Raw genomic sequence first — 576,716 nt, 5'->3', positions numbered from 1 at the left:
ACCTTCCTCCTCTAATATAATTAAAACCTACAATTCCTCTTTTGAAAATACAAAAGGAGTTACATCTACCCTTAGGTCCATAAATAAAGTAGAAAACCCTGATTTCACTACAGTGAACTACTTGTCCTAGAATCTCATAGGGACTGAGACAAAGAGGAGGGCTTAAGAGGCATGTAGAAAGGTAGGACAGGCAATCACACCGAACAGTCTTTGCCAGGGTCAGACAATTGACAGTAAGGTCCTGCACCTGAAATCAAGTGCCCCACCTAAGAAGCATAAAAGGCTGCAGCAGGAGGGGACAGTAGAATGGAGTTTGTGTAGAAACTGGAAGGCTGGTAGTAGTAGCAGAAGGAGAAAAACATGAGACTGGCAGTTCGTGAGGATATGTATTCACTTAAGGGACGCCAGGGCAAGAGGCAAGCAGATTTTACCTGCAAGTCCTGAGAGAGTCCAGTGTTCACAAACCCTGCTTTGTTGTGGCTGCACTGAGAGAGACGTGTCAAGGTTGAACGTTTTCCCAGGTGCACCTAGTGGCTATGACTGCAGAGCCGTGACTGTGCTGCAACCCAAGGTCCATGTACAGAAGCAAGGCGAGGGACAGAAAAGTGCAGGAGACTCTCCCTGGTTAAGGCCGGACTGAAGACACCGATGCTGCCAAGGGGTGTGGTTCCTAAATTAATTGCAGAGTCAAACAACAACGTGTTCCTGGAGCCATGAGTAAGGCTCCGTTTGCAGGTACACTTTAAAACCCTTGCCGATAAATGTTGTCTGCTCTATAATACATTGTGTTAGAATGGGAGCAAGTAGAAGCTGTTTGTCGCTGTGAAGAGTCCTGCTAAACAATGAAAATGCATCACACGCACTTCTACTGCAAGTCAGAGTGCTGGTGTATAAAAGAAACCTGTCATTTCCCATTGTTGAACTGTTTAAATATTACCAGATTGATGGCGAGTCTCCAATTGAGAAGGGCAACACTTTTCAAATGACTCAGAAACTTAAAGCTGCCTTTCACAAATTGTTACAAGGTACATTCCGTCAAAAAGAGGTTGCATGTGAACAATTGTGATTCCCAACCAGAACCATAGTATAACTCTGCTTTAATAAAGGGGAACGCAATTCTTTATGGGTCGTTAAAATTAAAGATCGTCCCCAAAGAGTCATTGTGTATACATACATCTGTTTCTATTTTGAAGATTCATCTTCGTAACATCCAGAACATGTCTTCTATAATTGTAGAAGTTGTTGAACTGAAGAAAACAATAAGCTTTGGCAAGGCAGTAGGCAAATCCTTTCTATGGTGAAACCAGCCCTGTTAAGATCTATTCACCCGCATTTTGATATTGTTATCCAAAGCTGTTATATGAGAGTCTTTGAAGGTCCAGTGTCCTCTGATACAAGTGTGACAGTGTTATCCAAAGTTGGAAGCGTGGCAACACAACTTCAGGGTAGCTACAGGAACCATGAAGGTGTGAATAAAGCTAGGGAACAGAGCTGGGTGCGTGTAAGAATATTAAGTCAACAATCAGTACTGCTGAGACTGTTGAAGTTGAAAGAGGAGCAGTCTGGAAGCAGAGGCACGTTATATTGGTGGCAATAAGACAGTAACAGTAGTAGAAGGGGGTTGCCAAGAGGAAAGCAACACCCTAAGAAGATGCATCCTGACAGTTACAACAAAGACTCTGCAGAGGTCAGAAATGCAAAGGAAGTTTTTGAAAGCAGAAGTTGTTTGTTTATTCTTTTTAACTGGGGCAAACTGATCCTGGGAGGAGGATATCCAGGATTGCCATTGGTGCTGTGTCCTTGGCTGGAATTGAAAGGGGAACCTGAAGAACTGTGGATTTTTGTTTGGTGAACTTTTATTTCATTTGGAACTTACAAGAACTGGTTCAAGACTTTACTTTTCTTTTTGAACATTTGGTAGAAATTGACTTTGAACAATTCTTGGCAAGGGATATACACAGGACAGCAGAAAGTCATCCTAATCACTAGTTGTTGGTCATTCTCTTATTTATATTGTTTATGTTTTGCTTTGAATGTTTTTTTGTTTAGTGTGAGGGCCTGTTTTGTTGATGCTAGGAGTACTTCCCTTAGACCATAGACTTGGTTGGGAACTCCCTTTTAGAGTCGGTTTTGTGACAATTTATTTGTACTTGTTACCTTTAATAAAATGTTTAATTTGCATAAAAACACAAGCAGTTATCTGCCTCACATTACTGAGCCCTCACACTGCTGAATAACCACCAAAATACAATGACATAACACATTTTATTTATTTTATTTATTTTGTATTTGTAGAGCGCACTGCAGCCCACGGGCATAGAGGCGCTATCAAGGATACTTAAGAAGTCTTGCTAAATTATATAACGTTTGCTTTGGTAGGTACAGTTACAGAGAAACAGTATTATACATTGTAAGGTGTGACACAGTCAGAGAAACAGTATTATACATTGTAAGGTGTGACACATTCAGTGAGGGAGCATATGTCAGGAATCGTACATGGGTAGGACCTCTAGACAAAGAGGCTAGTTTTTAAGGCCTTACATTTAAGAACATCCATAAGCCTTTCCACTCTAGCAAGAAGCAGTGACCCAAACTCACTTATCTCGACCCGGATCAAACTACGTACAAATTAAGTGTACATAAATAACCTGTCATGCATGGATGAGATGCAGAGTAACTCTTACACCAAATAATCAGACCAACTCTGGAAGTTTGCAAAGTCTCATCTGACTGTTTTAATATCAATTGTCTAAAACAGGGAGTTACAATGCACATCAACAGATGTTTGCTCAAGCTCTCAACGCAAATCACATAAAAATACACTTAAGTACTAAAGATTTGTCATAAGTGATGGCATTCTACGTGGCAAATTAGAAAAACCTACGAGGGATTGGGGTTGGCTCAAGGTGACCATCAAATTGTATTTCTATATAGGAATGGGTTGTGGTTGGTTCTCTACAGTCAGGTGGAACTCTTATGCCCACCCCTAGTGCAAGTCATCTTCTATAGTTATTTGACACACAGCTCATCACTGGGTATCAAACTATAAGGTTCTTTGTTATACAGCCTTCTATAACTGGTTGGCACACTCGTGCCATGTCTGGAACATTCAGCTCCTTAGCAGCACTTAAGCTCATATCCAGGTGCCGGGAGGTGGACATGACTTTTTCTTCCCACCCAATTAGCCCCTCATCTCTCATCGCCCATGTCTTCTGCCATTTAGACTGTCTTTGAACTTGACCTTGCAGTAGATTCTCCTCTCTTCGGAATAAAATGGAGTACAGGCACACGCTTATCACAGTTCTGGTCTGTATGCCCAACTCCTATTTCCTTCATTAGCTCACATGAAAAGGAGACTGTATTTCAGCCTGTATTGCAGTAATTAATTGTCTTGAATTAATAAACTTGGCACTCATGGTGTTCCTTCTTTGCACCTTAACACAAGATGATTCAGCGTCTCATGGTTTTTGTTCTTCTTGGATAAAAAAACAGTTCTTGGCTGCTTCAGCTTTGATACCAGGCCAAACAGCTTCACCCTTCAGCTAATTATTTGCAGTGACTCACACAGCTCTCGATCTTTCTTTCTCTGTGGGTTTAAACTTACTAAAATTGTGACACTGATGTCCAGACACTATACAATAATTACTTTGCCTGGAGTCTATTTACTAAGTATAGCTAGCTTCTAAGATTACTTGATCTATTTGTGTTGCTACATCTGTACAGTTATTAAACAGCTTGCATTTTCTGCAGTGCTCTTCACACGTGCAATCTTTTTTTCTGCATAAGGATGTTCATTTCATTACTTATTTTGTCATCAGTCTCTATACGGTCCATACAGCCTCTTCTTCAGCCACTCTTCTTATTGTGTCACTCTCACTTCTTGTGATGTCACTAACTTCTCTTTCATATTCCTTCTGGAACCTCTTCTAAGAAATTCTCATCTCTATGGGGATACATCAGATAGGGTTTTCTTAGTGGATACCTTTTCTCGAATATTCGTCGTGGTATCGTCACAACTACCAGTGTTAATCATGGTGCAGTTTCAGGCTTTCAAAATACAGGAAGCAGATTGGGGAGGACTTCCTTCAAAAGCATTCAGCTGTTCCTCTACATAAGTCTTGCCTTTTCAGAACACCAACTTAATTAGCAAACTCCACTAAGTTAAACAGATCCTCGTCAAGTTGAAGACATCAATCAAAGATGAAAACAGGGATCCATAAAACATGCCTAGTTAGAGAATTAGTTTCTTCCCCAGACATCAAGAGCCACACGTCCCATGTGTCAACATTAAAACAAACAAAAATTTAAAAAATACATTACACTCTACACATATTAATCCGAGAAACAAACATGGATACTTTATCTGAAACATGGTTGTCTAATCCCTAATTGACCTTCTAGTAAGCAGATGTCAGCACAGGCACAACACAAGTATATTGTTCCTTATTGTCAACCATCCTCTGGGATACAATGACAGATTTCTGAGTGAGAATACATGGTGACAAACATTCAGTCCTTAATCATTGCAGACCTGAGATTGGGTCTCGGTCTGCCCATCAAATGAAACTTGACCAAACCTTCAAACATATTATAAACAACCTGGGAATCAAATGCTTTGCCAGCCATGCCAATCCCATAGATGGACATCCACTGGTTGAAATTCTCTCCTCCAGCTATCAACTATGCGTTATCATTCACTAATCACTTCTAAGGACCTAAATAAAAATATACAACTTCGAATACATGATTATCCTATACATTTTGATGAATTACTACCTTACAGCTTTCCATGTTTTAAAAAGGCAGACTTTGTAGGAAGGGGAGGGAGAAGTCCTCATGTGTATGTACATTAAAATGTAAAGATCTCACTACAGTCGTAATATTTGAATTACTATCCATGTTATTAGCTATTACTATGAACAATATCATAGATTTCTACCACCCCTACCTTGCAGAGCCTTCCCTTCACCCCCAGGGAAGCACCCACGATGGCCAAAGAGGGACTGTTGTAGGAGTAGAGGTAGTGAAAATCATATGCCTGTCATTGAGAGCATCAGTAATGAGATTAGGCAACAGCCCCTTTCATTGGGCAGCTCATCCACATAGAAGTGGGATGCTAATGTCACATATTATTTATTGATGGGCTATTGCTTAAACATTCCAGTAACCCTTTGCACGTGTATTTAAGACATTCACCATACATAACATATCAATACAAAGTACTTTCAAATAGATGGCAACACATTAGGCTCAGGTTCAAATGCTTCTGTCAAGATTCTCAGTAATACACACTGAAAGAATGCCCTTGCACTTTCATGAATATTGTAACTCTTTCAATTATGAGAAACAAGAAATATTGAAAAATTACTAACATTATAGTCACTACACTTAAGACTATCATTGTCTTTGCCTCTATGTTTACTTAAAACCAAACAATAATTTCAGAAGCATAATAGCCATTTTTATAGTAACTGCTTACTTCAATAGATCTCGCTAGCATACCTCACAGAAAGAGCTGCATCATCACAGATTTTGCTCTTTCCCAATGTGATATTAAAGATGGGTAAAACAGGTTCTCAAATTCACTACTATCTTTGAAAGTTAGGGCGATGAGAGGTGGAGGCGGGATGCAAGGATGCCTGTTGTCTGCACAATCCAAGAAACAAATCCCAAAATATTGAATCCAAAAAACTACCTATCAGACTCACCATGGATAGCAAAAATAGGAAAATAATCTTTGAAAGGTTTAAGTGTCAATTGGAGTTGATCATGGTGCCAGAAATATAAAAATGTGACTAGGTGGTGAGCTTATTGCATTATGTAGTATAACAACCCATTAAAACTAGTAGTTCTTCTCAAAAGCGAATACCCAGAATCTCAAAAAGCCAACAATCCAATTAGGTTGCTTAAAAAATCAGGCTAGGTAAAATGTGGGACTTCCCCCTCCCCTCTCCATCGAGAGAGTTGCTCCAGTGCTTCTCTATAGGTTGTCCTCCAAGCCCTGTCTGCCTCCTGCCTCTTCCAGCTCTGGCAGAACAGCACCTCTAGCCCTCCCAATCTCAGTCTTTTTATACTATCAGAGCATCATGCTTCACTATCAGCAAGAGCACATGCTGCTTAGGTCATATTTCACTATCAGCGTTTACCACAAGCAAGTTGCTTGTTTATGTCTAAAGCAAGGTCCTTTCTTATCGCTCTATGAGTAGTTGCTAAATAACCTATAGCCTGCATTTATCCGTTCTCTCGCATATCTGGCCTTGCCCAGAAACACTGTAGTTCCTATAAGCATTGTTTTTATTAGCTAGAACATTTAGTTATGTTTACTATAACACACTGAGAGAATTGTAACACTTCTAAAACGGTTTGGAGTGCATCCCACAAGCATTGTTTAAGTAAATGCTCATATGTTCCATAACAAAGTCAGGCTGGCACACAGCCCAGACATCAAAACAAAATTTAATTCTCTGTTCTTAATTGTACATTGTGCTCATTGTCCGAATATATTTTAATGTGCTTGCATCATGTACATGCCTACCTGCTGAATATATGACTTGAAATAACACACATGGCTTGAGATACCACTCAACCATAGCATTCAGGCTAAATGTTCAAATCACTTTATTTCTAGATGAATTCTCAGATCTACTCTGACAACAAATTTCTCAATATTTCCTAGACTCAAGTATTTCTTCCAGTTCTATGATGCATAAGTTCTGGAGTGTTTCAATTTATTTCAGTTTATTGCATCCCCACTCATATTAAAGGTAACAAGCTCACCATTATTATTGCATCCGCCACTCTGATACATGCTGACACTCCATGCTACCTAAACTTGTCAGATCATTTGTCAAATCCTTTCTAGCTACAATTGGCCAGGCAAACTGTATTACATGTATCAACTGACATCCTTTATCTGTTTCTTGGACACTACCCCAGCTTCTGGATACCTCACTCACTGTTTTATCTAAGATAGACTATAGCATTAGTGCAACTGTATGGTATTCACAAACACTCTTGACAAACACAGTTCAAATAAAACACAATGGGAAACACATTTGTAAGAATGAAATAAAAGTAGCGTTGGGTAAGCTTTGCAAATCTAGGTCAATTCAGAAAAATCACTGATCTGTACCCATCAAATTTGAATTGCAATCAATCTAGATAAAAAGTTTAAGGTCCGATTGGTCTCTTGTTTTCAGCTTTATGCAATTTTTTGGCGAGCCATATTTTTCCAATAGTTTATATAATGTATTAATGCGTGCTTGGCCACTGGGCTGCACTGTGGTTTTCTTTAGGTCTGAAGCTGATCAGACTGTAAACTTAATGTAATAAATTGTCTTTTTTGAGAAAAAGACGAAAACCAAATATGCTTGTATGGTTTGCTTTTGCACAAAATTAGACTTTTTATAAACTCTCATTTCCTCTTTGACATTGTTGAAAACAAAGTTACATTTTAGTAAACATAAAGGTAACCTAAGAATATGCACTCACTTCTGATTTTTCTCTCTGGCCAATAAATATGTATTTGTTTGGATTCACTTTGGGAGCCAAATTTGCACCACCCTATGTTAACCTATATGTAGGTCATTTTGAAATAGAACACGCCTGGACACATGAGGCCTTTACCAACCTCAACAATATAATATACTGGGGACGTTACATTGACAATAATCTTTTGATTTGGAATGGAAACACTGAAACTCTGAATGATTATGTCACATACCTAAACTCAAACCAATACAACTTGAAGTTTACCACAAACCAAAGTCCAAACCGAATCCAATTTCTTGATCTAGAAATATACATCAAAAATGGAAGAATTTCTACAACCCTCTATGTTAAACCAACTGCTGGCAACACAATTTTACATGCAAAAACTCATCATCCGCAACATATTATCCAAAACATACCATATGGTGAAATACTAAGAATTAAAAGGAACTGTACTGACCCACAAGAATATGAAAAATATCCTAAAAAAGCATTGGAAACATTTCGAGAAAGAGGATCCAAAAGAAAACATTTGGAAAATTCATATGAAAGAACAAAGACAAAACCAAGAACAGAACTGCTGCAAAACAAACAAATCAAGAAGGAAGCAAAAGAACAAAAAGTGAGATTTATAACACAATACAGCAGTAATGCAAAACAGATCCAAAACATTTTGAAGACACATTGGTACATATTACAAATGGATCAAGATATATCGAAATATATTGAAGAAGATGTACACATTACCTTCAAAAAAGCGAAAAGCTTTAAGGACATATTAAGCCATTCGCACTTTACTACAAAGAAACAAGAAGAAGGACTAACCCAACTATGGACCAAGAAAACTCTGCAGGGCAACTATAAATGCGGAACATGCATTAGTTGCCAATTCTCAGACAATGGGAAAAAAAGTGTTTCTTTGCCTAATGGAACCAAATATAAAATTAAAAACGTTATCAACTGTAACACCAAAACAGTAGTATATGTGATCACATGTACATGCAAAAAAGTATACGTGGGAAGCACAACAAGAAAACTTAAAACCAGAATTCAAGAGCATATGAGAACCATTAACAACAAAGATATAAGATACCCATTGGGCTATCACCATCTAACAGAACATAAAAATGAATCCATCAACGATATAAAGTTCTTTGGAATAGAAAAAGTCACCAGACCACATAGAGGAGGAAACCTGGAGAAAATTCTCAGAACTAGAGAAGCTTATTGAATTTGTACATTGGACAGCTGCCATACAGGCTTGAATTCTGACAATGAATTAATACATTTATTGCAAAAATAGTATTGTTCAGCCTTGTAATCACATTTGAAATTCTAATGTCACAAATACTTATGCATGTTAGTGTAAAGCATAGCTAACAATAATAAGCATGCTAAAGCAGTTTGCAAGCACTTAAGTACAAACACCAGATTTAGGTAAGTATCAAATCGAAAATGTATTTGAAAAATAGGTAAGCAAAGGAGCAAACACGTGAAATACACTATCACATAATCATGCTTCCGCACAATAGCAAAATGTGAAAAGTAAAATGATAGCATCACGTTATTTAAATGCACTAGTTTTGCACCCACCGAAATGAGCGCAAGAAGTAGTAAAAGCCATTAATTACGGATTAGAAGGTAAGTCATATATGAGGAAAACAATTGTTCAGTTCCCAAACCAAAATGGCGGACTTGCGACCACGTGAAGTATACCATCACGTGACCGCGCTTCTGACTAATCAGAGTCAGCAGGGGGGGAAAAATAATCTTCATTGTAGCTTTTGCACAATAGCAACTGTTAAAAAACAAATTAACACTACAATAGGGTAAGTGCAGAAGTATACATTTGAAAAAATAAAGGGTGATAGAAAGCAAGTCATCACAAAAGCGAAAGGAAGCAGAGCGGCACAGTGGTTATCAGGCCGTACGATTTCACATCTACGAGGATAGACTTCTGCAAACAGCGAAAGCCTGAGCAACAAAGGACACAGAAGGTAACTACAATCTGAGGAAACCCATAGAAGAAGACACATTTTAAGATTCAGATTAGAATCAACAGTTATTATCAAAATACAACAACAAATTTACTACTGGTGGCATCTCTTCTCCCCAGCCTTACCAACAATTGGGACAATAATAAAGGGAAAACACTCACCAAAGTGAATCCAAACAAATACATATTTATTGGCCAGAGAGAAAAATCGGAAGTGAGTGTATATTCTTATGTTACCTGTATGTTTACTAAAATGGAACTTTGTTTTCAACAATGTCAAAGAGGAAATGAGAGTAATATGTTTATGAAAAGTCTAATTTTGTGCAAAAGCAACCATACAAGCAAGTGCTTGCAACACATTCAAAGGCAAAAAAGTGAATAATGTTTTTCTTTAATTTCAGATGAAATATTCCTTTATTGTTGATACTAAATCCCTCCTGAAGATCTGTCTGGAAATTTAAGACAGTGAAACATGTGTAGATGGCACTAATTTGTGGACAGAAGGCAATCATTTGAGGACATCGATTGATTTATCATTTTTGAAAATAAATACAAAACTATGGACAAACCATAATAACTGGATTACATCTTTCATTATTTTTTCAACTAATAATTTAGCTGAGAGCGCATATTTGGTTTTCGTCTTTTTCTCAAAAAAGACAATTTATTACATCAATTTAGATAACAATGTTATATTGTCTGCCACTGTTACCATTACAATCCCATCCCCATTCTGAATTCTGTTTGGTCAGGAAATGTTCTGATAGTAAGATGCTTTTTGCCACAAAAGTGAACTGATCAAAGAAGAACTGTGACAAATTGGATTTGAAAATGCTCACTCAGTCATCATGCTTCTACAAACTAAGAGCCAACACAATCATAAAGGTAAAACAGGCACAGTTAAGAGATGTATCCTCTTTGATGTTTATGGTAAAGTGGGCCGAGGGATAGCTATGCTCTTAAGAGGACTGTGAATATGATTCAATAGAGAGCCAAACAGCAAAGCATAACAGTACACAATAAAGGGAATGTCCAATCAAGGTTATATAAAAGTAGATATACATGAATAGTTGGGTATTTTGTGTAGATCTGGGGCCTAGCTGTATTTTCTTACCGCCAAAAATAAAATAATTCAGTAATAATCACTCATTGCATTCAGATTGTGTTTGGTATTATAGAAATATAGTGGATATGCATTATTTCAGTACACAGATACATTTAGTTAGTATATCTATTGTTGGTGGTATGCGTTGTTGGTGGTATTTCTGGTGAGCATAATTCCTTTGTTTTATATGTGGCCCCAATATCCAGAACTCCTTATTTTTGTTTAGATTGTTCGTGTGATCACTAGAGAGACCTCAGGCCTACATTTCAGAAACACCACATTTTCATATGGAGTGCCACCCTGGGCTGTTCTCACTGATTTATCTACAACAGCGATGCTAACATGTGGTATATCACTAATTTATTTGCATTAGTGAACTATATCCAGAAGTCTCTCTTTCTGCTGACTCATTTACCTCCAGCAGACTATGTTGTTATGTTCCATTCAGAAGCCACACACACACTTATACACTGAATGGAACCGTGCACACAGCTACTGCCAAGTCTTATTTTTTTTTTAGCTACCTTATTCTTTCTGTTGTTTTATCAACATGAAAAATGACAAATGCGCTGCTTAAAACTCTTTCCCATATTACCAGTGCTTTAATGGTAGATGCACTAAGAAAAGAGAAAAACAAAAATACACTACACATCTGATTTCATATATTTTTGTGTATTATAAACAATTGCATTTCAACACCATCTTACCCTTTTTACAGAAATAAATGGAAATTGCACAGCAACAGCATTATCTGTAACAAAATGATGCAGCAAGAGAATATTCAATTTGCAACATTAAACATGTTGATTAAATCCAGGAATTTCCTCTTCTACTCTGCCTGAATAGGTTTCGCAAACACACACACACCGCCCCCGCACTTTGCAAGATAATTACCAAGCTTGTTCTGCATGCGAATTCTTCAGGCTGGTCGCCTTCTGGAAATGGCTCAGTGCTCCCTCTTAAAGCACCCCAGCGAGGACGTGCATCTGCCGTCACTCAAGCCAGGGCTTATTGACTGGAATTTCCCAGCCTGTGCAACAGTGCACTGGGACCTTCTTCTCAATCAGGAAACTCCCCAGCCACACCAGCCAAGTCTTTCTCCGAGCTGTGCAAAATGTCTTCTAACTTTCTTTCCCCCAAAATTCTTCAGGAAAACTCTGTTACAGCCTACAAAACGAGTTCAACCAATAAGATTCTATCATGTCCTACCCTCCTTCTCTTGAACAATGGCTTGGCTTATACAGTTTAGAAACTGTATCTACTCATGTCCTGGCGCATATTTTGCATCCTGCAAATACTGTGGACAGAGCACAGAGAGAGAAAAAAAATAATAAATCTGCACACAGTCTAGTGTGAGTTTCAGCCTGCCTCATTTTGCACTGGAGAACGCATTACAATATTAAAAGTTAGAATTATGTTAGTACTGTTAATGGTGTTAATTCTAATGTGTCTCCTGCAACAGAGGCATTTCAGATGAGAAAAGAAAAAAAAATGTGCATTTTACATGTAAAAAAAATGGTTTGCATTTTAGATGTAGAAATCGTTTTTGACTGAATAGCCTGTCTTCATATACATATCCATGTCACACTGGCAACACATGCCTTGCTGTACCACATTATAGCAATGCATTAGACCCATGCAGTGGTGTTGCATAAAAATGCTAAGTAAAATAGTCTTACATATTCCCTCCTTTTTTTTTTTTAGAATTTGGCTATGATCCAAGCCAATTGGGAAAAGAAAAACAACTTGCTCTTTTTCTTCTTTTAAACTGTATCAATCCAACAAAATCAATATTCACATGTAAAAATGAAAATTGAAAAAATCACTGTTCAATCATCATAATGTTAAAATTCATCTGAGCCTATCAGTTCTTATAACATTCTCTACATTTTTCCTCCCAATGGAAGTGTCCATAGTTAAGTGTCTTTACTTTTGCACTTGAGTTCAATTACAAAACAAGAAAATAAAACAAATAACTAAAACAAAGAATTAACATAACAGATTAAAATAATTAATGAAAACAATAAAAACGTGGAACTCCACACTCCAGGACACTTGTCTGCCTCTGATATGTTCCGATCGGCGGTGTCACACCATTTAGTTCATTCGGGTGCTCTTCCATCTTGGTACTCTTGGATCCTTTTCTATAGAAGTCATCTTTTGTTTGGCATTCTGGTTATTTTGTCTTCACCTCCACCCAGAGGCAGGCATCATTCGATCTTCATCTAGGGGTCTACAGGACTCCATCGTCTCCCGTGACCTTCGGTACAAATATGTTAATATTCTAAATCAAATAGAAAAAAACAAATTAAGTATATAGCACAATACTAACTTTTCCCTTGTGCCAAAAATAAAATATGCTTTGTAAAACATTTCGGCCTTTGTCTTTCGCCTTCTGAAATTAAGCACAGGTTAAAAAGAAAACAATCATACATAAAACAGCATTCAATATTCAATAAATTTTCATTCTGCACACCAACTCCATAAACTTCAGCTTCTTTTTTTTTATTTTTTATATATATATATATATATATATATATATATATATATATATATATATATATTACAGTGTTTATGTGACATTATAATAATCAACCATCTTTATTTAACTTCTCTGTCGCTACCTTCTGTCTGGACCCACTTATTTCACTTTTTATGTTCAAGGGACTTTATCTGTTTCTACACGCTCAAGGTGTTTAACTTCATGTCTGGGATGGCATGGCTTAATCTGGTTGACATGCACAAACTGCTCTGTTGCTGTTTCACCTTCAGTCTTTAAAATTTTATAAACTACAGGAGAGATTTTATCTATAATTCGGAATGGCCCCTGCCAGGCTGCTAAGAATTTGGAATGTTTCTGTTTACTTTTTCCAAAATGAAATTTATACACCTGATCACCTACACAATATTCCTTTACTGTTGAATTTTTATCATAATATGATTTGGCACTGTCAGCAGCTCTTTCTAAATTTCTCTATACAAAAGCAAATGCATGTTGTAAATGCTTCCTCAGTTCATCAATGTATTCATGAACTGTGGATGCACTCACAAGTGTCTGCTCATGTGTTCTGTATAGCAGGTGTTGTGGCAACACCATTTTCCTACCTGTCAAGACCTCATGGGGGCTAATACCTGTTGCTTTGGCAGGAGTTGATCTGATTGCCATCAAAACCAAAGGTAAACGTAAATCCCAGCTGGAACCTGCTTCTGCCACAAATTTCATAATATGTCCATAACAGACCTATTGCCCCTTTCAACTCCACCTGAAGAAGCCGCCCGATATGCAATATGTAGTTTTCTTTTCACACCCAGTATTTGCCATACCTTACTCATTAGAACACTAGTGAAATGACTTCCTCTGTCTGATTCAATTCTTTGTGGCAACCCGAACCTTGAAAACACATGATTCACTAGAAATGTGGCTGCCGTTTGCGTACTACAATCTGGTGCAGGAATACACTCAATCTATTTCGACATCAAACACACCACACTTAAAATGTAACGGTTCTTTCTGCTCAACCTCTTCACAGGCCCTACATAGTCTATTTGTAAATCTGACCATGGAAGAGTTAGGCCTCTTTTCATTAATGGGGCTCTATGCATTGGTGAAGCAGGTTTAAATTGGGCGCATACTAGACATCCTCTAGTATATAATTCTACATCTTGGAACATATGTGGCCAATAAGCATAATCTTTTAGTATTTCCAATGTTTTCTGTGAACCTCTGTGGCCTGCAGTTATAGCATCATGTGCATGGTGTAGCATTAACCGTCTCAATGAAAGGGGTTCCACCCATTGTATCTGTCCTGTTATGGACTCTCTAACCATGAGTCCATCCTGTAATCTAATTCGTTTTTTATTTTTTAATAGCACCCTCAATTCTGTTAAAGGATTTTGTTCAGGATCAAGCAAATGATTATAATAGATTCCCAAAATTCGATCATTCTTTTGTGCCTCAATCAAATCTTGGTCTGGTGTATTGTAACTCCATTGTACCACTGGTTGCTCTGTCTCCTTTGGTGCTTTAGAACTTGTTACTGCATCAATCTGTATTTCACCCAGTAAATGTTCAATAGGTAGTAATTCTCCCATCACAGCCCCAATTTTAGCCAGGTGATTTGCCTTATCATTTCCCTCCTTATCCTCTCCTGGAGTTTTTAAATGCCCACACATTTTTCTCCAGTATATTGTCAAATCATTTTCTGACACCAATTTATCTATGCCTTGTATCATTTTCCCATGTTTAAGTGGCTTTTTGTTGTATGTAATCAAGCCTCTCGCTTTCCAGCCAGATAAATGTTCCACAAAACTATTTTGTGCATAGTCAGAATCAGTCACTAGGACAATTTCACCAAATGTATTATCAACTGCAGTGCAATTGCTTTATAAATGGCTGCCAATTCCGCTACTTGACTGCTCCTAGCTCCAATTCTCATCCCTATGCTGGGGATGCCTTCACATTTCAAACAGACATTTCCTATTCCTGACACTAATTGTTTATTACTGTCATTTTCAATGTGAAAAGCACAACCATCAAAATATACAGTTGGCACCTTCTTGCATGTCTTTTCATCAAAAGCTTTGTGTGATGATTATTCAAATTCCTGTAAATTAGGTTCCACTTCTAGTTCGTTTGATACTTGTTCAGCTGCACAGTCATGTAAATCTGCTAAATCTTGAGCGATTGGGCTCTTTTTATTTTGCCATTTCTCACTTCTACAGGAAAACCCTGTAATGCCAGCGTCCATGAAGTGATTCTGGACTGCGCTAAATTACCTGACCTAATTCTTTTGCTCTCTAAAAATTGCAAAGGTTGATGATTTGTTTCAATAATCACCTTTTCTGCCTGAACAATGGGGCGGAAATGCTGTAGCGCCCCCACAGTGGTTAATAGGGCCTTTTCACATTAATTAAATTTCATTCCAACTTGGGAAAATGCCTTACTTGCATAGGCAATGGTTTTGTGATTCAAATCATGTTTTTGCAATAATACTGCTGACATACAATGTTCAGAGAAACCTATTTCTATAAAGAAATCTCTATCCTTTATGGGGTATGCTAAACATGGTGCCTTTACAAGACATTCCTTTAGTTTGGCTACTGCCTCAGACTGCTCTTTTTCCCATTTCCAGGGTGTATTCAGTTTTAGCAGTTTAATTAATGGTTGAGTGATTTCAGCATAATTTTCAATGAACTTTCTGTTATAGCCTGTCATTCCTAATAAACTTTTTACCCCTTTCACATGTTTAGGGTCTTTTAGTTTTTGTATGGCCTCTATTTTCTTCTTTTGTGGATTTAGTCCATGTTCAGTTACTTCATGGCCTAGAAAATTCACTTTTTTCTTGCACCATTGTGCTTTTTGCAAAGATACTTTGGCGCCTGCTTTCTGCAATTGGCCAAGAACATGTCTTATTTCATCAAAATGGCTTCTCAAGCTTTCATTTTTTATTAGGACATCCTCTACATAAATTATGGTTCCTCTTTCTGCTGCATCGGGCATGGCCTTCCTCAAAAATATTCCAAATTCACTCCCACTATTAACGTACCCGAACGGAGTTCTAACACCATGCGTATTGAGTCCTGTCAAATGTAAAGGAAAATAATTCTGTATCTCCTCTGCCAATGGCACGCATCAATATCCAGAGGTGAGATCTAATGCGGTAAACACTTTTGAACCATGTACCTGAGCTAGGCCCTGATCAATGAATGGCAGTGGCCATCTGGACACTGGTACTTTTTTATTTAACTCCCTCAAATCTGCACATAGCCGCCATTGACCATTTGGCTTTAACACACCTAAAATGGGCGTGTTGGATGTGCTATGGATAGGCCTGATGATTCCCCGCGATTCTAAATTTTTAATAATCTCTACCAATGATTCTAAACATGCCAGCGGTAGTCTATACTGGCGTACAAATACTGGACTTCTGCTACACCCTTCCGGAAGTGTGGCCACATGTAAATTAGTTAGCCTGCACTCATAAGCATCTTTTGCAAATACATCTTTAAATTCATTAAATATCTACCTCAATTCATTTCTATCCTCATCGTTGTCACACGCATCCGCTAATAAGATCTGCTCCTCTACCATTTTGGAAAATTCTGGAAAATGTTCTGGTAGGGGAATCTCAGTGCTTTCCTCTAGCTGTGTGGCTGTGTCTCTTTGTAAAGCTGCCACTTTTACATGTTTTGGCATGTCAGCTTCCATTTCAATGGGCTGATTTTCCATTTCATTTTCACTTAAGTCAAATGTTATACAGTTCTCTTGATAACAGCACACTGTCTCACTTGAATCATAAGGGAACACAGAATTAATTTTAAATATTCCTTTGGGCTGATAGTCCAGGTATTCTGGCAACTCACCCTTGGCATCTACATACTTTTCAGGGATATTTCCAATCACCATGTTATTTAGATCTGCAGTATAATGTGATTTTTGTATGGCCATTCCTAATGGGGAATTTTCCTATAAATGAATATCTTGGCAACTTTTATTATTAATCATAATTTTTACAGACCCTTCACCAATATCTACCAATGGAATGTATTCATAATCCAGGCCTTGCTGTTTTATGGATTCATTCAGCCACACAAATGCATCAGAATCTTTCATCTGCTGTCCATTTTTGCATTTCGGTGTTATTGCAAACTGTTTGGTAAATGCAGGGATAATAGTATCTTTCCTCATTTGTAATTCAGTTGCATAAGGGACCAGTTGTGCACATTGATAAGCCCTTCTTTTGTCTTCAAATTCAGGTACCGGCCCACCTAGGCGTGACCATATTTTTTGATTAAGAAAATAAATCTAACACCATATACATTCTGTGCATGATGTCATTCCCCATGTAAAAGTCATTTTGTGCTCCACTCACTATCCATACATTATGGTAAATTGTTTTCTGCCCAATACCAATTTTCAGGATGCATCTTCCTGCAATTCGGTTTTCAAAGTCTGGACTGTCCAACCCAGAAACATACTGGTTTTTAATCCTAAATTTCGGGATCACCTCCCTCTCCATTATTTTTTGCAACAATTTCTCATTAATGAAGCTCCTTTCCTGTTCAAGCGCTAAAGTGGCTTTTATTGTTTTAAAACAGTCACTTATACCAACATGAACCCATTGTTGCTCATCTTCCATGTGTATTTCAGCAAGAGTGGTAATGTGTTTTTCTGAACCTGCTTTAGGAGCAGTATCCTGTTTGCATGTCTTTTCCTTTAAATAAAAACGTGAGGTGTGCTCATCTATGGCAGTCTGCCATTTTTTCCTTGCGTCCAAGTATATTTGTACAGGTAGTTGTTCATTGTCGCTCTGCATTTTGTCTTGACACATTAATATAACAGTGACACTAGGTATGCAACTATTCTGGAGATATACATCCACTGCATCATTTGTTTTGGCAACGGTGTGACATTCATTTATGTTGCTGTTTTGTGATTTTAGTTTCTTAGGTCTCAATGGTTTTTTGGTTAAGGACCACAACACTCCATTTACCCCATCTATGAGAGGAGACAATCTTTTCAGGCAATCTATCCCCATCAGAAATGGAATTTCACAAAGAGATGTGATCAATACCTCTTGTTTCATTCTGTGTTTTCCTATTTTTATGTCAACCTCAGTTATACCTATTATGGGCACCTCCTCCCCGTTTAAGTTATGCACTGGACCTTGATTTTCCTTCACTGTGATCTGATTCTGTGCGGATCTCCCTTCATTGATACTCTTTACCAGCTCCTTAGACATAATTGTGGCCTGTGCGCCAGTGTCAATCATTGAAAATGTTTGGCATTTTTCTTCTACAGTGATGGGAGCATAATACATGTCTTCAACTTCCTCTAACACACATAAAAAGTGTGAATTCTTACTGATTTCGGGGCTCACCTTTCTCAGGCCTTTTTCACTTTTGGCTAAACACATTGGTAAATGGAAAGACATTTTTCCCTCCTTTTTGTCCATTTCTGCGCGATAGACTTTATTCTTTTCTCCATGTTCAGAGGTTTTTTGGAGTGTGGCCACTACTCGACTATCCATCCAGGTATCATCAGGGGCCACACTACAACCTTCCAACTGAACATGTGTAACAAAATCATTCAGCAATCTGCCATTGTTTGATTCTGTGCATTTGTGATCATTTAGTGTGGTACCAGCCCTTTCAGCCTCTTCAAAAATACGTGGCTCAAAGAATTCTTCAGGTGATTGACCTGTACCCTCCTTTTGAGTATTTCCTTTTTCTGCCTGTGTTTGGTCATTGTTCTGAGTGTCCGGGGAAGAAATTATAGCATCCCCGCTTACTCCCTGTTTACTGGTATTCCCCATGCATGAGTCATTTTTCTTAAATCTGTCTCTTTGTTCTTTTGGAGTTTCAGGTTTTCTTATTTCATTTGTACAAATCTTCAATGTTTGACTTAGCTCTAGGTTAAACTGTACCTCTCTTTCAGAAGTATTTGCACTTTCTGTTACATGTTCATTTACTGGCATTTTCATTTTTAAATCATTAGACATCTCAGAGTCATTATGCAAAATTACATCAGAGCAATCTGTCTTTTCGGCGCTGTAGGTATCCTGAGTACTTAGTCACTTTTCAGAAGCTCCCCGGTCATTGCTATGGCCATCTGCCCCCTCCTTTGATGGCTGTTTTTGTACTGTACAGAGCCTTCCTATTTGTTCAGCCAACATCTTCACTTGGGCCTCGAGACACTGGAATCTTTCCATCTCTCTAGAATCCTCTCTCTGTGGCCTAGATCGATATTGGTTGTTTTCTCCCTGATTGGATCTATTCTGATACCTCTCAGGTGAGTGATTTCTATTGGGATGGTTTCTGAACTCTTGATTCATTTGTGGAGGGGAGCGGGGTGCGCACATCCTTTGATTATAGTTTCCTGGTGGGGAATCATTGTACTGCCGTGGGGTGTAATTCATGTTCTGTCTCATGTCCTGTCTCTCATGTTGTAGGTACTGGCTCCTATGTTGATTCCCATTATCAGCAAATCGATCCACATATCGGGGTCTATCCTGATTACCATATATCATAGTGTTGGGATCAAATTTGCTCTGTGTCCCCAATGTCTGGTAGGGACCATCCTTTCTTTGATCTTGATTTTGTCTCTGGTTATTGTTCATATTGGACATACCAGGCCGATAGCCTGCCCGGGGCCTATCTCCTAAATCCCTAGGGCTGATGTAGCTCTCCCTATTACTAGGATCATGTGATTGAAACATTGGTGCAGAGTGTGATGACCTTTGTTGATTAATCCTTTGTTCAGGTGCCAAATTATTTTTACCTAGACTTTGAGCAGACTCAAGGGACATTTTGGCTGACCCGATTTCCATCACTGTTGCTGAGGGTTCTTTAGATTTAGGTCTAGTATCTTTCATTTTATCACTTTCTCTACCCTGACAATAGAGTACCTCATATAGTTTTGTGCTTTGATGCACAATCCACTCAAGGGACTTGTCACGATCAAATTCACGGACCAATTGAGATATGATGTCTTTCTGTAGCCCATAGAAGTAGGCAGTTTTAAATTCATTAGAATTGGGGTCAAAAGATACATCAAAGCGAGAAAATGCTTTTTTTAAGTCTTGTAAAAACTGGCGAGGGGATGTATTAGGCCCAGCAGTGATTGTGTAAGCAACTTTCTTTGCCTCCTGTAATGACTGGAAAGGAGAAAAATGACGCCCAATTTCTTTTTCAAACTCCGCTCATGTCATATTCTGCTGTTCATTTAATCCCCTTATGATGTTGGCCGTCGGAGCATCTAAAGTTAAATGAAAATACTGCCTGTACTGTTCCTTAGGGATCTGGAGGGCTTTAACGATGTCATGAACCGCTTCTAAGTGATCCTCAATGCAGCATTCCCCTCCTTTTTTAAATGGTTTGATCAGGGCTTTAATAGATTTCATTATCTTTATGGGGCTACTGGTTGCAATGCATGGAATTGCACTACCTGGTGACTCAACCCTGGTTCCAGGTGTACGGGATTGGTGGCGGCCCCCATTGGGAGTATCAAATCCCCCAAGGGCGCTGCAACCAAGTTCAGTCACCGGCCCAGTCACTGGAGCACTAGCTCTTTGGGTAGAAATAGAATTCACCTCCACTCCATTGAATGTAGTACCCTGCCGCCTCTCCTGGGACCTGGGAATGCACATTTGCTGTTCTAAGTCCTTACACTTTTTAAGGAGCCTGTCTGCTTCGTTTTGCAAATAGTTGTTTTCATCACTCATTTTATTAATTACCTCCTGCATGTCGCACATCTGCATTTGGCATTCATTAAATTCCGTATTTCGCTTGTCACTTTCTTGAAGCATTTTAATCACCTGTTGTTCTACATTTTGGAGGTCACTTTCTTTTCAAAATGTTCTTTTTGTAAAACTTGCATCTCTGAAACCACCTCATCTTTATCTTGTCTAATGTGGTCCACTAATGCTTTTAACTGTACCAATTCTTGCTCACTGTCCTCAAACTGTTTCTTGCTTTTGGACAATTGAGCATCAAAATCTCTGCATTTCAACTGCATGTCTTTTTGGCATACATCCAACTCTGTTCTTAACATTTCCTCTTTCTTATTTGCCCCATCTAAGTCAGTCTTTAACCTGTTAATTAGCTGGGTATCATTTTCCTCCATTCGCAGGGACCTATTCAAAATAAACCAGATCTTGGTGCATAGCCGTATTAGACAATCTTTCTCTGCATTTTTATCGGCTGCATTCAATAACCTTGTAAGTCAGACCTGAATTATGCTGCCTTCTGCAAAAATATTGTCTAGTTTTTCTTTCTGCACCTCACCCTGAATGTGGTCCTGCCATTCTGAGGTACTATTCGATGACCACGTCCCATGTGCAAATAACTTTGCCTCTAAATATTGCACTAGGTCTGAGAATGTGGTTTCCCTTTGTGACATTCTGAAATTCGTTTTTAGTGACATAGTGCTATTATGAAATGGATTCCCTTTTATGTACAGATGGCAGTGTGAGGCACACTTGCCACGCCCAGTAGGTGCTCTGTGATCACTTTCCCGGCCTGCAACGCACCATAAATATGTTGGGTATTTTGTGTATTTTCTTACCACCAAAAATAAAATAATTCAGTAATAATCACTCATTGCATTCAGATTGTGTTTGGTATTATAGAAATATAGTGGATATGCATTATTTCAGTACACAGATACATTTAGTTAGTATATCTTTTGTTGGTGGTATGCGTTGTTGGTGGTATTTCTGGTGAGCATAATTCCTTTGTTTTATATGTGGCCCCAATATCCAGAACCCCTTATTTTTGTTTAGATTGTTCGTGTGATCACCAGAGAGACCTCAGGCCTACATTTCAGAAACACCACATTTTCATATGGAGTGCCACCTTGGGCTGTTCTCACTGATTTATCTACACCAGCGAGCTTACATGTGGTATATCATTAATTTATTTACATTAGTGAACTATATCCAGAAGTCTCTCTTTCTGCTGACTCATTTACCTCCAGCAGACTATGTTGTTATGTTGCATTCAGAAGCCACACACACACTTATACACTGAATGGAACCGTGCAGACAGCTACCGCCAAGTCTTATTTTTTTTTTAGCTACCTTATTCTTTCTGTTGTTTTATCGACATGAAAAATGACAAATGCGCTGCTTAAAAATCTTCCCCATATTACCAGTGCTATAATGGTAGATGCACTAAGAAAAGAGAAAAACAAAAATACACTTCACATCTGATTTCATATATTTTTGTGTATTATAAACAATTGCATTTCAACACCATCTTACCCTTTTTACAGAAATAAATGGAAATTTCACAGCAACAGCATTATCTGTAACAAAATGAGAAGAGATGCGGCAAGAGAATATTCAATTTGCAACATTAAACATGTTGATTAAATCCAGGAATTTCCTCTTCTACTCTGCCTGAATAGGTTTCGCGCACACACACACCGCCCCAGCACTCTGCAAGATAATTACCGAGCTTGTTCTGCATGCAAATTCTTCAGGCTGGTCGCCTTCTGGAAATGGCTCAGTGCTCCCTCTTAAAGCACCCCAGCGAGGACGTGCATCTGCCGTCACTCAAGCCAGGGCTTATTGACTGGAATTTCCCAGCCTGTGCAGCAGTGCACTGGGACCTTCTTCTCAACCAGGAAACCCCCCAGCCACACCAGCCAAGTCTTTCTCCGAGCTGTGCAAAATGTCTTCTAACTTTCTTTCCCCCCGAGATTCTTCAGGAAAACTCTGTTACAGCCTACAAAACGAGTTCAACCAATAAAATTCTATCATGTCCTACTCTCCTTCTCTTGAACAATGACTTGGCTTATACAGTTTAGAAACTGTATCTACTCATTTCCTGGCGCATATTTTGCATCCTGCAAATACTGTGGACAGAGCACAGAGAGAGAAAAAATAAATAAATCTGCACAAAGTCCAGTGTGAGTTTCAGCCTGCCTCATTTTGCACTGGAGAACACATTACAATATTAAAAGTTAGAATTATGTTAGTACTGTTAATGGTGTTAATTCATTAATTCTCTAATGTGTCTCCTGCAACAGAGGCATTTCAGATGAGAAAAGAAAAAAAAAATGTGCATTTTACATGTAAAAAAAATTGTTTGCATTTTAGATGTAGAAATCATTTTTGACTGAATAACCTGTCTTCATATACATATCCATGTCACACTGGCAACACATGCCTTGCTGTACCACATTATAGCAATGCATTAGACCCATGCAGTGGCGCTGCATATAAATGCTAAATAAAATAGTCTTACAGAATGAAAATATACCAGCTGCAAGATAACCAAATAGAAAACACTGTACAAATCCCACCTCTGTTGAAAGATAGTGAAGATGTGAGACACTGCAGAAAGTAATACTCTGGGTGTGAATACAGTGGTGAAAGGCAAATTATCAACCACAAAAAAGGATATGTCATTGGATGAAAGAAGGTGCAGTAGCGACCTAACCAGTCTCTAGGGCCCAAGTTGGACCCAAGTGGTTAGTGGTCAACAGTACTTCATTTTGGTTCTTTGGGGGGTTGACGGTGTCAAACCTGATTTTGAGCATTGATGTGAGTGGATCAAGCTCAGTTCAGTTACAGTGGCTTTTGTGGGCCCTAGCAGCAGGCGGTCATTGAGCAGGGGTGAATGTGGTTGCTTTATGTGGCTTAAAGGGGGCTTTCAGTGATGTAGGTTGGGGCATTCCTCAGAACAGATCGCTCGTGCCTACTGTCATTCCTCCATTCCTGTCTCACTAGGATCAAAGGCCTTTCGAAATACAGCACCCTGGTGTGAGGCTAGTCCCTTTTTAACAGTACCCAGGGCAGCTGCCTGCTGCATGGCCATGCCCGGTGGAGGGTGTCACCTGAGTCTCACAAAGAGATCAATGGCCATTCAGGTTCCTGTACTGTCATTTGTCAGGCTCGAATACACATCACCTTCTACAGCTAAGATTGACTCACAGGAGCTGACGCATGCATAAAATCAAATTGGTTGTTTTAATAATTATGAACATACCATCTACCATATCCTAATTCAGGCATGGGTTATATTTAAAGAGTATTCTACAACCAGGTGGTAGACCCATACTTATAGGGTTTAAGAACAGGGGTGCATATGCATATCTTAAATGCATTGCGCTGCATAGACTTGGCTGTCACTACAGCTGTCAAATGGGCACATGTGACCTCTAAACCTTCTCTGTAACAATGGTAGGGCAGGTGCTGAAAATCAGGGTACTGATGCAGCAGGACACAGGTACACACTGCTTTTGGCACAGAGTTTATGAAAGGCACATCTGATCAGTATATTTCCCTTTCAGAGAATGAATTACTCACATAATTTGATTAATTTAATAAAAATAAAAAGTCATAGCTCCTACACTCTTGCCAAATGGCATTCATCACAAACTATGAGCCAGACTACTTTCTTCCTAAAATTAAACATTTTTGGAGCTTTTTGACCCTATTTCCATGAAAAGAACTGGCTGTCTTGTCATCTAGTTTAAACCAACCTTGAATTGGGATAGTGCAATTCCAGCAAATTTTGTGTGAAACTCTTCACTGCGTCTGATGCTTCACTTCACCAAGAATCGTGTTATCACACTTTAAGGCCAGTCTGACCTTCACACTATTTTTAATTTAATGTTTTGATTTAGTGAATTGGTTTTGTAAAAGTTACACACCGTTCACTATTATAAAAGCATTACAAATTGTTTCTAGCATAAACTTTCATTCTACAGTAACAATAAGCCAATTAATTAATCTCCAATAGAACACAACTCAATATACATTAAAGAGGGAAAACAATCTTGGTTACTGCAATTGATAACGAGACTTCATGGCCAAATTTTAGGCAGAGCCAAAATAACATTCGAGAGCCAATCTTCAGGAAGCCTTAATGCTGCCTGAAACACTATTTGATGCACCCATGGTAATTATGCATAAAGCATTATGTGATGCCCCCATGGTAATGATGCCTAAAACATTATGTGAGGCCCCCATGGTAATGATGCCTGAAACATATCGCAGACCTCATCACCACACAAGATCGTGATCTACTCGCAATATCAGAAACCTGGTTATACTTAGCCGCAGCCCCCACCCTATCACTAGCCATCCCACCCAACTACACTATCTTCAGGAAAGACCAACCAGGAGGGGTAGCCTTGATTGCCAAAGACTCCATAGACATTAGAGAGACCAACAATGACATGCAGATCTCCATTCAACTATTGCCCCTCAAAATCACCCTCTCTGACACCTCAACACTAACCATCCACATAGCATACAGAGTATCTGTCCCAGTTTCCACCTTTGAAGAATTAACAAGGGGGGTCCTGGGGGTTTTGGATATTTCTCCTCTGTGAAAGATAGTGAGCTAAAGACTCTGGGTAAGACTCTCGTAACCAGGACTAATGTCTGGCAGAAAGACTCCCAGGACCCCCCTTGTTAATTTACACCTTTGAAGAAGACAGCCTTTATTCAGCTGCCAGGGATTGCACGGGTAGCATACTTTCTGGAGGACTCTTGATTGTAGTGGAAATTTCCTTGGGTCTTAGTGGGGTAGAAATTGTAGGTCTTCAGTTTGGTGCCCTTTGAGTAGGCTTTAGGACTGCAGATGGACTGATTAATCTTTTACTCCTCAATATCTATTCCCATAAGGGCATGGAACTTGTGGTTCTCTTTGTGGATGGGTTATGTCGGGCAGTATATGAGTGGCTGGGGTCCCATTCAGATGGGAAGGTAATTGTCATGGGAGACCTGAATGCAAATTGCGACCATTTCCACCAATTGTGGGAGCCTGACGAGATTCCTAATGTTAATCCAGGGAAGAAATCTGCAGGACAGAAGTGGTGTGTGGCAATGGGTGGTAGGGGATTATTCCTCCTTGTTGGAAGAACTGTTGACTCCTGTAACAAGGGAGAATGGCACACGTGGCACAGAGGGGACACTTCTTCCCTGCTCGACTATATCTTTGTTGACCCCTTCCTAATGAATCGCTGTTGTCCATTCGATATCCAGAGGACTGACTGGAGTGATCACTCCATCCTTGCTGCATAGTTTGATTGGGTCCCTTGTATTTGAAAATGCCGGCAACAGTTTTAACTGACCGCTAATGTAGCGGGTAATGCAGTAAGATGGACTGATTTGAATATTCGCCGTTTGAATACTAACATTCTATTGGCACTTAATCATTCGACTTATGAGTGGAAATTTTAATGAGAATGAGTTCCAGTCATTTGTCGGACAAATGATAGACAAGTTGGGTGTGGGGAGTGGATCTAAAATGAATCAACAGATCAGACATATCCACTGTTATAATGCCAAATTGGCTGATGCAAAAAAAATAAACTTGAGGAGAATAGTGAAACAGATCCAGCGTACTAACCTTGATGAGGCTACTCGTAGGGAGCTAATAAGAAACTTAAGCAGTCATATAAAAATTATTGTATATCAATCAAATCTGAAATGCTCCAATGTGATGCAGAAAAGATGTTTGGATCCTAATTACCGCTGATTTGAGTGCCTTTTGGCATGTGGTTAACAGGCAGGATCCCAATTATGCAACTTGCCAGTCCAACTCAATATCTGAACAGGAATGGGGCAACTCAAAAAAATCATAGAAACAAATATCCTCCAAATGCTATCAGAAATAACAACCCTCCCAGCAACCATGCTAGACAACCTGACAGCCCTGGCTGAGATCTACAACTCAACCATGGCAAAATGCATTGATACTCTGGCACCGCTCACTCAGAGAAAAGCCAAACTTATCTCTCACCATAATTCCTGGTTCACCCCAGGCCTCAAAGCCTTGTGCCTAAAAAACGAAAATCCACCTGGAATAACTCACCATCTGCCTCATCTTCCTAGAATAAAATTAACTTCCTATCGATAGACAACACTTACAAAAACACCCTCCTCCTGGCTAAAAAATCCACTTACAGTTAAAGAATTGTGAACTCCAGCTCTGGCACACGAGAACTCCTCACAATTCTAGCGAACTAGAAACACCAACCACACCCAAAGAAAGCTACAACAAAGACGAGGCATGGTGTGTCAATATTCAAAGCACACTGCTTGACAAACTGGCCTCCCTTCAGAAAAAGATTCTGCTAAAACAGAACATCCTTGCCTCAACCACCCCTTCTAAGACAGCACCACTACCACCTTCAGCCCTGGCATTTCACTTCAAGCCAATCTCATCACAAGAAACACTGTGCATCATCCAAAGACTGAAAACCACAAGATGCCAAGGAGACACCTGCCCAGCCACCATGATTAAGGAATGCACCCCTGTGCTGGCACCTTTATCAGTACCCTGATTAATGTCTCCTTCGCCAACTGCAAAGTCCCTGCCAACCTCAGGGATGCATGGATCTTCCCCCTGCTAAAAAAAGCCCTCATTATACCCACACATCCCCACTAACTATCGCCCCATCTCCACGGTCCCGTTTCTACTCAAAATATAGGACAGATTAGCATACATCCAAAATCAGTCCTTTCTGGAAGCCAACAACCTCCTTTGCCTATGGCAATCAGGATTTAGACAGGACACAACACCTAATCGGCACTCCTGGATCTAACAAAACAGATGGATGAGGCCTGGGACTCTGGTAAGATCTTGCTGATCCTCCTATTAGACCTGTCAGCAGCCTTAGACCTGGTTGACAATTGTATCCTATGCCAGAACCTTGCTTCAGCAGTGCATTTCTCAAAAAAAGCCACTACCTGGATCTCATCCTTCCTGTCTAACAGATATTTCAGGGTCTTCTCTGACATAGCCTCTGCCCCAACTACCATGATCTCCTGCGGAGTCTCCGAAGGCTCCTTCATCTCACCAACACTGTATAATATATTTACCAAACCCCTATTCGACATCCTTGATAGCCTAGGAATCTCATACACAAACTATGCGGATGTCACGCAAATACTTAATACCCATCTCAAGCAACTATGCTGCCGAAATCCACCCAACATCCACACCACTGCACCTATCACACATTCCAAGCATGGATGGGCGCCAATGTGCTATGCCTAAACGATAAAAAACAAGATCCTCCTGACAGGCTCCCAGACCACCCTCAACAAACATGACCTCAACCACAAAACCTTCAGCATCAATGTAATCACAATACCATTTTTCTAAAAGAGCTTGGCTGCTGCGGTTTGGTCTAACATGGCGACATGGTTAGATTGATTATCAATAATTATCAAGAAGAGTCCGTTCAGTGTCGATGGTCGCGTCCCACCTGGTTTTAGGTTTGGCCAAGAACAAACCCTCTTAGTCATATGGATAAAAGTTGCATAACCGGGAATGAGACTGCGCCCAATGTGCAAGGGTGTAATTTATTTAACAAAATGCCCTTTTACAATGACACGTGTTTCGGTCTCCCATGAGACCTTTTTCAAATCAGGGCCAATGTACTATCATGACACCATGTATTATAACACAAATTAGAGAAATAAACATGTATGCGTTACAGACAGTTTAAATCCAAAATCAAACATTCATTTTGTAAAAGAAAAAATAGTAATAAAAGCCAGACAATAATTGGGATGGGGAGAGGGGAAGGAGTGATGGGGATGCAAGAATGATGTAAAACAGTTTGTTAGGTTTTTTCTCTTATCAATGTGATAATCAACTTGCTTGCATTAGACCTTGTTATAAGTTATGGACATTATTTCATTTTTACCTTAAAATCTTCTAGTGCCCCTACCAAGATTGGTAAAACGTTGTCCACAATAATCGGGTTAGATCCCTGAAAATAGGAAAACATTTCTGTTTTTATATAATTGAGTGAGATGGTAAAAAGTACGTGATTTAGTTGCATCACTGTTGTCCCTTGTTCGCCTTTGCGAGATAGGTGTTTAAATTTGACAAATCTATCTATGCCGTCCGTTTCGTATTTGTTATATTAACTTAACTATGTTGAGTTTCAAGAGTTCGGGCGCAAGGATATGTGATTACCTTTAAAGGTCTAAGAAGTTGTAAATTGTGTTCGCATTAGAAAGCGTTGTCTTGGCTATTTTGTTCGCGTAATGGTATGTCTATATTCGGGCTGCAACGATCAATGAAAAAGCACGTAGTGTTGCACACAACGATCAGTGAGAGCGTACGTAGTATTACACACTGGGTGCACAGTTCGTGAGTTGGCAGACGGTCTCTTACCATCTGAAAATGTTGCGCGTTCAATCGCGTGCTGCAGGATATCTCGAGGGGGCGCCAATAGGCGTCCTCTATGTATATATTTGGTTCTCAGCGTAACCAGGGTAACATGCCTCCTTGTCAGTCCTTTCTCTATTTCTTGTTGGAAGACAGTTAGTATATTGCATAGCGGCCATATTGTAGTATACTCAGTTGCCTGGAAACTGATTGAAACAGACAGTCACGGTGTTACACTATTAGTTAATTACTGTTTCAGAGTTAAATTGTCCATATTCTATATGTATTTTTAATTAAAAATGGGGATACTCTGCCTCTTTACATTTGACATTAAATTTGATTGAAGACATGTATTAGTGCGGTTGCGTTATAGGTTGCGTGTTGCACAGCTTAATGTGTAAATACTCTGTAATCTAAGTTCGCTGTATTAATATTGTTGATAGAAGAAAGAAGTTCTATCGATAGGATGAGTGGGGCATAGTACTAGGGGCGCTAACCTTAAACATATCTGTGAGCTTCAAACCCTTAGTGTTATCACGTGTTCTAAAAGTATATAGGTTATATGGAGAATCTCATTCACTTATCCAGATTGATCCATTTTATCTTTTACAAATGGTAAGTGCCATATAAACTCATATACATAGAGTCTACAATTAGTATGGAGATCATAGTGTATGATCATTGTGGAATGCTAATTCTCGTGTACAAGTTTAGAGAAAAGATATCATTTCATTGTCAGTGTTTAGACCAAATACTGTAGAATTTAGTTTACAAATTAGTTTTGCCTCTGTTTGCCTTAGTTTCTTTTCCTTGTCACCTCCTCTTCTTCCTAGTGTCACTTTTTGCAAGACAATGAACCGAATGTCCTCTTTATCGTCCATTTGATGTTTTTCTTGCCAATGGCATGCAAGTGGAAGTCTCGGGTCTTGACTTCCGATTTTCGCTAGGTGTTCTCTTACACGGGTCCTGAGTTCTCTGATCGTGCTTCCAATGTAGACCAGATTACACACACATATGATGCCATAGACCACATATTTTGTCCTACAAATGATGGGTTGTGTGATTTTCAAGGTCTTGTTATTACTACTGCAAAATAGGTCAGTTTTCTTGTGTGCATATTTGCACATCGTGCAAGTCCCACATTTTCTAAAGCCAATGGTTGTTGCTTGTAGCCAATTTGATGGTTCTCCCAATTCTTGATCCGGTAGGTTGGATGGACTTAGTTTGTTTTTGAGTGTTTGTGCTCTTTTGAAGGTAATTCTCGGTTTGTCATCCACAAAATTAGCAATGTTTTCATCCAGTTTCAAAAGGTACCAATGTTTGGCTAGTATCTTTTTCAAGACTCTATGGTCAACACTGTATTTAGTGATAAATCCAATCGTTGTTTGTTCTGACGTTTTAATCTTAGGACATAGTGTTTGGTCTTGTGTTATCGATGAGCTCTTGTCCAATGCTTTACTGACACATTTTTCTGAATAACCTCTGGCCAGAAATCTTGATTTGAGTATTTTGCATTCCTTCTCAAAATGTTCATTGGTTTGGCAGTTTCTTCTTGCTCTTATGAATTCCCCAGCTGGTATGTTCAAAATGGTCGGTCTATGGTGATAACTTGCTGCGTGTTACGTTGAGTTGACTTCCGTAGGCTTACGGTAGGTGCATGTTAAGATTTGCTTCTATTCAATGTATATTGTTAGGTCTAGAAAGTTAATACTTTTAGCATCACAGACACCAGTGAATTGAATTCCCATTGTATTTTGGTTAATCCTGTTCTGAAATTCAGTAAATCCTAATTGTATACCTTTCCATAGTATCAGCAGAACATCGATATATCTCAACCAATGGACAAGATCTTAATGGAATTTCCCAATGGAACACCTATCTCGCAAAGGCGAACAAGGGACAACAGTGATGCAACTAAATGACGTACTTTTCACCATCTCACTCAATTATATAAAAACTGATATTTTTTCCTATTTTCAGGGATCTATATTTGAAGACACAATCATCTACAAGGATAAAGCATATAAAAAAGAACTTGTCCATTGGTTGAGATATATCGATGATGTGCTGATACTATGGAAAGGTAGTCAACAGAGAAGTCACAACTGGGGATGTGACCACGTGTAGGGGGGTTTAAGGAAGATAATCTATACACAGTGAAATCATCACTGGTAAATATGTCCAATTTGTATTCCAAAATGACGGAATTCCTCACCAAGTAGAATATGGGGCACACACACAAAGCTCTGTAATATGCTTCCATTACTGCTTTAGAAAAAAGGATGAAGTGTTCTTTCAATGGATGTGTACAGGTGGAGCGGAAATTGATTTTAATTGACAAGATATTACAAGTTCACCATCATGTTAGGGAAAATCCAAAATCTTCAGAGGTTCTGGCAGATACTTCCTTCGCAACAGTGGAGAAGGGTATCTTGGTGCAGTGGTGATGGATGGCAAATAGGTCTTAAAGATTGCTTCAAATACTTTTTGGATTAATTCAAACATTGCAGTAATGCCAAATGCATAAGTCTCAATCTTCCGGCTCCACCACTCACTTTCTTGTCAGACCCTTCAGACAACTGTGCATTTGTTTGCCTGCATCTTCATCTTAAGCAGTGTAAGGTACTGCCACATACATGAGTATCATCTTTTAAGCATTAATGTGATAATCCCATGCCCTTTGTCCTTTCCTTTCAACCGGTTGCCCCACATCCACCTCCTTATGTTCCCTTTCCTGCTGCCACTCCATCTCTGCCTCATCATGCTCCATGTCATGCGTCTCCTATTCTGCCTACTTATGTTCTATCTTCGTTCCCCTGGTGCCCATATTTTCAAATGTATGTATTTATTTATGTATTTATTTATTTATTTATTATTACATTTGTATTGCACGCCTAACCCTCAGGCATCTGGGCTCATGGCTTACGAGTACGGTTAGTGGCTATGCAAGCATAAGAGATTGGTTGCAGGTTATGCAGACTTCGGATTGTGGTAACAGGACATACAGGCTTACACAATTGGTTACAGGTCATGCAGCCTTAAGAATATGGTTGCAAGTTGTACAGGCTTGAAGATGTTGTTACAAGTCATACTTAGAAATACAGATTTGAGGCTGTTGTTACAAGTCATACTTAGATAAGTTGATTAGAACGTTACAGCGTTATACAGTACAGTGTGAAAAGGCAATTTCATTATCGTACCGCTGTGAATAGTACCTAGTAGTAAGGTGACGGGACAGCATAGTGTCGGGTAGCTTAGGTCCAGCCATTAAGGAAGTCAAGTTACTTACGGGTGAGGGAGATACAAATTGGTGTCCTGTGTAAAGAGCCTGTTTTTTTATTTTTTTCCGAAAGGATAGTAGAGAGGGATCCATCCTTACATCCATCGGCAAGGTGTTGCAGTAGTTGGTTGCCATGACGGGGAAGCTAAAACCACCTGCTCTTTGTCTTTCGTATCTAGGCTTGGTCAGTTGCCCAAGATATGCTGATCGGTGGGTCTGACAGATTGCTTTTTAGTTATCAAACAGGCCAAGTAGCAAGGGGCAGTGTTAGGCGTTTGTGCATGAGCTTGAGTACTTTAAATTGAATTAGGTTTCTCACTGGTAACCAATGAATATTTCTTCTGAAGGTGGTAATGTGTTCTGTTCTGGGGATTTTGAGTGCTGATTTGATGGTGTTATTCTGCACAATTTGGAGTTTCTTAATGTTGTTTCAACGAGGAGCCTGCAAAGATGGCATTGCAATAGTCAATCCTGGAAAGGATTAGTGCTCTTGCCAGAGTGATACGGTTCTCTTTTGTGAGATAAGGTCTGCAAGCCATGATAAGTTTGGCTGTATAAGAAGATGCCGAGGTGATGGTATTGACTTGCTGAGAGAGGGTGAGTGAAGAGTCAAGGTAGACTCCTAAGGTCTTAACCTCTTTAGCGGTCATTATGCTGTTTCCATCTATGTCGAAGAATTGGTAGGAACGTGCGAGATTCTTAAGTTTTGCTTGGCTGCCCAAGATCAGGATCTCCGTCTTATCATCATTAAGACAAAACTTGTTCTTGGCCATCCAAGCTTGGATGGTATGATAGATAGCATTTAGTGCTTTACCGTCTGTATTGTAGTCCCCAGTGATATGAATTAGTATTCGGGTGTTGTCAGCATAGTTTGTATATGTGACACCCAAATTGTCTAATTTATCAAAAAGAGGTTTAGTGAATGCGTTGTACATGATCCGTGATAGACGATCCATGGGGCACTCCACAGGTGACTGGGATATGGCTAACTGCGGCCGATGATGAGAAGACTCTCATCGTTCGGTTTGACAAGAATGATTTAATCCATGATATTGCGTTATTGGAAAAGTGGGCATCGCTGGCTAGGTGGCGGCATAGAATGCTGTGATTCACAAGATCAAATGCTGCCAAGAGGTCCAAGAGGAGGAGAATGGTTAGGTCACATCTGTCTCTGATCTGATCCATTTCAGGTTTTAAGTCTACCAAGGCAGTTTCCGTGCCATGGCCTTGGCGGAGGCCCGGCAAATGGTTTGTTTCCAGATATATATTTTTTTATTTGGACATAAGCGACCCTATCAAGAATGTTTAACAGGAATGGTACCGTTGTGATGGGCCGGTAATTAGTTGGTACATTCAGGTCTAAGGTCATTTTATTCAGTAAAGGCAATACCCAAGCTTCCTTGAAGTTGTCGGTAGTTTGTTGGCGGCAAATGAATTGTTTATGAGTGAGGTGATGAAAGGAGCCAGGTTATCTGCGCAGTCTTTGATTAAGGTTGGTGGACAGATATCACCTTGGTAACGTGATGGTTTGAGGCCTTTTATGATTTTAGTAGTCTCCTCTATCGTAATAGTGGAAAACTCAAACTTTGGGAATAGTTTGAGAGGGTTTTGTTTGATTGTGGGCTTTTGAGATGTGTTAAGTTTCAGCTTTTTATTATTGATTTTAAGTTGGAGTGACGTCAATTTGTCCATAAGGCCTTTTGTATGTTTTCACACCGGACTTAAGCTTTGATACATAGGTCTGGGGTCTAAGAGGGTGCTTCTACTTCTCTTAGAACTGATAAGAGTTATTTACAGCTAGAATTAGCATTCTCTATCTATGCGCAGATTATATGCGTTGCTTTTGGCTTGATGGGTGGCTTTTCTATAATCGGATGCTATGAGTTGAATTGTTGTTTATTGATGATTCACAGGTTTTTTTCTCCAGGTATATTCTGCATTTCATTTTTTGCTACATAGGTCTGTTCTACTGTTCGACACACACCCCTCCTGCTTCCCGTTTCCATGGGCTTGCAAAGGGTGTGCCCAAGTGACAGTGAATTACACAGTGACGTTGGACTCCCATGAGCTCTGTGGGCAGTCTGTAGTCAATACTGTGTATACATTCCTAGTGCATATTGTAGTTGTATTGTGCACTGCATGGTGTATTGATGTGTGCTTGTGCATCCATGTCTCCCTCCTGATTTGCAGGTTCATTCCTCATGTCTTCACAAGGCCGTCCACTTTGGAGATGGGGCTCATGTTGTGAGCAGTGAACTTCCAGATATGCGTGGCAACAACACTGTACAGTTGGAGGTGGTGGATGTGCTGGCATTCTCATGTTGTAAGACTACGTATTCTTGGCCTTAGTACTGTCATGTTTATGCTATGTCGATTGCATTGTGGTAAGTATTTGGTCATGTGTGTTGTTGTTTTTACATTCATGTGGGCATATTGTGTGTGGCCAGTTTCCATTAGGGACACTGTACTTTGTGACACGTGTAATGTTTGGGGGATGACTTTGTTTGCTCTCACATGGCATGTCATGCAATGGTGTGTTGGGTGGCGGTGCTGGGGAGGGGTTGGGTGACATGGCACTGTTGTCATGTTGTGTCTTGCAAGGGGGTAATGATTTTAGCAGCATAGAAGTGTGTCTTTTGAACACAGCATTGGTGCTGTTTGTGTAGGTTGGGAAGCACACAATGGAACACTTCCAGATGTACAATCTCAGGCTGGTATGGTTGTGACAGTTGACTGTCCATTGACACATCATAATTGTCAGTAACAATCATCATTGATTGTCAGCTGGTATGTGCCAGGGCTGTGTGCACTCCACAGGGGTGTGATTTTATGTGAAGTAATTAGCCAAGAGCTGCGTACGGGCTGCCTCACCCCGTACCCTTTCCCCTCCCATGCACAGTGGGCATGCATGTGGTTGGGGATGTGGAGGCACCACCATGTCCACGGCCAGGCCCCGGCATGTTGCAACGTTGTGCAGGACACATGCTGCCACTATGATCCTGCACACTACTGGGGGAGCGTATAACAGCTGCCCGCCAGAACGGTCAAGGGAGCGGAGGCGTGACTTGAGCACTCCGAATGTGCGCTCCACGATGCCCCGGGTTGCAATGTGGGCTGTGTTGTATCTTACCTGGGGTGGCGTGGTGGCGTTCCGAATTGGCGTCATCATGTGGGTGCTGAGAGGGTAGGCACTGTCCCCTGGGGAGGTGGTGATGGGTATCATCAGTGGGGTTGTGACATTACTCGGTATCTGACATGCATGCATGCGCAGTGGCATTTATACTCACCGAGCAGCCATGTATTGCGATGCCGCCCAGCTTCTATGTCCCGGTTTAGGGTAGACATTCTGTAGATTAAACTGTCGTGGGTGGAGCCTGGATAGTTGGCGTATACTGAGGTGATGATTCCCTTGGCATCACATACTACGTGGGCGTTGATGGAATGCCAGTGCTTGCGGTTTCTATAGATGTGCTCAGTTGCCATGGGGGGACGTAGAGCCACATGGGTGCAATCAATGGCACCTAGCACTTTGGGGAATTGTGCCACCCTGTAGAAGTCCTGGGCAACAGCCTGCCTTTCTGCAGGTGTTCTGGGCAGGTATATGTGCCTGCGGACTGATGGGCGTGCAGTGATGATGGCCAAGACCTGGTGTAGGCAGCGTGACTGCGTGGCCTGTGACACCCCCCCCACTATGGCACTTGTCCGCTGAATTGATCCAGTGGCCAGGATGTGCAGTACATTGAGTACCTTCTCCAGGGGGCTGAGTGCTTGGGAGCACAGGGTGGTTGATGTGAGGTCATCCTCCCACTCACTGACCAGGTCGAGTATTATGTGGGGTGGAAACCTGTACCTCCCATACACATGGTCATCAGGCATCCCAAAAAGGCTGGTTCTGGGTGTAAAAATTCTGGCCCGGACTACCCTCCTCCTCCTCCTGCGGTATCCCACGGCCACTGCTGCTAGGAACGGTATGTTCATCCTGGCGTCTGAGCTTGTTTGTTGTTTGCGTGCACTTTAATGCTGTGCGGGTGGACGTACGCCTACTTCCTGCTGGCGTACGTGTTTCCGGATTGGCCACGTTTGTTTCCATGAATACGTGTTGTAGGCGACCGTGTAATACTTCCCGTGCAGCCCAGCCCAATCGCGTGTGGTACTTCTCACGCACCCCTGAAATACATGTACCCCGCTCCCCCAGGCCCGATCGCGTGTAAAACCACCTGCGAGCCCCGGAAATACACGTACCCCGCTCCCCCAGGCCCGATCGCGTGTAAAACCACCCGCGAGCCCCGGAAATACACGTACCCCGCTCCCCCAGGCCCGATCGCGTGTGAAACCACCCGCGAGCCCCTGAAATACACGCACACGCTCCCCCAGGCCCGATCGCGTGTGAAACCACCCGCGAGTCCCTGAAATACACGCGCCCAGGCCAATCACGTGTGGAACTTCTCGCGCACCCCTGAAATACACACACCCATGCCATTCGCGTGTAATACTTCTCGCGCACCCCTGAAATACACGCACACGCTCCCCCAGGCCCGATCGCGTGTGAAACCACCCGCGAGCCCCTGCAATACACGTGCCCAGGCCAATCGCGTGTGGAACTTCTCGCGCACCCCTAAAATACACGCACACGCTCCCCCAGGCCCGATCGCGTGTGAAACTACCCGCGAGCCCCTGAAATAAACGCGCCCAGGCCAATCGCGTGTGGAACTTCTCGCGCACCCCTGAAATACACGCACACGCTCCCCCAGGCCCGATCGCGTGTGAAACCACCCGCGAGCCCCTGAAATACACGTGCCCAGGCCAATCACGTGTGGAACTTCTCGCGCACCCCTGAAATACACACACCCAGGCCATTCGCGTGCAATACTTCTCGCGCACCCCTGAAATACACGCACATGCTCCCCCAGGCCCAATCACATGTGAAACCACCCGCGAGCCCCTGCAATATACGCGCCCAGGCCAATCGCGTGTGGAACTTCTCGCGCACCCCTGAAATACACGCACACGCTCCCCCAGGCCCGATCGTGTGTGAAACCACCCGCGAGCCCCTGAAATACACGCGCCCAGGCCAATCGCGTGTGGAACTTCTCGCGCACCCCTGAAATACACGCACACGCTCCCCCAGGCCCGATCGCGTGTGAAACCACCCGCGAGCCCCTGCAATACACGCGCCCAGGCCAATCGGGTGTAATACTTCTCACACACCCCTGAAATACACGCACACGCTCCCCCAGGCCAGGTCGCGTGTGAAACTTCTCGCGCACGCGTGTTCCCGACACCCGTAATACACGTTCCCCGCTTTGCGTTTGCTGTTTGCCAGTCCAGTAAACTGGTACAGGGTTGGCGCAGCCCTTTGCGATGGTTTTGCGATCTGGATGGCTTTTCCTTGCGCGAGGGCGTTCTTGGGGGCGTAACTGGCGCTGCTGCAGGGTCGCTGTGCCACTCTGCGCCACGTCTGCTTTTGGAGGTGGGAATCCGTGAATACGCTGTGCGCGGAAATTGATTTCATCGCACGCGGCTCGCGCAGACATTCGCACGGGCACGCTGTGCGCCAGCCGCGTGCGACACTTTTGAGAGGAATTACATGAATCGGCCTGTTTGGCTTTCCGGCAAATATATTTTGAACAAGTATGCTTTAAGATGCACTTTTTGGCTCCATTGTGTAAAACTGCCCATTAGTTATCATTAATTAATCTTCTGTAGTGAAATCATCATAAACATGTACGTTTTTATGGGATTTATAAAGCACAAAGTTAACTTGGAAGAAACAAAGACCCGCATGTAGGGGATGTCCGAGGGGGCTATAGTCAGGGTGTGTGAGAAGAAGCGGTATCTGTCATGGGCAGGGGAGCAAGGTCGGGGGTGAAGCATTGAGAGGGAGAAGCGGGGATGTATGGAGCGATTAGCAAGATGTTATTCAAAGGGCAGGGTCTTCAGATCCTTCCTGAAATGTAAGCTGGAGGGGGCCATGCTGCTCTCAGTAGATATCTTGTAAAAGAGACAGTCCCCATAGCAGAAGAATGTCTGATTCCTAATTAAGGAACACCCAATTAAAAAAAAAACTAAAAAAAACACCTCAATATGGAACTCGTGTACTCTTATACCTTTTAAAAACATCAAACCAATGTTGTTTATTCAGATTTAACAGAATTAATAAAAACATAAACACCACTTTTGCACTGGCACAGTCTTATATTGCTTAGCAGGAATGCTTCAGGCTTGTTGTGTAGATCTCCTCTCCATTGTACTTTGATCACAGCAAGCAAGCCAATCTCATTATCCTCTGCCTGCAATATCAATACCATTGCCTCAGGTTTAGTTTTACTTCCATATTTAAGGGGATATGTTATATATTCTGTTTTCTAAAACCTGTGTGCTTAACACAGGATAGCAGAAAGCATGTTACCACCCATGACACCTTAATCACCTTCAATCCCCGCCTGCATTCTTCCATCTCTGTGTTCTAGCATGTATCTGTATAATATTCATACACATGGCAGTAATTGCCCTTCTTTAAGTGTGGGGAATGCATATAAAACAAATAACTAATTGGCTCTTTCAACTTCAACCACATTCCAGAGTGCATAACTTATTAGTGGACTGCCAGGCGTCTACCATCTGCTTCTGCTGACACCCATATATTGTATTTGATGTCCTCTTATGTATGTTGTCAAAGTGGGTCATGTTTGTTTTTCCACGGTTAAATCTAATCTCTGCTACATGAAATATCCCTAGCTGCCAGCATGCATTGCCTGAGACGGCTTAAATTTAGCAATACTGACTTCATATTGCTTTACTCATTGTTCCTTTCAACAAAGGAGTAACTAATTTCACTAAACTACTTTAAACAGTGTAACCTACTGCATTTCATAAAAGGAACCAAGTCTAATGATCAATTAAAGCTGACATGTTTTAATCTTATCATCTCATACACATCACAAAAAATGCACATTATCTTATCCACAGCCCAATTTTCTGTTCTCCTGGACCTCAAAGATTAATTGAAAAAAAATAACATACCAAAGGACACAATTAAACCACTCAAGATTATATAAACAAAGAAATCAATGTGAAAAAAGCGTACGATTTTTATTAATTCATGAACCAATGTGGGCACATAGAATTACATGATTGGATCTAATTCCACACCAGACTACTGTCAAAATTAGATTAAAGCAAAACAAGCAATAGCAGCTCCAAAGCACACCTCCCTAACACCTGTATTAACAGCAACAGCCTGTGTGACTCATCCGTCACAGCAAGCAGGGATTATTATTGCATACTGTAAACTAGTTTGATCAGTTTAAGGAGAGCATCTGGTACTCCAATCCATTTAGCTTCTTCCATAACTTTCTGCAAGATGCAGTAATAAATGCTTGGCCAAATAAAAAAAAACAAAATAACATAGCATTTAGATCCTTTATATTGGTATCCTTTTCAAACAGATTAGCCAATATAAAGCAGTGGCCACTGATAAAAACAGTGTACACAATTCTGCCTTTTCATCAAGTTGCGCCTTCTTCCAGTCTAGTAGAGAGGAAAATGCTAAACACCTTTTCTAGACTATCCATCATCAATAAAGTGTATTTGGATACAAAAATCCATAAACCAATTTAAAAACAACAGTACACAAAACTTGCAGCAATACTCAAAACAGTAACAAGCAAAAACCATATAAAAGCACAATTTGTACATCATATGTGTTAAAAAAACATTAGATTAAAAATGCATGTACTATTTCATCTGTCAAACAATTTCTTCTGCTGATACCAAGCTTTTCACAAAAATTCCTGGGGTGGTTTCAGCGTGCAACAGAAATATCAGGGCAGGTTGGGATTGAGTAAAGCCTAGATTCTTGTGCAAAGGTACAATAGTCCTCTTTCTAATATCTTGATAGACAGGACAAAACAAAACAAAATGTAGAAGGTCTTTTCCTGGCCAGTTACACCCAGAGCAGACAGTGGACTGTTCCTTGCCTAGACAGTTTTTAGTTCTTGTCCTGAGCCATAGAGAATTAAAACGTGCCCTAGTTAGTGACCAGTGATCTGTGGACGTGTTACTGTGCAGAAGATACGGCTGGATGCCCTCCAAACCTGAGATGAGCATGTCTTTTCTGTTTGCCTCAACTTGGAGCCCAGCTTTTTCTCTATTAGACAACAAAGCAGAATGAAACATCTGCTTATATTTGTTCGCAATAACAGATGCTAAAAGGGCAGACGGGCATTACAGACTCTGAGCATTCAACCGAGATGTACACGTATACATATAAATCAACCATGGTATTTTAAGCCTTGACACACTCATGGTCAAGGTTTTAATAATCATGTGAGTTAGTGTAGCTTTTGGGTTAAACCAGACCGCCAACCAGTGTGAAAGAGGGTCCGTTTGCCATTCATCACCAATATGGGGGATTCCAAGGTCAATATGCACTTCATAATTAGATGTCGAACTAGGTAGACCAAGGAGTTTTATTAGGAAAGTATTTTCTATTATTTCAATTGGGGTAACTTTTTCCATGCCACACAGGGCTGCCCAATAATTAGTTGCTGCCTTTGTTTGAGCTCTGTACACCTCCAGAAACATTTTGATCGGTTGCCCTGAGTACATGTTCTTAAAACGGGACAGGCCCTCCAGGGCCTGCCCCATTTTAGAGCACTGGTTCTCCCTATGTGAGATACCCCGCCAATTCTCAGTAAAGGTGATTGCAAGATAATCAAATTTGTCTACCCTTGGGATTATTTCACCACAGCTCCACATTTTTCGTAACTTTATCAAGCTAGCACCTCTGCTTGAGCAGACCATTACTGCAGATTTTTGGGAATTTACTGCTAGCTTAAGGTTTGACATGAATGTAGTATAGGCATCTATAAGAAGTTGTAAGGCAATAGGGGTGCGGGCAATAAAAACCGTGTTGTCTGCATATGCCAACACAGGGAGCGGAAATCCACCTATCTTCAGAAAATCAGCATTAGTTTCCACCAGTGCCCGATATAGGCCATTAATGTAAAGGGAAAATAGCACAGGGGCTGCCGCACACCCTGGCAGAATGAAAGGCACCCGCAAGCACAGCATTTTGGATGCACAGGGACCGTTGATAACAGTGCCTTACATCTGGCTTCCCCATTCCCATTGATCCCTATGGGGCTTAAATGGGAATGGGGAAGATTTTTTTCCGGCGGCCCAGGAATGGGCAAATACCGGGTCTGGCAAGGCTGCAATGACCCAGTAATTGCCCATTTCTGGGCGCTGGAAAAAATGCAACTCTGGCAGTACACGGCTACTGCCAGGGTTGTAACGAGGCCCATTGTTCCTGATCTCCGCTGTGTGCATGTGCACATGGAGGAAATCAAACCCAAGTCAATGTAAGTGTGAAGTAAAGAGCTTCCACATAGACATAAATGGCATGACCATAATAAAATATAAATAAATCCATCATCTCCACTGGCTTTATATACATGCTATGACATCTGTCTCCCGCTTAGTGGAGCTGCCAAGAGATGTACTGCTTCCTTTCGCACATAAAACCCAGCCCCCTAATGAAGAGGGAATCAGCCCCATATAATGATCTCCAGAATAGGCCGTACTTTATTGTTGACAAAGGGAGTTGCACTGTGTCAATTCATGGTTACTGGATTCAGCCTTCTATGTACACAGCCGACATGACCGCTACTCAAGTGCGACACCAATCCAGCTTACAGCCTATTCGTAGGTAGGTAGAATATTGAAGGGCAGATATGTTATGAATTCGATTTTGAATGCCCACTGTGTAAGCTCCAGATGATGCCTTTTTTGGGCTACATTTTGAAAAGAAAGCACTCTGTCCCATTCCCACACTTTTATCTTGAGTAGATTGAGGTGATCTGGCAGAAGCGAGAGCAGGAATCCTATCTCTTCACAGTGTGTCACTGCCATTTTACTCAGCGAGCCCAGGAAGGGATTTGGTGGGGGGCTCAAAATTGGCTGCCACCAAAGACAAGAGTTTAGAATCATCTGGGGGGCACAGTCTTAATACACAGTAGAGTTTGCAACGCTTGAGGCCTAAGGTCCCCCAGATCAAGACCACCCCTGTCTGCGCCACTAGTCCGTGTTCATCTATGACGTAGCTGCAGGTGCCGCTATACATGTGATCCTCATGCCGCTACGCAAGCCTGCTGCAGGAGCAGCTAGACTCCCTCTTCCAGATCATGTGCTCTCGTCTTAAAGAAAAGCCTTTATACTTCATATTTTTACTCATGAGGAAAACCAAGCCTGTGTCGGTGCTCACGCTGTGCTCTGCGGCCCAGAAACCACATGGAACTGTTGCTCCATGCTCCCTTGCCTGTGCCTTCCCCTACTGTAAAATGGGCGCCGTACCAAGCCATGCCATTTGTTGATTTTGGTTGCCTAGCACCTAACTATCGAGCTGCCCATAGGCTGTGAGTGAAGCCTGGAGGCGGGAGACGGCCCCCACGCCTAAGGCCACCACTGCCTGTGCCTGTCTGGGCTGTCACGGTCGCAGGGAATGCCACGCTGCCCAGGTGAATCATCTAACCCACGTGTCCCTCATATCCCTCCTATCCGGTGAGCTGTACAACACTGCTGCTATTACATCGGAGGTAGCTGTGCCTAACTCTCCTCACCGACTATCATCAAGCCTCTTCACTTCATTTTGGATGGCAACCTACTCACCCTGTAACCACTGACAATCGCGACTGCTTTAGTGGAACATGTGTTAACCTTTAATCCAGCTCACCACTTGCGTGCACTGCTACTACCGGTCGAACCTACATACGACTCCTGCAGCCTACGGACTGCTCGAGCCTCTGTCAAGGGACCTATTCCGCAAACCCCCTAACTTACTCACCTAACCACTCTCTCCGTGATCACACACCTCTTTTTAACTCACTCACTGTACATTGCCAAGTGTTTGCCTGCCACAATCCGGTACATAATGACTGTCAATCGCACGTTACCCAAGATAGTAAGCACTCCTTTGACATTGCCTCTCTCGCCTTTTTGCCTGCAACTGTGAAAAACTTAAATAAACCTGCTTGAAGAACTTAAATGTTCTTGCTTGAATAACTTAAATGTACTTGCTTGAATAACTTAAATGTACTAAGCCTTCCTCTGACATTGCCACCCTCTCTTTTGCCTGCAACTATGAATAACTTAAATGTACTTGCCAGACACTATCAGGGTAATTCATGGAATTAATGTGCGCTGAAAAGGGGAGCGCAAGCGTGAAAATCACAGCGCACACGTGCTAAAGCCGTGCACGCAGCCGTTTGTCGATTCATGGACTGCACTGCGTGTGGCTTACCTGCGATGTGCGCTGAATCTGCGTGTGGCGCACACGTTATTGCAACATTCCGAGGGCTGTGCGCGAGACGGCCAGTGATGGCGCACACAGGGCAGCGCACACACCTAAAAATGGGGCGGAACACGCGGAATGGGGAACAACACGTGAAAATGTGGGCATTACGGGGGAAGTACCGCTGCTAAATCATTCATGAATCGAACAGGGGAAACCTGCGCTCCACAAAAGACACGCTAATATGAAAACACGTACGCCAGCAAGAAGCAGGCGTAAGCAGCCCCCGACATAAAAGTGCGAGCAAACAACAAACAAGCTCATATGCTACGATGAATATACTGTGCCTCGCAGCAGTGATCGTGGGACACCGCAGGAGGAGGAGGATAGCCAGGCCCCACATTTTTTTACCCAGGATCAGCCTTTTGGGATGCCTGATGACCAGGTGTATGGGAGGTACAGGTTTCCACCCCAAATCATCCTAGAACTGGTTGCTGAGTGGGAGGATGACCTCACATCACCCACCCTGTGCTCCCAAGTCCCATGGAAAAGGTGCTAAATGTACTGCATTTCTTGGCTACTGGGTCATTTCAGCGGACAAGTGCCATAGTTGGGGGTGTCTCACAGGCCACACAGTCACTCTGCCTGCACCAGGTGTTGGGGATCATGACTGCACACCCCTCAGTCCGCAGGCACATATACATGCCCAGAACACATGCAGAAAGGCATGCCTGGTCCAGGACTTTTATGGGGTGGCACACTTCCCCAAAGTGCTAGGTGACATTGATTGCACCCATGTGGCTCTACATCCTCCCAGGGCCACTGAGCACATCTATCGAAACTGCAAGCACTGGCATTCCATCAACTTGCAGGTTGTATGTGATGCCACGGGACTAATCACCTCAGTATATGCCAACTATCCGGGGTCCAGCCATGATAGTTTCATATTCAAAATGTCACCCCTAAACCGGGACATGGAAGCTGGGAGGCATGGTGACACATGGCTCATTGGTGAGTACAAATGCCTCTGCACATGCATGCATGTCATACACTGAGAAATGGGAAAACCCAACTAATGACAACCCTTATCACCTCCCCAGGACAGTGCCTACCCTCGGAGCACCTACATGATGATGCCAATACGGAACCCCACCACACCATCCGAGGCAAAATACAACACAGCCCATATTGCAACCCGGGGCATAGTGGAGCGCACATTCGGAGTGCTCAAGTCACGTTTTCACTCCCTTGACCACTCTGGTGGGCAGCTGCTATATGCACCCCCAGTAGTGTGCAGGATCATAGTGGCAGCATGTGTCCTGCACAACGTTGCAACCTGGCGGGGCGTACTGGTGGTCATGGTGGTGCCCCCACATCCTCAACCACATGCACGGCCACTGCGCATGGGAGGGGAAGGGCACGTGGTGAGGCAGCCCGTACCCAGCTTGTGGCAAATTTGTTCACCTAAAATCCCACCCCTGTGGAGTGCACACAGGCCTGGCACATACCAGCTGACAATTGATGGTGATGACAAAAGGGACAATCAACTGTCACAACCATACCACCCTGAGATTGTTTTCCTGGAATTGCAACATTGTGTGCATCCCTAGCTACTTAAATAGACCCAGTGCTGTGTCAGTAAAAGGCACATTCATGCAGCATGAAGGACAACCCCCTTGCAAAATAGTACACCCAAATAGTGGCATGTCACCCAACCCCTACCTAACCCCATCTCAGCTACCCAACACACCATGGCATGGCATGCAATGTGAAAGCAACCAAATGAATGCACAACACATGACACAAGTGTCACAAAGTGCACCATCCCAAATGGAAACAGGCAAGAGACAATTACCTCTCACCAATGAAAAAGAAACAGCACACATGAACAAATACTTACCAGCAAGACAAAACATTAATACAGGACCCAACAGTGGCAACGTATGCCAGTAAAAAATGAAAGTAGTGCAAGTGTCACAACCTGACAAAGGCAGCACATCAACCCCTTCCATCTCCAGTGTGTTGCTGGTAGGTAAATGTGGCAGTGTACTGCATACAACATGAACTGCATCTGCAATGGAGACAGGCTAGTTAAGACATTAAGACGCTACATGCAAACATGCATAATGGCCTGTTTGTAATACAATATACAAATCAACCATGCAGCGGAGAAATTATTACCAATCCTTACTAGGGGTGTATACCCAGTTTGGACTACAGACTGCCCACACAATTTATGGGAGACCAATTCCTCTGTGTAAGTTACTGTCACTTGGTCACACCCTTGCGAGCCCATGGAAAGGGGAAGCAGGAGTGGCATATGTGTCAGGAACCCAAGTTTGAAAAACAAACACAGGACAAGCCTGCATGTGCCCAGCTGGAATACACACTGGATTCCTATGGGAGCCACACAAAGCAACAACTGTAACATGAATGTACAATCTGAAATAAATTAGTTATCAACAAAAAAAGAAATGTAAATTAAACAAATGAAATGAAAAATGTAACTTAAAATAAAATGAAAAGTAAAACAACAAAAAAACAAAGCAAAAATGAAAATGTTAAATAATAAAAATGAAAAAAAATAAAAAATAAAACATAAAATGAAAATGAAAAATAAAATGAAATTTGAAAATAAAATGAAAAAGAAAAGAATAAACTAACAAATCAAAAGAAAAAATTAAAATTTAAAAATCAAAATTTAATTTAAAATGAAAAATCGCAATCAAATATGAAAAATCAAAAATCAAAAGAAAAATGTAAAAAAAATATCAAAAAAGAAAAATGAAAAAGAAGAATCAAAAATGGCCATGTGTCCACCAGGGGAGGGCACCCAGGAGGGAGGAGGCACAGGGTGCACCCCAGCACCCACATGCATGAATGTTGAGAAAAAAAAAAACTCCATGGGCTCATGGAATGTGCGGCTACCCTATAGTGGGAGAACTGCCGTTGCTGTCATCACCCTTTGGTGGTACATTAGAAGGTGTGCATGGTAAGGGAGGCAGACCATGCAAAGCCCTGGCATGCTCCCCCATGGCAGCAAGCATGCAGGTCTGAAAGGTTTGCTTCTGCAGGATGATGGTCCGGAGATCCCCATGCAGCACCTCATGGGTAGCACAGACTTCTACCTGCAAGGACTCATGTGATGCATGGATATCCTCAGGGGTTGCGTGGAGCTCAGCTGAGATTGTGTGTGTTAGCTGCTCCAGCTGCTGTCCTGACCTTGTACTCTGGGACACCTCAAGTGCATCCAGAGTATCTCTGAGGAACCTGTGTTCTATCCTCAGGACATCCCTGTGGGCCTGCAGATGTGGCTGTGTGAAAAGTCTCCAGTTTAGCCCGTCAGTCCCTGTTGGACGTCAACATGTCCTCCCTGTGTGAGCGGCATGTGGACTCTGTTGCCTGCTGCTGGAGCTCCACCTGCCTTTCTGGGGGGATAATGGAACTGGCCACCCTATCCACGGCCTGAGCCATCATCTCACACAATGCCCCCTGTTGTGCTGCAATAGTATACATGGAGTTCTCCCACACAGTATTGCCTAGAGATGCACGGCCACTGCGTTGGCGGACACCACACCTGTTTGGGCCAAGGTGATATGCACCTTGCTGTGCTGGCACTGCCTGAGGCTGCAGGACTGCATTCCTCCTTTGATTTGCTGGCCCAGGAACAGGAGCAAATATAGTGGAGTGTGACCCTGCATCCGTAACCGCCACAGGCGGACATTCCAACACTGAATGCCCCATTGAGGGTCTACCCCCAGTGCAGGTGGGTTGGACAGAACAGCATCCCTGCAAGAAACACTCAAATGCGACTGGACATTTGTCTCAATGTCAAATTCAGCACCTGAGCCATAGAGGTCATCGGAGGTGTACCCAGAGACACCCGTGGATAGGATGGTCTGTAGGACTAAAGGATTCTCCTGCACTACCACCCCACGCCCTCCACTGGTGGTTGGTTGGGGCTCTGAGTACTCCTGTCCCTGTACCATCTTCTCCTCCTCAACAGCATCTAGTGCCTCATCACCTGCACAAAGATAAAAACGAAAGTAATGAAGACAGGCATGTACAGCATATCTGACACACATAGGTATCACAATCTACACATCGAATACATTAATGACACATGTCACACATGACACTAACTCTCAAATGCATGCACTGCAATGAAGTGGAAGGGGACCCTAAAAGCAGACATTGAGGACTCCAAAATGGTAAAGCAACCTGCATCACACAGTAGCCTGTGAGTGGCATGGACAATCCACAACATGACACATGCCAGCACACAGATGGCACAGAGCATAGCCATGACAGAATTGACTAGGACACCCAGATTGTAGTAAATCAATACTGTCCCCCATCCATGTGAGACTCACATCATGAAACAGAACATTCAATAGAGTGTGACCAAACACACATGTGTTACTCGCTGCAACAAAGCCAGTGTTTACTAATACAGTGATGGTAGGCACATGGATACATCAATGGTAGTTCACTTGGACATGACACAAGTCAATTGTCATGTTGAACATTCAAACAGGGTTCCGAAGTGATCGAGTGCAGTGCATATGTAGGTGCACAAAAGTCAATCAGCCTGATTGATGAAATCATTCCCATACAAATTTAACAAATGTGGGGCATTATGGGGTGAAATCTATGTCTGAAGTATGGTGAATTTTGGGCAGAACGGCACAAAAATGTGTGTTTATCATGCAAATGATTCCATCAATCAGGCATAATGGAAAGAAATACATTATTAACAATGTTGTGACATGATGTCAGTTGAAGGGCAAGTGCAGTCATGAGGCAGTTTACTGCGGTCAGTAGGGATACTGTAAAACCCAAACCCAAGGGTGGGGGATGGTTTGGAGGCGCCACATGGGTGACCTATATCAGTCATGACTACATAGCCTGACCTGGCACTCAATCAGAACACATCACTCAAGCAACATACACATGGTTTGCACACACGCATGGCCGCTCACCGGACATTTCCTCAAGATCTGGTAGGTCTCCCACGCCTTCGCTCTGATCCTCTGCGATGAGCCCTCCAGCGATTGCCTCATGTTCAGTGAGTTCATCCTTCTCTGGTGGAGACCCACTACCAGTCACCAGAGTAGAGGCATAATTGGAAGCCAGCTTGTTTTTTGCCCGGTGTTTGAGGTAATTCCACTGCTTTGAGCAATCATCAGCTGTACGCTTCTCAAATCCAAGAGAACTAATCTGGTCCACGATGCACTGACAGTGGGCCCTAAGTTGAGCAGTCGTAGTCTTGCACCCTGCAATCACCAGCATCTGGCGGCCAAGGGCTGACACGTAGCCCACATGTGCGTCTAGTTCCACATCATTGAAACTCTGCTTCCTTGACGTGCCGGAGGGGCGAGCCGTGTCTGGGGCCCCAGCCTGTTCCGCAAGAGCATGCTTCTTCCTCTTGAGAGGTGGTGTGGACCTTGAGTGGCTTACGCTGCTCTGGTTGTTAGGGGCTGAAGCACAGGTGGACTGGGCACTGGAAGCAGGCAATAGCATGATTACCAAAGGTCTCACTGCAGGCATTGTCTGCTGGGTGCTGTTGCCAGGACCAAGCTGCACAACTTCCTTGGTGTGATGGTCTGGGACCAACACTGTCCTGGCTGGGTGACTCAGAGTCGGGGTGGATAGATCTGCAGCTGCCCCTGCAGCCTCCTCACCCTGGTTACTTGAGGCAGCAGATGACATTGCTGCCCCAGATCCACATGTGGCTTTGTGACAAGGAAGTCAGCCTGTGAGTCATCCCGTGCGAGTTCTGTGACCAATCTGGGCTGGGTTAACAGGGCCTGAGCTAGGAGCGTGTCAGCTGCATCTCCCCGACCCAATGGGGGGGCATAGGTTCCCTGATTGGTCCTCCACACACTGGCCTCTTGGGCCACCCTGCTCATACTGGCCACATCCCCTACCGCGGACACCTCTTGGAGGTCGGGCACCTTTGCCTCCCTTAGCACTTGGTTGCCTCCCAACCATGGCACTGATGTTCTTGTGCAAATGGGAGGTGCAGTAAACAATTGTCCTGGCAATTGGGTTGAAGGGGGCAGGGTACTAGATGGAATATGTACCCCTGTGCTCTAGCAAGGCTGTCTGCAACCCCTGGGGAAAGATGAGTGGTCACGCAATGCTCAGGTACACCGAAAACAAAATTTAACGTGTACCCGACCCCTGGTATTCCACGTGTGTGGAATAAAAGACCCACACTACGCTGTGGCACCCAGAAACAAAAAAATAAGCGTACACGTGGTACACGCAGCCTACAATGACCTCTGAGTGAGGACGCAGCACACGGGGACAACCACAGTGGAAAAATACTCACTGTCTGCCTGGAAAAAGAATGTGAAAAAGAAGCGTGTGGGAGCATTGGCAACACCCCCGCCAAAGGAAGAATTGAACGCTGTCTGAGTAAACAAGGAGTACGAACTGCAACCGTTGTGAAGTAAAAGCGTGTGAACCGACAAGAAGTACAAGACTCACTTGCTCGCTCACCGCAAAAAGCACGTACAAGAAAATGGTGTCCTACTCGTACCTTTTAACCCTGCCCACAGAAACGCCCATGCGTGCCACGTCACTGACACATTAAAGCACTAAGGGCCTTTCCTCCAATTACATGCAGAGACACCCGGACGTGCTGTTTTTGCTTGTGCTGCCTCGGGGGTTGCCATGTCAGGCAAAACAACATCTGAGACCACTGGCAACCCCCAGCCAGAGAGGCAGAGGGCTGTCAGCTTCACAGCAGGAGAGTTCGGCATCCTGGTGGAGCAAGTCCTGGTGCATTATGATGCCTTCTTCGGAAGAACAAGCGCCGACAAGTATGGACAGAGAAAGATCTGGATGGACATCGTAGTTGCTTCAGGTCCAGGACCCTCAGGAAGGCCTGGCACCTCTTGGATACAGCGGATGCTGAGGGGTGGCGGGTCCGCCTTACCGACAACCAGATGAGGGTCCTGGAATGCATACGCCCAGCGCTTCACCTCCAGGTCCTTAAGAGGCATACCCGTCCGGAGTCGAGCGGTAAGTTTCCATGTGTACTGATTGGACGCAGTGCATGTTGAGGTGTGCCAGGAGTGTGCAGCATGGACATATGCCTGGAAAGGGTGCAAGGACATAAGCCTACCGCATGTGAGTCCAGTCATGTGTGATGCACATCAATGTGTTATGTGTACCAAAGCATGATGCACAAATGCACTTGAAGACGCACACATGTTAGCATTTCTGTGTATGTACTATGCCATGTTTGGGGTGTGACACATGGATGCTGGTTCCACCTTTATGTACGTGCATGGTGTACATATGCGTGTGTGTGTGTGTTTGACATGTATGCGACTGTGATACACCATGGATGCATGTGACACAGACATATAGTGTGCCGATTGGCAGATGTGACATAGTTGCTGGTGATTGCACTGTGACAGGTGGTGGAGATGTACAGATGCCTGTATGTCTGTCTGGTGGCGTGTGTGCATATGTTTGGCACTCCCTGTGTTACTTGTGACGTCAGGCTCACCTTTGGATGTTCATGCTGTTGTGTGTGTATGGACGCTGCTGCCTGATGCACCATTTCTGTCAATTTGTGCATGTGTGTGGGTTCAAATAATATGTGTGTTGGGGAGTGTGATGCCATCTGTGAAGTTTGACACTGCCACTCATGTGCAACTGTCATGTGTATATGAACATTGTACATTGCCCTGATGCCTGTGTTCCGTCTCTCCCTGTCTGTAGCATCTACTGATGAAGAGGGCGTGGACGGTGCTGTGGAGCACAGCGGCAAGGATCCCACCGCCAGCCGGAGTGAGGAGCCTGGTGCTGCGTCCATGGCTGCAGCTGCAGCTGCCGAGATTACATCCAAAAGGTGTCGTTTGGAGGTGGACTCCTCGGCAGCAGTAGGGGCAGCTGAGCCCCCACAGGGGCCTATGGAGGAAGATGGCACAGAGTCATCCAGGTTTGGTTGAGGTGGGGGGTTTGGTTGAGGAGGAGGCAGCGGAAGGCCCACGCACGGGGCCCGGAGGGGGGATTCCACTGGTGCTAGAGGTGCAGTCCAGGGACAGGGTTAGGAGGCAGCACAGGCCACCACGGAGGTGCCTGTATGTAATCCTGTCCCAGATCCTGCGATTGCACCATCCGGCACCAGCAGGGATGCCTCCGTCCAGACCCGTTTTCAGGGAGGGGATGCGCATACAACAACTGGCCTTCCTCCCCCTGCGGACGTTGCAATCTGTTACCTTATTGAGCCTCTCCTAGCTGGGGTGGCGGTGTGCCAACGTGGGATTCGGGATGACGTGCAGAGTCCTCATCGGGACAATGCACGTCATTTCGGATCCCTCTTTCGGATCCCTCTTTGGCTGCGTCGACCTACTAGAACAGGTCATCGGCACTGGGTTCATCCGTGTGCTGGAACTTCTTGTGACCCCCTCCTCAACTGAACCCCCTATGCTCCAGTCGTCCTCCATGCCATGTTCCAGCCCAAGTATCACCTGGGCCCCCTGTGGAGCTGCTCCTGAGCCAGCGGCCAGGCTGGTGGAGGACACATCCCTGCCACAGTCGGGAGTCAGAGGTCCAGCAGGTGTGGCCACCCCACCAACTGGACCCCAGCAAGAGGAGGATGTGCAGGCATCAACAGGCAGGGCACGTGCACGGCAGCAGCAGGCTCAGGGTGGGAGCGATCATGGCTAGGGGCCATCAACATCACAGGGGCAGGCATCGGGCGGAGGGCAGGAGGACCCAGTATTGGGAGTGTCTTCCGTGTGGCAGCGTTTGGGCCAGCAGATAGATGCGGAGCAGCGGCGGGTGGAGGAGTCACGGCTCACTATGGTCAGGGTGGAGAACTCCATGCACAGGGCATTGAGGCGGGCTGAGTGCCTTGAGGCAACTCGCAGGGAGTTGGAGGAGGCCATGGCTGCATCCCTGCGAGACCTCGAACCCAGGGAAGAGGCTAGCGGAACATTGATGTGGAGTTCGATGATGCCCTGGCCCAGAACATCAAAAAGTGAGCCGTAGGACTTGCCTGCCACCTTTGTACATAGTTCTTTAGGCTTAGGTTTCCTTTGTTTTATATATTTATTTGGAGTTCTTGGACTTTGCTCCACTTTATGTATATAGTTTTTTATTCACAGGACTTTTTTTGCAGGTTTCCTTTTGTTTGGGGAACATGGACCTTTTACACTTGCATTGTACATACTTTCCTTATTTCAACTTCCCATGGATCAATGGTTTTATTTTTTTATTATTTACTTTATATGGACATTGGCGATGGACCACTTTTCATTTTTCATGTTGTGGATTTTTGTTTTTCATTGGATTTTACTTTTTCTTGGTATTGCTTTCATTATTTCTTAATTTGCAAGTTTGATTTTCATTAGGTTATTTCATTATGTTTTTAATACATTTCATATATCTTCATGATTGGTGGTGTATAATCTCATTGGTTTTGTGTATGTCTCATGTGTTGCCACTGTGTGGCTCTGTTGTACATTTGTTGTGCATGGCCATGCTGGTTCCTTTAAGACTCTCATGGCAGGGGTAATTTGGGAGTGGGTGCAGTGGATGGGTGCGTGCTTGTACTGGGGGGCAGGGGGATTTGTGTTGGCATTAAGGCCATGGGTCTGTTTTGTTAGTACAAGTTTTCTGGTGGGCCATGTATCGGGGCCTGCTGGCAGGTGCCCGACAATGGGGTGGGGGACACAAGTCAGGGCCTGCTGGCAGGTTGCTGTCGCTGGGGTGGGGGACATGAGTCGGGCCTGCTGGCAGGTTGCTGTCCCCGGGGTGGGGGACATGAGTCAGGGCCTGCTGGCACGTTGCTGTCACTGGGGGTGGTGGACATGAGTCGGGGCCTGCTGGCAGATTGCTGTCACTAGGGGTGGGGGACATGAGTCAGGGCCTGCTGGCAGGTTGTCGTCACTGGGGGTGGGTTGGGGGACATGAGTTGAGGCTCCCAAGTGCATGGTGACATTTGGGCTGCCTATGGGTCATGGTCTGGGGTCATGGCCTGCCTGCGGGGCATGCCCAGGGGTCATGGGCTGCCTGTGGGGCATGCCCAGGGGTTTAAGGTGTTCCCCTGTGGTGTGGGCTGCCTGCAGGGCATGGGGAGGTGGGAGGGTGACACCTGGGAGGGCCCACAATGCAAAATCGTGTGTATTACTCCCCGCGCACCCCCGGAATACACGTACCCCACTCGCGCCAGGCCAATCGCGTGTAAAAGTCCATGCACACCCCCAAAATACGCATACCCCGCTCGCGCCAGGCCAATCACGTGTAAAAGTCCCCACGCACCCCCGGATTACGCGTACCACATTTGCGCCAGGCCAATCGCATGTAAAAGTCCTTGCACACCCACAGAATACACGTACCCCGCTCGCGCCTGGCCAATCGCGTGTAAAGGTCCCCACACATCCCCGAAATATGCGTATACCACTCGCGCCAGGCCAATCTCGTGTGAAAGTCCCTGCACACCCCCGAAATATGCGTACCCGCTCACGTCAGGCCAATCGCATGTTAAAGTCCTTGTGCACCCCCGGAATATGCATACCCTGCTCGCGTCAGGCCAATGGCATGTAAAAGTCCCTGCGCACCCCCGAAATACACGTACCCTACTCGTGCCGGGCCAATCACGTGTAAAAGTCCCCACGCACCCCCAAAATATGCGTATCCCGCTCGTGCCAGCCCAATCACATGTAAAAGTCCCCACGCACCCCGAAATATGTGTACCCCACTCGCGCCAGGCCAATCGCATGTAAAAGTCCCCGCACACCCCCCGAATACACATACCTTGCTCGCGCCAGTCCAATTGCGTGTAAAAGTCCACACGCTCTGCTGAAATACACATACCCCGCTCACGCCTGGTCAATCGCGTGTAAAAGTACCAGCGCACCCTCTAAAAATGCATACCCCGGTCACGCCAAGCCAATCGCATGTAAAAGTCTCCGTGCCCCCCCAGTATAAATGTACCCCACTCGCGCCAGGCCAATCGCGTGTAAAACTCCATGCACAGCCCCGGAATATGCGCAGGCAGCCCATCCACCCTCCCCATGCCCCGCAGGCGGCCCATCCATCATGACCATGACCCACAGGCAGCCCTTTCACCCTCCCCATGCCCCGCAGGCAGTCCATCCACCATGACTATGACCCGCAGGCAACCCATCCACCCTCCTCATGCCCAGCAGACAGCCCATCCACCATGACCCACAGGCAGCCAATCACCCCAGATCATGACCCGCAGGCAGCCCATCACCCCAGACCATGACTTGCAGGCAGGCCATCACCCTAGACCATGCTGACCGGCAGGCAGCCCATCACCCAGATCATGACCCGCAGGCAGCCCATCACCCCACACCATGCCGACCCGCAGGCAGCCCATTACCCTAGACCATGACCCGCAGGCAGCCCATACCCCAGAACATGACCCGCAGCCAGCCCATCACCCCAGACCATGACCCGCAGGCAGACCGCACCACAGTGGGTACATTTTCCACACATTTCGCCTGCCAAAGGTAGAGTATGTGTATTCAAAGGGGTGCGCAAGTTGATTACCACACGTTTTGACAGCCACGAGTGGGGTACGCATATGGAAGGGGGTGCGCGGGGAGATTATAATGCCTTTTGGCTGCCGTGAGCGGGGTACACATAATATTTCATGCGATTACAGTGTAGCGGCCCTGTAAGATGGTCCAGGGTTAGTGCGGCCCTTTGCGCCGTATTGGGGATTTCAATGGCTTTTCCTTGAGCAAGGGGCGTTCTTGGGGGCATAACTGGCGCTGCAGGATGTTCGCTGTGCCACGGCTCCAAATGGCTTGGAAAATCCATGAATATGCAGTGCGCCAGAATGCTGTTTAGCGCACACGGCTGGCGCACGTTGGCACATGCTCCCTCTCTGCTCTGCTCGTGTGCACTGCTTCTGCGCTGAATTCTATGAATTACCCCCATATATGACTATGCTTCTCATATGAAAATGTTATATACATCTGACTCAAACAAAACTGACCCAAGATTCCCCACATAGGGTACTCACCTTAGCATAGCATATCTCACACAGCGTAGCCTACCTTAGAGCAAGACATGCCTCAGTACAACAATTTCGAAATGTACATCCTCCAATAAATACAACCATGGCTACACAAACCACACTGTTTCTACTAGCGCTAGTCACCTACATTAGCATTATGTGGCACAAGACTGCTATTAAACTGGACCCCTAAACCAATATGAGAAGCATAACTATCTCTATGTCATCTACACTACCACACCCTAATTCTATATTACCCACCTACTTCCTACCACAATGGCCACCACAATCCCACAATAAGATACATACAGGCACCACTCCTGCGACCGGCACTACAGACCTCTCACCGTTACAATGGATCCAATGTTTCAACCTACTCCTAATCAACCATGTGATCCAGTCAATAGAAATTTGAGACTTAGATTTAGATTCATCCAAGCTCATACCTTCACACCGACCACTAAAACCCAATCAAGCCTAAAAACACCACTACAATTAGCAAACCTAGGAACGCCCTCAAGAATGGTACTAACAGGGACACTCCCCGCATTATGAAAGTTACTGCTAGCAGCAGAAACTCTACCAATCCTAGCATGTCCATCAAAGGCGCCCTCATCAACGCCACGTTACTGACTGCCCAGGCATTAGAAGTGGCTGATCTTATCACTGCCAATCAACTAGACTTCCTTGCCATTACATAGACCTGGCTGCATGCTGTGGCAGGTCTCTCCCTGTCATTAGCCATCCCCGACAAATGCACCATCACGAGATATGACCGAGAAACTTCCAAAGGTGGTGGCTTCGCGAGTAGGGAGAATTCTCAAAAATGTGCTAATTTCCCTTACCTTTTGAGACCCACAGCAACTTTGCTGGATTTCTAGGACATTAATTTTTACCTGGAAGGAGTGTGAGCCTTTTTTTTCCCACTCGGTCATGTATTTTGATGTGTGTTTTACTTGTGTGTTCTTTGCATATGGAGTTTTAGACAACTCCATAGGCATCATCTTTTTCTTGTGTGTCACACAGCACCCTCAGTGCAGTGGCACAGGGATGTCTTTCAGACTTCCCAAGGTTTAAATACCTTCTTTGGCACTGACTACTGTCTCCCAGTGAATGTAAAGTTAAATTGACTTTGCTAGCCTTTTTAAATTGCTAGACCCGGCACACAAGTACCTAGTATTCCCTATGCCTAGAAAACTCATGTAGCCGTCAAAAGCTATGCTTTCCTCTCAGAATGGCTGGTGTCAGTGGTATTACCATGATGTTCCCGACTGCGACCCGTTTAAATGCTCTGGTAGCTAAAATCCAAGATGGAGTCTGAGCCCCCTCTGCAAAAACAGGTTCTGATCAACTTTTTTCACCATTTCTTTTTGGAAAGGTCCTTCTAGTATTTGTCTCTGTACACCAAACCAGGTTTGGTCCCTTTGTTTGTTTGCCTTTGGTGGGCTTCAGTGCTGAAGCCCCCCTCTGGTGCCTGAGTGTCTGGGGTGGACATGATGTGAGGGAGGTGCCTGATACTCCCTGTGCTTAGTCTCCTAGGAGACACAAATGGACCCTGGAGTGATTGGCTGGCTGACTGTCCGGCAAGGACAGCCACCCTGATGGGTGAGTGGCAGCCAGGCTTGAATGAATGGGAGCAAACTGTTTAAAAGCAGTCTCTGGGACTTAGAAGGCAGAGTCTACCACTGGAATGAAAGAACCAAAGACTAGCTGAAGGAAGATGACTGCTGCAACTCCTGGACCGTTGGTTTGCCTGGTGAAGCTCTTCTGCAGATCCAAATAGCCTGAAACTCCCTCGACAGAGAAGCCCCTTTAAGGACGAGTTCTTCCCTTGAGCTGATGGGAACAACCAACTCGCAAGCCACCTGGAAACCATCTCCATACTGGTTGAATCTTCTTCAGAGTGCTGTTGAAAACCGGATAGCCAGTGAGAAGGATACCAATTTGTGGGCTTTAAGGCACTCACACCTTAAACCAACGTTTTGCCAAGCTTGTGAATCCTTCCTCGTGCAGTGCAGGAACCTCCCGATGTCCTCCCTCTTGTCCCCATGACTGAGGCCCAGGAAAAGCGAGATATGCAGGGACTGCCAGGAACAATTGCCTCAGCTACAGCTTTTCTTCATTACAAAGATACTGTGTAAACGCGGTTGAGAAATCCTCTCTGCCACAGTGAAAGTTTGTGAAACTTTCCCAACTTAGGAAGTCTTGTTCGCTCCTAATCCAACATATAACTCTTTTTCGTGCAAACTACTTCTAAGAACATTTGCAAAGACTTAACCGTTTACTACCAGAACTGTGCTATCCTATCCAAGACACTGATCCATTGACTTTGGCTTAGGCCTGTTGACTTGAATTGCCTCTTGTAGTGAACTGAAACTATTTTCCCTCCTTGAGAAAGTATGTGTGTTTAATTCTTATAACCTGTGTCTTTTTACCCCTTTTGAAAGTTACTGAAGTGCCATTTTGCTCCTACTTCAGGGGAGCCTAACTTGTTCAGAAACGTATTGGTTTGGTACTGGAGTGTATTATAGTGTGATATTGAGCTGCTTATTGCTAGTGGAATGTTTTCTAAATGTCTGTGTAAATAAATTAACAGTGTTTTACCAAGTAACCTTGAGTAAGTGTTTGTTTGAACCACTGTGATTGAAAGTCGTTTGTGTAACCCCTTGTACTGCTCACATCCATGGCTGCTCAGCCCTGCTACCACAAAGTGCTTCGCTCAGGTAGTTACCTATGGGCCCCGGGGCATTACCTAAGTCGGTAATGCCCCCGCTGCTCGGGTTCTATTGCTTAAATAATTAGTGCAAGCTTGTATTTCAGCTAATGGCAGCTAATACGTGTGTCATTGCGAGTTTGTGCGCGTTTGTCATAAAGAATAAAGCAGATGGATTTACAGCATCCATTCTTACACAGTTTAGGCAATGTAAACAAACTAAACAAATGCTGTGGAGATATGCTCAGGGACATTTCTAACTTGCTTCCGGATACGGGCTGCAGAGTAAAGAAGCGCCTCTACATGCAGCTTCTAATGTTTACAATAATAGCATGCTCATTTACCTTTCAAAGCACAATTTCGGCAATAGATGCTATCGCCACTAACGCAGGGCACAATGGTGAACACTCCTCATTGCAACACCTGTTAACCTCAAATCTTAGTAGGTGTAAAGAGAGGACTCATGTAGAGTATGAAATGTAAACATGTTGTGTAGGAGATGATTACAAAGGTTTTCCGTGCTGCTGATTTAAAACTTACATGCATCACTGCCTAACATGTTTCATCCCATATTATTATGTATTTGTTCAAACATCTTTTAAACAACTGGTAGCAAATACGGGGATGTGAAGCAAAGCATCCTGGGACATGTAGTTAAAACAAATGATAATAGTCATAAGTCTCCCAATCCGACAGTCTTTCAGCCAATAGAATGTATCTCTAGCTAGGCAGGGTTGCGTCAACTGTCCTAGATACTGTGTCATTTCTGTAAGGGATAAACAGATTATACACTTGTTAAGGCACCAATGAATCCGAGTAGCAATATTAGCTATACACATGACAGCTGGTTTACTTATTGATAAGCGCATTCCATTCCACAGCAATATTCAAGCCATGTCGGACTATGTTTAAAGAATAAATCCTAGCTTGTGGAGCGCTGTTGCCATATCACCTCCACGGCTGATTGGTTTAATGGTTTGTAATACAAACCATTTCAGTTCTGTGTCTTTATGATCTTTTTTAGTGAAATGGTCTACCAGGGGTTTGTCTGCTACTTTGTTCCAAATGCAAGACTTGTGCTCACTTATTCTCTGCCTGATCTGTCTAGTAGTTTTACCTACATATAACCAGTTGCATGGGCAGGAGATGATTTATATCACGTTTTTTGTCAAACAATTTGCGTGGTTCTTCAGTTCCCAGTTCACATGTCCATAGTTAAACACGTTTGGTTTCCGTCAAGGGACAGGCCACACAGTTACCACATCTGTGATGCCCTGTTATAGGTGATAGTCGCCATTGGTTTAATACTGTTTGGTCTTTTTGTTTTTCCTGATATGTATGCACTAGTCTTTGGCGCAGATTACTACTGCGTTTAAATGCAAACATCGTTTTTTTTGCAAACTCCCTGGGTGCTTCACCAGGTTCCAGTTCTGATTGATGATTTTTTGGATTACATTACTGATCGGGTTGTAAGTTGTCACACACACCAATCTGTCCTTATTACGTTTTTCTCTTGGGGTCAAAGTTATTTCCTGATTACCCTTGGCTGCTCTAGACCAATTTTTTCAGATACCCGCGTTCCTGTAATCTGTCTTTCAGTTGTGAAGCATGTAAATTGAACTCTTCCTTCTTGTGCAGAAGCAGCGGATTCTTAACAATTGGCCATATGGCAAATTATGTCTCAGTCCCAATGGGTGGAAACTGGAGTAGTGAAGTAGCATATTTTTATCAGTTGGCTTTCTATACAGCGTGATCTCAAGTTTGTTGCCTGATTTTTTAATCATCAGGTCTAGAAAGCTTACTTGACTGTGGCTCCATTCTATGGTGAATTTTATGTTCACATCATGGTTATCAAGCCATTTGTAAAATGCAAGGAGAGAAGTACTTGACCCTCTCCAGATGACAAACACGTCATCTATGTAACGTTTCCAAACCCTGAGTTGACTCACAAATTCAGGATAGTAGGGTGTTGGGCCAGGGCGTTGCCTGATCCTGATATAAACCTGGACTCGAAGTTGGCCATATCAAGATTAGCCACATCAGGGGAAAAGGGTTCCCCCATGGTGACTCCTTTTTCTTGTTTGAATAACTGTTCCTTGAACAGAAAAAAGTTTTCTGTCATGGCCAGTCGGGAACATTCAAGTATGAAGCTAGTGGGTGGTTTATACAGAAGTTCTCGTGTATCCAGAAAATCACCTAAGCACTCCATTTGCAGAATCTAGGTATAAAGGGACTCGACGTCCATACTCACTAGCAGATCGTCATCTTCAATTCTGAGTTCTTGTACTGTACTGATCATGTCAGTTGTATCATTTATGTAGGAGGGCCTACTTAGGACAAATGGTTTTAGGAAAAATTTGGTATATACTGATAAGGGGTCCAGTAGTGACTCGATCGCAGAAACAAGTGGTCTACCGGGTAGATTTGCCTTATCCTTATGGATTTCAGTAAGTATATAAAAAAAGCCTTTTTTGGATGTAATTTGTTCAGGAAACAACTTTCCTCCATGCATATCCATTCCTCATGGATTGCATGGTCAGTGAGACTCTTAATCTCCTCTTAGAGCCTGCTTGTGGGATCGTAATCCAGTTTTTTGTACGAATTTGTGTCATTTAAAAGTGTCATGCATCTGTTTCATACATAGTTGTCCCCATAATCACTATGCCACCCACCTTATCTGCAGGTTTTATGGTTAATTCATCCTTTTCACCAAGATTTTTTAAGCATGTTCTTTCAGCCCTACTTAGATTATCTGGTTAATAGTTTTTCTTTTGAATTGCTTCAAGCACCTGTTTAGTCACAATATTTTCAAAAGTAACAATTGCAGGTGGACAGACATGTGGCGGTGGATTGAAAATAGATTTGGGTTTCAAGGGGGTGGTGTTTTCAATTCCGAAGTTAGATGTAGTCCCATTCCCTCTTTCTTGACTTGGAAAATAGATCTCGAAAAAATGTTTAAACCTGATGTTTCTGAAGAAACGGTGTAGTTCTAACTCAGTGTTAAACAGATCTGCTTTTGCCACAGGGACATAAGATGAATCTTTGGGGAGGAAGTCTAATTCAATTGTACTTAGTATGTAGGTGGACAAATTGATAATTGGTATTGAATCGGTCCTTACTCATCCGAGTACCATTGTCAGGTTTTTACCACCTGGTATTGGGCCGCTCCTTGTTGTGGGCGTCTCCATTGGCACCCCTGAAAAAAACTTGTTGTGGGTAGTGGCCTCGTCCTCTTCATAGTGTACCTGATGACCCACTTGTGGAAGGGTCAGACTCGCTAGAGGATCCTGACGTACTTGAGAACATCACTATCCGATTCCCTCTTCAATAGTTTTGGTTTCCTGCTGTGGCAGAGAAGAAGCCTTTTTTTAGTTAAGGATATGTTTTATCCTCTTTATAGTTAGCAATATCCTTTTGTAGTTTGAATATTTTGCGGTCAAGGTTCAGCTGTCTACATTTTTTGATTTCTAAATCTAAATTGTCAAGTAATTATTTTGCATTCTAAATATATTTGTTCTCTTTGAACTCTTTTTCAATGGCTTCCAATTCTTCACCCTGTTTCTTTGTTTCTTCCTCTGCCGTCTCGATAATTAGAATAATCCAATCACGAGAACAACGGTTCCCAACTCCACCAAAATTCTTTTGAAATGTTGCATTATCCACAAAAATATGTGGTATATTCCTCACCTGGAGGCCTTCTGGAATAATTCCCGCTTTTAAGTATTGCAACATGAACTTTCCATGAAGTTCAGTTTGTGTCAATGTTTCCTTTTTCTGTAGGATCTTTTCAATAGTATCTTTTTCATCTCCACTGGGTTTTGTGTTTGAGGTTTAGTTAAAAGAGCCAGAGTATCTCAGAGTTTTTTTTATAATGCTCATCTGAAAACAAAAAAAAAGAACATTTTCCATTTCTTTGGGAGCCACTAATAATCCTGATTTCAATAAATGCCCTTGCAGCCATGGGCTGTACTTATACTTTCAAAAACAATTAAGGGTATCTGGTAAAAAAATCTAAGGTCCTCCAGGTGAGCATACACATGTACCAACAAAAATATGGACTAATAGATCAAAGATGACAGAGCACTACTGTTTTAGCAATTTAACAGCAAATGGTATTGATTTCATTTCGTATCCATATACAGTAATAAAATTGCAGCTCAAAAAACTTTACCTATCAATAATACTCATCTATTCTCATTCGTACCAAATACATTCACCCAAGTCCATATAACACTGGTGTCGAATGTCACCATATCGCAATACCCTAATACAAATTTAAACTTTAACCCATACTATTTAACAGATGTGTCCCTCTGTATTAATTACAGGAGGTCTAAACAGTCGACACGTGTTTCGGTTGATATTCACTTGGACTGTAGGTCTCTTGTCCATTCAATTCTGCCAACCTTCCTCAGGACAGAGGTCAACTATCAGCTGTGTGTTGCCTCAAAAATGGATGTGGTGAGCAACGTAATCTAAAAAGCAATAATAATCTAATTACTCCCTTCATAAGTCACTGTCATCTTGAACCAATTTACAAAACAAAATCAATGCAGGCACGGTAACTTTTTATGTTGTTACCAGTATCACATTCACCTCTATTCCAATGGTGCGAGTAATGATACTCTTGGACAAATCCCTTATTACGCTCTGTCTAGGCATAAGATTGCAAATGAACCTGCAGAGCAAGAAACAAACAAACAGAGGGCCTAATATGTAAATACATCTATGCCCCATGTAAGCAGCCTCCCCCTGACCGCCTGTGTAGCTTTAAGCAAAGAGTAAGCATACTCACTTAGTGCATTATACTTCTCAAGCCCATATCAATGAGGCGGCATCTGCTGGTTAGTTAGGTATCGTCAGCATCAAGTTACCTATCCTACATAAGGAATGAGTGCCTATTTTAGTTAAGCATGATTCCTGCTTCTCATGGCTAGGCTGTTTGTTCTAGTACAGTTCTTAATTATTTCTTACCATGCGCTAGAGTGAAAAAGCGCTGGTGATCTTCTATGTAGGCCCCCCGTCACGTGGCGATCAATTAATTTCTTCTCTGAAAATTGTTATATATCACTGGAACACAAAGGCAAAAACCTCTTATGTTTCTGATATGACTCTCCTCAGTGATCGTTTCGTTTTTCTGATATCGTTATTCTGTGCAGCCATGCACCAATGGGTAATGTTGTTGTATCCACCTAATTGGTAAAAAAAGGTTTGTATCGCCATAATAATGAGTGCAAGCTTGTATCTCATCTAATGGCAGCTAATGCGTGTGTCATTGCGAGTTTGTGCACCTTTGTCATAAAGAATAAAGTAGATGGATTTACAGCATCCATTCTTACACAGTTTAGGCAATGTAAACAAACTAAACAAACGCTGTGGGGGATATGCTCAGGGACATTTTGAACTTGCTTCCAGATACGGGTTGCAGAGTAATAATCACCTCTACATGCAGCTTCTAATGTTTACAATAGTCGCATGCGCATTTACCTTTCAAAGTGAAAGAATTCACTTTGAAGCTTCCCATTAAGCACAATTTCGGCAGTAGATGCTCTTGCCACTAACGCAGGGCATAATGGTGAACGCTCCTCATTGCAACACCTGTTAACCTCAAAGCTTAGTAGGTGTAGAGAGAGGACTTATGTAGAGTATGAATGATTACAAAGCCATCCTCCAAACGAAAAGTCAAATCTATAATAATAGAATTTCCAACGGTAAATCTGGTTCTAAAGAACTTTTTAAGATCCTTCAAGAGCTCAAATTGCCTATCCCACCTACTGAGTGCTGTGCTAAAGTTAAGGCTTGGTGCACTAAGATTCAAGCAGCCCTTCTTGATAAAATCTCACAGCTACAACCTAAAATTGAATGGAAAGACTTAACATTAGCACAGATGTAAGACCCCCTAAAACCCAAAATCAAGCAGAGATCCCTTGTAACCGCTTCAAATTCTCCCCACTATCAATCACTGAAAGTGGAAAACATCATCACTGACGTAAACCCGCCCGCTGCCAAGGTGATACATGCCCTGCAGCTGTCATCAAATAGGCAGCAAAAGATCTTGCACCGGCCATCACAGCTTTCATCAAGTCATCTTTTGAATCTAAAACAATCCCCACCAACTTGAAAGAGGCCTGGGTACTTCCTCTCCTAAAAAAAAGCAACCTTGACCCTAACATCCCTACTAACTATAGGCCCATCACCACAGTGCCGTTCCTATTGAAAATTCACAAAAGGCAGCCTATCTCCAAATACAGACCCAGTTGTAATCAAACAACCTCTTGGGCCTGTGGCAATCAGAGTTCTGGCCTAGACACGACACAGAAACAGCGCTCATAGATTTAAAAACGTAAATTGATGAGCAAATTGACAAAGGCAATATAACACTCCTCCTTCTCCTAGATCTATTAGCCACATTTGATCTTGTGAGTCAGAAAGTCCTTTGCAACCACCTCTCCTCTTCAGCCCACTTCTATGAGAAAGCTACCGAATAGATTCAATCCTACTTTAGAAAAGAGAACGATGAGAGTGTTCTCACCCTTGTCCTCGGCTGACCCTGCGCTGTGACATGCAGAGTGTCACCAACAATATATAACATATATACCAAGCCTCTATTCGATGATCTGGAATACCTCGGTGTCACCTACACTAATTATGCAGATGATACCGACTCTAAATTACTAAATAAGATCTACCTCATCATTCAGGCGTGGATGGCCACACTTGGCCTCTGCCTCAATGATGAGAAGACAGAACTTTTATTAACCGGCTCACAAGCCAAACTAAAACTTGACACCAGCTTCAACTCCTTCTGTATAGACGGTATTAACATCACTGTCTCCAAAGTCTTTAAAACCATAGGCTATCTTGACTCTTCCTTAATGCTGATGAAACAAGTGAACGCCATAGCCACCGCCACAGTCTACACTTATACATTAATGAACGTCTGTAGTCCTTTTCTCTCCCTCACAAGCTGTTCCACCTTAGCTAGAGTGCTGATCCTATCCAAATTGGATTATTGTAATGCACTCTACCTTAGAACCAGCAAAAGAATTCTAAACAAAGTTCAGGTTCTCCAAAACAACGCTATCAGAGCAGCCTTCAACATTACCCAGTCCCATCACATCTCTAAAACGAGACACAACGCTGGCTGGCTGTCCATCAATAACAGAATCTCTTTGAAAACACTGAACCTTACTCATAAGTGTCTAATAAACCCAGCACCCAAATACCTGGTCTGCAGATTCACCAAAAACCAGTTGTTCAAACTGTTAGGCAGAATCATATGCAGTACCCTTTGGGAACACCACACACAATTAAGACTACAAGTGCATGTACAAATTCACCTTTGGTACAAGCCTGTACTACACAGTAAAGTGGTAGTGATGGCTGAGCAGCCAGACTTATCTCAAGAGTAAAGTGAGCAGTATCAGAAGTTACTCAAAGGTCAACAATTACTATGGTTCAAATAAAAACCGATTCAAGGTTTCTGAGTAAAAGAATATACATGTATTTACACCATCAGTTATAAAACAGTTCACTAACATAAAGAAGCAGAAATTCTCACTCTTATTACACTACAATAGCCCCCAATCAATTCTGGACAAGTTAGGCTCAAAATGAAATGTGAGCAAAATGGCACTCCATCAATTTAAAAGGGAGAAAAGACAAGGTTATCAACAATCGAGCAGCACCAACAAGTAATAGGCAGGGCAATCTAGAAAAGGCTTACTACAACTAGAATTCAAATCAATAGGCTTGAGCCAATGTTAATGGTTCAGAGTCTTTGCAGAGGATCACACAGTTCAGAGTAGTTTGCGGTAAGTCTTTGCCAAGAGTTAAAAATGAAGTTGGTCAGAAGAAAATATCTTCAAAGGAGAAGAGAAGGACAAGACCTTAGAAAGGCGAAACATTGCAAACTGCCGTCGGACGGAAAGAACGACTGGATTTGCACAGTACCTTTAATGAAGAAGAATGCTGTAGCTGAGGCGGTTGTACCTGGCAGTTCCTGCAGGCTCACTGTTCCTGAAGCGACTGTCGTGGTGACAAGAAGGAGGACGACTGGAGGGTCCTGCACTGCCCAGGGAAGAAGTCAGCAGCAGAGCAAAGTGACGAAAAAAAGGTGCGCTCCTTAAAACCCAAACAGGTTCCATTCCTCTTGGCTAACTGGTTCACTGCAGTGAGCCACAGCAAATTTGACCAGGAGAGGAAGGCCAGCGTTTGCTTTTTTGGAGAGCTGGTTGGTCCCACCAAGCTCAAGGGAAGAAGATTCCTTGCAGATCTTCTTTGTCGTCAGAGTTTAGGGAGATTCGGACCTGCAGCAGGGCTTCACCGGGATGTCCAGTAGTTGCAGCAGTCCTCTTCCTTCAGCTCCTCATTGGTTCTCTCGTTCCAGTGGCGAATCTGCCTTCCAAGTCCCAGAGACCTGCTTTTAAGCAGTTTTCCCCCATTCACACAGCCTGGCTGTCAATCATACAGCAGGGTGGATGTCTTGGCAGGACAGCCACCTAACCAATCTAACCAGAGTGCAACTTGGGTCTCCAAGGAGACCCTGGGCAGGGGGCCTCAAACGCCTCCCTCACATCCTGTCCACCCAGACAATCAGGCGCCTATGATCTTCATCTTTTGGGGATTATTACCAGGCTATTCATGCTTGCATATTGAACCTCCTTTTGTCCACTCCCAGGCCAACAACAGGTGGTCACTCAAATTGGTTTGCACCATAGAAATGGGGCTCAGGTTGCCCCACAGTTCCTGACAAATGAAAACATAGTCAATGCACAAGTGGGATCTGCTATTAGTCCAATGAAACAGGGTGTCCCCTGTGTCGGGCATCTTTGTGTTGAGACACACTAAATTTTACAGGTCCAGTTGTTGGAGCCAGCCACCAAGGGGAAACCGAGGGGATGGCCTGCCCCATGCGAACCGGGAAGCCCCTTGAGAGCATGTGGCCACTCTCCCCTGTGGTATGAGCATATGCTCATTAAAATCCGCCACAATAAGGCCCCCCCCCCGGGGTGACACGTATACCAATGGGCTAGTAATCTCTTCACTTCTCCATGGATAGAGCAGTGATTCCCAGCCCCTGGTTGTTTATAGGGGTTAGTGATCTTTTGTAAAGTATATATATTTTAAAAGCACCCTGTGTTAACACCATTTTATTTTTCTACCACAGTGCTATTTTTGTTTGGATACTTCCGTAGTGGTCAACATCCCCAGAGACCCATGCTACCTTTACAATCATTTGGGTGTTATGTATGAATGGATCACTGTTGCACTAGTAGAAATGTGAGTATACGTTTTAGAAATCACCAGAAATCACCACTCGCCCCTATTCTTTTCCTGGGCACTTGTTTACATGTGTTTACTACATTTCTTTTCAAATTTCACAGCAAACATAGTAAGTACAAGAGCCATTTTCATTTTTCCCCTAGTTAAAACATGTTTAGATAATATGGATTTGGACTAAAACTGTTTGCTCTGTTCTGTATCATTGAAGCAGCAAAACTGGTGATACATTAATTTGCTCCAGTTTATGGCAAAGGGGCAATATTCTGGTATTTGCATTGGTGTCCCAGCACTATGGGTGGAGGAGTGCTGCCTCCTTTACTGATTGGCAAGTTGACCTCTTTTGTGAGTGTCAGGCACCACAGTCGACCTGTGTTTTTCATTTGCACGGGGGACTGATCTGCCTGCCTCTGAACAAGGGACTATACATTGTATCTGTGTTTGCTGTGCATCCCTTTCTGCTCTGTAACAAACGTAGCATGAAGGAATGAGAGGCGTCGAAATACTGGCCACTTAACCACTCAATATTAAGTTAATAGCGTAGACACGCTGACTGACAGGAGACAAATCCTGTCTTGTTAATCAACGTGTTTACATTCCGGAGAGGATTGGAGGGCGATCTGGTTCTCCGTGGCTGCGCAGGCCCATGTGGAGGGTGCAAGCAGGTATGCTAAGTGATACTTTTATGCAGTGTGCATGCATATATGCATGTGCACATGTTGATTTGCTTGTTGGTATATATGCGTGCATGGAAGGAGTTGTTTGAATGTTGTGTGAATGCATGGGCAAAAATATTGTATGTGAGTGTGTGTGTGTGTGAGTGTGTGTGGGTGTGTGTGAGGAATTATATGAAGACTGCCACTGATACTGCCAGCTGGCATATACTTTCTTACTGTGGTATTAAGGAAGTGGTTTAAGGAAGTATATGCAGAGTGGCACTACAAATGTCACTTAGCATACACTTTTATTATGCGGCCGGACATTTTTACTTGGCATAAATGGTAACATAAACATGATAAGTGTTACGATATGGCTAGCCTGTCGTACATATTTGGTGCCAGTGTGCATTTACTTTCTTACTGAGGCATGGCATGTTTTACTGTTTACACGTCATCAAGGTTAAAGCTAATTTCATAAGTGTTTCTATGTGACTTTACTGGCTTACATTGGTGGCTCCAATAGGCCATATTTTTTTTGTTTCATGGCATTTTTATACTTTGCATCAATTGTAAAAGCAAAGATAATTGGGATTATGTGGTACATTGGCTAATGTTGGTGGGTATTTACAGCCAGTCTGGTACTTTATTTCTGTGGCATAGTATTTTTTTCTGGCTAGTATTCCTTCTATGGTAATACTGGCGTGTGCTGGTGCAACCTGCATGGACATGCATGGGCACAGCCAGCATGAACATGTTTCATATACTGGCATATTTTGAGGAAAAAGCCATCATGAACACGTATTGACCATGGCCCTGTGCACTGTTAGTGACTTGCATCTATGGGATTTTTCATGTGCTGCTATATGAAAAAACAAGTTGTTAAATGCACAATTTTAAACCCATTATTTCAAAATGATTCTCTAGGGGAGAACACCCATGAACCCCTGTTGTGTGTTTCCTTCTCCCTTGCTGTGATCAGTCCCTCACTCATATTGGGAGCATGCTTTTACACCTCTCCAATTCAAACATCCACCAGCCGCCACAGGGCCCTTGCAATGACTACACATCTATGCAAAGATACACATCCCCCTGTTTTATATTCATTCACTCTGCAGATCACCATTCCTCAGAGCTTTGGGTATTATTATTATTATTATTGTTATTATTATTATTATTATTATTATTATTATTATTATTATTATTATTATTATTATTATCATCATCATCATCATTATTATCATTGATATTAATAATAAACAATAATAATAATAATAATACTGATAATAATAATAATAATAATAATGATAATAATAATGCTAATACTAATAATAATAATCATTATTATTATTATTATTATTATTATTATTAATAATACTATAATAATATGGTAATTATCTAATGCAGACCTTGTTTCATGAAGAAATTAGCACTTTAAAAGCCAAAGGAGGCATTACATAGCGAGGGAAGCAGGGATACAAGGGAGTGAGGAGCAAACAATGGAGAGCAAACAATGGCAGAGAGGCAATTTGGCAGCAATGCGTCTACAAGTAATCAGGGCTGAAAGCAGGGGGGGGCATGTAGCCTAGTATCAAATTAGGCGAGGAGTGTGTGACAGCTCAAATGTAAGGGGGAGCCATTCCTTGAACAAGAGGGTCTTGAGCTTCTTCCTGAAATGAGAAGCAAAGGGGCAAGTCTTGTGTTGAAAGGCAGGAGCATCCAGGGTCTGGGGGCATAGACAGAGAATAGTTGTCTTCTGGTTCTTTTCCGCCTGCACCAGTGGAGTTCAAGTCTGTACATCTGATTACTTTTAGTTGATTGTCAGCCTCCGGAGTGGCTGAGATTGTCAGCAAGATAACCTGGGCTCATGAGGGTGAAGGCCTTGTAGAGCTGTGCAGATTGTTGTAATACATTGATTTACTTAATGTATTGAAACATACCACATGCAATAAACAGCACTTGAGAGTACAAGGTTGGTCTGTTAAGGAGAAATTGGGGTATGGATACCAGGTATGGATGATCTTTGTCACAAAGAACCTGAGTCATCTGACTTTTCGGTGAATTCTCCAGGACAAATCTTTAATGAATGTTTCGACATGGTTGTCGGAGGTTCATCCACATGAGGCACACAGCTGGAGCTCCCATTCCGTCTCAAGCAGCTTGCAGAGAGTCACATGGTCATTGTTGGAGGCAGGCGTAGGATATTTTGGTCTTGCATAATAATTTGCAGTGCACATAAAGCAATTGTTGGGGGAATGGTAGGGAGAGGGATTGAGTAGCTGAGACCCAGTCAAAGAGGATGTGACAGTTTCAGTGATTTGGATTTACTCCAACCACTCGCCAAATATATAGATTATTTTCTTCAACCACTAATACAGAAGACCAATACGTACATTAAGAATACCACACACTTCTTGGAATGACTAAATGAGACCAAATACATAATAATGCCATAATGTTAATTTCTTTGATCAGCCATTTCTACTTTCTCCCCACCTCCCATGGACTTTCCACTTTCCCTCTACCATGGACTTTCCACTTTCCCTCTACCATGCACTTGTGCATTCTCAATGTCACTGGGCCTAGTAAGATCGTGGTTTTGTTCTCCCTTGTTCCCCTCCCTTGCCTTGTCCCGCTCTGAAACTCTTGTGTATGAACGCGATATAAATAAAATATCAATACAATAAACATACAATTGATGTCAAGAGCCTGTATACCTCCATAATGCACGACCTCGGTCTAGAAGCCATCGAATGGATCCTCCTGACTGCGGACGAAATCAACGCAGTCAAAGAATTCATATTGGTCCTGCGACAGTTCATATCTGAAAATTCAGATTTTCAATATAAAAATACTTTCTTCCTACAAACATCGGGGCCATCTATGAGGGCCATTATGGCACGAACTTACGCCAATTGCTTTATGCACAATCTTGAGAGGGATCACATTCTAGATCATGCAGTATGGTGCAATTACACGTCCCTATGGGTCCGGTATATCAATGATAATTTTAGGATTTGGATTGGTTCACCAGAGAACTTACAAGACTTTTTTGAACATCCCAACACGATTAGCCAAAGGATCCAGTTTACCAATGAGTTTTCAATGACAGAGATACATTTCCTAGTTATAACCATCAGGGCACAGCAAGATAAGTACGCTACGAGTAGTTTCAGGAAGGAAACAGACCGTCATAACTTTCTACATTGTCTAGGTTTTCATCAGCCAAGCCTAACCAAAAATCTACCATTAAGCCAGATGATGCGAGTGAAAAGAATCATAAATGATCCCATAGAATACACAAAAGAGATAGAAAATATGGGGGGCACATTTTTTAGCACAAAGTTGCAAGACAGAGGAGAAACAAACAGCTAAATAACAGGTCATGACAACAAAAGAGACAAACAGAAGGCGAGATAAAAAAAGCAGCAATCAACACAAATTGGCAAACTTTAATTAGTGACTCAAGAATACAACATCAATTCACAGAGAGACTGATATTTGTGTACAGAAGGTGTGCGAACTTCAGAGACCGCCTGTTAAAGACAAGACCCAAACTCAAACAACCAATCGCATCGAGAAAAGGAACCTTTTCATGCCTCCACTGCAGCAACTGCAGTTTTATAAGCAAAGGAGATAGCATCAACCACCCCCGCAAAGGAGATAAAATACTAATTAATTGTTATGCTACTTGTGACACAGCTAATGTCATCTATAGCATCAAGTCCCTCTGTGGCATTTACTATGTTGGACACTCAAAACGTCAAGGGAGGCTGCTGTGGAATGAACACAGGTCTTCCATTAGAACAACCAATGTGAACTCTGCAGTGGCTAGACACTGGAGCAAGAAGAGAAACAACATCAACCATTATGGTTTCAGATATCTGAAGTGATAACACGTTATAATGCACATGGGAACTTGAACAAGCAGTTGGATTAAAAAGAAACATACTGGATCGATCGCCTGGATTCCCTTGCCCCAGGGGGTATAAATTAGGAAGCAAATTATATGTTTTATCTATGATTTACATAGCAGTGTACAGTATCGTGAATTTTTGAATTTTTCGATTACTCCGATAAGTTTGTACATATATTTTTTGCACATATTTGTATGCACATATTATTGTGTAAACTTTTTGTATACTATTTCTGCACAACTTTTGTACATCTTTCAGAACAATTTTTTAACACTCTTGTTGATGTATGAGTGTTTTCTTATAGAAATTGGAACACTTTTGGGACATTGTCCCAACCACTTTTGCACATTATTGATGATTCATGAATGTGTTTACATTTTACATGTTGCTCATAGTGTCATTGAGTCAATTACCGCAACCATTATTGTTACCTCATCTGAGAGTCAGGTTCCACTATGACATATTAGCCAGTATACTGATTGATTTGAGCTACAGAACTCTGCACCTCTGATACAATTAGCGGTATACAACTCTAGAGCTGAATGACAAGATAGGCACCAGCTGTCTATGAGACTGGTCTACTGTGCATATATTGATTACACCCCCGGATGTGAATCTACACCAGAATAATTCTGTTTTTAACTTTGTTGGGCATTACACCACAAATCAGCACTTAGGAGGCCATTTCGTGACCATAAGCTCCAGCTTCAACATACCCTGTAATTTAACAACGAACATTGCACATTCCTTAGTAGATCCAAAGATAGAAATTCAGCAGAGCACACTAAATATACAACCCTGTAGTGTATTTACCATGCGAGGACGGATTGTTTACATTGGAGTAATCTTGTAGTCATTGGCAACAAAGAGTGGTGTGGAGCGTGATGACGTGGCTGCGTGGTGCTCCACAGCGTGCAGTGACACGTCACCTAGCAACAGCTAGCGAGACACTACTGTTTATCTAATACATACCGGCCCAGTTTACACAGACGCTATTTACACAGACACCACACCCACAATGAATATGATTATGAAATATCACAGCAAGCCCCCCCCCCCCCGCAGTCCCTGGCAACAGGAACATGTGGGTCATGATGCGATCGTGGCACTGTTGCTTTTCCGAACGCACCGCATCGCCTATCAGCGGCTTCAGAAACCTTTTTCAGCAACAAACCCAGAACACACCGGCTTGCTGAGCTGGTGGTCACTCTATTAGGTAACAGTAGGTAAGCACCACTGAGACTGCAGTCAAGTAATTATGGTTCTGTAAATTGGTTTTGTAATTTAGTGACGTCTATGAATATCAACATTTCAATCCAGCGTCCTGTGACATTAGGAACGCTGTCATCTAGTCTCCTCAGCTCACATGATTTTAAGAGAAGACAGAACGCTCTTCTAAGTCAGTAACTAGATTTATGTCCTCTTGTTATGTTATTGTTTTGTTTAGTTTTTTGTTGTTTCTCCCACTATCTTACAGACATATTTAGCTAATTTTGGCTCCATAGCCACCAGAGGCAGGTAAGAAGCTTGATGACACACGCTGGTTAGTTTCTAATTTGGAGTTCCCGTTTTTTCCCCATTATTTCCTAATGCTGATGGTTCTGAACCCAATATGGTATGGCTTAATCATATTTAACAAACCAACTGTCTGTTGAATGGTTTATGAAAATGATGACATGTGGTGAACCTATATATGCAATGATGTGTTGAATTGTATTTGATTCTTGACTTTGGTATTCATATTGGTTCTGTATATTGTAAATTGTTTTCACCATTTGACTCTCACCTTACTACGCTTTGGAAACTATAAACTAGATTGATAAATATGATATGTGAATACTACTATGAATAGTGCCCTAGCCCTGAGGACGGACTTGTTCCGAAATGCATTGGCATACGACACACAGTGGCACCGACTTTATTGGACACAACTATCTAGCATCCAAGCAAATACATAATTGAATGATTGACAGCACAACACAGAGGAGGTTGTTGACTTTTTTGTGGATTTTTGAATACGTTGTGAATGACAACACAATTGATATGAAATTCCACTAAAACATCTATAATGGAGAACTATGCATGAGCACACCTTGAACTAGATTGATTTCTAATTATTCTTTCTGTTGTATTTTGTAAAAAAAAAACACAAGCACCATCACTAAAGATTTGGCAAGGAGGGTGACACACCAGTCTGTGTCTGTCTCTGGAAGTAAATTTGCGAGACACATGCCATCATGTGGCACCTAGAAGCAGGAGTGGGAATAGCTAGAAATCCCTGAATGCATCTTGTGGAAGAGTCATTTGCATGTCATTTTGATGGGAGGGAACAACAGATATTCTGGGAGTTGGGTGACACCCCAATCCGTGACTATCTCATGAAGTGATTGGACAATAGATATGTCAGTGATTGACAGCTGGGAGGAGGGGCAGATAGAGCCTGGAGTACCAGAGGGCAGCGTTATGCTCAGCCATGTGTGCCTGATTTAGCTGAGAGGAGAAGCAGAGATTAAAGGAGATGGGTGTTAGGAAATATTTTTTCTTTTTACAACTTTCATTTAATTCACAGCAATGGAACTTCTAGCTATTTTCTATGGGTAAGACTCTGTACTTTTTGGAGATATGTAAAGTTTTTTTGTACTTTACTTCCCTTGTACAACTCACTGATTTTGCGGCTCTGGTCAGTCCATATGGTTACTATTTCAGGGGAACTCTGACCCCTTTGTGGTATTACTGCAATGTCCTGGGGGGATAGCTCTCGGGCAATGTGCTCGTCTTGAAAGAAAGACGAGTCAGAGCCACACAGGTTTGATCCTCACATTAGCGTTTGGAAACCTCTTGGTATTAAGTGTGTTGAAATAACCCATTACAATTACAAATTATGCTGTAGCACATGCCACCTTATAGTGAAGCGATGAAGGGGTACAAGAAACATTCTTTTAACATTTTAGATGTCTCCTGGTGACAGCGGATTTCGACCATGTTTTTCTATGCCGTCATGTGCACGTTTTCCCTCATAATGCCATTATGAGTATTGTCGTTTTCACCTGGTCCTTGGGTCATCTTGTCCTTTCACCTTCTACTGCCTTCAAGGGTCCAGAAATGCTATATAAGACATACACCTTTGGGCTGTGTGCGATGTGGATGGATATCGGGGATGGATGATAGATATAGATGTATGTTACTGGTATTGGGTTTGAGGCTTTCCATGATTGGACAGCCCTTCACAGTTTGAATGGAGCAGGTACTTGTTGGGCTGGTACAGCACATAGTCTGGGATAAAAAGAAGAGGTCTGCAGCCATTTCAGAGATAAAATACAGGATCCAAGACCCCAAAGAAAAGGAGCCCATGCTGAAGGACTGTAAGCCGTCTTCAGACTAGGACAACAAGCATTGCCAAAGCCAAGACCCAGTGAAACCCAGCCTTCCTTGGTGCAATTCTAGAAGATCCTCATTGATGCTTTGACCCTTGGACTGGTGGACCAACCGGTCTTGACCCTACCTGATAATTCTACCACCAGCATTCATAAGGGATAACCTCAGACTGTCTTGGGGGCTGTACAACCTCTGCCAAGGGCACTGTGCCACACCATTCAGCTTCTTGAGCTGGCCTGAGGCTCTGTATGTTAACTTGTGGCAGAGGCCTCCCATCCTGTGGCTGACGCTCTCCAGAATGAAGAGGAGCCTTCCTAAACACCACATCTTGCCTGCCATCTCCTTTTGGGGTGCACATCTCTGCTGCTCTTCTCTGATGTGTCCTGGGTGACCTCTTCTCATCATGTGACCCGCTGAGGCTGTAGTTCTGAAGTTCTTGGACCATCCTGCTTGAAAGGCTTCGAACTATCCCCCTAGAGTGCACAACCACCATCCACTATGTGTGCTAAACATTACCATCACAACACCCCATATCTACTGAAGTCAGCCTAACTGCTCAATCTTTGTTACCTTGATAGAGTTTGGTTTGACATATGTTTCAATAACCCTGACAACTAACACCTTAAAGCAGAGGCAGAGGGAGAGCTTTCCACCCCGACTGCTGCACTTGTGTGTACTGGGGAGGCCACAATTGCACATAGTCAATTAAAGGCATTGTGTAATTCAAGTTCTACACCCACTGTCACAAGTCACCATGACGTACATTTGCCAGTACAAGAAAACACATGGGTGTTATAGCATAACACTGACGAGGGGGGTGTAATTTTTTCCCTATAACAGAGGTAGAATGAAAGATCTTATCTATCACAAATTAGGAATGAATAAGAGAGGGAGTACATGAACAGTGGGATGAGAATTAACAATGGGCCTCATTAAGAGGTGGGCGGTAAGTAACGGCCCTTACCGGGATGGAGCAAATACCCTGTCCGTGTTGCTTCAAGGCCGCTGTTAGAGGACCATTACGAGTAGGCGGGCACAAGCTTTGCGCAATGCCGGTAACGACCTTACCGCCCTGCTGTAAAAAGGCGAAAAATCGCCTTTACCGGCATTGCGCGAAGCGCAGTTTGCTCCACTGCCATCTATGCCACTGGCATTAGCGGTGACCGCTATTAGCGGTCACCAGTAATAAGTGGAACCGGAAGTAGCGTCATCGCACAGGAACGGGAAAGAGCACGGCGGCCATCTTTAGAAACACAATCCATTGCCATCCTCTGTATCACCACCATACCTGTCCCAACATATACCTGCAGCATTTCACAATGCCCAAGGCCCTTAAAAAAAGTGCTGAGCGCTTGCACAAGGAGCGTTTCTCACAAGAGGAGCTCAACATGCTGGCTGAGACGCTGGCAGAAAATGCGGATGTCGTGTTCTCCACCAACATGCAGCGACCTGCAGTGCAGCGCAAAAAAGAGATATGGGCAGAGGTGGCGCAGAAAGTGAGTGCCATTGGCACTACCCCGCGCACAGCTAAAGATGTCCGGAAGCGCTGGGACGACCTGTGCTTACGCGTGCGAAACATCATCTCTGCCAACCGTAACCTGGGGATGGCAACAGGTGGTGGTGCGGTGTCCCCCATAAAGATGCAACCCTAGGAGGAGATCTGTGCAAGCACCATTGGGATGGAGGCAATCGAAGTAGTGGGGGATATGGAGCGTGGAGCCCCGTCATCGGCTGATGCAGGTAGGTGTCCCAAATGAAACACTCCAAAGAACTACACGATGATGTCCCCCTGAAGTGACAGTGCAATGATGAGAAGCAGGGTCCAGCAGACAGATTTTTGCAAGACTGCCTACAGGCAGTGCACAGCACCATCTTGTCCCCATGCATGATGCACCCCATATATGTTTCATCCCAGACGCATCCATGCTTAACCCACCCAAAAGACAAGCAACCCATATGTCACTACCCCAATGCCAATCACCTGCCATTCCATATAAATGCAGCTACCACAATGCATGCCTGATGCATGTAGAGCCATCACTAATGGACTCCCTCTCTTGGTCCCCCACAGGCACACATTCTGAGAGTGAAGACCAGGACCCCAGGGAGGACGCTGCGACACCAGCCAAGAGGTCTAGGGGCATGGCACCAGCAAACCGTCCCTCAACATCCAGGGGAAGAGGGCAACCTGGACAACTGGGCAAGCCCAACACAACGCGGGATCTGACAGCACACCTCTCCATCACTGACACCACCACAGCACCCCCACCAACCACATGCACACAGGAGCCAGTGGCTGATGGCACAGTTTCTACTGCATGCAGTACTGTTGGTGAGACAGCTGCCACAGCAGCTGTGTCTGATGATGAACAATACACACCGACACCCGGAACACCTACTGGTACAGGCCCCCAGCAGTCACCCCAACACTCCCCACCCAGCAATCAGGATGGCAGCAGCCATGAGCTGTCCGCAGTGGAGTCCTGGCCAGGGAGCTTCAGCTCCATGGGGAGCATGCATGAGGGCCCAACCATTCTGCATGCACCAACAACATCTGCCAGTGTCCGGGACAGGCAGGAGGGCATCAGGGCAATACAACAGCGCCAGGAGGAGCTGACAGGGCTGCTGACCCAGCATATAACCGAATGTGGCCAGGCAAGGGAGGAAATGAGGGAATGCACAGTATCCCTCAAATCTGCCATTGAAGCCTCTGGCAAAGACATATGTAGTGAAATGGCGGCTGTGAGGCAGGTCCTCACCCAAATGGTGTCAGCATTGGAGGCCCTGCATCCCACACAGGTGGTTCAACAACCAGAGACCTCCTCAAATAGCAACTCCAGACAGACCAGCCCCCTGCGTAGGTCTGTCCGGAATGTGCGCAAGTCAGACAGTGGAAAAGGGGTGTAGGTGCAGGGGGGGAAGGAGGGAGAGGGTGTGTGGGGAAGTTGAGGGGGGAGTTCTGGGGGGAGAGGGTGTGTGGGGACGTTGAGGGGGGAGAGGGGAGTGGGTGTGTGCGGTAGAGGGCTTCTGCACTAAAATGTTACATTCCTTCAATACACCTGTTGTGAAATCAGAATTCGAATGAGCGGACATTGTTTATTGTGTACGTGTGCTTTATTGGTGAACAGTCTACAGTGTCCATGTCCCTGACACACCCAGTGCCCTGAGTCCCACCTCCATGTCACACTCCCCATCCATGTGTGCTACAAACATTGGTTTATCAAAGTCTGACGCATGGCACGTCCCTCCTGTGCATCGCTGCCTCCCTGAAGTGCAGCCATATCTACACCCTCCTCATCCTCATCGTCAGGTGGTTGCAGTTCAGCGTCAGGGGGCAGAGGCACATTCCATCTGATGCACATATTGTGTAGCATGACACATGACACATGCCATGACGATCTTGCCCACCTTCTCATGCCCGTACAGGAGTGCCCCACCAGACCTGCTGAGGCAGCGAAACCATGCCTTCAAAAGGCCAAATGTCTGCTCAATCACCACACAGGTATGCGCATGATTTTAGTCCTCTTCGTGCCTGTTCTGCGGGTTCCGGACTGGGGTAAGGAGCCACCTCTTCAAGGGATAGCCTGCATCACCTGCATGTGTGCAAGAATGGTTATGTGTAAGTGATCACATCATATGGAACTTGTATCAATGACACCAGAGCATGTATTTATTTTCTGTTGGCACCCACATCTCCATGCATGAATAGAGCCTCATGACGTTACTGCAATGTGCGTATTCATCAGATCGACAGATGTGCGTGGCGTCGTCTAGTGGGTGCAGGGGTGTCCTATTCCTTGTGAGTGCCCATGTACTGTGGCAGTTCATGCCGGTTGTTGCCATGATCTGGGTGCCGTGTGGTCAATTGTATGCTTTCATCCTGTCACTGTTGATGGCAGACTCATGATGATCTCACTCTGCACAACAGATGTGGGCATGCTGCTTTGGTGGGCCTCTGTGTTGGTGTTTGGGTGTGTTCATGTATTTTGCCCTCATGTGACTACTTTGTATGCAGTAATGGAGAACTGTCCTTCTTGATGATGGTATTTGGTGCTGTGCATTAGCCATACTAACTGCTTGCCGCTGCATTATTGTGTTGTGGGGGCTACGGTCCGATTATGTGCAGTGTCCATGTTGATGGCCAGGGAATGGTTGTAACATTGCATCATTTTCATGGTAGGGCAGCTTACCTCGTGCATTTTGGGGTCAGGTGTCAGGTGAAATCTGGCCTACTTTGGGGTATGAGCATGGTCCATCCTCTCAGGTACTCTCAGCCAGGTGAAGTATGCATCGCTCCCCCCCATCTCAGCCAGGTGATGTATGCATCTCTCCCCCCCCATCTCAGCCAGGTGAAGTATGCATCTCCCCCCCATCTCAGCCAGGTGAAGTATGCATCTCTCCCCCCCATCTCAGCCAGGTGAAGTATGCATCTCTCCCCCCCATCTCAGCCAGGTGAAGTATGCATCTCCCCCCCACCCATCTCAGCCAGGTGAAGTATGCATCTCCTCCCCATCTCAGCCAGGTGAAGTATGCATCTCCCGCCCCATCTCAGCCAGGTGAAGTATGCATCTCTTCCCCCAATCACCTACCCACATCGCGATGCCATGAGCCTGACATACAACTCAGCGAGAATCCAGGATCTCTGCCCTACATGTCGCTCCATGTAGCGGGGTATCGTGGAGTTCCGCAAGACCATTGAATCATGGATTGATCCGGGAAATCGGGCACAACAATGTGTGATAATCTTGTTTCGAGTCACATACCATTTACACGTTGATGGAGTGGTATAACTTACGGTTGTGGTACACTGCCTCCATGGCATGTGGGACCACCAATTCAACATGGGTGCAATCGATGGCGCCAATGCAACCAGGGATGCTGGCCAGTGAATGGAAACTGACTTTGGTGTTGGAGATCTCCTGGGCTGTCCGTGGTAGGAAAATGTGGTTGCCTGTGTGCTTCAGGAGGGCATCGAGCACTTGGTTCACCGAACGTGAGAATAATGGCTGTGATATGCCATGCATGTGCCCCACTGTGTGCTTGTAGGTGCCTGTGGCCAGGAAGTGGAGCACAGACACTACCTTCAGTAGAGGTGGGATGGCAGTGCGTATTTCAATGAGGCTGACAATGTCGTCATGTATCATGTCCACAACGGTGGTGATGGTGTCCCGGTCAAGACGGTGCAGGGTGTGGATCTGCTCAGGGTTTAGGTTGAATGGACTGGCTCTGATGCGAGGAATTGGGGGCTGCCTGCGTGGTACCACTGGCTGCACTGGTGGGGCATGCTGGCCCTGCCTCAACATCCTTCTCCTCCTGCGTCTCCTCTATGCTGCCTGTTTTTGTTGTTGTTGTTGCTGGAGTCCCACTGCAATCATGTCCTCCAGCCCCAGCATTGCTAGTAGTATTGGAATCATTTTTGTGTGTGACTGGGTGTGGGAAGGGGTGGGGTGTGCTCCTTTTGTGCTGGCCCAGTCTATATTGCCTCCACCTGTGCTGATTGTGTGCACCTGTGGCAGTTGGTAACACTGCGCATGGCCGTTTATGGGTGGTCCGCGATGCCGGTATTTACTCCATGCCGGTAAGGTACCTTTCGGGCTTCAGTAGGCCGTTATTTGCATGTCCGTCTGACTTGTGATGTCCTCCTGTTTACGCCATGCTGGTATTGCCAGCATTAGGGTTGCGTGCCCGCGCCCATGCCGCTATTAGAGGCACCATTATGTACGGTGATGCTAATAGCGGGTTGGTGGGTCTTAATAGTCCGGAGCGGTGAGTGATGCCGGTTATCCTTTACCGGCATCGATTTTCCCTTACCTCCAACCTAAAAAATTACCCCCAATGTCTCTATTACCACTGTCCCCATTCATTGGGTCAGACAGACATGATGGGTAAGGTTAGGTGAATAAATGTGTCTGAATTTCAGAATCACCCTCATTTTCATAGGGCTCAATGGGAATGGGGAGGATGCTAACAACGGGCCCGTTAATGACGGGCCCGTCGTTAGCATCCTGGACTGCTAGCAGGTCCTGCTCTGAACATCTGGTGTGGCCAGGCGTCCAGAGCGGGACCTGCTGCAGACCTCGTAATGTGGCGGCCCGGAATGAACGGTGTCGGTCCCTTATCGGCACCATTCATTCCGTGGCCGCCACACTCCTAATGACGCCCAATGTCTGTTTTGGTGAATTCACTATAATGTATGAACGAACTTCTTTGCTGGTTTATTGGTGCATTCATAGATTCAAATAACGAGAAATGATTTCCTCCAGTGCCAGGTCATCCTATATATCATTCATTTGAATGTGAGATTATTAGTTTTGAGTTTGGTTCTGTTCCAACTGCATTACACCTGCCTCCCTTTTATTTTCAGTCCAGCAAGGTTTTTGTTGAACCATTTGTTATCTGCTTTGCCTTCCAATTATGGTTGGGAAGTGCAACTATATTGATGGTATTAGTGATGTCTCTGTGGAACTAAAGTAGGACGGCATGCAGGTAAGGTGTGGTCAGTTCTGAAGAACATTTTGCATTGTAGGCATCTATTGTAAAGGTCCAGGTTCAACAATGCCAAGGGGGACATGCGTATCAGTTATGCAAGTAACAAGGTTGACTTTGAGAGTGATGTGGTCGGTGACATCAGGAGTGGAGATGTCAGTGAATGTGGTGCAGCATGCATACGGAGGTACAGGAGAAGGCACAGCGCAAGAAGTCACATGGGGGAATGCAATGGAGTCTGGGTGATTTGGTGAAGCAACGGGGTAGTTCGCACAGCGCGGGCACTCTGTGGGGGATTGAGGTGCCTTATGGGGTCAGGGGCCTTTTGAGCAAAATGTGAACAGTAGCAAAGCCATTTTCACGAACACCTATTTTAGCAAAGCATGTTTACAGTCAGCTCATAATAACAGGGCTGTAGGCTATAGTGACAGCAGCAGGTATTTTGAATATTCAGCAGAAACAGTGTGCAGAAATGTTGTGAAGGAGAACAAAGTCCCATAGAAGCCACTCCCATAGATAATTTCGAGGTCATTGAGCTAGGCACCTGGGTGCATGAAGAGAATTAGTAGAGTGGTACAATTTCTTTGGTCTAAAATGTTGCTGCAAGGCCTGAGATGGGAGCTGGGGGACCAGAGCAATGAGGAGGGGTTATGCAGTGTGTGACAGAGAGCCAGTCATCAGTGGGAGGTTTCAGTGTCTCTAGGTTGCAACATTGTAAAGTGTCCTTGCTGATGTCCGCGGAGCTCATCATTGGTTAGGCTTGGTGTGAATGTCTATCCCCTTGCTATCACAATGTGTTATGTCCAATCGGTATGTCGAAGTTTATCCATTTGTAAATTGTTTATTGCCAACCAATGGCAAACAAATGTTTTTGAAAGATCAGCACAATTGAATAATTGCGGGGCGGTGTGGGAAGGATTGTGATGTCATGGTGGGTGCTAATGTGATTTTGTCCAAGAAATGTTTTACCCAATCAGGGTCACCTATGGAACATAATCCTATAGGGTTCAGACGTATTTCTACCAATCAGCTTTTGTGACCTGCCCTAAAAATGCATCTAAAATGTTGTATGATAATTCTGTAATTTGTGTATAAAATATTCAACCGCAGTTTCCAGCATCAAGTCCACTGGACTGTCTGAACCGTGCTTCCCAGCTGTTTGAGTCCAATAAATGTGCGTCACTTCATGCTTGGTGAATGCTCCTTCTTGGATTACGTTTTCTTTCCTTGACTAGTTTCTACGAACGTCCCCTGGTACATTGTGGATGTTCCAGTGAGATCCTCAAATCCCTTCGAGAGCTGAGGGTATTCTTGCTGCACTCCTGGAACCACGGTGCAGGCCGACTGAGACCAGTTTGAAGAGCACTAACTAGGAGCCCATGCTCAAGGGGAGTTGCAGGCCATGGGGGAAGACTCAGTGCCAAGTGGACTGGAGAATCTCTACAGCATGTGAGTGTACCCTTGCATGAATGTGCAGCGTCATGCATGCACACACGAGTCAGGGGCTTTTATGGTGTATAGGACAGGGGGGACAATCAGCTGTAGTTGTCGTAGATATTAGTTCCACCCCTCCGATATAGTAGAACGGATGAGTCCATAGATGGTAGCAGACTCTCATTAGATGAAGTGGTGCAACGTGCAGGTGATTGTATAGTTGCATCATTTGACTTTTTTGGGTAGAAGAGATTGTTGAGGAAGCACTGATTATTGTTGAGGAGCATGCCCAGTAGATCAGAAATGTTGTGGTGTATTGTGTCGGCTGAGGTGGAAGGGTTGCTGTAAATAGTAGTGTTTGAAGTAGTATAGTGGCTGGAAGAGGAGGGGCCAGGTAATTGTATAGTAAAATAGATTAGTTAGTAGATAGAATTGTATGGAGCTGTGGAGAAGGCCACTACGATTTGATGAGAATAATTGTTTAGGCCTGTGGAGAGGGCCATTGTGTTTTATGCTTGTGTTATTTTTGTTTGATGGAAGGTGTGAAGGGTAGGAGCAATGGAGTGGGTATGAGGTACATGGAATGGATAGTGTTTGGTTGTGAGGAGTGGAGTGTTGATTGAGGGTATGTAGATGTGTGTAATGGTTATGTTTTTTAAAACAAATTTGAGACTTGTACAAGTGAAGAAATTGTGATTGGCTTTTTGTAAAACATTGGGTGGGAAGCCAAATTGCATGAGGGCAGAAGGGAGGGCCTCTCAACTGTGGTAAATGAGTTTGAGTGAACCAGCAAGGGGGAATATGGGGTTTAGTCAGTGGCGTATTTAGGCTTTCTGCTCCTCTAGGCCTAAATAAGTAAATGCGCCTCCCACAACTTTACTCCACCTCTGCCTGACTCTGCACCTTTACCAGATTCTGGCCCTTTAACAAACTCTGTCCGCGTTGTCCAATCTACATCCATTCACCGCTGTTTTGTCCCCCATTTTGGCTCCATAACATTATAAGGACCTTTTTTTTGTGGTTCAGGGATTAGAAATATATTGCTTCTGCTCTATTCATTCAAGTCTATCATCTTCTATGTTATATTAGTTGAAAGAGTGTTTTCAGATCTCTGCTGCTCAAGATTTGTAGAAGGCAGTTTGAATGCTAATATCTGTTTTCTCTCACAAACGGCCTGCTGCCACCGTATGAAAGCACCTTGTTAGGCGGAAACCTGTGCAGTTCCCTCTGGGACCACTGCAAAAGATTTAGGACTACAGGTGTTTGGCAGTAAACCCACTTGGTAGCAGTCTGTACCACACAGATTCACTTGGTAGCTGTGGCTGAGCAGTCAGACTTCCCTCAAGAAGAGTTAGGCAGTATGTGGAGTATACAAAATAGGGCAATTTACACAGTAGAACAAGCAAACACTGACAGAGCTTTGGTGTAAAGATATATAGGTATTTATTTATAACAACACATCTATGAAAAACACTCTGGCACTAATACGGCAAACAACTTCAAGCACAATTACTATAAGTAAATCAATCCCTCTAACAATAGTTCGACAAGTCTAGGTTCAGCGGCACCACTTATTTGCAGACAGAGGTGAATGCTTTAACCTAGATGGCACTCTAGTATTCGTTAGAATGGGAGAGAAAAGAAGGGTATGAAATCAACTCGGTACCAACACTTTTGCGAACAAATGAAAGGCAAGTAAGGCAGGGTCTACTGTAGATCGCAAAGTTCAGAGGCCAGGCCCACTTGGAGAGAGGCAAGGCGATATGTCTCAAAAAGTATCACAGTGGAAATGCACTTCGAGTCTTTGTCGCAAATTGTTATGGAAAGATTGGACCAGTTCAGAACAGAAAGTTAAGAAAGCTTGGAGGCGACCCAATGGAGAGGCGAGGATTAAGACACCTCACTCTATCTGGCAAAAAGGGAAGCCAGGTGGACACGGTACCTTGTTTGTGGAGAGACAGCTCCGGCGGGGGCAGTTGTTATTGGTGGTGGATGCAAGTCGGGGCTTTGCCAAGAGAAGAGATGATCTCGTCGTAGGAAAGTTGAAGATCGTTGCACCACCAGGGAAGAGACCAGCCGCAGAGTGCTCCGTCACAAGGCACCACCTTTTGGTCGTGGTACAGGGGTAGTGGCTATCCGGTTGCTGGGGTGCTCTGCACGGGCAATTCGACCACTACGTCCTGGAACGAAGAAAAAGCAAAGGGAGACTGGTTGTTCCCACAAGTCAGGGGAAGAAGACTATCCGGCCGAGAGATCTCCTCTGTCGTCAGGAAGTGGTGAGTCGGTTCAGCAGGGCTCCACCGGAGGTGTCGTCGTTGCAGGTCGGCTCAGAATTACCCTTGTCGGATTCTTAGGTCCTGTGGCGACTTCTGAAGATCCAGTCCCAAAAGCCCTGCTTTTATGCAGAAAACCCCCATTCATTCAGCCTAGCTGTCAATCAAAACACGCTAAGTGGTGAGTGGGGTGGCTCACCACTTGGGCCAATCACACCAGAGTGCGACTTGAGTTGGCAAGGCAACTCAGTCCAGGGTGCCTAAACCCCCTCCCACACCCACTGTGGTACCCAGACAGAATGGCACAACTTTGGAGGGCCTCTGTACAGAAGCCCGCCAAATGTGGAACCAAGGGCTCAACCTTTGGTTTAGGAGTCACAGAGACGAACACAGACGCCATTTTAAAAACCTAGTTCTGGCAGAAAATACCAACCGATAGATTTATTTAAGATAAATAAACCGGTGGTATGCTAGAGACTAACAAGGAAAAAGTATTAATCTCCAACAATGGGAAGAATCCCATAGGGTTATATTCGGGGTCGAATATAACAAGTAGTTTCCACTGCCACCAGCCAAAACTCGACAAGGGGGGACGGGACAGTACCCCCTCGAATAACAGACCCAGGAGTAATCAAATTACCCCTACTAGTATGTCCACAATAGGATGGTTTGTACTAGTTCTGTTAGTAAATTTAGGTCTAGTAAAGCCAATGGTGACTTTACATGCCCGGGGAGACAGTAGTCAGTCCCCGGGTATGGAGTCTATGGTGGAGGTCCGCTAGGACGCCCCAGTGTTACGGCACGGAGGGTGCGTTGTAACACACATAGCAAAACATATGAGACCCTATGGAGTAAAAGACCCCATAGCCCATAGAACACATTGACATTCAAAGGAATTACACACATTTATGTCCAAGAGTGGGAGAAAAAGAGTCTCACTCTTGGCAGGATGGAAAAAACAAACTCCAGAAATCCAGCAAAGCTGCTGGGGGACTCACTAGGTTAGGAAATTCAGCCTAAACAGAGAATTCTCCCTAACACTCGTCCCCCCCAGACTAAGGGACAGGAGGATTTAATCCACTCCTGGATGAATCTCATACCTCTAGTCGATGACATACATCCTAGAGAGACCATCAGCATTTTGGTGGTGACACCCTGACCTATGTTCTATGGTCAAATCAAAGGTTTTCCTTTGTAAGCTATATGACCTACAAACCCTTTGAGAGACATCCGTCTTTTTAAAGTTATAGGGGATCTGGTTGACCAGTCCCTCAGAAGTTGATACAACTACTGAACCTATGATAGGCTTTTTCAAGGAGTCCTTATAAAGAAACTCCTTAGATCTAGAGGGGCCTCCAGAGGTCTTTCCTACCTCTCTGTTGAGAGAAGGTTGAGTTTTAGGCCTCTTGGTTGGAGGGGATGGAGATAAGCAAGGTACATGCTTCTCATTCCTCTGAGATCTTCCCTTACCTACTTTAGGAGTTTCCCCCTTAAGTCTAGGAATTGGGTTGGAGTCTTCTGTGGAAGGTCCAACAGTCTGAAGGTATTTGGCCTTAGACTTTTCTTTTCTGGTTTTCCACCAGCACTGAGAATTACCAGTCTGCTTAGGCCTAGTTAGGGTTCCATTAGGTCTATCCACCTCTTCCTCAGAAGCAGGGGGAGTCACAGACTCTATAACTGGGGGAACAATGATGGAGCTTGGTTGGGGCTCCCATTTCCCTAACATGTTAGACTGAAATTTGCCTGGGTCAGAGGTCAACTTACCAACACCAGGGCTTGTAGTGTGGTTCTCAGTAGAGGTTCCCACAGGCTTAGAGCGGTTCCTTAAGGTGGCTTCTCTAGCCAATTTGGTTTGGTTCTGGGTCTCCATACTGGGAGGCCTGGGGGTACTGGATACTACTCCTAGAGTTTTTAGATCATTCCCCAACAGGACTCTCCCAGGCACCTCAGTCTGAACACTGACAGGAATCAACACTGTCATGTCATTACACTGAATGAGGGCTGGTAGAATTGGAACCATTTGGACAGGGCCTCCAGACATCTTAGTGGGACGTTTGGGTGCCTTAGCAACATCCTCAGGTCTGAAAAAGCTTTTGTCCACTACTGTTCTGCTGGTGTAACGCTCACCTGATTCCCGTAGAGGCGCCGGTCTTGACTGGGCGTATACCGTATCTGCAAAGGTGATGTGTAACACACGGCTGGCTCTTTGGGCTGGACCTCTGTGCACTGTATGTCTGACTTGAAGGGTAAGATGTCTGCAGATAGAAAATATGGGATTAAGGAACTGGGTTATTGAATGTCTCTCTCTTCTTCCCTTTCTCTTCTCCTGTAGAACCCCAAAGGTTAACGCTCTCACCTTAGGTAAGTGAACGCCATGCTCTCCATCTGCCTCGGGGCAGGGTGATGTAACCAGTTTCTTCACTGGATAAGGGGAGCAGGCCTCTTGACTTCAGAGGACTGCTGTCCGTCGTTTACTGCACGAACGGTAAATTTCGAGTAATTCTAATGTCTTTAAAGTCTTTAGTAATGATGTTTCTTGTTTTGCAGGGTTCCGGCGATGGCGGATGATGGGCTGAAGTGAGTTGAAGATGGAGCCCGTGTGATGAATAGAAGCGCCTGGAAGCACGTAAGTAAGCGCTTGTTGCCTGCTTCACGATGCGCTCTAACTGTCTTTTTATTTTGCAGGTACAAGTTCGGAGTGGCTGCAGGGTGCCGGAATACCCACTGGGTTAGATGTGGAAAGGAGTAATGGCACGTGAGTATTAAAGTTCCCCAATGTCTTTAAACGCACCTTGTTTTGTCTTTCAGATGCGGGATGCAGCGCCGAAGCGTTGGTGACAGCCGATGGACCAGGTAAGTGAAGAGCTGTCACTGAAGACCGTAATGCTAACCTGTTCTTTCTTGTCTTTATAGGTGTTGCTGAAGACTGGATTCAGGATGGTAAGCCTTTTTCCTTAGGCCCAGGATCAGATGCAGAAGACACGATGAGCGTTCTGCTGCAGAGGATGCAGAATAACGCAAAGCAAGATTCATCCATCGGGTGTGGTTTAAATAGCCTCCTGTAGTGCTTAGGTGTCTCCTTCCACAGCCACGCCTAGGTAAGAAAAGAGTTCCTGCTTTCCAGAAGAGTTCCAGTGTTCTGAATCTAGGGAGTGGCTCCTGCCCCACCCAACAGGAAAAGTAGTTCCAAACAGAAGAGGATCAGAGGCTCAACTGGCAGGCAAGTAAGCAGCATGGTCTGCTGCAGGTAAGTCCACCCAAGCATTATGAGCCCGGCGCTTCCAGCGCTGGGACTGGGCATATTTATGAGCCTGGTGCCACTGGCGCCAGGACTGGGTCCAAAAGGTCCCAATTGGGACTGGTTGGCACTCGGAACCTGGGTTATGGATCTGCTTCCAAGGGAGTTGGGAAAACCCTGACCTTTTGGAAGCAGAGATCATGACAGTACCCCCCTCAAGGCCCCTCCCAAACCGGGCTTCTCCGGGGGTTTTGGCTTGTCAGGAAATGTTCGGTGAAATCTTTTCATTAGGCGAGGAGCGTGGACATATTCAGCAGGTTCCCAGGATCTCTCTTGGGGGCCGTAGCCTTTCCAGTCAATTAGGTAAAATAGTTTAGATTTGGAGATCTTGGAGTCCAGAATGATTTTGACTTCAAACTCGAGTTCTCCATCAACTAGGATAGGTTTTGGAGATTTAGTTAGTCGGGTTTGAGGTTGCACGGGTTTTAATAGAGAGACGTGGAAGACCGGATGTATCTTCATGTGCGGGGGCAAGTCCAACTTGACCGCTACTGGGTTTACTATGGTAGTGATGGAATAGGGACCAAGGTATCTTGGGTTGAATGTGCGTGGCCCTTTTAGAGGTAGATATTTGGTGGATGACCAGACTTGATCTCCTACTTGATATTGAGGGGCTTCCTTCCGATGTTGATCTGCTCCTTTCTTGTATTGTTCTTTAGCCCTTTGAAGGTGAGAAACAGCTTCCTTAAAGGCTTGGGTGATTGTAGAATGCAGGTAGTCTACTGCTGGTGTTTCAAGATCTTGGAGGGGATCCAACTCCGAGGTTCGAGGGTGACTGCCGTACAAAAGAAAAAACGGGGTTTTCCCAGTTCCCGAATGGACAGAGTTATTGTAGGCATATTCGGCTATCCAAAGGATGTCTTTCCAAGTTTTTTCAGTTTGTTGCAGCATGCAGCGTAAATACTGTTCCAGAGTTTGATTGGTCCTCTCGGTTCGTCCGTCGGTCTGAGGGTGGTGACTGGTCGATAGTCTCACATCAATTTGAGCCGACCGACAGCAACTTCGCCAAAAATGAGAAATAAATTGACTACCTCGATCCGAAATTAGAACCGAAGGAAAACCGTGCAGTCGGACGATGTTTTCGAGAAATTCTCGGGCCAGAGTTGCTGCTGTTGGCAAGCCTTTGAGCGGAATGAAATGCGCCATCTTGGAGAATAAGTCCACGATTACTAGAATCGTATTGTATCCGGAGCATGGAGGTAGATCGGTGATGAAGTCCATAGAAAGCGTATGCCAAGGGCGAGGTGGGATGTCAATAGGGCGTAAGAGGCCTGCTGGTCTTTCCTTTTGACTCTTGTTTTGGGCGCATACTCCACAGGACATTATAAAGTCTCTGATATCTTTTTTCCAAGACGGCCACCAGAAGTAGCGCTTGATCTTTTCTGAGGTCTTGGCCATACCGGGATGTCCTTCCATTAAAGAATCGTGATAACAAGAGATTACTTTTTTCTGTAAATCTGTGCTGGGTAGGTATAATCGTTCTTGGAAATACAATAAGTTGTCCTTTACTGCAAAGTCCTTTCCCTGCAGATGCCAATTCTGTATGTCTGCTGGAGTTACAAGTTGCCTGGCCTTATCCTTAACTTCCTCTATGGATTCTGTGGCGATTACACCCAGAATTCTTTGTTCGGGAATGATTGGTACAGGTTTAGGGTTGATCAAGTGTTCTTCCATTCCCATCCGAGAAAGGGCATCAGCTTTACCGTTCTTTGTACCAGGTCGATAGGTAATTATGAAGTCAAACTCGGCAAAGAATAATGCCCAACGGAGTTGTCTAGAGGATTGGGCTTTTGCGGTTTTCAAATATTGCAGCTTTCGGTGATCCGTAATCACAGTAACGGTGTGTCGGGCCCCCAGCAGATAATGCCGCCAAGCCTTAAAGGCAGACTTGATAGCCAGAAGTTCCTTGTCAGTAATCGTGTAATTGATTTCAGGAGGCGAGAATTTGCGGGACCAAAATGCCACGGGATGCAACTGATTGGTTACCGGGTCCTTTTGTGATAGAACTGTCCCCATGGCAAGGCTTGAAGCATCAGTTTCCACGATGTAGGGGAGTTCGGGGCGAGGGTGTTTTAAGATTGGTGCAGAGATAAATTTAGTCTTCAAATCCTGGAAAGCTTGTTCCGCCTCGGTAGACCATTCAAAACGTTTGTTTTTCTTTAACAAGGCAGTGATGGGCTGGACTATTCGAGAGAATTCGGGAATAAACCTGCGGTAAAAGTTAGCGAAGCCTAACATGCTTTGCACACCTTTTACGGAGGATGGTGATGGCCATTTGAGAACTGCATCGACCTTCTTTGAATCCATACGCACTCCGCCAGGTGATAATATGAATCCCAAGAATTCAACTTCATTCACGTTGAAAACACATTTTTCCAATTTAGCGAAAAATTTGTGTTGACGCAATCTTTCGAGGACCATTTTCACGTGTTTCCGATGTTCAGATTCCGACGAAGAATAAACGAGGATGTCGTCAATGTAAACAACAACACACACATCTATGAGCTCTCTGAGGACATCGTTCATAAAATATTGAAAGGCGGCCGGGGCATTGCAAAGTCCGAAGGGCATGACCTGATATTCAAATAGCCCATACTTGGTGCGGAAGGCCGTCTTTCATTCATCGCCCTCTTTTACTCGTACCAAGTGGTAAGCTCCTCTAAGATCCAGCTTTGTATATATGCATGCTTTTCTGACTTGGTCCAGGAGTTCAGGGATCAAAGGTAATGGATATCTATTCTTAACGGTGATCTGGTTCAGGGAGTGATAATCTATACAAGTTCTAAGGTCTCCTTCCTTTTTTGGAACGAAGAACAAAGCTGAAGAAGCAGGGGACTTGGAAGGACGAATAAACCCATTTGCCAGGTATTGATCCAGGTATTGTCGAAGGTGAAGGTTCTCAGGCTCGGTGAGGGCATAAATTCTACTACAAGGAGGAGTAGATCCAGGTATCAGGTCTATCTGGCAGTCATAAGACCTATGAGGAGGTAGAGAGTTAGCCTGATCCTTCCGGAAAACATCTTGGTATTCTAGGTATTTGGGAGGTAACTGGGGAGTCTCTGAAGAAATTGCTGCCAGTGCAACACCAGGTGGAGGGTGACAAGTAGAGACACATTCTGGAAACTGGACCGTTCTTGCTCGCCAATCGATCAGAGGATTGTGTTTCTCTAACCAAGGTATTCCTAGAATAATCTGAAACTGAGGGGCCTTGATCACATCGAACACGATCTTCTCATGGTGTCCATCTTGACTTACTAGCGTCACCTCTTGAGTGGTATGCGTTACTGGCCCGGAGGCTATCTCCGTACCATCCACCGTAGTAATGACGTCCTTTACAGCCTTGGGACAAAGAGTTAGAGTCATCCTCAAAACCATTTCATGATCCACATAATTGCCGATGGCACCGCTGTCGACGTAAGCTTCAATTGCATGTAATCGATCCGGATTATCAGGGCTAATGAGGACCATAGGTATCACGAAATGCGAGGTCACGGAACTGGTTTTCACGCTTGGCAAGAGGACCTCTATTCTTGTCGGGCGAGGTTGTTTCCCTGCTCAGAGTTTGTAACTTTGGTAACTGCAGCTCCTACTGCCTTCTTGGCAGGTTTCACTATCAGTCTGTTGAAAGACGCAATATAAGCCAAAAGGTCTTGATTACCTTGTCGCAATGAAAGAAGCTCATTGTCCAAGGCCTGCCCCTGTGAATGTCTTGCGAACAGTTTTTCCATACTGAGCTGAAAATCTTGAAAATCATGGAGGACCGGATCATCTTGATTTACTAGACAGATCGACCAGTCTGCCGCATTGCCACTAAGGTACGAAAGCACGAAAGCTACTTTAGCTTGATCAGTTGGAAAGGCTGCTGGCCGGCATAAGAAATGCAACCGGCACTGATTGATAAATACTGCAAACATCTTTGGGTCACCAGAAAATCGTTCGGGCGGAGCCAGAGGTACATTCCCAGGTAGGTTGATCTGCACTGGATTCATAGAGGATGTAGAAGGAAGATTTCCCCCAGATGCGGGTAACGGGGTCTGTCCGGCTTGTGACTGTAGCAATTGTCTAGCGAGATCATCTGTTCGCTCCTTGGGCGTATACCGTATCTGCAAAGGTGATGTGTAACACACGGCTGGCTCTTTGGGCTGGACCTCTGTGCACTGTATGTCTGACTTGAAGGGTAAGATGTCTGCAGATAGAAAATATGGGATTAAGGAACTGGGTTATTGAATGTCTCTCTCTTCTTCCCTTTCTCTTCTCCTGTAGAACCCCAAAGGTTAACGCTCTCACCTTAGGTAAGTGAACGCCGTGCTCTCCATCTGCCTCGGGGCAGGGTGCTGTAACCAGTTTCTTCACTGGATAAGGGGAGCAGGCCTCTTGACTTCAGAGGACTGCTGTCCGTCGTTTACTGCACAAACGGTAAATTTCGAGTAATTCTAATGTCTTTAAAGTCTTTAGTAATGATGTTTCTTGTTTTGCAGGGTTCCGGCGATGGCGGATGACGGGCTGAAGTGAGTTGAAGATGGAGCCCGTGTGATGAATAGAAGCGCCTGGAAGCACGTAAGTAAGCGCTTGTTGCCTGCTTCACGATGCGCTCTAACTGCCTTTTTATTTTGCAGGTACAAGTTCGGAGCGGTGCAGGGTGCCGGAATACCCACTGGGTTAGATGTGGAAAGGAGTAATGGCACGTGAGTATTAAAGTTCCCCAATGTCTTTAAACGCACCTTGTTTTGTCTTTCAGATGCGGGATGCAGCGCCGAAGCGTTGGTGACAGCCGATGGACCAGGTAAGTGAAGAGCTGTCACTGAAGACCGTAATGCTAACCTGTTCTTTCTTGTCTTTATAGGTGTTGCTGAAGACTGGATTCAGGATGGTAAGCCTTTTTCCTTAGGCCCAGGATCAGATGCAGAAGACACGATGAGTGTTCTGCTGCAGAGGATGCAGAATAACGCAAAGCAAGATTCATCCATCGGGTGTGGTTTAAATAGCCTCCTGTAGTGCTTAGGTGTCTCCTTCCACAGCCACGCCTAGGTAAGAAAAGAGTTCCTGCTTTCCAGAAGAGTTCCAGTGTTCTGAATCTAGGGAGTGGCTCCTGCCCCACCCAACAGGAAAAGTAGTTCCAAACAGAAGAGGATCAGAGGCTCAACTGGCAGGCAAGTAAGCAGCATGGTCTGCTGCAGGTAAGTCCACCCAAGCATTATGAGCCCGGCGCTTCCAGCGCTGGGACTGGGCATATTTATGAGCCTGGTGCCACTGGCGCCAGGACTGGGTCCAAAAGGTCCGAATTGGGACTGGTTGGCACTCGGGACCTGGGTTATGGATTTGCCTCCAAGGGAGTTGGGAAAACCCTGACATTTTGGAAGCAGAGATCATGACAGCTGGCCCCAGAGTCTCGCCTGGCAGGGGTATCCTGGCCATTGACAAGAACACTGTCCACATAATAACATTTAGAGTTTTCTGGTATAGAGTCATACACACTCCTATTCTGATTACTAACCAGATCCATTGACTCTCCTGATACGCTTGCTTGAAGAGCCCAAGGTTCTTCAGCAAAGACTTCAAAGTGAGCACTAGTCATTTGGACTTCCTCCTCAGGAGTGAAGGCTAAGGAGACTGTGCTGATCCCAGTAGGTTTACCCTTACATTTTGGATCTCCTTTGATATGGTCAGTTGCCCCACAGAGATAGCATGTTCCAAATGCTCTCTGGAATGGTGGCTTGTTCTGACCTCCTTCTGGTTTGTGGCCAGAAGGAACACTAGTCTGTTGTGGTTTACCCTGGGGATTACCCTGGTTTTGTTTGGGGCCCTCTTTGGAATTTGAGTTATTCGAATTCTCTTTTGAGTCTTTTTTAGGCTGTTTTCCCTCATTCTTTTTCTGAGTTGCCCCAGAATCCTTATGAGTAGCCCTGTTGGCAACCCACAAGTCAGCAGCCTTAGCTAGCTTCCTGGAATCCAATTGCTTCGAATCAGCCAACTGCTGTCTGAGCTCAGGAGAACAGGCATCATAAATAGACTCCAATATAAAAAGATTCTTCATACCCTCATAAGTGTTCACTTTGTAACCCTTAATCCATCCCTCTAAGTTTTTCAACCCTTCACTCACCCAGGGAGCCCAAGGGGTACCATCATGCTTTTTGAGGGTTCTAAACCTCTTAAGATACTGGGAAGGGGTCTTCCCGAATCTAGCTATCAAAGCTAGTTTCACACTTTCGTAATCCGTCTTATCCGCCTCCCCCAACTCCATTACCACATCAGTCGCAACAGGGGGGAGCCTAGAGAACAACCAGGGAAGTAAACCATTCCCGGTTATGTCCTGGAGCCCATGATTGTACTCAAACAGTTTTAACCAATCCAAAACTTCCAATCTCGGTTCATACATAACCACTAATTCCTTCAGCATCCGGGGTCTTTTGGGACTGGAGCTTGTAGAGGAACCAGAGGAGAGAGAAGCATTTTCCACAGACAACTTTTTCATCTCTAACTCGTGATTAAGTTCTATTTCTCTGAGCCTTAACTCATCCGTCTGAACTTGAGTTCTTGGTTTCTTTCAGATTGAGCCAAGAACCGTTTGTATTCTAATTCGAGCTTCATTTTTTCAAGTTCAAAATAAGCAGGGTTATATGTGGGACCTGGTATGGGCTCCGTAGGTACAGTAGGTAAGGCAGACAGAGGTTCAGAGTGGCTAACTTCCCTCTTCTGACTCATTATCAAGACTTTGATTCAGATCAATACCATTACTGTTTTCTACATTTGCCGGAGAAGTTGGTTCCTCTGAACCAGTACCCAGACTTTGGTTTTCCAGCAATCTCGCTATCAATTCTACTTTCTTGCCTCTTACAGAAAGATTCTCTTGTCTACAGAGGGCTCATAAGCTCTCAGTATTTTCACCTAACAAGGATTCTTGACTGTAAACTTCCATAGTAGACATGTTTTTGAAAGTTGCTTTTTAGTGCTAAGCTTTGTGGTTAGTTATCCTAAAGTGTTGAAAAGCACTCTAAACTGTATACTCGATACAAATCCCACCGCTGTACACCAGTGTTAGGCGGAAACCTGTGCAGTTCCCTCTGGGACCACTGCAAAAGATTTAGGACTACAGGTGTTTGGCAGTAAACCCACTTGGTAGCATTCTGTACCACACAGATTCACTTGGTAGCTGTGGCTGAGCAGTCAAACTTCCCTCAAGAAGAGTTAGGCAGTATGTGGAGTATCCAAAATAGGGCAATTTACACAGTAGAACAAGCAAACACTGACAGAGCTTCGGTGTAACGATATATAGGTATTTATTTATAACAACACATCTATGAAAAACACTCTGGCACTAATACGGCAAACAACTTCAAGCACAATTACTACAAGTAAATCAATCCCTCTAACAATAGTTCGACAAGTCTAGGTTCAACGGCACCACTTATCTGCAGACAGAGGTGAATGCTTTAACCTAGATGGCACTCTAGTATTCGTTAGAATGGGAGAGAAAAGAAGGGTATGAAATCAACTCGGTACCAACACTTTTACGAACAAATGCAAGGCAGGGTCTACTGTAGATCGCAAAGTTCAGAGGCCAGGCCCACTCGGAGAGAGGCAAGGCGATATGTCCCAAAAAGTATCACAGTGGAAATGCACTTCGAGTCTTTGTCGCAAATTGTTATGGAAAGATTGGACCAGTTCAGAACAGAAAGTTAAGAAAGCTTGGAGGCGACCCAATGGAGAGGCGAGGATAAAGACACCTCACTGTATCCAGCAAAAAGGGAAGCCAGGCAGACACTGTACCTTGTTTGTGGAGAGACAGCTCCCGCGGGGGCAGTTTTTCCTGGTGGTGGATGCAAGTCAGGGCTTTGCCAAGAGAAGAGATGATCTCGTCGTCGTAGGAAAGTTGAAGATCGTTGCACCACCAGGGAAGAGACCAGCCGCAGAGTGCTACGTCACAAGGTACCACCTTTTGGTCGCGGTACAGGCGTAGTGGCTATCCGGTTGCCAGGGTGCTCTGCGCGGGCAATTCGACCACTACGTCCTGGAACGAAGAAAAAGCAAAGGGAGACTGGTTGTTCCCACCAGTCAGGGGAAGAAGACTCTCCGGCCGGGAGATCTCCTCTGTCGTCGGGAAGTGGTGAGTCGGATCAGCAGGGCTCCACCGGAGGTGTCGTCGTTGCAGGTCGGCTCAGCGTTACCCCCGTTGGATTCTTAGGTCCTGTGGTGACTTCTGAAGATCCAGTCCCAAAAGCCCTGCTTTTATGCAGAAAACCCCCATTCATTCAGCCTAGCTGTCAATCAAAACACGCTAAGTGGTGAGCGGGGTGGCTCACCACTTGGGCCAATCACACCAGAGTGCAACTTGAGTTGGCAAGGAAACTCAGTCCAGGGTGCCTAAACCCCCTCCCACGCCCCCTGTGGTACTCAGACAGAATGGCACCACTTTGGAGGGCCTCTGTACAGAAGCCCGCCAAAAGTGGAACAAAGGGCTTAACCTTTGGTTTAGGAGTCACAGAGACGAACACAGACGCCGTTTTAAAAACCGAGTTCTGGCAGAAAATACCAACCGATAGATTTATTTAAGATAAATAAACCGGTGGTATGCTAGAGACTAACAAGGAAAAAGTATTAATCTCCAACAATGGGAAGAATCCCATAGGGTTATATTCGGGGTCGAATATAACAAGTAGTTTCCACTGCCACCAGCCAAAACTCGACGAGGGGGGACGGGACAGTGCCCCCTCGAATAACAGACCCAGGAGTAATCGAATTACCCCTACTAGTACGTCCACAATAGGATGGTTTGTACTAGTTCTGTTAGTAAATTTAGGTCTAGTAAAGCCAATGGTGACTTTATATGCCCGGGGAGACAGTAGTCAGTCCCCGGGTATGGAGTCTATGGTGGAGGTCCGCTAGGACGCCCCAGTGTTACGGCACGGAGGGTGCGTTGTAACACACATAGCAAAACATATGAGACCCTATGGAGTAAAAGACCCCATAGCCCATAGAACACATTGACATTCAAAGGAATTACACACATTTATGTCCAAGAGTGGGAGAAAAAGAGTCTAACTCTTGGCAGGATGAAAAAACAAACTCCAGAAGTCCAGCAAAGCTGCTGGGGGACTCACTAGGTTAGGAAATTCAGCCTAAACAGAGAATTCTCCCTAACACACCTAGACAGGTCTGTAATATTATTGCAACATAACTAAGGCCTCATTACAAGGTTGGAGATAGCCTTGCAAGTAAAACCGGCAAGGCTTCCTCCAAACTTGCAAGAAAGTCTGGCACCCGCGAATGGACAATTACTGGGATATTGCAGTCCCGCCGGACCCAGTAATTGCCCTTTTGCGTGTGCCGGAATCGGGTGAACCCCATTCCCTTTTGAGCCTCATAGAGCTCAATGGGAATGGGGATGCCTGTAGCACCAACACTGTCCATAACGGTGCCTGTGCTACAGGCATGCTGTGCTCATGGGTGCCTTTCATTCCGCCAGGTCAGACCTGGCGGAATGAAAGGCACCCGCGAGCACAACTCAGAGTTTGCCGGTCCGGATCCAGCCGTACCGGTAAGTTTACTGGTACCGTTGTATCCGGACCAACAAACTCGGATTGAGGACAAATGTTTATATCTGGTCTTGTCAAATGGTAGAGTTTACATATGAAATATATGCAAGGGCTACACATGCATCTTATAAAAATGTTGAATAAAAATAACTCAACCCCCATGTCATGGTTACAGTTCTGGTGTTAGCATGGGGCAACATGAAAATAAGGCAAGTTACCTGCTGCAGCCATGTATCTCCAATCCCTTGGGCTGGAACACCATTAACATATGGCAAAAATAAAAGTAACATATGTAATCTCTGTAGAGTAAGCAGTTGGAGAAGGTGCTTGGAATCTTTGACTGTGCATTCTCACAGTGGAGTAATGGATAAGGATGACCCTGAACTTTCATGTGTGGGAAGCAACAGCATTCCTCGTGGCTGAACAGTACGTGCACCTTTTATAACAAATGAAGTGGTACATACTTTTTACATCATTGATGTGTGTGCAATTGTTCAAAATACCCATTGATCAAAGAGTTACATTGCGGAATGCATCGGGTGTTCCAGTACAATATTACTTTTGTGAGTTTAGTTTAGGCTATGGGTCTTGCCAGGTCTTGCCAGCTTGTGTTTAAGGTAATTCTACGTGTTTGTTATCTCTGTAGAGTTGGTTGGACTGTACTTAGGAACATTTTGAGATGTGTGGGTATAGATGTCATGCTGTCGTTTGAAGTACTGTTTCACAGTAAAAGTCCTACCTTGTATTTAAAATATAATGAATCTAAAGATTACTTATAAACATCACAGTTATGCATTGTGTGACATACTTTGCATTTGGTTTTCCTGGTAGTATTGAGTGTGCAACAGAAGGTCATCAAAGACACATGGTAAACCCAGCAGGGTTGCCATTTCCCTGCTACAAAAGGATCCGCTTCTGTAAAGATGGCTGAATGGATATCTTTACAGGACACCCTTACAGCTGTGAAGCAGTGTGTACCTTTGGCACTCAGATTTTATTCTCACTCTTCTATGGCATTGGTTATCCTTTCAAAGGTTTCTTGATGCATTTGCACATACTATTCGCCATTTTAACTTCTCTAGGAACTACTTCATGCTTTCACCTTTTGGGGGGCACAGACCTCTGAAATGTGGGGGCTGGGAGAAAAATTAGTACTCGCTTCTAAACATCATTTTAGTGCCACATGTGGGAACTCTGTATTTGACTTAACCCTTTAAGTGCCATGTTTTTCCCCCCCAGTGTCAAGGCCTTTTTTGGTGATTTTGGTATGTCGCCATTCAATGCTTTTCTGTTACATGAGATATCTCGGCCAAATTTGGCCCCTTTTTTTCCCACATCTAGGTGGTCGTAACACCAACCAAGAATCCTAGGTTGCTGTAGGTGGCTGAGAGAAAATAACCAAAAAGGACGAAAATGTTGTGTTTTTTCAAAAAAATTTCAATAAAATGATGTACAAAGAAGCCTGTGGTTTTTTCCTTGTAAGAGCTAGGAACAAATGGTTTGCTGTGCTGAATTCCCCAATTTCCTGGCTTTCAAGAACAGGTTGAGTGGAAACGATGTGGTTATCAACCGTTTTGTTAGAGGTAGGCGATTTTGGCCATTTTTGCCAATTGGACATGCAAGGACGGAATGCAAGAAAAGGGTAGGAAAGCCGAATTGGAGGACAGAAAGGCAGGAAGGGGTGATTTGCGCAGGTCGGGCAGCAACTAGTTAGGGGAAAATGCCATAGTTTGGGGAAAAAGCGGGAAAATTACTGAAAAAAAGGTATGTGGTGGACATGGTTGGCTTGCTAGGGCAATGGCTTCTATGAATTCTGAGAAAACAATGCTCCGCAACATTCCTCCGACTCTTGCAGTTAGGAAAGCACACAGTTTTTGTAGTGTTTCACAAATCAAGCAATACCACAAGCCAAATACTGAGCCATGGTACAAAGGAGTTTTATATTACGGCCTGAACAGAGGTACTTAGCATGTGTAAATCAGGAAAACAAATGTGGTGAGGAATGGCAAGCCTACATTTTTTTGAAAGAGCACAGGCAGACCTTTTCAATGGTAGGTTACTTGTGCAGGTTACAAAATTTTATGGTGCTTAAAGCAGTGACTAAATGTAGGGCACATTTTGGAAATTAAAGGGTTGTGTGACAAAGGGCACCAGCAAATGGGTCAAACGTTATGAAAACAATACAAACACAACAAATGTTATCCTTCCCATCTTCCCACAGGTGTCCCGATGAAAACGATACCTCACATGTGTGGGTGAACCTACCTGGGCTCCAAGGCGAAAGCCAAAAACACCTCAACCCCAAGTCTTTTCAGACAGCTGCATTTCACGATTTACCCAGACGGGCACCCCATACAGATATAGGCCTTGGGTGTCAAAGCTACCAAGGAAACCAGGGAACAGCATGCATTTCCGAAAAGAGGAGACCTGTGAGAATCTGCAGAGGTCTGAGTTGCGCAAATCGGCCCAGAATTTATTACCCAGAAACCCCGGCAAAGTCGAAATGTAGCCAAACATTTTTTTTTTCGCATATTTCACTCGGCTCACCCACCGAAACATGCCACCAACAACACATGGCCTACTGTCCTGCGTTCCCACACATCTCCCGATGGAAACAGTACCTCACATGTGTGGGTGCACCTACCTGGGCACCAAGGGGAAAGCCAAAAACACCATCAACCCCAAATCTTTTCAGACAGCTGAATACCTTGATTTTTCCAGACGGGCACACCATACAGATATGTGCCTCGGGTGTTCAAGCCACCAAGGAAAACAGGGAACCCCATGCATTTCCGAAAAGATGACACCCGTGGCAATCTGCAGAGGTCTTACTTCCGCAAATCGTCTCAGAATTTATTACCCAGAAACCCTGGCAAATTCCAAAATGTGGCCAAAAAAGCTAATTTTCCGCACATTTCACTCGGCTCACCCACCGAAACACGCCACCAACAACACATGGCCTACTGTCCTGCGTTCCCACAGGTGTCCCATTGAAAACGGTAACTCACACATGTGGGTGCATCTACCTGGGCGCCAAAGGGAATGCCAAAAACACCCCCAACCCCAAGTCTGTTCAGACAGCCGAATATCATGATTTTTCCAGACAGACACACCATACAGATATGGGCCTCAGGTGTCCAAGCCACCAAAGAAAACAGGGAATCCCATTCATTTCTGAAAAGAGGACACCCGTGGGAATCAGCAGAGGTCTGACAAGTGCAAATCGGCCCAGAATGTATTACCCAGAAACCCTGGCAAAGTCCGAAATGTGGCCAAAAAAACACATTTTTTGCACATTTCACTCGGCTCACCCACCGAAACATGCCGCCAACAACACATGGCCTACTGTCCTGCGTTCCCACAGGTGTCCTGATGAAAACAGTATCTCACATGTGTGGGTGCACCTACCTGGGTGCCAAGGGGAAAGCCGAAAACACCCCCAACCCCAAGTCTTTTCAGACAGCTGAAATTCACGATTTTTCCAGATGGGCACACCATACAGATATGGGCCTCGGGTCTCCAAGCCACCAAGGAAAACAGGGAAATAAAAAGGAGGGGTGTGGAGATTCATTCAAGATCCCTACCCCTTAAACAATTTAGTGGAAGCAGAGTCTCCACTCATACCAAATCCAGCCACAATATTATGTAACATCCACACAGGAGCGGCATGCTTCACAGTTGCTGCCATGGCCACTAGCCAAGGGCCACTACCTTTATCACCCAAAGGGTCCAAATGGACCCAGTGCTGGCGCCTTTGTGCCAGGCTCATAAGAAAGTGTGCTCTGCACACTTTGTGTCTAGGGCACGTGCATCCAGGCCGGGCGTGGCCATTAAGAAACATTGTAGGGCACGTGCAGAAGTCTGTGGGAGGGGCAAGGTGGAGCCACAAGGCGGGGCTAAAGGGAGTGCCGGGCAAGGCTATTTAAGCCAGCACCACCTGCATGCAAGCGCTTCGCGTTAGTCTGCTTTCTGCAGCATAACGCTTACCACCGCCTGAAGCCCCCCTACCTGTTTCCAGCTCATCATCTCAGCACGCAACTCATCAGGTTCCTGAACTTCTTCTTCAGTGCGCACCGTACGGACTCCAGCCACACCATCGATTGAAACGCAGCTTACCTGATTCCAACACTCCATCTTCAGGGTGCATTTTACCTGCCTCCAGCAATACCATCGCTCGACACGCAGCTTACCTGACTCCAGAACTCTATCGCCAGACGCGCGTCTTTCCTGTCTCTGCAATACCATCGCTTGCAGCGCATCGCATCTTACCTGATTCCCATTATCATCAGAGTCAGACTCATCTTCACCTGTTCCGAGCATCTAGCTACGCAGGAGCCTTCTTCTTGCCCAGCATCCTCATGGATCCATCCATCCAGCAATCGCCGGCAGGTCTTCGGATAGTCGCTCCCCATCTGGCGTCGCCAGGTCATCCCTGCAAGAGAAAAGGGAAACACAAGGTTAGAAACTGTATAAATACCTTATGCTTGGTTGCACAACATATAAACCCTGCGTACAACCTTGAAACCCCACTTACCTTCTAAGTGGGGAGCACGCAACCCTCTCTGGCACCATTCGGACTTCCTTCCAACACCACGACTATGTGTGGCCATATTCACACCTATTGGGGAGAGAAAAGACATTACAAGGGTTACGGACAATAATCATTTAAAAAAGACATTGCAAAAGGATATGGGCAATAATCATTGTTACGAACACTTACCTTCAAAGGGGTTCGTTCACAGCCGGTCTGGGCCACCACGAACACGGACCAGTGAAGCAACTAGGTCCATCAATGGTTCCCCTGCTGATGAGAAGGAGGACGGAGAGCTCATCCTCACAAGAAAACAGGTGAGACTATGTGGAGAAACGCATGCTCACCTCATTCTGGAACAAAGGATTTGAGGGGAATCACCATCCAATCGCATTCTCACTGCCTCTCGTCTTCTCTCAGGGGCAGTGATAGCAACCAGAGCAGCCCATACTACAGCAGCTGGGGAAAGAGGCTGATCCAGGGGAGCCAAGTCCATCCAGGAAGGGCTCCAACCGTGCCCCAACGCACCCGCACAGACCAGGTGAGCGTAACAGTTATTGATTTAAAGAATGCATTATTATCCATCCCATTTGTTTTGCTTTTCAGACACATGTAATGACTTCAGAATTATTCACCCTATTACACAGACTAAAAGTTCTTCAACTCAAAAAGGCAATAATGTACACTTAGACCATTAGTTAGAAAATAATTGGCTCTTTACAGGCCCTTTATTCACACTTCATAAACATAAATATAACTCTAAAATAAATTCAGATGATTACATATGAATACATAAAACAGGATGAATATGACAAGTATACATCACCATTAGGGCAGATGTAGGACAAAGCTTAACCCCAGCTATGATAACACAACCCAGTCCCAAGGCAGCTAGGCAGAGAGATCACTCATCAACTAACGTACTCTGGAGCGGATCTTCCTCCCTCTCAGTGAGACTTCAACACCCGGGGTTACAAATCTCTGCCTCCTCATTGGGACCCTCTCCTCTTAAGGTAAACAAATTCCTGCCCCTCATAGTTTGCAGAATTCCCCCGGCCTGAAGGACAGACAGCAAGCATGGGAGGCATGAGTGGAAAAATCCAGACAGTGGAAAAACCCAGCTCGTCCCCCCACGCTCTGACTCCCAGCACCCCTTATCAATGAACCTGCACATCTCTGACTCCCTCCTGGCTCCTCCTTGAGCAGACAATGCAAAAACTATCCTCCACAGTGAGCCCATCTGCTTCATACTACGATATTGCAACCATTGCAGAAATCATGTCTACCTTCTAACAGAGCTCACAGAAACATAGACTTTCATTGCGGTATGGCAGTGAATGTCCAAAATGCCCACACACTGGTGGTATGTTATTTAGCTCATTTTCGCACACGCACTACAATCCACCCTTTGGACAATGAACTACCATGTCCCAATGAAACCAACAACGGTTTCTGAAACCGATGAAACATCCCTACTACATTAGGAATACATGAAATACAACAACAAAAACCAAACCAACCACAAAAAGACAAACAAAAGTATAGTGCAATGCTTCAGGAATCCAGGAAAACAGTTGATCCCACCAAATCTTACCCTGATCTTGAGTTACTTGTAAATCAGATAACGTAAATTACTATTATTTTCTCAATAGAATGGGAATGATCATCTAAATCAAAACAGATCATCCCTACAGCAGCATTGCAACCCAAATTATGCTTCAAAAACAAATAATCTATGGCAGGTGTGTTTTGTAAAATAGCCTTTCTAAAATGTCTGCTTTTCAAAAACAGCGCAGTTAAAGCTTGACCACTACACATGCTAATCTAATCAAGGATTTATAACCACCAGCCGCCAACCCCCATACACCCACCAAAGAAAATGCAAGTGCTAAAACCTCAGGTTCAGACAACAAATGCGCATTAGAATCACAATCTGGTGATATGCCAATATGATGAACAGAATGTGTAGCACGATGAATCGCATGCTGTAAAGGAAACATCATGAAACTGAGCCATGTTATAGCACAAGGTCCACCAGAAATATTTGCAGGAATGTAGGTGTAGGTAAAGTTACCACAGGAAAACAGCCAACCAGTTGGAAGTTTCACATGCTGAAGATGGCTGGCAGCCACAACAGTAAAATTACAGAACATTGTATTAGACACATATGTACATGCACCATTAGGATGTGCACAAACGCTTCTCAAAATCAGTTCCGCTCTTCTCATCTGTTAAGTCCAATTGCTGACATTTGCCAATGTGCTGAGGATCACAATTCATCACATAGCAGACATCAGCAGGAGCCATGTTGTAAGTGACAATACACGTCATATTCCTCCATATACGATCAGTGTCAGAACAAAATGTGCAATACTCATGTACAGAGAAGGAAGTCCTCACATCTGAGTCTTCGACTAGAGAATCATTATGCAGTACTCCGAAAACGTGTTGCAGCACAGGTACTGGCATCGGTACGGCCGCAAGACACGTCAAAAAAAAAAACAAAACATCAGCCAGGAAAAGATTATATATGTTCAAAACTCGACAGGCTAGAAAAAACCCACATATTCCCAGCATAGTCATGTCGCACAAAAGACATGGGCGTGACAGAAGAGGGCAAAGTATCACGCCCATGGTCATGACGTTTCCTCCACAATACAGTCAAACCAGTTTTAGACAATGCGGTAAAATCAAAGCAGTTAGTCGTCATCCAGATCATCAGAGTCAGCTGTACAACCCTCCCGAATGGACTTCACACAAATTCACAGATTCACACAAATTACATTTATAAGCAGGAATGTGGCTCCATTTCCTCTTTCCTGGTTCCATTACTAGAACAACTTGAGCCTCTCCTGCTGCAATTACATCTGCTGGAACCGACGAGCCACAAGGTTTCTCAACCCAAACTTTTGCTCACTGAACCATTTTGTCTGATGAGCGAAAACCCTTGTCCCAGCGTGTAGTTACCACTGTGGGCGGCTCTCCCTTTTTCACCATAGATTATTTTACAGCAACGATAATCAGTTGAGCCACTCAATCCCCTTTATGAATTGGCAACATTTCTCTCCACTATTGATCAGAATTACTTTAATTTCTCTCTGAAAATCTGCATCCACCATCCCTCCCAGTACCTGGACCCCTCTCAATGCTAACCCAGATCTAGGGGAAATCAATCTCATATGCTCTAATGGAATCTGCTCTCAAATTCCTGTGTCAATAAAATTGATTTTTCTTGGCGCCAATCTAATCTCCTCCATAGCATGTAAGTCCACCCCTGCAGACTCAGGTGTTGCTCAATAAAGAGCCAGAGCCCCAGGTAACATTTCCCAATACATCAAGGTTTCAAAGGCCCTGTTTGGTTTCATTTGTAAAGCTGACGTTAACATACGCATTAATGGAGTTTCACCAGTTGCAATTGGTCTGTTATTCAACACTAGCACTGCATCTAGAATACGCTCCCACCACCCTTTCAGGTTACCATCACCAGTCTTTTGCAGCAGTTCTTTCAACAAACCATTAGTTCTCTCAATCAATCCCGAAGCCGCAGTGTGATAAGGACGTAGAAAATCCATTTGTCGCCCTTCTCCTGACAATAGTCCTGAATCAGGTTTCCTTTAAAATGTGACCCATTGTCACTTTGAATCTGCAAAGGTACACCATAGTACACGGCCACTGTGTTTCCCTCTTGCATGGTAATACCATCAAGTATCCTGAATACGTGGCCACAATTGTACATGCTTTCGGACAACACCTGATGGGCATCGGACCGATGTAAGCAATCTGCCAAATGTGTCCAGGTAATTTACCGCTCTTCAATGTGCCCTGAATCACATGTTCAATTAATCTCTGTTTCTGCTGATCACACCTGACAATTCAAAATCACTGGTTTTACTACTTCTACGGGAATGCCAATTCCTCGATCTTGTGCCTAACTGATAGTAGCCTTTTCTCCAAGATTCCCCCTTTTCTGATGTGGCCATTTAGCGATCCCTTCCAAATCATCTTCCTCAGACCTCGTGTTCTTAGCTGAAATTTTGGCATGTTCATCTGCAACAGAATTGAACCAACATTCCAATGAGTCTATCGCACAATGTGCATCCACATGATACACAGTCACTTTACTATGCATCAACATTTCAACGATATCTTGTTCTTTTCCCCATTCTTTGGTATGAATTTGCCACCCATTCTTCTGCTATGTCGGCAGCCAAACAGCTAAATCATTAGCCACAGACCATGCCGGTGTATACATAACATTGACAAGGCGATTTTGCTTCAATGCTTGATAAACCGCATACAATTCCGCAAACTGACTACTCTTTCTCTTTCTGGATCTTGTCAGAATTTCCTTCGTTTTGGGATTGTACAACACTGCCTTCCAGTGTCGCTCAGTCCCCACATATTTAGATGAACCAATATATTGTATAAGATATGTTGTTGTAGTGTAGTGTTTTTGTTTTTTGGTTTTATGTTTATTTGGTTTTTAGTGGACAGTTTTCTCCTAGTAGGAGCAATATCGAGAGAAGTGTGGAATTCTGAATTGTGTGTAGGTGGAAGTCGGGAACGTCATGGCACAGCATCTGTAAGGTATGGCATGACCGCTTGAGACGAGTGGGGCTTGAGAGGGCCAATGACACATGTTATGTGTGCTCTTGCATTCCACACATTACATGGATGTCCAAGCTCTTTCTCCATAAAGAGGTATCAGAAGTATCAGTTGCTAGTTGCATTTGGCACTACGCAAAACAAAGGGTTTGTTCCAGGGACACTTTTTGGTTTCTGTCCAATGTATAGATGAGGGCAAGGAAGTGTATGCCGACAATTATATGAAACGTACAAAGATAGCAAATATAGAGGCCACAAAACACATAATATTAGAATATGTAACCAAAGGGGCTTGAAGGGGGGTGAAACTATTGACAACCTACAGCCGATTAGAGTGTTACAATGCCACGGGGCATAGTATTCCGTGGTGCCATACAAGATCATTAATGTGCATTGAGGGGTCAATTGTCCACGGCATAGGATGGTAGAGGGGAATGTTGCAATATAGGGAAGAAGAACTAGTGGGGTTTGGAGAAAATGTGGTTAAAAAGATGAATGATAGCTGTCACATAATTTAGAATACACATTTTCACACTGTCACATGGATAGACGAGACAATAAAAACAACCTTTACCCATGAGGGAACTCACACAATTTTTTTTTGTTTTGTTTTAGATACACCGGCTCGATATATTTGGGGAACAACACAGGGTGCAAAAAGATGCTGCCATTGGCACCACTGAGGAGCAGGACTGCAGTTATAATCGACACACGGTGAGCATGCAGGACCCATGCATATGCCCAGCTTCCTCCAGACTCGGGAGGAACTTGCTCCCTAGTGACTTTGCAAGGCCCAGCGCTCGTGGTACCGCACTCAGAGCTCATTCCATTTACTGACCATCCTGCACTATTGAATAAAGATTTACACACTAATAAAGCCCATGAAATTGAATTGTCTTGCTAAATTATTGGTGCCTACATGGCGATCAGGTTAATCATTCTTAAAGTCTATATATCCAGAAAATGTATTGTTGTAATGTATAGATGACTTTTTAATGATCACCTAGACTCTAATGTTGGAGCTGAAATACTATCCATGTTATGAGCTTAAAAAGGTGTTTTTAATTAATAGAAGCTAGAACTCATACTGTTAAGTATATTGTAAATTGCAATAATCATGGTTGAGGACAAATAATATACCTGGGAATATGCATTTGCTATGTTGAAATGAGAAGAGAGGTGTTGTGGAATATTCGTGATTACTATATAAAAACTGTTCTAATACGCAATGAGATTAAACAGCTGTAATTGTAAACAGATTAATGGTATGAAAGAAAATTATGATAACTATATCATAGTTTTATAGACAACCATTTTTATTTTATTTTCTGTTCCTTTTCTTTTGTGTTTGTTTTTGTTTTTCTTGCTGCTGTTTGTTCTTACTAATGTTTTAATTCTGTAAAAGTATTTTAATGTGCCTATATAATGTAACACTGCTTAACTAATTGAAAAGTTGACTTAGTTCAGCTAAATCAACAAAAAAATAAAATAATAATAAAGCATTGGGTGGAAGGGCACATATACAATCAACCCTGTCTCTGAACTTGAAAAGAATGTATTGGGACAATAATTACTGGTCGCAGACATGATCTGACAGACTGGCTGCCTTTCCACCAGAATTTTGTTTGTTCAGCAAGGTGGCTACCTTTTTCTCCTCATTGTTGCTTTCAGGAGTTTAGGCAGCGGGAAACGCAATGGGGGTTCAAATAACCTGCCATGAAGTATTACAGTTGACAAATACAATGGAGAAATAATTGAATGCAATAAGGCAGGAGCTGAGGGTGGTAAGACCAGTTGAGCTAGAAGATTGGAAGCAGCTGTTGTACCTTTGTGCCCAAAGAAGATGCGACAAATGGGAGTTTGTCCAAAGCGGTTGCGGAGAAGCACACACTCCATGAGACTATGACAAAAGAGTCAAGCCCAGCAATTATCTGACAACTGGCTCTACAGCATTTTTGCCTGGGTCCTCATGTGGTTGTCCAATGTTTTTAAGATAGCTGTCTCAATTCTGGTTTTGGTACTCATCACCTTTCGTACATGTCAATAAGAGTTACACATTTGCAATGGAAGGAGGGGAGGGGAACATATATGCTGCTCCTGAATGTTAACAGGGCATGGGGAGTGACACCCGACGTACGACATACACAAACACAAACAAAAATGCCTGAATATGATCACCCAGGAATGATTACAATGCCCCCCTTACATACAAATAGATCATTATAAGGCCTTTTAAGTAGACTGTACATCTGATGGGTAGCACAGTATGATCATGGGTTGCTCCCCAGAAGAGTATGAGGCAAAAGGGGCGAGCTTGCTGCTGAGTAACTAGGATATGGATACCAGCTGTTTTTATTTATTGTATTTATTTCATTTGTCTTGTGCCCAGACACAGAGGTATCGCAGCCCTTGTACAGGTGTGTGAATACAGACAGTCAAAAGCAGAAGACAACAATATAAATTGTTATGGTAAATGTCAGGTAGGCATATTTGTTAAATAGCCATATTTTTAGGAGTTTTTTTGAAAACCAGGAGTGACTTCACATTTTTTATGTGATCACGGAGAGTGGCGCAGAGTGTGGGAGCAGTCACGGTGACGCTGGAGCCCCAAGGTGGCTTACATTGGAATCTGGGGGTGAGTAATGAGTGACTTGATGATGAACAGAGACATCAAGTCACTGTCTGTGTGGGGTGAAGTAGAAGGGGACATTAAAATTGAGACACTGGTGGGCAAGGACAAGCGTATTAAGGTCAATTTGTGCTTTGTTTGGAAACAGTGAATTTCCCTTCTTTCTGCTGAAATGTGGCCAGTGAGTTTAAGGACTACAGCTGACCTTAGTACCTTATTTTGTAGGAGTTGAAGTTTTGCCAAATTCTTGGAGGAGATGACAGTGAACAGAATATTACAGTAATTGAGCTTACTGCCAATGATATCATGTGCAAGGGTGAGGCACTTTGTGGGTGAGATGAATTTCCTGCTCAGCGATATGAACTTGGCAGTGTAGGCTGTGGAGGAGGCCAATACGTTAATGTGACGTAACATGTTAAGTTCAGTGTCAAGATATACGCCCAGTGTCTTCACGATTTTAGAGACCTGGATGGTCGTCCCATCAATGGGCAAGGAGGCATAGCAAGGGCCCTGGGTGCTTAGGCGGTGGGGCCTACAATGAGAAGCTCTGTATGTTCATCCTTGAGACAAAGGTGGTGGGTCACCATCCAATTCTGTATAACACTGTATGCTGGTTGATGACTTCAACGTCATGGGTGTAGTTCCCTGAGATGGGCAACTGGACTTGAGAGTAATGTGCAAAGTTTGTGTTAGGGATAACTAGGGCATTCAGGTGATTAAAAGGTGGTTTGATGTAGGTTTTGTAGAGTGCTGGGAAGATGCAAGAGCCTTGAGGGACACCACTTGGAACGGGAATGCTAGCAGCAGAGTGGTCATCGATAAAGACGTTAGTGGTGCATTCACCCAGGAAGGATTTGATCCAGTGAACTGCATTATGGGAGTATTGACGGTTTGTGAGGAAGTGTTGGCAGTGGACATTGTGGTCTACAAGGTAAAATGCAGCTGAGAGGGCTAGGAGTAGTCGGATGGCCTAGTTGCCTGTGTCACAGGTGTGGTGAAGTTGGATTTTAATGTCAACAGGGCTGTTTCTGTGCTATGTTTTGGTTTGAATCAGGATTTTATTGCACCTAGAGGCTGATGTTGTTCAAGGTCATTTTGAATTTGGGAGCAGGCCACCCGGCCAAGGATATTGAGGAGGAAGGGAAGAGTGGTGATGGGTTGGTAGTTGGTAGGAAGGTCTGGTTTCTTGATAAGTAGGGAGACCCATGCTGTTTTGAGTCAAGTGGGAACATTGTTGGAGGTGAAGGAGACATAGCAAATTTGGCAAGGGCTAGGGCAAGTGTTGATGCACAGAGTTTGACTATGTGTAAAGGGCAGGCATCACCGTTGCGGTTTGAAGGTTTGATGTGCTGGACTGTGGTGGGGATGTCTTCAGTGGAGATGGCAGAAAAACTGAAGGTGGTGGTTTTGCAGGGGAGTTGAGGTGACAGAGGGGAGGTTTGGATGGATGTTGTTGTTTCTTAGAAAGGATTTTGTCCTGTAGTTTGGCAATTTTGTCTGGGCCGGGTGTTTGAATGGTGGTGTGCCAGGCTTTGTCGGTATGTCTGACAAGCTCTGGTTCTCTCTAGGCTGGACTACTGCAACAATCGCTTTCGAAATCTGCCTGCTACTACTCTCCCCCCTCTGCAACTCATCCAGAACAGGACTGCAAGACTTGTCCTTGCCTCAAGCCTAGGGATACTATCTCTCCAGCCCTGAAATCTCTTCATTGGCTCCCAGTGGCTGCAAGTATTAAGTTCAAGGCCCCCTGCATTGTCCACAAGCCCTTCTGGGGCCTGGGTCCTCAATACCTTGAAATCTCCCTTTGGAAATACCTTCCTACTCGAGCTCTTTGCTCCTCCACCTCCACCTCCCTTAGGGTCAGTCGCTTTTCCAAGCAACAAGTTGGTGGTAGATCTCTTTCTTTGGCTGGGGCCTTGCCCGCGAACAACCTCCCTGCCTCTCTGGGAAGCTCTCATCACATGCCGGTGTGGGTTTGGCAAGGTTTGCCAGCAATGTTGGAGATAGACAGGCTTCAGTGAGTTTCTGGCTATTGTGTTCAAGGTTCGGTGGAAGTCTGGTAGCTGGGGTGCATGTCGTTTGTGTACAGGAGAGGCAGAAAGCTATGACCGAGTGGTCGAACCAAGCTGTTGTCAAGACAGACGTTATGGTGACAGTACTATTCAGCGTTAGTACCCAATCCAGGGTGCGTCCTTTGGAGTGGGTTGGGGAACGGAAAAGTTGGATGAGGTTTAGCTTGGTGAGTGAATTCATTAGGTTGTTTGCTTTGAAATATGTGGCATCATTAAAGCCAAGGTGAAACTCTCCTAGTACAAGAAATGTGGTGTTTGGTTTGATGAGGGGTGATAGGAGGAGGGGGATTTCGAGTTCCTGACAGTTCTGGATATTGGGTTGGCGGTAGACTATGAGGAAGTTAATGGTGGTTTGAGGATTGATCGGGAGTTTGGACAGGAGTAGTTCATAACTAGTTTGGCGGAGTAAGGGTATCTCTCTTAAGGCCAGTGGATATTTACTGATGAGGCTGCCTTCTGTTTTGTAAGATCTGTCTGCTCCGAGGATGAAAAAGTTAGGAGGCAGAGCGATTCATAGGGATGGAGCTGCTGCACTGTGTAGCCAGGTTTCTGTTACTGCCAGAAAATCAAGGTGACGTTCCTCAATGAGATTGTTGATGTTGGTGACATGAGCACAGATGGAGCGGGTGTTGATCAGGGCCCTCTTGAGGGAAGGGATGTAGCCCATGAGGAATTTGCCCATTTGAGGCTTATAAGGAGGTAGATAGTGGGTTTGGGGATCCTGCTTGGGGGGGTGCAGTGTGTGAGCAGAGAGTTGACATTTTCTTTCTGTACCAACAATGTCGTGGGTGTGTGCTCTTGAGTGGAGTCCTGCGGTGGCATTCTGGAGCTGAGTCTAAATGTTCTTAGGGCTACTGGGCAGAGTTATGGAATACTGGAGGTGGGCAGTGGTATATGTTTTGGGCAAGGTAGTTGCGGGTGTGTGCTGGAAGGCACGCTAGGTGGGGGAAGTTTTAGGTCTGAATCTTTTGTTTATGTTTGAGGTCTGGACTCTGAGATGTGAGGGTTTTCCACTGCCATTTGGGTGGTGCCTGGAAGCAAAATGCCAGAGTTGGTGTGAGCTGCTTGAGCGGGGAGTGTTCCACATCAGCTGGGGAAGGAAGGGTGGGGGTGGGAATTGGCAGGACCTTGTGATTGCTGGCTTTGCTGCTGAGGCATAGGTTTTGCAGCGTTGTGGTGGTGATATTGTGGCTAGCCAGGGTGTGAAAGCTGGGCAGGAAAGGAGCTGGGCGAAGGGTAATGTGAGAGTGCTTAGTGTCATAATTGAGTGTGGCGGTGTATTGTCCCATCAAAGCAAGAGTGGTTGGAAGGTAGGTGGAGATGTGTTCTGGCTTGGGATAAGCAATTAGGGTAATAATGGTGTAGGGTGGTGAATAGGGGGTGTATCGTGGCATGCACAGGTATAATTAGGGTGGGTCAGAGCACAGCATCACCAAGAGGGTTGGTGTGAATAGCTGTGTAATCCTGTGTTTCTGAGAGTGAGGACAAAGAGGAAGGCGGGTAAGCAATAGCAGTGGAGATGCAGGGGCACATACAGCCAGATGAATAAGAGTGCATGATTGGATTACTACCATTATGGCTATGCGAGAGTGGGAGTGAACGCAGGTGAGGGGTGATCAAGGGGAGTGAACATAGATGACATGCTGGGAAAGAGAAAAGATAAAACTATTCTTACCTTGTAGGGCGCTTTCAGGAATACCAAAGACAGTGTGAAGAAACTCAGCGTCCCGCATGTCTGCTGCAGACAGGTATGACATGCATAGTGGCAGTGCCGGCATGTATGTGCATGGACCGGCACAGACAGAAGAGGTCCTTTTGTTTGGTCTTTCGGGTGGGAACTGAGCCAGCAGAGCCTGCCTGCAGTGCACGCTGCGTGGTGATTAGTTTCAGCATAGCCAATCAGGCCCAGGTATGGGCAGGGCCGCAAACTAAGTCAGAGGCTGCTGGATTGGGCTGGAAATGGTGACTGTCATCATTTCACTGGTCAAAGGCCTGTTTTGCAACATGCTGAATCCACTTGGTAGCCCCACGCTCAAGGGAAGGAGCAAGTACCTGCTGGATGAGAGGGCAGATGGATGTTGGCACAGGATGTGTTGATCGATACATCGATAGAAGGGGGGAATGTTGTAAAGGTCCAGGTTTAACACCACCAAGGAGGGCACACACATCACTTATGCAAGTAACAGGGTGACATCGAAAGTGACATGGTAGGTTACATCGGGATTGGAGACATCAGTGAATGTGATGCAGCATGTATGGGGAGGTACAGGAGCAGGCACAGTGCGAGAAGTCCCCTGGGGAAACAAAATGGAAGGTGTGTGACTTGGTGTAGCAATGGGGTAGTTCAGTGCAGGCATTGGGTGTAGGCATTAGATGCCTCAGGGGGTAATGTGGTAGGAGGGCTTTTGAGCAATGTGTGAACAGTATAGAAGCCATATTTGTGTAGGCCCATGTTAGCAAAGCATTTTATGTATTTATTTATTAATGTATTCATTTTATTTTTGCATTTATTGCAGTGCACAAAACCCCCAGGTATCTAGGCGCTAGTTACACTGAGGGAAGAAAAAAAGAAGAGGGTTAGGAGGTGAAAAGAGGGGCAAATGCATCAGGATGAGTGACGAGTCTTAGGAGGAGCTGTGTTCTTTGAAAAGCTGAGTCTTTAGATTTTTGGCAAATTCTTTTGATTTTTAATGATTTTCACAGTCAGCTCATAATAACAGGGCTGCAGGATATAGTGACGACAGCATGTTTTTTAATATTCAGCAGAAACAGTGCACAGAAATGTTGGGAGACTGAAGTTTCCCAGGAGAGCGATGCACTCCTCATTGCCCAAAAATATACTTACAACATAAGCATATCGAATTCTACTCCAGTTCCCCAGAACTATTTGCTACTATATGCAAATTATAAACACCCACAGCTTCCACATGCAGTTGCAGTAAAGACAGCACCTAGTGCGTTAATATCCAATATGCCTTGCTTGATAAACTGGCCTCCCTACAGATAAAAGATCTCAATAAAAAAAGTCATTGCCTTGATCACCATTGATAGGGCAGCTCTTGCTCCATCAGGCCTTCAGGAATTTAACCTCAAACCAGGAAACTGAAACCCTGTAAATCATCAAAGGTATATAACCCTTGAGATGCCAAGGGGACATCTTTCTCAGCAACAGTGATCAAGGAGTGTGCTGCAGCACTGGCACCCTTTGTCAATGATTAATGCCTCTTTTGCCACCTGCCTAGTCCCACCTAACCCAAAGGTGGCCTGGGCTCTCCCCTTGCTTAAATAACCCACACTATACTCAGATATCCCTAAAAACTATTGCCCCATTACTACTGTTTTGTTTTTCCTTAAAATACTCGACAGAGCAGCTTATGTCCACATCCAGTCTTTCCTCGAAACTAAAAATCTCCTGGAACTACAGCAATCATGCTTTAGACCAGTTCATAGAACGGAATTAACCCTATTAGACTTAAAAAAACAAAATGGATGAAGTCAAAGACTCTGGCAAGGTATCCCTGCTAATCCTGCTGGATCTGATAGCCTTCAACCTTGTGGATCACCAAATCCTTTGTCAACACATCTCATCAGCAGCACATGCTTCAGAACAAGCCACCACCTGGATCTCCTCCTTCCTATCTAACAGGGCTTTGGAGTATTCTCAGACACAGCTTCCGCCCCGCCCACCCCCACCTCCGGCGGTGCCCCTCAAGGTTCATGTGTATCACCTAGCCTATATAACATCTTCACTGAACCTCTATTTGACATCCTAGATGACCAGGGCATCTCCTATACAAACAATGCAGATGACACGCACATACTCCTGCCCCTTACGATTAACAATACTGCTGACTCCAATGCATTCCACTCCACAGCATGGATGTCTGCCTACATGTTTTGCCGTAACGATGAGAAGACGGAAATCCTCCTGACATGCTCACAAACAACCCTCAACACACTTGACCCTTAATACAAATCCTTTACCATTGATGGAATCACAATACCAGTATCAAGTGCTGTTAAAACACTACCTTGTCAGTAAACAGGCAGGCCAACACCATAGCCCCCTCTCCTGCACACATTACGAAGCTGATGTATGCCTGCAGGCCTCTTCTGTCTGCTGATAGCTGTCTCACTATTGCCCGGGTGCTCATAAAATCAAGACTGGACTACTGCAATGTCCTAGTTGCAGGAACCTCTGCCCTAAATCTCAATAAATGGCAGATCTTTCAGAATAATGCTCTCAGGGGCATGCTGAACATCCCAGGCAGGAGCAGATCGCCTCAGCCTGAAAATATACACACTGGATCCCAATTTGATAGCATATTATTTTCAAAACATTGGCCATCACGCATAAATGCATAGCCAACACTGCGCCTAGTTATCTCTCACAAAAACTACTAAAGCCCAAATCAACTAGGCCTACGCGGTTGTTCTATAACAACCGACTGGTTACCCCGAGAATAAGACTTAAAAGATCTGGGGGCTTGAGATTCCCAGTCATTGCCACTGAAAACTTGAATGCCCTCCCACATAAACTGAAATTTGAACAATCATATTGGATTTTCTGAAAATACCTTAAGACTTTGCTGTTCACTCAGGGACTCTATCTTCGGAACCCCTTCTCTAAGACACTTCACAACTTCATTTCCCAGAACCTGTCTTTCCTGTTGGTTGTTCTGTGATGTACTGCTTTGTTCGTAGCCAGCACCCTGGCGCCTAAGGGTTTAGTGCGTTTTATAAATGTAAAAATAAATACAAATAAGTAAAATAAATAAAAAAAGTTCCATCAAAGACGCTCTAAGAGATACTTTTGAGGCCATTGAGTGAGGCACTTGGGTGCACAAGGAGAATTGGCAGATACAAATCCAGTTAATTAAAATCCAGCCACAGTGTGATACAACTTTTTTAGAGTAGCTGCAAGGCTCGAGAAGGGAGCTCTGAGCCAGAGCAATGGGGTAGGGGTTATGGGGCACGCTCTCTATAGAGAGATTTTGGTTAGGGTGCAACATTGTAAAGCTTCCTTGCTGATGTCTGTGGGGCTCATCATTTGTCAGGCGTGGTGTGAATGTCTTCCTCTTTGCCATCCCAAGACGTTATGTTCAATCAGTATGTAGCAGTTTAACCATTTGTAAATTGTGCAATATTAACCAATAGCAAACAAATGTGTTGAGAGATCAGCACAATTATGTAATTGCAGGGCAATGTGGGAAGGTTTGTGACATCAGAGGAGGTTTTACACAATCAGGGTCACTTACGGTACATAATCCTATATGGTTATGACATAGTTCCACCAATCAGCTTTTGTGACCTGCCCTTAAAATATAACATAAATGGTGTATGATAATTCTGTAATTTGTGTATAAAATGTTCAGCCGCAGTGGGCGGCGTTGAGAGTTCACTTCATTCAGTTCATTTCGATGGGGCTGTCTGAACTGTGCTTCTCAGCTGTTTGCATCCAATAAATCAACTGGATCAATTTAGCGAGGGGCTGGATGTAAATATTGAACAAAATGAGAGACAAGGCAGAACCCTGCAGGATCCCACAGGTAATTGGAGCTGCAGAGAACTGATAAGGCCTGAGGGAAAGCAACTGGGATCAATTTGAAAGAAATTCACACTTCTTCTAGCTTCTAGGAACATGACTCAGGCAATAAATAAACTAAATTGATAAAGTGGTCAAATCACCTGTGTATATATGTTCAGATAATGTCAATGAGAGAAAGGTGCACAGTACATAGCCCAAGATGGGAAGAGGAAGCTGAATCCATGCAGAAACAGGTGGAGATCATTAGATATAACATGTTGTTTTTTAACTTTCAGTTTTACATGACATGCATTTTTAGTTAATCAGTAATTGTGTATGATTCATGTGTACCTTTTTAAAATGTTTCCAACAAATGCACAAGGATAGTCTTGACCCATCATTCCCTTACAAAATATTTTTCATATTCTCAGTGGGCGTGATTGTACAGAGTGAGAAGGTGGAGATGGCACCCCTATGTTTCTTATTTTCCCGCAGCTTATCAATAAGCATGGGTGAATACATTCAGCTAAACCATGAATCACGCACATTTTCACTGTTTTCCTGTAACTCTGGTTGGGTCAACCTTTTCAGAGATTCAGTTCACTGATTTCAGTTGAGATCATGACAATTCATACTGATGAACACTTGCTGTAATCATTGGGTCGATGCTATTCCCGCCATGAAGTTCAATGTAACAAATGGACAAAGTTAATGGCATAGGTTAGACGTACAGAACTTTTCCTGCCGAGATGTTCAAACAACAAAACAAAGTATCTACATGACAAATGGGTTGCACCTGGTTGTTTGATAGAGAAACCAAAATGTACTCTTTGTGTGCAGTTGACAAAAAAACTACAATATTTTAAAAAAGTGCATTTGGTGAAGGTCTCCTTATTCTGAAAGGGGGCGCGCATATTTTCAGAGGGCTGTGCATCAGCATAAATTCCAGCCCTTTGCATACATTTGTGTCAGGAACATATATGGTGCTCTCTGCACCCACTTGAATGTTGGGAGTGCATTCCAGTAAGACATATCCTTCAAGGGCCTGTCAATGTAAAATGTGTAATAAAATGGAGAAAGAAATTGTAATCCCTATATTAAGGATAGTGACCCAAGGGGACAACAGTGGTTCATGCCGCTGCTGTTCCACACTTATATGAAAATGTATTTTAGGTTAGAAATGACCCTGTCATGCATTGTCCCAGCACCTGTTCCATATTGGCACAAGGAAACATGTTTTCCTTTCCTCCTTGTTTTAATATGTGTTCCATTTCTGAATCAGAACTTGTATGGAAATGTGCAGAAACACTTGTTTACTTTTACAAAAGTGCAAACGGGTGAACAATTGAATTTGAAAGTGACCATCTTTGAAGCACACATTCAAAAGAAACTTGTGAATAGGGCACATCGTTTTTGTGTTGATCCAATGCTTGACATGTGACTGACCTACTGGCCCTTGCAAGTTTTTTGGCCAGCGGTCATGGGCTCTCAGTAGTTTTTATGGAAGCAAACCCAGCATAATTAAACATCATGCGCCCCAATGTATGGCTGGAACTCCACCAGAGATATATGTCTGTTTTGAATTGCCTATATTGTATTATTACAAACCTCATTAATATCTCATTGCATTAACCTCTCACTAATGAACAGCAAACCCGGGCATGCCTGACATGCAGGTGACTCTGCTGGTCTGATATGCAATATCACAACTCCCCACTTCAACCTTACTAATTTGATGATATTCAGGAGGATGAAAAGGTCTTCTAACCCATATTCAAAGCTTGGACCTGCAGATTAAACATAAATCTCTGCAGTAAGTGTGTTAATCTACTGAGATATGTTACTGCTGAAGTTAATATGCAGTCCTACTTGGATAACATTCACAGAAGCACAAGACTCGATTTCCGCTATTTAAGTCCACCACCCAGTCTAACCTGTCCCCATCTTTCCCCAAACAATGTTCTCCCTTCCTGAACCTTGGAAGTTATTCTGTGCACATGGTATTCCCATGAATCAGCGCTATCCTGCCCAAATCTCACTAGAAGATTCCAGATCACCTTTGAGAAAGTTCTCTCAGGATTACTTTTAAAACCTGAGGATGGGCCCTGAAGCACACATAAGAAACCTGATCGAGATTAATTGTGAGAAAGCTGTGCTGACTTGCAAACCTTCCAAGACTCCCTTGTGAGGACAACGCTGTGCTGCTGAGTGTGCATTACAGCCAACTTCCAGCAACCAGTTGGGGAACAATTCAGTGCCTCCTTCCCTTGGCCAGGTGGGACCTGGTGAATAACAAACTCTCCTGGAATTCTGACCTGATACTCCTAGCACTTTGGCTTGGACATATCTCGGTTGTGACAGGAACAAGGCAAACTGGCATATGATGCTGTGGAAGACTGCCCAGAAAATATAACCTCTCATGATTGATTTAAATACTTCCTTACATCAGTTTGTGTTTTTAGTTGTACTTAATTGAGTGAGAGAAGGCATGTCCAGATGTGGGTCTGCTATGCCCTGCACTATATGGAATCAAGTTTTGATGGGTCCAACAAAATCAAAATATTCTCCCATGCAGATCGATCAGACCTGCTCACATTGGTGGCAGGACGAAGACTGGCTTGCATATGGTTGTACGCCTTCTGAAATGGTGCAAACAGACTTACAATTATGTCAGGGTAGGCTACCCAGAGTAGTGCCAGTGATTGTGAGAAGTTTAAAATATCCAGACACTTTTGTTTTTTGGCAAAGCAGAGTTGTGGGATACATTGACCCACTCAGCAGAATTCCCATCCATAACCAAGCTGAACCAGCAAATGGCTACACTGGCTCCTTTGAGCACCACTGCCTCGCATCAAAACTGCATTTTACAGCTACAAAAGGATGGCTGCACTGTTTTGCCAAACACCATTGGGAAAGTTGGAAAAGGGAGCACACCGAGAAAGGCTGCCAGGGTGTGTTCTTGTGTGTACTAAAGGAGCAAAGTGAGAAGCTGCACTGTTTTCCTGCTAGCCCAACGTTTCCCAGTGAAAAAGGGAAATATTGTATATTTAAGGTGATGCCGCTCTGATGCTCTTTTCATCTGTTCTACATTACTCTGCTTTCATCAGTGAGGCCTTGCCATGCCCATCCATGTTCAGATTGTGCCCCAGCAGGGGAGAGCATTATTCCTGAATGGCAGGCTGTGTCAGGCCAAGTCTGGGAAATCAACAGAAAGTTTACTTTCAGCTGCACAGAAAACCATTTGACCTTTGGGCTACAAAATGTCAAAAATCACTGCTTCAAAAGAAACCCTAAATCCAATTTCAGTGGACCTGTGTCTTTCAAAGATTGCTGTATAAGTGAAACTAACTAGGGCAAAACATGTTTGAAAGTCAGACGGAAGAGAAAACCTTTTGAAATGGTCAGCCCAGCAGACTTCATCATGGGTTAAAATGCATTTTTGCTAATAAGGAAAAATGCCTGTTTTAAAAGTGTAATGGTGAAAGAAGGCCCTTTCTTGGACTAGCAATTTAAAAGGGGTTTTGCTGGGAAACACATCTGGAATGTTTTAGTTTAATAGGTTAGCTTCTGATCCAGAACAAGTTTTTCTGCCGGCTAACTGAGGCCTTCGCCCAAAAGGAGCCACCATACATTTCTGGGACACATGCATTTTAATTTCTACCTTTCAAAACTTTGAATGGACCAAGAGAAAGAAATATCACACGCTCGTCAGCCACCTGTTTGGGCTTCAGTTTGAGATAATAGGTCTGGTACACTTATATGTGAAGTAGTGGAAGTGACAATAAACATTCAATCAAACTGGGAAACCCCCATGGCCATCCTGGGCTGAACTGACATTTGGTGGTAGCCTGGGAAACCCCAGAAAATATGAATTATGGTAAAAGTACAAATGGCAGAATGTTAAAAATGAATAGAAATATGCCCTATGATACTATGCACACACACCTTAAATTGTGGGATTTTGGGTGAAACGGTTCTCACTAAAATCGCAAAAATCTATTAGAAGGATGAAACAATGGCGTACAAATTTGGAAGTTGGAGTGCCATGCTCTGCGTGAAATATGTAATCTGCTTATGTAATTGGCAAAAGTGCCACAACTGTACAAATGTTTGATTTGTATTAAGAATGATTTTTGGCAAAAAGGACCGTGGGAAGGCTTTGCACCTCATAAAAACACAACCCCATACACTGAGTCCCCTCCTAGAGGAGGCAACCAACATTGGCTGCCCTATCTGGTTCTTGGGGGTAGGTCTAGCTTAGTTCTGCCCAACAATATACCCATTGATGTCACCCGCTTTATAAAAAGGGTGGGAACTGAAGGTGCACACTCTCCACATTACCAATAAAGGACACATCCCAGTAGGGAATGAGACCAAGAGATTGGATTGCGAGTTGTCAAGGTTTTTCTATAAGATTCAGCATCCAGAGAACTCTGCTGCCTTGAGAGTGCTCTGGCAAACAATACATATACAATGAGCCTCATTAGGAGGCAGGCAGCCACGTAATGAACGGTGCCAGTACAGGACCGGCACTGTTCATTACGGGCTGCCCTATTATGAGGACTGCTGTGGGACCGCTAAGGAATGCATGGTCAGACCAGACGTCCTTAGCGGGTCCCACTAGCAGTCCAGGATGCTAACAATGGGCCCGTTATTAACGGGCCCGTTGTTAGCATCCTCCCCATTCCCATTCGAGCCCTATGGGGCTCGAATGGGAATGGGGAATGTTTTTTTCCGGAGTCCAGAAAAGGGCAATAACCGGGTCCGCCAAGGTCAGCATGACCCGGTTATTGCCCTTTTCTGGGCCTTGGAAAAAAATCATTATAGGCGGTAGCCATGCCCTTTAATAAGGGGACGGCTCCCGGCCGGGTCCTAATGAGGCCCAATATGTTTTTATGTTTTAAAGGGTTACAGCGTTATCAGTGATGAATTCTATATAGGCTACAGATTACAGTTTCATTGATTAGAAAGGAGGTGCACATATATTTCTTTATGGGCCGGCTTTACGGATTGTCTGATGACTTAGCGGGTGGTTAGACATCACATGATTCAGCTGGGACAGTCCGTGTTAGGTGAAGGCCGGGCCAGGCCCCGAGAGGTGGCTGGACCTCACTAGCTAATCTACACACTTATTCTGGGGGTGGGTTGTTTATCTCTTTATGTTGGATCATGATGTCACATGGCACATATATTTCCATTATTATCTCACTATCAGTGTCACTGTCAGTGAACAGTTCTTCATCAGTAATATCTCACAGTGCTATATTTGGGTCAATTCACAACACTGTTCTTCACTCACATCCGTGCGTGTCCAGTCCTATTGCCACAATACGTTTACCCGATACCTGCACTACTTGTAGGTCAATTGAGAGGATTGTGCCGGACACAATTTCTGGGCTTGCCACAGGGCGAAAAACAAAATCAGATGGCACCCTCCATTCTTTTTGTGTTCTTTCAGGTACTACTCTAGCTAGAACCTGTATCCCATAGATGAACGTGTCAACATCCGTGGGCTCTCCAATCACTGCAACTTCATTTGTCATGGTGCTGATCATTAACATTGCTCGTACTGGACATACCCTTGGGGTGGAACACCCTATTCCTCATTCTGTGAAGGAGATAGTCATGTTGAGCTTGCTAAGGAGGTCCCGCCCCAGCAAATTTGTGGGCAAGTTTTTGTGATACAATAGGGGTCCCCGAAGAGTTTTTACTCCCACCGTTATAGCCAAATCTTTTGAGTAGGGGACCTTTAAAATTGCAGCAGAAAATCCCTGCGAGAGAGGAAACCAGCCCTCCATAAGGCATGATTTTCCGCTCCTGAGTCCACCATGAAGATGAACTGCTTGTTTCTTATCTCCAGCCACCGTCCCACCGCTAGTTCCTCTTCTGAACGTAGGGTAGTCGATAGGACTGGACACTCAGGTACTTTCTGTGGGCTGTCCTAATCTGGGTAGGTGTTCGTTCCTGGGACAGAGAAAATTCTGTCTGCAATAACTGCTGTTCCGCGAAAACGGTGCGGTCGTAGCAAAAATGTTCAGATGGCCATTCCCAATTGTGTTCTGTCGCACTATTTGGGGCTGCATACCTTGCTGTTGTGTTTGTTGTCTTTGTTGAATCTGTTATGTTACCTGCTGGTAATCTTTATAATATTGCTCTTGTTGACCATGACCCCCCATCGGTAATCCATACGGGCTGCCTGGATGAGGGTGACCATATTGTTGTTAATTTCCAGTGGCCGGGGGTCCTTGATAGTATCCCATGGGTCGGGTGCGGCACTCCCTTGAAAAATGTCCCCATCTCCCACAATTCCAGCATGTCCCTTGGCCCCCTCCCCGAGTTCTTGTCCTCCAAAACCTCTACCTCCCTGACCTCCAAACCCCTCTCTCTGTCCCCTGTACCCACCTTGTCCTCTTCCCTTCTCTGCCATTGGGGGCCCTTGTATTGCTCGTTGCCAGCCCATTGTTATTGCCCGTTTGCGGACCAGGTTGCTGCCATCCTTACCAGTGAACCTCCTGACCCCTTCTCACTGTCTTCCTGTCTCACAGTGGGTAGAGCTGCAGTAATCGCAGCGGTCTTCACCAATTTATTCTGTACAAGCTTAGCTTCATCTGCTAACCTCCTCTGTGTGATTTCTTTCTCTCTTTCTTTGATCCTCCTACAGTGGTGTAATATGATGCTCTGAATTTCAGGCCAGCCCTTGGCTTCCATCCCAGCTATTTTATCCAAGCTTCTGTACCTCCTTTGGGAGGCCTCTCTTGATGATAAAGTAAAAAAGGGAGGGTTTTTTTTTGTATTATTTGTTTTGGTCGCGAGAAACTCGAGACCTTTCAACTTAACAATACATTGACAAATTAACAAAAAGGGAGGTTGATTGGTCCCAAGCCGTGCCCATTTCCTATCTCCACAGGTCCTGCACCTGAAGAATGTACTGCGCAGCCTCTTCCTCCTCCCCCATGGTACACTGCATTACCAAGTGTAAATCTGGGGTGTCAGGGAAGGTTCTCTGCAGTGCATCCCACACTTGGGCCCTTACATTGTTAAAGGCTGATCCATCATGGCGGTCACAATTTGTTGTTACTCACGGAAACCTGCCTTCACCCACACCCCGTCTGCTTGGTCTCCCACTGCGAATACTAGCAAGCTTTTTACCTCCCCTATAGCCAACAGGACTCCTGCTGTGTTCTTTTCAAATGCATGTATCCATTTCCCTGCCCCTCCCGAGAGTGTGGGCAGTAATTTCAACAGGTTATTTTTGTCCATCTGTGCCGATGGTATGTAATGGGGTCTCCCTGCTCCTTTGTGGATGAGAGGCATTTGAAGCTTTGCTTTACCTCTTTTCTTACTTACTTTTACTCCTTTCACCTTACTCAGTGACATATTTCCCAAACGACTTCTCATTCTATTCCTGCTGCTGCTGCTCCTATCTCATACTCATCTAGATCGCTCCACACTTCCTCTATTTGCTCTTTTTCCCTGTCTGAATCTCTACTGCCTTGTTCCTCCCTTGCTTGGATGCCTTTTTGTTCTATCCGTACCATTTTTATTGGAGTATTATTAAGCTGGAAGAAAAACTCCCCTGATTTCCACTCATCTTCTGGCCTACTAGATGCATTCCCGGACGATAATGAAGATAGTGTTGGCCCACCCGCTGAGATTGGTGGCGTCTCCTCTCACCCAGGCAGTATTTGGCCTCTGTCACATAATGCTCTTAATCATGTCAACTGCATCTGTGTGGAGGCAAGTTGCCTTTCCAAGTTTACTGGAGGGTCGCTCGTAGGTTCATACAGCCCTCTAGGATCGTTGGGAGGCGAGCTGTTGCTGCAGGAGTGGAAGTGGCACTTGGTACTGGTAAATAAGATGGGTCACTGTACCCCGCAGTGGGCCTACTTAACAGTGGGTATAGTCTAGTAGGTTCTTCGTCCCCTGCTTTTCCCGCTTTTCCTTCTGCCATTTCTCCCCCCTGCCCTGTTGGGGCCGACGCGGCTTCCGGCGATACCTCCTTCATTGTACCATTGACAGGGGATGTGTCTTCGAACATCCTCCAAAGATCTAATACTTCACGTCTGTTTTGGAGCTCCTTACCCTGATACTTAGCTAATATGTGGGTTATCACAAGATCTAATATTCGCTTATCAAATTACCCTCCCTCTCGCAACACTTGGGATGATCCCTCTCCATTTATTTCAGTGAGCGGTTGTTCATGGTATTTTTGTATTTTCTCACTCGTTAGGGGGAGGTGCTTCCAAATATGAGCTAATGGTGTCCCTCCCCCCATGACTCCCTCTTTTACCTTTGTATTCACTTATGTATATAGTGTGTGTCAAAAATACAATTGAAAAATACTTCTGCTTAGCTATCATAACACCTTAATCACCACCATACAATGTCACAATTTTAGAAAGTTTTCACTTACACCTTCTAGACTTCACATGAACAAAAACAGACCTTTAAACTAATTCAATATAGGACATATTCACATATACTTTTCAGATGTACCAACACAATTGACCTTAACAACAGTTAACATGTATCAGAATCGTTTTGTTGCTAGTTATACCCCTACCCTATCCTAATTCGCACTTATCATATTCTGCCCCCTCATTCACTCTTCTCGTCCCCCTTCCCTAAGCCCCGTCGGCCTGATATCTAAAAGAACTATGCCCACAAGAAAATTAATTTGCTAATATCGTCAGAGTCTAGTCACTACACAAGGCTCCTACGTTTTTTCTATATTATCTCCACTTATTTCCTGCACTGATTGAGACAATGCGCCGCGGTGATGCCTTCCATCCCCTTTCGGAGTTAGGTTCCCGTACTCTTCCCATATTCTGTTACTTCAGTATCCACAACCTAATGGCCATATAAAGAAAAGAGAAGAAAAGCCTACCAGTTGCACTCAAACAATCCCTAGGCCCTAACTCTGACTCCAAACTAGTTTCTCAGTGTTATCTTTACACCCATTACCTTTTTTAATTTCCCTTCTTTGATGTTCTCGCAACCAATCCTCATGTGTCCGGGGTGATCCGAGAACCTCCGTTCACGGTCTATCCACAATTGGTGCTGCACCCCAACCAAGCCATGACCCTCCATGGTAAGCATTCGGGTATTCGCAATGGCCGGGTCCCTTGGAACCTCTCTTTTTGTGCCTGCATTGGTCAACCGCAGGAGGTGATGGTTTTGCCGGGGCCGTCACACAGGGGTGTCTCTTGGTGCACCCTCGATCACGTCGCAGGGGTCACCAAGTGAAGGCGCTCACTCCCCACATTACCAATAAAAGACTCTGAATAAAGGACACATCCAAGTAGGGAATGAGACCAAGAGATTGGCTCCCTCTTTTACCTTTGTATTCACTTATGTATATAGTGTGTGTCAAAAATACAATTGAAAAATACTTCTGCTTAGCTGTTATAACACCTTAATCACCACCATACAATGTCACAATTTTAGAAAGTTTTCACTTACACCTTCTAGACTTCACATGAACAAAAACAGACCTTTACACTAATACAATATAGGACATATTCACATCTACTTTTCAGATGTACCAACACAATTGACCTTAACAACAGTTAACATGTATCAGAATCGTTTTGTTGCTAGTTATACCCCTACCCTATCCTAATTCGCACTTATCATATTCTGCCCCCTCATTCACTCTTCTCGTCCCCCTTCCCTAAGCCCCTTCGGCCTGATATCTAAAAGAATTATGCCCACAAGAAAATTAATTTGCTAATATCTTCCGAGTCTAGTCACTACACAAGGCTCCTACGTTTTTTCTATATTATCTCCATTTATTTCCTGCACTGATTGAGACAATGCGCCGCAGTGATGCCTTCCATCCCCTTTCGGAGTTAGGTTCCCGTACTCTTCCCATATTCTGTTACTTCAGTATCCATAACCTAATGGCCATATAAAGAAAAGAGAAGAAAAGCCTACCAGTTGCACTCAAACAATCCCTAGGCCCTAACTCTGACTCCCAAACTAGTTTCTCAGTGTTATCTTTACACCCATTACCTTTTTTAATTTCCCTTCTTTGATGTTCTCGCAACCAATCCTCATGTGGCCGGGGTGATCCGAGAACCTATGTTCCCGGTCTATCCACAATTGGTGCTGCACCCCAACCAAGCCGTGACCCGCCATGGTAAGCATTCGGGTATTCGCAATGGCCGGGACCCTTGGAACCTCTCTTTTTGTGCATGCATTGGTCAACCGCAGGAGGTGATGGTTTTGCCGGGGCCGTCCCAGTTCTCGCCGCACGACACAGGGGTGTCTCTTGGTGCACCCTCGATCACGTCCCAGGGGTCACCAAGTGAAGGCGCTCACTCCCCACATTACCAATAAAAGACTCCGAATAAAGGACACATCCAAGTAGGGAATGAGACCAAGAGATTGGATTGCAAGTTGTCAAGGTTTTTATATAAGATTCAGCATCCAGAGAACTCTGCTGCCTTGAGAGTGCTCTGGCAAACAATACAGATATAATATGTTTTAAAGGGTTACAGCGTCATCAGTGACAGATTCTATACAGGCTACAGATTTCAGTTTCATTGGTTAGAAATGAGGTGCACATATATTTGTTTATGGGCCGGCTCCACGGGGTTGGCTGATGACTTGTCGGGTGGTTGGACATCATGTGATTCAGCTGGGCCGGTCCGTGCGAGGTGAAGGCCAGGCCAGGTCAGAGAGGCGGCTGGACCTCACTAGCTGATCTACACACTTATTCTCGACATGCAATAAACAATGAGCATCAATATACCTTTCAATAAATCCCAGATGCCTATACATTGTTCACATCTGTTGGCGTCCTACCACTCTGGGTCCTTCATGAGGTAAAGGAAGTGAGGGGCTTGCCCCTACGGTAACCTGGGGGCTGGGATTGATAGCTGTCTGGTCTGGCACTTCAAAGCAGGAAGGGAATGGAGTGACACATGTTAGTTTAGGACACAATTTACTGTGACCGGGGTCTGGGTTTATTGGGGGTATTCTAGGATGGGCAGCACAGCAGGGTCACCCTTCTGTTACATCAAAAGAATACCTTTGGAGGGGCACATGGTTGCGCAAGCAGTAATTTTCTAACATTGGGGGTGAGTGGTGCAGGAGCAGGTTTGTGGAGATGGATGAGCTACAAGTCATGGTTCGGCCTGGTCACACACAGGATAGTCATCTCAGAAGAAGGGTGAGAAGATACATTGTTTAACTGTAGCAGTTAACCTCAGAGCATGCATGAAGGTGAGAGAGAAAAAGGTGGGGGCCGTCAGCACTCGCTGTGTGCACGCCGCTGCAGAGGGGAGATGAGAATTTGCACTGTCAGAATGTGGCCTAGTCAAAAGATGGAGTCGAGGGTACACAAAATGGAGTCCAAGTGTGTCTTGCAATAGCCCCACCTCTGCTTATGCCGGGGTTTATCCCTTACGGCTGCAGAAGGTCAACAGAGACAACCCCCACTAGTACAAGAGCAAGAGCAAGTGGTCCCTTTGCAGTAGAATGTATGGGTGGGTGTTCAACTGGCCCCTTCCTTCCTTACAGAGCTCACAGGGACAGGACACTCTCTCCTGAATTTCCAGTGCCTGCATATCCTGACATTCCAGATCCACCTTTGCAAGATTCCAGACTCTACTGCAAGACCAAAGCATAGCTGATCCTATCCCAGCAAGGCCATTGATCCAGAAATTCTACTCAAATCCCAATAGCAAAGGAGAAAAGCTGTGGTACCTTTTAGGAGCATCCGGTGACCAGACTGGCTTTTTGCCCGCTACCTGCATGCCCGCTGTACCCTTGCCATCATCCAGTGACCAGACTTGCCCAGCTGTTTGCTGTTAGGAGAGCCGCTTTCCTTTGACCAGAACCTTTTGAGTTCAGAATCCGGTTGGCTGCCCAAATCTCCAAACTTAAGTGCAGATTGTGAGTATTTCCCCATTCCATCTTGATCCTTTTTCTTTGTTCCACCCTTTAAGTAATCCTATCCATACCCTGATTCCTTTTTTAAAACTGTTAGAATTCTCTTTGCATCTTGTCATTTATCTCCAAGTGTTAGTGCCATTTTTCTATTCATTTCTGTCTCGCATAGATCATAAGTCCTTAGCCATATTTGGAATAATCAAATTAATTCCCTCATAAAGCTGAACGTGGGGTGAAAAGGTTGACGTTGCGAATCAATCATGGAACGTACTGTGTCTTTCTTTAACAATATAGTCTAAATAATTAATTTAAGTAAAACTTTGGTTTCCTTTTAAAACCGATTTTCTCTTTTCAACTGCTCTATTTTCTTAAAAACAAACCTCATTCCACCTTGAAAATCTCATTCAATTCTCAGGCTACAGTAATTCTTTCACTTCTATATTGTCCCTTTGATTTGCATTTATTACCCAGCCTAAAAATCGCATTCCGATTCTGTTTTTCACCCGTTTAAAAAAATAAAATGTTGACATTTAAAGCTAAAAAAGAGAAAAATGCAACTTTTCCATGAGTGATTTGACTGCACTGTGTTTTCAATGTCAACCTGCCTTTTGTGATACCTTACCTGATAGTTGCTAGTGATACAACATCCCTGAAACTGTGATAAACATATGTATATCATTATTTAATTACACCTATAAATTGTTAAGATGGGTTTCTGAACTCTGTCCTGGAGGGGCAGAGGTTCAGAAGGCCAGCCTAGTTTCTTGGAACAGGGTAACCTCTGGACAAGCCAGACCAATCAGGGTAGCGATGGTGGTGGTCAAGACTAGGTCTCAAGAGGGGTGAGAGTGACTGAAAGCCTGCAATGAGCACACAAAGCAAGGACCCTTACAAATTACTCCAGACAGGTGTTATATTAAAAATATAGACACATTTATTACAAGGCCTTTGTAACATCGACCATAGTAAAGAATCACGGTAAAACTCCAATAACCCAACACATCACAAGCAATACAATATATATACAAGACCAAGGGGTCTAAAGAGTTAGAAGCACGAAATATGCAGACCACCTAGATGGGGAGGAAAATAGGCAGTGAAAGTAATTGTTAGACCCAGTTCGACATCAGAGGCCACCTAACTAGAAGGAAGTCCGAGCCCTACAAAGAGTGGAGCCTTGTGCTCAAAAGTACCTGCACACGCAGGTGCCAACGGGCAAAGGAGAGTCTCTTCAGGGAGATCAGGCAGTTCAGAGAGGTGAACAAAACGATGATGAACAGTTCCCCGCTACTCAAGCGCGGCCTCCACTTGTGGGCAGAAGCAGGGCGCAAGTGCGGAAAAGGGTTGCTGTTTACGACAGCGGTGGAGAGCCACAGGCTCCTGTGGGAGGGCAACCGGTTATGGTATTGACTACTCACCGGTCCCAGATGCAGGCAGACCCAGGCGTCACCGGTTCCGTTTCCGTACTGGCAGGTTCAGATGCGATCAGCAGGATGTCTTGACGCCGTGTAGATTCCGCGACAGCCGGAGTCAGGGTCGAGGCTATCCCAAATGCAGCGAACACGCACAGGTTTGTTACCACAGCAGGGCAACTCGGCAACCGCAGGTATTCTGGTCCCAAAGCACACATCTCACTTCAGACCTGGGAATGCCAAGTGTACAAATCGTGTGAGAATGCCGAGGACACAGGATTAGTAGTAAGCCAGACGGCATTGACAGAGCAAGGTTCCTGTGTAGGCTGGTCAGTCCACTGAATGGCCCAGGGATGCTTCTGAAGGCTTACGTACAGGATTTGGTGAAGATGCCGAGAATAGTTGTGCCCACTATTCTAAAGGGTCGAAGCGCCCGTACAGGCCTTCTCGTTCGATCAGAGGCAGAGTGGTCTCACAGGACGACAGCAGTGCAGGGTGCCAAACATTCAGCGGGTCACCAGCGATTCCTCCACTCAGCTTCTTAGTTGCAGGATACTTGGCTCCTTATCCTTTGTTCATGAGAACTCAAGAGATCGACATGGTAGTGGTGTTTCCAGCCTCAGAGTTCCCTTTGCGCCAAAACAGAGATGAACCAATGGGAGATCTGCTCACAAAACACTCACACCATACGTGGACCTATCCCGGACCACGGTGGTCCCAGGAATTCAAGACACTCTAGACTCTCTGGCACCCAGGATGTGTATTGGGAACAGACATCCCAGCCCACATCCTGGAGGCACACACAAGGCATGCAGAAGCCCGCGAAAGCGTTGTGTTTTGCGGGAAAGTGCATGACCAAATAAGGACTGCCCCGGGTCGGCTCGACCTGGGGGAAGGTGAAGGGGCAAGACTGTCAGCGGACAGGACAAAGAACCTCGTGGCATGGCCATTTTGGAGGCCAGGCCACCCATTTGGGCCAAATGCGAGAAGCATGGTTAACATGGCAAAAAGGGGTTGAAAACACAAAGAAACGATAGCTGCCACCAATCCCGTCTGTGACACACTTGCACATTTCATGATAAGTCCAGCGACAGTTTCTAGGGCCATTGGAATGACTAGAGATCCAAGAGCGCGGTAATGTAAGTTACGGTGCACTCTTGTTTCATGTTGCTCGAAAGCTGCAAGATGAGGAAAGGGCTAAGGGAAACGAAGTCTCCCGGTACTGACTGTCTTAAGGGCATGTCAGTTTCCCCGTAAGAATGGAGCGAAAGCCCATAGGAGTGCGGCGGAAGGCTGCCCTTCTCCGGCAAAGTCTAGATCAGGGTGTAAAACAACAGCAAAAAGTTTGGGGGTTGCCACATGGAAGCAAAATTACCTACAATTATGAAATCTTTCCTAACACTGGCCCCTCCAAGACTAAGGACAGGGGGAACTAATCCACCCCTGGATGAGTTTCTTGTTCAGGTTGGTTAAACATTCTGGACAACCCATCAGCATTGCTATGTTGGACACCTGGACTATGCTCAATAGTGAAGTCAAAGCCTTGCAGACTTATGGACCATCTAAGCAACTTTGGATTCTCTCCCTTCTTGTTCATTAGCCACTTTAAGGGCTTATGGTCAGTTTGCACAGTGACGTGGGTCCCATAGAGGTAGGGACTCAGCTTCCGCAGGGCCCACACAACAGAGAAACATTCTTTCTCTTCTGGGGACCATCTGAGCTCTCTGTCCTGAAGCTGGCGACTAATGAAACCAATAGGGTGTTCCTTAACCTTCTCATCTACTTGCGATAGTACAGCTCCTATCCCAGTGTCAGAGGCATTTGTCTGCACAACAAAAGGTCTTTGGTAATCAGGGGCCCTGAGAACAGGGGCCTGGCACAAGGAGTCTTTTAAGCCATTGAAGGCCTTCTCACACTTGTCGGTCCAAGTTACCTTCTTGGGTTTCTTCGGAGTGGTGAGAGCAGTCAGAGGGGCAGCTATGGTACCATAGTCTGCCATGAAGTTGCGGTAATACCCCATGAGTCTTAAGAAGGCTCTCACTTGGGTCTGTGTAGCGGGGGTAGGCCAGTCTTGTACTGCTTCTACTTTACTGGGTAGAGGCTGTATCCTCCCTCCACCTACTTCATGTCCAAGGTAAACCACGGAGCCTTGTCCAATATGGCATTTTACTAGCCTTTATGGTCAAGTGTGCTTTCTGAAGAGCCTGTAACACAATCCCGAGGTGTTTCACATGGTCTTCCCAGGTGGTGCTGAAAACTGCTATATCATCCAGATATGCAAGACAGAATTCATCCAACCCGTTTAACACATGATTCACAAGCCTCTGAAAAGTGGCAGGTGCATTTTTCAACCCAAACGGCATTACCCTGAAGTGGTAAAGACCATCGGGAATTGAGAACGCTGTCTTCTCCTTGGCATGTTCTGCTAGGGCTATTTGCCAATAGCCTGCAGTGAGGTCAAACGTGCTGAGATACTTGGAGGCACCAAAGGTATCCACCAGCTCATCTGTTCGAGGCAAGGGGTGGGCATATGTCTTGGTGACAGCACTCAGAGCCCTGTAATACATGCAGAACCTCAATTCAGAAGTACCTGCCTTTGGAACCAAAACCACAGGGCTGGAACAAGGACTACTAGAGGGTTCAATCACCCCAAGATCTAACATTTTGTTGACCTCTGTCTTAATGGAAGACCGCACTTTGTCTGACATTCTGTATCATCTACTTTTGCTAGGTACGCTGTCTCCTGTGTCTATGTTATGTTTGCACCAAGGTGTCAAACCAGGTGACTGCGAAAACAGGGGGGAAAATTGCCTAAGCAAACTTTTCACCTCAGCCTGCTGATCAGAAGTCAGGTGAGGGGCCAATCGGACACCCTCAAAGGAGCTATCTGAAGGACCGCTTTGGAACAGGTCAGGGAGAGGTTCAGACTCCTCTTCCTCAACATCTGAAGCCAGTAGCAGTGCTGCGATTTCGACTCTTGGGACGAATGCCTTCAGCCTATTTACCTGGAACACTTTTGGAGCCTGTCCAGGCCTTCCAATGTCCACTAAATAGTTGACCTCACCCAGGGGCTCCACCACTGTGTAAGGGCCTGACCATTTATCCTGTAAAGCTCTAGGCTTTTTGGGATTCATGATCAGGACTTGCTGACCAGGTGTGAAGTTGGTGAGGGAAGCTTTCTGGTCATACCAATGTTTCACCAGGGCTTGTCCTGCCTTCAACTTGTCACTAGCCAGACCCATCAGGAGTACCATCCGTTTTCTGAGCCCTAACACATAGTCTACTACGTTGGTAGTAATAGGGTGAGTGGGCATCTCCCATCCCTCCTTGACTATGGCTAAGGGTCCCCGCACAGGGTGACCAAACAGAGGTTCGAAGGGGCAGAAGCCAACACCCTCCTGTGGTACCTCTCGGTAGGCAAACAGTAAGCATGGTAAAATAAGATCCCATTTTCTTCTTTGTGGTTCTTCCAGAGCCCCAATCATACTCTTTAACGTTCTGTTGAACCGTTCCACCAGACCATTGGTCTGGGGGTGGTATGCAGAAGAGAAGTTGTAGGTGACCCCACATTCTTTCCACATAGCCTGCGTATACTTCGACATAAAGTTGCTGCCTCGGTCAGAAACAACTTCTTTAGGAAAGCCAACCCTAGTAAAGATGCCAAGTAAAGCTTTTGCAACTTACTTGGCAGTTACAGTTTTTAATGAGATGGCCTCAGGATACCTGGTAGCATGGTCGACCAGCACCAGGATAAACCTATTTTCTTAGGATGTTTGCGGGTCAAGAGGACCAACAATGTCGATCCCTACCATTTCTACTAGTATTCCCACAACTGGGAGTGGTACCAATGGAGCTTGGATTGTTGAGCCACTCTTACCAGATAACTGGCAGGATGCACAACTCCTGCAGTGACTTCCTACTTGCACCCCCATCTTGGGCCAGTAAAAGTGCATGTATAACCTTTGCTTGGTCCTCTTAATACCAAGGTGACCAGCAAGGGGCACTTCATGTGCCAACTGCAGGAGGAAGGGTCTTACAGCAAGGGGAACCACCAACCTCCTAGGGTCTCCTTCTATAGACTCTGTGGGCTCACTATACAGGAGTCCACCTTCCCAATAAATCTGATGCTTCCCAGGAGGTTCACCCTCAAGCTGGGAGCAGGTCTGTCTCCTTAGGCCTTTTAGAGATGGGCACTCACGTTGGCCTTTACTGAATTCTTCCCTGTCAGGACCACCTTCTACTAAGAAGTCGTTTAGATCAGGATGGTCATTAGGGTCAAATACTTCAGGTATCGCCGCCTCCTCGTCAGGTCCGGGCGATTGACCAACTTCCTCAACTGCAGTGGTAGGTGAGTTTGGGGGAATATTTTCTTTCCCTCGTTTTGGTTTTCTGACTCCTTTAGCCTTGGGTTTCCCCTTTGTCTGGGGCAGCTCACTGATCTTGGTTAGTGCTGCCCTGGTTTGAGACCTTGTGCAGGGTCTGTCGGCAGTGTCTGCAACGAGCCCTAACGCTCGGAGATTGTTGCCCAACAAGACCTTTCCTGGGACGCTTCTCTGAATGCTCACTGGAATCCTGACTGCTGTACCATTGATAGGAAGATTTACAGGTATTACTGCAAACATGCGATGTGGGCCATCAGCCAACTTAGTGGGCATCAGAGTAGCTCTGGCAACTTCCTCTGAGTCTACCAAGGTAGAATCCACTACAGTTCGACTGCACCCACTATTCCTAAGAGCTGGAGTATCTACTCCATTGATCAGCACACTGTCTTTAAAGTAGTGCTTGGTATTATCTGGAATCCTAGCATAAGCCTATGCGACTTTAGGCTGCCAGGAACCCAGGGAAACTAAAACTACCTCAGCTTCTATCCCACTGGGGAAGGAGTCTGAGGAGAAGGATGCTCCTGTAATCTCTTCTTTCTCGTAGGAGGAGAAGGCCAGATTAGCGGAGTGTACCCCAAAGGTTTAACTTTACACCGGGGATCCCCCTTCACGTGGTCAATTGCTCCACAAGCAAAACACGATTCATTGGGCCTGTTTACATAGGGAGGCTTATTATAACCAGAGTTCTGTTTCGGAGGCTGACCTCCACTACCCTGTGAGTTCTCTTGTGTCTTAGCCTTATTTTTCTTTTTGTGGCCCTTTTGAGAAGAAGATTTATCAGATTCTCCACTGTCCTTATCTTTGGACTTTTTCCCTTCCTCCTGCTTACCAGGATGAGTTTTGTCCTTATGGGACACTCGATGTGACACCCATAAATCTGCTGCAATGGCAAGCTTCTTTGGATCTATCTCCTTAGAATCCGCCAAGTGCTGCTTAAGCTCAGGGGAAGAAGATGCAAAAATATGTTCCAACATGACAAGATTTATTGGTTGTATACGAATTGTTCATTTTACAACTGTTCGAATGACGATTGACCTTTTCACAATTGACCGATTTGTGAAGGACAATTGTACCATATATGTGGGGGGAAACCCCCCACAGCCCCCCACCCACGTTGGGGGGTTGTGGGGGGTCTAAGGAGATAGATCCAAAGAAGCTTGCCATTGCAGCAGATTTATGGGTGTCACATCGAGTGTCCCATAAGGACAAAACTCATCCTGGTAAGCAGGAGGAAGGGAAAAAGTCCAAAGATAAGGACGGTGGAGAATATATATATATATATATATATATATATATATATATATATATATATATATATATATATATATATATATATATATATATATATTACCAAACCGATATATATATATTACATGGCCACGGTAGTGGCCATGTAGTTATGGTTAAGTTGGTGTTTCCATAGGAAGAGCACTTTATGGGTATGGGCGGCTTATAACTTCGCTCTCCCTGGACGAATCCTCACCAAACTTTGCAAAAAAAGTATTTGGGTCACTCTGAATTTTTTTGCAAACTTTGGTGAGGATTCGTCCAGGGGGGCAAAGTTATAGGGGGGGTCCCAAAACCTTTTTTTTATCCCATAGACATAATGGGAAAAAACTTTGCTCACGCCTACAGCCCAAACCGCTGGACGAATTTACACCAAATTTGCGGCAGGAGCGGCGGCTTGGTCCCGAAAGTGTGCTTTGCTTTATTTGGTGTAAATCCGTCCAGTAGTTTTAAAAAGAATGACAAAAATGTAAGTGAAAAAAATTAGTGATATCTGTGTTCGCTTCGCGGACACACTTCTCTGTTCGCTCCGCGGACAGGACCGTGATTTGGCAAGCAGCTTGCGTGATGTCCGCGGACATCTAACATGCTCTCTCATTGGATGCGGTGAAAGCGTGCAGTGCGTCTGGCTTCAAAGACCCCACCATCTTTGTTCCTCGTCGCCTGCACAGTAAGTCTTGTGTCTGTCTCCTGTTCCTCCCACCCCCGCTCATGCCCCGTGTGTCCTTCTTGTCCCCCCACCCCCACTCATGCTCCGTGTCTTCCCTGTTCCTCCAGCCCCCCGCTCACACCATCAGGACACGGTGGCCAGCGGAGGGCCGAGGAGTGGGATCTGCCACCTGCACACAAACGTCGTGTGTCTCTCTCCCTCCCCCCCACCCACGCTCATGCCCCGTGTGTCCCTTTTCCTCCCCCCACCCCCCGCTCATGCCCCGTGTGTGCCTTTCCCCTTCCTCCCACCTCCCGCTCATGCCCCGTGTGTCTCTCTCCCTCCCCCCCACCCAGGCTCATGCCCCGTGTGTCTCTCGAACCACCCCCACCCCCGCTCATGCCCCGGGTGTCTCTCTCCCTCCCCCCACCCCCCGCTCATGCCCCATGTGTCTCTCTCCCCTTCCCTCCACCCCCCGCTCATGCCCCGTGTGTCTCACTCCATCCTCCCCACCCCCGCTCATGCCCCGTGTGTCTCTCCCCCTCCCCCCACCCCCGCTCATGCCCCGTGTTTCTCTCCCCCTCCTGCCCACCCCCCGCTCATGCCCCGTGTCTCTCTCCCCTTCCCCCCACCCCCCGCTCATGCCCCCTGTGTCTCTCTCCCTCCCCCCACACCCGCTCATGCCCCGTGTGTCTCTCTCCCTCCCCCCACTCCCGTTCATGCCCCGTGTGTCTCTCTCCCTCCGCTCCACCCCGCTCATGCCCCGTGTGTCTCTCTCCCTCCCCCTACCCCCGCTCATGCCCCGTGTGTCGCTCACCCTCCGCCCATCCCTGCTCATGCCCCGTGTGTCTCTCCCCCTCCCGCCCACCCCTGCTCATGCCCCATGTGTCTCTCTCCCCTTCCCCCACCCCCCCGCTCAAGCCCCGTGTGTCTCTCCCCCTCCCCCCACCCACGCTCATGCCCTGTGTGTCTCTCCCCCTCCCGCCCACCCCCGCTCATGCCCCGTGTATCTCTATCCCCTCCCGCCCACCCCCTGCTCATGCCCCGTGTGTCTCTCCCCCTCCCGCTCATGCCCTGGTTCTCTCTCCCCTTCCCCCCACCCCCTGCTCATGCCCCATGTGTCTCTCTCCCTCCCCACAACCCCCGCTAATGCCCCGTGTGTCTAACTCCCCTTCCCCCCACCCCCCGCTCATCCCCCCTGTGTCTCTCTCCCTCCCCCCACCCCCGCTCATGCCCCGTGTGTCTCTCCCCCTCCCGCCCACCCCCCGCTCATGCCCCGTGTGTCTCTCCCCCTCCCGTCCACCCCCCACTCATGCCCCGTGTGTCTCTCCCCCTCCCGCCCACCCCCCGATCATGCCCCATGTGTCTCTCTCCTCTCCCCTACCCCCACTCATGCCCCGTGTCTCTTTCCCTCCCCTCCACCCCCGCTCATGCCCTGTGTCTCTCTCCCCTTCCCCCCAACCCCCGCTCATGCCTCGTGTGTCTCTCTCCCTCCCTCCCGCCCCCGCTCATGCCCTGTGTGTCTCACCCCATCCCACCCAGCCCCTCTCTTGCCCTGTGTGTCTTTCCCCCTCCCACCCCCGCTCACGCCCCGTGTGTCTCTCCCCCTCCCGCCCAGCCCCCGCTCATGCCCCGTGTGTCTCTCCCCTTCCCCCACCCCCGCTCATGCCCCGTGTGTCTCTCCCACTCCCGCCCACCCCCTGCTCATGCCCCATGTGTCTCTCTCCCTTCCCCAACCCCCGCTCATGCCCCATGTGTCTCTCCCCCTCCCCCCACCCCCGCTCATGCCCCGTGTGTCTCTTTCCCCCTCCCCCCACCCCCGCTCATGCCCCGTGTGTCTCTCTCCCCTTCCCCCCACCCCCCGCTCATGCCCCGTGTGTCTCTCTGCCTCCCCCCCACCCCCGCTCATGCCCAGTGTGCTCTCCCCCTCCCGCCCGCCCCCCGCTCATGCGCTGTGTGTCTCTCTCCCTCCCGGCCACCCCCCGCTCATGCCCCGTGTGTCTCTCTCCCTCCCCCAACCCCTGCTCATGCCCCGTGTGTCTCACTCCCTCCCCCCACCCCCGCTCATGCCCCGTGTCTCTCTCTCCCCTTCCCCCACCCCCGCTCATTCCCCATGCCTGTCTTCTGTTCTCCCCACCCCCGCTCATGCCCCGTATCTGTCTCCTGTTCCCCTCATGTGCCGTGTCTGTCTCCTGTTGCCTCCCACCCCCCCGCTCATGCCCGTGTCTGTCTCCTGTTCTCCCCACCCCCCGCTCATGCCCTGTGTCTGTGTCCTGTTCCCCCCACACGCCGCTCATGCCCCGTGTCTATCTCCTGTTGCCCCCACCCCCCCGCTCATGCCCCGTGTCTCCTGTTCCCCCCACCCGCTCATGCCCCATGTCTGTCTCCTGTTCCCCCCACCCGCTCATGCCCCGTGTCTGTCTCCTGTTCTCCCCACCCCCTGCTCATGCCCTGTGTCTGTCTCCTGTTCCTCCCACACCCGCTCTTGTCCCGTGTCTTTCACCTGTTGCCCTCCACCCCCCATTCATGCCCCGTGTCTGTTCTCCCCACTCCCCGCTCATGCCCTGTGTCTGTTGTTCCCCCCACCCCCCGCTCATGCCCCGTGTCTGTCTCCTGTTCCCCAACCCCTCGCTCATGCCCCGTGTCTGTCTCCTGTTCACCCCACCCTCCGCTCATGCCCTGTGTCTCTCCTGTTGCCCCCCACCCCCCGCTCATGCCCCGTGTCTGTCTCATGTTGCCCCCAACCCCCTGCTCATGCCCCGTGTCTGTCTCCTGTTCTCCCCAACCCGCTCATGCTCTGTGTCTGTCTCCTGTTCTCCCCACTCCCCGCTCATGCCCCATGTCTGTTGTTCCCTCCACCCCCCGCTCATGCCCCGTGTCTGTCTCCTGTTCACCCCACCCTCCGCTCATGCTCCGTGTCTCTCCTGTTGCCCCCCACCCCGCTCATGCCCCGTTCTGTCTCCTGTTGCCCCCCACCCCCCGCTCATGCCCGTGTCTGTCTCCTGTTCTCCCCACCCCCGCTCATGCTCTGTGTCTGTCCCCTTTTCCCCCCACCCCCCGCTCATGCCCCGTGTCTGTCTCCTGTTGCCCCGCCACCTCTGCTCATGCCCGTTTCTGTCTTCTGTTGCCCCCCACCCCCCGCTCATGCCCTGTGTCTGTCTCCTGTTGCCCCCCACCCCCCGCTCATGCCCCGTGTCTATCTCTGTTGTTCCACCACCCCCGCTCATGCCCCGTGTCTGTCTCCTGTTCCCCCCACCCCCGTTCATGCCCTGTGTCTGTCTCCTGTTCTCCCCACCCCCCGCTCATGCTCCGTGTCTGTCTCCTGTTCCCCCCACCCCCCGCTCATGCCCTGTGCCTGTCTCCTGTTGCCCCCCGACCCCCGCTCATGCCCCGTGTCTGTCTCCTGTTGCCCCCCACCCCCCGCTCATACTCCATGTCTGTCTCTGTTCTTCCCCCCACCCCCCGCTCATGCCCCGTGTCTGTCTCCTGTACCCCCCACCCACCGCCCATGCCCCATGTCTGTCTCCTGTTGCCCCCCGCTCATGCCCGAGTCTGTCTCCTGTTCACCCCACCCCCCGCTTATGCCCCATGTCTCTCTCCTATTGCCCCCCCGCTCATGCCCTGTTTCTGTCTCCTGTACCCCCCCACCCCCCACTCATGCCCTGTGTCTGTCTCCTGTACCCCCCACTCCCCGCTCATGCCCCGTGTCTGTCTCCTGTTCCCCCCACCCCCTGCTCATGCCCTGTGTCTGTCTCCTGTTCCTCCCACACCCGCTCTTGTCCCGTGTCTTTCACCTGTTGCCCTCCACCCCCCATTCATGCCCCGTGTCTGTTCTCCCCACTCCCCGCTCATGCCCTGTGTCTGTTGTTCCCCCCACCCCCCGCTCATGCCCCGTGTCTGTCTCCTGTTCCCCAACCCCTCGCTCATGCCCCGTGTCTGTCTCCTGTTCACCCCACCCTCCGCTCATGCCCTGTGTCTCTCCTGTTGCCCCCCACCCCCCGCTCATGCCCCGTGTCTGTCTCATGTTGCCCCCAACCCCCTGCTCATGCCCCGTGTCTGTCTCCTGTTCTCCCCAACCCGCTCATGCTCTGTGTCTGTCTCCTGTTCTCCCCACTCCCCGCTCATGCCCCATGTCTGTTGTTCCCTCCACCCCCCGCTCATGCCCCGTGTCTGTCTCCTGTTCACCCCACCCTCCGCTCATGCTCCGTGTCTCTCCTGTTGCCCCCCACCCCGCTCATGCCCCGTTCTGTCTCCTGTTGCCCGCCACCCCCGGCTCATGCCCGTGTCTGTCTCCTGTTCTCCCCACCCCCGCTCATGCTCTGTGTCTGTCCCCTTTTCCCCCCACCCCCCGCTCATGCCCCGTGTCTGTCTCCTGTTGCCCCGCCACCTCTGCTCATGCCTGTTTCTGTCTTCTGTTGCCCCCCACCCCCCGCTCATGCCCTGTGTCTGTCTCCTGTTGCCGCCCACCCCCCGCTCATGCCCCGTGTCTATCTCTGTTGTTCCACCACCCCCGCTCATGCCCCGTGTCTGTCTCCTGTTCCCCCCACCCCCGTTCATGCCCTGTGTCTGTCTCCTGTTCTCCCCACCCCCCGCTCATGCTCCGTGTCTGTCTCCTGTTCCCCCCACCCCCCGTTCATGCCCTGTGCCTGTCTCCTGTTGCCCCCCGACCCCCGCTCATGCCCCGTGTCTGTCTCCTGTTGCCCCCCGCTCATGCCCCGTGTCTGTCTCCTCTTCCCCCCACCCGCTCATGCCCCATGTCACTCTCCTGTTGCCCCCATCCCCTGCTCATGCCCCGTGTCTGTCTCCTGTACCGCCCACCCCCCACTCATGCCCCGTGTCTCTCTCCTGTTGCCCCTGACCCCCTGCTCATGCCACGTGTCAGTCTCCTGTACCCCCTCCACCCCCCCGCTCATGCCCTGTGTCTCTCTCCTGTTGCCCCCCACCCCCCCGCTCATTCCCCATGTCTGTCTTCTGTTCCCCCCACCCCCCTCTCATGCCCTGTGTCTGTCTCCTGTTCGGCCCACCCCCGCTCCTGCCCCGTGTCTGTCTCCTTTTGCCCCACCCATGCCCCGTGTCTCTCTCTCCCCTTCCCCCACCCCCGCTCATTCCCCATGCCTGTCTTCTGTTCTCCCCACCCCCGCTCATGCCCCGTATCTGTCTCCTGTTCCCCTCATGTGCCGTGTCTGTCTCCTGTTGCCTCCCACCCCCCCGCTCATGCCCGTGTCTGTCTCCTGTTCTCCCCACCCCCCGCTCATGCCCTGTGTCTGTGTCCTGTTCCCCCCACACGCCGCTCATGCCCCGTGTCTATCTCCTGTTGCCCCCACCCCCCCGCTCATGCCCCGTGTCTCCTGTTCCCCCCACCCGCTCATGCCCCATGTCTGTCTCCTGTTCCCCCCACCCGCTCATGCCCCGTGTCTGTCTCCTGTTCTCCCCACCCCCTGCTCATGCCCTGTGTCTGTCTCCTGTTCCTCCCACACCCGCTCTTGTCCCGTGTCTTTCACCTGTTGCCCTCCACCCCCCATTCATGCCCCGTGTCTGTTCTCCCCACTCCCCGCTCATGCCCTGTGTCTGTTGTTCCCCCCACCCCCCGCTCATGCCCCGTGTCTGTCTCCTGTTCCCCAACCCCTCGCTCATGCCCCGTGTCTGTCTCCTGTTCACCCCACCCTCCGCTCATGCCCTGTGTCTCTCCTGTTGCCCCCCACCCCCCGCTCATGCCCCGTGTCTGTCTCATGTTGCCCCCAACCCCCTGCTCATGCCCCGTGTCTGTCTCCTGTTCTCCCCAACCCGCTCATGCTCTGTGTCTGTCTCCTGTTCTCCCCACTCCCCGCTCATGCCCCATGTCTATTGTTCCCTCCACCCCCCGCTCATGCCCCGTGTCTGTCTCCTGTTCACCCCACCCTCCGCTCATGCTCCGTGTCTCTCCTGTTGCCCCCCACCCCACTCATGCCCCGTTCTGTCTCCTGTTGCCCCCCACCCCCGCTCATGCCCGTGTCTGTCTCCTGTTCTCCCGACCCCCGCTCATGCTCTGTGTCTGTCCCCTTTTCCCCCCACCCCCCGCTCATGCCCCGTGTCTGTCTCCTGTTGCCCCGCCACCTCTGCTCATGCCCGTTTCCTGTTGCCCCCCACCCCCCGCTCATACTCCATGTCTGTCTCTGTTGTTCCCTCCACCCCCCGCTCATGCCCCGTGTCTGTCTCCTGTACCCCCCACCCACCGCCCATGCCCCATGTCTGTCTCCTGTTGCCCCCCGCTCATGCCCGAGTCTGTCTCCTGTTCACCCCACCCCCCGCTTATGCCCCGTGTCTCTCTCCTATTGCCCCCCCGCTCATGCCCTGTTTCTGTCTCCTGTACCCCCCCACCCCCCACTCATGCCCTGTGTCTGTCTCCTGTACCCCCCACTCCCCGCTCATGCCCCGTGTCTGTCTCCTGTTCCCCCCACCCGCTCATGCCCCGTGTCTCTCTCCTGTTGCCCCCCGCTCATGCCCCGTGTCTGTCTCCTCTTCCCCCCACCCGCTCATGCCCCATGTCACTCTCCTGTTGCCCCCATCCCCTGCTCATGCCCCGTGTCTGTCTCCTGTACCGCCCACCCCCCACTCATGCCCCGTGTCTCTCTCCTGTTGCCCCTGACCCCCTGCTCATGCCACGTGTCAGTCTCCTGTACCCCTCCACCCCCCCGCTCATGCCCTGTGTCTCTCTCCTGTTGCCCCCCACCCCCCCGCTGATTCCCCATGTCTGTCTTCTGTTCCCCCCACCCCCCTCTCATGCCCTGTGTCTGTCTCCTGTTCCGCCCACCCCCGCTCCTGCCCCGTGTCTGTCTCCTTTTGCCCCACCCATGCCCCGTGTCTGTCTCCTGTTCCGCCCACCCCCGCTCATGCCCCGTGTCTGTCTCCTGTTCCCCCCACCCCCGCTCATGCCCCGTGTCTGTCTCCTGTTGCCCCCCACCCCCCGCTCATGCCTGTGTCTGTCTCCTGTTCTCCCCACCCCCCACTCATGCTCCGTGTCTGTCTCCTGTTCCCCCACCCCCCGCTCATGCCCCGTGTTTGTCTCCTGTTTCCCCCCACCCCCTGCTCATGCCCCGTGTCTGTATCCTGTTGCCCCCCGCTCATGCCCCGTGTCTGTCTCCTGTTGGCCCCCACCCCCCGCTCATGCCCCGTGTCTGTCTCCTGTACCCCCCACTCCCCGCACATTCCCTGTGTCTGTCTCCTGTTGCCCCTCACCCCCCGCTCATGCCTGTGTCTGTCTCCTGTTCACCCCACCCCCCCTTATGCCCCGTGTCTCTCTCCTGTTGCCCCCCACCCCCGCTCATGCCCTGTTTCTGTCTCCTGTACCCCCCATCCCCGCTCATGCCCTGTGTCTGTCTCCTGTACCCCCCACCCCCTGCTCATGCTCTGTGTCTGTCTCCTGTTCCCCCACCCGCTCATGCCCAGTGTCTCTCTCCTGTTGCCCCCCCCGCTCATGCCCCGTGTCTGTCTCCTGTTCCCCCCACCCGCTCATGCCCCGTGTCTCTCTCCTGTTGCCCCCATCTCCCGCTAATGCCCCGTGTCTGTCTCCTGTACCGACCACCCCCCCACTCATGCCCCGTGTCTCTCTCCTGTTGCCCCTGACCCCCTGCTCATGCCACGTGTCTGTCTCCTGTACCCCCCTACCACCCAACTCATGCCCCGTGTCTGTCTTCTGTTCCCCCCACCCCCCTCTCATGCCCCATGTCTGTCTCCTGTTCCCCACACCCCCACTCATGCCCCGTGTCTGTCTCCTGTTGCCCCCACCCATGCCCTGTGTCTGTATCCTGTACCCCCCACTCCGCGCTCATGCCCCGTGTCTCTCTCCTGTTGCCCCCCACCCTCCCGCTCATGCCCTGTGTCTGTCTCCTGTTGCCCCCCACCCCCCCGCTCATGCCCCGTGTCTGTCTCCTGTTCTCCCCACCCCCGCTCATGCCCGTATCTGTCTCCTGTTCCCCCATCCCCCGCTCATGCCCCGTGTCTCTCTCCTGTTCTCCCCACCCCCCGCTCATGCCCCGTGTCTGTCTCCTGTTCTCCCCACCCCCCGCTCATGTCCCGTGTCTCTCTCCTGTTGGCCCCACCCCCCACTCATGCCCCGTGTCTGTCTCCTGTTGCCCCCCACCCCCCGCTCATGCCCTGTGTCTCCCTCGTGTTCCCCCCACCCCCCGCTCATGCCCCGTGTTTCCCTCGTGTTCCTCCCCACCCGCTGCTCATGCCCTGTGTCTCTCTCGTGTTCCCCCCACCACGGCTAATGCCCCGTGTTTCCTTCCTTTTCCCCCACCCCCTGCTCATGCCCGTTTGTACCCTGTTCCCTCTCACCCCCCACTCATGCCCATGTGTCTCCCCTGTTCCCCCCCACCCCCGCTCATGCCCCGTGTTTCCCTCGTGTTACCCCCACCCCCTGCTCATGCCCCGTGTCTCCCTCATGTTCCCCCCACCCCCCGATCATGCCTCTTGTCTCTCTCCTTTCCCCCCACCCCCGCTCATGTCCCGTGTGTGCCCTGTACCCCCCCTGCTCATGCCCCATGTCTCCCTCGTGTTCCTCCCCACGCCCCGCTCATACCCCGTGTCTCCCTCATGTTCCTCCCCACCCGCTGCTCATGCCCCGTGTCTCGCTTGTGTCCCCCCCACCACCGCTCATGCCCTGTGTTTCCTTCCCTTTCCCCCACCCCCTGCTCATGCCACGTTTGTACCCTGTTCCCTCTCAACCCCACTCATGCCCATGTGTCTCCCCTGTTCCCCCATCCCCCGCTCATATCCCGTGTGTGCCCTGTACCCCCCCGCTCATGCCCCGTGTCTCCCTCGTGTTCCTCCCCACCCGCTGCTCATGCCCCGTGTCTCTCTCGTGTTCCCCCCACCACCGCTAATGCCCCGTGTTTCCTTCCTTTTCCCCCACCCCCTGCTCATGCCCCGTTTGTACCCTGTTCCCTCTCAACCCCACTCATGCCCATGTGTCTCCCCTGTTCCCCCCACCCCCCGCTCATGCCCCGTTGTGTTCTTTATACACCTCGCCTTCCCTTTCCATGGTGGCCATCTTGGTAAAAGATTTTCCTTCCTACACCAGGACGCCGCAGGCGTCCCGGTGTAGGAAGGAAAATCTTTTTGTTTTTTTACCACCCGGCGTTCCTACTTTGAGGACATAAGCTGTTAGTGGTCTTCATCTATTGAAAAGGATGTTATGGTGATATTGCACTAATAAAAACCTTTAAAATTTAGTAAAAAGAAATGTTACAGGGACATTATGGTTAAGTTGCACTAATAAAAACCTATGAAATTCAACAAAAAAACTTTTTTAAAGGGACGTTATGGTTAAGTTGCACTACTAAAAACCTGTGAAATTCAGTTAAAAAACTTTGTCAAAGGGACGTTATGGTTCCAAGTAAAACCGAAAAACCCTTGAAATTCGCCAGTTATGGTAAGTTAAGCAACCATAACTCGCGCCTCCACCGTGCACTGCTAAGACTAACACCCAGGACATCAAAGATGACATCACAAATGTCATTCATGACATCATTTATTTTTCGGTTTTACTTGAAACCATAACGTCCCTTTGACAAAGTTTTTTCACTGAATTTCATAGGTTTTTAGTAGCGCGACTTAACCATAACGTCCATTCTACTGCATACTATTTTTTTAATTAAAACGTATAACTTTTTAAAATACAAACTTTTGGCAGTGCAGTGATTTATTTTTCGGAGTGCACTTGTTGCTGAACATTGATGGATTTCGTTTACTAAAGGGAGTGCAACTTCTAAAGGAACTCGACCTCGCGGTCTGTGTTTACCTTTCAATTTCATATATATATATATATATATATTTGGTAAATTGTGAAAAGGTCATTTGTGACCTTTTAAATTCGGTCAATTGTTCATTCGAACAATTGTAAACGAACAATTTGGGTAATACCGATTTATCATATCTTCAAAGGTAGAAACCTTACAACCTTCGACCCAGCCAGTCAAGTTTTTTAAGGATTTGGTTACATAAGGTACCCAAGTACCACATTCTTTTTCTTATACTCTCAGAATAGTTTTAAATATTGGGCAGGAGTCTTTCCAAACTTTAAAATGAGAGTTTTCTTCAACATTGCAAAATATGGTCGCTCAGCCTTCGACATTTCCATAATGGCACTGCAGCCAGAATGGGGCAGTATGCTGAGTAACCAGGCAATTTTATCAGCATTGTCAACTTCTTGAACTTCACATGCATACTCAAATGTATTCAGCCAGTCCATAATGTCATTCTTTTCCTCATACACACTGAGCAGATCTTTTGGAAACCGTGGATGAGAGACGGCCCCAGACCCATTTCCAGGACCCCTGGATCCATTGGCAACTTGAAGCTTGGCCAGTTCCAACTGGTGATCCCTGTCTTTCTGTTTTTCTGCCTGTTCGATTTTTAGTTTGGCCATATTGAAATCAAGTTCCTTCTGCCTAAACAGCAGTTCTTGCTTCTTGAATTCAAGTATGGCCTCCCCATCAGCACTGGCAGAGGAAACATTGGACATTTCATCCTTCCTGTGCTCATGGTCGTGGTGGACTAGTGCAGCGGCAGCCCTGTCAGTTCTACCAGTGAGAGCAGCCCCACCTCTTTCTGCACTGTCCTCAGAAGCTATAGCGTCTAGCTGAGCTTCTTGCCACGCCATGATTCTTTGGATCATTTCCATTTTTGTGTCTTGCGAGGAGACACCTCTTTCAGCACACATCTTTTTCAATGTTTCGGATTTAGAAGCATTTAAAGTTAACAAGGTACCTGTTTCCATACTGTTTGATAGGACTATGGCCTTTAAAGAGTTATACTATGACAATTCACTACGTGTCCTGTTAGGAATAACTTGAAATGCCCTCGCTCGTGCGTAACACTGAATACCTTCAGTCGTATCCCACCGCTGTACACCAATTTGTTAAGATGGGGTTCTGAACTCTGTCCGGAAGGGGCAGACCAACCTAGTTTCTTGGAAAAGGGTAACCTCTGGACAAGCCAGACCAATCAGGGTAGCGATGGCGGCAGTCAAGACTAGGTCTCAAGACAGGTGAGGGTGACTGAAAGCCCGCAATGAGCACACAAATCAAGGACATTTACAAATTACTCCAGACAGGTGTTATATTAAAAATATACACACATTTATTACAAGGCCTTTGTAACATCGACCATAGGAAAGAATCACAGTAAAACTCCAATAACCCAACACATCACAAGCAATACAATATATATATACAAGACTAAGGGGTCTAAAGAGTTAGAAGCACGAAATATGCAGACCACCTAGATGGGGAGGAAAACAGGCAGTGCAAGTAATCGTTAGACCCAGTTCGACATCAGAGGCCACCTAACTAGAAGGAAGGCCGAGCCCTACGAAGAGTGGAGCCTTGTGCTCAAATGTACCTGCACACGTGGGTGCCAACGGCCAAAGGAGAGTCTCTTCAGGGAGATCAGGCAGTTCAGAGAGGTGAACAAAACGATGATGAACAGTTCCCCGCTACTCAAGCGCGGCCTCCACTTGTGGGCAGAAGCAGGGCGCGAGTGCGGAAAAGGGTTGCTGTTTACGACAGCGGTGGAGAGCCACAGGCTCAGGCGGGAGGGCGACCGATTAGGGTATTGACTACTCACCGGTCCCCAATGCAGGCAGACCCAGGCGTCGCAGGTTCCGTTTCGGTACTGGCATGTTCAGATGCAATCAGCAGGATGTCTCGACGCCGTGTAGATTGCGCGACAGCAGGAGTCAGGGTCGAGGGTGTCCCAAATGCAGCGAACATGCACAGGTTTGTTACCACAGCAGGGCAACTCGGCAACCGCAGGTATTCCAGTCCCAAAGCACACATCTCACTTCAGACCTGGGAATGCCAAGTGTACGAATCGTGTGAGAGTGCCGAGGACACGGGATTAGCAGTAAGCCAGACGGCGGTGACAGAGCAAGGTTCCTGTGTAGGCTGGTCAGTCCACTGGATGGCCCAGGGACGCTTCCGAAGGCTTACGTACAGGATTTGGTGAAGATGGCGAGAATAGTAGTTCCCACTATTCTAAAGGGTCGAAGCGCCAGTACAGGCCTTCTCGTTGGATCAGAGGCAGATTGGTCTCGCAGGACGACAGCAGTGCAGGGTGCCAGACCTTCAGCGGGTCACCAGCGATTCCTCGACTCAGCTTCTTAGTTGCAGGATACTTGGCTCCTTATCCTTTGTTCATGAGAACTCAGGAGATCGACATGGTAGTGATGTTTCCAGCCTTCTCTTATCCAGAGTTCCCTTCGCCCCAAAACAGAGATGACCCAATGGGAGATCTGCTCACAAAACACTCACACCATACGTGGACCTATCACGGACCACAGTGGTCCCAGGCATTCAAGACACTCTAGACTCTCTGGCACCCAGGATGTGTATTGGGAACATACATCCCAGCCCACATCCTGGAGGCACACACAAGGCATGCAGAAGCCCGCGAAAGCGTTGTGTTTCGTGGGAAAGTGCATGACCAAATAAGAACTGCACCAGGTCGGCTCGACCTGGGGGAAGGTGAAGGGGCAAGACGGTCAGCAGACAGGACAAAGAACCTCGTGGCATGGCCATTTTGGAGGCCAGGCCACCCATTTGGGCCAAACACGGGAAGCGCGGTTAACATGGAAAAAAGGGGTTCAATACACAAAGAAACGATAGCTGCCACCAGTCCCGTCCGTGACACACTTGCACATTTCATGATAAGTCCACCGAGAGTTTCTAGGGCCATTGGAATGACTAGAGACCCAAGAGCGCGGTAATGTAAATTACGGTGCATTCTTGTTTCATGTTGCTCAAAAGCTGCAACATGAGGAAAGGACTAAGGGAAACGAAGTCTCCCGGTACTGACTGTCTTAAGGGCATGTCAGTTTCCCTGTAAGAATGGAGCGAAAGCCCAGAGGAGTGCGGCGGAAGGCTGCGCTTCTCCGGCAAAGTCTAGATCAGGGTGTAAAACAACAGAAAACAGTTTGGGGGTTGCCACATGGAAGGAAAATTACCCACAATTATGAAATCTTTCCTGGCACCTTACCTGATAATTAATTATTTGTTTAAATCAGAGTGTCATTTTAGGCCATTGCAAAGGGTTTAAAATGCCTCTTATTTTGTGAGGCAAGGTTGGATTTTGATTCTGCCTCATATCCTGGACTACCTGCTGCTTCTTTCTATCCACTCAGAATTCGAGTAAAAGTGGGTTGAGCGAACATTTCAGGGGGGAAAACTTAACTTGGGTGCTATATATCCTAATTGAAAAAGTGCTCCTATTCATTTGTGTTTTGGATATGTTCTTGTAAAAGGTTACCCACCAATTTCCGTGGTTTTCATTGTAATTATCGCCCCATTGGTGATTGCTGCCCCATATAAAAATGGTGTGATTTTTGTTGAAATTAATATATATATAAATATTATATTCCCACCGACCGGCCTAGTTCACAGTCCATTGCGACCAGGGGTATTTGTAAAAGGGGCTGTGAGACGGGTTGAGTATCGGCTCAATTCGAAGTATTCTAATTGAGCGCTACATCCTAGGCTAAGGGCAAGAGTCCTGATCCGGTGTGTGACACCCGGTTAGAATCCTTCACAGAGTGTCACAAAAATGTATGCACTTTCAATGTGTGTCGTAGAGATTCATGCATGTGAGTTCACATCCTGTGATGTCAATTCCAAGATATTACCTTGGAAAAATGGAGCCCCATAAATGTGCCCTCATTGGTACATTTAAAATTTGACAACGCAATGTCATCTATTAAACAACCTGCAGATTAAGGTTTCAGATGTAGTGTGTCTCCATAACACAAATATCTTTTGATTCTCCTTTCACTAACCTTGTTTTCTAAGCAAACATGATGCATGGGATAGATCTGTGTTATTTACTAAGAATGCACCAGAATGACTGGTCAAATTGTGTGACAGTTACCATTTGCACATGTTTTACAATGCTTCCCCTAAAACACCTCAAACTATAGTGAAAACATGTTTTCTACATTGGAAACAAAAGCAACTCATCTTGTCTATCATATGGCACAGCATACAATCCAGAGGCAATGTCTCCATAGTAGTGCATATACAAATCTCAGAGAATAAATAACACATGTTTACATCTGTACAACAGTGACTGATAGGGATCCGCTTTTTGGAGTTTAGGAGAAAACATTCAGAAGATGAGTTAGAAAGGAATAAACTAATTGTACTATTAGGATTGGTTGCACCTGCAACATGTCTTAGGCCACCTATAATTGTATTTCTGCTGAAATGTTGACTCGACATAAAGCAGAGACAGTTCTCAGAGCAGAGGCAGTAGCATGTCTGTAGGAGATCCCTGCCTGCTAATGCATCTAGATGTCACTATCTTTGCTCTACTGGCTTGACATTGCCGGGGGGAGCAACTTGACAGACTGAGAAATAGCCTAATAACAATTTTGACATTTCCACCCAGCAGAGATGAGCAACGCTATTAACAAAATTACTTTTTAAAGGATCTCACCCATACAATTCAGCAAGTGGATTGGACTGGACCCCAACCCCACTGAGGTCATCGGCAAAGTAATTGTCTCTTAGAATGGCTTACAAGAGAAGTGGCTCTTGCAATGTCCACGCTTGAAGCACACATATCAGCTTTATTCCGCAACATGCACCTGCTGGTTCCTACTGAGGCATGTTGAATGTCAGTGTTCTCTTTATTTCACACAGACAGTGGCATTATGGCATCAACATGCACCTTAGCACTAACACTTGTATTAGTCAGCAACTGGAGTATTTACTTAGGATTTTCAAATACCCCACATAGAAATGCAACTCCCAGACACAGAAATGAAATCTGTACATAACTAAGGCATTGACTTGGTGTGCTGCTAAAGCTGACAATAAAATCAATTAAGACTAGGGTTCCCCTTGGGAGTGTGTGCACCCTACAGACAGGACACAGGTTTCAATCTCCTATGGCAGTCCTCACACTTCATCCTTGCAAGGTCCGCGAATCAACAGCCATTAAACTGGGCAATGGTAATACCAATTAATGTGCGCAAGGGATTCTTGACCTCCTCCGGATGCTTGGAATGCAGTCAATCAGCAGTATTATTGCCTGCATTCCCATCGTGATTTCAGAAGCAGAAAGGAAAACCCCAGAACACGTTTCTCTGCATTCAAGAAGCAGCAATGCAATCTCCCTACAAGATGTCATTCAACAAGACACTCACTCACTACAAGACTCGTTGTTACACTGTGCTGCGAACATGACTGGCAACATGCAAGCGAATGCTCTGAGGTGAATGCTAAAACGTGGAAAAACGTGCACACTTTGGTATAGAGAAAGCATTCTTTTTTGCATTGCATCCAATGCATACTCACATTAAAACTTTTCCAGTTCAACCAAGCAAAATAACACCACATTTAATTTACTAAAATGCTTTACCCACTTATTTTACTCACTTGTAAACTAACTCTTTATTTCCTCAACCCAAACCCAAAATGTATGCTGATATTACAGCTATGTGCTAACACCATTATTGGCCCTGGCAGGAGGTATTATCACTTCAGACACTGACCCTTTACCAAATTATGACCCTCGGCTCTGCTTCAGGCCGTACATTACATTCTATATGACTATATTATTACAGTGCTAAGTAGTAAGAACAATCCCAAAAAGGTGTTTGATAAAAATATATTACAAAATTTAAATTAAAGGCAGACATATGTATAATTTGCATCCAGGCTGTGACATAGAATTCCTGAGAGGTAATCAATATCCAAGCCTTAGGTTTTATGTTTTGTGGAATGACCAATGTGCCTGATGGTTCTCCTGCATCATGGCTCCACTCCTGTGTCTGCTAACAAAACACCCGTCACTCTTCTCTGGCCCTCTTATCACTCCTCCTCCTATACCATCATTGAGTCTGGGCTCTTTCTCTCTGTGAGTTCTCTTCACGGCTGCCAGGTACAAAGCAGGGCTGTTGTAATGTCAAATGTCGACCCTTATTTGACATTTTAGTCTTCAATATTAATTGAGAAACGTTTAATAATGCTTTTTTATTTCTCTTTATTTTTTATTTTTTTAAGAAATGGAAGGAGGAAATGAAAACAACCTAACAACCCATCTCCCCGAACAAATATAAACATATGGCAGTTCCACTTACTGCCAGTGCCACTGCCACCCCAATAACATGGACATCCATTTCAAATGGAGTCAGGGTGGTGCTCCAGAAAACCATTTCCCGTGCTAATCATCGTCCCACACCCTAGGAAGCATATACACAGGATGTAATTGTTACCAACAGATCAAGAAGGATTCTGATGGACAGCTCTTCATCTTATAAACAAAGGATCAGGATGGTAAGCGAACCTAAAAAACAAAGTGTATCTTTTCATCATGGGAATGTTCATGTTGCTGCTAGATAAGGTTATGTACAATGGCTCATAGGTCCAAGGAAACAGGTAATTCTCCTTCGTTTTAGAGGCAATATACTTTTCCAGGGAGATAGCGCCCGTATTCTGCGAATTCAATATTGACTGTCAGTGTGGTTGTCCTTGGTTTAGCGCAAATAAAAATGCACGCGGTTTTGAGGAATAAATTCCTTTTTCCAATATTGACAGTTTGTGTGATGTGCAGGGAGGTGCGGCATGTTTTTACAACTTTACAATTGTTTTTTATCAATTCCAGATCTGTCTATTGCACATCCTGTTTATTTTTTACATTGAAAGTGTACTTTTATTGTGAAATCAGATGTTGTAAATTCACAGGGCACATTCTATTTCTATTCTTTGAGGGATGTTATAATAATGTATGTTCATTTTGTTTTATGTTTGATGAAGCAATGCATTTATTTTATATGATTTTATTCTTTGAGGGAAGGTTTATTTCCGAATACAGTGGTTCTATCTATCACTAGGAAACATGTCCCAAGATACCAGGCAATGTTATCTGTGTCTCCTTTCTCCTTGGCATGTACTCTGGAGCCAACAAATCCTGGCTGCTGCTTTGAATGGGTCTGGGGATTTTATAGCATTGTACAGCACACTATTTCTGCGGGAACAGGACTCACTCACTGGAGGAACATGCTCATGTTTACAATGGTGATGCAGTTTGCCCTTGTCCTGTGACTGGACAGCCTCTCCTCTCTCAATTGTTTGGGACTGGAGGGATGGGCAGTGTCATACACTTTCATGTATTAGTGCTGACAAGCGTTCAGGACGGCTGTTGTAGTCAGTTAAAGGCTGGTCGAGATCTTACCCTTCCTGATGGAAACCTGGCACAAGGTGCATGCAACAATTTCAGCCTCCGCTGCTGAACCTTACTCTAGCACTTTAAATAAATTGCAAGCCAAAGTGGTTGATGGCAGATAGGAGAATTCTTTCTACCCTGAATGTATCTCTGCAGAGACTCCTTGGCCGACCTTAACACCCATGTTTGATCCCTGCACTCGGCTGTGCCATTTTCTCATTCACCACCCTTTCAATTGCATCTACCTGCTCCCTTTCCTCCTCCACCACTCCTGCATTTTCAGCTTCATCCCTTTCTCCCTTCGCCACTATGGCATGCTCCTGTTTCACCCTTTTAGGAATATATTTGTGAATCTTTTTCAACCACAATCAACTTCTTATTACCTTTGTCTGTTTTTTAAGTCACATCATGTATCCAAATTGTTCCAAAGGAGTGGTTATACGATTGGCACCGCAAAAGGCCTTATTGTCACTGAGAAGACAAGATGAGTGGTATGGAACAGGTCAGATACTGTTCTTTCAATATTTACATAGATCAGTCAATTAGTGAGAATTTGGGGGGCATATAAAAGGCCACAGAGCGTATACTTGGGGTGCAAATGTCAAATAATAACACCAACCTTGTAGAATTTAACATGTTATTTGCGCTGAACACAATCACTAGAGAACACCGGACCAATCAGATCTGGAACATCACTGAAGCCAGAGATGCCATGAAGTGGGCCCTCACCTATGCAGAGGTCCAAGACTTCCTCAACAAGAGCTGCTGATGATTCATACAGGCATTCATAAACAGGCCTGTCCTCAGGAATTGACGAATCATTCTGGAATTCCTGTTGAACTTTGGCCATGGAGACGACCCTGGCAGTGGCAGCTGGAGCTATCAGAGATAGCAGTGCTCCTTTCAATCTCACTAGCCCATCAAATGAATCACTGATCCCACCAGTATTCCATATACATTTTCCTAGTCATTAGTTAGGGTATGTGGTAGCTGGTTGTGGACCATGACACATGGTAAAAAAGCTATCAGGACAACAAGAATGATTACTCAACATTACCCCACAGAAAACCCCTGATGTCTGGTTAGGGTTGGAACAATATTGCCTATTGTTCCCCCTACAGCCTCCATACCTGCAATGCACCAGAAAATTACAAATATGTCAGAAGGTTTGGTAGGAGGTTGGATACGCTGAGGGGGGTGGTCGCAAGGATTCTCTGTAGAGAAATTAGAGTTGTTTACCATGAATGATAGTTGTATTCCCATATTGAGACACACACATTTACCCATATCTCGGAAGCCATATTTGATGAGGAAAAGAGGTCTTTTTTTACTGGTATGCCACCATTTACGCTCCTTCTGACATAGCATGTCGGGCAACGGAGACCATGAAAGGTTGGCTTTTCCTTTCTCGAGGGGTAATTTCAACAAAATTGTATTTCCCTTAGCTGGGGTGTTACTGCAACATGTTTTATTCGAGGCAAATGAATGATGACATGGCAAATGGGATTGACAATCTAATAAGTATGAATGTATTGAATGAGATTTAGGGAGTTAATAAAAGTCAGTATGGATTGGCCGTGTCCCCTTGAAACCAACAGAAAAGCAACAGGGTGAGGGATATTATTTAAAATAAGGCTGGTTGGGCATAACGGTTTAAAGGAGGGGTTGTGGGAAATCATCTTTTTAAGCTATATTTAGTCATGTCTATGTTATTAATATTTTGTGTTATAAATTAATCTTGTGTTTCCTACTAGAACTTCTAACAGCATCTGTCAAAGGAAGAGGCAGGTTGTTCATGTTCTTCAAAATTCTAAGTAGGCTACATAACACTGAATCCCACCCTTTAGATTTGAAATAAGAGGACACAAGTTCAATATATTCCTACGCTACTGCAGCAAGATCTCTGCACTCCTTGATGGACAGCAGAACATCATCTTCTTAATGTGCCCTTTTCCTCAAATAAATAAGAACAGAAAACAAAATGTTCCCCTAACAAAAGGTTTAACTAGTAGAAAATAGCTTTCCCTAAGAAATCGATCCTTTAAGAAAACTGGATTCACAAAACAAAATGGATGTGTAAATTAAGAAAAGAAAGAATGGCTACAAAAATAATGAAACATACTACACTCCACCTCCTGCTGAGTGATATGGAGTAGCCACATTTCTGTGAATACCAAGATCACACACAAACTTCACAATCATGCCTAAATCTTCATCCGTGTAAGCAAATCCCATGGGAATAGCACATCTCATTTTATCGGAATTCTCTTGCAGGCTATGATGGCCCTGGTGACGCCAATGAATTAACCCAAATCCAGCGAGTGAGCCCGGATTGATTAGTGGATGCATTGTCAGGAAACAATTATGCCCATTCTCATTCTGGCAGAGCCCTGTTGAAATGCATGGAGATAAAACTCTGAACTACTGGAAATGCTTTTAATAAAGCACATCATTTTACACACAATTATTAACTATAGCATTCAATTCCTTGAGTGTAAAACCATTACAAAGAGAAATGTCCCGAGTGTTATATAAATTAACAGGGTAATTCATAGAATTACGCAGGAAAAGTGTCGCAAGCGGCTGGCGCAGAGTGTCCGCGTGCGATTGTCTGCGCCAGGCACGTGCGCTAAAACCGATTTCCGCGCACAGCGTATTCATGGATTTTAGGCTCCCAAACCAGCCGTGGTGCAGAGAATCGCAGCGACCCTGCAGCAGCGCCAGTAACGCCCCCAAGAACGCCCTCGCGCAAGGAAAAGCCATCCAAATCGCTAAATCATCACAAAGGGCTGCGCTAACCCTGGACCAGTTCACCGGGCTGGCAAACAGCAAACGCCAAGCGGGGAACGCGTATTGCAGGGGTGCGCGGGAAGTTCCACACGCGACTGGCCGCGTGCAAGCAGGGAACGTGAATTTCAGGGGTGCGCGGGAAGTTGCACAAGCGATTTCAGCAGGGTACGTGTATTTCAGGGGTGCGCGGGAAGTTCCACACGCGATAGTCCCAGTGCGAGCAGGGTACGTGTATTTCAGGGGTGCGCGTGAAGTTCCACACGCGATTGGCCCAGTGCGAGCAGGGTACGTGTATTTCAGGGGTGCGCGGGAAGTTACACACGCGATAGTCCCAGTGCGAGCAGGGTACGTGTATTTCAGGGGTGCGCGTGAAGTACCACACGCGATTGGCCCAGTGCGAGAAGGGTACGTGTATTTCAGGGGTGCGCGTGAAGTTCCACACGCGGTTGGCCCAGTGCGAGCAGGGTACGTGTATTTCAGGGGTGCGTGGGAAGTTCCACACGCGATAGTCCCAGTGCGAGCAGGGTACGTGTATATCAGGGGTGCGCGGGAAGTTCCACACGCGATTGGCCCAGTGCGAGCAGGGTACGTGTATTTCAGGGGTGCGCGGGAAGTTACATACGCGATAGTCCCATGCGAGCAGGGTACGTGTATTTCAGGGGTGCGCGGGAAGTTCCACACGCGATAGTCCCAGTGCGAGCAGGGTACGTGTATTTCAGGGGTGCGCGGGAAGTTCCACACGCGATTGGCCCAGTGCGAGCAGGGTACGTGTATTTCAGGGGTGCGCGGGAAGTTACACACGTGATAGTCCCAGTGCGAGCAGGGTACGTGTATTTCAGGGGTGCGCGGGAAGTTCCACACGCGATTGGCCCAGTGCGAGCAGTTCCACACGCGATAGTCCAAGTGCGAGCAGGGTACGTGTATTTCAGGGATGCGCAGGAAGTTCCACACGCGATTGGCCCAGTGCGAGCAGTTCCACACGCGATAGTCCCAGTGCGAGCAGGGTACGTGTATTTCAGGGGTGCGCGGGAAGTTCCACACGCGATAGTCCCAGTGCGAGCAGGGTACGTGTATTTCAGGGGTGCGCGGGAAGTTACACACGCGATAGTCCCAGTGCGAGCAGGGTACGTGTATTTCAGGGGTGCGCGGGAAGTTCCACACGTGATTGGCCCAGTGCGAGCAGGGTACGTGTATTTCAGGGGTGCGCGGGAAGTTACACACGCGATAGTCCCAGTGCGAGCAGGGTACGTGTATTTCAGGGGTGTGCGGGAAGTTCCACACGCGATTGGCCCAGTGCGAGCAGGGTACGTGTATTTCAGGGGTGCGCGGGAAGTTACACACGCGATTGGCCCAGTGCGAGCAGGGTGCGTGTATTTCAGGGGTGCGCGGGAAGTTACACACGCGATAGTCCCAGTGCGAGCAGGGTACGTGTATTTCAGGGGTGCGCGGGAAGTTCCACACACGATTGGCCCAGTGCGGGCAGGGTACGTGTATTTCAGGGGTGCGCGGGAAGTTACACACGCGATAGTCCCAGTGCGAGCAGGGTACGTGTATTTCAGGGGTGCGCGGGAACTTGCACACGCGATACCAGCAGGGAATGTGTATTTCAGGGGTTCTGGGGAGTACTACACGTGAATTGGCCATGTGGGTCCACCCAGGTGTACGCTCCACAACCTCCACAGCCCCTGCAGGCAGCCCACACCACGGGGGACTACCCTGCACCCCTGCTCATGTCCCGCAGGCAGCCCATCCACCATGGGCATGCCCCCCAGCCAAGCCACATGTCACCTTGCACTACTGATCAACAATGCATGTCTACCACCACCCCCACCCCCCAGCAGTGCAGGGGCAGCCTCCACCAGGCCCCCACCCATGTCTCCCACCACCCCCACCCCCCTGCCACCATGGGCATCCTCCACCAGGCCCCCACTCATGTCTCCCACCACCCCCACCCCCCAGCAGTGCAGGGGCAGCCTCCAGCAGGCCCCCACTCATGTCCCCCTGCACCCCCACCCCCCTGCCACCATGGGCATCCTCCAGCAGGCCCCCACTCATGTCCCCCTGCACCCCCACCCCCCTGCCACCATGGGCATCCTCCACCAGGCCCCCACTCATGTCCCCCTGCACCCCCACCCCCCTGCCACCATGGGCATCCTCCACCAGGCCCCCACTCATGTCTCCCACCACCCCCACACCCCTGCCACCATGGGCATCCTCCACCAGGCCCCCACTCATGTCTCCCACCACCCCCACCCCCCAGCATCCAGGGTCACCCTCCACCAGGCCCCCACCCATGTCTCCCACCACCCCCACCCCCCTGCCACCAGGGTCACCCTCCACCAGGCCCCCACCCATGTCTCCCACCACCCCCACCCCCCAGCATCCAGGGTCACCCTCCACCAGGCCCCCACTCATGTCTCCCACCACCCCCACCCCCCAGCATCCAGGGTCACCCTCCACCAGGCCCCCACTCATGTCTCCCACCACCCCCACCCCCCTGCCACCATGGGCAGCCCCCACCAGGTCCTCACAATCCCCAATCATGTGCGTAATGGTCAGCCTCCACAGCCAAAAAGCCCTACCAAGTAACCCATTCACCCACATGGAAATGGAAATCACATGTTACACCCCCAATGTTCATCAAGCTAATGAACCCATGTCCGTCACACACAATGGTTGCAATTGAATGGGAAAACACACAACATGACATGCATAAAACCAATGAGATGATACCACACAGTGAAGTATGCTAGCAAAATTGTATTGAAAAAAATTAAAGAATGCTAAAGAAAGAAAACTAACTACAATGTGAATGTGAAAAAAAAGAGCTGCATGTCTGTATAAAAACACAAAACTGCAAATCAGAATCCAAAAAAATTATGTCCAAAGTCAAATGGAAAAAAATCTCCATGCAAAAAAAAACTATGTACAAAACTAACAAGGGTCCATAAGCCCAACTGAACAAAGGAAACCTACTAAAAAACCTACCTAAAAATCAACTATATACAAAAAGTGGAGCAGTGTCCGTCGACTCCAAATCATAATAAGAAAGAAAGGAAACCTAAAACTAAAGAACTATATACAAAGGCGGCGGGCAAGTCCAGCGGCTCACTCCGTGGTGTCCCAGGCCAGGGCATCATCGAACTCCTGTTCGATGTCCCGGAGGCGGTCCAGTTCCATGGCCCGAGGGTCCGCAGGGACGACGCGGTGTCCTCCTCCAACCCCCTGCGGATTGCCTCGAGGCACTCGGCCCGCCTCAGGGCCCTCCGCATGGAGTTCTCCGCCCTGACCATTGTGAGCCGCGCCTCTTCCGTCCGCCGCCGCTCCGCACCTATGGCATGGCCCAACCGCTGCCACACGGAAGACACTCTCTGTCCTGGGTCCCCCTGCCCTCCGGCCGATGCCTGCCCCTCCGATGTCGAAAGCCCCGAGCCTTCATGTCTCCCACCATGTTGCTGCTGCTGCTGCTCTGCCTCTGCCCATGCACTGCCTCCTGCTGCCTGCACATCCTCCGCCGGCTGGGGTGCACTTGTTGATGTGGCCACCCCTGCTGGACCTCCGACTCCCGACTGTGGCAGGGATGCCTCCTCCACCAGCCTGGCCGCACCGTCAGAGGCAGCTCCACAGGGCACCCAGGTGACTGATGGGTGGGAAGATGGCACAGAGGACGACTGGCGCGTAGGGGGTCCAGTTGAGGAGGGGGTCGAAGCAAGCCCCATCAGACAGCGGAATCCGGCCTGGGTGACCTGTCCCAGCAGGCTGACGTGGTCAACGAGCCATTCGAGATGACGTGCAGTCTCTCCATGAAAAGACTGCAGGTCACCTCGCATGGCCCGTTGACGCAACGCCACACCAGCCAGGACAGGCTCAACCCGGACCTGGATGGCCACGTCCGCAGGCAGAGGAAGGCCAGTTGACGTCAGCTCATCCCCTGCCTGAAAACGGGTCTGGACGTAGGCATCCCTGCTGGTGCAAGATGATGCAGGGACAGGATCGGGAACAGGATTGCACACAGGCACCTCCGCGGCCGCCTGTGCTGCCTCCTGTCCCTGGTCCTGGACTGCACCACTAGCACCAGTGGGATCCCCACCTCCAGACCCCGTCTCTGGTGCTTGCACGGCCTCTTCCTCCACCAAACCCCCCACCAACCTGGATGACTCCCTGCCATCTTCCCCTGTTGGGCCCTGTGGGGTCCCAGCTGCCCCTTCTGCTGCCGAGGAGCCCAACTGCAACCTCCGCCACTTGGACCTCCCACCGGCAGCTGCGGCCTGGGACGCGGCACCGGACTCCTCACTCCCCGACGAGATGACAACACGGGAGGGGAGCCGGGCCTTGCGTCTCCGGCTGGCGGTCGGATCCCCGCCGCTGTGCTCCACAGCACCTTCTCCGCCCTCTTCATCAGTTGACGCTGCAGACAGGGAGAAACAAAACACAGGCATCAGGGCACTGTACAATGGACACATACACGCATGACAGTTGCACATGAGTGGCATTGGCAAACCTCAGACATGTCATCACAATCCCCAACACACATGTCATTGCAACTCGCACACATGAGCCATACCACAGCCATATCGCAACTGCCACCACCATCCATACACATACAACAGCATCAGCAGCCAAAGGGGAGCCAGACATCACATGCAACACAGGAAGTGCACCACACATGTACACACACCACCACACTTGCATGCATGTCTACACCTCTGCCAAGTGTCGCACTGTTCAGACGGGCATCCATGTCACATCTGCCAATCAGGCTTCCACATACCGCTGTCACATGCATCCATGTTGCATCACTGTTGCACCCTTGACAAATACACACACATGCACATGTACACAGTGCTCATACATGCAGCCGAAAACAACATACATGCCTGACATCACGGACATGTCTACTTACATGCACATTCATCCAAACATGTGTGCACGCACAACTGCATTTGCCATGCAAGCCCACACACACAAGCACCATCCATGTCTCACACATTACAACGAGATGACGTGCAGGATTTTCACGTGCCAAATCACTCCGTACCAAGCTGGCCACGCGTAAGCACACGGAAGACCATGCTCCTGCCCAGAAGGCCGAACTACTGCCCCCCCAGAGCCCCGAGCACTGCCATCAACGCGGAGGGGGTGGCAGTCCGGGACTTACAACATGTCAGGAAGCGCTGGGAGGACTTCAGGTCCAGGACCCTGAACAAGGCCCGGCGCCTCTTGAAGGCAGCGGATGCCAAACGGGCGCCGAGGCCACTTGTCGGAAGAACAGATGGGGGTCCTGGAACGCATATCCCCAGCACTCCACGTCCAGGTCCTAGAGAAGCAGACCCGTCTGGAGTCGAGCGGTGAGTGTACATGCATCCTGATTGTGAGCAGTGCGTGTGGTTATTATTCGGCATTGTGCCGGTTGCACATCTGTTTGTATGGGGTCGAGTATGGGTGGGGGTGTACAGGGCCGTGGGTCTGACACATACGAGGGCTGTAATGTGTGAGACATGGATGGTGCTTGTGTGTGTGGGCTTGCATGGCAAATGCAGTTGTGCGTGCACACATGTTTGGATGAATGTGCATGTAAGTAGACATGTCCGTGATGTCAGGCATGTATGTTGTATTCGGCTGCATGTATGTGCACTGTGTACATGTGCATGTGTGTGTATTTGTCAAGGCTGCAACAGTTATGCTACATGGATGCATGTGACAGCGGTATGTGGAAGCCTGATTGGCAGATGTGACATGGATGCCCGTCTGAACAGTGCGACACTTGGCAGAGGTGTAGACATGCATGCAAGTGTGGTGGTGTGTGTACATGTGTGGTGCACTTCCTGTGTTGCATGTGATGTCTGGCTCCCCTTTGGCTGCTGATGCTGTTGTATGTGTATGGATGGTGGTGGCAGTTGCGATATGGCTGTGGTATGGCTCATGTGTGCGAGTTGCAATGACATGTGTGTTGGGGATTGTGATGACATGTCTGAGGTTTGCCAATGCCACTCATGTGCAACTGTCATGCGTGTATGTGTCCATTGTACAGTGCCCTGATGCCTGTGTTTTGTTTCTCCCTGTCTGCAGCGTCAACTGATGAAGAGGGCGGAGAAGGTGCTGTGGAGCACAGAGGCGGGGATCCGACCGCCAGCCGGAGACGCAAGGCCCGGCTCCCCTCTCGTGTTGTCATCTCGTCGGGGAGTGAGGAGTCCGGTGCCGCATCCCAGGCCGCAGCTGCCGGGAGGAGGTCCAAGAGGTGGAGGTTGCAGTTGGACTCCTCAGCAGCAGAAGGGGCAGCTGGGACCCCACAGGGCCCAACAGGGGAAGATGGCATGGAGTCATCCAGGTTGGTGGGGGCTTTGGTGGAGGAGGGGGCCGTGCAAGCACCAGAGACGGGGTCTGGAGGTGGGGATCCCACTGGTGCTAGTGGTGCAGTCCAGGACCAGGGACAGGAGGCAGCACAGGCGGCCGCGGAGGTGCCTGTGTGCAATCCTGTCCCCGATCCTGTCCCTGCATCATCTTGCACCAGCAGGGATGCCTACGTCCAGACCCGTTTTCAGGCAGGGGATGAGCTGACGTCAACTGGCCTTCCTCTGCCTGCGGACGTGGCCATCCAGGTCCGGGTTGAGCCTGTCCTGGCTGGTGTGGCGTTGCGTCAACGGGCCATGCGAGGTGACCTGCAGTCTTTTCATGGAGAGACTGCACGTCATCTCGAATGGCTCATTGACCACGTCAGCCTGCTGGGACAGGTCACCCAGGCCGGATTCCTCCGTCTGATGGGGCTTGCTCCGACCCCCTCCTCAACTGGACCCCCTACGCGCCAGTCGTCCTCTGTGCCATCTTCCCACCCATCAGTCACCTGGGTGCCCTGTGGAGCTGCCTCTAGCGGTGCGGCCAGGCTGGTGGAGGAGGCATCCCTGCCACAGTCGGGAGTCGGAGGTCCAGCAGGGGTGGCCACATCAACAAGTGCACCCCAGCCGGCGGAGGATGTGCAGGCAGCAGGAGGCAGTGCATGGGCAGAGGCAGAGCAGCAGCAGCAGCAACATGGTGGGAGACATGAAGGCTCTGGGCTTTCGACATCGGAGGGGCAGGCATCGGCCGGAGGGCAGGGGGACCCAGGACAGAGAGTGTCTTCCGTGTGGCAGCGGTTGGGCCACGCCATAGGTGCGGAGCGGCGGCGGGCGGAAGAGGCGCGGCTCACAATGGTCAGGGCGGAGAACTCCATGCGGAGGGCCCTGAGGCGGGCCGAGTGCCTCGAGGCAATCCACAGGGGGTTGGAGGAGGACACGGCGTCGTCCCTGCGGACCCTCGGGCCATGGAACTGGACCGCCTCCGGGACATCGAACAGGAGTTTGATGATGCCCTGGCCCGGGACACCACGGAGTGAGCCGCTGGACTTGCCCGCCGCCTTTGTATATAGTTCTTTAGTTTTAGGTTTCCTTTCTTTCTTATTATGATTTGGAGTCGACGGACACTGCTCCACTTTTTGTATATAGTTGATTTTTAGGTAGGTTTTTTAGTAGGTTTCCTTTGTTCAGTTGGGCTCATGGACCCTTGTTAGTTTTGTACATAGTTATTTTTTGCATGGAGATTTTTTGAAATTTGACTTTGGACATAATTTTTTTGGATTCTGATTTGCAGTTTTGTGTTTTTATACGGACATGCAGCTCTTTTTTTTAACATTCACATTGTAGTTAGTTTTCTTTCTTTAGCATTCTTTATTTTTTTCAATACAATTTTGTTAGCATACTTCACTGTGTGGTATCATCTCATTGGTTTCATGCATGTCATGTTGTGTGTTTTCCCATTCAATTGCAACCATTGTGTGTGGCGGACATGGGTTCATTAGCTTGGGGTCATCTTCGACTCCACACTCTCCTTCTCTCCTCATATTTCTGACGTCGCCAAGAGGTCACACTACCAGCTGCACCTCCTCAGAGGTATTCTTCCCTTCCTCTCCTTCCCCCAGAAGCTCACTGTCTCCCGAGCCCTGGTTCTCTCGAAGCTGGACTACTGTAACAGCCTCTATCTTAATCTGCCTGCCTCCACTCTCCGCCCTCTGCAACTCATCCAGAACAGAACTGCGAGACTTATCCTTGGCCTCAAGCCCAGGGACCGTATCTCTCCAGGACTGAAATCTCTACACTGGCTCCCAGTGGCTGCGAGGTTAAAGTTCAAAACCCTCTGCATTGTCCACAAGGCCTTCTGGGGCCTGGGTCCTAAATACCTTCAACTCTCTCTTCCCAAATATCTTCCTTCCCGAGCCCTTCGCTCATCCGCCTCCAATTCCCTCAGGGTTAGCCGCTTCTCGAAGCAACGAGCTGGGGGTGGATCTCTCTCCGCGGCAGGGGCCTCCCTCTGGAACAGCCTTCCTGCCTCCCTGAAACTTGAGGAGAACCATCTCCGGTTCCGGAAGCACCTCAAAACCTTCCTCTTTGCTTCTGCTTTCTCTCTCCCTCTCCCCTGCTGAGCAGCTAATTTAATTCCTCACTGAAACTGCACTGATCCTGCAAATGGACCACTCTAAATGACCTCGGCCCTGGGCCCCGCCACTCTCCACTTGCACTGATGCCCTGGAACCCCTTTGCACTGCGGGACTGTCTCTGTATCCCTACAGCCCCCCCCTCCCCCAGCACTTGTTCTGCACTTACCTCACACTTGCCACCAGCTGGCCCTATTTATTTATTTATTACGTTACGCCACTTACCTTGTACTGCACTTCCCCCCCTCCCCTTCCCCTTGCACTTTTCCCCCTCCCCCACCCCTGCACTTGCGCGATCTGAATGACATCTGGCCTAGTAAGATCGTTGTCTGTCTCCCCTTGTCCCCCCCTCCCTGCCTCGTCGCGCCTTGAAACACATGTGTATAGGCGCGTTACAAATACCATATCATATCATATCATATCATGATCATTGGGGGTGTAACATGTGATTTCCATTTCCATGTGGGTGAATGGGTTACTTGGTAGGGCTTTTTGGCTGTGGAGGCTGACCATTACGCACATGATTGGGGATTGTGAGGACCTGGTGGGGGCTGCCCATGGTGGCTGGGGGGTGGGGGTGGTGGGAGACATGAGTGGGTGCCTGGTGGAGGATGCCCATGGTGGCAGGGGGTGGGGGTGGTGGGAGACATGAGTGGGGGCCTGGTGGAGGATGTCCATGGTGGCAGGGGGGTGGGGGTGGTGGGAGACATGAGTGGGGGCCTGGTGGAGGGTGACCCTGGTGGCTGGGGGGTGGGGTGGTGGGAGACATGAGTGGGGGCCTGCTGGAGTCTGCCCATGGTGGCAGGGGGGTGGGGGTGGTGGGAGACATGAGTGGGGGCCTGGTGGAGGGTGACCCTGGGGGGTGGGGGTGGTGGGAGACATGAGTGGGGGCCTGGTGGAGGGTGACCCTGGGGGGTGGGGGTGGTGGGAGACATGAGTGGGGGCCTGCTGGAGTCTGCCCATGGTGGCAGGGGGGTGGGGGTGGTGGGAGACATGAGTGGGGGCCTGGTGGAGGGTGACCCTGGTGGCTGGGGGGTGGGGGTGGTGGGATACATGAGTGGGGGCCTGGTGGAGTCTGCCCATGGTGGCAGGGGGGTGGGGGTGGTGGGAGACATGAGTGGGGGCCTGGTGGAGGGTGACCCTGGTGGCTGGGGGGTGGGGGTGGTGGGAGACATGAGTGGGGGCCTGGTGGAGTCTGCCCATGGTGGCAGGGGGGTGGTGTTGGTGGGAGACATGAGTGGGGGCCTGCTGGAGTCTGCCCATGGTGGCAGGGGGGTGGTGGGAGACATGAATGGGGGCCTGGTGGAGTCTGCCCATGGTGGCAGGGGGGTGGGGTTGGTGGGAGACATGAGTGGGGGCCTGGTGGAGTCTGCCCATGGTGGCAGGGGGGTGGGGGTGGTGGGAGACATGAGTGGGGGCCTGGTGGAGGGTGACCCTGGTGGCTGGGGGGTGGGGGTGGTGGGATACATGAGTGGGGGCCTGGTGGAGTCTGCCCATGGTGGCAGGGGGGTGGGGGTGGTGGGAGACATGAGTGGGGGCCTGGTGGAGGGTGACCCTGGTGGCTGGGGGGTGGGGGTGGTGGGAGACATGAGTGGGGGCCTGGTGGAGTCTGCCCATGGTGGCAGGGGGGTGGTGTTGGTGGGAGACATGAGTGGGGGCCTGCTGGAGTCTGCCCATGGTGGCAGGGGGGTGGTGGGAGACATGAATGGGGGCCTGGTGGAGGATGCCCATGGTGGCAGGGGGGTGGGGGTGGTGGGAGACATGAGTGGGGGCCTGGTGGAGTCTGCCCATGGTGGCAGGGGGGTGGGGTTGGTGGGAGACATGAGTGGGGGCCTGGTGGAGGATGCCCATGGTGGCAGGGGGGTGGGGGTGGTGGGTGACATGAGTGGGGGCCTGGTGGAGGGTGACCCTGGGGGGTGGGGGTGGTGGGAGACATGAGTGGGGGCCTGGTGGAGTCTGCCCATGGTGGCAGGGGGGTGTGGGTGGTGGGAGACATGAGTGGGGGCCTGCTGGAGTCTGCCCATGGTGGCAGGGGGGTGGGGGTGGTGGGTGACATGAGTGGGGGCCTGGTGGAGGGTGACCCTGAGGGGTGGGGGTGGTGGGAGACATGAGTGGGGGCCTGGTGGAGGGTGACCCTGGTGGCAGGGGGGTGGGGGTGGTGGGAGACATGAGTGGGGGCCTGGTGGAGGGTGACTCTGGTGGCTGGGGGGTGGGGGTGGTGGGAGACATGAGTGGGGGCCTGCTGGAGTCTGCCCATGGTGGCAAGGGGGTGGGGGTGGTGGGAGACATGAGTGGGGGCCTGGTGGAGGATGCCCATGGTGGCAGGGGGGTGGGGGGGTGGGTGACATGAGTGGGGGCCTGGTGGAGGCTGCCCCTGCACTGCTGGGGGGTGGGGGTTGTGGGAGACATGAGTGGGGGCCTGGTGGAGGGTGACCCTGGGGGGTGGGGGTGGTGGGAGACATGAGTGGGGGCCTGGTGGAGGGTGACCCTGGGGGGTGGGGGTGGTGGGAGACATGAGTTGGGGCCTGGTGGAGTCTGCCCATGGTGGCAGGGGGGTGGTGTTGGTGGGAGACATGAGTGGGGGCCTGGTGGAGGATGCCCATGGTGGCAGGGGGGTGGGGGGGTGGGTGACATGAGTGGGGGCCTGGTGGAGGCTGCCCCTGCACTGCTGGGGAGTGGGGGTGGTGGGAGACATGAGTGGGGGCCTGGTGGAGGGTGACCCTGGGGGGTGGGGGTGGTGGGAGACATGAGTGGGGGCCTGGTGGAGGGTGACCCTGGGGGGTGGGGGTGGTGGGAGACATGAGTGGGGGCCTGGTGGAGTCTGCCCATGGTGGCAGGGGGGCGGTGTTGGTGGGAGACATGAGTGGGGGCCTGCTGGAGTCTGCCCATGGTGGCAGGGGGGTGGTGGGAGACATGAATGGGGGCCTGGTGGAGGATGCCCATGGTGGCAGGGGGGTGGGGGTGGTGGGAGACATGAGTGGGGGCCTGGTGGAGGGTGACCCTGGTGGCTGGGGGGTGGGGGTGGTGGGAGACATGAGTGGGGGCCTGCTGGAGTCTGCCCATGGTGGCAGGGGGGTGGGGGTGGTGGGAGGCATGAGTGGGGGCCTGGTGGAGGGTGACCCTGGGGGGTGGGGGTGGTGGGAGACATGAGTGGGGGCCTGGTGGAGGGTGACCCTGGGGCGTGGGGGTGGTGGGAGACATGAGTGGGGGCCTGGTGGAGTCTGCCCATGGTGGCAGGGGGGTGGGGTTGGTGGGAGACATGAGTGGGGGCCTGGTGGAGGGTGACCCTGGTGACTGGGGGGTGGGGGTGGTGGGAGACATGACTGGGGGCCTGCTGGAGTCTGCCCATAGTGGCAGGGGGGTGGGGGTGGTGGGAGACATGAGTGGGGGCCTGGTGGAGTCTGCCCATGGTGGCAGGGGGGTGGGGGTGGTGGGAGACATGAGTGTGGGCCTGGTGGAGTCTGCCCATGGTCGCAGGGGGGTGGGGTTGGTGGGAGACATGAGTGGGGGCCTGGTGGAGGGTGACACTGGTGGCTGGGGGGTGGGGGTGGTGGGAGACATGAGTGGGGTCCTGGTGGAGTCTGCCCATGGTGGCAGGGGGGTGGGGGTGGTGGGAGACATGAGTGGGGGCCTGGTGGAGGGTGACCCTGGTGGCTGGGGGGTGGGGGTGGTGGGAGACATGAGTGGGGGCCTGCTGGAGTCTGCCCATGGTGGCAGGGGGGTGGGGGTGGTGGGAGACATGAGTGGGGGCCTGGTGGAGTCTGCCCATGGTGGCAGGGGGGTGGGGGTGGTGGGAGACATGAGTGGGGGCCTTCTGGAGTCTGCCCATGGTGGCAGGGGGGTGGGGGTGGTGGGAGACATGAGTGGGGGCCTGGTGGAGTCTGCCCATGGTGGCAGGGGGCTGGGGTTGGTTGGAGACATGAGTGGGGGCCTGGTGGAGGATGCCCATGGCGGCAGGGGGGTGGGGGTGGTGGGTGACATGAGTGGGGGCCTGGTGGAGGGTGACCCTGGGGGGTGGGGGTGGTGGGAGACATGAGTGGGGGCCTGGTGGAGTCTGCCCATGTTGGCAGGGGGATGGGGGTGGTGGGAGACATGAGTGGGGGCCTGCTGGAGTCTGCCCATGGTGGCAGGGGGGTGGGGGTGGTGGGAGACATGAGTTGGGGCCTGGTGGAGGGTGACCCTGGTGGCTGGGGGGTGGGGGTGGTGGGTGACATGAGTGGGGGCCTGGTGGAGGGTGACCCTGGTGGCTGGGGGGTGGGGGTGGTGGGAGACATGAGTGGGGGCCTGCTGGAGTCTGCCCATGGTGGCAGGGGGGTGGGGGTGGTGGGAGACATGAGTGGGGGCCTGGTGGAGGATGCCCATGGTGGCAGGGGGGTGGGGGTGGTGGGAGACATGAGTGGGGGCCTGGTGGAGTCTGCCCATGGTGGCAGGGGGGTGGGGGTGGTGGGAGACATGAGTGGGGGCCTGGTGGAGGGTGACCCTGGTGGCTGGGGGGTGGGGGTGGTGGGAGACATGAGTGGGGGCCTGGTGGAGTCTGCCTGTGGTGGCAGGGGGGTGGGGGTGGGGGGAGACATGTGTGGGGGCCTGGTGGAGGATGTCCATGGTGGCAGGGGGGTGGGGGTGCAGGGGGACATGAGTGGGGGCCTGCTGGAGGCTGCCCCTGCACTGCTGGGGTGTGGGGGTGGTGGGAGACATGAGTGAGGGCCTGGTAGAGGGTGACCCTGGTGGCAGGGGGTGGGGGTGGTGGGAGACATGAGTGGGGGCCTGGTGGAGGGTGACCCTGGTGGCAGGGGGGTGGGGGTGGTGGGAGACATGAGTGGGTGCCTGGTGGAGGATGCCCATGGTGGCAGGGGGGTGGGGGTGGTGGTAGACATGCATTGTTGATCAGTAGTGCAAGGTGATATGTGGGTTGGCTGGGGGGCATGCCCATGGTGGATGGGCTGCCTGCGGGACATGAGCATGGGTGCAGGGTAGTCCCCCGTGGTGTGGGCTGCCTGCAGGGTCCGTGGAGGTTGTGGAGGGTACACCTGGGAGGGCCCACACGGCCAATTCACGTGTGGTACTCCCCAGAACCCCTGAAATACACGTACCCTGCTGAAATCGCGTGTGTAACTTCCCGCGCACCCCTGAAATACACGTACCCTGCTGAAATCGCGTGTGGAACTTCCCGCGCACCCCTGAAATACACATACCTTGCTCGCACTGGGCCAATCGCGTGTGGAACTTCCCACGCACCCTTGAAATACACGTACCCTGCTGAAATCGCGTGTGGAACTTCCCGCGCACCCCTGAAATACACATACCTTGCTCGCACTGGCCCAATCGCGTGTGGAACTTCCCGCGCACCCCTGAAATACACGTACCCTGCTGAAATCGCATGTGGAACTTCCCGCGCACCCCTGAAATACACGTACCCTGCTCGCACTGGGCCAATCGCGTGTGGAACTTCCCGCGCACCCCTGAAATACACGTACCCTGCTGAAATCGCATGTGGAACTTCCCGCGCACCCCTGAAATACACATGCCTTGCTCGTACTGGGCCAATCGCGTGTGGAACTTCCCGCGCACCCCTGAAATACACGTACCCTGCTGAAATCGCGTGTGGAACTTCCCGCGCACCCCTGAAATACACATACCTTGCTCGCACTGGGCCAATCGCGTGTGGAACTTCCCGCGCACCCCTGAAATACACGTACCCTGCTGTAATCGCGTGTGGAACTTCCCGCGCACCCCTGAAATACACGTAACCTGCTGAAATCGCGTTTGGAAATTCCCGCGCACCCCGGTATACACGCACACGTATTTTTTGTCAGCGGGTGTCCGTGTTTGTGGGTACCCCTTTGCACGTCATTTGTCCTGGAGGGCCACAGTATAGGACATTCATCATGGCAGTATATAGGTGCTATTTGTTGGCGCACCTTTTGGCGCACATTTCTTACAGCCGCAGAGACGCTACCGCCTGCTTTCTTGTGGCGGTCGTGTTTGTACCTGTGCGCTGGTTTGAGCGTGCGCTTTTTTGCCCTATTCTATTCCATGAATACGTGTTGTAGGCGAGCGTGTGGGCGTTCCGTGCACTTGTGCCCTGTACTTCCCCCGTGACGCCCACGTTTTGGCAAGTTGTTCCCCATTCCGAGTGTTACGCCCGTGTTCCGCCTACTTTTGTTGCGTGCGCCGCGCTATGTGCGAATTTCGCTGTGGCCTGTGCGATTTTCGCTGTGACCTGGCGCACGCTGTTAGATGGCCTGTGCGCCAACGTGTGCCGCGCTCTTTTTTATCGCACATCCGCTGGTTTTCTCGCGCACGGACTTCCATGAATCGATGTGCACTGCTTTTCGTGCGATTTTCGCACTTGCACTGCGATTTTCGCTATTCCACTGCGATTCGCACGTTTTTGGCCACTTGCGCCGCGCTAATTATTCCATGAATCGGCCTGTTTATGTTTAATCTCCAAAAAACAAAGTGACTCCACTTTGCTAGGAAAGGCGCTTCACAGTTAGCCCCAATTAGGTTGCTCTTATATGGTCTACTGTAAAAAGTATCCAAATGTTATTCCAAAGAAGTTCTGAAAGTCATGAGTTTTCATAACAGAAAATGTTTAATGCACATTTCTGAAATGTTTTCTGGTAAAGTTCATCTGTGTGAATTACACATTGAGTATTCATCTGAAATTGCCCATAATACTCTGGTGCCAATTTCGGATATTACCAGAATTACAAAACGAATTTGGGCTACGTTGTGTTTTCTCTCGTCCCAATGTCTTGATACCACTGAGTTTGCATTGTGGTTCCTTATGCATGATCTATGCTCATTCCATCTAGTCTTGGCTATTCTGAGTGTCTGACCCACATAGTACAAACCACATGGGCATTTTATAGCATAGATTACGTTGTGAGAGTCACATGTAGCAAAGTTCTTAAATTTGATTGTCTCCCCTGTATAGGGATGCTTAATCGTCTCTCCTTTTATGACATAGCCACAATTGCTGCAATTCAAGCAAGGGAATGTACCGATCTTAGCTGTGAGTTTCTTTTTCAGGGCTGGTTTTGTTTGAACTAATCTGTCCTTTAAATTCTGACTCCGCTGGTAAGCGAATGTGGGAGCTTCTTTAAACAAGTGTTCCACTCGATGATCGAATAGGAGTGTGTTCCAATGTTTTTTGATGATGCACTTAATGCGATTACTTTGACAAGAGTATTTGGACACAAAGACGAGTGGTGGAGCCTGTTCTTGTTTGGTATTGACCTTAAGTAAATCTTCTCTGCTCTGGGTGGCTACACGAGATTGAGCTGTGGTTATTTCTTCCTCTGAATATCCTCTGTCCAAGAATTTTTTGCCCATTTCTTGGATAGCCATTTGGTAATCTTCTGGGTCACTTACCAGTCTTTTTACCCTCAACATTTGACTATATGGAAGGTTTTTTATGAGGCTTGGTGGATGGAAGCTGAGGAGTTGTAGGAGGTTATTCCGATCTGTTGGTTTCCGAAAGATAGTGGTTTGATATCCCAAGGTGGTAATCTTGATGTCTACATCCAAAAAATGGATATTTGTAAGCGAGTATTCATGAGTGAATTGTATACGGGCATCTATGCTATTCAAATATGCAAAGAAATTAAGCAACTCTTCCTCTGTGTCTTTCCATATTCCAAATATATCATCGATATATCTTATCCAAAGGCCCAATTTTGAATGCCAATGTTCATTTTGTAGTATTTTTTCTGATTCAAATTTGTGCATGAAAGAATTAGCATATGAGGGAGCCATGGTGGCTCCCATAGCTGTCCCAGCAACTTGGAGGTAGTAATCATCTTTATATCTGAAGTAAGAGTTATTACTAATGAACTCAAGAAGTACCATTATGAACTCCTTTTGGGCTGGTATCTCTTCTGCATTGAGTAACATCCACTCCACCGCCTCACCCCCTAAATCGTGGGGGATCGATGTGTAAAGACTCTTGACATCGATTGTGAAACAGATATTATTGCAATTGAATGTAGTAGAATTCAACAATTGTAGGAAATGGGTGGAATCCTTGATGTATGTTTTAGTTTTTTGAATTAGTGGTTGCAAAAAATAATCCACATATTTACCTAAAGGTTCTAGTATACTGTTCATCCCTGCCACAATGGGTCTCCCAGGGGGATTTACTGGATCTTTATACACCTTAGGAAACGTGTAAAAGTGTGATATTCTGGGGTGTGGATTAGTCAGAAATTTCTTGGTATGGTGATTGATCCACTCCAATTCCTCCGCCTTATCTAACAGGGACTTGAAGTTTTCTCTTATCTCAGGTGTTGGGTCATGTGTCAATTTGGCATATGTATTAGCATCGCTCAGTTGTCTTTCACACTCTTGTTCATATTCTCTCATGTTAAGCAGAACAAGACCTCCTCCTTTGTCCGCAGCCCTTATTGTGATCAATGGATCTCCATATAGGTCACGTATCAACTTCAATTCATGGGGTTTCATGTTGCGTGGTGAACGCCCTTTAAACTTGAGTTTTTCAAAGTCTCTTGTAACCTGTTTTTGGAAAATCTCTATGGACGGTATACTTATTGGAGGAATGAACGTGCTTTTGCTTCTGAATTCTTTAAGCTCAGCTTCTTCCTTAGCTTGTTGATCTTCCAGCTCATTAAAGAATACCTTAAGTTTCATATTTCTGATGAGTTTGTAAAGTTCTATTTTTGACTCAAATAATGTACTGTCATACGTGGGAACAAAGCTTAGACCTTTTTGTAGTGTTTCTGTTACTTTGTCAGGTAAGCACGGTTACATCCAGCTATACTGAAGCTCTACCCTCTACATATTTTGCGAGGATTACTCACAGTGATACTTAACTTCTATTTTTTGGAGATCCTCCAGTTGTGCTCATGCACAACGATAAGATCCATGCGCTCTTTGACTTGATTAAGGTATGACATGCCTTTATGGCGGATACACTGATAGAAGATGCATAACCATTGCAGCAAACTAATTGAAATGCTTTTTGTTTCTTGTTTCTTGTTTCTTTTTTATTTTCTACCAAAACGGATGTGGTTCACAAATGGGTATGTGCTTTTATAAACATTTTTGATAATATTTGCTATGCACGTTTTGCAATGCATCTTGTGAACATTGTTAGAACAACAATTATGAGATATCATTTATTGCAATAATACCGCCCATATGAAGGTTTTATCCAAAATGCATTGGCACCAGAGTATTATGGGCAATTTCAGATGAATACTCAATGTGTAATTCACACAGATGAACTTTAACAGAAAACATTTCAGAAATGTGCATTAAACATTTTCTGTTATGAAAACTCACGACTTTCAGAAATTCTTTGGAATAACATTTGGATACTTTTTACAGTAGACTATATATGAGCAACCTAATTGGGGCTTACTGTGAAGCGCCTTTCCTAGCAAAGTGGAGTCACTTTGTTTTTTGGAGATTATATGTTTGAATAGGTCCTAGTGCTACAGGACCATTTATGGACTGGCAGCTCCAGGTGAAAATATTTTGAAACACACCTTTGGATCTCTAGGATATTTGATGCAATAATCCTAAGTTTCAATTTGCAAGTGGTGCCCTCCTCTCTCTTTTCATATAAATTAAATGTCACAGTACTTCATCTAAGAAATAATCCCTAATTCTAGTACAATTTACTTTTCAGAATTTATTTCAGGGACAAAAGGGTCAAGAAACCTCTATTAGCAGTACACCTTCTCCTAGATTGGTCACTGTGGAGATGTTGGCTGTGGACCAGATATGTCCTTTAGATGTTAACCAACTAGGAGACCTGAGAAGTAGTATCTGGGAACTGTGGTGGTGCTCTTGCCACTATGGTAGGGTGCCATGAGGCAATGTCCAGAAAAGTGTGAGAATTCTTCAGGATATGGCAGCTGTAGATCATCATCGTACTTCAGTTTGTTCTTTTCATTCATTGTTTTTGATGAACACTCAAAGAATTTGCTGGTGCTTTGAAATAGGCCAGAAAACATGGGAACCAAACACAGATTTCTAAAATCTACAAAAATAGAACAACTTTAAGGGTCCAAATAGATTGATGAAATCAATTACAAAATCAGTTTTTTTCAACCATTTTAGAAGTATTTCAGAATACAAATTTCAGAATATGGGTAGAAGGATGGAAATTGTCAAACTATTCACCGAAAACTACCAGAAAACAAGTAAATGAGACCTGACAGCTGAGTACTGTTTAATGGAATAGGCTTCTTCTCAGACAGTAACCCAGAGATCATAAAAGCAAAATAATATTTATATTTAGTTCCAAATTCCATAGCCTTTTGGGCAATGCAAGCACATTTGAATTGCATGCAATCCGACTCTACTTTATTGATACCTCCAATGTTAACTTTACAAGTGCCAAGATACCTTATGGCAATGTTGTACTTTAAATGCATGCATAAAACTACATTTCAACACCTATTGCCATGCACCAATGACTAGCCATTTTCAAAGCATTAAGACCATCAATCAGAAATGTTAGAAAAGGCGTTCCAACACTAGGAGACTGCAGGGGAAACATGCCAAATGTAAGGCACTGATAACATAAGGATTAATGGATAACTGAATATCCGTTGTGCATCCAGCAATTTCCTGAATCTGAACCCAACCTTAACAAACCTTAGCAAACAACATCAATTTGTATTTTGGCGTGTTTATACTGAAGAAAATGAATAGCTAACCTGAGCCCACAGTGTCTAAGAAGGGGCAGCATACGCGTCTCCTGACCAATACTTTGGACATGGGTAAATCTCATGACTGTTCTGCATTAGGTTTGTCATTTTCTTTATCCTACCACATCTCACACCAGGTTTGCCTTAACCTTAGGCTGAGCTATGAAGACAAAAGGCAATGGTAACTTAGATTATTATGGATCATCTCTTGAACATTTACCTTCTTTTCCTCCTCTTTCTGGCAAGAATCCTCCTTAGATAAGGTCATTAAATATGTTCCCCAAAGGACCCATTACTTGTACCCACCAATCATCCTTGCTACTCAAGTCTTCATGAAACACAATCTTTGAGTACAATCCTTCTCTGAGCAGGACTGCTCATGCAAGAATAACACTTGTGGCTCATTGACCACTTAAGTACATTATCTGACATAAAGCAAATCACGCATGGTGCACCTTTTCTTCTCAACTTTTCATAGTAAGAATGTTCTCCTCCTCTGCCACGCCATCATTTAGTAAACCATGTGAATACAATCTGCGATACCTGCTGTTTAACAAAGCACCTTAATAATGACAATAATACTTTGCCAATGCTTATTGCTGTTCATAAGCGTGGTGGCTAGATGGTAGTCCAGTATTCAGATGCCAATTTTCTGTTGCTAGTGTTGTGATGGGCCTTTCTTTCTGGTCAGTCTGAACCCTCTTCCAGTCAGGCTTACTTATCGTCTTTGCTATATTGAAGAAAAAAACATATTATTCCAATACAACATCTGTTACTCGTTTTCCCTATTTTTCACAATTTGAGAATAGTGTACTTTGAGAAACATGTTCATTACTAATCCTTTTTAGCGTCAGATGATTTTTGGACACACCTCTTTGCAGGGAATCAAATTTCGCTTTTATTAGATGTTATTAGATATTTGGATAGATTAAAAGATAAAGTTGTAATCGAATTAGCAAATCTAAAGCATATTTTAAGCATCGTTTGTATGCTAAATTGTATATTATGGTTTTTATGTTTTGTTGAAGATATTTAACTTGGTTTGCAAACCATTTTTAAATGGGTTTTATCCATTTTAAAAACGCTTTTGTAAACCAGGCCACTTCTGTAGTGATGAACCTATGTATATATTTTTTTCAGAGGTGACTTTATTTATTGTGTTCTGCGTAAGGTTTATTTAAAATCATCATCACAGTAATAAAAATACAAAAACAAAATAAATGATTCCATCACAATTTTAATGACAAACTTTACTTTTGAGAAGCATGTATGTGCCAGATAAATTGGTGTATGCTCCAACTTCCAAAATGTCTTTGGGCATATTTCTTCAATTGCAGCATTAACACAGATTATCATTCCCACTTCTGCAGTATATACAACACGTGCTATTTCCCACATTATAGCATCAATGTTATGCCATTTCAAGATACTTAGAATGGCGAAAATGAACTGTCGTGGTTGTGGGTCAGTAGTACTGTTTACCATTCATTAGAGCATCAGTTCACCTAACTTGGAGTCCTAACCTCAAAATTGTGACATAGTATATATTGTAACTGATTAATTTCAGCATTAAGCGCCATTTAAACACTGTACAGTAAAATTGGTGATAGACTATAAAGAGTTGATATGTGTGTGCTGTGCTGTGTTGTGGCTAGTGTTGGTTTTGTGAAGGTTTGAAATGGCTCATAAATCCCATTGAGAAGGTGTTTGCTGCTGTGCCTGGGGAAAAACGGTGAACACTAACTATATGTTGTAGCATGTGTTGCCACTCGGGCACATTTTAGACTAGTTTTACTGTATATAGCGTTCAATATACCCGAAGCTAACCCTGTGAAAATTAATAATGTCTTAGTTGGATACTATTAGTATTAGCTTGCATACGCAGATGACATGTTAATATTAGATTATACACCAGCGGTTCTGCAGTATATGTTAAATTCATTGACTGTATATTCCGAAGAGAATGGCTTGACAATTAATATTGAAAAAAGCTAAATAATGGTTTTCTCCAATAAATATAGATCAAGGAGATACACATGGAAACTGGTGTACTAAAAGATTGAACAAGTGACCACATATAAGTATCTCGGTATAATAATTGATGAGGAGTTTAAATAGGAGCAACAATGGTTAGCCTTGAAAACACAGTGTCTTGCCTCAGTGAACACACTGAGTATATACATAGAAAGAAACAACGGCTACTCAGCGTCAGCAGTAAATATTATCTATATGGCAAAAATAAGAGCAATGTTACTGTATGCTGTGGAGATATGGGGACACAAATTCGAAAAATGCTTTGTGATGCTTGAAGCTAAAATATTGAGGAAACTATTAATACCTCAATGTGTTGGTGTGGAATACTTGTACTTGGAGTTCAACATAATAGGGATCTGGTATGCTTATACTAGTCAATGTGTAATGTCCTATGAACATGTGTGCAAATTGCAAATTGACACAATAATAGTACCATATGTGAAAGCGTTCTTGAGTCTTGAGGGAAATCAGACTATTGGTATAATGGGCATCTTGCAAAGAACACATAGGAAATGGAGGTTGGGAAGCAAGCACAACAATGTGATTGAAAATGTGGCAAAAAAAGAAAATGTATGATTATAGCTATGAGCAAAACATGGCATACTTGGCATTGTTAGCACATAGTGGAGTGTATTATGAGAGAGATTGTCTAGAACTATGTCCCCAATGTATATAAAGGCCTACCCAAGCATAAGAACGTTTCGCTCTTACCTATTACTCAAATTTAACGTGTCTGAGGTGCTAGAGACGAAAGGTGACAGACTAAGACTTGCTTGCGAACATAGGAAATGTCGCCTATGTGGTGATGATGTTATTGAGTCCTTATATCACTTGATTATGAAATGTGAAAGCCTGATGACCTTGAGAACCAAGTATTTTAAATCTTATAATAACACAATTGATATGAATGCAAATATGGAGCTATGGATGAATTTTATGAGAGGAAATGATATTAATTTAATACATTTCTTGGTACTATGTTATATAATGATTCTGGACATTTTAAGATGTATTCAATAATGTATTTTAGTTTTTGATATGAATTATAATATTGGGTGTAGTTGAATTGTATATATGTAATGTTTGTATGTTCTTGTGTTATACAAAGCCAGGTTGGCTAGATGTATATCTAATAAACTTGAAACTGTACTGTATATGTGAAAAGCATTGCTTATAAATGCTTGGTATGTAACATAAACGCTGTTAATCTTTTATAACATTTAATGAGAGCACTATCCTGTTTGCCTTAATGATGAAGCCAACAATTATTTTTTTATTTATTTATGTATACTTTGCTTATTTTGTATGGCAGGCAAGTTCAAAACGTTCATCTTCAGAGCGGATGAATGATGGGCACAGGTCTATAAGAAGGGATGCAGAGAGGGGAGACAGTTGGCAGCTGAAAGTGACTACATTAAAAGAAAGACAAACATTGGATTTCCTGAATACCTAGTTGAACATAGTTTAAGTGCAGAGAGCCAACATGTGTCAAATAATCATTACGTGCAAGACACACACAGTATGGAACCTTAGGTGCATGTAGCAGAGCATGACACAATTAAATAATTACTTTGCTGTGCATTTAAGCTGAGGATGTCAGTTCATTAGCCTCATTATGGTGACTTTCAGCTTATTGGTTAAAACGGGTGGATTCCTGCCATATATTTAAGGAGCAATTCCTGAACAGGAAGATCTAAGAGCTTTATTTGATGTCATAAGGAATTCAGCGGTTCTCTGGATTTCCAGCAAATGGTTCTAAATATATGCTGGTGTGTGAGAACCTCTTAATTCCCATTCTGCCCTTCATTTTTCTAGGCACTAACTGACTGAAGTGATCTAGCAATAGTGTACTTCCTCAACATGTTGGATGCAAATTTTGGGCCAATATCTCAGAAGGCTTTGTGAATACTGCAATGATTGGGTACCAGGTCCTCGACTTTTCTGTAGACTGAAATGTATTGTTTGTAGGAACTACGGATTGGACATTTTTAAAATGCAAGTCTGACTTACATAGTGTTTGGTCCTTGGCTTCTATCCATGCTTTTGTGCTCCAGATAAGAGTTTGAAGTGGGAGTATTGTACTCCCTATTTTTAAAGTTGAGAGTAAATGTGATTTCAAAGGAGTACACAAAGTTTGTGACATTATTAAAACGTTAAAAAAGTTTAAAATGACAGAAATGTAAGTTTTCCACAATATTAATAGATAAAGCACAGGATGCGGTTGCACAAGCACCCTCTTATAAATTAAACAGCTGAACACTAACACACTGTGCTTTTCCTCGGTGCAAAGAATTGGTACTGTTAGAGTACTATTTGCCACATTAACTCCAAGTTAAAGTTTAATGTATGTTTTAAACTAGTCAAAGCATACTCCTCTGTGCCCCAGAAAATGTTTTGAGGTGGGAATCTTTTACACACTTTTATAATGAGAGTGCAAATTAAATTGTAAGAGTATACATGTTTTGCTTCCACAAGTGTGTAGAAGGTTTGTGACAGGCAACCAAACATAGCTAAACATGAATAGAACACATGCAATAGAGTTTTTAGCAGAGATGTCTGACTTCAAACAATGTATTACATTTGTTGGAAAATGTTTTATATATTAATGTGCATGAACCGGCCACATAGATAAATACACACAACACAGCAACTTCTAAAAAAATACTTTTGTACAAGCAAGCTATTCACTGGAAAAAAGTAATAAAGTTTGTTAAAAGTATACTTCCCAATTCTAACTATTTTCAACGGTATTACTGATAAGATCCTACAGTGCTAGAAAGATATATATGCATACAAAATGGTTATTTCCTTCAGCATCTACAGACACAAAACAAAACATAATTTAAACAGAAACAAACCCTTCCTTCTCTCACTTTGTGAGCTGAGTGCACTGAGTCTTTCAGAAACAGTAGAGAACAAGGGCCTGATTTATAGATTGGTTTCCTATGGGGTTGGGCCATTATAAAATGTTTCTGTGAACCAGGCCCTTAATGTCTGTTTTCAGATGCTGCTGCATGCATTGCAATTTCACCCATGATGCAAGTCACCTACCCATGCTCTCAACTGGTGAATACATGATACACATGGAGAGATAAAAGATGTTGTATTTACAAAATGTTAATATGTAAAAAAGAAAACTGTTCTACAACACTTATATGGAGTTCTAGAAAAGACCTACTTGCTGCTTCACATGTTTCTCAGGCCTTTGAGGCTAATAAGCACAGACAGCCAATTTAATTTAAAATGTGGGTGTACAGGCAAAAAAGGCAATTCAGGTCCAGGAGCAAGTCTGCAGCCAGTGTCCTATGACCAAGCCAAGACTTCTTTAACACCCTTTCAGTGAAGGCATCAGAACTTCCGATTAATTGTAACATCATTTCCTCACCAGAATTAATTTCACATTTCCATCAGGAGAGACCATTGACAATCCCTTAGGTTAACAATGGGAGGTTGACCTTACCAGTGCAAATGCCCTTACTTTGGCCTGATCCTTGGGTATTTGCTGCCACCTCAGTATTCAGGGATTCACGTGAATCCCTAGCTGGATGCATGGCTGAACAGAGTTCGATACAGGGTTCTGCTTCTGCAGCATGTTCAGTTCATGTGAAATAGTCTGATCAAGCTTCCTTTTTTAGTAAATAGTCTCTGGTATCTTCAGTAAAGCAGATTCAGTTCCTCTGGATGATCATCAGTCCTTTACTAGGGATGGCTCTACATTCAGGAGAGGATGGACACCATCAGTGGTACCATTCAATAAACTATATTTAGGCAATCTAGTTCCAAAAGATCTTGGGCCTTTCGTGAGGCTCATGATACAGGATGTTCACAATTACCTCTTCGGTTTGAGGGCATTAGGACCCTAAACACAAGCATTTGGGTGTCTTGCTGCAGTTGCTTCAAACTCACTTCTGGTGGTGGTGGGCTTTACCCCAAAACCGATTTTCTCTCTCTATTCCTACTCTTTGCCACTGCCTTCCATTCAAAGGAACAAGGTTTAGCTGATGTTTGGGGGTGAGTGTTGCAGGGGGAGTGCTAAACTGTTGGTGCTATCACTTTGTAAACATTTTCCTTTTTCTATTTTGCCATTAAAGACCTGTCTAAACTGTAATAGGATATCCTAACCCGATTGTTCTTTAGAGATCATTGCATTTTGTGTAACAACAACATTGGTGCCTGCTGTATTTTGATTATTTTCCTTTTTCAATAAATAATAAATGTATAACTATCTTATTGATACACACCGGACTGGTTCATAGTCCATTGTGACATGGGGTGTTTGTGGAGGTTGGGTGCGAGACGGGTTGGAGGCCTACTTAAAAAGAATCCATAGTATATTAAAAATAAAAAGCTCTTTATTGTGCGCCACATCCATTGTAGGGGAAGGAGTTCTCTACTTGGCGTGGGCTGTGTAATAAACTGTGACACCTGCCACTTCCACCTCAAGCTACTGAGACATATCTTCCTATAACTCACCTAACCTCATAGGCTGACAGGAACTATGTCCATTGTCATTTCTCGACTTGACTCTTCAAACTCCTTATACCTGGGTGCACCTGCCTATCAACTGAACAAACTCCAAAGACTCCAGAACTCAGCAGTCAGGCTCCTCCTTGCCCTCAGCCAAAGGGACCACATTACACTTGCACTCGACACACTATACTGGCTCCCGATCGGGTGATGAGCCACCCTTAAAATCATGTGCATTGCTGACCGAGCTGTGCACAGAACCAGCCCCAAATACCTACAAGACAAGATTACACCCTACCTTCCTACCTGCAACCTGAGGTCAAGCACTGCCCTCATCCTTGTGGTCCCCTGCTTCAAATCAGACAGGATCGGAGGGTCTACTTTCTCAACCCTGGCACCAACAATCTGGAACTCTCTGCCCCTCCTCATTCGACACACGCATGACTACATGGCATTCTGAAAAGCCCTCAAGACCTGGCTCTTCCCTTCAATCTTACTTAAGAACCCATCTGATATGACCTGCTGCAAAACCATGCAACCCGGCCAACTAGGCACAGTTAGGGAATGTCCATGAATCCTCTAGAACAGAGAGGTAAGAATGCCCAGGACAAGGGACCCTGTGTCCGGATGCACTTAACCATGCATGACTCTGTACCATACTTTAGAAATTTGGCAATGTACTATGCTTTGTAGATCAGTGATGTTATGGCAAGCTAAACTCATAGTGTGGGCAGGAAGTGCAGCCATTGCTGCGCTCCGTTGGAACTCCATGTTCTCAAATCTCAGTGCATTTTACATGGCAGTATGCCCAATCTAGGTGCATTCTCCACTGCTGCGTGTCTCAAACCTGGGTGCATTACTTCACTGCTGGGTGTCTTATATCTAGGTTCATTTCCACTACTGCGTGTCTAAAATCCTGGTGCATTCGCCCACTGTTGTGTGTCACTGCTTGTTTGAACTGTCACTGCTTGTTTGAGTGTGCCATTTGGCCTAGAACTACATCTCACCTGATTCAGTGGGTTGACCTAGTTTTGCATCTTACCTAACTGCGCTTGTGAGCCTAGAACAATCTTTTGCCTGATTCAGTAGGTTAGCCAAATCTCACATCCTGATTGACTGTGCTAGTCAGCTGAAACTGCATTTTGCCTGTATTGCAGTTCACCTAGCTGTGCAGGTTTATCTGAAACTGAATTTTGCCTATGAATGGATTTCAGATAGAGCTAAATTCATACTAGATCTAGAGGTTCTTGATGCACGAGACAGCTTTAGAGGGGAGCATAGTTAATTTGGTTGGCAAAGGAAGGCAATCAGGAAAAGGGAGGTCTCTTCCATTCTTGCGGATACTTGCACATATCTCCCACTACCCAGCCAGACTCTCTGCTCAGCACTTACAACTCTAGAATACAGCTATCCCCCACTGTCAATTCTAGCTGCACACATAATTATACACCACCTTGCTCACCTCAACACACTTCAGAATGCAGATATCCCCCACGATAAATTCGGCCTAGCTGCACACATAATCTCACATAACAGCACAACCTTGGCTAGAATGCAGCTACCCCATGACAATTCGGCCTAACTGCACACATACTACCTGTATCACATACCATGCGAACTACTTCTAGAACTCTAATGCAGCTATCCATTCTGTCTAGCTGCACAAATATAGAGTGCACAGAGGCACTATTTACAGCACTATTTCGACTGACCAGTGATTGAAGTCAGCGGGAATAGTCAGGAGCTGTGTTCCACTACTTTTATTTTTTACTGTTAACAGTTCCACCAGGGCTGGACTGGGAACTAAAAGAGGCCCTGGAAATAATTACTGGGGACCAAAAGAGGCCCTGGAAATAAAGTTCAAAGTGGCCCCATATGACACATTTTCAGCAAACACAATGCTTTTCCTATGAGGACATTTGGAAATACCACAGAAAAGAGGCCCAGGGTGCAGAGGCCCACCGGGAAATCTCCAGAGTTCCCTAAAGGCCAGTCCACCCCTGAGTTCCACTACTTTTTTCACACGTCTCCACTTTAACACCCACTTGCAGATCCAGTTACAATTAGATCTGTTTCAACTCAATTGACTGTCAACCAACATGGCTGCAACCCTTGAAAAAAGTGATGCACGTTACTCCCTTCCTGCCTACTGCGTACCCTGCTGAGGTCACAGCTCCCCTACCTTTTTGAGAGACTTCTAACACTGCCACCAACCTGTACGTTCCCCGAGGGCGTTCAACCTACAGATCGTTGGGACCATAGCAATGGTGAAAGCCACTATACAGATGCCCATTGACATAACATACCATAACATTAGGTTCAATCTGTCTAAAAGATTTAACGTGATATTTTCCTCCTTTTAAAGATTGTAGCAATCACTCCCACTTAGTGGGACATACAGGGCCAGTTACAGCTGGCAGTATGAGCCTAGGCAGGCCCAAGCTTAGCGAGGGTCAGGGACATTACGGCCCTGTTTGACATGGTCTGAAAGCAGTTGCAGCTGTCCTGCGCGCAGGTAGAATAAACTCCTACCTCCCCTCAGAGGTTTTGGAACTTGTGCTTGTGTATATTAGAAACCAACACAACCGCCACAGGGAAAGAGGATTATGGTAGGTTGTTTTGGATGTGTTTGGGGGTCCAAAAGGGGACAAACATGGCACCTGGTGTGTCTATGCCAGGTCTGTTATGCATGCCTGTTTCCCCCTTTACACACAGGGGATACAGCAAGCCTGCACTTGGCCTCCAGGGTCCGCTACACAGTACACAATGACTGACATTGTACATCACCCTAAGCAGGGCTGATTGCTATTGACACCCTGGGGTTTGTCCGGTGTGCAAATAGTTTTATTTTGTATTTTTATTTACTGGAGAAGGGCCCAATGAAAACATGCCGATGTTAGAAGATGGAGTCCCCTGGCAGGTCCTTCTTAATAAACCTGTGTAATAAAACAGTGACTTGGATAAGAGAGGAATTCGGCAGATCAATCCATTAAATTGGGTTCAGATTCTGGAATGGGTCTTTAATTTGGAGTGTACTTTGATTAATTGTGGCAAAGTTATTTACCAGAGTTAATTTGAAAAGGTATCCATATTCAGGCTGTAATTATTTTAAATCTATTATAATATAATCCGTGGAAATTAGTTGGAATGTATGCTTTGCTAGTCTCTTTCTCCGTGCTTGCTTTGCTAGTTCTGGTTATCTTTTTACAGCAAGAATTGTCTTAAATGAAAACTGTTGTACATTTTTGTATCTTATTTTTGTTCATAGTTAGATGGATTTGTAATCATATTTTGGCGGTTTTTTAATCACTTTGATATTTTGGACCAGTGTCAATGCTTTATGCTATTCTATTGAGTATATCCCGACATCCAGTTGTTGTGAATGTGTTGCTCCTTCTTTGTGCACTTAGAAACCTAAGGGTTGTGGTGTGTCAGAAACTAATAAATCAAATCAGTTTGATATAGAGTGCACATTGTGAAATTCGCCAAAGCTTGGGCCAACCATTAAGAGTTCATTGCGAGAATATCTTTCAGTGCTTGATATAAGGAAGCATCGCAAGTGACCTGTACATAGCAAATGCAGAATAGCTACTGTGTGCAGGGAAACCTGCAGCACATACTGTGATTCTCTGGGTCTTGCTGAGTTCTAAATGTCTATGACCATCATTACATGTCACCACATTCGATTGTTGTATATTTTGGCATCCTTCAAAATTCTCGACTTCGGCTTCTAATTTAACTTGTATGTTGCTTAATTTTTGTCACCGGAACAGGTTCTGCTTACATGAAAGAACCCTGATACTTTTCAGTTTGCACAATAGAAGATTTGTTTCACATAACATAACATATAATGGTAAACCTAATGTTTGACACGTTTGCTACATCACTCATAAATATAACTGATCATCCTAATTATATAAGTCTGCGTGGCATTAAAGAACCCTTAGTTTTGACTGGGAGGGAAATTACATGTTTGAAAATCCTACTAAGGTCTTTGACTACTGAGTTGCAAATTATAACCCACAAACAGTATATATCATTGTCTAAGTAGTTCACAGCAATACATTGAAACTAATAACTTTCTAGCTAATGTTCGCGTGTCACTTTGCAAATGGCATGCTGTCACCGCTACCTTTTCACCCACACGCATAATAGTCCTTCACTGCATGTTCCATTACAGTATCAATTCCACGGGAAAACTTTGGTATCAAAGGTTCTGCGCCTTCTCAAACAGATCCCACCGACTCGCTTTAACAGTTTTAAATAAAACATATGTTTTCTTCTTTGTAATAATACAGTGAAATAATGTTGTACATTCAGTGTGATAAATAACAGCCCACAGCTCCTGCCTGAATGGAAGCCTGAAATCCCATCGCTGGCTCCATTGTTCTGCTGCCATTTATAACCTACTCAAGCTGAGCTCTCAGAGTGTATGACAAGAAGCAAACTCATTGACTGAAAAATAGCTCTGTATTTAATTGGATGAAAATGCATTAATCCCTTTATTTATAACCAGTCCGTCAATGCCTTTGTTTCTGCAGCAGCGTGGCGCTTTCATGATGTCCTAATTGTGTAACACTGGAAACGTTCATTTATTGTCCCGATTTAATAGCATCATTTTTTCATGAAACTATGGCTTTATTACGGACTGATTTTTCTGATTTATATTTTCACAGATTTGCTAAATTTCCAAAATGGGGTTGTTGTATTGATCTTCTTTACACTGTCCAATTTATTGTAGCTCATGTGGCTTGTTCCCCGATGCCGAGGAAACTTAAGTAGCCAAGATGCGTCCCACGTTTACTTTTAGGTAGCGTTTATATTTCAGGGGACGTCAGACATGCTCACAATTGTTGGAATTTCTCATCTATTATTTAAACTCATACAGTACTCATGTTGCCAGGCAGCGAGGGGTACTAGTTGGGACTCTTGTGTCTCTGCTTTCAAGCCATGTGACTGTCTTTCCGGTTCCTGTTCGGGTGTCTCAAAAAAACACGCTTGTCTGTAACATTTGCAGTGTTAGCAGCTAGTTATCAATCGCCGTTAACACAAAGCATGGTAATGCGTCATCCGGGGTGAACGCTCTGTCATATAACTTGATGTGGCGTGTTCAGGGCAGTAGGGCGTGGGATGTCAAGCATGCTGCGTTTATGACGTTGCTAAAGTGGTCTGTTAGAAACCATAATTTCTAAACATACACTCAAACGAAGAGAAACAAAATCATAACGGGTAGAGAAAATGCAATTACATGAAGTCATTACACTTGTTATTTTCGAGAGAAACACCCGATTGAACACCTGCCTAACAATGTATAATGCATCTTCACCTCCAGTTTAAGGCATTCTTCGAATGACAACGTGACAAGAGCGTCTTTCCTTTTCACCCAAAGCCTTGATGTCCTGTCTGGGAAAGGCTATCCAACCGTTGTAGCTTCCAGCAATATGTATTCCAGCGTACTCAATAATTTATCAAACAGACGGTGATTGTCAGGCGTGTTGGGTTTTGTACCAAAGGTCTCCCTTTGCACGGCAGACCTCTGACTCCTTGAGCGCTGCGCGTGACGGCAACACCTGCTTTCGCTTTATAATTATTCTTTCCTTAATGAAAAAGAATAATAGCATTCCTTTGCAATACTGTCTTTGAGAGAGACAAAAAGAGAAGCAACTGCGATGGGTGTTGACTCAGCTGTGGATGGCCCAACAGTTGAGCTATACAGTGAAAAGTGTATACACACAAATACATCGTTAATTAAACAAATCAAGAAAATATGTTTTGTTACTGAAACATAACTTTCTGGATCCTAAAACCGCCGGGATTCGAATTGTTGGAAGACCCTCTGCAGTCATTCTGATGAAAGACACTTGCACACACCATTCCTTTCAAAGCTGCACACACGTTAAGACATTTTAGAGCAAGGGGGTGCGCAGATCATGCAAACTCACACCATGTATAGTTGGTATACAATGCCCAGGTTACACATGGTTATCCCCATTACACAGTTTGTACACAGTGCTCGCCATATGAGATCTTTCCAGAACCATCAAATACTAATTCCCAGTCCTTTATCCACTAACGCCTCTGCACCGCCTACCTGTAATGGTATGTCATCTGCCCTATTATAGACCTGGCTTTATAAGGTCAGACAGCGCGAGAGCCCCCGAGCACTGCACCCCGGTGACAGAAGCTGGGTGCGTTAGTTATAGTTACTTTTTTCAAGTTGTTATTGTTTCGACTGTCCCACCTCAGATGAACAGTAGATGGTCTGGTCTGGACTTCGGTCCAGAGGCTAGGTCTGCCCATCCCACACAGGCGGAACAACATGTATCATATGATGTGACACATGTAACACAGGAGGAAGGGGAGGTGCTCCCCGCAACAAGGAACCCACTCATGCAATGGCAGCAAGACTCAAGTTAATCACATGGAATGTCAGAGGGATGGGAACATACATACGGAGAAACCGAATATATTCATACCTGAAGAGAAAAAGAATATCACTGGCCCTCCTTCAAGAAACACACCTCACCATGGAGGCCACAGACAAGATGGTGAACTACTGGGGGGGCCAGGGCAACGGCGCATCCTTCTCAAAGTACGCAAGAGGAGTCTACACGTGGGTGAGTCCAGAAACACCGTTTCAACAAATGGGGGCAGAACTGGACAAAGAGGGCAGGTATGTAATAGTGTGGGGCATGCTTGAGAACTCCCCCCTGTGCATAGTAAACTCATACTTCCCTCAACACAACATACCCTCTCACATCAAGGAGCAATGCGCCAGATTGCTGCACTACAGAGAATACACGTTCATATGGGGGGGAGACTTCAATTCCGTCATGAATGCTGAACTAGACAGATCAGTAACGCCACGCATACCTAACAGCGCTTCCCCAGGGCCCCTCTCCAGGATGGTGGCAGACCTACACTTAACCGACATTTGGAGAGACCTCCACCCTTTCGACAGATCATACTCATTCTACTCGGCTCCCCATAACCTCCACACCAGGCTAGACTATTTCTTCATCGCCAATCGGCAGAATACATGGGCAGATCAATATCGGACCACTCCCCCTTACTGCTGCAGCTCTGCTTCAAGGGTCCTCGCCCACCTATTCCGATGTGGCGCATGCCAGTAGACGCCCTGTCAACCCATCACGGTTGAGGACATCACGGATGCGATCAGATCCCTCTCCACAGGCAAGTCCCCCGGGACAGATGGCCTCATCCCAGAATTCTACAAGGCCTATGAGGAGACCTTGTCCCCTGTTCTACATGCAGTATACACGGAGGCATATGAGTCGGGCACTCTCCCCAATACCACGAGAGAAACCCTTATTGTCCCAATGGTCAAGCCAGGCAAACCAGCCGACAAGTGCGATTCGTATCGCCCACTGGCGCTCCTAAACTACGACGGCAAAATATTAACAACCATATTGGCCAAGAGGCTCTCGAGGGTGATCGGATCTCTGGTGCATGAGGATCAGAATGGTTTCGTTCCGGGACGAAACACCTCCGCCAACCTCAGGAGGCTCCAACACATAATAGCACAGACGACCGAAAGCGAGGAGGACCTAGCAGTACTCTCACTGGATGCCATAAAAGCCTTCGATTCTATTTATTGGGAATGGCTGGTTGAGACTCTGAGGGAGTTCGGACTCGGAGAACACTTCATCCGGTGGATCAAGGTCCTCTATAGCGACCCAGTAGCAAGAGTAAAAACAGGCGCTGTGGTATCGAGGGCCTGGCCCATCCAGAGGGGTACCAGACAGGGATGTCTGCTCTCACCAATGCTATATATCCTAGGTCTGGAACCAGTGGCAATATACTTTAGGAAGCAGTTTTTCGACGCTGGCATTAGCATTGGTGGGTCGGACAACATTATCTCTCTATACGCAGATGACGTCCTCCTATATCTGCGTGACCCCCTGGAAAACGCCCCGATTGTACTTGATGTCTTAGATAACTTCGCGAAATACTCGGGGATAAGATTCAGTAGGCAGAAGTCATGCTCGTTCCCACTTGCAAGACTAAGGGCTAAACCTGTGGAGGAGCTCCCTGAGATCGGGATCCGTTGGCAGGTGGACACCTTTCGATACCTAGGCCTTGACATCACACACACACCAATATCCACCCACAAGTCCAACATGGAGGCTGCAATGAGCAGAGTGCGTAGATCCATACAATTCTGGTCAAAGCTTCTGCTCTCCATCATGGGCAGAGCTGCAATATCCAAAATGATAATTCTCCCCAGGTTCCTCTACTACTTCACCAACGTGACATACCACATTCCTCCATCATTCTTCAGGAAGCTGGAATCCCTGATTAGAGACTTTCTCTGGGGACGAGCTAGGCACAGACTCACACTAAATGTCCTCATACTCACCCACGCCGAGGGTGGCATCCAACTCCCGGATTTCCAGAGGTACTTCTTGGCGGCTCAATCGACACATCTAGTAAAATGGCTTTCAGACGAACCTACAGCAGAGTTGAATCTTCTATCCCAATTCTCCGCACCGCTACACCCCAAGGAGTTAATTTGGAACACCCGAGTAGGGCCGCCCAACCCACCCATGATACTAGAGGTGGGGAGACGGGTACGGAGCAAGGTGAGATCCATAGTAGGACTGCAGCACTCATACACACCCGACATTCCCATGCTGGCGGACGTTTGCAAAACCCCAAGCGACCTAGCAACAATGAGGAGATGGGAGAGTCATGGCCTCTACACATGGGGGGACATGTTCTGCGACGGACTCTTCAGGGACTTTGAATCACTCCAAGAAAGGGACGGACTTCCACCGGGTCAATTCCTCTGGTACCAAAAAGTGAAACATGTAGCCAAAGAGAACTGGGCCGAATAGCCCGAGGAGCCAGAGACACATCCCCTCCTGAGGGAAACATATGAACTCAGCGACGGATGGAGACCGACATCAAGGTTGTACACCCAAATAAACAACAGACCCAACCCAAGGAGCGCACGGCTGAAGGAAAAATGGGAGACAGACCTGCGGATCGAAATCACAGAGGGCGAATGGTCGAGAGCCCTGATATACCCAAAGGAGATATCTAGGAATGCCAGGTTTAGACTGATCCAACTGAACATACTCTACAGAACATACATGACCCCACACAGGATATCCACGTTCAACAACACAGTCGACCCAAAATGTCCCTGGTGCTCCTCAGACCTGGCAGACATGATCCACATGTTCTGGACCTGTCCCAAATCTCAGAAACTCTGGCAGGCCGCTGAACAAACCTGCAGGAACGCTGGCCTAGAGACATACGAGTGGACACCCAAGGAGTGCCTATTGGGCACCTACCCAAGACTAAGTAAAATCAAGCACCTGGCGAAGCTTATGGACATGGCCTGCGTGTTAACCAAGAGGACAATTGCCATGGCCTGGAAATCCCCAGCAGGCCCCAGTTATGAGCCCTGGATTAAAGAGATGGAGAGGTGGACCACGGCTGAAACCAGAGCCTGGGAGGAGGGGAACAGACGGGGAGGCGACGACGTGAGCAACGCGCTAGAGGCATGGAGGGCCCTTAAGAGAAACATGATATTTTCAACGAGCTATAAACCTCCCTGAACCTGTCCCCCTCGAACCCCAGAAGACAACAAGCAGCAGAGAGCAGCCCATCACACCGATGCGCTTCACTATGTCACCGCCCTGAGTGGGCAAACGCAGAGAACTGGCTCCGGACCCGCGCCCCTAACCTGGAAACATGGAACACGAGGCCCTAGTAAATGGTGGGACAGTCAATGTTGTTACTTTGTTTATTTATTTGTTATTACTTTTTTTTTTTTTTTTGCAAGTTAATTGGCACACAATATGTGCATCAGATGATACAACCCAAGGTAGTTGCCCAACAGTTTTTTCTGTATATGCATATTTATAAATGCCAATAAAAACATTTAAAAATAAAAATAGACCTGGCTTTATCATCACGATGGGCAGCAGGATGCGAGGTTGAGATGTGAACATTGTAACAAGGAAATGAAGATTCAGTGTGATTGACCATATAATACGATATTGAGTCATTACCTCGTTCTTATCATCATTTGCTCAAATCACATTAGAGGTATTAGATATTACTATCACATCCCATGAATTGGAATACAAGTTACAGGTATTTACATCAGTACCAGGTTTTGACACCATATTTCCAATTACCCAATCATTAAAGGTAAACATGCAAAGTATTTCCAGTTTTCTTCCAGCAGTTTCCATGTTCCCCCTTTCCAGTTTGCTTTGCAAAGCAGAATTGAAGCCCAAAGACTGCTTAAGATGTATTCTTGTATTTCAGATTCTCTTAAATTAACCCTGTGCACTTTAAACAGGTGATTCTACACTAAGGTTTTCCATAAGGCTACAATATGATATGATATGATCGTTTATTTATATAGCGCCTATACACAATCTGTTTCAAAGCGCTTCAAGGCAAGGGAGGGAACAAGGGAAAATACAACCACATTCTTACAAGCCATGAACAGTAAGGATGTGAAATTAACTATTGTACTCGGCCTGACGACATTTCAGATAGTGCAAGAGCTAAGACGTAGATAAGGAAGGGAGGGGGAGAGTGGGAAGGAAATGGAAACAGACAGGCGACTACTATACTAGGCTTGATGACATTTCTGGTAGAGGCGGAGAAAAACAAAAGGTGAGGGAGAGGGGTGCAGAAAGGGAGGGGAGGAACAAAACAAGCGAGTATCATACTAGGCCTGACGACATTTCAGATAGTGCTGAAGGGGTGGTGGGGAGGAAAAAAACAGTAATGGGAGGGTGGAGGAAACAGACGAGGTTGCTATCATATTAGGTCCAGGGACAATTCTGATAGGGTAAGTGCATAGAAGAAAGTAAGGGGAGGAGATAGGAAAAGGGAGAAGGGAAAGGAGGAGAGAACAGAGAGTGAGCAGTCAAAAAGAGTGGAGAAGCAAGAGTAGAGAAAATACAATTGTAGAAGTCAGTAATAATGTTGCAAGTCAGGATACAAGATGAAGATGGGAACAGCATGATTCAGGGCCACCATGAGTACAAGATGCAAAGGAAGTCCAGCATGAGAGTTGAGAAAGAGTGATGCACCGTGAATGAAGTCCATAAAAGTCAAATCCAGCATTGGCCACAAGACGGTGATGGTGAAGAAAGGCACCATGTGGGCGGGGCTTGCTAAGTGGTGAAAAAAAGCAGCAGGCAGGAAGGCACCAGGTCGGCGGGGCTTAGGCCAGGTGACCTAGATCCACTTGCACCTGCTCCCCATCTGCAAAGGAAAAGAAGCTGGAGGGCTCCTTAAGTAGGGAAACAGAGCGGCAAGCAGGAAGGCACCAGGAGGGCGTGGCCTGCTAAGTGGTAGAAAAGAACGGCAAGCAGGAAGGCACCAGGTGGGCGTGGCTTGCTAAGTGGTAGAAAAGAACGGCAAGCAGGAAGGCACCAGGTGGGCAGGGTTTAGGCCAGGTGACCTAGATCCACTTGCACCTGCTCCCCATCTGCCTGGCTTTACACGTTGTAAGAGGATTCAATTCAACACTACAGCTAAGTCAACGCCTAGTCTATAATACTGAATGAAACCCTTATTGATATATCTTTATGTCCAGTTCATGCGTTCTGGATGACTACCCCTATATAACACCCCTCTCTTGGAATCCCCCTGACCCCACTGAGCCAAAAAGTAGTTCTGTTTTGCAAGTTAAAAGGTTTATTTGATAATTTAAACAAGAGATGTATATATCACACCTTATAATAAATTAATAATTGAATAGCACACTTAATCTGATATGATAAAGATTAACAACGGAGAATCTGGCACTAACACACTTCTCTATAATCAATAAGGAGTTGACATGAAATGGATAAGGTAGCACACAGGTGAATAGGAACAAAAGAAGAAGGTGGTACAAAATGCTTTATAGAGTTCAAATGGATGCAAGGTTGAATGAATGAAATGCAGTATAGAAATACTCAATATGATTTCAACAAAACAATGTAATCACTTTTCTCTGGCAATCCCCTCCCCCCCTTGATGCAAGGCAAGGAAATGGAAGGAAAACACACAGTTCTCAGAAATGCAATCAAATGTGATTCAGTTCACCCCAGCAAGCTTAGACTACAGAAGTTTGAAAACACAGGCCCAAATTGCTTTGATATGTGCTGGCAATGAATTAAAAAATATGCTAAAATGCTTTTAATTCCCTTTCAGAGGTTCATGGTGAGTGGTATCTAGTTAATATTAGCTCAGGCTCACTCTTGCAATGATTCAGGAATGATTAGCAGGTTAAACGAATTTCTGGCAAATGGAAGGCAAGCAGCAGCTGTTTTTACACGAGGAGAAATTTGCAAATCGCGGTAAAATTCGCGGATGCGTGTTCCGCGATTGCGGTAAAAATATAGGGGGTAGGAAAGCTTAGATTCTCAACTTTCAGATGAAAGTTACTGCAAGTCTCTAGCACAAACGGTTGCGGAGATATGAGCGATTGAATAACGGTCGTTTTTCAGATTTGAAATTTTAAAGTTCAAAAAGACAAGTGCAGCTTGCAACTAGAAAATGACAAGTGACAGATTTTGCAGCTAGAATGACAGGTGACAGATTTGGAGCTATCAGGCAGTTCTACTTAGGTTAATTAGATTGAATTAGATGAATTTAAACTAAGAGATTGGTTCTACACAGTTCTGCTGGGTACTCACACTATATTCTTGAATTAAATGGGCCTCATCACGGATCTGGTCAGGGTTTTAGACTGGGCTCTGGTCTCTCTCTGGGCACAGCGTCTGGTCTCTGGAACTGCTCGCTCTCTGGTCTGGTCTCTTAGTTCTGGATAGATTGAAGTCTCTAGTTTGGCTTTCTGGAGGTTGATGAATTTGAAGTCTGGATCTCTGGATGTTGTATGGTCCGGCAGAGCGCGTTGCAGCAAATGGAATTGAAGGTCCCTATCTGTCCTGTCTGTCTGCTTTTATGTGTTTTGAGAGTGGGTGGGTATGTTGGTCATAACTAAACTTGCCCCTCTCACTTGTCATTGGTCAAATTTCCATTCCTCACTTGATTGGCGAAGCTAAGTTGTGTCAGAGTGATGTCATTTTATGGCTTGCAGATAGGACACTCCTCTGTCAGATTGCACACATTCTATATTTGATAACAAAAGACATATTTCACAGTTACACAGTTGCTTGAAATTACATATACATGGCGTGGCTGAATTTAGCCATGTCTCTGTCCAAATCTGTTGTTTCTAAGAGCTTGCATTCAGAAATGGCACATAATTGACTTTTTAACTGATTTTTCGATTTCTGACATTGACCCAACTTTACATACATGTGCGCAGGGAGTATGGACATTAACTGATGAAGTTTCAGATTTTTAACATGCATACATTTAGAGTAATATCCACTTTTCCGCTGACACCCCCCTGAACATACCACCGGTTCTAAAAACCTCTTAAACTGTGGGCAGAAAAATCACAAGAATTATGGTATCATTTATAAAATTTTCACATGTCCGCTCTATGAATGATCCATCTTTTTAAAGTTATGTTCTGGCTCCAAAGGGGTGTGGTTTCCTCTCAGCACAAGGTAGAAATACTGGTTTATCCAGTTCTGCCAAGCCAGCTTCTGTCTCCAGTTTCTCCCCCTCCCAGTTTCTGCCAAGAGTAAGCCACTTTTACGACCCCTGCAATATAAGATTTGCTTGGGTCCTGAAAGGCTCATTGTTCAAGAGGAAGCCATTTATGATCCTCTCAATAAACCCTCTGCCTGGGTGAAGGGAGTTGCATTGTTCACTCTCCTGCAGAGCACAGGTAATTCAATTATCAGATAGATGGTATATTCTTAGTGTGGCCAGCAAAAAGGCAGATAGTCCTGGGAACACAGCTGTGACTCAAGTTTCACTCCTGATGGGGGTAGTTGTCAAGCAAAATCAAGTTCCTTAAGCCAGACTTTCAGCTAACTGTCATGTTTTTTGTTGCTTTTTAAATTAACTTGCAATTTTACACATGCAGCTAGAATGCTGATTCTAAGTGCAAAACTATGACATTTCAACAGTTACAAAGGCATGTGACACCAAACATAGGTCACTCATTTAATCTAAACATTTTCGATTTTAGTGTCTTTAAATCCAGTGCAACTTAAACTGCTAACTCCATAGCTCAGCCAGTTTTGTTATAAGCATTGTTCTGGGCTCTTCATTTCCCAGATTTTGTAGGCACCCAAAACTCCATTCTGCCAAATGTCTGCTGGTGTTCAGTGAATATTTTGCACATATTGTAATGTTTGAAAATAGGCATTTTGAGTCTGCCTTCAGAGAAACACAGGGTGGTTTTAAAACGCCGGCTTTTGGATAGTGGTGAGTACTGGTACTGCACCCATTTTTGGGATTTAACAAATGAATTCCCCACAATTCTAAGTTGCATTTGGCAATCAGCATTGCCATTCCCAATGGTTTCAGACTACTGTGCGGGTAGTCCAATGGTGGTTTTAGGCAGTGCCCTTCTGTGCCCATAACATCGGCAAAAATGGGTGGCAGCCTATTCTTCATGCACTTCCCTGGGCATTTCCTAGGAAGCTCTGGCCATCATGATGTTTTCAATACTGCACAGTTTTGAGGTAGGGCTCGCATGCATGGGTAAATACATCCCACAAGCCCCCCTCTTGCGATGGCCATTCGGTTTCACTGATGGGATTCGCAAGACCTGGGATGTTTCCTCATCTTCTTCCAATAAATGGCACAGTTCAGCATCTTTTCCTCCATCCGGTTGATCGATCGGTTCTCCTCGCCAGTCCTGATGGGAGTATTGGGCGGTCCACTGGGCCTATTGGATCTTCGTTCCCGGTCTCCGGATCGCCCTCCTTGGCCCGTCTTCAGGTTTTCTTTCTCCTAGGACGACAAAGGAAGAGCGGCAATACCTACTCATAGACGTTTTTCCACCACTGTTGAGATAGTGGGGCAGCATATGCATTTCATCATAACGAAACATTACATTCTTTTTTGAAAAAAGAAAAACAGTATAACTAAGAGACAGTTTCATGCAAATCACAATATTTTAGAGACTAGATGTGGTATGTTTTATGATTGGAACTGAATTAGTCTGAGACAGTACCCGCTAGGATTCCAGAGGATTCCTCCAGTTGTTGCATAGCGTGCCTGGGATGGCAACACTTCAACTGGTTTATGTGTACCCACTTGTCTTCCCCCGCTGCCAAAGGACCTTTGGGGATGCGGATTTTGTAGGCCACAGGGGAGATCTTGTCGATGATCTCCAAGGGTCCTTTCCATGTAGGCAAAAATTTGCGCTGCTTGGCCTGGTTCCTTTGGAAGTTGTATAGATAGACCCGGTCTCCCACCTGATATTCCTTCCTGGAAGTTTTCAGGTCATAGTGGGTCTTCATGCTATCAGCTGATCTTTCTAGATTCCGCTGAGCGTAAGCAAAAGCATGTTGGAGGTGTTTCCTTAAATTCTCCACATACTCATGAGTAGTGGAGGCATTTATCAGTGTCTGCTCTTGGGTCCTGTAGAGCAAATGCTGAGGAAGCACCATCTTGCGCCCAGTCATCAACTCAAATGGTGACATTTTGGTTGCAGATGAAGGGGTAGATCTGATGGCCATTAGGACCAGAGGTAATCGGATATCCCAACTTGGCCCAGAATCTGCCACAAACTTCTTTAATATGCTCACAATTGTCCGGTTATATCTCTCTACTGCCCCAGAAGAAGCTGGTCTATAAGCAATATGCAGCTTTCTCTTGACCCCTAGTATCTCCCACATCTTTGTCATTACTTCACTGGTGAAGTGGCTACCTCTGTCTGACTCAATCCTTTGAGGTAGACCAAAACGGGAAAAGATGTGGTTAATCATCAAGGCAGCTGCAGTTTCTGCCTTGCAATTTGGGGCTGGGAGACATTCCACCCACTTGGTAAACAAGCATGTCACAGTCAACATGTACTTATTCCCCCTAGCCGAGCGAATCACAGGGCCTACAAAGTCGATTTGTAAATCTGACCATGGCAGTGTCATTCCCCTCTTTTGTAAAGGCGCCCGGTGCGTAAGGGATGATGGTTGAAATTGTGCACACACAAGACACCCCTTCAAGTATTGGTCGAGGTCCTGCCCCATGTGTGGCCAGTATGCAACCTCTCTTAAGATTTCCAATGTTGTGTGAAACCCCCTATGACCGGCGGTGGCCGCATCATGGGCGTGACTTAACATCAGGCTTCGGAATGAGGTAGGAACCACCCACTGATCGTGGCCAGCTTTGGATTTCCTTACCAACAAACCGTCTTGGATTCGGAACATTTTGGACATTTCATCAACACTCTTAGGTCCTCTTTCCCAATGTAATCGGTATCCGTCAGGGGAAAGTTCTCAGGGTCCTCAAGGTGCTGGTAAAATTTACCAATAATTGGATCCCCCTTCTGAGCAGTAATCAAATCAGCATCAGGGGTCTCCTTACTCCATTGTGCAATTGAAAGGTCGTTGTGAGCATTTGTCCCGGGAGGATAGCACAGCGGCAGCGTGCGCGTCTTGGAAGCAAGACGACACAAAGCTACAACAGGTTCGATCCCCGGGTCCGCGCTTAGAAACCTCTGAGTGTTTAAGCGCGTTATAAATACGTAACTAAGACAAAGAAAAAAACACAATTGCACAACTAAGAAAAACTAACAATTCCTGTAACAGCGCCTCGATGCCTGCGGGCTGTGTGAGCGCTTTATAAATGTAAATAAATTAAATTAAATTAATTTGTCTGGGACCTAGTGATGGCAGTGACCTGGATTTCCCCCAACAGGGACTCAATCTCAATTAGATCCCCTTGGATGGCCCCGGTTTTGGCCAGCTGATCAGCTAAGTCATTTCCAGTTTTGTCTGGTCCCTCTACTTTGGAATGACCCCTAATCTTTTTCCAATAGATGGTCATCCCATTCGAGGTGACCAGATCATCAATGTTTTGGATCAACTTCCCATGTTTCAAGGGTTTGTTGTTAGCACATAACATGCCTCTGGTTTTCCAATTAACCAGGTGCTCCACGAACCCGTTCCGTACATAATCCGAATCTGTGATTATGACCAGTTCGTGGAGTTGATGCTGGACAGCAGTGAGGATGGCCTGATGCACAGCCATCAATTCTGCCACCTGACTACTTCGGGGACCAATTTTGTATCCAGCGGAGGGTTCTGGGGACTCATTCACCCATGCATTCCCTACGCCGGCCACCAGTTCTTTCTCCCCGTCGTTGTCAACATGGTAAGAGCATCCATCCACATAGACAGTGGGCATTCCCTCACACTTGTCCTCTTCAAAGACTTTGTGGGGGGAATTAAGGTATGCCTCCATGTTATCTTTTATTTTTAGACTTTCGTCCTCGAGACAGTTTTCTCTGGCACAATCATGCAAGTCAGCCAGACCTTGCGCGAGGGGACTCTTCTTGTTTTGGCCATATCTGACCTCCACAGGAAAGCCTTGCATTGACAGAATCCAGGAAGTAATTCGGGAATTACTCACATTTCCGGCCCGGATTCTGTCACTTTGGAGATATTGCAGAGGCTGGTGTGGAGTCTCCACTATGATGTGTTCCCCCTGGATAAACGGGCGGTAATTCTTCAATGCCCACACCGTTGCCAGGAGTGCCTTCTCACAATCGTTGAATTTTTCCTCCACAGAGGATAAAGTTTTGCTCGCATAGGAGATTACTTTATTGACCTTGTCATGCTTTTGGTATAATACTGCCGTCAAGCACGTATTAGAGAACCCCGTCTCCAGGAAGAACTCCTTGTTTCTGACAGGGTAAGCTAGGCAAGGCGCTTGTGAGAGGCTTCTTTTGAGTTGTCTTACTGCCTCGGATTGTTCTGGACCCCATTCCCACTTGACCCCCCCTTTAGGAGATGAATCAGGGGTCTGGTGATCTCTGCGTAGCCCTCAATGAACTTTCTGCTGTAATTAGTCAGTCCAAGGAGGCTCCTTAGTTCCCGCAGAGTTGTGGGGTCTTTCAGTTTCTGAAGTGCTTCCACTTTCTTTTCCTGGGGACAGAGGCCCTGAGGAGTAATCTCATGCCCCAAGAAATTAACACGGGTTCTACACCACTGTGCTTTCTGAAAGGAAAGTTTTGCTCCGGCGGCCCTCAACTGTGTCAGAACATAACGGATCTCCGCTATGTGTTCCTCCACAGATGAACTTTTGATGAGGACATCATCTACATAAGCCAGGTTACCCCTCGCACCCAGGTCGGGCATGGCCTTATGTAGGAAAATGTTGAATTCATTGCCGGAGTTGAGGTATCCGAAGGGAGTCCGGGTCCATGTGTACTGCTGGCCCCCAAAGGTAAAAGCCAGTTTGTATTGGTCCTCCCTACTGACAGGCACAGTCCAGTATCCATTGGTCAGGTCTATTGCAGTGAATACCTGTGACCCCTGAATCTGGGCCAGCCCTTGGTCAATGTAGGGCAGAGGCCATCGGGAAGTATGGACCCGTTTGTTGAGCTCCCTGAGGTCGGCGCAGAGTCTCCACTGGCCGTTTGGCTTCAATATTCCCAGCACCGGATTATTGAAGGTGCTGTGGACTGGACGGATTATTCCCCGGGACTCAAGGTTCTTAATTATTTCAGTAAGGGACTCCATTGATGCGAGAGGCAAACGATATTGCTTCACAAATACAGGAGTCATGCCAGGGTCCGTGGGGATTGTTGTTGTGTGGATGTCAGTGCGACCACAGTCATATGAGTCTACCGCAAAGAGATCTTGGAAATCCAAGAAAACTTGTTTCAACTTTTGCTTTTGTTCCAGAGTCACACAGGCATCAGCTAGGTTGACTCTCTCTTCCACCATCTGCCTGAAGCCTGGAAAGACTTCTGGTTTGGCTATCTCAGCGGCCTCCTCCAGCTGGGTGGAGAAGTCCCTGGTCAGAGTGCTGATTTGGACTGGAGGCTTCAGGTGGGAAAGGCAGCCCTCATGGACCTGGAAAATCACCTCATCCCTCCTGAAGTCACAAGTCACATCTTCCTTACCATAAGGGCAAGAAGTGTACACCAGGAAGTTCCCCCCATGCCGGGTAAAAATCCTGTCTGGTGTTGTTTTGTCCTCACTGTCACTGTCAAAACAGTCCTTGGGGATTGGTCCTAACAGTTCATTTACTAAGTCGATGGAAAAATGTCGGTCATCAACCGCCATTCCAATAATGGTGCCTGCGGCTAGAGTAATACTCTTTAAGTCGCTGTTATCCACCTCTATTAGAATGGTGTCATGTTCTATGTTGACTAATGGAGTTGGGTTTACCCCTAACCCTTGCAGTTGGAGAGAAGCATTTAGATGTATGTAAGCATCAGGGTTTTGCAAATATTGTCCTCTTTTAACTTTCACTTCCAGGGAGAATTGTCGGGTCCTTTCTGGGATGGTGATTTCCTCTTTGATCTGAATTTCAACTGCATAAGGTAGCAATTGAGCTGACCTAAATGCTTTTTCTGGATCATCAAAGCCCATGGGATTATCCGCTAATCGGGACCAAGCTTTGAAGTTTATTAGGTCCAAACTAATGGCAAAGCGATTGAGAATGTCACTGCCTAAGTGAAAGGCGGCAGGGACGTCTCGCACGACCCAACAATTGTGGACTATGCTCTTGTTGCCAATGGAGATTTTGAGCATACACCTGCTTGGCAGGAGATGTTTGGAATTAGGTGCTTCCAGGTCCATTTCCCATTTGTCTATCAGTTTGAAGGTGGGAATGGCTGGATCTTTTGGGAGTTGGCGGAACATGGCTTCGCTGATGAAGCTCTTACCGTTGTTCACACACACTCGAGCGAGAACAGAGTCCTTCCCATCATTTAACTGAACAGGGATGAACAACTGCTCTCCAATTTGCTGAATATCAGCCAGGCTCTGAGCTGATTTCACATCTTTCTGGACTATAGGAGTGGGAGTTTCAGGTTGTGGATTGGTATAGAATTTCAGAGTGTTTCCTTCCAGCGTGGAATACCACTTTAGACTGGAAGGAAGGTTGATTTTCAGAAATAGAGAGGACCCCCCATCACCAGTCTGTTGTCCTACTGCTATTACTGTCACGTCTGGAATCTGGTTGTTCTGGAAGTGAAATTCTACTTGGTCAGATTTTTGTTCAACCATGTGGCAGGTGCCGTTTAAACTAACATGGTTAACACTGTTTTAATTTTATTGGTCGGCTAGTCTGGGTCCAGAGGACCTTGTTTACGCAATCTATTAGGGGTGACAACCTTCTCAGGAGGTCATTCCCTAGTAAACAAGGGGTGCCCTCTGGGGTCACAACTATGACCGGGTGTTTCAACTTATGTCGCCCAATTTTAATGTCCAAATCTGCCGTCCCCTCAACGGGAATTTCCTTCCCGTCAAAGTTCTGGAGTTGTCCAGGAAGAGAGGTGAGAGGAATTTGGTAATTCTCTCCCCTTCCTGCATTCAGTTCGTCAAAGGCCCTTCTGGACAGAAGGGTAGCTTGAGATCCAGTGTCCACCAGTGCCGAGATTGTACCCTGCCCCTGTACTTGTACCGGGGCATAATATCTTCCCTCCTTCTCCTCAAGGGGGCACAGATAATGTACATTTTTGGACAACTGGTGGGCTAATTTTCTGGTTTTGGACATTGCTAGCGAAGAGATTTGGGCAGAATTCTGTGGAGAGTCTTGGGAATCTGAAAGAAAAATCTGGCAACTGGAGATCAGAGCCATTGTGGGTTCCCCTGGTTCCAGTTCTGGGCCGCCCCCCCTTTTTGGAGGCAGTCCCCAGTATGGGTTTGAACCCGGGGATTTTCTTGCTGTTGGTTCTGGGATGAGATGGTGGGCGGCGGTAGCTCAGTCTCCACATCTCCCCAGTCTGGATTTGCATTCCTAGGGACCCATTTTTCTTTGGGAGGAGTTCCCCCCTCTCTGAAGGAGAAGATCCTTTTCTCAGGATCCTCTGAGGATCCCTCTCCATCAAATTGGAAGATCTGTACCTCCTCCTCAAACTGAGTCTGTTTGGGTCTTTTGTTTCTCCCACCCCCCCTCTGCTCCTTAGGGGGCAGACTTTCAGGGGCAAGAGATTTTGTTTCCGGTTCCTGGGTTTCCAGGGGCTGTTTACAAGTGAGGAAGGAAGCTTCCTCCAAGGCTTTACACCCCCCTTCCCTTTGTGCCTCCTCCCTGGGAACCGGTGAGTTATCGGGGTGCTGCCCCCGTCATTGTTCTGGGGCACCAGGTCCAGAGTTGGGTGCGTTCTGCGCCGGCATGCCGGTCTGAGGGTTCTGCTGAGCCCTCAGTATGTGACCCAGATCCCGCGCCATGTTTTGAACCTGGCGCTCTAACTGGGAAACCCGCTCAGGCTGTTACGGGGCCCTGTTTTCTCCCCTGGGCTGATCCCGGGAAGGGTAGCTGTCCCTCCTCTGGTAATACCCCGGGTTGGGAAGATTTGGGTACCCCTCCACCCTTGGCCTCCCCTCTCCCGGATTAGGTTGTCTGGGCTCAGGGAATTGGGGAAAGAAGGATGGATGATTTTGGGGTTGGAAATTGGGTGGATACCTGGGGAAAAAGTTCTGCCCAGGATTTGGAGAATTTCTGCCCTCCTGTGGGAAGTTGGGAGGGAAGTTCCCTGGGTTAGGTGCTTGGCTGGATCCCCCGCCTTGGGCTGGAGGAGTCCACACATAACCCAGGATGGGTCGATTTCCCTTGTAACGGGGACTTACATAATCAGGAGAGCGAGGGACCCCATTTGTGGGGCTGCCTCCCTGGCTCCCTGTCTGTGACTGGCCCGAGGACCTTCTGGGCCTAGCATTATTAGGTGCAGGTAGGTTTTTAGGCCCCCCCATCTCCAACTCTAAAACGGGGGTGACCTTTACCTCTGCCACCTTGGCAGCAGCAGGGGTGCTGTTGGCTTTGGGGTTTTTCTGAGCATTATTTTTGCTATCTACCGGTTTCTGCACCTCATAGATCCGGGTAGCCTGTTCAAGGACCCAGTCTAAAGATCTTTTCTCGTGAAAATCCCTCACGAGCTGGGTCATTATGTATTTGGGCAAGGCATGAAAAAATGTATTTATGAATTCTCTACTGTCTGTGCGCACCCTTCTGGTGGTCTGCGCAAAAGCACGTTTCAGTTCTTGCACAAATTCTTGTGGGGCCTGATCCTCCCCACATTGCAAATTGTAGGCCGCCTTGCGAGCCTCTTGAGGATTTCTGTGAACAGAAAAATGTTTCAAGATGGCCGCCTTATAGGTGGACCATCTTAAATGATTTTGGTCCTCCAGCCCCGCAAAGAAACTGGAGTATTCCGGGGAGAAGGTCCACTTTACATATTGAATACAGCTTTGGCTGTCCTTCAAATGGAAAGTCTCCATCATTTGTTCAAACAACTCTAAGTGCTCCCAAACAGAATACTTAGCGTTCTTATGGTAAGGCGTGATGACGCTCCTGATCGCCTTAATCTGCTTTAAGGGGTCCTTCAGCAAGGCCCTTTTTGCCTTATTGGCCTTTTTGGTTCGGGTAACCCTTGTCCATTCATCCTCGGACTCAGAGGCACTGCTCCCAGAGGTTCCCGTCTGTTCTTTCAGGTTTTCCCGGATTCTGCGAGCCTGGGAATGGCTGGCAGAATGTGGGGACCTGGTCTCCTGTGTCCTGCGCAGTTCAGAGGAGTCTTCAGATTCCTCCTTGCTGCCAGGATTTGATGGGTACCCCCTCCACTGACCTAACTGGGCAGAGGTTTTCAGGATGCCCTTAATGGGCCTACTCTCCTGGGGTTCCCCACTGAACTGTACTGTACTTGGGTGCCCATACCCGGATGCCCACCCCTCCATTCCTGAGTGGTACTGGCCTATGAGCCCCATACTCTTAGCTGGATCGTAATCCGCCATCCCTGTGGCCCTGTGCTCATGTGCGCCAGGGGACATGGGGGTGGTAGAGTCCAGGGACTGGGGGAGATGAAGGCCCCTGGTGTTAGGGCTCCTGCGGTTATGGTCAGGAGTCTCTCTTTCCCAGCGGACCTCATCTCTATCCGCCCCTGCTCCCTGTTGCAATGCAAGAGCCTGCATTTGTGCTTTCAGTTCCTCTGTTAAGGCCTTACTCGACTCTATCAGTTTCTCCTGCATCGCTACCTGTTGCTGGAGCCTCTCATTGTGCTGGCAGAGAGCCTCATTTTCCCTCTGTGCTTCCTGGTTGGTCCTGGAGAACTGGGCCAGTCTTTGCTGCAGGAGGGTTACCTCCTGAGCTGTGTCCCTATTGGCCTGCTCCTTTCTTGCTAGAGCATCCTCCACCCTCCTGGTGTGCTCTAGCAAGTTCTGGTGTTCTTTTTGGAGGTCACCCAGTCCCTGGTGGGCCAGGAGATTTTCTTCCATTTTTCTTTTTAAATGGCAGACTTCCTGGCCTAAGGTATCCCTTTCCTGACTAAGAGCCTGCATCTGTGCCGCCAGGTCGTCCCTTTGCCTTTGGAAGGCACCAGCATTCTGGCGCTCCTGATCAAACTCTGCCTGGGTATCCAGGTCTTTCAGAATTAGTTTGTTGCTCTCTGCCTTCACTCTATCTAGGTGGCCTTGCAGGGTGACTACCTGCTCAGCACATACCCTGTTGAAGTCCAGTTGTTGCTCCAGCTTTTTCTGGTTTTGCAGTAGGGAGTCCAAACCTTCTTGGTATTCCTTCTGCAAGGCCAGAAATCTGGTATCTTGTTCTACCTTTTCCTGTTGCAGCACATCCATATCCTTCTTTATTTTAATGATGTGCTGCCTACTATCATCTTCTGACTCCTGGCTCCTCTGCAGCCTCTGCTCAGAAGAGACCAGGTCAGATTGGACCTTCTCTAACGCCATCTGTTGCCTATTTGCCAGATTTTGGCTTTCAGCACATCTATCCTGCATGTCTCCCATATATAGGTACAGGTATGCCGCTATCCTAACAATCTTGTCGTGTTCATCTTTGGCCTTAGGAGCCATATATAGTTCACTCAGGGCCACATGTAATGGACCCTGATCTCTCCATAAGTCTGACCCTGTTTCAGTGACCTGTCGCGTGATGGCCTGCAACCAGGCATCCTGGCCCTGTTCGGTCCATTCACCTCTCACAAATAGCTTATGCAAGAGGTGCTCTCTGGCTATTTTCATATCTACCAAGGTCGTCATTCTAGAGATTGGTCTCTGTCCTGACTTACAGAAGTTAGTATTTTATTTTTGCAGAACAGAACTTTTCTTGGAGTGTCCCTTTTGAGGAATGCTTTACAGCGTAACACAGCGTGGTGATCAGACCGGATATGTGTATCTGGTCAGCTGGCACACTGTATTAATCTGCACAAGTGGTATTCTAACCCAGAATCCCGGATACGAGCCCCCACTTTGTAAGAGGATTCAATTCAACACTACAGCTAAGTCAACGCCTAGTCTATAATACTGAATGAAACCCTTATTGATATATCTTTATGTCCAGTTCATGCGTTCTGGATGACTACCCCTATATAACACCCCTCTCTTGGAATCCCCCTGACCCCACTGAGCCAAAAAGTAGTTCTGTTTTGCAAGTTAAAAGGTTTATTTGATAATTTAAACAAGAGATGTATATATCACACCTTATAATAAATTAATAATTGAATAGCACACTTAATCTGATATGATAAAGATTAACAACGGAGAATCTGGCACTAACACACTTCTCTATAATCAATAAGGAGTTGACATGAAATGGATAAGGTAGCACACAGGTGAATAGGAACAAAAGAAGAAGGTGGTACAAAATGCTTTATAGAGTTCAAATGGATGCAAGGTTGAATGAATGAAATGCAGTATAGAAATACTCAATATGATTTCAACAAAACAATGTAATCACTTTTCTCTGGCAATCCCCTCCCCCCCTTGATGCAAGGCAAGGAAATGGAAGGAAAACACACAGTTCTCAGAAATGCAATCAAATGTGATTCAGTTCACCCCAGCAAGCTTAGACTACAGAAGTTTGAAAACACAGGCCCAAATTGCTTTGATATGTGCTGGCAATGAATTAAAAAATATGCTAAAATGCTTTTAATTCCCTTTCAGAGGTTCAGGGTGAGTGGTATCTAGTTAATATTAGCTCAGGCTCACTCTTGCAATGATTCAGGAATGATTAGCAGGTTAAACGAATTTCTGGCAAATGGAAGGCAAGCAGCAGCTGTTTTTACACGAGGAGAAATTTGCAAATCGCGGTAAAATTCGTGGATGCGTGTTCCGCGATTGCGGTAAAACTATAGGGGGTAGGAATGCGGTTCTTAGTGCGATTAAAAGCATAGATTCTCAACTTTCAGATGAAAGTTACTGCAAGTCTCTAGCACAAACGGTTGCGGAGATATGAGCGATTGAATAACGGTCGTTTTTCAAATTTGAAATTTTAAAGTTCAAAAAGACAAGTGCAGCTTGCAACTAGAAAATGACAAGTGACAGATTTTGCAGCTAGAATGACAGGTGACAGATTTGGAGCTATCAGGCAGTTCTACTTAGGTTAATTAGATTGAATTAGATGAATTTAAACTAAGAGATTGGTTCTACACAGTTCTGCTGGGTACTCACACTATATTCTTGAATTAAATGGGCCTCATCACGGATCTGGTCAGGGTTTTAGACTGGGCTCTGGTCTCTCTCTGGGCACAGCGTCTGGTCTCTGGAACTGCTCGCTCTCTGGTCTGGTCTCTTAGTTCTGGATAGATTGAAGTCTCTAGTTTGGCTTTCTGGAGGTTGATGAATTTGAAGTCTGGATCTCTGGATGTTGTATGGTCCGGCAGAGCGCGTTGCAGCAAATGGAATTGAAGGTCCCTATCTGTCCTGTCTGTCTGCTTTTATGTGTTTTGAGAGTGGGTGGGTATGTTGGTCATAACTAAACTTGCCCCTCTCACTTGTCATTGGTCAAATTTCCATTCCTCACTTGATTGGCGAAGCTAAGTTGTGTCAGAGTGATGTCATTTTATGGCTTGCAGATAGGACACTCCTCTGTCAGATTGCACACATTCTATATTTGATAACAAAAGACATATTTCACAGTTACACAGTTGCTTGAAATTACATATACATGGTGTGGCTGAATTTAGCCATGTCTCTGTCCAAATCTGTTGTTTCTAAGAGCTTGCATTCAGAAATGGCACATAATTGACTTTTTAACTGATTTTTCGATTTCTGACATTGACCCAACTTTACATACATGTGCGCAGGGAGTATGGACATTAACTGATGAAGTTTAAGATTTTTAACATGCATACATTTAGAGTAATATCCACTTTTCCGCTGACACCCCCCTGAACATACCACCGGTTCTAAAAACCTCTTAAACTGTGGGCAGAAAAATCACAAGAATTATGGTATCATTTATAAAATTTTCACATGTCCGCTCTATGAATGATCCATCTTTTTAAAGTTATGTTCTGGCTCCAAAGGGGTGTGGTTTCCTCTCAGCACAAGGTAGAAATACTGGTTTATCCAGTTCTGCCAAGCCAGCTTCTGTCTCCAGTTTCTCCCCCTCCCAGTTTCTGCCAAGAGTAAGCCACTTTTACGACCCCTGCAATATAAGATTTGCTTGGGTCCTGAAAGGCTCATTGTTCAAGTGGAAGCCATTTATGATCCTCTCAATAAACCCTCTGCCTGGGTGAAGGGAGTTGCATTGTTCACTCTCCTGCAGAGCACAGGTAATTCAATTATCAGATAGATGGTATATTCTTAGTGTGGCCAGCAAAAAGGCAGATAGTCCTGGGAACACAGCTGTGACTCAAGTTTCACTCCTGATGGGGGTAGTTGTCAAGCAAAATCAAGTTCCTTAAGCCAGACTTTCAGCTAACTGTCATGTTTTTTGTTGCTTTTTAAATTAACTTGCAATTTTACACATGCAGCTAGAATGCTGATTCTAAGTGCAAAACTATGACATTTCAACAGTTACAAAGGCATGTGACACCAAACATAGGTCACTCATTTAATCTAAACATTTTCGATTTTAGTGTCTTTAAATCCAGTGCAACTTAAACTGCTAACTCCATAGCTCAGCCAGTTTTGTTATAAGCATTGTTCTGGGCTCTTCATTTCCCAGATTTTGTAGGCACCCAAAACTCCATTCTGCCAAATGTCTGCTGGTGTTCAGTGAATATTTTGCACATATTGTAATGTTTGAAAATAGGCATTTTGAGTCTGCCTTCAGAGAAACACAGGGTGGTTTTAAAACGCCGGCTTTTGGATAGTGGTGAGTACTGGTACTGCACCCATTTTTGGGATTTAACAAATGAATTCCCCACAATTCTAAGTTGCATTTGGCAATCAGCATTGCCATTCCCAATGGTTTCAGACTACTGTGCGGGTAGTCCAATGGTGGTTTTAGGCAGTGCCCTTCTGTGCCCATAACATCGGCAAAAATGGGTGGCAGCCTATTCTTCATGCACTTCCCTGGGCATTTCCTAGGAAGCTCTGGCCATCATGATGTTTTCAATACTGCACAGTTTTGAGGTAGGGCTTGCATGCATGGGTAAATACATCCCACAACGTTTTATAAATGCTTTTGACAATCTAGACATTGTTCTCTCCTTAAAGCTTGTTAGAGATTTTGTCAGAGGGCTATACCTAATCTCGTGGTATTCTCTTATGGTCGTAAAGTGGTATGGCATTTTTATGGTAATGCCCTATATGGAGAGACAATGCTCGTCGCAAAATACTCCAAAACATGTATTTCATCCTGGGTCAACTCTAAATAAGAGTTACTGGACTTATCACACTTGGAATTTTGATGTTGCTCCCAGAAACTTAATTTCTAGGCTGGGCTACTGCTTTGGCAGATCTGTTCAGCTATAGACATGCACAGCTGATACACCGCACCCTCACCCGCTGTCTCTCTACAGAGCCCACAATAGATCACTGAAAGCATTTTCCATTTCGCCCTTGCTTGTGCATGCAGATACAACAATGTGACCCTTATGCCATAGTATTGATTTTTGTAATGTGTCTTTATTGAGGCAGATAAACCTACCAATCATACATTGTAACAGTTATAAATGGGACACGTTTACCATTGCGAATGTGGAGCAGCAAGAAGCAAGAGAAACAACAATTTCAAAATACACCCTTCTGTGATGGAACAGGCTGTAATCAGCTAACAACACAACCTTGGATTGCAAGAATATCAATGTTTATGCTTAATAACATTTGTAAATTCAGAGTTGCTTTCACATTTGACATTGGTACTTTACATATGTAATGAGCACCCTCTGGCTGGCTAAAATGCATCCACCTCACTTTTTACAAGTATATTCACCTTGCACTGCAGCACAGTTCTTGTGCTGTTATCTCTGGGGAACCCCTCTAAATTGGCTTAATAGCAAACAGGAGGATTCGCGAACTCTGCAAAGCCCTACCCCCACATGAAGGACACGAGTTGTATGCCAGGACCTCAGCTTCCCTCAGTCTACCCCCGTCTGCTCAGTCTGCCGTCTTCCAGAACATTTCTGCAGCTCTCCTCAGCCAGACTAACTACACCCACTCTCGCCCTTGCTTTTAAATGTTAACCCTGTCAATTAACAGGACCTGCCCCTCTGTATTGTACATGCCCACAATCCAAGCAGCCTCTATATTTTTCCTTCCAGTACGATAGTTTTGCCCAACCTTTTTGCAACAATTGCTTCCTGCGCACACAGTAGTGCTCTTCAATCACTGCATATTTCAGCCTTGCAGTTAGTGCAATGCCGAATGAGATCACATAGCCTGTAAAATATTTGCACATTTTAATTCCATTGCAGAAAGTCACACTTTTTACATTTCATCTGCTCCTGTTTTGCACTGATTTGTTAATGACATGTTACTAATTATGGGGCGGGGGTAGGGGTGTTAATTGATGTTTAGGTTAATATGCACACAGTGCAATCCAGACCAATGACATGTTTTCCCTGAGGTAGACCATTTTAAACATGTGCTTACTGCACGAATGTGCATTTCCCTTTGTAATGTGCACCAGCCATTTGTTGTCTATATTTTCCATATGAATCCTCTTTGCCAATATTTACTGCCTCCTCTGAGTGTAATGTCATTGTTCGCAGTGTCCCTACAAGCTACACCCAGCCTTGTATTGTCTTACTATTTTATTCTGCATTCCATATGTGTAATATGCAGTGTTTGATCTTTTGGCCTCAGAAATATCTTCAAATTCAAAAATATTTGGAACATCATAAACTCCTATGAGCACGTCAATCAGGCTTCCGCCCCCAACATGGAACCAAGACTGCCCTTGTCGATTTGAAGGCACAGGTCAACAAGCTGAGAGGCAAGGGGAAAACAGCCCTCCTCTTACTTCTCGACCTCTCAGCTGCATTCAACCTTGTGGATAACAAGGTCCTATGCAGACACCTGGATTTTGCCAACATTTTGAAAGATGCTATAATATGGATTGAGTCCTTCTTAAGTGACATAATCATGAGGGTTTTTTCTCCCTCAGTAGCAGCAGACCCCATTCCTATCACTTGTGGTGTCCCCCAAGAGTCCTGTGTCTCCCCCACTCTATACAACATATTTACCAAGCCCCTCTGATCTGGACCTTCTTGGTATCACCTACACTAATTATGCTGATGCTACCCAGATTCTCCTCCCACTTTCTGGGGATTACGAGAAGGATTTGGTTTTGGCGAATAGGGTGTATCTCATCATCCAGGCATGGATGGCTACTTATGGTCTATGCCTGAATGATGACAAAACAAACCTTATCATTCTGGGTACCCACACTAACTTGAAAAAACTAGGACAGGATTACTCATCTTTCATCATTAATGGCAATCTTATTAAGGTGCCCAAGGAGGTAAAAACCCTCAGTTTCTACCTCAACTCCACCCTTTCCCTAGCTAAACAAGTAAACTCATGGCCTATGCCACAACCTACACATGTAAGCTGTATAGAACTGGCAAACGCTTTCTCTTGGATGACAATTGCATCACCCTGGCAAGAGACCTGATCCTATCTAGGCTCGACTATTGCAATGCACTATACATTGGTGCCAACAAATCTATTATCTAAAAGATCCAAATCCTTCAAAATAATGCCCTAAGAGCGGCTCTTGGTGTCCCTAAAATATCACATATCTTGGCGAAAGAGGCTCTCTCTACCCTTAACATGATTCAATAAAAAACAGCCTCCCTGACACACAATGCATTGAATAATGCTTCCCCCAGTTATCTCATGAACAGATTTCAAAGAAGAACTTCCACTAGACCTTCGAGACTCATCAATACCAACTACATCACCATCCCCAGATTCAAGCTCTCTAAGGTTGGTGGAAACAGCTTCCACATCAAAGCTGCCCAACTATGGAACTCCTTACCACACCACATTAGAGAAGATCAATCATATCCAAAGTTCAGACTAAGCTATATCAACTGGTTTAAATCGAACAACATCGAACTGTCCATATTTACGTATCCTTTAGTCTGGATTATGCTCCTGCACCAGTGCACTCTTCCTGCATATTTGCCATTACCTATGTATTCTATTTGCATGTACTTTGACTCTGTATCTTGGCTAAACTGTAATTATTTGTATATGTATATTCCACTGTGTTCTTTCTTTTCTGTTCCACTTCTGCATCGCCATGCCTATACTGTATTGTCAATTATGTAACCTGTTAATCAAGCTTCACATTATCTGTAATTGCTGTGCCCTGATACCCCTGGGTCTGGTGCACATTATAAATGAATAAACTAAACTAAACTAAACTAAACTAGAAGTTCACACACAATAAAATATATGCTTTACCAATATAAATCTATGTACTCAAAATAACTTTTAAAGGTGGACATTGAATAGGAAATACAATTCCATTACACTTTCTGTAGGTTGTGCAATGGCTGGAAGAAATTATGTAATGGCATTATTCTTTGGAAATGCTAATGAACAATTGCCCAGTCTTATAAGTGTCCTTTTGATTGTAACCACAAGAAAAATACATTTCTAAAAATGTACAGTCAATGCATAACGGTTCTCTTGCTCTGCCAGGAAAGCCGTACACAATTTATTTATTTTAGGCCTACATTTTATGATAAAATGCCTCACAGAATTGACGTGTCCAGCAGAAAGGTGGAATTTCTAGGACCATTTAACAAAGCTGAAATGCATTGTCAAAGAAAACTGTTCATGAGTGTCTTCTCATCCGTGCGTCTTATCTTCATAAAGGGTCACTTGGGCGGCTGCATCCATTTCCTTCATTGGATAAAACACTTGACACCCTTTCCTTGGGTTTTCGTTTTCCTTTCTGGGATCCAGGAAGCTGGAAATCAAGGTGTTATTCTGTTTTTACAGAGGGGTAAAAAGGCTGATTTAGTACCCCATCTGGGAAATATTTTATCTTTGCACTTTTTGGAATTCCCTGTTCTCTTCTATCCTCTCTATGTTACCATACCAACTTCACAATTTCAGAAACTCATTTTTAACAATTAATTTACACAAACATTTGTCCTTCCAGTCTAATCATTCATACTTACCTCCTTACAGAGATTCCTTGATTTGGTAAGAATGTGTCTGATTGGGTGGAGGAACTGATTCCTTGAGCCAATTAGTTTAGTTTAGTTTATTATTTGTATAGAGCCGCCTGGCCCTGGGGCATCCAGGTGCTTGGCATGGTTACAACGTAGCCAATATATTACAGGCATGGTCAGTAGGTAAACAATACAGGTAGTCTAGACATTATAAAACATTTACAGCTAATGTACATAAAATGACATAAATTACAAGAATTGAAGAATTTGGATCTGAGATCGACTGTTAGTGAGTTTCAGAGTTTAGCGGCAAGCACAGGGTAGCTTGAACCTCCTGCTTTTTGGAGCTTAAATCTGGGAATATTTAGGCAGTGTGTTTGGGCTGGTCTAGTTGGGCGAGATGGGGTGTGGTGCGTGAAGTTGTCTGAGAGGTATGTAGGGTTTGGTTGGATAAGCATTTGTGAGAGAGAGTGTTTTATATTGGATTGTCTGAGGTATAGATAGCCATTGACAGGATCGTCTGGCGTCAGAGATATGTTCGTGTTTGGGTATGTTCACAGCTGCTCTTAGTGCATTATTTTGGATAAATTGCAGCTTGTTGAAGTTCTTTTGGCTGGCACCCAGGTAGAGAGCGTTGCAATAGTCGGCTTTGGAGAGTACTAGTGCTCTGGCTAAGGTGGTGCAGTTGGAGGTCCAGAGGTAAGGTCTGCTGGCATTGATGAGCTTACATGTGTAAGCGGTGGTGGATGAGAATGAGATGGCGTTGATTTGTCTTGTCAGTGTAAGGGAGGAATCAATGTAAATCCCAAGAGTTTTGACGCTGTTGGAGACGGAAATGTTGTTGCCATCAATGGTGAATGTCTGGTAAAGTTTGTCGAGTTTATTGAGTCTGGATTGGGAGCCTATGAGAAGACGCTCGGTCTTGTTGTCGTTGAGGCAGAGGCCGTGTTTGGCCATCCATTCTTGGATAATGGAATAAATGTTATTGAGTACTGTGCTGTCGGTGGAATAATCACCTGTTAGTGGGATGAGTATTTGAGTGTCATCTGCGTAATTCGTGTAGATGACACCCAAATGGTCCAGTATGTCGAAGAGAGGTTTTGTAAACACAATGTAGGGGAAATGCAGGAGCCCTGAGGGACACCGCATGTGATAGGGGCTGGTTTGGCAGAGGCTGCGGGAGCAAAGACCCTCATGGATCTGTTGTTCAGGAAAGACTGAATCCAGGCATTAGCCTTGTCAGAGAATTTGGCTGCTGAGGTTAGATGTTTGCAGAGGATGTCATGATTAACCAAGTCAAAGGCGGCCGACAAGTCGAGGAGGAGAAGAAGGGCTAGTTTGCCGTTGTCTTTCATGTTGTCTATTTGTGTCTTGAGGTCGATCAAGGCTGTCTCGGTGCCGTGTTTGGGGTGGAAGCCTGATTGTCTTTGTAAGTTATTTTTCTCAAGGTGGTTCTGAATCTGAAGGTAGGCAGTTCCGTCAAGGATTTTTAGGAGGAAGGGCACAGTCGTAATAGGTCTGTAATTCATGGGGACACTAGGGTCTAGCGTGGGTTTCTTGAGTAGGGGTAAAACCCAGGAATCCTTTAGGTTGTTAGGTACTATGCTGGATGTGAAGGATGAGTTTGATGAGTTTATAAGGGATGTGATGAAAGGAGCAAGCTGTTTGGCCGCGTCTTTGACTACTGGCGCAGGGCAGATGACACCTTGGCATTTGGGGGGTTTCAGAGGTGTTTCCTTCTGCCTGGAAAGCTTGGACTTTTAATTTGCTTCGTTTTACCTTGCCAGCACTGCGAGCTGCATTGAGCTCTTGCTGGACGCTGCTGCCGCTTCCTGGAGGAGGCGGTCCTGAGGCAAGTCACGTGACTGATCACGTGAGAGAACAGCGACCTCAAATTGAGCCGCGAACCACCCATGCGGCGTAAGCCCTTAGGAGCAAGGGCGAGGAGCCTCTGTTTTGCTGGTTGGCTGTAGGGCGTTAGACGTTAAAATGAAGCCTGTGTCTCTGGTTAATGATTTGCTCTCTAAACCTCCGGTGCCTGCTCTTACAGAAGGTACCCGTCGGAAAATAAGGACCTTGTCTTATCCATCCACACGTTTACAACAACGTCGGGAGAATGAGACGAACGTTCAACATCATTTACCGCTCACTCTCCAGTTGCCTCGTGTGATTGAAGCAAGTCAAGTAAGCCAATTCAGCTCTGTAGAGGAAGAGGATTTTGAAGAGCCTATTGATACGCAATATAACGCAGACGCATTTTCTTCCAGTGGGTCAGGGGTGGGAGCGGGTGTTTTGGACTTGAACACCCCTTGCCCAATTGCTCTTGCTGATGAATTGAATCTATTATCACATGACAGCGACTTAGCAAAATAGTTAAAAATGCATATGAAGGCTGTGAAAGACTATGGGCCTAATATTGTTCCCGTTAGACTTCCTGCTGTGTTTGCTGTTCCTAGGTTGGATGTTTTGGCTCGCATAGCGACCGAGAAATTGCAAGCTCATTCTTCGTGTCAGAGCATTTTGGAGCCAGTGCCTGTTTCAGACGCGCCTTGCGAGGAATTTAATCACTGCTCTGGTGAGTGTGGTTTTGTAATGGATTCTGTTCCACTTTCTTCTTCGTTACCTGATCCTCCCAATAGGCGGAATTCTATCGAAATTGTTAACAAACTTTTGGTTGATTTAGAACAAATCAACATTGCTCGTGCTAGTCTTAAACATAATAAGACCCGACCTGTTGAGTCAACACAAGCTTCAAATATAAGTAATGGTCAAGGCAGATTTATGTTCGAGTCTGATAGTAATTGTTTTTCTGGCTCCATTAAACAAAGAAGGATTGAAGTCAGTAGATCTCCAGAAATACATTGTTCACAATCGAGACCTAGACTTTTTAATAGCAAGTCTGCAAACACTCCTGATTCCTCTCTCTTTACGGATCAGTCTTATCAGCCTAATGGTGTAAGCAAAAATGGCAATATATCAACCATTCCAACAAATACTGAGAATGTTGAGAGTCAGACAACAGACTGCTCTTCTGATGATGAATCCTCTGAATCGTCAATCATGGAACGTGCATTTCCTAAAGTTCGAAGAACTTATTATAAAACAGCAGCTCAAATTCCTTGTGAGCCAGATTATGCACAGATGATGAAAAAAACTTCAAAAGAACTTTTACCGATCCTGATGTCTTCTATGTCTATAACACTTTCACCGTTTGTGAAACTATATGAGCAGGTTCAAGATGGTGTGAAAGATTTGACAATGTTAGTTGCACTTTTGAATACAAAAATGTGTGCAATTGAACATGCAAGCATCTCTTCCACTCAGTTGTTAGGTAAAATGTCAGATAAAATGGACAGCAGTTTAACAAACATGAACAACCAACGGTTAAAAGATGCTGATGACAAGAAATTACTTGCTGAAGTCGCCAAACAGGCGCTAAGTATCCTACAACAACAAAGTTTGAAACCTGCCTCAATTCCTAGTGTTGAAGCACCATTTACAAGGCCTTGTACTTCTCCGAGTGGCCGACCAAATGTTCCTGAAGTAATTACTATCTCTCCATTAGCACCCAGCGATCTATTGACCCCAGATCTCACTCTCCTACCAGCCGCTGGCAAAGTCTGTGTTGTGGAAGTTTCAGATCTAGCGGATAAAACACAGCCCATTGATTTACCCGTTAGTGTTAAGGACTGTGTTATGGGAAGTGTTGTACCAGTAAGTAAAGTTTATTCCTTTTCTTCTGCTTTACAAAGTCTTAAGCAACATGATAATGGTGCAAACCAAGATAAGCAGGAGCCTACAACCTCTAATGTAGCATTAGAGGTTGTCGAAATGGTTGTTATCCAGGAGGCATTGGTAGACAACGTAACTACAGAGCCCGTTGCTATCTCCGATGAACAAGAGGCTTTGTTTGATATATTTAACACCAAGATTAAATTGGATGCTAAACATCAGAGTGTGAAAGTGAACTAGCAAAAAAAATCAAAGAATGTAACTAAGAGGAAACCACATGCTATGAATGGTTCTAGCAAGTTCTTGTGAAATTTAAAAGCTATAAGCTTCACCCTCAATCCTGCCACAATCAACAAAGAACAAAATGATAACTTGGTTGAGCCTGAAAAGTATGTATCTTGTGTCATCTCCGATAAACCTGTGACTAAATTACCTGAATTTGATGTAGAACTGTTATATTTTTCAACACATGATCATAATGATGACTCTGAAATTGTGACAGAAATTCAAACAAAAGGTTCAAATGACACAAATCATGTTAACATGCCTGGAACTTCTCTTCCTAACATCGTCTTACCTGAACCCATGCAGAATTTAAGACTGTGCGTCATTGTGTCCACGAAAGAATTACAACTCGTTGGTAATCCGCAACCTGAAAGGTCAAGGGTTCTTGCTCTGGGAGAAAGATGGAAAAACTTATCAATGTACGAACATGGCAAACTGAAGGACTCAACCGCCAATGATGTGCATAATCGGATAGGGAGTTTTACAACTACTCCCCTTGATACTATGTCTGTTAACAAACAAGAAAGTGAAAACAGGAAGGATCATTTTTCAAGAGCTCTAACAAATGAGCACGCCTTAACACAAGCGTCTTCTTTGAAGAATCAATCTAAACTGCCGTTCTTTAAAAAGCCGATTTCTAAATACCAACTGATTTTGGAACGTATAGCGTCCAATAATGATGGTCTTACACTAAATCGGAACAACGTTCTTCGTTTATTCCATTATGTACCTAATCTTCGGACAATTGAAACAGGGGACATTAGAACTGTGGAATTCTATAAAGAACCACAAAATTATATTGTCCGTTTGCATATCGATTCTGGGATCATACGTAACATCCTTTTGGACTCTGCTGCTGTTCTTTTATCAATGGGCTTTGATATTCGAGAAGACCACATTTCACAAGAAATCAATCCGTCTGTTCAGAAAGATTGTATCCTTTCAAGGACAATTCGATCTGATTCCCAATTGTAATCTAAGCATGCTGTTGGGTGCCTTGATGGTCTTGGGTCAACCCACCTCATGGGGATTGCAATCGACCCTTCAAGGAGCCTTGATGTTGATGATGGACTGCCCCCTAAGACAACAAATGCACCCTTGATGAGTGAACAAATTCAAATAACCTTTTCTTGTGTCAGATCTGCTGCTAATAATAACAACGTTATGGATGTCATTGGAGTCGGACCAACACAGTCGAATGATTGGATTGGATTGCCAAATCCTTGGCTAATAATCAACAAAGCTAATGCTTAAAGCCTGGAAACTGAACTTTTCTGACACTAGCATCATGGAACTCCCGTGGGTTTAGCCACTTGTTTTCACACTCCTGGCTTAAGGGGTTGGACTTTGTGTGTATCCAGGAGACATGGTTATCGGAGTTTCCGCTATGTGATGAGTTCGAAGTGGCCTTAAATCCTACGATCCAGAACAAACGAGGTAGACCTATGGCTGGTCTACTCGCTATGATAAGGAAAAGCTCTGGGTATCAAATCAAAGAGAGTAGAAATATAACACCATATCTTCAATTTGTATCAGTTAGATTAGAGAACACAGCAAAATATCAATCATTAATGTGTATTGGCAACACCAAGCGACTAGTGCATATATGTTTATTGATCAAATTTCAATCCTTCTTGATACCATCTATGAAAATGAATTGTCTCCCAAAATTGTTTTGTGCGGTGATTTAAATATCGATTGCCTAAAAGCACAGACATGGACATCAGATGCGATTATCACTACCCAAAATGATGTCTTGTTGTGGGTTGCAGAGATGTCTGCGCGAGGAATGTCGATGCTTAATGGATGTACCACTGGAGCCATCCCTGCGAAACCTACTTGGAAAAGGATGACTCAAAAATCTAATCTTGACTATTTTTATGTTTCTGATGACCTTCATGCTAGAGTGCAGTCACTTCAGGTGGTGGAAAAAAAAGAAAGTGATCATAATTTATTGAAATTGGTAATTGCCGCATATGATAAGCCGGTTGCTTATTGGGGACATGATATTTCTGTTGAATCCAATAGGATCCGCCTGCGTTTAGAAAATAAAGAGGTTAAGAACATAAATCAAGCGTTCTTAAGAGGACCGAATCAAATTGAATATCAGCATTTACTAACACAGTTTAAAGAGACCAACAAGGGACCAAGAAATCAAACGTTTCAACGATCCCATGTCTTTGACTTGAACATTTTGAAACGTAAACGCCGAATGAGAATGGAGATTCGACGATGTCCAAGAGATTCGACCAGTATGTCTATTTTGCAAAGGAAAAAAATAAAGCAATCGTACAAAAACTGGTTAAAACAGCATAGAGCTCATCTGCTTCAACTTGATGCGGAAGCCATGATGTCAAAACTGGCAAATAAAAACACCCAAGACTTTTGGAACCTTGTAAATAATCTTAGTGCTCCTCGAGATGCCCTACAAGAAAATATGGTATCAGAGGAAAGCTGGATTAATCATTATACATTACTTTATAGTTCCAAAGGCGATACTTAAAGATCCTCAGTGCCAGAGTTGAATCGTTGGGATCTAAAATTTGAGAAATCTGACATCTTGGAGACCATTACTAAATTAAGTTCATCTCGAGCCCCTGGGCCCGATGGTCTGACCAATTTCACCTTGAAACAAAATCCTGTGGAATGGACCGACTTTTGCTACGATCTCTTTACCAAGATTGCTCTTACTGCTACAACACCAACCACTTGGAAAAGTGCCATTATTGTGCCAATCTTTAAAAAAGGCAATCGCTTAGATCCTAGCCATTATCGACCCATTGCTGTCATGATCTCTGCTTCCAAAAGGTCAGGGTTTTCCCAACTCCCTTGGAAGCAGATCCATAACCCAGGTTCCGAGTGCCAACCAGTCCCAATTGGGACCTTTTGGACCCAGTCCTGGCGCCAGTGGCACCAGGCTCATAAATATGCCCAGTCCCAGCGCTGGAAGCGCCGGGCTCATAATGCTTGGGTGGACTTACCTGCAGCAGACCATGCTGCTTACTTGCCTGCCAGTTGAGCCTCTGATCCTCTTCTGTTTGGAACTACTTTTCCTGTTGGGTGGGGCAGGAGCCACTCCCTAGATTCAGAACACTGGAACTCTTCTGGAAAGCAGGAACTCTTTTCTTACCTAGGCATGGCATTGGAAGGAGACACCTAAGCACTACAGGAGGCTATTTAAACCACACCCGATGGATGAATCTTGCTTTGCGTTATTCTGCATCCTCTGCAGCAGAACGCTCATCGTGTCTTCTGCATCTGATCCTGGGCCTAAGGAAAAAGGCTTACCATCCTGAATCCAGTCTTCAGCAACACCTATAAAGACAAGAAAGAACAGGTTAGCATTACGGTCTTCAGTGACAGCTCTTCACTTACCTGGTCCATCGGCTGTCACCAACGCCTCGCGCTGCATTCCGGCATCTGAAAGACAAAGGCTTACCTACTCTTCGTGCGCTCCGGAGGTCTTCACACTGCATTCCGGCATCTGAAAGACAAAAGCTTACCAACTCTTTGCACGCTCCGGAGGCCTTCGGCGCTGCATCCCGCATCTGAAAGACAAAACAAGGTGCGTTTAAAGACATTGGGGAACTTTAATACTCACGTGCCATTACTCCTTTCCACATCTAACCCAGTGGGTATTCCGGCACCCTGCAGCCGCTCCGAACTTGTACCTGCAAAATAAAAAGACAGTTAGAGCGCATCGTGAAGCAGGCAACAAGCGCTTACTTACGTGCTTCCAGGCGCTTCTATTCATCACACGGGCTCCATCTTCAACTCACTTCAGCCCGTCATCCGCCATCGCCGGAACCCTGCAAAACAAGGAACATCATTACTAAAGACTTTAAAGACATTAGAATTACTCGAAACTTACCGTTCGTGCAGTAAACGACGGACAGCAGTCCTCTGAAGTCAAGAGGCCTGCTCCCCTTATCCAGTGAAGAAACTGGTTACAGCACCCTGCCCCGAGGCAGATGGAGAGCACGGCGTTCACTTACCTAAGGTGAGAGCGTTAACCTTTGGGGTTCTACAGGAGAAGAGAAAGGGAAGAAGAGAGAGACATTCAATAACCCAGTTCCTTAATCCCATATTTTCTATCTGCAGACATCTTACCCTTCGAGTCAGACATACAGTGCACAGAGGTCCAGCCCAAAGAGCCAGCCGTGTGTTACACATCACCTTTGAAGATACGGTATACGCCCAGTCAAGACCGGCGCCTCTACGGGAATCAGGTGAGCGTTACAGAACGCAAAGCCTACCACAAAACTCCCGTCCAGGCGCTATGGAAACCTCGGATACCGACCAGCTAGCCCGGTTACTTGGGGAACTAAGGGCAGAAGTGCATGCAGCCCGTCAGGAAACGAACGCTCTAAGAAGGGAACTGATTATTTCCAAGGAGCAAACAGATGATCTCGCTAGACAATTGCTACAGTCACAAGCCGGACAGACCCCGTTACCCGCATCTGGGGGAAATCTTCCGTCTACATCCTCTATGAATCCAGTGCAGATCAACCTACCTGGGAATGTACCTCTGGCTCCGCCCGAACGATTTTCTGGTGACCCAAAGAGGTTTGCAGTATTTATCAATCAGTGCCGGTTGCATTTCTTATGCCGGCCAGCAGCCTTTCCAACTGATCAAGCTAAAGTAGCTTTCGTGCTTTCGTACCTTAGTGGCAATGCGGCAGACTGGTCGATCCTTCTAGTAAATCAAGATGATCCGGTCCTCCATGATTTTCAAGCTTTTCAGCTCAGTATGGAAAAACTGTTCGCAAGACATTCACAGGGGCAGGCCTTGGACAATGAGCTTCTTTCGTTGCGACAAGGTAATCAAGACCTTTTGGCTTATATTGCGTCTTTCAACAGACTGATAGTGGAAACTCAATGGCCTGAGGACAAAAGGATTACGCTGTTTTATAGAGGTCTACGTGGAGAGCTCAAAGATGTGTTAGCCCAAGTAGTGAATCCCCCACAAGATTGTTCGGACTATATAGACTTAGTCGTTCAAATAGATCACAGACTGCAGAACAGGAAGGCCGATCGTTCCAAGTTTGATGCTCGAGTATTTTCCAAACCGCCAACTCCTTCCAAAGGAGTAGACTCCGGGGAACCCATGCAAATAGGGGGTCTGAAAGGTCCTCTAACACAAAAGGAGCGGGAAAGGAGAAAACAGTTGCAATTATGCCTCTATTGCGGAAACTCAGGGCACTTTCTTTGAGACTGTCCGGTGAAACCTGCCAAGAAGGCAGTAGGAGCTGCAGTTACCAAAGTTACAAACTCTGAGCAGGGAAACAACCTCGCCCGACAAGAATAGAGGTCCTCTTGCCGAGCGTGAAAACCAGTTCCGTGACCTCGCATTTCGTGATACCTATGGTCCTCATTAGCCCTGATAATCCGGATCGATTACATGCAATTGAAGCTTACGTCGACAGCGGTGCCATCGGCAATTATGTGGATCATGAAATGGTTTTGAGGATGAATCTAACTCTTTGTCCCAAGGCTGTAAAGGACGTCATTACTACAGTGGATGGTACGGAGATAGCCTCCGGGCCAGTAACGCATACCACTCAAGAGGTGACGCTAGTAAGTCAAGATGGACACCATGAGAAGATCGTGTTCGATGTGATCAAGGCCCCTCAGTTTCAGATTATTCTAGGAATACCTTGGTTAGAGAAACACAATCCTCTGATCGATTGGCGAGCAAGAACGGTCCAGTTTCCAGAATGTGTCTCTACTTGTCACCCTCCACCTGGTGTTGCACTGGCAGGAATTTCTTCAGAGACTCCCCAGTTTCCTCCAGAATACCTAGAATACCAAGATGTTTTCCGGAAGGATCAGGCTAACTCTCTACCTCCTCATAGGTCTTATGACTGCCAGATAGACCTGATACCTGGATCTACTCCTCCTTGTAGTAGAATTTATGCCCTCACCGAGCCTGAGAACCTTCACCTTCGACAATACCTGGATCAATACCTGGCAAATGGGTTTATTCGTCCTTCCAAGTTCCCTGCTTCTTCAGCTTTGTTCTTCGTTCCAAAAAAGGAAGGAGACCTTAGAACTTGTATAGATTATCGCTCCCTGAACCAGATCACCGTTAAGAATAGATATCCGTTACCTTTGATCCCTGAACTCCTGGACCAAGTCAGAAAAGCATGCATATATACAAAGCTGGATCTTAGAGGAGCTTACCACTTGGTATGAGTAAAAGAGGGCGATGAATGGAAGACGGCCTTCCGCACCAAGTATGGGCTATTTGAATATCAGGTCATGCCCTTCGGACTTTGCAATGCCCCGGCCGCCTTTCAATATTTTATGAACGATGTCCTCAGAGAGCTCATAGATGTGTGTGTTGTTGTTTACATTGACGACATCCTCGTTTATTCTTCATCGGAATCTGAACATCGGAAACACGTGAAAATGGTCCTCGAAAGATTGTGTCAACACAAACTTTTCGCTAAGTTGGAAAAATGTGTTTTCAACGTGACTGAAGTTGAATTCTTGGGATTCATATTATCACCTGGCGGAGTGCGTATGGATTCAAAGAAGGTCGATGCAGTTCTCAAATGGCCATCACCATCCTCCGTAAAAGGTGTGCAAAGCATGTTAGGCTTCGCTAACTTTTACCGCAGGTTTATCCCCGAATTCTCTCGAATAGTCCAGCCCATCACTGCCTTGTTAAAGAAAAACAAACGTTTTGAATGGTCTACCGAGGCGGAACAAGCTTTCCAGGATTTGAAGACTAAATTTATCTCTGCACCAATCTTAAAACACCCTCGCCCCGAACTCCCCTACATCATGGAAACTGATGCTTCAAGCCTTGCCATGGGGGCAGTTCTATCACAAAAGGACCCGGTAACCAATCAGTTGCATCCCGTGGCATTTTGGTCCCGCAAATTCTCGCCTCCTGAAATCAATTACACGATTACTGACAAGGAACTTCTGGCTATCAAGTCTGCCTTTAAGGCTTGGCGCCATTATCTGCTGGGGGCCCGACACACCGTTACTGTGATTACGGATCACCGAAACCTGCAATATTTGAAAACCGCAAAAGCCCAATCCTCTAGACAACTCTGTTGGGCATTATTCTTTGCCGAGTTTGACTCCATAATTACCTATCGACCTGTTACAAAGAACGGTAAAGCTGATGCCCTTTCTCGGATGGGAGTGGAAGAACACTTGATCAACCCTAAACCTGTACCAATCATTCCCGAACAAAGAATTCTGGGTGTAATCGCCACAGAATCCATAGAGGAAGTTAAGGATAAAGCCAGGCAACTTGTAACTCCAGCAGACATACAGAATTGGCATCTGCAGGGAAAGGACTTTGCAGTAAAGGACAACTTATTGTATTTCGAAGAACGATTATACCTACCCAGCACAGATTTACAGAAAAAAGTAATCTCTTGTTATCACGATTCTTTAATGGAAGGACATCCCGGTATGGCCAAGACCTCAGAAAAGATCAAGCGCTACTTCTGGTGGCCGTCTTGGAAAAAAGATATCAGAGACTTTATAATGTCCTGTGGGGTATGCGCCCAAAACAAGAGTCAAACGGAAAGACCAGCAGGCCTCTTACGCCCTATTGACATCCCACCTCGCCCTTGGCATACGCTTTCTATGGACTTCATCACCGATCTACCTCCATGCTCCGGATACAATACGATTCTAGTAATCGTGGACTTATTCTCCAAGATGGCGCATTTCATTCCGCTCAAAGGCTTGCCAACAGCAGCAACTCTGGCCCGAGAATTTCACGAAAACATCGTCCGACTGCACGGTTTTCCTTCGGTTCTAATTTCGGATCGAGGTAGTCAATTTATTTCTCATTTTTGGCGAAGTTGCTGTCGGTCGGCTCAAATTGATGTGAGACTATCGACCAGTCACCACCCTCAGACCGACGGACAAACCGAGAGGACCAATCAAACTCTGGAACAGTATTTACGCTGCATGCTGCAACAAACTGAAAAAACTTGGAAAGACATCCTTTGGATAGCCGAATATGCCTACAATAACTCTGTCCATTCGGGAACTGGGAAAACCCCGTTTTTTCTTTTGTACGGCAGTCACCCTCGAACCTCGGATTTGGATCCCCTCCAAGATCTTGAAACACCAGCAGTAGACTACCTGCATTCTACAATCACCCAAGCCTTTAAGGAAGCTGTTTCTCACCTTCAAAGGGCTAAAGAACAATACAAGAAAGGAGCAGATCAACATCGGAAGGAAGCCCCTCAATATCAAGTAGGGGATCAAGTCTGGTTATCCACCAAATATCTACCTCTAAAAGGGCCACGCACATTCAGCCCAAGATTCCTTGGTCCCTATTCCATCACTACCATAGTAAACCCAGTAGCGGTCAAGTTGGACTTGCCCCCGCACATGAAGATACATCCGGTCTTCCACGTCTCTCTATTAAAACCCGTGCACCCTCAAACCCGACTAACTAAATCTCCAAAACCTATCCTAGTTGATGGAGAACTCGAGTTTGAAGTCAAAAGCATTCTGGACTCCAAGATCTCCAAATCTAAACTATTTTACCTAATTGACTGGAAAGGCTACGGCCCCCAAGAGAGATCCTGGGAACCTGCTGAATATGTCCACGCTCCTCGCCTAATCAAAAGATTTCACCGAACATTTCCTGACAAGCCAAAACCCCCGGAGAAGCCCGGTTTGGGAGGGGCCTTGAGGGGGGGTACTGTCATGATCTCTGCTTCCAAAAGGTCAGGGTTTTCCCAACTCCCTTGGAAGCAGATCCATAACCCAGGTTCCGAGTGCCAACCAGTCCCAATTGGGACCTTTTGGACCCAGTCCTGGCGCCAGTGGCACCAGGCTCATAAATATGCCCAGTCCCAGTGCTGGAAGCGCTGGGCTCATAATGCTTGGGTGGACTTACCTGCAGCAGACCATGCTGCTTACTTGCCTGCCAGTTGAGCCTCTGATCCTCTTCTGTTTGGAACTACTTTTCCTGTTGGGTGGGGCAGGAGCCACTCCCTAGATTCAGAACACTGGAACTCTTCTGGAAAGCAGGAACTCTTTTCTTACCTAGGGGTGGCTGTGGAAGGAGACACCTAAGCACTACAGGAGGCTATTTAAACCACACCCGATGGATGAATCTTGCTTTGCGTTATTCTGCATCCTCTGCAGCAGAACGCTCATTGTGTCTTTTGCATCTGATCCTGGGCCTAAGGAAAAAGGCTTACCATCCTGAATCCAGTCTTCAGCAACACCTATAAAGACAAGAAAGAACAGGTTAGCATTACGGTCTTCAGTGACAGCTCTTCACTTACCTGGTCCATCGGCTGTCACCAACGCCTCGCGCTGCATTCCGGCATCTGAAAGACAAAGGCTTACCTACTCTTCGTGCACTCCGGAGGTCTTCACACTGCATTCCGGCATCTGAAAGACAAAAGCTTACCAACTCTTCGCACGCTCCGGAGGCCTTCGGCGCTGCATCCCGCATCTGAAAGACAAAACAAGGTGCGTTTAAAGACATTGGGGAACTTTAATACTCACGTGCCATTACTCCTTTCCACATCTAACCCAGTGGGTATTCCGGCACCTTGCAGCCGCTCCGAACTTGTACCTGCAAAATAAAAAGACAGTTAGAGCGCATCGTGAAGCAGGCAACAAGCGCTTACTTACGTGCTTCCAGGCGCTTCTATTCATCACACGGGCTCCATCTTCAACTCACTTCAGCCCGTCATCCGCCATCGCCGGAACCCTGCAAAACAAGGAACATCATTACTAAAGACTTTAAAGACATTAGAATTACTCGAAACTTACCGTTCGTGCAGTAAATGACGGACAGCAGTCCTCTGAAGTCAAGAGGCCTGCTCCCCTTATCCAGTGAAGAAACTGGTTACAGCACCCTGCCCCGAGGCAGATGGAGAGCACGGCGTTCACTTACCTAAGGTGAGAGCGTTAACCTTTGGGGTTCTACAGGAGAAGAGAAAGGGAAGAAGAGAGAGACATTCAATAACCCAGTTCCTTAATCCCATATTTTCTATCTGCAGACATCTTACCCTTCGAGTCAGACATACAGTGCACAGAGGTCCAGCCCAAAGAGCCAGCCGTGTGTTACACATCTCCTTTGAAGATACGGTATACGCCCAGTCAAGACCGGCGCCTCTACGGGAATCAGGTGAGCGTTACAATTGCCTTACTTGATGTCTTGGGAAAGATTTATGCAACCTTTTTACAGCGAGATCTACGGAGATGGTCATTATCTAGCAATCATACAGACATCCGACAAACTGGGTTCATCAAAGGTGTTGGCTGTAGCCTTAACTTTTTGTTAATTAATTTGTTGAAAATGAACAACCTCCAAGTTGGTGGAAAAATTTACATCACATCCATTGATTTATCCCACGCTTTTCATAGTATTAATCGTGAATTACTATGGCAAAAGATGTCCAAATGGAACTGTCCTGCCAGCTTACTTCTTGCCATTAAAGATCTACATACCAATACAAACATACGTATTAGGCTGGATAAAACTGGTAGGCTGTCTGGGACCATTCAGACATTCTGTGGGGTAAAACAGTGCTGCCCTCTGGCAGCAATCATTTTCAATCTTTTTTTGTTGGATGTGGATCAAACTCTGAAGGAAGCCGCCTCATTTCCCCTGAAAATCAATGGTTGTCATATTGGCCATATGATTTATGCAGACAATCTCATTTTGGTTGATTCAACACTGATTGGCTTACAACGCAGTTTGAATGCCCTTCAAAAATACGTGAAAAATAATGACTTGGTTATTAACACTACTAAATCCGAGATCATAGTATTGCAAAAGCTACAAGGGTCCCATGCACTAACCCGACAAAAATTTCAATGGCACCTGGATGACAAAATTTTAACCACTACATCGCAAATTAAATATTTAATTCAAACATAAACGATGCACCATGGGTTAATAACATGGCTCAATAAAAAATATGGTAAATTTTCGCTTCTACCGGTGTTAGCGTTCTATAAACAGAAAGCTGTACCTGCTCTTCTATATGGAACGGAGTGTGCTCTTGGGTGCTCAGCTGGTTTATGGAACCATTTGGAAAATATGTTTTGGTCACGTGTCTTATCTCTTCCATGGGGTACACCAACAGCCTGCATCAGACATGAGCTCAGTCTGATTTCACTCAATGCAAGAGTCTGTTGGTCTACGCTTAATCTGTATCGAAAAATAACACTATCTTCCCAAAACCCCCAATTTGAGATTCTGAACCTGGCGACATCAAACGATGATAGTGTCTGTTTTTTCTATGTGGGTAGAGCGTTCTAAGGAGATCCTGATGGAATTGGGCACTGACACTCACACACTGCAGACCAATCCTAACCATGTTAAGTTAAAGTTATGGAGACAAGATTGGATTTTAACGAGTGAGCAATGTCAAAAACATCGCATAATGAAAAATGTGCCTCCTCTGAAAAGAAGTGTTAATGAAATCCAAAACTATTTAGTGAAATTTCCAGATACACACCAAAGGAAAATCTACATGAAATTTCATCTAAATGCTTTTCAGACGAGAGAACGCTCAAACCTATGGGTGAACAATGTTACCATGCTGGAATTATGCAGACTGTGTAAAGAATCGAAAGAATCACTTAAACATTTAATAATGATGTGCCCAGCCTTATCTGGTGAAAGATGTAATCATCTGGGGAAATTCAGCAATGCACGTCCATCATTAAGTCTAGAGGACTGGTGGCAGGTACTTTTTGATGAAAGTGACAGAGGGCTTACTATAGCCTTGACCTTTTTCTTAGAAGCTATCTTCTCCCGGAAAGCCATGTCTGTGATCTAAATTGGTGATGGATTGACTTAATTAACGAGTGTTGCACTTGGAAAAACCGTTTTTTAAAAAAAAGAAGAAAAAAAAAACTATCCTTGTTGCCAGGACGGATTGTGAGATGTGTAATGATGATGTATTTTTTTTGTCTTTTTAAAGGTTTGTCATAAACGAAATAAAAAAATAAAAATAAATAAAGAGTTAATTATGTCTTCAAAATCTTTGGTAGTGATGGTGGAGAATTCAAATAGGTTGTTGTCGTCCATTCGTGGGGTGTGGGTGGAAGGGATGGGATTGTCTGCAAAGGTGAGACTTTCTTTCTTTGACTCAATTTTGGCTTGTAGCATAGCAATTTTTCCAAGGAGTGCTTCTTGTATGTTGGTACACCAAGAGATGTCTCTGGTACATGTGTCTTGGATGGGGGAAGGGGACTCGAGGTCTCTCAGGATATTGAAGAGCTCTTCTGTGTTGGATTTGGCGTTGCAGATTCTGTCGTTGTACATGTTATTTTTTGTTTGGATGATTGCTGACTTGTAGGTATTGGAGGCTACGGTGTAGGATGTTTTATTGTTAGCGTAGATAGACTGTGTCCATGCTAATTCAGCTTGTCTTTTGTTTTTGCAGAGAGTTTTTAGTTCAGGAGTGAACCAGGACTTCAGATGCGCGTGCGGTTTGGCTTACCGTAGTTTGAGTGGTGCCACAGTATTTATGGCCTTGAGAATGGTTGTGTTATAGATGTCTACTAATTCAGTGGGGTTGGTAATGGTGGGTGAGAAATCGATGATTAATTGGAGTAAGTTGAGGAGTTTCTCAACTGTGATATTTTTGCTGTTTCTTGTGAGTGTGGGTGGAGCGTTGGGAAGGGGCGCAGGTGTTTGAATGTCTTTATTGATGGTGGAAGTGATGAGGTGATTGTCAGTCCAGGCGCATGGTGTGTTGGAGAGGATGGTGGTGTTGCAGTTGAGGTCAGCTATCCAGTCGAGGATGCGGCCTTTATTGTGTGTGGGTTGAGAGATGTGGTGGGTGAGTCCTAATTGTGAGATAGTGTTAGCGATGATGCTTGCTTTGTCATCTTTCTCGTCATTGAACCCAAGGATGAAGTCACCTAGAATAAGTAATCGTGAATTGAGTTTGGTGTTGTTAGAGAGCAGGAGAGCTATATCGTCGTTCAATGAGGATATGGGGCCTGGTGGTCTATAGATAAGATGGGTGGTGATTGTGCTTGTGTTGGTTGTGGATAGTTTGATGGTGAGTAATTCCGCAGATGGGAGTGATTGGTTTTGTATGTGCCTTATGTTGAGGGTGCTTCTTGCAATAATGGCTACACTGCCTCCTTTGGCTGTTTGTCTGTCTGCGCGGTAGATGGTGTAGTCATTAAGTATGGCTAGCGCTAGGGTGGGGCCTGATGCTGCGTGGAGCCAGGACTTTTTAATAGCTATGAAGTCTAGATCATTGAGGGAGATGATGTTGGCTATGTCTAAGGCATGGGCGACTAATGATCTAGCCTTGATGAGTGTGCCTTTGATTGTTTTTGCGGTAGTTTGGCGTGGTTTTCTATTGAGTGTGCAGGGGAGGAGGCATTGGAGTGAGGAGTGAGCTGGTACGGAGATAATTTTGGGTGTGTGAGGTGAGTGGCTGGTTTGGGTTTAGTTTTACTATTTCTTGGGCCTGTGTTAGGAGGAGTCGAAATGGTGTGTGTCCTGGATCTGAGGCGGTCGAGTCTCAGTGTGCCTATGCTGGGGTAGGAGTTCCTGATAGTGTAGTTCTTTGGGGTAGGAGTGCAAGGGATGGTGGCCCGCATTGCTTTTTGGATGCTGCATGTGTCTGCTGTGAGGTGAGACTCAGTGAAAGCAGGTTGGAAAGGGTTTATCTTCAGCCGATCCGATAGCACAGCGAGTAGAGCGCTCGCTTTGACATCTATGCAGAGCCTGCAGACGCAGGTTCGAATCCTGGCAGGGCCAAACTCAGCCTTTAATCCTTCCGAGGTCGATAAATGAGCACCACACACAGTGGGTAATAATAAGCAGCGCTCAGATCCCTGAGGGTTCGTAGCGCGATATAAATGCTAAAATATTATAAAATATTTGGGTAGGAAAGGGGTGGGACAAGGGATGGGATGGTGTCTTGGGTATGCTGGTCTACTAAGACCATTGGGGTGGGAGAGGAAGTGCAGCCCTGTGCAGGGTAGGTCGAGAGGTACCATGCAGAAGGGAAACATGATGGAGACCATTTTGAGGGTGTCTGGCTTTCAGCTGTTTCACATGGATCCAAAGTTCCTCAAACAGTTCCCCTTTTGGGATCTTCATTGTTTAGGCAACAGGAAAGATCTTATCTATGATCTTATGTGACCCCCTTCCAACTGGCAAGAAACTTGCGTTCCTTGGACTGGTTCCATTGGAAATTATAAAGATACACTTTATCACCTCCCTCACACTCATTCTTAGAAGTCTGCAGGTCAAAATATGTCTTGCTACTTACTGCTGCTCTTTTAATGTTCCTTCGGGCATAAGCACAAGCATGTTGGAAGTGCCTTTTAAAGTTCTGTACCTTTTCATGGGTTTAAGAGGCATTGATCAACTTCTGTTACTGTGCTCAGCATAACAGATGTTGAGGCAAGACCATTTTCTTACCAGTCATGAGTTCATTCCTTGACAGGCATTTTCGTCATATAATTTATGAGGCACAGCTATACATGCCTCCAAAATATTGGTGGCTTTTAACTCTTCATCTTACACACAATTGTCTTGAACTAAATCATGTAGATTGGCTAATCCTTGCGTCATTGGACTATTTGTTTTGACCATATCTGATTTGTACAGGGAACCCTGCATTGAAAGAATCCAGGAGGTAAACCTTGAGTTGAAGACATTCCCAGTTTTGATCTGGTCACTCTGCAAATATTGTAGAGGATTGTGAGAAGTCTCAACTATTATATGTTCTTCATGGATCAACAGCCTGTGATGGCATTTGGTTATTGACAAGCCTTGTTTTGCATTATGTGCAAACTATTGAGGGGTCAGTTATTTTGTATTTATTTTCTGCTGGTAGATATAAAGCTAATTGGAACCATTGGGATTCCTCATGGTCCTCTATTTTGCAGGCCATATCTACTATTATTGTACTCTTTTTATAAAAAAATGTTCTGTGACAAAAGACACATACCTTGTCGAGTATTTCAGTGATGTGTTTTGTGCATTGTTTTGTAAGGAGGTTGGTGTTTGTGAGGTTTTCACTAATGCTGTCTAAAGATACTGAATATTCAGTCAAATGCAGTTGCAAAATATTTACTTTGGACATGTTCTAGTTCCTGAATGAGTTCTTTTGCTATTCCATGTAGGAGAAAGTTGTTTTAGCATTTCTAGAACAGAACCTTTTGCCTAGAATAATCTATGGACAAGGTTTCATACAGTGGAATGGTAGGTTTTCAATGCCCATACCATTGCCAGGAGCGATTTCTTGCATTCATGAAATTTGATCTCCATGGATGATAAAGTTGTGCTGGAGTAAGAGAACACTTTATTAACTTGGTCATGCGTATGAGACAAGACTGCAGTTAAACAGACAAAATCCTGTTTACAGGAAGAATTCAGTTTTTTTATGAGATAAGCCAAACAGATTTGGGAGAGAACTGTTTGCTTACCGTCACTCAATCGAACAGGGAAGTATATGAGTTCTACGTTTCTTTGTAGTCGAGCTAGACTACTGATTTTCTTTTCAGAGTTATCCTCTGGTAGACTTTTGCCGTGGATAACATTTGAGGGTATTTCCCTCCAGAGTGGGGGAACCATTCATTGTGTTGAGGAAAATGTATCCTCAAAGGTTTAGTAGAAGTTCCTTCACTCCCATCCTGTTCTTTCAGAGATATGATAGTGATATTTGGAACCTGTGAATTTTGGACATGAAATCTCCGATCAATCAGGATGTTTCTCAATCAATTGACAGGTGATGTTCAACTGGTACAGTTTGAACTTCTTTTTAGTATAATTGGGCATTGAATTTGGGTCCAGAAGACCTGGTTCACGCAAACTATCAGGGGGAAAAACCTCTAAAGTAAATTGTTTCCTAGTAAAACAGGTGCGCTATGGGAAGCCCTCCTGTCTCTAATTCCAATGGATGGGTATTATTCACCTAAGGTACCTTAATGGGGGCAGGAGCAGGAATTTGTTTAGGGATCTTTTCCTTGTATTTGGGTGTAGTTGGGTTCTGAACTTCATAGATCCTGGAGGCCTGTGTGATTATCCACTCAAGGGTTACTGAGTCATCAAAAACATGCACTTTATGAGTCAGTATGGAGCTCATGTTCTATGGGTCATAACTTTAATGGAAGGTGTAAAGCTTTGCGTAAAGCTTTTACGCCTTACATTAACATTACCCCCAATTTTAATTCAAACAAGAGCGGGTCCCAGTCACACTGCACCAAGAAGGTATGCAAAATAAGGATTGAAGTCCAAAATATATTAAGGAAAGGAACAGCCTGACACGTGTTTCAAGCCTGAAACAGCTCTTCACCTGAGGCTGAGATATCACCAAAAAAAGAATATGATATTGCCACAAACAAAAGATATAATAACATTACATTATTAATGGATAAATGCAATTGAAAAATAAAATAACCAAACCAAAAAAAACAACAAAAGGCATAACAAATAGGGGCAATTCAAGGGGTAGTTTGCCAAGACAATATGATACATGTTATACAGAAGTTAGTGCAAAAACAATGTGCACAGACAGATAAGCCAATTTGGCATGTAAAAAGGAAAAGATATCAATAGAGCACAGTGCCACATATAGTTGAAGTTCATTAATTGGTGGATGGTCAATAACCGAGAAAGGGAAGAAGAAATAAACAATATACAAAACTAAAAGTGGATGCAACAGCGCAATCAAAAAACAATCTACTTCAAGCCGTTGTAGGTATAGTATTCTGTTGCAGTATGCATGAGAAATAAAATGTACCTTGACTTCAAAATTGCAATAAAACTCCAAAAAAACTCTAATTGCTGAGTGAGGGCCAGTGCCAAGAAGGAATCTTCAGGAATTAGACACTGTAGTATAATTATTAATGTCAATCAATAAAATAAGGTCAATTAGAAGAACTTAGAAAATTGCCAAAAGAGCCTACCTCTAATGCTTTGCAATTGCAGTAGGGCTGAAATTTGAAAAATAGAGAAAAGAAGGGATCAAGAAAGGACAATTGCTGAGCTTTCTAAATAGTAAGGTGTGAATACAATATGAGTAAGGATACATGCGCGGCATCCAACAGAAAAACGTTGGATATACCAGTACTTCAAATTGAACATGCCACGTAACTCATAATTGTGTTAGTTAAGAAGCATCAATTGGTTGATGAAGTGCTCTGTATATATGGTAACAACTTAATTAAACGAGGGAGAGCCCAGGGGATCATGCAAAAACGTCTTACCTGTACGGACGTCAATAGTAACAACAAAGTTTCAGCGTGCGGGCAACAAATTTAATGAAGGACATAAAAACATGGGCACCGAAAGGTAGGCAATGTAGTGTGTACCGTTAGTATGAAAGAAGGCTGGCTGAGTTGAAACCGCCATGTTGGGTGTAGGGGATGAAGCAAAGATAGAATGAAGCAGCGGCATATTAGGAACCAGGCTGATTTTAGGCCATATAAACATATGGAAACAATTTTAGAAAGAAGTAAATATATAAATTAGAAAATTAGAGGGCGTCAGGTACTTGTGATGTAGTACCAATAAAGAATTTCTTTATGAGTATAGTTACGCGGACCTTGATGTAACTTAACTAAGGCGTTAAGAGAAGGAAGGAGAAAATAAACGGGCCAAATAATAAAAATTATGTACAATAGAATTGTGGCGAACGGCTGAAATAGAATAATTGAAAAGAGGGTGATTAGCCCACACAAGCCTAGAAGCGCTGTTGATGAGTGTGCTACTGTATGCCACCAGAATTGCAAAGTGAAATTAATACATGAGCGAATGAAATTTGAAACCAAAAGTATTCTGAAGAATGGTGAAAACAGGAGAAATAAACATTTTGGAACATCAAATACAGGGATTACAATGGCACCAGTAGTATTAGAAAATGAATCAACCATAATTTAAAGGGAAAATAGCAAATTCATGATCCAAATTTAATCCATGATACACAGTTCGGTATTTGCATATTAATTTGGCTTCCAATTGCCATAATTTCAAAGTTAAGTTGCCACCTCCAGGAAACCATAAAACTTTGGATAATCCCACAAAACAGATGTCATCCTTACAATCCAGTTGATGTAACTTTTGGCAATGATTAGCAAGGGGATATTTCGCATCCTGGCTACCAATTGTAGCCAGATGTTCACGGATACGTATCTTAAGCGGTCTAATAGTACTGCCAATGTATTTGAGGCACAGATACAAATAATACAATAAACCACGTATTTAGTGTTACAGTTAATGAATGAATTAATATCATGATTGCCCCGTGCTCCAAAGGAGACCAATGATGTTTCAGATGCAAATTTACACATGTTGCAACATCCACATTTGTGAAAGCCTTTAACTCTCGCACAGTGCAACCATGTAGTAGTGGAAGTAGGCATACTCATAAATGAAGGACAAAGTTTATTTTTGAGGGACTTTCCTTTACTCTATGCAATACTGGCATTAGGATCCAAACAATTCTATTGTACATCATTTTTTTTTATTTGGCCGTTTATTTTCTCCTTCCTTCCCTTAACACCTTAGTTAAGGTACATTGATGTCCGCTTAACTATACTCATAAAGAAATTCTATATTGGTACTACATCACAAGTACCTGACGCCCTCTAATTTTCTAATTCATATATTTTCTCCTTTCTAAAATTGTTTCCATATGTTTAGAGGGCCCTATTTACTTTGTATCCACAAAAGCAGCCTGGTTCCTAATCTGCCATTGCTTCATTCTATTGATCTTTGCTTCATCCCCGACACCCAACATGGCGGTTTCAACTCAGCCAGCCTTCTTTCATACTAACGGTACACCCTACATTGCCTCCCTTTCGGTGGCCATGTTTTTATGTCCTTCATTCGTTTTGTTGCCCGCACGCTGAAACCTTGTTGTTACTATTGACGTTCGTACAGGTAAGACATTGAGGTAAGACATTTTTGCATGATCCCCCGGGCTCTCCCTCATTTAATTAAGTTCTTACCATATATACAGAGCACTTAATGCTCTCTAATGTATAATGCCTCTGGTACTCCTAAAGTACTGCTGCCGCAGGAGTCGCCTGTAGCTGATGCCCAGTGTCTCCTTCATTTCACATTATGCAGAATAAAGAACACCTTCCAGGCACACACCGTCTCATTTGAAATGTTACAAAATAAAAGAAACATGCCACTCAAAACCTAAAGAAGTGGTATGCCTGAAAGAGCCATTTCTAGTGATCAAAGGGACAGTGTATTCGGATAATAAATGCAAGATGAACAGATCACATGCAAAGCAGAGGCACTATAAGGGTTGGCAGCAAAACAATTGCAATGGATACAGAAAACATGCGGCCCAATATGGACCCAACACATCACAAAACTCACCTGGATCACAGAAATCGAAAAGCCCTTGAAACCGCAAAAAGAAATTGCCTACGACCTGTGTTTTCTTGGAGAAGGAAAAGAAAACATGGGCACAAATAAGAACTGTAACAAAGCGCTTATAATTCCAGACATGAAAAGAGGGACCTCTGCATTGATGGATACGTACTGGCAAACAGGCGTCCACAGTCATGGAGAGGCACGCGTTCCCAGGCAATGCTGCATTCTGCCCTGATGGTGGTCCCTAAAAGTCATATCAAGGTGGGAGGGGCCTCTTGGCTGTCCAGGAATCAGGAGCCCCACAACCAACTGACGAGGCCCCAGTGTATCTGCCGAAAACAGGAAAAGCTTCAGAAAAGCTCAGTATCCAAAAAGAAAGGTCATCCAATTACAACTCCCAGGCCTCCACAGAAGTTTTGGTACACATTCCAGACAGGTTAAAGTTGTTTAATTCTGCTGAAACGTTTTCCGCCTCCCTCATCCCAAGCATCCAAGCATGAGCGAACGCAAAGTGGCTCCAAATCACCCACTGGGAGCTGATTCAACTGGCCAACAGCACAGAAGAAGGATTCAACATGATCAAGGTGGAGCTAAGTGCCCTACAACTGATGACGATGCAGAACAGGTATGTTCTAGACCTGTTGACGGCCATGGATGGAGGTGCTTGCCGAAAAATCGGGAGCGCATGTTGCACATTCGTACCTTCTGCAGACACGGACAATGGGACCTTGTCGCACGTGATTGCAGCCATGCACAACCTTGGCGAGCGGATGAAGGAAGAAGGAGGGGTGCAGCCCAGCTCGTGGTTTGATGACATTTTTTCATGGGTTCCTTCCTGGCTCGGGATGGCCGTCAAACTCTTAGTACCCACCATCGTTTTTTTGCTCCTTATTTTTTGTGTGTGCCAGGTGGGTCTTCGGTGCTGCACGGATGCAGTTCCCAACAGTGCTATGATGATGGTGACAATGGGCAACACCAAAGGAGTGATGCAGATGACACATGAGGTACAGCTACAACCAGGAGAGGACCCGGAACCCAAATATAGAATAGTAGCTCTGTATTATAATGAGTACATCGTAGACAACTTATATCACACAACAATAAAAGAACCCTGCACACTAGAGTGGTATAATGAAGTGTGGGTGGACCTGGAGGGGGATGGGGGGTGCATATACATGACATGCACTCCTGATGAATATGCTAGAGCTGGGGAGAGCCTCGGGGGAGTGTGTAGAGCATGGATGCCACGAAAGGGAACACCTGTCTGGGACAAAGCAGTAGCAGAAGAGGAAGTACGAAAAAGGCTGGGTGAACTACAGTATTCGTTACTTAAGTATTGAAAGGGGGGAATGTATGGAAGAAAGGGTCGTCAAGGCCCTCCTCCCATCCATTCTCACAAACTTGCGGACTATGACTTGTCCAGCAGCCACCCATGCGCCTATGGCCAGGGATGCGGGATGGCTGCGGGCTGACACATGTTGCTGCAATACTCAGCCAGCAGTATGATACCAGACTCCATTTTGTGACACATTCAGACTCCATTTTGAACATAACGACTTAGGCCTCACAAACACAAGCAGCCTGCAGGGCTGCAACTCTCCCCTCCTGATTGCCCACAGCAAGCCAGTCACCTCCCTCGCCCTCCTCGACTCAACGTCCATGCAGCAGACCTGTTCTCACTAGAAAATAGGCGCGAACAAGTTACATGACAAACACTGTATCTTTCACCTTCCGTAGTTCATCATTGACCTACAAATGACCGGGCTGAAGCTGGGGTTTGAGAAAAACAAGTCATCTCCATAAACATGTCCCATCCCCTTGCAGACCCCCCATTTATAATATATGCTGTGGATAACCCCCCAACCCTGTTCTCCGTTTGAAGTACCAGAAATGTATGCCAGGCCTGTGTGCCACTCTGTTCCACCCATGCAGATAATCCCTTTGGAGAGAGTATAAATCCATTTCTGTTGTTGTATGCCACGAGATTGATTGTATAGAATGAAATAAGGTGACCCACACCCATCCCGACTGCACACAGAGCCATGAATTTTACGTTTAAGCCTCTCACCACTGATCAAGCATTATTGGTTGCTATAAACGATGAAGTGCAATAACTGATATCAATATATACTCAATCATTTTCCAAAAATATGTACGATCCCTAACATATCCGATTAGTGTTGCAATATGTATAGTTTATTATGATGTATGGCAATTGTAAATAGAGTGATCTTCATATCATCTGAATAATCCCAGAGCATTGAATCGCGCACCCCATATTATAAGTAAAACTTTGCACACCTTTTTTATGTACCCATATATACTCTAACCTATTTCTACCTCGTTTGTTTGCTTCATGTGTGCCCCCGCAACATAAACAATACACAGCTCCACAAGCTTCCTTCTCATGTAACACTGCATGCTCAGCCCCACCTTCCCTCCCCCTCTGGCTGGGCTGAGATGTAAAGTCCTGGTCCTACCGATGATGTGATGCTATGATTGTAACCCCTCTCACTTCCCTTGTGCCCGCACATAATGAGCACCCTCCTAAACCCCCTGGCACGGAGTGAAAGAAATATGAGCAACAAGCCTCTCATTCCACCTCCTTTTTGATGTACTGGCTGAGTGCCCTCTGACCTGATATTATCCCTGTTCAGCCTAAGCCCGACTGACCATAGAAGTCATATATTTTCTCTTGTATTAACATACTACAACGGTGTCCACCACTAGATCTAACAAAGAGGAATGATAGATGTATTCCTGTCTGTGCCCCCTGATAAGCCACCTAAACCCATGAAAGCTGCTCACTTATTGCTCACCCCTTGTATAGTATTTTTTATAATGATGAAATACCCGCACCTAGAGTAATGTGTTATTTTTCTTGTGATGTTAGAATAATGATTTGTAGGTTTTACATGGCATCATAAATCACAGTGAACACTGAAGGGCATGTGTGGCCACAAGGTCAAATGTTAGCACAGTCAAGATACATCAATCAACCACCATCTGACCAGAGCTCCACCCTGACGAGTCCAACTGACCTGCAAGCATCACCATGACACCTCAAGGAGTCTCGCCAATCGTGAAGCTTCGCCCTACAGATCCATATGTGTCCTTCCCCATTGCCCAATCTCGTCGATTCATGTATTCCTTAGCTCCCACGTCATAGGTGATGTGGTTTTGTAAAAAAATGTGAATGTTTGCTGATGTTTGGCAGAGCGCTCTTGGAGTTTGCACAATTCTCTGGTTGCTCTATTTTGGTGTGGATAAACTTTTACCTTTTCACTTCACCCGCACTTCGTCTTGGTCTCATTCCCTCCTGGGGTGTGTCCATTATTGACTCTCATTGGGGAGTGATTAAAGTGTAGGATTTACCTAAAGCATAAGCTGTAGATAATTACCCCACTTTAAGCATAAATATTGGGGGAATTAACGTAATGGAATTACCGGTCATGTTAATTTAGCCAAAATCCCCATGCAGTGCTACGGACAATGGGAACTAACACCACCTTTCCACCACTTGTAATTTCCTGGTAATCCCAGGTGACAGAGTGTTGTAACTATAAACAGTTTTGGTGGTAATTTAGTGGATTTACCAATGAATTACCACCAAACCCACTACGAGGCCCAACTGTCTCTGAATTATTACAACTGTTGATGACAGGCCCTGTACAGGACTTTGGATCGCGTTCACAACAAGGTTAGTATTTTCCAAAAACCTGTCAGTTACTCAGGTTGAACATGCCAGGAATCATCCAAGTTCCCGGCAAGATACTCAGCCAGGAACAAAGGTGAATCCTGTAGGACAGACTTTTGCAATGGTAAAAGAGTGTGTCCCTCCCTTCTCGTGCCTGTTTGTGTGTTAGACCACATTAATTGATCTCTATTTTAGTGCAATCTGTTTCAAACATTCAAAAGTGGGATTCTGTAATAATAATGTCATAAGATATTTGGTTCTCTGGTGCAGGTGCATTTTAGTTTTAGTTTTTTAAATATGAAAGTTTCATCTGTTGTGCATGGTACAAAAGGTATTTAAAATAATTCGAACATCCTTTAGCCAGAACATATCTCTCAGAATTAACCCATCTGCAGGTATCTTTATACTTAAGTGTCGTAGTTGGCCGGACTGTGTCAGCCTCATCTCTCTTTACCTGTCAGTTAGTGTATCATTTTGGGTACACTAGAGGTCTTCTTCCCTCATGGGCAACCTGCAGATATTGGGAGGCTCACATTAATTACTGTTTAATGAACATGTTTCATAGTTGTATTGGTTTATTGGTTTAACAGTATCATCATGTAATTTGTTCTCCCCCAATAGATGTAGATTGTCTGCTAATTAACCTCTAAGCCCCGTAAGAGAACATTTTAATTTAAAAATATACTTGTGTAAAATCCAATGTTATAATTTCAATCTTCTTTTTTATTGCTAAAGTAAACTATTTAAAGGCAAACAATTAACAAATGGAGAAAGTCATGCCACTATATTTGTGTTCTGTTTCTTCTGGTCATTAATAATTCACTAAAAATCAGAGTCTTATTAATATTTCCAGTGTATATCCAGCAGTAGTGTATATCAGAACAAGTAAAATATGAGGAACTTAGACCGCTGCTAGGTCAAGGGCTCTTTTGAACTTTTGGTGTTATAAAGCTATCCTCTATTCTCAGGGTCTCTGAGTCCGCTTGGTTACTCAGTATTCCTGCAATGTTCCATCAGCCCCAGTCTGTTTTCTGGGTGATGTGCTGTGTGTTGGGTCCTTTTGTAGCTTTGGGTCTCCATGTCTCCTTCTGTGTACACTGTTCACAGGACTCCTGCTTACAAAGCCAAAAGGGGAGAGCATGAGCTCAAAAGAGGTAGATAGATTGTGCTAGGCAATGGCATAGAGCATGAGGCACCAATTAAACAATCAACATGCAATGGTGTTGGGGGTGTGCGCTGAGAGTGGGGTTCCTCCTCAAGCCAAACCACCTTCCCTGCAGTAGGCTGACACCTCATGGCTCTGTGAAAATATTGAGGTCAACTCTAAGCTCCACTTTTTTGTCACATTATTTATTTTCAATTCGATATAGAATTCCTAAATTTCGATCTTCTTTTCGTGTACTAGTTAAGTATCTGTCTCAAGTTTAAGAATTCCATTGTAGCGACTGCAACTCCTGCTTCTCTGTGTGCTTAAACTTCAGCTATAAATGGAGTTTATGTTTGCCCCAGAAGATGTTCAATGGAAAGAAGTGGTCGCAGTACAGCAGCAATCTTTGCAAGATGGCCTTTTTAGTCATTTCCATCTCTGTCTATTCCCTCTACCTCGAAATTAGCTTTTATCTTTTTCAGGAACACTTTCATTTAATTTTACTGGACAATGTAATCAATTACTTGTATTAGTCTTCCATGTCCCATTTTTCTTTGCCCCAAACATTCCTTCACTTTCCAACTTCTTAACAACAAATAATTTTAAAAAAAACATTCAATTCATAGTCTGAATCTCTTATGGCAACGACTTATCTCAAGTTTCAGTTCATGCATCGTTTAAGTCTTGATGAATTGCAATGGGTTCAGCTACCTGACTACTATCTATGGAGACCAACATTGTACCCTTAAACGATACTGGAAACTTCTCAATCCAATTGCCTATAACTGACACTACTTCTTTACTTTTCTCATCCTCTTTTTAATGGGAAGACCCATTGACATAGACAGTTGGCTATCCATGGCATTGATTTTCATTTTATTTATTTGCATTTTTAAAGCGCTCACACAGCCCGGGGGCATCGAGGCGCTGTTACAGGAATATGTCTTAGTTGCATATTTATAACATGCTTAATACCTAGAGGTTTCTAAGCGCGGCTTCGTGCCGTCTTGTTTCCAAGGCGAGCATGTTGCCGCTTGAGCTATCCTCCCATTGAATACATTGTTTTTTTTTTTTTATAACTCTGTTTATTGAGTTTAAACAACACAACTTAAAGGAACAAACATGGATGAGACATGAATCATCGGTATGCATAGGATGAAGACAGCATGGCAATAATAACAACTATCATGAGCCCCCCGGGTCATGGGCCGCAGGACGTCAATAGGTCGAGGCCGGCAAACAGTGTCAACAGTACTACCAGTGTACCCCCACCCGCTGGTCTCAGTGGAGATCTAGCCATTTTCCCCATATTTTTTCAAATTTACGGGGGCAGCCCCGTGCGTTATAAATCCGGCGCTCTGTGGCTGCGCACCTGTCCAGTTCGTTGCTCCAGCGGTTTAGACTCAGTGGGTCGGCGGATCCCCAATTGGCTGCGATAAGTCTTTTGCTTGCCCCCAACGCAATTGCCAGAAACAGTTTCTCATATTTAGATAGATCTACTTCCCCCCCAATGCCCAAGAGTATCATCTTGGGATCTCTAGGGATTGGTGTCGCCAGAGCGGCTGAGATTGTGTTAATACAGTCCACCCAGAAGACCTGTATCACCCGGCAGTCCCATATCATATGGTAGAAGGTGGCGAGTTCGTTTTTGCATCGAATGCAAGTCCCGTCTTCTATTCCACCCCATCTGGCCATTACGGCGCGTGAGTGGTATGAGCGATGGAGGATCCTCAACTGTATTAGTCTGAGCTTGGATTCTATGCCAATTTCCCTGGGGAACATTAGTGCCTCCACCCAATCCTCAGGTTCCAGGGGTCCTACGTCCCTTTCCCACTTTGCTTTGAGCTCGTCAAGCTGTGCCGCCCCGAATGAGTTAAGGGCCTGATAGAGGGTGGAGGTGACCTTAGAGGGGATGCACTGTGGGAGAACATTGGTCTCAATGGGAGAGCAGGGGGGTATGATCGACATGTTAGGGAATTGGGCGCGGATGGCGTGGGTCAGTTGCGCATGCCGAAACCGGTCCATGGGTGCAAGGTCGAATTGCTCTCGCATAGTTTCAAATCCCAGGATGCGCCCCCCTTGTATCACATGTGCTAGTGTGTGTATTCCCTTCGCTTGCCAGTGATCAAAGGAGCCCATTTTCACTATTTCCGGGAGGAGCGCGTTGTGCCATATGGGTTGTGTCAATGTTGGCTGTCCTTTCCAGCCGATTAGCTTGTGCGCGTCCCGCCAGGCGCGCCGGATGTGGTGGGTCATTTTGGGCAGCGCTGGGAGTTGATCGTGGGTGGCATAGAGGATTTGCAGCGGTGTTAATGGGGCCATGGTCTCCAGTTCAATGCGGGTGTGCGGTAGTGTGTGGTCTGCATGCATCCAATCATTCACTACCCCTACCTGTGTGGCCAGGTAATAAGTGCGTATGCAGGGTAACCCGATGCCTCCCTCCCATACTGATCTCTGGAGCGTATCAAGGGCGATCCTGGGTTGTTTCCCACCCCATAGCAGTGTGCGCAGGTTCTTGTCAATGAGAGCGAAGGTTTCTCGAGGGATGGGGAATGGGGCATTCTGGAGGACATATAACAGTCTGGGGAGGGTCATCATTTTGAATAGTGCGGCGCGGCCCATTAGCGAGAGAGGGAGTGATTGCCAGTGGGGGGTGTCTCTATTAAACCGCTCAATTACTGGTTGAAGGTTAAGTTGGAGGTACCTTTCGAGTGTCGGATCAAGCCGTATACCGAGGTATTTAAGTTCCCCAATAGAGACGTGGTACGGACAGGTCCCCGGGATCGCTGGTTCACCACCCTGAATCGGGAAGAAGATGGTTTTGGAATCATTGACCTTTAGACCCGCAAAGCACTGATATTCTCTAAGGATGAGGGAGACAGCCGGGCATGAGATGCTCGGGTTGCTGAGGTATATGAGCAGGTCATCCGCATAGAGCGAGAGGCGGTCTTCTCCCCCTCCCGGCCAAGCAAAACCGGTCCAGTTGGTGCCAGCTCTAAGTTCAATTGCTAGCGGTTCGATGGCCAGGAGGAAGAGGAGTGGAGATAGCGGGCATCCCTGTCTCGTACCCCGGCCCAAGGGGAACGATTTTGAGGATCTGCCGTTGACCCTCACCGTGGCCTCCGGGGATGCATATAGAAGTTTAACCCATGATATAAATGTCTGCCCCAGGTTCATCCTAGCCATGATCTCCCACAGGGCATCCCATCCCACAGAGTCAAACGCTTTCTCAAAGTCCACCGCCAGGAGGGCGAGTGGGGCTGGTATTTCCTTTGCCCTGGACAGTGCCAACTGGACTCTGCGTAAGTTCATTCGGGTTGATTTATTGGGCATGAAGCCGCATTGGTCTGGGTGGACAACGGTCTCAATAACCTGCAGTAGTCTGTTAGCAAGTGTTCTGGCGAGGACTTTTGCTTCGCCGTTAATCAGGGATATTGGGCGGTAGGAGGCGCATTCGTCCGGAGGCTTCCCAGGCTTGTGTATAACTACTATGCATGCCTTCCTGAGGTCCGGGGGGAGTGCTCCTAGTTCCCTGCTGCGTAGGAACATGCGGTGCATGTGGGTTGTTAGCATGCCACCAAGGTATCTCCATGTCTCTGTCGGGAACCCATTGGGGCCCGGGGTTTTCCCGGGTTGGAGCTGCGCCAGCGCCTCTTGCACCTCGGTATCAGTGATGTCCGCATTCAGGAGATCCGACTGGTGCTGGGGGAGCATCGGGATCTCGATTCGGTCGAGGTATCGTGAGGGTTCAATTGCCGGGTTCTCGGTGGGTGGGGAATAGAGATGTTTGTAGTAGGCGGCGAATGCCTCGACTATGTCAGAGTCCTCTGTCAACAGTGTTCCATCTTGAGATCTGATGGCTCTTATGTGTCCCTTGCTTTGTTCGCGTCTCTCCAACCAGGCTAGAGTCTTGTTAGCTTTGTCGCCCCGTTCATATATTTGGCTCCGGACTAATTGGTGCGCAGTCCGTGCGTTATCTAGTGATAGATTACTGAGGGCGTCTTGTGCCGTGAGCATCGCTTCCTTTGCTTCTTGGGTGCTTTGAATTAGGATTTGTCGTTCACACTCCAAGACGCGTGCTTCTGCTTTTCTGATCTCCCGGACTTGGCGTTGTTGGTAGGCGGAGACCGCTGAGATAGCCTCCCCCCGAAGGACTGTCTTGTACGCCTCCCAGATCGAGATCGGGCAGTCCACGGAGCCCTCGTTGAGTTCAAAGTATTCCACAGTCTTTTTTTCCAGCTCCTCAGCAATTTCCGGGAGACGCAGATGATATGTGTTTAGGCGCCAATTACGATCTGGGCGGCGGCAGGAGTTTTTGATGGTTAGAAGGAGCGGAGAGTGGTCTGAAATTCCCCTTGCGAGGAATTCAGCGTCGAGAAGCCTGTGGTCTATGTTGTGGGGGACGAAAGCATAATCAATCCTGGAGAACGATTTATGGACACCCGAATAGAAGGAAAATCCTGTCTCGTCTCCATGGAGTGAGCGCCATGTGTCTGTTAGTCCCATAGCCTCGGCGAATGCAGCGAGCGGTGTGGAGGTGGGGTGTGTTCCAGATCTCCTATGGGTTCTATCGGCTGTGATGTCCATAACTTCATTAAAGTCCCCTCCAATCACCCACGTATCGGCTTCTTCTGCCAGGAGCAAACACTGTAATTCGGAGAGCAGTTCTTTCGTCAGCGTGGGGGGGGCGTAAACTGCTGCCAGGCCCCATTTCTCACCCCAGATGTCCGCTAGCAACACCACATAGCGGCCCCGGGGGTCTATCCTGGCCTTCCTGACCTGGAGAAGGACACGCTTGTGGATGAGTATCATTGTGCCCCTGGCACCTTTCGTGAATCCGGCATGGTAAGTGTGCGAGTAGTTAGATCTTTTGAAGAAGTTGGTGTTTGTGCCTATCAAGTGCGTTTCGTTTAAGAGGGCAATATCCGGCGAATGTCGGTTCAGGTACTGGAGTACCAGCCTGCGCTTTATGCTGGAGCCGAGGCCGTTGACGTTCCAGGACAGTATGGTTACCTTGTTGGGGTGCATCTTATCTGCCACTTTTTTTGGGGGCGTGTGTCGGTATCTTCTTTGGGGAGACCTCCAAGGGCCTTTCCGTACTGAAATGCCTGATGACCGGCAGACCATCGCGTCCACGGTCCCGACCAAGGAGAGTGCATGTTTACCCTGCCTACATTCGTCTGCTTCCAGCCTTTTTGTCTCGTGAATACGTTTCCTTAGGTCCCCAAAACTCCCCCCACCCTGTACTTCCCCCCCAACTGGGAGCACCTGTCGCCCAAACATTAAACTTTAAACTTATAACTTGGTGAACTTCAACTTCCTCTGGAAGATCCGAACTCGGGTGGTAACCACTGCAGGATCACCCGGACTGCGCTTGGGACTGCGGTGCCTAGACGGTGGCGGCCGCAATAATGTAGTTGCCGTGGTATCCCGTGGCGAGTTCAGTTCTATGGTGCCCAGGCCTCATCCGTTCCCTGTGGTATTTTTGGGGGAGCACTGTGGCGATTCGGTTTCCGAGACTGTCTGAGTGTGGGGTGGCGAGTTCTGCCCGGGTCCGGGTTTGCGGACAGGCGGTCCAGAGGGCGGGCGTCGGGCCGCAGGCCCGTTGAGGATTTGCGTTTCAAGCCAGTCCCATGCTTCTTTGGGGTTGTGAAATAGGTGGGTTGTGCCCTCATGGTGGACCTTGAGCATCGCTGGGAAGAAGAGAGCGAACTTGATTGATAAGGAGTGGAGTTTCTTCTTGACAGAATCAAACGATTGGCGGGCCTTTTGGACCTCTTTAGTATAGTCCGGGTAGAACCCCACTTTGTAGCCATTGTATGTGATCGGACCGGAGGCCCGTGCCATCTGCAGGATAGTGTCTCGGTCCCGATAGTTGAGGAGGCGTGCAATTATTGTTCTGGGCGGGGCTCCTGGGGCAGGTTGCCCGGTGGGTACCCTGTGTGCTCTTTCGATAGAGAAGAATTTCGACAGTTTCCTGGGGGCGAAGATGTGGGTCAGCCAGTCTTCGAGGAAAAGTTCGACACTAGGGCCTTCCTCTTTTTCCGGGATCCCAAGGATCCTGAGGTTATTGCGACGTGCCCTGCCCTCACTGTCTTCGGCTCGGTATTCAAGTTGGTTGACTTTTTGGGCAATTATGGCAAGTTGTTGCTCCAACTGGCGGACGTTGTCTTCTGTGTCCGACACTCTTTGTTCCGCTTCTCCGACCCTGGACGATAAGTTACGGAGATCTTGGCGTAGGAGAGATACTTCCGTGGAGACCCCGCCTATTTTGAGTTCCAGCGACGTTCTCGAGTCCCCAATTGCCTTCATTACATCATTCAGGGAGAGTTGGGGGTCCTGAGTTTCTTCCCTGTTGCCTGGTTCCACCAGGCTATGTGTCTCCTGTCGGGAGGGGGCCTCCACAGTGTAGAGGTCCATTTTACTCTGCAGGGTCTGCCGCTTGGCCTTGTCTTTACCCATGTCCAGGGCAGTAGTTTGTGTGTGAATTTAGGCCCGGGTGGATCGCGTGGGTGTCTCTCAGGGATTGTCGTGGAGGCCAAGTTGGGGTGGGCTTGTCGGGCGTCTATCTATTGCCCCTCTGTCCTTGGTCCTGAGCCCTGGTGATATTATGTAGGTTGCCGAGAGCCGGCCCCCTGTTCTGGCGTGCTCGATGGAGGGTCTGGAGTTTACTGGGGGGGGGGTTGTCTGTAGTTCACCGTGCGTGATCCCTCCAGGAGTTATTCCCCTTATGTGGGGTGTACGACCGGTGGTTTATGCCAATGGGGCGGTATGGGCCTTTGCGCCCTCCGCAGTCACGCCCCGAGGATGGTCAGTCCGCTAGGCTTTTGGGGGGTAGATGCCTATTGGGGGGGGGTGTGCCCTCAGTCCCCGCTGCTCCTCGCTGCTGTTGTTCTGGAGTGTGCCGTCTCCCTCATGCGGGTCCCTGTCCCGCAATTCGCCGGATTCGGGGGGGGAGAGGTTGCCCGTATCCTGGTGTTGCTGCTGGGGGGAGCGCGGCCGTGCGTTGCCTGCGCCGTCACTCCAGGTGCCTCCGCCTCGCTGATGGGGGGGGGGAATTTGTGTGTCCCAGTCCAGGAATTGTTTTTACCCCTCCGGCAACGGGGAGCGCGCTCAGCCCCCGTATGCCAGCTCCTCCGCGGGCGTGTCTGCCGCGCCGCCGGGGGACACTGGAGAGGTGCGGGACACTGTCCAGTTGTGCACGGGGTTGGCGGGGGGGGGCTGCGCGTACCTTGTGGTGTCCCCAGGCTTCACTCCTTCCCCGCTGCTTCCAGCCTCAGTTGTCTCGGGGGTGGGGGGAGCCTGTTCTGATGCCTCCGAGGGGCTGCTCCGTGCTGCCAGCTGCCAGCTCCCAGCCGCCAGGGGATCAGGTTGCGATGGCCGCAGGTGCGGGGCGCCAGCCGTTGTCGTGCGATCTGGTGCTGCTTCTGGTCGCCACCTCGGACTCCGACGGCAGTCCGCAGGCGTGCCCTCGCCGATCGTGATCCGGTGGTGGTTCGCTCCCCGGAGGGCCAAGGCCGCGGCCGCTCGAGGGGGGAGGGGCGGAGCAGCCGCTCACGTCCGTGCGGCAATGGAGGCAGGAATGACGCCGACGGACTCCAGGGCGTTTCTCCTGTTCCCGGGTCCGATTCTACCCCGGATTGCAGGGTTCGCCGCCTGGGTAGGTGCGCTGCCCCTGCGTTGCCCGAGGTCGGGCGTTTTCAAGCGATTACAGGCTTTTATTTGGAGGATATGTTGTCGCGGCCGCCGGGAGCTGATGCCTTTAGCTCCTCATGCGCGGCTCGCGCATGCGCAGTCCCATTGAATACATTGTTAGGGGAATACAAATATGCTTCATTAGATCTGGTCTCTTCCATTTATTATCGTCAGATGCATATTTATATTGGCTTCTCCCTGAGCAACAGAGCTTTTATTATTTTGGACATTAGGCAACCTCTTGCTCTGTTTATCTTTAGCTTCAAAATGAGGAAGATCTCAAACCCATGTTGCACCTTTATTTAACAGCATTATTAATGCCTGGGTAATTTCTGCATATTCTTTGGGTTATTCCTAAAAGACCTGACAATTCTTTAAGATCTGTTAATACTATTAAAACTTGGAACCTTCTTTTCCAGATGTGTGCTATTGGATGTTACTTTAAGGCCTGAAAAATTCACTTTAGTTCTGTACTAATGGACTTTTTGGAGATAAATGTTGGCACTTGCATCCCTCCATTGCGATCAGACCTCTTTTAGTTCCAAAGGTGTTCATCTAGTGTTTGTCCTTTTACCAGAATGACATTGACACGAGTTAGCAGTCCCCACTGTATGACATCCACCATGGCCTTTATAGGAAAACATGAAATGTGGTTCTACTGTTTACATAACCAAGCAGAGCTCTAGTCAATGCAAACGACCCACTTTTGCCAAATGCAATTTTGTCAATTTTATTTTGATACATTATTTGCTGTTTCTCCTTTATCCACAAAACATAGATGGTAAGTTGGCTAAGGAATAAAGAAAAGGGGTTGAAGAGGGGAAGGAGGTGAGGTGTGGGAGGGGGTGTTGTGGTGTCTGCACCACTTTGTTGTGTTAAGAAACACAGTAAAATCAGCCAAAACAAAGTCTGCAAAATTCTCATTTGTCAAAAGAAATTTGAAGAACGTTCACAGATCCACAACATTTGAACTGGTGATGGTACCAAAGTACTATAGGCAGTTCAATCCAGAGCTGAGGTTTAGGGCAGTATACATTTTGAACCAATCATTTGAGATAGGCCAATGAATGATGAAGGCATCACTCTTTTGTTTTTCTCCTTAAGGTCTGCAGATAAGTGCCATTGACCATTGGGCGTCAGAACAATTTCCTTTGACTCTAGAGTATTTATAATTTCTTTTTTTTAAAAAAAAATGTTTGGTTTGCTTTTCAAACCTTTCATTTTATCTGTTTATCTTCAGTCTCTTTCTTTCTTTCACCAGATTTTGTGACAAACTAGATAATATATCTTATCCTGTCCCATTCAGCAATTCTTTTCATCCTTTCTTATCAGCCCATCTGTGCCTGTTCCATGATGTTATTCCAGTATGATACCACAGCGTATGTCAGTTTTTTTTTTCCTTCCCAGATAAGATTGAAGCCCATCTGTCTTGAGGCGAGAGTGTTGTTTGGTTCTGGACGAACCATCCAACGGAGAGACTTCTTTTCTCGCTTAGAGCTGGGCATGTCATTATTATGTAGTATAGACTTTCTGTTGTTGCTCCATCACCGCAAAATCTGCAGAATGTTTCATGCTCTGGTATTATTGTCCGCACAGCCATGACTTCTCGTGTATGCAGGATATTCAATCTCATCCTCATAAAGGTGTCTCTGATTTTCGCTGATGGAAAGTATTTTAGATATTCTGGTAGTTTGTTAATGGGTCTGATGTCTGTTGTGCTCAGGATATCCATTGCGTAATTAGACCTGTCCTTGATTGTCTTTATCCAATCATTTTCTTTTAGTCTTTTTTTTGCTCTCTGCGGTCTATTTATGAGTTGGTCTCGGGATATTCCTTGTGCTTCACAATTTGCTTTTATGAAGTTGTTCCAGATTACGAGGGGTTGAGCTATCATCCCGCTGCTTTTGTCTTGTAGGATTTCTATCGGCATGGGGTAGTTCTCACTTATTATCTTTCTGTACATATCTATTTGCTTCCAGCGGACAAGAGACTGTAGGGATTGTAGAGCTAGTTCTGCTCAGATGCGCGGCATGGGGAGTGATGTTGGTAGATTTAAAACTTTCCACCAGAACAGACCTTCTATTTCTTGCCATACAGTTTTTCCTATATTCAGCATTGTCTCTGTACCATATGAAAGTATTGCCATCACTTTCTATTTGTAGAAGGTTGTGACTGGTGTCATGGAGAATTTCCCATATTTTGCGCGTAGTACCTTAGCTTGATGTGCTAGCGCTAGTGCTTTGCCTTTGAGGAGTGCAATTGATTCTGCTTCTATTGCCGATTGGTTTAGCCATATTCCCAGGTATTTTACTTTAGTGACTTCCTCTATTTTTTTCCTTTCCAATGAAGAATGCATATTTTGGTCTTTTCTTGCAATGTTGTTTCTTTAAAGTCATAATTTTCATTTTCTTCACGTTTATTACCAGTTGTTTTTTGGACATGTAGGACTGTATATTTTCTAACGCTATCTGCAGGCCCCTTGGTGTTTTGGCAAGTACAACGATTTCATCTGCATACATGATGCAGGTTATTGTTGTGCCATTCAGTTTCGGTGGGTTAATTCGGGGCGTGTGGATGTATTCTTCTAGGTCCGCAGTGTAGAGGTGGAATAGAGTGGTGGCTAAGGGACAGCCCTGTTTTAGTCCCTTAGTTGTTTTTAATTTGCCAGAGAGTGTACCTTCTTTGCTCATTCTTATCTTTATTGAGGTATTGTGGTACAATAACTTGATTGGTTCCAGGATGTTGCTTGGACATTCCAATCACTGAGTTTTTTCCAAAGGAGGTTTCTGTTGACTGTGTCGAATGCGAGTTTTAGATCTATGAATCCCGCATAGATTGCGCCACTTGTGTATAGGCGCGTTACAAATGCCTTATCATATCTTACATTGTATTGTTTGTTGTTTTAGCAGGTTCAGAATAAAAAGGTTGATATTGGTTCCTATATTTTTTATGAATCCAGTCTGTCTCTTTGCATATTTGTTTTCCTTAGTTGGCCAGTTATTCAAGCTCCTGAGGAGAATTTTGGCAAATACTTTCCCTAACGGGTCTAGTAAGGCCAAAGGGCGGTAATTGCAGGGTTCTCCGACTGTCGTAATTTGCATATTTTGAAGGTCCAGCATTGATGTTGGAATTGAGGCCATTTCATGGGTATGGCTGTCAGGGCGCAGGGCATTGTGAGGGGGAATCAGGGCTCAGTGAGGGGCCCCAGGCACAGAAAAACCAAACACAAAACAAAACAAACCCAAATGAACAGCCTCCAGCCTTATAGGAGGCTTCTCTGTCCCTTTTGCAGGCAAGGGCCCTCCTGTAGTTTCTTCATGTATGTGTCTTGATGTGTTTGTTTCGAGTATATTAGTGCCAGTAAGGTTGCTTGTTCCTTTATTGTCTCAGTTAGAGCTTCTTGCAGTTTCATTTATGGGATTAGTGATTGAGTTGTTGTCGTAATTTGCATATTTTGAAGGTCCAGCATTGATGTTGGAATTGAGGCCATTTCATGGGTATGGCTGTCAGGGCGCAGGGCATTGTGAGGGGGAATCAGGGCTCAGTGAGGGGCCCCAGGCACAGAAAAACCAAACACAAAACAAAACAAACCCAAATGAACAGCCTCCAGCCTTATAGGAGGCTTCTCTGTCCCTTTTGCAGGCAAAGGGCCCTCCGGACCACAACTCCCAGCAACCTCCGCGCCGGGAACTACTTTTTCACTCCCAGGTTGGGAGGGTCTCGCGCATGCGCATGCGCAAAGAATGAAGGCATGGGGCTTGTGCTTAAGCTCCCGACCGGAACGGACACATCCTCCAGAGCTCCTGCCGACAGGGATCACGCGAGGGGCCACGCCCCAAGGAACCAGCATTCCGGCCCCTTGCATACAGCAGATAAGTGCAGCAAACCCCTTGTGATCAAGCGATCAACCCCCATATGGGAATTAGACGCGCAGCTACGGGGGGAGAGCGCGGAAGAAGCAGGGAAGCATTGGAACTTCCAATCCATAGAGGGGCATGCGCAGGGGGCACCGCCCAGCCAAATAACGTCCCCTGCTAAGGGCAAAAGCTAAGTGCCTATCAATGCTCCATGTCATTTAACCAACGCCGACTTACGCGCGCAGTGTTTGTTTACTAACATGTCTTCAGCCACGTGCGGCAAACTTTAGCAGCAGAGAGAGCATTTCAGACCACAGCCACGTGTGGCAAACTTTGGCAGCACGTAGTGCTTTAGGTGTTAAGTGACGTGTGGCAAAACCTTGGCGGCACAATCGATCTTATTCCCTTTTAGCCACGTGCGGCGAACTTGGACCACATGTTCTGAACCACTTACTATAGTTGGGCACTATTAGGCTCTGTGACCATACTAACCTTCAATGTGTAATGTGCATGTGCCAGCACTAACTAACCCAGAGGTGGCATGCCTCACAGTTGTATGTTTGTGGTTTGTATTACGCCTATGTGAGTTAACACAGGTCACTAATACTAAACTCTCTTGCAGCATTTGAATTGCTCCGAGTTCCGGACCTGAGAGTGTGCAGACAGGAGGCCAGCACTCAACCACAGAGCTAAGTGATTCTTTTGCATCAAAAGTTATTGTAAAGCACAGTGTGTATGTGTGGGACGATAATGCATGTATTATTGTTTTTTTCCCTTATGTTCCCTTGCCTGTCCACTTACCCTCTCCTAACCCTTTATCCGGTTACCCTCTGTTCGAGACCTATCCAACCAACGAGACCCTAACCCTCTTTCTCTGCTGGGGTCTCGGTGGCCTGTGTAAGCCTTGTCTTGCAGGTGCCCATACCGCAGTGGGGGTAGTTGGTTCGCGCCACTCCTGCACCTGGAATTTGGAGCTGTGACAATGGCCATTCTCGCATCCACATATGTTTGGCGTGGATGATTCCTCTGGATAAAATGATATGTTATTTTTTCTAAAGGGTTCTTCTATAAAGGGGCTGCCTTTAATCTTATGTTCTTTGTATTCTTTCGCCCTTCTTTTCCTGCTTCCTTGTATTTCTTGTGCACTGGGGTTCTTTGTAGCTAATGTATTGTACTGCTGCTTGTTGCCAAATACCTCTTTCCTTTTTTCATGACTCTTCATAAGATTTTCAATTTCCGTTATGTCCAGTGATAGCCGTGCTGCTTTGGGGTTTATTTGCTGGTTTTCTTTGTTCAACATCAGTTGTGATTGTCTTCTACTCTCATAGAGTGATTGCCATTTTCTTCTTGCCTTTTTGGCTTTCTGTTGCTGTGCTAGTTCCTCCTCTTCATCCTCTTGTGTTATCTGATGTTTCCGTATTTCTTTTCCATCTTTCTGGTCATCAGTTGCAGCTTTTATTTCCTTTTCTTGTCTGTCACTTTCTATGTCCATTATAGCTTCGCTGTTTGTGGTCATGGGGTTGTTTTGCTTCTCAGTTGTTGTAGGTTTAGCTTTGTAATCTAATTTCCTGTTTTCAATTGCTGTTTCTTGTCTCTGCTCTATTAAGTCTCTTTTTCCCTCTGTATTAATGGGTTCCTGTTCATCATGTTTGTTTATTCCATTGTGTCTGTTGGTATCACTGTTTTCTATTAATGCAAGGGTGATTTCCTCTGCCATGGGCTGTGCTCTTGTTCCTTTGTTTTCTTTGTATGTGCTTTTGGTGGAGTTCTTGCCATTGGACTTTGGCGGTGTATTTTGTTTAGAGTCTTTATTTTCGCATTCCTTATCTGTTATGCCAAAGTCCGTTACTGAATTGTCGCTTTCTTCTCTGTGGCTTTTGCTCTGTTTCTTGCTGCCTTTATTCTTCATATTGGGAGTGCCCGTGTTCTTTGTTTGCAGTCTGGTTTGTGGAGGGGTCATTTCTGGGGCTAATAGCCGGATGAGTTGGTGCTATATTGTACGTTTTGAGTATTGTCGCTTGCAAGAAGGTGGATCAAAGGCCGAGATGACCCACATTCTCCACCTGTGTGCAAGGTTAGGCTGCGGATGTCAGATATGTGCTTGAATCCGCGTTTTTGTTGGTGCCGCTTGAAAGGGGGTGGATCGAAGGCTGTATAGGCTCACAGTTTCCACCAGAATATTGTTGTATTGTAGCCAGAGGTGTGGGTGCTTACTTCCCGCTAGGATTTTTAGTATCTGTATAGAGGCTAGTCAGGTCTGTTATCAGTCTTTGTGGGTGTCACAACGCGCTATGAGGGTAAGTTGGTTATTCCTTTTTCTCACTTAGAAGTTGCTGTTACTGCACGGATGGTTCCTCTGCGCATCTGAGATAGCACAGTTGTTGAAAAGCAGATTTAGAGAAAAAATATCAGGGTAATTCATAGAATTTCGCAGAAAAGTGTCGCAAGCGGCTGGCGCAGAGTGTCCGCGTGCGATTGTCTGCGCCAGGCACTTGCGCTAAAACCGATTTCCGCGCACAGCGTATTCATGGATTTCAGGCTCCCAAACCAGCCGTGGCGCAGAGTATCGCAGCGACCCTGCAGCAGCGCCAGTAACGCCCCCAAGAACGCCCTCGCGCAAGGAAAAGCCATCAAAATCGCTAAATCATCGCAAAGGGCTGCGCTAACCCTGGACCAGTCTACAGGGCTGCCAAACAAGGAACGCAAAGCGGGTAACGTGCATATCAGGGGTACGCGTGAAGTCATACACGCGATTAGCCAGGGTACGTGTACTACAGGGGTACGCGGGAAGTACTACACCCGGTTGGCCAGGGTACGTGTATTACAGGGGTGTGCGGGAAGTTCTACACGCGATTCGGCTGGGTACGTGTATTACAGGGGTGCGCGGTATTCTCACATGCGATTTGGCCTGGTACGTGTATTACAGGGGTGCGTGGGAAGTTCTACACGCGATTGGCCAGGGTACGTGTATTACAGGGGTGCGCGGGAATAATCACACGCGATTTGGCCTGGTACGTGTATTACAGGGGTGCGTGGGAAGTTCTACACGCGATTGGCCAGGGTACGTGAATTACAGGGGTGCGCGGGAATTATCACACGCGATTTGGCTTGCTACGTGCATTACAGGGGTGCGTGGGAAGTTCTACACGCGATTGGCCAGGGTACGTGTATTACAGGGGTGTGCGGGAAGTTCTACACGCGATTCGGCTGGGTACGTGAATTACAGGGGTGCGCGGGAATTCTCACATGCGATTTGGCCAGGTACGTGTATTACAGGGGTGCGCGGGAATCATCACACGCGATTTGGCCAGGTACGTGTATTACAGGGGTGTGCGGGAATTATCACACGCAATTAGGCTGGGTGGGTCCTCACAGGTGTTCCCTGTACACCCTCCACGGCCCCTGCAGGCAGCCCACAAAACAGGGGACTACCCTGTACACCTGCTCATGTCCCCCTGCACCTCCACCCCCCAGCAGTGCAGGGGCACCCTCCACCAGGCCCCCACCCATGACCCCTATCACCCCCACCCCCCAGCAGTGCAGGGGCACCCTCCACCAGGCCCCCACTCATGTCTCCCACCACCCCCACCCCCCAGCCACCAGGGGCACCCTCCACCAGGCCCCCACTCATGTCCCCTATCACCCCCACCCCCCTGCCACCAGGGGCACCCTCCACCAGGCCCCCACCCATGTCCCCTATCACCCCCACCCCCCAGCAGTGCAGGGGCACCCTCCACCAGGCCCCCACCCATGTCCCCTATCACCCCCACCCCCCAGCCACCAGGGGCACCCTCCACCAGGCCCCCACCCATGTCTCCCAACACCCCCACCCCCCAGCATCCAGGGGCACCCTCCACCAGGCCCCCACCCATGTCCCCTATCTCCCCCACCCCCCGCCACCAGGGGCACCCTCCACCAGGCCCCCACCCATGTCCCCTATCACACCCACCCCCCCGCCACCAGGGGAAACCTCCACCAGGCCCCCACCCATGTCTCCCAACACCCCCACCCCCCAGCATCCAGGGGCACCCTCCACCAGGCCCCCACCCATGTCTCCCAACACCCCCACCCCCCAGGGTCACCCTCCACCAGGCCCCCACCCATGTCCCCTATCACACCCACCCCCCCGCCACCAGGGGCACCCTCCACCAGGCCCCCACCCATGTCTCCCAACACCCCCACCCCCCAGCATCCAGGGGCACCCTCCACCAGGCCCCCACCCATGTCCCCTATCACCCCCACCCCTCAGCAGTGCAGGGGCAGCCTCCACCAGGCCCCCACTCATGTCTCCCACCACCCCCACCCCCCCGCCACCAGGGGCACCCTCCACCAGACCCCACCCATGTCCCCTATCACCCCCACCCCCCAGCCACCAGGGGCTCCCTCCACCAGGCCCCCACCCATGTCTCCCAACACCCCCACCCCCCAGCATCCAGGGGCTTCCTCCACCAGGTCCCCACCCATGTCCCCTATCACCCCCACCCCCCAGCAGTGCAGGGGCACCCTCCACCAGGCCCCCACTCATGTCTCCCAACACCCCCACCCCCCAGCATCCAGGGGCACCCTCCACCAGGCCCCCACCCATGTCCCCTATCACCCCCACCCCCCAGCAGTGCAGGGGCACCCTCCACCAGGCCCCCACTCATGTCTCCCACCACCCCCACCCCCCAGCCACCAGGGGCACCCTCCACCAGGCCCCCACTCATGTCCCCTATCACCCCCACCCCCCCGCCACCAGGGGCACCCTCCACCAGGCCCCCACCCATGTCCCCTATCACCCCCACCCCCCAGCAGTGCAGGGGCACCCTCCACCAGGCCCCCACCCATGTCCCCTATCACACCCACCCCCCCGCCACCAGGGGCACCCTCCACCAGGCCCCCACCCATGTCCCCTATCACACCCACCCCCCAGCAGTGCAGGGGCACCCTCCAGCAGGCCCCCACCCATGTCCCCTATCACCCCCACCCCCCCGCCACCAGGGGCACCCTCCACCAGGCCCCCACCCATGTCCCCTATCACACCCACCCCCCCGCCACCAGGGGGACCCTCCACCAGGCCCCGACCCATGTCTCCCAACACCCCCACCCCCCAGCATCCAGGGGCACCCTCCACCAGGCCCCCACCCATGTCCCCTATCAACCCCACCCCCAGCCACCAGGGGCACCCTGCACCAGGCCCCCACCCATGTCTCCCAACACCCCCACCCCCCAGCATCCAGGGGCACCCTCCACCAAGCCCCCACCCATGTCCCCTATCACCCCCACCCCCCAGCAGTGCAGGGGCACCCTCCACCAGGCCCCCACTCATGTCTCCCAACACCCCCACCCCCCAGCATCCAGGGGCACCCTCCACCAGGCCCCCACCCATGTCCCCTATCACCCCCACCCCCCAGCAGTGCAGGGGCACCCTCCACCAGGCCCCCACTCATGTCTCCAACCAGCCCCACCCCCCAGCCACCAGGGGCACCCTCCACCAGGCCCCCACTCATGTCCCCTATCACCCCCACCCCCCCGCCACCAGGGGCACCCTCCACCAGGCCCCCAACCATGTCCCCTATCACCCCCACCCCCCAGCAGTGCAGGGGCACCCTCCACCAGGCCCCCACTCATGTCTCCCACCACCCCCACCCCCCAGCCACCAGGGGCACCCTCCACCAGGCCCCCACTCATGTCCCCTATCACCCCCACCCACCCGCCACCAGGGGCACCCTTCACCAGGCCCCCACCCATGTCCCCTATCACACCCACCCCCCCGCCACCAGGGGCACCCTCCACCAGGCCCCCACCCATGTCCCCTATAACACCCACCCCCCCGCCACCAGGGGCACCCTCCACCAGGCCCCCACCCATGTCCCCTATCACACCCACCCCCCCGCCACCAGGGGCACCCTCCACCAGGCCCCCACCCATGTCTCCCAACACCCCCACCCCCCAGCATCCAGGGGCACCCTCCACCAGGCCCCCACCCATGTCCCCTATCACCCCCACCCCCCAGCCACCAGGGGCACCCTCCACCAAGCCCCCACCCATGTCTCCCAACACCCCCACCCCCCAGCATCCAGGGGCACCCTCCACCAGGCCCCCACCCATGTCCCCTATCACACCCACCCCCCAGCAGTGCAGGGGCACCCTCCACCAGGCCCCCACCCATGTCCCCTATCACCCCCACCCCCCAGCAGTGCAGGGGCACCCTCCTCCAGGCCCCCACCCATGTCCCCTATCACACCCACCCCCCCCCGCCACCAGGGGCACCCTCCACCAGGCCCCCACCCATGTCTCCCAACACCCCCACCCCCCAGCATCCAGGGGCACCCTCCACCAGGCCCCCACCCATGTCCCCTATCACCCCCACCCCCCAGCCACCAGGGGCACCCTCCACCAGGCCCCCACCCATGTCTCCCAACACCCCCACCCCCCAGCATCCAGGGGCACCCTCCACCAAGCCCCCACCCTTGTCCCCTATCACCCCCACCCCCCAGCAGTGCAGGGGCACCCTCCACCAGGCCCCCACTCATGTCTCCCAACACCCCCACCCCCCAGCATCCAGGGGCACCCTCCACCAGGCCCCCACCCATGTCCCCTATCACCCCCACCCCCCAGCAGTGCAGGGGCACCCTCCACCAGGCCCCCACTCATGTCTCCCACCACCCCCACCCCCCAGCCACCAGGGGCACCCTCCACCAGGCCCCCACTCATGTCCCCTATCACCCCCACCCCCCCGCCACCAGGGGCACCCTCCACCAGGCCCCCACCCATGTCCCCTATCACCCCCACCCCCCAGCAGTGCAGGGGCACCCTCCACCAGGCCCCCACTCATGTCCCCTATCACCCCCACCCCCCCACCACCAGGGGCACCCTCCACCAGGCCCCCACCCATGTCCCCTATCACACCCACCCCCCCGCCACCAGGGGCACCCTCCACCAGGCCCCCACCCATGTCCCCTATCACACCCACCCCCCCGCCACCAGGGGCACCCTCCACCAGGCCCCCACCCATGTCCCCTATCACACCCACCCCCCCGCCACCAGGGGCACCCTCCACCAGGCCCCTACCCATGTCTCCCAACACCCCCACCCCCCAGCATCCAGGGGCACCCTCCACCAGGTCCCCACCCATGTCCCCTATCACCCCCACCCCCCAGCCACCAGGGGCACCCTCCACCAGGCCCCCACCCATGTCTCCCAACACCCCCACCCCCCAGCATCCAGGGGCACCCTCCACCAGGCCCCCACCCATGTCCCCTATCACCCCCACCCCCCAGCAGTGCAGGGGCACCCTCCACCAGGCCCCCACCCATGTCCCCTATCACACCCACCCCCCAGCAGTGCAGGGGCACCCTCCACCAGGCCCCCACCCTCGTCCCCTATCACCCCCACCCCCCAGCCACCAGGGGCACCCTCCACCAGGCCCCCACCCATGTCACCTATCACACCCACCCCCCCGCCACCAGGGGCACCCTCCACCAGGCCCCCACCCATGTCTCCCACCACCCCCACCCCCCAGCAGTGCAGAGGCAGCAGGCAGTCAGGCAGCAGCAGGTGGGAGCGTGCTCGGGGCTCTGGGGGGCAGTAGTTCGGCCTTCCGGGCAGGAGCGTGGTATTCCGTGTGCGTAGGCGTGGCCAGCTTGGTACGGAGTGATTTTGCACGTGAAAATCCTGCACGTCAGCGTGAAAACCGAGGAAAGGCCTTCAGCGCGTAAGCGCGTCTGTGACGTGACCCGCACGGGTGTTTCCCACACAGCACGTGATGACAGAGCACACGTGGAAAGACTGCACGTCAGAGTGTAATTGCGTGTGATTGGTGGAAATGGCCCTACACGCAGAAGTGACAAAGCGTGTAATTGGTGGAAATGGCCCTACACGCAGAAGTGAGAAAGCGTGTAATTGGTGCAAATGGCCCTACACGCAGAAGTGACAAAGCGTGTAATTGGTGGAAATGTCCCTACACGCAGAAGTGACAAAGCGTGTAATTGGTGGAAATGGCCCTAGCGCGTACACGCCGCGTAAGGGACGCTGGACGTGTGGCCCTGTATAAAAGGTATGTGTAGAACACGTTTTCCTTGTACGTGCTTTTCGTGGAGAGCGAGTGGGTGAATTCTGTACTTCTTGTCGTTTCACACGCGATTTACTTCACGGCGTTTCAAGTTCGTATTCCCTGTTACCTCTGACAGCTTTTTCTCTTTTTTCGCTTTTACTGGTTTACCTGGGCCTGTTCCCTCAAACAGTGTTCCCTTCTACTGTTGTCCTGTCTCCTCAGACAGCGTACAAATCTTCTTTTGGCGGGGGTGTTGCCAATCAAACGTGCTCCTTTTACACGCTCGTTTACCAGGCAGATGGTGAGTCACGCACGTATCTAACATCTGTGCTTGCCCCGTGTGTAGCCTACCCCTTCAGAGGTCATTCTAGGCTGCGTGTGACACGCATACGTTCATTCTTGTGTTACTGGGTGCCACAGCGTAGTGCAGGTTTTTCTTTCTGCACACGTGGTCTAGGAAGGGTTGCGTGCACGTCATCTCCCTTTTTTGGGGCTCCTGTGCGCAGCGTGACCCGTCATCTTTCCCCAGGGGTTACAATCAGCCTTGCAAGAGCACTAGGGTACAATTACCATCTGGTACCCAACCCCTTTGACCCCCAATTGCCCAGGACAATAGTTTCCAGCCACTCCCATACGCACATTTACATCAGTGCCATGGCTGGGAGGCGAGGATTCCGTAAGGGTGGCAAAGGTGGAAGAGCCACAAGTGGTGGCCATGGTGGATCCGGTAGGGGACGTGGTTGTTACTTGCAGGGTGAGCCTGTCCCCCCATGTGTGGAGGACCAGTCAAGGGCACCCATAATCCCCCCCCCCCTCCCGTTGAGGCTGATGTGGCTGACACCATCCATGCTCAGCCCTTGTTGGACCAGCCCATTGTGGCACCAGATCTGGCTGACTCCATGGCTGACTTCCAGGTCAGCAGGCCTATGACACGTGCGCTGGTGCACGTTGATGTCACCATGCCACGTGCATCTGGGCCAGCAAGGTCATCTGCTGCACCAAGGAGGCAGGGCGGAGAGGCTGCAGGGGCAGCTGCGGCTCCATCCACCCCAGCCCTCACACACCCAGCCAGGACAGTGTCGGTCCTAGTCCATGCTGCTGACTTTCCCCCTGACACCATCACACTAGAGCCAATGCCTGCACCAACTCCCATGCTGAGTGTGCAATCCCACACTCCTGATACAGAGTCCACCAGGGCTCCTGCCCCTAGTGTCCAGAGCGGTGCAGGACACTCAGGATCACCACCACCTTCCAAGCGGAAGAGGAAGAGTGCTCGTCCGGCACAGGCTGATGCCCCAGACACGGCTACACAGTCCGGCCCATCCAGGAAGCCCAGCTTCACGGATGACGAACTGAATGCACTTGTCGAGTATGTGTCCGGACATGACAACGAGATGGTCATTGTTGCAGGATCCAAGACCACACCTGCACAACGCCAGGCACACTGGCAGACCGTTGCGGACATCGTAAGTGCCCTTGGAATCGTGAGGCGCACAGCCAATGATTGCTATAAGCGCTGGAATGACCTAAAGCGCAGGGCAAAGAGTAAGCTGGCCTCAAGTCATGCCGCAACTCTAGTGACTGGAGGTGGGTCTCCAGTAGTAGACATGGAACTCACTCCACATGAGTCAGTCGCTGGGACCTACGTCACGGAGGAACAGATCCAAGGCGTGGGAGATCTGGCTGATTACGAGGCATTGTCCGGTGAGTGCACATGCATGTGTGTGTCATCCATGTGCATGGTGTGTGTGTGAGGGCTTCTGTTTGTGTGCCAGGTGAGAGTGTGTGCGCCTGAGTCGTATGGGTCAGCCATGTGCTTCATGCAATACTTCCTGCGCAGCTGCATTTGGCCATAGCAGTATCCCTTCTGCCAACAGTAGACATCTAGCCCAACTGCACGCCAGTTGCCCTTGAAGTGTCACCTTGCCACAACATAGTTGCTTATTTTTCACTGTTCGTTCAGTCAGTTTGTTTGCATTCCACCACTTTCACTAGGCATGTCGCTGTCCACTAGTCACATGTCTGACATGGCTATGGTAAAGTGGAGTGACTTTGTTACCTGGATATCATTTGTACACACATGTCCCTGTGCAATTGGACCATTTCAGACTGGCAGCTCCAGGTGAAAAATCTGACCTGTTAGAATTAGAAAAGCGATTACATGCGGGAACTGGACTGAATGAATAGGTACTGCCCTCCTCTCCATCTTCACTCAATAGCAATGGTACATGCCATCTGTGTGATGGCATGTGTGTATCACCTGGCAATCACAGGCCAATGTGTGATGCCACTGCCAGGCAGCATGCAGAAAATGTGTTCATCTTCCATCTTGGTGTCATCAGTGTGTGCCATTTGCCTGCACTTCATACGCAGTGAGGGTGCATGCATGGGAGGGTTTTAGTCATGTGGGACATGTGTCAATCAAGTACTGGTTCTCTTGCTTCTCAGCCCTCATTGTGTGCCATGGTGCTAATGCCTGTTTCCATTTCTTTGTTTTCATGTCTTTGCAGGGGAAGACGCACCTGATACTGCTGGGGTTGTGGATATGGTGCAGACCCAGGAGGGGTCCGAGGGCCGACCAACCACCAGTGAGGGACGTGGTGTGGTGGTGGGGGAGAACCCACAAGTGCTGCAGGTCGTGCTCTCAAGGGGTGTCTCTGGCTGCACCTCCCCCGAGCTGTACTCAGGTGTTGATTCGGATGAGACCTACGTGCCGTCGCAGGTGAGTGTTCCAGGGAGGGATTCTGTTCTGTCTCACCCACTTGCACCAGGGTCAGAATCCTCCATGGGGATGTCAGTGTTGGCAGCTACGCCTTCGGTGGTTACGGATGCAGGGTCACACTCCGCGACATCTGATCCTGTTCCTGGGCCAGCAGATCAGAGGGGGAATGCAGTCCTGCAGCCTCAGGCAGTGCCGGCACAGCAAGGCGCAGTTCGCCTTGCCCCAGACAGGTGTGGTGCCCGCCGACGTGGTGGCCGTACGCCACCCGGCAATACCGCATGGGAGCAATCCATTTACGGTATGGCAACCCAACAGGCTGCATCATCCGAGATGATGGCTCAGGCCATGGATAGGGTGGCCACTTCCATTGTCCCCCCAGAAAGGCTGATGGAGCGACTAGAGCAGGCAACCGACTCCATCTGCCAGTCACACAGGGAGGACATGTTGGGGTCCAACAGGGACAGGCGGGCGGCACTGGCGACTCTGCAGGAGGCCATCTCCATTGAGTCCCAGGGCCACAGGGAAGCCCTGAGGCAGGAGATCCTTCACCTCAGGACGACTCTTGTTGAGCTTGAGGCTTCAACACACCAAAGGACAGAACAGCAGCTGGAGCGTCTCACCCGTACGCTCTCAGCTGAGATGCAGGCAACGAGGGCGGAGGTCCGGGCATCCCATGAGTTGTTGCATGGGGACCTCCGCACACTCATCCTCCAGAACCAGACCTACCACACCCGCATGCTTGCAGCCATGGAGGAGCAGACTAGGGCCTTGCATGGGCTGCCTCCCATAGTGCAACCACCTCCGGATGCAGCTGCACAGGGTGATAATAGCGACAGCAGTGATACTCCCACAATAGGGTAGCCGTGTGGGCCATGAGCCCATGGAGGTGTTTTATCTTCCCAGGATCCACGCAGGTGGGTTCTGGTGTGCATCCTGTCCTCGGACCTCCTGGGTGGCCTCCCCAACACCCCCGGGCCCATCAATGGCCATTTTTGATTGTTTCTTATTTTTATTTTTATTTTTATTTCTTTTATTCCCAATTTTTTTGGGACGATTTGTTGGCTTCCGTGGTTCCTGTGGGCATACGCTGCATTGTGGCTGGGCACATGCAGGCTTGTAATGTGTTTGGTTCAGATGCTTGGGTTTGAGTCACACACACCCCTCCTGCTTCCCGTTTCCATGGACTTGCAAAGGGTGTGCCCAAGTGACAGTGAATTACACAGTGACGTTGGACTCCCATGAGCTGTGTGGGCAGTCTGTAGTCAATACCGTGTATACATTCCTAGTGCATATTGCTGTTGTGTTGTACACTGCATGTTGCATTGATGTGTAACTCTTCTTCTGTGTCTACCTCCCAATTTGCAGGTCCCTTCCTCATGTCTACACAAGGACCTCTAGTCTGGAGATGGGGTCCATGTTGGCAGCAGTGCACCTACAACTCTACATGGCGCCAACACTGCACAGTTGGTAGTGGTGGGAGTGCAGGAATTTCCAGGTGGTGAGACTACTAATATGGAACATTTGTGATGTCATGTTAATGGTAGTACGTGCTCAAGTATGTTGTTGGTCCAGCATTGCTGTGAGCATTTCAGGTGTTGCAGGTTTCTAATAGGGACACTGTACATAGTGAGACTAGTGTCATGTTGTGGGGATTACTTTGTTTACCTGCAATTAGCATGGCACGGTGTGTCGTGTGGCGGTGCTGGGGTTGGGTTGGCTGACATGGCACTGTCCTCTTGTTGCATTTTGCAAGTGGGTATTCATTTTAGCTGCTTGAATGTGTAACTTCACAAAACTGCATTGGTGGTGTCTGTGTGGGTAGGAATGCACACATTGTGACACTTCCAGGTGAACAATCTCAGGCTGATATGGTATTCACGGTTCATTCTCCAGACATTCAGGATCAGTGTCAGGTTGAGTCATCATTGATTGTCAGATGGAATGTGCCAGTGCAGTGTGCACTCCACAGGGGTGTGATTTCTATGTGAAGTAATTAGCCACTAGCTGTGTACGGGCTGCCTCCCCCCGTATCCTTTCCCCTCCCATGCGCAGCGGCTGTGCATGTGGTTGGGGATGTGGGGCCACCACCATGTCCACGGCCAGGCCCCGGCGTGTTGCAACGTTGTGCAGGACACATGCTGCCACTATGATCCTGCACACTACTGGGGGAGCGTATAACAGCTGGCCACCAGAACGGTCAAGGGAGCGGAAGCGTGACTTTAGCACTCCGAATGTGCGCTCCACTATGCCCCGGGTCATAATGTGGGCTGTGTTATATCTTACCTCGGGTGGCGTGGTGGGGTTCCGAATTGGCGTCATCATGTGGGGGCTGAGAGGGTAGGCACTGTCCCCTGTGGAGGTGGTGATTGGTATCATTGGTGGGGTTGTGACCTTGCTCAGTATCCAACATGCATGCATGTGCAGTGGCATACATACTCACCAAGCAGCCATGTATCGCCATGCCGCCCAGCTTCTAGGTCCCGGCTTAGGGTGGACATTCGGTAAATGAAGCTGTCGTGGGTGGAGCCGGGATAGTTGGCATATACTGAGGTGATGATTCCCTTGGCATTACATGCTACCTGCACGTTGATGGAATGCCAGTGCTTGCGGTTCCTATAGATGTGCTCAGATGCCCTGGGGGGACGTAGAGCCACATGGGTGCAGTCGATGGCACCTAGCACTTTGGGGAATCGTGCCACACCGTAAAAATCCAGGGCGGCAGCATGCCTTTCTGCAGGTGTTCTGGGCAGGTATATGTGCCTGCGGACTGATGGGCGTGCAGTGATGATGTTCAAGACCTGGTGTAGGCAGCGTGACTGGGTGGCCTGTGACACCCCACCCACTATGGCACTTGTCCGCTGAAATGATCCAGTGGCTAAGAAGTGCAGTACATTGAGGACCTTCTCCAGGGGGCTGAGTGCTTGGGAGCACAGGGTGGGTGATGTGAGGTCATCCTCCCACTCACTCACCAGGTCCAGTATAATGTGTGGTGGAAACCTGTACCTCCCATACACCTGGTCATCAGGCATCCCGAAAAGGCTGGTTCTGGGTGTGAATATTCTGGCCCTGACTATCCTCCTCCTCCTCCTTTGGTAGCCCACTGCCACTGCTGCTAGGAACGGTATGTTCATCCTGGCATCTGAGCTTGTTATTGTTAAAGTGCGCAAATTTATGCTTTGCGCGTGTTCTAGGCGAGCGTGTGACCCGCGCACCCCTGGAATCCAGTTCCCAGTCCAATAGCGTGTGGAAATTCACACGCACCACGGGATACAGGTTCGCTGACGTACTTGCGTGTGTAAGTGCCCGCGCACCCATGAAATACACGTACATAGGCCAATCGCGTGTATGCGCACTTTTGTCCAATCACACGCGATGACACTCTGACGTGCAGAATTTCCACGTGTGCCCCGTCATCACGTGCTGAGTGGGGAACACCCGTGCGGGTCACGTCACAGACGCGCTTACGCGCTGAGGGACTCTGGTCCAATAGAATCGCGTATGCGTGCTGACGCGCTTACGCGCTAAGGGCCTTTCCTCGGATTTCACGCTGACGTGCAGGATTTTCACGTGCCAAATCACGCCGTATGAAACTGGCCACGCGAAAACACACGGAAGACCACGCTCCTGCCCAGAAGGCCGAGTTACTGCCCCCCAGTGCCCCGAGCAGCCTCCCACGTGCCATCTGCTGCTGCCTGCCTGCCTGCCTGCTGCCACCGTGCCCTGCCATTTGGTGCCTGCACATCAGCCATCTGCAGGGGTCCAGTTGCTGTGTCCACCCCTGCTGGAACTGAAGACTCCCGACTGGGATTACATCGCTCCACAGCCCAGCCCCAGGACCCAGTTGCCCACCCACACCTGCCTCTGGGGTTGCCATGTCGGGCACTTCCACATCTGGCACCAGTGGCAACCCCAGGCCAGAGGGGCAGAGGGGCACCAGCTTCACTGACACCAAAGTTGGTGTCCTGGTGGAGCATGTCCTGGGGCAGTATGATGCCCTCTTTGGATCGTCCCGCGCCAGCAAGGAAGGACGGGAGAGGATCTGGGCCGACTGTGTGGTTGCCATCAACGCGGAGGGGGTGGCAACCCGCAACGTCCTGAAGATCAAGAAGCGCTGGGAGGACTTGAGGTCCAGGACCCTTGTGAAGGCCTGGCGCCTCGTGGAGGGGGGCCGGGGCCGCATGAGTTCCATCCAGATGAGGGTCCTGGAACGCGTACGCCCAGCGCTCCACGCCCAGATCCTTGAGAGGGAGGCCCGTCTGGAGTTGAGCGGTAAGTGTCCAAGCATTACTGTGTGAGACAGGGCATGTTGCGGTGTGCTGGTTCTATGATACTTGCCTGTATGTGTGCCATAGGCCATGTATGCATGTATGTGTGCAGGGACATCATGGTAATGCATGTGCGACCAGTGATGTGTGACCCACATGGTTGTTGCATGTGTTCAAATGCCGCATGGGGAGCCCTATGCAGAATTTGAACATGAGAGCATGCCAGTCTCTGTACCTGGACATGGGTGGGGGTGAGGGATGGGTGCTGATGCCAGGTACATATATGGTAGCCATGTCTGTGTGCCTGACCTGCGTGTCTGTGACTTGTGCATGCCATGGATGCATGACACATGTGTGTGACAATGCACAGATTCAGTGAAGCAGCCAAATTACCCTTGTATCCGCTGTGTTTGGTGTGTTTGGGGCCAGATGGATGTGACTGAGGTGAAGTGTGTGCATGTGATAGGCATGAGCCATGATGCATGTGAGTTACATATCATTGAATGTTTCAAGAGTCCATTGGACATGCATGGAAATGTCCATGGCATGCACCATGCCTGTTACTGTGTGTGTTTTGCCTGGACTGAGCCATGTGTTGTGGAGGGACATGATGGAAGTGTACTTTGACAGTGGTGCTCATCTGCTATTGCTTCCTGTCTAGGGGACCATTGTACAGTGCCCTGATGCTTGTGTTCTTTGTCTCCCTCTACGCAGCGGCTAGTGAAGAAGAGGGCGGAGACGGCGCTGTGGAGCAAGGCGGCGGGGATGCCCCCACGGCTGCAGCGGAAGGGGTGGGTGAGCCCCCACAGGGGCCTGCTACGGTGGGAGACGGTGAGGAGCCATCCAGGTTGGTGGTTTGCACAGAGGAGGAGGAGGCCGCCACTGGGGCACACATGGGGCCTGGTGGGGGCATCCCTGCTGGTGCAAGTGGTGCAGTCCATGGCCAGGGGCAGGAGGCAGCACAGGTCTCCGTGGAGGGGACTGTGCATGTCGCTGTCCCTGACCCTGTGAGTGCACCACCATGCACCAGCAGGGATGCCCCGTCCCAGGCCCGTCCGCAGGTAGAGGGGATGTCCATGTCACCTGACTCCCCTCCACCTGCGGACGTGGGAACCCCTGGCCGTGTGGAGAAGGTCCTGATTGGGGTCGCGATGCGCACGGCTGTGATTCGTGATGCCGTGCGTGCTTCCCGGGAGGAGGACGCACGTCATCACGAAGTGCACCGTGCCGACGTGGCCCAATTGGGATCGGCCATGTTCGGGGGTTTTCTGCATGTGTTGTCCAATCTGGCGGCCCTCTCCTCCTCTGTGCAGGCTATACACCAGTCGTTCTCCTTGCCGTCTTCCGGCCCAGATGCCACCAGGGCCCCCTGTGGACCTGCCCCGACCAATGCAGCCAGCTCGGTGGGGATCCCATCCCTGCCACAGTTAGGAGTCGGAGGTCCAGCAGGGGTGGACAACACTGCAACTGGACCCCAGCAGATGGAAGATGTGACAGCATCATCAGGCAGGGCACGTGCACGACGGCGTCGGTGGTTTCCATCAGCCTGGATGCCGTCGTGCTGGCAGAGGCAGTGGCGTCGGAGGCAGCAGCAGGCTCGACGTGGGAGGCATCATGGCTCGGGGCCTTCAAGATCAGAGGGGCAGGCATCGGCCGGAGGGCAGGGCAACCCTGGGATGGTGGTGTCTTCCGTGTGGGAGCAGTTGGTCCAGCGGATAGGTGCGGAGCGGCAGCGGGCGGAAGAGGAGCGGCTCACCATGGTCAGGGCGGAGTTCTCCATGCGTCGGGCGTTGAGGCGGGCTGAGTGCCTCGAGGAAGCTCGCAGGGAGTTTGAGCTGGACATGGGGTTATCCCTGCGAGACCTCAGGGCCAGGACAGAGTCCCGCCTCCAGGACATCGACATGGAGTTCGATGATGCCCTGGCCAGCAACATCACCGAGTGAGCCGCAGGACTTGCCCGCTGCCTTTGTATATAGTTATTTAGTTAGTTAGTGTTAGGTTTCCTTTATTAATTTTTGTTTTTTTGGACCGCTCGGACAATGGCCACTTTTTTGTATATATTATTTTCATTAGGTAGTAGTAGGTTTCATTTATGGTGTTGGGCTCATGGACCCTGGAATTTTCGTGTATATAGTTTGCTTTTTGAAAAAACATTTTTTTTATTAATTATTGTGTTCACCATGAGGAAATGGTTTTTCATTATTTTACTTCCACATGATTTTGCTTTTGACAAAATTTGTTTTTGGATTACTTTGTTTTTTTTATTTTTACATTTGTTCTCGGACATGGACCATTTATTTTGTTATCCCCATTGTTGTATGTTTGATTTTTTTACTTATTTTTCATTTTTAATACATGTTTTTTTAACTTTCACTTGTGGTATTTTCTCATTGGTTTCATACATGTCATGATATGGGTTTTGACATTCACTTGCACCCATTGTGTATGTGTGTGTGACGGACATGTGTTCATTTACAGACTTGCCATTGGGGTTGTATCATGTAATTGCATTCACTATGTGGGTGGATGCAATCCTTGCCTGGGTGTTTGTGCTGGGTATGCTGCCCATTACTGCCATGATTGAGTATCGTCAGGACCTGGGGGCAGGGGGACATGTGTGGGTGCCTGGTGGAGGGTGCCCCTGCACTGCTGGGGTGTGGGGGTGGTGGGAGACATGAGTGGGGGCCTGGTGGAGGGTGCCCCTGGTGGCTGGGGGGTGGGGGTGGTGGGTGACATGAGTGGGGGCCTGGTGGAGGCTGCCCCTGCACTGCTGGGGTGTGGGGGTGGTGGGAGACATGAGTGGGGGCCTGGTGGAGGGTGCCCCTGGTGGCTGGGGGGTGGGGTTGGTGGGTGACATGAGTGGGGGCCTGGTGGAGGCTGCCCCTGCACTGCTGGGGTGTGGGGGTGGTGGGAGACATGAGTGGGGGCCTGGTGGAGGGTGACCCTGCACTGCTGGGGTGTGGGGGTGGTGGGGGACATGAGTGGGGGCCTGGTGGAGGCTGCCCCTGCACTGCTGGGGTGTGGGGGTGGTGGGAGACATGAGTGGGGGCCTGGTGGAGGGTGCCCCTGGTGGCTGGGGTGTGGGGGTGGTGGGAGACATGGGTGGGGGCCTGGTGGAGGGTGCCCCTGGTGGCTGGGGGGGTGGGGGTGGTGGTAGACATGAGTGGGGGCCTGGTGGAGGGTGCCCCTGCACTGCTGGGGTGTGGGGGTGGTGGGAGACATGAGTGGGGGCCTGGTGGAGGGTGCCCCTGGTGGCTGGGGGGTGGGGGTGGTGGGAGACATGAGTGGGGGCCTGGTGGAGGGTGACCCTGGTGGCTGGGGGGTGGGGGTGGTGGGTGACATGAGTGGGGGCCTGGTGGAGGCTGCCCCTGCACTGCTGGGGTGTGGGGGTGGTGGGAGACATGAGTGGGGGCCTGGTGGAGGGTGCCCCTGCACTGCTGGGGTGTGGGGGTGGTGGGAGACATGAGTGGGGGCCTGGTGGAGGGTGCCCCTGCACTGCTGGGGTGTGGGGGTGGTGGGAGACATGAGTGGGGGCCTGGTGGAGGGTGCCCCTGGTGGCTGGGGGGTGGGGGTGGTGGGAGACATGAGTGGGAGCCTGGTGGAGGGTGCCCCTGGTGGCTGGGGGGTGGGAGTGGTGGGAGACATGAGTGGGGGCCTGGTGGAGGGTGACCCTGGTGGCTGGGGGGTGGGGGTGGTTGGTGACATGAGTGGGGGCCTGGTGGAGGCTGCCCCTGCACTGCTGGGGTGTGGGGGTGGTGGGAGATATGAGTGGGGGCCTGGTGGAGGGTGACCCTGCACTGCTGGGATGTGGGGGTGGTGGGAGACATGAGTGGGGGCCTGGTGGAGGGTGCCCCTGCACTGCTGGGGTGTGGGGGTGGTGGGAGACATGAGTGGGGGCCTGGTGGAGGGTGCCCCTGGTGGCTGGGGGGTGGGGGTGGTGGGTGACATGAGTGGGGGCCTGGTGGAGGCTGCCCCTGCACTGCTGGGGTGTGGGGGTGGTGGGAGACATGAGTGGGGGCCTGGTGGAGGGTGACCCTGCACTGCTGGGGTGTGGGGGTGGTGGGAGACATGAGTGGGGGCCTGGTGGAGGGTGCCCCTGGTGGCTGGGGGGTGGGGGTGGTGGGTGACATGAGTGGGGGCCTGGTGGAGGGTGACCCTGGTGGCTGGGGGGTGGGGGTGGTGGGAGACATGGGTGGGGGCCTAGTGGAGGGTGCCCCTGGTGGCTGGGGGGGTGGGGGTGGTGGTAGACATGAGTGGGGGCCTGGTGGAGGGTGCCCCTGCACTGCTGGGGTGTGGGGGTGGTGGGAGACATGAGTGGGGGCCTGGTGGAGGGTGACCCTGGTGGCTGGGGGGTGGGGGTGGTGGGTGACATGAGTGGGGGCCTGGTGGAGGGTGACCCTGGTGGCTGGGGGGTGGGAGTGGTGGGTGACATGAGTGGGGGCCTGGTGGAGGCTGCCCCTGCACTGCTGGGGTGTGGGGGGGGTGGGAGACATGAGTGGGGGCCTGGTTGAGGCTGCCCCTGCACTGCTGGGGTGTGGGGGTGGTGGGAGACATGAGTGGGGGCCTGGTGGAGGGTGCCCCTGCACTGCTGGGGTGTGGGGGTGGTGGGAGACATGAGTGGGGGCCTGGTGGAGGGTGACCCTGGTGGCTGGGGGGTGGGGGTGGTGGGTGACATGAGTGGGGGCCTGGTGGAGGGTGACCCTGGTGGCTGGGGGGTGGGGGTGGTGGGAGACATGGGTGGGGGCCTGGTGGAGGGTGACCCTGGTGGCTGGGGGGTGGGGGTGCTGGGTGACATGAGTGGGGGCCTGGTGGAGGGTGACCCTGGTGGCTGGGGGGTGGGGGTGGTGGGAGACATGGGTGGGGGCCTGGTGGAGGGTGACCCTGGTGGCTGGGGGGTGGGGGTGGTGGGTGACATGAGTGGGGGCCTGGTGGAGGCTGCCCCTGCACTGCTGGTGTGTGGGGGGGGTGGGAGACATGAGTGGGGGCCTGGTGGAGGGTGACCCTGCACTGCTGGGGTGTGGGGGTGGTGGGAGACATGAGTGGGGGCCTGGTGGAGGGTGCCCCTGCACTGCTGGGGTGTGGGGGTGGTGGGAGACATGAGTGGGGGCCTGGTGGAGGCTGCCCCTGGTGGCTGGGGGGTGGGGGTGGTGGGTGACATGAGTGGGGGCCTGGTGGAGGCTGCCCCTGCACTGCTGGGGTGTGGGGGTGGTGGGAGACATGAGTGGGGGCCTGGTGGAGGGTGACCCTGCACTGCTGGGGTGTGGGGGTGGTGGGAGACATGAGTGGGGGCCTGGTGGAGGGTGCCCCTGCACTGCTGGGGTGTGGGGGTGGTGGGAGACATGAGTGGGGGCCTGGTGGAGGGTGCCCCTGGTGGCTGGGGGGTGGGGGTGGTGGGTGACATGAGTGGGGGCCTGGTGGAGGCTGCCCCTGCACTGCTGGGGTGTGGGGGTGGTGGGAGACATGAGTGGGGGCCTGGTGGAGGGTGACCCTGGTGGCTGGGGGGTGGGGGTGGTGGGTGACATGAGTGGGGGCCTGGTGGAGGGTGACCCTGGTGGCTGGGGGGTGGGGGTGGTGGGTGACATGAGTGGGGGCCTGGTGGAGGCTGCCCCTGCACTGCTGGGGTGTGGGGGGGTGGGAGACATGAGTGGGGGCCTGGTGGAGGCTGCCCCTGCACTGCTGGGGTGTGGGGGTGGTGGGAGACATGAGTGGGGGCCTGGTGGAGGGTGCCCCTGCACTGCTGGGGTGTGGGGGTGGTGGGAGACATGAGTGGGGGCCTGGTGGAGGGTGACCCTGGTGGCTGGGGGGTGGGGGTGGTGGGTGACATGAGTGGGGGCCTGGTGGAGGGTGACCCTGGTGGCTGGGGGGTGGGGGTGGTGGGAGACATGGGTGGGGGCCTGGTGGAGGGTGACCCTGGTGGCTGGGGGGTGGGGGTGGTGGGTGACATGAGTGGGGGCCTGGTGGAGGGTGACCCTGGTGGCTGGGGGGTGGGGGTGGTGGGAGACATGGGTGGGGGCCTGGTGGAGGGTGACCCTGGTGGCTGGGGGGTGGGGGTGGTGGGTGACATGAGTGGGGGCCTGGTGGAGGCTGCCCCTGCACTGCTGGGGTGTGGGGGGGGTGGGAGACATGAGTGGGGGCCTGGTGGAGGGTGACCCTGCACTGCTGGGGTGTGGGGGTGGTGGGAGACATGAGTGGGGGCCTGGTGGAGGGTGCCCCTGCACTGCTGGGGTGTGGGGGTGGTGGGAGACATGAGTGGGGGCCTGGTGGAGGGTGCCCCTGGTGGCTGGGGGGTGGGGGTGGTGGGTGACATGAGTGGGGGCCTGGTGGAGGCTGCCCCTGCACTGCTGGGGTGTGGGGGTGGTGGGAGACATGAGTGGGGGCCTGGAGGAGGGTGACCCTGCACTGCTGGGGTGTGGGGGTGGTGGGAGACATGAGTGGGGGCCTGGTGGAGGGTGCCCCTGCACTGCTGGGGTGTGGGGGGGGTGGGAGACATGAGTGGGGGCCTGGTGGAGGGTGCCCCTGGTGGCTGGGGGGTGGGGGTGGTGGGTGACATGAGTGGGGGCCTGGTGGAGGCTGCCCCTGCACTGCTGGGGTGTGGGGGTGGTGGGAGACATGAGTGGGGGCCTGGTGGAGGGTGACCCTGCACTGCTGGGGTGTGGGGGTGGTGGGAGACATGAGTGGGGGCCTGGTGGAGGGTGCCCCTGCACTGCTGGGGTGTGGGGGTGGTGGGAGACATGAGTGGGGGCCTGGTGGAGGGTGCCCCTGGTGGCTGGGGGGTGAGGGTGGTGGGTGACATGAGTGGGGGCCTGGTGGAGGGTGCCCCTGCACTGCTGGGGTGTGGGGGTGGTGGGAGACATGAGTGGGGGCCTGGTGGAGGGTGACCCTGCACTGCTGGGGTGTGGGGGTGGTGGGAGACATGAGTGGGGGCCTGGTGGAGGGTGCCCCTGGTGGCTGGGGGGTGGGAGTGGTGGGTGACATGGGTGGGGGCCTGGTGGAGGGTGCCCCTGCACTGCTGGGGTGTGGGGGTGGTGGGAGACATGAGTGGGGGCCTGGTGGAGGCTGCCCCTGCACTGCTGGGGTGTGGGGGTGGTGGGAGACATGAGTGGGGGCCTGGTGGAGGGTGCCCCTGGTGGCTGGGGGGTGGGAGTGGTGGGTGACATGAGTGGGGGCCTGGTGGAGGGTGACCCTGGTGGCTGGGGGGTGGGGGTGGTGGGAGACATGGGTGGGGGCCTGGTGGAGGGTGCCCCTGGTGGCTGGGGGGGTGGGGGTGGTGGTAGACATGAGTGGGGGCCTGGTGGAGGGTGCCCCTGCACTGCTGGGGTGTGGGGGTGGTGGGAGACATGAGTGGGGGCCTGGTGGAGGGTGACCCTGGTGGCTGGGGGGTGGGGGTGGTGGGTGACATGAGTGGGGGCCTGGTGGAGGGTGACCCTGGTGGCTGGGGGGTGGGGGTGGTGGGTGACATGAGTGGGGGCCTGGTGGAGGCTGCCCCTGCACTGCTGGGGTGTGGGGGTGGTGGGAGACATGAGTGGGGCCTGGTGGAGGCTGCCCCTGCACTGCTGGGGTGTGGGGGTGGTGGGAGACATGAGTGGGGGCCTGGTGGAGGCTGCCCCTGCACTGCTGGGGTGTGGGGGTGGTGGGAGACATGAGTGGGGGCCTGGTGGAGGGTGACCCTGGTGGCTGGGGGTGGGGGTGGTGGGTGACATGAGTGGGGGCCTGGTGGAGGGTGACCCTGGTGGCTGGGGGGTGGGGGTGGTGGGAGACATGGGTGGGGGCCTGGTGGAGGGTGACCCTGGTGGCTGGGGGGTGGGGGTGGTGGGTGACATGAGTGGGGGCCTGGTGGAGGGTGACCCTGGTGGCTGGGGGGTGGGGGTGGTGGGAGACATGGGTGGGGCCTGGTGGAGGGTGACCCTGGTGGCTGGGGGGTGGGGGTGGTGGGTGACATGAGTGGGGGCCTGGTGGAGGGTGACCCTGGTGGCTGGGGGGTGGGGGTGGTGGGAGACATGAGTTGGACATGGGTGGGGGCCTGCTGGCAGGTGCCCCACAGTGCTGGGGGGTGGGGGTGGTGGGGGACATGAGTTGGACATGGGTGGGGGCCTGCTGGCAGGTGCCCCACAGTGCTGGGGGGTGGGGGTGCAAGGGGACATGAGTTGGTGTTCATTAGTTCAAGGAGACATGTGCCTTTGCTGGGGGGCATGCCCATGTTGGGTGGGCTGCCTGCGGGACATGACCAGGGATGCAGGGTAGTCCCCTGTGGTGTGGGCTGCCTGCAGGGGCCGTGGAGGGTGTACAGGGTACACCTGGGAGGACCCACACTGTCAAATCACATGTGGGACTCCCCGGCACCCCTGAAATACACGTACCGTGCAGAAATCGCGTGTAAAACTTCCCGCGCACCCCTGAAATACACGCGCCCAGGCTATTCGCGTGTGGAACTTCCCGCGCACCCCTGAAATACACGCGCCCAGGCTATTCGCGTGTGGAACTTCCCGCGCACCCCTGAAATACACGCGCCCAGGCTATTCGCGTGCAAAACTTCCCGCGCACCCCTGAAATACACGCGCCCAGGCTATTCGCGTGTGGAACTTCCCGCGCACCCCTGAAATACACGCGCCCAGGCTATTCGCGTGTAAAACTTCCCGCGCACCCCTGAAATACACGCGCCCAGGCTATTCGCGTGTGGAACTTCCGGCGCAAAACTTCCCGCGCACCCCTGAAATACACGCGCCCAGGCTATTCGCGTGTGGAACTTCCCGCGCACCCCTGAAATACACGCGCCCAGGCTATTCGCGTGTGGAACTTCCCGCGCACCCCTGAAATACACGCGCCCAGGCTATTCGCGTGTGGTACTTCCCGCGCACCCCTGAAATACACGCGCCCAGGCTATTCGCGTGTGGAACTTCCCGCGCACCCCTGAAATACACGCGCCCAGGCTATTCGCGTGTGGAACTTCCCGCGCACCCATGAAATACACGCGCCCAGGCTATTCGCGTGTGGAACTTCTCACGCACCCCTGGAATACACGTAGCCCGCTCCCCCAGGCCCGATCGCGTGAGGAACTTCACGCGAACCCCTGTAATACACGTAGCCCGCTCCCCCAGGCCCGATCGCGTGTGAAACTTCACGCGAACCCCTGAAATACACGTAGCACGCTCCCCCAGGCCCGATCGCGTGAGGAACTTCACGCGAACCCCTGTAATACACGTAGCCCGCTCCCCCAGGCCCGATCGCGTGTGAAACTTCACGCAAACCCCTGAAATACACGTAGCACGCTCCCCCAGGCCCGATCGCGTGAGAAACTTCACGCGAACCCCTGAAATACACGTAGCCCGGTCCCCCAGGCCCGATCGCGTGAATAACTTCACGCGAACCCCTGTGATGCACGTACCCTGCTGAAATCGCGTGTGAGACTTCCCGCGCACCCCGGTATACAGGCACACGTATTTTTTGTCAGCGGGTGTCCGTGTTTGTGGGTACCCCTTTGCACGTCATTTTTCCTGGAGGGCCACAGTATGGGACATTCATCATGGCAGTATATAGGTGCTATTTGTTGGCGCACCTTTTGGCGCACATTTCTTACAGCCGCAGAGACGCTACCGCCTGCTTTCTTGTGGCGGTCGTGTTTGTGCCTGTGCGCTGGTTTGAGCGTGCGCTTTTTTCCCCTATTCTATTCCATGAATACGTTTTGTAGGCGAGCGTGTGGGCGTTCTGCGCACTTGTGCCCTGTACTTCCCCCGTGACGCCCACGTTTTGGCAAGTTGTTCCCCATTCCGAGTGTTACGCCCGTGTTCCGCCTACTTTTGTTGCGTGCGCCGCGCTATGTGCGAATTTCGCTGTGGCCTGTGCAATTTTCGCTGTGACCTGGCGCACGCTGTTAGATGGCCTGTGCGCCAACGTGCGCCGCGCACTTTTTTATCGCACATCCGCTGGTTTTCTCGCGCACGGCCTTCCATGAATCGACGTGCGCTTCTTTTCGTGCGATTTTCGCACTTGCACTGCGATTTTCGCTATTCCACTGCGATTCGCACGTTTTTGCCCACTTGCGCTGCGCTAATTATTCCATGAATCGGCCTGTATATTTTTTGTTTTTGTTTTTTTTGTTTTTCATAGAAAGGCAGGTGCTGTCTGCAGACTGCTCTGTAGTGAAACAATTAAGGGATATTCTTTAAGTCTTGTGTGCTAATATCACAAGCTCACCAGCCTTCTCACTAGGCTTGCTTGTTTCCCTTTCTGCATATGCGTGAGTGCAGGATTGTAGAATTAAATGTCATCAACATGTGTAGGCGCTCCTAGGTCTCACGATTCGCAGATGGGACCTAGGGAGTCAGCCTAATTGCTTACCTCTTGTTTTCCTCCACCAGGCCCAGGCTCCAGGCAAACAGCGAACACAGCAAGCGCGCCCTTCACTCGCAGCGGGCTTAATGCCGCAAGGGCAGGCTTGCTCTGCTTATGAGCCTCTCCTTCCGGGAGTAGGCGGAGCCTGCTTCGCAGCTTCGGGGCTTGTCTCCCTTTCAATTTCAGATGCTGTTTCTTTCATGTGCCGCATGCCGAGCTTGTGCACAGATGAAGAAATGGACGCGATACAATTGCACTTCAGGTGCAGGTGGGTAAAAGCGAAGTCCAGGAAAAATGTCCAGCGAAAACAGTGAGCGCGCCCTTCACTGGAAGCGGGCTTAAAAGAGTTCCAATATACTTTCTTAAAACTTCTTGACTCCACTCTTGTGCCCGTCGAGAAATCTCTTTATATCCACTTCAGGCTTGGATCCCTTCGAGTGGCTTGTCTAAATAGGAGGTGGCAGAGGTCCCAATCAGAGCTGTGCCCAATGTGTGGCTCTGGATCTGAAAATATGCTGCATTTCCTGTTACTTCCTATGCGGAATCAATGTACGCTCCAGTGATGTCAATTATAGTATGTACTACCCCACAGAAACAGGCATGTATTATAATGTGTAGGAATAGTTTTTTAGTTTGTGCAATCTAAATCAATCTACTTTTCAATGGCTTCCTAAAAATTGACAATGGTTCAATTAAGAGTATTTCTGTGGCCACCTGAATCTAGTTCAGCAATTCACTTGATTGTAATGTGCATATCTTTATAAGCTCTACCATCTCTCTCCTGTGTAAGGGCATCAATTGGAGAGATAACATTACTGTTTAGTAGCAATAGAAGTGTTCTCCTTGCACAAAGACACATTAAATTGTCTCCAGTTCATAATGCAGCAGCCACGTTACCCATAAGACTGAAAAGATATGAACACATCACCACAGCACTTTGCACACTTCATTGGCTCCCACTCAAAAAAAGGATCCACTTCAAAACTCTGAGCATCACCCACCATTCCTAATGCAGTGGGCCCATGATTCCCCCATGAGGAAACGTTCACGCTGCATGACCTTGAGAATACAGCAATGACACACTAGTAACTGTCCCAGAAATAGAATGATGGGCCCATATTCTCAATCCTAGCAAACATTTAAAGTCATTCCCCAACTACATCTGCACACAAGACCCCCTAACTTTCAGAAACAGTTAAAAGCCTAGCTTTTTTAAGTAACTGCATCACACAACCAGCACCAGAACCTTATCCCGCTATACACCTACTTGCTGCAACGGTGCCACAGGGACTGCCCCTTCAAACCCCCTTCAAGCAAGAGACACTTTGAGTAACTTGTTTAACTTTTCCCAAAATAGGCTCAGTTAGGTGTTCTACACTTTTCACCAGCAGTCGCATATGTCCTTGCTCCCAGATTGTAGCCAGTGTTCATTATTCTTTCCCCACTACTCTTGCTGGATTTGTCTACTCACCTCAATTAGCCACCTCCATTCTTAAACCTCAGTGGTCACCACAAGGCAAAGGGATACCACATTACCATTACTGATCTTTGAGTAAGCTCTGCCTTTTAGCCAATGCATTCCCCACAGCAGTGGGTAACATTACCAAAGCCTGCTTATCTTCTCAGATCTTCATTGCCTCCTACCAGAAAACATAGCCACAAGAGGCTCCTACAAACTCGTAGAAGGATATCTGCACACATGACCCAGGTTTGACCTGTACCTATAGCAATTGCAGGTTTCCTATCTGCCTCTCCTGTTATCTCACTAACAACCTCCTCCCCCTTTTCTTTCTGAGATGTAAACATACAGAGGAAATAGAAACAAATAGAAGCAGGGTGCTAGATAAGACCAAGTTACGTAATAATTGACTTACTTCAAGTGTGTAGCAGAAGTAAACTTTTAGGACCAGATGGCAACCAGAATTGCTGTATTGCCATTACCAAAGGCATTTGTTAAAAAAAACAATTATGGGAGTAACTTACTTAGAGGTTAAGTATTAATTTCAAATTGACCTGGCTCAATATAAGTGTCTTCTAAATCCTGGTATTTTTAAAATGTTCCTCAGGGCTAAGCACTAAAGAATTATATATTGTTATCAGTCCATGCTAAATTAACATTTGGCTGAAATGCAAAAGATGCATCTTCCCCAGGCGAAACATGTCCTTCGCCCACTCATTATGAAAATGCAGATTGTTTTGTAAAGGCTGGGATTCATGACTCTTTCCGACCTTGAAACTCACCTGCCTATGTCATCAATTGTTTTGTTAAATGCTTGTTTGCAATCATTGAAAAGCAGGGCCTGCTATTACAATTGTGACCATATCTGATGGGTGATCCAATCAATGATAGCAGGACGATGATGAAGAAAATCCAGCCCAAAGAATAAAAGATTTCAACATCGCTCACAATAAACAACATATGTTTCATGAACCAATGTTCAACAACGCTTTTACAATAAGTCATTATTTTATGTTAACATCATAGGATGATTCATTCTGTGTATCTTCAAGTACGTTCCATTGTATTTCTTTTCTGTTAGGCAAGTTTTGAAATAACTGACTCATAATGTAGGGATTCTCACCTTTCAAATTTAGAAATAGCGTTGCCATGTTTCTGACATTAAATAAGATCTGTCAAAATGATCAGTTTGTGATCTTACTGTTTAATTTGAGCTATAACAGAGGAATTTGGATACCATTTTTCAACTTTTTCTTGGAATGCTTTATTAATCAGAATCACACTGACATTTAATCTAATCATGTTTCTGTCTATTTTTGTGTTCCATTTTTTCAGAGGGCACAAGCAGATCTCTTTACCCTCCAACAAATTATGAAATCTGACCAATATGAGATTTGGGCTCTGTGAGTTCTGCAAATATAAATATATATATTTTTATTTCAATATTCTTTTGGAGAGAGACCTGTAGGATGTTTAATCGGTCGACATCCAATTCAAGGGAACTTTCCACCAACACCAAACTAGGCGTGCACAATTTTTCTTTATTTAATAAAGTTATATTTTTTTAACTGGGACCCCCAATTTAACAGTATTGATTCTCTGTTGTATCTATCCTATTTCATGACAAGAAACACACAAACCTGCTGTGCTCAGGGTTGCACAGAACATCTATTCATAATTAAAATAAAAATTGTTTAATCCATTTAAAGATAAACAAGTTATGCGTCCATGAAATTCCAGTGGTAATGATTAAACCATGATCAATATACTAGTCACCTCAGTTTTCAATGCTACAGTTATAGAAATAAAGAATATTGGAACACACACATCACCATGTATATCTATATATTTCAAGCTGGAGGTAACTCCTTCACTTTACCTCCAAAAATCACTGGAATTACCATGCAGTAATACCGGCGGATATAATAGCGGCAACAATCCCATTAAATCAGAATTTACGCCAGCAAATCAACACTTATAATCAGGTGGCGCTACCACCAGAGGTAATACTTCCAGTGGTAATACTGTCTGACCAAGTGGCAGTATCAGTAATTCTGTTTGCTGGTATTCCAGCGGATTTACTGCCGGAAAACTGGAAACTCGTAATGAGCCTCAATGGGCCTCATTACAAGTTTGCTGCTCCGGATACAATGGTACCTACCGGTAAGCTTACCGGTACCGTTGTATCTGGACCGGCAAACTCTGAGTTGTGATTGCGGTGCATTTCATTCCACCAGGTCTGCCCTGGCGGAATGAAAGGCACCCGCGAGCACAGCAAGCCAGTAGCACCGGCATGGTAATGAACCGTGCTGGTGCTACAGGCATCCCCATTCCCATTGAGCCCTATGGGGCTCAAATGGGAATGGGGCTCTACTGGCTCTGGCACCCGCGAAAGAGCAATTAATGGGTCCGGGAGGACCGGAATACCCCGGTAATTTCCCATTTGCGGGTGCCAGACGTTCTTGCCGGTTTGGAGGTAGCCTTGCCGGTTTTACTGGCAAGGCTACCTCCAACCTTGTAATGAGGCCCAATGTCTCTAATCTGATTGGTACATGTATGAGATTGGAGAGTGCTCCAAAAGTGATATCAGATTAGACCTACTCCTTCGTGGACATTGGGCTTATTAATGAAGAGGCCTTCTGATGGGTGCAACTTGTAAATCCAGTTTCTTTCCCATTCGATGCAATATCATCGTAGAGATTTCTTGAATTACAGATTGTAGTTTCTGAAATGTGTATTGCACAAATATGACCAGGATACCAATAGATTCACCAGATTGCCATCTCTGGCATGGATTAAATCATGCTATTGTCAACTCAATACAATTTACGGTTAATGACTTACCCATGTTTCATTTTACTGACCTATACTGTTAAGCACACATAATGTTTTCATCTCAAAGTAACTGGCTCGTCAATACAGTGCTAGAAAACATGGCTCACTGGCGGTGCAGTCTCCGCAGTACAAAATACAAATTCACCTAATTTAAATAATGAAAACACCATCAGATCAATTTCTTTTTTAGTCCATCTAATAGATATGTTCAAGCTGAACATTTAAAAAATGAAATTAGCTCTCTGCAATTTTAGTTTCAAAGATATCACCAGAAATGCAATGCAATGCTGTTTCCCTAATGCTATTTTATACTTTATACATTACACGGCAGTCTCTGATTTTTCTGCCTGGTACCCAAATCATATGGTGTGAGTGTCAGTGATTGGACGTAGCTAAGGTCTTTGCTTGCCCTTGCCTTTGCTGAATAATGTCCAAGTTCCACTAACAGCTGCATCACCCTCCGTCCAATTGGAACTGGAAGATAAGTGACCCTCAGGGAAATCTCCAGAAGGGAAACCCTCTTGAGAAAAGAAACCCTTCTCCTCAGTGACACAGTGGATGTAGTTCTAGGCAGGATTGATTTTTATGGAAAGCACAGGAGACCAAAAGGTAAGAGAAGGCTAGGGTATTGGCAGAGTCTGAGTCACAGAGTAGGCCAGGTAGCTGAAGAAGGACCAAGAACATCAGGGACTGGCGACAGAAGAAGCCTGGGGAAGTCAGGGGAACAGCCAGAGACAACTCGATGACCCAGGAATCAGGCAGAGAAGAAGGCAGGCAACAGGAGTGGATCAAGCAAGAAGAATAGTGAGGCTGAAACGGAGCAGGAAGACAACAACAGGAGAGAATCAGGACCAGGGATTATTTGATTTTACGACACACCTAGCATTGGGAACCATGTCCTCTTGAAGGCAACACTGAAGCGCTGCTGCTGGAATCAGAAACGGAGGGATGAAAGCAGCAGGTGCCATGTTGTATTGGGCGCCGCTGCTGATAGTACCTGCCATATTGGTTGTGGCAAAGATTCCAGTGTTGCCACAGCAACAAACACGGACTGCAGTTGGAGTGCTGCATGACAATAAGATTCTTTCAGCTCAGTGTTGGGTAATTTATGGTTCATCTGAATTCTTAGTCATTATGGCAAATATTCTTTGCAGTTAAGCTGACATGGTTTTTATTGCCTTTAGTCTTGGCCTCTTTGGCTTGGTATCAGGGCCTGGATAGCCTTAGATAAGTCATTCTGTTTTCCCACATGTCAGTTCCTTCATTCAGGAAAGGTCTACATGATTTAAATATCAGATTGAATGAGAAAGAACCACAAGCCAAGATGAATTTCTTGTTTTTTAAGATGTTAAGCTCAAGCACATAAACAGATGTAGGCTGTACAGTCAATGTTCCAGAGACAGTCATTATCTTTATTGCTCCAATTCAAACGAATTTCATTTATGCATGAAGGCAAGTCATCTCAGTTGCCATCTTGTTGTTTTTGCTGGAGGTTGGTGGAATGATATCCCATAGGTTCTCTAAGCCCAAAGCTGGTTTTTGATTCAGAAATGTAGCAAATGAATTATTTTTATTCTTCATGGGGCAACCCAAAACAAAACAGAACAACAATATAACATTGTATTTGCTGGTCAAATTTCTATCCAATACCCATCTTAAATGACTGCCCATATTCAATTTTATTTCTGTCACTTTCAATTCTCTGCTTTTAATATCAGATTGGGCAGTTTTCCAGTTATATTTTATTTCATAGGAGTTTCAGACATGTCACGTTTTCCTTGCATGTGTGTTTTTCAGATGCCTTTTTCAGGCCACAGCTCACATGTTTGTTTTTAAAATGACTCATTAGTCTGTATCTTTTCTTTGAAGTACATTTCCCTACAGACCAGGGTATCAAATAGAATAATCTAGAATTCAGCTTAATATTTTGATCATTTCCTTGCCAAAAGAACAGAATTGTAATTTGGAGAAGCAAGCCAAATCAGTGTCTGGTCTTGTTTTTGCCAACCTATATTTTTTTTACATACTGCAGAGCTAACATTATGCTAGAACCATCATACCTGGATACCAGAAATGTTATTAAATTCAGTTTCATTTTGGCATTGGGAGGTAAATGTGGATTAATTTGTTGAATAATTTGATAACAGATTAAACTTGATAGTGGGCCTGAATCCAATAATGCACACATTGATATTTGATCTTCTAACGTCACAAGTGCATATGTAGTACTTCAACACATTTTCAATTCATAAAAGTAATGTTGAATTTTAACGCATTAGGACCTAACCCAGTTATTGCTTTTGCACTTGGAGTAATAGTATGTATGGCTGGTGTCTTTCTTAACTTCAATGATGTTTATTTCAGAAGACATTTCATTTTTAATTCATCACATTTCCTTATGTTGTTTTGTATTAAAACATGGGTTTGGTCTGTGATGGTTGAATTGCCTTGATACATGCCATCCACACCCATTCATCCACACGCATTCATCCATGCTATTTAACTTAATGAATCATTACCTCATGAATATCCATATTTAATAATGTAAAGCAAAAGAGGTGATGGATGTAAAGTTTAGATTGAATCTAAACCTCTGGCTTCACTCTCGGCATCCCCTCAGACCATTGTTCTTCACATGACATGCTATTACAGAAAGGGGAAACACCAAATGCAAATCAGCTTTTTCCCACCGCAAAACGGGCAGTTCAGCCCAAACTGATTGGTCCATTCTGCACGAGAACACAAACAACCCCACACATTTTTCAGGCTCAATGGGTGTCATCAGTGAGGTGTAGCTTGGGTCTCGGAAAGGCTCGGACAGGCTACTAGTTGAGTTTTTTAAATCAGAAGTAAGTTTATGGGCACCCCTTCTCCAAAGCATGTTTAATGCAACAGCAGTTTAGCTGCTGTGCCAAAATTCTGGACAAGAGCAAATCATTTTGTTGGTGGGACAGTAGTTCCATCTACAAAAATAGTGGTAGAGATTGGGTGCTATAGAGAAGACACCCAATTGTTGTTCAATTGATCTTTTTTTTAAAACGGTGGGCAATATCTATACGAAGAATCGAGGTTGGCTCTAGGTGTGGAAACAGTCTGTGCTAGGCTCTGCTGTTGTCCGAGACTAATAAGTTGTTCTGTCATTGCAAGATCACAGGAGCTGTTGGGGTTTAGTCAGTACCCCAAGTTGTTAAGTAGAAGTAGGAAGTTTTTCTCCTGGTTATCTTGCTTCAGTTGTTCAAATACATGTTCTAACACTGTAGTTAATGCGATACAGGTTTCGCTTTTATTGTGCTTGTGTTGGATTGTTTTCCACATTGTAATTGATAAGCATCGTATACACTTAAAGGCAGTTGTGTGCCTTGTTTGTCAGCCGACACGTGTTTCGACCCGTGGGTCTTTATCAAGGCTGATGAATATTCAAAAATCATGTGGTTCGTGACATTTGTGACATAGATTATATTGGTGCATAAATAGTGGTGTTTGAGTGAAGTGAATTGGTTGAGGCACGTGATTCAAAACTACATAGCACATACATTAGCATCTGAAATAATCATTCAAGGTAGAAGGAGAGAGGAGAGAGAACAGAGTAGGGTTAGCAAGAAGTGGTAAGGGGTAAGTATTCATTGTTGGGAGTTGCAAGGATTAGATGCCTCTTACCTATTGTCAAAGGTCTTTAGCCCCCTGTGGGTTCTGGTCCTGGTGTGGGTGCTGTCCTGTAGACAGGCGTGGCTCCTGTTGGGCCCTGAAATGCAAGTGGGTGCACTCTTCTTATTGACAGAGAGCATACAACTATTTAGGATTCTCAAGGCGTCTGAAGCCTGTGTCTTATTTGAGAGAGATTTGGAGTGCAGTTTGTTAAAGGGAGGCCTGGGATGGGCCATGCTCCTGTGGTAGTTGGGGTTAGCATGGTCCATCCTCAAAGAACATCAAGAACTCCTCAAACACTATCAAACAGAAGGACTCATAACAGATGAGGAATACGATTACCTCAGAACAGATCACCCGATCAAGCCAACCTTCTATTTTCTGCCCAAAATTCATAAAAGCTTTGATACTATTCCAGAATGCAGACCGATCATCAGTGGAATAGGAGGAATAACTGAGACACTAGCCAGATACATCAACAATGTGATACAACCATTAGTCACTAAGATACCAACGTACCTCAGGGGCACCATGCACATCTTGGCAATACTCTCAAAAATAAAAATGGCAATCCAACTTCATAATGGCCACACTAGATGTAAAGGCCTTGTATACATCCATCAATCATGAACTAGCCATAACAAGCCTAGGATACCTCCTGAAGCATGAGTCAGCTTCACATCTTGACCAAGTGGAAATGACCAAATCCTTTCTTAAATTCTCATTGACCAACAATAAATTCATTTTCAATGGAGAATATTATAAACAAACCAAGGGGATCGCGATGGGAGCGAGCTATGCTCCAGCTCTAGCCAATTGCTTCATGCACTCGTATGAACAGGAACATGCAATGCGAGAAAACAAGTTCACCACCCATATTGTCAACTGGGCATGTTTTATAGATGACATCATCCTCATATGGAAAGGAACCCAAGAACTAAACCAGTACGTGGAATACCTGAATGTAAACAACTATGGTATTGAGTTAACCAGTCACATCAGCACAGACCAAATTCACTTTCTGGATCTAAGGATCGCAATTGAGGACAACAAAATAATAACCAAAACCTTTTGCAAATCAACTGAGGTAAACTCAACCCTACATGCGCAAAGCTGTCACAGAAAAAGTATTATTCAAAATATCCCTAAAGGGGAACACATTTGTGCCAGAACAAACTGCAACACCGAAAAACTCTTCACAGATGAATGCGACTTGCTGGACTTAAGATTCAAATGTCGAGGCTACTCCACCGAAAACCTCATGCTAGCCAGGAATCAAGCCCTAAACATTGAAAGAGAAACCTTGCTCTTGCCCTAACCCAAGAAGAAAGATGCAAAACCCACAATCCGATTTGTAACCAGATACAACAAGGACAGTCACGCTATCCAAAAAATCCAAACCAAATATTGGGACCTGCTCCCCATGGATGAGCATATCAAACATCAATTGGAAGCATACCCCAGTATGTCATTCAGCAGAGCACCGACACTAAGAAACCTACTCAGCCCATCCTTCCTTTCTGAGAGAAATATCTCCGCACAGGACTGGCTAAGCAGAATAATGCCAATTGGCTTCACCAAATGTGGAACCTGCTCAATGTGCAAATATGCCACCCAAACAAAATGTGCTAAATTCATAGGCTGCCCAACATTCAAAATCATGGAGCACCTCAATTGTAGAAGCAAATTTGTAATTCATGCATTAATCTGTGTGTGTAGTAAGATCTATATAGGAAGCGCCATCCGGGAAGTACGTACCCGGATAAGGGAACACATGAACAGCATACACTCGCAGGATCCAAAACTACCTTTGGCCAACCATTGGCAGAAGAATCACCAGATGGAAGACAAGAGCCAAATAAGTTTCATTGGACTGAAAACCGTACGGCTGGGAACCAGAGGAGGAGACTGAATAAAAAGACTCAGACAAGAGGAAGCACAATTGATCTGCCATTTTAGATGTGTCAAAAATGGCCTCAACAAGGATCATGATTTCAATGTTTTTCTGTAACTATCCTTTCCTTGTCCAACCGACCAGCCCCATCTCTTCTGTACAAAACCATTACCCACGGCTAACTCCAGGACAACCACGGCCCCAATGGCTCTTACCAATCTAATGACTTCCATGGATCAGGGGACACTCCCTGCTCAACCATGACTTTTGACGCACCAGCCCTTCTGACAGACAGGGATTGGTCTATGCCTGTACACAATGTTTTGAGGACCAACATGGACCCACTGACCACAATGAAGCACAGGCCCACAAACCAGGGCACCTTCTCCCCCCCTCAATCCAGACCTCAGACCCATTAACTTTCTGCCAGACAGACACAACCACTGCCACCTGGCATCCAATTACAACTATCATGTTACCCAATGCATGATGCTGCTCACACCATATCCATGCCAGACCACCTCCTACAACCATGGCATCACCCCAGTTTAGGCTCCCAGGGGCCTCACACTAACACCAACACCACTCTTCAGATGCTTTTTATCTCATCCATGTGCAATTGTCTCATGTCTATATGATGAATAACAACAGGCCAACCCCCAGCCCCCGAGGACATCACCCGTTCCCAGCACGTGCACCCCTCCCCGGAGCCAATTCTGGCCTTCCACTAACCCCGGGCACATCGTGCCCCAGGGGACGCCATTCCCCTCACAGATGCGCAAGGGATCTTTCCCTCGAAATACAGCATGCAGTGTCCTGCGCATGTGTAATCTCTTACCACATCTCCCCTTTTCATGCACACGTGCGCATAGAGGGACACTGTTCCCCCACGCATGTGCCGCAGTCACACTGCGTGAATCGGCACACATGCGCGGTGGAGTCAAAAGGGGTGTCACACAGGCACCATCCAGGAGCCGCAATGGACCTAGGATTATATGCCGCAGAACAGGTTAGCCCCTGACCCCCTCACTCTCGCGCCAGCCCTTCACTATCCCAATTGGACCCAGCCGTCACTCCGCTATGAACGGCCTGGCTGACACTAAATGTGTCCTTCACTCCCTATGTACGAGCACTGCACGGCCTCTCCAGCCCCCGCGCCATCTCACACAGGCCAAGCACCCTCCACAGGGCAGCAGGGCTTGGTTCGCTCCACTCAAAACAGGTGAATCCTGCATGCTCACAAATGAATTCACCATGCCGGGAACGGACCGCTGGGACTATACAACACGGCCGGCCAGTCAATCCACTTGTGGCATCATGCCTCTACCTGGAAATTCATGCCACGCACGACCAAGGCAGACCTCATCTCCTCGAGGCACTGCCACAGCCTCACTCCTCCAAGGGGACCAGCACCCCCAGCAATCTGGGATCTCCCAACCCCAGCCACCCCACTCATAAACACGGGGACAGGGCACGTTGCCAAACTCCCCTATGGGCAGTAGGCAACCTCACCTCACACCGGCCCTTTTCCACAGGATCTCCCCAGTACATAACCTGACCACACTAACCCCAACTACCACAGGCGCATGGCCCATCACAGGTCTCCCCTTAACAAACTGCACTCCAAATCTCTCTCAAATAAGACACAGGCTTCAGATGCCTCGAGAATCCTAAATAGTTGTATGCTCTCAGTCAATAAGAAGAGTGCACCCTAACAGCAATCCACTTGCATTTCAGGGCCCAACAGGAGCCATGCCTGTCTACAGGACAGCACCCACACCAGGACCCCACAGGGGGCTAAAGACCTTTGACAATAGGTAAGAGGCATCTAATCCTCGCAACTCCCAACAATGAAAACTTACCCCTTGCCACTTCCTTGCTAACCCTACTCTGTTCTCTCTCCTCTCTCCTTCTACCTTGAATGATTATTTCATTGCATCTAATGTATGTGCTATGTAATTTTGTATCACGTGCCTCAACCAATTCATTTCACTCAAACACCACTATTTATGCACCAATAAATTCTATGTCACAAATGTCACACACCACATGATTTTTGAATATTCATCAGCCTTGATAAAGACCCACGGTTCGAAACACGTGTCGGCTGACAAACAAGGCGCACAACTGCCTTTAAGTGTATACGATGCTTATCAATCACAATGTGGAAAACAATCCAACACTAGCACAAATAAAAGTGAAACCTGTATCGCATTAACTACAGTGTTAGAACATTTATTTCAACCACTGAAGCAAGATAACCAGGAGAAAAACCTCCTTCTAATATCTATACAAAGCTTCTTTTCAGAAGGGAAGAAAAGCTTGCTGCCAGTCAAGGGCACTGCTACTGTTTTGGGGTTGCTGCATTATTTCTTTCCTTTCCTTTACTGGTGGCCACACTCCCTCTGCAGCAGAGCCGGAACAAAAGCAGCTTGTTCAGACCTTGTCGGCTAAACCCGCTGCCGGTCAAGGACACAGCTACTGTTTTGGAGCTGCTACATTGTTTCTTTCCTTTCCTTTACTGGTGGCATGCCCCCTCTGCACCAGAGCCAGAACCGGTACAACATCAGATTGCTCAGCCCTTGCCAGCAAAGCCCACTGCCATTCAAGGGTGCTGCTACTGTTTTGGGGATGCTTCATTCCTTCTTTCCCTTCCTTTACTGGTGGCCATGCTCCCACGGCACCGGAGCCGGAGCAAAATCAGCTTGCTCAACCCTTGCTGGCAATGCCGGTTGCTGGACAAGGGTGCTGCAACTGTTTTGGGGATAGTTGGAGGCGTTGAGAGGCCACGGGTGATTAACTGATTAACTAACAGCACACATTCTCCTCTGATGGCAGCATGTGGGGAGTCTGAGGAGGAAGGAAATGAAAGGAACACTGTTTGGATCAGTGCTACACAGCTAGGGTGCTATGGTGAGTGATTTTCATACGAATTGCAACAAGGGTTGCAATAAAGGGTGGGGGCTTGTCTTTGAAACCCTGTTTGACTTTACCCATTGATAGTCTATTGATTTGGTTCCTCATCAACATCTTTAACCTTGCTGAGCGTATTGTGTTAAAAAGACAACTGGCTTTTTGTATTGGGTGAGCGTTTCCCCCATACAAGTGTTTGTTTTGCATGCCGGCCTGCTGGATTAAGCCCCTGGAGGGAAAAGGATGTGGGTGTTTTGCAGCCCATGGGATTGGAGGTGCAATCCGTGTTGCATGAGCAGAGCAGCACTTGAGCTGTACTTGAGAAGTGACAATCATGACTTGTGCAGCTGGGTGCATTTTTACATTGCAGAGTCACCGCCTGTGCAAAAAGCACCACACAAAGTGCAAATAAGTGTCTCTTTTTCCCTGCTTCTTGCAACCCGTTTCAACGTTTGTAATATTGCTTGGATTGCTGCAGGAAATTTTGGGAATGTGTTGAATCTGTTGAAAAAATTGACTGAAAAGTATCACCGTTTGATTTTGGGATCTAACGGAGGGCTAGGAAGAGGAGTCTGACTTTGGCAGCCTTTTGAGCCAGTTGGACGAGCCCAGTACTCTCTCCCCATATTATAACTATAGTGATATTTTGCATTTTACCTGTATTAGGCTGAATACAATTGAGTATTATTGAGTTGTGTATTATTCAGACCAGTGGAAATATGTCTAAGAGGAAGGCAACCCCCTCTTCTTCTCCAGAAGTCAGGCAAAGGAAGATCTCAAGAATGTGTAAGCCTATTAATGAAGGTAATGACCTCATAAAGAGAAGGCGTGTATGGATTAGAAGGAGGACCAGCAAGTGGGGTTGTAAGCTCCAACTGTGTAATGCCTGCGGTGAACTGTGATCAATTTCTGATTGGATTAGGGGAAACTAAAGCTGTGCCTTTTTGGTTCAGCTACAGCGGATGGTAGCCCTGCATGGGCCATGAGACATTTAAAGGACCCCCTGAATCCATATGATGTTGGCAAGAAACCTGGACAAGACTGCACGAAGAATTATGTGCTACCTGTTCATAGTAGGGGCAGAGAGGGTTCTGGTAATTTTATAATCAAATGCCACTCATTGGGAGGGCCAGTATGCCCCATGGTGAATGCCAATGTGGGCATAGAGGTCCCAGATATTGCTGCAAATGAAGGTGCAAATGAAGGTAGAAGACCGGTGCTTCAATATGAATATTATAGACTGAACCGTGGTTAGCACAACAGTTCCTCTGAGTAATATATTTTCAGCTCTAATTGACAAAGATCAGATGGAAAAAAGCCTATATCTAAGCCCAACAAAGTTATGTAAACGGAAAGGTGTCACTGCTAAAAAGAGAGGGACAAACATTAAACAGTGGTTGATAAAAATAGAAGACATGACCAAAGAGTACACATAACTGGTGACCAGTTATATCCCTGTGGCACTGAGATTAATGATGTGTTGATAGAGATTAGATCCTTGGTTGCTGATAAATTGGGAAGATGTTTGCATGATTTAGTTGAGGAAATTAAACAATGAAAAGCTAACATACCCTGTGAACACATAATAATAAGGAGCATCACAGGGCTTGGGAAGATGCCACTGCTTCTGCCAGGAACCAGTATGTCACCCACACAAGAAAGACAAGGGCCCTCATTCCGAGGTTGGTGCTAGTCATGGCGCTGTGAGTGCCATGACTAGCACCAATACCGGTACCGCCACCAACGTGGTGGTAGGGGGACTTACCGGTCCATTCCGCCCTTTGCGGGACTGGTAAATCCCCATTTGAAATGCCATTCCCCATTCCCATTTGAGCCCCCACAGGGCTCAATGGGGAGAGGGAAGGCAGCAATAACGGTACCACAAATTGCGGTACCGTTATTGACCCCGGGATCCCTTTGCGGGTCACGTCCTTAACGCCAGCTAACACCAGGTGTAAAGGAAAGACCTGCAAAGGGACCTCGGAATAGGACGCAAAGGGATTACCGGCACTGGTGTCATTACCGGTGCCCGGTATCCCTTTGCGCCCGGGTCATAATGACCCCAAAGGTATTATTATCTACAACACTGGTAGGTAATAAGGGTGTGCCAAGGGAATGCCAAAATTGTGAATTAGTAAATAAGTGGCAAAATTGTACATCAAATTTGAACCACGATTTAAATCACATGAACACACAACTGCCCCATGGTCCCAGCTCTTTTGGTGTATTCAGGGTTAAAGAAGAGCATGTTAACAAAAGCATTTCTTGTGTGAAACCCTAAAGTGACAAATGTAAAGAACGTTTGACAAGATCTCTTTTTGTTACAATGGTTAATGTTCCAAAAACTTTGCAGAAAGCTTTTGTGGACGAGGAATCACTGAAGAACAAGTTTATCTATTGGATCTGGAATGTTAAGGGCTGCTTATCCATCATAAGATTGGATATAGTTAGATGCTCCCGACCCCGATGCCTGATATAATTACTGAATGCATTCAGATATTCTTTTGGTCTTGAGATCTGGCTGATGAATCCTGGCCATAGACTCTAGGACTCACCCGCCTGAGGGCACTCAAATTTGTATCCGTCTTCACTCTCCTCTTTATTGCACCCAGGAAAGAGTTGCACCTCCACCTCCTTGTCCATCAGCTCAGCTTTCTACTTGTTGGGCTATTTTGCCTGATTTGAAGGAGTGGACTGACTAGCTCAGGAAAATAGAACAATCATTAGATATGGGCTGTCATAGTCTTTCCTGGAACATAGCTGAGCTCAAAAAAGACCTTGAGGACCCTTGTTTCTGTGATTTTATAAAGGGATGCCATGTGATCCTCTTGCAGGAAACTTGGATGTTGGAACCTTTGGTTTTTCAGGGATTTCAAGTTTTACAGATCGATGCAACCAAGGGTTTCAGGGGAAGACCACTGGTTGATTCAGTAGTGCTATTGAAGGTCACACTTAATTGGGAAGTTATTAACATCCCAACTGGTACAGTTGATATTCAACATTGTTGTGTATACAATGGGAGTAGGTACTTGATCTGGGTGCTCAACTCCTGTAACAGGCCATCAGGAGGTGGGGCCCCAGCAGTAGTGGAAAAGATCCAAGAGACGATGCATTTAAGGTTAGGATTTGGCTAGGTTAGGATATGGATAGGATCTGGCTATCCAGCTCACAGCTGTCTGTTAGAATGGCAGGGGACCTGAATTTACAACTGACACGTTTAATGGAGTTGGTGGGAGTATGGGAATACCAAGACATTGCTTGGGACATCCCTACCGGGAAATCAGAGTACCCTAACAGGATCTACCACTATGCTATTGACGCAGTTCGTATACTCTACAACTTTAAAATGATAGCCTGTAACTGCCATCTCGCTGAAGACTAACCCGTGAAGTTAACTTTCAAGGGGCACACTGCTACCATTATAATTGATTATATAATGTTTACAGCCGAAGATTGACACAGAGTGAGTACATTTATTAGTCTGGAAAGGAGCAAAAGTAATCATAATCCTCAATGTACTGTCCTCCAGATAGATATGCCCAGGGCCTTACCAACAGCAGTTGTAAAAAGGGACACAATCATCACTCTAGTAGGCAACTTGTGTAAACCATTAAGATGTGCTAGGCTGTTGCAACAAGATCTTAAGCACTCCACATATAATGCAATCCTCTGTAAAAATGAAACTGTGCAAAAAATATTCAACACTGATTTCAATAGTCTAATTGAGACTATGATCCCATTTGAAACAGGTATTCCTTCTGAAGTAAAAAATCACGCTTTTGTTAAATCCAAATACTATGACAAAGATCGTAGGATAGCAATATGTAAGATAGTGGATTGCTTAAACATCTCAGGGATAGCAGATAAAACCCTGCTTAGGGTGCTAAGATCTGATTATAAGGTCCTTTTGGTAAAAATGAAAAATTAGTTTGGATCGCTGAGATGGGAGGCCCTTTTGTTAGCTTATAGAAATGGTGACCATGTTGCTTATTGGAAATTGATAGCTGGAAATAAGATAAACGGGGACACAGAGTGCCACTGCTGTATTGTGGGTGATGTTTGGAGACAGCATTTCAAACCATTGTATGATGGTGACTCTGTGGATGCTAATTGTCTTGTGACAAAGGCTCTACCCTTTATTCAAGAATATGGAAGGGAGGTCCTGCGTTTCAATGTTGATGAGATCTGGTGAGTAATTGCCAGCCAAAAGAATGACAAAGCTTCTGTACTGGATCAAATTCCTGGTGACCTTAACAAGGATGAAATAGAGATATGGATTCTGGTACTGTATAAAACCTTTAATGACTTTATGGTTATGGGTGCTGTACCCACTTCCTGGCAAGATGCAGTTATTTATCCAATCTATAAGAAAGGGAGGAGGGATACACAAGCTAATTACCACCTGATCTCCCTCCTTGATAGTGTGGGCAAAATCTTTGCAAAAGCTGTTCTGTTTCATCTCCAGGTTCGGGCTGACGAAAAGCAAATTATTAGCGACCTTCAGACAGGATTCCGAATGCAAAGGATCATGGTTTACCAAAGTTTTTATCTGCACCTGCTAGACGAGAAATGCACTGCACTGTTTAAGAGTGTTTTAATGCAGGGTTTGATGACTAAGGCACTGCTTTTGATAGTGTTTCAAGGGTCATTCCTTGGCAGATTATAAAGAAAAGGGGAGTACATCCTGAACTGCTTACTGCTATCCAACTACTGTATTCTGAAAATAGGGCAACTGGATGATATGGACTGTCAGGGGAGCAAACGGTCCTTTTTGAAGTTCAAAGGGGGGTAAGACAAGGTTGTATTCTTGTCCCCCTTCTATTCAATATGTATATCAAAGAATATATTGAGGAATTGCTGCAAGGCTCCAGCGATTGTCCTAATATGGGCCATGATATATATCCAGCATTAGTCTATTCAGGTGATGCACTGATTTTATCAAATGCACTGAATTCATTTCTCAAATGTAAGGAGCTAGAGATAAAGTTAAATACTGATAAAACAAAGACAATGGGCCTCATTCCGAATTTGGGGGTAGCCGTGCCGGTAAACCCAGCAAGGCTTCCGCCAAACTCGTGAAATTACCGGCACCCTGCAATGTGGCCGTACGGGGGCATTCCGACCCCGGCAGACCCGGTCCGTCTCCATTGCCGGGTGCCGGTATTCATTACTCCCCATTCCCATTAGAGCCCCATAGGACTCAATGGGAATGGGGAGGTCGGATGCAACGGCACCATTTGTGAATGGTGCCGGTGCATCCGACGAGTTGTGCTCGCTGGTGCCAGTCTACCCACCAGGTCATACCTGGCGGTCAGAAAGGTACCCGCAAGTACAACTCGTAGTTTACCAGTCCGGACCGACTAACAGCCAGACTGACAAACTTATAATGAGGCCCAATGGTCTTTAAACCCCAGTTTGCAAAACATATTATATTGTAGTATTTTACAATTATTTAGGCATTAGGTTCCACGAAAATGGTAAGTGGAGTCTGCAGCTGGATAAAGCCTGCTATAATCTTGGAGAATTCACAGGGGCCACAAAATCCCTTTTTTACAAAACCTGGTAGTGGGGCGATTTCGCCTGCCCTTTAACTCTATAGTAGGCAGGCTGTTGCAGCCTCTACCTTTAGTGCCGAAATTTGGGGCTATTGCTCTCTGAGAACACTAAGAAGAATTGAGAATAACTTTTTAAAGGTTCTGCTTTTGCTGCAAACAGGAGCTCCATCTGCTTTGGCACATCTTGATTGTTAGATCTAAGCCTGATTGAAGAGTGACTTGTCATAAAACCTGTATTTTATTAGTTGACACTGTGGTGTACTGAGGACTTGGGCAAATTTCATGAAGCATTGAAACATCTTATGGGCCTGGATGGGACGGGGGCGGGGGGGGGGGGGGGCTAATGTCCAATCCTTGGCTTGCACATGTGAAGAAAGTTAATTGAATTGAATTTGGCTGAGTTTTGGGAATCACCAGAAAATATCAGAAACACAGCATTGGTTAAGACTAAGCAAGCTGTATCATCAATGAGAAATTCATTGATGATACAAGCCACATGTAAGCTTGCCCTGGGTACGGATTACCTGAGGGGGAAAATAAACCTTGGGTTCGACCATTATTTGGATTATATCCACCTTGTGTACGAGAGATCATTGTATATCAGATTTAGGCTGGGAATGGAACCTGGGAAGTACAAGGACCTGCTGGAAACGGGAGGAATGGAAACAACTGCCCATTTTTAGCTCATCTGTCCAACACTAGGGGCTTTGTGGCATTGTTATTTAATACCTCCTTTTAAAGCTGGCAGCATACGGATGTTGTCTGAAGCTTTAACACTATGTAAACATTCTTCTGAACAATATCTTGTGTTTACTCTGGCTCCTTACATTCATAGGGGAATGGAGGGAATGGAGGGAAATGTCAGTTTAAAAGCCTTCTAATATGAAGACGTCCTTAAATTAAGGATCTCGATCAACTACAGATTACCGAGATGCTACAAGCTTCCACTCCTCTTAATACAGATGGTTATCTGCTTGCAATGTTTACATTGTTTTATTATGTGGTGTAGTATTTTAAAATTCCCGATGATGTTCTGAATGTTTTAATTATGTTTTTTATTCGTATTGTATTCCAAATTCCTTTTATTGAAACTATATTATATACTGCTTTTGTGGCATTTAGCCGAAATAAAGATGAAAAGTGGGTGGAGGAAAATAACACTATTAGTCATTTGCTGTGGGGCTTTTGATCCAAAACAAGTACTATTGATCAATGTTTCACATTCTTTATTTTGATCCCCAACAACTTTTTGGGGAGAAAAATCTATCTTTTGTACTGTTTGTTGAGCACAAACTGTGGTTGATGCAGTTCCCCTGGAAATGTTGGAGGCTTTTGATTTATCACAGCCAGTGCTTAAAGCAATTAGGGTGCCTTAGATCAACAATGATGGAGAAGTGACCTTTAACGTTTATAAGGGGGTACACCAGGGTTGCGTATTAGCTTTCCTACTTTTTTATTTGTACATTAATGGAGCTATTGACAATGTCATGTCAACCCCAACTGATTCCTCTTCTCTTGGAGAAGATAAGTGTCCCTTGCCCTGGCAAAAATTAAAAAATCTATTATCGGCCTTCTGTGAATTTTGTATTGAAATGGGCTTTACGATTAACTGGGCAAAAACAAAAGCAATGCCCTTCTCCTTCTTGACTCTTTTTGTCAATTGAGGATACCCATATAGAATAGCTAAAGGTATATGATAATTTCGGACTCAGGTTTATGACCAATAGCAGTTGGAATGACCAGATGGAGAACGCTAACTTGGTTCTACAGAGATATGACATATACAAACATAGCTTCTTCAGAGAACATGGTAACAGTGCCTTACACATTTGACTTGGACACTAGCGACAATAAAGACATTATTTGTGTATAGGGATTGACAGTGAAAGAGATAGGATCCTTCATAACCAAACCCAAGAAATTAGTCAGTGCCCACAGAGCCAGGCTGTGTGAATCAGGGAAAACTGCATAAAAAGCAGGTCTCTGGGGCTAAGAAGGCAGAGCCGCTACTGGATTGAGAGAACCGAAGAGAAGCTGACAGAAGAGGTCCTCTACCACAACTGAACCTCCCAGTGAAGCCCTGCTGCGGGTCTGAATTTCCAAACTTCGACGACAGGGAAGATCTGCAAGAAATCTTCTCCCCTTGAGCTGGTGGGAACAACCAATTCACCAAACTGCAAGCCAGGCCTCCCATCTCTGGTCGAATTTGCTGTGCACAGCTACAGTGAACCAGATAGCCAGGAGGATCGTACCCTGCTTGGGGTTTAAGGAGCTCACCTTTTATTCGTCTCTTTGCTCCGCTGCTGGTTTCTTCCTTGGGCAGTGCAGGACCCTCCAGTCTTCCTCCTTCTTGTCAGTCCAACAGTCGCTTCAGGAACCGTGATCCTACAGGACCTGCCAGGAATGTCTGCCTCAGCTATAGCATTATTCTGCTCTAAAGGTACTGTGCTAACCGGTTGTTAGTTTTGTCGATCCGCGGTGAACGTGTTTGAAATCATTTGCCAATCCGAGGGCTTGTCCTTCTCTATTCTTTAAAGTAACTTTTCATCCGACCAACTTTGTTCTGAACTCTTGGCAAAGACTTAACCGTGAACTACCCTGAACTGTGTGATCCTCTGCAAAGACTTTGGTCCATTGACTTTGGCCCAGGCCCCTTGATTTGATTTCCTCACTGTACTTCCCTTTTCTAGATTGCCCTGCCTACTTACTTGTTGGTGCTGGTCAACTTTTGTCTAACTTTGTCTTTCCCTCACCTTTAAATTACTGGGGTGCCATTTTGCTCACACTTAATTTTGAGCTTAACTTGTCCAGAATCCATTGGGTGTGGTGTAGTGTATTAAGATTGTGATTTTTCAACTGCTTGACAATAGTAACATTTTTTATAACTGATGTGTAAATAAATCTATATTCTTTTACTCGGAAACCTTGAGTCAGTGTTTGTTTATATCATAGTAATTGCTGTCCTTTGTGTAACTATTGATACTGCTCACTTTACTCTTGAGATAAGTCTGGCTGCTCAGCCATCGCTACCACTTTACTGTGTAGTACAGGCTTGCACCAAAGGTGAATGTGTACTGTCACTTGTAGCCTTAATTGTGTGTGGTGTTCCCAAAGAGTACTGCATATAATTCTGCCTAACACTCACGAGGGATGCGTCGATGAACCATTGAATAAAGTTTGATAAACTCTGATACATTGGGGTAGTAGAATATTTTAGCAGGAAACAAGACTATTTTAAACATATATGGACTGGGCTTATTTACAGGTTGCCCAGGTGGGGGGATAGTCAGACAGAACTGTTTCATGGTAGTGGGACATACTATTCTGCCATAGTTTAACGTAACTTGTCGTCCTTCCTATGTCTAATGTTGATTCACATTGCTATTGGACTTGTATGTCATTGAAACTGTCAGTAGTTGGTGCATTTTAAAGAAGTCAAGAGTTAACTGTGATACTGCATAGACATTGCACATATTTACCATAATAGATTTACCAAAAGTACAAAGTGTGTTATTGATTGTGTATATACAATGAACCCTATTTATATAAAGAACTATGTTATCACATAACATAGTGTGTGAACATTCCTTTGTGGGGGATTGGGGACTACACTCTACTTAAGAACGATCCTGCATCACCTCCTGAGAGCCTAAGCCTCATTTGCTCGTCCATTACTACCAACAATAGGGAACCTTGGCTGGGGTGCTCTGTGCGTCTACTCTGCCATATAGAGGGCAGGGATATAGAAACACCCCTCCAGTCTTTACAACTATGTCAAGGGGAGGGATTTCAGGGTAATTGTAATGGGGGACTGTGATGAGGAGAAGAGATGTGGGGTAAGGGTGATGAGGAACTGTGACAAGGAGAGGACATACCAGCATAATATGATAATGTGAGGCTATTATGAGGTATTGAAATGCTAAAGTAAGGATAACGAGAGACTGTGAAAAGGAGGGGTGATGGGCTAAGGGTGATGATGACTGGGATGTGGAGAAAGGATGCACTAGTTAGTGTAATGAGGCATTGTGATGAGTAGTGGAACTCCAGTGTAACTGTAATGAGGTACTGTGAAAAGATTGGGAGATGCTGGGATAATGGTAATGAGGACTGTGAGGATGAGAAGTGATTACATGGTAAGGGTAATGAGGGAATGTGATGAGGAACATAATGCCAGGATAAGGGTAATGAGGTTCTGTGATGTGGCAGATGCATGTGTGATAAGGGTAATACAGGGCTGTCATGAGGAGGAATGATGCTGGGGTAGGAATAATGAGAGACTGTGACACAAGGGAGATACAAGGTAATGATATTGCGGGAATTCCTATAGCATGTGGATCCCAGGAAAAGTTATTAAGGCACTGTGTTTAGAAGTGGTAATGCTGTGATAAGGATAACAAGTGATGAGGAAGAGGGATTCTGGGGTGATGGTAATGCGAGACTGGGGTGAGTAGTAGGGACGCTTCGGTGAGCATTATGGGGAACATTGATGAGGAGGGGATGCTAAAATAATGGCAATGAGGGATGGTGATGTGGAATGGAGGTGCCAGGGGCAGGGCAATGAGTCACTATGATGAAGAGAAGAAAAATGCAGACAAATGATAATGAGGGACTGTGGTGAGTAAAAGTGATAACGAGAGTCTGCAATGAGGAGGGGGAGACCATGTCTACGGTGATGTAAGGAGTCCGTAATGTGAGGCGGACAACTGCTTATGATTTTCTCAGGATTAGACATTTTATTAAGAAATAGCAAATACATCCTTGCTAATCCTACTCTGTCAAGGTATTCCCTACCTCATCTAAAGACTAAGGGAGTAACTCCTCACATAAACAAACTGGCACTCACACTAAACAGCCAAAAATTCAAAGGAAATCATAAACAACACAAAAGGATAAACACTATTTAACCAGCATTTTGGATGACCTTCACCTGCCCAGGGTAAATCCCTCTCCCAGGTTTTCCAAAGTCAATTCTCCAAATGTTCAAAGGAAAATAACATTCTTCAACCAGTCCTTATGAGTTCCAAGTCAATGTAAAAAAGTTATCAAACAAAAATCCACTGGTAACAATTCTTCAGCTTTCAGTTGAAAAGATCTCCTCCCAGTTTCAGCCTAATAAATAGCACCAATGGTAATCCTGGATGTCTTCTTTTCAAGATTAATAGCTACAGTTCAAAGATTAAATTAACTATGTATTCTTCTACAACTTTACAATTGATTAAGACTTGCATTTCATTTGGTATAATTGTGAGGATGCTTTTTTTGGATTGTTGCTTTCTTCTTGACAACCACCCTTCCATCCACTGACAGTTCATACACCACCAAAGTGCAGTTACTTCTGCTTACTCTTATGCAATTTTGTGCTTCAGAATTATTAGACATATAAAGACAAGTCTCGTTGACCTCTACAGGTAGGCAAGCCACTCTTCTTTCCTATACTCCAAGAAAAGGCCAGCATCTTTACCTCTTCTGGCTGCCTTACAGCCACAAGTATAACCTACCTGTGCTCCAAGACTGACTTTCTCTCAACTTCCACAGTCTTCAGCATTACAGATTATCTTCTTCTGCATGACTCTTTTACAAGCACCCAGCTCCCTTCCCCAGCTTTGTGCACACCTTATTGGTTCCAGTAACTACCCTGAAGCTGTAAATCCACGGTTCCAGCTTCAGGTAACCATGCCACACTTCACACTTGCATCATAGGACACTGGACCTTTAACAACCTTGCAGATCAGGTGGATAGTCCTTGATAGAAGTGGTTTCACTATGAAAAGGGGTCGGCTCTTGGCTTGGATAATGCTTGATCTTCTAGTCAGTGCAGCAACTTCTAGACTTAAAGAATAAATGTTCTGAATGCTACAAAGTTATGTTTTCAAAGGAAAACAGTTTTAAGTATACACAACCACTCTTCAAGATAGATCTTTAACGTTAAAGAGATACCAGTGATTGTAATCCTGTTCAACATCTGTCATAAAAGGTCCTCCCTGGAAACTATGGCATGCATAGTGGATCCACCATTGAACCTCTCCACCCATTCTTCCATCAACGTTCAGCAGCAGTCTAGTGTTTTCCCAAGATGGCTCCCTCCCGTTCACATAAACATCATTGAGACCTCCCCTTCTTCGCATTCCAACCCTCTACACCACTGTGGGTAAGATGCTATTCTTTTCCTCCTTTCATGCTTCTTCCTGGTTTTCTTCCATACTCAGCCTTTGCCCTTACTGTGTGCCCATCCTTTGACCCTCCCCTGCCTCCTGCTGGTCTTCTTCCTTGCTCACTGCCATTTCGTATGTACTGCAGTTCCTGCCAGCTACCTATCAAGTTCCTTCTCAACCTGCTGACAAAATTACAGTCTTCACTGCTCCTTACGGCATGGGTGGAGCTGTTTTTTGGTTGTGCCTGCAGGTTTTTTCCCCAACAACTGGCTGTTTCTGGGAGGAGTGCCATTCTTCCATATTGTTAAGAACTATCACAGGGCACAATGGTAACCTCCCAGAACAGACCATTTCTCTTCGAGAAGAAGCGTACCTCCAGGAGACAGACGCCTGAACCCACATAGGGGCAATCTGCTCTATCCGCCTCCTCAGATTCTCCAGGTGAGACAGAAGAGGAACATTGTGAGAACATCACATAGATGGTTTCAGACCCCTTTAGGGAAATACAATTGGTCACACGCAACTTTCCTTTGACGCTGCATTTACTTGTAACACTTGTCAAAGTCAATGTTATGTTTTCAGAATGGTTTGTAACAGGCGTTCCCCTTTAATCAGAGACACTCAACCACTCCGGCAACAGAAAATTTCTTAACAATAGAAATAATAGGCGTTTCTTCTTATGCGAGCACTATTGCTCTCACTAATAGTGCACGTGTTACATGCTCATTATTAATAGGAACTTCCACAAAGATAAACACTTTATGCTCACTTTTGAACCTATGTGAGTTACTTATGAACTGGTAATAGTTACCGGCAAGGCTTGCTGAGTAAACCAACGCCGGCACCAGGAACACTGTGGTTGCAGGCTGCTTCACTTTCACGACTTCTTCAACTACTACTACTGTACTACTGCTTAGGACACTCTTGGGACCCACACCCTTCTGCAGCATGGATGTCTCCAGTCTGGCCAAGCTAGTTGGGTATCTCCTTCACGCCTCACTTCCCTCAGCTTGCCTTCTGCTATGGGCCTCAGGCTTCAGCACATTCATGGCTCTGCAATCACAGCACTCAGTGCACATGGGGAAAGCTTCACTCGCAGCACATTTTCCTCAGTGCAGCCATGGCAATGCATGGTTTGAGACCACAGGACCCTCTCAGAACTTACAGGTAAAATCTGCTGTCTCCACACTCTGGCATCCACTCTGTGAGGACACTCCCTTGTAAATTGCCAGCCTTAAGTACTTCTAGTACTTTTCTGCTGCCAACCTTCCAACTCCTGTGCCTGCTCCTTCCTCCTGTCCTCTCCTGCTGCAGCCTTTTATACCTCACAGGTTTGGCAATTGGCTTCAGGTGTGAGCCATTGATATCTATTGCTTGACCCGTGCAAAGGCTTTTAGGCCTCATTGTCTGACTACTATATCTACATGCCTCTTCAGCCCTCTTCTTCATCCCAGTCCCTATAGGATTCTGGGACATGTAGTTTACTTGATCAAAGTTAGGTTTTTCTACTTGTTTAGTCTGACAAAAAACCATGAAAAGGGTGGGATTACAGATCAAGTTAAATATTTATTTGTTTTGGTTTTAAATGAAAAACCTTTACAAAACCACAGTAATAACAAAAGACAAAACAATTAGATACGATACATACAAAATGAGAATAAAAAGAAAAGATGGCAATAAAAGCAGGTGGTACAAGGGAGGACCGTTCGAGGCCCTGTTACGCTCATCTAGGTGGCAAATGTTTTACACTTATGATAGTATAGAGAATTTTTACAAAACTTTTACTATTGAAGCCGTGAGCATAATCTCTTGACCAGCGATCAGCCTATCCCAAAAAAAAAGTCATGCGTTAGGCTCTCTTCTTTAGCCACAAATCTCCTAAGTAACAGCAGTCTTGTTTCCCAAGTGCCTTTGCACTCCATTAGCAGGTGTTTTAGGGATTGTTGGCTTGGAGAGACACATTGTCTGCATAGTTTTTTTGCTTGGCCCCCCTGATTTCTTCTAGCTAAGATTTCCCCAGTGTGAGCTCGATTGAGTCTCAGTCTCAAGAAATTATTTCTTACTCCCTTCTCAGGAAACACTTGGAGATAGCGAGGGAGAGAACCAAGCTTTTTGTCCACCTTTAGAAAAATGTTTGGAGGATTCAGGTTCCTTACTCTATCGATAGTAGTGATCCAGTCTCTTATTTCTAATAACTTTTTCACTTTCATGGGATTGGAAGCTAGGGTTTCTGATGTCAAGTCGAGCCTGAGCATGATATCTTTCACTTTCCTCTCCAGACCAAGGAGTAGTTTAGATTTAGCATTCTTGAGATGGTCTTTTACATCAAAGTAGAGAGAGGACTGGCCTGCTGTTGTTATTTCACGATATAATGATATGTGTTTCCACTCAGCTCGACAACCGAAGGCGGTCAAACCCAGTTCAAACCTTAGGCTCACAAGAGAGGTGAACAATGGGAGGGCTAAAGATTTTTTCCACTGGAGACCTTCTTGTTTGTTCCAATCGAAGTGCCAAAGCAAAGGCTTTGCTTCCAGATTATCCAGAAGGACTGGAACTGCTTTGCCCATACTTAATAAGCGGGAGTAATGAGAATTTACAAAATTTCCCATTCAATTTTTTCATTTGAGGGATGATCTTGATGGCTTTTTCCAGGGAGAGGCAAAGATTTCACTGCCAAGATAACTGAGTTTTTCAATGCGGGGGACTGCTTTTCCATCCAAAATCCAGTTTCCAAAACCTAGTTTCTTCTTAGGATGTTTAAAAATAAGGATCTTGGATTTCAAAGGGTTGATTGAAAGCCCATTTAGGGTAGCGTATTCCCCCAGTTTGGACAGAAGCCGCTGAAGACCAATCGCTGATCCATCCAACAGAACTAAGTCAACGTAAGCAAGCCAATGTATTCTCCTCACATTGTTCAAATGGCTGGCCAGTGATGATGAAGCCAGGAAGTCTCCTAAGTCTGACAAAAATAGGTTGAAAAACAGGGGGGCTCCTAGACATCCTTGCCTCACCCCTTTGAAAATCTGTATTATATCTGACAGGTGACCCTGGTCATCCAGCCTCAGTCTTATGGTGGTGTTCTTATGGAGCTCAATAAGCATTGCTAGAAGTGGTGCTGGGATCCCCCGGCTATGGAGTTTCCGCCAAAAGAGGGATCTGTCCACTAGGTCAAATGCCTTGGACAGATCGACCCAGGCCCCATAAAGGGGGATACCCACTTTCTCATTTGACTTTTCGCTCAGTAGATTTAGGATGAGCCCATTAAGACTGGTAGAGAGCCCTTTTCTGAAGCCTGTTTGGTGCTTTGAGATGATCTGCCTTGAATCCACCCAGTCTGTAAGTTCTCTTAACAACAGCCGCATAAAGAGTTTACTGTCAATACCAAGGAGGGCGATTGGACGATAGTTTGCTGGGCTTAACCGATCACCCCCCTTGAAGAATGGTATGACTAATGCATTCTCCATGATGGTGGACATACCCTCATGTGAAGGATTTCATGGGAGAGGCAGTTTAACAACTTGGCCCACAGTTCCGGGTTGTTTTTTAGGACCTGATAAGTAAGGCCATTGGGGCCTGCGGCTTTCGATGAAGAGGAGGTTGATGTTATTTCCACAATAGCCTGTTCATCAAATGTGAGGGACCAGTGGACCAGAGTGGGTCTGTTGGCATGATGAAATATGTGGAACCAGTTGACCTGAAGTTTTCTGACAGATGTGCTACCCATCTATGCTCTGGGACTAGGTTACAAAGCCAGCTGTTGAACCCGGTCTCAAGTTGGCTGTAACGCTCACCTGATTCTCGCAGAGGCGCCGGTCTTGACTGGGCGACTACCGTATCTTCAAAGGTGATGTGTAGCACCCGGTTGGCTCTTTGGGCTGGACCCCTGTGCACTGTATGCCTGACGTGTAGAGTAAGATGTCTGCAGATAGAAAAGATGGGGTTAATGAACTGGGGTTATTGGGGTGTCCCTATCTCTTTCCTCTTCTCCTCTCCTGTAGACCCCCAAAGGTTAACGCTCTCACCTTAGGTAAGTGAATGCCGAGCTCTCCATCTGCCTCGGGGCAGGGTGCTGTAACCAGTTTCTTCACTGGATAGGTAGCGCAGGCCTCTTGACTTCAGAGGACTGCTGTCCGTCGTTTACTGCACGAACGGTAAGTTTCGAGTCATTCAAATGTCTTTAAAGTCTTTAGTAATGATGTCTCTTGTTTTGCAGGGTTCCGGCGATGGCGGATGACGGGCTGAAGTGAGTTGAAGATGGAGCCCGTGTGATGAATAGAAGCGCCTGGAAGCACGTAAGTAAGCGCTTGTTGCCTGCTTCACTATGCGCTCTAACTGTCTTTTTATTTTGCAGGTACGAGTTCGGAGCGGCTGCAGGGTGCCGGAATACCCACTGGATTAGATGTGGAAAGGAGTAATGGCACGTGAGTATTAAAGTTCCCCAATGTCTTTAAACGCACCTTGTTTTGTCTTTCAGATGCGGGATGCAGCGCCGAAGGCCTCCGGAGCGTGCGAAGAGTTGGTAAACTTTTGTCTTTCAGATGCCGGAATGCAGTGTGAAGACCTCCGGAGCGCACGAAGAGTAGGTAAGCCTTTGCCTTTCAGATGCCGGAATGCTAACCTGTTCTTTCTTGTCTTTATAGGTGTTGCTGAAGACTGGATTCAGGATGGTAAGCCTTTGCCTTTCAGATGCCGGAATGCTAACCTGTTCTTTCTTGTCTTTATAGGTGTTGCTGAAGACTGGATTCAGGATGGTAAGCCTTTTTCCTTAGGCCCAGGACCGGATGCAGAAGACACGATGAGCGTTCTGCTGCAGAGGTTGCAGAATAACGCAAAGCAAGATTCATCCACCGGGTGTGGTTTAAATAGCCTCCTGTATTGCTTAGGTGTCTCCTTCCACAGCCACGCCTAAGTAAGAAAAGAGTTCCTGGTAAGAAAAGAGTTCCTGCCTTCCAGAAGAGTTCCAGTGTTCTGAATCTAGGGAGTGGCTCCAGCCCCACCCAACAGGAAAAGTAGTTCCAAACAGAAGAGGATCAGAGGCTCAACTGGCAGGCAAGTAAGCAGCATGGTCTGCTGAAGGTAAGTCCACCCAAGCATTATGAGCCCGGCGCTTCCAGCGCTGGGACTGGGCATATTTATGAGCCTGGTGCCACTGGCGCCAGGACTGGGTCCAAAAGGTCCCAATTGGGACTGGTTGGCACTCGGAACCTGGGTTATGGATCTGCTTCCAAGGGAGTTGGGAAAACCCTGACCTTTTGGAAGCAGAGATCATGACAGTACCCCCCCTCAAGGCCCCTCCCAAACCGGGCTTCTCCGGGGGTTTTGGCTTGTCAGGAAATGTTCGGTGAAATCTTTTGATTAGGCGAGGAGCGTGGACATATTCAGCAGGTTCCCAGGATCTCTCTTGGGGGCCGTAGCCTTTCCAGTCAATTAGGTAGAATAGTTTAGATTTGGAGATCTTGGAGTCCAGAATGCTTTTGACTTCAAACTCGAGTTCTCCATCCACTAGGATAGGTTTTGGAGATTTGGTTAGTCGGGTTTGAGGTTGCACGGGTTTTAATAGAGAGACGTGGAAGACCGGATGTATCTTCATGTGCGGGGGCAAGTCCAACTTGACCGCTACTGGGTTTACTATGGTAGTGATGGAATAGGGACCAAGGTATCTTGGGTTGAATGTGCGTGGCCCTTTTAGAGATAGATATTTGGTGGATAACCAGACTTGATCCCCTACTTGATAGTGAGGGGCTTCCTTCCGATGTTGATCTGCTCCTTTCTTGTATTGTTCTTTAGCCCTTTGAAGGTGAGAAACAGCTTCCTTAAAGGCTTGGGTGATTGTGGAATGCAGGTAGTCTACTGCTGGTGTTTCAAGATCTTGGAGGGGATCCAACTCCGAGGTTCGAGGGTGACTGCCGTACAAAAGAAAAAACGGGGTTTTCCCAGTTCCCGAATGGACAGAGTTATTGTAGGCATACTCGGCTATCCAAAGGATATCTTTCCAAGTTTTTTCAGTTTGTTGCAGCATGCAGCGTAAATACTGTTCCAGAGTTTGATTGGTCCTCTCGGTTTGTCCGTCGGTCTGAGGGTGGTGACTGGTCGATAGTCTCACATCAATTTGAGCCGACCGACAGCAACTTCGCCAAAAATGAGAAATAAATTGACTACCTCGATCCGAAATTAGAACCGAAGGAAAACCGTGCAGTCGGACGATGTTTTCGAGAAATTCTCGGGCCAGAGTTGCTGCTGTTGGCAAGCCTTTGAGCGGAATGAAATGCGCCATCTTGGAGAATAAGTCCACGATTACTAGAATCGTATTGTATCCGGAGCATGGAGGTAGATCGGTGATGAAGTCCATAGAAAGCGTATGCCAAGGGCGAGGTGGGATGTCAATAGGGCGTAAGAGGCCTGCTGGTCTTTCCTTTTGACTCTTGTTTTGGGCGCATACTCCACAGGACATTATAAAGTCTCTGATATCTTTTTTCCAAGACGGCCACCAGAAGTAGCGCTTGATCTTTTCTGAGGTCTTGGCTATACCGGGATGACCTTCCATTAAAGAGTCGTGATAACAAGAGATTACTTTTTTCTGTAAATCTGTGCTCGGTAGGTATAATCGTTCTTGGAAATACAATAAGTTGTCCTTTACTGCAAAGTCCTTTCCCTGCAGATGCCAATTCTGTATGTCTGCTGGAGTTACAAGTGGCCTGGCTTTATCCTTAACTTCCTCTATGGATTCTGTGGCGATTACACCCAGAATTCTTTGTTCGGGAATGATTGGTACAGGTTTAGGGTTGACCAAGTGTTCTTCCACTCCCATCCGAGAAAGGGCATCGGCTTTACCGTTCTTTGTACCAGGTCGATAGGTAATTATGAAGTCAAACTCGGCAAAGAATAATGCCCAACGGAGTTGTCTAGAGGATTGGGCTTTTGCGGTCTTCAAATATTGCAGGTTTCGGTGATCCGTAATCACAGTAACGGTGTGTCGGGCCCCCAGCAGATAATGCCGCCAAGCCTTAAAGGCAGACTTGATAGCCAGAAGTTCCTTGTCAGTAATCATGTAATTGATTTCAGGAGGCGAGAATTTGCGGGACCAAAATGCCACGGGATGCAACTGATTGGTTACCGGGTCCTTTTGTTATAGAACTGCCCCCATGGCAAGGCTTGAAGCATCAGTTTCCACGATGTAGGGGAGTTCGGGGCGAGGGTGTTTTAAGATTGGTGCAGAGATAAATTTAGTCTTCAAATCCTGGAAAGCTTGTTCCGCCTCGGTAGACCATTCAAAACGTTTGTTTTTCTTTAACAAGGCAGTGATGGGCTGGACTATTCGAGAGAATTCGGGGATAAACCTGCGGTAAAAGTTAGCGAAGCCTAACATGCTTTGCACACCTTTTACGGAGGATGGTGATGGCCATTTGAGAACTGCATCGACCTTCTTTGAATCCATACACACTCCTCCAGGTGATAATATGAATCCCAAGAATTCAACTTCAGTCACGTTGAAAACACATTTTTCCAACTTAGCGAAAAGTTTGTGTTGACGCAATCTTTCGAGGACCATTTTCACGTGTTTCCGATGTTCAGATTCCGATGAAGAATAAATGAGGATGTCGTCAATGTAAACAACAACACATACATCTATGAGCTCTCTGAGGACATCGTTCATAAAATATTGAAAGGCGGCCGGGGCATTGCAAAGTCCGAAGGGCATGACCTGATATTCAAATAGCCCATACTTGGTGCGGAAGGCCGTCTTCCATTCATCGCCCTCTTTTACTCGTACCAAGTGGTAAGCTCCTCTAAGATCCAGCTTTGTATATATGCATGCTTTTCTGACTTGGTCCAGGAGTTCAGGGATCAAAGGTAACGGATATCTATTCTTAACGGTGATCTGGTTCAGGGAGCGATAATCGATACAAGTTCTAAGGTCTCCTTCCTTTTTTGGAATGAAGAACAAAGCTGAAGAAGCAGGGGACTTGGAAGGACGAATAAACCCATTTGCCAGGTATTGATCCAGGTATTGTCGAAGGTGAAGGTTCTCAGGCTCGGTGAGGGCATAAATTCTACTACAAGGAGGGGTAGATCCAGGTATCAGGTCTATCTGGCAGTCATAAGACCTATGAGGAGGTAGAGAGTTAGCCTGATCCTTCCGGAAAACATCTTGGTATTCTAGGTATTCGGGAGGTAACTGGGGAGTCTCTGAAGAAATTGCGGCCAGTGCAACACCAGGTGGAGGGTGACAAGTAGAGACACATTCTGGAAACTGGACCGTTCTTGCTCGCCAATCGATCAGAGGATTGTGTTTCTCTAACCAAGGTATTCCTAGAATAATCTGAAACTGAGGGGCCTTGATCACATCGAACACGATCTTCTCATGGTGTCCATCTTGACTTACTAGCGTCACCTCTTGAGTGGTATGCGTTACTGGCCCGGAGGCTATCTCCGTACCATCCACCGTAGTAATGACGTCCTTTACAGCCTTGGGACAAAGAGTTAGATTCATCCTCAAAACCATTTCATGATCCACATAATTGCCGATGGCACCGCTGTCGACGTAAGCTTCAATTGCATGTAATCGATCCGGATTATCAGAGCTAATGAGGACCATAGGTATCACGAAATGCGAGGTCACGGAACTGGTTTTCACGCTCGGCAAGAGGACCTCTATTCTTGTCGGGCGAGGTCGTTTCCCTGCTCAGAGTTTGTAACTTTGGTAACTGCAGCTCCTACTGCCTTCTTGGCAGGTTTCACCGGACAGTCTCGAAGAAAGTGCCCTGAGTTTCCGCAATATAGGCATAATTGCAACTGTTTCCTCCTCTCCCGCTCCCTTTGTGTTAGAGGACCTTTCAGACCCCCTATTTGCATGGGTTCCCCGGAGTCTACTCCTTTGGAAGGAGTTGGCGGTTTGGAAAATACTCGAGCATCAAACTTGGAACGATCGGCCTTCCTGTTCTGCAGCCTGTGATCTATTTGAACGACCAAGTCTATATAATCCGAACAGTCTTGTGGGGGATTCACTACTTGGGCTAAAACGTCTTTGAGCTCTCCACGTAGACCTCTATAAAACAGCGTAATCCTTTTGTCCTCAGGCCATTGAGTTTCCACTATTAGTCTATTGAAAGATGCAATATAAGCCAAAAGGTCTTGATTACCCTGTCGCAACGAAAGAAGCTCATTGTCCAAGGCCTGCCCCTGTGAATGTCTTGCGAACAGTTTTTCCATACTAAGCTGAAAGGCTTGAAAATCATGGAGAACCGGATCATCTTGATTAACTAGAGGGATCGACCAGTCTGCCGCATTGCCACTAAGGTACGAAAGTACAAAAGCTACTTTTGCTTGATCAGTTGGAAAGGCTGCTGGCCGGCATAAGAAGTGCAACCGGCACTGATTGATAAATACTGCAAACCTCTTTGGGTCACCAGAAAATCGTTCGGGCGGAGCCAGAGGTACATTCCCAGGTAGGTTGATCTGCACTGGATTCATAGAGGATGTTGAAGGAAGATTTGCCCCTGATGCGGGTAACGGGGTCTGTCCGGCTTGTGACTGTAGCACTTGTCTAGCAAGATTGTCTGTTCTCTCCTTGGAAATAATTAGTTCCCTTCTTAGAGCATTCGTTTCCTGACGAGCTGCATGCACTTCTGCCCTTAGTTCCCCAAGTAACCGGGCTAGGGGGTCAGTATCCGAGGTTTCCATAGCGCCTGGGCGAGAGTTTTGCGGAAGGCTTTGCGTTCTGTAACGCTCACCTGATTCTCGCAGAGGCGCCGGTCTTGACTGGGCGACTACCGTATCTTCAAAGGTGATGTGTAGCACCCGGTTGGCTCTTTGGGCTGGACCCCTGTGCACTGTATGCCTGACGTGTAGAGTAAGATGTCTGCAGATAGAAAAGATGGGGTTAATGAACTGGGGTTATTGGGGTGTCCCTATCTCTTTCCTCTTCTCCTCTCCTGTAGACCCCCAAAGGTTAACGCTCTCACCTTAGGTAAGTGAATGCCGAGCTCTCCATCTGCCTCGGGGCAGGGTGCTGTAACCAGTTTCTTCACTGGATAGGTAGCGCAGGCCTCTTGACTTCAGAGGACTGCTGTCCGTCGTTTACTGCACGAACGGTAAGTTTCGAGTCATTCAAATGTCTTTAAAGTCTTTAGTAATGATGTCTCTTGTTTTGCAGGGTTCCGGCGATGGCGGATGACGGGCTGAAGTGAGTTGAAGATGGAGCCCGTGTGATGAATAGAAGCGCCTGGAAGCACGTAAGTAAGCGCTTGTTGCCTGCTTCACTATGCGCTCTAACTGTCTTTTTATTTTGCAGGTACGAGTTCGGAGCGGCTGCAGGGTGCCGGAATACCCACTGGATTAGATGTGGAAAGGAGTAATGGCACGTGAGTATTAAAGTTCCCCAATGTCTTTAAACGCACCTTGTTTTGTCTTTCAGATGCGGGATGCAGCGCCGAAGGCCTCCGGAGCGTGCGAAGAGTTGGTAAACTTTTGTCTTTCAGATGCCGGAATGCAGTGTGAAGACCTCCGGAGCGCACGAAGAGTAGGTAAGCCTTTGCCTTTCAGATGCCGGAATGCTAACCTGTTCTTTCTTGTCTTTATAGGTGTTGCTGAAGACTGGATTCAGGATGGTAAGCCTTTGCCTTTCAGATGCCGGAATGCTAACCTGTTCTTTCTTGTCTTTATAGGTGTTGCTGAAGACTGGATTTAGGATGGTAAGCCTTTTTCCTTAGGCCCAGGACCGGATGCAGAAGACACGATGAGCGTTCTGCTGCAGAGGTTGCAGAATAACGCAAAGCAAGATTCATCCACCGGGTGTGGTTTAAATAGCCTCCTGTAGTGCTTAGGTGTCTCCTTCCACAGCCACGCCTAAGTAAGAAAAGAGTTCCTGGTAAGAAAAGAGTTCCTGCCTTCCAGAAGAGTTCCAGTGTTCTGAATCTAGGGAGTGGCTCCAGCCCCACCCAACAGGAAAAGTAGTTCCAAACAGAAGAGGATCAGAGGCTCAACTGGCAGGCAAGTAAGCAGCATGGTCTGCTGAAGGTAAGTCCACCCAAGCATTATGAGCCCGGCGCTTCCAGCGCTGGGACTGGGCATATTTATGAGCCTGGTGCCACTGGCGCCAGGACTGGGTCCAAAAGGTCCCAATTGGGACTGGTTGGCACTCGGAACCTGGGTTATGGATCTGCTTCCAAGGGAGTTGGGAAAACCCTGACCTTTTGGAAGCAGAGATCATGACATTGGCCCAGCACCACCCAAATGTTTCTGGAGTTGTTTGCGTTTAATAAATAAAGCATTCTCTCATCCTCTTCTTGCAGTTTTTGATATTTTTGATTTTTCGACCAGTTTCGATAGGTCTGCATGAACATTCTTAATTCATGCTTACGGGCGATGGGATCATCATGCTTAATTTTTATGTGGCACAATGTTTGTCGCAGGATTCTCTTTTTCTTTTGTGTTTCTTCATCAAAGATATGAAGATGTTCTTGTTTGCCTACAACCTCTGTTTCACTTGGAGGATGTATAGACCAAAATAAAGTTCCCACATTTCTCTGGATGGAATTTGTCGCTCCAGTTTTGAGGGAGGAACTGCTTCAAGTAGTTTGCTCAGCCTTTTTCCCCCTTGCTTGTATTTTACTACTCTCAATTTTCCCTTAAGACCCTCTAGTTCTTGAACATTTTTGACATGCCGATGATCAAGTTAAATAGGGGTTCCAGTCTTTCTGGTCTGTTTACTCCCTACCCCCTCATGTTACCCTCCCGCAGTACACCACCCCTAGGGTATAAAAGCACCTGCCTTTCCCTGGCCACATGAGAAGGGTCTCAGGCCAGGTTTCTGGGGTGAATCCCATCAGATTCTTCTAGGAATTATGGATTGTGTCAATGTGGAGTGGGGACGTTATGAATAACTAGGGGCTGTGAGAAGGTTGGGGTGAAGAGTCAAGTGTAATCAGGGACTGCATTGAGGATGAGGCATGCAGCCTAAAGGTAATGAGGGATGTGACTGTGTAGGTGTAATGAAAGTGATGAGGAGTGATGTTGATGAGGAGGGTGAAAGCCATGGTATGGGTGATGAGGGACTGTGAAAAGGAGTGGAAGATGCCTGGGTAAGCATAATGAGGGACTGTGTTCAAAAGAGAGAATGCTGGGATAGGGTTCATGAGTGACTTTGATGAGTAGGAGTGATGCTCGAGTAAAAATAATGACAGACTGTGAGGAGGAGGAGGGATGCTGTGGTAGGCATAGTGAGGGATTGTTATCAGGAAGAGGATGCTGTAGTAAGTGTAATGAGGGACAGTAATGTGACTGGAAGTACCAGGGTCAGTGTAAAGTCAGTATGATGAGAGGAGGGGATGATGATAAGTGCTAATGAGGGACTATGATGGGGTAGAAAGATGCCAGGTAAGTGCAACAAGGTACTTTGATGAGGTGGTATTCCAGGGTAAGGATAATGAGGGACGATGACAAGGAGGGGGTTACATGGGTAAAGATAACTTGGGACTGTGATGAGGTGGGGGGCTGCCATGGCTAGAGTAATGAGGGACTATCACGAAGAGGAGGGATACAGGATAAAGATAACGAGGTATTGTAATGAGTTGGAGAGGTGCATAGGTAAATCTAATAAGACACTGTGATAAGAGAGAGGCATGCAGTGGTTAAGTGTAATGGAGGCAGCGAAGAGTAGTGGCATGCAGTGGTAACAGGCATTGAGAGACTGTGACAAAGAGGGGGATTCTGGCATAAGTGTAAAGATGGATTTTAACAATGGAGAGGGATACTGGTGTAAGGGTATTGAGGGACTTTGACAAGAAGGATGGACCCTGGGGAATGTTAATGAGAGACATTGATGACTATTAGGAAAGCAATGGTACGCTTCATGAAGGTCTTTCATGAGGAGAGTCATGCAGGGTTAAGAGTAATGGGGAACTGTGATGAGAAGGAAGGATATTGCGATAATCGTTTTAAGAGAATGTCTGTCAGAGGAGGGATTCCTGGGTAAGAGTAATGAATAACTGTGATGGGGGAAGGAGGTATCGGTTAGGCTAATGAAGTACTGTTCCAATGATGGGGTATGCCAGGGTAAGGACAATGATGGACTGTGATGGGGTGGAGGATGCAAGGTTAAGGGTAGTGGGATACATTGACAAGGTTGTGGAATGCAATGGTATGAGTAATGAGGAAATACAATGAGGAGGGAAAGGGTAATGAGGGTCTGTGCTGAAGAATTGGAATACCTGTGAAAGGGAAAAGAGGGAGTATGATGATGAGTGTGGAAGCCTATGTAAGGGTATTGATGGACTGTGACAAGGAGAGAGAAAGCCTGAGAAAGGATAATGAGGGACTGTCATGAGGAAGGGCTTGCAGGGAACAGCGGGACGAGGAATAGGGATGATGGTTTAAGGGTGTCTTTGCCAAGGAGGGGAAATAATGGGCAAGGGTAGTGAGGGAATATGACACGGTGTGGGGGTTGTCTGTGATTAGAAGTAGGGATCCCGGGTTACGTGTAATGAGGGACTGTGTTGAGATATGGATGAAGAATGACTGTGATGAGAACAAATGCTGAGACAAGTTAGGAAAGTGTTATAGCAAGGGTAATGTGGGACTGTGATGAAGAGTGGAGATGCAAGGGTAACTGTGTTAAGAGACTTTGATGAGGATGAGGAAGGCTGTGGTAAGTGTAATGAGAGATTATGATGAGGAGGGGGAAGGCCAGAGTAAGGATAATGAGACAAAGTGACAAGGAGGAGGGTCCTAAGGTTAGCATAAAGAGGGACAAGGGAGAGAGATGCAGGGTTAAGGGTGATAATGCGCTGTGATGAGGAGAAGGGATATCATTGTAAGCAAGGGGTGCACAACAGATTTTGCCAGAGGGTCAAATGTACCTTACATACTGCCTATAGTGGGACAAAAAGTAAATGTGGGAGGGGCGGGAGGTTTGGCAGGGGCATGGAAGGAGGGTTTTGCAACCCCCAATGTTTATTAAAGACATGGAAAAAGAATATGTTTTTAGGTGCACCAGCCTTATTTGTATTTCAAACACACATTTTGTACTACACAGTTTCCCGTGTTACCATTTCTTTCTTTCATAAGGACATATTGGCAACAGTGGGCAAAGTAGGCAAATCATTCAGGAGAAAAACATAGCGCTCACACATTTCACACAGTGGGCCTCATTCCCAGGTTGCCGGTAAGTATTGGTTTTTACCGGCATGGCGGAAAGAGCGAGTTCGATCTGGTACCACGCCGCTATTTACAGGCTATTCCGACCTCGCGGGCACAAGCTTTCTGCCATGCCGGTAAATACCCTAGCGGCATACCGCTAAAGGGCCCGTTAAAACCCTTAGTGGCATGAAGCGAGACGTTCTTTACAACACCACCATCGAAGCTTCGCCGTCCGTAATTAGCGGTGACCGTAAATTACTGTCACCGCTAATTAACGGATACAGAAATTACGTCATCGCACAGGAACGGGAAGGAGCACGGCGGCCATCTTTAAAAACACAATCCATTGCCATACTCTTCATACAGGACCCGGAGGCATATTTGGATCGGAAAAAAGGTGCTGCCCGCATAAGGAAGGAGCGCTTTACACAGGATGAGCTCCAGGTACTGGTGGACACTCTGCACGAACATGCAGAGATAGTATTCAGCAGTGACATGCGTAGGCCCACCGTCGTCAGGAAGAAGGAGATATGGGACTTGGTTGCACAGAGGGTGAGCGCCGTAGGAAACACCCCCCGCACCACGAAGGACTGCAGGAAACGGTGGGATGACCTCCGTCTCAGGGTGCGGGCCATCCTATCGGCCAACCGAAGTCAGGCCCTGGAGACAGGAGGAGGCCCAGCTTCTCCCATCAAAATGATACCCTGGAAGCAAACGTGTGCGGACATGATGGGCACAGAAGCCATAGAAGGGGTTGGCGAAATGGAGTGCGGTGCTCCGTCATCCGCTGATGGAGGTGAGTGTCATGAGTCAAGACAGAATGCATTCCTAATGTAAGGCACCGCCAAGGGCTGGGCAAGCTGTCACATCATGTATGGGAACCCCCCCCCCCCAATGAAATCATGCCGTAACAAGTGGGACCCAGGCTGATGTCAGGTGCAAGGCTGCAACCCATATTGGCCATACCACACAAAGAGGCTGTCAATGTGAGTCACCACAGTACTCCGCCAACATGAGTGACCCAGACATCTGCATGCATTTTCCATCCAAGCCCAGATCACTGTCCCACTCACCACCCAAATGTCAACAAAATGCTGCAATCCCATTGTGATACCATAGGCTTGAAGAAATGCTGACCCCCAAATCATTGCTCATGCCGTCTCTCTCTTCCCCCCCACAGGCAGCGGGCATGAAAGTGAGGACCAGGAAGCCACCCGGGCCAGTACCTCCAGGGGCAGAGCCAGAGGACACCGTATACCTGCAAGCAGGAAGAAAACACATGCAACACCACCTGCTCCAGCAACCCCCATGGAGGGTGCACAACCCCCACTCGCACCCCTACCCATGCCTGCAGTGCTGCCGGACACATGCCCCACGGTGCACTCTGAGGAGTCCAGTGTGGCAGGGGAGAATGCTGCCATGTGCCTCCTCGATGTGCCAGACAGCCCCACATCATTTTCCGTGGCAAACGTGGAGGACCCCAATGACAATGGACATAGCCCAGACACTCCATCATACAGCCAGGTGGCACACAGCGACTCCGGGGTGAGTGACACCCCAGGGCTCACAGGCCAAGGAGTACCACCTGCCTGTCCTGGATCCACTTCCCCTGCAGAAAGTCCCGAAAGGGCTGCAGGCTCAATACCAAGCCTGCCAAGCACATCGGCCACACTGGCCATGGATGTAGTGCGCTCCCAGCACCTCACGGGCCTGATTGAGGAGTTCATCTGGGACAACCGCGAATCAAGGTTGGAGTGGCACAATGACCTTCAGGCTCTGGGCGAGGTGATCATTGCGAGCACAAACCGGCTCTGTGAGGTGCTGGGCCGGATCGCAGATGTCCTGGAGGCAGCACCCCCCAGACCACAGCCCCAGTGGGAGTACCCACTCTCCCAAAGCTCCTCCACGCAGACCAGCCCTGTCCGTCGGTCACTGCGTACATTGCGCCACCACGACATGGATCCCCCTGGCTCTGGCAGTGCACATTGACCATACTGCCACACACATGTGGCCTATGTTGCACTGATGGGACTATTGTGGGGTTGTTGTGGGGTGAGGTGAAGGGGGGTGAGGGTGTGTGTAGGATTTGGGGGTGAGGGGGAGGGGGGTGAGGGTGAGTGTGGGAGTTGGGGGGGTGAGGGTGTGTGTGGGAGTTGGAGGGGAGTGGGAGGGGGGTGAGGGTGGAGGTTTTGTTGTACACGTTTCTACATTATTATTCAATACACTGGTTGATCATCTCTAAAAACCAGAGTGGACATTGATCATTGTGCATGTGTCTTTTAATGTCGCACAGTGCATGGTGTACATGTATCCCCACACCCAGTGCCCAATGTCCTGTCATCCTCACACCCTCAGATGACTTGTGAGTCAGAAATATTGTCCGATCAATGATTGCCGCACAGAACGTCCCTCCTGTGCATCGGCACCGTGATGCTGTCCTGCCATTCCTTCCTCCTCCCCCTCATCATCATCTGGTGGTAGCAGTTCCACGTCAGGGGGCAGTGGCACGTTCCGACGGATGCACATGTTGTGCAGCATTACACATGCCATGGTGATCTTGGACACCTTCTCGTGGCTGTAGATGAGTGCCCCACCCGACCGGCTGAGGCAACAAAATCGTGCCTTCAACAGGCCGAAGGTCTTCTCTATCAGCACCCGTGTACGGGTATGGGATCTATTGTAGTCCTCCTTGTGCCTGTTCTGTGGGTTGCGGACCGGGGTCATGAGCCACGGCTTCAAAGGGTAGCCAGCATCACCTGCATGAGAGTGGAATGAAGGTAAGTGTTTGTGCATTCATGGTGGAGAATTGTACTAGTCTTACATGGCCGCAGGTGATTACTGGCCATACACACATGTCCCAGGATACAGTCACCCCATTACTGGCCCGGCTATGTGTCATGTGCAATGGAATGATGGAGGGGGTAGCTTCTCCCTGATGGGTCATGGTGTGCACTCACGTCTTGTTGCATGTGCATCGTATATACATGCAGCAGTGTTGGACTACATTCATTGATGTCTTGCGCGAGACTTGGTGAAAGGGGGTGTTGGCTGTAGTTGGTAGCATACTCGTCATTCTGCACGGATCCCTACCATGGTGACTTGCAGCAATCCTATGGGGGTGCAGGACCAGTGACACGCTGTAGGATCCCTGTTAGACTCACTTCTATGCACTCCCAGGGATGACTGTCCTGTGTGTTGAGATGCAGGAGTCAGCACATGGTGCTATTGCAGTGCATGGTGCAGGATGCCCCTACTGTGTGTAAGGGCCGCCGATGAGTGGTGCATGTGTTGTGGTAACTGGCCAGGGTTCCTGTTAGTCATGTAGAGTTAGGTGTCGGCTCGAATTCATCACTGTGTGGTTATGTGGTCATGTGCCGTGTCACTTGCCTTGGGGCACAGTGTGCTGTGAGGTGAACATTGTGCACTGGCGTGAACATTCCCACCCAGGTGGAGTATGCATCTCCCCCCCCCGTTTCCCACCCAGGTGGAGTATGCAGACAACCTACTCACAGCCCCAATTCACTGCCATGGCCCATTCAGGTTACTCACCAAGCAGCCAGGCACGTCGTCCAGCATGTCGCTCCATGTAGCGTGGTAGTGTTGAGTTCTGCAGGACCAAGGAGTCATGAGTTGATCCGGGGTATCGGGCATTGCAATGTGTGATGGCTTTACTGGCATTACACACCATCTGGACGTTGATGGAGTGGTATTGCTTGCGGTTGTGATACGGCACCTCCATGGCATGCGGGACCACCAATTCAACGTGGGTGCAGTCAAGAGCACCTATGCAATTTGGCATGCCTGCCAGTGCATGGAAGGCAACTCTGGTGTCATATATCTCCTGGGGAGTCCGGGGTAGGGATATGTAGTCCCTTGTGTGGTTGAGGAGGGCATCCAGCACTTGGTTGAGTATCCGGGAAAATATGGGCTGTGAAATGCCATGCATGTGCCCCACTGTATGCTGGTAGGTGCCTGTGGCAAGGAAGTGGAGCACAGACACTACCTTCAGTAGAGGGGGGATGGCAGTGCTGATTTCTATGCGGCCCACTATATCGTCATGTATCAGGTCCACTATGGTGATAATGGTGTCCCGGTCAAGCCGGTACAGGGTGTGGATCTGCTCTGGCGTGAGGTTGAAGGGAGTGGCTCTGATGCGGGGGATTAGGGGCTGCCGGCGTGGTAATGGTGGCTGCACCGGTAGGGCATGCTGAGCCTGTCTCACCCTCCTTCTCCTCCTGTGTATCCTCTGTGGTGGGGGCTGTGGTTGTTGTTGTTGCTGTTGTTGTAGTTGCTGCCTTGCAAGCAGGGCCTCCAGCTCCAGGAATGCTGCTACAATTGGTATCATCTTGGTGTGGGAGGGGGTGTGGTGTGTGGGTGTGCTCCTTTTGTGCTGTGCCAGACTCCATTGCCTCCACCTGTGCTGATTGAGTGCACCTGTTCCTCTTGGAAACACTGCTCAGGGTTCTTTACACCTTCTCGGCGATGCCAGTATTTACTCCATGGCGGTAAGGTACTTTGCGGTCTTGTGGAGGCCGTTTTTTCCATGTCCGCTTTACTTGGGATCAGCTCCGGTTTACGCCATGCCGCTAATTTCGGCATGGTGTGTCGGGTGCGCGCCACTAAACCGCTATTTACGGCCTCGTACTTTACGGCACCGTAAATAACAGTCTGGTGGGTCAGAATGGGCTGTAACGGGAAACGATGCCGGTAGTCCTTTAGCGGCATCGTTTTTCCCTTAACACCCAACTCGGAATGACCCCCAGTATGTTGCTTTAGATTTGCAGGGGACAAGGTCTGCCATTTGCACAGCTTCTGGCACGGCTGTAAGAGAGCAATGAACTATGACATACTTGATTAGTGAGAATCATGCAGTATTTCTCGGATGACAGTTTCTGGATCTCGGGCTCCAGTAACGTTGTGCCTACTCTCAAAATAGCATGGGTATGGTGGATACTGTGAGTCTTGTCTTTTGACTGGATTTATGTAATTTCAACTGAGAGAAAACATGCTCACAAATGTTTATTGCTTCCCGGGACATATTTGGAAATTGAGCAGTGTTCAGATACTGGTAAAAGTCTAATAAAGGCATCTCTCTGGTTTTATTTTTGAGAGCACTACAGCACTGAAGTTCAATCATGTCGAGCCGAAGATCAGGTGGCACATTTTCAACATCAGCAGGGGAGGGCAAAGCAAACAATTTTAAAGAGGCTTGCCAGGATTTAAATTGTGTGTAACGGTTCACAAAAACAACTTGCAATTCAGTCAGGACCTTCACATGCTGATGCCATTCTACATACATCTTATGGGGGAAAGCATCTGCACATGCAGGGAAGTGTATCAACATCCCTTTCTCCAGTTGGGCTGTCAGAACTCTTAACTTTATTTCAAAAGCACAAACTGCCTCATACAGATTAGATATAGATTTTGGTTTCCATGCAACTTTAAATGTAAGTCATTCAAATGGCCTGTCAGGTCAGTAAGCAAAGTCTGCTACCCAGTCAATATCTTGCATGACAGAAGGGTCCATTCCCTTTTCTTCAAGTGATGCTTTTATTTCCCATTGGAAGGAACGAGATTGAAATGTCACATGCCTGAGGGGAACACTGGTTGCCTGGTATATAGAAATAGATTAGGAAGAATATTGGCTAGGATAGCCCTCTTAACAACCCTGAGCACTCTTGAGCCCAGAACATATGCATGAACATCCCAGATGTTACACTCCATGAACTCAATGACTGTCACTTGCAAAACGGTTGTTAACAATAATATTACCAAAAAGAGGGTCAAGATAAAGAAAGAATGACTTTACTACTTTTAGATAACCAGAGACCTGTCCCCTAGTTGAACTGGAGCTGTAGATGACAGACCCAAAACAGAAAGGGTGGGGGGAGATCAGGCTGTGCACCATGCTCCTGACCCCATTGTATGACAGGCTCCCATCAACCACATGGTTGCTGGGAGTGCATTTCACTGAGATGGGCTGCTAAAGGACAAGTCTTGGTGACGTGAGTGAGAAAAACAGCATTCCCAAGCATGTTTGGGGATGGGGGGCATTTCAGTCCCTCCAGACCGGCTAGGCCACATTAACCCCTTTTTTTGAAATATTCTGTCGATTTCTTTTTTAAATGATTGTTTTTTGGTTAAAGAAAAGCTCAATCTTAACAATACAACACATATCATCACATCACACACACAAACAATACATTATACAATATTATGACCTACTCACAGTACATCATAAATAGATTTTGTTACAATGTTCAATTTTACTATACTAATTCCATCTCTAGTTTCAAGTTGTTTAAAAAAATGATTACTGCCAATGAACGAGAGGTTGAACACTCTGACAAGCAAACCTTCCAAAAGTAATCACAGTCCTGTTTAATCCCTGCACTCTTTGCCAAAAACAATCTGACCCATCAAGCAACGGGGAGATACCACGCCCTCGAAAGGCACTGGAAGCTGGACAGGAATAAGATCCCTCTGGAAAACACAGAGACATTCAAAAACACCACTATCCCAACTCTTGCCTCCGCACCAACAAACAATATAACTCAGCTACACACCTCGATTAATTCGGCCTAGCTGCACACATACTCACACATCTCCATGCTCACCTCAACAGTCTTTAGAACATAGCTATACCCCTCAAATTCGGCCTAGCTGCAATGTCATTCTCAAGCTTTGCACACATTGCACTGATCTTACACAACCACTGCATCACACCTAGCACTAGTATGCAGCTTCACACCACCTATTGTACACTGGCTGCACACATACCAAGTGCACCCAAGCACATTTTACTACACTACACTACTACACTACTCTCTCTATTGACCTGGACTGCGGTCTCTGAGGGCGTTCAACTCACAGAGCTTTGGAATCACAAAAATGGCAAATGGTGCTATATAAATGATATAAGTAATTTGTAATGCACCTGTACACAAGTGTTTCAAGGCGTGGCAAGACAAGGGGGGAAGACAGGGGGAAGACAAGACAAACAATCTTACTAGGCCTTGTGTCTTACAGATCGTGCAAGTGTGAGAATAGAGAAGTGCAAGGGAAAAGGGGTCTATGCCAAATAACATAAAATACATCTTTTAAAATACACAGTCCTCAGTGGAGTAAGATTTCTGTAAGACATTACAAGGTGTTTATGTGTTTCCACCTGGCCATCAATATCACAGAATCAACACTTTTTAGTATTTTTAGATAATTGTTACTCTCTGTTATTTCTACAGGGGTAGGTTTTTGTAGTTGTTTCTAGTTATTGTGTGTGGTCTGTTTAATTAAATGATTATATTTTATTGACCCTTGATTGGACATTCTGTAGTTTGGACTGCTATGCTGTGCTGTTTGGGTAGGCCATACTTTTGGGAGTATGGCTTTCGCTGGGTCATGTTTCCACAACAGTCGTAGAACTTACATCGCTTAACTGTGCCTGTTTTAACTTTATCTTTGGGTGCACTCTTGGAGTGTGACATTATGCCCTTGGCCCCCACACCCCAATCAAACACTATGCCCCTTGGTCCACATCTCCCAATCAAAAACTATGCTAGATGCCCCCCCAAACAAACAATATGCCCTGTGGCCCACACCCCCAACCAAACACTATGTCCCATGGCCACCCACCCCCCAAACCAACACTATGCCCCAAGGCCCCCATTCTCAAACAAGCACGATGCCTCATGGCCCCCACCCCCAACCAAAAACTGTACTTTGTACCCCCACACACACACACATCATCCTCATGTCTCCTGAGACACAAAACAAAACATCACCTCATGCCTCCTCAGCCCCCCAACAAACACCACCCTCGTGCACAGGTTACCACTAGTCATGGGCATCTTCAGGACTCATTGCAGATATAGCATTCATATTATTTTGGAAAAAACACTTAAGTCGTGGGTTAGATACAAGTTACTGTGCTCTATTTACCAAACTCAATCGAGTCTTATAAAAAAGAGAGATCCAGTCGTGGGAGTCTCAATAATTGTGAACCTCCCACAAAAGGTTCAAATTGCAGTGAAAATGTAATTATAACTGTTACACGACAAACTCTGTGTCAGAACCAATACTTTTAGATGGTAGTCTGGATGCAACAACAAACTTTAACAAATAATTGTTATATTTCGTTTGAAATCAAGATTTATAGTCATAAGAATGATCCAAATATTGACTTGAGGTTAGTATTCTTGTATTTAAATTTTGCAATATTCCATAGAAATAGCCGAAATGTGTTTTGACCAATTTGGTCGTTATTAAGGCTATACATTTACATTGTTACAAGTGTCTTGATATAGCAGTCTACTATACAAAAATGGCAGCTAAACATTGGCATATTCTTAAACTTGACAAAGATTTGGCACCTTTTTGACTGACTGTCCTAAATTTACTGTCATGAAAGCACCAACCATTAAGAAAAAAAACTATGTCCATCGTTTTTAGATCCAACACCAGCAATTGGAAGGTCAAATTGGTTACAATTGGGATGTGGCTTTCATAAATGTGGAAACTGCAATCAGTGCAAACATGCAATTGATAAGTTTAAAAAATGCAATGATCAACTTGGCAATGAAATTGTTATTTCGGACGTCATCAATTGCAAGACATGCTCTGTTGTATATGTAATCATATGTGTATGTGGCAAGTACTACATTGGTAGCACCATCGGGCAACTGCGGGTACGCATCCGTGAGCATCTCCTAAGTTTAAGGCATGTAGATCCTAAAACTGCTTTAGCTACACATTTGCAGAAACAACATCAAATGGACAATATAGATGGTTTGTGCTTTATTGGTCTGATGAAAGCCAAAAAAGGAAAAAAGGGGAGGGGACTTGTAGCTTATATTACGTAAAATGGAATCCAAGCTAATATGTATTTTGAGATAGACAGATCATGGTTTGAATTCAGACCATGAAATGTATGTTTTTCTATAACTTGCTTAATATATTGTACTATTTTGAATCAAGAACAGGACAGTTATATCATGTAGTAGAACATTTGATAATTCTGACAAATCATGAACGAGTCGGTGTCCAGACTCATTGATCACCTATAGGATTTTAGATTACTGCATTGGTTAAAATCATTCTAATAACGTATCTCAACATCTGTACAGATATTTACCATCTCATATTGGGAGACTCCATATGATCCAATCCACCCCACAATCAGATTATTCCAATTTGAATCTAGGTCATGCTGCATGCTAATTTGTCTTGCATCAGCTAAAACACTTTTTTACACCAATAATATATTACATTGGAAGCCCCGCTGTATTGTAAAATATTCAGACATTTCGTGCGAACCAAAGTTGTGGCTTCACATCAAGGCACATGCTGTATATATATATATATATTACTCATTTCGAATAGGCAAGGTAAGCTACTTGCATCTGGCACTAAATTGCTACGACATAAACATACAGAAGTTATTCTGTAATCCGTACTCGATCAAGCAATAATGACGTATTCTGTTTACATGATGTCATGCGCACATTTACGCCTGACATCATCAAGTTAACGCAGTCGCCATTTTGAAATTTTGTTTTATCCTCATTATACGGAAATATCATCCGAGAGGACGCTTAGAGAGACATGGATTATTTTGTTCTGGGATTGAACCCATTATACAGGTAAACCAAAGCAGGGGAGCAGATATATCATATCCCTCCATCACATCTCACTTATTGGATGTTAATATAGAGAATTGTTCATTAATTTGAATTCCTATATATATATTCTTTCTTGTATCAAAGATGGCTGAGAGTGACTCCATGAACAACTGCTACAAGTCAGTTCCAAGAATATTAACATTTGTTTTTGAAGTTAGACCGACGGGTCTATTGAGGTGGGATACTTTTACTATGTATTAATCTGAACCATTAGAATTGATTCATATATATGCTCCAACACTAGATACAACCAGTGATTTTTTACTATTTTGGATATTCATTTACAGATACGTTCACTTAATTAGTTTCCTGATGGTAAACCCAAACATTTTGGTTAAGCATGTTGTACACTTGGTAGTGCCATGCAGGGTGTTTAATACCTGAACAGAGGGAAAAAAAGGAAAAAACAAAAAAAATATTTGCACATGGGTGCTACCAACGAAAATATTCACATATTTCTAAATAGGGGTCAAGGTTTCTGGACACTGGATTTCCTATTAGCTCTCATACTAACCTTGGTTTTTCTTATTCTCCCAAAAAAATATTTTTTATGATGAAAAACGTAAACCTAATTATTTTCTTATTCCTGAAACCAACTGTGATTTTAAGTTGATTTCTTCTTTTCTATTTCTTTATCCATGGACGTTTGCTTTCTCCAATTGCCAACAACCTGTGTGGTATGTTCCATTTTTTCTGATCATGTTTAATTTTTCTATTCTAATGCTGCAATAATTTGTATCTGTCTTCACAATTATAGTGATAATGCCTATGTTTATGTTGACCTATTGACACTTGTAACAATGTAAATGTATAGCCTTGATAACGACCAAATTGGTCGAAACACGTGTCGGCTATTTCTATGGAATATTGCAAAATTTAAATACAAGAATACTACCTTGAAGTCAATATTTGGATCATTCTTAAGACTTTAAATCTTGATTTCAAATGAAATATAACAATTTTTTGTTAAAGTTTGTTGTTGCATGCGGACTACCGTCTGAAATTATTGGTTCCAAGCGGGGAGTTTGTCTTGTAACAGTTATAATTACATTTTCACTAAATATTATTTTGAGCACGGGCATACAATGCATTTTGTGAATTTCTGCAAGACCTATACGCTTTATGAGTCAGAAGCCATGGCTCTGCAGCCACTGTGCACTGATTTATTTGGAAATTAAATGTATATGACATTGTGGTGAGGGTACAACCACCCTCCTTAATGATTAAACAAGGCAAATCACTGACTGGGATTTTTATTAACAGCCACAAAGCTTCTAGCCAACCAAAGTTTGTACATATATTGGGGTAAATTCATTTTGATTGCATCCGTGAGATTTAAAAAAAACTGCACCAACAGAAACTGCACACCTCCAAAAAACATATTTGCATTTTTCCACTGCCATTTTGCATTTGAAGGTTTTCAAATACAAAGGGCAGTGGAAAAATGGTAGATATGCTTATTGGAGGTTTCCAGTTTCTGTGGGTGCATATCACTTCAAAGCAATTTCGTTGTGAACCTATGCAGGCAGTTTCTGCCAGCTGTAGTAAAGCCCCTGAACCAAACCTCATTTTGAAAAGGGCACTGCCCCTCATATCACACCTCCACCAAGAGTTCAAGGTCATTCACAGGCCAGGCAGGGAGGTTGCGCAGGAAGCCTGTGCATGCCTTCCCCCACATACACTTACCTTGTGGATGAGTGGGCAGGCGAGGTGGCATGGCGGAAGGCAGGCAAGGTGACGTAGCGGAATGCAGGTAGGCGAAGCAGCGTGGCAGCAAGTAGGGGGACTTCTTTCAAACTTGTGCTGCAGCTGGCGTGGGGAAGTTGAAATGCTTTCGTCAACAAGTCACACCACGCCAGCCAAAGTGATGGCCCTCTATTGGTGTAGCACATGGACTATGTGACTTGTAAGGGCCACATATTAAATGCAGTCCACCAATAGAGGGTCAGTGTTTTACCCGGCCCGGAAAGTCAAACAAAGACTTTCTAATGGAGGGCGGCTGTTGCTGCTTGTGGGCTGCCCTCCATTAGGAAAGGTTTTGATCATGGTGGGTCGCACTTAGCCCACGGGGTGTATGTTGTTGACCCCCGCTGTAAGCATTATGAGAGATGGAGATTGTGTGAGTGACTTTGTGAAAAAAATATGTTATACCTGGGCACGGATAATGAGTCACTGTGATGAGGAGGAGGGATGTATGGTTACGCTAATGAGGTACCTTGATGATGATGGGGGATGTCAGGGTAAGAGTAATGAAGGTTGAGGTATTAAAGGCTAAGGATAATGATGTACTGTCACAAGAAGGGAGTGGGTGAGCAGATTTGAGCTAATGTGATTCATTCATGAGGCTGGGGATGCCATGATAAGGGTAATGAGGGACTTCTATGTGGAGAGCATGCAGGGATAAGGGTAATGCAGGGCTTTGATTAGGAGGCAACATGTCTATGTAAGGGGAAAGAGGGACTTTGCAGATGCGGGGGGATGCACGCGTAAGGGGATTTATGGGCAGTGACTAGAGGGGGAAGACTGGAAAAGGGTAATGATGGGCTTTCAAGAGGAGAGGGATGCAGGTGTAAGTCTAATGGAATAGCAAGGCCAATTTAAGAGTAAGGTTGGACTGTGACAAGTAAGGGGGATGCTGAGATATTGGTAGTGAGGGATTATGGCAAGGGCAACAGGGATGTAATGGGGTATGTAACAAGAAATAGGGATATCTTGATAAAGGGATAAGGATCTGCGACAAGGGAGGATATCATAAAATAATAATTTGGGACTGTGGTCAAGAGGAGGGATGCTAAGCTAAAGCTAATATGTTACTAGGAATAGGAGGCGTGATAGTGTAAGGGTAGAGAGCGACTGTGACAAGGAGGAGGGATGCAGAGGTTAATGTAATGAGGCACTCGAATGAGTAGGGTCATTGCCTGTGTGAGTCTAATGAGGGACTTTAGGAGGTGTATGGATGCCATAATAATGGTACTGAGGACTGTGATGATTGGGAGTTATGCCATGGTAGGGGTGTCAAGGGTCTGTAATGAGTAAGGAGAATTATGGGGTAAGAGTCATGTGGGCATGTGATTAGGTAGCGGGTTGCCAGGTTCAGTGTAATGAGGGACTGTGACCCCCATCTCAATCTCCCACATTGGTATTATAATTCAGTTTGTTGGTTGTTTCCTTTGTGATATACATGTATTAGATGGTGTTCTGGACCCAGTAATGATTGAGGTGATACGTTTCATAATTGTGTCAATGGCCCTCATTACGACCTTGGCGGAGAACCATGGTGCTATTTGCACCATGGTCCATGGCGCTAAATTGCCAACTCCGCCATGGTGGTTGGCGGACTTAACGCCCCATTCCGACCTTGGCGGGGCGGTAAGTCCCCAATCCCCATTTACCCTTCCCCATTCCCATTTTTGCCCCATAGGGCATAATGGAAGTGGGGAAGGCGTTAATTACGCCACCGTAAATTACGGTGGCGTAATTAACAACAAGGTCCCTTAGCGCCATGGATTTTAACGCCTGCAAAAAGCAGGCGTTAAAATCACCATGGCGCTACGGGAACTCGTACTCAGGCGGTAAGGGTCGGCGAAGTTTACGCCGGCGTAAACCCCTTTCCGCCTGGGTCGTAATGAGGGCCAATGTCTCTATTTGATTCTTTGTGAAAAGGTTTGATTGCAAATGCATAGGGGTAGCATTATCTTTCCTTTGGGGAACAAAATAGAGAATAATAGTTGATTTGATTAAGAATAGTTGATCTAATATCAAATCTATCTTAAAATTAAAAGGCTATTTTCTGTACTTTTTGGAGATTGATCATTATTTTTATGATTGGTCATCATGAGCAGACGGATGCCTCCCTGGGTTATATGTGTAAAGACTGGAGGGGGGGTATCTGTCCTTCTGCCCAGTATAGATTTGGGGTAGAGGCACATAGCACCCCAGCCAAGGTTCTCTAATGGTAGCTGTGGATAAGCAACCAAGGTTGAGACTTAAAGGAGGTGATGCAGGCTGGTTCTTAGGTGCAGCGAATCCCCAAGTTCCCCACAATGCAATGTCCACACACTAAGTTAGGTGAAAACAGACATTTTATTAATGAGAAAAAGTCAGGTAGATATACACAAATAAATAAGATTAACTTTGTACTAGAACTGTAACTTAATATATACAATTCTATGTGGTACCACTGTTACCTTTAAATTCACTTGTAATGCACCAACTATTAAAAAGCATTTAAATTATTGGGCAAGGGTTAACTTCATAACACATTACTGTAGTGTAAACATGCAATACTGTTTGAGGATCCCCCCACCTGGGCAGTGTCCGGTCAAAGTTTTGACTCAAAAGGGTCGAATGACAAAAGGGTTGAGTCAATTTGACTGAAAACAAAATGATCACATTTAAAAAAAAAAAAATATATATATATATATATATATATATATATATATATATATATATATATATATATATATATATATTTTGCTTTAGTATAGGTCAAAAGGGTGTCTTTACACCAAAAAGGTAAGGGAAATGTTAAGGTGTACTTTATGTTGTATATTACAGCCCAGTCCAAATATGTTCACTAATAGTGTGTTTCTCTTTCTACAGATCCCACTACCTCAAAGTACCTGGAAGCCACAAGAGAACATGATCCAAGATGAATCATGGTATCATGGGTGACTTGGAAGGTGAAGTGATTGTTTCTTAGTTTCACTTGATGATGCACCTCAAGGATGGACCCATTGCCCCCTTGGACAAATGAGCCACTGGGATGCCAGGGTCAAGCAGGAGATGATGAGAACCAAGCAGTGTCGGAAAGGCAGAAATGCTGGTCTGTCGCAGTGGTCTCCTGAGTTGGGTTCTTATGCCGGTTGTGGATGTCCCATGAATGTTAAACTTGCTGTGGACCTGAATGAAGAAGATAGTCCTCTGGTGGTCATTAATGACTTTTGGTAGTATGGGTGCATGGCAGAAGCAGGTGTCGGGTTTGGGGATTTTGTGGTTCATCGCCTTTTGGTTGTTCAGTGCTGCAGCCACAGCATGGACATCAGCATGGCCTCTGGTGTCCGGGACATGACCACTGGACTAGACTGTGACCCACCACCAATTCTGGATCATCGGGATGCTTTTTTCATGAATTGGTGGTGGTAAACCCACCAGCAGACTCTAATCTGCACACAACTCTGTGTGTTGGGCAGCACTATGCCAGTGTACCCCCTCTTCCAGGCAATACTCTGCCGCTTGGCTTCCAGCAGTCACAAACACTCCTCCAGACCCTGGTTGAGAGAGATGGACTTCCTGGATTCAAGATGTCCAGGCACTCCTCTTCTGGACCCACAATGTTCACTTCTCAGGACGGAAGGCACACAGACTGGCTTCTAGGACACTTCAGATTCAGAGCAGCAGTTGCATGATGTTTCATCATAGCTACAGGAAGAGGTCACCCATCCAGGTCTTCTCTGGTTCAGTCCTTGAGTCAGTGAAGAAGCCTTTGAATTTTGGTGAAGAGTTGCAGCAGCAGACTTCTTCCTCCAGCTGGACCTAGGATTAAAGCGTAAAGGTTTCTTGTTTCAGCTTCTAACAAGGAGTTGAGTGTGAGGTCCCCTGTTATACAAAACAATCCCCATTTCAATTACATACAAGTGCATTCAAGCAGGAACTCAGGCTCACATGCATTCAGGCTATTCACCCAAAACCAGACACCCACAACACAGGATGTGGATTGGGGGCAACTCCCCAGCCTTTCAGAGCACTACACTGCATTAACTCCAATTTCAGTCAGGGTTGGTCAAGGCATTGCTTCACACAACCAAAACCAGACACCCACAGCACAGAATGCATATTGACTCCTCCCTTCATTCATTCAGGCTCCACCCCAAGGGTGTACCCACAGAAAGCATTCCCCGGGAAGGCTCCAGGCAGTCTGGCAGGAGGCAGTCCCAGAGCCATATATGGTCCTTTCAACCAATAGCTATTAGGGGTAAGGGAACAGAGCCAGGGCTTCTCGGGACTTTGAGAAAAAGGGGGAAAAGCAAAAGAAACCAAGAGGCCACTTGTGGCCATCTTGGCTTTGTGTAGGAATCCATTGGTTCCTATGGCAGGCCTGAGTATCCCAGAAATGGAGGATAACCAGAGCCACTGTCAAGTCAGCATGTAGCTTCCACCAGTCCATTCCCTGCTCTGTGGGAAACAAACAGGCACACAAAAACATACACTAGGGGTACAAAAGTGTACATCTACCCATGGGTGACCTAGCGGTATCCCATGGGTACTGTTCACCAAAAGGTATAGATGAAGAACGGCACTGGCAGGGGTCCAAACTGGATTGCAGTGCAGAAAGACACACAGGAAACAGCAACACAGAAGTGGTGTGACAAGGATGAGGAGCCCTATCCCTCCAAAAGCATTTCCAGCATCACAATATGTTTTTTGGACATCAGGTGAGTAATTGTAATCGTAATTGGTTATTTATATAACGCGCTTAATACCCAGAGGTTTCTAAGCACGGACTTAGGAATCAAACCTGTGTTGCTCCCCCTCGTCTGGCTTCTAGAGTTGCCCCTGAGCTATCCTCTCGAGACTTAGGTGAGACTTGGGTGGGTGAAACTCGTTGCTGTTACGTACGTAGAATATATTTCACCATGAAAATGGAAGATGCTCCATCGGTATGGTTAACCATGTAGAAATACACTAACACATCGATCAGAGTGGACACAATCACCCACTCTGAATGCAGATTACTATCTCACTTACACATTTCTTTTGATATTTGGTGAAGTGATCCATGCCATACATATTACAACACAGAAATATTTGCTATTTTCCCTGGTCATAGTCATGTCACATGGGCTGTTGCACCATAGAACAGAAAAGGGTTGAGAAGAAAGAGCAAGTAGTGGCAGAGAGCAGCTAAGACGTTCATAAATGCTGGAAAATTAAAGCAAGGTTGTTAAACAGGCAAGAGAGAGTTAGTGGGCAGGAAAAGATGATCACAGTGAAATTAAGGAAACAAATATGCATGCTGTTCTATATGGGCATCCCAATGTGTGCATCACAGATAATCTTGTTCACCCCTTTTATGCATTTGCACCAATAATGGGGTGCTTCCGCATACTTTAAAGCACACCCGGACTCCACTAATGGGCTGATCTTTTAAATGTGCAGATAATAGTCACGTCCCTCTGTACCGATTTGAAATAAACTCAAGTTAAAGCACAAGGCATGACAGTGTCGTTTCCACCATTTCATATATATTTTTCAAATGGAACAACAGTGGTATGAACTGCTGTTGTTCCACTTCCATTTTTCTAACAGGCATCAACATGTGTGCTGAGAGTCTGTCGTAAATTAGTGTGCAATATATGCATGGGGCTGGCCAGCAGTTCATTTGCGCTGCCACACAGCTCCCTTTCAAATGGCCTGATCACCTTCATGGATAAGTTGATCTTTATGCATCATTCAGATGCCTTTGTTCGCCCCATTTGCACATTTTAGCAAATAAGGGGGCATTTATGTGCATTTCAAAGCATAACCTGGGCCATGATGTTAGCTCAGGAGCAACGGGCTACTCTTGGAACAACCAATCCAACAGAAAAAAGCATAATGCCTGAAAGCACAAGTGTGATGCGGTTGTAATATGTTCAAAGGAATTTTTCAAATATATTAATAAATGTAAGTACTGACCCTGGGCGGGCGCAACAAAACACACAGTGATATGTGTAGAGAAATATCAGACATCGTTTTTTAATGATAAAGATCAAAACATTTTTTGATAATGCAAAAAATATTACATGAAATGAAATGCGATATAACAACCAGCAAGAAGATAAATCAGTTGATAAATCAAACAGCTTGGGCACACCGTTGGTACCCTGGCTAATCGTGAGAGTGCACATATTTTCATAAACAAACATTAACATGGGAAGTAGAAAACAAAGGCAAAAAAGGTCACAAGATCAAGAAATGCGAAAAAAAACATTGCATTATATGTAACATACAATATTTGGAATGTACACTTTGTTGTGAAGTTTAGCTTAATCAAAGTGACATTTTTCTACTGAAGCAGTCTATTTTGGAAGTGTCTCCGTTAGAACGAAGTGAGTTGCTGAGCATAAAGGTTTTGTGTCGCTGACTCAAGAGCTTGAGTTTCGGCCCAATGAAGGGGTCCACATTTCGGCAGAAAATGGGCCCATCCCTCCTCAGGATGAAAAAAGCACTAGGGAGGGCAGCAAACAAGGGTGAATGAGTCAGTATGGGTCGGCTGTGGTTCCTAGCATAGGAGCGGTGCTGTAAAAGACAGATACAATGTACAAAGTGTGAGCTCGCTAGGGCAAAACATCAATGTGTCAATATATGACAGTAAGGGACAGTAGATGTTGTACAAAGGAATAGAGTACTTGTTAGAGGGGTCTCAAAGTTTATGTTCTATTTCTTTAGTATTATTGGTAGAATCGCACTATGAGGTCTAACGATGCAAATCTGATTGTGAGGGACGCCAGGGAAGCCTGTGAGGCTATTGACGTCTAAAATGTAATTGTTGAGCTATGTTTGCCTTGATGGAGGGGAGACACACAGTGTGTACAGAAGGGTGAAAGGTACATAGCCTTTGTGGTGCAAAAGATCCATGTGTACACCGATTATAGGGTATTTGTAAAAGTGCATGGCTGAACAGGATATCATGTTAATACTGCTAGGCACAATCATATGCAGTACCCTCTAACACCACACACAATTAAGACTTCAAGTGACAGCACAGTAATGTGGTAGCAATGGCCGAGCAGCCAAACTTATCTCAAGTTAAAGTGAGCAGTATCAATAGTTACACAAAGGACAGCAGTTACTATGGTTCAAACAAACACTGACTCAATGTTTATGAGTAAAATAATATACATTTATTTACACATCAGTTGTAAAACAATTCACCAAAGCAAAGCAGTAGAAAAATCACCCACTTAATATACTACACCCTAACCCAATAGATTTTGTACAAGTTAAGCTCAAAATTAAGTGTGAACAAAATGGCACTACAACAATTTAAAAAGGAGGGAAAGACAAGGTTAGACAAAAGTTGAGCAGCACCAACAACTAAGTAAGCAGGGCAATCTAGAAAAAGTAACTACAGTGATGGAATCAAATCCCGAGTCCTGGGTCAAAGTCAATGGACCACAGTCTTTGCAGACGATCACACAGTTCAGGGTAGTTCGTGTTTAAGTCTTTGCCAAGTGTTCAGAACGAAGTTGGTCAGATTAAAAGTTACTTTAAAGAATAGAGAAGGACAAGCCCTCGGATGGGCGAAAGGTTACAAACACCTTTGCCGCGGTCGGACGGAACGAACAACCGGGTTTGAACAGTACATTAAATGAAGAAGAAGGCTGTAGCTGAGGCAGATGTTCCTGGCAGGTCCTGCAGGCTCACCGTTCCTGAAGCGACTGACGTACTGGCACAAAGTAGGAAGACTGGAGGGTCCAGCACTGCCCAGGAAAGAAATTCGCAGCAGAGCAAAGCAACAAATAAAAGGTGTGCTCCTTAAAACCCAAGCAGGGTCTGGTCCTCCGGCTATCGGGTTCACTGTAGCTGTGCACCGCGAATTCGAGGAGGGAGGCCTGGCTTGTAGTTTGGTGAACTGGTTGGTCCCACCAGCTCAAGGGGAGAAAATTCCTTGCAGATCTTCCCTGTCGTCGAAGTTTGGAGATTCGGACCTGCAGCAGGGCTTCACCAGGAGGTTCAGTCGTGGTAGAGGTCCTCTTCTGTCAGCTTCTCTTCGGTTCTCTCGATCCAGTGGCGACTCTGCCTTCTCAGTCCCAAAGACCTGCTTTTTATGCAGTTTTCCCCCATTCACCCAGCCTAGCTGTCAATCACACAGCAGGGTGGCTGTCCTGGCGGGATTGTCACCACAGCCAATCATACAGAGTGCGACATGGGTCTCCAAGAAGACCAGGTGCGGGGAGTCTCAAACCACTCCCTCAGATCCTGTCCCCTCAGACATTCAGGCGCCTAAGGAGGGCTTCTGTGCAGAAGCCCGCCAAAGGACGGTGAACAAAGGAACCAAACCTGGTTTGGCGCGCAGAGTAAAACACGAGAAAGTCCTTTACAAAAAGAAATGGCGAATAAACCCAGCCGGAACCAAATAAAAGTAAATGAGGTGCAGCGGGTTTAAGTTCGAGGCTACTAACTTAGACTAAAACAGTACCAAGGCTATTTAAGTAGACCGCATTAGGAAAAATAGGGTAGATACCACTGCCACCAGCCAAATCTTAAAGAAAGGGGAACAAAATAATGCTCCATGAGAAACAGACAAAAAGGGACAACTATTAACCCTTTCCAGCACTCTATGTAAGATACTTTGTACTGGGTCTGTGAATTTAAAAAGACTAATAAAGTCAATGACAACTTTACATGTTCTTGGAGACAGTAGTCAGTCCCAGAAAATGGAGTCTGAGTTGGGAAGTCTAAAAAGACAACCCTGTGTCACTGCACTAAAGATGCTATGTGTGCCACACAGTAAAAAGATTATGCCTCTTGGAGTAGGTGAGGCTCCACAGTCCATGAACACATACAAATGTTAAACACACACAGCAAAACACATGGAAGAGTGGGAAAAAAGGCTCACACTCTTACCAGGTGAAAAAAAAAATCCTAGAAATCCAGCAAAGCTGCTGAGGGACTCAGTAGGTAAGGGAAATTAGCCATTCTGGAGAATTCTCCCTAACAAATACGAGCAAGACAAGAGGAGAAATTGTAGTTGCCGGACAAAAATAGTACCGCTGTGCGACCCCATGTGTGGGTAAGTGTGTTCACCAACGTCACATAAAGAGCTGTGAGTTAGTCACTGGGCGAGGCAGTGGAAAGACTTGCGTGTGCCAAGCAACCTGTGTTGAGATCCGTGTTAAGAGCCCGCCTGGGCGGGTAGTGTGAAGTCTCACCTGGGGACTCTACGGGGTGGGTATTAGGGTACATGGGCTGGCTATAATACCAGTGACTCGGTAGGTAAGTTCACCGCAGGTCGAGTCAGAGCGGGATATGCACCAACAATGTCACTCTTAAGAAAAGGCTCTTGTACAGTGTGAGCAAAGATGAGCTAGCATGGACATAGGCAAAGGGGGTAGCAGTGTTACGCTGTAAGAGTGAGAAAAGCAAGTGGCCATCTTGGATATCTATGAATCAGTGAGGCCTGGCTGGTTGCGATGGATGGAAAAAAGTACCACCAAGCAGCAAAGGTTCAATGCTCGGTCACCTGCTTAGCGGCTGGAATTTGGCATGAAGTGCAGTATAAGAAACCAATTTCATTTTTTACTTATATTCCCAAATCCACAAATGGGAATGACTGCTCTTTGTTTTCTTACATTAATTATTATTAAAGTATTTCAAACGACACGTGTTGCTGGTCACCTGCATGCAATTTTCAACAGTTACAAAACGGAGTGTAATTGTGAAGAGTAAATGACAGAACAATCTCCTTTACTGTTCACTTTTCAATGTTTTGTGAGGGATAAAACCCCAACTACAAACTATGCTTTGCTGGCAGCATTTTCTAATGGATTCGTGATGGAATCCTGCAGCCGTAAAACCAAGTGTTTTCCCAAGTCAGGGAAGGAGAGCCAAGTCGAGATGAAACGTGTGCTTTGTTGTCCTCCTCCAACTTGGAAAAGCACAAGAATTAGACGGAGCAGAAAATGGAAGCGTAAAAGCAATTTTACACTTTCCTTTTCCACACCGATCATTTATCAATGAGTTCCACAATGTTATATATAAACAGCATAAAAGAAAAAGATCAAAATATCATTCAGCAATGAAATTTGATGCAAAAATAAGTAGCAATGCCCTAAAAAAGACATAAGACAGTACAGTAAATACCCGACATATAAAGACGTCCCAGTTCTCACAGATAGGTTTCAAGTGAGAAGGGAATAAAAGCAAAGCTATAAACTGACCAGGTTAAAGTGTATTTTAACTAGATAGCAAAACTGTGACAGCCTAAACAAATATTTAAAAAACAGTGTATAGTAGGACAGTATAATATTATAGTCAAAAGGGGGAGTGTAAGTAAGCAAAGATTGACAAACATGTTATAATATAATGTGATTTGAAATTGTCTTTATGTCTAACAGCTTTGCCACAGCCTTCATGATATGTTTGCCCATCAGTGGTATCTACAATTTTGAACCAAAAAGCTTTAAAACATAGAACATAGACAAGTCGGCGATCATGAATTGTATTGACATTCCTGTTGTTACATCGCGAGTAATTATCTGAGTGCTGTAGATCTACTTAGGGTAATTTCATTATAGATCAGTACCAACCTCCTTTATAATATTAGATTGTGCACATTGTGTTCATGGTTATAGAAGACCTCTTGTGAAATATAGGATCATTGTATTTCAATGAGAATCTGATTCCCACTTTATAAAATCTAAAATATTTGCATAGGTTTCAGACTTAAGCTGTTTACCACTTTTCCATGTAATTAATGATTAGCAAGGAAATATAGCTCACATTCCCTGACTTAATTGATTTCTCCAGGCATATTTTCATTTGCATAGTATTCCATCATTGAGAGGTCTCAGAGAACATGTTGGCTGTAGAGTGTCAAACAAGAGAATCTTATTGTTCTCCCAAGCATCTTCAATCCTAAATATATCTGTATTAATTCAAGCGTTCCATTTACAGTCCTATTTATTCCAAATAGATGCCTCCAAATGGAGATAAGGATCAACTTGCAGTAATTCTGTAGTCTAATCTATCTTTTAAATGATGCAGGCAAAACTAGATGTAACTGCAATTTGGATCTTAGTCTCATATCTGCCCATTCAAATAATTGCAATTCTATGGTAGCTTTCTTAAAAAAGGTGAAGCCCCTGTGTTCCAAACCTTGTCCAATCAACGGTGTCTGCCTCCCTCACCCTCACCCCAGATATGGGGCAGTCTATATGGGAATCCCCACTCCTACCCCACAGGCCAGCTGGATAGGTAGGAAGTAACATATACTAGGGTGAAAATGGATAGTGGAGTTTTCCACCCAACATGCCATACCCCGAACAGGACAATTGAATTGAAGGGGAATTGAAATGTATTTAGACACTGATAAAAATCATGCAGATATTTAGGATTATCTAAGGAGATGAATAAACATAATTGAAAAGACTACTTTACAATTTGAATCAGAGGAACACACAAGTCCTCTCATAGAACAATAGATCAGCAAGATATATATCTAATGCCTTGAAATGACCACAGGTCGAGACACAAATCGGCAATAGTGAAGTCAAGCAATTAATAAAATAGCAACAAAATTAACTGTTTAAAAAAATCATTAACAGTTGTGTGTTGGACTAATTAAAAGGATAAGTGCATAACGTAGAAGTGTGTCTATTTCATTTCTAAATGCGGATAGGTGGGGAAGCTGCACCTTTAACATATCATTGTTACACAGCAGATGGGCCAAATCATTATTGTTATTACCTTATTTCAATTGGACACAAACATCAAAGTGGATATTTTAGGATCCCCAACAGGAACCACTCTTTATTTATAACATATATTGAAACCCTTTAAAATAAAAATGTCTATTATCTACCTCCTATTTCCCAGCTAATGTCCCCTGACATGAATTCTATCCAAAAGGGATCTGCCCCATCAGCACACCCTTCCAGGGGAGACACAATCAGTGAGACTGATGGAACAGACCCTTGCCCAATATATCTACCTATGTGGGCGGCACCACCTACTTGGTAGCCTCAGGCAGGCTGACACCTTCTTCTGCTACCTCATGCTAGGATACTTAGACCCTCCATTCCATTCAACATACTATAAACACACCTTTCTACATACTATGGACATAACCTAGATATCATTTCCTACTTGACATTTTCCCTAAATACCTTTACCCACACTACAATGCCGCTACAAACATGTAATTGACATCTAAATATGCTGCAGTCAGCCACCCCTCTTCAGTACCTTGTTGGTCTGGGTGTTTGTGACTGGATAGATGCCTGCATCTCGATAATGTTGGGTACTGGCCACACTGCTTTCTCTTCTGACCCCACTCACCACTTTGGGCCACCCTAATAACCCTGCATATCATGTTATTTACTTGTCTGTAAGCGGCTCACTTCCCAATTGGGGGAGCACCCAATCTCACTGCCATGACCAGCAGCAACACCTTCAACCCTACAAGCCCAACTGATCTTACTGGCACCCCTGTAAGCCTGGGGGGCACATGGCATCGCTGCCATGATCTGCGGCCACTTTCATATCTTCTGGGTGGCCTTGTGAAGTAGGGGATCAACATTTTGTCCTCAGGTGGAATTCCCATGGCCATGTTCACAGCTGCACTTCAGCACTCATTTGTGGTTCTGCCCCCTCTCTTTGCTGCATCTAGGAGACACTAGGAGCGGACTGCGTATTTACCACCCAGGCCACGATGACAGAGTGGCACATGACTTCTTTCTTGACCCGGTCTACTCTGGAAGTATAATGTTTTATTTCACCTGAACAGCTCTGGAGGACCAGGGCTTTGTTCAGTGCCCCGACTGCAGAGGATGGGCCAAACTTACTCTGCATCTCTCCTCCTCCCGACAACCTGGCACAAGCATCCCAGGAGGACTTTCTGCACTGGGCCTTTCCCTTCCAGCCCGGGACATCATAATGTCCCTACTTATTCAATCACATCACCACTCCCTTAATCACAAACACAAGCCCATCACACCTCTACAGACTCTTACTCTTTCAACCTTCCCAACCACACTTATCATCCCACTACACAATCACAAAACAACCTATTCATCTCTACAATCACACCCACAAACTCATGCACAATACATGCATATACATTCCACAACTTTCAAACCCAAACTTTCTTCTTTCCAAACAGACAGAACAAAATGCCTATTAAAAAGCAACTACAAAGAAAACAAAGAAAACATAGAGCAGATAAGAATAAAAGCAAGCCATATAGTCATTCACCTCTACATTTATTTTTAGAAAAAACATGAAAACAAAACAGCTAGTAACCTTACACAACAAAACAAAACCAGCTACCACTATAAAAAGAGAGGCCACTCTTGCAAAAACGTAAAGTAAAATAAAGTTTACAAAAAAAAGCAGACCTCCTAATGAACCTAACACCATATCTACCAATGTTCACTTAGCCACAGTAAAGCATTCGCATACACATTTTTTTACAAACATTGTTCTACCGTAGAGTTCTACACAATCCTAAAAAGACAGCTAAAAATGTATGATATACTCTTAAAAGGTACAGCAGAAGACAAATCCTCGAATTTCTAATTAACCGTGCAGTTATACTAAAGTGAAAGTTGTTTATGTTATGTTATGTTATTTGGCATTTATATAGCACCTTATGTATCAGTGGTATGATCTCAAAGCGCTGGTAGGTTGAACACCCTAGGGAACTGTAGTTCAAGTCAGTAGAGAGAGAGAGAGTCAGAGGGTGTGTGGGTGCACCGGATATGTGTACAGCCGGTGTGGCAGTTGCATGATAGCTGCTTCTTATCGGTAGGTGTGGTGGTGGGGCGGTCAGTTGTATGTGTTTAATTCTGGAGGGTGGACACCCAGGTTGATTTCTGGCTGTGTTAGGCCTGAGGAGACGCATAAACTAGCAGTGTGTGCTAGCTGTGTTCAATTAGGATGATGAGGAGTATGTGGCGGGTGTTAGTATGAGAACAGCAATACCGAATGTCTCATAGTATCGCTGTGTTCTAGTTGAGTGGTGGTGTGTAGGAGAGAGTAAGTGTGGTAGTGTGATATGGTGGTTGTCAGTAAAGCACTTCCATCCACTCTGTCTGTTCCATCCACTCCATCTGATCCATCTACTCCATTTGTTCCATCCACTCCATCTGTTCCATCCACTCCATCTGTTTCATCTACTCCATCTGTTCCACTCACTCCATCTGTTCCATCCACTGCATCCATTCAATCCACTCGATTCGTTCCATTTATTCCATCTTTTTCCTCTGTTCTATTTGTTTAGTCTACTCATCCTTTCCATTGATTAAATCTGCTTGTTTGTCTCATCCGTTCTATCTGTTCCATCCCTACCATCTACTCTGTGTGTTCCTTCCACTCCGTCAGTTTCATCCACTCCATCCGTTCCATCTACTCCATCTGCTCCATTCACTCCATCCATTCCATCTATTCCATCCATTCCACCCATTCCACCCACTCCATCTGCTCCATACACTCCATCTGTTCTATCTAGTCCGTCCGTTCTATCACTCATCCGTTATATCCACTCCATCTGTTTTATCGACTCATCTATTCCGTCGGTTCCATCCACTCCATTGGTTCTATCCACTCTGTCGTTTCCATCCACTCCGTCGGTTCCATCTGTTCCATACACTCCATCCATTTCATACACTCCATCTGTTCCATCCCCACTCGATCCATTCCATCCCCACTCCACCCGTTCCATCCCCACCCCATCTGTTCCCTCCCCACCCCATCCGTTCCATCCACTCCATCCGTTCCATCCACTCTATCCGTTCCATCCACTCCATCCGTTCCATCTATTCCATCCGTTCCATCCACTCCATCCATTCTATCCACTCCATCCGTCCTATTCACTCCATCTGTTCCGTCCACTCTACGTGTTTCATCCGTTCCAACAATTTTACCTACTGTGTCCATTCCATCCACTTCATCCGTTCCATCCGCTTCATTCGTTCCATTCACTTCATCCATTCAATCCACTTCATCTGATCAATCCACTTCATCCGTTCAATCCATTTCATCCGTTACATCCACTTCATCTGTTCCATCCACTGTATCTGTTCTATCTACTTCATCTATTTCGTCTGTTTCCATCTGCTCTATCTGTTCCATCTATTGCTTTTGTTCCATTTATACCATTCGTTCCTTTCAATCCTACCAGTACGTCCGCTCCGTCTGTTTCATCAGCTCCATCTGCTCCGTCTATACTGATTTTAAACAGAATGAAACCACCAACTAACTAAATAAATAAATATAATATATATAACTAAATGAATCAATACATTGAAAAATACTTCTAAACATGTGCAATGTCAATATAGATACCTTTTCAAACTTCTGTGAAGGTGAATGAATTTACACAAGCAGTACAGAACCATATTTCAATGAAGAGCCTTATAAACAAGAAAAAAAAAAAAAACAATTGCCATAGACAGTAATGGCCAAGGCTATGAAATGGTAGGAGACACCATTATGGCAAATGAAACCCTTATAGAAAAATCTTCCCCAACAAACTTTCAACCAAATGTTCCTTTTGGCCAAACAAATAGTCCAGTGTACAAATGGACATGCAGCTCAATACGTAACGTATGCCAACAATCCTTTAAATCTTTACAACAATTCCTCAAGCACTATATGAAAATAAAAGACAAAAGTAAAATGAAAACTTTACAAACAATTGACTCCTATCCATTGCACAGCCTCAATGGACTGCAAGGATATTCATTAGCCTGCATTTCGGGAATTGCTTGCAAAAGCACCTTCCACGACATTGAAATGTTAGCAATACACCATTCCTCTATGCGAAATATTACGCATAGACTGTACTATGCAAAATGTCCTTCTCTAGAACTCCAAAATTTAAATAAAATTCTCCTACATGGAAAAGCCAAATAATTCCATCAGGAAATAGAGCATATCCAAAGTAAATATTTTGGAACTGAACTTCAGAAAACATTTTCGAAGCCTCACAAACACCAACCTCCTAACAAACAGATGCAAAAAAGAAATAGGTAAGTTTCAAAACTCATCTCCTGAAATAGCAGACCTATTATGTGTGTGTTGTCAGACAACCTTTTATAAAAAGAGCATAACACTAGTAGATATTGCCTACAAAATAGAAGACAATGAGGAATCCCAATGGTTCCAATTAGCTTTTTATCTAAAAACAGAAAATAAATACAAAATAACTGACCCGTCAATAGTTTGCGCGTTCTGCAATAAAATGCTTGACAATAACCAAATGCCATCACGTGCTATTACTAACTTGGACATCTTCCCACTTCCAAAAGCTCTCCAACAACTTAACATGTATCAGATTATTATAATCCAAACAGTACACCCATTTCAAGCTATAATACACATTCAACCGAAAACAGCTAAATTGCCTCCATATGAGTTACTAAAAGGCATTTGTAGCAAAGTAGTATATTTGTCATTATATCTTAAAGAAATTGTATAAACTGTGGGAGTACAAAAGCAAATAGATCAATCATTGCTTGTACTAGTTAATGGTGTACCAACAAAAGACAAAATAAATTGGCAACAACTAGTCAATTTAAACAAAGTTAGACAAGCCCTACAATATCTAAAAGAAAACAATCAATACTACAAAGATAAAACATAGAAGAAACCTTGAGAGAAACCACCCAAATAATTCAAGATTCACCACCAACTGGCCAATTTGAACTTGTCGATCCTGTTATTGTAACCCAAATTTTAGACCAGTGTACAATTCACCCACTACACTCCAATGACACTATTGAAGATGCACTAAAAATGTATTAAATGTGTCAACCCAAAGGATCCCCAATGAACATGTGTAGGAGGGTCTTCTTTTAATCTAATTTTTCCTACAGGAAAAGCAGGAAGATATGATGAAAGGTCTATACAAATTACTGCATCAGAATATTGTTTCAAGTGTGTTCTGTAGACCCCATATTCTGACAAAATGTAGAATACATTTTCCACCTCCTGTTCGAAAGTGAACTTGCAACTCTATGTTATGGGTTACACATACATTAACAACATGTCCACTACCCACCTGTTTCAAAAGCTAAAAGACAAAGATGAAGTTTTGCAGTCAAGTATCACAAATTTCTTGGCAAACATGCATTGTACAAAACAATACTGGTTCTGTCATCATGCTGATGTACGTTGTATGCTAAGGACGCTAGGCCCACCCAATGGTCTGTTACTTTAAGTTGTGTAGAATACACCTGGTATGACTTGCATGAATTCTGACACATTGCAAACCAAAATAATGGGGGAAAAGATGTAAAAAAACACCAGGAGACCTCTGTTCGTTTGACCCAGTCAAAGTATTTAGGTACTTTCACCATTGCTTCCTTGCCATGCTGCACTTAATCTGCAATAAAACTACCCCTCCACTCACAAAAGTGGAATATTTCTTTTGGCGAAAAGAATATCAATCCAGAGTAGCACCACACATCCATATGCTTTTGTGGATAAAAGATGCTCCCAAATTTTGCCATGACAGTGATGCCACTGTTGTACAGTTTAATGAAAAATCCATTACCTGCAAAATCCCTTCAGAAACCACACAGTGACCTACGTACACAAATCGTATGCTTCCAAGAACATAAGTGTGGCAAATACTGCTGAACTAGATATAAAAACAAAGGTAAATCCTATACCAAATGTCACATTGGCTTCCCTTGACCAGTTTGCAAAAAAGGACAAGTAAATAGCTTGATATCTTCTGTTAGACACTCTGTAAAAGGCAAATCCCCTAAATACACATACAACACTAGATGGAACAAAGCATCCAAGTACATCAATGATTGCAATATAGGCATAAAATACATTGCAGACAATTCCACTGCGGTTGCAAGATTTGTCACAGCCTATCTCACCAATGCTGGGAAAACAGAGCTAAAAGACCTTTGGGATGAAATATCATCTGACAAAGCACTGTCGCTAAATTTGTACAGCTTCGGTATACAAATGCTCTCCCATAGAGAATGTGGGTGTTACAACGCTGCATACCATTTAACAGGTAGAGCCTTATATAGCAAATCTGAACACATTTGCTGGCTAAACCTTTTTCCAGCTTCATCATGAAAAAGAGTACTAACATCCTACCAAGAGATTGAAACAATAGCAACAAATGATCCCAACAGCCAGGAGATTTAAAAAAAAAAAACAATATAATTAACACATACTACCTAAACAGAAGTACTGCTTTGGAACACATGTGCATGTACCACATAGGCCAAAACGATTCCTACAAAAACAATGTCACACCAGATGAGACAACTGGCACATATTAATTCTCAACTTGTGAAGGAAGCCTAGTGAAACTTACCAAACCCAGCCTATTTAATCATATAAAGTTATCATTTAAATCTCTGCAACATAGAGCACTTCATTACATGGCCCTACTGCAACATTTTATACCTTGGAGAAAATAAGAAACATTATTAGGTGACCATGACTCATTTGCAGCTGCATTCAAAGCAAATGAAAGCAGTATAACAAATATAAATGTCAAACAATACAAAAAAATGAAGAACGAAGAACTTGAAACTCTACTAGATAAATACTCTCCTGAGGACAGTCAACCTTTCCTTACAGGAAGCCAAAAACAACTTGGAGAACCACTCATTTTAAATGATGCAGAAATAGCCTTGACACAGGTAGAAAATACCATGAATCAATCTAAACAATCGGAAGACGACTTGTAAGTGCTGAAATCACTACTATCACAGATATATCATGAACAACTCACCATTTTCGTGAGGTTACTGAAGAAATTGAACATGGTTTTAAATATGAAACTAAAACTTGTAGGTGCAAATATAATAATCCTATGGTCCTGTAAGTAAGTGGTGAAGCTGGTTAAAATAATCAGCAAATGTATACAAGACTTAACAAACAACACATTTTCATCTGTTGTAACAGCCCCCAAAGGTTTAGCTGCCTATAACATCGGAAGTGTAACTGTAAACCGACTACTGCTATTCCCAGTAGAACACCAAAACAAAATACTACAAATGATCAGCAGAAGCTGCTACTGAGGTACAGAGAATTCTAAACAAACAAAAGTGCTCCTGATAGATGAAGTTATCATGGTTTCCAAATTCATGTTGGCTTTCATTCATCTCAGAATGCAAAAAGTCCTCAAAACTGACTATGAAAAAATGTTTGGAGGAAAACACATTATTGTTTTCAGAGATCTCCTACAGTTAACACAAGTAAGAGGGCAACCTATTTTCAACACACTGGGACACAAACAATACCTTAACACACTTGGCAGCATTGTAAATGTAAATCTCTCACAATATCTTTGCAACAGACAACTAACTCAAAACATGCATCAGTCTGCAGATTTCACCTATGCTAACATTTTTAAGTGCATTAGAATTGGTTTGCTTACTAATGATACAGAATCCATCTTAAAGTCTAGACTAATCCATGAGCTATATGCGCAAAACACATCTGCTACTGATGTCATTGAATAATTAACTCAACAAAATATAAAACCCATGTCCTTACTGCCAACCCTTGCAAGCTGTAGCCAGTTCAACGATACAATGCTGAAAAAATTATTACAACCCATACTGCATATCAGCTCAACAGTTAAACTAGAAGTGCACAGTATGACACTCCCTATGTGTCAACAAGCAACAGCACGACTAAATAGCATTGAAAAATATATCTCCAACACAGCTAAATTATAAAAAGTATTAACTTTGTGTCTAAACTGTAGAGTAATTATAAAATGTAACCTTGACACAGAACGATTGTTAGTCAATGTAGCAATTAGTACAGTTGTTGGCTTCCGAACAGACTTTGACAAACTTGCAGAAGTAAAAAAATAGGCCACACCATTGCACATTTTCTTCTTTTCAAATACATGCACATATGCAGAGAACAATTCACTATATCTCTTGCATATGCTGTCATTATTTATATTTTGCAAGATCTAACCCTAGATAACACATTGATTGACATTAGCAGCACAGTCTTTAAAGTAGGTATGACTGTATGCGTATACTCAATGGTTTATTCCTAGTTAGCTTTGATGCAAACAAAGTCAACACTGACATTCCTTGCATCTTAGAATACAGCAGGCCATGTGCACAGTATTTGTATTTGTATTTGTTTTATTTGTAAAGCGCAGCCATGCCTGTAAGATTATTTAGCAATTTTTTTTCATGCAGCACCACTGCATGGGTTGGTGCATTGCTATAATGCGGTACAGCAAGGCATGTGTTGCCAGTGTGACATGGACATGTTAATGAAAACAGGCTATTCAGTCAAAAACGATTTCTACATCTAAAATGCAAATACTTGTTTTCACAGTTAAAAGCATATATTTTTTCTCACCTGAAATTCCTCTGTTGCAGGAGACACATTTGAGTATTAATGAACTAACCTCATTAACAATACTAACGATTCTAACTCATTAATAATATAATGTGTTCTCCAGTGCAAAATGAGATGGAAAATGATAGGCCCTGAAAGTCATTTTAAACGCGCATCCCGATTTTTTTTTTCTTTGCTTCTATCTGTGCTCTGTCCACAGTATTTGCAGGAAGCAGAGACTCGAATAAGCAGGAAATCAGTTTGGTTACAGTTGCAACTGCGTAAGCCAAGCCATTGTTCAAGAGAAGGAGGGTAGGACATGATTGAATTTCATTGGTTGAACTCATTTGGTAGGCTGTAACAGAGCTTTTCTAATGAACCTCGGGGAAGAAGAAAGGGAGAAGACATTTTACACAGCTGGGAGAAAGGCCTGACTGGTGGCTGGGGAGTTTCCTGATTGAAAAAGCAGATCCCAGTGCACTGCTGCAGAGACTGGGAATTCCAGTCAATAAGCCCCAGTTTGAGTGACGGCAGATGCTCGTCTTTGCTGGGGTGATTTAAGAAGAATTCATTGAACCACTTCCAGAAGGCGACCAGCCGAAGAATTTCACATGCTGGACAGGCTCGGTAATCCTATTACAGAGTGTGGGGGCAGTGTGTATGTGTGCGAAACTATTCAGTCAGCGTGGAAGAGGGAACTCCAGTGTTTTATCAACATGTTTAATGTTGCAAATTGAAAAGGTTCTCGCCGCTCTCTTCTCATTTTGTTACAGATAAGGTTGTTACTGTGCAATTTCCATTTATTTCTGTAAAAAGAGTAAGATCGTGTTGAAATGCAATTTTTATAATACACAAAAATATCTGAAAGCAGACGGGTAGTGTGTTTTATTTTTCTCCTTTCTTTGTGCATCTACCATTACAGTACTGATAATATTGGGAGAGGTTTAGACAGTGCAATTGTCATTTTTAAGGTAGCTAAAAATAAGACTTAGCGGTAGCTGTGTGCATGATTCCATTCAGTATATAAGTGTGTGTTTTTTGAACGGAACATAATAATAAAATAATGAAATAGACTGCTGCTGGAGGTACATGAGTCAGCAGAAAGAGAGGCCCTGGACATAGTTCACCGATGTAGATAAGTTGGTGATGAATACCACATGTTAGCTCGCTGCCGTAGATAAGTCAGTGAGGGCAGCCCATGGTGGCACTCCAATTGAAAATGTGGTGTTCCTGAAATGTAAGCCTAAGGCCTCTCTAGTGATCACACAAACAAACTAAGCAAAAATAAGGGGTTCTGGATATTGGGGCCTGTAAGATTAATTGGCTTGTTTTGGGAGCGCAGAGCACAACACTACTACACAGGATCAATGTATAGCATGTTTTTTTTATGCAGCACCACTGCATGGGTTTGATGCATTGCTATGATGCAATTGTTTCAAGCTATGTGTTGCCAGTGCAACCTATGGACATGTAAATGAAGACAGGCTACACAGGTAAAAAGCAAACCATTTTCTCATTTTAAAAGCACACATTTTTCACATTCAAAATGCACACCATTTTATCACCTGAAATTCCTCTGTTGCAAGAGACACATTTGAGAATTAATGAACTAACCTCATTAACAAAATGGCCACATATAAAACAAAGGAATTATGCTCACCAGAAATACCACCAATAACGCCTACCAACATGATGTATACCACTAAATGTATCTGTGTGCTGAAATATGTATGTATACTGTAGTACTATATACCAAATCTAATCTGAATGTAAAGAGTATTTATTACTGAATTATTTTCCTTTTGGCGGTAAGAAAATACTGCTAGGCCCCAAATCTATACAAAATACCCAACAGGCCCATGGGCAACCGGGTGCATCATCTTACATACAGGTTACAGGATTTTACAGTTACATTCAGTAGATCAGGAAGATACAGTTGAACAAGGCGGGAGACTCTAGCTCTCCCCATTTACAAGCAGATAATGGAATAGCAAACAAGTCAGTAATGGTAAAGCAAATAAATAAGTAGGGAATACAATAAATACAGTAAGGCCAAAGGCGGTACACCCCATATAGATATGTACACTGTACCTAAAAAATGAAAACCTTTCAAATGAATATGAATGCAAACAGAACCTAGACTGGATCTCCCAACAATAGTGCTAAAGAAACAAAGAACATCTGCGCCATCAAATAACACAACCACAAATCTGTCTAGTCCAAAATCAACTGCATGTCCATCAGAATACAAGGAGACAAATGTCTCTTCTCAAAAAACAACTGCAGGCCCATCAAAGGATACAGATGTCCAACTGTCTGGTCCATTTAAATTCAGCGACACAACTGGAGCAAATTGCTAAGCAAAAGTAGCAATCAATTTTCTCTTCCAATTGCCACCAATTGTTCCCAACATTTACTTAAACAGATCTGACCAGTTGTGTTTGTAAATGCTCGTCCTTCAAATAAATGCCACATATAATCCTGACAGCACCTACAGTCTCTCAGGTATAAGGCAAAAATTAGACTACTGCGTAGGAATGGTGAAATTCACCATAAACACACAGGAAGATCCACAAGAATTCCAAATGTACTTACTATAAGTATTGAAAACCAAAAACATCCCTATAAATGAAATCTTCCAGATTTCATACATGTGGAAACAGACATGCACTCTCTAATGAAGGATGTGTGTATGTATCCATGCCAAATTATGAATCGATTCCATTTCACCAGCTTTTGCAGAATGCAAATCATAGCATATTATGCCCTTTTTGTAATTCAGACAATCTTTCCAAACATACAAATAAACTTACATGGCCAATATATGATACTGATGCTTCTAAGGTACAATGAAGATGGTACCAAAACAGCTGTAAGATTACTAGCTTCACACACGGCCAAATATCCCTTCGCAAGAAAACCTTCACATCAGTGGGCATAATCTACCACACTGGTGCTACAACCACTTCAGGCCACTATACTGCATATGTCAAAACAAAAAGTGGTTGCTTTGAATGTTAAAACACCTTTCTTTCTTCAAAACATAGGTTAACAGCAAATCTAACAAATGCCTACTTAATATTTAGACCCACATATAGTCACTAAACTGTAGCACAATAAACAGTTAAAATATACCAATGGGTATCTAACTACATCCATAATACTACACAAGTACTTTTAGAAGCCAAGATAGTTATAATACACCAACAGGTATCTAACTATTTAAAAAATACCCTTCATTGCAATACACTTCAAATATGGCATCACAGTTCTTGTTACTACAATACGTCTAGTAAAATCCAATATAATTACAATGCTCCAACGTTACCACCACATCTAATAAATGCCTACTTAATATTCTTTCACACTGACTTTACTCACTAAACTATAGTACAATAAACAGTTGGAATACACCAACTGCTAACTACATTTTAAATACTACAATAGTACTTTTAAAACCCAAACCAGTAAGAATATGCCAATAGGTATCTAACTGCTTCTAAAATACCATTCATTGCAATGCACTTCAAATATATCATCACAGTTATTTGTATTGCAAAACGTCTTGTAAAGAGCAATATAGTAAGAATACTCCAACAGGTATCTAACTACTTAAAACATTCCCTTAATAAAAACACACTTGAAACAAACATACACTTACACTCACATAATTTGTGTATCCTCTATGGATTTCTTTTCCCAATGACCCAATGATTATTTCATGTCAATACAACAGTGTAGAACACACTCATGTTGTACCAAACATAGTACACAGAATGTACTGTTTATGAGGGTCAAAAAAGTAAATGTATATGTAAAATTGTATTCAATTAAAGCGTTTAAACTATCCTGCTTAACAAATTATACTGTGTTTCTTTCACAGAAAAAGGACCAGATATCCCAGCCTTATTACTGTATGCAACTAAGTAACTATACCAAGTATTATCCTATTTGTTATTTTGACAAATAAACAAATACATATTCCCTAAGAACTATCCTCAATTGTTCTACAATCATAAATACCATATACAATTCAATTATATCATCCCATCATATTACAAATAATGTATAACCCCCTGCAGTACCTGTAATTACTATACACATATTACTATACTATGTGTTGCCAGTAGCCAGATTCTTGGAGGCATTGCATATGGTCATGCTCCCAAAAATCTGGCTACTGGCCACAACCACCAAAATAAATTGAACCATATAACAAGAACATACAATACACCTTCAAAGAATAAAACTCGCCCTGAACGCCCTGCAATCCAAATTATGTCGGCAGACACTAAAAGTGACCGCAGCGGCAACTGCACACCTATAAAAACAGTTCCATGTCAACTTTATTCCACTGCCCCACCCTTTCCCAACTTTCTTTTGGCCACCACATAACCCAACATGTTTTTTCTACACTTTTTCCTCACCAAGCTCTCCGCGGACACCAGAGGTTGTCCGCAGATCCAACATAGTGACCATTTTCAGAAATATGACGTCGCTCAGGTTTTTCACCATCCAATCAGTGGGTACGTATGATGCTCAAATCAGGAAATTAGTTCTCGGACTGGACCCAGATATCACAAATATGGTTGACCTACTTTTTGGCCCTTTTTAAAAAAACGACTGGATGGATTTACACCAAATTCACAAAAGCACGCTTTCAGGACAAAGCCACCACTCATAGCGCAAATTTGGTATACATCGCAGAATTACTGTGCTAGGAACTGGCAGCCGAGGGGGTTTAGGAGGTGCTGGGTGGCCGGGGGGAATGTAGGACAGGGGTGGGGATTGTGTCTTTAGGATTGTCTCTAAAAACTCTTAAATTTTGTTTTTAATTTTCTTACATTTCTTACAGGGGGGGCAAAGTTATAGGGGCGTCCCACATTTTTTTTTCTGCATAAACTGAATTGAAAAAAATGTGCTCACGCCTACCGCTCAAACTGCTGGACAGATTTTCAGCAAATTTGTGGCAGGAGCAGCGGCTTGCTCCTGAAAGAGTGCTTTTGTAAATTTGGTGAAAATCCGTTGAGTACTATTTTTAAAACAGGCCTGTGAAGAGTGTCTGTGTGCACCCTGATGCCTGTGGGCTTCGGCACATTATAAATAAATAAATAACGAGTGTTCTGCACCAATATCCTCCATTGCAGCCCCTGCAGTGGTGGATAAAGACCATTAGCACCCCTGGTTCCTAAAGCGAGAAAAAGTAGGCCCCAAAAAAATTTGGGATATCTGGGATCGGTCCGTGGACCCATTTCTCTGTTCGGTCTGTGTGCAGGCATCTGATTGGTTTAGAGGGTGATGTGATGCCTGTGGACATCAGACGTGTCCAATGATTGGATGGTGAAAAGCATGAGGTGCATCAGATTTTTGGAAACGCCCACCGGGTTGGATTCGCAGACTTCGGCAGATGTCCGCAGACAACGCGGTAAAAACATATAAAAAAACACAACATTACACTTGTCAAACTTATCAAACAATATCTGGGGAGGTGAGGTTTGATGTGGATGGGATCGGATATGGCCATAAGAAGCAAAAAACAGGTGTTTTTCACCGTAAAAGCCCACGAACGGTCCACATGTTCGCGAACAGTCCTGTGAAGTTCAGGGACACTTCAGATGTTTGGGAGCAGTTCTTGGATGGCTTATAACTTTGGCAACACTCGATGAAACTGCATGGAATTTTGGAACTCTATTCTAGACCTGGTACTGAAAGGCTTTGTAAAGGATTATGTAAAGTGGGGGCGAAATTAGAGGGGATCCCAAAATAATGTAAAGGCTTATAAATGTGGTGCCATTTGACGAATCTGCACAAAAGTGTGCAAGACAATTCTAGATCTAGATATACATGTTCTTGCATATTTTGGTGGGATTCTATCAAGACGAGGCAAAATTAGAGGGTGGTCCCAATATATTGTAAAGGCTTACAAATGTGGGGCCATTTGACGAATCTGCACAAAAGTTTCCAGAACGATTTTAAATCTAGATATACATGTTTTTGTAAAGTTTGGTGGGATTTTCTCAAGCGGGGGCTAAATTAGAGGGGATCTCAACATTTTTAGATGGCTTATAACTTTGTTGCCATTTGATGAATGTGGACAAAAGTTTTCAGAAAGATTATAGACCCAACCTTGAATGTTTGTGTAAACTCTGAATGGATTTTGACATGTTGGGGGCTAAGTTGTATGACTATTGTATGTACATACATTTTCACACCTTTGAAGAAAAAAAAACATGGGCGGATTTGAGGCAAACTCGTGTAAGGAGTATTGGCAAAGACCTAAAAACATGGTTTCACAAACCAGCCTGTGTTTCATTTTTTGACAAGTACCATGATGTAGGTACAAAAAATAGTAAAATACATTTGGTGACTCAGGTATAGCCTGTAGCCATGGGCAGTGGCCAGATTGATTGTCTGGGTCATGGTATGAGGTCATGATCTGGACAATCTGCCTGTTGACCTTGACCACGATGGACAAAAAAATGGTGTTAAAGTGGCCATGTCCATCTGGGACCGGCTATGTGATAAAGTTTTCTGAAGTTAAGATAGGCTTGAAAGGGAAAAACATGTGTTTGTGGTAATATAGTCATTGGGTTCTGACTTTGACTTCTGCAGGCTGCCACGGAAAGGGAAGAGGGGCTCTGTTCTGAGCCCCACCTTCTCATTCCTTGGTGGCCATCTCGGTCCTGCTGTAGGAAGAAAAATCTATTTTTTAGTGCCCCGGGTTCTCGCTTTAGGAACCAGTGGTGCTAATGGCCTTTATCCACCACTGCAGGGGCTGCAATGGAGGATAATGGTGCAGAACACTCATTATTTATTTATTTATAATGCGCCGAAGCCCGCAGGCATCAGGGTGCACACAGACACACTTCGCTTGGGCCGATAACTTGGGCTGGCAGGCCGTTATCCCCTGTTCCAGTACCTGGAATGGGGGATGAACGCCACATCATTAGCATTAGCATAACACGAAATGCTAATGGAAATGTTCGAAAAATGTAATGTGTCTACATATGGTCACGTAGCACTGTCCGGAAGGTCCACAGTGACGTCAGACTTCTGCAGACATCGACAGAACCAAAAACAGTGGAATAAGTATAGAAGTGTTAAAAATGAAGCTAGAAGGTGGGAAGTTTTAAGGTGAAATGTTGTAAATTGGACACAAACGTTGCTATATTGGGGTAAGTATGATATTAGTAAGTTGTAGGAAAATAGCATGCACTGGTAAAAACCGGTGGAATTCTCTGAAAAAAGACTTTGTTAACGAGACGTTATGGTTAAGTTGCATCAATAAAAACCTATACAAATCACTGAAAATCTTTGTTAAACAGACTTTATGGTGAAGTTAATAAAAACCTATGAAATTCAATGAAAAAACTTAGTTAAGGGAACGTTATGGTGAAGTTGCACTAATAAAAACCTATGAAATTCAATGGAAAATCTTCGTTACAGGGACGTTATCGTTACAGATAAAACCGAAAAACCTCAGAATTTCACCAGTTATGGTAAGCTAAGCAACCATAACTCGTACCACCACATGCACTGCTAAGACTAACACCCAGGACATCAAAGATGACATCACAAAGAGTCACCTGGTCAAGGCGTCTGCCTTTGAAGCTATTCCCACACGACATGGATGCAGTTTCATCCAGGAAACCTATTATTCTCCTAGTAGGGTGTCTGCCACCTCTCCTATGAGGAGGCTGGCTTCCTTAGGAGTTATGGCAGGGAACAGGAATGTCAAAGAAGGATGTAGGACACATGGGATACACCTGAAATGAAATAAATATCATGAGAATCCTTTCATGTGCAACAGATAGGGGTGGGTGAAGGTCCAGGAAGACAAGAGGCTAGAAACCTGCAGCAAAGAAGCTTTGGCCGTCTAGGATCTTGATGTACATCACTTCATTCTTAACCACCCTGGCTTTCTGCAAATCGAGAATTCTAGATATGACACAGCAGAGGAGGGAGATCTGTAAGAGAGGCAGGATTGGCTTTTAAGAAAATTCTTTTAAAATGGACCAAAACCGAGCTAGGATTTGACTGTATATAGAGCTGATACCCTTCACTTGGTGAATCATTATTTGGACTCATCTTTACAACAGAGGAAAGTTTAAGACAGAAATCTTGTTGGAACAACAAAAACTGCTCAAAGTCCCCTGTGCGCGTTGAAACAAGATCTCTATGACTTGACCACTCACCCCTTTACCACTTGCGTGCAACAAGAGAGGTGACTTATGAAACAAAGCCTGACTAAAACTGAAGACTGCTGGTGCCCCGGAACACTACCAAGAACTGCGCCAAAAAAACCTGGAAACAGCTCTGAAATATTTTCCTACCCAGGGAAGATCACGGAAAACCATCCTTTTTTCAAGAGGTCTAATGAAAGGAGTCACAACATGTTGCAAGTCAAAATCCAGCATATTCTGATTCATGACTTCAAATGGATTGAGCCAACATTGACCTACCGTTGAGCTGCCAGTGCTATCCTACTTCCCTGTTGCCTGTGCTTCGAGTTATGCTTTGCCTCATTGAGCTGCCCAGAGAATCCAGTTGAGCCATGAAGCAGAATCCACTTCCTACTGTTCCTGTATGTGTGTGGCTGACTCAGCGCATTGAACCATCACAGCCAAGTCACCTGCTTTTTCTTCTTTGAGCCATTTGTTGAGTGATTGAGCAATGGCATCTGGACACACGTCTTCTTGCACCTAGACACTGTGGATTTTCTGAACCACTCATGGAGAGCAGTACATGAACGGGTGCTTGGAATGAGTCGAGACACTCACACGGTTTGAACCACAACTCATACTGTTGAAAAAAATAAATAAACAAGAATACTGTATCGAGGATGTAAAGCCACTACAAATACTAAGGAATTGATTGTATCGACTAGAGGGTAATACATAACTTTTCTGGGTTGTGAACCACTGCCCTTTATACCTCTATTTTCTTGTTAATCATATTAGTGTGTTTTACTTCACAAAGACACTTTTCACACACAGACAAGTACATAAGGACGAAGAAGAACTCTTGTGCAAAATACACATACAGTTACAGAATAATTATAAAAGATGGATACAAATGTTATAATAAAGTTCATATTCATTTCACAATAGCTGATCGCTCCTTGTGGTAAAACATTATTGCTAAAATATTCTATTAGATCCTATATTAAACATATTGGGTAATTCATAGAATTTCGCAGAAAAGTGTCGCAAGCGGCTGGCGCAGAGTGTCCGCGTGCGATTGACTGCGCCAGGCACGTGCGCTAAAACCGATTTCCGCGAACAGCGTATTCATGGATTTCAGGCTTCCAAACCAGCCGTGGCGCAGAGAATCGCAGCGACCCTGCAGCAGCGCCAGTAACGCCCCCAAGAACGCCCTTGCGCAAGGAAAAGCCATCAAAATCGCTAAATCATCGCAAAGGGCTGCGCTAACCCTGGACCAGTTCAACGGGCTGGCAAACAGCAAACACCAAGCGGGGAACGTGTATTGCAGGGGTGCGCGGGAAGTTCCACACGCGACTGGCCCCGTGCAAGCAGTGTACGTGAATTTCAGGGGTGCGCGGGAAGTTGCACACGCGATATCAGCAGGGTACGTGTATTTCAGGGGTGCGCGGCAAGTTCCACACGCGATTTCTGCAGGGTACGTGCATTTCATGGGTGCGCGGGAAGTTCCACACGCGAATGGGCCAGTGCGAGCAGGGTACGTGTATTACATGGGTGCGCTGGAAGTTCCACACGCGATTTCAGCAGGGTACGTGTATTTCAGGGGTGCGCGGGAAGTTACACACGCGAATGGGCCAGTGCGAGCAGGGTACGTGTATTCCATGGGTGCGCGGGAAGTTCCACACGCGATTTCATCAGGGTACGTGTATTCCATGGGTGGGCGGGAAGTTCCACACGCGATTTCATCAGGGTACGTGTATTTCAGGGGTTCTGGGGAGTACTACACGTGAATTGGCCATGTGGGTCCTCCCAGGTGTACGCTCCACAACCTCCACGGCCCCTGCAGGCAGCCCACACCACGGGGGACTACCCTGCACCCCTGCTCATGTCCCGCAGGCAGCCCATCCACCATGGGCATGCCCCCCAGCCAACCCACATGTCACCTTGCACTACTGATACACAATGCATGTCTATCACCACCCCCATCCCCCAGCACTGTGGGGCACCTGCCAGCAGGCCCCCACCCATGTCTCCCACCACCCCCACCCCCCAGCCACCAGGGGCAGCCTCCACCAGGCCCCCACTCATGTCTCCCACCACCCCCACCCCCCAGCATCCAGGGTCACCCTCCACCAGGCACCCACTCATGTCTCCCACCACCCCCACCCCTAGCCACCAGGGGCAGCCTCCACCAGGCCCCCACCCATGTCTCCCACCACCCCCACCCCCCAGCAGTGCAGGGGCAGCCTCCACCAGGCCCCCACTCATGTCTCCCACCACCCCCACCCCCCTGCCACCATGGGCCGACTCCACCAGGCCCCCACTCATGTCTCCCACCACCCCCACCCCCCAGACACCAGGGGCAGCCTCCAGCAGGCCCCCACTCATGTCCCCCTGCACCCCCACCCCCCTGCCACCATGGGCATCCTCCACCAGGCCCCCACTCATGTCTCCCACCACCCCCACCCCCCAGCCACCAGGGGCAGCCCCCACCAGGCCCCCACCCATGTCTCCCACCACCCCCACCCCCCAGCAGTGCAGGGGCAGCCTCCACCAGGCCCCCACTCATGTCTCCCACCACCCCCACCCCCCAGCATCCAGGGTCACCCTCCACCAGGCACCCACTCATGTCTCCCACCACCCCCACCCCCCAGCATCCAGGGTCACCCTCCACCAGGCCCCCACTCATGTCTCCCACCACCCCCACCCCCCAGCAGTGCAGGGGCAGCCTCCACCAGGCCCCCACTCATGTCTCCCACCACCCCCACCCCCCTGCCACCATGGGCAGCCCCCACCAGGTCCTCACAATCCCCAATCATGTGCGTAATGGTCAGCCTCCACAGCCAAAAAGCCCTACCAAGTAACCCATTCAGCCACATGGAAATGGAAATCATATGTTACACCCCCAATGTTCATGAAGCTAATGAACCCATGTCCGTCACACACAATGGTTGCAATTGAATGGGAAAACACACGACATGACATGCATGAAACCAATGAGATGATACCACACAGTGAAGTATGGAAACAAAATTGTATTGAAAAAAATAAAGAATGCTAAAGAAAGAAAACAAACTACAATGTGAATGAGAAAAAAAAAGCTGCATGTCCGTATAAAAACACAAAACTGCAAATCAGAATCCCAAAAAATTTTGTCCAAAGTCAAATGTAAAAAAATCTCCATGCAATAAAGAACTATGTACAAAACTACCAAGGGTCCATGAGCCCAACTGAACAAAGGAAACCTACTAAAAAACCTACCTAAAAATCAACTATATACAAAAAGAGGAGCAGTGTCCGTCGACTCCAAATCATAATAAGAAAGAAAGGAAACCTAAAACTAAAGAACTATATACAAAGGCGGCGGGCAAGTCCAGCGGCTCACTCCGTGGTGTCCCGGGCCAGGGCATCATCGAACTCCTGTTCGATGTCCCGGAGGCGGTCCAGTTCCATGGCCCCGAGGGTCCGCAGGGACGACGCCGTGTCCTCCTCCAACCCCCTGCGGATTGCCTCGAGGCACTCGGCCCGCCTCAGGGCCCTCCGCATGGAGTTCTCCACCCTGACCATTGTGAGCCGCGCCGCTTCCGCCCGCCGCCGCTCCGCACCTATGGCGTGGCCCAACCGCTGCCACACGGAAGACACTCTCTGTCCTGGGTCCCCCTGCCCTCCGGCCGATGCCTGCCCCTCCGATGTGGAAAGCCCCGAGCCTTCATGTCTCCCACCATGTTGCTGCTGCTGCACTGCCTCTGCCCGTGCACTGCCTCCTGCTGCCTGCACATCCTCCGCCGGCTGGGGTGCAGTTGTTGATGTGGCCACCCCTGCTGGACCTCCGAATCCCGACTGTGGCAGGGATGCCTCCTCCACCAGCCTGGCCGCACCGTCAGAGGCAGCTCCACAGGGCACCCAGGTGACTGATGGGTGGGAAGATGGCACAGAGGACGACTGGCACGTAGGGGGTACAGTTGAGGAGGGGGTCGGAGCAAGCCCCATCAGACGGAGGAATCCGGCCTGGGTGACCTGTCCCAGCAGGCTGACGTGGTCAACGAGCCATTCGAGATGACGTGCAGTCTCTCCATGAAAAGACTGCAGGTCACCTCGCATGGCCCGTTGACGCAACGCCACACCAGCCAGGACAGGCTCAACCCGGACCTGGATGGCCACATCCGCAGGCAGAGGAAGGCCAGTTGACGTCAGCTCATCCCCTGCCTGAAAACGGGTCTGGACGTAGGCATCCCTGCTGGTGCAAGATGATGCAGGGACAGGATCGGGGACAGGATTGCACACAGGCACCTCCGCGGCCGCCTGTGCTGCCTCCTGTCCCTGGACCTGCACTGCACCACTAGCACCAGTGGGATCCCCACCTCCAGACCCCGTCTCTGGTGCTTGCACGGCCTCCTCCTCCACCAAACCCCCCACCAACCTGGATGACTCCGTGCCATCTTCCCCTGTTGGGCCCTGTGGGGTCCCAGCTGCCCCTTCTGCTGCCGAGGAGTCCAACTGCAACCTCCGCCTCTTGGACCTCCCCCCGGCAGCTGCGGCCTGGGACGTGCCACCGGACTCCTCACTCCCCGACGAGATGACAACACGGGAGGGGAGCCGGGCCTTGCGTCTCCGGCTGGCGGTCGGATCCCCGCCGCTGTGCTCCACAGCACCTTCTCCGCCCTCTTCATCAGTTGACGCAGCAGACAGGGAGAAACAAAACACAGGCATCAGGGCACTGTACAATGGACACATACACGCATGACAGTTGCACATGAGTGGCATTGGCAAACATCAGACATGTCATCACAATCCCCAACACACATGTCACTGCAACTCGCACATATGAGCCATACCACAGCCATATCGCAACTGCCACCACCATCCATACACATACAACAGCATGAGCAGCCAAAGGGGAGCCAGACATCACATGCAACACAGGAAGTGCACCACACATGTACACACACCACCACACTTGCATGCATGTCTACACCACTGCCAAGTGTCGCACTGTTCAGACGGGCATCCATGTCACATCTGCCAATCAGGCTTCCACATACCGCTGTCACATGCATCCATGTTGCATCACTGTTGCACCCTTGTCAAATACACACACATGCACATGTACACAGTGCTCATACATGCAGCCGAAAACAACATACATGCCTGACATGACGGACATGTCTACTTACATACACATTCATCCAAACATGTGTGCACGCACAACTGCATTTGCCATGCAAGCCCACACACACAACCACCATCCATGTCTCACACATTACAGCCCTCGCATGTGTCAGCCCCACGGCCCTGTACACCCCCACCCATACTCGAACCCATACAAACAGATGTGCAACCGGCACAATGCCGAATAATCACCACACGCACTGCTCACAATCAGGATGCATGTACACTCACCGCTCGACTCCAGACGGGTCTGCTTCTCTAGGACCTGGACGTGGAGCGCTGGGGATATGCGTTCCAGGACCCCCATCTGTTCTTCCGACAAGTGGCCCCGGCACCCCTTGGCATCCGCTGCCTTCAAGAGGCGCCGGGCCTTGTTCAGGGTCCTGGACCTGAAGTCCTCCCAGCGCTTCCTGACATGTTGTAAGTCCCGGACTGCCACCCCCTCCGCGTTGATGGCAGTCACGATGTCAGTCCAGATCCGAGTCCGTCCTTCCTTGTCGGCGCGGGAACTTCCGAAGAGGGCATCATACTGCCCCAGGACTTGCTCCACCAGGACACCAACTTCGGTGGCACTGAAGCTGGTGCCCCTCTGCCTCTCTGGCCGGGGGTTGTCAGTGGTCACAGATGGTGTTTGCCCCGACATGACAACCCCAGAGGCAGGAGTGGGTGGGCAACTGGGTCCTGGGGCTGGGCTGTGGAGCGATGGAATTCCAGTCGGGAGTCTTCGGTTCCAGCAGGGGTGGTCACAGCAACAGCACCCCTGGCTGATGTGCAGGCAGCAAATGGCAGTGCACGTGGGCAGCAGGCAGTCAGGCAGCAGCAGATGGCAGGTGGGAGCGTGCTCGGGGCTCTGTGGGGCAGTAGTTCGGCCTTCTGGGCAGGAGCGTGGTCTTCCGTGTGCTTACGCGTGGCCAGCTTGGTACGGAGTGATTTGGCACGTGAAAATCCTGCACGTCAGCGTGAAAACCGAGGAAAGGCCCTTAGCGCGTAAGCGCGTCAGCACGCATACGCGAATCTATTGGACCAAAGGCCCTCAGCGCGTAAGCGTGTCTGTGACGTGACCCGCACGGGTGTTTCCCACACAGCACGTGATAACAGAGCACACGTGGAAAGACTGCACGTCAGAGTGTCATCGCGTGTGATTGGTGGAAATGGCCCTACACGCAGAAGTGACAAAGCGTGTAATTGGGTGAAATGGCCCTACACGCATAAGTGACAAAGCGTGTAATTGGTGGAAATGGCCCTATCGCGTACACGCCGCGTAAGTGACGCTGGACGTGTGGGCCTGTATAAAAGGTGTGCGTAGAACACCATTTCCTTGTACGTGCTTTTCGTGGAGAGCGAGTGGGTGAATTCTGTACTTCTTGTTGTTTCACACGTGATTTACTTCACGGCGTTTCAAGTTCGTATTCCCTGTTACATCTGACAGCTTTTTCTCTTTTTTCTCTTTTACTGGTTTACCTGGGCCTGTTCCCTCAAACAGTGTTCCCTTCTACTGTTGTCCTGTCTCCTAAGACAGCGTACAAATCTTCTTTTGGCGGGGGTGTTGCCAACCAAACGCGCTCCTTTTTCACGCTCTTTTACCTGGCAGACGGTGAGTCACGCACGTATCTAACATCTGTGCCTGCCCCGTGTGTAGCCTACCCCTTCAGAGGTCATTCTAGGCTGCGTGTGACACGCATACGTTCATTCTTGTGTTACTGGGTGCCACAGCGTAGTGCAGGTTTTTCTTTCTGCACGCGTGGTCTAGGAGGGGTTGCGTGCACGTCATCTCCCTTTTTTGGGGCTCCTGTGCGTAGCGTGACCCGTCATCTTTCCCCAGGGGTTACAATCAGCCTTGCAAGAGCACTAGGGTACAATTACCATCTGGTACCCAACCCCTTTGACCCCCAATTGCCCAGGACAATATTTTACAGCCACTCCGATACGCACATTAACATCAGTGCCATGGCTGGGAGGCGAGTATTCCGTAAGGGTGGCAAAGGTGGAAGAGCCACAAGTGGTGGCCGTGGTGGATCTGGTAGGGGACGTGGTCGTTACTTGCAGGGTGAGCCTGCCCCCCATGTGTGGAGGACCAGTCAAGGGCACCCATAATCCCCCCACCCCCCCTCCCGTTGAGGCTGATGTGGCTGACACCATCCATGCTCAGCCCTTGTTGGACCAGCCCATTGTGGCACCAGACCTGGCTGACTCCACGGCTGACTTCCAGGTCAGCAGGCCTATGACACGTGCGCTGGTGCACGTTGATGTCACCATGCCACGTGCATCTGGGGCAGCAAGGTCATCTGCTGCACCAAGTAGGCAGGGCGGAGAGGCTGCAGGGGCAGCTGCGGCTCCATCCACCCCAGCCCTCACACACCCAGCCCGGACAGTGTCGGTCCTAGTCCATGCTGCTGACATTCCCCCTGACACCATCACACTAGAGCCAATGCCTGCACCAACTCCCATGCTGAGTGTTCAATCCCACACTCCTGATACAGAGTCCACCAGGGCTCCTGCCCCTAGTGTCCAGAGCGGCGCAGGACACTCAGGATCACCACCACCTTCCAAGCGGAAGAGGAAGAGTGCTCGTCCGGCACAGGCTGATGCCCCAGACACGGCTACACAGTCCGGCCCATCCAGGAAGCACAGCTTCACGGATGACGAACTGAATGCACTTGTCGAGTATGTGTCCGCACATGACAACGAGATGGTCATTGTTGCAGGATCCAAGACCACACCTGCACAACGCCAGGCACACTGGCAGACCGTTGCGGACATCGTAAGTGCCCTTGGAATCGTGAGGCGCACAGCCAATGATTGCTATAAGCGCTGGAATGACCTAAAGCGCAGGGCAAAGAGTAAGCTGGCCTCAAGTCATGCCGCAACTCTAGTGACTGGAGGTGGGTCTCCAGTAGTAGACATGGAACTCACTCGACATGAGTCAGTCGCTGGGACCTACGTCACGGAGGAACAGATCCAAGGCGTGGGAGATTTGGCTGATTACGAGGCATTGTCCGGTGAGTGCACATGCATGTGTGTGTCATCCATGTTCATGGTGTGTGTGAGGGCTTCTGTTTGTGTGCCAGGTGAGAGTGTGTGCGCCTGAGTCATATGGGTCAGCCATGTGCTTCATGCAATACATCCTGCGCAGCTGCATTTGGCCATAGCAGTATCCCTTCTGCCAACAGTAGACATCTAGCCCAACTGCACGCCAGTTGCCCTTGAAGTGTCACCTTGCCACAACATTGTTGCTTCATTTTTCACTGTTCATTTAGTCAGATTGTTTGCATTCCACCACTTTTACTAGGCATGTCGCAGTCCTCTAGTCACATGTCTGACATGGCTATGGTAAAGTGGAGTGACTTTGTTACCTGGATATCATTTGTTCAAACATGTCCCTGTGCAATTGCACCATTTCGGACTGGCAGCTCCAGGTGAAGAATCTGACCTGTTTGAATTAGAAAAGCTATTACATGCGGGAACTGGACTGAATTAATAGGTGCTGCCCTCCTCTCCATCTTCACTCAATAGCAATGGTACATGCCATCTGTGTGATGGCATGTGTGTTTCACCTGCCAATCACAGGCCAATGTGTGATGCCACTGCCAGGCAGCATGCAGAAAATGTGTTCATCTTCCATCTTGGTGTCATCAGTGTGTGCCATTTGCCTGCCCTTCATACGCAGTGAGGGTGCATGCATGGGAGGGTTTTAGTCATGTGGGACATGTGTCAAACAAGTACTGGTTCTCTTGCTTCTCAGCCCTCATTGTGTGCCATGGTGCTAATGCCTGTTTCCATTTCTTTGTTTTAATGTCTTTGCAGGGGAAGACGCACCTGATACTGCTGGGGTTGTGGAGATGGTGCAGACCCAGGAGGGGTCCGAGGGCCGACCAACCACCAGTGAGGGATGTGGTGTGGTGGTGGGTGAGAACCCACAAGTGCTGCAGGTCCTGCTCTCAAGGGGTGTCTCTGGCTGCACCTCCCCCGATCTGTACTCAGATGTTGATTCGGATGAGACCTACGTGCCGTCGCAGGTGACTGTTCCAGGGAGGGATTCTGTTCTGTCTCACCCACCTGCACCAGGGTCAGAACCCTCAATGGGGATGTCAGTGTTGGCAGCTACGCCTTTGGTGGTTACGGATGCAGGGTCACACTCCGCAACATCTGATCCTGTTCCTGGGCCAGCAGATCAGAGGGGGAATGCAGTCCTGCAGCCTCAGGCAGTGCCGGCACAGCAAGGCGCAGTTCGCCTTGCCCCAGACAGGTGTGGTGCCCGCCGACGTGGTGGCCGTACGCCACCTGGCAATACCGCATGGGAGCAATCCATTTACGGTATGGCAACCCAACAGGCAGCATCTTCCGAGATGATGGCTCAGGCCATGGATAGGGTGGCCACTTCCATTGTCCCCCCTGAAAGGCTGATGGAGCGACTAGAGCAGGCAACCGACTCCATCTGCCAGTCACACAGGGAGGACATGTTGGGGTCCAACAGGGACAGGCGGGCGGCACTGGCGACTCTGCAGGAGGCCATCTCCATTGAGTCCCAGGGCCACAGGGAAGCCCTGAGGCAGGAGCTCCTTCACCTCAGGACGACTCTTGTTGAGCTTGAGGCTTCAACACACCAAAGGACAGAACAGCAGCTGGAGCGTCTCACCCGTACGCTCTCAGCTGAGATGCAGGCAACGAGGGCGGAGGTCCGGGCATCCCCGCACACTCATCCTCCAGAACCAGACCCGCCACACCTGCATGCTTGCAGCCATGGAGGAGCAGACTAGGGCCTTGCGTGGGCTGCCTCCCATAGTGCAACCACCTCCGGATGCAGCTGCACAGGGTGATAATAGCGACAGCAGTGATACTCCCACAATAGGGTAGCCGTGTGGGCCATGAGCCCATGGAGGTGTTTTATTTTCCCAGGATCCAGGCAGGTGGGTTCTGGTGTGCATCCTGTCCTCGGACCTCCTGGGTGGCCTCCCCAACCCCACCGGGCCCTTCAATGGCCATTTTTTATTTTTTTTTATTTTTATTTTTATTTTTATTTTTATTTATTTTATTCCCAATTTTTTTGGGACGATTTGTTGGCTTCCGTGGTTCCTGTGGGCATACGCTGCATTGTGGCTGGGCACATGCAGGCTTGTAATGTATTTGGTTCAGATGCTTGGGTTTGAGTCACACACACCCCTCCTGCTTCCCGTTTCCATGGGCTTGCAAAGGGTGTGCCCAAGTGACAGTGAATTACACAGTGACGTTGGACTCCCATGAGCTGTGTGGGCAGTCTGTAGTCAATACTGTGTATACATTCCTAGTGCATATTGCTGTTGTGTTGTACACTGCATGTTGCATTGATGTGTAACTCATCTTCTGTGTCTACCTCCCAATTTGCAGGTCCCTTCCTCATGTCTACACAAGGACCTCTAGTCTGGAGATGTGGTCCATGTTGGCAGCAGTGCACCTACAACTCTACATGGCACCAACACTGCACAGTTGGTAGTGGTGGGAGTGCAGGCATTTCCAGGTGGTGAGACTACTAATATTTAACATTAGTGATGTCATGTTAATGGTAGTACATGCTCAAGTTTGTTGGTACGGCATTACTGTGAGCATTTCAGGTGTTGCAAGTTTCTAATAGGGACACTGTACATTGTGACACTAGTGTCATGTTGTGGGGATTACTTTGTTTACCTGCAAATAGCATGACATGGCACGGTGTGTCGTGTGGCGGTGCTGGGGTTGGGTTGGCTGACATGGCACTGTCCTCTTAGCTGCTTGAATGTGTAACTTCACAAAACTGCATTGGTGGTGTCTGTGTGGGTAGGGATGCACACATTGTGACACTTCCAGGTGAACAATCTCAGGCTGATATGGTTTTCACAGTTCTTTCTCCAGACATTCAGGATCAGTGTCAGGTTGAGTCATCATTGATTGTCAGATGGAATGTGCCAGGGCAGTGTGCACTCCACAGGGGTGTGATTTCTATGTGAAGTAATTAGCCACTAGCTGTGTACGGGCTGCCTCCCCCCGTGCCCTTTCCCCTCCCATGCGCAGCGGCTGTGCATGTGGTTGGGGATGGGGGGGCACCACCATGTCCACGGCCAGGCCCCGGCGTGTTGCAACGTTGTGCAGGACACATGCTGCCACTATGCTCCTGCACACTACTGGGGGAGCGTACAACAGCTGCCCGCCAGAACGGTCAAGGGAGCGAAAGCGTGACTTCAGCACTCCGAATGTGCGCTCCACTATGCCACGGGTTGTAATGTGGGCTGCGTTATATCTTACCTGGGGTGGCGTGGTGGGGTTCCGAATTGGCGTCATCATGTGGGGGCTGAGAGGGTAGGCACTGTCCCCTGTGGAGGTGGTGATTGGTATCATTGGTGGGGTTGTGACCTTGCTCAGTATCTGACATGCATGCATGTGCAGTGGCATTCATACTCACCAAGCAGCCATGTATCGCCATGCCGCCCAGCTTCTAGGTCCCGGCTTAGGGTGGACATTCGGTAAATGAAGCTGTCGTGGGTTGACCCGGGATAGTTGGCATATACTGAGGTGATGATTCCCTTGGCATTACATACTACCTGCACGTTGATGGAATGCCAGTGCTTGCGGTTCCTATAGATGTGCTCAGATGCCCTGGGGGGACGTAGAGCCACATGGGTGCAGTCGATGGCACCTAACACTTTGGGGAATCGTGCCACAGCGTAAAAATCCAGGGCGGCAGCATGCCTTTCTGCAGGGGTTCTGGGCAGGTATATGTGCCTGCGGACTGATGGGCGTGCAGTGATGATGTTCAAGACCTGGTGTAGGCACCGTGACTGGGTGGCCTGTGATACACAACCCACAATGGCACTTGTCCACTGAAATGATCCAGTGGCTAAGAAGTGCAGTACATTGAGGACCTTCTCCAGGGGGCTGAGTGCTTGGGAGCACAGGGTGGGTGATGTGAGGTCATCCTCCCACTCACTCACCAGGTCCAGTATGATGTGTGGTGGAAACCTGTACCTCCCATGCACCTGGTCATCAGTCATCCCGAAAAGGCTGGTTCTGGGTGTGAATATTCTGGCCCTGACTATCCTCCTCCTCCTCCTTTGGTAGGCCACGCCCACTGCTGCTAGGAACGGTATGTTCATCCTGGGTCTGAGCTTGTTATTTTGTTAGCGCGCAAATTAATGCGTTGCGCGTGTTGTAGGCGAGCGTGTGACCCGCGCACCCCTGAAATCCAGTACCCAGTCAAATAGCGTGTGGAAATTCCCGCGCACACCGGGATACAGGTGCGCTGACGTACTTGCGTGTGTAAGTGTCCGCGCACACCTGATATACACGTACATAGGCCAATCGCGTGTACGCGCACTTTTGTCCAATTACACGCGATGACACCCTGACGTGCGGTCCAATTACACGCGATGAGACTCTGCCGTGCTGTCCAATTACACGCGATGAGACTCTGACGTGCTGTCCAATTACACGCGATGAGACTCTGATGTGCTGTCCAATTACACGCGATGACACTGACGTGCAGTCTTTCCACGTGTGCTCTGTCATCACGTGCTGTGTGGGAAACACCCGTGCGGGTCACGTCACAGACGCGCTTACGCGCTGAGGGCCTTTGGTCCAATAGATTCGCGTATGCGTGCTGACGCGCTTACGCGCTAAGGGCCTTTCCTCGGTTTTCACGCTGACGTGCAGGATTTTCACGTGCCAAATCACTCCGTACCAAGCTGGCCATGCGTAAGCACACGGAAGACCACGCTCCTGCCCAGAAGGCCACTCTACTGCCCCCCAGAGCCCCGAGCACGCTCCCACCTGCCATCTGCTGCTACCTGACTGCCTGCTGCCCACGTGCACTGCCATTTGCTGCCTGCACATCAGCCAGGGGTGCTGTTGCTGTGACCACCCCTGCTGGAACCGAAGACTCCCGACTGGAATTCCATCGCTCCACAGCCCAGCCCCAGGACCCAGTTGCCCACCCACTCCTGCCTCTGGGGTTGTCATGTCGGGGCAAACACCATCTGTGACCACTGACAACCCCCGGCCAGAGAGGCAGAGGGGCACCAGCTTCAGTGCCACCGAAGTTGGTGTCCTGGTGGAGCAAGTCCTGGGGCAGTATGATGCCCTCTTCGGAAGTTCCCGCGCCGACAAGGAAGGACGGACTCGGATCTGGACTGACATCGTGACTGCCATCAACGCGGAGGGGGTGGCAGTCCGGAACTTACAACATGTCAGGAAGCGCTGGGAGGACTTCAGGTCCAGGACACTGAACAAGGCCCGGCGCCTCTTGAAGGCAGCGGATGCCAAGGGGCGCCGGGGCCACTTGTTGGAAGAACAGATGGGGGTCCTGGAACGCATATCCCCAGCGCTCCACGTCCAGGTCCTAGAGAAGCAGACCCGTCTGGAGTCGAGCGGTGAGTGTACATGCATCCTGATTGTGAGCAGTGCGTGTGGTGATTATTCGGCATTGTGCCGGTTGCACATCTGTTTGTATGGGGTCGAGTATGGGTGGGGGTGTACAGGGCCGTGGGGCTGACACATGCGAGGGCTGTAATGTGTGAGACATGGATGATGCTTGTGTGTGTGGGCTTGCATGGCAAATGCAGTTGTGCGTGCACACATGTTTGGATGAATGTGTATGTAAGTAGACATGTCCGTCATGTCAGGCATGTATGTTGTTTTCGGCTGCATGTATGAGCACTGTGTACATGTGCATGTGTGTGTATTTGTCAAGGGTGCAACAGTGATGCAACATGGATGCATGTGACAGCGGTATGTGGAAGCCTGATTGGCAGATGTGACATGGATGCCCGTCTGAACAGTGCGACACTTGGCAGAGGTGTAGACATGCATGCAAGTGTGTTGGTGTGTGTACATGTGTGGTGCACTTCCTGTGTTGCATGTGATGTCTGGCTCCCCTTTGGTTGCTGATGCTGTTGTATGTGTAGGGATGGTGGTGGCAGTTGCGATATGGCTGTGGTATGGCTCATGTGTGCGAGTTGCAATGACATGTGTGTTGGGGATTGTGATGACATGTCTGAGGTTTGCCAATGCCACTCATGTGCAACTGTCATGCGTGTATGTGTCCATTGTACAGTGCCCTGATGCCTGTGTTTTTTTTCTCCCTGTCTGCAGCGTCAACTGATGAAGAGGGCGGAGAAGGTGCTGTGGAGCACAGCGGCGGGTATACGACCGCCAGCCGGAGATGCAAGGCCCCGCTCCCCTCCCGTGTTGTCATCTCGTCGGGGAGTGAGGAGTCCGGTGCCGCGTCCCAGGCCGCAGCTGCCAGGAGGAGGTCCAAGAGGCAGAGGTTGCAGTTGGACTCCTCGGCAGCAGAAGGGGCAGTTGGGACCCCACAGGGCCCAACAGGGGAAGATGGCACGGAGTCATCCAGGTTGGTGGGGGGTTTGGTGGAGGAGGGGGCCATGCAAGCACCAGAGACGGGGTCTGGAGGTGGGGATCCCACTGGTGCTAGTGGTGCAGTGCAGGACCAGGGACAGGAGGCAGCACAGGCGGCCGCGGAGGTGCCTGTGTGCAATCCTGTCCCCGATCCTGTCCCTGCATCATCTTGCACCAGCAGGGATGCCTACGTCCAGACCCGTTTTCAGGCAGGGGATGAGCTGACGTCAACTGGCCTTCCTCTGCCTGCGGACGTGGCCATCCAGGTCCGGGTTGAGCCTGTCCTGGCTGGTGTGGCGTTGCGTCAACGGGCCATGCGAGGTGACCTGCAGTCTTTTCATGGAGAGACTGCACGTCATCTCGAATGGCTCGTTGACCACGTCAGCCTGCTGGGACAGGTCACCCAGGCCGGATTCCTCCGTCTGATGGGGCTTGCTCCGACCCCCTCCTCAACTGGACCCCCTACGCGCCAGTCGTCCTCTGTGCCATCTTCCCACCCATCAGTCACCTGGGTGCCCTGTGGAGCTGCCTCTGACGGTGCGGCCAGGCTGGTGGAGGAGGTATCCCTGCCACAGTCGGGAGTCGGAGGTCCAGCAGGGGTGGCCACATCAACAACTGCACCCCAGCCGGCGGAGGATGTGCAGGCAGCAGGAGGCAGTGCACGGGCAGAGGCAGAGCAGCAGCAGCAGCAACATGGTGGGAGACATGAAGGCTCGGGGCTTTCCACATCGGAGGGGCAGGCATCGGCCGGAGGGCAGGGGGACCCAGGACAGAGAGTGTCTTCCGTGTGGCAGCGGTTGGGCCACGCCATAGGTGCGGAGCGGCGGCGGGCGGAAGAGGCGCGGCTCACAATGGTCAGGGCGGAGAACTCCATGCGGAGGGCCCTGAGGCGGGCCGAGTGCCTCGAGGCAATCCGCAGGGGGTTGGAGGAGGACACGGCGTCGTCCCTTCGGACCCTCGGGGCCATGGAACTGGACCGCCTCCGGGACATCGAACAGGAGTTCGATGATGCCCTGGCCCGGGACACCACGGAGTGAGCCGCTGGACTTGCCCGCCGCCTTTGTATATAGTTCTTTAGTTTTAGGTTTCCTTTCTTTCTTATTATGATTTGTAGTCGACGGACACTGCTCCACTTTTTGTATATAGTTGATTTGTAGGTAGGTTTTTTAGTAGGTTTCCTTTGTTCAGTTGGGCTCATGGACCCTTGGTAGTTTTTTACATAGTTCTTTATTGCATGGAGATTTTTTTACTTTTGACTTTGCCCAAATATTTTTTGAATTCTGATTTGCAGTTTTGTGTTTTTATACGGACATGCAGCTTTTTTTTTCTCATTCACATTGTAGTTTGTTTTCTTTCTTTAGCATTCTTTATTTTTTCAATACAATTTTGTTTCCATACTTCACTGTGTGGTATCATCTCATTGGTTTCATGCATGTCATGTTGTGTGTTTTCCCATTCAATTGCAACCATTGTGTGTGACGGACATGGGTTCATTAGCTTCATGAACATTGGGGGTGTAACATGTGATTTCCATTTCCATGTGGGTGAATGGGTTACTTGGTAGGGCTTTTTGGCTGTGGAGGCTGTCCATTACGCACATGATTGGGGATTGTGAGGACCTGGTGGGGGCTGCCCATGGTGGCAGGGGGGTGGGGGTGGTGGGAGACATGTGTGGGGGCCTGGTGGAGGGTGACCCTGGATGCTGGGGGGTGGGGGTGCAGGGGGACATGAGTGGGGGCCTGGTGGAGGGTGGCCATGGTGGCAGGGGGGTGGGGGTGGTGGTAGACATGAGTGGGGGCCTGGTGGAGGCTGCCCCTGCACTGCTGGGGGGTGGGGGTGGTGGGAGACATGAGTGGGGGCCTGGTGGAGGCTGCCCCTGGTGGCCGGGGGGTGGGGGTGGTGGGAGACATGAGTGGGGGCCTGGTGGAGGCTGCCCATGGTGGCAGGGGGGTGGGGGTGGTGGGAGACATGAGTGGGGGCCTGGTGGAGGCTGCCCATGGTGGCAGGGGGGTGGGGGTGGTGGTAGACATGAGTGGGGGCCTGGTGGAGGGTGACCCTGGATGCTGGGGAGTGGGCGTGGTGGTAGACATGAGTGGGGGCCTGGTGGAGGCTGCCCCTGCACTGCTGGGGGGTGGGGGTGGTGGGAGACATGAGTGGGGGCCTGGTGGAGGCTGCCCCTGGTGGCTGGGGGGTGGGGGTGGTGGGAGACATGAGTGGGGGCCTGGTGGAGGCTGCCCCTGGTGGCTGGGGGGTGGGGGTGGTGGTAGACATGAGTGGAGCCTGGTGGAGGGTGACCCTGGATGCTGGGGGGTGGGAGTGGTGGTAGACATGAGTGGGGGCCTGGTGGAGGCTGCCCCTGCACTGCTGGGGGGTGGGGGTGGTGGGAGACATGAGTGGGGGCCTGGTGGAGGGTGACCCTGGATGCTGGGGGGTGGGGGTGGTGGTAGACATGAGTGGGGGCCTGGTGGAGGCTGCCCATGGTGGCAGGGGGGTGGGGGTGGTGGTAGACATGAGTGGGGGCCTGGTGGAGGGTGACCCTGGATGCTGGGGGGTGGGGGTGGTGGTAGACATGAGTGGGGGCTGGTGGAGGGTGCCCTGCACTGCTGGGGTGTGGGGGTGGTGGGAGACATGAGTGGGGGCCTGGTGGAGGCTGCCCCTGCACTGCTGGGGGGTGGGGGTGGTGGGAGACATGAGTGGGGGCCTGGTGGAGGCTGCCCCTGGTGGCTGGGGGGTGGGGGTGGTGGGAGACATGAGTGGGGGCCTGGTGGAGGCTGCCCATGGTGGCTGTGGGGTGGGGGTGGTGGGAGACATGAGTGGGTGCCTGGTGGAGGCTGCCCATGGTGGCAGGGGGGTGGGGGTGGTGGTAGACATGAGTGGGGGCCTGGTGGAGGGTGACCCTGGATGCTGGGGGGTGGGGGTGGTGGTAGACATGAGTGGGGGCCTGGTGGAGGCTGCCCCTGCACTGCTGGGGGGTGGGGGTGGTGGGAGACATGAGTGGGGGCCTGGTGGAGGGTGACCCTGGATGCTGGGGGATGGGGGTGGTGGTAGACATGAGTGGGGGCCTGGTGGAGGCTGCCCCTGCACTGCTGGGGGGTGGGGGTGGTGGGAGACATGAGTGGGGCCTGGTGGAGGGTGACCCTGGATGCTGCGGGGTGGGGGTGGTGGTAGACATGAGTGGGGGCCTAGTGGAGGCTGCCCCTGCACTGCTGGGGGGTGGGGGTGGTGGGAGACATGAGTGGGGGCCTGGTGGAGGCTGCCCCTGGTGGCTTGGGGGTGGGGGTGGTGGGAGACATGAGTGGGGGCCTGGTGGAGGCTGCCCATGGTGGCAGGGGGTTGGGGGTGGTGGGACACATGAGTGGGGGCCTGGTGGAGGCTGCCCCTGCACTGCTGGGGGGTGGGGGTGGTGGGAGACATGAGTGGGGGCCTGGTGGAGGGTGACCCTGGATGCTGGGGTGTGGGGGTGGTGGTAGACATGAGTGGAGGCCTGGTGGAGGCTGCCCCTGCACTGCTGGGGGGTGGGGGTGGTGCGAGACATGAGTGGGGGCCTGGTGGAGTGTGACCCTGGATGCTGGGGGGTGGGGGTGGTGTTAGACATGAGTGGGGGCCTGGTGGAGGCTGCCCATGGTGGCAGGGGGGTGGGGGTGGTGGTAGACATGAGTGGGGGCCTGGTGGAGGATGCCCATGGTGGCAGGGGGGTGGGGGTGGTGGTAGACATGCATTGTTGATCAGTAGTACAAGGTGACATGTGGGTTGGCTGGGGGGCATGCCCATGGTGGATGGGCTGCCTGCGGGACATGAGCATGGAAGCAGGGTAGTCCCCCGTCGTGTGGGCTGCCTGCAGGGTCCGTGGAGGTTGTGGAGCGTACACCTGGGAGGGCCCACACGGCCAATTCACGTGTGGTACTCTCCAGAACCCCTGAAATACACATACCCTGCTGAAATCGCGTGTGGAACTTCCCGTGCACCCCTGAAATAGACATACCTTGCTGAAATCGCGTGTGGAACTTCCCGCGCACCCCTGCAATACACATACCCTGATGAAATTGCGTGTGGAACTTCCCGCGCACCCCTGAAATACACATACCTTGCTCGCACTGGGCCAATCGCGTGTGGAACTTCCCGCACACCCCTGAAATACACGTACCCTGCTGAAATCGCGTGTGGAACTTCCCGCGCACCCCTGAAATACACATACCTTTCTGAAATCGCGTGTGGAACTTCCCGCGCACCCCTGAAATACACGTACCCTGCTCGCACTGGGCCAATCGCGTGTGGAACTTCCCGCGCACCCCTGCAATACACGTACCCTGATGAAATCGCGTGTGGAACTTCCCGCGCACCCCTGAAATACACATACCTTGCTCGCACTGGGCCAATCGCGTGTGTAACTTCCCGCGCACCCCTGAAATACACGTACCCTGCTGAAATCGCGTGTGGAACTTCCCGCGCACCCCTGAAATACACATACCTTGCTGAAATTGCGTGTGGAACTTCCCGCGCACCCCTGAAATACACATACCTTGCTGAAATCGCGTGTGGAACTTCCCGCGCACCCCTGCAATACACGTACCCTGATGAAATCGCGTGTGGAACTTCCCGCACACCCCTGAAATACACATACCTTGCTCGCACTGGGCCAATCGCGTGTGTAACTTCCCGCGCACCCCTGAAATACACGTACCCTGCTGAAATCGCGTGTGGAACTTCCCGCGCACCCCTGAAATACACGTACCCTGCTCGCACTGGGCCAATCGCGTGTGGAACTCCCCGCGCACCCCTGCAATACACGTACCCTGATGAAATCGCGTGTGGAACTTCCCGCGCACCCCTGAAATACACATGCCTTGCTGAAATCGCATGTGGAAATTCCCGCGCACCCCTGAAATACAGGTACCCTGCTCGCACTGGGCCAATCGCGTGTGGAACTTACCGCGCACCCCTGAAATACACATACCTTGCTGAAATCGCGTGTGGAAATTCCCGCGCACCCCTGAAATACACGTACCCTGCTCGCACTGGGCCAATCGCGTGTGGAACTTCCCGCGCACCCCTGAAATACACGTACCCTGATGAAATCGCGTGTGGAACTTCCCGCGCACCCCTGAAATACACGTACCCTGCTGAAATCGCGTGTGGAAATTCCCGCGCACCCCTGAAATACACGTACCCTGATGAAATCGCGTGTGGAACTTCCCGCGCACCCCTGAAATGCACGTACCCTGCTGAAATCGCGTGTGGAACTTCCCGCGCACCCCTGAAATCCACGTACCCGGCCAAATCGCGTGTTAGACTTCCCGCGCACCCCGGTATACACGCACACGTATTTTTTGTCAGCGGGTGTCCGTGTTTGTGGGTACCCCTTTGCACGTCATTTGTCCTGGAGGACCACAGTATAGGACATTCATCATGGCAGTATATAGGTGCTATTTGTTGGCGCACCTTTTGGCGCACATTTCTTACAGCCGCAGAGACGCTACCGCCTGCTTCCTTGTGGCGGTCGTGTTTGTGCCTGTGCGCTGGTTTGAGCGTGCGCTTTTTTGCCCTATTCTATTCCATGAATACGTGTTGTAGGCGAGCGTGTGGGCGTTCCGCGCACTTGTGCCCTGTACTTCCCCCGTGACGCCCACGTTTTGGCAAGTTGTTCCCCATTCCGAGTGTTACGCCCGTGTTCCGCCTACTTTTGTTGCGTGCGCCGCGCTATGTGCGAATTTCGCTGTGTCCTGTGCGATTTTCGCTGTGACCTGGCGCACGCTGTTAGATGGCCTGTGCGCCAACGTGCGCCGTGCACTTTTTTATCGCACATCCGCTGGTTTTCTCGCGCACGGACTTCCATGAATCGATGTGCGCTGCTTTTCGTGCGATTTTCGCACTTGCACTGCGATTTTCGCTATTCCACTGCGATTCGCACGTTTTTGCCCACTTGCGCCGCGCTAATTATTCCATGAATCGGCCTGAAAATGGTCGACTTTATTCTCAAAGTATTCATATGTACAGTTTATTTAGGCTAATTTCACTAAATTCATAATATTTAAAAATGTAATCATAGGAATAATTAATACGACTTAATTTTCTGTTATGACTCTACCAAAAGTAATCAGTAATTTGCCATTCCACTGAATATACATACTTTTAAAATGTGCTGCATCTTAGGCCAACCCGCCGGAAATGTCTAATTTGCAATATTGCAGTATTCATTTCTTTCAGATTCAGAACCTCTTAGTTTATTTATTTATTCAGCTGGCATTACAGTGAATCTGAAGTGCATACATTGCATACTCAATAAGCATTCAGAAATGTAACTAGGTCCTTTGGTAAAATGGCAGTGGCTCTAATGTCCATGGTGAGGTGAGTGAACAATTTATATTTTAAAACCTTTTCTCGTGTTTCAGACCAATGTGTTAAGAACATTGTTTTCTGTGTCTCTGTAGAATTTGTGACACAAGATAAATACTAGAGTTTGATTGACTGTATCAAAAGTCATAGACATGTCTATACATGCTATGGGTTGTAGGTCATTTGGTCGAATCTAAATGGTCGACAGGACAAATGGTTGACACCAAAAGGTTGACAGGTCAAATGATCAAATTTGTTTTTTCACATTTTTTTTTTGGGGGGGTCCCTCCAACCCCCTTTTTTTGCTAAAAACCCCTTTGGTCCCTAAACGAAAACCTAAAAAATATGTATATAAATAAAAAACAAATTCGATCATTTGTCCTGTCGACCAAATTGTGTCAACCATTTGTCTGTCTACCATTTGTCTGTCGACCATTTGACTAGACTCCCATGCTATGTACAAGGGGGCATCTTTTATCCAGGCTGTTTGTATTATGTGATCCATCAGGAAGCCATTTAAAGGACTTCCCCCCTTTTTCTAAACCTTGTCTGGCATTTGGGAAGCAGATTATTATGGGAGGCATATTTGTCAAGTTTTCTCAGTATTATACTGTCAAAGATGTTACTGTCTGCGTTGATAGGTCTATAGTTAGCTTGGGATTCTTTATCTCCTATTTTGACAGGGGGCCCTAGAAGTAGAACATTTTTTAATAATGATCAGGCTATCCTCAATTTCAAAATTTATTTTCCAGCATATATTGGTTTCAGCTCTATCAGATGATAGAACTGGCGGGTCATACGAATCAAAATAGTATTATTTTCAAATATGTGCCGGTATGGGATTTGATTGAAGTTGTCCTTGCCCTCTTTCCAGAGTTCTCATTAATGTTCAAAAGTTAGATGCCTGTTTCTTTAATATGATACCAACCATTGGTTCCCCATCTGTTTGCATATGCTTATGTTTATATTGTTTTTGCCAGTTCTCCAGTAAACACAATTTTCCGTACTTTAAACAATCGTTTAAAATTGATAATTCAGCTTGTCACTTGTTTTTCTGTATTTCCGCTTGTTTTTCCTCACTTCTATTTGTGCATTTGCTTTACAAGGGTACGGCTGTTTTGCTTTTTGACCAATTGCCTGTGTTTTAATAAATAATCTATATTATATAAGAACCATGTGTGTATACTCATTTTATTTTGATACTACTGTGTTATTGTTGTTTGAATGCATCTGTACTCGGTCAGACGTCTCAAGAGAATAGTCTGCTTTGGACCCATGCTACTTTAAGGGGCAAAGGAGGCATGCAATGAAGGTGCCAGTTTCAGATTTATAACAAGATCATTGTAGCACTAGAAGTATGATATGATATAATATGGCATTTATAACACACCTATGCACAAGCGTTTCAAGGCGCGACGAGGCAAGGGAGGGGAAACAGAGGGAAGACAGACAACGATCCTACTAGGCCAGGTGACATTGAGATCGTGCAAGTGCAGGGAAGGGGGGGGAAGGGGAAAAGTGCAGGGGACAGGGGAGGGGGCAGTGCTGTACATAAAATAACAGTAAAATAGATGAAGACAATAAATAAAATTGCGGCCAGCTGGTGGCAAGTGCAGAGGTAAGTGCTGGCATCAGGTGTCAAGTGCTGGTCGGGTGCTGTAGGGATACAGAAACTGTCCCCAAGTGCAAGGGTTGCCAGGAGGGCAGTGCAGGTGTGCAACTGGCGGGGAGGGGACCTGGGCCCGAGATCAGAGGGTAGCCAGGTAACCAGTGCAGTTTCAGATTCAGCTAGGAGATTAGCAGGGGAGAGGATGAGAGAAAGCAGAAGCAAAGAGGAAGGTCTTGAGGTGCTTCCGGAACTGGAGATGGTTCTCAAGTTTCAGAGAGGCAGGGAGGCTGTTCCGGAGAGAGGCCCCAGCAGAAGAAAGAGATCTACTACCAACTCGCTGCTTGGATAAGCGACTGACCCTGAGCGATTTGGAGGCGGATGAGCAAAGAGCTTGAGAGGGAAGATATTTAGGAAGAGAGAGTTGAAGGTATTGAGGTCCGAGGCCCCAGAAGGCCTTGGGGACATGGACAATGCAGAGGGTTTTGAATGTAATCCTCACCGCCACTGGGCGCCAGGGTAGTAGTGTCTGCCAGTGGCACACTGGGAGTAGTGTAAGGTACAGTACGTTGCATCAAAGCCATTAACCCTCTCTACTGTTGCTGGGCAAAAGTATTTCCATCAAAGGCAAGCACACATTTGTAAGCAGTGCCATCAGACATGTTGCGCCTATGTTGCTGTTGGCATAGTAGAAGAATATCCCAACGGCGAACATTACTAAGTATTCGACATATTATCCACCTCTATTAGAAAGATTGTTTGCTAGCAACATTGCAACATACATTGGATGCTTTGCTTAGGTATTTCAATTAAATGTTGTCATGCTTAACAAACACATTTGTGCTCAAGAGCAATAATGTGTTGATATTTAAAAAGCTACATTACTCTCATAACAATTTTAGAAACAGTGATGTTATTGTCAATCAATAATTTACACAGCTATGTGTGTTTCAGTGTTTCCTAGCCATTTCCAATCTAATTCGATATATATGGTCACATGGTTTACCAACATATATGGGTTTCTTTTTTCAACCTGTGGTTTCATGTTATCACACATTGCATAAAGCATGCCAAACCTGATAGTGACACTCTTTTCTTAAGAGCAACCATTTTCCCTTGGTGGAAAGCACATTTTGTAACAAGACGTGTGTATCTTTTGCTGTAGTATGTCCAAGCATAGCAAGAGATGCTCCGAAGACTCTCCCCCGATACTTCTTTTCAATAGTTTAAAATTCTGTACTTTACAGTATACCTTTTTTGTTGAAATGGGGTAGAAGGATATACATTTCAAAATGTGCTCTATAGTATATCCCATGCCAAATCCAACGGATGGGAGCTCGCCAATAGTACAGAAGAGCATTTTCAGATTTCCTGTGGCCACACTATATACCAGTATTACTGCTTCAAGTATACACTCACATTTGCTATGCAGAAAAATGCCATGTTTCCAAGGAAAGCACACACTAATGTTGGATGTGCTTAGTAATTGTGGAGGAGCCCGAACATCCATGCTTAGAGACAAGCACAAGCCAAGCCAGGGGTTCTAGCTTGGAATTTAGGAGCCAAACATATATTTGAGCAATGCTCAAGCTGTCCAGTTTTCCTTTGCATTCATGGACTTGTGACCCTGGAGTTCACCTTAAACAATCTAAATCAAGGACTACAAGTCTCAGAACAAGGTACAAAACATGACTGATTCCCACATCTCACAGATTGAACGGGGCTTGTTGGCATATTTGAATATTGACATACTTACACTCCAACCCCCACAAGAAAAGACCCATACCTGATGTCCTGCCCCCAACAGTACAAAGAAATACCCATACATGGAGGCCTGCCTCCCACATTGCACTAACGTAAAAAATGTCATCTTAATGTTGTCATATGCGGCAGAGTGAGATGCAATGATTTTCCCAGGATCACACATTTTAACATGGCAGTGATTCTGAGACAGAGCTCAGTCTGCACTATAAACACCTGACCACACATCTTCTCATGCCTATCTGATACAATTATGAGTTCATATTTTTTTTATTGACTCAGTCCCTTTCACTTATATTTCTCCCCGCTCTGCAGCCTCAAAACTTTCATCCATATATCTTTCTGAAATTTCCCGACTGCTACATCTCTTCCTTCTCCTCTTCACTTTCATTACTTGTCTATTCTACTTTCACTTCCTCTGTTCGCTCCTAGCTCTCATTGCACAATATTTTGCACATTGCTTTTCATCCCTCTACCCTTCCACTGAACTATTTTTAACCATTTTAAGGTGTGCTCACTGTGAAGTCTATGAAGTCTGTGAAAAATGAACTGTATTTAACTGCAAGAGCACACCCATGTTTCTGCCCATTAATGCTTTATTGTTACTGTAATACCACATTTACGTTGATGTGCCCAATAATGGTGTATCATCACTGTAAGACAGTATATGTGCCTCCTACGCCCAGTATAACACTGCACTGAATGCATCAGTTGCCACTGTAAAAACATACGCATGTTGCAGTCCATGCCCATTCATACTGTCCTGTAAGAACACAGGCATGTAGTATTTATTTTATTTATTCGGATGTGCAAAGCACGCAGCAGCCTTCGGGCATTGTGGCGCTTGTTACAGACATCACTTACTTACATATACATGATCATACATAAATTACAGGCAAAAAGTGATATTGTACATATGTACAATGATGGTTCGAGATTAGTTACATTTTACTGCACAAGGAGTGAGATGTTGAGTTTTCTATGAAATGCAGGGAGTGAGTTTTCAACTCTGATGTCTGTGGGTAGTGTGTTCCAGGATTTGGCAGCAATATATGGGAAGCCTACGCCACCGGCTTTGGTTCTGTTGATGCGTGGGATGTGGAGTTGGTTAATATATTGTGCCCTAGTGGGATGTGTGGAGGAGGATTTGGAGATAGTCTCCGATAGGTATGAGGGTGCAGAGAGAGAGAGATGCATTTATGTTTGTGGGTGAGGATTTTGAAAGTGATACGCTCCTTGACCGCAAGCCAGTGAGCTGCTTGTCTGGCCTGGGAGATATGCTCCTTTCTTGAGATGCTAAGGGCAGCACGGAGAGCATTGTTCTGCGTGACTTGTAGCCTGCTTAGGTTTTTAGCGGATGTGGCTGCCAGGAGGGCATTGCAATTGTCTAGTTTGGATCCAATGGTCACTCTAGCTATTGATAGGCAGTTGGTTTTGGATAGATATGGTTTTATGGTGTTTTAATAGTTTGGTGGTATGCGCAGAGGAGAACGTCTGGTCATGGATAATGAGGCGTCTAACTATACTCCCAGCATTTTGACGGATGTGGATAGATAATGGAGTTGTCAATTGTAAAGTTGGCATACAGATTATCAAGTTTGGCTAGGGTGTTCTTTTGACCTAGTATCAAGATCTCTGTCCTGTCCCCGCTGAGGCAGAGACCATTGACCGCCATCCAAGCCTGGATGGTGGAATAGATTGTATGGAGTGCCTTGGCGTCATCGTGGTATGATCCTGACAGAGGTGTATCGTCAGCGTAATTCATATACGCGATGCAGATTGAGTCAAGCTTGTCGAAGTGAGGCTTCATAAACAAGTTGTATGGTGTGGGTGCTGTGCAAGATCCCTGAGGCACTCCGCAGTGGATTGTGGTGTGTGTAGAATTTGCTATATCCGAGAAGACTTTCATGGCTCTTCCTTCGAGGAAGGAAGTGACCCAGAGAGCTGCTTTTTTGGAAAAGTTAGCTGATTGTGTGAGGTGTGATGTGAGAGTCTTATGGTTCACCAGATCGAAGGCGACTGAGAGATCTAAGAGAAGCAACAAAGCTGGCTAGCCTTTGTCCATGATTTGGGTGATCTGATTCATTAGATCGACCAGAACTGTTCCAGTGCTGTGTCCTTTCTGGAAGCCAGATTGCCTGGTCCCTAGGACGGAGTGGGTTTCCAGAAAGTGTTGGATTTGGCTGTGAGCGGCTTTGTCCAGTAATTTCAGGGGGAGTGGCACAGTGGTTATTGGTCTGTAGTTATTTGTTTGCAGAGGGTCGAGAGTCGTTTTTTTTAGGAGTGGGCGGACTCAAGCCTCTTTGAGGCTGGCCGGGACAATGCCTGTTTTGAAGGACGCATTGATGAAGGCCGTGAAGAGCGGTGCAAAAATGTCAGCGCAGTCCTTGATGAGACTAGGTGGGCAAATGTCACCTTTACAAGGAGAGGGTTTGAGGTTTTTGAGTAGGTTTATAACTTCTGATTCTGTGATGTCTCTGAAAGAGAAATCCGGTTTGGTAGAGTTAGTTGAGATAGGAGTTGAGTTGGTTGGCTTAGGTAGTGCTGTGCAGTGGTCCTTAATTTTCTTTTGGAGGAGGTCAATTTTGTGTAACATGGCAGATTGGATACTAGCACTATTTCATCAGGTTTATTGAATGGGGAGATGAGCTCATTGAAGATGGAGAATATTTCTTTAGAGTGCGATTTGGCATTGGAGATGCGTGTTTTAAAAGCATTGGCTTTGACTGTAGTGATGGCTGCTTTGTATTGGTGGGAGATTAAGTTGAACTCGTTTTTGGCACTGTCATTTGGATTGGTTTGCCAGTTTTTTAGTGCTACTCTTTTGCAAGAGCACAATGCCTGAAGTTCTTCGGTGAACCAGGGAATTGGTGTGTAGTGATTTCTTTTCTTTTTTGCATTTGAGTCGTGCTATTTTGTTTATGGCTTTAGTGATGATATCTTTGTAGATGTCTGCTAGGGTGTTAGGGTCGTTGGCCAAGGGGGGTGCTAGTTCAGGGATATTTAGGTAGTGGTGCAGGTTGTCCTCATTTAGCTTCTTGAAGCTTCTCACTTGTGCTGCAGTAGCAGGGGTGAGAGTTGTGTGGCTTTTGGTGATGGGTATAGTGAATTCGATACAGTTGTGATCGGTCCATGGCAGAGTGGTGTTGGAGGTGATTTTGGCGTGGCAGTTATGGTCTGCGATCCAATCTAGGATGTGGCCTTTGGAGTGTGTGGGACTTGCTACTTTTTGGGTGAATCCTAAGTCATTGAGTTCATTGGTGAGGGTATCAGCAGGTTTGTCTTTTGCGTCATTGAATCCTAAATTGAGGTCTCCTAATAGGAGGGTCTTGGTGGAGCTTTTCATGTTATTACTGAGTATGTGGATGAGGTGTTCCTGAGAGTCTATGGGGAGGCCTTGGGGGTAGTACAGTACATGGATGTTGATGGTGCTGTTGGGGGACAGTGTGAGTTTAGCAGGTAGAAGGTCAGAGTTGCTGGTCGAGGGGTGACTGACAAGTTGGAGGTGGAAGCTCTGGCTCCCACTATTGCTAGTCTATCTTGATCTTGATGAAGCCTGATGGTAGTGCCAGTGTGACAGTGGGGCCGGAGGCTTAATGTAGCCAGGTTTCAGTGATGGCTAGCAGGTCAATGTTGTTGTTGGTTATAAGGTTGTGAATCTCAGATGCATGCGCTAGGACGAGCGTACATTGATGAGAGCACATTTGATGTGAGGTGTGTGTGAATTATTAGTGGTGATCTAGGAGGAGGTGGAGTCTGGTGTGTTGTGTGTAGTGACAGTGTGGAACCTGATGTGGGTGGTGACTGTTTGCATGTGTTTGAGTGTTTGAGGCAAAGGGTGTGATTGTGGGTAGAGCGGGAGCCTAGTCTATTGTTTCTGCATGCTGTGGGCAAGGGTTGGGTGCTGAATTCTGCAGTCAGTGTGCAAGCTCTGTGTATTTCCAGTCTACAAATAGTTGTGATACCTGGTGGTGCATGGGATGTGTTGGATAGAGATGGGTGTGTTTGTGTTGACATGTCCATGGCAGTGGGTTGAGTGGGAGTAGTGGCAGGGCTTAGTGGTGTACGTTTTTGAAAGGGATGTGTGGTGTACAGTGAGAGAGCTGACAGTATGATAAGTAGGGTGAGCAGCGTGGTGGGAGAGGCGGAGAGCTTACTGGGAGCTGTGTGCATCATTGTATGCAGGGTGGCCTAAAAGCAACAGTAAGCAGATTCTATTCGAAGTAGAGTGGCCTAAAATGCAACAGTAGGCAGATTCGAAATTTAAGCAGGGTCGTTTAAAATACAGCAGTAGGCAGATTCGAAATTTAAGCAGGGTGGCCAAAAATACAGCAGTAGGTAGATTCGAATTTGAGCATGGTGGCCTAGAAATAACAGTAGGCAGAATCTATTCTGAGCAGGGTGGCCTAAAATACATCAGTAGGCAGATTCGAAATTTAACTAGGGTGGCCTAAAACCCAGATTCAAAATTTGAGCAGGGTGGCCTAAAATACAGCAGTAGGCAGATTCGAATTTGAGCATGGTGGCCTGAAAACAACAGTAGGCAGAATCTATTCTGAGCAGGGTGGCCTAGGGACTTTAATAAGGTAAACGTGGGGTAAGCAGGGTGGGCCGTGTAGCTACAACATGAGTCTTAGTCTGCACCCTGGAAATAACTGAACGGAGCATAATGCAGTATGCTTTCAAGGCATACGTTCTGCGGGCATTGATTAGACAGGTATAGCTACATACAGTTGAAAATGCAGGGTTATATGCGTGCACATTATAAGGTGCAAATTACTTGATAGATGGCACAGTCAACAGGACAGACAGGGATAAACCGGCATGTTATCATCTGCAGTGTGCCTGGTAGATAAGATGGGATATGATATTGAAGTAGAGTGATACCAATTGGGAGTGCTAATAGTAGGGTATCAGCAATCTAGAGGCAGTTAGACGTAGTCAGATAACGCTTGTTACAATTATAAGAGGGCAGCGAGAGACATAAATCACAAATTACTGAGACAGACAATCGTTCGATGTAATGTGATGAAGACCTTACCGGGCAGTAAGAGTACAGGCATAAGGAGGATTTTTATGTCAAATGTTCCCGGCTCGGCCAGGCACCATTCCGACCAGCCGTAGTATGTTCGACCATACTACGGCTGAGTGCGGCCATATTCGGCCGTAGGATGTTCAATATTGTTTCATTGCTGCTGTAAAAATAATGTTTGTAGAAGCTTTGCTAGGGCCAGCGACTGTCAAGTGGACCGCCCCTCAAGTCTTCCACCAAGTAATTCCTCCCCAGCACACATTTAACCCACCCTCACAGGCATCAGACTTTACGTCTCAAATTCCTGTATCCCTCTGCCATTCATTAATTCATTAATTAATTTGTACACACACATTTACATTTGCCCACAGAAAACAAACACATTCATATACACTTGCACATTTATCCATATGATTACAGTTTTGTTTTTCAAACTTACTTGACCAAGACCAGCCTTCCTCAGAAACATCTCAGGAAAGTCTCCATATTGCTGCCACATCCAGTCTTCAAGAATGACTCCAATCCACCACCAAATCCATATATGCATGATGTTTGGAGGTAGCAAGAAGCAAGCAGAAGTGTCAATCAAAACATAGTACTAAGTCCTGCTACTGTGTACACCCTGGCACATAGAACAGGGCCCCAAGAAGGAGTGAAGATCAGCAATCTTCTGGAATGACCCCATGCAGTGATGGGCATGCAGTCCCTCTGGTGAGGCCAACACAATGTTATAAATTATGCAAATGATCACAAAAGGATATTTATTATGACTAGTTCCCTATTTGGGCTGGATAAATGTCTACATGCTCTAGTGGAAAACCATAACAAAACTGTGGTTTATTCTAAGCAAACTGAACACATCGGATGAGAACATAAAATGCATTTTTGTTTCCTTTTAGGTGTCCAACAGGATGTTCCAAGGGAGATGGCCAACAGTTAGGCAGAATCATTTGCAGAACCCTTTGCAGTACCCTCTGGGAAAACCATGCACAATTAAGAGTACAAGTGCAAGTACAAATTCACCTTTGGTACAAGCCTGTACTACACAGTAAAGTGGTAGCAATGGCTGAGCAGCCAAACATATCTCAAGAGTAAAGTGACCAGTATCAGAAGTTACACAAATGAATCAATCACTATGGTTCAAACAAACACTGACTCAAGGTTTCTGAGTAAAAGAATATACATTTATTTACACATCAGTTGTAAAACAATTCAATAAGGAAAGCAGCAGAAAAATCACACTCTTAATACACTACACAGCACCTGATGAAGTTCTGGACAAGTTAAGCTCAAAATAAAGTGTGAGTATTATGGCACTCCAGCAATTTAAGAGGGAGGGAAAAACAAGGTTATACAAAATTAAGCAGCACCAACAAGAAAGTAAGCAGGGCAATCTAGAAAAGGCTACTACGGTGAGGAAATCAAATCAAGAGGCCTGAGCCACAGTCAATGGACCAGAGTCTTTGCAGAGGATCATACAGTTCAGAGTAGTTTGGGGTTAAGTCTTTGCCAAGCGTTTGAAACGAAGTTGGTCGGAAGAAAAGTTACTTAAAAGTGTGGAGAAGGACAAGCTCTCGGATTGGTGAAAGATTTAAAACACTTTCATCGCGGTCGGACGGAACGAACAACAAGGTTAGAACAGTACCTTAAATGAAGAAGAAGGCTGTAAGTGAGGCAGAAATTCCTGGCAGGTCCTGCAGGCTCACGGTTCCTGAAGCGACTGTCGGACTGACACAAAGTAGGAAGACTAGCGGGTCCTGCACTGCCCAGCGAAGAAACCAGCATCAGAGCAAAGCAACAAATAAAAGGTGAACTCCTTAAAACCCAAGCAGGTTCCGAACCTCCTGGCTATCCGGTTGACTGTAGCTGTGCACAGCAAATTTGACCAGAGGAGTTTGAAGAACTGGTTGGTCTCACCAGCTCAAGGGGAGATGATTCCTTGCAGATCTTCCCTGTCTTCGAAGTTTGGAGATTCGGACCCGCAGCAGGGCTTCACTGGGTGGTTCAGTCATGGTAGTGGTCCTCTTCTTTTAACTTCTCTTTGGTTCTCTCGATCCAGTGGCAACTCTGCCTTCCTAGTCCCAGAGACCTGCTTTTTATGCAGTTTTCCCCCATTCACACAGCCTGGTTGTCAATCACACAGCAGCGTGGCTGTCCTGGCGGGACAGTCACCACAGCCAATCATGCAGAATGTGACATGGGTCTCCAAAGAGACCCTCTGCAGGGCATCTCAAACCCCTCCCTCACATCCTGTCCCCCTCAGACATTCAGGTGCCTAAGGAGGGCTACTCTGCAGAAGCGAACAAAGGAACCAAACCTGGTTTGGCGTGCAGAGTAAAACACGAGAAAGAGCTATACAAAAAGAAATGGTGAATAAACCCAGCCAGAACCTAAATAAAATAAAAGGGGTCCAGCAGGTTTAAGTTTGAGGCTACTAACTTAGCCTAAAACAGTACCAAGGCTATTTCAATAAACCGCTGTAGGAAAAATATGTAGATACCACTGCCACCAGCCAAATCTTAAAGAAAGCAGAACGAAATAATGTTCCATGAGAGACAGACAAAAAGGGATACCTATTAACCGTTTCCAGAACTCTATGTAAGATAGTTTGTACTGGGTATGTGAATTTAAAAAGAATATAAAAGTCAAAGTCAATGGCAACTTTACATGTTCTGGGAGACAGTAGTCAGTCCCAGAAAATTTAGTTTGAAGTGGGAAGTCTGAAAAAGACAACGCTGTGTCACTGCACTAAAGGTGCTGTGTAACACACAGTAAAAAGATGATGCCTGTGGAGTAGGTGAAGCTCCATGTCTATGAACACACACAGCAAAACACATGTAAGAGTGGGAAAAAAAAGGCTCACACTCTTACCAGATGAAAAAATAAATCCTAGAAATCCAGCAAAGCTGCTGAGGGACTCAGTAAGTAAGGGAAATTAGCCATTCTGGAGAATTCTCCCTAACACCAACACAAAGGTTAACTTATAATCTTAAAGTGTTTGCGACCCCTACATTAACAACAGAAATGATCCAAAGATTGTCCTAAAGCAGAAGTATTAAACATATTCTTCAAAATTCCTTCCCTAAGTTAAGCAACTAAATTAGATGTGTCCTTTGGGGAAAGTTCTTTATCTGTTTCTCAGACCTGGCTTTTTCTTCTTTCAATATCTCTGCTTTAATGAGTGTCCTCACATTTCTGCCCCGGATTTCAGGTTCTCACAATTCTCCTGCTAGGCTGACATACATTGCCTTTTTTCCTATGGTATGAAGAGCTCTAAACTCCAAGGTTCCATGGTATATTTCCACATATTGAAGACCAAACACCAAAAAAAACATTGCGTGGTCATCAATATGTGGAAATATGTGGACATATGACACTAAATGACCCCTGAACCTCCCTCACCCCTGAATCATATCCCCTGCTCACCCCCACCCCTCCCACACAGTTGGGATTTCTTGATAATTGGGGGTTTAACCCCCATAACCCTTAACCTCATCCTGCACCTCCCTTACCTGCACAAAGCCTTACTCCTGTTCCCACCTCCACCTCAGACACACTAACAGTCACACAAACATGCACACTCACATGTTTACCCACTCTCTGCCCCTCCCTTCCCCATCAAGCATTACTCACACACGGACACACAAACAAACACACCAAAACACTTACCTGGTCCTCCAGCATCTTCCCTCTTCTGGCTCTGCCATACCTAACAGCCCCTGCATGCATTTGTGTGTGTCACAGGGGTTGACACTCTGATTTACAAATACTGCTTGGTCTTTAAGAGAAACAATGTTTCTAAATAGTTTTTTTCACTCAGTACCAACTCCAAGCCAGGCCGCATCAGCTTGTAACCACATATGAAACAATTCTGTGAGCTTTGACATAGATATATTTCACAAATGTGTATTCTAATTATTGACTTTGCCAGCATTCTCTACCCAAGCACAATTGGAAATATACAGAACATTAATGACACTTTTCAGATGCATTATGGGGCTTATGAATTTACTGGAAACCAAAAAGCTTCTTGTGCTTAGAAAATACATTTATTTATTTCAATGCGGCATGCACAAGATAATACTTTTCCTACACAAGAAGTTTATCAATTGGTGTTGTCCAGGTTTCTGCATTAGTTTCCAAAAATCTCCTTGATTTGCTTTGTGGAGTCTGTGGTCACTTTAACAGTATTTATATATATTGCACTGTGAGTAGCAACTTGATAGCATTATTGTCAAAACTTAAAAGTCAAAGAGCACAAACACTCAAAAACGTATGCAATATTTTATAGAAGATAATTATTTGAAAATATGTAAGTTGAAAACATATCCAGATTTCTAAATAAACAATAAGAACTCAAATCCACAAAAACAAATCAAATGTTCAATTGTTAATTAGGATACAAATACAGTGGAAAACGTTTGGAATAATTCACTGATGTTGTTTTATCATTTGGCAAAAGCCTATTCTTTTCAAACACGGAAGTTAATTCGTAGGTGATAGATAACGTTAAGATTGGCTTCATTAATATACAAACAAGATGTTTTGTTAAATTTTTCCGACTGATTACATGAATGACTTAATTTTCTGTTGGAGTGTGATTGACTAACGTGGAAACTGAGTCGGGACTTAGCCTTTTTTGAAAGAAGCTGGATTGGCACCACAAAGGAACAGGGCCTAGAAGACCCTGCTGACCCACACGCTCTGGGCATAATGCTCTAGACTCTGGTCATTGCAGTGGTAGGCATGGCAGCATGGTAAATATAGTTCTGTCGGTTTAAACTCTTCAGTTAGACACCTTATTGGGGCAGCGATCAAGTGATATCCCACCTCATCCACCCTCTTGGAGGCCCTTTGGGGCGTGGACAGACCAATACAATCCCTGGTGACTTGCTTCCCCATTTGAAAGGATAGTGAGTTCAGATATCTGACCACATACCCCAGCCAGAATGCAAAATGTTTCATGTAAGGCGGGGGAAGAGAGATGGCCCAACTCTTTCCATGAGAACGCTCTCTTGATGCAGGGAACACTATGATCAATAATGGACCTACATATTAGCATTTGCTTATATAAACACACAACTAAGAACAGTGGCAGTCATATCTCTGTAGAATGCCAAGAAATAAAGAAGCTATTTTGATCATAATATGTGCTCTAAATCATGCAGCATTGAATTATTATTTTACATATACCAGTCAAATCACTCATTACATGTTATTTGAAACTTAAAATTCAAAGCTAAGCAGAACATAATATTCTGACTTTAAATATTACAGGAACATGTTTGCTAAAGCACTTCAAAACAAAACAAAACCATCAGTGTTTCGATAAGGAACATATAATGTATCTTACTGGGGAAATGGACAACGTTAAAAAAAAAACATGGTCTCACAGGTAATTGTAATTTTTAAAGTGCACTTTTAAGGTGATGGATGATGACCTGCTATCAAAGAAATAGTCTTTAAATAAGTAGAGAATGTGAGTGGCCACATTAAACTTGCATTAGTCAAAGTATATGAAGGTCTCATGTAAGTTCAAGTAAAATGTATGTTTGGGATCATAAAAGGAAATACTAATTATCAGGCAAATGGCATTCAAAGTGACACTACATATAAAGTGGAATTCATTAGACAAACCAATAATGAGTATCCGAGACCAGATGAAATACGACCTATAAAGTCCAGAACTAATCGTTACAAAGTAGATTTTCAAAAACAAAAACAACAAAGAAAATGCTTTATTTCAAATTCCAATTTGAATATAAAAATATCCATACCGTAACCTCTTCATTACTAAGGCGAGTATGTTCATCTAGAATTCCTATAAGGAATAATTGTAGGCTAAGCAAAATCTCCTACACTTACAGGTTAAATACTGTATGTTCCAAAGAAGTGTGAACTACATTCTGATCCATCCTAGAAAGTTTGATAAAAGGAGCAGACATTTTGTTTAGGAAATGTGTATTTCAAATATTAATGAAGCCATGATTCTGTGGATTACAGGATCAAAAGACACTGTATTAGAATGTGCCTGTTTTGATATGTATATGTAATTTAAGAAAATTGTTTGTGAACCAGTGAACTTATTTAAGTGTTTGTACAGCAATTATAAAGCTGGGGGACTTGGCTGGAGATATTTGTAGTCCAAAGGAAAGTTCTCATAAAAGCTTACTTGTAATCACAATTTACAATTAATTTTTATTTTATGCTGAGTTTGTACACTTGCTGGTGGAGTAATGATTCACATCATTATCCATAGCTGCATGTGACTGTTTTGTCTATAAATAAAGCTGCAACCTCAATTGGGTGAGCATTCATTTCTGAAGAGCTCTGCTGTCTGGAATCCTTGTTTGCTCCTGTCCCAGCTTTATTGGCAGGTATAAAGTGTGATCGGTATTGTGAAGTGTGGCCCATGTCAGAACTGTGTTTCATAAATCACAGCTTTGCAAAGGTGCTACCCTTAGTCTTGCTCGCTGACATGCAATTTATCTTAGTCCGATTGATGGGACGCATGACACTAGCTTTGTTCATAGAAACCTTGGCAGTTCAATTTTATTAACTGCATATTCTGAATCCATACATGACCATTTATCAGAAGACCACACTAGGACTTTGGACTCCTGGTATTATAAAGAAAATAAAACCTCATTCTAAATACAACTGCTTCAACTCACACATCCTCAAAAGGTAAAAGAGTGCTTGAATGACATTGGCACAAGACTAAGTAACATTTTGCAAAAGGATACATCTCTCCTTTGTGACTACAGGGAGAAGGCCTAGGGCAAATAGCTTGAAAAAGGGAATATGAAGAAGGAAAAGGACGATGGTTGGAGACTTGTGATGAAGCAGAACGATGAAGATGGAGGACTATGATGAAGGAAAAGCACTATGTCTAAAGATAAATTCAAACCTAAAGGCAGAGGAGAATAACTAAGATGATCAGACTAAGATGACGTTTTATGATAAAGTACAATGTATGGGATACATGACTATGAATACAGACTATGTTGAAGAAGAAGCACTAAAAGGAAGGAGTTGGACAACGAAGAAAGAGTAGGATGAAGGATTTTGGCAAAGGACTATGATGTAGGAAATGGAAGAGAACAAAGGACTATAATGACAGAGAAGAACTATGAAGAAGGACTTCAATGAAGAAGAAGAGCCTGGGCTAAGGATTATGATGAAGGAAAACTACTATGATGAAGCTCACCAATGAAGACATATGATGTAGAACTACTATGATGAAGACTATGAGGAAGGAAAATTAATTGTATGAAGAACTATGATAAAGGAGAAGGACTGGTAATTGGGACTTTAGACAAAGGGGTATGATGAATCCGAATGACTATGAAGAAGGTCTATGGCAATTGAATATGACTATGGTGAAGGAGCACAATTAGAATGAACTACTATTTCTCAGGAATAAGGAATAGGACACAGAATTATTATGAAGGAGAATGCTGCCGATGAAGGACTATGGTAAAGCAGGAGGGTTATAATGCTGAAATATGATGAACTAATATAACAAAGGAGAAAGATGAGGTGGAAAGATTATAGTGAGGGATACAATTTAAGATGAGGGACTATGATGAAGGAGAAGGACACCAATGAAAGGATTATCACAAAGTAGAAGAACTATGACACATGATAAAAATTCATGACTATGATGGATGAGAATAACTAGGAAAAAGGATAATGATGAAGAACTGGTACTATGATGAAACCCTCTGATGAAGCATTATGAAGAAGAAAAATGACTAGGAAGAATTAACATTATAAAGGAGAAGTACTGAGATCAAGGGCCATGATGTAATAGGACAACAATAGATTATTATGAAAGAGAAGAACTAGAAAGAAGGACTAGCATGAAGGGGGATAACCTTGGCAAGGGCCTTTGATGAAGGAAAAATAGCAGGACAAAGATATTTGAAAAGGATTGTATTATGAACGAAATTGGCAAAAACTCAAAGGAGAAGAACTATGATGAAAGAGGTTGACTATGATGGAAGACTACTGTGATTGAGATTGATTTATATGAAGGACTATGTTGAAGGAGAAGGACTTGTGCAAAGGTCAAAGCTGAAATAGAAGGAGTAAGATGAAGGAGAAAGACTATGACAAAGACTATAATGAATAAGAAAGACTATGACAAAGGACTAGATGAAAGAATGATGAGTGGAAGAACACAAAAAATACTGTCTGATGTGGTCTATGAATGCCAATGGCATGTCCAGTTGCAATGGCAACCATATATTTTGCTTCACAACTCATTTTCTCTTCTCCCTGCTCTGTGTACCAATGTTTTGTGACACAAACAGAAAAGAGTGTTAGCACATGACATTTTTGTGCCTGGAGTATCCATCTGCCAATCAAATCTTGCCAATGAAGGAATTTCCCTAATTTGTATTTGATTGGTTCAGAGGTGTTGTGATACATATAGAACGTTTAGTCGACTATCAATATTGCAAATGAGTGTATTGGGCATGCAGCTGACAACCAATGGGCATTGAGGAGTGTGGTGAGAGATCAATAGGTAAATAAAGCAATATGTGGCCTATTGTTGGACTTGTTTATGGTTATAGCAAGTACTGAAGAGACATAAAATCAATGAAACTGAAGCTATCCAGTATGCAGAATGAGTTAAAAGTGGGAAGATGTTGTCATCAGTGATCAGAGGGATAAGTGGGTTGTAAGGTGGACTCCTTTATATTCCGTGGAGCTCCTCCTGCCCTGTCAACATTTTTATCCTTCTCTTTTGTATTTTTTCTTTCTTTTCTCTCTCCTTTGCTTCTCTCCTTTTTCACTTTTTAGTGTTAGTCTATACACAAATAGGATGGTTATATGTTTTTATTTGAATGTTTGTGTTGTTAAGTTTTGCAAATGAAGGTTTTTAAGTAATGAGATTTAGTTTTCAAGACTGAATTGAGAGTAACTTGTATATTTTTCTGATGATTATGTATATGAAATTTTGTAAAAGGTTATTTTAACCATATACAATAAAATAAAAGAATGAGTATACAGGGGTGGACTGGGAAACAAAAGAGGCCATGAACATACTTTTCAAAGTGGCCCTAATTTATACATTTTCATCAAGCCCAACCCTTTTCCTTTGAGAAAATGTGGAAATACCACACAAAAGAGATTCAAGGTGCAGAGGCCTAGCAGTAAATCTCCAGAGTTCCCTTTAGGCCAGTCCACCCCTGTGAGTATATACGTTATATTTCCATTTTCTCTGATGGTATGCATAGTCTAAAAATAAACACTATTAACAATACAGAAACTTTCAATTTAGAATGTGCTGGACTACGCCAATACATCCACTTAATATGTGCATGAACTTATATTCTCAGTTTTCTTGGTAACATGCCCTGCAACATATATTTTTGTTCTGCCACGCGGAATTATGAGTTTCGAATAATTTGCAGATGATTTTCGAAAAGGCCCTCAGGTTGTAAGCATATGGGATTATTTCACATCAAAGCCATTACAATTGCTGTTTTACACTGATAAGGGGTGCAGACCCTTACTTATAGGAAAATGTAGTTAAAAGGCAATCCATGCGAGTAAAATATTCATTCCGAGCTCTGTAAAATGTGCTAGAAAATCGCAGGAACGGGCAAGATAGACTGGTAGTATACAGACCTGTGCCCTATGTTCTTCGATGTAATGTATATGTTTTATAAACACAGGGCATGTATAGTTTTGTACTTGCGGACATGTTCTTCTATTTGTTATAAAATACATCATTGACATTTTATTGGTATGGTATTGCTTATACGGCAAAGCTAACTGGAGAGCAGCGGAGAGCTTTACCATGGGAGGGTGCTAGCATTGGGCTTGACATTTTACACAGTAGTGCAGTACTGTCAGTAGAGGAAGGCCGGGTTTTACTTGCCCGCCAGGTATCCTTAATTTTGAACAACAGATCCTTTTTATTCAAAATGTAGTTTCTAAAAATGTCTGTATGCATTAAAATGAAATTTCAAACACACTATGCATTATTTTCATAAGTAGCGTACATAGTACGTACGTAGTATGCATAAGATGACAGCTGTTCATGTTTTACAAACCAGCATTGTATGTGCAGCACCCACCATGTTACGAATGGCGTGTAAGTACGGAGATCTCTGTTCCAAAAAGCGTATTTAAAAAAGTAAAACCTTAGTTTTCTGCCTCCACGAAAAATGTGCGAGAGGCAACCTATTTGTCCATACCCATGCTTTGTGAATTTTGTGCACAGAAAGCACGTTTGCACAACCATACATGCATTATATAGTTTCCTATCTCAAACAAAATACAAGGATTTCATCAGTGAAATGTCGGCACTGTTCAAACATTCCAATGCTCTCTCAGATTTCCAAAGCAACTGCAACAAAGAATAACAAGCATGTGTAAGCTAAATCGGAAAAATGTAAGCCACCGGGGTGTTAATATGCACATTGTCATGATAAAATGAAAAACATCTTACATTATCAAAATCCTCTAATGCGCATAGCATAATGGATGCACATGTTTTAGAAACACGCATGGTATAGCCAGAACACCAAGCTGTTATGAATGTCTTCAAACCCTCAAGTGTGAAGATCTCCTTTAGAAAAACATATTCTGTTCGAATAAAAATAAAACACTAGTTGCCTGCCAACACAAATACCTGTGCCTCAGACATTCGTTTTGTACAAATCCATGCTTTGTGAGTTGTGTGCGAGGGGAGCAAAAAAAGCACACTTTTGGGCAAGTATACATTCACTATGTCATTTCTTAAGACAAATACTAGGAGGTCGACAATGAAATTGTCACACGGCTCAATTGAACGTTGTATGAACCATATTTTAACCAAACAAAAAGGGAAAAAAAAAAGAAAGACAAATTGCTAAATACCTTCAAGACTTTATCGCTAATGTCAGTTGGAACGAGTGCGGGTGATGCACCTGACATGGTCGATGCAACTGAGGCCATGCTCGAAGAAGAATTGGGAACAAAATAGAACACTGTTTTGGAAAGACATGTATTCTTTGGCAGCGCACAGGGTGTGAGGGAGAGGATGGTGTTCTATGTTGCAACACTTCATGGGTTAGCCAAGGAATGTGACTATGGTGGCTTGATTAAAGATCAAGAAATGCATTGAAAAAATAATTAGAAATTACAGATGAGACAGCTGGTAGTCAAAGATCGCACACTTGAACACGTCGTGAGCAAAGCCAGTATTGCAGCAAACATGCTGAGCAAATCAGAACTATTGTAAAGCTGAAAGGAAGTAACTTAAGTGTTGTGGTAAAGGATGAACAGGGTGTGCATGGAGGTCAACCCAATGAGCTGAGAGCAGGTGAAACTCATGTGAGAGATAAATTCATCAGTGGGGAACCCACCTGAAAGAAAGATGTTGTGGGTTATGGGTGGGGAAACCTAGACCACAAGGCCTCCAATCCACAGTGTTTTGCCGGGAATGCCACATGCAGGTGGTGCAACATGAAGGGCCCTTTTGCACACATCAGTGCAATGGCACAGGTGAAGTACATTTTGTGACTGAAGATATTCAGTCATAGCCCTGGGAAATGTCCCACACACTTCTCCTCTGTAGTCAGAACTCCCCACATCAAAGTTATTGAACTGTTAAGGTTGCTGATACAATTTGATGTCACCAGACATGGCTTCCTTCAATGATCCTTCAGAAGTGTGCTCCAGTTGTCCACAATCCACAATGACTACTAACTACACTGATGCTGCAGCTATTCTGCGGACTACTACAAGAATCTGAGTCCAGAAGCAGCTTTTAACCCAAACCCCCTTAGAACAGTTACTCTGACAATATGTTAGCATGAGGATCAGGGGTCATAGACACACACGCTGCACTCTATGTTTCAGCATCCAAACAATTGCGTTGGATTCCACTTGGTGCTGTCGTCCTGCAAAGCAACTGAATGTAGGACTCTCTTGACAAAAGGGAAAATCTCTTCCATTACAACCTAGGGTTCTTCACTCTTAACCAGTAACCGGATTTCAGGCTCCACATGTTTGCAGATCTCTTGTAATTGCACAATCTTTTGCACCTGTTCTAGAACTCTCCCACAAACATCACTGGTAGTTGCCTATCCAACCACACAGCCGGCACTGGTCCTGGCACACCCAGCCACTAGGTGCAAGTTCACATGGGCTTGTGCCCCTTTAAAACTGAAGGGCATCCCAGTGGAGGCCCGGTCATGGTCTACTTTACCCACACCATGTTGCTATCAGTGAATGCCACTCAAATGAAGGAGTCCCCAACTAACTGGTCATTTCCATTAACAACTATGTAATCTCTTGATAAGACTGTTTTCACTAGGACAGTTTAGAGATGTTATCCTATGGACTACACCAGCCATTTAAAAAAAACCTGAAACAGCCCAAACCTAAACTGAACTTCTTTGTCTGTCAGTGACCTTTCATATTGGAGCATGTTATGCAGGAACTGAGCTACACTGATTGCAGTCACATCCTTGGCCCATTACACAACTTGAAAGTCAGAAATAACAATAATGAAACTGGTGGGGCGTGGCTACATGGCCACAGACTAGGATGTGATCCCTACGAGCTCCTGCTGATCCGATGTTGATCCAGTTAAGAAAACATACTTTGAGCCTGCAGAGTGCTGCCTTTTTGAAGCTGCAGACACGTGAATATGAATAGCATGCAGAGGTCGTGGAGCCGGTCAGGATCATGCATGGACCGCTGCTGAGCTAAAGAAGTTAACAAACACCAGACGGCGAGTGATACAAAATGGCGCTCACATGAAAACAAAGAGGTGAGCCTCCGAACAGCCGTGCCGAGATAGCGCGGAGCTGTGCCGCTTGTCAGACAGCTGATCGAGTGTAACAAAGTATCTCCGCAAAGTGATATAGCTGGTGGATTGAGATGCGAGTGCATGTGGAAATACGGTGTGGTAACTGAGCGATGGCAGACAAGTGATCATTAGTACGCGAGATTCCGAGACAAGATAAGGTGCAATAAATAGCCCAACGGAGAAGAAGCACGCAATGCCTGTGTAGCCGGGTGGCAGGTCCCCATACGTGTGGACAGATGAGCAGAGGAGTCAAGAACATGTGACGTGTGGCAGCAAGTAAAATATGGAACGATGAGATGTGCTGTGTCTCCTCTCGACCCCTGCTGACCCTGCAAGAACCGAGTGTGCACGCATTGTGGTACGGGTGCACAAGATAATATAATAAACTTGCAGCTGTGGCATATGAACGGCACGGAGCGAGCAAGTCCTAGAGGCGAATTGGGGTGCGGAGCGGCAGCCATAAGGTAGTGAAAGCAGCAAAGGATGATGAGGATTTAATCAAAATGGCAGCCACTCCCACATAAAGGACCGTGCCGAAAAACCGCAAATAAACATAATGTGGATCGCTGCGTATGTGCCACTGACACGGTCACAGCTGGTGGAGAGTGCTTCATGCAGCTGGGGAAAACACAGGTGCGCATTGCACCTAGTCCCCATGAACATAACAGCGCTGGAGGACACCAGAGGCACAGAGGCCAGAATCCTGACGGCACAGTGCATAATGCAGTATTGACTTTGTGTTCCGGGTGGGGACCAGTTGCTGGTGACCCACAGCCAGGAGATAGGGAAGCCTCTATGGCTGACTTGGATCGGCTTCAGCACATATAAGTGTGTTGCATGACACTGTGCCAAAACCCAATCAGATAAGGGTCACCACAGGATAAGGAGTACTGGTGACATAGTTAACTATCTTGGCGCAGAGCCTGCAGGTGGAAGTGGCTACCGTATACACACGGGGTAAGGCGCACACAAGGGGCTGAAGCGAGATTAACGACGCGAGACAATGGGACATTGAAGCGGATATCCAATAGAGGGGGACCATGAACTGTCAGCATCTAGACCCCAATGGATATGAACACAATGCGGCGCATGGACAGCCAGTGACAACAGAGGGCAGAGCCGCTATCACGAGCGATGATGAGCGTGAAGGCCTGTGGAGCATGAGCATGCTGAGGGTGAGGCCCTGTTGCAAGTAAGGCTACAGATCAGCCATTACACGGTGCCCCAATATCTGGGTGAGAATTGGGCGAAGCACATAGGGATGACACCTCATGAGAAGGAGCCCACCACCTAGTGAATTGAGCTGGTGGGCGCGAGAGTGCACCATAGGGTCCGTAGCCAAGCAAGAAAGGCCGCTGAGGAGAGTGGGACCCTCAGCACAACCAAGGACGAACAACCTGGAGAAGAATCAGGAGCAGAAAATGTCGGTGAAAGGGGGCAAAGCAAAGGCCAAACAGCCAACGATAGACATATTTGCCAAGACACAGCATACCCCAATCACCCCGGTACAGACCCTCATGAGTGCGCCAGCAGATGTCGCCCCCCTGAGAGATGACCAAGCGATCCTTGCTGCTATCACAGAATTAAAAACCTTGTGGGGATCAGCGATGGCAGACTTGAAAGTGGCGCTGGAGACTAAAATAGATTGCGATAGGACATGAGAGCGCTCGCAGAGAGGACGACTTGTTTCGAAAGTGCTGTGAAAACTAATACAGACACTGGCGCCAGCAATGCTAAAGAGGTTCACATACTGAAACAGCAAGTATCCAACTTAGAGAATCGAGCAGAGGAAGCGGAAGGGAGAGCGAGACGTAACAACATAGGTGTGGTGCGCCTTCCAGAGGGAGAAGGCCAAGATCCAACGGACTACGTGGAGAACATGGTTATACAGGAAATTGGAGTCAGCAAGCTCTCCCAAGGATTCGCATTTGAACGCGCACATAGAGCCCTGATGCCAAGGCCGCAGCCAAGGGCCCCACCCCGACCAATCATAGCGAAAATCCTAAATTACAGGGACTGGCAGAAGATCCTGGAGTTTTTTAGGAAAGGAGGAACGATAAAAAGAGCGTCAGCGGCCATAACAGCATACCCCGACTACACCATGCAAGTGCAGAGACAACGCTACGCATATGTAGCTATAAAAAGGAGACTATGCACAGCTGGTTTGAAATATATGCTTCTGTATCCTGCAAGACTCAAGATAATACACAAGGGCAAAACACATTTCCTCGACACTCCGGAAGAAGCAACAAATTGGCTGGACGTCCAGGGTTGCCCGGATAATGATGAGCAACAGAGGCGAGAGGCACAAGATAAGTGAAATGAAGCAATGCTATGGGTAGCCGAGAAATGGATACAGGCGGGAGACACTTGATAATAAAATAATGGGGACAGCCTTACGGCACGGCATTGATTGTTCAGGATGAGTAATATTGGACATACTGGACTGGAATATAGACGGCACAGTTAAAAGTTAATAATGATATTCCAATGTGATGCCTAATGCAGGAGGCATGAGAGGGACATGACCCATCCCCGGTAAATAGAGTGAGGAGAAAAGCCACTAGGGCGGAAACACCCCGCTGAGCCCCGAGCGCGCAAATTGTCAGGTTAAGGGCTATATGCGGTGGTGCCTGAGATCCAGGGATGGAGCTGGGCAACAGTTTGGAGGGTTGGGGAGCAGTATTGGGGTAGATACTGAGTTGGGGCAAGTAGGGAAGGGGGATGGAGTATGGGAGGAAAGGGGGGTGGGAAGGGTGTTGGGGAGTTTGTTGTGTTATATGTAGTTGTGGACCAAGCCTATATGAGTCTACACGTGGAAATAAATGTTCCGGACAAGAACTGCACCGGTATGAGGGGGAGAGACATAATTAGAATCATTACATGGAACGTTAGAGGGCTCAATAGCTACCTGAAGATGAATAAGGTTATGATGTATCTGCGCAGACAAAAAATAGACATAGCGTTGACACAGGAGACTCACCTCATGTGTGAAAAGTTAGAAGTGATACAACGGAAAAAATGGAAGGGGACTGTCGTAGGCGCTACATATTCGGCCTATGCTAGAGGAGTGATTACATGGGTGGCACCGCATGTCCCTTTTCAGCTGTTACAATCCACGGTGGAAGCGGACGGGAAGATGGTAATGATAAGAGGGCTGGTAGAAAACAGAGAAATAAGTGTTATTAATACATATGCCCCAAACCAGGATACAGCGGCATATTTTAGGTCTCTGCATAGTAAAATGGACAGGTGCTTGGGAGGGCGGTGATCTGGGGAGGGGACTTTAATTGTGCGCTAAACCCAAGAATCGATAGATCAGACAGCAAAATAGATAGATCCTCTCCAGCGGCCAGAGCGTTGCAGTCCCTGCTGACGGACCTTGTGTTCAAAGATTCATGGAGAGTGCAACATGTGCCAGAGAGACAATATTCCCACTTCTCAGCTCCGCATAATTTGCATACTAGGCTGGATTTTATGTTTGTCACACAAGAGCTGATGTCGGAGATAACACAAATGGAATATAAAGCGAGAGTCCTATCGGACCACTCGCCGTTAATACTGGCATGGCGATACCAACCCCCGAGAGCAAGGATACCGACTTGGTGCCTCCGTGCTGAGGGGCTGAGGGACACTATGTTTAGAGAAAGTCTGTGAGACGAAATAGTAAGCTATTTTGAGATTAATACTGGCAGTGTTGAGTCAGCTGGTATATTATGGGAAGCCTTTAAAGTGGTAGTAAGGGGGATGGCCATAGCAAAGTCCAAAGGATTGCAGGGAGGGATAGGGATTGAACTACAAGAAGCTGAAAACAAACTGGAAAAAGTGCTGGGAAGGGGTGGCCTCACCGAGGAAGAAAACAAAGAGATACTTAGATTGCAGCAAAAATGCATGGGATGTTGGGAGAGATTGTGTAATCTGAACTATAAGAAGTATGTAGAGAGACTGCATGCCGGAGGGGATAAACCAGAAAGAATGCTGGCATGGCTTTAGAAAAATGAAAACCCCAGGCCCACAATTAGGACAATTACGAGAGATGATGGGTGCACGGTGGACACCCAAGAAGGAGTTAATCAAGAGTTCATAGAATATTATCGAACCCTATATGTCGATAAAGAAGGAAGCGATCAGAGGAAGATAAACGAAAAGTTTGAAGATATATCCTTGCCACAAATTAGTGCAGAAGAACGAGAAGAACTAGATGCCCCGATCAAGAATTAGAGGAGGTAGTGGTGCAATTACCCACAAGCAAGACCCCGGGAGCTGATGGTTTCCCGAGTGAATTTTACAAAAGATACAAAAATGAGGTGCTCCCCCCGCTTTTGGCAATGCTAAATGAGGCGTATGACAAGGGAAGGCTCCCGGAGACCCTACGGGAGGCGATAATTATACCACTCCCGAAACCCAACAAGCTAGCCAAGGAATCGGGATCATACAGGCCACTGTCAATGCTAAATGAGGATAGTAAAATACTCACAGCGGTTTTAGCAAACAGGTTGAGAAAAGTCATCACCAAACTCATACATCCTGATGAGACCAGGTATGTCCCAGGCAGGAACATTACCAATAACATAGATGGCTCCATCGAGTCATTGAGTATGCGAATGAGGATGAGGGAGAGATGGCGATTGTATCACTGGATGCAATAAAAGCCTTTGATTCATTAAAATGGCCCTGGCTGATAGCTGCCCTGACCAATTACAGGATAGGGCCGGGGTAACTTAGATGGGTCCAATTGTTATATAGCGCGCCTCTAGCCTGGGTGAAAACGGGAGCGATAATATCGGAGAGGTGGCAACTTAGCAGGGGCACTAAACAGGGTTGCCCATGGTCCCCAATGCTATATATTTTAGCTCTAGAGCCCCTAGCGATATACCTAAGGCAACAGTACAATGTGATAGGTATCACCATAAAAGCAGAACCACATTTAATCTCCCTGTATGCAGATGATATACTGTTGTACTTACGATACCCTGAGGAAAACTTCCAATATGTGCTAGATGTACTGGAACAATTTGCGTTACTGTTCGGTATAGCAGTAAATCCTAAAAAATCATGCATATTCCCGCTAGGCAGATATAGGGGGATCCCGCTAGAGCAATTGCTTGTATTACAAATACCATGCGAGGTTGACACGTTTAGGTACATTGGGATAGATATCTACCATACGGTGGAGGCAGAGCACCTACATAATACTGAGAGGGCGGTTAAGAGCATCAAAAGTAGCATGAAGTTCTGGGCAAAGCTTCCCTTGGCGATGATAGGAAGGGGGGCAATGTTGAAAATGGTGGTCCTGCCGAGATTATTGCACTACTTTAGTAATATATCGCAGTTGATCCCAAAATGATTCTTTGCCCGATTACATAGTATATGTAGAGATTTCCTATGGAGTGGGACGAGAAATAGAATAGCCCTCTGGAAGCTACAAAACACACCTGAGAAAGGGGGGATAACATTTCCAAATTACGAGGTCTATTACTTGGCGAGTCAATTACAATATGTAGCAAAATGGTTATCGGAAGATTCAACCTCAGAATCTAGGTTGTTTAGACCAGAATGTGCACCGTTCTTCTTACAAGAAATGATGTGGCTGCCCAGAACAGATATGAAAGAGCATCCGAAAATGATGTTACTGGGATGGGAAATATGGCACATGGTGTGTCAGGTAATGGACAACACATCCCCGTGTTCCCCGCAGGTGCCGCTTGTGGTGCTTGTGGGAAAAGACGACCAACTAATGAAGATGATCGGGAATCATTGGGAACCAGTTGGGATAGCAACGATGGGTAATGTATAGCAAGAGGGAAGGATTATAGAATTTGAGACGCTGGTGGAGGAAACGGGGCTACATAGGGGACAATATATCACATACCACATGGTGGTGCGACGGATTAAAGAAACATGGTCAGAGGTAATACTGGAAGGTCAACCGGATGCCACCCTAGATGTGATATATGACAGAGCAGAAGGAGGACATGAGATATCCAGAAAATATGAGATGGTGATGTCCAAGGTGGGGAAAGAACTAACACAATTAAGACGAGAGTGGGAAGAAGAGGTGGGCACCCCTATGACCGATGGGATGTGGGAGAGAGCCCAAAGATATCATAAGAAGGTGTCGAGAAATGCAAGGTTGCAGCAGATACAGCTGTATATCACCTACAGAGCGTATATGACGCCCCAAAGAATAGCCAAATTTGCGAATGCAGAATGGCAAACATGCCCTAAATGTAATGAAGATGATGCCGGGATGGTGCACATGTTTTGGGCGTGCCCAGTGATTGAAAGATTCTGGGGGAAAGTAGCATATAGGCTGAAGAAAAAGGGGGTTAAGTTAATGGTAGAAACGGCATGGGTGAGCCTAATAGGAGGGTTTCCCAGACCAAGTAAACTTAAGCATGTCAGCAAACTTAAATATCTGGCATACATACTTACGAAGCGCAGAGTTGCTATGAGTTGGAAGGCATGCCATGGTCCGATAGTAAAAGTGTGGTGGAAAGATTTACAGAAATGGTCAGAAGCTGAAACCGCAGTATGGTAAGAAGCAAGCAATTCTGGTGGGGATTAGGAAGCAGAAACCTTAACAGCTTGGAGCATTTAGTGGCTATGCTATTTGGGCACACGCACAATTGGTCGAGTGATCGAGACTCAGTAGTGAATGTAGATGAAGGACCCCACCCGCAAGGCGCAGGAACAGAAAGTGTGGAAGAATAGACTCGGGAGGTGGGGTGGGGTTGAGGGAGCATTATATATTTTTGAAGCAAAGCAACTCCGGAATGATGTTAAATGTACTGCAAGTTTGGTTTGTATTGTTTTAAAATAATAAATAATGAACCTGGTCTCAGGATATATGTCATACACAGTATCTATGATAGGCGATGATAATTACAACCACAGATTGGCTAACACTTGTATTGTGCACAAGGGAGGTTTGGTCACATTGTGCAAAATATCACTCGAAGCACATGCCAGGCACAATCTTACAGCCTTCTCACCCTGCCAGTCCATGCTGTTCCACCAATAATGCTCACCTACATGCTATTTGATGATGTTTCCGCCCAGATGACCAATATGGGCTATGTTTATATCAATGGTGAGGACACCAATTGGAGGACTATCTTTTGCCTCAGTAAACTGGCTACACACAATGTGTAATGGAACCTGATGAAAGGCTCACTCACTGATCCATCAGGGTGGTCACATGGCCCTAGCCTGAGATAGATCTATGTACTTTATGGCAAGAGAACCTTTTACCCTTGCACACCTGATAGTTGTTGTCATGCCCACGCCGCTGGCGCACGCATTGGCAACCATCATGGACTACTTGGTACTCATTTATCCTCCTAATACTCATTGAACAACTCCTTTTCACGCCTTGGTCTTTTATTTCCATTTGCTCAATTTTGGTTCTTTCTTATTTTATTCAATTAACTACATCTACCATAATGCACCTGGCTACAGTCCTCAATTCCTGGCTACTCTCATTCATTGTTATTGGGACCACAATCCCCAGAAGCCCTAGCGGCCAGTGCTGCTTCCACCTGCTCAGGACCAGAGAGGGAGGAGGCAGATTGTCTTCAGATGTGCGGCTCCAGGTGCTGTCAATTAGCCTGCCTCAGAACAGGGCAGGGCTGTATACAAGCAGCTGCCTGCAGGAGCACAGTGTCTTGCATCTTGAGTTCTCCCTGCTCCTGTTTGCCTTGACCCTTTACTTTGTATGCTGTTCCTGTTGCTGCATTATCCTGTTTTGTTCCAGTGTCCTTTCCGGGCTCCCTGCCTTGCAGCCGATCACGCTCCGCTGCCTTCTACCTACAGCCCTTGTCCTCTGGGCTTCCTGCCTCGCAGCCTATTACAGTCCTCTGCAGCCCTCTACAGTCAGCGGCCCAGCACCTCTGGGCTCACTCCTTGCTGCCCTGATCCTCTGGGCTCCTTGCCCTGCAGCCTGCCTCACTCCTGCTGCCTACAGTCATTGTCCTCTGGGCTCCCTGCCCTGCAGCCTGCCTCACTCTGACTGCCTACAGTCCTAGTCCTCTGCAGCCCTCCTTGCAGCCTGCCTCACTCCGGCTGCCTACAGTCCTTGTCCTCTGGGCTCCCTGCCCTGCAGCCTGCCTCACTCTGGCTGCCTACAATCCTTGTCCTCTCGGCTCCCTGCCCTGCAGCCTGCCTCACTCCGACTGCCTACCGTCCTTGTCCTCTGGGCTCCCTGCCCTTTAGCCTGCCTCACTCCGGCTGCCTACAGCCCTTGTCCTCTGGGCTCCCTACCGTGCAGCTTGCAACCCTCTGCTGTCTCCAAGCCCTTGTTCCCTGGGCTCCCTACCTTGCAGCCTGAACCTCTTCGCTGCCTACAGCCCTTGTCCTCTGGGCTCCTTCCTTGCAGCCTGCTCCCTCTGCTACCTTCAGCCCATGTCCTCTGGGCTCCTTCCTTGCAGCCTGTCTCCCTCCGCTGCCTACAGCCCTGCTCCTGTGGGCTCCTTACCTTGTGGCCCTATTTTTTTGGGCTCTCTGTCTGTCGCCTACTACTAATCTCTCTCTGTCCTGTTCTTCTGGACTCCCTGCCTTGCAGCCTACTACAGTCCTCCGCAGTGCAATACAGTTTGCCTGCACCTAGTGCCACTCTTGGACTGCAGACCTGCTTCCTACTTTGCAGCCCTTCTGTTTTCCTGACTGCTGCTCCTTGTTCTCTTCCTTGAGTCCTCTGTACTCCTCCTTAGGTTATCTATTTTAGTTTAACTGCCTTTCCTTCTGCTAGATTGCTCATTGACTTCCTTTTCACTGGATATTTCTGTTCTTGTCTTCTCATGTGTCTTATGTAATCCCTTTGTGCAGAGCTTGCCTGTTGGTTTCCGGCAGGCAACCTCTGCCCTTTCCATTGTCGTGTTTTCAGTGTTACAGACACCCACTGCTGTTGTTCCCAGCCATGAGCATACAGCGTGGGCCTCTGTTATAGCAATCTGTGCAGAAGGCTGGAGTTTCCTAAGGTTCGTGGAACACTCTTTCCCATTTCAGCATACACCCCACGAGGGAATCCAGTTTGTTTGTACCTTTGTATCTTTTGCCCCTTTTGGCTCACAGCTACTGTTTCCTACTCTTCTTTCTTGTTGAACTTCCTGCTGTGTGTGCTTATCTGCTACCTTACTTCAGCACAGCCACTCAAACCCTACCGGCGTGCCCTGTGCCACTCTTGACAGAGTGCCATTCCTGACAGTTGTATTATTAGTCAGGAAAATGGTCATGGGCCTACAACCAGAACAACTAAAAACAAATTCTTAATACCATCGTGTAAATTGTCAACATTAAAAGACAACAAACATCCATATACAGAGTTACCACTTAAACACGTATTTACAATTTCAATGCAGTTCCACTTTATACTCATGCCATAAATACAAAGAAAAACACATAAAGAATGCTTGCATATGAACAAGATGGCCCCCAGATAGTTCGCAGCTCTATGATGCTCCAGGGCCTAAGTAAGAAAAGCTCATCTACATCTGTATTTTATTTTTTTTACCAGCCACCCACTCTAAAGGAAATACCATATATGTAACCCACAAAATGCCTCTTGTATGGTGCATACACACATCCTTTTCCATACAGCCATTTACGTTGTTAGACTCTCGTTTGCAGCTTTACATTCTTTCTGCACTATCTGTGAGTGGGCGAGTTAGATTGGAGGTATGGGGGCATAAAGACTTTCAGCAGTTGATGATGAGGGAGGCAGATGTTTGAAGATCCCAGCAATATTGCATGCTCAGAAGCTATGTGGTAATCATATCGCTGCAGTTATAACTGAGTACCAGGGAACTTGTTGGTTTGTGGGGTTGAGCATGTTGCTGCTTGAGTGGGGTGTATTAGAGTCGTCATGTGAGCATTCAGCGGGGACCTGTGGAGGATGGACAGGTTTGTAAAGTGAATGAACAGGAGAGGAGTGTATGTTGGGTGTGGGTCTCGCTCAGGTGCAGAGGGTTTGTTGACATGCAGGGACCTTGTGGCGTGTGGAGCCCTGACTGGTTGCATGGATTTTTTGCCAGTTCTGGGAGGTGCCTTGGGAGAGCATGTGATTCCTTGCTTCGATCTGCAGGAGGCCTGGGTTTTTGGGGTTTGCATGCTGGCAGCATGTTCTTGCTGAGAGATTAATGTTTTGAGGAGATGGACCCTATAGGGCTGAAGGGAGGTGGTTTACATACATGACATATTGGTAGGTGTAGTGTTCATTTGTCAAGGCTGTGCAACATTTTCTTCACAGAGATGGTTAACAGTTGACACAGACCAAGCACTGTGAGATGGAGCTTATTTAAAGGGCATTGGGTTCTCATTCTGATCACATCTAGGAGTATGTGCAGAGATGAGCGTCTAGCCTGAGAGCTAGATCTACCTTTTCATTATTTTGGACCTATCTCGGGCATGATGTTTTCTACTATGTTGAGATCTTTGTGCATGCCATTTTAGTATACTTAGCACTGATATGAAGGCAAAGGAGTGGTGTTATACAGTAGTGATTCCTTTGAGGTTGCAGGAGTGATGTCACACGCAGGCTAATTATAAAGGGTATAGTGGGCATTGAGGAGGGTTTCAGGGTGGATGATACCTTGAAATGTGATTCTGGCACATCATGAACAGAATCAATTTCATTTAAATAGTTAAACTTATATCTTGCGTCCTTAGCTCTAGCTTAATGTCCCTAAGCAGGAAAGGAATCTGTCCCTGGTTTTACCCAGGAAACAGCCAAGGGGGCACTCGCCCTATACTGGCTCAATACTTTCCTGCAAAAAACTAAAAAGAGGTGCACGCCCTTGGGAGTCAACCAATTTCTTTAATGATGTTGCTAACCCTCGGTGTGACTCATAAATAAAAACCACAGCACTTGTTGGTCCAAAAAATTATACTTGGTCCAATTATTGCTGTGTGTTAAAAACACAATGGATACTTTTTACCAAACTCATATATTGCTTCTTTATGAGTCAGGTGGATCAGGATATCACCCTGTGCCTAAAAACGTCAACCGGTGTCAGCGGGGACAATTGGTTTGCCGCTTTCTTCAGGACTATAGAGATCATTTTCACACTCTATACATTCACAACTGGACAGTAATAACAATTTTCTGTCTATGAATTTCTTATTCTGGATCCGGCGTGGTCCACTTTTAGATGGGACATCTCATCTGAGTACCAGCTCCCTGCAAGGGAAATATACACATCAGGGGCCGTGAAGTCTATGACTATTCTATTTACTAAGTTGTTCTAAAACGTGTGGTTTCTTACCAATGTCTGTCGTCTGGGATAGTGAGCCATCGGCATGCTATTAAAATGAGAGCAACTCTGGATCTTCAGATTAAAAACCCATATCACCGGCCTTAATGAAGGTATATGCTGGAAAACATTAGCAGTACAAAAATGAGCCCTTCAAGAAACTGGTCCACAAGAATGAGTGAATGAAACACATATGGCCCCTACCTGTATGAGTAGTGATCCTGGAAACTGTGACAAGTCCAACAGGCCCACAACACCCTGTTCTAATAAATATGGTATATAACTTTTGCAATAACTGAATATTGTGACCATATAGTGAAGTGACTGGCAATGAGAAGAGGCACTTCATATACCTGGCATCGTCATGTCAAACAGGGATATTCAGCTGACCTATACACCAGGGAATAAGATGCGGTAAACTGTGACAACTAAGAACCCTTGCTACTAATTATTAATTAATAAAGAAAGGACCAGTAACTACAGTTAGGAATTAATATTCCACCCAAAATGTAACTATATGTGTCCCTCACTCACTTGACTAAACATATTGTGACCGCTCCACTATGTTTAAAACATTCGTAGAGCCCCGTATGTGGAACTAGATGACCTGTTGCAGTAAACAGGGCAAAATTATTACAAACAATCAAATCATGTGACCAAATATTGATTTGCAAAAAGAACATGCACTCGACTAGGTACTGCTATGCCAATTAGGTACATATAGTTGAACCATAAAGCAGGGAATACGATGTTAAAAACTGCATTATCTTCGCTAAAAAACAAATAAATGAAAAAAAAAACTAACACCAAAACAAAGAAAGGACTAGCAGCCACGATTAAGGGGATAAATATTCCTTCCCAATATGGCGGCCGTGCTGAGAATTAGTGAATGGAACCGGCCCAGAGTAAAACATGAAGCGCGAGGTAAGAGAGCAGTCACTTTTACTAATGAGAAGTTACAGCCGGATATACCGTTCATTTTACTGTTCTTACATACGGTATACACATAAGGGTGATAACAGCGCATTTATTGAGTATCGCGTAATACACGCGGCGTGTTTCCCAGCTTGGAGAAACGCCGCATGTATAACAGATGCAAACAATGGGCACCCAGCTCGGCGAAACGCTGCGGGACATATATTGCCAGCAACCTAGTTTAATTAAAAGAGGAAGACGACACCCGCTCACTGTTCGTTACTCTTTGCACTAAGAATAATAATAGATGTCAACAATGGGACATTCATGTGACACCGCATTTGGTTTGGTATATGCTATGTCATAATATGCTGTGTTTCACATGCCTACCTGTATTATGATACTAACAGGGAACAATGCCTCAACCATTCCTAGCATTGTATTAATCACCAAGGGACACTATAATGTACACGGCACAGGACTGCAATTGATAATGCCACATTATGCAGACTCTGTTTCCCATCATAACTGGCAGCACAAAATCCTGAGGGTTGCCTTAGCTATCTCTTTCCACAGCCTATAGTTGACCTAATACTAGGCAAGTGGAACATTCACCCCATTAAGACATAATATGGGAGTAGCACTCGAAATACCTATCCTCAACAACATCATCCATTTATGTCTCGCAGGAATGACAGCTCCGCCACACATAAGAAGGGTGAATAAATAAACAAGATTTGATGTGAATACCGTGCACTGATAAAAACCAAGTGACGGTAAGTGAGACAATGATTAAAAAAAAATGCTAGTTTCTGTACGTATTGCGATATAATATATAACTGACCAGGGGTCTCTCACTTACTTAATAGAGACCACAAAACCCCTGAGAGGAACAGAACAATTCGAACCGATGGCTCACTATCCCAGACGACAGACATTGGTAAGAAACCACACATTTTAGAACAACTTAGTAAAAAGAATAGTCATAGACTTCGAGGCCCCTGATGTGTATATTTCCCTTGCAGGGAGCTGTTAATCAGATGAGATGTCCCATCTAAAAGTGGAACACGCCGGATCCAGAAAAAGAAATTCAAAGACAGAAAATTGTTATTTCTGTTCAGTTGTGAATGTATATAGTGTGATCATTATCTCTATAGTCCTGAAGAAAGCGGCAAACCAATTGTCCCCGCTGAAACCGGTTGACATTTTTAGGCTCAGGGTGATATCCTGATCCACCGGACTCATAAAGAAGCAATATATGAGCTTGGTAAAAATTATCCATTGTGTTTTTAACACACAGCAAGAATTTGACCAACTATAATTTTTTGGACCAACAAGTGCTGTGGTTTTTATGTATAAATCACACCGAGGGTTAGCAACATAATTAAAGAAATTGGTTGACTCCCAAGGGCGTGCACCTCTTTTTAGTTTTTTGCAGGAAAGTATTGAGCCAGGATAGGCCGAGTGCCCCCTTGTCTGTTTCCTGGGTAAAACCAGGAACAGATTCCTTTCCTGCTTAGGGACATTAAGCTAGAGCCAAGGACGCAAGATATAGGTTTAAATGAAATTGATTCTGTTCATGATGTGCTAGAATGTATTGGGGGAGACAGAATCCAGATACCCACGCAACTCTAATTGTATTGGTTGACCTTGAAATGTGAGCAATACTGTATGGGCGATTGATAGTAGTGGTGAAGGGCAAGTGATTATGTGTTTTGGAGTCACAGAGGGATGGAGTGTTTTGGATGGATTGTCCTTAAAACATTGGGTAGCCCATTTAGATAGAGGGGAGTGTTTTCACAAGGAAAGCTTAATGAAAGAGTGACACTTTTGTGGAAAGTCACACTTGGGTCTGAACATATTGGAACCGTGATGGCAGGAACATGGGCTTTTGAATCCTATTCGGACCCACGGGTGTGAAGAAAAGAATTTCAATGCTGTGAACCTGGGTTTTTTGTAATGGAGCCCCATGCCTCTATGGTAACCGGGTGAGGCTGTTCTCTGGAAGCAGAGGAATAAATGGTCTACAAAACCATAGATATGTCAGGTATAAAGATATTTAATTCACCTTCAATGCTGCACGCTAGACATCATTACTTGCTACCCACATTTTCCCATTTGCAGTATTTGTTTTTTTCATTTAAAATAGATGCAAGTGCTTTTTGTGAAGAACCTAGCTAATTGTATTTTTTCGAGTGTGACATAATAGAGGGATATTATGGGGACAGATATCCAGGGCCATCCATTTTGGACATAACAGCATCCCTGGTGCGATGAACAACCCTTGCATGAATTGTTCGGTGGGTTAAGTTGGGGGATCCTAAGAGGATGAGGAGCACAGAATGCAGTACCTTACTGATTCTTGCCAATTATTCCTCTCTAATTACTTGGAGATAAAAAGCATTACATGCCCAATACACACCTTGCTCAATGTATTTGTGGGATCACTTTTTATGACTATAACAAGAAGGAAGGGGATCACATATTCGCACTATGCCTGAACTCATACCGCCACTTGAATCAGTGAATCCCCACAGTCCACAGGACTGCATGGGAGTGGGGAGACGGAAGCACCAACACTGTTGCTAATGATGCTAGAGCTTACATGAAAAGTCTGCCTGCAACAACCATCTGTTCTGCCTGCCGGGCGCAACGGCCCCTACAGGCAGACTTGCAGTGTGGTGGTCCAGAAACAAGGGTGCTGGTAAGCTTACTGGCACCCTTGTTTCCGGACCGCCACACTTGGAATGAGGCCCCATGACTCTTCATTAGGAGAAGACCTAACATCATTTTTTCTAAAAGGTACATACATATAGCAAAAATAGTATTTGTTTTCACACAGTATTATTCTGCTGATCTCAGGAAGTGATAGTATATATATATTCACATTGATGATGTCCTATTTAAATTTCACAACCATCCTCTACATCTTGATAAGGTTTCTGAAACTAAACACATGTTCAAGGAAATATGTTTTTCAGAATACTATAAAGTGTTAATAAACGTATTTAATTTACAGTTTATGTAATAGTACTTACTAATGGCCTCATCACGACTTTGTCGGTAACCCTTAAATGTGGCGGTAATGCTATTACTGCCTCATTTAAGGGCCCGCCAAATCACATCCTTGGCAGATTGCCCCCCAGCTCTGAGCTGGGGGCAAATCCGCTGCAGTTTTGCCAATTTTCGGTGCTAATACCGCCAGCGGAAAATCCACCATTGGTAATAGCCTGAAAATTCCCGGGAAATTCCTGAATAGGCCCAATGGGGAATGGGCACTAACCGTTCCACCAAACCCGTGATCCGGCGCATATATCGCCGGGGGTTTGGCGGTAGGGCTAATAGTACCAGCAGTAATACCGCCAGCGTTACCGCCCAACTCGTGATGAGCTCCTGAGTCTTCTCACATTTAAATCCATTATTTGTAGTTGTTTCTTCACATTTTCAAAATGTCATAGATAGTGTAGTGGCACTGGTATATCTTTATCAATGTGCCCTGTGAGTAAGCATGTATGTTACCAAACAGTAAGCTACACAATTATCGTTCAAGTTAACGAGTATGTTCATTTTACCTGATATATAATAATCACTTGCTTCTTTTGTGCAGTATGAAAAATCTCCAATATCACAGTCATACTAACTTGTGATGTCTGCATGTGGCAACATATCTGAAAATGGCTGCCAGGACCAGCAGGCTTAGTATTACTGTAACAAGTTTTACTGTAACAAGACAAGTATCTTTGTCCATTTGAGGCGCTTACCATTTGTAAAGCTGATCAGTTATGTATTGACCACGTTAGCGACAGACCATTACAGAGGTATATCGGTGGCTTTGGCACACCTAGCCGTAGCCAGGATCCAGGGGGTCATCCCAACCCAGCATTTCTCCTTCACAAACTTCCCTAGTTATATAGGAAGATAGGAAGACTTGAGTTCCCTGTCAAGGAGGAATATTGAGAAAGCTAGTGAGAGGAGAGGAAAGTGGCACACTTAGTATGTCAGGAGTGACCAGGAGAGGGAATAAGAGTACTCCCTAACAGAGAATCAGTGAATAAAATAGGAACATTAGTTAAGAGAACAAGAATTATAGCATATTATCGCATAGCCAGACAATTCAGTCTGTTTGGCTGTAACTGAGGGACAGAAAATGCAATCCAAAGAGGCCTTTTCGTAAACCCCTATCTATGCCAAGGAGAATGGGGATCTCAGAAATTCTGGATAGATGGGAAACCTCTGGTTTTGTGCAACAATATGAAGACATACCATACAATCCAGCAGCTTAGAAGATATTTGAGGGACATAGCCCATAAGGCTAATAGGAAAGAAAAGAAAAAGTGATGATCCTCTGTACTGCACAGATAGGAAACCTCCCTTCATCCATTATTATGGGGGTAGGAGGGAAAATATCCAAGCAGGGAGAGTGGTTCAAGTAGTGGCTCTGACTCAGATGGGGAAAGTTGAACCCAAGTATGAGACCTTGAAAGAGAAAACCACCAGCACAGTTTGTGAAAGACCCAACTGAAGAGTTTAAGGGCATAAAAAGCTTCCTGACCCCTTATCATAAAAACGAAAAATGTTCTGTTTGGGAGCATCTAAAATTATACAAACAGATGCTGATATCAATCGGATTAATGCATGACCAAAACACTGAGTTCATGAATTGGATGTTTTCTATCAAGCTATCAAAATTTGTTTGCTGGGCTGTAAGACCAAAATCATTACAAATGGTCCTCTTACAAGGAAGCCATGTTTAAATACATTTCAACTCATAGAAACCCCCAAGAAGCCCACAAGGCAGCTGAGTATCAATCTCTTAGGGAGGTTGGTCAAGAATTCAAACACGCATTTGCCCAAATGCCTTGCCTTAATATTGACAGTCGTGATATCCAATCTACATTCTTCCATACCCTTCCCAAACATGTAATGATGCAGTTACTATGTGATTTTGATGACACAAGAACGCTGAAGTGCATCATCACCCATGCTTCGAGGAAATTCATGGTACAGAACCCAACAATGCCAAAAAACAAAGAAAAGAATCCCAAATGCCGCTGCCAGTCTTCATTAAAGTAGCTACGGTGAACACTACTTTATTTATTTATTTATTTATTTATTTATTTATTTATTTATTTACATTTTTTTATAAGGTGCCAGCTCACCCAGGGGCCTTAGGGCACACATAAAACAAACAGGACTAAAGACAAGGTGGTCAGACGTCAGGTGCAGAGGAATCTAGGTGAAGTCTACGTTGGTGGTGCGTTAAAGAGAAACGTTTTCAGTCTCTTCTTTAATTCGGCGAGAGACAGAGGGCCTCATTATGAGTGCGGCGGTAAAGGCTTAACAACACTTATAAGGATGCCGGTGCCGTTAACCCCTTAATGCCGCATTACGAGCGCCCTTAGCGGGTCCCGCTAAGGCCGGCTGGTAAAACCAGCCGTCCTTAGTGGGAGCCGCTAAGGGACCAGGGAGCTAATAACGGTCCTGTAATTAATAGGCCCGTATTAGCTCCCTCCTCATTCCCATTGAGCCCTATGGGGGCTCGAATGGGAATGGGGGTGGGGTTTCAGAATGGGGATTTACCGGGTCTTCCAAGTTTGGAATGACCCAGTAAGACCTCATTCGGGGAACCCAGACCCAGACAGGACTTTGTAGGCAGCCATGGTGCTAATAGCACCATGGCTACCTCCAAACTTGTGATGACCCCCCCGTGTCCGGGTTCCTTGAATGAAGAATTACAGGGTCATTCCAACCTTGGAGGACCCGGCAATTCCTCATTCAAAAAACCAATCCCCATTCCCATTGAACCCCCATAGGGCTCAATGGGAATGGGGATGGAGCTGATAACGGGCCTGTTAGTAACGGGCCCGTTATTAGCTCCCTGATCTTCTTCCAGGACCCGCAAAGGACGTCTGGTCTGACCAGATGTTCTGAGCGGGTCCCGCAAGGGAACCTCGTAATAGGGCAGAATGGGTTTACCGCTACCAGCACCATTACCAGTGCCGGTAAACCTATTCCGCCAACCTCGTAATGAGGCCCAGTGACTCACAGGCAGACAATGCAGGTTTCTTCTTGCCTCAGTGATGGAATGTTGTCTGGGGGTGCCCAGAACTGCTCTAACAGCACTATTCTGTGTAACCTGGAGGGCGGAGAAATTGGACTGGGCAATGTTGGCCAAATGACTATTGCAATAGTTGAGCCATGAGTTTACAAGAGCTGAGGCAAGAAGGGACATATTTTCCTTGGAAATAAAAGGGCGCATGTGACCAAGAAGTTTGTTTATAAGGCCACATGAAGCACAGGTCTTGACTACGTGCTGACTCATAGGGAGTTCAGCATCAAGGGTGACGCCCAGCGTTTTAACACACTTGGTCACAGGGATGGTAGCGTTGGCGATGGAGAAATTGGCATACTCCGGGGCATAGTTCCTCAACATATGACTAGAGATAGTGATGAGAATCTCCATTTTCTCGGCATTAAGGGCTATTGAGTTTGCTACCATCCAGGAATGGATGGTGGTGTACATAATAATAATGGCCTGAGAGTCCTGAGAAAAAATGCCTGAGAGTTTAAGGATGACCTGAGTGTCATCAGCATAATTTGTATGCTGAACACCCAGGTCATCAAGTATCTTGAGGAGTGGCAGAATGTAAATATTAAACAAAGTTGGTGAGAGGGAAGAGCCTTGAGGCACACCACGTGTGAGAGAAGTGGGAGAGGAACGAGCATCATCTTGGGTGACCCTGGTGTTATGGGGGTCCAAGAAGGAGGAGAGCCATTGTTTAACTGTGCTGGAGCATCCAACCAGTGATTGCAACCTGGTTGCCAGTAGTAAATGGTCGACCAGGTCGAAGGCAGCAGAGAGGTCGAGCAACATAAGAAGGGCTGCATGGCCTTGATCAATGATAGCAGCAAGGTTGGACTTAATGTTGAGCATGGCGGTCTCTGTGCCATGTCGAGCTCAGAAACCGGATTGACGCTGACCCAGTATGGCATTATCCTCGATGAATTTCTGGGAGTTTTAGGTATGCAATATGGTCCATGACCTTGAGAAGAAACGGAACGTTGGTGATTGGTCGATAATTATTTGGCTGAGGAGGATCCAGGTTGTCTTTTTTCAAGAAGTGGGTGATCCAGGCCTCTTTAAGGTCCACAGGAACGCAACCTTCAAGAAATGACTGATTAATGAGTTTGGTAACCCATGAGCCCAAGGTATCGAGGCAGCTACCAGGAACCTTGAGTGACAAGAATCACCCTTGGCTTGGTGGGTTTCATCTTGGAAATGATCAGTGTAATTTCGGCCACGGTGCATGGGGTAAAAGAAAATACAGGTTTGGACGTGACAGGGTAGACAATAGGAGCTATGTTTGTTGGGGAGGACCCAGGGTTGGAGTGTGGACATTATGGGAAGCAATTTGAATGGTAAATGTATTGTGGATTGTTTGACACCAGGCTGGGTCCTTAGTTGTTTCAGTTTTAGTCTGAGATTTATTTTTAAAGTCCCTCAGGATGCCAAACAGTTCCTTGGAACTTGACTTGGCCTGTGATATTGTTGTGTTATAATAAGAGGATTTGGCTTGGATATTTTTCACTGGCAGTTTGTACATGGATAGTGTGGCTGGTGTGGGCTGTTTCCACTAAATGTGTTCTGCGGCTCCCCTACGATGTCTACAAGTGGGAATGTCATTGTTGAACCAATGGTGGGAGAGAGCTTCAGACTTAATGCATGGGAGCTAGGTCATCCATAACTATATCAAGAGTGTTTGTGATATGGGCAGCAAGCCTGGATAAACAGTTATAGGGCCTCATTCCAAGATTGGAGGTAGCCATGGCGCTAATAGCACCATGGCTGCCTCCAATAACGGTACCGAGTCCGCCCTCATTCAATGGAGACTTACCGGTCTAGTCGGACCTTTGCGGGACCGGTAAGTCCCCATTGAAAATACCATTCCCCATTCCGATTTGAGCCCCCATAGGGATCAATGGGAATGGGGAAGGTGCAAATAACGGTACCACAATTTGCGGTAGCGTTGTTTGCTCCCTGGACCCTTTGCAGCTCCCGCTAAGGCTGCCTGGTAAAACCAGGCAGCCTTAGCGGGACCCGCAAAGGGACCTCGGAATAGGGCGCAAAGGCCTTGCCGGCACCGATGTTCTTAACGGTGCCCGGTATCCCTTTGCGCCCACCTCGTAATGAGGCTCATAGTCTTCAATGTGGCCCAGTGTGAGACTTAATGCACAAGACAATTTCACAGAGATGAGATTTTTAGGCTTCTTGTCTTAATGAACTGTCTTGGGAGGATGACAACTCTGGCTGGCGAAACCAGGAGGTTTACAGACAAGGTCAGAAGAAAATGATCAGACCAGGGGCAAGGAGAAATAGATGGGATAGAGGCCGAGATCTGATGTAAAATGATCCAGTCAAGAGTATGGCCTCCTACATGAGTGGGCTCCTTAACTTGTTGGGCAAATCCGACGGAGATAAGGGCTGCTAGCAGTGACCGGACTTCTCAGTTGTAATAAAAGACAGCAGGGCCAAGACTTATTACTCTGCTGTTAAGAATACTAATAAACAGAGAACTCCCTCTGATCAAACCCATACTGATCCTGAAATCTGATGACTTACTTCAGCCTTTGCTATTCAGGTACTATTCCTATTCTGGGTTATAGATATGTTCCTCCATCAGAGAGAAATAGTCAAAATCAAGGATCTGGTTCCCAGGAAAATCAGAAGCCAATCACCACCTCCTAAAAGCAATTACCAAGAGAGTTAGCCGCCTTTTCCTAGGCTCTAGGATAACATATCATAGTACCACAGTGAGTGGAGACCAAGCAACACATACAACAACTCTTATCAGAGCTTCCAAAACTACTCTCCTAGGAGAGATAGTTACCCTTCTAGGAAAGAACAGAGATATGACCAAAGACCACAGTGATGTCCGGAGGGTGGTGAAACATTTCCACATGTGCATAGGAAGTATAAGAACTGAAGCAGTGCATTTACAATGTGCAAGTCAAAGTACAGTTGGCAGTCTGTAGGCTGCAGGCGGCATGGGGGCATATTCAATCAATAAACTGATTGCTGGTTGTTGAACTTGGAACACAAAGAACTACCTGAAGGTTGATGTCCATAAGGAAGGCACATCATTGCGATTGACATTCCTTCCTTGGCAATACACTGACATTTGATACATAATCTTGGGGGTGGTTTGAACACAACCATGCATTTTTAAGGAGCGGGGGAAGGGACTGGCCAGAGATTCATCTAAACCCCAGTCTGGTATGCTTATTGCAGTGTTACATTTAGACATGCCTTGTAAAGCTCCTGATTCTGGAATATGCAGGAAAATTACGTCCTTTTTCCCTGTAAGACAAACTGTTCCAAATCATACGACAGATGTTACTGTGACCCCTGTTCAAGCTAGTAGCTATGAGGTACTCAAAGTTTCAACACAGCAAGTGAATGCTACTCCTATTCATACAATTTGCTATTGGATAATGCTCCGGAGTTTTCAAGCCAACGATGTATCCATCATGACTGAGATCTGTTTTTCAGCATCTCCTATCTTGATCAGTTTGGAGATGATACACAGGTCTATTTATGCTTCATGTATGATAGTTTATTAACTGAGATTGCCTTTAATCATATGCCGATTTTCATTTAATCAACCTTGGCTGCATGCACAATGCTGCAGGAAATGCAGCAAAAGCATCATATTATTTTAGAACATATTTTAGAACTATAAGAGTGTCTGATGGAAAGGAATTGTTCTCACTCATAAACAGTGCAAAGGAGCATGGTGGTTGAACCCACAGAATCATAGAGAATTACAGATAGCTTGGTACAGGTAATTGAAGGAATTAATTGCATCCAACAAGACATAGAAACTGACTTGGAAACTTTGAATCAATCGAAAACTTTGGACCATATTAACTATTTGAATCATTCCTGCTAAATCTGAGCACAGTTTAAGGTGACACCATTAATGGGGACGTAAAGGTTGTGGCCAAAGGAAATTAATGATGATCTTATGAAAGCTAAGTAAACTAACAAGACAGCTACAGAGATCAGTGAAAAATATATCAACAAAGATGAACAAAAATCTCTTTCACCAGGCTATAAGGAGAGAAACAGCAGAAACATGTGAAATTCAAAATTGAAAAGTGACAAAAGGAAAAAGAAAGAAAACATTTAAAACACAAACTTATGAAGCAATGGCCACTCTGGAATCACGGGTCAGGTATCCGGTTCATGCGTTCAATGAACAACCTTTTTTGTCTTTACCTGGGCTCGTGTCAACCGATCCAATTAGGGTGGAAATGGTGAGCCATGATGCTAATTCCAGTGATTATGATGAAGGGCAAAGTATAATAGGTCCTATATCTAAACCCATTGGGCCTCATTACGACCTCAGCGGCAGCCATGCCATTGCCATTTCGAGTTCAGAGGGCCCGGTAATTCCTCCTTCTAGGAACCCAGACCCGGACCTTCCCCATTCCCATTTCAGCCCCCATAGGGCTGAATGGGAATGGGCGAGGGCGCAAACAACGGGCTGATTACGAGCGGCCCGTAGTTTGCTCCCTCCTCCACTCGCGGGACCCGCTCTGCACGTCTGGTAAAACCAGATGTGCATATCGGGTCCCGCAAGGAGACCTCGCAATCAGGCAGGACGGGGTTGACAGCGCCGGCACCTTTACCGGTGCCGTTATACCCGTCCCGCCTGTGTTATAATGAGGCCCATTGTGTATAAACCTAAATTGGTTCCAATTGTGACTAGATCAATGGAGGGTTATGCGCCCCAAAAATGTTCTAGTTTGTTTGATCCTCTCTCGATATCTTCGGTCGCATTATTTCTGGCAACGAACAGCGAGCCTCTTAACCAATCATGTGTGTTAAACTTGTTCCACAGTTATGCGTACTGACATCTACGGATATTAGTTTAGTTACTTTACCCGATGAATGATCACCCAGTGATAATAGGTCCCATATTCGATGTTATACATCATATGTGATTGACTTTGTTATATCCTACAAACTATCATTCATGAAAATGGGATTTTCACTTACAGTGCTTGCAACCTCTACAACAAGTCTTTCAAAACAACATTAACGTTACATGTTCAGTTGTTGGTTGAAATGTTGCTATAGAGAAGACTTGAGTAATAAACCCATTGAGGCCTTGCTAGCTGTATCCTGGGAATGGCTACCAGCAGCGCTGGCAGGCTGTCGTAAAAATAGGTCCTAACCAGGATGAATACAATCAGCCTCCTCTCGTGGATCACTATAGGCCGTACATATTACACAATGAGTAGAGTGGGGTCTGATTATATTTTCCAATATGATGTGATTACTTTTCAAGCTACATGGTTGAAACATAACTACTGTTTGGATGGAAAAAGCATAATTAACTGATTTGCCCAGAGACTTAGGTTAGGATACCCGAGTGGTGGACTGCTATTGGGGGCAAAGGCCCACATTCTATTACAGGAATATACAGCAGTCTTGGTGCATGATAATTTATTACGTAGGGAAATATCTATGGGGCTTGAACATGAACTAGTTCTTCAATCATCGCAAACACAAATGTTACCGGGGCTGGCGTGGGGGTAACAAACAAACTCAATAATGTCATATATAACAAATGTGATCAATGAATGAATGGCAATTGAATCATCCTAATGGGAATATCATATTATGTGGCGGTGTAATTGCTTATTATAGCTACGATTGCCCAAGCTACATCCACTTTGAATACTTGGCTGACTCATTACACAAAATAGTTGGTGCAAAAGGGTAAAAAGTGGTTATATTTATTAGCTAGATTGAGCCTGCATAGTTCCTTGCATCACTTATGGGATTTGGCTTAAACATATTAGATATATGGGGATGGCCCAACACGGGTATACCCGTGGAACAAATGGAATATGTACAGCAAGTTAGATTATGCATTTATGACGTTAAATGCTGGCATTGTTGTTGTAAACCCCAAAGCATTTATACACCCACAAAGTGACTGTACAACTATCACTTTCATTTTACATTTGTCCATGTATAGCCCGCATAGAATTCTATCAGAGGAATACTTGTTTAATTTGCAAGGTCATCGAAACAGATTGCATTAGGGAAATACCAATAAATTAGTTTAATTACTTCTGATCCCCTGCTCAATCGCTACTTTTACAAACTGGATAGGAATATGATCACTGAAAGAACAACTCAAATAGTTCATTTAGCTGGTAAAACTATGGCCAAAACAACTTCTCATCCTGAAGTCCCTAGATAAAGAATATTCGACCAGAATATTGCAGGTAAAAAAGGATCTAAAAATAAACATGTGTGTTATTTCAAGTGAATCCAACATGGAGACACATAGTAACATGTTAAAAATAACTAACCTCAAAACTAAATTTAAAAATTGTCTTCACTGCTGCAATAATTCATTAAATACATTTTAGAGCGTAATAAATAAATACATGTCCTACAACAGTAAGCGAGAAATTAACCCAGTGTTGGAATCACAGTGAAAACAACACATGTACTATGATCGCAATTGATTGGCATCTAATTTAGAAGCAGGGATGGTGACTAATTGTTTATACCCTTTTGATGAGAAAGATATAACTCGTTCCATTACTGCCTAGCACACTACCGGCACTCTAGGGTCTGATGAACTAACCAACAAAATAATGAAAAGAAATCCGCCCTGTGGTCATGAGTACCAAATTGACTTTTCGAGAGGATATAAAAAAAGGGCGTTACACCTGACTCATGGAAGTTATCACATATAGGGCCTCATTACAACCCAGGCGTTAAGGGTTTAACGGCGCCGTTGGCGCCGTTTACCCTTAACGCCTGATTACCATTTTAACGCCTGCTTTTAGCAGGCGTTAAAATGCAAGGCGCTAACCCGCCTTGGTGCTAATTACGGCACCGTAATTTACTGTGCCGTAATTAGCGCTTTCCCCACTCCCATTATGCCCTATAGGGCAAAAATGAGAATGGGGAAGGGTAAATGGGGAATGGGGATTTACCGCCCCACTCACCTTGGAATGGGTCGGTAATTCCGCCATCCACCATGGCGGAATCGTAACCTTAGCGGCATGGACCATGGTGCTAATAGCACCATGGTCCTCCGCCAAGGTTGTAATGAGGGCCATAGTCCCGATATTTAAAAAGGCTTAAGAACAGATCCAGCAAACTACAGACTAATAGCTATGCAAGATATTATTAGTACACTATTTAGTAATCTCATGGTAAAAGAAATCATCAAAAGGGTGGAAGAATGTGCCAACTTACCGCCACAGCAAACAGGATTTATGGCAGGGCATGGAATTATCCATACACTTTGAATAATAAAACATCCAATCGAAAACGCAAGAAGTATTAAGTGAGATATATCATCCTTTGCATTTTTCGATTCCAATAACACATTCGAATTAGTAGACAGATTATTATGGAAAAAAATACAGACTTGGGGAATGCCAATACATATATTATCCTTTCTCCTGCAGTTATATGATGGTACATCTGTTAGTATTCGAGTAAATGAATCAGGAGAATTATCAGACCATATAGAAACTAAGAAAGGCCTAAAACAGGGATGCCTACTGGCTTCAATGTATATACATCTGAAATTGGATGATATGTTAAAGAGTGTTAATCATTTACATCCGAAGCTGGGCTTAAAACACCTGAATTAGCTCGAATACGCAGATGATCTGGTTATAATGGATAGAACTCCTGTAGGCCTTCAGACAACAATTGAGATTCGAGGCAGAATCATTTACCATAAATGTAAGGAAAAAAAAACAGAATTATGTGTATTGGGAGTTTAATAATGCCCATTGCTCGATACTTGGTGGGGAAAGAATTTAGTGTATCAACCAGTTCACTTATCTGTGGGTTTTGTTTAGTTCAGGAATTGTGCAGATTTAGTAAGGATTTATATATAATATACAAAAAAAAGGTTATGCTTGTGAAGCGATACATATCAAATGCAGGCAGATTTTCCATTGAAGGGCTGATAAAGCTACATCGAGCTTGCATAGTTCCTCGCATCACTTATGGGATGGCTAAACATTTTCTACGGAAACCTATGGTGAAGGGTACTGGGTTTAACTGGATCCATCCCAATGCAAGCAATTATGATGGAGCTGGGGCTGAAGGCTCTGATCACAGTGTATTGATTTAAATGTAGTCTGGTTAAGATGATGACAAGTGATGAGAAAAAAATCCTCAGCCAATTGGGTTCGCAAATCAGTAAAGGCCTTGATGACTTACCTAAGGTATTAGAGGAGTATTTGGCGACATGTTATAAATTCCAGGAACAGATAGATTGGAATATATCCCTTGATGACGATTATAGGCATGTTAGATCAGGAATTTGTAAATAGGCATTACAATGGGACTGATTATTACATATTGATTATCTATCCTCAAAAATAAATTATGCAGAGTATGCAAAATCGTTATTTAAACGTAGAACACTAGCTGTTTATGTAGTGGTCACACAATGTAAGAGCCTGTGTCGCTTCATTATGCAGCTGAGGTTGATTACCTTCATTAATTATAGCAGGTGCCTGGATGGGTATTATTAGATCTGAGAGGCACTGTAGGTTTTGTGTGAAGGCTTTGGAAACCACAAGGCATTTATTAGCACAATGCCAATCTCTCTTATCACTATATGAACTACATTATTGCAAGCGTGTTGACAACATAAGCTTCATTCGAACCGATTAATTTTGGTCATCAGTGATATTTCAGAGATCAATTGTTTTTTCCAATATGGTATTTAATTTATGGAAAAATATAACAATGGATCGATCACAAATGTAATTTTGCAGATGAAATTGGACAACGATTTTAGGAGTTATTTGTTATGTGTAGTGCTACTTACATTTTACAGCTGATATAGTTTATGTTTTGATAACTATTGTTTAATGTATTAATGCTGCTAAAGGTTCTGTGCAGATCTATTGACACTAAATAAATAAATAATACAAAGGAAACATTTTCACAATTTAAGCAACAAGTCAAACAATTCACAGAGAACATTGGCCAAATCATGAGGTCCTAAAAGGGAAATCCTGATTCTAATGCTCACATAAACCTTGGCCAGAATGAGTTAAAAGGTCAGGGTGGACAATGACAAGAGGAATTTGTTCCAATTTAAAATAGACAAGAAGAAGGGGGAGGCAGGTGAGACAGAGACATATGTCAAGTGTTTCCAAAGCTTATTGTATCTCCCAGGAAAATACACCTGAGATTGCTGGAAAGATGGCAAAGGCCGATGGTGACCCCTTTTTGTTCCTTGGGGTAAAATCAGGTACAAATAAAAATGTGAAATTGATTGAGGAGAAAAAATGACAATTACATTTGAAAAAGAGAAGAACTCTGTAGAGATAGAACCCAGTGTTCCCTCTTTCCCAGATGTAGTGTATCCTTGAACAAAAAGAATACATAATATGATTTAAGAGTAATATGACCAAGAACATGAAAGAAAAGAACAAGATTAGCCAAACAACTCTTAGAGAAGAGACCCACGAAGATTGCAAGCCACCAATTTCAACTGAGATGCTAGAAAGAAATGATTTTCCTTCCTTTCAGGTTGTTCTAGGTATCTTTCCTGCTGAGTCCCTGACCAACTCACATTACCTTGATCCTGATCCCAAGGAGATTGAAGTAATTGATACTCTGAACTAAGCAAAAGGGGAACATCACTGTATTCCCCCTGACCTCTGAAAGGAAGGCATGGTATAAAACAGTAAGACAGACACAAGCAATTACATTTCAAGGGTGTTTATTGAACTTCAATTGGGTTTAAAAAATGTCTATTTTATTCTAAATTTAAAGATGGGAGCAAGCTTTGACCATCAAATAATAATAACCCAGTCCTAGTAGAGTCTGTCAAAATAAAAGGGCTTATACTAATAAACCTATTGACAATCCTTACTTCTAAATACAAAAAGCGTGGGAAACAATGTTATGCAAAGAAAAAAGTGTTCAAGAAAAAATATGTAAGAATATTCAAGCCGTTGGATTCCCTTTCCCACATTTTCAGCACGGGACAAGGTGACACGCTCGAGCTTAGCACACTCTCTAGCTTCTCTAACACAAGGATGCAGTTCAAAACCTCAACATCAGAGCCTTCTCTGCCAAAGTCGATTTGCCATTCAAAGGGCTTCATTACACGGTAGGCGGTAAGGGTTTACCGGTACCAGTATTTTACCAGTACCGGTAAATCCTTACCGCCTTACTACGAGGTCCCTTTGCGGGTTGGAGAATTTAACGCCTGCTTTTTGCCCGCAAAGGGACCAGGGAGCTAATTACGGTACCTCAATTTGCGGTGCCGTAATTAGCACCTTCCCCATTCCCATTATGCCCTATGGGGCAAAAATGGGAATGGGGAAGGGCAATGGGGAAGGGGGAATTACCGCCCCACCAACCTTGGAATAGGGCGGTAATTCCCCTTTCCACCAAGGCGGTGCCGGTATTTTACCGGCATGGACTAAGGTGCTAATAGCAACTTGGTCCACCACCGTCCATGTAATGAGGCCCAATGTCTCTCATTTCAGAGGGCCTGATGCAACACAACAAACATTAAAGTTCCTTTCTTCTCAGGATTTCACATATACAACTTCTCAGGTGATTTTCTGTTCACACCGGGTACCCCTCCGACAGGCTCAGACCCACTTTAACACAAAACCTTCAATTGATCTTCCTCCACTGGACTCGGACTACATGTATCTACTTTTCCAAACTTTCTTTACTTCATGAAAATGAAAGACTTTCGACTGTGTGCATGATTTTGCTTGACCCGTCGCAGGACCTTTTTGATTCACAATTACTTGTTGTCTTCTTGATATAACCTTTTATCACTTTCATTTTTGCCACTTCTCAGCTGGATACCTTACAGAGACCTTTGATTGAGCACCCACTCAGTGCCTGACCACTCTGTCAAAGGTATTGGATCTTGCTTTTAAAGTTCAATCACTCATCAGCAGTTCAACTTTACTTGCGTCTCTAATCACACCCATTTTAACAATGTTTGTTCCAGTGCTTGCCATATAATGTTGCTGCTTGCAATTGTGGCTTCAACACAGACAAGTCTTGTATCGGTCTCCCCAACTCACTGGCTATTTTCATTGACATTGCTTTGATCCTGGAAGAAAGGACAGTACCACAGTGGCTAGTGCTTCTCCCCGCCTTGATTATTGACACGGGCTTGGTTTCTTGGTCTTACGCTTTCTATTCTTGAAGTGTCTGGAAAGTAAAATTTCCTTGTCGAAAAGGTCAAGTGAATTTACCTCCTTGTGATCCCCTTCTGTTTTGTCGTGTTTCTTCAATCGTTCAGCTGCCATCTCGCAATTGCTGTTTCCTCATGTGCTTTGCCTCGCTCAGAGTGTGCTCTTGTGCTCAGCCTTTCATCAATGTGGGGAAGTTAATGGAAGTCAGGTGTGTGTGTTGGCCAGTAATTGCCTGACCATTGTATTGGGACACGTCAGTTATACTGCTCAGGTGTTAGTCTGTTTTTGACAACAACAGGCTGTCTGTGTGAAAGTTCCTAAATATCCTATCGATGGGATCAAGGTGTTATAGGGAAGGGGATACAGCGTCTCACCATCCAGTCTCCCACTCCCCACAGACCCCTCACCCAGGTGATCCTCCCTCAGGAACTGGATCCAAAATCGATGGCCGTGTCCTGGTATCCTGGATGACAGATCCCCGGGTTGTAGTGCGTAAGACACCTTCTGGATTCTCACACCCTCTCCCTGGAAAACTACACAGTTTTTATGGAAAAGAGATCAGAGTAGATGAGGTTACTGAAGTTGAAATACAAAATAGGGTGATATTGACTCGCCCATCCAGCCATGGTTCTTCAGAGCATGCCTGTTTTACTGGGAAATTATGTACTTCAAAAGGCTTTTGCTTTTCACAGATTGCTTTATTAGAGGATCCATGGACCTAAACCCACTGCCAGAGAAAACTAAAATGGAGCTCCAACTATGTTATTTTGAGTGGCATCTGTCATTTGATTTTTAAACACCCATACTGAGTGGGGATTCTTTTCCAGAACCCTCAAGCCCCAGAAATCACTATCATGTCTGTGAAAGAACAATGTGATAGTGAAAGGACTCCCACAGAACTTTTGTGTATATATCTTCCTCTATATATTCACAGATTTTCCACTTTGGAAGACATAAACTGAAATTCTATCTTTGGCAGACCTCCAGTGAGGATCTAGGTCAACTGATTGATAATTCAGGAGATATAATCAGTAGTTTAGGTACTTTACAAAGGAAAAGAAAACTCATGTTTTTCCCTATTTAACTCAATCAAGGTAAATAACCAGTTTTCTCCATAGTCTGTTTAACTCAACAAAGAATCTTTGTCAGTGGAAGAATGCTTAGGAAATTAAATAAGGATCCATTTAAATAAGTACCACATTTACCATTTACTGATTAGTGGGAATCTTGACTTGATTCAATAGATTCAATGTGTCTGCTGGAAATCAAAATTAGAAACAAACAGATCATCCTAATTGCTGAGTCATTAGGAATGTTATTTCTGACTTTGATATCTGTAATGAGACAGTACATCAATTTGCAATTAATTAGGATTATATTAATAACAATATTTGGTCCACAATCAGGGGAAAACAATTGTCTTCAGTGAGCTTGAAAGGGCATTTAGGTCCTGAATTATGCTGCTGAAGATAAAGATATACTTTTGGTTAGGAAACCCCAAACTGGATACGACCAATGGGTGGCACATACTTAATTTCACGGCATATTGTTCAATTATGCCCATGGTGGAGCTGCAAATGGTCATCTGGGATTTTAAAAGATGATGGAAAATGAACTTGAGGTCTCTTGTTGGCCACACATGGGTCAGCATATAAACACGTATTTAAAAGGGTATTTAGTGTGTACTGAGCTTCAACTAAATTATCCCACTTACTGGGCTCCTTTACAAAAGAGAGGTATTCCATTACCATGATCTGAGCTTCATATTGACTTCATTGATCCAGTGACTCATTCCTTTTGCAGCAACACATATATATGTTGACCTTTATGTGCCTCTTTAACAAATTGATTGAAAGCCTCCACTCCCCGAATTGTAAGCCAGTGATTACAGAGTCTTCATTGAGGAAACACATCTTTTCTCATTTTAGCCTTTCTCAAGGAGCCTGAATAGGGTAGTCATTTCACCTGCAAGGTAATGACCAAGACAAGGGAAATCTTGTGAGTAAAACTAATATTACATAGCACCTACCATCTGGTATCCAGCTCGGGTGAGGGGCGTTGGGCAAGATAACGAAACCATTGTGGGAATTTTGAAGATGTTTGTGGTGGATTCTAGCATTGTAATTACCACTAATCTAGATATATCTGACATGTACCCCTACTTCTGCTACCAAGTTGTCTTTTTTTGAAGTGACTTCATCATAAAACTGTATTCTGTGCAAGCATTAAAAGTGCATCCCCATTTAAAACAACAATTTATCATACATATGTAGCCAAAGTACATTTTAAAAAGTATTATCACAACACAGCACATAGTGTTTAAAAATAGATCCACAAACATATGGGGGGCCAGCTTCCCATCTATGTTTCAATTTCTCAACCTTAATGCAATACAAATGTAACTATGTAAGTCTGCTAAAACTGTCGCAATTAATATATATTGCAGAGCCAACATAATGGTTCTAATTCCCATAGGTCTAAACAGGGGGAAAAGGGTCTTCTGCCTAATTGCATAACGTGCTTAGTGTGCTCCTCTACTTGCAGGCAGTGTGGGCATGCATACCTTTGGGGGAGGGCTGTGTTCTCCAGTTGTGTACCTTACCACTTGCCGGAAGCCAAACCTGAAATGTGTTTTAAAGGACTGCCATTAGGGGAAGCAATCAGGCCCTAGTAATTCATCCTTTGATCTGGGATAAAGATAGTCGCAGGCTTCCTTTTGGCAGCCTTACACACCTATTCGTTCTCCATCCCCTCCATATCCCATATACATTTCCCACTAATCAGCCCAACATCATTTTTGGAGATAGGACCAGGATTCGTAAAGAGGTCTACTGCATTCACTTTCAGTAAAGCCTTAAGCATGTAGTTTAGCCAGGGGATCCAGGCCCAATTCATGAAATCTGGCACAGAAATGGTGTAAGGCCGTGCGGCGAGAATGAACTTGCGTGAGCCGTGGTGCCGAAAAAATATTGCGCGCCACTCGTATTCATGGATTCCAAGACACATTACTAGCTGCCTCACGCAAGTCAAATCAAGCTGCATGAGGAATGCCCACTACACTCCCCCAGGCACACCAAAAAGCAAGCCAAAGGACTGACAAGCCTCCGCGCCACACCTGGCCCAGCATCCAGTATCCCAGTGAAATTGCGCACCTCACCTCGCAGTCCCAGGCTGTACCCCAGAGAAAATGCGTGCCCTCCCTCACAAGCCCAGACCATATCCAAGTGAAATCGTGTGCCTCACCTCGCAATCCTAGGCCACACCCCAGAGAAAATGTGTGCCCTCCATCACAAGCCCAGCCTGCACCCCAGCAATAAGGCGCCCCCTTCGTAAGTGTAGGCTACACCCCTAACAAAAATATGAGTCCCCCCTACACCCTCAACACCCAAACTTCCACATAACCCCCTACTGCACATGAACCACTGTAGTCCACACACCACCCCCCCATACCCCTCACCTGTGACACCACCCACAGGCAGCCCCCTCCAGATGGGACACCACCCTCCAGCCCCCCTCACCTGTGACACCACCCACAGGAAGCCCCTTCCAGATGGACAGGCAGCCCCCTCCAGACTGGACACCACCCCCGGCCCGCCTCAACTGTGACACCACCCACAGGCAGCCCCCTCCAGATGGGAACCCCCACAGGCAGCCCCCTTCAGACTGGACCCCCCCAACCCCAACACCTGTGACACCACCCACAGGCAGCACCCTCCAGACGGGACACCCCCCCACAGGCAGCCCCCTCCAGACTGGACACCCCCCCACAGGCAGCCCCCTTCAGACTGGACCCCCCCAACACCTGTGACACCACCCACAGGCAGCACCCTCCAGATGGGACAACCCCCCACAGGCAGTCCCCTCCAGACTGGACACCCCCCACAGGCAGCCCCCTCCCCATGGGACACCACCCACAGGCAGCCTCCTTCAGACTGGACATGACTCCTCCAGCCTCCCCTCACCTGTGACACCACCCACAGGCTGCACCCTGACAGGCTGATACATTACCAGTGCAATGCATTTCTGTTGCTCACATGAACTTCCATGGTCTGACAGCACCATGAACTGCAACACCAACATGTAGTCTGCAAATCCAACCAACTGGAATCACCGGAAGTCAATCCATGAGCGGAGAATCTGCTCACAAACCCTTCCAGGCCTTAATCATCCCCAACCATACACATTGTGACAAGTGAATATAAAAACATATGCATGCTGCCAATGGCACATTGCTATGGCATCAAAGCACAGTGACAGAATGTGTGCCCACGACAGAAGGAAACATACCAACATTTGTTGCAAGATTCACAAACAATGGCCAGGCTTGTCGCAGCCTGAGCATGAGTGAGCTGGGTGGCAAAAAACCTGTCAGGGAACAATCACATGACAGAGCCATGCATGGGTGTTGGTAGGGCAGTCAGAGAGAGCATGACTCACAGAGACTGGTGAATTGTGCAGCCACTCTGGAAGTTAAAATAATGGCCACCTCTGCATTACAGTGGTAAAGGTTGAGCAACACATGAGAGAAGGCATTGTGTGACTGCACATGCTGGGGAAGGTGTCTGCACGACAAATGTTTTACATTGGAATGAGAGATCAATGTGCTATGAACGTGACTATGGAACACTCCCACAGTGAGCCCACCTCCCTCCACCCCAACCACACTGATGCCAAACACACAGTGATGCAGTACAGGGAAATGCTAATCCAATAATACAGTGCAGACCCAGTCGTCTGATGGACCCACCACCACATGTCAGGCACACGTGCATCCTGCCATCCGCAGCCATCCCAGCAACAACAATACACAAGCATACGCGCAACAAGAGACATGACTTGCAATGGAGAAATGCACTGGCTGAAAATAGAACTAGCAAACAGGCCGACACACAAATGTACTGCACGAAGCGTGGAATATAACAAACAAAATGATGTATATTAAAGAAATATGGACAAAAATAAACTTTGAATGAAGGTAAATATGCACAAACATTCTTTTCTTATGCCTAAACAACTATAGACAATTAAAACTTGGAAGGAATGTCTGAAAAGTCTGGGGAAAATAATAAAGAAAGAAAGGAAACCTACACCTAAAGAACTATGTACACAGGCAGCGGTCTAGTCCAACACCTTGTCACCAATCTCACTTAGGCTTTCTACCAGGGCTGAGTCCAGCGCCAGATCCTCACTCCTCTTGCGGGCCTCTGTTTTTGCCTGGAGGGCTTGCAGAGTCTCCAGAATCTGTGTCTCTATCACTTCGGCCTCCCTGCAAGTGGCTTCAAGGATGGCAACTTTCCTCCTCACCAAACGCAGCGCAATCCAGCCCTGGCCAACACAATCCTCGCTTTCCAAGCACACTGTCTCTCTGCTGCGATCTGCTCCCCATATCTCCAGAGCACGGAAGACATCCTGTCCCTCAGGCCCACGTGCTCCTCCCACCTCACACCATGCACCTGCCCCCTTTGGGTGTTCTGTCCTGAGAAATGTAGACTCCTCCTGGTTGCCACCTGCTGCCACAGTGCCCGGTGCCTGCTATGTGTGTACGCCTTCTGAGCTGATGACACTACCCAGGGGTGTATGGCATGTGCCCTGCTTCTGGGTTCCTGCTGTCCCTACATTACCAGTGACCCTGTTGGTGCCTGGGTAGGCACGGTGTCCACCTCAGCTGATTGATCTTGGACTCCCAACTCGGGCAGGGATGTTGGCTCCATCAGACTGAGCAATGTAGGTGGGACTGGTGCACAGGGGGCCCTGGTGGTATCTGGGCCTGAAGGCACCACAGAGGCTAACTGGCAAGCCAGGTGATGAGGCAGCATACCTCACTGCGGTGATGTGCAAGCAGACTATGTGTACCCTGCACATCATCACGAATGACGGTTGTACGCCTCGCCACCCTGGCCTGCAGGGGGAGCACATAGTCCCGGATGGCAACACCAGATGGTAAGGAGGTGTCGGTCTGCGGGGACACATGAGCCGACACCGGGTGGTGCATCTGGGTGGAGGCATCCCGGCAGGCACTTACAGCTGCATTCAATGGCCCAGGGACTAGATTTTTTGCACAGGCACCTCCAGGATGGCCTGAATAGCCTCATACCCCTGGGACAGGACTGCAGTAGGCACGCCCACCTCAACACCCTCACCCCTCAAAACCCTCACCTGATCCCATGGACTGGGCTGCAAAAGCCACCTCTTCCCCTTCCCCCGCCTACCTGGATGACTCCAGGGCATCTTCCACCATGGGTGGCCCGTGTGTGGCATCACCTGTCCCCACCGCTGTTGAGGATTCCACTCCAACCTTCACCTTCTTGGACTTACCCCCAGCAGCCATGCATGAGGTCACCGGTGCGGCCACAGGCACATCGATCCCCGAAGATGTGCTATCATGGGGGCGTGGTAGGGCTCTGCGCCTCTCCCTGGTGGAGGCATCCCTGCTGCCATGCTCCACAGCACTGGTTCCACCCTCTTTATCAGATGCAACTGTGGAAAAGGAGACACAGAGCAGAAAAATATATGTACTGCACCCATTTGTGCCTGGCAATAGCAACATTCACATGAACATGACTATTTAAGGGAACAACCATCAACCTCCAGCCACACACATGGACATGCAATCCACATCCATGCAGATACATTCCTGGCCATCACTCCAGACATTCACATCAGGCTACTTGCCACTGTCACAACCAATCTATTGTGTATGCTCCACACACATGTATCATTTGCACATGCACATGTCAGCAAGTCAGAACAACAAACACATATACATGTCATGCACACACATCAACTGAGAGGCCCCTAGAAGTGTGATTATCAATTACATCAGAGTTCTGTGAACTGTAATCCCTCTACATGACTATGTCACACATCCAAATGCATATGTTGCAGCCAGACATGATTGATGGCCAGTCCCACATTCCCATCTTTGGCACATACACATGAACATCATGCATACAAATGATGCAGGCAACACTATGGGCCTCATTACGACCTTGGCGCTAATGGGTTAACGGCACCGTAAAAGGCTCCAGCGCCGTTAACCCATTAGCACCTAATTACGAGGCCCCTTTGCGGGACCCGACCTTAACGGCTGTTCTAGACCACAATTTAAAGTAGGGACCTGCAAAGGGATCTTCGCGGTAAGTATGGTACCGCAATTTGCGGTACCGTACTTAGCGCCTTCACCATTCCCATTATGCCCTATGGGGCAAAAATGGGAATGGGGAAGGGCCATGGGGAAATGGGGAAATACTACCCCGCCATCCTTGGAATGGGGCGGTATTTCCCCATTTCACCATGGCGGACACGTTACGATACCGGCACCAACCATGTTGCTAATAGCGCCATGGTTTAGCGCCGGTATCGAAATGAGGGCCTATCACAAGTGTCAGAGTTGTCACACTGGCACTTCTCAGGCAGAAGTAACAAAACATGTGCACGGTCTGAAAGGCAGTACTACAACACACATTGCAAGTGAGAGCTCATTCAAAATACATATCGTCTGAATGCACACATGTAGAGCAATGTCTGGGGCATGTTCACAGACATCTGTCTCAGAGGCATACTTGCTGCAAGCCTAAGGGGCTCATTGCCAACATGCAGCAACATGCACATGCACAGTACAGCATTGCACTACATGAATACTCACCATGTCACTCGCAGACCTGGGTATGAAACGCCAGGTAAAACTTCGCCAGGACCCACATGTTGGTATTAGACATCCGGCATCTGTGCGCACAGTGAAACTCTGCGGTGGCACCGGCCTGGATGTAGCGCAGGGCCTTGCAGTGGGTCCTGGATTTCAGGTACTCCCAGCACTTGTGCATGGTCTTGAAGGTGCAGCATACCACTCCCTCTGCGTTGATGGCATCCGTTAAACTGTCCCAGATCTGCTGACATCCTTCCTTGCCACGTTGCATCACTGGGTTGAAGAATGTATCATAATGCTCCTAGAAGTAAAGTTGACAGCCCTCTTCCTCACTTGCATGGGGTTGCTGCTCTATCTGAACATACCGGTGCAGACCTGGCAACCCTTGAGGCAGGTTCGGGCTAGCAAGGTGGTCCTGGAGCTGGGCTGTGGAGCGGTGGTGGTGGTATGGCATGGTGGGAGTCCGATGAAGCAGCTGAGGTGGTCAGAGGGCCAAGGACAGGAGTACTTGCAATGGCTGAACAGCAGGCACACCACACACAGTGCAGGTGGGCAGCAGGCACACACACTGGACTGGCAGCCGAAGATGGCTAAGTAGGAGGCAGCACAGGGCAGTAGGAGGCAGGTAAAAAGGCACATAGGCAGGATCTTAGGTCTTCCATGTATTATCAGGATGGCAGCCGGAAACAGAGTGTGGGACTTTGCGCGAAAGAAATTAGCGTGGACACATGAAATCCGAGGAAAGGCCCTCAGCGCATAACTTCCGTGACATGCGCTGCGCGCTGGCGTTGAGCACAGCAGAATCTGAGATACATAAGTATGCGTAGAAGCAACTCCAACCATGCTTGCAAGGGGGAGGAGATGGACAAGTGGAGTACTGAAAATGTTGGGGTACCACGCATTCCGTTCACTTCAGGGACAGTATGAACTTCTTATGTTGATGGGGGATTTGCCTCTGCGCGTACGTGCATCAGCTTTTGTTTTTTTTTAGGCTAACAGTGAGTTGCATATGCATTCTTCCTACTCTGGATTCCCCTGTGTACCGTGTACCTCTATTTTTACCTTTAGTGTAGCTTTCCGAGGTTCGTGTCTGCATTTTTTGTGTTGCTGGGTGCCACTGCATATCGTGTAATGCTTTTTCTTTTTACGGAAGCTATCCTGGTCTTGCGCATGCATTTTCTCATTTTTTGGTGTACCTGAGTGTTACGCATCCCAAATTGTTGTCACCTGGGGTACTTTTAAGCCTTGCTGGAACACATAAGTATGTCTTCCATCATGTACACTATACCCCTCACTATAATTGCCCAGGACAATTGGTTGGTGTGCCTTCCATTGTTCACTTACACCTGGAACATGAGTGAAAATGCCCCAATATGGAGAGGGTGCAGAGGTGGCCAGGGTCCGGACCTCCTGTGGAATTAACTTTCCCAGGCCCTAGGATCCTGGGATCTCCTGCGGAAACAGCTGTCCCAGGCCCAAGGCTCCAGGGACTTCCTGCGTAAGCAGCTGTCCAGCCTCGAAGGGTAAGGGACGTGTAGCTGAAGCATCTGTCCCAGCCCTGAAGGGTAAGGGACGTGTAGCTGAAGCACCTGTCCCAGCCCTGAAGGGTAAAGGACATGCAGTTGAAGCAGCTGTCCAGCCTAAAGGGTAAGGACGTGCAGGTGAACAGCTGTCCATGCCATGCCCCAGGCCACTAGTGGTCCCGCATTTGGAGCTCAGAGTGGTCCCAGCCACACAGGGTCAACAACAACACCTTGTGGCAAGAAGACAAATCCTGCACAGCAAGAACAGGCTCAAGCCCATGGCACGGCACAGGACACCAGCACGTTGAGGAAGAGGAACTTACATGATGATGAACTCCTGATCCTCATGGACTACATGACCGAGCACCACCATGGCATGTGCCTGCAACTGGGGAGCACACATTCACCTGCTGATCCTATGGTGCATCGGCAGCATGTCACTGATGAGATGAACGCCTTAGGGTTTGAGAATCGCACTGCTGCTCAGGTAGTGAAGCGCTGTGATGACCTCACCCGTCGCACCAAGCCCAAGCTGGGTGCCAACCTCTCCTCTGCTATGGCAACTGGAGGGGGATCACCAGAGGAGGAGGAGCTCACCCAGCATGAAGAGACTATGAGACAATTCATTCTAATGGCGCAGGTGCAAGGCGTGGGATACCTGCCAAATTACGAGGGCACGTTTGGTGAGTGACCCAGATTGTGCATACTAAGAACATGTTGTGAAGCATCACCAAGATGTATGATTGTGGTGCACATATGGCTGCATTTGAATGATTGCCCTGGGTGAACCATGTCATGGTGTACTGACTCCTGTCCAGGGTACCCAAGAGTGGATACAACCCATGTGTTTTACATCAGTTGAAAATGGCCTTGTGACAGTATTCATCCCCCACTAGCATACCCAGCCAACATCAGCAACTTACAACAACTTGACTTCTTGTTATTTGCATCATTGATGTCAGTGACTCTGCTCTGCTAGACATGTGCTTGAGTCTGAAAAACAAACTACACACATGCACTGCAGGGTACAGGTTCTCTATTCACACATAGGTGCTTACATGCTAAATAGAACATCCAAGATGACAACCAACACACCTTTTGGAATGCCCTGAGTGAGTTTGCATATGTCTAGACTGTGCACATCCCCTCTGTCACTATGGCACCGACTCCTGAGTCAAATCGTTGTGAGGCCCGATCCCTGTTACCCTCCCAAACGTAGCACACACTCCATGGGTTCATGGCCCAGTCTCTCTTGTGGGTCACTGAACCTTGTGCCTATGTTCAACTCAACTCAACATACTTTCTCACCACTTCACAGACATTGGATGGGTATTATTCTTACAGTCATACATCAACTAAGGTTCATACATCAACCTGCTCTCTAACCTTGATTGTAATCTCCCCTCTGTCCTCATGCTGCTTGATCTCTCTTCTGCCTTTGATACTGTCAACCATGTGATCCTGTTCAATAGGTTCCATGATAACCTGGGTATTACTGATCAGGCTCTGGCCTGGCTGTCTTCCTTCCTCTCTGACCGACTCTCCTAGGTCCAACTTGGGTCGTTCCTCTCCTCTATCTCTGTCTCCAACTGTGGTGTTCCCCAGGGGTCTAGCTTTTCTCCCTGGCTCTACAACCAATACCTAGCACCCCTCAACCACTGCATTGCTGCTCTCTGCTCCAACTTCCAGTGCTATCGGGATGACAGGCAGCTCGATTTCAGGCTCCCCTCTGTTGCCTCTTCTCCTACTCTCATCTCGGATTGTCATTCTGCAAACCAGGAGTGGTGTGGCCACCAACGATCTCTGCCTGAATGGCAATACGACTGAGATCCTCCTCATTGGCACACCTGCAGCTCACTTTCCTGCCACTCTCTGGCTGGCTTCCCTTTGCCCTCTTCCCGCCCCCTCCTGTGAAACCAAGAAGCTCAGTGTTATCTTCTATTAAACACTCTCCTTCTCTACTCACATTTCCAATGTCTCTAAGAAGACCAACTGCACCTCATCAGAGGTATTCTTTCTTTCCTCTCCTTCCCCCAGAAGATCATTGTCTCCAGAGGTTGGGTTCTCTTAGGCTTCACTACTGTAAAAGCCTCTTTTTAAATCTGCCCGCTTCTACTCTCTGGCCTCTGCAACTCATCCAAAATAGGACTGCAAGATTTGTCCTTGGCCTCAAGACCACACTTTGTATCCCTCCAGCACTGGCATCTCTCCATTAGCTCCCAGTGGCTGCAATGATCAAGTTCAAGACTATTTGCATTGTCAACAAGGCCTTATGGGGTCTGGGACCAAAATATTTCCACCTTTCTCTTCTGAAGTATCCTCCTACTCTAGCTTTTCGCTCCTTAACCTCCAACTTCTTGAGGGTCAGTCGCTTTTCCAAGCAACGAGTTGGGGGCAGATCTCTCTCTTCGGCTGGCACCTGCCTCTGGAACAGCCTCCATGCCTCTCTGAAACTTGAGCAGAACCATCTCAACTTTCCTCTTTGTTTCTGCCTTCTCGCGTCCTCTTCCCTGCCGAGCTCCCATTTGATATTGCACTGGTTACCTGGCTACCCTCTGAACCTAAGGCCCAGGTTCCTGCCCCAACAGTTGCACACCTTCACTGATGCCTGGCACCCCTGTACTTGGGGCTGTATCTGCAACCCTAGAGTCCCCCTACCTGCACTTATCTAACACTAGTTGTTTGCACTAGACCCCTGCACAGCCACCTGCTAGCCACACTTCTTGTTTTTCAATGTTTTTGTTCCTATGTCCTGCACTTGCTCCTCCTCCCCTTCCCCTTGCACTGTTCCCCTTCCCTCTCCCCTGCACTTGTGCAATCTCAATGTCACTGGGACTAGTAAGATCATTGTCTTTTTCATCCCTTGTTTCCCTCCCTTGCCTTGTCGCGCCTTGAAACACTTGCGCATAGGCACGTAATAAATGTCATATCATAGCATAACTGGGACTGTTTCAATTTTTTCCACACTTACGACATGTTCCCATTGTTTACAGTCCCTGTGCCACACTGGTGTGGCATGTGATGGATGCAGATTTGGATTTGAATATGTGTGTCTATCTAATTGTACATCACTGAGCCACATGATCATGCCCATTTCATTGGTATTAGTCAACAGTTTGCTCTGCCATAGTGTGCTTTCTAACAATCCTGTTTGTTGGCAATGTGTCCAGTGCAGCATGGCCCTGAGCAGGGAATGATGTTGCCAGTCTGCATATGACTTCTTGTACACAGTGTGTGGATGCTGTTTCTCTCATGGTGACATGCCCTGCGTTTTGTTGAATGCCTGCAATGTGATACACATGTTTACTGTAGACACATTGCACATGACTCCTCATGTCTTCTTCTATCCATGTGCAGGTGAGGAGGCACCAGATGCAGGGGAGGAGGAGGAAGAGGAGGAAGAAGAGTATGTAGCGATTCAGACCACCAGTGGAAGATGTGGCGTGACAGGCCGTTAGAATCCACTGGTGCTATTGACCATCCTGGGCCTTGCTGCATACAATTCTGACTGCTCAGACTCCTGTAGCTCTGATCCTGAACTGGATGTCCAGTCCTCAATGCTGGCGGAGGTGAGTGCACTAATTGTTGGAGCAGTTGGGGAACGTGAGTCTGCAGGGGGTCAGGTGCCTTCACAAGGACAGTCAGCGGTGTCAGGGCCATCTGTGGTGGTTAAGGATGCAAGGCCATGCTCCCATCTATTGGTTTCTGGTCCTGGGGCAGATGTCCAAGGGAGGGTTGCAGTCCTGCAGCCAGACACAGTGGCATCACAGCAAGGGCCATACTCCCTTGGCTCAGGCAGGCATTAGCCCTGCACACATGCCGGACATGTGCAGCCTGGCAGACCAAGTGGTAACAGCAGATGTTGCGTTCCGCACACCGACATGGTGCTGCCTATGAGAGTTTGGCTGAGGGCATGGATAGGGTGGCCTATTCCAAGATCCCACCACCAACACAGGTGGAGCAACAGCTGCAGATCATTCGGTCCACATGCCGATGGAGGCCAACATCAGAAGCCGACAGGCAGATCTGAGGTCTCTGCATGGATCCCTGCTTGCAGAGGGTCAGGCACACAGGGAAGCCCTGAGGCAAGAGTTGTTGTCCCACAAACTTGCAACCCATGAGGAAGAGTCAGCCACCAGGAGACTGTTCCAACAAGAGATGCTATCATTGAGGCAGACTATGTTGGTGACCTCCAAGCCCTCAGTGTGCTGGTGCATTCATCAGTGTCATGCATGGCCGCTGCCACTGAGGACCAGGCCAGGGCACTGCGTGGTGAGCCTTAAGCATCACTACCACCTTCTGATTCAACCCAGGATGGTGCTGCCAGCAGACACATGCCTCCCAGTGAACCATAGCCGTGCGGTCTGTGAGCCGTGGAAGGTTTATTGTTTTTTTCATTGTTAATACATCCAACAATGTGGAATTTGACATGCACCTTGCACCCCCCCCCTCCTGGGTGGACCTCCCGCCCCAGAGCCATGATGGACATTTTTGATTTTATTTTTCCTTTTTTGATACTTTTGTTCACCCAAGGCCTGGATGTTGGCATTTTATTTTTGAGTTGCCCTTTCCTGGTTAAATTTTTATTATTTTACTTATTTTTCCTTGAGGTGTGATGTTAACATCTCAAGGCCATGATGTTTGCAGTGGTGGGCATGCAGGTATGCATAGTGAGGTTAACTTGCATGTTTGCATGGTGGTACACAAGATGGCATGTGCAGGTAACTATGAGATATGTGTTCCTTTGCACATGTGTGCTGTTTAAATGATACTTCACTATGCCTGTTGTAATGTCTTCTCCCATGTTGTTTCAGTAATCCATGATCTGCCACCGACTGCTGTCCATGGGGAGACACCATGCACCCTTTGACGTCCTTGCTCCCCAATGCCCTCCACCAGGCAATGTCCCTCGTGTACCTTCACTGCAGCCGGCGTGTGCGCCCATGGAGCTGGAGCTCCTCACCCCTGCCGGAGCAGTTCAGTGTGGGCCAGATGCAGAGGTAAGCCATAGGGCTACTCACCAGCCCTTCTGAACTACCCTCCGTTTTTCCTGGAAAATTGCACAGTATATGTACCTCACCCTCGCTTGGCCCGCTACATGCAATTTGCATGCATCAAGGGCTTATTTCAACTGCTACCTGCAAGCAGCATCAGGCATCCGCCATAGCGCTGCACGTGGAACCGCCGCTCTAAGATGGCCACCAGGAAAGCACAACACTTTTAGGGACTACCACTGAGACCCACCCTCCCTCCCCGTACTCGGATTGGCCAGCCATCACCTTAACAGGACCAACCAAGAGCCGGGAGGCATAGCCGGACCGCAATACGAAGACTGCAAAGTGAGGTCATCGCCTGTCCAATGCCTGTCCACTGCCGTACGGCCGTCGGCCAGAACCCCTGGCTTACTGTAAGTACAATACACCAAACATCACCCTGTACGCATGTACCTGACTTTACATCCGCATCACGCCCTGTGCTAAACCACCTCGGCATCCCCTGCCATAAAACGGGGTACAGATCAGCGTTTTGCTGTGCATAACCTCATTGCCGCCTACCAGACTATACGGTGTGGACGCCCCTCTACTCCTCACTGTACTCATGGTTTTACAACAATTGTACTATCACAAATCCATACTTTGTTCAACCGCATACAATGGCCACTGTGTGTGCCAGTATTACCATGCCTTCACTTTACTACGGCTCATCAAGATGCTTCTCGCCCTAGCTCAATATAGAACATGTGCACTCGTAATTTCTTCTGCGCCCAATCTCACCAGCTGTTCATGCTTCACACATGTCCGGTTGCTCACGTACTATGACCATTTTGCATCTGTCTGTATAATGTCCTCTCTGCATCTACCGTGGTCTCTCTACCTAGGTGCTCTAGTGCCCCTCTGCAGCTGTTGAAAAAATGCTTTTCCAATACCCACTGGGATTTTCAAATTTAGGTGTCTAACGCCCCACCACGTGACACCCTGCCTCTGCCTGCCAATGTGGGTCGCATATATTACTCAGCCCGATTATGTTTTACCCTAGCCACAATACCTGCTCCTTACCGGCCCCGCCTACACTTGTTGAAAGCACTAGTGCACCTGTAAGGCCTAATTTCTGTGTGCCTTATGTTCGCTAACAGACCACATTTTATAGTGTTGTGCCTTATGGTCGCTAACAGACCACACTGGACTGTGTTATGCCTTATGGTCGCTAACAGACCACTTTGATTGTGTTGTGCCTCATGGTCGCCTACAGACCACACTGTACTGTGTTATGCCTTATGGTCGCTAACAGACCACTTTGATTGTGTTGTGCCTTATGGTCGCTAACAGACCACACTGGACTGTGTTATGCCTTATGGTCGCTAACAGACTACTTTGATTGTGTTGTGCCTTATGGTCGCCTACAGACCACATTTGATTGTGCTGTGCCTTATGGTCGCTAACAGACCACACTGGACTGTGTTATGCATTATGGTCGCTAACAGACCACTTTGATTGTGTTGTGCCTTAAGGTCACCTACAGACCACACTGGACTGTGTTATGCCTTATGGTCGCTAACAGACCACTTTGTTTGTGTTGTGCCTTATGGTCGCTAACAGACCACACTGGACTGTGTTATGCCTTATGGTCGCTAACAGACTACTTTGATTGTGTTGTGCCTTATGGTCGCCTACAGACCACATTTGATTGTGTTGTGCCTTATGGTCGCTAACAGACCACACTGGACTGTGTTATGCCCTATGGTCGCTAACAGACCACTTTGATTTTGTTGTGCCTTATGGTCGCCTACAGACCACACTAGACTGTGTTATGCTTTATGGTCGCTAATTGTGTTGTGCTTTATGGTCGCCTACAGACCACACTGGACTGTGTTATGCCTTATGGTGGCTAACAGACCACTTTGATTGTGTTGTGCCTTATGGTCGCTAACAGACCACACTGGACTGTGTTATGCCTTATGGTCGCTAACAGACCACTTTGATAGTGTTGTGCCTTATGGTCGCTAACAGACCACATTTGATTGTGTTGTGCCTTTTGGTCGCTAGCTACCTGTCACCTTAAACTTGCCCGTTAGCGGTGCCATTTATTAGCCATTTTTTCAAGTGTGCCTCTATTCAGTATCTAGCGCTTCTCTATTAACTTGTCTGCCCAGGACTCACAAGTATCAGCGTAGCCTATTTCATCTACTACCCCCTTAGCATCCCTTCCCTACTCCATATCGGAACTATGCCAGCCTGGCTAGCATTCATCATGTTCCCTTTCAGCATTATGTCCGATTGTACGCCATGTAGTAGAAACAGCTATATCCCATTTAGCAATGGACTTGCCAAACTTGGCTGTCCCAGACACCACCCCGTTCCCTGCCCCACCCCCTTCCTGCCCTCCCAGCCTCCTTTCCCCCACAGGACACCTACAGACCATAGTACCAAAATCAGTGTTACTCTAGGTAAACATCCACCGAACTTCGCCACAGATAACCACTCTGACAACATCCAGAACACACGCAACATGCCAGAACATTGCCCTACAGCCTACCTAACCTCATGACCCGTAATGATAGACTAGGCCGTAGACTCCCGACTTTACTTAACAAAATGACCAAGAACTCCACAACTAAAGTCACTAACAAAAACATTGCAAATACTATGCCACTTAAAGGAGCTCTACTCAATGTAAGATCCCTTGTGGCCCACCCTACGGAAATTTCCGATATTATCCGTTCAGCTGACCTGAATTTCCTGGCGCTACAGAAACCTGGCTTCATGTCGCAGCAGATCCATCGCTAACAGACCAAATGCCCGTGGAGGAGGTGTAGCACTTATATTCAAATCCTCGCTTGACATTAGATCTGTGACCTCCCGTCCTCTAACGTCCTGCGAACACTTATCCATCAAAATTTAAACCACCCCTAAGAATACTATCAGCCTGGATTTAATATACCGACCCCCTGGTCCCATAGGATCCTTCGAAGAAGATATAACCTCCCTTATAGCTGAAAAACCTAAACCTCTATCACAGACTTTAATTTGGGATACAATGATCCTCACAACATTCCAGCACCCTCCCTTGCTAATGCACTTTGCAAACAAAACTACCTTCAACTTAACACCTTACCCACTCATCAAAAAGGCAGAACCTTAGACTGGCTCACTGCCCACAATTGTAACATTATCTGCAAGGACCCCCAACCACTCATAGGGACCGACCACTCCCTACTCTCATTTGACATTAGCACTAATAACCCACACTATACACAGTTCCCACCTGCACCAGCATGTCTGATAAGAAACAAGTGGAACATCACCGCTGAAGCCCTCATCCCACTGGTTCTACCCACACTAAACACAGTCCCTAACTCATTGGACCTTAACTCACTAGTAGACACCTACAATAACGCCTTGACCAAAGCTATCGACATTGTTGCCCCTCTAAAATTACGTAAAGGTAAACCCAAAGCACATCTTAACTCTTGGTACACACCAGAACTTAAAATACTAAGAAATAAAAAGTCTAAATTGGAAACCCTTTAGAAATTGAACCCATCAGAGGAACACAAAACTAATCTCACTAATGCATCTTCCCTCTATAAAAAAGAAACAATCCGCACCAAAAAGGAAGCCTATAATATAAGAATAAGTAATGCAAGTTCCAGTACCAAAGAATTATTTACCATCTTGAAGGAGCTAGAAAACCCTAATCCACCCACGGTGCACTAGTATCCAAGATTCCCTTGCGAACAAAATCATCAGCCTACAATCAAAAATTGAAAATAAAAGACTACAACAATCGAATAAGAGCCCCACCACCAGCCCCCCTACCCCTAGCCCACCCACCACCCCTAACACTAACCATGGTTTCACCTTCAAAAATGTAACTGCACTAGAAGTGCAAAAAATCATATCTTCCCTCAAACCATCAAACTGCAAAGGGGACAGCTGCCCCGCTCGGATCATAAAAGATGCAGCAAGAGACCTCGCGCCCTTCATCTCCAAGCTCATAAACTTGTCATTCTCCACCAATTCGGTACCCAATAATTTGAAACAGTCATGGGACCTCCCGTTACTAAAAAAACAGACCTTGGACCCAGCCATCCCCACAAACATCAGGCCCATAACCACCGTTCCCTTCCTGTTAAAAATCCTTGACAGAGTTGCCTACTTGCAAATACAGCACTACCTACAGTCCAAAAAATTACTTGGATTGCGTCAGTCTGGCTTCCGGCCTTAACATGGAACAGAAACTGCCCTTGTTGATCTTAAAAGTCAGATTGACGAAATTAAAGATAAGGGCAAGGCTGCCATCCTACTACTCCTAGATCTTTCAGCAGCCTTCAACCTGGTCGACCACAAGATTCTCTGCAACCACCTCTCCTCGGCTGCCCACTTCTCCCCCTCTGCTGTCATGTGGATACAATCCTTCCTGGCCAATAGAGCCATGAGAGTTTTCTCTCCTGTGGCAGCAGCAGACCCCATCCCGATCACTTGCGGTGTCCCACAAGGCTCCTGTGTTTCACCAACCCTATACAATATCTTTACAAAGCCCCTCTTTGATAAACTGGACCATCTGGGTGTCACCTACACAAACTACGTGGATGACACCCAGATACTCCTCACCATCTCGGGCAACTACAATACTGATGTACTTAGGATCAATGCAATCTTCTCTGTCATTCAGGCATGGATGGCCATACATGGTCTCTGCCTGAATGACGAAAAGACTGAACTGCTCATTGTTGGCTCACCCAACAACCTACAAAAACTAAATCCCAACTACTCTAACATCATAATTGATGGCAACACCATCCCAGTCGCCAAAAACGTGAAAACTCTTGGCTTCTATCTCGATGCCAATATCAACCTCACTAAACAAGTCAACGCGACCGCTTCAGCCACTGCCTATACAGGGAAACTAATTAGAGCCTGCAGATCATTTCCTTCCTCTAACAGCTGCCTCACGCTAGCTAGAGCTCTTATACAATCTAAGCTAGACTACTGCAACAGCCTATACTTAGGTGCCAACCAAGTGATAATTAGTAAACTCCAAGTCCTTCAGAATAATGTGCTACGGGCAGCGCTAAACATTCCCAGGTGTGAGCATATCTCTGCCACAAGAACCACATGCAAATGGCTCACCATCCAACATAAAATTGATCTAAAAACCCTCTGCCTTACTTACAAAGCTCTCAACCATCTAGCCCCCCATACCTTACTAACAAATTCAACATGAAATCTTCCATCAGAACCATGAGATCTTCCAACACCTTATGTCTTACAGTACCTAGATTTACCTCTAAAAGAGCCAGAGGCTCGAGCTTCACTGTCCTCGCCTCCCAACTCTGGAACACCATGCCATTGAATATTAAGTCTTCCAAATCCTTCCAGTCATTCAGGAAACTTGCCATTGGGTGGCTTCTGACAAATAGGCATCCTTAAGCTAGACTGAGATATAAACTGTACAAATTGCACATGTTTCATTTTGCCTTTGTTGGTTTTTATCACCTCCATTGCCTGTGTATTCTGTATATATCTGCTGCCTTACCATTACTGTTTTTTACCATGTATCGCACCTTGTAACTTGTACTAAGCGCCCTTTTATTGTATATACCTGCTGCTTTACCATTACTGTTTTTTTACCATGTATTGTGCCTTGTAATTTGTACTAAGCGCCCCTAAGCGGCCTTTTACTCCCGGGTCCGGAGCGCTATAGAAATAAAATAAACAAACAAACAAACAAACCCAATTTGGAGACACAGTTCCGAGGGAAAGTGATGCAGATTTCACATCATGCCGACGCATCCTGTGGGTAAGCTTGAGCTTGCATGTTGAGCACACATGATTGGTCTCCATGTTTTCTGCATGTGTAACTTAAACTTATATGTGCTTTGCATGCTACCATGCCGGTATGAATATTTAAGTGGTACTTATGTCACTGTGTTACCTATCTTGGTCAATTCAACTATGGCCGCACCTACTGTGGTTTAGTGCATGTCATTGGCCATCTCCAAACTCGGCAGTGTCCACTTTGATGTGGCATTTCCTTGGTCTTCCCTCTCATTGTCACTCTCTCTCTCTCTCTCTGTTGTTGTACGCTGCACTCCTGCACTTCTGGGCAGATCACAATGTATGTCATGTCACCCTCTTGCGCCCTGTGGTGCTTCTGCAGTGGGTGCTCTCTGCATATTTTCGTTATCAAATCATGTGTTGTCAAGAAAGTTTCTGTTGTTTCTGTTGTTACTATGAATGTGATTGCATTTAGGGGAAGCGTCATGGCAGCACTCAAAATGTTCAGTCAACTTGCCAACACATCCACAGTATCTTCTGCACCTTCTCCTTCACAGTCCCTTTGTAATGCACTCGCCTCACTTGTTTTTAAAAGCCTGCACATACTGAACATCCTTGTGACATGCTCTCCCATGAAGAAGTCACCAGAGTTGTCAATTCCATTAAGGTAACTTCCAAACAGGTGGGCCCATGCTCATCCAGTTCCTTCAAGGGCAACATCTCCTTTCTCTCCCCTGCTCTTGCTGATCTCTGCAAACACTCCTTTGCTGCTGGTTCTTTTCCTTCCTCCCTCAAGCACTCCTGTGTGCGCCCCATCCTTACAATAGCATCTGCAGACACTCCTGCCCAGCCAACTCCTGACCCATTTCAATCACCCCCTTCCTGGGGAAACAGCTTGAGAAGTTGTCCCTCCCACAAATCAATGCCCATAATGTACTTGTTGGCAGTCTACATGTACACCAGTTTGGATTGCAAGCTTCCTGAGCCACGGACACTGTTCTCATGAACACCCACGAAGAACTGCTTGCATCCCTCAATTCCTAATCCTCTGCTATCCTCCTCCTTTATAGCTCATCTATATTTGACACAGTGTACCATTCCTCATCATTAAAATGCTCCTTGATATACTTGTTTTCTCAGAGCAGGCAGTGGACTGACTTAGCTCATTCCAAAACAAATATTCCTCCAAAACAATCTGGGCTTTTTCTCCTCCCCTAATTCCTCCTCCACCTGTGTCATCCCCCAGGCCTCAATTCTTTTGCCCTGCATCTTTAACATATACATGTCCCTGCTGCAAAGCTTAATTGCCTCATTCTCATACAAATTCCAGTACTATGTTGACAACACACAACCATTCAGCAAAGTTCCTACTAACACACTTGCACCTTCCTTCATACCTGACTGCCTCTCCACGATCCTGGCTTGGTGTACTGCAAATTACCTCGGCTTGTACACCAGCAAAACCAAGAGTCTCCCTTTTGGATCCCCTGCAGCCAACTTCTTCCCTACACTCTGGCCTTCCTCCATGGGCTCACCCCCTGCCCACTCCTCCAAAGCCAGGAATCCTGGAGTCATCTTCGACTCTACCCTATCCCTCATATTCTGGCCATTGTCAAGAAGTCCCACTTTCAGCTCTTCCTTCTCAAAGTAACTGTAATCTTTCACACCTTCCCCCAGAGACTCAATGCTACCCATGCTCTGGTTCCAGGCTACACTACTGCAATAGCCTCCTTCTTAATCTCTCCTGGTCCACCCTGTGACCTCTCCAGCTTACCCAGAATAGGGCAGCAAGATGTATCCTTGGCCTCAGGCCCAGAGACCACATCTCTCCTGCCCTACTAAGCCTTCACTGGCTCACAGTCTCAGCACAGATTAAATCTTAATCCCTCTGTATCATCCACATGGCTGTCTGTGGTCAGGGAACACTCTATCTTCAACACTTCCTGATCAAATACTCCCCTTCTAGATCTCTGCGTTCCTCTGGCAACAACTGCCTGCGTGTGAAGCGGTTTGCCATAGAAAGAGCTAGGGTTGGATCAGTTTCCTTAGTGGGCTGCCTTCTGTGTAAAAGCCTTGCTCGCCCTCTGCGTCTTGAGCAGGACCTCCTTAAGTTCCCAATAAGCCTCAAGTCCTTTCTCTTCTCCTCTACCTTCTCCTCCTCTCTTCCCTGATAATCATACAGTAGCGTGACTGATGTACAAGACCCTTATGTATCCTTGGGTCCTGACAACCCACATCTTTCATCCAAGCCACTGTGTATATACTGCACTTGCTCACGCTCAGCCTCACCATAGCAGATTGCACTTACTTTTATCTTTTCATTTCTTAGCACTTCACCCTGAGCACTTCTCCATGAATACCTCAGAATATGTTCCTTTAACCACCTCCACTGTACACTTGCATGTTTGTAACACTCAGAAGGCATAGTATGTTCATCTCCTCAGTTGTCATGATTTGTTCGTAATATTGATTCTATTATTTATCTCTTTTGTAATTCATTGTCTACCTTCTCCTGTCCCCACCCTGTTGCCCTGTGTGCACTTTGCAACTGTTTGGGTAATTATATAAGTGCCTAACAAGTCACCAATAAATACGTTTATGAGAAACTGTGCTACCATGACTGTGTTCAGTGTACTGTCCAATAATACGCAGGTGATTGCATGCCTTGTCATGTCATTTGTAGTCTTCCAGTGGTGTCCCTGCTTTCTTGTGGGATTAATTATCTGCATATGTGATTTCTTCTCATTTTCATGCATCATGTTGACTGATGTGTGCATTGTGTATGTGCCATGATCTAGTGAATGGGAATATGTGACATGCACATTTGCGGCATGCCATTGAGGGAGACAGGCAGTGTGGGGGATGTTGTTGTTTGTCAGTGTGTGTGTGCTGTGTGTGTTTAATTTGCAAGCAGTGTGCAGAAGTTTCTGCATGTGTGCTTGAACACACATTGATTGTTGTCTTGTGAGTTGTTGTTTGCATGTGTCGTAAGTCACTGAGGGGTGCCTGTGGGTGTTGCATTTTTTGGTGCATGGATGTGTTAGCTGCACTATGTTTCATTTTGTTCATTGTCTGCAGATCCTTCCATCAGGGAATGATGGCTATTTCATTGGCTGAAACTTGACTGTCAACTGCATACCGAGGGGACAGGTAAGATGTTCATTTATCTTGATCGTTATGTAATGGCTACTTTAGTTGCAGCATGTCAGGAGGTGGTCATTTTTGCGGGTCGCACTGATTGTCATAATTGTTTAAGACCTCTTGTGAATAGGTATATTGTGGATGGGGTTTTTGTGGTCATGTTGCCATGTTGAGGAACTTTTGGGTCAATACTGCACTGCTTTTCTACACCCCACAATAGGGACATGGTTTTGTGCATCCTGCACAATCTAGGATATGTGTGCAGATATTTGCAATTGCGCTTGTGAATTTTGTGTCCATGTAAATTGTTGATGCCTTGTATGGCTTGCAGCTCAGACATTATGTTTTAGGATGTATCGATGTTTACAGATTTGACCGGTATGTTAGTTACTCAGATCCAGCAGAGCAGAAGGGGACAACTACAGCAGAAATAGTGCGCAGTATAAACATCATTTTACATTACATATAGATGGTTTTGGTGACACAGAGGTGATTTAATTAACTGGTTGTCATGGTGGTAGTGGTGTACTCACTCTTCAATGTGTTTCGTTTGTGAACACAAGATGAAATGTCTTTTAGTTCCAAGGGATGCACAAAGTTTAGCACTTCCAAGGGCATTTTCTCAGGGTGGTTTTGTGGGTACAGTGGATTGGCCCATTGTCATCATTGAATGGCACTGGGATGTAGCGGGACCGTATGCACTCCACAGGGGAGGGATTTTAGGTGAACTATGATTCCACAAGCTGGGTATGTGCAGCCTCTCCACATGCCCTTTTCCCTGCCATACACAAGCAGTGGTCCTGTGGCCATGGATCTCCACCGGGACACCACGCCATGTTGCAACATTGTGCAGGACACATGCTGCCACAATGATCCTGCAGACTAGTGGTGGTGCTTATAGCAACACACCACCAGAGTGGTCAAGGGAGCGGAAATATGACTTGAGCACTCGAATGTGCGCTCCACTATTCCCTGATTTGCTTTATGGGCAGTGTTGTATCTTACCTCGCCAGGTGTGTTGGGGTTGCTTATGATGTCATCATGTATGTGCCCAGAGTGTAGGCACTATCCACTGTAGAGGTGAGAATGATTGTCATTGTCATTTGTTGACAGTGTCTATTGGTCTGTGTGCAACATGCATGCATATGCATGGCCATTCATACTCCCAAATGAGCCATGTGTTGCCATGCTTCCTAGCTTCCAGGGCCAGGTGTAGAGGGGACAACTTGAAGATGTAACTATCATGACTGCTGCCAGGATAGTTGGCATACACTTCAGTAATGATGCCCTTGGCACAACCTGAACATTGATGGAGTGCCAGTGTTTCCAGTTGCGGTATATGTTCTCTGTTGCTCGAGGTGGGTTTAGAGCAACATGTGAGTAATCAATGGAACCAAACACTTTTGGGAAGTATGCCACCCCATACAAATCCTGGACCACTGTTTGCCTTTCTGCAGGTGTTCTGCACATATAGATATGCCGGCGGACAGAAGGACCTGCAGTTATTATTACCAACACCTGGTGTAGGCAGTATGACTGCGTGACCTGGGGGATGCCACCGACTAAGGAAGTGGTCCGCTAGAATGAGCCTGTGGCCAAAAAATGCAGTACAGTGAGCATCTTTTGCAAAGGGCTCAGTGCTTGGGAGCACATAGTGGGTGATGTGAGGTCATCTTCCCACTACGTGACCAGGTCTAGGATGATATGGGGGGAACCTATACATGCCATAGACCTGGTCGTCAGGCATCCCAAAAAGGCTGATCTGTGGGTGGAAGATCCGGGCTCTGGCCATCCTCCTGGTGCGGTGTCCCAAGATGACTGCTGCAACAAATTCAATGTGGCTGTATATGTGCGTATGTTGATCGTGCATGCTTTTTATGCATTTGTTTGTGTGCATGTTGACAGTTATGCCAGATATCACGTGGCGTAGGTATTTCAGTATTTGCGTGTGGTTTTTCACATGCCGGCGCTCCCTGTTCAATTCCATGAATACGGTTGTTTTGTGCGCGTATGGGGAGTTGCAATTGTTTGACGGTGCAGCGCCCCTTATAACGCCAACATTTTTGCTTGTTCTTCCTCATTCCATGTGTTCCGCCCCCTTTTTAACTGGCTGCGCTGGCCCGGCCAGCCCTTCCATTGAAGTCTCGTGCAAGGCGATCATCGTCTCGCAGTGATGTATTGTACCGGCGCAGATTCCTTGCAAGTCCCAGGTAAGCCCCACGTTTTGTGTTCCATGAATCTATTAAAGGGGACTTCTGTGTGAGTTTGCAAGCAAGTCACATTTTGGAAGCGCAGATTAGTCCATGAATCGGGCCATTGAGTGTGTTCCCCCTCACCATAATGTCCCTCAAAAAAATATTATGAGACAGAACACCTTCAGGGTTAGTACATAAGTTTAACCACATGCAAATAAACCTTCATCTGAGCTGGCCACTTATAAAGGAATGGTTCAGTTCTGAATGCATAGCAAAAATCAGTTTTGAGCATGGGAGATTGAGGACACGTCTAATAAAGACATCCTTCTTTAATGGAATAGGTGTCCTCGAATCCCCAGAGCTCAGCACCAGAAAGTGCTATCGCATACAGTTTTACTTTATAGATATTTGGGCTAGTTGCAATGGTCTGATACCCTAAATAGTTTACAGTACTATTTAAGGATCCACATATTTGGCCCATAGACTGAGCCTGTTTATACAAGTGGTCCCTCCCCTGCCAGTTGTCTGTGAATACTACTTTCAGATAACTAAACTGGTCCACCTGCTCAAGTTTAATGTTATTCTGCATAAAGGAAGAGGATGATCAATCTTTCCTCCCAATCGTCATCACCCTTGATTTGTTGGCATGCACTTTTAGGTCTCTAGATACCAGGACTTCAGAATATTTGTGAACAAGGGACTGTAGCGCTCTAGGCATACGGGCTACTACAACAACATCATCTGCATAACTTGGTACTGGAATGTGTGCACCACCAATCATGGGGACGTCAACAAGCATAGTCTTCAACTCAGACTCTAAAATGTTAGTGCAGTTGTTGAACAGGAATGGTGGCAAGACACATCCCTGTTTCATACTCCTTCCTATGTACACTCACCGGCGGGTCCAAAATCGATAGCTACCTAAGGCTCAATGAGTGTAAGCTGTATTACTGCAAAAACATTTAGGGATGTTTTTAATCTGTCTAGGACCACCCAGAGCCTGACCCTACTAACCAAATGAAATTCTATAATTTCCAAAGAACCAATTTAAAGAGCATACATTCCTTCCATCTTGGCTGGGGGCCTTCAAGATCATAGATATGATCTCTCCCATTGCCTACAACATCAAAATACCACAAGGGGAACAGACAGAGGAACGCTGTCTGAAGCATCCTTGAAACACTTGATGGTTCTTGTTGGTTTTGTGACTTAACAAATTATTAATTAATTCAAAAGTGAGTCTGAGCCCCTCTAGGATAATGTCTCTGCTAAATCACAAGAGTGGGTGGACTGGGATGGACTTCCTCTAGTGGGAGATCCTTCCAAATAGCATCTAAAGTGGGACTGCACATTTCACTCTATTGAAAACCAAATCAAATTTAATTTAAATGGGAAAAGATGGCATTTCAGATCAGATACCTGAGAGTTCTTTGTAAATCCAAAGTCAATCAAATAAAACCCTTTTGGTTTTCACAGGTGTAGCCTGACACCATATTTGTGGACGGGTGCTCATTTTCACATCTCTATGATTGATTGATGTTCTGTGTCCAGTGAAAGCCAAAGATATTTAAAAGGGTAGATTGGGGATGAAGGGGATCTTAGTTTTGTTACTTCCATTGCATGTCAAAGAAAAGCTTTTAATCCCCTGAATATAACATGGCCCAGTAGGGGTAGGACCGTGCACTAGTGGTACCCGTTCTATAATGTAAGTGGGAGGTACATTTATTCCATTATTCTAAAACCATAACTTTATTTTCATTGTTGAGCGGATTGACTCCTAGAATGTGCATTCTAAATTGATAGCAAAGTGTTTATAAATGCGTGCTTAAAGAGCTTGATGCAACTCACCAATGTTTGTATCCAACTTTCATACATATGCCAGAAGCTCAGAGCACTACACCTACACATAGGGAGAATTAATTTCAAATCTGTTTTACAAGAATGCAGTATTCAAAGCAACCCTTCTCTGAAATCTATATTTGCTATTCATAGCGGACGGAATACAGTATTTTAGTTTGCTATATGAAGTAAATGGATACATGGCTTATAAATGGTGAAGTAATTATGAACTTAGAATATTTTGATTAAAAATGGCATTGTCCTATTAGAATAAGATTCATAAATATTATGAATTGATCTATTGTCTGACTACATGCACATATATTTTCTTAGTAAGATTATCGAACAGACACACTACATCATGTTTCTGTAAACAGGTTACAAATGGCCCAATATGTTATTGAGGTGACTTGCCCACCATACCGTTGGGGAACCGCATTATTTCAATACAACTTTCCTTTAAATTCCTAATGCAGTCGGTTTCTTGGAATTGAATTATTGGGTAGTTATGTGTTTTAAAGCCTTGGGTATGTAAAACACTTTGCACCCTTTAATCAAGGTGAGTCGAGTTTACTGCTGTGTGTCTCTCCTCCTGGGTACCTTAAGGCAGTGATCCCAACATGTAGCTCGGGAGCAACATGTTGTTTGCAGCACTGTAAATTGTTGTTCGCCAGTTGCTCTGGCCCATGGTGTGGCGGCCTAGAAAGAGGTGCTGAAGGGATGAGACCTCAGTGGCAGTATTGCCAGGACAGAGTCCTAAACTGCTCGCGAATGTTGACATAGGAGCCTGTTGTGGTTCCAGCTTGCTTATTTTTATAGATACAAGATTTGAGTTGGTTGCCACCATGCAAATTATTTTTCAGAAAATGTCCTTGCGTATTATAGCAGTGTCATTTTTTAAACCCTGTCATCTTCAGATACTTTGCCCAGCCGACAAATGTATTAATGAGCAAAATAATTGAACCATGTTTTGTTGGGTATTTTGTGGATATTTGGGGCTTTGCGGTATTTTCTTACCGCCAAAATACCTTTAGCAATAATCACTCTCTGTATTCATATTGGGTCACACATGACAATAATACATTGCATTATTTCAGAATTCAGACCTATTTAGATGATGTGCGCGGTAGTTTGCGTGGTTGGTTGGTATAGTGGTTGGTTTATTTGTGGCCCCAATATCCAACATCCCTTGTTTTTTATCTAGATTATTCTTGATCACTAGAGAGACCTCAGGCCTACATTTTAGGGATACCACATTTTCAGTGTTAGTGTTGTGTGCCACCATGGGCTATTGTGGTATTTTTGTGGTAATTTCCACTACATTATATACGGTAGGGAACTATGTCCAGAGAGTCTCTCTTCCCGTTGGCTCATGTACCTCCAACAGGCTATGCTACAAACAGTCACTCACAACTGTCCATACTGAATAGAATCATGCACACATCTGTTTTAAAATGACAATTGCAGTGTTTAAAAATCTACCCACGTTTAAACCTTTCCCCATGCAAAATGAAAGAGAGAAATAATACACACTAGATATCTGTTTTCAAATATTTTTGTATTATAGAAATTTATTTTAAACACAGTTTAACTTTTTTTACAGAAATAAATGAAATGGTACAACATTATTTGTGATAAAATGGACAGAGAGCTGCGAGAATATATTCAATTGGTAACATTAAATATGCTGATAAGAGACTGAGACTCCCTCGAATACACTGACTGAACAGTTTCGCACACTTTCGCACAGCTCCCACTCGCTTCTATAATTACCTTATCTGTTCAGCATGGGTTTTCTCCGGCTATTCTCTTTCTGAATTTGGCTCCCTTAAAAATCAACCCCAGTGAGAACAAGCGTCTGCCGTTCTCAAACCGGGGTTATTGCCTGGAACTCTCAGCTTTTGCAGCAGGAATGCCCCAGCCAGGAAACAGGTCCTTCTCCCAGCTCTGCAAGATCTCGATTGTTCTCCCCCTCCCCTCAAGCTTCTCCAGCAAAGTTCTAATCACAGCCTCTAGCATGATACTTGCTATGACGCTGCTCCAATCAGAATCAATCATGTTCTATCCTCCTACTTTTAACAATGGTTCTTCTTGCACAGTGGCAATTGTAACAAACTGATTTCCTGTTCATTCGAGCTTTTTGCTTCCTGTAGTTATGTGGACAGAGCAGCAGAGAAAAAAAAAATGAATGTGCGTTTAAAAGTTCACTTTCAGAGTAGGCCTAATTCTGCAGTGGAGACACATTTTTATTAGTGGGTTATGTTAAATGAAGTTTTATTAGTCAGGTTAGTTATTAATAAGGTTAGTTATTAATTTTCAAATGTGTCTCTTGCAACATAGGCATTTTCAGTGTGCATTTTGAATGTGCAGATGTGTGCTTTTAACTGTAAAAATGGATTTGCATCTTATATGTAAAAATCGTTTTTGACTAAATAGCCTGTCTTTACTTATATGTCCATGTTACTCTGGCAACACATATAGCAATGCACCACACCCATGTAGTGGTGCTGCATAAAAAATGCTACCTGTGCAGTAGTGCAGTACTCTGTGCTGTAACACGCCAAATATCCTTACAGTTCCCATGTTTGTGTCGTGGAGAAAATGGTCATAGTCTGTTCCTTTGCACAGCTAGTGGGAGGATAATTGACAAATCTGTGACATGCATACCCAACCTTCGTTTATTAAATCATTAGAATGCACTGCTTTTTGTACAAGTGAGGTTTATTATATTTATCTGAAATATTACTTTTAGTGTCACCTATATTTATTATTGCATAGTGTCCTAGTGGAAACATTTTGATCGTTTGATATTCTGCCCATATGGCACGTGGATAATGGCCAGATAAAGCAAATACATGCCACATTTTTCATAATTATTTTGCCCTATTTTCAAATCCAATTAAATTACTGTTAATACATTTAACATCGTTAACCCTTAACGCCTATTCTGATTTTAACGGCTGCTTTTAGCAGCCTTTAAAATCCATGGCGCTAACCTGCCATGATGCTAATTACGCCACCGTAATTTACGGTGGCGTAATTAGCGCCTTCCCCACTCCCATTATGCCCTATGGGGCAAAAATGGGAATGGGGAAGGGGGAAGGGAAATTGGGAAATGGGGATTTACCGCCCCACTCACCTTGGAAGGGGGCGGTAAATCCGCCATCCACCATGGTGTAAACGTAGTTTACACCATGGTGGTAAAGTTGGCGCAATTAGCGCCTAGGTTGTAATGACCCCCACTGCATCCAAATACCTAATATCACCACACCCCTCTATGAAGTAGTCATCAAAAGCTCAAAGTTTTTACCAATGGTTTCAACCAAGTTTTGTGCACAATCCATTTTGGGCCGAGAAAAGAGGCTCCAAATCCTTTAGAAAAATATTTTTTATTTCTAATCACTGTTTCACCAGTGTAACAGGCCTCAGGTGCTTTAAAATGCATTATTTGCCATTACATACCACAATACATTTTAGGAGTTAACCTCTAAAGCCCAAGTGATCTGTAAAGCCTACCAGTATTGCACAATCAATATTTATTTAATACTGTTTCTCCATTAAGTTAGCAACATTTAAAAACATGTATCTTATTTTATACAATTCACATAGAACAAGCCCAAAATTAAAAAGCAGCTTTAACGTATTCAAACAAGCTATACATATAAACCTGATCATTACAATTATATCAAAAACATAGCTTCCATGCATGTCCACACCAAACACTAAAACAACAACAAATTAACCGAAAATGACCCAAATCTTCATCAACTTCCATTTTCACACTTTGTGCTTCCTCCTGCACACCTTCTTCATTTATTGAGGGTTGGGTAAATTGAAACGTATCATTAGCATTAGTCTCCTGCATTCTGGGGATCTTATTTCAAAGATTTCACCTTGCATCTTATGTGTCTTCATATAAAGCTAAAGAGGGCAGTTTATGTATATTTTCACATCTACCTCTGTCCCCATCAGACATGCTCTTACTTTAAGAGCTATTTTTCATTGAATTAATGTGGCAAATTCAGTTATATCCCATCCCCTATTCAAATGGATAGCGCCTTACAACCCCCGTACCAAGTATTTTTCTTTACATGGGGAGGCTGCAATCAAACTTACACTGAAATTCACTTTATAATTTGCAGAAAATCCCAGATGTGCTTTTAAAAAATAAGTACAAAATCTTACCTACGTGGATACTTTCAAACTGAACACCCCCAGTTCAGCTCATAAGGCACTAGCAGGTGTACCTGGAGGGAGACCCGCTATTTGGAATAGGAGTTTATTTTGCAACCCCTGCAGGACATGACTGTTCAAACCACCCCAGATTTCACTGCCATTAAAAATAATGGTCCAGACCTTTGCCTTATATACCTCCAGGCACCAGTCCAATCTGAATGCCCCAGACTTGAAATAACATTTTTTTAAACGTGTAAACCTAATGATGCCCTTTTAGCTGTCTTCTTAAAATGATTGACCCAAGCACCACTGTTTGAGAAGAGTAGGCTCAAATAAATTTGAGACTTCCTCCTCATCTCTACATTCATTTAAAAACCAACTACAAGGCTTCACCTTTTTCACAAATAACACAGTTTTGGTTTTTATCATATTTAATTTCAAACTATAGCTCACAAAATATATGTGTGTAACAGGGCCTGTTGGAGACCTGCCGGCATAAAGTCCAAAATGGATGTATCATCGGCATAAAGAAGCATGCTATAAAATGTATCCTTCACAGAGGGTTGGTTAGCTTTCCTAAGAAAAGTACTTGAGTCAAAGGCCCTCATTAGGACTCTGGCGCGAAACCATGGTGCTATTAGCACCATGGTCCATGCCGGAGTCCGCCATGGAGAAAGGGGGAATTACCACCCCATTCCAAGGTTGGTGGGGCAGTAATTCCCCCTTTCTCCATGGCCCTTCCCCATTCCCATTTTTGCCCCATAGGGCTCAATGGGAACGGGGAAGGCGGCAATTACGGTACCGCAAATTGCGGTACCGTAATTGCCATCAAGGTCCCTTTGCGGGTCCCTACTTTAACGGCTGGTCCACACCAGCCGTTTAGTTTAGTTTATTTATTTGTACCGCGCACCGAACCCTGGGGTAGCTGGGCGCCGGAGACTTAAAAACAGTTACAGCATGGCAAAAATATACAGTACAGATTGTGATAAAACAACAACGGTGTAGTAGACCGGGTTACAGGTGGTCAACAGAGGCAAGCAGAGAGGAAGTGCATTAAGCGGCGTTTTTGTTGGAAAGCCATGTTTTTGTTTTGGCTCTAAAAGTCCAAAATGAGGGTTCTGCTCTAAGGTGTGGTGGCAAAGCGTTCCATAGTTTGGCAGCTAGGACCGGGAAGCTGGCGCCGCCTGCTTTTTTTAGAGAGAATTTGGGAACGGAGAGGCAGTGTGCGTATGGTGTTCTAGTTGGTCTAGTTGAGGTGTGATTGTGGAACTTGTCTGCCAGGTATTTGGGTGCGTCGTTAGAGCGGCATTTATGGACGATGACGAGGGATCTGAGGGAGATTCTGTCTCGTACTGGGAGCCAGTGAGCATCTTGTCTGAAGCTGGAGATGTGGGCGTTTCGTGGGATACTGCGGGCTGCTCTGATGGCATTATTTTGCAGTACCTGTAGTTTGTTCAGGTTGTGTTCTGATGAGCCAAGAAAGAGGGTGTTGCAGTAGTCAATTTTTGAGAGCACTAACGCTCTGGCTAGTGTAATGCAGCTAGAGGGTGATAGGAAAGGTTTGCAGGCGTTGATGAGCTTATTGGTGTAAGCTGTTGAAGAGGCAGTTGCGTTCACCTGTCTTTTGAGTGAGAGAGTGGAGTCTAGATAAACCCCGAGGGTTTTAATTTCTTTGGCTACTGTGATTAGGTTACCGTCAATGTTGATGGACGCGTAACGGGGGTCTAGTTTGTTTAGCCGCGGTTGGGAGCCGACAATGAGGAGCTCAGTTTTCTCATCGTTGAGGCATAGGCCGTGCTCTGCCATCCAGGCTTGGATCTCTAAATAAAGGTTGTTGATTTTGGTGGAGTCCTCGTCGTAGCACCCTGATAGGGTGATGAGAACCTGGGTATCGTCAGCATAGTTTGTGTAAGTGACACCTAGATTATCTAGGCGGTCAAACAATAGCTTTGTGAAGATATTGTATAGAGTCGGCGAGACGCACGAGCCTTGAGGAACGCCGCAGGTGATGGGGACAGGGAGTGCTGATGCCCCTGGGGAGAAGACCCGGGTGGTTCGGTTGGTTAGGAAGGACTGGATCCAGGCAGTCGCCTGGTTAGAGAAGGCCGCTGAGGTCCTCAGATGTTCTGTGAGGATCTGATGGTTAAGGTCGGGAGCCGCAAAGGGACCTCGTAGTAAGGCGTTAAGGGGTTAACGGCGCTGCAACCTTTTATGGCACCGTTAACCCCCTAACGCCGGGGTCGTAATGACCCCCAAAGTCTGAAAGGAATATATTGGGGCCAACTGACATCCCTGCTTGTCACGATTATTGGTGTTGCAAAACAAGTGATAATTCCCCGATCTTGCATATCAGACAGACGCTGAGAGGTCTGCGTATCACAGATGGATAAAATGTAATAAACAATTAGGGACCAATTAAAATGCAAATTATGCCACAAGAGGTTTCTATCAATCAAATGAAATGCCTTCTCCAAATCTGAAAAAAGCCACAAATAATCTCCCACCCTTAACCTTACTATATTTCTCCATGATGGTGCTCAGAGTGAAGCAGGGGTCCACTATGCCAAGCACTCCCCTGAAACCTTGTTGGGATGGCTTCAAGATATTGTTACTTTGAGCCCACTCCTCCAGTCTGAGCTACAAACATTTGGAGAATATCTTAGTTGCAATATCGAGTAAGTACATTGGCCTATAACCGTGGAAGGCTGGTGGTCGTCCAAGGACTACTTGTTCAAGGAGATGGCATAATGCCCATCTTGACAATTGCATTAAACATAAAAAATTTGGTGTCATTCATAAAAGATCCCATTATTTCTCAATGCATTATTTTTTTGGTCTTTTAGCAGTTTTGATATACTGTTTTGAAACTATAAATCTGGCCAGTCGTTTGCACACCAATCATGATTCAATTTTTTTATTTTTGGATATTCTACATTGAACCATGGTTCTCCTGAACTGGGGAAGGCCTGTTTGCCAATACCTCTGTCCCAGATAGTTTCAACCAAAAACTCAAACAAACTGACACTTTTCTTTGTGGCCTCTGAACTGTTTGACAGTTTTAAGAGAATATCTTAATTTCTTGTGAATTGGTAGTTCGTTTCCATGCCTCCTTGTCAACCTTCGGCATCGCCAACCAGCCCCTCTGGCTGTCAGGCATCTTTGTGCTGCCTAACTCTGGCCATTGGAAAATTAACTCGAAGATAGTGATCACACTCTTTTCATTCAGAAATGCCAAATATCTTAACATTCCTGAATAAAAAATACTCCACAATACAGTAGTCAATGACTAAGTAACAGTGTTACGGGTGTTGTATGATTAGAGTGCACCATTTGCCACTAATATTCCCAGAACATCCCAGGGCAGAACCATATGTACACCTGAAAATCAGTGCTCCATTTGTTACCAATTTTACTGTTCAAACATTTGCACTACATTTCTTACAAATATTTTTTTCGAGAACTGGAAGCCACTTGTAAGGCTTTTTTAGTCCTACTATATTTTTTAGCAACTTGACTGGTCCTATCTGTCTAAAAATGTCCTACTGTCCACTCAAATTCAATTTCCTGTACACAACCACTTACAGGGTAATTCATAGAATTTCGCAGAAAAGTGCCGCAAGCGGCTGGCGCAGAGTGTCCGCGTGCGATTGTCTGCGCCAGGCACGTGCGCTAAAACCGATTTCCGCGCACAGCGTATTCATGGATTTTAAGCTCCCAAACCAGCCGTGGCGCAGAGTATCGCAGCGACCCTGCAGCAGCGCCAGTAACGCCCCCAAGAACGCCCTCGCGCAAGGAAAAGCCATCAAAATCGCTAAATCATCGCAAAGGGCTGCGCTAACCCTAAACCAGTTTACAGGGCTGCCAAACAAGGAACGCAAAGCGGGTAACGTGCATATCAGGGGTACGCGTGAAGTTATACACGCGATTAGCCAGGGTGCCAGGGTACGTGTATTTCAGGGGTGCGCGGGAAGTTCAACACGCGATAGTCCAGGGAACGTGTATTACAGGGGTACGCGGGAAGTTCAACACGCGATAGTCCAGGGAACGTGAATTACAGGGGTACGCGGGAAGTTCAACACGCGATTGTCCAGGGAACGTGTATTACAGGGGTACGCGGGAAGTTCAACACGCGATAGTCCAGGGAACGTGAATTACAGGGGTACGCAGGAAGTTCAACACGCGATTGTCCAGGGAACGTGTATTACAGGGGTACGCGGGAAGTTCAACACGCGATTGTACAGGGAACGTGTATTACAGGGGTACGCGGGAAGTCTTACATGCGATTAGCCAGGGCACGTGTAATACAGGGGTACGCGGGAATTATCACACGCGATTTGGCAGGGTACGTGAATTACAGGGGTGCGTGGGAATTATCACACGCCAATTTGCTGGGTACGTGTATTACAGGGGTACACGGGAAGTTCTACACGCGAATCGGCTGGGTACGTGTATTACAGGGGTGCGCGGAATGATCACACGTGATTTGGCTTGGTACGTGTATTACAGGGGTGCGTGGTAATGATCAGACGCGATTTGGCTTGGTACGTGTATTACAGGGGTGCGTGGAAATTTCTACACGCGATTGGCCAGGGTACGTGTATTACAGGGGTACGTGGGAATTATCACATGCGATTTGGCTGGGTACGTGTATTACAGGGGTACACGGGAAGTTCTACACGCGATTCGGCTGGGTACGTGTATTACAGGGGTGCGCGGGAATTCTCACATGCGATTTGGCCAAGGTACGTGTATTACAGGGGTGTGCAGGAATTATCACACGCAATTAGGCTCCCTGTACACCCTCCACGGCCCCAGCAGGCAGCCCACAAAACAGGGGACTACCCTGCACACCTGCTCATGTCCCCCTGCACCCCCAGCAGTGCAGGGTCACCCTCCACAAGGCCCCCACTCATGTCTCCCACCACCCCCACCCCCCAGCAGTGCAGGGGCACCCTCCACCAGGCCCCCACTCATGTCCCCCTGCACCCCTACCCCCCAGCAGTGCAGGGTCAACCACCACCAGGCCCCCACTCATGTCCCCCTGCACCCCCACCCCCCAGCAGTGCAGGGTCACCCTCCACCAGGCCCCCATTCATATCTCCCACCACCCCCACCCCCCAGCAGTGCAGGGTCAACCTCCACCAGGCCCCCACTCATGTCCCCCTGCACCCCCACCCCCCAGCAGTGCAGGGTCAACCTCCACCAGGCCCCCACTCATGTCCCCCTGCACCCCCACCCCCCAGCAGTGCAGGGTCAACCACCACCAGGCCCCCACTCATGTCCCACTGCACCCCCACCCCCCAGCAGTGCAGGGTCACCCTCCACCAGGCCCCCACTCATGTCTCCCACCACCCCCACCCCCCAGCAGTGCAGGGTCAACCTCCACCAGGCCCCCACTCATGTCTCCCACCACCCCCACCCACCTGCCACCATGGGCAGCCCCCACCAGGCCCCCCCTCATGTCTCCCACCACCCCCACCCCCCAGCAGTGCAGGGTCACCCTCCACCAGGCCCCCACTCATGTCCCCCTGCACCCCCACCCCCCAGCAGTGCAGGGTCACCCTCCACCAGGCCCCCACTCATGTCTCCCACCACCCCCACCCCCCAGCAGTGCAGGGTCACCCTCCACCAGGCCCCCACTCATGTCTCCCACCACCCCCACCCCCCAGCAGTGCAGGGTCACCCTCCACCAGGCCCCCACTCATGTCCCCCTGCACCCCCACCCCCCAGCAGTGCAGGGTCACCCTCCACCAGGCCCCCACTCATGTCCCCCTGCACCCCCACCCCCCAGCAGTGCAGGGTCACCCTCCACCAGGCCCCCACTCATGTCTCCCACCACCCCCACCCCCCTGCCACCATGGGCAGCCCCCACCAGGCCCCCACTCATGTCTCCCACCACCCCCACCCCCCAGCAGTGCAGGGTCACCCTCCACCAGGCCCCCACTCATGTCTCCCACCACCCCCACCCCCCTGCCACCATGGGCAGCCCCCACCAGGCCCCCACTCATGTCTCCCACCACCCCCACCCCCCAGCAGTGCAGGGTCACCCTCCACCAGGCCCCCACTCATGTCTCCCACCACCCCCACCCCCCAGCAGTGCAGGGGCACCCTCCACCAGGCCCCCACTCATGTCTCCCACCACCCCCACCCCCCAGCAGTGCAGGGTCACCCTCCACCAGGCCCCCACTCATGTCTCCCACCACCCCCACCCCCCAGCAGTGCAGGGTCACCCTCCACCAGGCCCCCACTCATGTCTCCCACCACCCCCACCCCCCTGCCACCATGGGCAGCCCCCACCAGGCCCCCACTCATGTCTCCCACCACCCCCACTCCCCAGCAGTGCAGGGTCACCCTCCACCAGGCCCCCACTCATGTCTCCCACCACCCCCACCCCCCAGCAGTGCAGGGTCACCCTCCACCAGGCCCCCACTCATGTCTCCCACCACCCCCACCCCCCAGCAGTGCAGGGGCACCCTCCACCAGGCCCCCACTCATGTCTCCCACCACCCCCACAACCCCAGCAGTGCAGGGTCACCCTCCACCAGGCCCCCACTCATGTCCCCCTGCACCCCCTGCCCCCAGCAGTGCAGGGTCACCCTCCACCAGGCCCCCACTCATGTCTCCCACCACCCCCACCCCCCAGCAGTGCAGGGGCACCCTCCACCAGGCCCCCACTCATGTCTCCCACCACCCCCACCCCCCCTGCCACCATGGGCAGCCCCCACCAGGCCCGCACTCATGTCTCCCACCACCCCCACCCCCCTGCCACCATGGGCAGCCCCCACCAGGCCCCCACTCATGTCTCCCACCACCCCCACCCCCCAGCAGTGCAGGGTCACCCTCCACCAGGCCCCCACTCATGTCTCCCACCACCCCCACACCCCAGCAGTGCAGGGTCACCCTCCACCAGGCCCCCACTCATGTCTCCCACCACCCCCACCCCCCAGCAGTGCAGGGTCACCCTCCACCAGGCCCCCACTCATGTCGCCCACCACCCCCACCCCCCTGCCACCATGTGCAGCCCCCACCAGGTCCTCACAATCCCCAATCATGTGCGTAATGGTCAGCCTCCACAGCCAAAAAGCCCTACCAAGTAACCCATTCACCCACATGGAAATGAAAACACATGTTACACCCCCAATGTTCATGAAGCAAATGAACCCATGTCCGTCACACACAGATTTTCAAATCGAATGGGAAAACACACAACATGACATGCATGAAACCAATGAGATGAAACCACACAGTGAACAATGGAAAAAAAAATGTATTGGACAAAAATACGAATGGTAAAGAAAGAAAAATAACTACAATGTAAATGTGAAAAAATAAGCTGCATGTCCGCATAAAAACACAAAAGTAGAAAATCAAATCCATAAAATTTTGTCCAAAGTGAAATGTAAAAACTCTCCATGCAACAAAGAACTATGTACAAAAATAACAAGGGTCCATCATCACAACTGAACTAAGGAAACCTCCTAAAAAACCTACCTAAATATCAACTATATACAAAAAGTGGAGCAGTGTCCGTCGACTCCAAATCATAAGAAAAAACAAAGGAAACCTAAAACTAAAGAACTATATACAAAGGCGGCGGGCAAGTCCAGCGGCTCACTCCGTGGTGTTCCGGACCAGGGCATCATCGAACTCCTGTTCGATGTCCCGGAGGCGGTCCAGTTCCATGGCCCCGAGGGTCCGCAGGGACGACGCCGTGTCCTCCTCCAACCCCCTGCGGATTGCCTCGCGGCACTCGGCCCACCTCAGGGCCCTCCGCATGGAGTTCTCCGCCCTGACCATTGTGAGCCGCGCCTCTTCCGCCCGCCGCCGCTCCGCACCTATGGCGTGGCCCAACCGCTGCCACACGGAAGACACTCTCTGTCCTGGGTCCTCCTGCCCTCCGGCCGATGCCTGCCCCTCCGATGTCGAAGGCCCCGAGCCTTCATGGCTCCCACCATGTTGCTGCTGCTGCTCTGCCTCTGCCCGTGCACTGCCTCCTGCTGCCTGCACATCCTCCGCCGGCTGGGGTGCAGTTGTTGATGTGGCCACCCCTGCTGGACGTCCGACTCCCGACTGTGGCAGGGATGCCTCCTCCACCAGCCTGGCCGCACTGTCAGAGGCAGCTCCACAGGGCACCCAGGTGACTGATGGGTGGGAAGATGGCACAGAGGACGACTGGCGCGTAGGGGGTCCAGTTGAGGAGGGGTCGGAACAAGCCCCATCAGACGGAGGAATCCGGTCTGGGTGACCTGTCCCAGCAGGCTGACGTGGTCAACGAGCCATTCGAGATGACGTGCAGTCTCTCCATGAAAAGACTGCAGGTCACCTCGCATGGCCCGTTGACGCAACGCCACACCAGCCAGGACAGGCTCAACCCAGACCTGGATAGCCACGTCCGCAGGCAGAGGAAGGCCAGTTGACGTCAGCTCATCCCCTGCCTGGAAACGGGTCTGGACGTAGGCATCCCTGCTGTTGCAAGATGATGCAGGGACAGGATCGGGGACAGGATTGCACACAGGCACCTCCGCGGCGGCCTGTGCTGCCTCCTGTCCCTGGTCCTGGACTGCACCACTAGCACCAGTGGGATCCCCACCTCCAGACCCCGTCTCTGGTGCTTGCACGGCCTCCTCCTCCACCAGACCCCCCACCAACCTGGATGACTCCGTGCCATCTTCCCCTGTTGGGCCCTGTGGGGTCCCAGCTGCCCCTTCTGCTGCCGAGGAGTCCAACTCCAACCTCCGCCTCTTGGACCTCCCCCCGGCAGCTGCGGCCTGGGACGCGGCACCGGACTCCTCACTCCCCGACGAGATGACAACACGGGAGGGGAGCCGGGCCTTGCGTCTCCGGCTGGCGGTCGGATCCCCGCCGCTGTGCTCCACAGCACCTTCTCCGCCCTCTTCATCAGTTGACGCTGCAGACAGGGAGAAACAAAACACAGGCATCAGGGCACTGTACAATGGACACATACACACATGACAGTTGCACATGAGTGGCATTGGCAAACCTCAGACATGTCATCACAATCCCCAACACACATGTCATTGCAACTCGCACACATGAGCCATACCACAGCCATATCTCAACTGCCACCACCATCCATACACATACAACAGCATGATCAGCCAAAGGTGACCCAGACATCACATGCAACACAGGAAGTGCACCACACATGTACACACACCACCACACTTGCATGCATGTGTACACCTCTGCCAAGTGTCGCACTGTTCAGACGGGCATCCATGTCACATCTGCCAATCAGGCTTACACATACCGCAGTCACATGCATCCATGTTGCATCACTGTTGCACCCTTGTCAAATACACACACATGCACATGTACACAGTGCTCATACATGCAGCCCAATACAACATACATGCGTGACATCACGGACATGTCTACTTACATACACATACATACAAACATGCGTGCACGCACAACTGCATTTGCCATGCAATCCTACACACACAAGCACCATCCATGTCTCACACATTACAGCCCTCGCATGTGTCAGCCCCACGGCCATGTACACCCCCACCCATACTCGACCCCATACAAACAGATGTGCAACCTGCACAATACCGAATAATCACCACACGCACTGCTCACAATCAGGATGCATGTACACTCACCGCTCGACTCCAGACGGGTCTGCTTCTCCAGGACCTGGACGTGGAGCGCTGGGGATATGCGTTCCAGGACCCCCATCTGTTCTTCCGACAAGTGGCCCCGGCGCCCCTTGGCATCCGCTGCCTTCAAGAGGCGCCGGGCCTTGTTCAGGGTCCTGGACCTGAAGTCCTCCCAGCGCTTCCTGACATGTTGTAAGTCCCGGACTGCCACCCCCTCTGCGTTGATGGCAGTCACGATGTCAGTCCAGATCCGAGTCCGTCCTTCCTTGTCGGCGCGGGAACTTCCGAAGAGGGCATCATACTGCCCCAGGACTTGCTCCACCAGGACACCAACTTCGGTGGCACTGAAGCTGGTGCCCCTCTGCCTCTCTGGCCGGGGGTTGTCAGTGGTCACAGATGGTGTTTGCCCCAACATGACAACCCCAGAGGCAGGAGTGGGTGGGCAACTGGGTCCTGGAGCTGGGCTGTGGAGCGATGGAATTCCAGTCGGGAGTCTTCGGTACCAGCAGGGGTGGTCACAGCAACAGCACCCCTGGCTGATGTGCAGGCAGCAAAATGGCAGTGCACGTGGGCAGCAGGCAGTCAGGCAGCAGCAGATGGTAGGTGGGAGCGTGCTCGGGGCTCTGGGGGTCAGTAGTTTGGCCTTCTGGGCAGGAGCGTGGTCTTCCATGTGCTTACGCGTGGCCAGCTTGGTACGGAGTCATTTGGCACGTGAAAATCCTGCACGTCAGCGTGAAAATCGAGGAAAGGCCCTTAGCGCGTAAGCGCGTCAGCACGCATACGCGATTCTATTGGACCAAAGGCCCTCAGCGCGTAAGCGCGTCTGTGACGTGACCCGCACGGGTGTTTCCCACACAGCACGTGATGACAGAGCACACGTGGAAAGACTGCACGTCAGAGTCTCATCGCGTGTGATTGGTGGAAATGGCCCTACACGCAGAAGTGACAAAGCGTGTAATTGGTGGAAATGGCCCTGCATGCAGAAGTGACAAAGCGTGTAATTGGAGGAAATGTCCCTACACGCAGAAGTGACAAAGCGTGTAATTGGTGGAAATGGCCCTACACGCAGAAGTGACAAAGCGTGTAATTGGAGGAAATGTCCCTACACGCAGAAGTGACAAAGCGTGTAATTGGTGGAAATGGCCCTAGCGCGTACACGCCGCGTAAGTGACGCTGGACGTGTGGGCCTGTATAAAAGGTACGCGTAGAACACCACTTCCTTGTACGTGCTTTTCGTGGAGAGCGAGTGGGTGAATTCTCTACTTCTTGTCGTTTCACACGCAATTTACTTCACGGCGTTTCAAGTTCGTATTCCCTGTTACCTCTGACAGCTTTTTCTCTTCTTTCGCTTTTACTGGTTTACCTGGGCCTGTTCCCTCAAACAGTGTTCCCTTCTACTGTTGTCCTGTCTCCTCAGACAGCGTACAAATCTTCTTTTGGCGGGGGTGTTGCCAACCAAACGTGCTCCTTTTACACGCTCGTTTACCAGGCAGACGGTGAGTCACGCACGTATCTAACATCTGTGCTTGCCCCGTGTGTAGCCTACCCCTTCAGAGGTCATTCTAGGCTGCGTGTGACACGCATACGTTCATTCTTGTGTTTCTGGGTGCCACAGCGTAGTGCAGGTTTTTCTTTCTGCACACGTGGTCTAGGAGGGGTTGCGTGCACGTCATCTCCCTTTTTTGGGCCTCCTGTGCGTTGCGTGACCCGTCATCTTTCCCCAGGGGTTACATTCAGCCTTGCTAGAGCACTAGGGTACAATTACCATCTGGTACCCAACCAACCCCTTTGACCCCCAATTGCCCAGGAAAATAGTCTACATCCACTCCCATACGCACATTAACATCAGTGCCATGGCTGGGAGGCGAGGATTCCGTAAGGGTGGCAAAGGTGGAAGAGCCACAAGTGGTGGCCGTGGTGGATCCGGTAGGGGACGTGGTCGTAACTTGCAGGGTGAGCCTGTCCCCCCATGTGTGGAGGACCAGTCACGGGCACCCATAATCCCCCCCCCTCCCATTGAGGCTGATGTGGCTGACACCATCCATGCTCAGCCCTTGTTGGACCAGCCCATTGTGGCACCAGACCTGGCTGACTCCATGGCTGACTTCCAGGTCAGCAGGGCTACGACACGTGCGCTGGTGCACGTTGATGCCATCATGCCACGTGGATCTGGGGCAGCAAGGTCATCTGCTGCACCAAGGAGGCAGGGCGGAGAGGCTGCAGGGGCAGCTGCGGCTCCATCCACCCCAGCCCTCACACACCCAGCCAGGACAGTGTCGGTCCTAGTCCATGCTGCTGACATTCCCCCTGACACCATCACACTAGAGCCAATGCCTGCACCAACTCCCATGCTGAGTGTGCAATCCCACACTCCTGATACAGAGTCCACCATGGCTCCTGCCCCTAGTGTCCAGAGCGGCGCAGGACACTCAGGATCACCACCACCTTCCAAGTGGAAGAGGAAGAGTGCTCGTCCGGCACAGGCTGATGCCCCAGACACGGCTACACAGTCCGGCCCGTCCAGGAAGCCCAGCTTCACGGATGACGAACTGAATGCACTTGTCGAGTATGTGTCCGGACATGACAACGAGATGGTCATTGTTGCAGGATCCAAGACCACACCTGCACAACGCCAGGCACACTGGCAGACCGTTGCGGACATCGTAAGTGCCCTTGGAATTGTGAGGCGCACAGCCAATGATTGCTATAAGCGCTGGAATGACCTAAAGCGCAGGGCAAAGAGTAAGCTGGCCTCAAGTCATGCCGCAACTCTAGTGACTGGAGGTGGGTCTCCAGTTGTAGACATGGAACTCACTCCACATGAGTCAGTCGCTGGGACCTACGTCACAGAGGAACAGATCCAAGGCGTGGGAGATCTGGCTGATTACGAGGCATTGTCCGGTGAGTGCACATGCATGTGTGTGTCATCCATGTGCATGGTGTGTGTGTGAGGGCTTCTGTTTGTGTGCCAGGTGAGAGTGTGTGCGCCTGAGTCGTATGGGTCAGCCATGTGCTTCATGCAATACTTCCTGCGCAGCTGCATTTGGCCATAGCAGTATCCCTTCTGCCAACAGTAGACATCTAGCCCAACTGCACGCCAGTTGCACTTGAAGTGTCACCTTGCCACAACATATTTGCTTATTTTTCACTGTTCATTCAGTCAGTTTGTTTGCATTCCACCACTTTCACTAGGCATGTCGCTGTCCACTAGTCACATTTCTGACATGGGTATGGTAAAGTGGAGTGACTTTGTTACCTGGATATCATTTGTACACACATGTCCCTGTGCAATTGGACCATTTCAGACTGGCAGCTCCAGGTGAAAAATCTGACCTGTTAGAATTAGAAAAGCAATTACATGCGGGAACTGGACTGAATGAATAGGTGCTGCCCTCCTCTCCATCTTCACTCAATAGCAATGGTACATGCCATCTGTTTGATGGCATGTGTGTTTCACCTGGCAATCACAGGCCAATGTGTGATGCCACTGCCAGGCAGCATGCAGAAAATGTGTTCATCTTCCATCTTGGTGTCATCAGTGTGTGCCATTTGCCTGCACTTCATACGCAGTGAGGGTGCATGCATGCGAGGGTTTTAGTCATGTGGGACATGTGTCAATCAAGTACTGGTTCTCTTGCTTCTCAGCCCTCATTGTGTGCCATGGTGCTAATGCCTGTTTCCATTTCTTTGTTTTCATGTCTTTGCAGGGGAAGACGCACCTGATACTGCTGGGGTTGTGGAGATGGTGCAGACCCAGGAGGGGTCCGAGGGCCGACCAACCACCAGTGAGGGACGTGGTGTGGTGGTGGGGGAGAACCCACAAGTGCTGCAGGTCGTGCTCTCAAGGGGTGTCTCTGGCTGCACCTCCCCCGAGCTGTACTCAGGTGTTGATTCGGATGAGACCTACGTGCCGTCGCAGGTGAGTGTTCCAGGGAGGGATTCTGTTCTGTCTCACCCACCTGCGCCAGGGTCAGAACCCTCCATGGGGATGTCAGTGTTGGCAGCTATGCCTTCGGTGGTTACGGATGCAGGGTCACACTCCGCGACATCTGATTCTGTTCCTGGGCCAGCAGATCAGAGGGGGAATGCAGTCCTGCAGCCTCAGGCAGTGCCGGCACAGCAAGGCGCAGTTCGCCTTGCCCCAGACAGGTGTGGTGCCCGCCGACGTGGTGGCCGTACGCCACCCGGCAATACCGCATGGGAGCAATCCATTTACGGTATGACAACCCAACAGGCTGCATCAACCGAGATGAAGGCTCAGGCCATGGATAGGGTGGCCACTTCCATTGTCCCCCCAGAAAGGCTGATGGAGCGACTAGAGCAGGCAACCGACTCCATCTGCCAGTCACACAGGGAGGACATGTTGGGGTCCAACAGGGACAGGCGGGCGGCACTGGCGACTCTGCAGGAGGCCATCTCCATTGAGTCCCAGGGCCACAGGGAAGCCCTGAGGCAGGAGCTCCTTCACCTCAGGACGACTCTTGTTGAGCTTGAGGCTTCAACACACCAAAGGACAGAACAGCAGCTGGAGCGTCTCACCCGTACGCTCTCAGCTGAGATGCAGGCAACGAGGGCGGAGGTCCGGGCATCCCGTGAGTTGTTGCATGGGGACCTCCGCACACTCATCCTCCAGAACCAGACCTACCACACCCGCATGCTTGCAGCCATGGAGGAGCAGACTAGGGCCTTGCGTGGGCTGCCTCCCATAGTGCAACCACCTCCGGATGCAGCTGCACAGGGTGATAATAGCGACAGCAGTGATACTCCCACAATAGGGTAGCCGTGTGGGCCATGAGCCCATGGAGGTGTTTTATCTTCCCAGGATCCACGCAGGTGGGTTCTGGTGTGCATCCTGTCCTCGGACCTCCTGGGTGGCCTCCCCAACCCCCCCGGGCCCATCAATGGCCATTTTTGATTGTTTCTTATTTTTATTTTTATTTTGATTTCTTTTATTCCCAATTTTTTTGGGACGATCTGTTGGCTTCCGTGGTTCCTGTGGGCATACGCTGCATTGTGGCTGGGCACATGCAGGCTTGTAATGTATTTGGTTCAGATGCTTGGGTTTGAGTCACACACACCCCTCCTGCTTCCCGTTTCCATGGGCTTGCAAAGGGTGTGCCCAAGTGACAGTGAATTACACAGTGACGTTGGACTCCCATGAGCTGTGTGGCCAGTCTGTAGTCAATACTGTGTATACATTCCTAGTGCATATTGCTGTTGTGTTGTACACTGCATGTTGCATTGATGTGTAACTCTTCTTCTGTGTCTACCACCCAATTTGCAGGTCCCTTCCTCATGTCCACACAAGGACCTCTAGTCTGGAGATGGGGTCCATGTTGGCAGCAGTGCACCTACAACTCTACATGGCGACAACACTGCACAGTTGGTAGTGGTGGGAGTGCAGGCATTTCCAGGTGGTGAGACTACTAATATGTAACATTTGTGATGTCATGTTAATGGTAGTACGTGCTCAAGTATGTTGTTGGTCCGGCAGTGCTGTGAGCATTTCAGGTGTTGCAGGTTTCTAATAGGGACACTGTACATAGTGAGACTGATGTCATGTTGTGGGGATTACTTTGTTTACCTGCAATTAGCATGACATGGCACAGTGTGTCGTGTGGCGGTGCTGGGGTTGGGTTGGCTGACATGGCACTGTCCTCTTGTTGCATTTTGCAAGTGGGTATTCATTTTAGCTGCTTCAATGTGTAACTTCACAAAACTGCATTGGTGGTGTCTGTGTGGGTAGGGATGCACACATTGTGACACTTCCAGGTGAACAATCTCAGGCTGACATGTATTCCCGGTTCATTCTCCAGACATTCAGGATCAGTGTCAGGTTGAGTCATCATTGATTGTCAGATGGAATGTTCCAGGGCAGTGTGCACTCCACAGGGGTGTGATTTCTATGTGAAGTAATTAGCCACTAGCTGTGTACGGGCTGCCTCCCCCCGTGCCCTTTCCCCTCCCATGCGCAGCGACTGTGCATGTGGTTGGGGATGTGGGGCCACCACCATGTCCACAGCCAGGCTCCGGCGTGTTGCAACGTGGTGCAGGACACATGCTGCCACTATGATCCTGCACACTACTGGGGGAGCGTATAACAGCTGCCCGCCAGAACGGTCAAGGGAGCGAAAGCGTGACTTTAGCACTCCGAATGTGCGCTCCACTATGCCCCTGGTTGTAATGTGGGCTGTGTTATATCTTACCTGGGGTGGCGTGGTGGGGTTCCGAATTGGCGTCATCATGTGTGGGCTGAGAGGGTAGGCACTGTCCCCTGTGGAGGTGGTGATTGGTATCATTGGTGGGGTTGTGACCTTGCTCAGTATCCAACATGCATGCATGTGCAGTGGCATACATACTCACCAAGCAGCCATGTATCGCCATGCCGCCCAGCTTCTAGGTCCCGGTTTAGGGTGGACATTCGGTAAATGAAGCTGTCGTGGGTGGAGCCGGGATAGTTGGCATATACTGAGGTGATGATTCCCTTGGCATTACATGCTACCTGCACGTTGATGGAATGCCAGTGCTTGCGGTTCCTATAGATGTGCTCAGATGCCCTGGGGGGACGTAGAGCCACATGGGTGCAGTCGATGGCACCTAGCACTTTGGGGAATCGTGCCACAGCGTAAAAATCCAGGGCAGCATGCCTTTCTGCAGGTGTTCTGGGCAGGTATATGTGCCTGCGGACTGATGGGCGTGCAGTGATGATGTTCAAGACCTGGTGTAGGCAGCGTGACTGGGTGGCCTGTGACACCCCACCCACTATGGCACTTGTCCGCTGAAATGATCCAGTGGCTAAGAAGTGCAGTACATTGAGGACCTTCTCCAGGGGGCTGAGTGCTTGGGAGCACAGGGTGGGTGATGTGAGGTCATCCTCCCACTCACTCACCAGGTCCAGTATAATGTGTGGTGGAAACCTGTACCTCCCATACACCTGGTCATCAGGCATCCCGAAAAGGCTGGTTCTGGGTGTGAATATTCTGGCCCTGACTATCCTCCTCCTCCTCCTTTGGTAGCCCACTGCCACTGCTGCTAGGAACGGTATGTTCATCCTGGCGTCTGAGCTTGTTATTGTTAAAGTCTGCAAATTTATACTTTGCGCGTGTTCTAGGCGAGCGTGTGACCCGCGCACCCCTGGAATCCAGTTCCCAGTCCAATAGCGTGTGGAAATTCACACGCACCACGGGATACAGCGTGTGACCCGCGCACCCCTGGAATCCAGTTCCCAGTCCAATAGCGTGTGGAAATTCACACGCACCACGGGATACAGCGTGTGACCCGCGCACCCCTGGAATCCAGTTCCCAGTCCAATAGCGTGTGGAAATTCACACGCACCACGGGATACAGGTTCGCTGACGTACTTGCGTGTGTAAGTGCCCGCGCACCCATTAAATACACGTACATAGGCCAATCGCGTGTACGCGCACATTTGTCCAATTACACGCGATGACACTCTGACGTGCAGTATTTCCACGTGTGCCCCGTCATCACGTGCTGAGTGGGGAACACTCGTGCGGGTCACGTCACAGACGCGCTTACGCGCTGAGGGACTCTGGTCCAATAGAATCGCGTATGCGTGCTGACGCGCTTACGCGCTAAGGGCCTTTCCTCGGATTTCACGCTGACGTGCAGGATTTTCACGTGCTAAATCACTCCGTATCAAGCTGGCCACGCGAAAACACACGGAAGACCACGCTCCTGCCCAGAAGGCCGAGTTACTGCCCCCCAGTGCCCCGAGCAGCCTCCCACGTGCCATCTGCTGCTGCCTGCCTGCCTGCTGCCACCGTGCCCTGCCATTTGGTGCCTGCACATCAGCCATCTGCAGGGGTCCAGTTGCTGTGTCCACCCCTGCTGGAAGTGAAGACTCCCGACTGGGATTACATCGCTCCACAGCCCAGCCCCAGGACCCAGTTGCCCACCCACACCTGCCTCTGGGGTTGCCATGTCGGGCACTTCCACATCTGGCACCAGTGGCAACCCCAGGCCAGAGGGGCAGAGGGGCACCAGCTTCACTGCCACCGAAGTTGGTGTCCTGGTGGAGCATGTCCTGGGGCAGTATGATGCCCTCTTTGGATCATCCCGCGCCAGCAAGGAAGGACGGCAGAGGATCTGGGCCGACTGTGTGGTTGCCATCAACGCAGAGGGGGTGGCAACCCGCGACGTCCTGAAGATCAAGAAGCGCTGGGAGGTTCTTGAGGTCCAGGACCCTTGTGAAGGCCCGGCGCCTCGTGGAGGGGGGCCGGGGCCGCATGAGTTCCATCCAGATAAGGGTCCTGGAACGCGTACGCCCAGCGCTCCACGCCCAGATCCTTGAGAGGGAGGCCCGTCTGGAGTTGAGCGGTAAGTGTCCAAGCATTACTGTGTGAGACAGGGCATGTTGCGGTGTGCTGGTTCTATGATACTTGCCTGTATGTGTGCCATAGGCCATGTATGCATGTATGTGTGCAGGGACATCATGGTAATGCATGTGCGACCAGTGATGTGTGACCCACATGGTTGTTGCATGTGTTCAAATGCCGCATGGGGAGCCCTATGCAGATTTTGAACATGAGAGCATGCCAGTCTCTGTACCTGGACATGGGTGGGGGTGAGGGATGGGTGCTGATGCCAGGTACATATATGGTAGCCATGTCTGTGTGCCTGACCTGCGTGTCTGTGACTTGTGCATGCCATGGATGCATGACACATGTGTGTGACAATGCACAGATTCAGTGAAGCAGCCAAATTACCCTTGTATCCGCTGTGTTTGGTGTGTTTGGGGCCAGATGGATGTGACTGAGGTGAAGTGTGTGCATGTGATAGGCATGAGCCATGATGCATGTGAGTTACATATCATTGAATGTTTCAAGAGTCCATTGGACATGCATGGAAATGTCCATGGCATGCACCATGCCTGTTACTGTGTGTGTTTTGCCTGGACTGACCCATGTGTTGTGGAGGGACATGATGGAAGTGTACTTTGACAGTGGTGCTCATCTGCTATTGCTTCCTGTCTAGGGGACCATTGTACAGTGCCCTGATGCTTGTGTTCTTTGTCTCCCTCTACGCAGCGGCTAGTGAAGAAGAGGGCGGAGACGGCGCTGTGGAGCAAGGCGGCGGGGATGCCCACACGGCTGCAGCGGAAGGGGTGGGTGAGCCCCCACAGGGGCCTGCTACGGTGGGAGACGGTGAGGAGCCATCTAGGTTGGTGGTTTGCACAGAGGAGGAGGAGGCGCCACTGGGGCACACATGGGGCCTGGTGGGGGCATCCCTGCTGGTGCAAGTGGTGCAGTCCAGGGCCAGGGGCAGGAGGCAGCACAGGTCACCGTGGAGGGGCCTGTGCATGTCGCTGTCCCTGACCCTTTGAGTGCACCACCATGCACCAGCAGGGATGCCCCGTCGCAGGCCCGTCCGCAGGTAGAGGGGATGTCCATGTCACCTGACTCCCCTCCACCTGCGGACGTGGGAACCCCTGGCCGTGCGGAGAAGGTCCTGATTGGGGTCGCGATGCGCACGGCTGTGATTCGTGATGCCGTGCATGCTTCCCGGGAGGAGCACGCACGTCATCACGAAGTGCACCGTGCCGACGTGGCCCAATTGGGATCGGCCATGTTCGGGGGTTTCCTGCATGTGTTGGCCAATGTGGCGGCCCTCTCCTCCTCTGTGCAGGCTATCCACCAGTCGTTCTCCTTGCCGTCTTCCAGCCCAGATGCCACCAGGGCCCCCTGTGGACCTGCCCCGACCAATGCAGCCAGCTCGGTGGGGATCCCTCCCTGCCACAGTTGGGAGTCAGAGGTCCAGCAGGGGTGGACAACACAGCAACTGGACCCCAGCAGATGGAAGATGTGACAGCATCATCAGGCAGGGCACGTGCATGACGGCGTCGGTGGTTTCCATCAGCCTGGATGCCGTCGTGCTGGCAGAGGCAGTGGCGTCGGAGGCAGCAGCGGGCTCGACGTGGGAGGCATCATGGCTCGGGGCCATCAAGATCAGAGGGGCAGGCATCGGCCGGAGGGCAGGGCAACCCTGGGATGGTGGTGTCTTCCGTGTGGGAGCAGTTGGTCCAGCGGATAGGTGCGGAGCGGCAGCGGGCGGAAGAGGAGCGGCTCGCCATGGTCAGGGAGGAGTTCTCCATGCGTCGGGCGTTGAGGCGGGCTGAGTGCCTCGAGGAAGCTCGCAGGGAGTTTGAGCTGGACATGGGGTTATCCCTGCGAGACCTCGGGGGCAGGACAGGGCCCCGCCTCCAGGACATCGACATGGAGTTCGATGATGCCCTGGCCAGCAACATCAACAAGTGAGCCGCAGGTCTTGCCCGCTGCCTTTGTATATAGTTATATAGTTAGTTAGTGTTAGGTTTCCTTTATTTGTTTTTATTATTTTGGACCACTCGGACAATGGCCACTTTTTTTTATATATTTTTTTCATTAGGTAGTAGTAGGTTTCCTTTATGGTGTTGGGCTCATGGACCCTGGTACATTCCTGTATTTAGTTTGTTTTTTGAAGGAACATTTTCTTTTTTTCATTATTGTGTTCACCATGTGGAAATGGTTTTTCATTCTTTTGCTTCTACTTGATATTGCTTTGGTCAACATTTGTTTTTGTATTCCTTTTTCGTTTTTTTATTTTTACTTTTGTTATCCACATAGTTGTATGTTTTATTTGTTTACTTATTTTTAATCTTTAATACATTTTTAATTTTTACTTCCACTTGTGTTATTTTGTCTTTGGTTTCATACATGTCATGATATGGGTTTTGACATTCACTTGCAGCCATTGTGTATGTGTGTGTGACGGACATGTGTTCATTTACATACTTGCCATTGGGGTTGTGTCATGTAATTGCATTCACTATGTGGGTGGATGCAATCCTTGCCTGGGTGTTTGTGCTGGGTATGCTGCCCATTACTGCCATGATTGTGTATCGTCAGGACCTGTGGGCAGGGGGACATGGGTGGGGGCCTGGTGGAGGCTGCCCCTGGTGACTGGGGGGGTAGGGGTGGTGGGAGAGATGAGTGGGTGCCTGGTGGAGGCTGCCCCTGGTGACTGGGGGGGTGGGGGTGGTGGGAGACATGAGTGGGGGCCTGGTGGAGGGTGCCCCTGCACTGCTGGGGGGTGGGGGTGATAGGGGACATGGGTGGGGGCCTGGTGGAGGGTGCCCCTGGTGGCTGGGGGTTGGGGGTGGTGGGAGACATGAGTGGGGGCCTGGTGGAGGCTGCACCTGGTGACTGGGGGGGTGGGGGTGGTGGGAGACATGAGTGGGGGCCTGGTGGAGGGTGCCCCTGGTCGCTGGGGGGTGGGGGTGGTGGGTGACATGAGTGGGGGCCTGGTGGAGGCTGCCCCTGCACTGCTGGGGTGTGGGGGTGGTGGGAGACATGAGTGGGGGCCTGGTGGAGGGTGCCCCTGCACTGCTGGGGTGTGGGGGTGGTGGGAGACATGAGTGGGGCCCTGGTGGAGGGTGACCCTGGTGGCTGGGGGGTGGGGGTGGTGGGTGACATGAGTGGGGGCCTGGTGGAGGCTGCCCCTGCACTGCTGGGGTGTGGGGGTGGTGGGAGACATGAGTGGGGGCCTGGTGGAGGCTGACCCTGGTGGCTGGGGGGTGGGGGTGGTGGGTGACATGAGTGGGGGCCTGGTGGAGGCTGCCCCTGCACTGCTGGGGTGTGGGGGTGGTGGGAGACATGAGTGGGGGCCTGGTGGAGGGTGACCCTGGTGGCTGGGGGGTGGGGGTGGTGGGTGACATGATTGGGGCCTGGTGGAGGGTGCCCCTGCACTGCTGGGGTGTGGGGGTGGTGGGAGACATGAGTGGGGGCCGGGTGGAGGGTGACCCTGCACTGCTGGGGTGTGGGGGTGGTGGGAGACATGAGTGGGGGCCTGGTGGAGGCTGCCCCTGCACTGCTGGGGTGTGGGAGTGGTGGGAGACATGAGTGGGGGCCTGGTGGAGGGTGCCCCTGGTCGCTGGGGGGTGGGGGTGGTGGGTGACATGAGTGGGGGCCTGGTGGAGGCTGCCCCTGCACTGCTGGGGTGTGGGGGTGGTGGGAGACATGAGTGGGGGCCTGGTGGAGGGTGCCCCTGCACTGCTGGGGTGTGGGGGTGGTGGGAGACATGAGTGGGGGCCTGGTGGAGGGTGCCCCTGGTGGCTGGGGGGTGGGGGTGGTGGGTGACATGAGTGGGGGCCTGGTGGAGGCTGCCCCTGCACTGCTGGGGTGTGGGGGTGGTGGGAGACATGAGTGGGGGCCTGGTGGAGGCTGACCCTGGTGGCTGGGGGGTGGGGGTGGTGGGTGACATGAGTGGGGCCTGGTGGAGGGTGCCCCTGCACTGCTGGGGTGTGGGGGTGGTGGGTGACATGAGTGGGGGCCTGCTGGCAGGTGCCCCACAGTGCTGGGGGTGGGGGTGCAAGGGGACATGTGTTGGTGTTCATTAGTTCAAGGAGACATGTGCCTTTGCTTGGGGGCATGCCCATGTTGGGTGGGCTGCCTGCGGGACATGACCAGGGATGCAGGGTAGTCCCCTGTGGTGTGGGCTGCCTGCAGGGGCCGTGGAGGGTGTACAGGGTACACCTGGGAGGACCCACACTGTCAAATCACATGTGGGACACCCCGGCACCCCTGAAATACACGTACCGTGCAGAAATCACGTGTAAAACTTCCCGCGCACCCCTGAAATACACGCGCCCAGGCTATTCGCGTGTGGAACTTCCCGCGCACCCCTGAAATACACGCGCCCAGGCTATTCGTGTGTGGAACTCCCCGCGCACCCCTGAAATACACGCGCCCAGGCTATTCGCGTGTGGAACTTCCCGCGCACCCCTGAAATACCCGCGCCCAGGCTATTCGCGTGTGGAACTTCCCGCGCACCCCTCAAATTCACGCGCCCAGGCTATTCGCGTGTGGAACTTCCCACGCACCCCTGAAATACACGCGCCCAGGCTATTCGCGTGTGGGACTTCCCGCGCACCCCTGAAATACACGCGCCCAGGCTATTCGCGTGTGGAACTTCCCGCGCACCCCTCAAATTCACGCGCCCAGGCTATTCGCGTGTGGAACTTCCCGCGCACCCCTGTAATACACATAGCCCGCTCCCCCAGGCCCGATCGCGCGAGGAACTTCACGCGAACCCCTGTAATACACGTAGCCCGATCCCCCAGGCCCGATCGCGTGTGAAACTTCACGCGAACCCCTGAAATACACGTAGCACGCTCCCCCAGGCACGATCGCAATGAGGAACTTCACGCGAACCCCTGTAATACACGTAGGCCGCTCCCCCAGGCCCGATCGCGTGAGGAACTTCACGCGAACCCCTGTAATACACGTAGCCCGCTCCCCCAGGCCCGATCGCGTGAGGAACTTCACGCGAACCCCTGAAATACACGTAGCCCACTCCCCCAGGCCCGATCGCCTGAGGAACTTCACGCGAACCCCTGTAATACACGTAGCCCGCTCCCCCAGGCCCGATCGCGTGAGGAACTTCACGCGAACCCCTGTAATACATGTAGCCCGCTCCCCCAGGCCCGATCGCGTGTGAAACTTCACGCGAACCCCTGAAATACACGTAGCCCGCTCCCCCAGGCCCGATCGCGTGAGGAACTTCACGCAAACCCCTGTAATACACGTAGCCCGCTCCCCCAGGCCCGATCGCGTGAGGAACTTCACGCGAACCCCACTTCCCGCGCACCCCGGTATACATGCACACATATTTTTTGTCAGCGGGTGTCCGTGTTTGTGGGTACCCCTTTGCACGTCATTTTTCCTGGAGGGCCACAGTATGGGACATTCATCATGGCAGTATATAGGTGCTATTTGTTGGCGCACCTTTTGGTGCACATTTCTTACAGCCGCAGAGACGCTACCGCCTCCTTTCTTGTGGCGGTCGTGTTTGTGCCTGTGCGCTGGTTTGAGCGTGCGCTTTTTTCCCCTATTCTATTCCATGAATACGTGTTGTAGGCGAGCGTGCGGGCGTTCCGCGCACTTGTGCCCTGTACTTCCCCCGTGCCGCCCACGTTTTGCCAAGTTGTTCCCCATTCCGAGTGTTACGCCGTGTTCCGCCTACTTTTGTTGCGTGCGCCGCGCTATGTGCGAATTTCGCTGTGGCCTGTGCGATTTTCGCTGTGACCTGGCGCACGCTGTTAGATGGCATGTGCGCCAACGTGCGCCAACGTGCGCCAACGTGCGCCGCGCACTTTTTTATCGCACATCCGCTGGTTTTCTCGCGCACGGTCTTCCATGAATCGATGTGCGCTGCTTTTCGTGCGATTTTCGCACTTGCACTGCGATTTTCGCTATTCCACTGCGATTCGCACGTTTTTGCCCACTTGCGCCGCGCTAATTATTCCATGAATCGGCCTCTGAATGTCAAATGAAGTTAAAGTCCTTGCAAATGTGCTTTGCTTGAATTGTACGTGGTCTAGGTAACCTAAGTACTGAAAATTAAAACGATCTATTAGCAGTCTTATAATGTATTCCTTTTCGCATTCGTGTTATAATAATTTTTCTGCCAACTGAGCTATGATATTTTCGAAGAATGGATGTTGCTCACCATTTCATTTGACATGCACATTTTGCTCATTGGGCATTAAAGGTTGGGGACCACAGCCTTAAGGAATACCCAATACTTAGTATGTCTAGATCCTAGTAATATGTCCCAGCGGATGCACCAAACACTCCAAAATTAAAAGCACATTCACTCTGATCAGTATATGCAACACTTCATTAAGTCAGATGATCCTGTTGCCCATGGTAACAGCAGTACCTGAAATGTGTGCAAATGAGCATGCACAGGTTATTAGTTCCTTGCATTTACTGAGTCCCTTCCTTCAAATGGGAAGCACAGGTGATTGTGCTAATACAGTAAAAACATGGGTTGAGCTTTGTTATAACTAACACAGACTCGATAATTATGGGAGTTTTCAGTCACAAGTCACTTACTGATTTCGGACATGTTATTTATATTAGTTGGTCCGATAGCACAGCGAGTAGAGTGCTCACTTTGACATCTGTGCAAAGCCTGATGACGCAGGCTTGAATCCCAGCAGGGCCAAACTCAGCCTTTCATCCTTCCAAAACATTTGTAAACATTTGGGCATTGCCACATAGGACACTTATGACTTAATAAAGTGTTCCATGTATTGATCGGAATGAACATGCTTTTAATTTCGAAGTGTTTAGCACATCCTCTGGGACATACTGCTTGAATTGTTGGGTAGTACTCTATATTAGTGGGTGTTATATTATGGAATGCATCTTGGCGATATCAATATTTGAATACACAAAATATCTGACAAGGGGTTTGGAAGGTAGATATATCATGGATGTCAACATATGAATGCATTGTGTAACATAGATTGTGCTCAAGATCACAGGTATGATTGAAGTTGCATTCTTGGGATAAAAAGGCGAGCACTTCTTCCACAGTTCCCATACCAGGAACAGCCTCAGATGAGAACAGTGATCAGACCCACTGGCTGAACATTGCCGTTTTGAATGACAGATTTCCTGGAACCTCACAGAAATACAGCTTCAGGTTGTAAGTGCTTACCTTTTGAGGAAGAAGTTCTGTGCAATAAACAACAACTCTGGAAGTGTATGTAATATTTTGGAAAGGATTGCATTTGAGCATCGGGTGTTCGCCTAACAGGAGTTCTTTCTATTTATCTTTGTTTAGTAAATGCTTCCATGTTAGGTGAGCAATTGTTGCATATATCTCCACAACAGAAAACCCTCTTTCAAAATCTTCACTAAGGAAGCTCTGAAAAGAGCGGGAAAAATGTGGGAGGAGCTACTTAATGGTTTGGTGCCTTCAGGACCATTCAAGGGATAAAAAGTGGGCACTTCTGCCACAATACCCATAACAGGAACAGCCTCAGATGAGAACAGTGATGCACACCCACTGGCTGAACATTGCAGTATGAAGTTCAGATGTATTGGAACATCACAGAAATACAGCTTCAAGGTTGGCAGCTGCGTTGTATATATTTGTAACTGCTTCCTTTTTGAGGTTGAAGTTCTGTGAAATAAACAACAACTCTGGAAGTGCATGTTATTATATTTAGGGAAGGATTGCATTTGAGCATCAGGTGTTCACCTAACAGGAGTTCTTTCTATTTTTCTTTAGTTAGTAAGTGCTTCCATGTTAGGAGAGCAATGGTTGCAATATCTCCACGACAGAACGCCATCTCTTTATGCTTTCAAAATCTTCATTAAGCAAGCTAAAATAATAACAGGAAAAATGTGGGGAGGGCTACTTAATGTTTTGGTGCCTTGAGGACCATTCTGTCCTGCTATCCAGGAGTGGTGTGCCGCCAATGTCCTCTGCCTTAATGCCGGTAAGACTGAGATTCTCCTCATCGGCACAACTGCTCCCCCCTTTCCTGTAGCTCTCTGGCTGGCCTCTCTTGGCCCTCTTCCTGTTCCCACCTGCAAGGCAAAACACCTCGGGGTAATCTTCAACTCTACACCCTCCTGATCTCCTCACATATGTGACGTCTCTAAGAAGACACACTACCAGCTGCACCTCCTCAGAGGTATTATTCCTTTCCTCTCCTTCCCCCAGAAGCTCACTGTCTCCAGAGCTTTGGTTCTCTCTAGGCTGGGCTATTGCAACAGCCTCTTTCTAAATCTACCTACTTCTACTCTCCGCCCTCTGCAACTTATCCAGAACAGGACTGCGAGACTTGTCCTTGACCTCAAGCCCAGGGATCGTATCTCTCCAGGACTGAACTCTGCACTGGCTCCAAGTGGCTGCGAGGATTAAGGGCAAAACCCTCTGCATCGTCCACAAGGCCTTCTGGGGCCTGAGGCCTCAAAACCTTCAACTCTCTCTTCCTAAATACCTTCTTTCTCGAGCTCTTCGCTCATCTGCCTCAAACTCCTTCAGGGTCAGTCGATTCTCCAAGCAACGAGTTGGTGGTAGATCTCTTTCTTCAGCTGGTGCCTCCCTCTGGAACAGCCTCCCTGCCTCCCTGAAACTTCAGGAGAATCATCTTCGGTTCCAGAAGCACCTCAAAACCTTTCTCTTTGCTTCTGGTTTTTTGCCTCCTCTGCCTTGCAGACTTCCTGGCTGACACTGAAACTGCACTGGTTACCTGACAGCCCTCTGATCTCAGGCCCAGGTCCCCTCCCCAGCCAGTCTCATTCCTGCACTGCCTTCCTGGCAACCCCCACTCCTGGGGACTGTTTTTCCCTACACTCCCACTACCAGCACTTGACACCTGATGTCTGCACTTTCCCTTGCACGTGCCACCTGCTGGCCGTACTTTTACTTATTGTTTATTTAATTTCTTATCCTATGTACTACACTGTCCTCTCCACCTTACCCCCGCACTTCTCCTCCTTCCCCTTCCCATGCACTTGCGTGATCTGAATGATACCTGGCCTAATAGGATCATTGTCCATCTTTCCTCTCTCCCTTTTTATCATCACGCCTTGAAACACTTGTGTATAGGCACGTTATGAATGCCATATCATATCATATCAATTAGATGGTCATAGGAGAATAGGGTCAGGATTGGTGATGTTTTTTACACTATTAACATATTGGCACATATATCTTTTGATCAACAATTAAATGAGATCATTGTACCAGTTGCAGGTTTGCATTCTGGGAGGCGCCTGTTGCCAATTGCACTGTTTCCTCACAAACAGGGGCCTCACAGAATGCAAACCTGCAACTGGAGAGGCCCCCCAGCGACATGGTAATTCCAGTGTTCAATCTGTCATCTCATCATCTTACTAAGGGCCTCATTGCACGGTAGGCGGAGGACCAAGGTGCTATTAGCACCTTGGTCCATGCCGGTAAAGTACCGGCACCGCCTTGGAGGAAAGGGGAATTACCGCCCTATTCCAAGGTTGGGGGTGGTAATTCCCCCTTCCCAATTGCCCTTCACCATTCCCATTTTTGCCCCATAGGGCTCTATGGGAATGGGGAAGGCGCTAATTACGGTGCCGCAAATTGCGGTACCGTAATTAGCACCCTGGTCCCTTTGCGGGTTGGTTTTTAACGCCTGCTAAACAGCAGGCGTTAAAGTACCAACCCGCAAAGGGACCTCGTAGTAAGGCGGTAAGGGTTTACCGGTACCGGTGCCCTTACCGGTACCAGTAAGTCCTTACCGCCGTCCGAGTAATGAGGCTAAGTCTGAAATGCAGGTCTTAAAAAATGGACTAAGTTTCGTACCAACTATGAAAGATAGGGATTTCGAAAAACATAAATTGAGCTGCAAAAAATCTTCTGTTTAATACGGTTAAAGCACTCCTTCAAAGAGACACCTCCTTCTAGTAAAGCACAAAGTGTCACTGGTCTCAAACCACTGTCGAGGTTCACACCGCTGAACACTATGGTCTCTCCAGCTATAGTTGCTTTCGAGAATAAAATCATTGACGATAGCAAAAACTGTTGCAATCTACTAACCAACACAAAGATAATATGACCATAGAAGAGAGAAAGGAATGATCTCATAGCTCTTCAGAATAATCCTACCTTTCATATAAAACCAGCAGATAAGGGAGGAGGGTTTGTGCTTTGGGACAAACAACTTTACGATAGGGAAGTTGCAACTCAACTCCAAAACCCCTTGTTTTATCATAAATTAGACAGAGACCCTACGTCTCGCCTTAAAGACGAAATAAAGAGACTTATGGATCATGCAATACATGAGTCCTGGATCGAATATCAATTGTTGATTAAAACCAATCCAACTATCCCATCTTTTTATTTACTTCCCAAAGTACATAATTCAATATTGGAACCATTGTCAATCTATTCGGATTGGTTCCTCAGACCCTTTGTAAGAGCAATGCATTTGTTTGTGAAAGATACAACGAGTATGGTAAATCTAACACAGAACCAATTCCTGGAAAATAATACTCTACTTGTGACACTTGATGTCACAGCGCTGTATACAAGTATACCACAAGGGGAATGTCTGAAAGTCGTGGAACAGTACTTCAATCAATGCACCATTACTTTAGAAAAGGTACCAACAGCATTTATTTTGGAATGTATAAGAATAGCTTAAATACACAATGGGCCTCATTACACGGAAGGCGGTGAGCCATGGCGCTATTAGCGCCATGGCTCATGCCGGTAAAATACCGGCACCGCCTTGGCGGAAAGGGGATTTACCGCCCCATTCCAAGGTTGGTGGGGCGGTAAATCCCCGTTCCGCCAATGCCCTTCCCCATTCCCATTTCTTCCCCATAGGGCTCTATGGGAATGGGGAAGGCGCTAATTACGGCACCGCAATTTTGCGGTGCCGTAATTAGCTCCGAGGTCCCCAAAAAGCAGGCGTTAAAGCACCAACCCGCTAAGGGACCTCGTAGTAAGGCGGTAATGGTTAACGGTCACCGTTACCATTAACGGTGGCCGTTAACCATTACCGCATTCCGTGTAATGAGGCCCAATGACTTTTGATGGTAAATCGATACCTTTTTTGGATCTTTTGATTTGCAAATCAGAAACAGGCCAGCTGTTCACAAACGTGTATCGAAAACCCACAAATAAAAACACCCTTCTAAAATACAATAGCTTTCATCCGTTAGCGTTACGTGATAACCTTCCTATTGGACAATTTCTGAGAATCAGAAGATATTGTTCCAATATGTCGGATTATATCAATGAAGGTAAGGATTTAAAACGAAGATTAAAAACACGAGGATACCCAAAAATGATAATCCATTCAGCGTTTAAAGGGGCAAGACATTCCAATAGAGAACTGAAAATTGAGGAAGAAAAAATAACATGTGTTACCACATTTAGTCCAGCAAGTTCAGTTTAGTTTAGTTTAGTTTAGTAACTAGAACAGACTAGCCAAACCACATTGTAGCACCTTCCACCTGTTATTGGCCACTTAAATGTGGCTAATGTTCAGTTTGTCTTCTAACAAAAAATCTGAAATCTTTTGAATTTAACGGGAAGGACTGGGTTTTCTGCAATTTTTCAAACTGTGCGACTGCCTGGGTAATTTATGGGAATAAGTGCCCATGGCAAAAAGATGTGTGAGACAACGAATCTCTCAGCATAGGTTGTGTCTCAAAAACAAAGTGGACAATAAACCATTGGTATCAAATTATGAAATAAAAAAAAACGTAAATACAAAGAAATGTTCTGGATGGTCATCCAAATAATCCCAGCTACAGAGAGAGGTGGGAATAGAGAAATGATGCTAAGTAGAAGTGAACAACGATGGATCTATTCTCTTAATACTGCCAAAATAGGCCTAAATTCTTCTGTAGAATGGAATACTTTATTGACATAATTGTCTAACCCAGAGACACATCATTGACACTGCTGTAGTATATGTGGCACCGATGTAATCTCACATTGTGAGTGACATGTTGAGGGTGACTCCTTTTGGGTTCCCTCCATTTAATTTCTTTTTTCATTCTTGCTTAAACAAATGTGAGCACCTTTCACGCTAATCACAGGATAAAAAGACAGGATAAAATTGTTCAATAGGCTGTCGTTGCGCTACGACTACTGGTTCTGCATCATATCAGGATACCGTGTGACTATACGCTTGTCTCAATGCTGCATCACCTTTACAGGCAATGCGCTAAATAACACAAGATTTTGTTACCTTTGGACAAATGACTGAGAGGCCATGAGTGTCTACTAATATCACTCAGTTTTTCCCTGTTTCCTTCCCTTTTCGTTCCCTCTCTTCCTCCACCCTTTTATCACTCCTCCTCCCCTTACCCTCCTCTTTCTTTCTTTTCCTTATGCCTCCTGCCCTATCGCCATTAATAAGCACCAATGGGACGTGATTAGTCGAAAGTTTTCTCTCCCGCTGTCATTGTAGGTACGGACGACACCAGTCACTGGCTTTCTGTCCATTCCTCCTATCAAACCGCTTTTCTCTATAAGGGAATTGTTCGTTCCGATGCCTCACATCAATGTGAAGGATTCAAACAGAGGTGGACTTTTCCGAAAGCGTACCTGCATAACTCATGGACAAAAGTAAGAATTGGTCCTTTTTTCTTTTCTGAAATAATATATAGCATTTGTTATCAAGGGCTGCAAGGAAGGGTAAATATATAAATAATGAATATCTATAATTGTTAAAAGAACAGCCCGATGCATTTTTAAATCAAATAGATAAAAAGCAAACAGATTTGATTCCTCAGTAAGGAATACTAATAATGTCTGCTGATTAATTTAAGAGAAAATTCAAATGAAATAGATTAATGGCACACTTATGCATCTCTCTATGCCTCTTCTAGGATTCCAAAGGAAGCTGGGATGCTTTTGAAGTGAACAACAGTGTGGGTTGATTAACCTACACCCTTCCTGTAAATTACAAACTCAATAAGAGGGCTGGGAACCTGCTCACGCCTGTATTGGATGTAAGTAATTGATTGGTGATGTTTCACTGAAAGTGATTTGTTTTCTGATATGTACAAGATGTAAACTGTATAGTAGTGCCACAAGTGCTGTTGGAGAAGTAGTTAACAGCCCTAATAATGTTGAATAATGAACAAGCAAACCTAAGGACGAGATGGCCCATTTGGTTAATTTTCTTTGATATCTTCTGAACCACTATCTTATGTAATGTGTTTTTATCCATTTTTTTTAGATATTGCTAACCAGTAATGGAGTACATTAAAGTATTAGTACAACACTGAAGAAATGTGTCTGTCCTGAAGAAGGCTGTGAGAATGATGGTCCAACAGGCACTATAGATGTGTCTAATCTAACCTAAAGGCCGAAACATGTCAAAATTCTGAAAGGCTAGAGAACAACAAGAGTCTTATTCTAAACATCTATAACTTCTCCCTAGATGTACTGATTTATTTAAATCAACCCAGTCACTAACTATGTTGTGCTTTTTAATTATGCGTATAGTAATATTTTGTATAGGTTTTTATTCAAATATGTATTTTTACATTCAATAAAATTTGTTTTTAAGTCAAACACAAAAATGGTCCTAAGATATGTGGTATAATGATATAAGAGTGTTTCTAAGGTTTGTGGTACAATGATCTAATTTAATTGTTGATCAAAAGATATATGTGCTAATATGTTAATAGTGTAAAAACATCACCAATCCTGACCCTAACCGGTGTAGAGAGGGGTCATCTGTTTCTCACCCTTGCCTAGATAACCTATTACCTACTCTCCCGTTTTGAGAAATTGATCCCCTGTAAGAAAAAATATTGGGAGACTACCTTATTTTGAGGTGACATAGGAGAATAGTTCAACAGTTGTGTCATCCGAAATCAATCAGACGAGTAGCAGTGCACTCAATCATAGGAAAAATGTCCCACAACAAATAATTACAGACAAAATTACTCTGTTTCTGAATTATACTGGCAAAATGTAATTCATTTAATTCACATAAACAAAAGAACTCATAATTCAATCAAGTATCAGCATTCATTGGAATACCCAAACATTGTTCTTTTTTTATGCAACATATTTAAAGACAATATTAATCAGTAATACACAGGATGTTATTCTCACATCATTTTATAAACAGACATTACTTCATGACTGTCAATACATTGTATTTCAACAAACTTATTTCATGAATATGAGTCCAGTATAGTATTCTCTACAAAAGTTGATCCTAAACTCAGTTTGGTGAATGGTTAGGTTGACAGGAGAGCTGTCAATACGTGTTTCGAGTTACTAACTCTTCGTCAGGTGCTATGGACTCAATGGATTTCTGTGAATGAGAAGAACATAGTTCTTGTAGTTAATGCGGTGGCTTCATGACAAAAAAACAACACCTTGGTTGTGTAACAGAGTACGTCAGCTTAACTGATAAATATAGGAGGTAACACTAACCTTAACTTATGTAGAATGTTGGAGTACTTATGTTAAAGAAATATCAACCCTTTTCATGTCTATGCTCAAATGGGCATCAGTGATCTCGATGACGTTCCTGTCAATTACCTAACAAAGTAAGGGATGCTGAATCAATTAGGATAACATCTCACTAGTATGGCGTATGCAGATTAAATTTACAACCTAATATTCAGCAAGTAAATGTAGGAAATTCCACTTACTTGAATATAACTGCGCTGCCATACGCTGGTGTAGCTCAAAAGATTGAAGTACCAGGACTCATTCCCTGCAAGTATAAAGTGTAAAGATCGCTTGATTCATCTAGTTTGAGCAAAGAAAATGAAGATTGCAATTGTGGCGTTGCCTAACTTTTCAAACGTACCTGGTTTCATGTATGTTCCTAAAATGTAACAATGGCAAATCGCGGGCAGACAAGGCATCAACAAGCAGCTTTCCGTTGTTAGGGAGAATTCTCCACAATGGCTGGATTTCTAGGATTTATTTTTTTCACCTGGTAAGAGTGTGAGCCTTTTGTCCCACCCTTACATGTGTTATGCTGAGTGTGTTTAACTCTTTTGTGTTCATAGACTGTGGAGCCTCACCTACTCCATTGGCATCATCTTTTTACTGTGTCTTACACAGCAACTTTAGTGCAGTGACACAGGGTTGTATTTTTCAGACTTCCAACTTTAAACTCCATTTTCCGGGACTGACTACTGTCTCCCAGAATATGTAAAGTTGCCATTGACTTTATTAGTCTTTTTAAATTCACAGGCACAGTACAAACTATCTTACATAGAGTCCTGGAAAGGGTTAATAGTTATCCCTTTTTGCCTATTTCTCATGGAACTTTATTTCGCTCCCTTTTCTTTAAGATTTGGCTGGTGGCAGTGGTATCTACCCTATTTTTCCTACCGTGCTCTATTTAAATAGCCTTACTACTGTTTTAGGCTAAGTTAGTAGCCTCAAAATTAAATCCGCTGGACCCCATTTACTTTATTGTGTTTTACTCTGTGCGACAAACCAGGTTTGGTTACTTTGTTCGCTGTCCTTTGGCGGGCTTCTGCACAGAAGCCCTCCTTAGGCACCTGAATGTCTGAAGGGGACAGGATGTGAGGGAGGGGTTTGAGACTCCCTGCACAGAGTCTCCTTGGAGATCCATGTCACACTCTGTATGATTGGCTGTGGTGATTGTCCCTCCGGGACAGCCACCCTGCTGTGTGATTGACAGCCAGGCTGGGTGAAATGGGGGAAAACTGCATAAAAAGTAGGTCTCTGGGACTGAGAAGGCAGAGTCGCCACTGGATTGAGAGAACCAAAGAGAAGCTGACAGAAGAGGACCTCTACTACGACTGAACCTCCTGGTGAAGCCCTGCTGTGGGTCCGAATCTCCAAAATTCAACAACAGGGAAAATCTGCAAGGAATCTTCTCCCCAGGAGCTGGTGGGACTGACCAGTTTACCAAAAAGCAAGCCAGGCCTCCCTCCTCTGGTCGAATTTGCTGTGCACAGCTACAGTGAACCGGATAGCGGGGAGGACCGGACCCTGCTTGGGTTTTAAGGAGCGCACCTTTTATTTGTTGCTTTGCTCTGCTGCTGGTTTCTTCAATGGCAGTGCAGGACCCTCCTGTCTTCCTACTTCGTGTCAGTTCGACAGTCGCTTCAGGAACAATGAGCCTGCAGGACCTGCCAGGAACGTCTGCCTCAGCTACAGCATTCTTCTCCATTTAAAGTACTGTTCAAACCCGGTTGTTTGTTCTGTCTGACCACGGTGAAAGTGTTAGAAATCTTTCGCCATTCCGAGGGCTTGTCCTTCTTTGTTCTTTAATTAGCTTTTTCACCCGACCAACTACGTTCTGAACTCTTGGCAAAGACTTCACTGTGAACTACTCTGAACTGTGTGATCCTCTGCAAAGACTTTGGTACATTGACTTTGTGCCAGGCCTCTTGATTTGATTTCCTCATTGTAGTTGCCTTTTCTAGATTGCCCTGCTTAATTACTTGTTGGTGCTGCTCAACTTTTGTCTAACCTTGTCTTTCCCTCCCTTTTAAATTGCCTGAGTAGATTTTTTGCTCACACTTCATTTTGAGCTTAACTTGTTCAGAATCTATTGGGTGGTGTGTAGCATATTAAGAGTGTGATACTGCTTTACTTTAGTGAGTTGTTTTACAACTGATGTGTAAATAAATGTATATTATTTTACTCAGAAACCTCGAGTCAGTGTTGGTTTGAATCATAGAAATTGCTGTCCTTTGTGTAACTATTGATACTGCTCACTTTACTCTTAAAATAAGTCTGGCTGCTCAACCATCACTACCACTTTACTGTGTAGTACAGGCTTGTACCAAAGATGAATTTGTACTGTCACTTGTAGTCTTAATTGTGTTTGGTGTTCTCAAAGGGTACTGCATATGATTCTGCCTAACACCCGTCTCATGATCGCCCTATATTATCAGTGTCACGTGACTGCTGTGTGCATAGACGTCGGCCATTGGACGTCACATGATCAGGTCATGTGATATTTACAATACTTGTGTCAGTTTCCCGATGCATCTTATTTGCTAAATGTAAGTGATCACAACAACTATGATTTCACGCGATTTCACGCGATCCGATCATGTGATGTTTACACAACTTGTGTCAGTTTCCCGATTCATCTTGTTCGCTAAAAAAAAAACGGTCTCAACAGATGTGAAGGCTGCCTGAAATGGTGAGTGTACGCATAGTAAGTCAACACTTATTTTCTACATGTGTAATTAAAGTGAAACCAAGTATAGGAATTCAGGTCAAACACTGTTCACAATTCGGCCATCAACAGAGATGTAATTTTAGTCAATTCTTATGATACAGACTCGTTGGCAAGTTAAATTATTATCTATTTATGACACATGAGTGTTGACATTTGTGTTGTTCTTAAAAATCAATTGATCTCTTAAGAATCTCACTGTCACACATTTTTAAAAGAACATGTAATTGCAGTGATACTAATGTTGTCTATTGCAATGTATTTAATGAAACAAATCTATTTATTGCTATTCATAATCTGTAACGCTACAATCTCTGTAAAATGTCGCAGAATCTCAATTTCATCACAGGTGTATATTACACTGGGTTATGTAACAAAAATAAACATCCTTAAATTTTGTTTGTAACTTAGTAGCAATTTGACTAATGTGTCTCTCACTCAAATGCATTAATGGTCTCTCTTCAGTTCATAATGAGACTACAGGAAACATGACAGATCATATTCAGTATTCATTCCTCTAGGTTTAAGTGTTTATAAGCGCTCAATCCAGGTAATTTCTTTCTGAAGTAACAATTGTACTACATCACCACATCTACGTGGCTGTTTCAGTTGTTCTAAAATGATAAATTGCAATTGTGATATGCCATGATGGAACCCTTTAAAGTGTTTTGCCACTGGGAATCTTGCTGAATCGGTGCAGATGTTTGCCTTGTGTTCTGTCCACCTCGTTTTTTCTTTTGCTTTTCTTGTGGTAATTGCAACACAATAGATGCTTCATGGACATCTGATTCCATAAACATCATTGGTGGAGTCACGGGTTGAGGTATGCTTTAGTGGTAATGGCTTTCCCTGTCTATGGGTGATTCAAAAACTGGCCTTTTATGAGATTGTTAATATAATGTATTGACAATCATGAAGTATTGTCTGTTTATAAAATGATGTGAGAATAACATCCTGCGTATTACTGCTTAATATTGTCTTTAAATATATTGTGTTAAAAAAGAACAACAGTTGGGTATTCCAATGAATGCTGATACTTGATTGAATTATGAATTATTTTGTTTATTTGAATTAAATGAATTACATTTTGATAGTACAATTCAGAAACTCAGTAATTTTGTCTGTAATTATTTGTCGGCTGACTTTTTCCCCGTGATTGTGAGCACTGCTACTCATCTGAATGATTTCAGACGATACAACTTTGGTATTTGATCTTTGCTATCCCTTTAGCCAGAGATATCTTTAGCAGTGCACCTTGAAAGTACTTTGAATAATCTGCTTATCTAGCTGGATCTAACACATCTTCACTAGTGCACCCTTCCAACTTTCTTTTTTTCATTCAAGTGAGAATAGGTCCACAAAGGATATTAGATGTTTTCAGAATAAGGTAGATACAGGTGAATTGACAATTATTAATGAATATGAATTTTTGCTCTGTTCAGATTAGTTCTGTGTTATTGTAGAGTTGTTTCTTTAATGTAAAGTTGATCTATTGGAAGTGTGGCATAGCATTCAGACCGTGTTAATTGCATTATTGCTTATTGATCATTATTTGTTTGTGATTAAATATCCAGTCTAAAAGGAAGTGTTAATTCACACAAAAAGGACCTAAAATAATGTGGCATCCACAGATTGCTTCACATATAGTGGGTGACAGAGGATCTCGAATTATGAAAACACAAAATGAAGGATCGAGTGGAGAAGTAGGTATAAACATTTCAAATAGGGTATGTTAGATCAGTCATTAAAGAAGTTAAACATGCCTACTTGACACATGCTTGTGATCTTTTTAGCTGATCTCTTTTTTTCACTTCAAGTTGGGAAAAAGACAAGCTGAAGTGGAGATGATCATTCAAACATACAAAGATATCTTCCAAAAAAATGTCAGCAGAGTCACGTATGGATACAGCAGTACCAGTGTTGGTTCTAAAATAACCTGAAAACATACTCACTTTTCCACCAAGCCTTAACGAAGTAAAAGGCCTGAAATAGAGATGTGCATGAATACTGTTGGTGCTGTACTGGAACATTTGAACATGCAAACATGGGATTTTATTCAATATCGTTATTTGATGCTGGGGAACTGGTACATTTGGATTCAGGCATACCCAGGTCTTCCACTTTTGCCTTGAACTTTTGCATTTTGCCGTGCAAAGTGAGTAAACCAGGCAGCTTTTATTTTTAATTGTGAACGCTGCGAGCATGGCAGGCAGTGCTTACAATACATTCCTATGGGGGCTGCCTGTTTTATGATAGTGCATAAAGCCGATTGATGCCATAGGGATCTCATACATTTTCACTAGTTAAAAATCTGTGCCAACGCAAATGCTGGAGCATTTGTATGGCAGAGAGGAAAGAATGTGGCAGAAACACAAACTGTATTCTGCACCATCTCTCTGCCATACAAATGGTTAACAGTGTGGTGTGACACTTTTTTTCACTGCACCCTCACTACTACAGAAGACCCGATCATCGTCTGGGTGGGCTGGAGCCCAGCCCCCTACCTGCAGCAGCAACTCGACCGCCTGCAACGGCACACAAAAGCCCTTAATCCACAGCTCAAGGGCAAGCAGACAACTGCTGCATCAGACAACGAAGAACACAGGAATACGCCACAGAATTTGCTACTTTAGCACTAACGCACCCCCATCTGGTGCCTCCGAGGCCAGCCCGCCACGAGGAGCAGCCTAAAATGGCCGCTGTGCTATTTGGTTTAATGGTTGCCTAGCAACCTGCCCGAATGCACATCGCGTTCCATTGGCTGGGAATCCGACTTCCTCCCCACATCGAGCCGGAAGGCGTGAGCCAGCACACAATCCAAGGGAAATATATAGGAAGCACCTACCTGCACCCTCACTACTACAGCAGACCCGATCGTCATCTGGGTGGGCTGGAGCCCAGCCCCCTACCCGCAGCAGCAACTCGACTGCCTGCGACGGCACACAAAAGCCCTTAATCCAAAGCTCAAGGGCAAGCAGACGACTGCTGCATCAGACAACGAAGCACAAAAGAATCTGCCACAGAATTTGCTACTTTAGCACTAACGCACCCCCATCTGGTGCCTCCGAGGTCAGCCCCTCCACGAGGAGCAGCCTAAAATGGCCGCTGTGCTATTTTGTTTAATGGTTGCCTAGCAACCTGCCCGAACACAAATCGCGTTCCATTGGCTGGGAATCCGACCTCCTCCCCACATCGAGCCGGAAGGCGTAAGCCGGCACACAATCGAAGGCACGCATTATAAGGCACCTACCTGTCTGTGCCTGTCCATGTCGGGCCAGAGAGGGTTGCGCCGCATTTGGTCCTCTGCAACAACATAACTACTATTCTGCTGCTCTATTCTATGCAACAATATCCAACTATAGTTGACGACCCCAGCCCATCTGCTAAACTCCCCGTAGCCCCACTCGCATCACCCGATGGTCATCAACCATTGTGCTCCACACATGACGACCAGTTTTGCAACACCAATTAATGTTGCCATGATGCCTGTTCTGCCCCATGCTGATTCGCAAGTGTACATCGCAGTGCACGATTGACTAACTTCGCTTGACAACGCTCCCTGGTATTGTTTCCATGCTGCTCCGCACGCACGCTAAGACCCCCCCACCAAGTAATTGCTTAGCCTCTTCTCAAATGCTAATCACGCTGCTCCTAGACTCCTGGTTATCCTCCGGCGCATGGACTCGGTCACTCGCTTACTTTACCGATGCCTGACGCCTGGCTGAACACCGAACTTTCATTCAAGCCCTGACCTCATCGCAGTACCGAGCTTGTTGTTGTTCCTATTAACTTGAATGTAGCACCAAACCCACTGCTGTGCCCTGCATATTGCCGTGCCGAATACCTGTACTTCACTACAGGCTTATTTGTTTCATGTAACTAGCCTATTAGCATGCCTGTCACCTGCATCTAGTATCAAGCTTACCTACGGGCCTCTCACCTTCTTACCTAGTGCCCATCGCTGAGTGCCTATTTTACCACTACTTAAGCATGTATGATCAGTTTCTCTAACTCACGCTATACTATTTGGTAATACTATTTTTGATCTATGTGCTGCCCCACTGCATTCTTTGCCATTTTGTACTATATTGTACTGCCTCATAGACCTACCCCCTAACCAGATCTTACTAACTAACTCCTCTGCTAGCCACAGCCTAGGCTTCTGTCCAGACTATCTCCACAACTCAAGCCCACAGCACCACGTACCCTGGTAGCATAATATGTTCATCTGACTTACACTTATCATGTTCCCTTTCTGCGTCACGCTGGACAATGTACCATGTAGCGGTAACAACTACATAGACTACATGAACGGCCTAGCTAAACTCAGCTGTCCTAGACACCACCCCATACCGTGCCCCACACCCTTCCTACCACCACTGCCCCCCTTCCCACCCACTCACCACCTACCTTCTACATCACCCATAAACATAGGCTCCCCTGCCACCACTAACACAACCCACAGCCACTTCAGACCTAGCACCGAGCCTAACCACACCAACAAGCCTCATGCCACTCCCAAGCCTCCGGGACCTACCACCTCTCTCACTCCTAATCTCACAGCCCGCAACAATAGACTAGGCACTGGACTCCCCACCACAGACAGCAGGCCCACTGCCAAACTCAACACCAAAACCTACAAGGAGCATAAGGCGCCTAACAAACCCACGCTACTCCCACTAAAAGGAGCATTACTCAATGTCAGATCCCTCGCTGCCCACCCCACAGAAATAGCCGATATCATTCTCACCAATGACCTAGATTTCCTAGCCTTAACAGAAACCTGGCTTCATGAAGCATCCGGACCATACTTATCTCTAGCCATCCCAGACAGTTATGGCATCCTCAGAGCCAATAGACCCAATGCAAGGGGAGGAGCGATCATCTACAAATCCCCCTTAGACTTCAGATCAGCCTCCTCAGTGTCACTTACATCCTGCGAGTTACTCACAGTCAAGTTGCAAACCTCCCCCACAAGCACAATCACTTTCCACCTCATATACAGACCCCCAGGCCCCTCTGTGGTCTTTGAAGAAGACATCACATCCCTCATTGCTGACAACTCCAAGCCATCAGCACAAATCAGTATCCTCGGGGACTTTAACATGGGTTACCGCAACCCTAACGACGCACCTGCTGCATCCTTAGCTAACGCTCTAACAGAACATGGCTTTCGCACAACTCAATGTCCAGCCCACCCACCAGAAGGGCAGAATCATTGACTGGGTAGTGACCTACAACTGCAACAAGCTCTGCAAAGACCCCCAACCTCTGACATGGACGGATCACCACCTCATCCACCTTGAGGTCAACACTAATCAACCATTACCCAAAGAAAGCCCTTTAGCACCAGCCTGCCCTACCAGGAACAAACGCAATATTACTGCTGAAGCCATTAACCCTTGGTCCTACCTACCCTCAACGCACTCCCAGCCAATGCTGACTTAAACCTACTGATCGACACCTTTAACGACTCCATGGCCAAGGCGATGGACACCATTGCCCCTCTGAAAATGCGTAAAGGCAAACCAAGAGCTCATCTGAACTCATGGTACACCCCCGAACTCAAGCTACTCAGAAAAAAGAAAGCTAAGGCACAACTCACTTGGAAAACCGACCCTACCACGGAAAACAAATCAAATCTCACGACCATATCTTCCCTATATGAAAGTGAGATAATTTGCACCAAAAAAGAGACATACAACATCAGGATTGATCAGGCTAGATCCTCCGTTAAAGAATTATTTAAAATCCTAAAAGAACTGGAAAATCCCAATCCACCTACTGACACCTGCTTAAAAGACAAACCCTGGTGCACCAGCATCCAAAACGCCCTTAACAACAAAATCATAGGACTCCAAACTAAAATTGAGGACAAACGCCAACAACTCTCTAACAACAAGCTCACCAACTCTGGCTCACCAACGCCCATCAATACCAAATCAGGCTTCACATTCAAGAAAGTAACTACGGTAGAAGTTCAAAAAATCATCACCTCCCTAAAACCCTCAAACTGCAAAGGGGACAGCTGTCCCACCCAGATCATAAAGGAGGCAGCAGGAGATCTATCCCCCTTCATCACGAAACTCATCAACCTATCATTCCTCAATAACTCAGTCCCCAGTAATCTAAAACATTCCTGTGTTCTCCGACACCTGAAAAAACAATCTCTAGACCCAGCCATACCCACTAACTACAGACCCATCACCACAGTCCCCTTCCTATTAAACATCTTGGACAGAGTCGCCTACATCCAAATTCAGGAATACCTAGAATCCAAACAACTGCTAGGAATACGCCAATCTGGCTTCAGACCTCAACATGGAACAGAAACGGCCCTTGTTGATCTCAAAAGTCAAATCGATGAAATTAAAGACAAAGTCAATGCCCCAATCATAATCCTCTTAGACCTCTCAGCAGGCTTCAACCTGGTCGACCATAAAATCCTCTGCAGCCACCTAGCCACCGCAGCTCACTTCTTCTCCGCTGCCGTCACATGGATACAATCCTTTCTGGCAAACAGAACCATGCGGGTCTTCGCAACAACAGCCGCAGCAGACCCCATCCCCATCTCCTGCGGCGTCCCACAAGGCTCCTGTGTCTCCCCCACTTTGTATAACATATTTACAAAGCCACTATTTGACCAACTGGACCGTCTGGGTGTCACCTACACAAATTACGCAGATGACACCCAGATACTCCTCACCATCACAGGCAACTACCAGGCAGACGTCACCCGGATCAACAAAATATTCTCCATCATTCAGGCATGGATGGCCTCCCATAGCATCTGCTTGATTGATGAGAAGACAGAGCTCCTCTTTGTCGGCTCTCCCAGTAACCTGGCAAAACTGAATCCCACCTACAACAACATTGCTATCGATGGTCACACCATCCCTATAGCCAAAAGCGTAAAAACGCTTGGCTTTTACCTTGATGCCAACTGCAACCTCTCCAAACAAACTAACAGGATTGCCTCAGCCTCTGCCTACACCGGCAAACTTATCAGGGCCAGTAGACCTTTCCAATCACCCAACAGTTGCCTCACTCTTGCGAGAGCCCTCATACAATCCAAACTAGATTACTGCAATAGCCTGTACCTAGGTGCCAACCAATCAATAATTAACAAACTACAAGGACTTCAAAATAACGCATTACATGCAGCACTCAACATCCCCAGTCGAGAGCACATCTCCACTGCCAGGAAATCCTGCAAATGGCTCTCCATCCGACAAAAAAACGACCTGAAAACCATCTGCCTCACCTACAAGTCTTTAGAACCACCTAGCCCCACCATATCTCACTAACAAATTCACCTTGAAACTCGCCACCAGAACCACTAGATCCTCCAACACTTTATGCTTGTCAGTGCCCAGATTCCTCTTAAAAAGAGCTGGAGGAGCTAGCTTCACAGTACTTGCCTCCCTACTCTGGAACACCCTACCACTCAACATTAAAACTAGCGAGCCCTTCCAGATCTTCAGGAAACATGTTATTGGTTGGCTCATGAACAATGAGTAGCTCCACCATATGCTTAAATATAAGTGAACTCTGCAAATTGTTGTATCTGTAACTGTAGTACCACCTAATATGTGTGTACCCCTCCCATTGCTCAAACATGTCTTTATACTCTGTAAACAGCTGTATTTTGAAATTGTATACATCACAATTATGTAACCGTTTTCTTAAGCACCCTTCTACCTCTGGGTTTGGAGCGCTTTACAAATAAATAAAACAAACAAACAAACATGAATGAAAGGCGTAAAAGCCGTACTCCGGACTTTCACGCCTTTCATCCACATTCCGCCACAATTGAAAATTAGCTCCATGATATTTGCACATGTGTAATTACATCAGCATTAGTGCAACTATAGCATAAGTGTATGGTCAATGGTGCTAATGATTCTGCATGCGCACATTTAAATTTGAACATGAATAAATGCACCACATGTGTTTTTTTCAGTCGTGCCTTTTTCATTCTCGTGTGTACATACATATATTCATAACAAATTGAAGTTTCTTTGCTATTCTTTCGGACAGTGAGGGAATAGAATCAACGGTTCTGTACCTCACATTCTAAGGTTTTAAAGACGGTGGCAGGCGGTTCCTGTGAAACGGATGCCTTCACGTGTCCAGTGGCTGGTGCAGCATTACACCCCTGCATCTTCTGAAAGAGCTATTTGTCTTTATTCCTGCTGTAAACGGATACTCTGCGCTTGACAGTTGAAAATGTAAGGTTCTGACAGGAAGCGGCCCTAGGTTTAATGGCAAATGACTGATGCTGAGATATCAGAAATGGAACAGCACTTTCTGACAGCGAGATGCCTACATGTTTGACGAGCATCTGATACCACAATCACCCACACTCAAATAAGGTGTCGCCTCAGACAGAATATCACGTTCCTCTTCCAAGCCAAGATTCATGTTTCAGATATTCAATTACCGAACACTCTCTTTTAGGCTTAATTTCCTGAAAGTGGAAAAATATGCAGCCTTATATGCAAATTCCCTTTATTTTTCATTACACCGATTGCTTTTATGTTTTTTTAATCAGGGATATTACATTATACATATAGAAAACGATGATATTAATAATAATAGTAATACTAATAATAATAATAATGTCATTTAGATGGCGTCTCAGCCTTCAACTAATATAGGGTATTTCTTTTTCACATTGTATCAATAAATAAATATGGCTGAAGCTAATATGCCATTTCCATTTGTGTTGGTGGGGACACAATGCTATGAAACAATGCAATAGTTGCCGCTGGCTTAGAGATTATCCTCAGTTATTATGATGTTTCTATTGCTAAAACACGTTGCATGCTGTCTGTAAAGCATGACAAGCATGTATTCATTGTTTCTAAAATCAACACAGCAAAACAGTAGGCAGTCTGCATTAACTCAGCCTCTCTTAGGACAGTGTTACCTACATAAAACTCCACATGCAAGCCCATTTGGCTGTTTTGGAGATTCTGCATGTGCACCCATGTATTATCCAGAGTGACGGTTCCATTTACTCCCCTACACAAACTTGTCAGAATAACTCTCAAACTCACCCCATTGTAAGAAGCTCACTACATTCCGTCAAATCTGATGTCTTATCTATTGTACATATAATGCATTTGCATTCTACTGCTAAATCCGAGGAGCAAAATAAAACTCTGCACCTGTGAGCATCAATGGGCAATGTGATAGGCCACTTGCTTGCAAGTTTAGAAAATTGCATACATGTGGCCAAGCTCTGTTTCCTGATCAGTGCTGATCATTTGTTGTGCTTTCAGAGGCACCGAGTCTGGTCGAAAGACCCAAGCTACACCTCACTGATGATGCCCAAGGAGGCCGAAACATGCCTGGGGATGCTTGTGGTCTCATGCACAAGGGATGTGACCTACAAGTTCGTGCTGGACTGCCCCTTTTGGGGTGGGACCAAGCATGATTTGCATATGATCTTTCCCCTTTCTGTAATGGCTTGGCAGGCGAAGAACTATGGTCTGGAATGTTGCCCAGAGTGATGACAGATGTTATGATTAATTATATACCTTCTAGCGGACACCTCTTTGGTTTTGCGCTAGATGCAATGATTGTTACAAACTTACTGTAGAAGTTTGAAAACCGAGCATCATCTGCATGTTTGATTTGGTGAGGTGGATACAGTATCTCTCAGTTTACATCATTTTTCATTTGAATTTTGGAAATGTCAGCTTTGCAAGTAGTTTGTTTGTTTGTTTGTTTATTTATTTGTATTGCGCACCAGACCCGGGGGTATTCGGGCGCAAAGGCAGAAAGAGGGTTGTTGAAAAGTAGTGTCTTCAGTTCCTTCCTAACTGTAGAATGCGGGCCGGGGTGCTGTCTGATATGCATATGGCAGGTGTTTCAAAGTCTTCGGCTGTAATAGCAAAAGGCCTAACCTCTGTGTTCCTTTTTCTTGTATTTCTTGATTTCCAGTTTCACAGTGTTGAAGATTTTGTTGATTTTGCTTACATAGACCTAATGTTTGGTATTGTCACTAAAAGACAAAACGGCAATGTATAGATATGATCTCCCCTATCCTGCCAGGAAATAAAACACGTGTTCTCTCCAACTAGCATTTGGTATGGCTACTAGAAGAGGACAAACTCACTAAATGCAGTTTCTTGACTCACTCAAAATAATTGTATTTGTTAGTCAAAAATTCGCAAGAAACACATATGTGACATGGGCACTAAAAGATGGCACAGTCTCTTACTGACAATAACTATAATGGCATCCTGTCCATCAAGAAGTATTCCAATTTTTCTCAACATCTAGTATTTGGGATGGCCACTGGAAGGTAGCACTTTACATACTAACACTGAGTAAAATGTCCTCCTGCCTATCAATAATTATTATTTCTAGAGAAAAAATCTTCTATTTCTTGTTTCTTTGCAGGAGCAAATTATGTTCAGTGCCTGCAAATCACTGCGTCTTCTTTCAGTGGCTGGACAAAATACAACCTTTTAGGTGTACAGATGAAGCATTTCCAATTCTTAGGGTGAAGGAGAATACCATAATCAGTGGATGTAAGTGGATGTAAGTGAATAGGCTGTCTTTTATTTAGTTTACCTTGGCAAGTAGATGTTGCGCAAAACGTTTCTTATATGTCTTGGTAGGCAGCTGGAGATGCTATCCAGAATCTTGTTGTCTGTTAGTGTCCATAACAAATAATGCATGCATAGAAAAAAGCTTTTATTTCTTGGTAAGCAAGAAGCGATTATATTCAGTTGTACTTTAGTGGATATACCAAGTATCAATCCTAGAAGAAGGAGGTGATTATATATATATTGGACGTATGTGACTGCACTGTTTGACAAGATGTGAATACCAAATCTTAGGATCCATCTGAAGCAAGAGTATGCAATTTATCTCTGGATTTGAGAATGGCATCTATTAGTGGCAATACCAAACATTGTTGTCAATAAATCAAATTTTACTCTTATTCAGTTGGAGAATATACTCAGGGATTGCCGAAAAGTAACATTTCTTTTACTGGCTATGCCATGCACTTTTTTACATAGAAAATGTTCATATTTCTTGTAAGGCAGGTGAAGAATATTTTCATTAGCTCTCAATGACTGTGCTTTACTTTTGTGTATGTGCCAACTATTATTTGCAGCAACCGTGTGGAGTGGTGGTTGTGCTTGTGGTAGAATCAATGATCTCTGGGTGAATGTTGCCACTGGCACAGAGGGCAAGGAAGGCAGGGGACTGAGGGATGCACGTGCCAATTTGTCCCAGACCTCCTCCTATGAGGACACTGCCTCATTGGCATTCACACCTCTGGAGGTTGTCGTGGAGGAGGAGTCACTGGAGGCTAACCTGTGCACAATAATACTGGTCAGAAACATTTCATGTGGTTGTGTATTGCTGCAGTCTACAAGGAGTAACCTTTTTTGATGTAGTGCTCTAATGCCAATGAGGAATTAGGGTTGGTATGTGTTAGGCAGAATTATATGCAGTACCCTTTGGGAACACCACACACAATTAAGACTACAAATGACAGACCGAATTCACCTTTGGTACAAGCCTGTACTACACAGTTAAAGAGCAGCAGTAGCGGAGCAGCTAGACTTATCTCAAGAGTAACTGAGCAGTATCAGATAGTTACACAAAGGACAGCAATTACTATGATTCAGGCAAACACTGACTCATGGTTTTCAAGTAAAAGAATATACATTTATTTCACTCTTCGGTTGTATAACATTACACTATTATAAGCAAATTAAAAATCACAATCTTAATACACCACACCACTTCCGTTCAATTCCAGACAAGTTAAGCTCACAAAATGAAGTGGGAGCAAAATGGCACTCCAGCAATTTAAAAAGGTAGAGAAAGACAAAGTTAGCAGAAATTGAACCACACCAAGAGGTTAGTACTCAAGGCAAGTGAGCAATAGGGACTACAATGATAAAATCAGATAGAAAAGGCTTAGGGCCAAAGTCAATGGGTCAAAAGTCTTGTGCTCAAGATAATACAGCTGAGGGTAAGTTCGCTGAAAAGTTTGTACCACGGATTCCGGACGAGATTGGTTGGCAAAAAAGTTAGTTGAAAGAGAATAGAAGGACAAGCCCTCGGATTGGAAAAAGATTTCAAACACTTTCCCCACGGCTGAATGAAACAAACAACCGAGATTTGCACAGTCCCTTAAAACAGAGAGGGAGCTGTAGCTGAGGCGGACGTTCCTGGTAGTTCCTGCAGGCTCACGGTTCCTGAAGCGACTGTCGGACTAACAAGAAGGAGGACGAATGCAGGTTCCTGCACTACCCAGGGAAGAAACCAGCAGCAGAGCAAAGCAACAAATAAAAGGTGTGCTCCTTAAAACCCAAGCAGGGTCTGACCTTCCTGGTTATCCGGCCCACTGTAGCTCTGTACAGCGAATTCGAACAGAGGAGGGGGTCCTGGCCTGCAGTTTGGGTGAACTGGCTGGTCCCACCAGCTCAAGGAAAGAAATTTCCCTGAGGATCTTCTCTGTCATCGGATTCTGAAGATTCGGACCTGCAGCAGGGGTTCACCAGGCAGTTCAGTCATTGTAGGGGTCCTCTTCTGCTAGATCCTTGTCGGTTCTTTCGTTCCAGTGACGACTCTGCCTTTCCAGACCAGAGACCTGCTTTTTATGCAGTTTTCCCCGATTCACACAGCCTGGCTGTCAATCACACAGCAGGGTGGCTGTCCCGTCGGACAGGCACCACTGCCAATCAGATCAAAGTGCGACATTGGTCTCCAAGGAGACCCTGTGCAAGGAGTCCTAAATCCCTCCCTCACATCCTGTTCCCCCAGACATATAGGTGCCTAAGGAGGACTTCTGTGTAGAAGCCCGCAAAAAGACAGTGAACAAAGGAACCAAACCTGGTTTGGCACGTGGAGTAAAACACGAGAAAAATGTTTTCAAAAAGAAATGGTGAATAAACCCAGATGAAACCGTATAAGAACCTATATGGTCTAGTGGGTTTAAGTTCGAGGATACCAAGATAGCCTAAAACAATACCAAGGTTATCTAAGATAACCGCAGTAGGAAAAATAAGGTAGTTACCACTGCCACCAGCCAAGTCTTGATGAAAAGGGAGCAAAACAATGCTCCAAGAGAAACAGACAAAAATGATAAGTATTAACCCTTTACAGTACTCTATGTGAGATAGTTTACACTGGGTCTGTGGATTTTAAAGAGACTAATAAAGTTAATGGCAACTTTACATGTTCTGACAGTAGTCAGTCCCAGAAAATGGAGTCTGAGTTGGGAAGTCTAAAAGACAACCCTGTGTCACTGCACTGAAGGTGCTGTGTAACACATAGAATAAAAGAGGATGCCTGTGGAGTAGGTGAGGCTCCACAGTATAAGAACACAAGAAAAAGGATAAACACACACAGCAAAACACATGTAAGAGTGGGGTAAAAGGCTCACACTCTTAACAGGTGAAAATAATAATCCTAGAAATCCAGCAAAGCTGCTTAGGGACTCAGTAGGTAAGGGAAATTAGCCATTTTGGAGAATTCTCCCTAACACAGACTCCACCTCACTAAAAGGATTGCTTTAAGTGGAATCCCTCTTCCAAAAAACATAAACAAAACCATTAAGAAGGGAACTCCCGTGTGGCATAATTGTCCCCTCTGTGCTATTCATTGGATCCCTACTCTGAATCACAAGCTAGGAGTAATAGACATTCCATGAGATGTCATGTAGGTTCCCTGTTAGCACATTTAAAGCCCTGCCAAAACAACTTCGGAAGTATGCAAAACATGTTTGCAGTACAAACCTTGAAATCCCCCCCCCCCCCGCATTAGACCAGTCAGCATCCCTCAGATTGTGCTCAAGTCCAGGTGCCCACCAACAAATCCGAGATTCCAGAGCCCACAAAGCAGGGTGAGCACTGAAGACAGACATACCCATCATAGCCTGGGGCATGTCCTACCAGGCCAGAGTGGGGACTTAGCACCACTCAAAACTCAGGGAAAGAAGAAAATATGATGAACAAAGAACCAGAGTGAGTACTATGATGAGTTTGGAACCTGACTCAGATAAGAAGAACCTCCCTGATCCTGATGTCCCCCAGTCTTCACAAGGACACAAGGTACATCCACATCACAAGTATGACACAATAGGCCTGCAAAAACAAACCAGCATTTGGAGGCCAGCTCCTGGAGAAAAAAAACGATCCCAAAGATCGAAATACATGGACTCTGACTGGTGACAAGACACCTGAATTACCTTCAGAAGACCAGTGGGTGTTTCTTCAATGTAAAACCTGTCAACAAAGCATGTTTGGAAGAGATGGCAGGACAGTACAAACTAACAAGAATTATATACTAGGACATAGAAGGGGTCAAACCAGCTAGGGAATTCCCAACCTGAACAACCCCAGCATGAAAGGGATCCAACATCTGCAGAAAGCAACAGTTAACCCATGAGTATTAGAGGCCCAAAGGCATCCGAAGAATGCCATAGCCAGTTGCGAAATTCCCTCAATGTGCAATCGTTCCCTGACACTAGCAAAGCCACCAGCAGCACACGCCCCTCCAAAAGAAGCAGATACCGATGTTGCCATGAATCATAAAGAATGAGTGGGGAGACAGGGATGAGCACCGGCCGGGCCATGGACTGGAGAATCAAGGGAAACCAAGGTTGCCCACACCACATATGTGTGTGATGAAGGAGAATGGTAGGAATGGATAATGCCTTCCTTGCCCCTACACTTGAAAAAATGTGTGTCACTCTGGCGGAAGAAATCACGTCAACTGCGAATTCAGTCTGGATGCACACAGGTCGAAGAAAAGCTGACTGCATCTTCTGTGACGCCCAAGAAACAACCAATGAAGTGCCATGAATTATTGTTGTCCACCCAATGACAGGAGCATTAATGCACCACCAGATTGAGCGCCCCCGGTAGGTATTCGTCCTGCAGGTCGATTCGATACTGCAGGTGAAAATCTCAAAATATCAATGACAATCACCCAATTTGATGATGTAACGTGCTGCTGACACATTGTCCATTAACACATGCACTGTGCATTGTGAAAACCGTACAAAGCACCTGACAATAAAAGTGCAGGCAAGCATCTCCAAATAGTTTATGTGCTAAAAGACAATTTTGTTACGCCCAAGGTTGTGCCACACACGGACACCCCAACCCCTCTGAGTTTCATCAGAACTTAATTACAGGCTGACGTAGATAGGAAAGATAACCCTCCTGTTCCATGTGCTTATGTATCTTCCCCACCAGAACAGTTATTCTTTTGCATCAGCCACAAACAGGATACACACAACATGGCCAATAACCAATCCCATTGTGAAAAGCCTACATTTTCTGTCTCTGAAGTTTCCTGTAATGCAGGTGAAGACAGAAGGCCAATTAAACTTAAACTTACCACACGAATGACTGAAATGACGGTTAGGCTACTTTTGGATTTTCGAATTTGTGGTGTGAACCATGTGGTATGCCACCTTGAAATCTATCATAAACCCCGTAAACGGAATCCTCTGGGCTGAAACCAGATCAGATTTCTTAATTTTCAGTACAAATTCCAAGGCCTGCAGAAGGTCTATTGTAAGGCTGTCCTGGGTGGGGGCAGTACCCTTTGACATATTCATAATAATAATAATTTAATCGAGATAAATAATCAACCATAAACCCCTCCACCTAAATTACTCTGCTTCTGGCTGATGTATGCATCCTTGAGATCCAGCCTAATTAAGCAATCTCCTGGACACAATATGTCTTGCAATGTAACAATCACCTCGATCTTGTAATGATGGTATACTGGTATACTGTGACAAGGCTTAACTCCCTGATATTGATTACTGGCTATGAACCTTTGTCTTCCACCCACAAAATGTTTTGCTGATGAAACCCCAGGGGAGAATGACTAACCTTTCCACTGATTCCTTAGCCAGATGGGTCAACCACTAATGCTCACTTCATAGAAAACATAGATGTCTGGGAACATGCTGAAAGGGGAAACTGAACAATACTAAATAAAACCCCGGAGTGAATTTGTAACATCTAAAGTGAAAAAACCCAATCTACGTGCTAGTTACTAGGATTTACGAGCATGGGTGTCACAGAGAATCCTATATTGTGCCACGCTTCTATAATGCCCCAAATCTGTAAACACAAAAATAAATCCTAGGCTCCTTCAGGGCACATCCCAATCGAAAAAACAAATACTAGGCTTCATGCACAAAGATATCAGTACAGTTTGTGTTTTTATATCATTCCAAAACTGAATTTCTAATTGAAATTGTGTTTCAACCAACACATGTATCGAGCGAATGGGCTCTTCCTCTGGGCTCCCAAGTTGAAATACAATCAAAATTATAATGAACAAATTCATATCTCACTTTGTTGTATTATTTCCTTTAGGAAAACTTGCTGCTCGTTAACCAAATCAATTAAGCATTGGTGCTGGCTGGTTCGGAAATGTGCAGGATAATGCAAATGAAATGAAATGGCTCCTTCTTAGTAACTGAAAAACCTCAGTTCATCATTGGTAATTGGCCCCTGAGTGGTCTGTAAAATCTATGGGTCTTGTGAAACAACATGCCAAATTTTCATAAAGAATCTCAATCAACCTCATACTGCACAACCCATATTGGCATCTACACATAACCTCTGAATCCACAACCTTTTCCTCCTTGGACTCTCTGTGGTAGAATGTTTGTCTGGGTCTCTAAGGTGTGTTGAAGGATTTTGCCTGTCTGGTGACTGTAGGGCCCTTTCTCTGGCCAGTTTGGGGTGATACCTGTGAAGAGAATATTTTGTTTAACTAGGACTAAGCTCTCTCCAGACAGTACCAATATAGCAAGCAAGCTAGCTCACAAACGTGTCCCCAAAAAGAAAAGGGCCAAACCCCTCTTCTTCTTTTGTGTCACCCAGTCGTCCTAGATTAGTGCTGATTTTTGGCAAAATACCCTTCCTCCTCTCATGTAGCACCATGGCTTTTCATCCCCCAGGAAGCAGATATCCATGTGAGCCCTGTTGCAGGCATCGACCATATCCAATGTTCCCTAGAGGCCTTTGCTTCTTCTGCCATACAAGAAGCCATGAAATGTTCGACAGCCTGTACTGACAAGGCTGCCCGACTCTGTCTACCCCTTTTGAGATCAATGCCATATCTCAAGACAAAAGTGATACAAATGGGACCAATAGTTTGAGTGGAAGCCACACTCTGTAGGAGGGACCATCATGGATATTACACTCTCATGCTACTTCTAGCAGTTAGCTCCATATTGCATCTCAGGAAATCCCTGGCATAATCCCCAGTGGATTCGGAAGGGACCCATTACAAAGAGTTGGGTTGAGATAAAACCTCAGGACAAAATATGGGTCTATAACACTTCATCCTAGAGACTGCAACGACCCTTCCTAAGCTCTTGCAGATAACTACCACCTCCCCTGGAATCATCCCCTGGTAAATCCATAGTCACAATTGAGGTTGAACCCAAGCATTAAACCTCCTGACGACAGTTCTCAAACCATAACCTTAGCTGTTTTGACATGCTTCTGAACGTTCCTCAGGATTTAGGGTAACATGAGTGCTTGAAGCAACTCTACCATAAATGACTCTACCATCATCCCAGCCACAGGGTTACCAGGCCAAGAAGATTCACTTCACAGGCTGCCTGCTCTAGATGGTTCCTATTGAAAGGGCTTTAACCGGTCTTAACCCAACATCACCCTGCCAGTCCCTCATGCCTGACCAAACTGGGAAATACTGGGATTCCGCCAAGAGAGGGATTCAGAAACAGAAGCTTTATTTGTCTAGGATATAGAGGCCAATTTGTTTTTAAAAGCTTCATCCCCAGCTTGAAATAGAGTAGCATCTACGAAAGAAACAAAATGGTCCTGCAGTAACTATTTTTCTATGGAGACCTCTTCTTCCTTTTATTGTTATGATTATTATTATTATGGTATTTATTGAGTGCAGATCTAGCTTCGAGAAGCAACAGAGTGCTTTACAGAGGTATACAACAGCACAGATGCATAAAAGAGCACATTTCAGAGATAATGATGTGGTAACAACATAGCAGATATACAGCAGGGGTGTGATACAGAGGGGCACAGAGGAGGGGTACGGATGTACGGGGTGACAAGGAGGAGGGGGGCGGGAGGCACCTTGCGAGTCAGGTCGTGCAAGGGGTGATGTGATGGCCTAGGTATTGAGGCAGAGAGATTTGTTGAAGTGTTTTGTCTTGAGTTCATTTCTGAATTGTAGGAGCGTGGAGGTCAGTCTGATGCTGACGGGAAGGTGGTTGAATAGTCTTGGGACGCAGGCAGAGAAGGCTTGTTTTAAGGTCCGTTCCTTTTTGCAGCAGCAGATTTCAATTCTGCATGTGTCCTGGTTTCTGGTGGTGTGCTGTCCACTGGAGATGCTGAGTTTTATTTTCTGCACGGTTGCTGGGTGACTTGAAGGCGACTGCCCTATAGATGATGCAGCAAGGGATGAAGGTGATTTGTGTGTGGAGTGGGAATCAGTGATGGTTGATGGGGGCCAGAGTGATGTGGTCGTATCTGCATAGACCCTTAATGAGGCATGCTGCTGTGTGTAGGACACTTCTCAGGGGCACAAGGGAGGACAACGGGAGGCCTTCAGGGAGTACATTGCCCCCCCATTCAGGTGAGATAGGACCAGTGCTTGAACGGTGGATATAAAGTGGTCCGCAGGGAGGAAGGGCTTGAATTTCCGCAGGAGGGGGAGCTGATTCCAAACTGTTTGAGTTTTCTTAGCTATGTGTGTCTTGAAGGAGAGGTGTTTGCGGATGTGGAACTCAAGGGACTTGATGCAGGAGGTGAGCTCAGGTGTGAAGCCCTCAGAGTTCATAGTTGCTAGCCAGGTCTGTATGTCTGGGTGTTCAGTGTTGTTGGTGAGGAGTAGGAATTCGGTCTTGGAGGGGTTGAGCTTCAAGTATGCACTTTCTCAACTTCTGATAGTAAACCTAACACAGGCCATACTCCTGGGACATTGCTGAAACTATCGAAAAAGCCACCTTGCTGATTAACATAAACAGCAATCCTAAACAATTGACTAGTATGTTGAGCAGAAAGAAAAGGGAGTGGACTGCTTTACCTGGAGGATTTTATAGATGGATGAATGATGGGATTGGTTAAAGGGATTGCGGTTATGGTCATTATTTTCTGTAAGGAAAATACTTACTGCTATGAAGAGGAGTAAAGAATTGAGATCCCTTCATACCATTGAATCTTTGAAAAAAAATCTACCTCTATTTTTTCTATTGGATGGAAAGTTGATTCAACCCTTCATCAAATTTACTTGAGGAAACATCTCTGAGGTTTTACTGCCTGTAAATGGGGCCTGATTGCCAGGTTGGTGGCTGAGGTAGAATAAGATTGTCAGTTGTATTAAATGGAGACACTTGCTGTAACCAGAACCCCGGCGCCTGATTTGTTTTTTATGAGCCTGACTGATCTTTAACTCTATCAAATGCTAGCTGGACACACTCATAGGATGAATACCTTGGGCCTCATATGGTTTGAAGAATCCCTTTTAGGGGTTCAATCGATAGAGTCGGTACTATGGTCTGACCACTTTCTAGTGACCTGTATATTTAAGGCAGGACTGGCTCAAACGAAAATCCCCCCACCTTGTGCGTGGCAGCATAGTTGCCATTCTGCTGACTTGATGGCTCTCGTCTCATTAGTTAAAGTGAAGTGTCAGGCGGTACCAACTGTTTCTCTTTCATTGCTGGCTCGCTCTTTGCTTGAAGCTGCTGATGCTGTGGCCCCTCGTTGGTTTATTCAGCCACGTAGATGCCCTTCAAAGGCTTGGTTCTCTCAGCAGCTAAAATCAGCGCGTCTCAAACTTAGATCGAACGCAAGTGGCGCACTGCATATAATCCTAATCTTAGAGCTCAGTACAAAGCATGCTCAGCAGCATACCTTTTATCCATTACTGATGCTAAGAAATCTCACCTAGCCCAGAAAATTGAAGCTGCTTTGTGTCAGCCTAAAGCTCTTTTTGAGGTGTTCACATCATTGTCTTTCTCTGAGAAATACACTGCTACAGTTAACCCATCCCAGGAACGATGTGTCCCAGTTTTTTGTTTCCAAAATTGAGGCGATTCGAACTATCATCCAAGCATCTGTCTCGGTTCTTGCTCCGGAGAGGGAGATCCTTGATTCGGGTGGCCTGACTGTGGCAAAATAATGGTCCTCTTGAGGAAATGGTATCTACTGTCATACAGCACATAAAGTCTGGGTCGCCTCTGGATGTATTGCCGCTGGTAGTTATGAAAAATATCTCCCGAGACTTACTAATGTAATTCACGACGGCTATTAACATCTCTTGCCAATCGGGGGTCATCCGAGCAGAATTTAAGATCACTATGGTGATCCCCCTTTTGAAAAAACCCTCACTGACCTGTCTCTTCTTTCTAATTTCCAGCCTATTTCTCTTCTACCTTTCTCTATGAAGCTCTTGGAGACCTTAGTGTCACCCCTTCTATCTTCTTTTCTGTAATATTCGAAACTTTTGGACCCGGCCAAATCAGGTTTCAGACCTGGGCGGGGCACGGAAAGTGTCCTTGTATCGGTTCAGGATGACATGGCAGGCTGGCTGATGCAGGGGGGTTATGCGCCCTAATTATTTTAGATCTGCAAGCAGCTTTTGACACAGTGGACCAACTCACTCTGCTGACTCGCCTGGCTCAGACTGGTATTTCTGGTCACGTACTAGTCTGGTTCTCATCATTCCTGTCCGATCATACCCAGGTGCTCTCTCTTCCTCTGTTTTTTCCTGGCTGCTGCCACTACACCTGTGGGGTTCCGCAGGGCTCTGCCTTGTCTCCTATTCTCTTCAATATTTAAATCTGGCCTCTGATCTGCCTCATCCGCTCCCTCTGCGTCAGGTGATATGCTTATGGCGACGACACTCAGATCCTGATCCGTCTAGATCATCGTTGTGCCTTCATCAGTGCCTGACGGCCGTTGGAGAGTGGATAAGCCATAATTGGCTGAAGTTGAGTGCCCCTTCTGAACCCTCTTCCTGGTTGTCTTCCTTCTGGCCTTCTTCTCTTTGCCCTTTTCCGGTCCCAGTGACTAAGGTGAAGTACTTGGGAGTGATTCTCTTGGCCTCCATTTCCATGAATGACCAAGTCTCTGCAGTGTGTATGGTAGGTAATGTTCACCTTAAAATACTAAAAAAAGGTGCTTCCTGTTATGAAGATGTGGCAGAGGCAGGTAAGTTTGAAATTAGGATTTATTTAGGTTAATTATGGGAAAAGAAGACCCCCACATCTCATGGGCTCCCTTCCCTTCAGCTCTCTCCTCCAACTGACAATCCTAGAACAAAACAAGAAACATGCACCAACATTCCATGACATCATAAAGTATGGCCTCTTCACATATGAGGCTTCTTGCAATACCTTTCAGATGGGAAGGTTTCCTCCCCTAAGGAGAAGCAACACAACACATCTTCCCCCTTTTTTTTTTTAACTCATTTTTCATTTCACGTAATATTTCATTAGATCACTTTACTCCTTTTATATGTGTTACAAGAACTAGGCTACATTTCATAAAACTGATTTAAAACAGGCCGCCATGAATGGGTCGGTTATCAGTTCCTTAAGCTCATTTCCCGGGCAACACCTCACACATGGCCCTCACATATGGCCTCTCCTCACAGTGGCAATTCTATCTTTATTCCACACTTGCCCTCCGGCAACTCGCACTGCCCCTTTCATGACTGCCACAACTCTGACAGGATCCGAATAAAGGGAGTCCCCTTTCCTCTTTATCACTCCTCTCTTTATCCTGACCCAGTCACCACACTCCACACGTAACTCCTTCTTCCCTCTCCTCAAGTTTTCACGCTTGACCCAATCTGACTTCTTCTTCACCAATGACCTTCTCACTTTGTCCACAACGAGATCGGTCTCCCTACACCTACCAAGCCATGGTGGACAAGCCATAGAATACGACTTCCTCCCCCTCATGAGCTCAAACGGGCATAAACCGGTTGTAGAATGTGGCGCCATCCTCAAAGCCCACATTCTATTCTGTATCAAGACTAACTTGTCCAAACCACACTCCTCTCCCATACGTACACTCTCCATCACACACCTATTCATTCTCTCAACCACACCATTTGACTCGGGATGGTACAATGAAGTCCTTTTGTGACCAACCCCACACTTCCTCAAATAGTTAGAGAAGTTTTCTCCAATAAACTGGGGACCATTGTCGGTCAATACAGTTTCAGGTAAACCCTCATTTGCAAAAATCGCCTGTAGAACCTTTATCATATTCTCACCCGTGATGTCCCTCACAATCTTAAAATCCACCCATCTGGAAAACAGATCTACAACCAAAACAATATATTTACCACGGGCATAACCTAGTTCCACAGGACCAAGTATGTCCATTGCAATATCACTCCATATCCTGGACGGAAGACCGACGTCCACCAATGGTTGCTTTCTGGCTACCACTCCCTTTCCACTCTTAACACAAAACTGGCAATTTGCCAAACAATGTTCTATCTCCTTGTCAAAAACCGGCCACCAATAATCTTCTCTTAATACTCCTTTGGTTTTGGTAACTCCAATATGACCGCTATGTGCTAGATCGACCACTTTCTTTCTCAAACCAATCGGGACCACTGCCCTACCCCATCTGAACAAAATATTATCATTAACAGATAATTCATCCTTCACCTCCCAATATGGCTTCACATCTTCTGCCAATTCCACTTTATTTGACCATGCTGTAGATTCAACATATGTGATTACTCTCCTTATGATATCATCTCTTTCCACCTCGTCTAACCACTCCTGCTTGGACACAATACCATCAGTGTTAACAAACACTAACTCCATTTCTTCACTCTCCACACTTTCGGGTCCTGCCACCCTTATCCTTGATAAACTGTCAGCCAAAACATTTTCCCTCCCGGGTATGATTTCCATCCTAAAACAATGTGTCTGCATCCTGGTAACCCAGCCTGCCACTCTCCGAGAGACTTTGTCAAGGCCTTTATTTTCAAAAATGGCTTTTAGGGGTTTGTGATCCGTGCGTATCACAAACTCTACACCCCACACAAAATTTCTGAAACGTTCCACAGCCCAAAAACACACCAGAGCCTCCTTTTCTAGCACTGAATATCTTAACTCCGCTCCCTTGAGACCCCTCGAGGCATGGGCTATCACCTCTTCAGAACCATCTTCTTGCTTCTGGGATAGCACAGCTTCCAGTCCACTCTCACTAGCATCTACTGTGATAATGGTTAGCTTCCTCGTGTCAAAGCATCCTAATGGACGAGCCATATTTATTTCTTCCTTTATTCTGTTAAACTCCATGTCACACTGACTATTCCATACAAAATCGGCACCCTTTTTAAGAATCTTTCTCATTTCCTGTACTTTGTCAGCATAGTTTATCACAAATTTATGATAAAATTCCGTCATTCCTAGAAAAGAGCGCAGCTCATTCTTGCTTTTCGATTTCTCAATACACTTTATAGTATTTACCATGTCTTCCTTGGGCTTAACTCCATCCCCCGACACTTCATGGCCTAGATAGACCACTTTCGTCACCGCAAACTTACACTTCTCACCTCTCAAAGTGATACCTCTCTCCTCAAATATCCTCAAAACCTTGCATAGATTCCTGTCATGCTCTTCCATTGTTACATCACTCACCAACACATCATCTTGAAAACAGAACACTCCCTTCAGTCCCCTCAACAAACGATCCATGATTTTCTGAAATACTGACGAGGCGGACGCCAGCCCAAACGGCATTCTCCTAAATTGAAAAACGCCTTCATGTGTTACAAAAGCTGCAACCTTCCTACATGCCTCCTCCAATTCGACCTGATGATAGGCTGACGTCATGTCCAGTTTAGAGAAATACCTTCCTCCACCCACCATGGTCAATAGCTCACCCATGTTGGGCAGGGGGTGTCTGTCTACCAACACACACTTATTCAACTCACGCATATCAACGCATAACCTTATGTCTCCTGAACTTTTCTTCACAATCACCACTGGGGAGACTCATTCAACCCCCCCAGATCTCTCAATCACTCCTGACTCCAATAGCTTCTGTAATTCCTTCTTCACACTCTCCCTCAAAGCAAAAGGCACCGGCCTGAGTCTCGCCACGATAGGTATACTGCCCCTTTTTAATGTTATCTGGTGCTGAAACCCTCTCACCTTTCCCAACTTCTCATCGAATACTTTCCCATACTCCGCCATGTACCTGCCGTGAATCACGGATACTTCGGAGACTTGCAGTACCTGCTCTGGGTGATTGGGATCGAGTTTGATCCCTAAATTCTTTTGTTCTCTCCACCCTAACAAGGATTGCCCCTTCTTAGTAACATACACTTTGCCATCACAACTGCGTCCCTTGAATTCGAACCTACTCCATACATAACCCAATAAATCAATACGATCTTGGTTGTACCCTCCTGGACTTATGTCGGGCTCTGATAACTCAGACACTACCCCTTTCATTTCGCACTCAAATGCAACCCTGGATATTAGGGTTATTTTCGACCCTGAGTCAGCCATCATGGATACCTCACACCCATTCACCGTTACCACAGCATAGGGCCGTTCACAATCATCAGGGTCCCCACCATTGGTAACAACATTAACAGTATTAACGATAACATTTTGCAATGGCACCACATTTTCGTCTTCTGATGACCTCCCATCTTCTTCCTCATTTACGTAGAGGAGCCTTCATTGGCCTGACTGTCCAAATTGGTAGTTCTTGCAGCACAATGCTAAATGTCCTCTCCTTTTGCATTTAGAGCATGTGCTCTTTCGCCCTGGACACACAACAGAGGATGCAAAGTGTGTTGCCCTAGCACACCGATAACATAGCCTTTCGTCCTTCTTATCCTCTTTCTTCTCATATCTCTGCATCGGATCTTGATTCTTCCTTTCTTCCGGATTGCTCCTCCCTGACTGTTTATTTCTTCCTCTCTTTTTGTTCTTTCCCTCGGCCACAGTCAACACCTCCGGCTTACTTTCTTTGGGCTCTCCTCCTTCAGTTTTGGAGAGTTTGGCCACACATGCCAGGGAATGCTCCACACGTTTGGCCAAGTCCAATACTTCATCTAAACTTGGCTCATCCTTCAGCCACAGTTCCTCCCGTATCTTATTCGATCGACAATGGGTCATGAATTGATCGCGAATATGTTCGTCGAAACTTCCTTGAAACTTGCATGTAAGGGCCAGATGTCGCAACGCTGTCACATAATCCTCAACAGATTCACTATGAGCTTGTGTGCGCATCCGGAAATTGTAACGTTCCAAAATCGTGCTCCTTTTTGGGTTGAAATGCTTATCAAGTTTCACCAATGCTGACTTGAACTCATTTAATTGATCGCCGCTTCCGTCACTCGCTAGCTGAGGGAGAGTTTCAAAAATCATCTGGCCCTCGAACCCCAAAAAATGTAGCAATAATGCCAACTTCCTCTCGCTGGAATAGGCCGTTCCCCCGGCTGCTTTCATGTAGTGCATAAAGCCCTTGCGCCATTGGGGCCAAGCGATCCTCGCCGCGCCTGGGGCAGGCATAAAAATGGGGGGACCAGATATCCCAGGTAAAGCTGCCATGTCTTCTGTTTGCAACGGTGTGTCTTGATGTGTATTTATTATATTCTCACAGCACAGGGTTCCTCTAGTGCTCTGTTGAGACTCAGCACTTTAGATGTCTTTCACGATACTTCCTTGTGTCAGCCCGCTTAGCTACACAGCCTGGACCAGCACTGCGATATAATAATGTCCTGCGCAAGGTTGACATCTACCTGCGTGGGTACTATGAACGGACTGTTGTGTCCCACTCTTTCTGCTTTGCAGAGATGCTTGCCAGCCGGCGGCGTTACTCCTTAACTCCTTTAGTTATCCCCTCACTGCCTTAAGGCACCAAGCGGCGCTAGAAGAAGTTCTGATGCCTTAACAGGAATTCGGCTTGCCCCCCTATTAAGTTGTCCACGGTAGTTCGCAGCTCAGACCACTTCTCCCACCGTTAGGAGCAATACGGTACTCTGCGTCAGAGTCGGCTCCCCACTACATTCATACGGATGCCCGGGCCCGGCAACGCGGTGGACGACAAGCGCGGGGACAACAAAAAGTTTGTGAAAGCCCCCGGAGGAGTGATGAAAACACCAAGGTGCACTTACTTCTGCCAGGTTGGGGAGATGCAGAGACACGCTAGACTCCGCACGGTAGCCGCTCGACGCTACGGAAGAGCGGAGCGGCCCTCCCAGGACTGCTCTTCTGACGCCGGGATCAATTTCTTCTTCAAGGCGGCCCCTTCAAGGGCGGCGGCGCTCGCAGAGCCGGCTGGTGTCCATAGCTCCCCGCATCGGGCCGCTTACCGCAGGAATGGGCGGAGCAGCCAACGGACGGCGCAGGCCAGTCCTCTTCGCTATGGCCGTACGGACGGCCGTTCCACTCCGGAGGCCGCACACAGGGAGCCAGCAATGGGTCAGCCTCAGGATACTCAGCGCCGGCACACGCAGGGTGTGCCTAGAGAGCGGGGCAGGCGGCGGGACGCAGGGAACAAGTTCCAGGGCCTCGCTCAACGCGGGGCTCGGCGGATCGGGCGCAGCTCTCAGCTGGGGTCTTCCCTTCACATGCCTCCCATGGCCTCGCATCCCATCCTCGTCGCCATTGTTATGAAGATGCGGCAGAGGCAGGTAAGTTTGAAATTAGGATTTATTTAGGTTAATTATGGGAAAAGAAGACCCCCACATCTCATGGGCTCCCTTCCCTTCAGCTCTCTCCTCCAACTGACAATACCAGAACAAAACAAGAAACATGCACCAACATTCCATGACATCATAAAGTATGGCCTCTTCACATATGAGGCTTCTTGCAATACCTTTCAGATGGGAAGGTTTCCTCCCCTAAGGAGAAGCAACACAACACTTCCCATGATACGGGCCACCCTTCGTCCACCGGTGGTTGCGGCCATGGTGCTCAGCAGGTTGGAGTGCTGCAATTCCTTATACCTGGCTCAGCCCAAGGGTTTGATCCAACGGCTGCAGGTCTTCAATATCTGGCCGCCCGGGTAGCAACAGGATCACCTTACGGGGCCCACATCACCCCTGTACTGCCTGCACTACAGTGGCTTCTGGTAGCGCAGCAGATCAAGTTTAAGTCATATTGCATTGTCCATCAGGCCTTTCATGGACTTGGGGCTGAATACCTCCAGGCCAAATTCAGCCGGTATCTTCCTACACGACGTCTCTGTTCGGCTACGGCTGGTCTGCTGTGTGTGCTCACTTTCTGCCGCTCGTGTATCAGTGGGCGGGCTTTTTCAGTTGTTGCTGCCCAAATCTGGAACGACTTGCCGCTGACAATAAAAATCTTGCCAAATCATTTGGCTTGAAGAAGGGCTCTAAAGACTTTTCTGTTCTCATTGACAAGTGACTAGTGCCAAATACCTTCGGGTGACCGTGCACTCTACAAATTACAATAACATAACGTAGCAATATAGAGGTGGAAAATAATGTTTTGGTACAGTTTTGTATGTTTCTATACAATATACAATAGAGTAAACCTCTTTCTGGAATCTGAATCGTTGTATCATCTGCATAAAACAGACCTTGACATGCCAGGAAAATATCACATTAAGTAAAGGTTCAAAGGTATTGACCTTTTCTTTACTGGAGTGATTTATATCTCTTTACATTTATCAATGCAAGATCAATACAGTTGAATCCCTCGTGCTTATATCATCATTATGTCTAATGTTTGTTTCAGTTTAGGCCCTTTAAAGCTAGCAGAAAAATTGTTAATAAAAGGTAAATGGATACACCCCATCAATAACATAAGGAATAACAGTGGGAAAATCAATACATATGCAGACAAGTGCACATCCGAAGAAAATGGGAATGAAAAACTACGCAAATTTGCAAAAAAGTAACATGTAATCATGAGTGTTTTATAATAGACATGCATTTTAGCTTAATAGATGATTGAAACCACGGCAATGCCTTAACTGCAGAGTCACTAAGATTAGCAAACCAAAATGCCAATAAAAGCTCGAACTGACAGCTAATCAGAGATAGGCACAATTAACACAATTTTTAATATAGATCATGCTGTGCTGTCCTCCACCTACACGGCCATATTTAAGAAAGATTTACTCAAATCAGTAAATCTTGAAATACCTTGCACCTGGGCAGACAAATCATCAGAAATTCATATTAAAGAAGGTGCAGGAGTGTGTTAGCGGCGGGTAGAAGATACCACCGCCCAAAGAGCCCAGGAAAAACCAGTCTGCTGGCATTAAATGCAACACTGCCAGACAAACATCAAGTCACTTGCTACATATAGAACGACTTCTGCCAACATTGGCTACACCTTTCTCCAGTGCTAAAATTACCAATTTGAGGTGGTCGTGGTGGGGTTGTGTGGTAAAACATATTGGCAGTCGTGAATTATGACGACTGCTGGAGGGAGGCCTATTAGCACCGAGCTTGCAAACTGTGCAAAATACCGACCCACATACCAAAGAAGACCCAAGAGAGAACAGGCTACCTCAATCTGAAGTCACAGAGGGTTTGGAGGAGACAGCAGGGAAAGAAAACCATTCTCAAAGCACACATGGCAAAGTAAGCAGAACTAGCTATGCATATGTACATATGTAAATAACCGGCTTGACACACGCGCATTTCACTCATGTACCTTATTGACAAGATACAGGAATGAAACACGTGAACTGTTAGGGTGAATTCTCCAGAATGGCTAATTTCCCTGAGCCCCTCAGCAGCTTTGCTGGATTTTTAGGATTTATTTTTTTCACCTGGTAAGAGTGTGAGCCTTTTTTCCCACTCATATATGTGTTTTTCTGTGTGTGTTTTTACATTTTTGTGTTCATAGACTGTGGAACTTCACCTACTCCATAGGCATCATGTTTTTACTGTGTGTCAACTAGCACCTTCAGTGCAGTGACACAGGGTTGTCTTTTTCAGACTTCCCAACTCGACTCCATTTTTTGGGCCTGACTACTGTCTCCCAGAAACATGTAAAGTTGCCATTGACTTTATTAGTCTTTTTAAATCTCACAGACCGAGTACAAACTACAGTGAACCGGATAGCCAGGAGGAATGGACCCTGCTTGGGTTTTAAGGAGCGCACCTTTTATTCGTCGCTTTGCTCCTCTGCTGGTTTCTTCCCTGAGCAGTGCAGGACCCTCCAGTCTTCCTCCTTCTTGTAAGTCTGACAGTCGCTTCAGGAACCGTGAGCCTGCAGGACCTGCCAGGAATGTCTGCCTCAGCTACAGCATTCTTCTGCTTTTAAGGTACTGTGCTAACTGGGTTGTTTGTTTCGTCCGGCCGCGGTGAAAGTGTGTGAAATCTTTCGCCAAACCGAGGGCTTGTCCTTCTTTATTCTTTTAAGTAACTTTGCGTCTGACCAACTTCGTTCTGAACTCTTGGCAAAGACTTAACCGCAAACTACCCTGAACTGTGTGATCCTCTGCAAATACTTTGGTCCATTGACTTTGGGACAGGCCCCTTGAATTTGATTTCCTCACTGTAGTTCCTTTTTCTAGATTGCCCTGCTTACTTACTCATTGGTGCTGCTCAATTTCTGTCTAACTTTGTCTTTCCCTCCCTTTTGAATTACTGGAGTGCCATTTTGTCCACGCTTCATTTTGAGCCTAACTTGTCCAGAATCTATTGGGTGTGGTGTAGTGTATTAGTAACGTATTTTTCAACTGCTTGATAATAGTGAAATGTTTAATAACTGATGTGTAAATAAAAGTATATTCTTTTACTCAAAAACCTTGAGTCAGTGTTTGTTTGAATCATAGTAATTGCTGTCCTTTGTGGAACTAGTGATACTGCTCATTTTACTCTTGAGATAAGTCTGGCTGCTCAGCCATCGCTACCACTTTACTTTGTAGTACAGGCTTGTACCAAAGGTGAATTTCAACTGACACTTGTAGTCCTAATTGTGTGTGGTGTACCCAAAGGGGACTGCATATAATTCTGCCTAACATGAACACGTGCACATAACCAAACATACTGTAAAAACATTAAACCCGCACAGCAAGGAAACCACAACCTATCCAGTTTAAAACATACCGCTTAAGCCTACAGAATTGGATATAGTTGCCGACCTGTCCCCATCAGACGCTGTGGCCTAAAACCCCATCAGCCGCAGCGAGAATAGTTAATGCTAAGGGATTATGGCTGTTGGAGGTGAACCCATCTGGAGGGTTGCAGTGGGGATACAGCAGTGGGGATACCACAGCCCTGATACAAGAGAACAAAGAGAAATGGTCACTGTTTCTTTTAGTGCCATGTAATTGAGATTCTAAAAATATAAAAGTAAATCCAGCTTGTGTTTCACACTAGGGAGCAGTAGGAGCCAATACCCCTTAGGGAAGCTTGTTGAAGAACCACAGACATGGTTTTGATGGAAGAGAGCAGCAGAGATTCGAGAAGGCAACTAATACACCAGTCAATATCCATCTCTTGAAATAAGTGGATAAAACACATGACATTTGGGTTATGAACTGAGAGGCAAATTAGTGCGAGAGTCCTGCTCATGTGATTTTGGTGGGCGGAAACAGCAGAAATGTGGATATGTATGTAATAGATCAGTTTGTGTCTGTAGATTAAAGAGAATGGTTGAGACATGTTCCTTTGGGTGACACCAGCTTGTGGAAGAGTCACACTTGCCAGTCCTTGTGGGAGGAAGCCAGTCAGTATCATCTCTTGAAGTGAGTGGATGAGTTCATTCTGTGAAACGGGAAGATCAGGGAATCCTTGAGGGCATCTTGTACAAAACTCAGGCTATTGTAATTTTGGAGAGAAACACAGCAGAGATGAGGGGAATCAGGTGAAACCCTTATCAGGGAGAGAATGACACATTGGGACAACATGTCAACAGCACCCAAAGGATCCAGAGGTAGAGGGACACTTGCTGCTTGTGGTTTTTCATGTCTACTGCAGCACTCACTGTGTGCACTGGGGATGCTAGAAATGCACATGGGCAATCAAAGGCATCATCCAATTCACAATCAAAGCCTTGTTACAAGTTACACTGGCGCACATGTACATGTAGAACCACATATGCAATATTGAACCACCATGATGAACGACTGGCAAGATCAATAGAGGAGGTTGTACTTTCATCTCCTTCCGCAATCTGAGCAATAGAAAGGACGGTAGTAAATAATGTATCTACTAATGATCAGGGAAGAACAACAACACAGTGTAGTTCAACTGTGGGAACAGGTTCAATATACCAAGTTTCGATCTCCACTGACGCCATCCACAGATACATGAGATGATGATGATGATGTCAAGTATATGGATGATAAATGTGACATTGGCCTTGTCAAGAGGAGACAGAAACCTCACTCAGCCAGTGGGGGGAGGCTTATCATTGAGAGATCGAGAGCCTGTCCTACCCCCAAGGTGGAGCTGAGAGGGTCCCATTTCCAACCTCCCCATGAGTGAGTTTCTTTCTGAGCAGTCCACCTTTGTCTCATGTCATACCTCCTCGACAAGATGCCTTTTGTGTTTTTCTAGTGACCAACCATCAGATCAAGAAAACAGTGAGAAACATCACAGTGAGAGTCATTGTCAGGCACTGCATGAAAGCTTCAGAAATATCAAAAGTCGACAACTAGCAGGCACCACCAGCACTCTGCTATTCATTTCTGGAAGAAATATACTAGCGTAGAGAGAGGGGAGCATCCACACCTACCACACACACACAAACACACACAGTGAACAGAGAAGCCACACAATGTTGTTGAGAAATAGCAGTGAGCATGCACAGCCACAACCAGAAACACTAGATCACCAGGAACTGTGTCAACATTCCCACAGCCTCTGCAAAATACAAAATAAGACTTACCTTATGGGCGTGAGGAACAAGGCCCCCTAACACTAACAAGAGCATTGAACTTTCTGAGCTTACTATTCAATGGTCGGACAATGTGGAGGAAGTGGGAGGGGCATATCCTGCTACTTGTAACTTTTGCTTCTTCAAACACGTACCAGGTAAGGAAGACATGGCTAGAATGGCCAGGAACAGAGCAGCAGTCCAGAGATTGGGAGAGGGATAAAAGGAGGGCACACCAAGCATGGAGGTGATTCCTGGACTAAGTGACAGATTTGCTAGTGAGTAAAAGTGGTACTCCATTTTGAGTGTGCCTGAAAGTGTAACAAGTGTATTTAGCAGAAAGATAGTAGTGGGTGAATGTGAAGGGAGTGTGTGAGCGAAAGATGGATGCCTGAGTTAGAAGTGGGTGGAGTGGTAGTAGTAGTGTGGAGAAAGGAGTAGTAGTTTGGCGGGAGGAATAGCTGTTTGGAGGGAGGAGCAATATGGCGGAGGAAGCTTTAGTGGTGCAGAGGAGGGAGTTGTAATACTGGTATGGAGGAACGAATCGTGGTGAGGAGAGATGCGCAGTAGCATGGAGGGAGAAGTAGTGTAGAGGCCAGAGTAGGAGAGGTAGGGAGGGGTAGTAGGGAAGAGGTCAGAGCAGAAGTGTGGAGGAGGGATAAGTAGTAGTAAACAAGATGTGGAGGAACATCAAAGGGGGGAGACAAGGCCTAATAGATATAAGAGATCAGCGGGACAGAGGAAGAACAGAGTAGTGACGGGTGGACTTGAAGGTTACACTTGCTATAGTTGCTTTCACTGCTACTTTTTCTCCTCCTTCATCTCTCTATCTCTAACACTCTTGATGTCCTTGCCCCTGTCATGAGGATCCGCTTGAAGCCCAAATCCAAGTGCAACGACTCTGACCGTGTCCCCCCTAAATGCAAGTGCAGGGTGGCTGAGAGGAAGTGGAAAGCATCAGGTGCACCTTCTGACAAGCTGGCCTGCCGCCTGCTCCAAAGGAAATACAGACTCTCTGTCCTCACCAAGAAGAGAGCCCAAATCCAAGCTTGCATCTCTGCAGCATCTAACAACTCAGCTGAACTCTTCAAAATCTGCAAGGAGCTGGTAACCCTGCTCCAGTCTCTACCTCTCGTGTTCCCTCCCAGGCCCTCTGCCTTGGCTTCTCATTTCATCACTAAAACTCAGGACATCCTTCCACCCTCTCTTCTTCTACCTCCTCATCCCCCACTCCTGGCCCGCCTGTGGCTGTCTCTCCTCCTCCTTTCTCTTCCTTTACCTTGTTCACCCCAGACAATGTTTCTTGACAAGTCTGATCTATGAAAGCCACGTCAAAGCAGGTTCTCCCGTGTTCATTCAAAACCATCAAGGACCACATCGGCACCCTTGCTCCAGCCTTGGCCGATTTCTGCAGTCACTATTTTGCCACTGGAACCTTCCCATCCCCCTTAAGCACTCCGTTGTCAACCTCCTTCTTACGAAGCCTTCTGCCAATCCTTCCTCTCCGGCGAACTATTGCCTAATCTCCATCACTCCTATTCTGGCCAAAACTTTTGGAAAAGCTGGCCATCACCCAGCTTAATCTTCACACTGAATCTGTTGGTTGTCTGCACACCCACCAGTATGGAACCACCCTCTGGAATAGTCGACCAGCCACCCTCTGGAAAAGTCTACCTGCCTCTCTCCATCTGGAGTTGGCTTTCCTTATCATTTTGGAAAGTCCTGAAGACCTTCCGCTTCTCCTCTTCCTTCTCTCACCCACTCCACTGCTAACCTCCGCTCTCTACCTACTACTTCATCCTTCTGCTAAGCTAGCTGACTGTTCACTTGGTTCACCTCAGAACCTTGCAGGTCCAAGGCACCCACATTGGTCCCTGCACTTGCCTCTGTTCCCACAGCACTTCTTACTACGCTACACACTTCCCAATGAGATTACTCTCTGCACTTATCCCAGCCCTCCTGAACCAGGCGCACTTGTCCTTTTCCCTCTTCCCTCACACTTCCTATCTGCGGCACTCCACCTCTCTCCCCTTCCCTTCTATCCCCACTGCTTGTCATGCATTTGCCTTTCCGCCAGTTGTTATTATTTACCTCCCTTCTCCTCTCCCCACCGTGGTTTCCCACTATCTGTCAAAACACTTGAATTAGCAGAAATATCGTCAGGCATAGTATGCTTTTATTACTGTATATCATTTGGAATCTCCAAGGCCTTATGAATGATTGCATCCCATGTCCCCCTCTCATCTTGGAGCGCTTTGAAGCACTTGTTTTGTGTAAAAGCACTTTATAAATAAACAATACCAATACCGATAGCTGAACATGTGAGGTTTTATGTGCCCTTTACCAAACTTGGCCCCATTATTCCTCCAATATTAACAAACCTAGATCTCATCTAGACCTTCCATATACAACAATCTATCATTCATGGAGGTATTATAAAACATTTTGTAAAGCCTAGAAACACTTTTAACTGCCCCCCTTCCTTCATAATGAGCTATATCAGGGTATTCTACTTCCATCACGCCTCATTTCTATATTTGGAATCCAATGTCTAATTTGTATGTACTGAAAATGCTCTGCTTCTCCAATATGAGTATTTCCTTGCAATCTTTAAAGGAGCTGGGAATCCCTTCTTTATACATATCCTCTAATTCAAAATTATCTTGTTCTACCCATCCCTCAAAGTAATTCCTACTCCTTCCCGGCCCAAAATCAGAATTATGACTGAGAAAAAAGAGAGGCCTCAATCCAGGAATCAGCTTTTAAATTCTTAATGACTTATTCCAGTATGCCAGCGAGCATCTAGTTCATTCCAATCATGCACCACCTGTACACCTTGCTTTACCCTCTAAAAAGGGAGTGAATATATGTCACCCCTTGCTCCACTGCACACCATAGTTTTAACTGTGCCTTCCATTCTAGCAGGGGTGCAATTTGTGCTGCCAGTAGCTATTCCCTAATATCGGGGACACTCAGTCCCCCAAAAATGGGTTTCGAGTAAGGAGCTGTATCAACATTCTGTGTCTTCTCTTATTCCAAATGAAAGAAAACATCTCCTTCTGTAATCTCTTAATCATAACGGCTGGGATATTTATGGGCAAAGCTCCAAGCACATACAGGAGTTTGGGAGTGAGATCATTTTAATCGCTTAGATTCTGGCAAACCATGTGAGCTCTTGAAAATCCCAATGCATAACATCCTCCAATAGCTTCTTCCAGAGAGAAGGGATATTGCCCTTATATAGCTCCATATATGATGATGTCAGTTTCACTCCCATAAAATCTACCCCTTTCCAGATTATAGAATATAACAAACCCCTTTCTGCAACCTGTTCAAGGTTCCCGTTAATGTGAAGTGCTTTGGATTCTGTATAATTAATGAACATTTCAGAGACTACCCCAAAATCCTATAAAGTCGACATTACCTTTGGTAAAGTATACCCTGTTTTACATAAAAACAACAACATAGAGAGCCATCTTGTGATGATGTGCATCAACCTTCAGTCCCATAATATCAGTGTCTCATCTCACTCGACATGCAAATAGCACCATAGCCATTGGAAAAATCAATGGAGAGCGCGGGCATCCATGGCGTGTACCTCTAAACACATTAGTAGGGTTTGACATCACTCCATTAGATGAATTAATGTAACCAGAATCTGAAAGTTCACCAAGATCATCTTTATAAACGTGATTCCCATCCCAAACGCTTCCAGCATATGCCGTAAGTAAATCCAGTTCATGATGTCAAATTCCCTATTGGAATCCAATGCCAATACTGACATTTCCTGTTCTGTTTGTTTCCCCCATTTAATCTGATTTACATCCCTCCTAATGTTATCATGTGTATTCCACCATAAGATAAATCAAGTCTGATCAAAATTAATTAATTTGGGCAAAACCAACATCAATCTAGAGGACATTTTGGCCAACATTTTAGCATTGAGGAGGGAGATAGGGGGATAACTTGCTCATTCCACTTGCCAGGATTGGGTAATAATATCATCATTGAGCTACCCACGAATTACATAAAACAACTTCACCATAGGCTGCACTAACCACAGCTTTAACATGTTATAATATCCATTCCCAAACCCATCTGGTCCCAGGGTTTTATTCCAAGGTAACATATCAGTAGCCAACCCAACTTTTTGTGGGGTTATGGGAATGTCCAAACATTTTTGATCTTCCATAGAGAACATTGGTAAGTTTGCCCCTTGTACGAATTCCTTTTGGTGCATTGACTCCCAATTTACCCCCTACAATAACTGTGTATACTAGGCTTAAATAATTTCCATTTCATCAGCCTCTGCTTGATGTTTAATACCTTTCCCATTTTCAATTCCGCTATATAACTGCTCATATTTTGCTCCCGTAATTTAGCCTCTAAAATGTGTTTGTCTTATTACTGTTAATATAGTCAGACTGCTTTGTTTGTAACTATTTTTGGGCAGACTTGTCCACAACATTAGCTTCCAACTGCACTTGTGCTTTCATCAGTGCCCTTAATGCCTTTACCATACCCATACGCGTATGCACGTGCTTCGCTCTCTTCCATGACCTGTTCAAGTGTCATTCGAGTGGGATTACACACTTTCAGAAAAGTTGCCATTTCCCTAATAAATTCCCCCCTAAAGACAGCTTACCCTGCATCCGAAATAGTCCTTTTAAAAAAAAATGTTTTATGATTTTGTCAGTATACAAAATTAAAATGTGGCTTTTCACAAATCTTGAAATGTTTCAAACTACTACCATTAATAAAAAAAGAAGAACATTTTTCATCAAACATCAAAGAGTATCATTCAAAGAAACCAACAAAAAAAAAGATCATGGAAACACAAACACAAAAATATTAATAAACATACTAAAAGCAGAAAATATCTCTTAACAACGTACAGTGGAGAGTAAAACAGAAGTAAATCCATTGATTAGGCAGTGACAACAAATTCCACTCCCTCAATACTTTTACAACTTCTGATGTTAAGAAAACTTAATTCCCCAAAGCCATTGTATTCGAGAATGAATCTGTTTCCAGCCACCAATCCTGATGGGTAAATTTCTACAACCTTAAAGCTCTCAACTCCATTGTCCTGGGACATTCACTCAACAAGTGCCTCCAGCTCTGAGTAACCATGCCCCCACATTTTTGCCAACATGTGCTGGGGGTACCTATTGGGTATCTAATATTCTTAATCTCCAAAATTGGTAAGAGATTCAGCCTTACACGCAGAATATCACCTCTCATCACTGGACCTGGAAATGTATTCAGATAAGTGGCCAGCGTTGACCTATCAACGGTTCTTATCCAATCCATTCTCTTTAATAGCTTGTTTGCCTTATCTAGATTATGAATCAGAGTATCTTCCGTACACACTGCTTCCTTCAGAATATTAATACATATATTTTCCAGGTCACTCAAAAATGTATTAGAATAACCTCTTAGTGTGGCCCAAGATCTTCATAGAGTGCAAGAGGTGGAGGGGACAAATCAGGCTATACTGAGGGATCCAGCTCCATTCAAGACAAGCCCACAATGATTTCAGGCCCAGCTCATATCTCAGCGAGGTTATGGGCACACAGTTGGGTAAACTCAGAACATGCCTCCACAGGTTTCCCTCCAACCTCTCCCAGTCAAATCTGTAAATCAAAGCCGGGATGATCTTACCACTATAGAATTTGATTAGCGGTATCATAGAAAACCTGCAGCATTTGTGTAGAATTCTTTTCTTCTGGAAGATTGCAAAATGTTGGCATCCTGACCCTTATTCGGGAAAGCTCTAACAACCAAACCCAAATACTTTAACTCTTTCACTACAGGAATAGTCAGATTATCTAAACACCAATTATGCTGTTTAACCATCTTCTGTGGATGTTTAAAAATCATAATACCGATTTCTCAGGATTCAGGTTTAGCCCATTCTCAGCATACAGCTGAAATGCTGTAAGCAATCTCTGGAGGCCCACTGGTGTCCTGTCCAATGACACAATGTCATTGACATACACCAGCCACCTAATGATGTATAAACCTAATTTCGGACTGGCCAATGCCGATTCCATAACCAATTTCATCAGGTCAGGCAAATATAAATTGAACAAAATTGGGCCCAATAAACAGCCCTGCCTGATGCCACTGATGATCATGATTGATTTGGAGAGATTCCCTAATCCATCCAGTCTAACCTGCATATCAGTGTTTTTATGAAGTTCGATAAGGATTGCTAGTAGGCCCTCAGGGATACCCCATTCCCACAACATCCTCGAGAGGTGGTCATGGCTGATAGAATTAAATGCCTGGGACAGGTAAATCCAAGCCCCAAACAAAGATTGACCACCCCTAGTGAAAGCTGCACTACTAACTGCACTTAAGACCAGGCAATTTAGAGATGTTTACAGGGCTCTCCTAAATCCTGTTTGGTGTCTAGAAATAAAACCTTGTGAATTTGCCAAATTTTCTAAGCCTTTAAGGACTAACCCTGTGAAGATTTTCCCATCAGCGGTTAATAAGTATAGTGGGCAATAATTTGCAGGGGCCATACGGTCTCCTTTCTTGAAACTAGGAATGACCACCACCCTCCTCCAGGCATTTTGAATTTGTTTAGATTTTAAAATGTTTTTAAATAGAGCATCTAATACCTGGGACCAGATATCAGGTTCTGTCTTCAAAGTCATGTTACACAGACCATTGGCCCCCGGGGCTCTAGAGGAGGAGGACCTCATTATTAAGCCCTTTATGTCATCCACCGTATAGACCAAGGCCCACTTCGCTGAAGTGTTCTTATTCATTTTTATTCAACAATCAGACAGGAAACACAAAAAACAGATTGACAGAATTTAGGATGACCCAGACAACACCCAGAATCAACTATGGGAAAATCCTACAACAACAAGAGAGACAACACTAGGTGGAATAGGACACAAACGACAACCCCATGAGGACAGAAATTAGCATCCCTGCCCAACTCCACCCATCAATCTCACCCACTCCATGAACGCTACCAAGTCCCAAACTTAGATGGAATTGTGAATGTTGGCGGTTGCCACATTTGGACAGATTTGTGGACGTTGGCATGCGCCGGGCCCTAGCTGAATTGAATGATGGCAGACACTGCGCCTGGACATAATTGCGAGTGTTAGCATATGCCACGATTGGATGGGGTTGTGAGCGGTAGCTTGCATGAGCAGCTGGACAGGTTTGTGAGTGCCGGCCATTGCCACATCTGGATGGAGTAGTGATTCTTGACCGATGCTGCATCTGGACAGCAATGGGAATGCTGTTGAGGCCAGACTTGGACGGAATCACAAACGCTTGCTTGCCTCACATATGGACAGGCTTCAAAGGTGGGCCGAGCCGAATTTGGACGCAGCTGTGAATATTAGTGGGCATTATATGTGGAGGGGATTGTGAGTGTCGGCCAGTGCCGGATCTGGTTGGAGGTACAGAGTTGTTCGCGCGCCACACCTGGAAGGAACGTGGAAATTTAGCACATCGCTCCTTGCCAGCGATGCCAATAACCAATCCACTAACAATTTAACCCCGCTGCTTACACCTCTCAAACTCTAACCACACACAACCACAACCCTATAGCACCACAAACCACACAAAGTTCACTACAACGCAACAACAAAACAAACCACACACAGACTTGCACAACAGCACACAATGGCTACCACCGACCGGAAAACACCCCAAGCCCAGCGAACAGTGTTAACTGGGTTGAGGCTGCCAACGGCACACCACTGCTCTCTTGCACTTTTTCCCGCTTATTCCTACTAACTCACCCCCCTCTTTCCTTTTCAGGGTGGCCAGAGCGCTGGGGGACCGGTGCACAGTACAAATATCCTTTAACATTAACATTGACGAAACCTGCCCATAGAGCCCAGTGAAATAGTCAACCCAAAACTGTTCTTGAATAATTCCATCTTGTTCTGAATCATAAGACTTGTCAAGAACACCCACTATCAACCACAAATTATGGGAGTTATTCTGCCCAATAGCCCTTAGCATAATTTCTCTTTCAAGTTGGGAATGTTGCAACCGGTGAGGCCTAGATCAGTTCCTATAATTATATTTATGGCTTTGATCTCTGCATTCATAGTCCCTGGATCTTTCCACCACCCTTACATTTCCTTATAGCTTGCCTCATCTCTTATTTTTCCTCAAGTTTGTTTATCAAAGGGATTATGATGTTTACTCAGCACAGCGGCTAACAAGCTCACAGGGGAGTGTATATCCCAGAGAAAATCAACAAATGCATAAGGCTGACACTTCTTCATCAAAGGCCCTTCTGTCATTGGTTCTATTGCCGCACCCAATCGATTTATCAGCACCGACCATTATATTTATACCTCGAAACTCTGTTCCCACCCTTATTTACAGACAGTTGTTCACTATAACAAATAGTCACCCCCGTTGCTTTGATCCTAAGGACCGCTTCCAATACATCATGGTCACTGGAGGACCCATCTGTAATAGTGAAATGGGAGCAGCACCTAAAAAGAGACCCAGAGAGGAACAAATAATCTATTGTCGATAAACTGGAGTCCCTCCACCAACTTGAGGCAGGAAGAACACCCCCTTTTATCGAGCCACTTACCATCCATAGGTCCCATACTTTAAAAAAAGTGTTCCAATAAGATCCCATTACTTGGGAGTAATTTGACACTGACTGAGCCTGTTTTTTATACATTGGGCATTAATGTCTCCCATTACCAACAATTAAAGAGCAAAAATGAGCAAGGTCTTGGGATACCTGGCTGATGAACGAGGGTGAACACACACCTATGGGGGTTACACCTTGGTAAGTGTGTACACGTTACTGTAAATTAATTCTGTCAGAAATGTATCAGGACAATTCTGAGTACTGCAGTCAGACTTTTAATAAAACTGCAGTTTACTTGTTTGGAGATACACTTAACTGGGAGTTACACAAGATACAACAGTATTTACACATTTTTCAGGTATAGTAACCTGTTTGTAAATGACAAATTTCAAATATTTGTAACGTCTTTCCAATGCTTACACATCTACTTAGGGGTCCTTGGGAAGGAGACCAGTGGATTTAGTGAGGTGATAGCATGTAATAATCAGCACATATACATCAAAACAATGTGGGGTTGAACAAGGACAACGCAGACAATATAACAGTCAACACAACAGTGTTTCGTCCAGAAGGTGAGCTGGGATGAGCTCTGGTGGTGTGGCCTTCATCAGGATGAGATATTCCAAAGCGGGAAGTATCTTGTGAGGTCGGAACTTGGGAGCGCAGTGGCTCAGGGAGTAGAAGTGTCAGGAGTACACTGGAGGATTTTTTCGAGGTCCTAGAAGTGGCCGTTCCTTGAGGAGGCCTGTTACCGCGCAAATTGTGGGTGGAACCGGCTGGTGTGATGAATACGCAAAGTCAACCACAAGCGTGAAGGGCTAGGGTTAAAGGAAGGATGAGCGCTGCAGAGCAAGCTGTCAGCAGTCGCGGTCCTTTGTGTATTCATCACGCCAGCCCGTTCCACCCACAATTAGCGGGTCCCACAAGGAGACTAGTAATTAGGCAGTAGGGGGTTAACAGGGCCGGCAGCACTACCAGCCCCTTTAACCACTTACCACCAGGGTCGTAAGAACACCCTGAGAAGCCATCCAACCCAAAGGCTTCCTGCAGCCAAGTCTCCAGGAACACAATCAAGTCAAAGGATTTAAAGATGTAAACTCCTCTAATACTTGTTCTAAACAATTTGTGACCCCCTGTGTTCCAATTCAACAAGGCAATGGACTCTTTCACTAGAGCATATTCACCAACCACCCCAATTTGTGAAACATCATGTTGAGGGAAGACAATGTGGTAATTTACTAGAGATGCTTCCCAGGCAGTCCCAACAAGATGAATACCTGGGATACTATCTCCAGAACCATAGATCATACGTCGGTAATTTGGTCCACATCCCAAATAGCCCTCCAGTCCATCTCCCCCACCTAATTTTCTTTCGAAAATTGATAAATCACTTCCTCTGTATGATCCCTTTTGCTAAATGCCTCAGAACCAAATCATCCAAGCGCCAACCCCACCTCTTAGAGTCAATGAAAAAGGCCTATCTACCTGTACCTGCAAAATAACCGCAGCGTGGTCAGAGGGATACCTCACACCTATATGTCACGAGATCACAATTGGATCACTGCTGAGAAAAACCATAACTATATCGATCCTAGAGTATCCCCTAATGACAGCTGAAAAATAGATATAGTCTATATCCTCCTGAAACACCATGTCCCAATTAACCTCAATTCCCAGAGAAGGCTTGCTAATTCGTGTCGACAACTGTTGTCATTCGCAATTGGGGGAATAGTCTTGTCTATATTCAGGTCCATTACACAATTACATTTTCCACCTATTATGACATACCGTTCACAAATCCCCCTAGCCTGCCCATGAGTTCTTTAAGATAATGATATTGATAGTCATTGGGAGCATATGAAAATACCAGTGTGAAAACCCTCCCTATGAGCCCTCTAAGAATATGGGATCCAATTTCTGTTTTATTGATACGAAGAGTATACCCCGTGTGTCCTGTCCAATATTATCTCTGTCTCTTCTGATGCCTACAAGATATGTTGAAACAATGACTTTACATACTCTTCCAATTCGTGATCCGCTATTTGCCTTAGGATTCCTTGCTGCCTAATATCGTTACACCACATCCTGTTCTCAGAGACCTCCTGCTTCACCATTAGGAATCACAATTGTTGTTCCATATTGGACATCCTTTCAGGCAACTCAGCTTGCTCGTGACCCTGGTCGCAGGGGGTGGTTTCTTCCTCTTCTAATCTTTATTCTGCTGCAAGTACACGCGCATCATGCTCTGCTATGGAGTTTGCTAGGTTTGGCATGCTATCTTTAATTTCCCCTTTGATCTCAGAGAGCATAAGTTGCAAAATGGACTTCATTATGGCAGCATTATCCAACATTTAAGCCTCTGGTGGAGAGTGAACGTGTACTGCAGCTACCTGTTGGTTTCTTTTCGAGCACTACAGAACATGCATCACACTTGTGATATCCCCTGAAAGAGATGTTTTAGCCTTTGCTGGTGTGTTCACCATCTTGATTTTCCAGCCCCATAGAGTTGGGACTGCGGTTACCCTGTGGTTCAGGGAACACTGTTACCGCCCACTTCTGGGACCCTGGGCTACCCCCGTAGACCATATGGAGCCAGAAAATGCTATTCTGGATGTAGATCATGTGGCTGTTGAGCTGGTAGAACACTGTCCATTTCATACTGTCATTAAGCCATTACCTAAAACCAGGAGAAACACATGTAGAATTTGGAGTGAGAATCCAGATACTGTATTCAGTTGAATAGGAAAGAAAACTCTCCCAGAGGTACTAGAGACATTGGTCCTAAAACAGCTTGTGAATAGATTGTCCCTTTCTCTTCAACGGCCCATCTTTTAGATGAGCAAACCTACTATGGCCTTAGAAGTAGAATTAGCTCAGAATGATGCAGAGGCCAATAAACACCTGAGGCTTCTGCACAAAGCAGATGATGGTAAATGAGAAATAAAATCAGGATCCCAAATTTCTTTTGTCCCCAAATTAAATATTTTAGGGAGGGATAAGACTAATGAAGGACTACTCAAATCTACTAAAGTAAGAATCTGAGAGCCTGAAAAGGAGTCGAGGAGACCCCAAATAATTGTATTTATTTATTGTATTTATTTGTTTGTATAGCGGCAGCAGCTCGCAAGCATCAGTGCACTTACATGTAGATGTAGGGACAAAATACATAATATCACAGGACAAGGCGGTTAGTAAGTCATTAGTGGTATCAGTTTCCTAGGACCAGCTTATCATTTTAACAAATGTGTCTTGAGTTTTCTCCGGAAGCTTGTGTATTTTTGTTCTAGTCTTAAATAGTTGGCCAGGTTGTTCCACATCCTGGCTGTTTTAATATGGAAGGTTTTTCCGAGCCCGTTAGCTTTTTTGAATCTGACAATTTCGAACCGACCTTATGAGTCCGACCTGAGTGCCTGTCTTATTACGTTCATGACTAGTTTGCTTTTCAGGTAAAACAGGACAGTTTCGTGGATTCATCTGTGTGTCAGCATCATAGCCTTAAATGCAATTCTTCCCTCAATGGCTAACCAGTGTAGATTCCTTCTATCTTTGCTTATGTGTTCCTTTCTGGACTTGCTTTTTATAGTCCTTACCACATTATTTTGGATAGTTTGGCATTTGGCGATATGACTCTTATTTGCTCCCAAAATAAGGGAGTTGCCGTAATCCAGCCTTGATAGGATGTTGACTCTGGCCATTCTTGAACAATTGTGTTCGCTAAGGTAGGGGTGGATTGACTTGAAGAGATGAAGGTGATATGCACAGTTCTTATTTAATTGGAGAATATGGGCTTCAGTACTCATGGTCGAATCCATGTACATCGCTAATGTTTTTATTCTGTCTACCACCTTGATTTGGATGTTGTTTATGTGGAAGGATTGATATGAACTGTTAAGTTTGGCTCTGGCATGGCTTGGACCGAAAATCATTAGCTCCGTCTTATTTTCATTTAGACATCGCTAGTTGTTATTCATCGAGTTCTCAATTGATGTGTAGACTTCTTCCACCCTTGCGCTATCAAAACAGGAGAGCCCAGAACTTCTCAACCTTTTATCGCTATCTGTTTCTCTTGTGGAGAAAATGGGCATTTAGCCCAACAGTGTCCCTCTAACAGAAAAGAAGAACCCATGTAAATAGGGTGTATGACAGGTGAAGAGTGGGGTGATCCAGAATATTAGTCCAACTCTGAAGTGGAAACTACAAGTAGTAATGTTTGTCAGATGGTCTCTTTTAAAACTCATGAACCGGTTACCATCAACAAAGTTTTAGTTTCAGCTCTGGTAGATTCAAGGAGGAAGCAAACAATGGTGAGGAGTGACCTGATTGACACGAACATTATTAAATGGGGCACAACCATTAGAGGTACCTGTGTTCACAGTGACCAGGAAACCTATCATAGCGGTACTTAGTAATGAACATTATAGGTCAGAAGACCTGGGTATACTCAGCGGTCATTCCCGGCCTTCCGAGGAAACCATTGTAAGGACCAATTGGTATTCTGCTGTAGAAATCTGAAAGGAGGAAGAGTTCTTACCAAATGCCCCCATCTGGGATTGCAATATGCCCCTTAACCCTACCTACAAAAAGCTAGAGGAGGGTGTTGAAACCCTAAGGGAAAGCGTTTGTAATAAAGCGGGAGGTATTGTCACTGCTTTGGATCGGGGAGTCCCCCATTGAGACCGTGGCGGTGAGGCCACTACCCGATCGTCCCTCTGCATGTGTATGTCACTAGGAGGACCTTGTGGGGATGGAGACCCGGGTCGAGAGCAGTGACCTCATAGGGGGAACACGGTATCTCTTTAATCCTCCCACCTTTACCCTAACCCCTTCTCTGTACTCTCCACCAAGTATCACATTATACTGTTGTAATACCTCTCTAATTGAACCCAGTGAGGAAAAAGACACTTCTAAAGTATTCAATGCTAGTAATGGGACATGGGAGGAGATGTGAATAAGGAAGATTGCCAAGAGGAATGAAGGCACACACTATAGCCTTTTTGACAGCATGATTGGTCAGGTGTCATTCAAAGGCAGAGCGGGGAAAGAAGGATGGCATCTTCGTTCAAAGGTCGCTGTGGACCAAGCATTATGCAAGGGTCACTGAAACAGGAGGAGGGCAGACCCGCGGGCAACCAACGAAGTGAGAAGCAGACCATGGCAGAGGAAACGTACTTGTTGTTTAGTGGGTCAGCTGCACTGAGGTCCAGGCGATGGGAGACTGAAATGAGAGCCTGCGAGGGACAGCAGAAGGTCCTGCTGAAATCGAAGAGCCACCACAACTCCTAGGAAACCCTTGAACAACCATAGATATGAAGCCAAAGGCCTACAAGTACAAGATTAGTTAGTCTAAAGGTTGGGTAGACCCAGTGAGCACATGGGTCCCAAAGTGGAGTGAAGGAATAACAAGTACCCGGGATGAGAGTTCTAGTGAAGTGTTCTTTGACGCATCACACATTACAGAAATAAAGGACACTCACAGACATTGGCAAGAGCATAAACCAGGGCTGTGGAGGGAGAGGAGAGTAAAGTAGGATGCAAATGTGAAGAGTCCAGTGAAAGGGGTCTGGGACCCACATGACTAACAGATACCCCTATCCATAAGAGGAAGACAAGAACATTTTGAGTGAATGCGTGAAGGGTGCCAGGGACCCTGGCCAGGGGAGAGTTCACCAAATTATTCAAGAGGAATACAAAATGTATAGGTGTTGAGAACACTCAGAGATCTTGGCAAGAGAGTATACCAAGACTGTAGGTGAAAGTGAATGAAACAAGACAAAACTGGGAAGTGAAGAACCTGTGTACCCTACTTGCCAGGAGAGTGGGCCAAGAAGATGGTGTACCCTGCTTGGCAAGAGAGTGGGCCAAGAAGAGGGGTATATAGGGTCTGAAACCCACAACAAGTGAGAATCTGGTGTACCCTACTTGGTAAGAGAGTAGGCTAAGAAGAGGCGTAATGTGAATTGGGTCTTGGGGCCACAAGAATTGAGAAGAATAATTGCAGCACAGCTCAGGAGAAAGAGCAAAACTATCTCACCTTGTCACAGACCTGGGGTGCTGGTCTGCTCATAAAGAATAAACCTTGTGGAATACAAGAAAGGCTTTGGGGAAAGGCAATCAAACCCCAAGCCGTATGGAATTCATGCACAGCTTGGGAGAGGAAACCAAGCTCTTTTAGCTTGTCACAGCATTGGGAGGTGGGTCTGCTCACAAAGAACAATCTTAGAGAAACTGAAAAGACCTTGGGAAAAGGGAATCAAATCCCAAACCATATGGAACGTTAGTTTGCTTCCCTGCACTTGTTTTAAACCTGTAAAAAAGCCTGCTTTGTGTTGGACTGAAATGGCTTTGAGGACAGGGAATCAACCCCAGCAGCATAGAACTTAAATTAGCTTTTCGATACCATTGTTGAACTTTTAATTTGGAGCTGTAATATCGGGTGCAGGTCGGCCGTCAAAAGACATTTTCCCTTTTCACCTTTTCCTAAATTTAGTTTGTGAGGTATAGGATAGATTTTGGACATAGGATGGAGGACTATACGTTGGATATCCTGACACTGATAGTATCATTCGTTAATTGCGTTGAGGCAGGGAAACCTCTTATTATTTTGTCTTGAATAAAAGTGTTTCTCAATCAATATGCTACCCTGGTGTCTGTATCTTACTCCAAGACCCTCAAAGTACATATTCCAGAAAAAAGGGGCTATACGTAGACCCAGAAAAGGTGCTGGACTTTCGAGAGGTACAGGAGCCCATTTAAGTCCCAGATATCTGCAGTTTGTTGGGAATGTTCACCTATTCTGCAAGGTTTATTTAAAACTTTGCCACCATTTGAGAACCATTGCGCTTGCTGAAAAAAATAGATGTTTCCTGGTGATGGCTCTGCTGGAGGAAACAGCATTGCTGGAAATCAAGGTGGCATTGTTCTCAGAATTGACCATGCCTTCTTTGACCTGGGAAAGAAATCTGAGCTGGTGGTTGATGCAAGCCTGTTTGGCCTGAGAGCAGGGCTTTCGCACGCTGATCAGAATGGACACATGAGGGCAGTGGCCAATGCCAGCAGGGTACTGCCCATGACTCTTCTAGGATATTCGCAATTTGAACGTGAGGTGTTTTCAGACCTGTGGGTTTGTCATCACTATCATGTGTTTATATTCGGGAAACCCATTTCAGCTGTGATGGATAACAAGCCTTTGCTTCCCGTTTGCCTTGGTCATCATTGCGGCCATTGGCCAGAATTGAAAAATGGCTCCTCGCCTTTCATGATTATGACATCACACTATCTTTTGGACCCAGTGGTAACAACCTAGCAGACTATTTTTCCACGCACCCCGCCAATCGCAGTAAGGGGATATTGGCCAAGGATATGGATGCCGAACACCATATGCTCATGGTGCATGAGAGAACAGAATTATCTGACAATTAATAAAGATAAATGTAAAATCGTGATTAACACCCCAGATAAAAACAAGAATAAAGTTTTGTCGAATTGGGTATTACAAGGGAACCATCTCCTACAAATCCCTTGGGATGAACACAAATAATGATAATGCTGATGGACCTTATTATGCTGAACTACAAAAATAAACTTAAGACCGCAATAGCCCAGATGCGAGTCATACAAACAATTCTATAGTAAATTCTACATTGTACCTGCCTTAACTTTTTACAAGCAAAAGGTAGGGACACAACATTAGTATGTGGGGCTGAAACAAGAACATGGAGAGGAGAAATACTTTGGTCTCGCCTTGAGGGGGGCTTTTGGCAGATTGTGTTGAATTTACCTCAGTGTCAAACAGTCAGTGTGATTAGGCATGAGTTGGGCCTGGTTTCGCTGGGTGTAATCTATGGGCCTCATTACATGGAAGGCGGTAAGGGTTAACGGTCACCGGTAATGGTACCGGTGACCGTTAACCCTTACCGCCTTACTACGAGGTCCCTTTGCGGGTAGGTACTTTAACGCCTGCTGTTTAGCAGGCGTTAAAAACCAACCCGCAAAGGGACCAGGGTGCTAATTACGGTACCGCAATTTGCGGCACCGTAATTAGCGCCTTCCCCATTCCCATAGAGCCCTATGGGGCAAAAATGGGAATGGGGAAGGGCAATGGGGGAAGAGGGAATTACCGCCCCACCAACCTTGGAATAGGGCGGTAATTCCCCTTTCCACCAAGGTGGTGCCGGTATTTTACCAGCATGGGCCAAGGTGCTAATAGCACCTTGGTCCTCCGCCTATTGTGTAATGAGGCCCTATGTGTGGAAGGTGCTATATTTTTATCGCATATGTCTTTTATCATTAAATGATAATACAATTATGAGTGTTATCGCAAACTATATAATAGGCACCCCTAATAAAAAACAAATGCATGAATGGTTGCTAAATGCACAGAAGTACATGAAGGATGCTGGTGGTGTTTTACTGCCTTTGGAACTTTCGTTTTTTTAAAGAAACGAGAACATTTACCTACCTTTCATAGCACAGCACTGCGAGCAGAGTGTGGCTCTTGCTGTGCTCCTGTTGCTTCCTGGAGGAGGCGGAGCAAAGCGGCGACACGTGACTGATCACGTGACACCACCTGGCCTTATCTTCAGCCGTGAGCCACCCTTGCGGCGTTAAGCCCTGGAGGCAGTAAGGGCTGGAGCCGCTGTTGTGCTATTAGGCTGTGTGGCTGGACAATTCAGGTAGGATCCTTCAGGCATTATTTACAGTATACCATCTTACGAACTGGAGAGTATGAGGAGCAATGCACTCTTGAATACGATTCTGAAACTGGAAATTCTTATCTTTGACTATGCACAAGTCTACCTAAATGCAACATAATTCCCTACTGATTTTAAAATCATTTTCTCTCTGACCGCTTTGTTGGTTCAGCCGCGAGACTGTGGGGCTTGACTTTTGATCGCGTCCACATCCCTGAAGTGATACTAGTGAGCCATTTGGTCGGTTATAAGCAGCCTAAAGGCTAGAACTCTACGTCTTACACTCATACGGAGAAGATAAGGAGGACACGTCATTTCTTGACAGAACAATTCTAAAGTTTTTTTTCTTTTTCTTTTCTCCTTGTAACCCATATGCCGTATCATAGGCAAGGTGCACAATCTAATTACAATCTTCGTGAACGCAATAGCATGTTCTCTGACGCTCGAAGAAACAGTATAATGACTAAAGTGAAATCTAAAAAGAAAGAACTTCCTGTAAAAGGAACCATCACAGATTTTTTTCCAACAAACATTCCTCTTGAGAGAAATTCCACAGTCATCGAAGGAGTAGATCCAGCAAACAACCCTGTTGAAATATTGCATGAAGTCCCTAACTACGGCGACATAGATAACAATTAATTACTTGATCTATGTTTATCAATGCAGGGGGCTATGACACCAGCTCACCCGCGCCAATCATGCAACACTTCACGGACTCCTTCCCCAAGTGCTCCATCCTTACAGGGGGCCCACGGCATAAGGTTATCTGCATCTCCCAATTTGGCCCCTTTTCAAGAGCCCTCTGTCCTCAGAAGTAATACCGAATCTAGTAGGGTTTCTACCTCGAACACTCCGGCCTTGGCCGAACTACAGTCCTGTCATGATCTCTGCTTCCAAAAGATCAGGACTTGCCCGACTCCCTTGGAAGCAGACCCATAACCCCGGTTCCGAGTGCCAGCCAGTCCCAATTGGGACCTTTTGGACCCTGTCCTGGCGCCAGTGGCACCAGGCTCATAAAGATGCCCAGTCCCAGCGCTGGAAGCGCCGGGCTCATAATGCTTGGGTGGACTTACCTGCAGCAGACCATGCTGCTTACTTACCTGCCAGTTGAGCCCCTGATCCTCTTCTGTTTGGGACTACTTTTCCTGTTGGGTGGGGCAGGAGCCACTCCCTAGGTTCAGAACACTGGAACTCTTCTGGAAAGCAGGAACTCTTTTCTTACCTAGGCGAGGCTGTGGAAGGAGACACCTAAGCACTACAGGAGGCTATTTAAACCACACCCGATGGATGCATCTTGCTTTGCGTTATTCTGCATTCTCTGCAGCAGAACGCTCATCGTGTCTTCTGCTTCTGATCCTGGGCCTAATGGAACAAAGGCTTACCATCCTGGAATCCAGTCTTCAGCAGCACCTGTAAAGACAAAGAAAGAACAGGTTAGCACTACGGTCTTCAGTGGCAGCGCATCTCTTACCTGGTCCATCGGCTGTCACCAACACCTCGCGCTGCATTCCGGCATCTGAAAGACAAAGGCTTACCTACTCTTCGCATGCTCCGGAGGTCTTCGCACTGCATTCCGGCATCTGAAAGACAAAAGCTTACCAGCTCTTCGCACGCTCCGGAGGCCTTCGGCGCTGCATCCCGCATCTGAAAGACAAAAGAAGGTGCGTTTAAAGACATTGGGCAACTTTATTACTCACGTGCCCTTACTCCTTCCCATGCCGAATCCAGTGGGTATTCCAGCGCCTTCAGCTTCTCTAAAGGTCCGAACTTGTACCTGCAAGATAAAAGGGACAGTTAGTGCGCATCGTGAAACAGGCTACAAGCGCTTACTTACGTGCTTCCAGGCGCTTCTATTCCTCACGCGGGTTCGATCCTCAACTCTCATCAGCCCGCCATCTGCCATCGCCGGAACCCTGCAAAACAAGAGATATCATTACAAAAGACTTTTAAGACATTTGAAGTGACCAGAACTTACCGTTCGTGCAGTTAACGACGGACAGCAGTCCTCTGAGGTCAAGAGGCCTGCACCCTTATCCAGTGAAGAAACTGGGTACGGCACCCTGCCCCGAGGCAGATGGAGAGCTCGGCGTTCACTTACCTAAGGTGAGGGGGTTAACCTTTGGGGTTCTACAGGAGAAGAGAAAGGGAAGAGGAGAGAGGCACCCAATAACCCCAGTTCATTAATCCCATATTTTCTATCTGCAGACATCTTACACTTCGAGTCAGACATACAGTGCACAGAGGTCCAGCCCAAAGAGCCAACCGTGTGTTACACATCACCTTTGAAGATACGGCATTCACCCAGTCAAGACCGGCGCCTCTGCGGGAATCAGGTGAGCGTTACAAGTCCTCAGTGGCCTCCCTTCAGTTTGCTTTGAAAATTTTACTGAAAATGTGTGGCCGCATTCTAGAGACTACCCTTACAATTGCAGCGAAAGAAGGAACGAAAAACCCTGCTGGGTCAGAAGAAAATTCGGATCCCAGCCCTATGGACAAAGCCCTAGAGGCGCCTCTTATCGACTCAATACCGGCCTCTGAACCACCTGATGAGTCAGAAATATTCTTCTCTCGAAAACAGAGAAGATTGGCTAGAAGAGCAGCCATGAAGAAAAAGCCATGCATAGTCGCCTCACCATTGCCCGCGACGCCCTTGCCAGGAAAACTGTCAAAACAAGTCAAAAAGAGAGCTACCAGGGCATTGAAACGCAAAGCGAAGGGTTCAGGCTCTCTCACAAGCTGGCTAATCCCTGACACTGCAGTTTATTCCATATGTTTGGAGTCAAATGTCCTTGACCTCGAAACAACTCAGTTAAACAACGATGTCGAGAAGATCTCATCCACTCCCAATAAAAGTTCTAGTCGAGGTCCTGTGGCTATAAATATCCCCAATCCTCTCAGTTCTAATGAGCCTCCTCCGTCTGATCAAATCAACAATCGGATATGCATTATTAAAAACCTGTATCAGCAGCACGAACGAAATTGGCTCACAAGATCAGCTTTTATGACTAGGCTCCACTCAGTACCTCAGCTACGTGTTCTTAGTTCTGCGGACTTTGAATATGTGGAGCCTCTCTATGTGACCAATCCGAATGTTTCTGCTATACACTGCAAATTCCTTGCAACAGCTCAGCTAATGTGAAGTTTTAAACAAAGTCTTTGGACCGTGGACATTGAAATAGATGCCGACCCTGAAATGGAAGATCCCAGTTGTCCGCATAACATGGCTCCTCCACTGAAAAAAGTCTCCCTGAACACAGATCTACCCAAGGCAGACAAAGCTGAGATTGGGGATATACAGAGAGTCTTAAGCTGGCTGGCTGACTCTCTACCTCAAATTATAAACAAGCAATGAGATTACAGTATTGTCTCCTAGAATTGTAGAGGTTTTAGCCATCTATTATCACCACAAGGATCGGCAGATATTCTAGCAGATCATCTGAGCATATGTCTACAGGAAACGTGGCTGATCACTCCGGTGATACTTAACGGATATACACTCTACCAATCCTTAGCCAAGAAGGGCCCCAGAGGTAGACCCTTTGGAGGTTTGATAGTGGGTGTCAGACATTCTGTCCAATCGTGCCAAATTAATACAAGCTAACCTGATAAGATCTTAGCTGTGGAAATGGCAGTCCCTAACGAAAATGCCTTGGTAAGAATATTACTGGTAACCTTATACAATCCAGTAGGTGCTGCCTCTAGAGAAGTACTACAAGAGGCAATACACAACCTACTTGGTGAATGGACTATGAAATCAGGGAACAAGTCAGTAATATTCACAGGCGACTTCAATTGTCACATGAAGGGCTCCAAAGGCACCACCCTCAACCCTCTATTACATCCAAAGGGATATATGTCCCATTGCAAAGAAGATCCAGAAGGCACAAATTGGCGAATGTGTTTCTCTGAATGGGATTTGGAACTTATCAATGGAAGAACTCTAAGCGACTATCCTGGAAAACCTACATGGCATAATGCCTCTACTAGTAGTACCCTGGACTACATCTTTGTCAGCCCTAATATAGCCAGCAAAATTAAAGATATGAAGATCAGTCGGAACACTTGGAGTGACCACAGCCTCCTAAACCTTATCTTTGCGGCTGACCAGCCAAAGACGAACATTTGCCGTATGGGCAATATGGTAACGAACCAAACTGGTACGTGCATACGCTGGCACCCTAAAAATATTGAAAATGCGGCTCGTACAACACATGCTTTGCTACACTATGATATTCAAACCTTCACTGAACTGACTGCCAATGATATAGAGATATGGATTGCGGCCTTTTCATCATCCCATGCCACTACATCTCTCAGCACGATGATTCGAGATGGAAAGAAGATTTTACCCTTTGATAAATCCATTCGTGATGCCAAACGAATATTAAGGGCTTCCATCCGTAAAGCACGAACTACTGCCGCTTCACCAGATTCTTTCTCTGTTCTGCGTAGAACGCTTAAAAATAAATATCATGCTTGGATTAAGACCAAGAGAAGAACAGAGAAGTTAAATCGCTGGCAACAAATGGTACAAGTAGTATGTTCCAAAAAAACAAAAAACATCTGGGGCGTATTAAATGAAATGAGGGGTCCTACTGAACATACTATGGTGAATCCGATAGGTACCCTGGAATGGTCTAAATTTTTGTCTGCCCGAAATTCCCTAACAACATCGGCTCAACACTACATTTGTAAAAAGGTCCCTTATGAAAAACCTTTCATAGTAACTATTGAGCAATTGCTCATCAAAATTAAATCATTAAAATCGTCTAGAGCCCCTGGCCCTAATGGCCTTGCGAATGTGGTACTCAAAAGCAACTCTGATTTCTGGGCTAGTCTGATTAAGATCCAATTCGACAACATATTGGAAACTGGCAACATTCCGATATCATGGCAATCCTCCATATTAATACCAGTCTTTAAGAGAGGAAACAGACTTGAACCAGGAAATTATAGGTTGTTATCCATGTTGGATTGTACAGGGAAGCTATTTGCATCAACGCTTCTTGACAAATTGGAAACTTGGCCAGACAAAACTGGAATTTTCAATCAGTTTCAAAGTGGATTTAGAAAAGGGTACACGACCTCTATGAATTTAATGACCTTTGATTTATTGAGGACCCGAGCAAAGCTCAGTGGAAAACCCCCTCTTTATGCCCTCTTTATAGATTTCCGTGCGGCCTTCGATACTGTCCCTCGAGACAAATTATGGTCTAAATTGAAACTATTGGGTTGCCCAGAAGAACTTCTCTATTATTTAAGAGCCCTCCATCAAAACACAACGGCCAAGCTCAGGTTGGATGTCCAAGGCCACATGACCCCACCAGTTCCTCAAAATTGTGGAGTAAAACAAGGCTGTGTTACAGCTCCTTTCCTATATAACGTATTCACGTATGATATCCCCATAGCGGTATCAGCAGTCCACAATTGCCCTCCTCGAATTGGCTCGGAGCATTTCCCAGTACTTGCACAAGCGGACGATTTGATTATAATGGACCATACATTCAGCGGCCTCTCGAGATCGGCCAACACACTTTGGGATTACGCCCTCAAGAATGATCTGGCCATTAACACAGAAAAATCTCAGTTAATGGTATTCTCTGCAAAAAAAAATTCCAGACCAAAATTAGTTATCCTGGGGACAGAGATAAAATACACCCCCTCATATAAATATCTAGGGGTTGAGGTTGATGTCATGGGTGAATACACTAACTGCATATGAACGCGCACCACCAGAGCTGCACAACTAACAATGTTAATACACAGCTTTGCTATAAAAAACTGCGGCTATACTCTGTGGGGAGTGAGCCAGCTTTACCTTCAGATCCTGGTTCCCATGGTCATATATGGCCTGTAGGCATTATTGCATATTAACCTGAGCTGGCTCCAAGTTATAGAAGGTAAATTTTGGAGGCAGATACTGGGTCTTCCCCAATGCATTCCAATGGCCATATTAAGATTGGAACTAGGGCTAACTTCCCTTAAAGCTACGGTACTTAAAAGAAGAGCTGAGATTCATCATAAGATGACTAACCAATCTACGAATCCTCTCTTAAACTTACTAAATCAAGAAATCTCCAAGGAAACAACTTCTTACCATCTAAAAACAAACATGGAAAAGTTGCATAAAGAGATAGGTTGGTTCCCTGTATCTAAGGATATACATACCACAACTAAGAAGGCCCTATCTAAACGTATAGATTTATGGGACTGGCTCGAAAATTATGACCATTTAAGTAAACTTACAAAGTACAAATTTGTGCAGTACAAACTTTACATCTACCTGAAACCACAGTTGTACCTAAACCTGAGTCCCTCTAGTAAGCTTAGACGCTTCCTTCTTTTGCTGCGCCTGGATTGTCTTCTGGTATTAGCCAATAAGTGGGTAGAGAAACATATATTACCACACGAAAGATACTGTCGTATGTGCAAGAACTCTTCCATCAACGAAACAGCTATGCACCTTTTAACAGCCTGCCCTACAATGCTTGAAATATACGAACAATGTTATGGGAAAGTGGTCCATAATCCTGCCCACATAGAAGAGCCATGGTTTTGGCATCATAGCTTAAATTCAACGTCTATAAAAACTCAAACAGCGATGTATAGCATATGGCTGAATATCGAGAAATCTTTGGCGATAAGCATTTAGTCCTATAACAGTTAAATTACGCTAATGCGAATAGGACTAGGCAGACCTAAAGTATATATCACAAGTCCTAAAAGTCTGCTTCCTTTTATTAGGTCTATGAATTTTTGACTTTCAATCTAATGAAACTAGCTGCTCTTTAGACCAGGAAAGGGGAGACACTGATTAGTGTAAATCCTAAGTAATATGACTACATGATGACAAATTAACTAGATACATCATTGATAACTTGATCATAAGAACAACTTGTCTTGAATTAGAAACTTATGTCTCCCCTTGTCCCGTTTGATTTTGGCTTGTTTATTTTTGTTTATTTAATATTGTTTGATTTCTTTTTATTGATGTTATATATCTGTATTCTACTCTTTAATATACATATGTGTAAAGTTTATATTCTAAACTGTATCACATTATTATTAAACTTCAATTGCGAAGGATGCTGATGTCTCAGAAATATTATTAAAAACGAATCCAAATAAGGCCAATTTAACCTCCATCAGAGAGATTGGATTATTAATCGAGAAAAGTGTATGGAATTAAACGTATTTAATTGACTTGCCTTCCTACTCAAAAAGTAAATATTCTGGAATCCAACTTGGTGCAATCACAAGATATCAGTCTGAGAAACCAAGTTCTGAGGTTCAGATTGAATTTATGGAGCACTAATAAAGGTGCAGGCTATGTGAAAAATGTGTGTTAAAGATGAAAACTACCGCAGGTTTTGTAAAAATTGTGCACAGCTAGAAACTTTAAAACATCTGTTAATGGAATGTCCCGTATTGAGAGATCTGAGATTAAAATATTTTCGACATTTCTTTCTTGATTACTGTCTCATAACCTCTGACTTTATGTGGAACGCACTTTTTCATTGTCACCGAATAACCATGAAAGTGGCCAAGGAAGGATTTGTAACATTGATTGATTGTTAGCGAGAAAAATTATTCAGAAAATTGTTTTTATTAATTGTACAAAGGAGGAAAACGACCCGCATACAATTGCTATGGTTGATTGTAGTTTAGTTCCTGATATGTGGTTTTATATGATGTATGATTGTTTTATGACATGAATCGATAAACCCTTTTTCGTCATGTAATGAAATTATAATTATATTTATATTATATTGTATGATGTGAAATTATTTTTCTATAAACATTAAAAAGGTTGACCTGTCAGCTAAATCAATAAAATATATATATATTACATGGCCACGGTAGTGGCCATTAGTTATGGTTAAGTTGGTGTTTCCATAGGAAGAGCACTTTTTGGGCGGCTTATAACTTTGCTCTCCCTGGACGGATCCTCACCAAACTTTGCAAAAAAAGTATTTGGCTCACTCTGATTTTTTTTGCAAAGGTTGGTGAGGATTCGTCCAGGGGGAACAAAGTTATAGGGGGGGACCCAAAACTTTTTTTTTCCTATAGACATAATGGGAAAAAACTTAGCGCACGGCCACAGGCCAAACCGCTGGACGGATTTACACCAAATTTGCGGCAGGAGCGGGGGCTTGGCCCCGAAAGCGTGCTTTTGCAAATTTGGTGTAAATCCGTCCAGTAGTTTTTTATAAAATGACCAAAACGTGAGGCAAAACAATTAGTGATATCTGTGTTCGCTTCGCGGACGGACTTCCCTGTTCGTTCCGCGGACAGCACCCCGATTGGCCCTTGGCCTTGCGTCCTGTCCGCGGAAATGCGACGTGTTCACTGATTGGACGGCGAGGGGCGTGGAGCGTGTCAAATTTTCTGTGGCGCCCGCCATCTTGTATTCGCCATCGACCGCGTACAGCGCAGTGAAACGTGGATACAAAATTGTATTTAGTGCCGTGTGTTGGTGTGTAAGAGTGTTTGGGGAGGGTGGGGGAGTATGAGATAGGTTCAATGTTTTGTTTTTTTATGTGCTAGACATTTTTGTTGCGTTCGATTTGTCCGCGGAGAACACGGCTGTTCTGACATTTTGTAAATAAACTAAATGGTGGGGTGTTTAGAGGACGGAGTATGTGTCGTTTTTGTTCGCAAGGAAGGTAAAAATGAGCTATGAACACTCGCGGTGTACTTAATTGTTTGTAAATACACAAACTGGCGGTGTCCTCAGGACGCTGTCTGTATTGTAATCTGTCTAGTTGAATGTGTTCTAAGAACACTCGCGGTGTCCCGAAATGGTTGCAATTACACAAAATGGGGGTGTTCTGAGAACGTTGTTTGTATTGTTCGTTGTCAGGGTGAAAGTGTTTTAAGACCACTCTTTTGTCCGCTAATAGTACAATTTCCTATGGGCGTCAACCAACTTTTTGTCCACTAAAGAAACGATAAATCCGGCTGTTGTGCGCCGACATTATGTGATAATCCTATGACTGGCGCTATTGACCTGGCTGACTTGCTTTTGCGACACTAAATCATATCTCCCGCCCCTAAGCCTGATATTATCAAAGCATTCATATTCCCCGCCTCTCTCCGTGACGTTACAGGGTGCGTCATCAAACGCGTCCAGTCCTCTGCAGTCCTAAGTGAGTTTACACAGAACCCGGAAAACAACACATATTATGTCACAACACAGCGCGCCACAATTCGGAATATGAAACAGTGATTTAAAAGCAAACAGCAAGATTGTAAATTTTGTAAAGTACATTTATTTGACATCAAATGTTTAGAGAATATTCAGCAATTTGCATTTGTCTTTGTTGTCGATCCGCAAAAGTTCATGTTGAGGCACGCGATGTTCCTTTGCGGTACAGAGGGTGTTAGATCAGCTTACAACTGCGCCACAATTCGGAATATGAAACTGTGGTTTAAAAGTAAACAGCAGGATTGTACATTTGGTAAAGTACATTTATTTCATATGAAATGTTTAGTGAACATTCAGCGATTTGCTATTGTCTCTGCTGTCGATCAGCAAAAGTTTATTTTGAGCCACGCGTTGTTCCTTTGCGGTAGATAGGCTGTTGGTTTATGATAAAAGCAGTAAATGGTCGCTCTGATAATCGGAAGGTTGCTCCAAGAACGAGCCATTAGACCACCCTATTGGTTGGTATGTTGTTTGTAGCTGCTAATACTGAGTAAGGGCATATTGGTCCTTGCCGATTGTCCCATAAAATGGTGTGGGTCATGAAGTTGCATATTTGGACCTGCACCTGGCAGTTGAAGAACTCATCCACTGGAGTCTGTAAATCGTGACATAGTCAAAATGGGGCCACATACCTGTTTTAAAAAACATAAATTAGTCTCACCAGCCGATCTTCATTAAAAATCATCATTTTATATTAGGGCGTGAAACTATTTGCTATCGAAGATAGTGCAACGGAGTATGTTAATAATAATATTTTCCCATTCATATAGCGCTAAGAAGCGTGAGGTATCTAAGTGGTGCTTATTATTGTCAACGGTCTGTGGTGCTCATTTATCGACCACGGAAGGATGAAAGGCTGAGTTTGGCCTTGCCGGGATTCGAACTTGTGTTAGCAAGCTGTGCACGGATGTCAAAGCGAGCGTTGTACTCGCTGTGCCACTTGACAGGCTACAGTGAAGTGGCACAGCGAGTAGAGCGCTTGACCGCCTATAGACCGGTTAAATTATTTCTATTAACCCACCCTGTGTCGTCTGCCTTTTTCAGAGCCCTCTAAACGACAGGGGATCAATTCGGCGGTGATAGTGCGCGGTAGAAAACATTATGCCACTTTCAACGAACAAGTTCAACTTGAGCAGTCTTTAATGCTACGCTATTGTAATTATATTTGGTATAAAATAATCTAAAGGGTTACTTACAGTGCAATTGCAATTTCCATTGTCTACGAGTAGTGCAGTCCCAAAATACGACTCCGCGTGTGCGAACGATCTTTCGCATAGTGATATAATATATAAAAGTGGTTTTGTTTCCGAAATTTCATCCTTATCTTCTCTTACGTTTTAGCAACACTCCTTCAAGAGAAGTCTTTCATCACAATCTCTGTCTGTCAAGGTCAAAACACAATACAACCTTATAGTCCGCTTCGTGAGCCTCTCCGGGGCCCGAGAAAAAAATTGAAGCAGCTGGCCTTCACTGTGAACGAGCAGAAATTCTTACTTTGCAACATTCTGTGTAAAGCCATCTGTGAGAAGTTGGTTTTTGCATGCCATGTTTGAATATTGTTTGCGTGATATTAAAAAAGGTTTGTTTAAGGGACGTTATGGTTTTAAGTACAGCCGAAAGACCGCTGAAAATCGCAAGTTATGGTAAGCTATGAAAAATAACTCGCGCCACCACCGTGCACTGCTAAGACTAACACCCAGGACATCAAAGATGACATCGCAAATGTCATTGATGAAATCACTGATGACATCACATGTGTATGTACTTTTCATGGAATTTGTGTACTAGGGATTTTTATTATAATGTTGCGAAAAAAGTGTCAAGGATATTGCAATAAATATCATACCGTTATTAGTGCTTTGAACGATGCAGTGATATAAATAGCATTGTATTATGGGATTCTATCTAGTATACTGAGCTACTAATGGAGAAACATAGCATTGTGTGCAGAGTACAAGATGTAAGTATAATATTTGTAATGTTAATATGTTGAATAATGAAATGATAATTGTCCTCAAATGTTCGAAAATTCACAAAATGGGGGTGTTCTGAGGACGTTATTCGTATTGTGTGATTGCGTAGCTGTATGCAATGAGGGAATGGCACAGAGAGTAAAGTGGATGCCGTCCGCGGACACCGCGGCTGTTCGTGGACAGGGCGTGCTACATCCGGGTTTTTCCAGGAAATCCAACATGGAAAGAAGACTGTACGGATCAGCCAATCAGATGTTGAGGTTGTGGATTTGTGTTGAAAGAGGCTGTGTGTGGTGAAGATGGCAGAAGTAGAGAAAGTCAGGGTGTTGGTGCTTGGAGATATGTTTGTGTATGGTTTACAACAGTACGCCTAATGCAGGCATGTTGCAAAGAACTTTGATGTGAAAGGAGTGGAGGTGGTGTGGAGCACTGTGCCTGATTGCAATGTACAGGGAATTGTGCAAGTTTGTGAGGATATGGCCACGATGAACAGTCCGCATGTGGTAGTTTTGCACTATGGTGCTTTTCATTTGGGCAACGTCAGTGCCCCTACTTTGTTGGCTGATTTGGAACGCTTGGTTCAGGTCGTAATGAAGATCCTTCCAAATGCGAACGTAATTTTTTCTGGATTACTACCTAGGGCAATATGGGACAATAGTTCAGTTTTTTGTCCTCAGCAAAACATTGCTATGTGTGTCATCAACCGAGTCATGTGTGCCTTCATGCTTAGAGCCGGTATGTTCTTCTGTAATAATGAGAATATTGATGCCAGTAATGCTGTTAATTTGAAAGAAGATGGCATTTCTTTATCTTTTACGGGAAATGCCTTTCTATTTTGGAATGTAAGGGTTGCTTTGGAGAAGGTTATGTGAAGATTTTAGGAGTAAAGTAAGAAAAGAAAAAAATACAAAATAACAGGTGTATGTCAAGCATCTGTTAAAAAAAAAAAAAACGGCTCTTTTCAGAGCCAACTTCAAAGGGGAAATGGGGCACACTTCTTAAATTTACATTCACCACGCTCAGATTTTCGATATGTCCGCGGACATGGCGGTAGTCCGCGGACATGAAAATCACTACGAGGGGGTTAGTATGTTCTATGTTACATGTATATGAAGTCAGGGATATTAAGTTGTGCTACTAAAAACCTATAAAATTCAGTGAAAGAACTTTGTTAAAGGGACGTTATGGTTAAGTTGCGCTACTAAAAACCTATGAAATTCAGTGAAAACACTTTGTTAAAGGGACATTATGGTTCAAAGTAAAACCGAAAAACCCCTGAAATTCGGCAGTTATGGTAACATAAGCAACCATAACTCGCGCCACCGTGCACTGCTAACACTAACACCCAGGACATCAAAGATGACATCACAAATGTCATTGATGACATCACTGATGACATCACATGGCTGGCTCTCCCTTTTTATCCTTTACTGACATAGCCACATAGTTTTCTTCAGTAACAGTCAGGAAGTAAAAATTGAAAAGGTACTATATTTGTAGACTTAGGGTCAAGTCACATCATATGAAACATATACATAGTGGAAGACACAGGCTTGAAAGAGAGCAATCCTTTCTGTGCATGAAGATAATCATTAGGGTTATCAGCACTTTCTCATAGTTTTATTTTTATTACTCTACCTTCCCTGTATATGCTCATATTTGTATACATTATACTCACTCTCCTTTCCTTTGGGTGCAGTCACATCATGTTATACACATACATATGGTAAGTAGCAGCTTTGAAACAGAGCAATAGTTTCTCTGCATAAAGACAATCAGTTAGGTTATGAACTCTTTCTGCTACTACTTCTGCTTTTTTGTTTACTTCACTGTCCCTGTATATACTCATATTTGTATGTGTTGTTGTCTCTTTGTGTTTTGTCTGTAATAATTATGTATTAAGTGGGTTTATTATCTACTTATTACATGTTTCACAGTACGCAAAACTCTAATAAGAAAGCAGTTATCATTTCAGTATTCAACATGGCAAGATTATGAATATGGCACCTTCATCATGTATGCTGCACACAATGCCTATGTTTCTGCATGAGTAGCTTAGTATACTGGATAGAACTTCATAATAAAATGCTATTTATATCAATGCATTGCTTAATGTACTAATTAGCTCATGATATTTATCCCAATGATCCTTGACAGTTTTTGGTCAGCATTATAAGAATCCCTTGTACAGAGTTTTTATGAAAAGTAAATGTGCATGTGATGTCATCAGTGATGTCATCAATGATATTTGTGATGTCATCTTTGATGTCCTGGGTGTTAGTGTTAGCAGTGCATGGTGGCGCAAGTTATGGTTGCTTATGTTACCATAACTGCCAAATTTCAGGGGTTTTCCGTCCGTCCAGTAGTTTTTTTTAAAAATGACCAAACTGTAAAGAATAAAAATTAGTGATATCTCCGTTCGCTCCGTGGACAGACTTCCCGGTTTGCTCCGCGGACAGTGCCCTGATTGGCCGAGCGGCTTGCGCAATGTCTGCGGACATCCGACGTGTTCGCTGATTGTACGCCGTGGGGCATGGAGCGCGTCAGATTTTTGGTCGCGCCCGACATCTTGCATTCGCGGACGACCGAGGACAGCGAGGTGAAACTTGGTTTAAAAATGTGTGTAAGAGTGTTTGGGGAGGGTGGGGAGTATGAGATGGGTGCAATGTTGTATTTTTTTATGTGCTAGACGCTTTTGTTGTGTTCGATTTGTCTGTGGACAACACGGCTGTTCTGAAATGTTTGTAAATAAACAGAATGGATTCGGTGTCAAGTTGAAAGTGTTCTAAGAACACTTGTGGGGTCCTGGGATGTTCGTAGTGGGTGTCCTGAAGACGTTGTCTGTATTGTTTGTTGGCTTGCTGAAACTGTTCTAAGAACACTCGCTGTGTCCTGAAATGTTCGTACATAAAGAAAATGGGGGTGTCCTGAGGACGCTGTCCGTATCATATTCTGGCAAGTTGAATGTGTTATAGGAACTTCCTTGTGTCCGCAGACATTAAAATGGTTGCAATGCTTGAATCTATGGGTGTGATATGCTGCGGTGGTTGTGGCCAGGGTATAGAATGTTGGGTGCATGGCCATTTGTCCATGCAACGAAGACTCTATGCCCTGGCCACAACCACCGCAGCACATCACACTCATATGCCATGCACCCAAGAGTCTATGCCCCGGCCACACGCACCACAGCATATCACACTCACAGTGGCTTATAACTTTGGGTCAAAAACACATGTATAAGGAACAATGTTATATGCCAGTATGGGTGTGATATGCTGCAATGGTTGTATTTATCATGTTATACTTACTATTTGGTTTAGTAACGGGAGTCCATGTTTTTCTTGTTTAATTTTGTGATAAAAGAAAATAGCATGTTAGTATTAGTATTTTATAAAGACTTATTACATTGTACAATCAACATTTTCTTCTTTTTTTTCCCTCATATTTAGTAGATGACAAACCAGAGTACTGTGCAATTTGCTCAGTTTCTGTGTTTGTTGCTAAAATCATTGGGTCTGTGGGAGTAAAAAAATCCATGGTGGATTAAAAGAAACCCTTTTTCTGTTATGCTACAGTTTATTTGTTTGTTTGTTTTCAGTGCTTACTTGTTGTTTCTGGCTAATGCTTTGTACATTGGATTGTTCTAGTTTTTGGGAACAGAAAGATATTAGGTATTTGTTTGGATATTGTAAAATTTTGGAGCAGTTAGATACCAGTAGGCGTATTCTAACTGTTTATTTTTTTATATAATTTCGTGGTATTGATTTATCTGTTTGGATATTTCTAAATTTTGGGACAGTTAAACACCAATTGGTGTATTGTAACTGTCTATTTTTTTCTCTATTTGAGTGGTATTAATTTATCTGATTTGTTGTTGTAGCATCTTTGGGCAGTTAGATAGCTTTTGGAATATTGTGACAGTTTATATATTTTCACTACAAGTGTACTTAATGTTTAAGTACAGTTTAGTTATCAAATTTTGGTTTTAAGAACATTAAATAAGTAAGATTTGCTGGTAATCTCTGCTTTAGAGTAATGGTACTATCATTACATTCAAACCATCCACATTTCTTTTTTATATATGCAGTGTGGTGCCCTGAATTGGTTGTGGCTCCTGCGTGGTAGATTATACCTATTGTTGTGAAGGTTTTCCTACCAAGTGATATTTGACCATGTGTGAATGCAGTCAGCTCTTGCAGTTGTTTTTGGTACCATCTGCATTGTAACGTAGAAGCATTAGTATTATGTATTTACTATGTGTTTGTATTACTAACGTGGAGCGTTGATCTGAATTGCAGGTCGAACATAATCTACCATGGTTTGCATTTTGTACAAGTTGCTGAAATGGAACAGATTCACAATTAGGCATTGATATATACACAAAGCGTTCATTGGGGATTTGTTCTTGTGTCACATTGTTGCAGAGAGTGCATGTATGTTTCCACACGTATGAAATATGGAAGATTTCATTTATAGGTGTGTTTTTGTTTTCCAGTAATAATAGTAAGTACATTAGACATTCTTGTGGATCTTCCTGTGAGTTTATAGTGAATTTCACCATTCCAGCACAGTAGTCCAATTGTTGTCTTATTCCATAAACACTATACGTGTTGTCAGGATTGTTTGCTGCATTTCTGTGAAGTACTAACATTTGCAAACACAATGGCTCTGTACTGTGCAAGTAAATGTTCTCAACAATTGGTGGTAATTGAAATAGAATATTCATTGCTACATTTGCGTAGCAACTTACACCAACTATATTTGAGAGTTTAAATGGACCAGGTAGTTCTGTATCTGACTGCTTTTTTTGGAGTTTGTCTTCCTTCTTTGAAGAAGTACCTGGTTTACTTTCCCTAATTGATTCTTTTTTGCTTGTGGCACTTGATGAAGTATTACTTTCTTTTACTCTCTTTGGAGGATTTGCAGTGACATCTTGTTGCTTTTCTGTTTGATTTATTTTTCTTTTATAATGTTTTACTTTTTGTGGAACAGAATATGTGTTTAGATGGGGAGTGTATAGTGAACGAAGTCTATTGTATTCTAAAATGCAAGGAATATCAGCGTTTATTTTACTTGCATCAAAGTTGATTAGGAATAGACCGTCAAGTGTACGTAAGCGTGATAGTGCTACGTAGCTCATGCCTTCTTTAAAGACTGTGTTACCAATGTCTACCATTACTTTGTCTAGGGTAAGACCTTGTGATTTATGAATGGTGACTGGATATGCAAGAGTTAGAGAAAATTGTTCTCTGCGTACATACATGTCTTTGAAGAGAAGGAATCGAGCTGTTGAGCGTCCTTGTCTTGGCTATTGGGATCACGTTTGGCTATTGTTTCTATATCTTTGTATGATTTTAGAACTCTTTTTCTAGATTTAGCTGGACCAAGACTTAGCCATACTATATTTTCAGATTTACCATTCAATGCAGTACCAGTTAATCGATCAGCTGCTTCATAGGATCCACATTCTCTATGGGACAGCATTTTTATGCCCAAGCTGTATCATTTCTGAGACACTGTTTTATCTGATAACAGGTCATTCCAGAGGTCTTGGAGCTCTGTCTTTTCTGATTTGGTAAAGTATGCTGTGACATATCGTGCAACTGCAGTAGAATTGTCTGCAATATAATGCACATCTATGTTTGCATTCCATAAGTGGGCAATGATTGTATTGTAATCATTGATATATTTTTCTTCTTCTTTTCTTTTTATGCAATATGTATTTTTAGGTGACTTACCTTTAACACTATGTCTAACTGAAGACATGAGATTGTTCACTTGACCTGTATTTGTAACTGGTCTAGGGAAACCAAATTGGCCTTTTGTGTAGTATTTCCCTTTGTTTTTGTACTTGCGACGACAGTATTTGCCACATTTGTGTCTTTGGAATTGTAAAATTTTGCATGAAGATCACTATTTGTGGATTCTGATGGAATTTCACAAGTGACATATTTTTCAATAAACTGTAAAACAGTGGCATCACTGTCTTGACAAAATTTAGGAGCAACTTTAATCCATAAAAGCATGTGGACAAATAAAATGTAGCATAGCAATGAAACGATGGTGAAAATATCTTGAAACATTAACAGCATCCTGAGAACAAAGTTCTCCAGGTGTTAGTATATCTATGTTTGTTTTGTTTTCGTTTGATATGCGTAGGAAAGCATGTAAATCTTCCCATGCATATTAAGCACAACTTAATTTAACAAACCAAGTGGATGGGCCAAGGTTTCTGATCATACAACGTACATCTCCATGACGTTGAAACCAGTACTCTTTAGTACCACGCGTATTTGCTAATAGATTTGTAAGATTTGCTTGTGAAACCTCATCTTTTTGTTGAAATTTTTGTAATAATTGTGTAGCTGTCATATTTTGAAAGTGTGATCCTGATTTTAATATGTGTGCAACTCCGTAACATAAAGTTGCAAGTTCACTTTCAATGAGTAGGTGGAATATGTATTCCACATTTTGTCGAAATCTGGGATCTTCAGAATACATTCGTAATGAGCGATATTCTGATGCTGATATTTGAGGGGCTCTATCATCGTATCTTCCTCCTTTGCCAGTAGTAAAGAGTAGAGGAAAAGCACATGCTTCTATACTTTTTTCCCATATGCTGATTGGTGATCCTTTTGTTTGACGCATTTGATACGTTTCCAGTGCATCTTCTATGGTGTCATTAGAGTGCAATGGATGAATTGTATAATGGTCTAAAGTGTTTGATATTGTAGCAGGATCTAGGAGCTCAAATTGACCAGCTCCTTGTGTCTCTTGAATTATTTCAGTTGTATCTTTCAAGTTTTCTTCAATATTAATTTCCTTGTAATATTCATTATTCTCTTTAAGATATTGCAGGGCTTCTCTAACTTTATGTAAATCTACCAGTTGTTGCCACATTTTTTTGTCTTTTGTAAGTACTCCATTTACCAAGATAATTAAAGATTGTTGCATTGGAAGTTGGACTCCTAGAGTGTGCACATTTTCTGTTAGATCTAATGGTAAATACACTACTTTTCCACTAATACCTTTCACTAATTCAGAGGGAGGTAATTTTGCAGTTTTTGGTTGAAGGCGTATTATTTCCTGAAATGGGTGCACTGTTTGAATTATGATGCTCTCATATAAATTAAGTTGTTGAAGGGGTTTTGGTAGTAGATATAATTCCAAGTTATTTGTGATAGCACGTGAAGGAGTTTGGTTGTTGTCAAGTTTTGTAGTGCAGTAACTGCAAAGTATTATGGGGTCAGTTATTTCGTATTTGTTTTCTGCTATAAGGTAGAAAGCTAATTCAAACCATTTAGAATCTTCATTGTCTTCTATTTTGTATGATAGGTCTACAGTTTTTGTGTTACTTTTATAAAAAGTTCTGCGGCAACATCTACACACGTGGTTTGGTACTTCAGCTGAAGTACTTTCAAATGTTAGTATTGCTTTTTTGTATGTGTGTAGTGAAAGGTTACCATGTGCAGAATTGTTACGAAGTTGGTTTACAGCTAATTCATATTGTAAGTGGATTTCACTTCCAAAATATTTTGTCTGGATATAGTCGATTTCTTCTAGTAGGTCTTTTGCTGTACCATGTAGAAGAATGTTATTTAAATTGGCTAGTGCTAAAGCAGGACTTATAGCATAGTACAGTTTATAAACTAGATTTCTTAAACTTGCATGATGTGTTGATATCGTTTTGATATCATGGAAGGTTGTTTTGCAAGTAGTTCCTGTAATGCAGGCCAATGAATGTCCTTGTAGTCCTGTGTACTTGCGTACTGGACAAGCATCCATATTTATTTTGATTTTGTCTTTGCTTTTCACATATTGATTGAGGAATTGGCATAAAGTCTTGAAATTTTTTTTGGGAATGTTACACATTGACGTGTATGGCCATTTGTACACTAGATGTTCTGATTCAGTTGAATGGAGGGGTAAATCTACGTTTTCAGGGCATATTTTTGTAAGCAGTACTTCTTGTTCCATTATGGTATTATTAACTTTTTCATAACCTCGACCACTGCCATGTATGGCAATTGTATTTGTTTGCTTTTGTTTGTACACTTCTTCATTTAAGTATGGTTCTGTGCTTGTAGTGTGACTCCATTCACCTCCACAGATATTAAAGAAGTTATTTCTGTTGACATTTTGTTTATTGAGAAGTCTTTTTTGTAATTTAGTTATTAGTTTTGTTAGTGGTTTCATTCTGTTTAACACTAAAATAAATAACTTTCTTTTGAGAAGAATTGCACTGTCTATCAAAGCTTCTAAGATTACTTTCCTACGATAGGTTTGAAGTGTTGAACCTAGTTTCTCTCCTGTTTTTATAAGATTTTGAAGGACTTTGTGATGGAACATTTTGGCTAAAATACTTTTCTTGGTATGCTTACTTTGTACTATATCAAGATTTACAGATGAAGTTTTATTTGTAGTGATAGTTGATTTTCTGTTAATTGTTTTTTGGGTTGTTTTACTTTTTGATAGAGGGGGCAAAGTTTTTGTACTAGAAACCTCTTCTGTTTCACTACATGACTGTATTAGCTGTTGTGTTTCAACTTTTATTTTACAAATTCTGCTATAGATGGATGTTTATGTTGGAGACTTTTCTTTTCATTTGCTCTACTTCTGCGTTCCTTTCTACGGAGTTGCTTTTTGGTAGGCATTCTTTAGGGTCTGTTGAAAGAAATACAGAAGGTATGGGTTGGAATGTTCTGCAATGCATGAGTGTTTGAGTAAGATGATAAAGATGTATCTAATGGTGTGTGATTGTGCATTGGGAAGTACAACTACTAGGGATGGGTATACTTGAATTAATGTGTTACTAAACTGGGGTTCAGATGACAGAAAAAAGTAAGCCAGTGGTGTGGAGAAGTATAAATAGTATATCTAAAGCTACACAATTAAAACAGTTGTTTGTTCTACAACATCTAAATTCTAGCGGCTGAGTTGGGTAATTTGTGTGTTGAAAAATAGGAATTTGTGGGCCATTCTGCCAGTAAATCATTGTTTAAGACGGGGGGATTTTTGGTCAGAATGGTGCAGAATCTCTATATTTAGGCACAGAAATAGCATGAATTAACCTTCCAGTGTGTTTGAGTAATAATTCAAATATTATGGTAACATTCTACTTGCTTGTTTTCTAAAATGAGCAGTTTGCTTCTTAGTTGTTCTTTGTACTTCAAATTCGGCTGCTTCTTTTCAGGAGAATGGTCTTCACTGCAATTATAAAAGGAAGAAATTAGTAATTTGGTTTGTATATAGCACTGTTTTTAATTTAGACATAGATTTATTAAATTGAAATGCTCAGCGCCTTCCTCAAAACCATTAAAACTATCTTATGACTAACTGTAGGAAAGAAAATATCTTTACTATGGCTTGTGAAATTCATAATGTATTACTGTATACCACTATTCCTGTAACAAAGCTTTTCCACGTAATAGTGAGTCAATGTCATAGCCTGCTTTTCCACGTAATAGTGAGTCAATGGCATAGCCTGCTTGTCCTATATAAATTTAAGTAATTATATAAATTAAAAAAAATTAAACCAATTATGTGTTTGTACAAATATTATTGTTTGAGATTTGATCATAGAGTGTGCATGTAATTTTGTTTGATTATATGTAGTCTATGGGCCTCATTAGGACCCTGGCGGAGTGGGTTTCCGCCAGCGCTAATCGCGGCGGACCCGTCCGCCGTACTACGAGTTCCCTTAGCGCCATGGAGGTTTTCTCCGCCTGGTTTTACCAGGCGGAGAAAACCATGGCGCTACGGGACCTCGTTGTTAATTACGCCACCGTATTTTACGGTGGCGTAATTAACTCCTTCCCCACTCCCATTATACCCTATGGGGCAAGAATGGGAATGGGGAAGGGCAGAATGGGGATTGGGGATTTACCGCTCCGCCAAGGTCGGAATGGGGCGGTAAATCCGCCAACCCCCATGGCGCTATCGACGGCTTTCCGCCGTGCTTCGCGGTGCATTTAGCACCGCGAAATCCGCCAGGGTCCTAATGAGGCCCTATATATTTTATTTCAAAAATGTTAGTTTAACATTATTTGCGTGTGTGTGTGTATGAAGAAATTAAACGGTACAAAGGTTTGTAAGTCACAGTTCATCTTAGGACAATGAAAAAATGATCGTGGATTCATTTTACAGATTATACAAGGTAAAAGTCGGTTAGAAAATATGTTCATGTACTGTATAGAAAATATGCATACCTGTAGTTTGTGTTCATGCATATGGATATGGACGAAGCTGCAAGTAGAAATCTTGGAGACTTGTATAGTATTTCTCATAGATCGTGCTTGCCAATGGTATGAGACTTGTACTCCGAGAGATTCACCGTACATTTGCAGTGCTGATCTATGATGATGTAGTTACATGTAGAGGTCTTGGATTTGATTGGTGGATGGTCATGTGATTTCTTAGCTATATCCAATGAGGGAATGGCACAGAGAGTGAAGTGGAAATGGTAGAAGGGCTGTCCTTGTTACGATATGTTCGGGGACTTGGCGGTAGTTCTAGGACACCGCGTATTACATCTGGGGAATTTGGGGTGGGGAGGCATGCAAATGAGATTGAATGTAGCAAGGGATTGGTCAGTAAAGTTTAGTGAGTGTGTTGTGCTAGGAGAGGTTTTCTCAGATATTGTTTTTGCTGAGAGAAGAACAGATAGCTATGGCTGAGTGTTTCATAAAACAGATTGTGTGGATTTTGGGAGACTCGTGGATACACTGGTTGAAGGTGCATGCAGAAAGCTGTGGAGTATCTATAGATCTTGGATTCGCACATGTGGAAGTGCACTGGCATGGAGTGCATGGAATGAAGTGGTTGGACTTGCTACCACTCTGTGCAACTTTGAAGATAGAGGAACATCCAGACATAATTGTAATTTATTGTGGAGGGAACAGTTTAGGACATGTGTCTGGAATTTCTTTGCAATTTGCAATGAAAGAAGGACTTCAGAAGATCATGGGCATGTTTCCAAACTCCAAAGTAATTTTTTCACGGATTGTGCAGAGACAAATGTGGCTTCATTCTTTCTCATGTGGTCCACAAATGGAGAAAGCAAGGCGTAATGTTAATAAGGCTGTTTGTGCCTTCCTAAGAGATTTTGGCATGTCCTCTTTTCACAATGAAAATATTATGTTCCGTAGCACATACATTTTTCGCAGAGATGGAGTCCATCTTACTTATGCTGGCAATCAGATTTTTCTGAGAAATGTACAAAATGCATTTCAACCTTTTTTAGAAATACAGCATCCATTTCGAAGTAGGTGTTAAGTATTTATAATTTTTGACATACAAACACCTCCCAAAGGCTCTTTTCAGAGCCGCCACTTCTCAAAAGCACTCTGAAGTTGCTCCCCCCTGCAGAGTACTGTGTCACAGTACATACATACAACTGTGCCCCTTGAAAGGTAAGGGTCATCAGAATTCTGTATGGCCTGTGAGGCAGCTTGAGGAAGACGCTGTCCCACAGAGGTGTTCCTTGTGGTGACAGGATCAGAAACGGAGGATGAAGTAGAGGCAATCAACCTACTACGCTCTTCGCAAGGTACAACCTGGCGAATGGCCCCAGTGTGGAATGAGTTGAGGTGTCGCTTCATGGTTGTGGTCCCAAAGCTGTACGAACCATGCCCCCCGCGACTGAGTTCCATTTTGCACTCTTTGCAGGTGACACGGTTCGCACAAGCCTTAGGACCATTCCCATGAACGGTAAACAACCGCCACACCCAAGAATCACGCCGAGGGCGGGTAGTAGGGATTTCCTCTACCTCATTCTCATCATCCTCTACTTCCTCCTCTATATCCTCACTCCTGTTCCCCTCTTCAGGCCCTTGGGGAGATGGTGGTGGTGGAGTGGGTGGTGCTGAGGCAGATGTAGCACCAGGTGGCAATAGTGGAGCCATGGATGTCATCGGCTTGGAGATGGAAATCTCAAAATCTGCAAAGTATGCAGCAAAATGCAGTTTCTGTGGAATAGCCAGAAACACAATGAGAATGAGCTCATGGGCGTGGTCTTTTATATGGGTGCTTGTACGCGGTTCGCGGAAATGCCCGCCGTCTGCAAGACAGCTCCAACACCAAAAAAGGTTCAAAAAGTCACAAAAACTATGTGGAAACTTAGGATTAGTATGTGGGATTTGTGGTATAGTGAATTTTTAATGAGAAATATTGTGGATTACTTGGAAATGTAATTTTAAACTGTTCGGGGACACGAACAGTGTCCGCATTCAGAACACGCGATCAGCGTGGGCGCGGTCACATGATTGCTTCGTGAGCATGTTCGCTAAAGAAGCGGCCGTCCGCAGGACACCCAATGTACGGACATTACTTTTGCGCATGCGCGTTGATGTTCTACGGACAGTGTTCAGATCCTGAACTAATTAAAAGTGCGTCACACGTAAAACGAACAGTTACGGACAGCCGTTTGTTCATAGCACAGTTTAACTTACTTGCGAACAATACGGACAGACATAGCGTCCCCAGCACACCTCCATTTTCGTTTATTTACGAACAATTCAGGATACCAGGAGTGTTCTTAGAACATTTTCAACTTGCTAGCGAACACTACGAACAGGCATTGGGCCTCATTACGACCCTGGCGGAAATCGAAAAACGATGGCGGAAATGCAATACCGCCATCGAATAGCGCTCGGTGCGATTATGACCCGTCACCGCAAAGTACGATGCCATTAGCGACACCGTAGTGAACGCCAACGCTAACTGCACCAAGTACGCGCGCGCGCGCCATGCCAAACCGTAATTACCACCATGGCGCAACGGTACGCGAATTCTGACCCTAGCGGACATGCACCTAACGCCATCAAGCACGGCGGAAAGTACCATTCCGCCATGGTGAGAAGTACAGCATTGCGAACCAACCGTAAACGGCCCTACTGAGTGCCTGTACACCGCTCCCTGGCCACATTGTACAACTCCCCGTAGGTGCAATGAAGTCACACAATGCAACCAGTGAAATGTACTAGTCATCCATGCCTGCCAACGAACAAATGAATCTCAAGAGGGGCCAATGGGAGCTGCAGGGCACAGATGGCACGAATACAGAAGCTATTCCAATGGACATGACCTCAGTCTCCCTCCAAGAAACGCACGCAAACACAGGCACCTGTGACCAGCCATATTCCGATAATCACATCATTCCACCAATCCAACTGGCTGACCGGCATCTGTCACACAAAAGCTAATCCCCCGCCCCTGAGCATGACATCATCAAAACAGTCATATTGGCAGCCCTTATCCCTGACCTCATTGGGCTACGTAGGCAAACACGCCCAGCACAGTACCACGCAACTATACTCCGAAGCTGGAACCCAATGCAGATCTCCTCACAATACATCGCTCCCCAAATAGGAATATGCCACATCACTTGCAAAGAAGAACGCTACACGGTTCATATCAGAATAGAAATTTAATGCACAACAAATTCACCAAGCCCATACAGCCATTAGGCCATGAACTCCAAAACACATTTCACCATTGTGGGCTGCATCCGCAATAAATGACCAGCTACTTCTTGTGTGACGCCCTGTTCCTTCATGGTACACAGGGGCTACATTCTCGTACGAAAAGGCAACATGGAAGCGCCTAGAACCGCAGGGCCGTCCCAATAGGGAGGCACTAGTCCAGCTGAAAGGCCGAAATGTTGCTCCTAGCCACTAGTACTGCGTAAGGGCATGTGGCCCATTGGCGATCGTCCCATAAGATTGTAATGCTGCTCCACTGATTAACACGAAGCAGCAGGTGTCGGGAGTAAAATCCATCTGCAGGAGTGGCATACAGATGGCAGTGGCAAAAGGGGAGGAGATACCTGTCAACCAAATGAAATGAAAAAGAATAGTATGGCCATCAGAACTACATTTGAATTACTCACTTCAATGATCACACCAAATCCACAGCCATATGCATGCTAGCCCACTCCAAAGGATCATCACCACCCAAAACCACTTGCGAATCATAACTATCTATATCGAGGTGAAAACACCATCACAAACGAGTGTACCTGTGCATGCGTCTGTTAAAACAGAATCCATCAGATGGGATTGGTAACGTGCATAGACACAAGTGTCTGAAGGCGCGTCGAGACAGGGAGGGCTCAACAAGGCCAGATAGACGATGGTAACACTATGGCAGCCCTGCATCACATAGCGCAGGGGAGGCGGATAGATTCCAAGACGCCCTGTACATGGCAAACTCTGTATCAAATCATCTGTCCATGCATCCATACATCATTCCCTCATCCCGTAATGAAAACGCCTGTTTCCATACTCACATAACATGTGAAATTTCCATTGAGTCTGTGCGTTATGCAGCCTGCAAAATCCACTGTGCCCCAGCCCATAATTCCAGTGTTGTGAAGTAACATGTATTTGGGAACGTCCGGCCTCATCGCCCACTTCGCTATTGCGCATCCCAAACTATTCATATCAATCATTGCATCCTCGCCATGGCCCCTGTCCCAAGGACATTGAACAATAGAACGTTATATTTGCAGTCAGACCTGTGGGCATCTCCTCGCCGCTAGCTGAAAACCGAAAGCGCCGCCCTTCGAATTCCTCATTTGCAACATCACGTCGAAAAGGCATCTGTGGCCGCTTGAAATCACAAATTAATCCATCTAGTGCGGCTGTGTGTGAAAATGGCAACTGCCTTCACTCACAAATGGGACGCCCAGCCCGTCGGTGAACCTCGGTACAGTGTTGCATGAGGGTCCACCGTTACTCGAGTACTACGTTCCACTGACCCTTCACAAGTCTGTTCGCGACTGCAAAGATAGTATGTGAAACAATGGGACCATAGCCGAATGAACATATCAACCAATGTTACACTGCCATCGGGTACAAATACATGATTGTAATAGCAAGATGCCATTCGTCGAATTGCAGCGTTGTGTGCGGGACGTGCTCGCCCAAAGGGGAGAGCAGCTTGCACAGGTGGAATGAATCACCACAGGTGGAGGCCATACAGCCTGAAAACACATAAATTGCACACCCAGTCTCCTCCCACAACCACACCCACTCCGAAATGCTACCGGCAGGACTAGCTATGTTGGCCCTGGGGGACCTGATAGCACTGCAAGTACTCCAACTTCAAGAAGAAGACGAAAACCAACTACAACCGGCCGCACGGAGGAGACGCAGGAGGAGGAGGAGGGCAAGGCAGGGCCAGCAAGGGCCGCCAGCACAGCCACTACCACCACGCAGGCAGCCCGCAATCCCACGCCTCCGAGCACATCCGTTCAACCTCACTGATGAGCAGATCCACACCCTCTACCGTTTGGACCGGGACACCATAACCGCCATTGTGGACATGACACAGGCTGACCTTGTCAGCATGATAGATAGCCCAACCGCCATCCCACCCCTACTGAAGGTGGTGTCTGTACTCCACTTCCTGGCCACAGGCACCTACCAGCACACAGTCGGACAGTTGCATGGCATATCACAGCCACTGTTCTCACGGACACTATTGCAAGTGCTCGATGCCCTCCTGAAGCACGCAGACGACTACATCTCTCTACCACGCTCGGAGCAGGAAATTACCAACACAAAAGTGGGATTCCATGCACTTGCGGCATACCGGGTTGCATTGGTGCCATCGACTGCACCCATGTGGAATTGGTCGTCCCACATGCCATGGAGGCCCAGTACCGCAACCGAAAACAATTTCATTCTCTGAATGTACAAATGGTGTGTGACTCCAACAGGATCATTACACATTGTTGTGCCCGATTTCCTGGATCAACCCATGATTCTATGGTCTTGAGGAACTCTACAATACCACGCTACATGGAGCGACACGCAGGGAACAGATCCTGGCTACTCGGTGAGTCTCATTTCATGCATGATGATGTGGGGTATGTGATGCACCAATGACCTGGCAGGAAGGGGGGGGGTGCGTACGTAGCAATGGCATTCCACATAATTCGTTTATTGTCCACATACAGGTGATGCCGGGTATCCACTGAAGAAATGGCTCCTCACACCAGTCCGGAACCCACGGGACCAGCATGAGGAGGACTACAACCATGCCCACTCACGTACCCGTGTAGTCATAGAACAGGCATTCGGCCTACTGAAGACTCGTTTCCGCTGCCTCAGCAGGTCTGGCGGGGCACTCCTGTACCGCCATGTGAAGGTTGCAAAGATGGTGATGGCATGTGTCATGCTACACAACATGTGCGTACGTAGAAATGTGCCCATGCCCCCTGACGCAGAACTGCAAGCACCTGAAGATGGTCATGATGAGGGTGGGGATGTGGTAGCACCTCAAGGAGTCTGCGAGGCACAGGAGGGCCGTGACATTCGTCAGCATCTCATAGATGCATGCTTCTAGCACTCACGCCTGGTGGCTGATACATGGACACGGGACTCGTGGCACTGTGTGTGTCTGGAACATGCACAATATGGACTGTACGCCTATAATGGCCTTGTACACAAAGATCAATGTCCACACATCTCATTGGATGATCGTGCATTGTTTATGGCATATGTGATATCATGTTAAACACCCTATCGACCCGCCACCCAAGTGAGCCCAACACACCCCCTCCACCCTCCTACCTCCCCCCCGAACACCAGTGTCCAAAGATGCTCATTGTCAGTGGGCAGTCGCTATTGCAAGCCCCCTCTGCGGGTATCAGGGGCACCCCTGCCTGTGGAGCGCAGGTTCCTCCCAGATCTACGTTGGGGGCTGCCCTGGACGGAACTTGCAACGGATGATGTCTCTGCCTGCTCACGTCCATGCATGTCCCTAAGGGTTTGTGAGAGCTCAGTGAGCACACGGCGCACTGCGGCAAGTTCGGCACATACGTCTTTGGACGTCGCATGCAGTTCCCCCCTCAGGCTCTCGGTGCTTCTCTCCATTTGTACTCTCAGGCTCTCGGTGCTACTCTCCATTTGTGCCCTTAGTGTCTCTGTACTTCTCTCCATTTCTGCCCTAAGTGTCTCAGTTGATGTTTCTATGTCTGCCTTAGTGTCCCCACATTCATCGGCATGGTCCTTGAGGAGCGTGGCCAGTTGCTGCTGTTGCACGATTAACTGGTCGAGGGACTGTTGCCTCTGCTGGGCCATGGCCATTTGCGGTGGTGTCACAGAGTGGCTGATCACCTCATGTTGCCTTGCCACAGGGCTTGTGGGGGATGGCCAGTTGTCGTCTTGTGGGTGCCCCTGCGTGGTATCCTCATGGTGTACGGGATGGAACAGACAGGGGGATTGGGACAGGTCATGGATGGATCTGACTTCGACATCCCCGTTTTCTGTGTCGGAGCATGCTGCCATTAATGCAGTGTCACCTATGGTGCTGCTGCCACCAGAAGCAGTGCCTACTGTGGCATCCATTGGGGGGACCTGTGGTGGTGGTGTTGTGGGCATGCTGGCTGCTGGGGTGCCTGTTGGAGTTCCCTCCTCTGTGCTGCCACTTGATTTGTGTTGCTTCCGTGTCTTGATGCGTGCAGCTGAGGTGGAGGGTCTTTGGCCGTTGGTCTTGGCCCTCTTTGCAGGTGTGCTGGTAGGGGTGTCCTGGAGCTCGTCGTTTGGATCGGACCCTGTGGTGGAGTAAAGGAGGGCGAGCGTTATTAATGGGTCTGTGGGAATTGGAATGGCAATGTATCACATGCATTGGGGTGGTACCTGAGGGTGATTTGGGTCGGGGCCTTGGAGGTGGTTTCATTTGTGTGTGGAGTGAGGGTGCAGTTGTTTGGCAGCCTGCAGTTAGGGTGTGCCTGCTGCACGTGTAGAGGGTGTTTTTAGGATTTTTAATTATTTATGTATTTGATGTGAGTTTTAAAGTGTGCTATCAGGCCTATGTATGTGGACGTTCTCCTGGACATGTGTTACTGTTGCACTATGTGGGCACGTGGTACTTCACATGATTGGACATTGTGGTTTTGGCATTGTTTTATTTGGGACACCTACCTGATTCTTCGGATGTCTGCACTCCTTTCTCCATCCCTCCGACTCCCTCTATGCTCTCCATTCCAATGGTGGAGGCACAGATTTCTTCCCAGGGGGTCAACTTGATGGGTGATTCCGATCCTCCCCCGGTGGCTGTGGCAATGTTGCGGTTGGCAGAAAGTATGCTACGGACGCGTATCCGCAGGTCGTCCCATCGCTTTCTGCATTGCTGTGGGTTGCGGGGTGCGGTCCCCACCGCACTTACCCGCTGTGCCACCAGGGCCCATATGGCCTTCTTGTTCGCAAGTGCCGTCCTGGTCATTTGCGTGGAGAAGACGGCGGCAGCATTCTCCTGGAGGGTCTCTGTGAGCATGGTGAGTTCCTCACGGGAGAAGTGGACCTGCCGCTTGCGGTCGCACGCTTTCTTCGCTACTTTTCCCATTTTTCTTGGTTTCACTAGGGTGGATGACGGGTTGGGATGTGTCTCAGGGTAGTATTTTTAATGGTTGTGTGGAATTTGTGGTTTTATAGGTGTACGGCGTGATGTTTCCCGTTCCGGGACCATGCTTTTACTTCCGTTTCCGTATATTTACGGTCACCGTACTTTCCGGTTGGCGCTCACTGCGGTGTCCGCTGAGATGGGTGGCGGTATTGCACCTAGGGCGCCGTACGGCGGCGGTGTGGGCCATTTTGGGGTCATTTCCGCCATCGCGGACTTTGCACTTCCGCCATGGCGTGGTGCTCGTGCCCGATGGGTCGGAATGAGCCGCACTTTGCTCCATCGTGCAATGGCGGAAACGCTATTTACGCTATGGCGGTCCGGTCGGTTTATTTCCGCCAGGGTCGTAATGAGGGCCATAGTGTTCTTAAGGACACCTCCATTTTCATTTATTTACAAACATTTCAGGACACTATGAGTGTTCTTAGAACAGTTTCAACTTGCATGAGAACATTACGGACAGATATAGTGTCCTCAGGACACTTACATTTTCGTCTATTTACGAACATTTCCGAACAACTGCGCTGTCCGTGGACACCTAAATTGGTTTTAACAAAAAGAACTGAATCTAATTACAACACAATATAAAAAAGTAACTTTGTTTGACATATATTAACAATTTATGACTGAGAAGGTGGGGTAGAAACGGAAACAAAAACAGGAGAATTATCGGATTTCAACATAATTGGGATCAGGTGAAGAAGGGATGGAAATGTCATCAAAACGTTTTCATCCATGGGGAGGGTTTGGGGTTAAATGAGTGGGATATGGTGAGGGGGGACAAGTACAGGTGGCACAATGGTATCTTGTTGTTAGTTTTAAGTGATCTTCCACAGAGTTTTTAAATTGGTAAAATTTGCCATAAATTGGTCCATTTTTTCGTTTATGTGTTCCAGAGTGTTATCCACCGCTACTTTTTCTGTAGTAGTTTCAATTTTTGTATGGGCTGTACAAAATAAAAAGTATATGTTAAATATATACAAAATAATATTTATTAATTGGTTTATATAGTAAAGTGTGGACCATTAGGTGCACTATCTTCTGACATTTCCTCTCGTGGGAAATGCTCCTCTAGCCTGTCCAGAGTACTACACATTTCTGTGAGAAAACAAAAAAGTAATATATTTTTTTTATCTAATACAGAAAGTTTATAAATATAAAAATGAAAAGAGTAAAATGAAGTGCACATACTATTTTAGGTAAGATATGTGATGACGAGTCTGTACGTCTGGTCTTGCTCTTAGTTGTGAAGTGTCTGTGAGGTAATTATGTTGGAAGCCACTTTATCTTCTTTTGGTATATTCCATTTTAGAACATATATGAATGGTTAGTGTGTTACATATATGGGTTACATTTCTTAAATATTACTACATATACTTTGTATGTGTGCTACTTTGTGAATTTGTTAAATCTTCCTATGTTATGATATAACAATTACATATACCCCCCCAGAGTTTTAGGTGGTGGTACTGTTGTCCGAAAATGTCCGCGGACAGTCAAATACAGTAGAAAGGGTTCAGTATGTTCCATATTACATGTACATAAAGTCAAAGTTATTATTGTTAAGTTGTGCTACTAAAAAACTATGAAATTCAGTGAAAAAACTTTGTTAAAGGGACGTTATGGTTAAGTTGCGCTACTAAAAACCTATGAAATTCAGTGAAAACACTTGGTTAAAGGGACATTA

This window comes from Ambystoma mexicanum, chromosome 1q, assembly GCF_040938575.1.
Source record: "Ambystoma mexicanum isolate Mex_15411 chromosome 1q, UKY_AmexF1_1, whole genome shotgun sequence".
Lineage (NCBI taxonomy): Eukaryota > Metazoa > Chordata > Amphibia > Caudata > Ambystomatidae > Ambystoma > Ambystoma mexicanum.
The sequence above is the reverse complement of the archived record's forward strand: the minus strand, read 5'-3'. Positions refer to the sequence as shown.